This window comes from Vanessa cardui, chromosome 19 (assembly GCF_905220365.1).
Source record: "Vanessa cardui chromosome 19, ilVanCard2.1, whole genome shotgun sequence".
Classification (NCBI taxonomy): Eukaryota; Metazoa; Arthropoda; class Insecta; order Lepidoptera; family Nymphalidae; genus Vanessa; species Vanessa cardui.
In genome coordinates, this window is record NC_061141.1 from 6,393,644 (window position 1) to 6,885,557 (window position 491,914).

Below are 491,914 nucleotides of genomic sequence, written 5' to 3' on the forward strand. Positions count from 1 at the left end.
TGGTTTCAAGAAAAGGAAGTTCCAGCTGCCATAGAATTAGCGGGAGCAATGCCATGATTTCATTGGAATATTGATAAGAGTTGGCAGGTAAATCGCCGATGTAACTTCGCCTTGTATTTGGCAACCTCGGCAAGATTCAAAGTACTAGACGCTTTACTTCCATACAGATTTGGTTATATTTATTTTTGATACGCATACTTTTTTAACCTTTATCATAAATAAATAAAAGCTTTATACATTTATAATTGTTTATTAATTAAAATTCAGTGGGTATGACTGTTTCCGTAAATAATGTACCAGTTATACCAGTACAATACATTTGTTGTATTGTTGTTTACTCAAAATAACCGCCAGCTCAAATTACTAACATATATAAGAGAACTCAAAGTCCGTAGATTAGTGTTTATATAAGAAATCCTGTATATTTCTTGTACATGGGCAAAAGTAACCATTTACTTTGAACTAGCCCATTTGGTCATCTATTATTTCGTAATAGTTCGAAAAAGACAATCAAACAGTATTTATATCTAGCGAAGTAAAAAGATAATATCATAATTCTATTCGATAGCACGTTTTAAACACAAGACCATGTACAAGACTGACAAATAGCGACACGTTGCGTGATATTCGTGTTCATTTTAATAAATGACTTTCTTCGGCGTGACGCATGATTTTTTTGGAATTATTTCGACTAGACGTAGTAATGAATATGACCTCGATACTTTTCGCGGTAACTAGAACTTACGGTTCGCACGTTTGCCTATTGTTACACGGACAAATGTATTAAACATACTTCCCGCTAATTCAGAATCAAGCAAGTATGTTGTAAATACTAGTTGTAGCCCGCGGCATCTCTCGTTTTAGGGGTTAGGTGTCACGTGATTGACAAATAAGTAGCCTATGTCCTTTCTTGGAGTTTAAGTTTGCTTCATAACAATCATTGGTTTGGTAGTGAAAGAGCGTCAGACCAACAGATAGAAAAAGTTACTTTGACATTTATAATATTATAGTATAGATTAAATATTTCATTAATCTTGTTAAAGTCTAAAAACAAAAGATTGTCGGGGAAATATTGTATCGCATGACAAAACCTCATTATTAAATCTTCATTTAAAAATTAAGGAATATAAAAAATATTATTTTAATTTGTTTCTTTCGATAATATAAAACGTTATTTAAATACATAAACAAATACCTTACTTTAAATTTTAATTGAAAAAATAATTGTAAAATGTGTAATTTTTAAAAGGAAATCGATAATACAAGATTGTAGATTCCAAATAAGTGAGTTACATAAATTATGCAATAACTGCAATATCGAATGATTTGACTACTCGTATCGATTTTTGCCGTGTAATCGATTTGATGTAAGAGTATTATGTTACGTCTACACGTGTGACCCGTTAGACGGTGCACTCGATTTGAAATGCAGGTCACACTATTTTTTATTCTCTCGATTGCTGATGGAATTTATCCAAAAAAAAAAAAAACGGTTACGTTGCAGTGGCACTGAATCATATTGAATTTGACTTTACAATAACTATACAGTTCTTTTTTTGCTTTAACAGTCTTGGATCATGGTCCATTTTCAGTTAAACACAAATAGTATGTAGTTTTGACGGTTATTTTAGTGGATTTGTGTGTAAGATTCTAGAAGATTGTTGGAAAAATTTTACTCAATTATAGGTGTCGTATTATTTATGGATGGACTAAATATCTTAGTCGAGACTGTGGGATGTTTCGTCAGCGTCCATTAATTACGCTCATACGTGCCTCAATCTCCCTTACCCTGGTATATACCTCTCCGACTATTAATGATAGTGACTCTGCCAAATTCTTTTATTTGTATTGTAATAAAACGGATAAGATGATCGCCATATATGACGGATAAGATGATGATGAAGATACGTCTCATATACGTATATCTATCAGATATGTTCAGCCAACGACGATAAGAGGAAACGTTTGTCACTCTTGCAATTATTCTTGCAAACATTTCTCTTAATTTTTTTTTTATTGAGATATGTGGCGAACGAGCGCAGGCTCACCTGAAAATAAAAAAAAGCTGTTGGTAAGACGCATTGCCACTTTTACTATATTTTGTCTATATGCGATCGTCTATTGGCAGATTGGTATAGATTAATAGTAATGCAGATAAAGAAGGTATATTAATAGGACTTGGGTTTAATGGCCTCTTGTACAGATATTTAAAAAAAAATTGAATCTCGTTGTGTAGTGGCCATAATTATGGTCATATATGGCTTTTTGGATTAAAAATTAAATATGATTTACAAAGCATCTTTGAGTATATTAAATAAAAAAAATAACTTTGACTTTGCTTGTTACTTATCAATTAATAATATAATTTGTAAGTTACGAAGTTATCAACTCGATAAGAAGAGGTCAAATCTTGGTAAATTTTTAAATTTAATTTTAATAATCGTTTAACACGAACAGCGGTTTTAGTGATTATTTATTTCATTTTTGTTTTTTTTTTAAATTGTGAAAAGCTTTAGAGATGTAGTGCAACATTATTTGCACAGTCTGTATACCTTGGTATCTGTGAGTGTACAAATTGCAAATGTGATTTGTTATTTTTTAACTGCGCAATCAGTAATAGGTATTTCGTATTTCACAATATTTAATTCGGAACCGTCACTGATTATGGGTTGGATTTTTTTTTATTTAAATACAAAATACTAGTTTTCTATTTTGACAAAATATTTAAGGTGCAAGAATTTATTGCAAAATCGCAGGTATAGTAGATACCTCAATGTATAGAAAATATTACAACATGTTTAATAATAAATATATAAAATATAATACAGATAGGCATTTATTTGATATGGAAAATCTTACTTCATTTCATGTTAATATAAAATTTGTATGCCTTTTTGATATTTACTTAAATTAGCATAAATGATAATAATATATAGTTTCAAACTTTACGACTTTAATCGAAAAATACAAACAGTTAATAAACATAAAAATGTAGTTCCGAGAATTAAATTTTATAAGTTTCAATAAATTGAATCTGGTTTTCAAATGTCCAAAATTTTATAAACCATCTAAGTTTCGTAAAAATACAAATACTTAATAACTGCTTGCAATATGAAAAATGCATATAAAATTAAAATTATATGTTCTATATCGAAATTCATTAACAAAACTAACGTTAAGTCAACAAAACATAACGATTGCAAATAAATATATACGTATAGTGAACACGAATTATTAAGATTGAAAGTACTAACAACATTATTAGATATACAACAAAAAATATTGTAGATATTTTATTGTATCTATTGGTACCATCAAGTCATCAATAATTATAATGTATTGTAATTTTTATGTGCCCTGCACCATAAGAAGTTTCTGTTTGAACGTAATGCTTTAACTTAGACCAGTCACTAATTATAATAAAAAACCTTAATTTACATAAATAATTAACCTAAATATTTATATGAATGACACAATAATGTATGAATGAGACAAAAACTCTGAACCGAATTTGATTTAATTTCCTATGTAGTAAGCTAGAACTACTAAGAAGGCCATAGAGTCCTTTTGTCCGCCTGTCATCTGAAATCCAACAGGCGATAACTAGTATTACAATACCTATATATATGTATCTATAAAAGGAAAAACAGGCAAATCTAATTCAAGGACGAAACCGCAACAGCGAACAGCTGTCTGTAATTATATCTTCACGTTTGATGTCATTTCCATTCATTGTTTGCTCTGAGAAAATAATCGTGGGAACCGTATGTATGTATAGGAGTAACCGGATCATGTTGCTATGTACACTATCTGGCGTTACTTGATAACGCACACACGATACAATGGAAAATAACCGATAATACTAAAATAAACGCAATTACAATATTAATTGGTTCATTGTTAAGGCCACTTTATTTTTTTAATTGATGTATTTTATTCTTAATACGCATTATTTATTTTTATCTGCTGCACATATCACACCTTTATTATTAATAGGTAAATAGCTATTTTTTTAGGTTTTTTATGTTTACGCGAGAACTACTAATCTCATTGATAGTATTTAAGGTTTACAGTGTGGTTGACAATGCAATAATTATAGAATAAACACACTGACATATGGTATACAATATATTTTTATAGGGTATATCTTTTTAGGAGATAAATTATTAGGTTTTACTTTCGGTTTCACTCTTATTGTAGGGATTAGTTGTCAGGAGTAAGGCATATATAAATAGCCTATGTCCTTGCTTGAAAGTCAAGCTTGATTCATACTAAATTTCATCGAATTCGGTTCAGTAATTTAGCCATGAATGAGCAATAGTCAAACAAATCTCATGTCGCCTCTCTATTAATAATTTCGAGTAGGTCAAAGATAGACGCCATCAAACAATTATAGATCGTTAAAAAATAATGATTTATAGTCGACATATCCGCATTAATAATAAAATAGAGATATTTCGATATTAAATCTATAAAACTCAATGATATTAATTTCAATGGGCGGCAAGTTTGACGTTTACGGTTGCGTTCAGTAACTGTGATAAGCACTTATTGAACTCACAATAAATGATAAATGAATAATAATCCTTATTTGTATAGGTGTATTTATTTTTCGGCCACTGAAACGATGGCTAAAATATAACTGAAAGGTATGTTACTTGATGACGTCAGATCGGGAAGTATGGAAGAAGAAGACATGCTACGCTGACCCTTGGGGTCAGTAAATGGTAATAAAAATGGGATAAGGCCTGGAGTTTGATGATATATGAACAATAAACCGTATTTGTATAGGTTTATTTTTTTCCCAGATGCAGTCAGGTTTTTATATAGTTTATAATATAAATACAATAGATTATATTAATAGATATAGTCGGAGACTTCGGTAACCTTCCAAGAACACTGTGACAAAACTATGCAGACATAAGAAAACTTTATGTGTAAGATCACCAAGATTTCCACTCGCTTCATTTTGATAAGAAATCAAAATGAAGCGAGTTGAATTAATTTGTCAGGCTTGGGATTTTGTAATAAATCCGTCAGCTTTTGGTAATAATAAAATAGACACAGATATTATATAGGTCTGGTTCATATTTCGTTTGTATCAGAATTGCTGCAAAATTGGTAACGCTTCTGGCATCTTTTTGTAAACGGTGCAGATTTGAATAGCAAATATTTTAAATGTCTATGCATAATTTTTTTCATATTTTTCACTCCATTAAAGGCTGGTTCATTGTTCATGGGATCTGCCCATATCATCTTTTGTTTATAGTTATTTACAATAGTCGAGAAACTTCAAATTTGTAGATGTATGTAAGAAAAACCGTTCTGGCGAAATTGAGCGTGAAATCAAGACATTGTATGCGTATACTATAGGATATAGTAATAATAAGGATCATAGTATCAAAATGGCATGGTGAGAAACGAAGTGAATTCTTACAGAATCTCACGGTTGCAGTGCGATTCTGTAAGAAATCAATGCATATGTCACTTGTGAAATGTGAAATGACAACCGATTTACATAAATTTTATTATTATTCTAATCAAAGTCACATAGTCACGTTCTGAAATTGGACAGTCGTGTTCTGCGGTGAGTTTTGAGTTTCTTGTTACAGAATAGATCTACTGACCCGAGTCTTGTCAAAGTTTCAGTCAATAAAAACACAAGATGTACAATATCACATGGCTATGTTGTTATACAAAATCACGTGCTCCTTATGACACATTCTTAATATACTCATTGTTCTGGCAAATAGCCCATTAATTGGCAATACATATAGGTATGCAAGTTGAAAAATCTTCAAAAAAATAAGGTTCAATTTCGCTTACCATTCAACATTCTAGACATATCAACGCTAAATAGACCTTAACAATGAGAAATACAGTCGACTTTACAGTAAAAGTTTCTTAAAACGAATACATAACAACGGTTGTTTAATTACTCCATATTATTTTTACACAGTCACGAGGAAGTAAAAGTAAACATTGTAAGCTAAATATATCGATTTTTGAAGCTATTATTACGACTTTCAGATGCGTAAAATTTAATTTAAGACGTTCTGTCATGATTACTACAGATTTTCTATCATGAAATAACGTCATTTCAATTTTATTCTCTACTAGCTGTGCCCGCGACCTTGTACGTGTTTGAATTTAACAAAAAAATATATATCCTAAGTTGATCCTTATTCTATCAGTTATCTGCCAGTGAAAGTGTCGTCAAAATCGGTCTAGCCATTCCAGAGATTAGCCGGAACAAACTAACAGACAAAAATTGTAAAAAATGTTATTTTGGTTTACGAGTATGTACCGTGTATAAATTACATATGCATTGAGTAAAAAAGGCTATTTTAATAATACAAACGACACTCCAAATTCATTATATGTATAGATTAACCTTGTAAAGTTGTTTTTGATATATTTTTTACATTGACAGCTTTTTCTGTAATCTACATTTATTATGGACAAAGGAAAAAAATTATCGTCGGATCTGACCAGACAAACGTACTATTTTATACAGCCACATAAGTCTATTTCGAAAATCCCGTTAAAACTTTTTATTTTTGTGTAACGGTCGGACAACAGTTTCCATTCATATGTATGTTAGTGTTATCTTACGTTCACAATGGTAAAAAATCAACCGGTTATTATAGATTGTAAAGTACGAGCTACACTTGCGTATTGATCATTAAAATGATCGGTAAATAAAATAAACACATTTCGTAATGAGGAAGGATTGAATGGACTTGTGTTAAATAGAATGAATATATTTTGCAATTGATTCTTAGTAAATGTGAGGCCATAGCTTAACTAAACTCAGTAGTGTGGTCAATCGCTAATCACGATGGCGCGTTACAAATGTCAGAATCAACATTACTAACTTAGCAAAAAACGAATTAAATCGTTACTATTAAAAGCTGCTTTTGTAACTATTCGATACAAAAACTCTTAGAACCCAATAGAGTATTGGGTACTTTCTTTTTATTTTATTTTTTTAAATAAAAATAAAGGAAATACTTATTTAAGTATTTAAAAATAAATAGTAAATAAAGAAAGAAAACAAGAGAAATGATAGTTCAATCATACCTATTATTTATTTTAAACTTTTATTTACACTTCATTTCCTAAACATTTACTTTTAGGAACATTGCAAGCAAAGTTGATAATTATGTAAGTAATGTTATGTTGTATATAAATTTCTACATAGTTTATAGGCTTGAAACCTGAGCATTAGATTACCTGCGGTTCCTTCAGATTATGACAATTCCGCAGCTTGGCTCGCGTCATTAAGAGCAGTTGTTGTGCAGAAATTTCTCTGGAGTACCTTGTTATTATCACATGGCCTCAACAATTGAAATGAGTTGATTTTTATATTGACAAAAGTACCCGATAATATACATAATAGTAATACTGAAGGTAATACTGCCTGTTTTCTTTGCCTAAAAGACAAAATAAATCGAATTATTAATACAGCTATAATTTATCCACGGAGATTGGGCATTGTTTTGGGAATTATTATTGATATATACTATAAAAACACAGTTTAAGATAAGATACCAGTGTAACACAACCTTTAAATTAAAGCATTCTCATCTTTTAAGCACTAAACAAGTCCATAGTAAATTAAGACTTTTTGTTTATAATAATTGTTCTAGTAGACGCAAAAAGTGGTCAGACGAAAGATGAAATTTCCCATAATCGAGCCTGGGACTCCAGCGAAGGTATTTATTGTTTATGCATAATACATTTAATGATCTTGCCTCGGGAACTCAGAATTGAGTTAAATAAACATGGCAACTTACTTGTTGTTTATGTTCCTCAACTTTGCACATTCGTAGTATTATAATTGTTTGATTAATCAAATCCCATATAATATAATTATAAGCACAACGAACATTACATCTCAAACTTCGTTAGCGTTAGATTTACGGCCTCAGATTTTACACTTCTTACAGTGATTCCTATAATTCCCAATTAAATCTAGTTGGTATTCGAATCTAATTTTCCTAAAACAAATAAATTCGAATTTTCCTGAATTATTTAAATAGCGTAGCACTCAGACCATACCACGAATGTTATCAACGAATTAAGACTCGTGCCGTGATGTATCTTATCTCAGTATAATACTAATAATCTTGGCATAATAATTAAATAACGTGTTCATAATCAAGCAAGCTAACCACGTATAAGTGCTACCAAATGGAATAACTACAGAAGAAGCCTCGCACTTGCACGTGACTTCCATGAATTAAAATTACTTTAATAAAATTGTAGTAATTAGTTTTCATTTAATTTACACACTTTATTATTTTTTAACGAATAAATTTAATGGTAATTACATGAGGAGTACATTATATTTCACGATTATATTCCTTATTACAGAAATAAAAATATGAAATCAATGTCTTTCAAAAATGTATTACGTTCTATTTTGTACATTCATTATCAACGGTTTATTTTTTTTAACCCACTTTAAGGAGGGTCCTCAATGTTTGATTATAACATTTCTGTTTATGAACTGATTCATTATTGTCTATTGAGTTAATTCTTCAAGTTGGTTTAATTTATATTCATTTCAATTTCATTATTATAGCTGAGAATTATAAAGGTTTTATTTGAATCGTATATTTTTTTCTTTCTTAACTTTTGTACTTTTCTCCTACAGAGGTAAGGCAGTCCCATTATATTTCTTGCTTTTGTTTGGACATTATTTATTTACAGCTATTAGATAGAATTCCAGAAACATCCTAGCAGATTCTGATAAAGGATATAGTCTGAACTAATTCAACATCAAACAAACCTGCTTTTAAATTAGATAAGAGTAACTTTTTCTTTCAATAACATACTTACATTATATCATTTTTAGTATGATAAATTGTTTTAAGATGATTCAGAATAGTCGACGCAAAAGGTAAAGCTAATTGAAAAACTAGACTCAAAGGCTTTCCTAAGTTGGAGTGACATATTATTATTCACGAGGACGCTGAGTCACAGTGCCATTGTGCGGAAACCTCCGTTTTTTCCTGTGATTGCTTAACATTTTTTAATTGTTTACGATTACAAACGTGAGGCAATCGAGGGAATTTTTGAGTCCACTTACCTATGTATACAAAACAATGATCACGTGAATTGATTGAGAAATCGAAAATGGAAAACTTCGCTCTTCCTATAAACACCTATCCATGTCAATATACACTTTGTCATTTCCTTGGTGAGACTATTTATTTTATAACGATTTATTTGCGATGTTAATTCTCGGTAATTACAAGTAAATATACAAGATTTCTTGTTTCCTTTGTCTGACCTTCCGGCCCTCCCGTTATAAGTCGAACTAATTTACATTAACTCAATATCATCTTGAATGTAAGTTATGTCTGATATCCGAATTAAAATCCGAAATAGCCAAGTGGGTAGAACGCGTAGATTAAAACGAAAATTACGGTTGCAAATCCCCGGAGGTGGGCGAATATTTTTGAAAGTCTAATTATTCGGTCTAAATTACATCCGGCTCAGATGTTGTTCAACTATTTTTTTTTATTTCATCTAATTAATGCTTTTCCTTAGTTTTTATCAACAAATTAATCAATTAATTTTGTTTTCAATTTTTCATTGTTCCTCGGACTTATTTTGTCCTAGTCATTCTCTTCTTTGCCTCTTAGGTTCAGTTCACTTGACCTAAATATACGTGTTATCTTGTAAATATTTTGTTATTTTGCAGTTATTATGTTCGGTTTGTGAATCATAACTTGTAGTTTTAAATTATCTGAAATGTCACTGAAATACTTGTATCGTAAACTGTTGCTCTACTTTGATAAACACTTCGAGGTAGAGCACAGCCCAGACGGAATTATAGGTTATGTATGTAGCTAATAGGACGATCATGACCTTTTTAACAATCGTCATTCTTGAATTATAATCTAAGTATCGTTCAATCTACCTTTCAGCTACCCATTTGACTTTCCGGAAAATTAAGGTCACTTACTTATACCTAGGTTTTTTTGGAAACTAAAAAGTTGGCTGAAGCGAATTTAATTAAAATGAATCAAGGTAATTTCTTGTTGGTTTCGATGTAACATCGTATTTCCCGAAGATTTGAAACGAGATTTTACAAATAAAAATTTATATTAATGAATGCAAGGTCTCAAACATCATTTATAAAATCTTTTAACGTTGACAAATCTTAAAATATCTGTCAAAAATCAGACCAAAACATTAGTCAACTCTTATTTGATGGCCTTATTCGATGTACATTTACGGTATGTTAGTGTAAAGTATACATCCAAAAATAAGAAGAACATAAATAAATCAGCACGTATCTAGTTTTGTATTTAATATTATCATCACATGAGCATATTTACCATTTACGTTTCGTGACGTTTTGTACAAAAACAAGATATTTTTGGACGTAGACGAAATGCAAATACGAACAAGTGTTTGCGTATGACATGATAATAAGCTACTATTTGTAAACGCGTGAAATGGCATTTAAGGATTGTATTGAATGTTACCAAAATAAAATCACAAAATATTCTTTCACTTCATTACAATTCCTTTCTAGGCCTGTTTTGCTGACATTTGATTCTGATTGTATCTTTACTTAATATAGTGTGTTTGTTTGTTACGCTTAAGGGCTTAACCAATCCGATTATCATGCTATTTTGCATACGTTATGAGGGGTACTAAAAAGGACAAAGGGTATTTCACCCCTGGGACTAACATGACTCCCACCCCCGACCGACGGAAACCAGTCGATATATAGTTTGATTATAGTTATAGTGATACTATAACGGTATTGTAGACCAATTACTAATTAATTATGCGTGAATTTTTGAAGAGTCGAGATGGCCCAGTGTTTAAAACATGTGCATCTTAACCGATGATTGCGGGTTCAAACCCAGGCAAGCACCGCTGTTTCATGTGCTTAATTTGTCTTTATAATTCATCTTGTGCTCAGCGGTGAAGGAAAATATCGTGAGGAAAAATTGCATGTGACAAATTTCATAGAAATTCTGCCACATGTGCATTCCACCAACCCGCATTGGAACAGCGTGGTGGAATATGTTCCAAACCTTCTCCTCAAAGGGAGAGGAGGCCTTTAGCCCAGCAGTGGGAATTTACAGGCTGTTGTTGTTGCTGTTGGATTTTTGAAAATATAGTTTTCAGGAAAAAAAAATAACTAGTCAATGAATTAGGGGCATTTAAAATAATTGTTATTTTTACTGTTTCTTGTGCGGAAAACGTCTTAACTCAAACCTTCGATTGCGTTCTAATAGTGTGGTATTTAAGTTGTCATTATGGAAGTAAATATTTGTGTGTTATGACCTTTGCACGTTTATTTATAACAATCATTTACAGTAATTCTTAAGTACAATAAATTGTTACGCTTTTGTTTCAATAAACCGCTTCCTGTAGATTTGAAATTTATTTCGTAAGAACATATTCTACACATTTTTCATATAACTTAACAGACATTTCTAGATTTTTTTTATCTTTAGTTCATAATAATACGCAACATAATGCCACTTCATTGTCGTATATATGTGACTTTGATAAATCATTAAAGCTTATACCTACTAATTAAATAATAAATAATTTACCTACTTTTAATGGAATTATTTAGAGTTAAATTATACATACATAATAATTTAATAGATTACGTATATTTTTAATTTGAATGCTTCTTCATTCAATTCTATTATCATCATTACTTTGCACTTCTCAGCTGGATACAGGGCTCCCCTAAGATGAGCCTAGGCGCCATGTTTTCCGTTATATACGTTTCCATGAAATATATAGGTGTGTTTATCATATGTATGGATTTCACACAGCTAATGTAATATTGCGTAACATTCATACACATATTTGTAGACAATAATATGATGACTAACGTTGTAAAACGGACATGTTACGTGACCCCTTGGTTACTATTTTTAGCACATCCTATATCATACTATTTTTATCAATTGAATGATGGCTGAGTATTATTGACTGACTTAATACTGTGTATTATTGACGTCACGTGGCTCGGACCCCGCACTCGTATTATAAACATAGTGCATAGTTTACTTAAATAATATGAAAATATTTATATTTAAATATTCTCGTTATATTATTATATATTTATTGAATAAATATCGACATGTACCGGTCAATTCGTTTCATGACGCATGAATCAAGTAACCGGGTACGTTACATCAGGGTAGCTAACTAATGAGCTATCCTGATATAACTTACCCACTTGTGAGCTTGTGGTAGGATTTAGTTATTCTCTATCCGGGATAACGTGTACCAAAATTGCTCTGTAATTATTAAAATAATACGCGTAACAATCAAATTCAGTTCCCATAGTATTACTAACTAAAATACTTCAGCCAATTTACACAATAGTCTGACTCATAAATCACATTGACAAAAGTCGTATAAATTACAGTAGTTTTTCAGACACAGAAACTAAGGACTTTGTTTTATAATATGTAGGAGTAATAAAAATGATAAAATGACAGTACTAATCACGATATCGTGGAATGCAGGCGAGAATGTCAGCAGCGTTTCCCCTTTGAATCGGAATTACATTTCATTAAATTCTTTCTCCCTGCCATGTTTCAATAAAGAGAGTTCCATTTAATTGTAGTACCTTAGTACCATCTTCTTTTTACCAAATATATTACTATTAACTGCGTTTGTGACCTATATTAATATTATAAATGGGAAAGTAACTCTGTCTGTCTGTATGTGTGTCGCTCATTCACGACCAAACCGCTGAACCGAATTTTATGAAATTTGGTATGAAGCAAACTTGAACTCCAAGTAAGAACATACGTTACTATTTTCCTTAACATATGACATAAGGCCGCGGGCGAATAGTACTAAATAAGTAATCTGTTTATAACTTTATATAATGGGTGGGTAGTATATGTACATATTTATAAGTCGTCACTAAAATACTTTTTTATTTATCTGGGTAACATTTATTAGGAGTACATTAAAACCATTTTGGAAACATAAATCGAATTGTAAAATAGTGCTTCCGATACCCGTAGCACTTGTTTGAGTTTATTTATTCAACCGCCGAAAGCAAGATATAGAGTATACACAACCGCTATGACGTCAACAGATTATATAAACTTAAACATATCGTACCTTATCACGTATAGAACTGCTTTAATCGAAGCGAAATAAATTGCTTTGTTCAATTTGTGTATTTTGTATTCATTTCACTTTTCATATACATTTTATTTGCTCTAGGTACTTTTCGGACTTTTTGTAAGTCATGCGATCAGCCACATACATTGTGGACGATCGCGACGAGGCGAATTTATGAAATGCGATAGCAGAGCACAGCAGTGTTAACAAAAACTGCCCAGAGCCAGCCTGAAGCTAGAATGCCAACAATGTCGTTGGAGGGATTGAAAAAAAACTTTTAGCTCAGAGAAGTTAGATATTACCATATTTTGAAGTAACCAAATGCCATATTTGGTTGGTAGCGTATGATTTTGAATCGTTAATTTTTTCTGAATGTGAAGCCTGCAAAATCTGGCCTGGGATTAAATACTGGAGAATGAGAAGTCAAAATATTTAGCCGCACCTACAATACATGTATCGTCATCAGAACAGCGATCGATAAGGTTTTAGTGAGAAGAAGTCCAACATTGCAAATTTCATTTCATAAAATATTTTTCCGTGTAAAAAAGTACTTATTCAATATATATTTTGTTCTGTTAACTATCATACAATAGATAAACGTGCAGTGAATTTATACTTACAAAAGTAGTTTACCCTGACTGACTCCCTATGAACAGCCATAACTATAAAGTCCAGAAACCTGAAATTTGGAACATTTCAAGTTTAAAGAGGAGAAGTGTGGGGGTGGGGTGGTGGAATCTTTATCTGTTTTTATATTATAAATGTAAAAGTAACTCCATCTGTCTGTCGCTCTATCACGACCAAAAAGCTGAACCGCCATCGATGAAATTTGGTATGAAGCAAACTTGAACTCAAAGAAAGCACATGGGATACTTTTTTGCCTCACACAGGACAAGCAACAAACTAAAATGCGAGCGAATCCGCGAGTAACTAATAGTATGAACATAACTCCAACGAGTTCGGGTCGGCGGTCAAACAAACTTCACAATTTAACTTTACTATTTTGTATCTTGAATTCTTGATGTAGTATGTCTGAACTAGCATGGATTTCATACCTGAATTTCGTCACTGTCAAAAATTCTACACAATGTTTATACTTGTTGCAAATTATTTGTTAGTGTATAAAATACAACATAAATAGAAAAAAAGTATATCGCGAACAAAGGTATTCCGGAATTTTTCAAGCGTTAATTTATTTGTTTAGAGACTGAGTTATGCTCTTGCGCATGCATTTAATTTACAAAATCCGGTATCACGAGTTGTACTTGCATACCACTTTTATTATCTGGATATTTAAAATTATTCAAAACAATTCACCATGCTACAAATTCCTAGGTTTTTTAGATGTCGCTGAAATAGCCATGACCTGCCTGAGAGGCTTCAAAATCATACTTAACCTACCCAGTCTTTGATGTGATTAATTTTCCTTACAGTTTTGAAATTTACATTAATTGAACTTACGAAGACCAGATGGCACATGCGAGGTGCCTTATCAATCTTTCCTGAGCATTGATGAAATGTGACTTTTTATGTTCTTAATTTATGTTTATTGGTTATATAATTTAATTTATCCACATATTATACTGCTTGTGTGGGTGGTACCCAGGTGTACTTGCACGAAGCCCTACCACCAAGTATCCTGCATTGAATCAGTGGAGTAAGCTGCTCATCCTATCCTCAGCGAAATCTCAATACCTTAGTTCAGCATTAGGATATTAGATTGTTTCTTTCCTTTACTTTTTGTAAATACTTACAAGCTTATAACAGTAACTTTCGTTCATGAAAGGTGAATCCAGTCGACTCTTAATTGGTATAAGAAAACAAAACTCACAAATAAATCAACAAAATGTTACTCTCAAAGAAATTTTATTTCAGAAATATATTCGGACAAGATTTCGTTACAGTTTCACTATATGTATGTATGTGTTGTTTGGATGACTGGACTGAAGCAACATCGTTTCTTTCAACATTTGTTGTTAAATGACAATTGAATTGCAAATGCGGTCAGATGGTGACAATATTCGCCCAAAACAACGAAAAACATCATCCATATTTCATGTTATGCAGCTGAAAATATATCAAAAAATGTTTTTCGGTTCAGATATTTTATGCATTGCGGTTCGTTTAGCATGAATTGTAAAAAAAGTATTCAAATTTCTGTAAATATACATTTTTATGTCGTTGTCGTTATATAAATGAAGTCATTTACGTAATGTATACAAAATAATCTAGTCCTTCAATCAGTGTTTAGTGTTTATAAAAAAGAGGTAGTTTATAATTAATAAGATAAATCTAAAATAATCTCTAATCGTAAAATATGGCTACGTTTCTTTTATGTGATAGGAGGCAAGCGAGCAGGAGGCTCACATGATGGAAAGTGACTACCACCCATGAACATCTGCAACACCTGTATTTCTATCTTTAGCACCAAATATCATGATAATAGATTACGATCTTTACGATCTTACGTGCGTGTAAGCTTTTGCCAAGTTAATAAGTAAGTAAATAGAGTAATCAATAGCTTATGCTTACGAATGAATTGCTAACTTGTATATCGTTTTTGACACATCCCGCTTTTAATTTTAAAACAGGGCATTGGGAAATAATACCTTAAGGCACTAGACCGAAAAAGTAATTAAAGGAAGAAAAACAGTAGATAGCGTCTATACCTTCATCAGTGATGATGTTGTTTTTCAGATGCTACTACTTTTTTATTACAAATATGCCAAATGACCTAATTTACAAGTTATTATGAAGATCATTCTTGTTTACTTGAAACTAGCTATAATGGGTGATGCTGTGGTTTCTATTTTACTTTCAAATAGGTAATTGTATTTTTATGAACCTTATTAGTAAAGAGTGCTAGACAACGTGACAATAGATTATGTATACTAAAAACAAAAGCATCGCAGACGATATTGTTTCATTATTATTGCCTACTCACAACAGACGCTAAATTATTTAGAAGGCATTTTTTAAATTAAATGCTTTCAGTAGGTTTAAATTCTATTATACTATTGTACATGTATATTATAATGCAGATTTATCAAATATCAAAGCGGCAATGATTAATCAAAAATTAAAAAAAAAAAAACCATCTATAAACTTAAAACTTGGCAGGCGTGTTCCTTATAGGATGTAGGCTTTTTTAAAGAATGGATTATGCGAAAGTCTAAGGAGGTACTAGAGGGGGTACTGGAAGTTTTCACTTTATAAATTTCGCGCATTTATCTATATATGAGCGAAATATGTACATAAATGTGCATGTAACCGCAGGTTCAGCATTAATTTATATTTTCGGCTAAAAATATTTATTTTCTCATATTCATTCTTCTATATAAAAAAAACATGCAACAAGCAATACGATACAAAAAATAAACGCGAAGTAACTAAACTATAAAACGAAGACGAAGAAACTAAAGAAGTAAGTTTTACTGAATAGCTAATTAATTAAACTGTATTTAATTGAATCATTCAGATTCAAGGAATTCTTATTTTTCTTTCCCAATGCGATGAATCAAACCATTAGTGCTGGTGACTCGATTGACGTCTGCACTTCGTGGGATTTCCCAATTTTATTAGCAAATATTGTGAAGTCATATTTTGTGCCAAGATGAACCGGTGATCAAATCGAAAATTTACAGAATTTTCGAGCACTACTAAATTTTGATGTTTCTAATGTTTCAAGTTATCTCGTCCTCAATCAAAGCACATCATCCTAGATAATTAAATAATCCTCTCCTTCCTTAAAGGCCGGCAACGCACCTGCAAGCCCCCTGGTGTTGCAGATGTCCATGGGCGGTGGTAGTCACTTTCTATCAGGAATCCTCCTGCTCGATTGTTACCTATGTATATCATAAAAAAAAGTCTTTACATACTTATTTAAAATATGAAAGTATAACGTCAAATGTGCCTCGGAATAAGACAGTGGTCTTTAAAAACCAACCCCAAAAACATTGACGCTTAGCAATATTAAACATTCACATGTCAAACATTGTCAATGCTTCATAATTTGAGAGTTTGATTACCTAAGCAATAAGAAAACACCCTGGGAACTAAGATTTTATGTCACTTGTGGATCACCTCCGCTATAATTTCCTGGAGTTATGTCAATACATCAATCCAGGTTTAAGTCAATTTGACTTGTTAGAAGAAGTTTTTATTTTCTATAGACTACGTATGGCAAGTGAAGTGGCGACTCCATGGAAACTATAATATATGACATGCTAATAAGCATATTTAAATAATGTATTATTTGACATATGAAAATATTTTATTGAAACAAATTAAAATGTTAAATTAATGAGGTAATAAGTCAAATGCTTGCAGGGTTTTTTATTCACTGAATCAAATTAAATATTCTATAACATACAAGAAAGAACTGCTTTTTTGTTGTTATTTCGGCCTAATTTGCAGGTAAATTTACAGTAATAATGTATGTATAATTATGTGAAAACTAGAAGCAGAAACCAATTAATTACTTATTATTGCGTTATAAAACGATCAATTTAAACTTAGAATCCCAACCGAGCTACTGATTATGATTATTTTGACCTATTTATAAAACCAGTTTTTACTTGTTTGTAACTTTACAAGTAATTCTTTAAAGACAGAGGTTATCAATTTCGGGTATCGACGGCTGTTGGCTCGATGAGCACAGATCAAATTGTATTAAAATAAAAAAATTGACATTTGAACATAGAACAAGATCATTACGAATTGATTTGTTTTAAAATATTACTATAACTTTCAAAACATCTACTTCAAGGCGCTTAATTAACCTTATAAAATTGAATTATTTTTATGTTCCGCATTTAAATTTATGATTTTAGTCAAATGGGTCTTTTGTATTTAAAAGGTTACCAGGAGCTTATCTAATTCATATTTAGTGACAGACATGTCATACGAGTAGGTATATGCGGTATAGAAATTGTTTAAGAGTGTATTACTTTTTATTTTAATTCAATAGTAATAAGCTGTAAATACATGTAGTGGTGTATTATACTGCATTGGTCCGTGTAATTTTGATTGCATTGTTTTTGAGAATAAGCCGATGTGTTTCAAATAAATCTATACATATAATAAGATTGGAGTGTCTGTTTATAATATTAAAATGCCCTTAAATTTAATTTTATAAATAAACTTTATTCAAGTAGGCTTTTACAAGTACTTTTGAATCGTCATTTTACAATTGAAGCTACCATTGGTTCTGAAAGTAGATTCTACCGAGAAGAACCGGCAAGAAACTCAGTAGTTATTCTTTTTCAACATTTAAAAAATTCAAAGTCATGTTAGTTAATGCAATTATTTAAATTAGCATATCCTGCTTGGAAGTCATCAGGTATTAACTCCACGCTTTTTCATCATCTATAAAAATATCATCTATAATAATCTTTTTTATCATATGTATGTCTGTATGTATACACGGTACATATACCAACATAACGTTTTTTCAATTTCTCACTGTTTCTTCCGGCTAATCTCCAAAACGGCTGGACCGATTTTGACGAGATTTCATTGGCAGACATTACTGATATAATAAGGAGTAACTTAGGCTACAATACTTTTTTTTGTTAAGTTCAAACGCGTACAAAGTCACGCACAGCTATTAAATAAATAAAATAAATAAAGCTCAAACTCTGTGTTCGATTTGATATACAAGGGTTCTAGAAGTAGGTATATAAAGCTCATATATCGACGATGAATATTCCCGGTGAGAGGTTTCGTATCAAATATTTCGTAAATATATCTTTTTTAAGTTGAAGTAATCATCTTTAGGACTTAATGATGTTATTTTTTCATCGAATATGTGACTCTTCGGTAACCGGTGTATGCTAATTACGAGTCAAATCAACATTACTAACATTCTTTTGTTACACGCTTACACGAAAACAATTATGTACACTGCAGTTAAATTCTCGGAAAAATTCAAAGGCGCTGACCTGAATTCAGACTTTTACGTTATTTACGGAGAGTACATTGATTTTTTCGGCCAATGGACTCCGATTACTAATTAAGATCAGTACTTAATCAGATACAATTATACGAATGTTACTATGTTAATTATACGCCATTTTGCTTTTATTTCAGCGCTACAACGTCATAGTATATCTAGTAATGAATATGAGCGTGACCTACTGACCGATTTCAGCCAAGGCTTTCAACGGAGACTAGCAAACTACGCAGGATATATTATACTGGAAAGGTATCTGCGCAAACGCATATGCATGATAAGGAAATCCAGTGTACCTAATACATAAAAATAAGATTTTTAAATCCAAATTATAAATCAATAATATCAATTTATTATCAAATTAAACAAGAGAAAATGATGTAAGGCGACAGAATCGAAATTATAGTAAAAAAATATGAAAAAAAAATAGGGCACTTAGATTTTCCGTGTCGTCCTATCAATTTATAATAATTAATAACTAGCTGAGCACGCAGCTTTACCCGCGCAAAATCTATAAAACTTTACCTATAACACAAAACCCCTTAATCTCCTATTTACCTTTTGGAGACGTGAATTGAAAAAGTAACCAATGTCCCGGGAATCAATCACAATTCAAAATTTCACTGATATCAGCGTTTTAAACGCTAAGAGGTAACAGACGGAGTAACATGCATTTATAATACTGGTAAGTAAAAAAAAAAGATGTAAACTACCTGTAAATTACCCACCGTTGGGCTAAGGCCTCCTCTTTCATTAAGGAAAGGTTTTGGAACATATTTCCCCACGCTGTTCCAATGCGGGTTGGTGGAATGCACATGTAACAGAATTTCGATGAAATAGACAGATGCAGGTTTCCTCACGATGTTTTCCTTCACCGCCGAGCACGAGATGAATTATAAACTCAAATTAAGCACAAATATACAGTGGAGCTTGCCTGGGTTTGAACCCGAAATCATCGATTAAGATGTACGCGTTCTAACCACTGGGCCATCTCAGCTCTGCTCAGCATAATACTGGTATTGATTTAAAATTGTATTTTATTTTACTTCGCTTTGATATAATATGCTGCTTCGAAGCGTTCAATAAATTACGGAGCCATCTTGTTTAAATTGGTCACATCTTGACATTGATACATCATCCTCACATTTCCAATTCGACGGCGTTTATGGAGTTTATTGAACGCAAACTTAAAAGGAATATATGGCTAATTGCCGTATCGAAGACATAAAAATATTTCATGCAATAATCACAACTCTATGTTTTTCTTTTATTTGAATATAATTAAAGACAAGATTTTAGACGACTGATGTACAAATTGCCAAAAAAAGTCCATAAATTATTTGGCACTTAATAAATATATCTTTTAATACAAAACACAAATAACTACTAATCGACAACACACAGCAATATTTACCACTTAAAATAAGATAATTTCTTCAGTTTATTTGTAAATAATTTCTAGTTTGTTTGTGCATTTTATATAATAATCTCAAATGTCATTTGTTGATAATTAAATTGGATTGACGACCAATGACACAATGGATGAATTGTGTCAAAGAAGATATGTTTAGAAAGAATGTTACTTGTGAGATGACGTGAGACGGAGATGATGAATGATGATGGAAGGTGAAGACATGCTGGGCTGACCCTAAATAAAATTAGGATAAGGGCAGGAGGATGATTGCCGGTCGATTTTATATCACGAGTTAGTTTACGTTTCGACAATTGTTCTAAGCAAGAACTTCCAAAATATCGGTCATTGACCTCTAACGCTAGCCAGCAATCACAAATAGATCACAATACTTTTTGTCCAAAACTAAACATGCAAATTGAAAAACAAAAACAAATAAAGAATGCAATTTTATTTGAAAACAGACAAAATATCCTTCAACAATGAACGAACACAAAGGAGAATCACCATAACTGTCAACGGAATAACTGTTTGTTTGTGTGTTACGCCGTAAATACATAACAAAGCGGATAAAGTCCAGGCATTATTTCTCAAGTTGAAATAAAATCGAAACGAACCAGGTGTGAAGCAAGGTCAGAGAACTGTATTACATAAATAATATAATTTAAATGAACTCGCCTCGAATCGGAATGAGCTCCGCGTGACACTTGAAGTTTTAACGGCGTCAACGTATTCGGACTGCTAAAATATATAATGGTATCGAAAACGGTGCACCAGAGGATACAGAATAAACATTATTTCAGTTATGAAATGAATATTATTTTATTTAACTAAATATGTAAGATAAAATAAAGTCCATTGTCTGTTCCTGTGTATGCTTAGATCTTTAAAATGATGCAAATGATTTTGATGCGGTTTTTTTTGATGGAAGATTGATTTGAGAGGAAGGTTTTTGTATATACAATTAACATAATTTAGTGACGACACAAGAAAAAATCTTTAGTATACCTATTTATATATCTATCGGGCGGATCGCTAGTAATATTATAAGTGTGAATATTTGTATGTTTCGATGTTTGTTACACATTTACAAAAAAATCACCGGAGTGAATAATTTTGAAAAGAGAGCGTGCATCCTGACGTCACACAGGAGCCCCCCACACGGGGGCAAGCGTAAAAACAAGTGACGAATGTCACTGTTTATGTAACATATAACGAAATATTACCATATACGGTGTTTTTTTTACGATGTCAAGCGTGCTGTTATTCATGACTCAAGTGTTTACAATTACTGTTTTATTTTTGTGGTTCGTCTGCCATTGGTATCCTTACATACAATAGTATTCATAGTATTCAAAGTATCCAAGTAAAGCTTTCTGTGTTTCTAAATCGTTTAGTATAGCGTTAATTGGTTATAATTTTTGTGTCGCTATATACTATATATATACTGACAATCAAAATAAACTTTATTCAAGTGGGCTACAATCACTTTTGAATCGTCATTTAACAATTAAGTGAAGCTACCACCGGTTCGGAAAGTAGATTCTACCGAGAAGAACCGGCAAGAAACTCGGTAGTTACTCTTTTTCAACATTTAAAAAATACAATCATGTTAGTTAAATACAATTATATATGTATGTAATGTATACTGCCTGGAAGTCAATAGGTATTAAATAATAAACACATTAAAATAAATTAATCAAGTTTGACAATCCCGCGTGAATGAAAATAATATAAAAAAATAAATACAAACAATGTTATATAAAATCGGAAAGAAAGAGAGAGTGAGAGAGTAAAAGAGAAAGAGAATGATAGGCCGCGCGGAGAAAGCAGAACGCTTTTCCTTACGTAACGATTATGTTAGTTCAGTCGCGTAAAATGACTTCGTTATAATTATCAGTCATTCATTCAATCACGAGCCTTAGTAATCATTATGACTAGTAAGTCTCCCGTGAAACCTGTGACAGGTTTTATTTTGATTTCATGTCATTCATCATTTGGATCTACATTTGGCGCCAAATTATGAAATTATTTACATGGAATTTTTAATTTTGAATTTACTTTAACTTTGTTCACTTTTTTTCGGTAACAGTAACATGTCAGTAACGTTTTTTCGCTCTCTAAAATTAATTATTTGCTAAATTGTTACAATTTAGAAAATTGACATCAAGAATCCTCATTAATTTTCTTCAAATTTCTCACATAACATACAGCAGGAGAGTAAAAGGAGAGATGTTATTTATCGACAGTATATTTCTATCCAAAAAATATTGTAGTGATTTATTTAATACTCCTTCAACAGAGTAATATTCTGGAAACCGACTCTATTTTATTAAAAATTATAACAGGAACTAATAACTTCATCGTGTACTGAAATTATTACATCAGGTAAATAATTTAATAATCAGACAAACTATATGTTGGTTAAATATATATAATTTTATTAACGTTTAAAAGTTTTTATCCGTGTATAAAAAAAGGGTTTATCAAGTCGAGTGTTTTCTTATTTTTCTGTTACGTGATATCTTGAAACAATGAGAAATTTCTTAAATAAATTCGTGGTAGGGCTTTGTGCACTTAGTGGTAGGGCTTTGTGCAAGCCCGTCTGGGTAGGTACCACCCGCTCATCAGTTATTCTACCGCCAAATAACGGTACTCAGTATTGTTGTGTTCCGGTTTAAAGGGTGAGTGAGACAGTGTAACTACAGGCACAAGTGACATAGCGTTCCCAAGGTTGGTGGCGCATTGACGATGTATGGAATAGTTAATATTTCTTACAACGTCATTGTCTATGGGTGATGGTGACCACTTACCATCAGGTGGCCGATATCCTCGTCCGCCAAGCTATTCCATATAAAAAAATTGTATATGTTTTATTTAAAATAATTTCAAATTCTATGCAAATATACACTACTAAAATATTGGTATATTACGGTACATACATCTTCAAACAACTATATTGTATAAATAATAATCGTTTGACCTTGTATTGTAATTTATAATTGTAATGTACCTATTTCTAAAATGAACTTCGAAAACCAAGACACAGCTGTTTTTTCTTGTTTTACTCCTTAATATCAACATTCCGCAAAAGTGATAGCTTACCTTGGACTGACGTTATTGTAAAAAAAACGTTTATAACGTGTTGTTAAAACTCTACATTATAAAGGTAAATAAATAAACTATAGACGACACTATCAATATGAAGGTATAGTACGACACAACTTACATGTAACATCGGCAAAATTCGTAAAACCGATCACATCCGAATTCAGTACTCTGTCCCAAATTATAAATATTTATTTCTTATGTGAATATGATCTTTACACAAACGTAATAAATTGTAATATCATATAACCTAATATATTCGTCAATTTGACACGTCGATTCGAGAATCTATAGCGACGAATATCGTAGAATGGCGCGATAGGGAGCTATTTATATCGGTTGTATAAATCGGCAGTAATCTGTTTTATTGAATTTGCCGATGCTACATCTAAGTTGTGTCTTACTATATTTGTATATATCTGAAAAATCTATCAATATTTAGTTTAGAAATGTCGTCAAACATCAAAGTAACAATCCGTCATAAAATATACGCTTAAATGTAGAGTCACGGTAAGAAAAGGTACGTCACCTTAAGATCTATTTTCGTGTGCTCAGTCTGAGCGATAAACAAGCATATAAGACAATGAGATAAATATTTTAAAAATTCAGTAGAAGATATCATATGTTATTTAAATTTGTAATGACTAATTACGCCATTAAAAAGATTTCATATTGATATAAAACTAGACGTAGTCCAATGATGTTACACTACTTTGAACCAAGTTATCATACTATGTAAGTTTAATTTCATATGTTGTCAGTTAAGTGCTTCAATTTCAAAAGGTACTAAGAGTTTACGACTTGATAAAGGAATGAATTTGAAAACTGACGAAGGTTTTCTTACTCTGACTGTATGTATTGATAAAATTATAATTAGATCCTTATTTAATTACGCAATCAAGGATATTTACATTTGTATACGAACAAATGTTATCTTCCTAGATCCGAGTATTTCCCTGTCGCTTTTAGTTCCTTAAACAATTGAACTGATTCGACCTTCTCACTTCTTAGAAGACATTCACCAGATATTCAGATATCTGACTATTGATAAATATTTATACACGGTTGTTATGTAAACAACGCATTAAACAGGATAATCGTTGTAATTTATAACGCTTCGAATTTTAGACCGAAAATTTGTAAGGACTTATTTAAATCTATACATATAATAAAATTGGAGTGTCTTTTTGTAATATTAAAATAGCCTTTTTACTCAGTAAATATGTATACAAGATACATATACCAAAATACAAATTTTTACAATTTTTGTCTGTCTGTCTGTTTGTTTGTTCCGTTGAATCTCTGGAACGGCTGGAGTGATTTTGGCGGGACTTTCACTGGTAGATAACTGATAAAACAAGGAGTAACTTAGGCTACAATATTTTTTTGTTAAATTCATACGCGTACAAGGTCGGCACAGCTAGTGCAAAATATCATTTTTAATTTAGATTATTAACATTTAAAAAAAAACCTTGATGCACATTACTCGATACAACATTATACAACACTATTATAAATCTTGGTCTTAGGATTCATTGATTTCTATACAGGATATATCAATAAATGTTATTGTATTTACTGATATACTATGCAATTAAATCGAATCAAATCAAAATATATTTATTGTTGTCATATCAAGTACATATCTCACAGAGGCCCTGTAAGCATGTAGAATCTACTATTCGAACCGACGATTATTCGGTGTGCTTATAATAGGTTGGGGAAAAAGTTTCTTCGTATTTTATATGAAAATTCAAAAAGTTTTTTTTTATAGTTTATTCACATTTGACTAAAGTATGTAGGTGCCATTTTATTCCATAACTTTTTGCCATCTTGGTGGTAGTGACATGATCCCATTGCTGTAAAAATTTTGTGGCTTCTGATCGAAAAACTGCGACAAGTGGTTTTGGCAGTCCTCTCGTGATGTTAACCTGACACTGCCTAAGGAATTCTGCAGAGACCGAAACAGATGAAAATCTGAAGGTGCAAGGTCAGGACTATACGGCGGATGCATTAATACCTCCCAGGCAAACTCTCGTAATTTTTGTTGAGTGGCTAAAGATGTGTGAGGTCTAGCGTTGTCATGGTGAAAAATCACACCCCTTCTGTTGATCAATTCTGGCCGCTTTCTCTCAATTTCTTGCTTCAATCTCATCAATTGTTCGGAATACAGTTCTGAATCGATGGTCCTGCCGGGCGGTAACAGCTCATAATGAATGATGCCCTTCCAATCCCACCATACACACAGTATTACCTTGTTGCGAGTTAATCCGGGTTTTGCCACAGTCTGTGAAGCTTGACCGGCCTTTGACCACGATCTTTTTCGCACGTTCTTGTCGTATGTGATCCACTTTTCATCACCAGTTATCAGCTTCTTCAAAAATGGTTCGGTTTCATTACGTCGTAATAAAGAATCACAAATGAGTACACGGTTCATTAGGTTTCTTTCAGTGAGTTCATGAGGCACCCATATATCGAGCTTTTTGTGTACCCAGCTTTATTCAAATGAGTCAAAACCGTTTTGTGGTCAATTGCCAGTTCTTCAGCTACATCGTAACTACTAATATGCCGATGTTGCTCCACTTTTTCAAAAATGGCATCAATTTTGTCCGCAACAGGGCGACCAGAGCGAGATGCATCTTTGATATCAAAATTTCCGGCTTGAAAACGCTTAAACCAAACTTGCGCTACTCTCACAGATACTGCATTAGGTCCATAAACATCACAAATTTTTTTCGCGGCTTGAGTTGCATTTTTACCTTTTTTATAGTAAAATTTTAAAATGTATTGATATTCTTCTTTAGATTCACTCATTTTAACAACAACAAAAACAAATGAAAATCACACAAATTCCTAATTTGAATTTGGAAGTGCCTTCTTTAAAATTAAAACTTTTTAATGATACCAAAACCAGCCAGATACAAATGGTATAGCCAAAGAGATTTTATTACAAGTTCATACATACTATATGCGAAAAGACTTTTTCCCCAACCTAATATGAGCCTACTTAATTACAGAACATTTTCATTTTATGTTTTCTTATTATTATTAATATAAGTAATAATATTATATAAATGTAATATTCATAAAACTCTTTTATGAAAGCAAACTGTATACAATACAATACTTTTGTTTTTTTTTTTTAAATTATTACATTAATTTAAAGGTGCGTTTATTTATTTTTTTGCATTTGTCGACAGATATACATATTTCCGTGTAATGTTCTCTTATTTGCAAAAATGTATTATAATATAGGTATCAGTTTGGTGTACATAATATTACTCGTGTATTTAAAAAAGTATATGTTAGTATTGTGTGTCAGTAGTCGGCAACATTCTATAGAATAGCAGTATATTATGACACAACTTGATGTAGCATCGGCAAATTCAAGTAAACCGATTACTGTCGATTTATACAATAAATAAAAATTGCTCCATACCATTCGACGCTATTCATATCTATAGATTCTTGCATGAGTTCAACCCGAGGCAGAATATATTCGGTCATATGATATCACAAGTTACTACGTTTGTGTAAAGATCATATACACATAAGAAATAAATATTGATAATTTTGGACAGCGTACTTAATTCGGCTGTAATCGGTTTTACGAGTGTTGCTGATGCTACATCTAAGTTGTGTCCTACTATAAGTGACTAGGCCCAGTAACATCTTCCATCTAGTATTTTTCTTATGGATTAATGTCACTTGTCAAATTTCGTACTTCACAATGTTTACAGTGAATCTTTCGCCCCTCGCCTTTATGTAACCTTTTCGTTTAAGGCTCATTTTATTCTCCAGTCTTCGATATTATTGCGAAAAATCACAGACGCGAAAACTCGTAACTTTTGCGCAATCGAATTTAAAGTTATTTTCAATGAAACACGGCTTAGCTCGGTCGGATTCTCGATATAATACATAACATCTTGAAATTTATTAACAAGACATGTATTTAAAGAATTAAAAATATGATAAATATGCTTTTAAATTTTCTCCCATTGTCTCATAGACTAAATGATTTTACGACGTGCTTCGAACGTGACTTACTCGTGTAACGTACTGTACAAATGAAGTGCTATCTTGTCATGAGAAACCGATAATTATGATGTTTAAAGGATGCGAGCAATGACATCTATCTCAAATTGTCCTTGGATACAAATATCAATATGGAAAGAGCACTTTTTTTACAAAACATGCTTAAAATTATTCCATTTATCGAGTATAACAAGAATTAATAAAGAGCACTTTTTTATTTACAGAGCATGCTTAAAATTATTCCATTTATTACAATAAGAATAAAAAAATCTGTGACTCATAAATTTAACAAAAGTTTGTATTTTATTTTTCAACAATAAAATGGTTTTTGCTGCTGATATCGAAAGGTATTGGGGAATTTTCTGTGGAGATTGTAAAGGCCTACTGACCTTTCGTGCAAATTTTTCGTGACTCTGCTTTAGTTGCTCGCTTGAACGCTTTCGAATCGCGCATTTTTTCATTGACAATTTCATAATCAATATACATAATAGTTTATCAATGATAGCAAATAGAAAGTAATCAAAATATAAATACACACTCGAACTAATAGCTTTTGCGTGAATTCAGATCTAATAATACTATCGGTTATTTTATGATACGATGATGGTTGTTTGAAAATCTGTGATTCTATTTCCAAAGTACGTATGTTTGTAAATGGCTCTTCTAAAAATATAAATATATCTGTTTTAAACTCCTCATAAAATAATTATTTTATATGAGGAATCCCAAGTGAAAACACTAACCAGTGTCACAACGAAACCTCTGTGGTTCAAATAATACAAAAAAACCAACAGATTCCTAACTTTAGCAGACAAGGTCACTTATATGATATACATAGCTGTAAACGTGTCAGAAATCTCCAATCACGAAAGGCAAAGATGCTGAAATTGTAGACTTCTCAGATCGGTAGTAGGAAATGAACGAACTGACCTAGAAACCAATACAACACCATGTAAGCATATAAAGTCGTGTACTGCGATGTTTGAACTTATAAGGGCAATGAGATAAGTTAAAACTGCGTAGTTAATATTACAAGTACATCGTGAAACGTAACTCTTTAGTAAAAGATAATATTCGAAAACATTCTATTAACAGTATTGTATGAAATATCTGTAAATAAATAAGATATTTTTGTATATGATTTTTTTTTTAAATAATTTATTGCATTATATAAAATTTCACACTATTTTTTTTTTTTTTTAATAAATATGGGACAACATCATATACATTACTCTGATCCCAATGTAAGTAGCTGAAGCACTTGTGTTATGAACCAGAACACCCAGACCCAAGACAACATACATCTACATCGACTCGGCCGGGAATCGAACCCGGGACCTCAGAGTGGCGTACCCTTGAAAACCGGTGTACACACCACTCGACCATGGAGGTCGCCAAAAAAGTATGAAGATAGTTATAGTGAAGTTTTATTGATATATTCTCTACTATTTGATCTTAGGAAGTGCTCGGAACGAAAGGCAACGCGCAAATGACATATAAATGAATATAATATATAGAGAAAAACAATTTGTATATCAACGAAACATACTTCCACGAATACCTTTACGGGTTATTCATATATATAATAAATATATAAATATTTACGTGACCTGAAATAATTATATTATTATAACTCAGGAAAATAACGAAATTCCAATAAATTTAAAACATGTTAATTTATGTTATTCGATCTTACAATGTAAATTATACCGGCCTTGCTCGCGATACAGTAACAACCTGTAAATAGCCCACAGCTGGGCTAAGGCTTTCCCTTTGAGAAGATAGCGAGCTTGTATCACCATGCTGTTGAAATACGGATTGGCAGTACCCATGTCGCAGTTGACAATGTTTTCCTACACCGATGATCACGTGATCAATTAAAACAAATTTATCTAATGAAAATTTTATCGATACTCACACAGGGTTGAACCCATAACCTCTAATTAAGATGAAGGATTTCTAGCTACTGAGCCATCTCGCACAGAGGTATTATTTATCACGGAGTTGTTATATAAGCGAAAGTATCAGTTACTCGATATAACGATGATTATTATTATGCAATGCGCTGTGTCTTCAGTCTGAATTAATTTCAATTAAAAGTTTTATAAAAATTGGCTTATCACATGCGTAGCCTGCAGTTATGTATGTGTATGGATAATGTATGGTGCTTCCTTTACGCGTATGGCAACCCCGTTTAAAAAAAAAGTATATTTGTATCCTTTTATGCAACGAATATAAATGTGGACTGATGTTTCTCTACAACGTTTAAAAATAGTGCTCTCCTTTTCTCACTTGAACGAATACTGTTCCAACAGAGCAGGACACACATAATTCAATCGTCTAATTAATTTTAGCATTGCAGCTGCGTATTTTAATTAATTTGAATTAATCAGTTCCGTTGTATTTATTTGTATAACGTTTCAATGTTTCTGTGAAGGATAAAATAGAGAATTATCACAATATACATAATGTCGTGTAAACATTTGCTATGTATAAATAAACATAGCTAATAATAATTTCATATTATACTTTAAGGTAAGAAAGTAAGCTTATATGAAAAGTTTAGCATTTTTTAGAGATTAATATAATATTTTTATCATTCAGTCAAGCCCGTCTGGGTAGGTACCACCCACTTATCAGTTATTCTACCGCTAAATAACAGTACTCAATACTGTTGTGTTCCGGTTTGAAGGGTGAGTGAGCCAGTGTAACTTCAGGCACAAGGGACATAACATCTTAGTTCCCAAGGTCGGTGGCACATTGACGATGTAAGGAATAGTTAATATTTCTTACAGCGTCATTGTCTATGGGTATTGGTGACCACTTACCATCAGGTGGCCCATATGCTCGTCCGCTAACCTATACCTACAATAAAAAAGAAAAAAAAAAAAGATTTAAAGACAATGTCACATTAATAGACGTTATCCTAGTTTTACTTTTGTGAAGTTTTCCTACAAGCAAAAACCTATGCGCTCTAATTATATGTAAAAGAAAGATAAGCAGAACAGTTATATAAGCATATGCAGTTCCCGAGCGAAGAGCAAATACACATGCTTATCAAGGAAAATCTTTGAATTTGTGTAGCATTCTTCAAGCGATTTTCCTTAAATATTTAACACTAGCTATACCCACCCGCTTCGCTGGGTATTAGTCGCAGAAAAAAAAAAAAATTTCATTTTGTAATTAATTACTGATCGTCAACAATTTACAAATAATAAAGAAACAAATACAGAAATATTTGAGATCTAATCAAATTCTTAAAAAAAAAAATTCAATATTCGTCATTTATTTCATCTTCTTCAATGATGTTCTCGATAGGCTGCAGATTGGTCATAACACCCATAAACTTATACGATGTTATATAGGTACGATATTTTTTTTAATTAAATTTCTATAGTCTGTAAAAGTTTGCATCAAACCAACACGTCCTCTTTTATCCGATTCTATCGAATTTACAACCTTGTCAATACTTGCGAACGTACGTCAAAGCATCCTGAGCATATTCGTGCATATGTCTTGGACTTCCACTGTACGAAGATCTTTGTCCAATATCAGCAGCTACTTTATAATTCGATATTATATCTCGTAAATAAATGTACTCTTTGGTTCAGAGTTTTGATTGTTTGTATCGAATGTAGTTTAATCGTTCGTTCTCGACCACAGCGTACATGTCAACAATGAATTGTTAAAACAGTTGACGACACTTCAGAATATGGTTAGATTGATTATCTCTAATCGTCATACGATACGCAAAAAATCCATACAACTAACTCTTCGATGTCACAGAGCCTGTCGTGAGAATATTTTGATACAGTCCGAGATGAAATTATTGAATTGTACAATATTTGTTGCTCCAAATGATGTCATTTCAAAGCAAGAATTGTAATTTCTAATATGCTTAAGGAAATATTCAGACTCCTTAGTAGTTCCCATAACATAGATAAGAATAGGTTCTGGTGGTTCAACCAGTTGTGGTAAATACATTTTGCCAGTGGAGTAGCACTATACCAGCAGTTTATTTTAAACATCATAGCGTGACAATATGGGCAAACTATATTCATTGAACCAATTATCACATCGGGATTTATTGAGATTGGTTCTAGTTTTAGTCTATTTTAATCGATGATCATCCAGTCATTGGACTCGCTCGTCAGGTTTTTTAGTATCTCTTGATGAAGATGCTTATTCGAAGATCTGGAACTTGATCATTACGTCGACTAACTGTTTTGGCAACTCTCAAAATAGAAATTCGGATTCTATTTGTTTCTAAACGTATTTATTGTTGGTATGTTGTTTCCATAGCTCTTTTGGATGACGATGCGCATATATTGTTGATGTTCCGACCTTTTGTTTCTTCAATATCATGGTGGTTTCTATTTATATAAATTATTTGATTCAATGATGATCAATGATTTTAATTTTTTATTTCATATTTTATACTTATCGGTTGATCGGCATAGAAATGCATCGTGATACTCATAAGTGCCATCTGTTGGTTATTTTTAATGATACGGATGAAATAATCACTGTCTCCGTGGAGGAGTTCGTCCGGCACCTCGCACGCAAAATGTTCGCAAGAGCGGACAGCAGTGCGTGCGGGCACCTCCACGGCATAGCACCACTGCATGCGAGACCACCAGAGGGGCGTCCTCAGCCTCGGGAGCTCCTGCTATCGCCATCGCACGACACCTGCATCACAGCAGGCGTCGAAGACAGCGACGAGTAGGACGACGAAACCACCGGATTAGACAACCATCGGACTTGACAACCACCCTAACTTGACTACCAACCAACAAGACTGCCATCGGGTCCAATAATGGACCCTGACCCCTTGGGTCAAAAATCAAGGACACGGTAGCCACAGGCTACCGTAGAGGATCCGCCCGGGTAAGGAGGTTCGCCTCGAGGCCCGTACCCAACCCTGGCCTAGGCCAAGGTGGAAGAACCCGGATTATTATGTCTCCGTGAAAAAATACTTGTACGTACTCATTTTCATGACAATCGGTTGAACGGTGTAGATATATTTATATCCCAGCGGTGCCTGGTGGCGAGTTACATAAATGGGGATAGCATAATTTCTTTATTCATTTAATCTTAATGATCTATCAAATAGTTTCTTAGTTTATCGATGACACACATACAAACACATCCACTTTTGTGTATAGATAGCCTGTCATTTGCGCAAGCACATGTTTTTCCTGTATACCAATTTTTATAAAGATCGGTGCATCTGTTCTCGAGTTGTAGCAGTATGTTCTGCTATAACTCGAGAACAGATGACTGCGAAAAATGTCAAAAATGGTAAAAAATATGTCAGTCAATCATAAAAAGAATACTTATGACGACTTACGACAAAAATAAGTGTACAGACAGACTCTAGAGATTTATATAGGAGTATAGATTTAGTATTCACATGCGATAGCTTTATTATTAGCGTATTTCATGTATAACTTTGGTGTTTCTATACCGATTTCTATGCTTCTTTTTTATGGAATAGTTAATGCTGTTAACTTTTTTAATTTGGGATTATTGAGAGTGTTATAAACGCAGGAATAGACAAATATAATCAGAAAGCTTAACTACTAAGCTATTGGGAGGGACACGTGTTATTGTGAGTCAACCATAAAAGATAGACAAAAGCTGTCATGGGATATTTTCTATATAATTTTAAGGAGAACATTTCCGTAATATACACTTTCTATGAAGCTTTAACCATTAAGGTTGTACACGCAACGGAAGCTTAAAATATGGAGTAACTTCTCCCGTTTTCCGACATTTCCCTTCACTGCTCTGCTCCTATTGACTGTAGCCTGATGAAAAGTATACTATAACCAGCTCAGGAGTATGAAAAATAATTGTACTAAGTTTCATTCAAATCCGTCGAGTAGTTTTTGTTTCTATAACGGTTATACGGACAGACAGACAGACAGACAAAAAATTTACTGATTGCATTTTTGTCATCGATATCGACCCCTTTTCAACCTCTGATAGTTATTTTGGAAAAATATTTCATGTACAGAATTGACATCCCTACAGATTTATTATAAGTATAGAAGAAGATGAGACATGTTCCTTATCCAAAGCACAACGTAACGCTAAAATATTTCTAATCATAAATCGATATCGTATTTATTTATTTAAGAATCTAAACCTAATTTGTTAATGTTAATTTAACTTAAAAATTTTTGTTCGAAGTTAAATAAATAAATTATTATCAAGTGATTAGCGGCTGGGTTTTTAGCTTCCTGCCAGCGATTCGTTAAGCAAATACCAAACAATTGTATTGATTAAATTAATTAACAATAAATACGCTCAAATATAAATCGGTTTGTTGTAAATATTATTCGGTTTTTGATATCAAAACTAATGTTATAAGGTCATATTCGTCTTAAACTCATTTATTCCAGTTTGTTTTCATTTAGAGATAAATAAAATAAATATCGCCGCTCCGACCGAATTTCCACAACGGCGGCTTATTTCAAAGAATATCAAACTGCGCAAAAGGTATATAGAATCATTATCATTATTAAACAAAGTCGCTTATTGCTGTCTGTCCCTATGTATGATCTTGAATATTACGCAATGGATTTCAATGCGTTTTTTTAATAGATAGAATGATTCGAGAGGAAAATTTTTGTGTATAGACAATATAGTAAAGTATATACAGTGATAATTTACAAATTTTATAATATGATGTCGTAAATAAGCTAATTCTGTTGTATATTTAGTATAAGTATTGCACCCGTACATAGCCGGAGCCGATCGCCGGTTAAATATATATACGCTCTTAAAAGCACTTTTGTATAATACATTTTCAAAATAAATAAATTTGAAGTTAGTATAGGTACTCAATTTACTATTGATATTAGGCGCAGTATCAGTAACGGCTTTTCGAAGCGCAGGGGTTTCCCACTGGGAAGTTCATAACTATATATCTATACTTGTTTTAGAACGCGTGTGAGGGAGAAGGTTTGAAGTACCAATGTCCTTTTCTCTAACCCTGTCAATGAGTATTTACATTTTTACGTATTTACAACGCAATAACTAAATATATGGTCTTAATTTGTTTTTAATTTACTTTGTTTTTTTATTATTTTAGTATTGTTATTTTTACAACTAATATTACATTAATTATGTAACTTATTAATTTAAGTGCAATACAGTAATTGTAAGATAAATGTATTCTTACAATTGTTTTGGCTAAATCGATGTTACTGTTTATTGATGTCTTTATTTTATTTTTTATTTGTTGATTTTAGTAACTTTTTTTTAAATCTTGTAATCGGTCAATTCAAAATTCTTTGGTGTTTTATTTTTCTTTTCTTTTTACGTTTTTCTTGATTCAAAGAGCAATGTCGCTTTGTTGGCGGGCGTTAATAACTGCACCGCAGTTTTATACTATCGCAGTTATTATTGTTCATATCTTGTTTTTGTTCAATATGATGCTTAAATAAATAAATTATTATAATTATTATTATTTTAAAAAAATATATTATGTATGCATAATAAATTAAAACAAAATAACTTTTGCAATTCTCAACATGTATCAAACTATTAATGTAGTTTAAAAAAAAATGTTCAATTGATTTTTATAGATAAAATTGGTATGCAATGGAATTATCTATTTTAATGAATTAAAGATTACACAAATTCCCTGTTCATGTGCAGCGATAAATTATGACACAAAAACCGAGTTTCGAGTTATTTCATGTGGCAATAACACTTAAGCTTTTTTTGTGATCTTTTTAATTTTAAATGTCAAGACATGTTTGGTAGTTGAATATCGGGTTTTTACACTCTTTAATAGTGTATAGACTTCGTTATACGGTTCATTTTTTATTTTATTTTATATCAAGACATAACAAGAGGTTTGAAGGGCGAGTTACCCAGTGTAATTACGGGGCCACGTCATGCTATATACAATGGTTTACGAAGGGTCATTAAGGATTGGGTATGCTACGCGATTATGACCTCTATTAACAGAACATTATCTTGGATTAAAAAAAATAATCCATTCTCTCGATTTTTTTTGTTATAAGAAAATCTTTGATCCTTCTGTCAAGTGAAAGTAACAAAGTAGGATGTTTTCTTTCGTATATTTTTTGCAATGTTACTGCAAGGTAAGTCCTTGACCATTCGTTTCGCAAATCGTGGAAAGATTTAACGTATGATAAGATAACATTTTATTTTAGTTGTTTTTCAAATTTTAATATTATTAAACCAATTAAGAAACCTCTTTGGTTGCTAAATACATATCCGTTAATCTTTGGCATTTATGAATTAAAAAATAAAATTGTATTCGAATTCTGATTTTGAATATAATCTGTATGATCGTATCAGTTTACAAAAAAAAGGAGGACAAATTTAATAACATTGAATTCTCTTTAAGAACATGACTCTTTGAAGATACTTTTTAAAATATCAAATCTGAAAGTAATGCGGCTGAATTTATTCAGCCAGAAGTTTAATATCATGTTTAAAAAAAATATGTTTTATTGAGCTATGAAAGGGAGATGTATGTATGAGCTATGAAATGTCCGGGAGGACTATGTTAAATCATACAAATTTTTAGACAAAGAATTTAAGCAAGAATTAATTACAAAGCATATTAATTTTTTTTATCACAGCGATTAGCAACAGTTATTGCGACAACGACTTAGGCACAGATTAAATAAACATTACAGTGTTATAAAATGAGACATTAAGTACTTTAATGACTGTCAACACCTATATTTTAAAAGTACAATACGCAATAGATTAAATTTACTCAAACGAAATTGTCTTTGATAATATTTAATGATAGCTTTATTATTTTGCAGAGTCATTTTGTCAATATCAAAAGGACGTAATAGGTGTAGATTTGTTAATGTGATGTTAAATTAATACCTATACATATTTTTATATATCATCTATGCTAATATTATAAATGTAAATCTAATGTAATAAAGTAAGTCTGTCTGCCTGTCTGTCTGTCTGGCCCTGTCATGATCAAACCACTGAACCGAATTTAATGAAATTTGGTAAGAAACAAACTTGAAATCAAAGGAAGGACTAAGGCCTTTTTTGCCTAACACATGACAAACAACCCCCTGAAAAGCGAGCGAAACCGCAAGCGATAACTAGTATAATATAATAAATAATAATAAATATGAGACAACATCACATACATTACTCTGATCCCAAAAGTATGATATAAAATTTACTTAAATATCCTTTTTTAATTACATGTTTTAATCTTAGATTTGATTAAGTATTGTGATGTAATTTCTTATCGTTGATTATGTAGAGATGAGAAGTCATTGATGATCATGAAATAAAAATCACGATCTTTCACACTACTAAATGGGGATAAATAAAAATCACGATTATTTTCACTACTAAATGGGTCAACTCTATGAAAATAAGCTTATATTTCACTCGAGAAAATCTGATAATCGATTTAGAATATGATATAACGATGAATTTTATTTTCAAATATCAAAATAAATAGTGATTGAATATTATGAATGTGGAATTATTGACATTTTACGATCGTGTTCCATTTTGAGTCTTCATTTTACCCTTATAGAATGACTCTATTGTTTGATGTTAGTATTTAGATTAATAATTGATTATATTCGAAAGAATCATCATAATTGATTATTAATATTATAGATTAAATCATAATCATGAGTTAAATCCAAGTTTTACCCTTGAAAAAACTAACTAAAATATTTATCTAATTTGCAAATATGTACATAACAATACAAGTGAGAACTTGAAAAGGATTAGTATAATTTGGAAGAAAACCAAAAAAAAAAAAGTTTGAATGAAATAAAAAATGTTGATTGGATAAAGTGCTCAAGTTCATTGTACTTTAATTGTTAATAGGTTTATGCACGGACTGCTATAAAAACACATTGTTCTAATGTGAGGTTATTAAATTTTAAAACAATAGTATATTGTTTTAATTGTATCCTGTTTTATATATGTTGTATATATCGTCAGGTATAGTAGGTACATACCATTTGTAGAAGATTTGTAAAATAATAGAATGTATATCTTTATAACACAACTTTATTAATACCTTAAATTTAACTTTACACGTTATGTAAAATATGATATACTGTTAAACATTACAACATTTTCACTTCACAGTTTATATTCGACATGATGTCAAATCCTATCGTAATCGCACAAATAAACCGCAACATCATAATGTTCCGTCACAATTGAATCACATTCTTGCGACCGGTGTGCAGGTTCGATGCTGGGACATCTCCATATTGCTTGGGACGTTTCCAGGCGACGAGATTCATTTCCTGCGATTTGAATAAACAGGACCAGCTGTTCTACAGCGTCTAAGCTCCATTCCAAACTGATTCTCCTTAAGCCTCAAGGCTCCTCGTCTTCAGAGAGCGATGGGAGCGCTAATTGACGGCGCATCCTCTCTCTACGTTGGGGTGAAATTGATTTCTGTCTTCTCAACCCTTCAGTGTGGAGGATATAAGGTCTCTCCTGTTCCACTTCGAAAATCTCCGATTCAGAGTCATCTTCAACGAGCGCTGGTAAAGCGGTCAGCTTGTGGCGCTTCTCAGCTGCACAGTCCATTTGCCTTCCACGACATTTCGGCAACGCCGGGTAGACATCCGCGTACAACGCAGCGTGGGCTAGTTTCACGACCATGGTTAGTATCGTTTGTAGTTTTATGTGTGCTCTCAACGTTAGCCGATAGCAGAGTGAGGGGCGGCGGCAGACGCCGGGCATTTATAGCCTTCGCGGGGCATTGCGTCTGTGTGCGTTATGGCGTCACGGAGCGTATTCACTCGCGTTGTCGTTGTAAGCGATTGTGCACAGTAAACAACGCACCGCGACAATTTTATCGGGTATTTGATGTCACAATTAAGATCGCCTAGATACGTAGGCTTACTGCGAGACGATAATATTAGACACGGATTGAGCGAGTGACGTTATATTATGAATTTCGCATGGCAACTGTTATATGATTTCAATAATGCACTTTCGTCCGACGAGACGCTGATACATTGACGATAATACGCTCGCAGTTATTGCTGATTGAATGTTTAGTCTACACTTGTGATAGGTAGACCGGATATATTGATTACTTATTTACAAATCCTCAATGCATTACGGCCTGTGCCGAATGAATAACTGCTATTCAGTTAATTATACATGTGTAATGTACTATAACAATAGAACATAATTAATATTTATGCATGGAAGATTTCGTATTTTATTGAGTAATAAAATAAAATAACCAAAAATTTCCACTGAACTGAAATACTTCAAACGTATTAGCTAGAATTTAGTAGAAGGCATTTTATATATAATATATTTAGTAAGAAATTATTTCAAGCGACAATTTTACCTTACACGGCAACAGAAAATATATATTTCAATTTGCATTCGATAAAGTTAGCGCAACACGTGTCACTGATAAGCAAATATTTAACTGTACAAAAGTAACACAAACAACGAACATAATCGAAAGTGAAATTAATAGATTTACATACATATTATAATAATAATTACTTTTTACTACACTCATAATTAATATTTATTTCTAAGTCGTTACACTGACGTTTTGTCAAACCGTTTACAGAGTGGAAATTATTTTTATTACTTTTTTTAGAGTGATTCTTTTGTTTTTTTTTTTTCAATAAATGACACTAAGAATATATTAAAATGTTGTTAACGCGCCTTGGAACAATAATTTTAATAATAAAAAATATATATTTGATATCCAGCAACGAGATCTATGATAGCAAGTTAAGATACACGCATATTAAATTTAATTAAACAAGAAACTGTTCAGAGTAGACACTTAAATTTAAGTATATAAATATGATAATTAGATGTATGTAGTACATATATTATGATTGATGAGAAAGGATATCTGTTTAGTTTCTTACCGCTTGCTTAATTCATTTTGATTTGCATGAGTCTGTATATTTATTTGGTAAAATTTTCACTCTTGACTACAAACTGTTATTTCTAGATGTGCCTGAATTTAATATATTTGAATGCACTGATATACAGCCACTATACGGATAATTCTTTTCGTCGATTGTATTACTGCTACAATCAATTTAGCTGAAAACAATTTTTTTTTATTATTTAAATAGGTCATTTATGCATTTCAAATCTGCATAATCTCAGCTGTAGGTAAGTATTGAACACCTCCTAGTCATCTTTATGAATGAGACGTGAGAAAATAGGTCGTATAGTAAGTGCAAAGATATATTTGCTGATGTTCATTCAATAACAGAACAAAACATGTGTGTATTTAGCGGGTATTATTTTATATGTTTATATCTATTTTTCTCATATAAAACTGATGTTAGTTATCGAAGAGCGAGGCGCCCTGCATTTTAAGACGTACCAGGAGGTTCTTACAGGAGGTTCTTATAGGAGGTTCTTGTACATTAAGGAAAATAAACTTAAGAAAACTCACTAATCTTTCTCCTAGTTGGCCGACAGAGTTCTTTAATTTGTATTAAAAACTATTTTAGCAGATTTTTACAGGCTTGATTTTTGGCAGATTGATTTTTTGCCACAGTATTTTAGGTTCTGCGAAATCTCATCATAAGAATTAAATAAAAAAAAAAAAACATTTTTAAAGGAAAATGAATACACTATTATACAAAATGAGAACTTTAAATATATTTTCCTCAACTCGTAAATTTACAAGGAAGTCTCGCAGAACATAAAAAGATTTTTAACAATAACAAAATTACGAGGAAATATGAGCTTTAATAATATTTGATGATTGATTCATTTCAGTTTTATCGTTTATAATGGATCCGATGTTTAGTTCAAATACAGATTATCAAAAGCTCTATGTTAATGTTCCTTGGACTTGTATCATGTGAAAAAAAGTAAAATTCTTTGATAAATATTATTTCGTGAGAAGATTCATTCGTATTTGTTTACATTTTTTTAAATCTATGATTTATAAATAGAATTTAAAATACAGATTACGAAAAAATCAGAGCTTGACAGAGATTTTAATACATTACTCTGTATTTCAATATACTTTTTTTAGGCATAGCCATAAGCAATATCCAGACTCTGTATATTAAAAAGAATATTGGCGAGAGTTATTTACACTTTTCTCAACTCGGCCCCAATCCGATTTGATTGCTTAGCGAAAGATCTGATTGACGTCGGCAAACCATGACCTAATTCGAAAATCTCTGCTTAACTAAAATGTCAAAGGACATTTATATATATAAAAGGAAACGAATCGTTTACCTCGTCTGTCTGCTCGATACTTATTTTACAATGAATCGGATTGAGTAAAATATTCATTCATCAACATTACATTTTGATAGCGTAGTTTAGCTCTGTAAAATGCCTAACCTAACACATGTTTTAAGTTTAAAAAGGGGGGTAAATAGGAATATTAGTAATTACTTAATTCAATTGGGGCATTCTTATTTTTTGATAGCGTAGTTTAGCTCTATAAAAAGTCTAACCTAACACGTGTTATCAGTTCAAAAAGAGGGGTAAATAGGAATATTAGTAATTACTTAATTCAATTGGGGTATTCTTATTTTTTGTTTAAGAAACAAGTCGGTTATATTAGCTTTAAACTATAAAAACCTATACCACCATAATACTTCCTCTGACTTTCAGTGTAACACGTATACTGATGTATTTTGATAGGCTATGAACTCTTTAACGCTAATCTGAAATTGCTCATAATTTTTAAGATTCCCATTCGATTAATTAAATATCCTTAATTATATTTATCATTCTATCTTCCATACAAGAAAAGTAGATAGGATTTCTTTTAAATTATAAATTATTATTTTCAATTAAATTTAATTTAACTAAGAGACTTGTAGTATAACGCAGTTGCAGTGCAAAAAAAAAAACGTACAATTATCAATATTATTAGCAGACGAATCACAGCCTTATACAAGAAATTACTTTAATAACAATCCAAGGATATTTTAATCTACGGTGCATTAATTATTAGAAGACAAATCGATGTTTAACAAAACAAAAAATATACTTATTATTTAATTATCGATCATTCATTAAAATATAATGATTTTAAATTAACCATCCATCCTAGATATCTTCATGCAATACAATCCTGTGAATTAGCCGAATTGAGCGCCATTGTTTAAATCTATAGGCTAACAGACGTTACCCCACACAGCGCTAAAAGCGCTAAGTTTAATTTACTTGTATTTTAACTTAAGATATCGAGAAAGAAAATGCATAATTTAGATTTAATTTTATGTAACATCAGTTCGGTTGCAGCTTCAGCGGGTTAGTCGTTAGATTTAGGTATAAAAATTAGCCTAAGTCCCTTCCTCGAGGTTTACGCTTATGCCACTGAACCAAATTTCAGCAAATTCGTCGTGGTTATTTTGTGAAAGAGAAACAGACAGACGAAGGTACTATCATTTGGAAATTTTTAAACAATAATAAAGTATATAAGGCTTATAGTACTGAATCGTAAGTATTTGAAATTCTATGAAGGCTACATATAAACTGTGTTAATAAAAATGATATATTAATTATGTAATATTTCCATTTGGCATCGATATAATGTTATTACATGATCGCTGACGCACAGAGGCACTATATTAAATTTCTTAATGGAAACTCCCTCAGGCTCTAGCGTAGTTGAGTAATTCATTAACCATTTCGTATAAATTTGCCATTGACTTTCTTAATTACATTTGGACAATTTAGGTTCCAATCAAATTGAGTGCGAAGTCAAGGACAATGACCTCTGAAAATTTTCGGAACTAGAGATTTTCCTTATATAAAAATAATTTGAATTTAGTATTATTTTATAAACAAAATTCGAACGTAAACTCCGAGAAATAGATAGTAAATGCTACCGCCCCAAAAACGAATAAAAATATCTCGAGAAAAATAAGATTAATGTCCGAACATGTACCGTGAAATGGCTACGTCACTCAACCGTAGCCGTTTTACTCGGAAAATCTGATTTTCAAGGAAAACAAAGTTTCGTTGTACACTTGGCTTCGATCCAAAACGTTCGCGAATGAAAACAGTCGATTGCACTTTACTGAAACATAACGAAACGTAGGTACACTTCCTTTATCCTTTGTTATTGTATGAATAAGAGATTTCCAATGCGTGTCGGTGCGTCGGAACACGTACGCAGGTACGCAGTGACGTCTCAGTCAAAAATACGCGTAATCTTTAACCGTTAAAGTAGATCGTCCACTAATTGCAGTTCAGTGCAGCCGTGATCTTATCCATTCTTTAACCAACAAAAACAATAAAATATTATATTTAAACAGCCTTATTAGTAAGCGTTATATAATCGTATGAACAATGTAACTTATTTTATCATTAATAATTTCATATTAAAATAAGGATAAAAAGGTACTGTGGTTTGTATTGTTTCAACTTTCAAGTAATTATATTCGTGTAGGTATATGTTGACATATATAAAGACCTTTGCAATAATAAAACAAATACTCAAACATAAAAATCTTCTCAAACTTTCAAATATTTGAATCTAATAAAGACTTATTGTCTTGTACTATAGTTTATCAATATCGTCAAAAATTAATATAAATACTGTGTATTTATTCCCTTAATATCATTGTATGTGGACTAGGTATTATACTTATGCAATAATTTGTCATTTTCGAATGTCAAATTACTGATGATAGAGAAGTAAGAACTATACCTAGTCACCAGTTACACAAAGCGATACTAGTACTATACTATATTATACTAAGTACAATCACCCATGAAATAGAATCGTAAAATCATGAATTGCTGCACATAACATTAAAATATGTTAAAGAAGATATAATCGATGATTTATTTGTAACAGCAGCATTCGATAGCCGGCGCTACATATACGAACCCATAAATTATTGTTAAATAATACTAAAATATATAACACAAATACTTACTTTTAGTGATTTGTTAGTTAGTTAAATAAACGAGTATTTCATAGCTTCGCTAAACGAATTCACTGGGAGTTTGGTTTTCATTGAATGCACTGTTCTGAAGATAAACAAAAGCAATACGCATATGAGCTCGCGTAGACCGGAGATTCATCTCATAATTACTTACTACCACAGATACAGGATATAGAGCAATTTCCAAAGATATTAGAAACAAATGCTCGTTTAGAATATGCTTTTAACATTATTATGCCCGCCTTTCTGTACCCAGACCGACTGTCTATTGTAATTTTAGCATATTTTAATAGTAAGAAAAAGTATATATATTTATGGTATAAAAATAAATGATAAGAATTATTTAGATTGTCAAATTTACCAAGTTTTGTACTATATTTACAGTAATTTGAATGACGTATAAAAGGTAATAAACAAAAATTAAACGTATAAAAAACATCTGACACACAATACATGAGATAACTCTTAATCGCCAGTTATGTCAATTCTGAAACGTACATAACAATGAACAAAAACAACTATAATAATCAATTAATACGCAATTAAGGAATAAAATTATTTATTACATTATTGGTTATTTAATATTGCTATATTAAGAAGTTGCAAAATTGTTTCAGTCGTTTGAAAGCTGAGACATTACATTTTCTAACCACTGGGTAGCCAATCCACGCCGCTGTAAGCCACGCTACATTAGCAAGTGCTTATTTAAAACAGAAAATTTATTTCCTGGTCGGCAGTAAAAGAAAATATAGTGACGATAACCATTATCAACAACAGCCTATAAATTTCCCACTGCTGGGCTAAGGCTTTCCTTTGAAGAGAAGGTTTTTGGTACACATTCCACCATTATTTTATATTTCCATCTGCCATCGATATGATCGCTGAGGCACAGAGGCACAACATTAAATTGAAATAACATGACTGTATTGCCGGTTCTTCGGGGTAGAATCTACTTTCCGAACCGGTGGTAGCTTCACTTAATTGTCACATGACGATTCAAAAGTGCTTGTAAAAGCCTACTTGAAATAAGTTTATTTTCATTTCATTTTGATTTGCTTTTCCAAGGTTCGTGGAATACACATGTGGCAGATTTTCTATGAAATTTGACACATGTAGTTTTCCTCATGATGTTTTCCTTCACCGCCGAAAACGAAATGAATTATAAAAAAAAAATTAAACATATATACAGTTGTACATGCCTGGGCTTGAACCCGCAATTATCGGTTAAGATGCACGCGTTCTAACCACTGGGCCTCATCAGCTGGATGTAATTCTCCCACCTGAGTCTCCAATAACTTATAGCAGCGTAGCCTAATGAACTTCGTAAGGAGAAGAGATATTATCGCAGCTGCAATCTGCCTACAGTTTCTTAACTTTCACATGGTTGAGTGATAATTAGAATGACATTGTCAATGTTTCTAGAGAGAAATCTCGTTTTGCAATTATTGAAAGTTTTTTTCTTATATTCTATTTCTATTGATTTTTTTCCTTATTCTATGTTTTTATATGAATTTTCATTTGAGTTCAAGTTTTCTTCCATCATTCCACTACCCGGTCTCCATTATGCCAAGAATTAGCTTTCCCGCTGAATTACTGGTACTCACCGACTGAATTCGGTCCCATAACTCCTGAGCAGTTTCGGTGTCAGTAGAAAGGTTTTGCCTCTCAACCTCTGCCATCCGTTTCGGTCCAAAGTCCATCCGTTTCGGTCCATTCAACAACCCCTCAATTCTAGGTTTTCATTTTTCGAATAGTTTCCATATCGGGGTAACCATATCCATGAAAAGAACTTGATGTTAACCCGTCAGGCTTTCACCTGCGATGACGTCGCAGACCTCGCTGATATGACACGATCTGGTGCGCAGATAGTCAACTTGAGTTAGAGTTTTATTAGTAAGTAGTTTTTATTACAACTTCGTTTATGATTTTTTGCAATTATTTTAACTAAATATAAAATGTACCAATTACTATCTATCTGGATATATAATATAAGTGATCCTCATTAATATTTACGATAATTATTAATTGAAGACAACGACCTCTAAAGTTATACCATGGGTGAACCTCCTTGGAATACAAAGTTATTAAGTTGGTAAAAACATTGTGGAGTGCCAGCGCCTTATCACAAACACTCGATAACGTGGCGAAAACAAAATAATTATCTGCTTGTATTAATCCATTGCGATTGTAAACAACGCACATACATGTAATGAATAAATATATTAATAGATCTTTGGTGGAAGGGATTTGTGCAAGCCCGCCTGGGTATCCTACCCACTCATCAGATAATCTATCGCCAAATAGTAATAATCAGTATTGCTGTGTTCCGGTTTGAAGGGTGAATGAGCCAGTGTAAATACAGGCACAAGGTACATAACATGTTTGTTCCCAAGCTTGGTGGCGCGTTGTCGAATGCTCTACACCAGAAACCTTATCTTCGACAAGGAATGGTTAATATTTCTTACAACGCCATTGTCTATGGATAGTGGTGATCACATCAGGTGGCGCATCTGCTCGTCCGCCTAAGAAAATCATAAAACAGTAATTAAACATAAGTTCCCGTTAAATATTCGTTGCTCTGAATCCATAATTATATTTACATAAATATATATAAACATACATGTCGCCTATGTATTCTTAACAAATGTATTTATGTTTGTTTAGAATTGCTATAACACATGATCTCTTTGTTAAAAAAGGCTTATATCAAAGTGAAAATGAAGATGTATACACTTGTAGGTTACTTTTTGTAAATAAAATAAAAATAAAGTAATAATAATAACGTGCTTGGTCATATTGATTTAAAAATTTGTACAATTATTTTGGTACGTACTTGTTTTTTTACATACATATATCAAAATACAATGGAAATAAAAAAAGTGACATTCAAACATTAAAAACAAACTATGACGTGATATGTGTGTACCTTACGTTTGATTATTAAAATCTACATTTTAAACGAGTGGTAACTGAAGATTCTACTTAAAAGTAGAGTCTTCTTGTAAAGAGAGTATAGAGAATATGATTTTGCATGATGATGAATTATTATATAATAGTGTGACAACTTGTGATCATAATATAATATGTTATAAGTACTAAAGGTACTTGTGATAACATTTCACGTCAGCTATATAATGCTGTTACTACGTCTATAAGCTTTTACGGATGACGTAAAAGTAGCTTACGTCAGCCGATTTTTCGGGTAATTCGTGACGCTCGAATTTTTATTATGTCTGAATTTGTCCATGAAAGAATCGTACATTTACATTTTCTAAGCAATAAGGGGAACACAATTATTTAAATTGTATATTGTTAATTATAAAATCCATGCTATTGCTGATGACTTATATAATTATTTGATTAATCCCTTTTTTAATCCTTATTAATGCAGTGCAGTAAAGTTGTGTACAGATATAAGGAATATCTTTAGGCAGTCATTCAAAACCAAGGTATTTATTGTATCATAAATATTTCTTGTTAGAGTAGGTACCCAATCGAATTTTATTGCCCTAAGGTGTTTTCCATGCGAAATTAAAATGTAAAGGTCTATATTAAAAACTGAAAAAAAAAATATTTAAATTTTATTATTTCTTACGAAAAAACAATGAAACATACATATGCCATTTAAAGAGCTTTTATAAAATCAAGAAGTCATATGTTTCTACTCAATACAATTCGCGATGTTTACCTTAAAATAGAAAAAAAAAACTTTAATTTTTTTCTATATGCCGTTGTTTAATTAGTAATAGCCAAGCCATTTTAATAAACATAGTAGTAAGAACAACGTCTTATGACATTCGGTCAATAAATCTTCCTTTCAAAGAATTGCCGAATTTGCTTCAGATTCACCTCAAAATCAAAATATTTATATTGGTTAGCATGTGCTTAATTTGTATTTACGATTTATCTCGTACTCGTAAGGAAAACATCGCCGGATAATCAGCACGTGTTAGATGAAAATCAGCCACAATTTCCACTAATCTGCTCTTAATGTCTTCAAATAGAGACGAAACTTTAACACAGCTGTGGTATAATTAAAGACTTTACAATTATTATTTACTTTATTACATAGTATAAAACAAAGTCGCTTACCGCAGTCTTTCCCTATGTATGCCTAGATCATTAAATTTACACAACGGATTTTGATGCCATTTTTTTAATAGATAGAGTGATTTGAGAGGAAGGTTTTTTTATATATTGCATGGACAATATAGTAAAGATACCTTGATAATTTTTAAAGTTCCTAATCCTAGAAGGTACATCAAAGTAATGTACCTTCTTCTATTGTAATGACTCAAATACATATAGATTTTAGTATCAGTATTGCAACCGCGCAAAGCCGGGGCGGGTCGCTAGTTTGTTTATATAGAAGATTAATATGATTAAATTTCCAAAACTGTGCAAAATTCGTCCACAGTAAATATTAATACTCATAATGACGACAGCAATACGCAAATCATAAAACGTCCGACGTATACATACAAGTTACAAGTAGGTAGGTACATACATACGCGTTTAATTGTCGTATTATTTCCAGTACGTGTTATCGATGTATTTTTACTTCGAAACTAATGGAATATTACTGAACGTATTTATAAAAGTATTTATTTATAATTTACGATTACGATAAAATTCGCGTGACATATTACCTACAGTTTTGCATAAGACTTCTAGAAATTTATTGTGAAATTTATTACAATACGAATTTCTAGAAAACTATACAGCAATCAACTTTTAACAAAACTGTGTGTATGTATGTTACTTTTTAATGCAAATTGAATGGCGAATACCACAATTATTACAATAATATTATTATTGTTTCTCATCAGTGTTTTATCACGACCGCAAGTGAATTGATTTTAAAATGACATCGTATAGAGTAAATAATAATAACGATTTGACTGATTTCCACTTTACTGTATTAATAATCAATAATTTAACTAACAAATGAGAAAAAACTAAAAATTAAACGCGCAAGACCGGACGCCATACTTTCTTACGCGTGTCCCGATTCGACTTCTCCAACGTCCCGTTCACGATAACGGGCCGGTAGTTGTCGCATGCGGCGCGGGCGACTTCCTGGTTTGACCAGGAATCCCTCCGCTGCAATCGATATGATACCTTATTATTAAATACAAAATATTTGTTTATTATTATTTTATATAGCTACATTTGCAAAATGTATGTCGCAGCATCAATTAACTACTTTCATTGTAAACAGTTAGTCTAATAATTGGAATCTGAATGGCCAGTGATGTCAATCTTTTTCTCATGTCAGAAAGACATGTAATGTCAGCTGTCAAGAAGGATATGACAGATGATATGGCGGCTTATGAAATCTTGTATAAATCAATATACGATAATCCAGCTATAGGTTTGTTGTATTATTTCGTGAATATGTGTGACCCCGAACCAAACAATCTTGCTGGATCTACGTCATACATATTTCACACTTATGAAACACTTTAACTTTATAACACGCACTGATATACACATATCAATAATAAAAGTACACAACAATCACAAATTGTATCACGTTAACTTAATTTCAAACTGTTAAATAATAACATAATGTTGGAAAAATAAAACTAAAAATCATTTTATGTTATAACTTAAGAATTGAAAAGTACTTATTTGAAACAACTTGTAAAAAATTTAAACAAGATGACATTTAACGCGTTGTTAATACAATTGTTATAGGAGTATAAACTCACAGTGGTCGATATACATACATATAAAAGTAAAGTAACAGCCTGTAAATTTCCCACTGCTGGGATAAGGCCTCCTCTTCCATTAAGGAGAGGGTTTGTAACATATTCCAACACACTGTTCCAATGCGGGCTGGTGAAATGCACACGTGGCAGAGTTTCGATGAAATTTGTCACATGCAGGTTTCCTCACGATGTTCCTTCACCGCTGAGCACGATATGAATTATAATCATAAATTAAGTTTAATTTAGTGGTGCTTGCCTGGATTTGAACCTGCAATCATCGATTAAGATGCACGCGTTCTAACCACCGGGCTATCTCAGCTCAATACATACATACATACAATTATTATATTATATGTACATATAAGTGCTAAATGTTATGATTCTTATCACTATAACGTCTCATACGTGATTGATTAATTATTCATGTAACGCAATCTCATCTTGGAAGACGTCACGCACTAATATATGAACGTAAAATATATTAAAAAATCACTTAAGCTGACCTGAATCTCCAACTAAGGGTAGGCGGTCCCCGGCACGTGGCTTTATTTATAGATCATTCCAAATAACATCAATTTTAAAACATTATGTTAGACAGTAACCGTAGCCTCCGAATCGGTGTTGCCATTTAGTTTTGTATATGCTATAGATTATATCACATTATTGTTACATACTATGAATACAGCAGGGGCTATTGAATTTACTTTATTATATACAATTTTTATTGTAATTAATTGATCAATTATTTGTAAAACTGTAATTAATATTATATTGTATAGCTTAGCATTTAATAATGGCATGTAACAATTTTTCTTATTTTAAAAATGATTGAGCTGTCATTATAAAACAATTCATTAATTGTAAAAGGTAATTTTATTTTGCCATTCCGAACTACTGAAATTACAATTGGTGAAAACAGGCAGGCATACAGGTTACATACAGGTAACAATATACAACATAACAGGTAGAGATAGCTCTCCATCTATTAAATGTTATTTTCAACCGACTTCAAAAGTATTTCTTTTTAAATAAACTCCTCGAATCAGAAGATCTAATAGCCACAACCTTGACCAATATTCGATGGCCATGCAGCGGTTGAAACTACTGAAATTAAATCAGTAAATCGATAAATCCACTTTTTTATGGTTTGAATTACAAATTCCAGGTAATGTTTACTAATAAAGTATAACTAATAGAATTAAAAAACATATACAAAGTAACAATAAACCTTTCGAAAGATAAAAGAAGGAAAAAATGAAAATGATAGCGATTATAATCACGTCTTGCCTTATCGATTTTAAACTACGCATAAGATATAATAATTAAGGCACAAAAATAAACGCAAGCACGAATTATCTCTTATAATATATCTTGAGTAAACGGATTGCCAGACAATCCCATACAATAATTTTGAGACCGATCCGTTTATATGAAACCTTTTATAATATTTAATCTTTAAATTGTTAAAATAAAACTTTACGATCTAAACTTATAATTGCTTGCATACGTCATCATTAATATCAACATTATTTTTTTTGCATTCGTTGAAATTAGTTTCCTCCATGAGGTTTCCTCACGATATTTCCTTCACCGCCGAGCATGAAATGAATTACAGGCAAAAATTAAGCACATGTAAAATCGGTGGTGCTTGTGTGGCTTTGATCCCGTAATTATCGGTTAAGATGCACGCATTCTAACCACTGGGCCATCTCGGCTCGCTTGCATATGAGGAGACATATATGTATGTATATCGGGGATGGAAACGTTTGAATAACGAAACAATTATACTCAATTAGTCTCTCCTCTCGAGCTATTATGTAAGGACAAAATAGAAACTCACCGCTTAACGCGGAAATGTCAAATAGTTTTAGACTATAATAATAAAAACATCGTATCTATACGTGTGTCGAAATAAAGTGTCATCGTATGTCGGTTTTTCGAAATTTTACGACTGAAATTCGAAGTGCCTCGATAGAGAATAGCACTGCCACTAATTATAAAGCTTTCCTCTACACTACTAATTTTAAAATATACTCTGTTATTTATAGTCCGTGAAGAAACCACTTAGAAAGATATTATAACATTTTACTCTCATCGATCATAAAATCAATAAGGTTAACGATCTTTCATAAGAAACGTGAGGTAAAGATGGTCTAAATTTACTAGTTTTATATTAGCCTGTTGAGTTATTGTAAAACATTAACAGCTACAAATGTTTTAGTTACCAAATATACTTTGAATTATCATAAAACATTTGGAAAATAAATTTCACTTAGTTATAATTTTATTTATGTCTTTTAAAGAGTTGTTTGTTTTTCAGACTACTCAGACTCAAGCCGTGGTAATGACAGCCAAATATATTTAAAAAAAAAATGCATAATTTAGAACGCTTTTGATTTTTCCTCATTATTTACTTAATTCATATTCATTACTATAATTGAATATGGAAAATAAATTTATGACAATATATCAATTTGTTATTATTTGTTTATACATAATTGATTATAGTTTAAATTAATCATGTGTTCATAGCGTCTATTTTTTAATGTGCGTTTTAATGAAGTACTTGAAAAAGTACAGTAATATACAAGAATTACGTTTACTACGAGTATGATAATTGCTTTATTGTGTCGTTTATAGGTAGTACGTTGTTAATCAGTAGTTTTCCAATAGACTCACGAGGAACGCTATTTACAAACATGAGTTTTGCTATCAATCTGTTTACAATACGGAAAATTTAGTTACGACAAAACAATTAAATATTTGTTATTATTCGATTAAATATATAAAATTAAATTTTATTACAAGCTCTTTTATCTTATCCTTATCTTATAGTATATTTTAGTCAAATCTCCAACTAAATTTGAATTATATAACGAACGTTTTACAAATACAAATGTCTACAGTAAATATGTAACTGAGGGAAAATTAATCTTGTTCTCGAAAAGGTTTTAATATTCACTCGTTTGGATCGAATTACATTTATTACGTTCAAGGTTTTATATTAGTATTGTGACCTCTACCTTTTTTACTGTATTTACCACCAATTTGTTACAAATAATTTGATAATTAGTAGCTATTTGGCTTGGTAGTATTTACTTAATATATTGTTATATCTACAATATTTATAAAAATGAGAAAATATGTTTACCTCATAATTATACAAAGTGATATATCTCTCTTAAGTGATAATAAACTCTTAATCGAGAGCATTCATAAAATAATAACAGAAATTATATCCGTATACATATGTATATATTTATAAACAATATTCATTGTATTTAACAAAGTTTCATTACATTCGTTAATTTGGTTTTACGCATTAAATATTCGTATAATGTTTTCTATGACATTTTTCGAGTCATGTTTTATATTGATTGAAATAACAAGATCAACACGTGGTAATATCAATGAAATAACACGTGTTAAAATAGTCTAAAAATAGAGTATCATTATCAGTTAATAATTATTATGCACGATTAATGTGATTCATTCTGAATGTTGACGATCTGACGTTGATTATGATTGATGACTCGTTTGTGATTTTAGGATTTTATTTCCCAGCTTTCTAAAACTTAAATCTGGACCGAAAAATCAATACATTTTATAAGTATTTTTGAATCATCATCTTATACTATTGAATTAAAAAGCTTACAATTCTGCTTGCTAGCATTTAATTAATCACTAACATGATGATGCAAAAGTGCTTTTATTGATTATGATTTTGACCATTTCGGAAATTGAATTCTACTGTGAATAAATTTTTATAAATTAAAAAAAACCGCCTTCAAAAATGAACTAAAAAGAAAAAAATAATCAGATACATCCATATCCAATTTACGATTTTTTAATCACCTCTCAAAGTCGGTGCCAACATTGCTATATATGCATATAGGTACATAATACATACATACAAAAACTAAATCTATTTATTGTATAGATGACACCATTAGACAAACCTATCGAAACAAATTAAATGATTTCAATATAGGAATTTATTTACTTTGTTGGCACCGCCTTCAAAAGGTGATTAAAAAATCGTAAATTGGATATGGATGTATCTGATTATTTTTTTCTTTTTAGTTCATTTTTGAAGGCGGTTTTTTTTAATTTATAAAAATTTATTTACTGCTTTTCAGTGTTGTTTTGTTATTTATAATTACAATTGGTAGTGTTTGTCATTCACTTTAATGCCGTTAATCATTGAGGAGTTCTCCTGGTAGTCCACCATCAGCTAGACTTCATCATAGGCATATTTACTAACATCAATTGCTTGACTACTATCTTAAAGAAATAGAACTAAGCCCGTAAAATAGTTACTTATTAATAGGTTCTGATTACTAGTTGTGGTCTTCATCATCAGTTCCACTTCATCAAATGTCACTTTTCGTGAGCATATGACCAAGGCACTTTGAATAAAACCGAAATCACTATAGGTGTGCCTATAAAATTTGAGGAGTTCCCTCGATTTCTCCAGGATCCCATCATCAGATCCTGATCTCCTGACAATGGGACCACCTGTAAAACATGCCCTTTCAAACAAAAAAAGAATTGTCAAAATCGGCCCAGCCATCTTCGAGTAATTCGGTAACATACATAAAAAAAAAAAAAAAAAAAAAAAAAGGAACAAAGTAACGAATTGAGAACCTCCTCCTTTTTTTGAAGTCGGTTAAAAAAAGCACTAACAATAAAGAACTCCTATTAAGTCAATAGTAAGTATTTTATAGAAGAACAGCTGATCCATTCATGGCCATGACTCTTTCACTACAAATGTGTCTCATGAAAAGTGAAAGCTGCTTTGCAGAGATACGCTGCTTTGGTTTGTGTAAACATTAAATGTTTTCAATTATTACAATACATGGTCCATATTACTTAAAATTTATCAATCTCATCTCTATGTTTAATTTCAGGATTATTCTTTCTAAAGACAAGCAGGCCATGATTAGTATGATTGATGAATGTATTGTATTTAAAAACTTGTTTTATTTGAATTTCGATTACTTTAACAAAATATTAAAAGATTAAATCATCATCATCATCATCATCTCAGCCGTAGGACGTCCACTGCTGAACATAGGCCTCTCCCAATGATTTCCACCACATATCCAAAAGATTAAATATTGAATAAAAAATTATATTTCGCAATCTAAATCTTCATAAGAAATAGTTTCATGATCTATTTACCTCGATGAAAAACAATAATATTTTTAATGTGAAATACTGTAAATTACGGTTTGAAAAACAATAATTTCATAATCATCCTCTATCTATGGGTAAAACCAAATAAGTTAATACTTTGTAAATAAGGAAAATTTCAAACAATAAATTATTAAGTATCCTATTTGGAACCACAAGTTCTATAATGACAGCACGTACCAACAGGTTTGTCATTTGAATAAAAATTGTAAACAAGAGTTAAATTATAAAAAAAAAAAAATAAACAAAATTATATTTATTCCAAAGTATTCCATTAAGTACCTATTGTACGTTATATCGACACTAGAATCAAAAGTTTCTGCAAAATTTCAGCTCAATTGGTTATGTGAAACTAACTTAAATTAATTTCCTTAATTCTACCTAAATATAGTAGTTTAGTTAGTATTAATCTAAAATCATATAATAAGGCCAAAAAGTTTTTCCAAATTAAATCATTAGTAAACTCCGAACAGTCTCAAACCTGAAATCGTCCAGGAGAAAAATGACTTTGGACAGCCCTACTTTGTAACATCTGTGAGTTATAATGGCAACTACGACACATGTGGGTCAAGAGAGGTACGCCAGAGGGCCGCCGGTAAGGCCGAGACGGTAAATGCATAGTCAAGACTGACCTTAAAGGTAACTTATGCAAGTGTTGAGCAACAGTCTATATTCTATCAAATATTTGAATATTATATCTATATCTTAATACACAGCTTCTTCAAATACAAACACATACTTCAATTGCACTTCCACCAATTCATTCTACCATACTTCCCTAACCAAGGTGTGAAATCAAATCCAATAGTTGCCAATTTCGTATTCGAATTTTAAAATACAGCTATTATATTCTACAGACTATCCAGTGGGTTGTAATAATGGGATAAATATTACAGATAATAAAATCATTCTATAACAAATGAAATGACAAAAAAGTGGAGCTATAATGGCTGGATTTTTCCGTTAATTTTTATGTGAAGACTTGTATTTACTTTACGATTCAAATTTAACGTTATAATAAATCGAAGAGTATTTATTTTGGCCAATGTGCAATAGAGTTATAGTGAGACAAAACTTATAGATCGGCAAAATTCGTAAAACCGATCACATCCGAATTGTGTACGCTATCCCAAATTATTAATATTTATTTCTCATGTGAATATGATCTTTACACAAACGTAATAACTTGTAATATCATATGACCTCATATAGTCGTCAATTTGACCCGTCGATTTTCATGCACTTGCTTTCTCTGCGGCGAGAATCTGTAGCGACGAATAGTGCCGAATGGCGCGATAGGGAACTATTTCTATTAATCGTTTAAATCGGCAGTAATCGGTTTTATTTTCATTTCATTGCATTTTCCGATGCTACATCTAATTTGTGTCGTACGATACTTATATATGTATAAATAAAAATGATTTCACAATAAGTCACCTGAAATAATGTGAATAAAATTACTTATCGTATTATTAATAAGATAAAAGTTAACAAGATAAGCAGATGATTAATTAATGTTTGTTAAAAAATAAACAGAAAAAGAGATTAAGTAAAATCAGAACTTTATCATATTTAATAAATTATCAATGTATTATTTATATATTCTTATCATCCTCGTATATCTCGTATGTCTAATAAAAATAATATTATTACGTCAAGATAATAGTCTGAACTTCATTGCATGTATATTAAGTTTTATTAAAAATACAGTTTAAAAAAAATATGAAAATCGGTCCACCTAGTGCAAAGTTATGAGGTAACAAACATAAAAAAAATACAGACGAATTGATAACCTCCTCCTTTTTGAAGTCGGTTGAAAAACTAGTAATTTTAGTTGCTTATTATTTAAAACTTGTTTAATATTTAAAATGACTAAACGAATTTTATTACAGGTAATCTATTTAAGCACGTAATTAATATGAAAATGTATTTATATATGTAAAGAAAAAGGTATTTTTCTTTAATTTGAATTCCGCACATCATTTGTCATCGAACGCATCATAATAATCAAATTTTGTAAGCTATGAAAAATATTAATATAGAAGCAATCTTAGAAAAGTAAAGAATCTGGTAGTTTAGGAAAAGACATTGTTTATAATAATATTAAATGTCGTTTCTCTTACAGGTGCGTAAATATTAATATATTACAGTAAATATTAATAAAAAAGAAAGATCCTAAATCTTATATATATATATATATATATATATATATATATATATATATATATATATATTTATCCCACAAACAATTGGCCGTCCACTGAAGGCGAAAATGCATTTAAACTGACGTCCACCTGCTTTTGGCGTCCGTATACCGGACGCCACTTTTTTAGCCGGTGGCCATGAGGTCCTATTCATCTTAGCTAGCCGTAGTACAAAAATCGACGGAAGCTAAAAATCGCTTAAAATATTTGAAATAAAATATTGAAAAGTTCCGGAAGAAATCACTGCGCAGGTGAGGCGCTGCCGCAGCGCGTATATCGCACACAGTATATCTAGGGGAATTCCTGACTACGGATTCGCTTATTTGGCGTCCAAAATTGCGACGTTGCCGTCTCGCTCATTTCCCTTACGACTTGCGTAATACATATTCGGTGCTTGATTATTGTTTGTTTTACATCAGTGTGTAGAAATAAACTGTCATTGGAATTTATTTCATGTTTAATAAATATATTAATAATGAATATATTATGAATTGCCGAGGACTTCGTGGAAGAATTTTTTTAAATATTTTACAATAATTAATATTTATATTAATTATTCATAAAAATTACATAAAGTATCTCTGTCTGTCTGTTACCTTTTCACGCTTAAACTGCTGAACCGAATTAGATGAAATTTAGTATGGAGACATTGTAGAGAAGAACATAGGATAATTTTGTCTCCAAAATCATACCCTAACGAGATAAAAAAGGAAAGTAGAAGTTTGTATAGGGAATCTATATCCGCTTAACTGATAACTGTATACGGACGCCCAATAGCTGTATACGGACGTCTAATAGCTGTATACGGACGCAAAATAGCTGTATACGGACGCCCAATAGCTGTATATGGACGCCCAACAGCTGTATACGGACGCCCAATAGCTGTATACGGACGCCCAACAGCTGTATACGGACGCCCAATAGCTTTATACGGACGCCCAATAGCTGTACACGGACGCCCAATAGCTGTATACGGACGCCCAATAGCTGTATACGAACGCAAAATAGCTTTATACGGACGCAAAATAGCTGTATACGGACGCCTAATAGCTGTATACGGACGCCCAATCAAAAAACATAATCAAAAATCAAAATAAACTTTATTCAAGTAGGCTTTAACAAAAACTTTTGAATCGTCATTTTACAATTAAGTGAAGCTACCACCGGTTCGGAAAGTAGACTCTACCGAGAAGAAACTCAGTAGTTACTCTTTTTCAACATTTAAAAAATACAAAGTCATGTTAGTGAATACAATTATATAAATTAATATACCCTGCTAGGAAGTCAACAGGTATTACCTCCACGCTTTTTTATCATCTATAAAATCTTGTTTCGAATAATATCGATTTGAATTTACGAAACGGCAAAGTTAAAAATGTCTGCGGAATTTTATTATAGAATCGGATTGCGGAGTCGGAAACTTGGCGTTATCAGCTTATCCTTAGTTCTAGTGCACATAAAACGATGATCACTGATTTTATCAAAGTGATCAATGTTACTGTGAATATACATAATATTGTTGTAAATATACTGTGACGGAACAGTCAGTACTCCTACTTTGTTAAAAAGATCCCGAAGAGAGTCCCTAGCTTCATGATTATAAATAAACCGGATTGCTCTCTTTTTTAAAATAAAGATAGATTCAATATCTGCAGCGTTACCCCAAAGTAATATGCCATATGACATATTACTGTGAAAATAACCAAAATATATTAGACGAGCGGTATCAACATCAGTTAACTTTTCTAATCGCGTATGTTGCGGAGCTGAGTCTTCCTGTTAGGGATGATGAATGAGAAGTCCACTGAAGTTTGGAATCCAATTCTATTCCTGAGAAAAAGTCATCGCTTCAAGATATCTTATAATTATGCTTTCTAACATTGGGTAGAGCAAAACTAAACATTTTGTTTTTTGAGCATTCAAAACTAAATTATTTACTGTAAACCAATTGTGTATCTGTGATAATGCACCGTTCACGTCGTCATAGTCAGTTTTTTTGTCAACCTTTAAAATCTGTGAAGTATCGTCAGCAAACAACACTATATCATAAATACCTTTAACATAGAATGGAAGATCATTTATATATACCAGAAATAGAAAGGGACCCAAAATTGAACCTTGTACAATAGCCGAGCGATAGTGAAACATACAGCGATCTTGAGACATACAGTATTATTTGTGATGGTACTATGTGGCTGCAAGCTACCAACTATAAAATGAAAGCACTGTTCCCAGTAAATTCATTTTATTATAAATACTATCATTTTATTATTGTAAATATGAAATTTGGTAGGTAGATTTTTATGACATATAGGAAAAATAAAACACAGGAGATAACAAATACAACAACAAAATAATATGATAGAGAGGACATAATTATTCCGATGAAGTTTTATGGGCAGAGCCATTTGTGCTAAGAGCGAAAATGAGAGACCCGATCATATTTACGCAAACCAAATATGAATCCAATTTAGAAATTTTCAAATCGACCAAGTTTTTCGCTGATCCTCCGTGAGATGTGTATAACAGTCGTCGGCGTAATCTAGGATAGGAAGCATAAGATTCGTATTTACACATTATAACATATCGGGCATCCGTATATGTATAAGACTTACGAATATTGGAACAAAATAAACGTTGAACTGTTTGTACAGAACAGCGATAGGAAAAGAAAGAGACAACAAACCTAAAGCTGGCAACGTCGCACTTCCAAATACAGTCCATCTTCTGAGGACGCTAAATAATCGATGCCATAGGTAAATTATGATCGATATATCTAGGATGCCTGAAATGTATCATCATGGTGAGGGGTTCAAAAATGTTTGGGCATGACTGAAAGATGAATATCACGAATTTTTTTCATATCGGAAAACAACGTATCCCAAGGACCTGGAAATCAATAAACTAAGCAGTATTCATTAAGACATGTTAATTAAACTAAGGGGAACTTGGGGACGTCGTAATGATGCACCACGTGCATGACGCCAAAAATGTTGTAGGATGTATATATATGTGTATGTAAAAGATTTTTTATTATTTTATCACGATAAGCGCCAAAATACTTGAAGAATTTCAGCTAAATCGTTTAAATGAAATAATTTAAGGTTAAGTTCAGTGAAAGAAGGATTATCAAATCAAAAAATAGCATTTGTTTGAACAAAAACACTGCTATAGCCAGTATACTTATTACACTTCCTAAAGAAAGTGTTTGAATTCAATAATTGATCTAAGTTAAGTTAAGTTAAGTTGTTCTAGATAATTCACAAAATAAATGTTTTATCTGTATCTGTTCATATCTCACGTAAACATTTTATCTGTGGTTTCCGGATTATTGTTTATCTGTGCGCTTTTCAATTTGATAATCAATATACATGTAAATAATTTACTAAATAGTAAATATTCATATTTATCGTAAATATTTATATATATTATAATATATTTGTACAATTAAAACGTTAATCTTTATTACGCATTATTATTTTTGTTTACATGTTATCATAACAAATTATGTAAAGCCGATTTTCAACATATTTTGAAAATTTATTAAATTCCTCAAACCCAGACAAGCACCGCTGATTCATGTGCTTAATTTGTTTTTATAATTCATCTCGTGCTCAGCGGTGAAGGAAAACATCGTGAGGAAACCTGCATGTGACAAATTTCATAGAAATTCTGCCACATGTGTATTCCACCAACCCGCATTGGAACAGCGTGGTGGAATATGCTCCAAACCTTCTCCTCAAATGGAGAGGAGGCCCTTAGCCCACCAGTGGGAATTTACAGCCTGTTGTTGTTGTTGCTGTTGTTGTGGATAAAAAAGTGACTACCACTTGAATATATATTTTTAAAATTTTATATTGTACCATTTGTGAAAGACATTGTTTTACGGTGGTGCAGTTTGGACAACAAAGATAAGCCCTACATACCTACTTAACAAAGGAACTTTGAAAAACACTGGATCATTAACTACTTACTACTAAATATATTGTACTTTAATTCAATTTATCTTTGTACAGTCAGAGTAAGAAAATTTTCGTCAGTTTTCAAATTTATTCCTTTTTCGAGTCTCAAGCTCTTAGAGTTGACTTCCAAGCAGGATATATTAATTTAAATAATTGTATTTAATTAACGTGACTTTGTATTTTTTAAATGTTAAAAAAGAGTAACTACTGAGTTTCTTGCCGGTTCTTCTCGGTAGAATCTACTTTCCGAACAGGTGGTAGCTTCACTTAATTGTAAAATGACGATTCAAAAGTGCTTGTAAAAGCCTACTTGAATAAAGTTTATCTTGATTTTAGTACCTTTTGAATCTAGACATCAAATCATTGCGACGCAATCTCATTCCCAATCGGTAAAGCAGATTATTGCTCGTTATGAGCACACGAAAATATATCTTAAAGTGATGAACCTTTTCTTACCCCGACTGTACTCAACCTCAACATTAATTAAAGTTTTATGCTTTATTTTACCCCAAGTCCGTCGTCACTATACAACCGACATCTATGTTTTGTTTCATTAGATACCAATTGGTCAATCGTGCGTTAATAAATAATCTAACTTAATAACGCACGCTGAACACACAAACTTTCACATTTATATTATTAGTATATTATTAATAGATTATATTATTAAAATGAAAATGAAAGATTAACCTCTACCGGGAACGTGGGTTAGCAATCAACAATATCAAGTGTTATCGCAGTTTGGCCTACTTCACACAAACACTATTTATAGAATTATGATTACATTTATAAGTGATATTTGTATTTACTAATAACACTTGGTTAGACACTAGGTACTTACATACGTGAAATAATGAATAACATAAAATAAAATACTAAAAAATACAATAAATAACTTTTTTCTCAAAAATAAAGATGATAGGAACGGACAAGGGTCAGATATTTCTACGACTACTTTCCATAACAGAATGAAGTCGCGAAATGGTCAAATCGCACAATTTAGTTAATACGATGTATGCTACAAGATGAAGGTATGGACCAAACGCTGAGGCTTTGAACACAATACAATATTTATCAAGAATAAATCACCAAGTAAAGCGGTAAGAGGAACCACGCCAGAAGAAAAATGGTCTGGTTGTAACGTTAATTTATCAAATTTGAGAATATTTCGCTGTGTTGGTTATGCAATGATCCCTGATGAGAGGCGTAAGAAACTAGTTGCAAATTAAACAATACATTTAACGACAATGACGACGATATCTTAACTAAATGCTTAAGTAAAGATAAACATTTTAATTGTGTAATAATTCTTGGATTACAGATTGTTTAGTTTAAGTGTTAAGAACTAGAATAAACTAATCAATATAAATTGCCGTATTTATCTGCGGGGCTCACCAGTTTAAACTAGTGCTTTATTGACATATCTGTTCGGTCGTATTATATTATCATTATTAACTTTATTCTTGTGTCAATCTTCTGTCAGGCTGAATTGGAAAATAAATCGCAGTATACTAGTTTGATCTTGACTTATTTTCGGCTAATCCTAACAGGCAGTCATGGAAACTTGCTACATGTTCTAACAATTTCCCTTATCATTAAGTCGTTGGAGCTGACACTTATTTGGAAATATTTTTAATTAGTTATTCTATAAACCGCAAATACATATTATTGTCAACTCAAGTTGAATCTCATGTGAATGTCCTCTTTCTATTTTATCAGTACCGTCTTTTTATAATCATACAGCAATTTTCAATTTCAAACCTATCTATTCCTCGTTTCAGTAAATAAAGAAAATCTATCCTTTTGTATTTATTTTGTATTCTATTATCTATCGACGGTTAGATCAAATCTGGCTGTCTATTTTCAGAAGGACAGATAGCTTACTAGAGCTCATACAATCTTCTAATTAATAATCTAATACTTCAAACATTATTTTAAAAAATCTGATGTCCACCTGTGCGAAGCCGGCATGGGCCGCCAGTTAAATCATAAAGACCAAATTTTGTAACCTACCTACATTTACGTTCCAAAATACAGCAATACGCCGAGTTAAAAAATTAACATGATTTATGAAACTTTTCTGACCCAAAAGTCGAATATTCGCTTTATGAATGATGGTGAATATCTTTAAAAATATCTATCTTAAAAACACTAAATAATGGTAGTTATAACATTGAGAATACCAAGTACGTAAGTAATATATTAAACTAATATATACATTGTTTTGTGTCGCAATGAATGGACGAAGCGTAAATAAATTAATGCATATAATAATGTTGAAGTAAAGATATGATTCATTATCTGTTTCCAGATTATAATGGGTTTTTACAACAGGTATAATTGTAAAGTGTTTTCAAGTATTTCCAAATGATTAACATAACAAGGGGATGCCCTTACTGATCACCAACGATTACAAACTCTAGACATGAGAAAAAATGATAATAAATCTTAAGAATATATAAATATAGATATATAAATAATAATTAATAAGAATATTCATAAAACTTTTTGCTTTAGTATCAAAATGTTGTTCTAAAACGAACACGTCAATGAAAGTTTTTTTAATGATATGCCCCGCTATCATGTAAGTGCTTATTAGCTATGATATACATATATATAATATCGAAAGATTAATTGTCTATTAGGTTTTAACAACACACATACAACAACAACAAAGTAAATTTCCCACTGCTGGGCTAAGGCCACCTCTACCTTTGATGAGAAGGTTTGCAACATATTCCTCAACGCTGTTCCAATGCGGGTTGGTGGAATACACATGTTGCAGAATTTCTATGAAATTAGACACATGCAGGTTTCCTCACGATTTTTCTTTCCTTCACTGCCGAGCACGAGGTGATTTATAAACAGAAATTCAGTAGTTCTTGTCGGGGTTTAAACCCACAGTCTTCGTTGAAGATGCACGTGTTCTAACCACTGGGCCATCTCAGCTCATGACAAGACACATTAGGTACATGACACAATCCAAAAAAAAACATACTATTTATTTAATATTTATTAAGTCGTTTTTAACATCCATTTAACCTTAAAATACTAAAAAAAGCAAACATTTTAATTAACTCTTTAACCACGTTGACAATAATGACTTTCAAAAATTAATACAACGTAAATTTTTAATTCCTCTGAAAATTACTTTTAATTCGAATAAGGTATTACTAGCGCTGATACGCAACAAATAAAATAGTAACGGCCAATAAGAAAGCATTGTATTACGTACGTCAGCCATTAAGATATTTGCGTACCTATTGTTATGTGCGTTAATAGACGTGATGCAAACGTAGTTACTATATGATTAGCTGTATAAATGTTTAAACAATTGTTTTTTTTTTAATGATTTTTCTTCCTGACGGTACAAGGTTAAGCACAATGTCTCGCAAAGATCGCAATATTTGTACATAACAAAAATAAAATAATAATAATAAAGACAGCTTCGAAAGAAATAATGGGCTTACTCCAAAATTACGACGTGGATACGTGAAACGGCTTCATTTGAGTTACATTAATGTCTTTTTTTTCGTTGCTGGAAAAACATAAAATACACATACATTCACTAGGTAATATAAAGCAATTTATCTTCCTCTCTAAAACAAATACACCTCAATAGTGTTTTGATTGCTACGGAGTATACATTTTTTGTTTTAATTAATTTTGTCATTGATGTCGTATTTATTGAGGTACGTCTTATGTCTTCATCATCATCGTTATTAGCAGCAGCTCATATTCGTCCACTGCTGGACACAGACCTCTCCAAATGCACGCCACTGTGATCTTTCTTCGGCTACTCGCATCCAACGCCTGCCAGCCGTTTTGCGCAAATCGTCACTCCACCGTGCCTGAGGACTACGTTTACCTTACTTACTCAAGTAGAGTTGCAAAATGCTATAGATTAAATTAAAGGAGGATCTATTATTACGACAACTTCAATTAAATATGGCATAGATAAGATTTACTTTGAGACGTAAACTTCATAAAATCGAAAAAAAAAACAGTCAATATAAAGTATCACAGGAGTTTACAACAGCCCATGAATTGCTTATTGTCAATTATTAGTTGACATGCAGTAAAATGCATTATGGGTTGGGAGTTTTGATAGGCTCAAATGAGTGAAGAGTTAATTTCTAATAAAGAATTCCTAAATCTCGAGATATTTTTTAAACTTCAAGTAATTATATTGAAAAACTCTCGAAACGGATACGTCATTATATGATATATTAAATGATATTACTCCAAGTGTGTCAAGAGACTACCGTGTTCGTGGAAGGCTTTTAAATGTACTTACGTATCCAGTTTTATAATCAACGAGAATATCTTGAGTGGAGCATACACAGGCACAACATTGTTGTCAAATTAGATTCACTCTAATATGAAAATTTTTAATATTTTGAATTATACATAATCTATTTCTGACATTTTTAATGGTATAATTAGTCTGCATCTAAATGCCCAATTTGTATTTGCCCTTATAAGCTAGCCACAAGGCCGATTATGCAGTCAGTGGTGACTAGGGGTTAAGGCGATATTAGAGCCATGGGCTAATGAAAGCTTTTCTATTGTAGTTATATGGAAAAGTAATGTATGTAGAAAAGTGATTTGTAGTTAACTATGTAATGAAATCAAAAGAAAACCTGTCATAGGTTTCGAAATTACTAAAAAATATTTTGAATAAACGCGAAGTTTCACGGGAGACCCACTAGTTAACTTAGGGTAATTCCAAGTGAGATGGCCGTACGGGAGAGATGGCCAACCGAAAAAAGTTCAGGAAATAATAGTAAAGATAAGGGAACCCTCGGTACAAACAACGGAAAAAGACTGAGTAAAAAATAAACGATATGCAGTCATGTCCTAGTAAAGATCTTTTACGTTCAAATTTCAGCTCGTGCCACCGACTCCATCGCAGCTTTTCCCTGGGGGCCGCAAAGCTCTCAGGGAAGCATTTGTTAGATTAGGAACTCCTAATATGGCATTAGATTTAATATTAGCTTCAATTTCAAACAATACAATGAAACAATATACAGTCACTTATAAATTGTGGTGGTCATTTTACTTAAACAACTCTGTTAGTATTTATGCAGCACCATTATCAGCAATAAATACCTTTTTAGTTAAAATGTTTAACGAGGATGCATCATATGGTACTATTAATAGTAATCATCGATCTGCCCCATCATTAATTCTGGGAAATAATATCGGATTATACGAACGTATTAAATGTTTATTAAAAGCGATTTATAGACAAAAGCCATCTCGACCTAAACACACTACAACATCCAAAGTTGGTACTTGACACTGTCTCCACTTGGTACCCTAATAATGATCTAGATTTAATCAAATTAACAAAAAAAGTTGACATCAGTAACTAATCGGGACCAGCCTGTTCTATTTTTACCTTATGGACAACCCACGCATATGCCCTGCCAAAACTTTAGAAGCCTACCTGCAAGCAACTTCAGAGTTGCGTTCAGAGAACACAGATAGACTGTTATTGAGCTATAGAAAACCTCACAAAACAGTTTCTTCTCAAACAGTAAGCAGATGGATCAAACAGATTTTAGCTGAGAGTGGCATTGACGTATCTGTGTTCGGTGCTCACAGTACAGGTCATGCTTCCATTTCGGCAGCAGCATTAGGAGGAGTCTGCATTCAAATTTGCAATGATCATGTTTATAGCATTTTGTAACATCTATTAGCAGCATTTTGCCACCTACAGAACATTGTTTATTACTGAAAAACACTGATATTTGTTAATTTAATAACGGGGGTAAAAAGTCAATGAAGAATTGCAATTTAACACATTTTGAAATATTTCATTAAAAAGTATGGAATAATAAATAAAAAATTTTAGTAAATACTTTTCAAGCACGTGAAGAAAATTGATTCGAATAATATGTTAAATTGAATTGAAGTGTGACATGTGAAATTAATATTATTGAAATTAGCTGTCAATATTTTTTAATAATTTTTCAACAATAACAAGTCTTTTCTGTGACCTTCTTACTATCCATTTGTTCCGAAAGTGAGAACGACACTTATTCATTTCACTTTTACAAGCGTGGTGCAAGCGTCCCACCCCTACTCTTACCAGCTTCCCAAATTCCTTCGCATCTCAAGGGCCTCTATATTGAATTATGAAAGAAAAATCTGGCAGTCATCATCAGATGCAAGCAATATGTCGATCGAAGAAGTGTGTTTCATTTGTGATAAATTGTTATCTATCGACGCCGTTGACGTAGTGAAAAAGAAAAGACGAAAAAAAAGATCAATGTCAGTTCACTCTACGTGAGTTGTCAAATATCATCGAAGATAAACCAAGCGATCTATATATCTAAATTAATGGATAAGTATAAAGATAACATCTTTATTCACGCTAAACCTGGATGTGCAACACTCATTTCGATTCGGGATCATGAAGGTTTATTGGATTCATGGTATCTCAATAAGTTTCCTGATAAAGCAAAAGAACGCGATCGAAATGTTGAAACAGCAGCAAAATTTGTCGGTACAAATTTTTGCAGCACATACTTTGCAGCTTTTCTTTAACAAAATTATATTAAAAAACAAAAATAACTGTCATGACAAGTACATAAAACAGTGTACAGCTTTTTCACATTTTGTCGTAGCTGCAACGAGACCCCGGTCATTCACATTACTCTTACAAATTGGCTTGTCTGCCTTTCTTCATTCAAAGTATGGATCAAAATCTCTCATCCAAGTGTTGTCGTCATTAGGCGTCTTTCGTGACGTCTAATTGATGAAAAAAACAAAGCTAAGTTCAAATTTAAATTAAATAACACTGATTCTAACAGAGAAAAGTACAATAAAGCGCGAAATCGCTGCAATACATCGTGTAGAGATGCTCAACGACGCCACATTTTACAATCTGTTGAAAACGGCGACACAGTAAAAACTTGGAAATTTCTCGAATCTCTTGGAGTTGTTAAATCCTCTCATAATACTTCTATAAATATTGACATTGAACTCCTTAATCAACACTTTGAAAAAGTAACACAATTAATATTATCTCTTCTCATCCAACTCCTAACTTTCCTCCGTTTAGCGTCTTTCTCTGACTGTGATGTTAAAAAGAACATAATGTCGATAACCTCGAATGCTGTTGGCACAGACTGTATCAGTCGTAATATGATCATCCCAACTCTTGACATTGATACTGATCCCGTGTTGACTCATATACTCAATTTCTCCCTTACCTGTTAAAAGTTTCCTGATGCATAGAAAGATGCTCAAATCATTCCAATCCCAAAAAAAGGTAATCCCCAATCAACTTCCGACTTTCGTTCTATCTCTATTCTCCCTTTTCTTTCCAAAGTACTTGAAAAACTAATTTTCCGCCTTTTGCTTGGCAAATTTTGTTTTAAAAAAATATATTTGTATCTTTATGTATATTTGGTGTGCAATAAAGAGTTAAATAATAATATCAGTGTTTTTCAGTAATAAACAATGTTCGGTAGGTGGCAAAATGCTGCTAATAGATGTTACAAAATGCTATAAACATGAACATTGCAAATTTGCAGCGTGTTACCAATTTTTTTTACCCTGTCATTTACAAATATCAATGTTTTTCAATAATAAACAATGTTTCGTATGTTGCAAAACGCTGCAAATTTAATAGATGTTACAAAATGCTATAAATATGATAATTGCAAATTTGCAGCGTGTTACTAATTTTTTTTACCCTGTCATTTACAAAATATTAATGTTTTTCAATAATAAACAATGTTCCGTGTGTTGCAAAACGCTGCAAATTTAATAGATGTTACAAAATGCTATAAACATGATAATTGTGCGTGTTACTAATTTTTTTAACTGTGGTTTTAAAAAAATAACGCTTTTTACCTCTTTTCAACCCTTTCCGTTCGTCCCACGACGCTGCAAAATCACACGGTAAATTATTTTACCTTCCTAAACAAACTCACAAAATTTCACCGCGTTACGAATTTGTTAGGGATTTTAGGCTTTATTGACTGGACAAAAAACAAAGTCGCTTTTTTTGTCCCTATGTCCCTTTAACTACGCTTAAATGTTTAAAACTACGCACCAGATTTTGATGCGGATTTTTTAATAGATAGAGTGATTCGAGAGGAAGGTTTTTGTATATAATTCATAGACAATATATGTAGTTAAGTAACACTGATAATTTTAAAAGTTTACACATTAGAATGTGTTGTCGTAATTTCTTTAATTTTTTTGCGCTTACATTGTAAACGCTGGCTGAACCCTACTAGATAGTTCAAAATAATGTACTACAGAATTGTGCACCTCAAAAATGTCTACAGAAAAGTCCGCGATGGTATATTTGTATTTTATTAAAGATAACCCACATTAAACATTTTTTTACCTTTTATTTTTACGAGACATAATGGCTTATTTTCGAAGCGATTTTAAGATTTTAGATGTAGAGAGAGAGCTGAGAGAGAGAGATTTTTTGACCGACCATACAGCGAGCAAAACGGACACAGAGACGGAGAGAGAAGGCGTATTTTTAAGTATTGTAGATAATAATATAAATAATAATAATGTAGGAGATATGAAGGTGGATGTGGGCGCCCTGACGACAAACCTGCTAACAAAAGGGGACGGGGAACTCGGGGGATATTCGCTTCCAGGAAGAAGATGCGCTGGCCGCTAACAACGAGGCGGTCAGTAAAGCTTTGGAAGAACGAGTTGCCCGATCGAGGAACTGGCAATTCGTAAGTGCCGAGGACGTGCCGAAGACGTCCGCCGCTCTCGACGCAGCCGTTCAGGAGGCGATCGGGGTGGTCATGCAGGTTGCTGACAAATCGGGCAACCTCAAGGGCACTTTTGTGCGAGCCCTGAAGTCCGCTGCCGACACCATCAAAGGTGCGGTAGCGGATCTCAGGGCCATGACGATGACAGAGGTAGTTGCGCGCCTCGAAGTGGCTAACGAGCAGTTCCCAGGCCAGCTGGCTTAGCTGAGGCGGTAGGTGGCTCAGATGCGCCAGCAATCACTATCGGATGAGAAGACAAGAAGAGGAAACTACGCCCCCCTCGCAACGCTGATCACCATCACGCTCAAACCCGGTGCCGAGGAGAAGGGCGTGAAATATAAGAAGGTCCTGGCGCACGCAAAGAGTCGCATCAAATTCAAAATAATCAAAAAAATGTACACTATCGAATGGCAGAAACGTGGTTTGCCAAATGTACATTTGCTGGTTTGGTTAGTGAACAAAATTAAACCAAATCAAATTGACAGTATTATTTCAGCTGAATTACCGATTGAAGAAGAAAATCCTGTTATGTTCGAAATCGTAAAGAAACACATATAATTCTCCATGTATGCGAGATTCCATATGCAGCAAAAAATATCCGAAGTCGTTTCAAGCCCAAACATCTACCAACGATGTCGGATATCCCAAATATCGTTGAAGATCGCCAGAACAGGGTGGGCAAAGTGCCACTGACCGAAACCATGATATCGATAACCGATGGATCGTTCCCTATAATCCACTACTTTTGAAAACTTTTGATGCCCACATAAACGTAGAGTTGTGTAGTTCAATAAAATCAATTCAATGTGTTACTAAATACATCAATAAAGGTAATGATCATCAGAGATGTGATTTATTTGAAATACTTCTATTTTAAATGCAAATAGAAAATGCAAAATACCTATTTTGTATTTTGTATTTAAATACCTTTTAGTGAAAAGCATTTTGTATTTTTAAAATTCATTTCAAAATGCTAAATAGTTTGTGATTAAGTTTAACCAACATTACCAGACGAACAAAGCAAAACGCTTATATTGCCGAATTCGACCGATAGAGGCGCACGCTAACCATGTGCGAAATCGTTTTCTTTTTTGGTCAGAGTGTGCGCCTCATGTCAAATAATGTCAGACAAACAAGTGTCAATGTCAATTTCCAACGAAAACGGCGAACATTATTTATTTATTTATTTATTTATTTGCGTATTCATGCTCACACATACAATTAAACTTTAGTTTACATGAAATAAACCCTGCTAGGGCGTAGCAAATGTTAGAGAGACGGACGTTATATCACAATTTTATCTGTCAGATATTCCTCGAGGGTGTAATAGCATTTTTTTTAAGAATTTCTTTTAACTTATTTGGGTAGCTTGGTTCATTTATATTTTGCTTAAATACGTCCGGCAATTTATTGAAAATTTTTATGCACATAGCATGTGTGCCCGATTGGTGAAGTTTCAGTTTTGATGTTGTAATTTCAAAATTATATTTATATCGTGATTCAAAGCGCCTCGGGTTTTCAGATATTTGGTTGAATATTTTTTTATTGTTTTTAACGAATTTGTAAATTTCTAATATGTAAATACAGGGTAAGGTTAATATTTTTAATGTTTTGAAATGCGGTTTGCAGCTTTCTTTTGAGGTAATTTTAGCTAAAATTCTAATACATTTTTTCTGTAATACAAATAAATCCTTTGCATCAGTACTGTTTCCCCACAATATGACCCCATAGCTCAACCACGCGTGGGCGTACGCATAGTAGGCGCTTAAGGATGCCATCTGGTCAGTAGTACGTTTTAATTCCCGTAGGGCATATATAAATTTTGAAAGCTTTGATTTGACTAGGGCTATGTGCGATTTCCAATTTATGTTAGAGTCTATGTTGATTCCGAGTAACGTAAAATTTTCTACGCATTCTATATGATGTCCCTGGTACGAAAAGTTTATTTCTAGTGGCGTTTTTTGATATGGCCTAAACTGCATTATTTTTGTTTTTGAAAAATTTATTTCTAAATTATGGTCTTCTAACCATTTAAGTACATTATTTATAATTGTGTGTAGTTTTATATTTAAATTTTGGTTTGGTGTATAAGAAGTTAAGATTGATATGTCATCAGCAAATAATTCACAGGGTTCACTTAAGGTTGTTGGTAAATCGTTTATATATATGAGAAATAAAATGCATCCGAGGACACTGCCTTGAGGAATTGAATTTTGGATTTGTAAAAGTTCAGATCTCGCTTTGGTTATTTGGCCAGTTTTATGGTCGCAATACTCAATTTCTACTAGTTGTTTTCTGTTCTTTAAATATGACGCAAACCAGTTATGTGTATTTCCACGTGCTCCTATATCATATAATTTGTTTAATAGTATATTGTATTGTACTTTGTCATAGGCCTTTGACATGTCTAGTAGTATTCCAATGGCATATTGTTTATTGTTGAGTGTGTTTAAAATTTCGTGTACATATTTATAGGTCGCTAATATCGTTGATTTATTTTTACGAAACCCATTTTGTCTGTCACTAAAAATATTATATTTTTCGCAAAAACTATAAAACCGATTATGCATTGCCTTCTCGAAAACTTTAGATATTGCAGGAAGTAGTGCTATAGGTCGATAATTGTTTGGATTATGTCTGTCATTTTTTTTAAAGATGGGCTTAACTATAGAAATTTTGAGTAAGTCCGGGAAAACTCCTTGTTCAAAGGATTGATTTATTAATAGTGTTAATGGTACTATTAGTTCGTCGGCGCAAAAAATTAGATTACTTACTGATGTTGATACGGCTCGACTAGTATATTTTAGTTACTTTCATAGTATAATGTCCTACGGTATTATGCTTTGGGGTAACGCAGCCGCTATCCAAACTATATTTGTGCTGCAGAAGAGGGCTATTCGCGCAATCTATAACCTAGGAGCCAAGGAATCATTAAGGCATAGATTTAAAGAAATTAAGATATTGACTGTTGCTTCTCAATACATATTTTGTAATGTTTTGTATGTACGGAAAAATATTAATGTTTTTATGAGAAAATGTGATTCTCATAACATTGGTACAAGGAACAAACACAATCTTGTTACTCCTGTTACTCGACTGCATAGAGTCAGTAACTCTTTTGTGGGGCAATGTATACGCTTCTACAACAGGATCCCAGAAAGCGTTCAAAATGCTTCTGTTGCCAAATTTAAAAAAATTGTTAAGGAACGCTTGTGTGCAAAAGGTTACTATACAATTAGCGAGTTTATGTTTGATAGCACACCTTGGAAATTAAACGATCGCCTCCTGGCTATTTCTAATCATGTACCTTATAAATTTGACAAAAAAAAAAAAAATAACAGAAAAAAAAGACCCGCTGAGTTTCTTTCGCCGGTTCTTCTCAGGTCAGGGTGTTCCTTTTTCCGAACCGGTGGTAGTGTTTATTTGACAATCAATAAGTAAGTGTAATGCTTTTATATTGAATAAAGGAATTTGAGTTTGAGTTTGAGTTTGCATTTCTTTAGAATATTTGTGGGCAAATCGTCGATGCCACAGCTAGTTTTATTCTTTAAATTTTTTATTATGGTTCTAATTTCCTTGAGATCGACTGGGCGTAAATACATTGAGTTGGTCGTAGGGTTTATCACTGGCCGACCCGCGCGTGCATCGTTGTCGCTGGTCGAGCGCCCTACTGATGCAAAAAAACTATTGAATGTATTTGCTACTACGCTTGGATTTGACGTTAGTTTATTATGGATTATTAATTCTATATTATTATTTTCTTTATAATTTGTTTTATTTGAGCGTTCTTTTATAATGCTCCACATACATTTAGTAATATTTTTTGATTTTTTGATTTTTTTACTATTATGTAATTTGATTGCTTTATTCACAAGTTTTTTTAGTGTTTTACTGTAATGTTTATAATGTGTTTTCAATATGCTATTATTTGAATAACTGGCTAAGATTTTGAGCAAACGTTTATTTTTACATGAGATTTTTAATCCTTTGCTTAACCATACATTTGGTTTTTGTGTTTTTAATTTTATAGTTTTTAGAGGCATACAACGATTTATACTATTTTTTAATATTGTAGTAAATAAAGTGTAATTTTTGTTTACAGATTCATCTAATTTAATTATGTTTTCCCATTCTACGTTTTTTAATTCTAATTTAAATTTATTTATATTTTTGTCATTGTATATTCTTTTTTTTTATGTCATTGTATTGTATTTTATGTATTTTTATATCATTATCTATGGCTATGAATTTATTTTACTTGAATTTATGGTTATGAAACGCATAGCCGTTGCACCTAATTTAACTTTACTTTTGCGTTGCACGTTAAGACTTGCTGGATTTGGCTGGTGTCTAATAATTTCTACATAACAAAAAAATTTAAGTACTTACTGAAATACAAATATTATAGTATATACAAATAAAATGCGTACTGAAAAGAAAAGACGTCGAATAACTTAAATCGATTTTAAGTTTTATACTTAGTACACAAAACTGACAATTAAAATACTACAATAACTGAACTTAGTGTTAATATCTACTGTACAAACTAAGCCCAATTTCATTGTTACTTGAAAGGTAAAGTAGGTACCTACATAAAGTATTTTCATTTATGTTTTGTGCAACAAAATAGTGAATGTAAAACCAGTAAAGCTAATGAATGGGGGCTACTGACTATAGTTAGATTAAATAAATAATGCGTTTTTGATTTTATTTCAGGGTTAACCCTAATCTACCATTTATATTAAGGCACTGTTTTAAAGATGTGAAGAAGGAGGCTGATCATGAAAGTAATATAAGTGCTATTTGTAAGATATGTTCAAAAACACTGAAGGGAAGTCTGCATGCAACAACAAACTTTTTAAATCATATTAAAGTAAGTATTTATTATCTATGAAAATTTGCTTTTGTATGATATGATATGTACTAGGTAGCCATAGGATACCTATTAGTTACTATTAATTATTTAACAATAGGTAATTATTTAATTTTCCTTTTTTAATAAATAATAGACCGGGAGATTATAATGACAAAATATTTGGTCATTTGTACCAGTATGGCGGTTCTTCAGGGGTCTAATCACGTAAAGGCAAAAAGGAAGTGATGGTCGTAGCGCTCGCACCGGCGGCCCACTCGCGTGGGCTTTAGTCGAACGCGTCGGAAAAATAACGAGTGTCGAACGATTTTTTCCACAAAAATGCTTGTATTTTCAGATAGTCCAAAAAAAAGGAGGAGGCGGTAGCGTAATGCCATACTTCTCAGGTGTGGCTTACGGCCCGCCATACCGACGCTTAAATCGTTTGGTGATACATACATGGTGTACATACTGGTACAAATGACCAAATATTTTGTCATTATCATCTCCCGGTCTATAATTAACCTGGTCGTTATTATTTTTTAGAGAAAAGGCCATGACGATCTTCTAAAAGAGTATGAACAGTTGAAACCGCAACATACAAAGATAAGAAAATGCAGTGTTGCAGAGTATGACAACATTAGTACCGCAAGTACATAAAAAAAAATGAAACAAAGTAATCTTTTAAATTCTCTACACAAGTCAGTAAACCTGGATAAATTAATAATAAACTATGTTGTCGACACAATGTCCCTTATGTGTATAGTAGAAAATAAATCATTTAGAGCTTTAATTGAAGGAGCTCAACAACTTACACGTCCATCAAAATTGATGTGCCGCCGCACATGCAATAATAAAATTGCTGATGCATACACAGAATATAAAGGTAATCTTAAAAATAAATTGAAGGCTGCTCAATATGTCTGTACCACAGCAGATATTTTGTCATATTCAAGACGCAGTCTTAGGTATGACTGTTCATTGGATAGATTCAGACACATTAGCAAGAAATAGTTCTGCTCTTGCCTGCAGAAGATTCAAGGGTACCCATTCATTCGATAAGATATCAGAACTTATAATTGAAATACATGAAGAATATGACTTAGCATTGTCCAAAATAACTAAAACAGTAACGGATAATGGCTCCAATATGGTAAAAGCTTTTAAAATATTTGGAAAACCTGATTTAGAAACTGAAGCATGTAGTGGACCCCTGATGAATATTGATTCAGAAAATTTAAGAGTAAACTTAAATGAAAACCTTTACAATAACAATCAGCAAGATAATGATGATAACGATGATAAAGATATATTAGCCCTGAATGAGTTTCCTGAACCTCAAGAAAATGATTTATATCAACTACCCAACCATGAGAGATGTGCTACCCATACTTTACATCTAACTCCTGCACGGGACTTTGATAAAGCCAGACAAAAAAATAATTCATACCGGAAACTTCATGATGCAGCTATGGCTAAATGTCAGGCTGTTTGGAATGTATGCTCTAGGTCACCGAAAGCATCTGAAATTTTCTTGGAAGTTACTGGTAAGTCTCCAACAAGCCCCTGCCCAACTCGGTGGAATTCATATTACAATTGTATAACAGATATATTAGAAATTCAAGAAAACATAAATGAAGCTCTAACGAAATTGGGATTATCAGTACTACAAGAAATTGAAATACAGTTCTTGGTAGAATATGTTAAAACTTCCAAACCCATAGCTGAGGCCATCAGGAGCTTGGAAGGTAACAAAGAGATATATTATGGATGTCTACAACCTGAATTGATGAGAATGCAAAAAATATTGGCTTCATTAGAAATGGACAACCCATTTTATTGTAGACCGTTAATTGAAATAATAAAGGAAAGTATTCAAAAGCGTTTCGAATAATTTGATTTAGATAACCCAAGATCCAAGGACAGCATTTTGGCAGCAGTATCGTATCCATTTTTCAAATTAAAGTGGGTTCCTAAAATTAAGAAGGAGCATGTTAGGGAGTTGTTTATCACTGAAGTCAGGAAATTTAAAAATGAAAATTCAAAAAGTTGCCTCCCATCACAGACATCGGAAAAATAAGAGGAAAAAGCGAGTCTTATTACATGTTCTAGGATTCAGACTCCTCTGCAACTAGTGAGGGTGGTAGTGCTAATAATACTACAATAGCAATAGATCTGGAAACCCTGCAATATTTAAAGGATGAGAGCACAAGTCTGGAGATGCTAAATGCTTATCCTACAATAAAAAAAGTATTTTTTAAATACAATACATCCTTACCAAGTTCAGCACCAGTAGAAAGACTTTTTTCATATGGTGGGATGATTATGAGACCTCATAGAAGAAAAATGAATGATGATGTATTCAAACAACTGGTATTGTTAAAAAGTGTAATCAATAAAAAATGATATTTATTTTTAATCACTTTTTAAAAATACCAGTCCAGTTTTCAGTTTTTATTAATTTTAATAAGAAAACTGTAATCATATTCATATGTAATGTGTTAAGACGTTTGTTTTTCGGCTCGGCATTGTATGTCTCTATTGCTCATGTATGTATGATAAATAGATATGATAATAAAAATAAATAAAAATGTCTATAATTTGGTCAGCGATAGGGAGTATTGTATTTTGAAAATACCTATTTTGCATTTAGCATTTGAAATACTAAATCTGAAAAGAATTTTGCATTTTGTATTTAAATGCTTTTTCAAAACCATTTTGTACATCTCTGATGATCATGCCACTTTTAGTGTACAATCTCCAAATGAAGTGGAAAAATCAGAAGTGGAAGAAGCAGTATGGAGGATTTTATCATTCGAACTGCACGACCGGGCTCCCACGATTGTTCACCTTACAGTTCATTTAGAAAATGGACAAAAGGTATATTTCACTGAGAACAATTTATAAGAAATTATAATAATAAATATTGTTAATAACTCGCGAGACACAACATCAACAGGATTCTTCAAGCTATGTGTTCAAAATAATTTCGCAAAAACACTGACGTATGACAAAATTCCAAGTTACTATCCATGGAATCAGAGTTCTAAAACCTTTCAAAGGCGAAAACATGGTGATGCAGTTGACAATTTCCCCGGAGTAAAAAAACGACTGCTCTCGGAAGAGTCTACGTGATTTATCTCAGCAATAGCGAATGCTTTTATCTGAGAATATTACTGCATGTTGTAAAAGGCCCGTCAACATTTGCACACCCGAGACCTGTACGAGGTGTTATTTTCAATACTTATCAAGCAGCATGCAAAGCTATGGGGCTCCTGGAAGACGTTCACACTGGGAAAATACATTATCAGAAGCAGCTATTTGCAGTACAGCTACTGCATTAAGATATTTATTTGCCATCATAGTAATGTTTTGTCAGGTAGCCGCTTCTGTTACTCTATGGAATAATTTTCATGAAAATATAGCCAGTGTTATTCTGATTCGGCGTCAGCGAGAGTTAGCTTCGGATGAGGTACAATACGATCAAAACATATTTAAAGAAGCATTATTTCAATTAAACAAAGTAGTGCAATTACTTTCGGGTAAATCAATCGATGATTTTGGGCTGCCGATGCCAGGTAGTAACCCTATCCCAGATTTAACGAATAGGGCTGAATACACAGAGAAATATCATACGATCAATCGAGACTTTTACTAAATATAGCTCAAGATGAGCCACGATTGAATATCGATTAGAAAAAAATGTTCACTACATTACTATCATCAATTGATAGCAATGAAGGAAAAATATTTTTTCTTGATGCCCCAGGAGGTACAGGAAAAATATTTTTAGTCAATTTTCTTTTAAAAAAGTGAGATCTACCGGAAAAAATGCATTAGCTGTCGCGTCATCCGGAATTGCAGCTACTTTTAAAAAAGGAGGCCAAACCGCCCACTCTACATTCAAGCTCCCGCTGAAAATCGCTACCGATGATAATAGCAGCGTCTGTAGTCTTGCTAAACAGAGCAATACATCCCAATTTATGCGTGACTGCTCATTAATATTCTGGGACGAAGCCACTAGGTCACACAGGACGTCCGTGGAAGCACTGCAACAATGCGCGATTTGCGCAACAAAAATTCACCAATGGGTGGTACTACTTTATTCTCAGGAGATTTTCGTCAAATCCTACCAGTCGTGACTCGGTGCTGATGAAATAAATGCTTCCATAAAAAGATCCAAACTTTGGTCACACATCAATAAATTAGAACTTAAAATAAACACGAGGGTTTCGTTGCCTTTACGTGAGAACAAGCTTTTTTCAGAGATGCTGCTAAAAGTTGGCAATGGAGAGTTAACTTAAGGTGATGGAAGTATGAGGTGTATGTCAGTCGCCTCCTCGTGGCGCACCCTGGGCAACGTGGTCGGCTTGAGCTTGCTCGTGGGCCACGGCTAAGACTGACGCGGAGGGCATGCCGCGGGTCGCTCCCGGTCTTTCTCTGTTTACAGAGTGGACTGTGTGCGCGGCCCCGTGGCAAGGAAGGAGTGGATATATATTTTTGTAATTATATTTTAATTAGTCTTTTAATTTAGGTAGGTAAAATGTTTTATTTTATTATATATTTGTAGGGTGTAATTTTTTGTAAATTTAATTTTTGTTTTGAGGAAGACAACCTCGATAAAAAATAACCCCGAATCCCAAGCGGCTACGCAGCGTGATGGGATGCATGGCCGGAGGGTAGTTCGGTCCCAACTGCATTTCCTTTTCCTTCTTGTTTCTTTCTTTTTTCTTTCATCTTTTTATTCTTTTCTTCTGCCGGCAGCCCCGGCAAAACAAAAACATAAAAAAATGAGCGCATCAAAAAAAAAACATCTCCAAGGGGGTTTCAGTCCCTCTCCGATCCGCGTCACGGATCGGACAGTCCCATCGAATCTGGAGGGGACAAAGATGCCAGGTCGATTTTATCCAATGACCATACCGCGACCATAATGGACAACGATTTGCCAACGATGAAGGTGCCCGTGGTACGACTGGAACAAACGGGTGAGGGTCACGAAAACGCGCGAGAAAGGCCCCGGATTCTGGGTCGGATTCTGCTCGCAGCGATACCCCGGAGAAGACCAGAAAAGGTAGACCGACTACTACCGGCAAATATGCCGATATCGGTCTATCGAGGCGCGAGGCCGCGGCTGCCACAAAAGCCGCAGCAGCCGCCGAAAAACTTGAAGAAGACAGCGGCAGATCGCGGCTCTGACCAAAAGGGTGGTGGAAGGGCTCTCCCTTCTACCACTCTTTTCGACAGATTCTGCTAACATAGGGGTTGAGGCAGACGAGCTACCTGCCTCTGACCTTAACCGGAAAATGAATGACGCGGTTGCGGCTATCAGAAGGGTGGGCAAGGTCTCCAAGGGCCTTAGCGGCTGCAGCCAGAAGGCGCTGAAAGAGGCTACGGCCTCGATACTGGAGTGCACACAGGTGCTGCTCACCCGCACCGATACGGAGGAGACGGCGCTGCTGCGGGCCCAGAACACCAGCACTGGCTCGCAGCACAGGTGGAGGCGCTCAGAAAAGAGAACCTGGAGCTAAAGGCCGACATGGCCAACTTCCGCCGCGAACACCTCAGGCGGGTGTTGGGCCTTCTGAGCGCCGCGCCGCATCCGCAAACGCAGCAGCAGTCGCTCATTGCTCGAGGGGAGGATTTTATGTCCCCCCCTAGCTGCAGACCAGCGAAGCGCACCGGCGCCGATATATGCGGCTAAAGCCGCATAGCCCCGTGCCACCCAACAAAAAAAAATGGGAGAATAAAAGCGGCCAGAAAGGCAGGTGCGGCCCAAGCCGCAGCGCCCCGTGCCGCCCAAACGGCACAACCGGCTGCTGAAGGAGTAAACGTATCGAGAAGCACTCCGGTACCACGGAGTGCCGCGCTACCTGCAACGCGTGGTCGCGGCGTACCTGTCGGGCCGAGCGGTCGTGTACCCGGGTCGAGAGAAATGTGGTCGGAGAGTAACGTCGTGCGGCGTTCTACAGGGCTCTGTCCTGGGACCATTCCTGTGGAACGTGGGTACGACTGGGCCCTGCGCGGGGCGTTCATCCACGGCGTCGGCGACATTTGTTACGCCGACGACACGCAGGTTACAGCACGTGGAAAGACGTACCGGCAGGCGCCCATACGCGCGACGGCTGGTGTTGCGCATGTCGTGGGTCGGATCCGGCGGCTGGGTTTGGAGGTCGCATTGCACAAGTCGGAGGCCCTGTGTTTTCACGAACCGAGGACGAAACCGCCTCCCAGGTCCAGCATCATCGTCCATCGCTGTCGAGTCGACGGAGATATCTCGGACTCGATCTCGGAGTCGGTGGAACTTCGAGCCGCACTTTACACGGCTCGCCCCCCGGTTGTTGGGCGCCGCTTCAGCGCTCTCGCGCTTGCTGCCCAATCTGGGGCCCCAATTCCTCATGCAGGAGGCTCTACATGGGGGTCGTACGGTCGATGGCGCTATACGCCGCGCCAGTATGGGCGGATGCCCATACTGGCGTCGTGTTCCGCGCGCGCGCCTCATAGTGGAGTCCTGCGGCCAGAGTGACAGCCGCAGTGATTGACGGGGCACGCCTGACTCTTTACATCAGGCGAGCTAATACCCGTCGGAGGGGTGCGACGAATCGGCGATACCCGCCCTTCCGAGGCATGAGCATGTGCTCATGCCTCGGAAGGGCGGGTATCGGAGGACACGGATTGGTTCTTAGTCAGTAAGAGTCTGACAGTACCCTTCGCTCTTCCCCGAGGGCGGAGGGAATCCATGACGGATTTTCCAACGAAAAAAAAAAGGTGATGGAGGTATAGATATAGTAGAAGGCTGATTCTCAAAAAAATCGAAATTGTTGTCCTTGCTGATTTCTATAAAATTGGACCGAAAGTTAAAATTAAGAAGATTGTCTCATGAAACTAAATCACTGGGTACACCAAATCATGAATTAATTTTGTTTCCATCGTTATGAATAAAAAACATATTATTAAATATACACCTCAAAAATCATTCCCTCATCGTGTCCCATGTACCGAAATTTAAAACATTTTCTAATATATTCCATGACTTTTCTATTTTTTTTTAATAATATTTTTTTTATTCATTTATAAAAACATTATCTTTTTAAAAATGAATATTTGTTGACAAAGGACATGAAGGGAGAAACACAAATTAACTTTTTTAACGTGTCCTTAAAAAGCAAATCATTCCCTCATAGCTTAAATGACAGTGAAATAAGAGCGAAATTTTAAATAAAACTAAACGCAGCGTTATATTTTTAGTAATGTGGCAGCACTGCTATAAATATAATATGGCGAACTTGAGTGTCAGTGATAAACAGTATTGTTAAATATACTTTAAAGTTCTAATTATTCTAATTTACATTTTCTCCTCTCATTTCCTCACACCGTTTTAAGAAAAGGTAAGAGTTTGTTTTTTTCATTGTAATCTACTTATCGTATGTGTTTTTAGGGGTATTTAATTAGTATGTATTGGCATAAAAAAGTAACGTCATGTTCACAGCTTTTTTATACGTAACGGTTTATTTCGTCATTACCTCGCACTCATTCCCTCATCCGATTTGTAGGTGAGGGAATGACAGGGGTGTGAGGGAATGATAGATATTTTATAAATTTGTTAAATTCAGGTTTGTATGTCTTTAGGGCGATATAAGAAAGATATGGCAAGAAAAAAGAAAGTCACAGAAGCAGAAGCTAAATTAAAGAAGAAGGAATACGACAGAAAAAGAAGGGAAAAAATGAAAAGTGATACACAATCTTTAGTAATGCTTCGAGAAAAGGAGAGAATTAAATATCTTAACAAAAAAGAGAAAGGTCAAGTGAAGCCTGTAAGTACTATGTCTTCTAGAGAAAAACGGCAAAAAAGAAAACAATGGAGAATTAATAGTTCAGTTTACAAAAAAAAGAAAGAAAATTTGCGTAGAAATTTGTAAACGTTAATAAGTAGTATTACTTATTAACGTTGACAAATTTCTACGTACTACACCTGATAGTCCAATAGCATTGGTAGAACTTGCTCCTCAAAACAACGCTATTAATAAAACGCTAGCTTCACGACGGCGTAGATTGTTAAGAAAACGTCGTGCAATATTATACGCTAAAATAAATAAATTAGAAAATGAATTGAAGAAAGAGGTTAAAAGAAGAGAAAAGTATAGAAAAATGTGCATGAGAATAAAAAAACAACATAAAATAACATCAACAGAGGCTAAAGTAGATTCACTTCTAAAAAATACAAAGGTGCCGATTGTTGTTAAAAAGAAACTTATTTATTCTGAAATACTCACTAAAGAATTAACTGAATTTTATAGAAGATTAAAAACCCATAAAGCAAAACAGGACTACTATGAAATTTGAAATTAGATCTTTTAAGGAAGAAAAGATTGTTATACTTATCAAATTCTTTTTACAAAAACCAGAGGTATAAAACAGGAAGAACTTGTAGGAAACTTAGCTCGAAAATGTTAAAAGTAAAGCAAGATGTCGCGGATTTTTTAGATTTTTTAAGTTTATATTCCATGTAGTCTTTCATCATTTGGAACTATTGTTCTCAGAGATCACATATTTTTCATGGAACTATTCGGAACCAGGGCACGGAAAAGGAGCTCCAGATGGTGTAGGTGGAACGTTAAAAAGGTCTGCTGATCAAGCTGTGGCTCAAGGAAAAGACATAACCAATTTGACTGTTTTAAAAGAAATTCTGGTTTCAAAATGTCCCTCAATAATGCTTTTTGATGTAAGTACGGCGGACATTGATAGAACAGATAATTTAATTAAGGAATCTGGTTCAATTTATACATTCCGCGGTACTCAAAAGATTAGACAATTTATTTTCTTGAATAATATGCTCGAGTTCAGAACACTATCTTGTTTTGACTGCTTTAAAAAATGTCAACATTTTCACCTCGGTTATTATAAAGGCTGTAAGTCTTTTAATATCAACGCACTAAGAGTAGCGACACGACATACAAAATCAATGTTAAAGCCATCACATTCAGTACTAACTTTAACAAGCACCTGTGCACAAAATACTAGTATTTATGGATATAAAGTTGGTAATCATGTTCTCGCAAAATGGGATGGTGATGTTTATCCGGGTTTCCATATGCGAAGAAGGCGTTCTCGTAAGATGCACGAAAAAGGGGTCAAAATGCTGGAAGTGGCCAGCGATAAAAGACGAAGAACTTTATGCCTGGCAAGATGTTCTTAAAAAAATTGACCCTCCTAAGTTGATTAAAAAAGGCTGTTACTTTGTGAAAGAAATAGATAGTAACTTTTAAATCAAAAGTCAGGAAAGACTGAAAAGTAATTTATGAAGAGACTGATATGTAAAATAATTATAAAACTGGATTTAACACTGTGATTTTTGTTCAACGATATTGTTACGCTGTTATCTATTGTAGGAATTAAAATTTTGCAATAAAAAAGTTGATTGAGATATTAAAGAACATTTTATTTACCATTTAATCTGTAAACAAAATAATTCCCTCACTGTGCTATCATTCCCTCATTTTTCATTTAAGTTACAAACCCCATAACCCCCTTGAAAATCAAAAATGTTGGGGACCAGTATAATCCTAAGGACAATTACAATATACTCTTTTATAATTTCAGTAGAAATTGTATAATAATAATAAAAATATTAAACGACTGTAACAATATCTTTTTTCGATTTTTTTTGGGAATCAGCCAGAAAACCTTTGTATTTTAATACACAACATCCAAGAGTTGGTCAACAAAGTCTCTCCTGACATTGATAACCTAGGTTGTAAGACAATATCTTGGTTTAAGGAAAGAGCAATTCTGTCACCTACTAACGAGCAAGGGGATAGGGTGACGGGAGAGGCCGCGGACGTACTGCGAAAGATCCCGTAGCCTCTCCGTTTTTCGTGCTGTGGCGGCCATCGCAGGGGGTTTTAGTGAGTACAATCTCACATAACCCGGTCTCCCCCCCAGGAGTTCGGGTATCTATGAAGATTTACCCTGCGTCAACAAAAAAAAAAGAGCAAATATATTACTCCGTAGATACTGTTCTCAATTTGGAAGAAGCTTTTCATTTTCCAACAGAATTTCTTAATTCTTTGAACCCGCCTGGACTCCATCCTCATAAAATGGTGTTGAAAGTAGATTGTTCTGTTATTTTATTAAGAAACTTGAGTCCACCTAAACTTTGTAACGGACCGCGTTTGTTGGTAAAATCTGTAAAAATTTTCACAATAGAGTGCACAATTTTTACCGGATGTGGTACCTGAGAAGATGTACTGATTCCTCGAATACCTCTGATAACGTCGGATTTACCGTTTCAATTCAAACGCCTGCAATTCCCGGTAAGATATCACTTGCAATGACCATAAATAAATCGCAGGGTCAAAATTTCAACGTTGCTGGCTTATATTTGAGCGTTGAATGTTTTTCACATGGCCATTTATACGTCGCCCTCTCAAGAGTAAAATCTAAAGAGAAAATGTTTGTATTGTCTAATAACAAAAAAGCTGTAAACGTTGTTATATAAAGACATTCTATAGTATAATAGTATCAGTATTACACCGGTGCGAAGCCCGGGCGGGTTGCTAGTTAATATATAATCAGCTTCATGAGTCGAGATGCCCCAGTGGTTAGAACGCGTGCATCTTACCCGATGATTACGGGTTCAAACCCGTTGTCATTATAATCCATTTCTCTAAAGGCATCACTTCCGGACTCTCTGGAGGAAATGGCCAATACTAGTATTTTTTTTTAAGTTTAATATTGCGTATTAATTCATTGTTTGAATTAGATTGAGTGAATTGAAATTGTAAATGGAGTGATTAAATTTCAATAATAATAATAAATTAAGTTCAATTTTCTTTATTGCCTATTGTTTTATTCGTCACTATTCCTACACATTAGAGTCTTTAAGTTACTTGGGCCATCTTTCACGGAGTTACCCAATAGGGAACATGTAAATATAATATTTAAATTTTTTTTCTATTAAAATGATAAAAATATATAAAAGAAGGGCCATTGCAAGGTTTATATTTGATATAATGTTGTTTTTCAACAATAAATTAGAAGTAAAGTAACGTGAAATGGAACGTATTTCAAAACACCAATTGGCGTTCCGTGACGTCACTCCTGTTATGAGTATTTATTTGAGGTTATAGTTGTAATAAAAGCGAACATTGAAACGAAAATTAATTGCGGTGTTCGAATAAAATTTGAAAAAGTTCGAAATCAACCAAGAGTTACTGTTGACATGGTAGTAACTAATTTTATCGAAAGTGCAGAGTTTTCAAGTGTAGAAATGAAAGGGAATCAATTACTACGGTATATGTAAATCATAGTCAATTTTGTATTTAATTCAGCGCCTTCTACATATAGTAATTATTTCAGCTCTACAAGAGCTCTTACGGCTATAATGCAATAGGCTACGTCCAAATCAAAATAGATGGAAAATTATGCACGGTCAAATGTACGACTTACTCGGGAACATAAATTACGTAAAGAAGGTTATCGTGTTACAACGATATAACTGAAACACACGGCTCAGTTCTGTCCTGCAAATGTGAAGACTGTATAGCTTCTGAAGGTAAAAAAAAGGTTTATTTTACAATTAAATTATTAGTTTTATGACGTTTAATAGTGCCGACAGGGCTCAAATTGTTTCGCCAATGTCACGTAGGATGGAGAAGATACGAATGAGATTGATCGGTTCGGTTGAGATAGCAAACTCAAATAAATTTTAAAGCCAGATATGGTAGTAGTAATATCCTTGTTAATCCTCCACCTAGAACAACACAAACATAGTTAATAATAGAATAAATTAAAATAGTTGTTATACTATATGTAAAATAAAATATGAGCCTAAATTGGACTATTGACAGGTGGGTGCAAGCATGCCGCTGCACTGTTATTATGGTTGCACAGAAGATCTGAGGAGCCTTCGATTACGTCCGTCACATGTTATTGGAAGAAGTCTAAATTATCTACATGTGCTTCTGGAAAATCCTATATATCCTTTTTTAAAAGCCAAAGAAATAGAGCATATTCACAGAAATAGGGCCTATAATAGTTTCTCTCGAGTGAGCAGTTTTTTCAACTTTTTTGTTTAAAGAAATAATCATATATGTTACAATAATAAGTGCACATTTTTAGATTAATATTTTAAATGAATATCTAGATGCTGTCAAAAGTGTAACAAGATTGTCAAGCAAGTACACTTCGAGACCGAGAAGACCAACAAACTAAGTATTCATAAACTGTGTTCAAGCTTACAACAACAGTCTGTAAATTCCCACTGCGGGGCTAAAGGCCTCCTCTCCCTTTGAGGAGAAGGTTTGGAACATATTCCACCACGCTGTTCCAATGCGAATTGGTGGAATACACATGTGGCAGAATTTCTATGAAATTTGTCACATGCAGGTTTCCTCACGATGTTTTCCTTCACCGCTGAGCACGAGACGAATTATAAAGAGAAATTAAGCACATGAATCAGCGGTGCTTGCCTGGGTTTGAACCCGCAATCATCGGTTAAGATGCACGCGTTCTAACCACTGGGCCACCTCGACTCGTGTTCAAGCTTGTGTTCAAGCTTGCAATGCACAATCATTTCTTGAAATATTATCAAAGGAAATGACCACTGATAATATTAACATGATTTTTTCCACCGCCAAACATCAAAATGATTCACTATTGTGGTTCGAGTTGAGGTAAGGTAACTAATCGTGACAAGCATGTACTATTTGGACAGCATGTGCCCTGCTAAGTTATTGTATTGAGGATAATCCAACTTCAAGCTAAGTCAGAATTGCGGTTTGAACATACAAATATACCGTTACTGAGCTTTAAGAAACCTCATAAAACGGTATCTTCTGAAACAATAAGTAGGTGGTCAAGCAGACTCTATCGGAGAGTGGCATTGATGGTTCTGTGTTTAGTGCACACATCGCTCGTCACGGCAGCAACATAAGCAGGAGACTGCATCGACTCTTTTAGAAAGACAGCCGGCTTGACCAAATCATCTTTGTCGTTTGCTCGGTTTCATAACCTACGTACAATATGGGATGGAATGGAGTTTTAGGAATCAATAATGGTTATTAATGATATAAATGGTGTTACATTTGTATAATGATAACTTATTTCATTCAAATAATATAATATTTATCACAAAATATCATGAATCTATAGAAGCATGTACAGAATTATAGTAAAAAAATTGGACTATCAAACTTACTTTTCTATAAAAATATTACTTGATTGAAATTTTTACTATAAATGTTTTTATTTTTGTAGGTGCCGAAGGATCACTGCCTCAACTCTTCATGAATTCGTTCCCTTCTGAACAGAATTATTGGAGAACATTCAAAATTTACATCAATTGCGATGGTGATGGTTGCGAGGGAAAAAACTAGAAAAAGAAGTTATTAAAGTAGTGAGAAAAAAAGAAAACTGCAACTGCAGTAACTTTATGAATGCTGCCTATCCAAACTAGATTTAAAGAGTTCTCGAATTTATTTCAGATTAAAATTGAAGATAGAATCTGTACTTCTTAACGCTGAGTATCCTATTTTTGGTGCAACACCTGATGGGCTTACTGAAAATTACGCAGTAGAGGTGAAATACACTTTTACAGAAGCTACCGTACCTTCCTATGTGAAAAACAATAAAATAACACCGAAATTGGGGCTCAAGTACAACCTCAAATGTTTAGTACATCCAGATTTTAAAAATCGAAAGAAGTAGATGTCTGTAATGTGCCATTTCATGACAGTATTTAATCTGTTATGAATGCCCTAAAGAAATTATGGATAGATGCTTTATTTCCAAAATTAAAAGATATGTCGCAGAATCAAGAGGCATAATTATTGGAATCTCTATTGATTAACGTTAATTTAGAATAACGCCATCTATGGTCGTTCGTTGGAAACGTCAAGCAGTGTGCTTGGGTGGGGTCGGTACAGGTGTGGTAAGTTTAACAGCTATGAGCGGACATTCAGTTTTCACATGAAACGAATTGAGACTTCACTTGAGAATTAGACACGAAGGCGAGAGGTCGTGCTACCCGCCTGTACCGAACCTATCGCGTTTCCGTAGTTCATTCATTTCGATAATTCAGATTTGAGATTTTGTTAATCTGTTATGTGAGTGAATAGTAAACGATTACAATTATTAGTGTTGAGACAATTATTTCTAATTACCTACAATGTCGAATATAGATTCTGATGACGAGGTACCTCAAATAAGTGAATTACCCTCGTTATCAGAAATGGGATGCAACTCAAATGCCCCACGTGTTTTAAGTGACAGTGTTAACCAAGAAAAATGTGAACAAAGTGCGCATGTGTTTGGTAGTGACACTGAGACGGAAAAATGGCGTTTTCTATTGGAGCAGCAAAACAAAAACTTTATGGCTATTGTGCAAGCATTGAAAACCCCTTCGGCGATTGTGGATATTCGCCTACCTGATTTTGAACCTGAAAAACGGAATGTTGACCCGCGTGCCTGGCTGGCAACATCGGACATGTGTGTGATCGATCCTAATAGTCATGGTGCATCGTTGATGATTGCCTTGAGCCGGGCACTCAAGGGAGAAGCTTCATCATGGCTGTCGTCAATATCTTACCCTGGGATGAAATGGAGTGATTTTAAAGAACTGTTTATAGCTAGATATGATTGTCCAGGGACTACCGCTTCCTTTTTAATCAATATGCGCGAAAATAAGCCTAAGGAAAACGAGTGCTTGGCCGCATATGCAGCTACCCTGATGACAACTATCATGTCAAAATGGAGCGGCCTCACGACGGAGCAGATTGCTGTTGCAACAGTGCTAGCTCATATCGCGAAGAACGATACACGAGTCCAGCGTTGTCCTTCACCACTGACGTCAAAACCCGCAATGATCTACACCGAGAGCTGAAGGCTATTTCGTTTCTGAAGAGAGGCGCAGCACCTTGTGGCGATGAACGTGAAGGTCCCGACGCAAAGAGGTACCACCCGAATTGGCCTAACACTGGGCCTAAATGCTTCATCTGTGGGAAACCAGGACACAGACTGGCGCAATGTCGCCTGAGAAGAGACCTAAGGACACCTGAACAACAATCGAGATCGACGGCATCTGGCAGTGGCGAGAGTAACCAGGCACCAGGGAAAGAAGACTGGATAACTTGCTTCAGTTGTCGTGAACGAGGACACTATGCGTCAAACTGTCCAAAGAGGGACGGCAAGCAGCAATTCAGCAGCACGGCGTTTGATACCGCTAGAGAGAAGCGAGTCGATGTGTGTCTCGTAGACGCGCCTGCTGGATCCTTATGGCATTCTGGTGAGCGATTTGATTTTTATTATGACTCTGGTGCGGAATGTTAACTTGTTAAAGAATTTGTATCCTGTAAATTTAGTGGTAGACGAATTTATGAAAATGTGACATTGACTGGTATTGGACAGACTTCTGTAAGGTCGACTGTACAAATATTGACTACTGTTGAGATCGATGGAACTATTTTTGAAATTCTTTTCCACGTTTTACCTGACAGTTATTTGCGACATGAAATCATGATTGGACGTGAAGTTTTATCAATTGGTCTAGTGGTTCATATGTCATCAGATAAGATAAGATTTGAGAAAATACGGACAGTTCAGACATGCGACGTGTTTGTTAACCGTGAGTTTGACTTTGATACGATAGACACTGACATACCCCCTGAAAGAAAAACCGAACTATTGGCTATTTTGCTATCTTTCAAAAATATTTTTATTTCCGGTGTACCTACATCCCCTGCAGATACTGAACCCATGCAAATACGCCTTATAGATCCTCATAAGACTGTTAATCGACGTCCCTATAGATTGAGCCCTGAGGAACGACAGGTTGTACGAAGTAAAATTAATGAGTTGCTTAAGGCCAATATAATTCGCTGTAGTTTGTCACCGTTTGCGAGTCCTATTCTTCTCGTTAAAAAAAAGGATGGTACAGATAGAATGTGTGTGGACTACCGCGAATTAAATGATAATACAGTACCTGACCGATTTCCGTTACCGCTTATTTCTGACCAAACAGCAAGGTTGCATAGAGGCCATTTCTTTACGATTCTAGATTTAGTGTCAGGATTTCACCAAATCCGCATTTCAACTGAATCTATAGAGCGGACAGCTTTTGTGACGCCCGACGGGCAATTTGAGTATCTGACCATGCCGTTTGGGCTTCAAAACGCCCCCTCAGTTTTCCAACGAGCTCTTATTCATGCACTTGGGGATTTGGTGAATACTTACGTTGTAGTCTATATGGATGACGTGCTCATCGTTGCAGAAAATGCTGACGAGGCGCTTGACCGACTTCGAATAGTGCTTGGAGTTCTTTCAAAAAAAAGGATTTTCTCTTAATCATAAAAAGTGTGCTTTCCTAAAACAGAAAGTAGAGTACCTTGGGTTCGAAGTCAGTCAAGGGCAGATACGGCCTAATCCTCGCAAGGTGAGTTGTTTGACTTTATTGCCGCCACCCCAAACTGTGACGCAATTGCGTCAATTTATTGGCTTAGCATCGTACTTTCGTCAGTTTATAGCAAAATTTTCTCAGATTATGGCCCCGCTGTATGCATTGACCTCCAGTAATGGTCGGATCGAATGGAAACTAGAATATGAGACTATAAGACAACAGGTAATTTCTATTCTAACTAGTCAGCCAGTGTTATTGATTTATGATCCAGCACTAAAGACGGAGTTGCATACTGATGGGAGTGCTATTGGATATGGAGCTGTTCTTATTTAGGTAAATGCCGGTAAGTCACATGCGATTGCTTATTTTAGCAAACGTACAACTGCTGCAGAGTCCAAATATCACTCGTACGAGTTAGAGACTCTCGCCGTTGTCAACGCAGTAAAACATTTTCGCCATTATCTGCATGGACGCAAATTCGACGTGGTGACTGATTGCAGTTCATTGCAGTCTACCCGTAAGAAAACAGACTTAACGCCACGTGTTCACAGATGGTGGGCCTTCTTGCAGTCCTTCGACTTTGACATTGTTCATCGTAGCGGCAAGCGAATGTCTCACGCAGATTTCTTTTCAAGAAATCCATTGCCGGACGACGGAAAGAACCCTATTATCGAGAAGGTAAGCTGTAAACAAATCAATTTAGCTGAATTGAATGACAACTGGTTGATTGCAGAACAGCATAAGGATGGTGAGCTCTCAAAACTCATATCTGGCTTGAAGGGTGGAAAACTTCCCCATGACCTGGCTAAGACCTACGAGTTTCGGTCCAGTGTTCTGCATCGGAAAATCCAGAGACGTGGTAAAACTTTTTGCCTGCCAATAATACCTAGGATGTTCCGGTGGTCCATCGTAAACAATGTACATGAAGGGTTGCTGCATTTGGGATGGGAGAAGACTTTGGAAAAGGTTTACGAGCTTTATTGGTTCGACAAAATGACGAGGTTTGTACGAAAGTTCGTAGACAGCTGTGCTACGTGCAAAATTTATAAGTCACACTCTGGAAAAGTACAGATAGAAATGCATCCCATTCCTAAGGTAGCTATACCCTGGCACACCATACATATTGACGCTACGGGGAAACTAAGTGCCAAAAATGACCGGAAGGAATATGTGTTTGTGCACATAGATGCCTTCACCAAGTACGTATTACTTCACCATACACTTAATATTGACACTGCTAATAGTATCAAGGCTTTTAAATCTAGTGTTTCACTATTTGGTGCGCCCAGCCGTGTAATTGGTAACCAAGGTAGGTGCTTCGCCAGTAAAGACTTCAAGGACTATTGCGAGTCTGTTAATATTAAGCTTTACCTAATAGCGACAGGTAGTTCAAGGGCTAACGGCCAGGTGGAGCGCGTCATGAGTACATTGAAAAACATGCTTACTGCAATAGAAACCAGTAGTCGCTCGTGGCAGGATGCTTTGCCCGACGTCCAGCTGGCTCTCAACTGCACGATTAATCGAGTCACGCAGGCTAGCCCATTAGAACTTCTCATCGGGAAGGTTGCGAGGCCCTAAGATATCTTATCTGTAGCTAACGACGACCCCGAAGTCGACATTGAACAAATAAGATTACAGGCTGTGGAGAATATGGAGAAGGGCTCTGCTTATGATAAGGTACGTTTTGACTCTACTAAGGCTAAAATAAAGCCATTTACGACTGGGGACTTTGTACTACTACAGAACGAAGAACGAAATCAGACAAAGCTTGACCCTAAGTACAAAGGGCCTTTCAAAATTATAGAGGTACTAGAAGGAGACCGGTACGTACTAAAAGCTCTCAATTCCAACCGGACATACAAGTATGCGCACGACCGTCTTCGAAAAATGCCCGACAGCGAAAATTTTGACAATGACTTTGATACCGACTCTGACCATGACTTGAGCACAACTGACGAGACAAGACCGACTGACGATAATGGTGTTAGAACTTAGATGAGGGAATAGAAGATTCAAATTTAGTATGCAAGTGTCTCAGATTGCTTACATTCCAATGCTGTTCGTAACTGCAAGTCTAAATGTTAACTTAAGGTTGGTAGCCAACGTCAGCATGGCAATGTGAGTAATCGCTAAAGGTGCTAAATGCAAGCAATGCGATGTGTTGAGGTCGGGTACCGGATGGAGGTCCCGTTGGGTTGCCGGATAGAGGCAATGTGATTTGTTAAGATCGGGTACCGGATGGAGGTCCCATTAGATTGCCGGATGGAGGCATTGTGATGTGTTAAGATCGGGTACCGGATGGAGGTCCCGTTGGGTTGCCGGACGGAGATAATGTGTTGTGATTAGGCTGGGTACCGAACAGAGCATTGCATACTGAATTTGGTCGGAATATATCATGATTTAGTTTTCTAATTGATGTTTATTAGAAAGCTATGATTTCAATGTAAAGATTTCCTTAAATAAGATTTGACGAGAATATGTGAATCAGAATAAAGTTGTGTTGTTTGAATAGTGTAAAATTTATTTCCTTACATCCTTGTCAGGAAGGCCGAACGAAGGACGTTTCATCATCATCAATCATCAACAGCCTATTTTTGTCCACTGTTGGACATAGGCCTCTCCCAGTGCACGCCACTGTGGTCTTTCTCCGGCTACTCGCATCCAGCTCCTGCCTGCCGCCTTGCGTATATCGTCACTCCACCGTGCCTGAGGACGTCCTACACTACGTTTGCCGAGACGCGGTCTCCACTCTAGAACACGTTTTCCCCAACGGTTGTCGGTTCTACGACAAATATGACCAGCCCACTGCCACTTCAGCTTACTAATCCGGTGGGCTATGTCGATGACTTTGGTTCTTTGACGGATAACCTCATTTCTGATGCGATCCCTCAAAGAAACGCCGAGCATAGCCCTTTCCATAGCACGCTGAGCGACTTTAAGTTGGTGGACCAGCCTTGTCGTGAGTGTCCACGTTTCGGCTCCGTATGTCATGACGGGTAGGACGCACTGATTGAAGACTTTCGTCTTAAGGCACTGTGGGATCGACGATGTTAGGATTCGACGTAACTTCCCAAACGCTGCCCAACCCAGCTGAATTCTTCTATTCACCTCGTCCTCAAGGTTGTTTCTACCTAATCGCAGAGTCTGCCCGAGGTAGACATATTTTTGAACAACTTCGAGAACGGTACCGTGTATCGTAGTCGGTTCCGGTAGAACATGTTCATTGAACATGACCTTGGTTTTATCCAAGTTCATCCGTAGGCCGATACGCATAGAAGAATCAGCCAGCTCGTTCAGCATTTGTTGTAGGTCCTGCAGCGTTTCTGCCACGTTTAACTTTTCAAAATTTATTGTTTTAGATGCTTCACACGCGGACGTGTGAAATGTCAAGATGGCCGTGTCGCAGAATCAAGAGGCATAATTATTGGAATCTCTATTGATTAACGTTAATTTAGAATAACGCCATCTATGGTCGTTCGTTGGAAACGTCAAGCAGTGTGCTTGGGTGGGGTCGGTACAGGTGTGGTAAGTTTAACAGCTATGAGCGGACATTCAGTTTTCACATGAAACGAATTGAGACTTCACTTGAGAATTAGACACGAAGGCGAGAGGTCGTGCTACCCGCCTGTACCGAACCTATCGCGTTTCCGTAGTTCATTCATTTCGATAATTCAGATTTGAGATTTTGTTAATCTGTTATGTGAGTGAATAGTAAACGATTACAATTATTAGTGTTGAGACAATTATTTTTAATTACCTACAATGTCGAATATAGATTCTGATGACGAGGTACCTCAAATAAGTGAATTACCCTCGTTAGATATATATTACTTTAAGCACATTTTTTTCTAAAACCTTTTAGTAAATAAAACTGTTTTGTATGTCCAGTTTTTTTATTGAATTTTAATTAAAGGTGATTGTAAATTAATAAGAGCACAACAAATGATTATGCTATGGTTTAAATTGGGAATTAAAAAATGATCCACACATGCATGTGGCTTCAGAAAAGAAAATTCACGTAATCTCCTGATCTTTCTTTCTTTTTTTGCATTTTTTTTTCAAAACATCATCTCTAGAATTTTTCTTTGTTTTGCAAACGCTAGGTGGTCTTGTCAATTCAAATTGGTTCTTTGCCAACAGTCCTTCAATGTGCATGTATCCTCTATCTGCCATGATACAAACTCCAGGTGGCAAAAAAAGATGTTCGATCACCAAGTAACTGGGAGAGTTACCAGAAGACCAGGATCAGGCAGGAGTCGAGCAACCACAGCATCCTGTGCTGTGGTTGCTCGACCGCTACATATGGTTAACTGCGCGCAGAGAGCGAGTCGTCACCGCCCGCTCCTCACAAAACCGCTTGCGCCAAGCGACGGGCACCCGCGTGAGTGACCAAACGATTAGGAATCGGTTGCATGAAGACCAACAGCTCTCTAGACGACGAGTAGTGCGAATTCCACTGACATCCACGCATCGTGCAAGGCGATTAACGTTCGCGAGGCAGCACCAGGCCTGGAACATCTATGACTGGAGCAAGGTATTGTTCACAGATGAATCCAAAGTGAATTTTTTAGTGATGATCGTCGCATTAGAGTTTGGAGAAGAGAAGAAGAGCGATTTTCCGATGTTTGCATCCACGAAAGTGACAGATTCGGGGTCCTAACGTAATGGTTTGGGACGGAATCTCATTATCAGGTGGAACCGAGCTCGTAATTCTCAACAAAGGCACGGTAACGGCTCAACGGTACATTGAGCAGGTCATAAGACCCCACGTGGTGACATTTACACAAAGAATTGGTGCAGGATACCAATTAATGCATGACAATGCCCGCTCTCATACAGCTAGAGCTACTGTCGAGCAGTAGAAGAAGCTGGTGTACGGGTGCTGCCGTGGCCCGCCAGTAGCCCGGACCTTAACCATATTTCGCACATGTGAGATTTGTTAAAAAGAAGCATTCGTAACACAAATCAACCGGTAACTAACGAACGACAGCTCATCAACGTGCTAAAGACAAGCTGGGACCAAATCCCACAGGAGACAATACGACACCTGGTGGAGAGTATGCCTTCAAGTCTTGAATAATGTGTTCGAAAAAGAGGAGAACACACACGTTACTGAAAAAAATTAACATTTCATCAGATCTTCAGTTTTTTTTTAAATTAGACACTTTTTTCACATTGTGTATTTTAGGTTAATAAGTCGATTTTTCCAAAAAAAAAGAAAGTGATGCTAATTTTAGAGGAAAAAAACAATATCTGCTGCTCTTTACATTAAAAATTGATTAAATAATTTAATCTAATCATTTGCACATCTCTAAACCCCATATTTTTTTTAATCCACTAAAAAAACATGGTGGCCTTATTTTGTTTTGACTAGTATATATATATACTTAGTTTTATTGGTGATGTTGTATAATCTATTACAATGACTTGCTTAGGTGATAATGCTACGGTCCTTTAGGATATCTCTATTTGAGCGTTTATGAGGATGGACACCTGAACACTTTTATCGTTAGATATTTCAATATTTTGAGACTCATGAGAAACTCATGAGTCTCAAAATATTGAATGTAATTAATGAACACTCTAAAGGTAGATCTGAAACATAGAAGAAATAATAATCAATTCCTTTATTAGAAAGAAAGCATATTGTAATAATATTATAGAATTTGAATGTTTGTCTGATTTTTTTCGAATATCGATGGTATACCATCGATATTCGAAAATGTTATGTTCACCTGATGTTGATGGACAGTCCATTTTAAATTTTTACAAAAATGTATCTCAATACTCGCGATAAAACGAAATAAAGTATAAAAGCCAGTGAGGACAAGTACAATCAGTGGACTAGTGACAGACAGGACTACCGGAGTGACGTCATACGAAATATAGATGCGTTACCACGCGAAAATATAATTAGACATTTTGAAACCAAATTTTTTGCAGTAAATTACTGTATTTCAATTTTTTAAATATACTTGTGGTCTATCCTACATGGAGCTCTTTAAAATATAAAAATATTGCATCTTCCCTTGTTATAAATGATAAGTAATTCGTGTCAGTGTCATAATAAAGGATTCAGAATAAAGTTAAGATTGTTAAATATTTATTCAGAGCATTTATATTAAGAGTGAATTTACAATAGAATGAGCGACAAACAGCATTGAAAATTATTTCCGTTCAATAATATGATTTATAATAATGTTGTTATTTAACATTCTCGTGAAGTGTTTACGGCGGAGTAGTAATCGAATAGCTCGCGAACTTTGCCCTCCTTAGGCTTATCGTGAATTCTTGGCTGTATTCTCTATTTAGGTAATTTATAGTACGTTGCACCAAAAATATACCTGATATATGGGTACCGGATAATTTTTATCAGCTTAAACATTTTGTATAATTATACATTTCCTATCAATTATTTAAAGAAGAAATTTGATATCAATGTCAAAAAAAATCGGTTTTAATTTTATTGTAATAAAATTATTTATCGACCCATTTCTTATTATATTGACATCAAATTATTCAGAATAAAAATGTTTCAAATTTCATGATTTATTGATTTCGCTTTTTGTTCTCAGGGGCCGTGGCGAGTGAGGCGATGCCGAGCAAGCCAAGCGTCCCTACGACGAGCTGCATGTAATGCTGTGCTAGTGACACTCCATTGACATAATAGTGACTTTATGTTTTTATAAGTTTACATAGTCAAATGTTATACTCTAATAATGATAGGTCAATCATTAATTCCCAGCCGGACCTCTTAGCATGTCCCCAATGTACGAATGAAAGGCTTTTCAGAAGCCAAAGAGGCTTAAAATTTCATACAAGTTGCTGTTGTAGGCATCCATTAGAAAATTCAAATAAAAAATGTCACAAAAATATACCATTAATAAAAAGAATCCCTAGGGGAGCGAGAATATCTCTAGGTAGATCTTTATTCGTTGTACTTCAAAAATGTCTTTCTTATAGTAATTGGGCATGGCAAAATCTTTTTACGTTTTCTTTTAATTTTTTTCATGTCGATAAAATCATAAATGGCTCCTTATCGACTAAATTAAAACAAAATAGTTTATTGGATAGCCAAATTCCATTTCCAAAATACTTGCAACGACTTCAAAAAATTGATTTAAAAAAAAACATGTTTAGAATAAAGCAGTGTATGGAGATTTTAACAGTCTTTTTTCTAGCACCGTTTAATGATAATATAACGTTAGAATCCTTGCAAGAAAAGCAGCAGTACACTCTACTCGTACCTTTCTATAACGAAACGAGGCCGAGATACTTCTGAAAGAATGCTTTTAACTGGACAACTTAGATAGGGGAACCTTGCTTAACGAAGTCTTCTCTAGTCTGCCTGAAATTTATCCTTACATTTGGCAATGTTATAATTTACCTTCGAAATCATTTCTTGGCGAAGAAACAATTCATTCTAATGTAGGCGTTCAACAAGGAGATCCATTGGGTCCTGCTCTTTTTAGCTTAAGTATTCATAACTGCATTTCAAATTTAAAATCCAAATTAAACGTTTGATATCTAGGTAATAGAACTATAGGAGGTAAAGTGGATGACGTAATTGAAGGTTTAATTAAGATTAAAGAACGATTTGATGAAGTTGTTCTTAAATTGAATTTTTTAAAGAGTGATTTTTTTACGGACAATTTAACTAACAAAAATATTAGTTTGGCAACAGATAGATTTAATAAAATTGCACCTAACATAAAAATTCTTCATAAAGATACACTTTGCCCCCTTGGTGCACCACTATTTGACGAGGGCATAGAGCCTATTCTTAACGATAAAATTAAAATATTTTCGGACAATATTGACAATATTGAGATTGGGCATTTTAAATTCTCATATAGCTTATACCATCTTAAAACATTGCCTTTTTGTTCCAAAATTAATGTACATTCTACGTGCGAGCCTAATCTGGAAATATTTCCAGATTAGGCTCGCACGTAGAATCAATCAAATCAAATCACGTCAATCGATTGATTGGTTAGACTAGGATATCCTAGTCTAACCAATCAATCGATGCCATCCTTAAAAAAGTTTTAGAAAAAAATCTGGACTCAAGCTACACTTCCCATTCCTTTTGGTGACATCGGCATGAGAGGAATTTCAAGTGTTTCCCTCCCAGCCTTTCTTTCTTCTGTAAATAGCATTTCAGGCCTTTGTTCAGAAATTTTAAAATCAAAATCAGTCAAAATCATAAATGTTATTGAGGCAATAGATACCTGGAAGGTAAAATACACTAATGATGATATCCCTAAGGAAGTTACAAAACAAAAACTTTGGGATTCGTCATTGGTCCACGCTATACTACACAGTTTGACACAAAATTTAACAAGTGCTCAAGACCGTGCGAGGCTTCTAGCGTTATTTTATTTTAAATTGATTATGCTTGGAGACTTGGACGACCTAGCAACGTCAAAATAACATTCATTATGTTATTATTTTCATAAAATATTGTCAAATTCAATAAATTAATTAGTAGAGAGTTTTTTGCGTCTCATAGCTCCATATTTATTCATTGGCGCGATCACTGACGAATGGTAGATAAGTAAGAATCACGATCAAAGATACAATAATTATATTGTTTCTTAATAGGAAGATATGAAAACGCGGTATCGTAGTTTCACTATGGAATAGTTCATATAGAACATTTAAATATTGGACGATAGTCGATACCTATCCAAGCGATGCATATGAAGAAACCTACTAATAAAGTTTGAGATTTATTTTTCAACAGACTTCAAAAAAGGGGGGGTGTATATTGTAAGGTTAATTAGCCAATCAATTATATTATGATGTATTTATTTAATACTATGTAATATATAAGCTAATAAGCTTTTAAATTCATGAGTTATAACTGGCCATAGTCACATAATGACTTTAATTATGTAACTATGGCAACGGAAAAATGAAGAGGAAGAGACTTGATATTCTTTGGTTGAATATATTTTTATGTTGAACTGTGAATAATAAAATTTTAATAACAAAAATAATCGAATTTACATGGAGATAATCTCAGATCCTTTTATTATCAATTCGTCTGTATTTTTTTTCTATGCAAAACAATAACAATTGAATAAGATAACAGAAACTAATTCATAATTCCTAAATTATACTTTTGTTCAATTCTACAATAATACATATTTTAAATAAAGAAAATAAGTATTATTGTAGAATATTGAAAAAATCCTGATAATAAAATATAGCAATTGTCAATAAAAGTATTTTTAAATTATATATTTTTTTAATATAGGCTAATCAGACCCCATGTGCAATGGCATAAAAATATTTTTAAATATTGGGTGGTGTGGTCGTATATGGACAATTCCTGTTGTTACCTGTTAATAGCAATATCTGCCCACCAGTTGTTTCTGGTAGTGGGATATTGCTATTATGATTTTCTAGGTATGCCTAAACCGAAGATATCCTATTGTAATTTAAGCATTTTTATTTTATATTATTTACAGAATCCTAACATGGCCCGTACTTAAAAACCGAAACCAGGAGTAAATAATAAAAAGGCATTAGATGAATTAAATTCCAGTCTATTAAAGCCATGACCGAAAAATTCGGTATCTCGAAGTTGTAACTAAGGCGTCATATTAAAAATAAATTAAAACGACCCGGTGATCAAACTGCATTTACCCTAAATATATGCGCCGAATGGGGCTATCCATTGGATACAACTGATTTGAGGTATTTAAAATATATATATTGTTTAGTCCACAGGATATTTAAAAATAACCTGCCTGTCACAAAAATTTGTCAAAATATTAAGAGGCCCAAAGCTTCTGTATCACCTTCAAGTATAAATAATAACCTTTTTTGAACTCGAAAATTCTATTGAGAACATACCAGCATCAAACATTATAAACTATGACGAAACAAATCTCAGGGACGATCCAGGACGAAAAAAAGTAATTGTAAAACGAGGCTGTAAATATCCTGAAAGATTACCTACAAAATTTAACAATAAAACACTGTTTGGCACAAGACTCAATGCGCTCATTCACTCGATCTTTCACACTGAGTGTTTGTACGACTTACGATCGCGCTCGCTTCCTATCGAAAAGGTCTCCCATTGTTTAGCGATAAATTGATAAAATATCTTCCTACACAAATACCAGTGACTTTATTTGTAACTACATATCATCTACAAATACAAAATGAGTACTGAAGAAAAAGATTTGACAAATAAGTAAAAACAACTCTTTAGTTAATTCTGTATCATCAGGTACAGAAATAAAAAGCTGTATCCGGGGAAAAAATTGGTATTATTCATCAGCCATTAAAATAGATGAACCAGGCGCCCTACCTCCTAATATCGATCACGTTCCAATGTAAGATAGAAATAACTCAGTTTTACAAGCTCCTGACTCCCCAGCGAGTAATGCTATTACAGATGACGAAAATTACCAGGAGAACAACAATGTGAGTCTTCAACTGAAGACTTCTGTGGTACTGATTCGGTGACGATTTCAAGCTCTCATCTTGTTCGTCTTAATCAAACAGAAGTTCATCTAGTGATAGTAACTTTGAAAATAAAGCTGTTGACCAAAAATGCTAATCTATATTAATAATAGAAAGTGGTGTTAGTTACAATACTAATAATTCAAGAACGGATTAACCGATTTGACTCTTAATTAGTGGAGAGGTACCTAGCTTAGAACCAGGAGATATATAGATATAGGATATTTATCCCATTCGACCGCTTTTCTGTAAAGTCAGTATAAAACGTGGTAACGCATCTGACACAAGGAATAACAAAATCTTTGAAGGCCGGCAACGAACCTGCAAGCCCCCGGTGTTGCAGATGTCCATGGGTGGTGGTTATCACTTTCCATCAGGTGAGCCTCCTGGTCGTTTGCCCCATATAACATAAAAAAAACACGTAAGCTTAACGTATTTTGCCTATTCTTAAGTATGGTAAAAAGAATTGGCAATTGTGAAGATGGATCTAAATCTTTAGGCAAGATGATAATTGTTTTATTTTTAAAGATAGCGAGTACATTGACTCGTTATTTTCTTAAAGGTAAGCAGGCTGAGTTGAGTTGGTTAGCTACCGAAGTAACTAATTCTTCAATAGAATCTGAACACTAAATCTGTCATTTCTTTCTCTATGGGTTGACCGATTGAACAATATTTCGCAATAGTCACTAGTAATATTTTTGTTTGTTGAGGGTACGTCCCAAGTTCCCAAAAATTTGAAAGTCGAGCACTAATGTCCTGGTCTTGTGTAACTTTACACTGTTTGTTAGAACTACTGTTCTTATAAAACGTACCCGACATGGAACCAGCCACTATCCAACCTAAATATGTGTCCAGTAGTATTGGTCTTTTAGGCCCTAAATGTATTCTAAAAGGTAAAAATTACGTACTAGGTTATGGGCCCAGTCCAAATTAATTAAAAATTTTTTATAATAGTGCAGTTACAATGGCAGGAAATTATTCGTTAACCGTCCCGAAGCGGAAGAGATAATTACGACGATTGGGCATTCGCTGTCGAAAACTTTTTGATTCTCGAAGGTATCGACCTCGCGAACAGTGCTACTCTCAGTGAGCAAGATGATCGGAAGGCTAAAACAAAGATGGTGATGACTATCGACTCTACGTTCACATCAAGAACATTAAAGTCATTATTTGATGATTCCAGATTCACGCGTCGCATCAGCCTACTCAGAATTTCGATTTCCATCCGCCTAGACAGCTCGGAATCAATGACTGCGTACTAAAGTACCTGGGTAAACCCAGGTTGTGGATACGGCTCAAAAGCTAACAGATACAGGTTTCGAGATTAATGACGAGTGGGTTTCACTTTTATTAGCCGGATTACCCGATAAGTTCGCGCCGATGATAATGCCCATTGAGTACTCCGGCATAAAAATAAGTGCAGATGCAATAAAGACCAAACTGTTAGATATGTGTATAGATATCGAAAATAAAACCGAAGGTGCATTTTTTCAAAAGGTTTATCCAAACATCAACGAAATGGCGGGAAACGCACACAACTGTCAACGTCAAATAAAAACATCAGCCATTCAAGTGACATTTAGACATTAGCCATTCGGAGAAAAATATACGGTGCTACAAATGCAAGCAACTCGGACATTTCAAAAATCAATGTCATTCCCCAGAAATGAAGAAGGATAAACAAGTAAATGCATTTAGTGCAATGTTCCTGACGGGTTAATTCAGTGACAAAGATTGGTATCTCGACTCGGGTGCTAGTACTCATATGATTTCGCAGTCGAGCAAAAGTTTGCTGAAGAATGTTTCATATAACCTTGAGACTCGTGATATAGTGGTGGCTAATAAGGAAACAGTTATATGTTCCGGTGACATAGAAATTAAATAATTAATTAAAAATGTCAACAATGTTTTATGCATACATAACCTTACCACAAACCTTCTATCCGTGAGTAAGATAATAAATAGTGGCAACAGAGTGATTTTCAAAGAAAATGTATGCTGCATTTATAATAAACACAACGAATGCATTGGAGAAGCTAACCTAACTAATGGTGTGTATAAGTTGAACATTGTGAAGTCAGAATAACTGTTAGAAGCATCTGCAGTGACTTCTAGTTGGACATGGCATAGACGGCTCAGCCACATAAACAGTAATGATTTTAAGATTATGAGAGATGGAGCAGTTGAAGGCTTATTATTCCAAGATAAGGCAGAAATAAGCAGAGCAAATTGTACAGTGTGCTGCGAGGGAAAGCAAACCAAACTACCCTTCCCCATAAGTACATGCTGACCTCTGCGGGCCTATGGAGAACAAGTCGCTCGGACTGTACGATCCACTAGTCTCTGGGAGAACACTCACTCCCTCTGGCGTCGAAATAAAACAACCAGTGATATGGATCGTGGTACCCGAATGTATATTTCACACAACTCAAGTACAGGACCGACTACGAATACAATTCGAGTACGGTTACCAATCGAGTACTATTACAAACGGCGTACTAGAATTCAAAAAACATAAATCTTTACTTATAAAAGTTGTAAAGCCAAACGATAGCGCGATTTATCTTCCCTAAAGCGCCATCTATTGGCGAAAAGTATAAACTAATAAAAACAAATAAAATTAACATTCGTATTAATTATTTACAATATCAAACAATAGCGTGATTCAGTATACACTCAGCGCCATCTATCGGAGAAAAGTATAAATCAATAATTATAAAATAAATCAAAGTTAATATCTACTAGCCATACGAACCAAACCATAGTGCGATCTAAATGACGCACAGCGCCATCTAGCGACAAACAGTGTAACAATTATACATTCCGCCCACCATGAACCGAACGGTTCATAATAAAATAAACATCGTTATCAAGTAATTACACAACACAATAAATACAGAATTCTTAGTAATAAGCAATAAATTAAACTTAACAAATTATAAATAGATGGCTACTGTGACAAACTTAACATTTAACTAAACATAAACTAACCTTCATCACATTATCTTACTTAATTCCTAACTGGTAATATACAAATTTTAGATACTGGTCTCTTAATGACTGTATCTTTGCATTTTAAGCTGACAACACGCGTAACATTATCCTGACCAGTATGCTTCTCAACAATAACGCCGTAAAGCCATCGTGCGGGAGGAAGATTTTCTTCCTTAACTAAAACTACATCCCCGATTTGAGGTTCAGAAGAATGACGATTCCAACGATAACGGTGTAGGAACTGCGAAAGATACTCATTCGACCACCGTCTCCAAAAGTTCTGCGTCATTCGTTGGACAAGCTGCCATCTTCGGAGACTAGTTATGGATGACTTTTCGTAATTGGCATCCGGAACAAGTAAAAGAGGTTCACCGACAAGAAAATGTCCGGGTGTTAATGGGTATGGATCATGCGCGTCATCACTTAAAGTTGTCAGTGGCCTCGAATTAAGGCAAGCCTCAATTTGGGACAAAACGGTACTCATCTCCTCAAACGTCAGGGTTGAGTTCCCAATCACCCTTTTAAGATGGTGCTTGGTTGATTTGATCCCAGCCTCCCATAATCCACCAAAGTGTGGAGTGTAGGGTGGGATTCGATGCCAAGTAGTACCGTTTGATGATAACCAAGAAGCGATCTCTTGAGCTACACTAGACCTTTCTGCAACTAATAATTTCTTAATCTCCTTTTCAGCACCTACGAAATTAGACCCATTGTCACTCCATAACTCTGCCACGTGACCTCGCCTAGCCACCATACGTTTAAATGCGGCCAAAAATCCTTCAGAGGTCATGTCACTGACAGCTTCAAGATGTATGGCTTTAGTAGCCATACATATAAAGAGGCATATGTACCCTTTAATGGAGCGATAACCTCTACCCTTTGAGGTTCTCATCGCAATAGGTCCTGCATAATCTACTCCAGTTTGTCGGAAAGGTCTGTCAGCGGAAACTCGAGACGCTGGTAACTGACCCATTATGGGTTGATTTGATGGAGATGCATGACGGATACATGTCACACATTTGCGAACATGCAACTTTACTAAGCTCTTAGCATCAATAATCCAGTACTTTGATCTAATATAATTGAGCATTAGTTGGGGGCCACCATGAAGAGTCCTTTCATGTGCATCTGCTACTATAAGCTGTGCCAAATGCGAGTTACGTGGAATCAAAATAGGATGTTTCATCATGTCACTCAATTGAGCGTTCTGCAAACGTCCTCCCACTCGTAACAAACCACGGCTATCAATAAAAGGATTAAGAGACACGAGTTTACTCTTTTTAGCTACTAATCCACTTCTATTAATATTTTCAATGTCACCAGCAAAATATTTCTTTTGAAAATAGCTTATACATATATCCAAAGCAACCTTCAATTCTATATCGGTTAAGTAAGCAGGAAAAACAGATTTACGAGAGGAACGTAGCCATGTAAAGTAGCGTTTTAAATAAGCTACCGTTCTGATCAATTTGCGAAGTGTTGAAAATCTTGTAAATAACTCATGATCTGGTTCAACATTATCAACGGCATGACAAAGTTTTTGAGTTCTTTCTTCTAATTTGGTGTCTTGGCATTCTTCATATAAGTCGTAACTAATATTAACTTCGCTTAGCCAAGATGGCCCATGTCTCCATAAACTTAGTTTGTCATAGTCCGTTACACCCCTAGACGCGCAATCGGCTGGATTATCTTTAGACTTCACGTGAGCCCATTGATTACGGTCTAAAATTGTCAAGATCTCCGATGTGCGATTGGCAATAAAGGTTTTCCACTTACTTGGGTGACTACTAAGCCACGCAAGTACCACAGAAGAATCTGTCCAAGCATGAATTTTTGACTTGGGAATCTCCAACGTCTCCGAATCTTCTAAAATCAGCTTGGCAAGAAGAACGGCTCCGCAAAGTTCCAAACGAGGGATAGAGACTTGTTTGATTGGAGATACCTTTGTCTTGGACGTAACTAGATTCACATGCACTCCATTATTCTTATCTAAGATGCGAACGTATACTACTGCAGCATATGCGTAATTAGACGCATCACTAAATCCGTGCAGCTCTACTTCTTTATCGTCAGCATTTGTGTGAATCCAGCGAGGTATGCGGAAATTCGTAAGACTTTCTAAATTTGACCGGTAAGTAAGCCATTCCTGTAACAAAGAAGGAGGAAGTTCTTGGTCCCAATCTATTCCTGACATCCAAAGTTTTTGAATAAAAACTTTAGATGTTACAATAGTTGGAGATATCCACCCTAAAGGATCGAATAATCGCGAAATATCCGATATTACTCTCCTCTTTGTTACTGGTACTTCCAGTTGTGGTAATTGGACACTATATTCAAACTCATCAGTGCAACTATTCCACGTAAGTCCTAATACTTTCTGTATAGCTTCTGTTTCCTTTCCTTCTCCTATATTTAACTTTGACTCCTTTTCTTCTCTTCCTTTTCCAATTTTCTCCATAAACTCCTTCTTATTGCTTGCCCATTTCTGCAATTCAAATCCTCCCTTCATTAATATATTACTAATATCTTCTTTTATTTTCAGGCACTCTTCGACAGTTTGGCAGCCAGTCATAAGATCGTCCATGTAAAAGTCATTTAAAATTTTATCCACAGCAACAGGGTAATTTTTACCTTCATCGTGAGCTACTTGCTGCAGGACTCTTACAGCAAGGTAAGGAGCAGACGCAGTACCAAAAGTTACACGTAACATTCGATAATGTTGAATAGTTCCAGAATCATCGCGCCACAAAATACGCTGAAACTCATCTGCATCCTCCCGTGTCACCTTTACCTGTCGATACATCTTAACGATGTCTGCCACCAAACAAACAGGATGTTTTCGCCATCTCATAACAATGTGTCTCAAAGTATTCTGAAGAGGTGGACCAACTAAGAGTTCATTGTTCAGACTTACTCCATTAGTTCCAGAGCAGGAGGCGTCAAAAACAACCCTTACTTTAGATGTTAACTTATCCTTACGTACTACGGCATGGTGCGGCAAATATACCACGTCCGATTTATTACGTTGCTCTTCAGGAACTAACCCCATATGATTAAGATGTAAGTACTCTTTAATTACTTCTGTATACTGTTCTTTTAATTCTTTATTTTTTAATAATCTTTTTTCTGACTGGTAAAGTCTCTTAGTAGCTATATCTTTAAAATTTCCTTTCTTACAGTTTGGGTTTGCATTACGAAAGGGAAGTTTTACTATATAACGTCCGTGGTCATCTCTGGTAACGGTGTTTCTAAATATCTCCTCACACTTCTGTTCATCATCAGTAAGCATCTTCTTCTTAACAGAAAGATCGTCTGATTCTAACTCCCAGAACTTTCGCAAAAGATCATTGTCATTACACTGGGTATACATATTGACGATGACACTATTAGCTTGGCACGACACAGAATCAACATGATCTGAGTGAATTTGACCAGATAAGATCCATCCCAAATGAGTGTTCTGGGCTACAGGACACCCGGGAGGACCCTTGATAAGGCCCTCGACTAAAATCTGGCTATATACTTCTGCACCAAGTAACAAATCTATCTTATTTGGTACGTCAAACTTCGGGTCAGCTAACTTTAACTGAGCTAATGCTGGCCACAATTGTACATTTACCTTCTTTGTGGGAAGAAAAGATGTCAGCTTGGTAAGAACATGGGCTTTGACGACCAAAGTGAATTGAGGATTATGAATTGACTTTAGCTTGATTTCAACGACTGATGCAGAAGCTAAAGAATCATACCTACCCCCAATTCCAGAAATGTAGACCTTGTTGGGAATCTTTTTCAGTCCAAGAGCTTGGACAGCAGACTCCGTGATCAACGAAGCCTGTGAGCCTTGATCCAACAAGCATCTATAAGCTAAACTGGTATTACCTGTTCTCGATACTACCTCAACAATAGCTGTAGCCAAGAGAACTTGACTAGAACTATTTGGAAAACAGGTACTTACTGTAGCTTTGTTCTCACAAAGTTGTGCTGTGGTTGCTGAAACTACTACACCTCCATCATTGGACTCAACATTCTTCGTCTCCTGTACTACACTCGGAGGGTGTAGCAGAGAATGATGCTTGCGTTTACAAATTTTACACCTAGTAGATTGGCGGCATAAATACACAGAATGATATGAACCGAAACAATTGAAGCATAAACGATTGGCCTGAATAAAGTTACGGCGTGTGTCGTATTCAGCCTTAGCAAACTGTTTACAATTTATAATTTTGTGATTGTCTTTACAAAATTGACAAGTGAGATTAACAATATTGGGACTAGTGTTATTTGAACTAGCTTTATGAACAACATTAACACTCGTTCTTACATTAGTAGGTTTTAATGTTTGTTTAACGTCTAAAAATTCTAAAGATCTAAATTTGTGTTCAAGAAATTCTCTAAAATCAGATAAGGTAGGCAATCCTTCACTTTCGTTCGACTTTAATTCCCATTGCTTTCGGGACTCGGGATCTAATTTTTGGCTTAATATGTAAATAACAATAATATCCCAATTACTAATATTAACACCTATGTTCTGTAATGCACTTAAACATTCGTTCATATTGTCTAATAATTCCTTAATAGCACCGGATGATTCATGAAGCAAAGATTTCTGGCTCATGAAACGTCTGAGAATATTATTAGACAAATATTTTTTATTGTCATAACGATTGACTAACTGAGTCCAGCAAATATTTTAATTTTTATCTGTAATGGGAATGTGTCTCAAAAGCTGCTCCGCTTCTCCCAACAAATGACTTTTAAGATAATGAAGTTTTTGTACGTTATCTAATTTACTGTTGTTATGTATTAATGATGTAAAAAGATCTCTAAAACTTGTCCACTCTAAATACTTTCCGGAAAATTTGGGTATAGAAATCTCAGGTAACTTAACAAAACAATTAGATTTATCTTCAACATTTGCTAGCTTAGAAGTTCCTACTACAGATTTACCTTTAGATTGTAATTTACTTAAAACATCCTTTAAATCAGTTTTATAATCAAAATATAAATTTTCAGTTTGATCATAAACAGAATTTGTATAATAACTGGAAGTTTCTAAATCAGTCGTACTAACCTCTGTAATTATTTGCCGATGTGTGTCACAAAACGATTGCCACTGATTTTCTAAAGCCTCTAAACGCGTTTCTACATAAGTAACGGACAAACGCTCTTTAGGTGCTTTCTTAAAGTTGAGTTTACCTTTAGAGATAAACTCCTTATTATTCTCCTGAAGTTTGTTAAATACTTCCATGGCGATAATTTAATGACACGCAAATAATATTAAAACAATTTAAACTCAACAACTACTTAAAATTATAAAAGGCAATAAATGTAAACACAAGTTAAATTAAATATTACAAGTCCAATTTAAGGTAAATTTTCAATGTCCAATAATTCACACAATGCAAATTACTTCAAAATTTTACAAGTGTTGAAATTCACAATTTTTTCTAAGTCAATGTAAATAACGAAAATTTTCTAAGTGTTTAAGAATTTGAGACATAGACAAAATTTGGGCATAGGTTCCCCGTCGGTTCACTTTTCTTCGAATATTAGCCTATGTCTCTACACTAACTTTAATTTTTATAAGTTAACTTCTTTCTTGACTTAAGGTCCAACTTTGCTTGACACTACTATTTTAAGATTAAAGTACTCACAGTTGTCCGGCACACTTCACTCACTACACTAACTCCTTACTCCTGGTCCGGTCGTGTCGTCATGGGTCTTCTCGTGACGTCACCGCTTGATCTCGTCCGCTCCACTCCTGACGCTGACGTCACTGCCTGGTCTTCACTGACAGGCTGAAATCCCTGGCTCCAAGCTCCAGGGTTGACACCATCGATGACAAACCGCCACCACGTCGATGCCGACTCACAAACTGTTGTGAACCCTTATATCACTAGGGTCACTGATCCGGCTCGAAGGACCATATGTACGATCCACTAGTCTCTGGGAGAACACTCACTCCCTCTGGCGTCGAAATAAAACAACCAGTGATATGGATCGTGGTACCCGAATGTATATTTCACACAACTCAAGTACAGGACCGACTACGAATACAATTCGAGTACGGTTACCAATCGAGTACTATTACAAACGGCGTACTAGAATTCAAAAAACATAAATCTTTACTTATAAAAGTTGTAAAGCCAAACGATAGCGCGATTTATCTTCCCTAAAGCGCCATCTATTGGCGAAAAGTATAAACTAATAAAAACAAATAAAATTAACATTCGTATTAATTATTTACAATATCAAACAATAGCGTGATTCAGTATACACTCAGCGCCATCTATCGGAGAAAAGTATAAATCAATAATTATAAAATAAATCAAAGTTAATATCTACTAGCCATACGAACCAAACCATAGTGCGATCTAAATGACGCACAGCGCCATCTAGCGACAAACAGTGTAACAATTATACACGGACAGGCTAGATATTTTCTTCTGTTGGTCGATGATTACAGTCGAATGGGATTTATGTATTTTCTAAAATCTAAAGATTAGACTTTCTCTTATTTCAAGCAATTTAAGAACTTGGTGGAGAACCAGAAATCTACTAAAATAAAGATTTTAAGAACAGACAACGGTGGTGAATTCTGTTCAGCACAAATGGAAAATTACTTGAAGCAGACTCTATGATACAGAAGATGAGCAGACAAACAACCATGATGAGAGAAGACTCCAGTTCAGAATCGGAGGACAGTTTCCAGGAGTCAAGTTCATTGATGCCAGAAGACACAGAGATTGCTAATTTTCCTTCTAGTGGTATTGAAAATGCAGAAAAGCGACTAAGGAAAAAGCCTGGATACTACGGTATAGCTAATCGGTGTATTAATGATGAGGTGTCATGAGATGACATTTCCTTGAATGATGCAATCAATGGTCCAGACAGTGTACACTGGCAGCAAGCAATCAAAGAAGAGTTGCAATCATTTAGTGATAGAGAAGCATGGGAACTTGTAGTTAGGCCAGTGAACAAAACAATAGTGAAGTGCAAGTGGGTATTTAAAACTAAATATAACAGTGAAAACAAAGTGAGATATGAACGAGACTTAAGTTAAACGAGAGTTACTAAAATTCTTGAAGTTGACACTGGTATGAAATAGTTTTTACAAAATGACAACACCGCATTGTTGGTAGCTGTCAAGCATTCGTTTCTTAATATCGATTAGCTCCGTGAAAATAAAATATTGTAAAATCCGTAAACGGTTTTATTTTTAAAAATATAGTAATGGAGGAAGAGCGATCTGAGCCCGAACGTACGGAGGATCAGAAGTGGGGTGCAGCTCACGTGAAAAGAAAATACCATCGGACGAAGAAAAATGGTTTTTCCTTATGGAGCAACAGAACCGTAATATCATGTCACTAGAGCAAGCCATGAAAGTACCGCCTACTGAAGGTAAATTACGTTTTCCTGAGTTTAACGCGGATCAAGAACATGTGGCACGCGTGCATGGATTAGTAGTGCTGATATGTGTGTTCCGGACCAACAAATTACCGGCGCTCCGCTGATGTTAGCGTTGAGTACAGCATTGAAAGGACAAGCATCGGCTTGGCTAGCCCAGGTATCTTATCATGGAATGTGCTGGGCTGATTTCAAAGATCTTTTTATCGCGAGGTTTGATTCTCCTAAAACAGCAGCTGCCCATCTTATTAACCTGCGCGGTACCAAAACCTACAGAAAATAAGTGTCTTGCTTCGTATGCTGCCACCTTAATGACTTCACTCATGACAAAGTGGAAAAACCTTTCCGTCGAGCAAATAACAGTAGCGACGGTTATGTCACACATTGCCCAGTTCGAGCCGCGAGTACAAAGAATGTCATTCACGTAACACATTTCCAGTAGAAATCGATTACGGCAGGAATTAAAGTCTATATCGTTCCTGAAACTTATAGCTTCTTCATTTGGTAGCGACAATACTCTAGATGTGAAACGAAGCCTTGAAAACACAGTAAAGTGTTTTACTTGCGGAAAGCTCGGGCATAAAGCGCCACAATATCGCCATAGACAGAATATGACTGCCTTAAAACAGAATAGTAGATCGGCGACTTCATCGAGTGAACCTCAACGTGCTACAAGTCAGATAAGAAGCATTCCTGATAAGTCTCATGTCACCTGTTTCCAATGCCGAGGTACGGGTCACTACGCGTCGGAGTCCCCCAAACGACGAACCCAGGTTGGCTCTGGCAGCCAAGGCCCAGGCCAACGACGAGCTGGTGGAGACTCTGGACCTAGATCCGTGGGGACGCCCTTACCTGATGGTGAGGGGCAAGTTGCGCCAGTCGGCTCCCCCACTGTCCCGGAGTCTCCAGCCGCAGCTGCTGGAGGAGGTGGTGGGTGCTCTGTTTCCATCTAGACCGGAGCACGCACCACCGGCTATGGTTCCGCCTCACAGGGACGCGGAAGAGGACGATGAAGACGTGCCCGCGGTCACCCGGGCAGAGCTCAGAGGGGCGGTGGCTCGCATCAGGAACACCGCCCCTGGACCCGACGGCATTCCAGGCCGTGCGTGGGTCCTCGCCCTGAGAGAACTCGGGCCACGACTCTCAGGGCTGCTGAGCGCATGCTTGGAGCGAGGCCAGTTTCCAAGCCGGTGGAAGACCGGGAAGCTGGTCTTGCTGAAGAAGGAGGGACGACCCGCAGACTCGCCATCTGCGTACCGACCGATCGTGTTGCTGGACGAGGTGTGTAAGATCTTCGAGCGTGTCATCGCCAGTCGCCTCGTTCAGCACATGACCAGGGTGGGGCCGGATTTGGCGGAGAACCAATTCGGCTTCCGCCAGGGGCGTTCGACGGTCGACGCGATCATGCGCGTGAAGGCCCTCGCGGAGGAGGCAGTCGCCCGGGGTGAGGTGGTCTTGGCGGTGTCGCTCGACATCGCCAACGCTTTCAACACCTTGCCTTGGAGTACCATCAGGGAAGCACTCCGATACCACGGAGTGCCGCGCTACCTCCAACGCGTGGTCGCGGCGTACCTGTCGGACCGAGCGGTCGTGTACACGGGTCGCGAGAGGTGGGGTCGTCGAGAGACGTCGTGCGGCGTTCCACAGGGTTCCGTTTTGGGTCCACTCCTGTGGAACGTGGGGTACGACTGGGCCCTGCGCGGTGCGTTCATCCACGGCGTCGGCGTCATTTGTTACGCCGACGACACGCTGGTTACAGCACGTGGAAAGACGTACCGGCAGGCGGCCATACGCGCGACGGCTGGTGTCGCGCATGCCGTGGGAAGGATCCGGCGGCTGGGCTTGGAGGTGGCATTGCACAAGTCGGAAGCCCTGTGTTTTCACGGGCCGAGGACGAAGCCGCCTCCCGGGTCCAGCATCATGGTAGGAGGGGTGTCCATCGCTGTCGAGTCGACGATGAAGTACCTAGGACTCGTCCTCGACAGTAGGTGGAACTTCGAGCCGCACTTTACACGGCTCGCCCCCCGGTTGTTGGGCCCCGCTTCAGCGCTCTCGCGCTTGCTGCCCAATCTGGGGGGACCCAACTCCTCATGCAGGAGGCTCTACATGGGGGTCGTACGGTCGATGGCGTTATACGCCGCGCCAGTGTGGGCGGATGCCCTGACGGCCCGCAACGTCGCCGCGCTGAGAAGGCCACAGCGCGCGATGGCCGTCAGGATGATAAGGGGATACCGTACGATCTCCTTCGAGGCAGCGAGCCTCCTAGCCGGATCGCCGCCCTGGGACCTCGAGGCTAAGCTCCTCGCGTCGCACTATTGGTGGCGCGCGGAGGCGGTCGGGCGGGGTGAGCGCCTGGTGCCTCGACAGATCGAGGCACGCAGGGCAGAGCTCCGCCAGGTCTCAGTGGCGGAGTGGGAGACGCGATTAGCGCGACCCACGGCAGGGCAAGCCGTCGCTATTGCGGCGGTGAGGCCCGTTTTGAAGGAGTGGCTCACTAGGAGCCACGGCGCCCTCAGCTTCCGGCTGACGCAGGTGCTTACTGGACACGGATGCTTCGGTAGGTACCTGTGTCGCATAGGTCGGGAGCCGACGTCCCAGTGCCACCATTGTGGCGATGGTCGCGATGATACGGCGTTGCACACGTTGGCGGAGTGCCCAGCATGGGCTGAGCAGCGCCGTGACCTCGTCGCGGCCGTCGGTGTCGCTGCGGGAAACCTCTCGCTTCCGGCCGTCGTCTCCACGATGGTGCGGAGCGAGGCAGGGTGGAGCGCCGTCGCCACCTTCTGCGAGGAAGTGATGCTCGCAAAGGAGGCGGCGGAAAGGGAGAGAGAGGCTGCCTCCTCTCTCCCCTCCCGCAGCAGACGAACTGGACGTCGCAGGGTGGTCGCCGACTTACGACAGCCGACTTACCGACTGCCGACTTACGAGCAATTTCAATTTTCTTACGACTCTGGAGCTGAGTGCTCACTTATTAAAGAGTCTTTGGCTTCTAAATTTTGTGGCAAACGTTTTTACAATGTGGTTACCATAACTGGCATTGGTCAGACTTCAGTGAAAGTACCGAACAAATTATTTCAACTGTTGAGATTGACAATATTACTGTGGACATTTTATTTCATGTTCTACCTGACTCATATTTACGCTATGATGTTATAGTAGGACGTGAATTGTTGGGACAAGGTTTATTTGTTAACATGACACTGCAATTTAATAAGGTTACCTTAGTTAAGGCGTGTGATGTTGATAATAATTTGACAATTGACTCTGATTGTGTTGACACAGATGCACCCCCTGATAATTTATTTTATTTATTTTATTTATTATAACGGTATTCCAACGACTAGAGCGGATGTTGCCCCTGTTGTGAATATGTAAATTTATAATATTATTTTACTTGAGTGATACATTTCTTATTCTTATAAGAATAAGAAATGTATCACTTAAGTAAAATAAAATTAAAGTTCAATGAAAATGCTCTTTCTTTATTTTGATCCAATCATCTCAACATGGTAGCAGAGCGTGATTAAAAAGAAAAGACTCGAGTGTGTAATATAAGTAATTACAGTTTAATACGATTGAAATATTTTGAGGTTAAGGTGAATTGCAAAGTACAAAATTTTGAAAATACAATAATCTACATTACAGGATTGGCTAAACAAGCAAAGGTAGATGATATTATGATACCTATTTTTGATGGTGCAAACTACACAAATTGGAAATTAAGGTTATTAAGTTTATTAGAATATAAAGAATGCAATGAGGCCGCCATTGTTATAAAGGAAAATGAAGACACAGATTTTAAAAAGAAGGATCTCAAAGCAAGGACTATTATATTAAGTACAATATCCGATAAACAGCTCGAATACATTAGTGAATGTGATGTGAAATGATGCATAAATTTGACATAATGTACTTAACACAATCTACAGCTATGCAAATAATATGCAGAGGAAAAATTGAAGAGATACGATTAAACAATTATAGAACAGTGGAAGACTTTTTTGTTGATTTCGAGACAACAATAAATGAGCTCAAAGTGGCTGGAGGAAAATTAGATGAAGCCGAGAAGTTAAGATATTTACTAAGAGCGCTTCCACCAAGCTATAGCTATATTGGAGACTTTCTTGATGTAATTCCAAAAGAGCAACGAACAGTTGATTATGTAAGATACCTGGGTCGAATATGGCCAGCCGAAAAATATGGCCACATGCCATTATTTCAAATACGAATTAATAAAATAACCTGAACGCGACCATAAATTGTCGCTAGTGTAGCGTGTTTCCGAACGGCGTACCTGTCACTCCTCCCGCGCGCCCGCTAGTCGCCCAGTGTTTATTAAACGGAAACGAGTTTTAAGGTTATAAAAACATCAAGTAAGTATTGTCCTGTATTTTGTTAGTTTGAATTTAAGAATCTTTGTTAATCACATTATGATTTTGTGTGGCGATTGTTATTTGATATTTCTTTGTTAAATTACCAAAGTAATAATGAGTTTTTCATTCCTGATATGAAAACGTAAAAAATGAATGACTGCAAATATGGCCACCGTGTGGCCATATTTCCGATATTAAGTAAGCAGAAACTTTTTTTTTTGTTTTAGACCATGGCACGCTATAAATCTAAAGGGATTAGAGGTAATTGGTCAGAAGCATCAATGAAACAAGCATTAACTGCAATAAAAAGGGGTAAGATGAAAATATATACGGCTTCAAAGCACTATAATGTGCCAAGACGTACTTTGAGGCGTTATTTAATAGAGAAAAAGGAGACAAAATCTACATTGGGTCGGAAACCGCTTCTTAACCCTGAACAAGAGAAGATTTTAGATTCCCGTATTATTCGCCTGTGCAACGTGGGATACCCATTGACACAACGTGTACTACGTACATGCGTAAAGACATTCTGTGGTCGAAATAACATTTCAGTGTCAGATGGAGACTCGATGGTGGGACGAGATTGGCTGAGAGGATTTTTAAAACGTCATAAGAATATCAGCAAGCGAAAGGCACAAAACCTAAACCCCGCAAGGGCGCAAAAGTTGAATAAAACCGTTGTTTCTGATTATTTTGCTAAATTAAAAAAGTCTTGGAAGATAATGACATTATGAATAAACCAGAACGCATATTTAACATTGACGAAAAAGGTTGCCAACTTAAATTGCACAAATCACCAGAAGTTTTGTCTGAACGTTGATCTAAGAGAGTACATTTAGTAGCATCAGAACACGGCGAAAATGTTACAATAGTTTCATGTGGCAATGCCTTAGGCCATGCCATTCCGCCTATGATTCTCTTCAAAGGCAAACGCATGAAGCCAGAATGGATAGATTCCTTACCAACCAGCTCAATAGCCCAAATGACACCCAAAGGGAGCATGAACTCTGAAACGTTTGTAAACTGTATTCATCATTTTTCGAAATTTAAATTGCCCGGACCTTGTCTGCTTATCTTCGATGGAGCCAAATGCCACCTGGACTATTCGATTGTGGAAGCACGCAACAACAACATAACACCACGCATGAATTACAGCTGATGGACAAATCGGTATTTCGATCCTTTGAATATTACTGGGACGAGGAAGTCTTAAAGTACTGGTCAGTACACGAAGACAGGAAAATAACAAAACAACGTTTTGGGATGTTATTTTCCAAGGCGTGGGATAAAGCTGCAACACCTGCTAATATCAAATCTGGATTTGAAGCCACCGGAATTTTCCCATTTAATCCAGAAAGGATACCCGAAGAGGCATACGCTCCTAGCATACCTACCTTTGATTCCACAATACCTGGCCCTTCTCAAAATCAAGAAAATAATGATCCCAATGATAGCGATAGTATTACTAGTGAGAATCTGTTGATTCCTTCTCAAGGAAATGAAAATAATATTGACAGCGATGCTACAAATGCTAGTGAAAATTTGTCAATTCCTCCTCAACAAAATGAAGATATCATTGACAGCGATGCTACTAATGCTAGCGAAAGTATTTTAATTCCTCCTGAAATCCACACTGAAAGCAATGATGCTGTTGCTGGCAAAAATCTGGTCATTCCTGCTCATGTAAATGAAAATCCCACCCACCCAAGCACCCCTTTTAATGTCAGTGGAAATCATTTCTTCTCTGTTGAAAACCCGATGCCTATACTGCATCCAGATCAAAAAGATTCCCAGACACGTGGACATCTATTGCCAAACACTGCAAATCGTTCTAATAATAATTCAAAGCACCCAACTTAAGTAGATAGAGTTTATGATGATTTCGATAGTAGCGAAGAGATTCCTTTATCCAAGTTAAAATAGCACAAGAGTAATAGAGACTCGAAAACTAAATCAAAAGTCTGATCCACTACACTTAATTTCACAAAAAGATGAATATCTTTTTGTGAAATTTTAAAAACCCCGGAGAAGACGTCAAGTCCAAAAACTAAAACTAGAACAAAAGCTATTAATAGTCTGGCACAGGAGCTAACAAAATCAATGTTTACAGAGAAAAAGAATAAGCCAGGACCATCCAATGCAAGTAAACAAAAAATTGAAAATAAGCCAGGTCCATCTAGAGCGTCTTCTCAAAAAAGGAAACAATATTCTACTAAAATGAACAAGACTGAAGCAGTCACTTCTAAGGTTAATCAAAAAGGCAAAGGACATACTAAAAAATCTAAAAACTCTTGGTATTGTTACGTTTGCGATGAGGATAGAATAGCAGATATGAGAATATGCTTTTTATGTCAAACATACGTCCATGAAGACTGGGTTGGTTTAACAAAAGAAGACACTGATAAATTTATTTGCACTCGGTGCAGTCGGGACTAATTCTAAATATTTATTTCATTAGATTTTCCTACTTTTTTCTAGTTTAACATATCAATGTGATTTATCTATCAAGGATCTAAAAGTTTACGTTTTATTTTTGATAATTTGGTTGATTATCTATAAGTATAATTTACTTCGCATTTTAAGTTTGAAATTAAGAAAGACTTGTTGATTCTCATTGTTGACTTTATCTTTTAATTTAAATTTTTGTTAAGGTACTTAGTTCCTTATTTGTAATGAATATCGCCCAAAGAATATCTTTTAAATAAATCTTCTATTAAAATATAATAACTATTTTTATTTCATTTTATTTAGAAGTTTTTTAAACTAACTGATTCATACAGTAAATATGGCCACATGTATGGGCATATTTACCTCCCCCGTCGGAAATATGGCCAATTTCTATATTTTTAAAAATGTTGCAAATACTTTTTTATCATTTGAAGTCTTTACATTTTCTTGCCTTTTTTGTAAAGATAAATAACCACTCTTTAGAAATGAGTGCTAAAACTTTCTTGTTTTAGTTTTATTATTATTAAAAAAGCATACCAAACCTTAAGGTGGCCATATTCGACCCAGGTACCTTATGCTCTAAAATAAAAAAGAAAAATATGGCCACTAGTGACTCGGATAAGAAGAACAACGTGAGTACATTTGCAACCAAATCTATAGCCCAATGCTTTATTTGTGGGAAGACTGGTCACCTCAAGAAGGACTGCTGGCATGGTCAGAGATATAATGAAGGACAAACAAGCATAAGAGGTCAACGAGGACCACAGAGAAGTTTCAACAGAGGTGGAGTTTACATAGGTCATAGCCGTGGCAGAGGGCAAAATAATTTCAGAGGTCATAGCCGTGGTCGAGTACAATCTCATGTTCGAGGTTAAGGGCAGTCAAGTGGTGAATCTTCAAACAACTTTTCATCGGAGTCATGGGCAACTCAATTGTGTAATCCGGAAGTAAATCAGGTATGGGGATGCATTAAAACAGATTAATGTAATAATAGTAATGAAATTAATTGGCTTTTAGATAGTGGGTGTACTGACCATATAATAAGTAATGTTTCATATTTTTATAATTCAATTAAGTTGAATAATCCTGTCAATGTAAAATTGCCCGATGGCAAAACGTTAAAAGCCACCAAAGTAGGTACTGTCAAAATTTATTTTAAGAACTATTATAATGAGAAACATGTAGATTTGAAAAATGTTCATTATGTTGAGGGTATTAACCCTCTGCGGCTGACGCAGTAGTCCAACAGACACCGCGAATTATAAAATTATTTTATTTACTAACACTTTTAAAATTTGAGCGCCGCCATTACGTGTACCTTACCGTAGGGGATTCGCGCGGGGATCAGTGTGCGACGGGCGGTCGCTGTGAGTGTATGCGCGTGTAGCAGTAGGAAGGTGTCCACGAGACTACTAGTGTCTACTATACTACCACCTCAGTCAAATGGTTATATCTTCATAGTGTCTCCTAAACAACCACGTCAGCTAGTAAGTTGAAATATTGTATGATTTTGCGTTATTTTAGATTTAAATAACTTACTTAAAATATATTACCTATATCTATACTTATACTACAACTAGGATATTTGTATTTTAGCTTAAAATCCATTAAATCGAAAAAATGATAGCCGATTGTTTAATTCTTTCCCTAATAGAATTATATACCTACTTACTCGTACATATTAATTCTGATTATCTTGTTTATAGATGGATGTCCCTAGTAATAACCACATATCAAGGACCTCTGTTCGTAAGAGAACATCTACTGGAACTTTTGTAAGTCATGAAGAGCAAATATCGAGGTGGCTGGAAAAGGAAAGTGAGGATGACTTTAGCGGTATTGATGATGAAGTCGAAGATCCAAGTTTCACGAGAAGAAAATTCAGAGGCAAATGTAGATGCGCAGCAAGAACCTGAATGAATATAAGGTAATGAAACGTCGTATCCCGCATCAATGACTTTGAATAATATGACAGCTAACTCCGGTCCAATTTTCCAACGTTTCACACATTGGAAAAATAAAGTTCCACGAAAATGCGGTGTTGAAGCAAATCAAATTATTAGATACTCAGAAAGGTGCAGGTCCTGATTGTCTTGTCCCTTTTTTTTTTGTCAAGCGATGTGGTACAGCTATCGCCTCCCGTTAATGTTGATCTATAATCAATCTCTTAGTAAAGGAATTTTTCCCGAAGAGTGGAAAAAAGCACGAATTGTTCCAGTATATAAGCAAGGTGAGAGCATGGATGTTAAAAACTATCGTCCGATATCAATTCTTTCCTGTTTTTCTAAATTATTTGAAAAATCCATTAATATCTTCCCATCTGGACCGTTTTCTCACTAGCACCCAGCATGGTTTCAGGAAAGTTTTTTTCCGTACAAACAAATTTATCCGATTTTGTGACAGAACTGTCACGTGCAATTGATGTTGGGAAAGAAATCGATGCCATCTATACAGACTTCAGTAGCGCATTTGATAAAGTCGATCATGTCTTACTGACTAACAAGTTAAGTCACTACGGAATAGATGGCTCTTTGTTGAAATGGTTCGAATCCTATCTAAGCATGCGGCCTCAGTGCGTTGCTATTAATGGTTTCGAATCGACCACATATTATGCTAGATCTGGAGTGCCACAAGGGTCTCATTTGGGGCCACTGTTGTTTCTGGTGTTTATAAATGATATTTCGTCTGAGATTAGAAATTGTAGAAATTCGTTATTCGTCGAAACGTCTAAAAAATGATACACTTGCTCCAATATCTGAAGAGTTCGATAAGTTCATATCCAACAGTCAGTCTGAGTATACTCCTGGAGCATACCTCTGCAACGATAAAATGTTACTGTCTTTTAGAGGGCGTTGCAAGTTTATAATTTATATGCCTCAAAAACCGACAAAGTATGGTATAAAAATATTATTATTGGTGGATGCTCGGACATACTATATTTACAATGCTATATCAATATCATGGGAAGAATTCTGATGGTAAAGGTTTAACCGACCAAGAGAAAAAAATGGCAGTACCTACTCAGTCGGTTCTAAGACTTGCAAAAGTGGTCGAAAACTCGAACCGCAACATTACTGCTGACAATTGGTTCAGTTCGATACCGCTAGTCGACATATTGTTGAAAAGAGGACTGACTTACCTAGGTACTCTAAAAAAAAATAAAGGTGAAATACCACCATGTTTCTTGCCGCACAAAAGTAGACCAATAGATAGTTCGTTGTATGGTTTTACGAAAGATTATACACTTTAATCATATGTACCAAAACCTAATAAAGCCGTGTTATTGCTTTCTTTCTGTCATCATAGTCAAGAAATTGATGAAAATACCGGAAAACCAGTTATGATTGCAGACTACAACCATACAAAAGGTGGAGTGAACGAGGTGGACAAAAAGTGCTCGATATATTGTTGCAGTCGTAAAACTATATAAATATCTTTGTATTGTATCAAAGTTGAAATGACAGTGATAGCAAAATGAGGAGAGGAACTTTTTTATTGCACATGGCTAGAGATTTGGTTCTAAATCATATGAAACACCGAGTGTACAATGAAAGATTACCTAGGGAGCTCCGAATGACTATCACTAGAGTTCTAGGCAAGGATATCCCCCCTCCACCACAAGTTGTTCGGTCTGTTCCACGAAGTGGTAAAAAGTTATGTTCAATTTGTCCAACAAAAATAAAAAGGCAAACTAAATACCGTTGCTGTGATGTTTCGAAGCCAATTTGCCTTCAGTGCTCCAAGCCGCTGTGTGATAATTGTCAAACAAAACTGTGATTTTGAAAGTCTCTAGTTTTAAACTTAACCAACCGATGTATCTCATATTTCGTAGACTGATTAATATAATTGTTAACTTTTAAAATGTTTAATGTTAAGTAAAAAAAAAAGCTTGATTTTGTAATTTTTGATGTAATAATGTGTAAGAAGAAATTTATAGCCTGATTTGTGTTAAGTAAATAAATGTTGTTTAATTTTGAAAGTACTAACTGTTTTTTTTAATTCAAGTAAATCCTACTACTATTATAAAGGCGAAAGTTTGTATGTATGGATGTATGGATGTTTGTTACTCTTTCACGTAAAAACTACTGAATGGATTTGAATGAAACTTTACCACAATATAGCTTATACATCAGAATAACACATAGGCTACAATTTTTGAGGTTTCTAATGTGAGGTCGTAAAAAAACACATTTTTTGCGCTTACATTGCAAACGCTGACTGAATCCTACAAGATAGATCAAAACAATGTACTACACTATTGTACAACTTAAAAAGATCTACAAAAAAGTCCGTGATAGTATATGTTTATCTCTTAGGAATAACCCACAATAACCATTTTTTATCCTTTACTTTGTACGACAAATAATGACTTATTTACGAAGCGATTTTAAGCGATTACTAGACTAGACGGGAAGAACCTGAAGTCCACGCGAACGAAGTCGCGGGAAAAAGCTAGTTTTAAATATAAAATAGGCTAATAATCTAATAAATATGAAAAAGTTTACTGCACACTTAATTGCCACATATATATTTGCTCTTGAAATGGTGTCTCGTGAAACCACATCAGTTGAATAGTAAAAATTAAGCCACGTCAGCCGCAGAGGGTTAAGCAATTTTTTTTAAGTTTTTCTAAGATAACTAAAAGTTGCACTATAGTAGCTAAAAATGAGAATGCAAAGATTTATAATAGGGCCAGAGAATTAATTGCTGTTGCTAATAAAATAAACAATTTGTATCGTTTAAAAAGTTATGTATTGAAAAATGAAATATATGCACATTCAGTTAAATTAACTCAAAAAGAGAAATGGCATAGGGATCTTGGTCATGTACATTTTCAGTATTTAAATGCCTGACAAGATTGAAAGCATAGAAATAAAATGTTCAAATTGTATTAAAAGTAAAATGAGTAATGTAACTTTTGAAAATAATAGAACGAAAACTACTGAAATTCTACAATTAATTCATACTGATTTGAACGGTCCACATTACATAACTGGTTATGGTGGAGAAAAATATTTTCTCACGTTTATTGATGATTATAGTAAATGCACAAGGATATTTTGTATTAAAAGTAAAACTGAAGTTGCAAGTTGTTTCATGGAATTTGTAAATTTAGTAGAAAATAAATTCAATAAAACAGTTAAGAAAATTCAGTGCGATAATGGTAAAGAATATTTAAATAAGGATATTTATAATTTTATAAGGCAGAAGGGTATAGAGTTATTGACATGTCCACCCTACGTCCATGAGTTGAGTCCATCAGCTACTCCATAGCTGAAAGGTACAACAGATCTGCTATGGACATAGCTAGGTGTTTAATGAGAGAAGCTAAGATTCATAGAAGGTATTAGCCGGAAGCAATAAAAACAGCGGCATATTTAAAAAATCGAACAATTGCAAATACTGTTGAGAATAAAACTCCTTATGAGATATTTTTCGGAATAAAACCAAATGTTGAGCATTTAAAAATTTATGGAAGTAGAGTTTTTGTTAGAGTTCCTGAAGTATTAAGAAAATCCAAATGGGATGACAAAGCACAAGTAGGAATTCTAGTGGGTTATAATGAAAACAGTTATCGAGTTCTATTAAATAATAGAATAATTAATGCCAGGCATGTACAGGAAGTCGAAGAAAATACTGAACTGATTTGCTCAGAAAAACAAGATGATGAAAAATAAAACGATTTCGAAAATGACCAATGTTTAGATGAAATAGGTAAAACTAATAATGAAAGTGATGAAAATGGTGTAGATTTAGATGAGACTTATTTTGATGATGCTTTAAAAGATCTTGTGACGATAATAAGGATATAGTAGTATCGGGAAAACGAAACCGAATTCCAGTTTCTAGATATGGTAATCCAGTTTCTCATTTTATATATGTTAACTATGTAGACAACTCGGGTGCAATTGCAATTGCCAAATATGGTAATTTTACAAAAAATCAAAGCACATCGAATTGCAGTATCATTATATAAATGAACATTATGAGAAGAAAATAATTGATATTGTAAAAATTGACACAAAATTTAATTTGGCAGATATGTTAACTAAAAGTCTAGATAAAACAAAATTTTTGAAAAACAGATTAGAATTAAGATTAATTTAGTTATGTGAAAGGTTATAAGATTATAAATTTAAGGAGGTGTGTTGTAAATAAGTAAATTTATAATATTATTGCAGTGGTTTGTACAAGTGGCGCCATCTATTTGTTATCACCATTATGCAACGTTCTCTTATGTTTTGTCTGTTTTTACTCTATGGTTGTAAAACAAAAAATCTAGCGCGTCACTCTCGTAAAAAAGTAAGAATAAGAAATGTATCACTCAAGTAAAATAAAATTAAAGTTATTGAACTTTAATTTGCTCTTTCTTTATTTTGATCCAATCATCTCAACAGCCCCAGTGCAAATACAACTAAAGGATCCAAGTAAGACTGTGTATAGACGTCCGTACCGCCTTACTCTTGACGAACGTCCCCTAATGCGAGCCCAATTCTTTTGGTTAAAAAGAAAGATAGAGATGTCCGAATGTATCCGACTACCGCGAAATTAATGACGATACTATACCCGACAGGTATGCTCTCCCACGCATTGAGGATCAGGCTACATGGTGGATGCTACTTTTCGATACTTGACGTGGCTTCCGGGTTCCATCAAATCCCTATGCACCCTGATTCCATTGAAACGACTGCCTTTATAACACACGATGGCCAGAATGAGTTTTTGGCTATGCCCTTTGGTCTCCGAAATACTCCGGCTGTTTTTCAAGTGCAGTCATGGAGGCTTTAGGTGATTTAGCAAACTTATATGTGGTTGTCTACATGAATGACTTGCTAATTGTAGCTCGCAACCCAGAAGAAGCTCTCGAACGTCTTAAGAACGTCCTAGATGTCCTGACTGCGAAAGGCTTCTCTATGAAGTTGAAAAATGTTCCTTCCTTGAAACTAAAGTTGAGTACTTGGGTTACGAGGTTAGTCAAGGTGAAATCCGTCCTAATCCTAAAAAGATCTTAGCTTTAACATCTCTTCCTCCCCCAAAGACCGTGACTAACTTACGACAATTTATTGAGTTGGCATTTTACTTCCGACAGTCCATACCAAAGTTTTCACAAATAATGGCACTTTTATACGCTTTAACTACAGGAAATGATAAAATTCATTGGAAACCAAAACACGAAGAAGTGAGGCCACAAATAATTCAAGCGCTGACTAGTGAACCAGTACTGACCATTTTCAACCCCGAATGTGAAACAGAATTACATGATGACGCGAGTGCAATTGGTTATGGTGCAGTCTTGCTGCAGAGAATTGATGGTAAAAACCACGCTGTGGCTTACTACAGCCGACGTACGACAGCCGCTGAGTCAAAGTATCCTTCATACGAGCTGGAAACTCTTGCGGTCTTCAACGCGGTTAAACACTTCCGTCATATATATATTTTGAAAAATGAAAGACGGCATCGTCTTTCATTTTTATCAATCTTACCTGCGTTTACATTTTCTAAGACTGTACCGCGCTGGCGAAGGTAAGAATAAAATTCTTCCAGCGAGGATGAATCCAAGTCACTTTTAAATTCTTCCCATTTACGCGCTGTTACACTGTCGAGCTTCCCCAAGGCCATATAAATTATTAAAGTGTCCCACTTATCAGTAGGTTCGCCTAAAGAATTTAAAGCGTTTAAGTTTTTAGATAAAGTATCAATTAACTCATGTATACCGTGCTCACTTTCTTTACGTAGCTGTGGAATTGAAAACAATCCTTTAATGTGTTCATTTATTAAGAGACGCTTGTTGTCATACCATTGACATAAAAGATTCCATACTATTGAATATTTTTTCGAAGACACAGTAATAGAAGATATGACAGAACCAGCAGATCCGTCTGAGTACGATTTTACATAATGAAATTTGTTTATATCATCTATCGAATAATTTGTATGAATAAGTGAGATATATGTATCCCTAAAGACAGCCACTGAAAACCACTTCATTAAGCTATTGCGACCCTTATTTGGATTATTGGACGCATTTTCTTCTTTATCTTTGTTTTCAAATACTCCAACATAGACTGAGCCTTGGCAATTAAATTATAAAATCAGTTCTCCCTTGCATTGCGTTCCTCTAGCTGCTTTGACTTATCATCTTCTAATAATTTTATCTGTGTTTGTATATCCTCAAAACAGCTTGTAAGGTCACGCAACTTGTCACATCTTAAAGTCCGTTTAATTGTACCGCATTAAGTTCTTTACATTCCATTAACGGTGTTAAATATTTATCAAAAAGATTTAATCTACCTCTAATAATTGCTCTTTGTTTACCAAGATCCTTTAACTTACTCATTTTAAGGGCGAAAACAACGCACAATTAATTATTGTATGTGACTGTGTACTTTACGTGAATCCCATTACGAACCGGTTTCGCAGCCGGCCCATCTCTGACAATACGCTTGCAATTGTACGTAGGAGCGAGATTCTGCGACACGCGCCATGATTTTACAACCAATTCCGGATTGAAATATGAGTTGGCTTAAAATATTCTCGTCTACCGTTTTCACACAAATCTAATTAAAAAAGGATTTATTTATGAAGAATTGAAGACGTATTTTCCTCGGATTGATGGTTGCAGCTGGATGCTGGCGATGTCCTAGAGGGCGAATAGTCTTGGCTTCGTTTTTCGATAGGTGTTACGGTATGTGGATTGTTCGGTGAAGAATCACGTCGGGGTCACCAAATGATCGCGCCAATGATTCATTTAGAGATAATGAGAAGAATATCTTGCTTTTGAATAATTAATTTAATTATGAGATATAATATTTTTTATATAATAATTTTGAGTATAGTTTTACGTTCGAATCTACAAGCGCAATATTTTTTCTTCTAAAAAATGACGTCTCGCCGTAATGAATGTGATACATGGCATGGCATTAAAACCAAGGAGGTTTTAATGTCATGCCATGTATGGCTCGAACAATAGCAGTTAATCATAGTTATTTTAACAAAAATATTTTTTGTCACCTAAGTTAATAGTAGGGGAGCCCAAGAGGGGATTTTGGGATTTACTCAAGCGCGACAGATTACTATACAGGTACCTTGTACCCCATTAAAATACCTCCACCAAGTATAAGCCCTGTATATGTGGTCGTGCGTCAACGATAAAGGATCAGATTACTAAAAAAATTGATCATCTGAAATTCTCGAGTGCTAATGTGCTAAAAAGTTATATATTCCACTAATCTGACAATTTTCGATTGACGATAAGAAGTAGGTGGGTTACAAACTTGTAAAAAAAAACGTCAATTTGACTTTCTCGAGCGTGGCTAATTTTTTTTTTTTAATTTGAAGGAAATAATTCAACGTTCACGAAAAAAAACATATAATAGCCGTAGACTTTGAGAAAGTTCTTTGTTTCCCCATAACTCCTATGACGTTATCACTGTGCCATATAGATGGCTCGATAAATAAGACTGATAAGTCAGTACTCAGTCTGACTAGAAACACTAGTCGAAGATATGGAGCAACCGCCATACCAAATTGATCTTTCAATTGTAGATGGCTTCTTTTTTTTGAATACTTTCAAAGAAATGCCTCGTACTTTTGGCAGTGTGTCAAAAAGAATATTGCAATGCCTAATTAATAACCCAGCAAGCAGAATTGTCATTGTATTTGATCGCTGCTTCACACCCTCTATCAAAGATTACGAGCATTTTATTAGAGCATTCTATTCTATTAGACGACAAGGAATTCCATATCACCGGTCCTCAACAAATGAGAACAGCAGATTTTACAAAAAAAATTGAAAAATCTAAACTTTAAGCATTTTTAAGTATTTCATCGATCATTGGGCTGATCAGGAGATGGCAGCGATTATCAGTAGTAAGGTTATTTACATTATACACGATTTGTGTTATAAATATTCTGTAACCGATTATAAAGTAACGCGTATCATAAATTATGAGTTGTCTTGCCCTGACCACGAAGAAGCGGACACAAAGATAACATTTCTTGCTTGCCAACAAAAAGAAGATTCTACTATTATTATCAGAACATCGGATACTGATATTTTGGTGATCATGTTGGCAAATATGGAACACCTGCAAGCAGCAATAGAAATCTGGGTGGATCTTGGAATTGGCAATGCCCACCGATACATCGACATATCCGCTCTCTACAATAAACTTGGCCCAAAAATTTCGAAGGCACTTCCAGGCTTGTATGCATTCACTGGTTGTGATTTTAACCTTGCATTGTACCGAAGAGGGAAAAAGAAACATTTACAGTTTCTGATGGCTGCTAAAACTTTTCAAAATGCATTTGTGGATTTGGGATCAAATGGGCACAATGTGCAGAATTCGATATGCAGATATTATTATTCATGAATCAAAATTTTGTTTAATATTCTCATGATTTCTTGATACAGATCCACAATCTGAGAGTGAAATCGAGCCACCGGAGGAAGATGATTCTACCGACGAAGATGTTGATTAAAAAAAAAAATTCTCAAAAAAAATTATGTTCAAGGCAATCACCCACTGAACTTCAAGATATTACAGCCAGAGTCTTTAAACAAATCAATAAAGGAAAAGTTGAAATCCTTAATGAATTTCATCATAAAAATTCCATTTCCCACTTAATTTATATCGGTGTTGCTAGAACAATGCCTCGATTTGGCATTTTCTAAAATTTGAATTAATAAATAAATTACATTTATTTTAAAGGTGCATTAAAACAATTATTAAAATAAGATTTTAATCATCTAATTCGTTTCCTGAATTTGATTGGAAGTCATTTCACATCGTTTCAGATTAATTTATTAGCTGTCTTCCAGTTTAAAGGTTAGTTTTTTGATGAAGGTGTCTTTGCCTCATTTGGCTTTTCTTTATTTTAATAATGATTCCATAATTATTTCCTTGATTTAATTATGGACATAATTCCTTTTTCATGAAGGGTATTTTGGTAGTGATACTGGTCACACTCGCTAACCTTTCGAAGGTTCATGAACTTTCGATTTCGTTCTTTTTGGAACTATCAGCTTGACACCGAATCCAAACTTTTAATTCGATATACTGAAAATATCGAATATATGTTAATAATGAAGTTTTGAAGTTTGACAGAACTTTATATCATTTTTACCGACTCATAAAAAATTTGACCCTTTGAAATGGTTCTCCGGAGTTGAAATCGTCAATTTGAGTAAGCAGGACTTTGAACCTCCAGAAAGAGGTTTTTTTAACCGGATTTACCCACCACGTGGACTTCTTGAACGGAAATATTAAGAGTGAACGGCTGCAGTTTCCTGATTGAGTGTGTCCAGATAGCGGCTGGTGCAACTCCAAGGACGGCAGGCCTGTTCCATTAACCGTTAGCAATGTCCACGTGTGGCTGGTAACTTTGGTGATGTACCCCTTTTAATTATTATATATATTTCGTTTACACCGGTCTGGCGAACGGGGTATTCCATCATACAATATCAAATAATATATTCGTCAGTGGCACCTAATTTTCAACCTTAAATTTTTGATTACAATACATTGAATTTTCAAACCCGCCTTTTATTCCAAGTGACCCACGCTGAGTCTAGCTGGCATATTTTTTTTTCGTGTTATACAGTGTAACCAATAGCAGTAATTGAGTAGTAATAACATTCGGGGTTTAATTTACACTAAATTTTATTCAGGAAATCTCTAGTTATTTGTTGTAAATTAAACTACTTATAACATAATTTCTTTTCTTTCTTTTTTTTACCCACGCAGAAAGGCAGCAATGCTTAAGGACTATTTTCTGCCAACATTAATAGAACATCCCGCCTACAGTTCACACACATGGGTTCAGCAAGATGGCGCCACACCACACACTGTTAGAGAAACCATGGCGCTTCTTCGTGATTTCTTCCCTAGAAAAATGATTAGCCGTTTTGGTGACCTCCCCTGGCCGCCCAGGTCACCGGATCTAACTCTCATGGACTTTTTTCTCTGGGGTTACCTCAAAAGTAAAGTATATAAAACAAAACCGGCGACTATTTCAGCCCTAAAAGAAAATATCGTTCGCGAGATTGATGGCATCCCGACGTCGCTTCTCCGGCGAGTGGCGCGAAATACGGAGATCAGGTTTGAAGAGAGTGTGCGACGTGACGGTCAACATTTAGATGACATAATTTTAAAAAAATAAAATCCGCATTTCTCTTCTTCAAAATATTTTTATAATAAATTTATATCCTATGTAGTTTTTTTTTTAATTAAATTTGAAAACCTAATTCTGCCACCGGACTAAAAATATGATACCGTGTATGATGGATGGTAAATGTTCAAAACGATATCCACGGACATTAAAATCGGAATCAAGAAACAATTACGGATATCCATTGTATAGTCGACGATCGACAGCAGACAATGGTAGTTCAACAATGGTCAAATAGATACCTAATCGTTGGATTGTTCCATATTCACCCATTTTATCATATTGAAGCACACATAAACGTTGAATATTGCTATTCAGTGAAATCTTTTAAATACATTTATTTGCAAATATGTAACCAAATGTGATTGGAATTGGTACAGAGAATTCCAATGATACCCAAAACCATATGGGCCGCTATGTTAGTGGTAATGAAGCAGATTGGCGAATATTTTCTTTTCCTATTCATGAGAGACACCGGTCTGTTGTTCACTTAGCTGTGCAGTTAGAAAATGTGTATTTTATAGCACATAACGCAGTACAAAGAGCTGCTCAGCCACCATCTACCACATGGTTAATGTAGCAGTAATAGTTTTTTTTAGACATACCAAAACGATGATTTTGCACAAACATTGCTATATTCTGAAATGCCTAAATACTATGTACTTGAAATTGGATTCTCAAGGAGATTTATACGACGGAAACAAGGAAAACCAGTTCCAGAATACCCGGATGTGTATTCCACCGATGCGATTCATCGAATTTACTCAGTGCGTCCAAACAATTACGAAAGTTTTTATTTAGGACTGCTATTAGTCAATGTACGTGTCCCAATATTTACGACCTATTGATAGTTACATAATTGTATGGATTTTACAGAAAAGCCTGTGACCTAAGTCAGCGACTCGCCGGGCCATAAACATCGTAAAATAAGCAGACGAAGCCTGCTTAGAGGACTGCTGATTTCAGTGGCCAAAATTTTTGAACATTATAACAAAACAACAAAATATGAACAATATCCATTAATTATTATGAAATAATTGTTAAAAAACATTTAGAAAATGAGAGAATGAAGAATATTTTATTCATAATAAGCAATACAAACGGCTCAGACATAGAAATTGTAAATAATGTAGTAATTATGAACCAACTAAAATAAAACCAAGAATAATATTTATTAGCTAGACACGAAAAGCAGGATATTGAAATATAGAACAATGCAAACAGCAACTCAGATATTGCTTATGTCGCCACTGATTTGGAGAAAGTGATTATCATCATCATATCATCGAATGGATGCATTTGAAACCGTAATGTTTTGTCCTAGAGTAAATATTAAATTGAATATGTAATGTAAAATGAGTATCTAATGAAAGCTTTGTGACATTAGGTGGTAAAAAAACAACTCGTCCTTTCAAACATACTCTGCTTTTTGGCATGAAGTTATTTCTGGACGTAAATGGATGATATAACAAGTCCGAAACCTTCACTGAGAGGGAATTACGTCTCACATCTGATCGCGACGGGCATGTACTGTCCCGTGAGTCGATCGAATGAGCTGATCGGGAACGGCATGTACTACGCAATAATAATATACGCGCGAGTCATATTCAATCTCGAGAATCTGAAACATTTACTCAATATGAAGACCGTTTGACAAATGATGAACATGAGCACGAACAACATGTATGGACGCGAATATTATTCATAATTCATTGAGACAAGAACGTATTAATAAGTTTGTCTAATGAAAGATTTAGAATTGAAAATATTCGCACTCTTGAAACGAATAGCGAGAGGCACGTCTTACTATAGACAGATATCGACATAGTCTTAATTACTTAGATGTAAACATAAAAGATAAATCTACGAATTCGGTGGTATGGCATCAAGGTTACCATTTGATAAGATACCTTTTTTTGTGAAGACCAACTTAATTTTCTTCAAATATATTTTGTACCAGACTACAACGAACAGTCGAATATAAAAAATCAATATTTCCCGAATTTAAATACTGAACTCATTTCTCAACTTTATGCATGCAGTTTTAAATCGGCATTAGAAGCTTTTCCTCAAGATGGTGATAATAATTATAAAATTGTTATACATCCCGATACGCATCCAACTCAGTATCACCGTAGGCATTATAACGCTCCATTCACGAATGAAGTTGCTGTAGTATTGGTCGACCAGGAATGTGATAGGCGTGATATCGTTATCCGTACCAGAGATAATCGTTTGCAATGTATTTACGAAACCTACAGGGCTTACGACAGTTTGCAATATCCTTTAATATAATATTAAATAATCCAATCCTGTCCGGAGGAAGATGATTATTATTTTGCTTTACACCAAACTTATCCGCGTTCAAGCGTCCAATTATAACAAAAATATGTCGTGCCTTCAATTTATTATTTTATTATTGTTTTTATTATTGTTACGACTTGCAAGTGAGAAGGAATAGATTTTATACTTTCAATGTTTTCGTGGCTTATTCAATCAGTTTATTGTTGACATGTACGAAAAAATGAAGCCGAAAGATTAGTTTATATACGATCTAATCAAAGGCAGCAGCGCGCTAAAGAATACGTGCACCTTCGCAACGCCATGCAGCAAGATAATGATACAGTGAATGTGGGAACGCGAGTGAGTGAGAATATATAAGAGTGAGGGAGAGAGATCTATGAAGGTGTAAGCGAGAGGAAAGAAAGAGAAAGAAGTTTCTTTCAACCCCAGATCGCACAAATTGGGGGCTCGTCCGGGGTCTTATAAAAAAAGAGAAGTTTTCGCCCCACTAAGTAAGTGGGGCGAAAAAAAAGAGAACGTCTCGAAGATGAGGAGAAGATATCGGAATTATCCTTAGCTAAGGAGATGAAGCTTCTCAGGATGGAGTTAATATCTGTCACGCGGGAGATGACTTCATTCAGGTTAGAATTAGCAAGAATGTACGAAAATATGGTTGAATTCAAGAGGGTTGATAATGTGGAAGAGCGCATGACCTCTTTAGAAGAAAAATTCTCCAGTTCTAGTGTCAGCAAAGACGACAATTTACTTGATATTATCATACAGTTGAAAGCAGACATCAGTGACAGAGAACAAAATTTACTATTAAATGATGTACAAATATCGGGTGCGGCAGAATGGAGTGGAGAGAATGTTATGCATCTAACGCAGTGGTTCTTAACCGGTGGTCCGCGGACCACAGGTGGTCCCTGGAGGCATTCCAAGTGGTCCGCGAAGCCATCCTAATAATATGTGACGTGACGTCATGAGTCGAGTCGAAACAACGCGAGCCGCGCGCGGCACGAGTCCGAAGGCGAAACGCGGTGCACGAGAGCGGGGGTGGCGGTTTCGTTCCATTCGTTCTTTGTTTTAGCGGCGCGGGTTGCCGATCGTCACTTGTAGCGTCGACGTTGTAATGAGCGGTAGTGATTTATTATAGGTAAGTAAAATAAATATTATTTGTTTGGTTTATGTCACACAACTAGCTATTGCGGATTACTAATTTTACTTTATTTTCGTCACGTTGCTTGGTATAATTGAGCAGATTATGATGTATATGTAAATATAGGTACCTACTTAATAATACCGTCGTATTTGGGCTCATTTGATACGTCTTGAGCAGTAGATACTTTAACCGTCATTCCAACAGCTGGCCATAGACCTCACAAATAAAAGCTTATCAAAACAACACATTTTTATTATCAGATCTTATACCTGTCCATATTATCGCTAAAACTTCGTTTTCAGAAAAATGCCACCAAAAAGAAAATATGACGACGACTATATTAAGCTGGGCTTTACTTCAATAGAAATTAATGGAGAAACTAGACCACAATGCGTTTTATGTGCAACTGTTCTTTCTAACGACGCTTTAAAACCGGCAAAGTTGGAACGTCATTTGAAGACCGTGCATCCGAAGTTTTGTAACCGTTCGCGAGAATTCTTTGAAGGCAAACTAACAAGTCTTAAAAAAATTAAACTTGGACCCAGTGGAACAAGTTATGAAACCTCTGAAAAAACATTATCTGCATCATTTGAAGTTTCAAAATTGATTGCCAAATCGAAAAAAGCACACACAATCGGCGAATCTTTAATAAAGCCCTGTATGCTCAAAGTTGCAGAAGAGCTTTTAGGTGCGGAAGCTCAAAAGAAAATTCGTGAAATACCGCTTTCTAATGACACAATTAAGTCGCGTATTCAAAAAATGTCAACTGATATTGAAGACCAAGTTATTGACAAGATTAAAAACTGCCCTTATTTTGCATTACAATGTGATGAGTCTACCGATGTTTCGCAATGCTGTCAATTACTTGTATTTATTCGATTTTTGGAGGACAACAAAATGTTTAAAGAAGAGTTATTATTTTCTCAAGAACTTAAAACTACGTCGCAAGGTGCAGATGTTATGAATGCAATAAGCCAATATATGGAAGAACATGGACTTATGTGGGAAAGGCTTGCCGGGTTTTGTACTGACGGTGCTCCTGCTATGCTTGGTTCTCGCTCTGGTCTTGCAGCATTGGTAAAAACCAAAAATCCTTCCGCAATTACGACGCACTGCGTTATTCACCGTCAAGCATTGGCTGCCAAAACGCTCCCGGAATGTTTTACTATAGCTCTGAAAACAGCTATAAAAGTAGTTAACTTCATTAAAAAGAGCGCACTCAATACTCGTCTATTCAAACAGTTGTGTTCTGACATGAACTCTGAACACGAAACTCTGCTTTTCCACACAGAAGTTCGTTGGCTTTCAAAAGGAAACATGCTGTCGAGGTTGTACGAACTAAGAGAGGAAGTACAAGTATTCTTAACTAACAAGGAAAACAAAGAGTTGCTAGATCAGTTCTGTGAGCCCGAATATAAAGTACGTTTTGCTTATTTGGTCGACTTTTTTGCGCAAATAAATAAATTGAACCTTCAAATGCAAGGGTCCGGAAATTTGAAGTTGCAAGGCATGAGCAACATATTTGCATATGAAGATAAAATCAGGGCGTTTATTGCTAAAATCGAGCTATGGATCAATAAGATCGAAAGAAAAAACTTTTCTGCATTTGATACGCTCAACCAAATTATTGACGGACAAGGTGCAGATATTAAAGAAGAAATTCAGAAGAACGTGATGCTCCATTTGACTAATTTAAAAAGTGAATTCAATCGCTATTTTCCTGACTGCGAGGACAAAAGTATTCAGAAATTGATCCGGAATCCTTTCATTGTCAACGTTTCTGAAGTTTCTGATGAAATTCAAGAAGAAGTGATTGAAATGCAACACGACACGAACTTAAAAGATACATTCGAATCAGGAATAAATCTTGAAGATTATTGGAGCCAAAAAGCAATTTCGTTTCCAAAGCTTCGAGACATTGCTATACGTTACCTAACATTATTTTCATCGACGTATCTATGCGAGCAGGGGTTTTCGACGCTTCTGATTATTAAAAACAAGCATCGAAATCGGTTGGATGCCACTGCCGATATGCGTTTAGCTTTGAGTAGTACTGAACCGAGAATTCCGAAGTTAGTAAAGAGTATGCAGGCACAAAAATCACATTAAATTAAAATCTGTAACTTTTATATTTTTGCCAAATAATAAATAAATGAGTGCTAATTATAAAATTGTGCTTGTTTTCTTTATCAAACAACCCTTAATTTAGGTCATTTTAGTTAGGTAAACCAACTGGGTGGTCCCCGGCCATAGAAACATTTGGTAAAATGGTCCCTCATGACTAAAAGGTTAAGAACCACTGATCTAACGCAAACGATTGCTAATAAGTTGGGTATGGCTCTCGACTCTCGCGATATAGTAAGCGCCGAGCACGTCGGCCCGCATCGCCTGTTGACATCGAATGAAGAGCGTATTCGCCCGCGGCCGGTGATCGTGCGATTAGCGCGACGGTCTCTTCGCGACGACATTCAACGGAAAAACGAAAAATTCAACGTAAAAAGGAAGGCAAAGGTCAGAGAGATTTAGGTGATATTGTAAGCCTACTAAAAACAACTGAACCCGATTTAATTCCGATTTTTGTAGCCCACCAGTTAGAAAAATTACTACCGGTGACATTTAATCACCTGGACTGTACTAAATTACTAAAAGATCTCGTTCGACTTCAAGATGAAATCAATAACATCAAAGAGAATTACGTTACAACGAAGCAATTATAAGATTTAAAGCAAGAGTTACAATCATCGAAACATATTTCTTCACCGTTGTGTAATATTAATGTTTAAAGGGGAGCATGGTGTGCGGATAGTGGGTCTATTGGTTTATTGCAGTATAACGATAAGGAAAGTCATCAAAATAAAAACGAACAAAATGACTTTTTGAATACGAAACAGAACAATAACGGTTTTCTACTTAGTAGTATTTCTATACTCAATTTTTGTCAGTCAGACTTTCTAGTCTGACTGACAAAAATTGTTCTTTAAATTCCGCCACTAAAGCACATATGACGCAGACACATAACACCGGCATTGACATATTAACTACAAAAGAAATAACGGTAATGAATGAAGAGAAACGAGAGAGAGACAGAAATACCGATGACAGGATCGCATAGGATCCGCTGTGCCGACTTTGTGCGCTTTCAACCGGCGTGTGACGTAACTAATGTAAACAAAACGAATAATGAATGGCAAACTGTGAAACAGAGAAAAAGAAAAATGCTTTATCGATATCAGGGCCAGAGAGGTATATTGCTGATTGTGAAGTTGGCAATAAGTTTAAGGCGGCAGACAGAAAATTCCCTTTCTTTAATACAAACATTTATAAAGAGACATGTGAAAAATATATTACCGACTACATTACCTCGCGGACACAAGAATGTGTTACTTTAGAAAAAATTCAGAAAAAAAAGAAATAAATCATAAGGCATACAAATTTTACGTGTCTGAAAGTAAACTATCTCTATTTTTGAATATAAACATGTGGCCGAAAGGAATTATATTCAGGCGATTTGTACATTATAAATATAAACAAACGAATTGAGTTAAATCCAGTGACGGGCACTTACTTAACTCATGAGCGTATGCACGTATAGATTTGCGAGTTATAATTGTAAAACGTTCTATAGACAGATACTGAAACTGCAGGTACTGAAATTCCTGAACCATCTGGTTGCTTAACAGAAGACTATAATCCTACTCCATCTACATCTAAATATATCCCCCAACATAGAATGTCTACATCCTCTGGTCCATCTTCCTCAACTTCTAGTAGCAGCAGCAGTAGCAGCAGCGCCAGCAGCAGCAGAGCTAGTTCTCCATCAAATTCTTCTGATAAATATTACAAAACGGCTGACGCTGAAGCTTCTGCTTCTTCACCAGGTCAAGAATCTACTTTTTCACCAGGTCACCCAGATAACAACATAGTTGAAAATGATGTACCTCAGCTAGATGCGAGTCCAGTACGTAAACTTTGTAAAAAACGCAAATCTTGTGTTGATGAATGGTTGTCGAATAAGACAAAAACTCTAAGAAATACCGGTAAGGCCTATATTTCTCGTTCTAAACCAAAGAAAAGTATTAATGCAAGATGTTTACAACCTCTGTGTGGGGGAAAATGCAAGTTGCAATGTACAAAAATAAATAGATGAGGCCAGGAGAACTAAAATTTTTGAAAATTATTGGCAATTGGGAGACTTAGCACTGCAATGAAATTTTATTCATAAGCATATCAAACCGATCATACGTGCATTTAGATTTTTTGGTAAAGCTCAGCCTAGAAAATTCAACCACAGTTTTTATTTTGAAGTCGAAGAGCAAACTATACGAGTATGTAAAACTTTCTTCAGAGCTACATTGGCTATTAATGATCGTGTCATTAGAACTGTGATTGAAAAATCTGAAGATGGTTTCTTGCAACAAGATATGAGAACACAGTGACCATAAAAAAGTTGCAGAATCTATCCGCCAGGAAATAAGAGCTCATTTTAACTCAATTCCTCGTATGGAATCTCATTACATATGAAAAAAAATCAACAAGAGAATATATCGATGGAGGAAAATCGCTCAGTGATCTTTACAGAGATTATAAAGCTCTTTGCGAATCTAAGAACGTTCCTTATGCTAATGAGACTCTGTTTTCAAGAATATTCAATAATTAATACAATATTAGTTTTTTCAAGCTAAAGAAAGATAGGTGCGAATTATGTGTACGATACGAGAATGCCGAAGATAATGAGAAGAAAAACTTAGAAGTAGACTATTTAAAACATATTGAAGAGAAAGAACTATCCAGAAAAGAGAAAGATATTGATAAAACGAACTCCAATTCAGATAATATTGTTGCAGTTTATGATTTACAAGCTGTCTTACAAGTACCGCGAGGAAACACGTCTGTTTTTTATTAAAAATCCAAACTCAACACTTTGAACTTTACTGTCTCTCACATTGGTAATAATGATGATAAAACGGAGTGCTTCTTTTGGCATGAAGGAGAGACTAACCGTGGAGCCGATGAAATAGGATCTTGTGTGTTTAAATGTATTGAAAATACTCTGCTGAATTATGATGGACCAGGTCGGGATCTCATGTTCTACTCAGATAATTGCTGCGGTCAAAATAAGAATCGATTCATAATTGCAGTTTATTTGATCGCCCTTGTTAAATTCCCTAAAATTAAATCCATTACTCACAAGTACTTAATCACAGGTCACACGCAGAATGAAGCCGACTCAGTTCATTCTACAATTGAGAAAGAAATCCAAAAAAGGCTGAAGTCTGGACCAATTTACGTCCCTAGTCAGTATGTGGAAGCTATCAAATGCGCTAAGAAAAAGGTAAATCCCTACGCCGTGACAGAAATTTCATCAAGTGAATTTTATTCAGTGAAGCGTCTTTCTGAAGATATCGGATTTACGCCTGCAAAGTCTTTTAAAATTTCTGAGCTGTGTTTAAATTGATGCAAGACGATCCTTCTAAGTTGCTGTACAAAACTTCATTCAAAGGTGATCAGTTTTCTGAGACAATAATAACACGAAAGAAATTTCTTCACCAGATAACACTTAAATCTGCTTATAGAACGAAACCGAAACTCAAAGAAAATAAAATAAAAGATCTCCAAAGTCTATTGCAAAATAACCATATCCCAAATTTTTACGAATATTTTTATAATTCTTTGAATCGAAAGCTACATTTTTTCTAAATAATGCTGCCGTTTTAATATTTTTATTAAATTTAATATTTTAACTAATAATAACGTTCCACTTCTAGTTCCTACTATTTGATAATTATTTTTAGGTAACCTATAATAAAGATGATATTACGTAGGTACCTGTCTTTTTAAGGTAATATTATTTTGTAAGAATTTAATAATTTTCTTTTAGTTTTATAAGTACTTTTTTCTGTCAGAGAATAAAGTTGATGACGACAAGCATGTGTATTATTTTCTAAAATACGTATACATTTACAAGAAAACAGTCACATTATGTGCCTTATTTCAAGGTTCTTAAAATTTTATTAAAAAAAACAACATAAATCTTAAAAACTACGAGTCATTTTAAATGTAATTAAAAGATCTATATGTGATAAAAAAGTAAATTACCTAGCTTTTATAGTTTTCATATAATTCACGAGGCAAGGATTACAAAATCATAAAAATCGTGTTTTCTTAAAACAATCGTTTCTGTGTTGTGACACTTTTTTGCCGTGGAGCACTTTGGACATTTTCTGGCGATCCATATCATTATGGGCGTCGTAAAAATGCCATCTTATCTTGATTACTGGTCTACGAACTACAAATATCCCCAAGTAGCCAACGTGATTTCCCTGAAAAGGTACCAACAAATACGCCGTTACCTTCACTTTTCCGATAATAATTTGGACGACGGTGATAGGTACTATAAGATACGACCAGTATTAGAAAAAGTAAGACAAAACTGTTTGAAATATCAAGGACTGGATAGAAAATTTTCAATAGATGAAATGATAGCATATAAGGGTAGTAAGGCAGGAAAAAGGAAGCAATACATGAAAGACAAGCCAAATAAGTGGGGTTTCAAGAACTATGTGCTTGCAGGAGTTACAGGTATGATTTACGACTTCCTAATGTACGGAGGAGAGGATACTATTCAGTATCATAGTTTTACGGAAGAAGAATCGACACTTGGATTTGGCGCTAAAGTTGTTATTACCCTCTGTCAAAGCATTGAGCAAAAGCCAGTAATCATCTATTGTGGTAATTTTTTTTAAAACGCTAGAACTTTTATATCCTGCGGAAAAACTATGGTATCTTTGCACTTGGAACCATTAGAAATAATCGAATAAGAGGAGCAAATGAGGTCTTATTGACTGAAAAGGCCCTAAAAAAGAAAGAAAGAGGTTCACTCTCCCAAGTAGTGTGTAATGCTAATCGTTTGGCCGTGGTTCGCTGGAACGACAACAAAGTTGTTACCCTTGTTAGCTTATTTCTCGCCAGCGAACCGGTTGAGAAAATAAAACGGTATTGCAAAGATTCGAAAGAAAAAATTGATGTACCATGTCCACAAATAGTAAAAGAATATAATAAATTCATGGGAGGTGTAGACCTTGCGGACATGCTAATTTCCCTATACAAATATTTGCCCAGATTATTGACATATGTATGAATAACGCCTGGCTTCTTTACAAATCATCTACTAAACAGAAAATGAAATTGAAAGCTTTTAGATATGAGGTGTACGAAAGCTTTATAATGGAAAACAAAAGTGCCAAACGGAAAAAGACTGAGGATTCCTCCGTTCGAAACCCACGTGCAGGACTTCCTGCCAGCACTGTAAAATACGACAACGTGGGACATTACCCTTCATCGAAACAAGAAGGGCGTTGTCGGTTTTGTCAAAAAAAGACAACCGTGTTTTGTATAAAATGCAATGTAAGACTTTGTTTCATAACCGGCCAAAATAGTCGTAACTGTTTTCTTAATTTTCATACGAAATAGTTTTGTCCTTTTTTCTGCTTGTTTCTTTGTATTTCTTTTTATTATTAAAAGGAGACAGGCGAATCTGGGCCTATCGTTACCATATCGTTACACAAATAAAATATTTATCAATAATTTTTTCAAGATTTTTAATTTTTAATCATGAAATATTAAGCCATTTTACCATGGGATATTAAATAAAATATATAATCATAATATTATTGACTTTCGTTACTTCCTAGCTTTACTTTCACTTTTTAACAATGTTGCCAAATGAAATAAAATAATGATATAAATAAAAAAAAATGATATAAAATAGAAAATCAAAGCAATGAAAGTAAATCAGTGTTTTTTCTTTAGATTATGTTTTAAAAAAACGTTTTAAATAATGAATCATATAATAGATAACGTTTATAAAAACGTTGTAAAAATAAATTAATCAACAGGTTGATTTTTTTTTCTTGTACTGGCAACAAAGTAGAACTCATGTCACAGCAAACGTCAAACTAAAAAATCATTCGCTTCGTTTGGCTTGAACTTACGATAGTGGATATTTCGTTTTGTTGTGTCTTCGTGTGCTTTTATTATTCAATTAGTATTATTTTGCGACTTTGGCTATGTATTCAGGATTCTGACGGTTATTACTTTAACGGACAACCCACGCTTTTCTTAACGAACTTGGTTTTCTTGCCTACTCGACTTACCTCAGCTATAACTACCGGATTTCGAAGCAGAATACAATGAGTGATCAACGACTTCATTGTATCAATTGCGGCATAGCTAGCTGGCAGCGTAATCCTTCTACAGGATTACATCAAATAGAAGAGGAAAGCATTCTTTCAGTCATACAGCAATGGGTTGCTCCTTAAGTAGTAAGTAATTTATTTCTTACAAGTTCATTTTGATATATATTTAAAGAGATAACTTAAATAATATTCTTATATGTATGTCACTATTTATTTATTTATTTATTTTGGACAATCTACAAGAACTACTGTAAAAAAGCTTAAAAAAAACAAGTAGGTACAAAATATCACGTAAGTAGAATGTCAAATTCAGATTGTCACGGCATGCCAAAGAAATGCATAACAAAGAACTTAAATCAAACTTAGTTATAATTAAATAGATAAAATAATATAAGAAAATACGTATCTAGGGTGGTGGCACCATATATCGGCCGTCTCCTAGTATCGGCCTTTTCGAGCAAATGAAATATAACTATGGAAATAGTGTTGAAAGCTATGTTTGTTTTGTGCTAAAATCGACTCTATGTCAATACGCATAACCTCCCATATTTTCGAGCGGGTGCCTCAACGATCGAACGTTCAATTGGCAACAGTGCACACGCATGTACGGACGTGTTTCGTTTGGTAGCATTGCCGAGTCAAATCCCTGAGTCGACGCATTGCGTTGGTAAGTATTTGAATATAATTAAACATATTTATGGTAGTTTATTTTATTTGTCCTTGAAGAAAAATAGTCAAAGCGTGTTTAAATAGTACATTTTTAAATATAATTGTTTGTTTTTTACCAAATAATTGCCGAGATTAGGGATCTGTTTTATTGATAAATCTCAATATCGTCCGAGTGGCCGATGTTGGGGAAAAGGTTGAAAACGTTAAAATACACTTCAAGCTATTTTATATATAAGGAGTAATATTAATAAGATTTAAACTGAAAGAAAAGCTCAGTTTGACTATTAGATCCTAACTTCGGCCGCCTAAAAACGAAATTTTATTAGCTACGGCCGATATAAAGGGAATTGATGTGTAATAACGGCCACCTTACTTCTGGTACTGCCTTTTCTACTACCCTCAAATTATACAATAAACAGGGACGTGGTATAAAATAAAAACTACTTAGATATATAAATTTTTGCCAACAGGTAGGAATGCTAATATCATGCCGGCCCAATCAAAACTCGCAAAGGATCAAAAAAAAGACAAACGTTTGCAATACGACCGTAGTAAATTAAAAGATGCAGTAAATGCCGTCAGAAATCAAAATATGAGCATTAGAAAAGCATCTCGAGAATATGACATTCCAAGATCCACTTTACAAGACAGACTTCATGGAAGAACAGATACAGAGTGCACGGTTGGCAGAGATACCGTGTTAAACCAAAATGAAGAGGAATTAATTGTTCAATGGTTAATACGGATGGTTATGTGAGGTTTTCCTAGAACACGGAGTAACGTAATAAATACTGTTAAAAATACAATCAAGGAAGATAATAGACCCAATCCGTTTAAAAATGGAAAACCAGGTAAAAAGTGGTATTCCTTGTTTTTAAAAAGACACCCAATTCTTAATGAGAGGATCCCAGAACTGATTACATTGGCCATGGCTGTAGTTACTGAAGAATACATCAGAAAGTGGTTTAATGGCCTCCAAGATCATTTAAAATCAATCGGCCACGAAGATGTTTTACATGATCCAAGGAGAATATATAACGGCGATGAGACGAGCTTCAGTATTTGCCGGAAGACTGGGAAAGTAATAGGACCCAAGGGTTGGAAGAACATTTATGAAATTACAAAGGGCAGTGAAAAGGAAACAATAACTGTTTGGCTTGTTATATCAGCAGCAGGAGAATATTTGCCCCCCATGGTTGTTTTTCATTACATCCGTAGGCCACCAAAAGAAATTGTCAATAGCGCTCCATCCTCCTGGTTCATAGGCTTATCGGATGGTGGGTGGATGAGAAGTGGAATATTTTACGAGTATGTTGCAAATGGCTTTAATCATTGGATGTCCTCTAACAATATACCTAAGCCAGTTCTCTTGCTGGCTGGTGGACATAAGTCACATTTAACCCAACATTTAAGCAAATTTTGTGATGATAACGGCATAATTTTGTATGCGTTGCCTCCCAACACTACACACATAATGCAGCCGGCCAATGTTAGTGTTTTCAGGCCACTCAAAGTTGAATGGCGAAAAGTAGTAAAAAATTGGTTAGACGATGACAATAACTCGCATAAAACGTTGTCAAAAGTAACTTTCTGCCCTTTACTGGAACAAACTTTGAAACAAATTACGGTAGACACCATAAAAAATGGCTTTCGAAAATGTGGTTTATACCCTTTCAGTCCGATGCTGTAGACTATACTAAATGTGTGAAAAATATGCAGGAATCCTTATTGCAACAAAATGAAGAATGCATAAACGAAGAGACAGTATCTGAAAGTGACATACAAACAACATTTAAAGTGTTAAGAGTCTACGAAAAAGAGCTTAAAGAATCGGGGATAGAAATAACTCGTATTGAAGAAACCATCGCAGGAAAGAGTGAAAACCTACACAAAAATAAAATCAACAGTTCCAATCTAAAACGAAAAATGGACAAGAGTTATGATAAAATCGAAAACATGGAATTCAAAATAAAAAAGCCTAAGACGACAAAAAATACAACGCATGAAGAGGAGGATAATCTTATAGAAAAGGACAGTTTGCAAAATACTTGTGCAGGCATGTATATCGTGAGCGATCACGGTTTACTAGAGTATACTGATTCCTGCATGTCACCTGTTCAAACATGTCGTTTAGAAGATTCAAATGAAAGCCAGAATTTATTTTCTAATTTAGAAAATATAGATGTAAAACCATCAAATGAAGACCAAAGTGTAATTATATTACCTCTGAATGATGACATTTCGTTTGATATGGGAACAAACCGAAAAGATGAAGGCTCAAGTACTCTGGATCTTCCAGGCCTAGAGATCACTATTACAAATGAAATACATGGTAAGAATGATGATGCACATACATTAAGTAAAATTTGTGAAACTATCAATTCATGTGTAGCAAAGACTGATCGTAAAAATCTAACTATGGAATTACCATCAATGATTTCAATTGGCTCCATGAATACTATTGATATTGCATCTGACTTTGACTTTTCTCTACCGGCATCCCCATCTTGCAGTCGTCCAAATTCTAAAACATCTACGCCAACTTCTAGGTTTGTTGTATCACCAGCCTTAAGAAAACTTTTATATGCTCCGAAAGAACTGGATTTTCGCAACAAAAGCAAGCCGAAAGAACAAAAAATGCCGTTAGCTATTTCACCTGAAACTTGGAGGCAATACATTACGGAGAAAGACGATAAAAAAGAAAACATTATGAAACGACGCGAAGAAATAAAAAAAGAATTGTAGAGAATAAAGCAGAGAGAGAAAGAAAAAATCTTGAAAAGAGAATTAAAAAACTAAACCAACCAAAGAAAACAAAAGCAGTAAAGAAGAGATTATTAAAGGACAGCAATCGCGAAACTGATCTCGCTGATTTATCTACTTGTGGTTGGTTTACACTACACTAGAAATGAAAGTCACTTACTTGTATAATGTCTATATTACAAGTCCACATAAAAGTCAGAAGGCACACATAGTTTTATAGTACATTAATACGCAAGCACAAGAATTAGGAACACAAGCACAGATAGGAAAGCAGATGAAATTATAAAGATGAGAAGAAAATAAGTATGAAATTATGAGAGCAGTCTTAAGCGTATAGGAATAAAGTCTAAGGTTGCTTAGCAAAGTTATTAGCGAGCGCGAGCGGGTCAAGCGTATGAAAGCCGTCGGCGAACTGACGCGTTGTTTTGCGAGTTGCGTAGACAAAGGATTGTCCGATCGGCGCGTGCGGCTCGCGAGTGGTGCTTAAGACGTTGCTTCTTGGGCCGCTAAGAATGTGGACAAAATAGTTCCACATACTCAAGACATAAATATGGAGAAGGAGAAAATTATTTGTGCTGGCTGTGAAGAAGAATTAGTGATGTCGTGGAAGACGAAGATAAAAATATTGGATGTGACATATGCCCCAAATGGTTCCACTTAAAATGTACAGTTCATCGTGGGCGAAATTATTTTGAAGAAGATTTTACTTGCCATCAATGTTTAGTGCATTTAAATTGAAGATTAGTTTTACCAAAGTTAAGTTTTCTGTTGACTGTATTTGATTGTTATTCTTATAATTATTTGTTATTGAAGTTTCTTTATTTATCTTAAGAATTATTGTGATCTTTAGTTTATTATTTATTTTAATTTCTATGACTGAGATGAAAGAAAAGACTAAGCAATTGTGATAAATAAGTATTTTTTTTACGTTTGTAGTTTCATTTTATTGACTTAACTTCACTTTATAAAAGGTACGCCGATATAAGGGTCACAGGCGGCGGATGATAGGGTGTTAGTACCGATATTAAGGTAAATCGGCATGCTCGGAAAAAAACATCTATATTATCAAAAACAACAGAGGATTTGTAATTTTGCGAATATAATAATAAGGAATCAGTATCCCTTTACCCATTATACATTAAAATTACAAGCAGTTGAAGTTCAAAAAAAGTTGACATGGCCGATAATTGGTGCCACCACCCTATTATAGTCGTGATCGTGAGACGATCTTATTGTATGAAAAATAATCCGTTATACTTTGTTTTCATAATTATAATGTCATTTATTTTGAAGAAAGTAGGTACTAAAGATTGTATTGTAGGTCAACAGATCTCATCACATCTGCCAAGGATGCAGGGATTTAGCTATGCGTCCCTCGGGTGCAGATGAGCAACTTTCAACTCCAACAACTGGACATTGTCAAGTGTGTGTCAACTGTGGTTCAATGTTGCGCGCAAGATCTCATTTATTGCGCACTGACATTGAACGAGAAAGAAGGATTCATACAGTGATTTCTGAATGGATCTTGCCTCGTACTGTAAGTTTCCATTACCGCCTGGCCACAGCCAGTATTGCGGCGCGGCGAGCGGCGCGGCTAGCGGTGAGCGCCGAAAACAAACGCTAGACAACGTACGAAGTATGCCACAGCTAGCCGCGGCGCGAAATGCGGCGCGGCTAGCGGCGCGGGTTGAATGGCGCGGTGCGCAGCGGCGGCGGGCGGCGCGGTGTGCGAGCGAAACAAATGTACTAGAGAGCATCGAGGCGGCCACAGCTCAAAGCGGCGCGCGCGGCGGTATCAAGTGGACGAACTAGCCAACGCGCGACCAAAACAAATAATTTTGTTTGTAACGCGCGTTGACCGCCGCGGTCGCAACTGGTCGAGCTGTGGCATCCCACCGCAATCCGCACCGCCCGCCGCCCCTCACGCCGCATCTCATCCCGCACCGCTGAAAGCTGTGGCCAGGCCCTTAGGCTTATTTGCTTTTAATTCTTTATACTATTGTATGGTAATCTATACTATGGTATTTGTTGTTTGAATGTGCTTACTTTTGAAACTACCAGTGGGAATTAGAGAATCCTTTTTTGTATATGACAGTCACATTCATGAGGTAGGTTAAACAGGAAAGAGAAAAAGCAGGATATGTGCTTACTGGAGTTGTGGGCAAAAGCTAGTGTAATATAAAAATTATATAATGTTAATAAGCACAAATGCCCACAGTGTTGATCAGTCTGTATTTCATAAAGGTACACATATGCTTATGATAAAATTATTGTTCCAGATTTCTAAGAGCTCGAGCTCTTATTTGCCATAGTTGCTGGGTGAGAGCTGATAGAAATCCTCCACCTCCGCGACCTACGTCACAGGCTTCACAAGCTACATCACAGTTCACCCCCAGGGTTAGCGATTCCATAATATTTATATATAATTGCATATTCAAGACATGCTAGAATTAAAGAGTCACTCAAATCCAAATTATGGAAGACCATTTGGTGCACCATTGGTTAGGCTTTACCAAAGAGCAATATCAAAGGATTTTAAATGAAGTTCCACAATTACTGTTAAAGTCATCAGGTCCTATTGGGTTGACAGCGTACTTGATGAAGTTGAGAACCGGTGATACAAATGAATGAATATCTGCGCTATTTAACATTCCAAAAAGGACACTTGATGGATATGTATCTGAAGCTCGACACTTGATGTATGATTATTTTGTACCTAGGCATTTAGGGCTAAACCATATGAATCGCCAGGAAATTGTTGACAGAACCCTGTTAATACCACAAGGTTTATTTGGAAAATGGAATGGGGTAAATAAACCTGTTATAATAATCGATGGTACATATTGTTTTATTGAAAAAAGTTCAAATTATTAGTACCAGAAAAGAAATTACAGTTTACATAAGTATAATAACTTAGTAAAACCCTTTAAGATTGTTTGTGCAGATGGTCATATTGTTGATGTAATGGGCCCCTATCCTGCTACAACATCAGATGCAGAAATTATTAATCATGAGTTTCGTGATCCTAATTCAATATAACGTCAATATTTTCAAGCTGGTGATGCATTCATTTTGGATAGGGGTTTCAGAGATGCCTTGCCTTTATTACATGAATGTGGTTATAGAACTTACGTCCCACCAACATTACAGGAGGGTGAATGGCAGCATTCCACATTAGAGGCCAACAAATCAAGGGCAGTCACCATATGCAGATGGGTTGTTGAAGTAGTCAACGGAAGATTTAAAAGAGATTTTAAATTATTTAGACAAGACTATTTTAATACTGCTTCAAAGCATTTAATGACTGATTTTGAGGTGGCTGCCTCTCTATTAAACGCTTTTCACCCTTCAATTACAAATCGTGTTGATGCTGGGGATATTTTACAAATAATCAATGAGAATATGAACAGAGAAAATGATTTAGGTTGTTACGTCATCGAAAATAATATAAACCGACGTAGAGCTGATTTTACAAGAATACATGTGCAAAATGATAACTTAAATGATTTTCCCCAGCTCACACATAGTGATTTAATAAAAATATCTTTAGGCATTTACCAAATTAAACAGGCTAGGTCATATTATGGAGAACACATACGACAAAATGGAAGATATGAAATAGAAGTGTGTTGAGATATGGACAGCAGCCTACTAAGAGAACTGTCAATATCCTCTCATTCTTGCTGGCTATTACGAGGTTGAATAAAATCTAGACACATCAGTTCAAAAACATATATTAGCTACATTTTAGTTGACAGTTCTCTTAGTGAAAGAGAGGCCATAAAACAATATTATTGTAATTGCTTGGTAGGAAAAAGAACTGTGGGCTGCTGTTGACACATAATGTCCATAATATGGTACCTAGGCTGGGCAAGGCATCAAGAGTATTTAATACCACCTGTAGAGTTTTTAGACGATATTTTAATCGTTTATAATGAAGTAGATGATCAATAATTAGTTACATATGAGAGAAAATGTTTTTCATTCATACTTATACCCATCTACACTAACTTATGTTATAAAGAGGAAAGATTTCTATTTTTGTGTGTCTATTGGTATGTTTGTAATGAATAAACTCAAAAACTACGGCGCCGATTTCAAAAATTCTTTCACCATTAGAAAGCTAGATTCACCCTGAGTAACATACGCTATATTTTATCCAGATACGGGAAGAAGTTGCCCCGGGAAGCGGGTGAAACCGCGGGAAACAGCTAGTCTTTTACAATAAACTTAGAAACCGCAATGTATTAATGTCCTAAAATACAATCTGATAAAATCTAGTCAGTAGTAGTCTTTAAACACAACGTGAGAGCACTGAGAGTTTGTAAGAATAACTTATTATGAAGCAAATAATAACACCTAGCTATATCTTTTTCCTCCCGTGTAGCAGTTGTAAAAAGTTTCTTTTATTAAAAGGTTTTATTTAGCTCACCCCGTTTGTTTTATTTATTCTTGGGTCAAATTTAGTAATTCAAATTTTACCCTCTTCCTGTCAACCGATTCTTTTGAAATTTTGTATACACTTTGGATTTTGGTGACAATACAATAATGTTTATTCATTATCATTATAAGTTCAAGATGGCCGCCGCTACTAAGCGGATAAAGTAGGTTTTATCAATCCCATCAATATGGGTATCATATGAAAGGGCTCAACAAGCAGAATACAATATTCTATAAAAAATTGAAATCCAAGATGGCGGCCGCTACAAAATGGCGGATAACGTAGGTTTTATCAATCCCATCAATATGGGTATCAAATGAAAGGGCTCAACAAGATGAATACAATTGTTAAAATTAATACATCAAATGAAACCAATAACGCCATCTATTAGCCATGTGGTGTATTAGGTGTGTAAGCACTCAATAATATATGTTTAATAATCTGTATAAAATAAATAAGTTAGTTCTTTGATAGTCACCGTTGAAGTAACGTGTTTTATTTCTTCCTAATAGGTTATGGGCCCAGACCCATTTGAATTAACTTTAGTCATTAAAAAGTTGTAAAGTTATAGTCTTAGTATTTAGCAGAAATGGCTTTTAGTACGAATTCGTTCATTGCAAATGTGCCGAAACTGAAAGGTCGAGAGAATTACAGTGAGTGGCCGTTTGCCGCCGAAAACCTGTTAGTACTTGAAGGAAAGCTAAATTTTCTCAAGACTGAAGGAGTTGAAGCCAACGTTACAGAGGACGCCATGACAAAAGCCAAGTTGATTTTAACTATAGATCCGTCGCTATATGTACATGTTAAGAGCGTTAACACTACTAAGGAACTATGGCAGAAATTACAACAAATGTTTGATGACTCCGGTTTTTCGAGAAGAATTATGTTATTGAGGAATTTAAGGGTCGGCATTAGAAATTCGCATCCCGAATTTGATGATAGTAGGGGTTGTTTCTTAAAGGGGTTGCTCTCCTCTTTCGAAATTTACCCCTCCCCCCCCCGCGGAAACCCTTAGTTTTTTTTATGTGCGTTTAAAGTTACTTGTAACGGATCGATATTTTAGATTATAATTAACCTTAAATCATTATTTTTTCATGTTTATTAGCATTTTCTGTATCATATTACAACAAATACTATATTAATTTATAGTAAAAAAAAAAAAATAAGTAAATAAATATTTCACTTAAAATATTCTCAATAATATGAGGGTAAAACTGAATGGAGCGGCCATCATCTACAGTAACGTGCTAATTGCGTCATTCCGTTTCTTTCGTGGTTACGTGAATGTGCTTTTGGTGTTTTCGTTTGCTTTTCGTGGATTACCGTCAATTTTGCTGCTCTTGAACTTTGATAAATATCAAACAGATGTTTTACTCGAATTACTTGGCTTGTTTTTACTGATTTTGATTTTGCACTACATTTGACCTTTGCACGTTCTTTGGATTTCTGCCTGTACCTAGCGATTTGAAATTTTTGAAATGGATCCTAATGTTCCATCTTGCAGTCGGGATTACCCAGCGACTGTCACTCAAGGTAATAGTTATTGTTTTTAAATAACTAATTTTATGGCCTTTGTTTTGTTAACTTGTTATCAAAAGTACAAAAACAAATAAATTATTTTGTAGATGAAACCTAAGGAGACTCGTCAACCCGTGTTGACAGTCAGCCTGAAAAACGAAGACTGTACACGTCGGAGTTTATAAGTATGTGGAATTTGGCGAGACTAATAAAAAAATTGGGCACTCGTGAGCAAGGCGTTGCCTTTGCTGAAGAGCAAGGCTTAGTGGAGCCAGTTAAAAAATGCAGAACACATCGAGTGCCCTTCTACGTCGATTATACTGCTAACACCACTGTTGGCATGTTCTATTGTACCAAAAAAACGTGTAAAAATAAATCTAGAAAATCAAGAACTATAGGGACTTGGTTCGAAAATGTGAAACTGGATTTATTCCATGTTTACTTTCTAATGTATTCTTATGCACACTTATGGTCGCATGATAAAGTTATATTAGAAGACCCATTGAAAGATGAGAAGCAGCAATGCTTAAGTCGGGCTACCATATCTGATTGGTACAGTTACTGCCGAGAGGCAGTGGTCATATACCAATTAGATCATCAAAAAAAATTAGGAAAGATTGGTGGCCCGGGAAAAATTGTGCAGATAGATGAGAGCAAATTTGGGAAGCGAAAATATAATACAGGTAATTAATAAGTAACAAATTGGATTGCAATTTATGCAGTAATTTTTTTTTTTATTGTTTACAGGGCGTAGGGTGGAGGGGCACTGGGTCCTCGGAATTATTGAGGATGGGAGCGAGGACCTACGGTTAGAGGTGTGCCCTGAGAATGTGCGGTCTGCAGATGTAATGGTGCCACTCATACAAAAACACGTCGAGGTTGGCACCACCATTCATACAGACTGCTGGAGGGCCTATGACTGTTTGGACAAGTATGGTTACATCCATAAAAAGGTGAACCATAGTTGTCCAGACAATCCATTTGTGGCCGAAGATGGAACCCACACCCAAAGGATCGAGTCCCAATGGCGGGTAGTGAAGCGATTCTTTTGTAAAGAAAATTACAATCACCCGGAGGACTTTACAGACATAATCATTGAATATATGTGGCGCCGCGATATAATAAAACATAAAAAAGACCCATTTATTGAATTGTTAAATGCAGTTAAGTATGTATATGGTGTATAATAAATTTCTAAAATATACCTATTGTTGTTTCTATTTTTCACCCAAAATTAACAGCCCCCTCACAGGAGGGGCGAAGCTCCCCCGGCAACAAAAATAGTAGATAGTTATAGTAGCTAAGGATAGGTTAGGTTAGGTTAGATTTTATGACCAAACGCCGCGCAAGCCGAGCGAGCAGAGCGCGTGCCGCGGCAGCGGCCGGCGCAGCGCCAGAAATCACGTTTTATATCAATAATTGGAATTTTATATCTCTCCTCTACCAAAATTGAACGAACAGTACGAATTTTGATGATTTCAGTATTGAAATTTAAAATTTGAAAAAAAAAACTAATGATTTCCGCGCGGGGGGAATGGTGGTGTAGGTACTAACACCTATTGGGCACTACAAAAATAAGTGTACACAAGTTCAAGATTCAAAAACAAACAATTATAATGTGTTTACTGCCGTGTTCTTAAGGGAAAACTTCGGAAAGAATGATTGGTATTTGGATTCCGGTGCGAGTGTGCACATAACCTCAAATGTAAACAATATTCGGAACACATCAGAAAATACGAGTATAAAGGAGATTACAGCAGCCAATGGAGCAGCGATGCCTGTGTTATGCTCGGGTGATGTTGATATTGTTACAGTCACGTCAAAAAACAAAAACTCGATCACAGTAAAGGACGTGTTATGTGTGCCAGTGAGTAAATTGATTCAAAATGGAATCAGAGTGGATTTTCAGAAAAACTGTTGTTATATCTATAACAGTAAAAATCAACTGGTTGGAGAGGCCAGATTAGTTGATGGTGTTTACAAACTTAATGTGGAAAATAGACACAACTGTTTGTTTACGGTATCTGATAGTATGAAGAGCGAATTATGGCATCGAAGAATGCGCCACTTGAATAGCAGTGACCTTAATAAAATGAAAAAAGGTGCAGTTGTGGGTATAGACTTCAAGGACAAAGCGGTTTTAGATAAAGGTACATGTGTTGTGTGTTGTCAAGGGAAGCAGTCACGATTACCATTCAATCATGTGGGCACAAGGAGCAGTGAAGTACTCAATATCATTCATGCAGATGTGTGCGGACCCATGGAGGTGACTTCAATTGGTGGCTGCAGGTATTTTCTGATTTTTGTTGATGACTACTCACGCTTGACCTTTGTTTATTTTTTGAAGGCCAAGAACCAAGTGTTTAAATATTTGAAGGAATTCAAAGCTTTAGTTGAAAATCAACAGAATAAGGGTGGTTCTCTGATTTCGTGCAAATCACGTGTCCAAGGCGATAACTTAAAAACTAATAACTAAAGCACGCCTTATGTGAAGCCATGTTGTCTCTTATGGAGAATTCTAAGTGTTGCACTAAAAATACAACGTTAAACTCATAAGAATTTCAATTTATAACGTTTTTATTGGTTCAAAAACCACTACCTGCCGTGTCCCAAACACGTTTATTCAAGAACGTCGTCTGATATTTTGGTAACGCGTAATTCTACCTACTAATAATGCCTAAATGATGAAATAATACATAACTACGAGTAAATACCGGAAGTTTCAGAAATACAATTATGTCAATCTTCATAAAAAAATATGAATTTTAACTTAGTCAAAAAATTTTGATCCTTACCTTCCGCTATAATTGAAAAGACAATATCTCATGCGTGCATAAACCTATCCTGCCCCGCCCCGGCCCCCTCGCTCACTCGCGACGCTCAGTTCAGCCGCAGGCGTGAAATAGGACAACCGCGCGCTCGGTTTAGAAAAAAAATCGTAATTTATTTGTGTGATTCCCGTTTGTCACAAGTTCACTATCTTTACCTTCACCGCCAGTCTAAGGTAAGTAATGAGTTTAGGTTTTTAGTTTCTTCCTTACGAAATAGCTAATTGGGTGCGGTGGTGGGGTTTAAGATGTCACATATTTAATACCTATATCGTTTGAAATGAAGCAGGTATCGGTCAGATTGCGCCAAAATGTCATTACCTTCAGCATCATTACCTTCATTTACCATCAGCATTTAAAAAGATGGTAATGATCACAATCTGAGGGTAATGATAAAAAATGAGAAATTTCTGTTATTCATGGGTTATTATTATTTATTTGTTCTGATGAATTGGTATTATTTGTTTTTAATTTTTTACCTATATATAGTGAATGTGGCAAATTCTGATAAATGACTAGATTTGACTTTCTAAAAGAGAATGGTAAAATTCCTACTTAGAAATCAATATTTTTAATTTTCATTATGGTTAGATACGAAATATGACATAAAAAGACTTAACCTTCTAATTTGTATATGTGTATTTATTTGTTCACTGTATTAAAAATGTTTTCAGGTTTGCAATGGCGAAAGAAATGAAAAAGAAAAGCCGTGAAGAAAAGCTAGCTCAGCAAAGACTTCACAAGAAAGAGAAATATCAGGAAATTAAAAATGATCCAGAAAAATATGCAATTCAGAAAGAAAAGGAAAGATTAAGGTACCTCAAACGCAAAGAGCAGAAAAAACTAAAGAGTATCAAAGATTTAACGCCAAGACAACAAAGACAACAAAGAAAGAAATGGAAGGAGAACCGCCAACGCTACGTAGAAAAGAAAAAACAAGCTAGAGCTGTACAACAAATGCTTGTTGACAATTCTCCCCCAACTAGTGATGAAGAAAATACAAGAAGTGTGAGAAATGAACCCTTAAGATATAGTGAAGTTGATCCTTTGGAAGGACCATCGTCATCTTTTATAGAAGAAAAGATTCCAAAAAATGGAGAGCAGAAAATGATTGACAAATGTGTGAATTGTATTAAGAAAGACAGATACATACGAAAAATTCGATACAATTATGGGAAGCAAATTGGAGTAATGAAAAAAGAAATAGAAAAACATATGAAGGAGAAAGCTGCATTAAAAAAATATTTAGAAAGAACTATTAAAAGGAATGAAAAGTTACGTAAACAAATTCCATCTACGGAGCAAAAAGTTGAAAGTTTGATCTCAAATGTTGACGAGGATAAAAAAAGAAGTGAAAAAGAAGCTGTTATTCTGAGAAGTAATGACAAGACAATTGAAAAAAGGATTTGAATCGTTGAAAAAGAAAGACAAAAGGAAATTTAGTGACATCATTGTTGTAGATAAAGAAAGCTTAAAAAAACACAAACTGCTGTCTGAGACAAACTCGTTTACTGAAGAAACAGAAAAGAAGTTGAAACTGAGGACAAGGTGGAAAATGAAAAATACCAAGAAATAATAGACTTTTATGAAGAAGACAGCAACAGTCGAATTGCAGCAGATAAAAAAGAATGGATCAAACGTAACGGTATTACAAAACAAAAACGTTATCTCAATGACAGTTTGTTAAATCTTCATAAAATATATAATGCTACTCACACAAACCAAGTATCGTATTCGACATTTTGTAAAAATCGACCATTTTGGATAGTGTACCCAAAGGAATCAGACCGAAACACATGTATGTGTATAGTACACGTCAATATGAATTTATTGATTAAGTGTCTGAACCAAAGCAAAATTATAAAAGAGACTAACGGATCTTCGTTACTACGAAGTCTTTGTTGCGATGTACGAAAAGAAAATTGTTTGAACAGACGCTGTAACATTTGTAAAAATAAAGTAATTGAGTATGCAGAATTCAAAAATGACAAACCTCTTAAATACTATCAATGGGGAAAAAAAACTGAAAAATACACAGTACACGGACAAGAAAAATCTACAATAAAGACTACAAAAATGGAATTGAACGACTTACCATTGGTTTTGATAAAAAAGCTTGAAGATTCGCTTCCCAAATATTTCCAACACAGTTTAAATATTGTTCAGCAATACAAAAATATCAATGACCTGAAAAAATCATTAACATCTAATGAAATTTTGATTCACATGGATTTTTCCGAAAACTATATGATAAAATTTCACGAAGAAGTGCAAAGTCGCCACTTGCCAAAGTCCCGAACAAATTAGCCTACATACTTCCGTTGTTTATTATTTGGATCCCGAAACTGGAATACAAAAAACATTCAGCATGTGCACTATGAGTGAATGTACCAGACACGATGCAGAATCTGTAGGGGCACATATTATGCCTATAATAGAACATGCTAAAAGCATTCTATTTGTCGATACGCTGCATTTCCTGACTGACAGCCCTTCAAGCCAGTACCGCAATCGCAAGATTTTCTATCTCATCAGCCAATTGCAGCATTATTATCCGGACTTGAAATCTATAACATGGAACTACATGGAATGCGGCCACGGTAAAGGAGCCCCAGACGGGATCGGTGCTGTCATAAAAAGAACAGCAGATAGCACCGTGCGATTTGGAAGAGACATTGACACATTAGAAGATTTCTGGAGGGTTATGAAAGAAAAGATAAGAAGCGTAGAAATGCGTTTAGTTACAAGAAAAGATATAGAAGATAGAAATACCCCAGATAAAATATCTTCATTCAAAGGCACAATGTCAGTGCATCAAGTATTATGGTCGAGCAACAGTTTAAGGATGACGTTTCGTAAACTGAGCTGTTTCTTTTGTCCAAATGGTATTGAGTGTAATCATGGCTACCATTTGGGATTTATGGACGTACCTGAAGAAAACGTCGCCTGTGAGCAAGAACAGTTGTTGCAAGAATTCATTGACACTAATACGACCCCTGAGCTTCTAGATGAAATCACTAACTCACCAAAGCGAGCAGACAACGCTTTCGAAACTGTTATGAAGGAAACAACAGAACAAGCTGATGTAGGATCTGTCAAAGAGTCCAATCTAGTTGCTAATGAAGTCAATCAGGGAATCTCCCATTCGCGGAAAGTAACAATTCTCTCAGATGTCCGATTAGATTGGTCTAACACTGTTTTTTATGGAAAACAAGCGTCAAACAAGATAAATCCGAGTTTTCAGTCAAATTTCGAAAAATTTATAAAGCTTACAGGAACTGAAACAACTTTACACGAGTTTAGTCAAAATAAGGAAAAGACAAAGAGTACATGTAGAGGAAATAGTATTGAAGAGAAGAAAACTATGGAAGAGAGCAAAGAAAATGTTCAGTCATCGGATGACGACTTAGACATTTTTTGAAAGCAGAGAGAAATGACTAGGGTATTACTTATTTTAATACCAATTAAACAAATAACCTAAGGTTTAAATTGTTGTCGCCTAACTCTATTCAGAAATTTACTTGTTTTAGAAATTATAGGTGCTGTGAAAGTTTAGTTTTAAGGTTTCGAAAGTTGATTTAAATACAAATAAGAATCATGAGGCTGTTAATGGTTATGATCAAGTGGACATTAGAGTTAAATACATTTATAGTTCCTGTTCTTGTGATATTAGTGCACAAATGAAGATTTACATTAGAATAGTTTATCACTCCGAGAAGATGAGACTGCTTTGATTTTTTACAGAAGATTTTATGTTATGTTAATTATTTGAATATAACGTTTTGTTTCAAGTGCTAGTCAACGCACATAATTATAAAGTTTTGTTTTTAATTACATTAGAATAAGTTTTTCAGTCCAAAAATATGAGACTGCGTTTAATTTTTTAGATATTTTCTTTTGATCTCATATTATATGTATGATTATAGGATTTTGTTTTAAGTGCGAAGCAATGCGAATACAAAGTTTTCTTTAAAATTTATGACACTGCCTTTGTTTTTTGAGATTTTTCCCTTTAATATCATGTTATTTGATTATAAAGTTTTGTGTCAAGTGCTAGGTGATACACATACAAAATTTTCTTTTTTGATTAATAATTTTGTGTACGATTTTCTAAATACGAAAAATAAGAAGTTTGGAATAAAAATTATTATTTTGATAAATACATGTGTTTTTCTTTATAAAATTTAGTTTAACAAGAAATTTCAATATCTTTCGTGATTAAAATCATTACCAGTTTTTACTAATCACTGCCTTCCTTGCTTCTATCATTACCCTCAGACAATAAGTCATTACCATCTCCATTTAAAATTTGAAATGGCTATAACTCGTAAATTTATGGGTGCAATTTAATAAGAAATGGATAAATTACATATTTTTTTTCTATATTTTAATCCTAGTAAGGAAAAAACACATTCTCCGAAAAATTCATTATTTTGCCGGATTGGCACCAAATCAAATAATCACCCATAAGAAGATTAAAATACTTCGAACTGATAATGGCCTGGAATTCTGTAATGCATTGTTTGACAGTTACTTGGCTGAAGCCGGTATAGTACATCAAAAGACTAACACATATACCCCAGAACAAAATGCAATTAGTGAACGTATGAACAGAACTTTAGTGGAAAGGGCTCGTTGCATGTTGTTTGATGCCGGACTAGACAAGCATTTTTTGGCTTAGGCCATAAATACAGCTGTTTACCTTAGGAATAGGTCACCAGCATCAGGTTTGCAGAATATATAACCATTTGAGTTATGGACTAATAGAAAACCAGATCTTAGTCACATCCGGATTTTTGGTAGTCAGGTTATGGTGCATAACCCAAAGGAAAAACGACTTAAGTGGGATACTAAGTCTAAACCACATATTCTGGTTGGTTATGCTGAAAACATCAAGGGGTATAGGATTTACGACCCAAATAAGAAGTGTGTGTTTGTGAGCAGGGATGTCATAATCCAAGAAAACTTGAAGAGTAACATAGACAATAAGATATCAGTTTCAGTGGGGGAAATCTCAGAAACGCAACAAGTTAAGAGTAAAATAGATGAGTCTGTTGATATAGTCATAAGTACAGAACCTGAACATGTTACTAACCAGATGGATAATACTGTTCAGGCCAATAACTCTATATTGCAGAATGTAGACGAGATTCCTATCCCAGAAAAACCACAGAGAATTAGGAAGCTACCACAGCGTTATGGTTACTCAAACTTATGCATGCAGTCGAATGCTGAGAATCAAGATGATCCAGTTAGTGTTAAACAAGCTCTACAAGGCCCTGACAAAGACAATTGGATTGCTGCGATGAAAGAGGAATTTCAAGCATTTGAAGAGAATGATGCCTGGGTAGTAGTGAGTGAAGTGCCTCAAGGAAAAACTTTAGTTCAGTGTAAATGGGTTTATAAAAGAAAGTTTGGTAGTGATAATAATATTCGATATCGTGCTCGTCTAGTGGCAAAGGGCTTCACCCAGAAACCAGGAATAGACTATGACGAAACATTCTCACCTGTAGTGCGTCACTGTACCTTAAGATTGTTATTTGCACTCTCTGTACAATTAGATTTAAATGTTACTCACTTAGATGTTAAAACTGCTTTTTTGAATGGTATTTTGAAAGAAAATATTTATATGGCTTATCCACAAATTGATTTAGATAGTAATAATAGCAGGAAAATTGTAAAATTAAATAAAGCTATTTATGGATTGAAACAGTCGTCAAGATCATGGTATGAAAAATTTGATCAGTGTTGATCAGTGTTTGACAGAATTAATCTTCAAAAGAAGTCATATAGAACCATGTATATTCACAAAGTTCCATGATAATGTTAAAGTTATTATAGCCTTGTATGTGGACGATTTCTTTGTGTATACAAATTGTAAAATAGAGACACATAATTTAATTTCAGTTTTGAGTTCTAAATTTCAAATTAAAAATCTTGGACAAGTTAAGCAGTGCTTAGGAATGAGAGTAAATATTGATAGTAAGAATAATGTTTGTACCTTAGATCAGGAACAATACATTGAACAATAATTGATTAAATTTAACATGCTAAATTGCAAAGAGGCTAGTACACCTATGGAGACAAAACCAAATATTGATAAAAATGATAATGTTAATGATACTAATATTCCATATCAACAAATAATAGGCAGTCTCATGTACTTGTCTGTGTTAACAAGACCTGACATAGCCTTCAGTGTTAGTTTTTTGAGTCAATTTAATTCTTGTTACACTAGTACTCATTGGAATTATGCTAAACGCATTCTCAGGTATTTAAAGAGGACTAAACATTATTGCATAAGGTATGTAAAGGACAACTCTGAGTTGTTGGGATTTGCTGATGCTGATTGGGGTGTCATATCATGGGAAAGCAGAAAACAAAGGACTGTGGCTCTTTCGAGTATGGAAGCAGAATACATGTCAATGGCAGAGGCATGTAAAGAGTCCATGTATTTGCGAACATTGTTATCTGAAGTCATTAATCAAGATGTATATCCTATTACCTTATACAATGATAGTCAAAGTGCTCAAAAATTTTTTGTTAATCATGCTTTACATAGAAAAAGTAAACATATAGACATTCGTTATCATTTCCTAAAAGATGCTGTCAATAATAATATTATAAATATTAAATATATGGGCACTATTGATATGCCAGCTGATGTTCTTACAAAGGCACTTGGTGCAACAAAGCATTACCAATGCATTGAAGCTTTGGGACTTGTTCATTTTTAATTTTTATTTTATTTCACGGTTTCATGTGATGTAGTGGGGGTGTTAAAATTAATACATCAAATGAAACCAATAACGCCATCTATTAGTCATGTGGTGTATTAGGTGTGTAAGCACTCAACTATATATGTTTAATAATCTGTATAAAATAAATAAGTTAGTTCTTTGGTAGTCACCATTGAAGTAACGTGTTTTATTTCTTCCTAATAACAATATACTATAAAAAATTGAAATCCAAGGTGGCGGCCGCTACAAAATGGCGGATAACGTAGGTTTTATCAATCCCATTAATATGGGTATCAAATGAAAGGGCTCAACAAGCAGAATACAATATTCTATAAAAAATTGAAATCCAAGATGGCGGTCGCTACAAAATGGCGGATAACGTAGGTTTTATCAATCCCATCAATATGGGTATTAAATGAAAGGGCTCTACAAGCAGAATACAATATACTATAAAAAATTGAATTCCAAGATGGCGGCCGCTACCAAATAGCTGATAACAATTTTTCATCAATCCCACCAATATGGGTATCAAATAAAATGACTTGACAAGAAGAATACAGTGCACTATACAAACTCAATATTTAAGATGGACGCAGCCGAATGGCCTATAATAATTAGATTCAAATTTAGAAATTGAACCTGTAATTTAGGTATCTGATTAATCCAGCCTGAATCCACCACCCAAGTCAAGATTTTGTATCGTGTTGAGGAATGTGTGGCGTTAGGGTCGCTAAAAATGATACGTCGTTAGCGGTACACCACCCAAGTTAACGTGAAAGGTTAAAACGCGCCGAGAACTGTATGGCAATAGGGTGGATAAAAATGATATGTCGTTAGCGTTTTCCCCTCAAGACTCCGGCGCATCTTGTTGTACATAGCCTTGCTCCTTTATTGGACCTCTGGGGGGGTCGACCGTTTAAATGTCCATTACTTGTGGGAAAAAAAAATATAAAAAATACAAACACAAATAAAACAGAAACTGCAACACAACGTAAACGAAAGCAAAGCGAAAGAGAAGTATAAAGCAAAACGAGCTAAAGAAAGTGAAGGTGATAGAAATAGTCGATTACAGAAACGACGGGAACAATTAGCGTCAAAAACACCTGAGCAATATGAGGTCAGGTTAAAAAAGCAACGTCAGCGATATATACAAATGACGGCGTCAGAAACGCGTGAAGAATATAAAGCCAGGTTAACAAAGCAACGTGAGCAATACACACAGATGATAGCGTCAGAAACGCCTGAAGAATATGAAGCCAGGTTAACAAAGCAACGTGAGCAATACACACAGATGATAGCGTCAGAAACGCCTGAAGAATATGAAGCCAGGTTAACAAAGCAACGTGAGCAATACACACAGATGATAGCGTCAGAAACGCCTGAAGAATATGAAGCCAGGTTAGCAAAACAACGGGAGCGATATACACAGATGGTAGCGTCAGAAACGCCTGAAGAATATGAAGCCAGCTTAACAAAGCAACGTGAGCAATACACACAGATGATAGCGTCAGAAACGCCTGAAGAATATGAAGCCAGGTTAACAAAGCAACGTGAGCAATACACACAGATGATAGCGTCAGAAACGCCTGAAGAATATGAAGCCAGGTTAACAAAACAACGGGAGCGAAATACACAGATGGTAGCGTCAGAAACGCCTGAAGAATATGAAGTTAGATTAATACAAAGCCGTGAAAGACAAAGACAGCAGTTGGGTTCAGAAGCGCCTGAACATCGTGTCATGAGGTTAAGTAAACAACGAGAGCGTACCCAGCAATGCAGAGCTAATAATCTGCAGGCATTCGAGAATGCTATTAACACAATTTATAAATATGTTGGTGATATTTGTACCAAACGTTGTTATCCTAATAAAGTTCGTACAGTTCGGTACAACGCTGCTGCATTAACATACTTACCTTTGGAGTTAACTTCGAAAATATCATTGTTATTATGTTCCCGCTGTCAAACGCATGTTACTAGTAATAAAACAACAGCACCACCAAAAGCTTACTGGAATAATCTGGATCCAGGTTCTATACCAGACGTTATTCAAACATTGACACTGGCGGAACAACGTTTGCTGTGCAGAATTATTCCCTTTGTTAAAATCGTGAAATTTAGTGGCCTCTATGGGCAGTACGGTTTTAGCGGACTGGCAGTTTTAGGCAAGCCAGGTAGGCATTATTGTAGTAACCGAACGATTAGAAAATTTGAACATCACCAGGGAATTCACAATATTTCGCGAAAGTCTATAGTGCTTTAAGATGGAATTAATCAGAAATAACCCGCTTTACAAAGATGTACGTATTGACGATAATGCCCAAAGTGACCAGGAGTTAGTACGACTTAGTGTGCCCGAATTGTCTGAAGATAAATCTTCCGAAAGGAATGAAAATGAAATTCGAAATGCATTCATTCCAATTAATAATGTTGCAAGAATTATTCGAGCTTCATGGCATCAAGGTGACTACAACGTCTTTACTTCGCGATATGCTGGTGTACAATGTAGTGCTATGTACAGTCAGCGTCAAATAATTAGAGACACTCATGGTATTCAAATAATTAGACTTAACCAAAAAGTCAATAATATCGGTACGAACAAAGTTTCCTTATTGTTGTCAACAATATACTCGCTCAAAAAGTGGAGACGTTTAAAATGTCATATAGATCGTCTCAGTCAAACCGCCATAAATAGTCATGGTTAGTCATCTCGCCAATGGTATCCAAGCATTCTAAGTGTTCAAAAATACGGAACACATTTGAAAAATAAACTAGCATATTACAGAAATAAACGGCTTCCCAAACATGAAAACCTCTTTACGCAATCTAGTATTGTTTACATGTCATTCTTTTACCTGTCATTGCATGTCAATTATCTATAAGTTATATCTTTTTTTTTTTTTAATATATGGCTTTTATTTGTGCCAAGAGAGCACAGATTATTTCGCCAATGTCACGTGCGATGGAGAAGACACGATGGAGATTGAACGGTGCGGTCGATAAGTTATATTAATATTGTTGGAATAAACATCTAAGTCGAATGACATATGCGTCACGTCACATAAAATCTTTAAAAAAAAGGGAGTATTGTGGCAGATACATTTTTACCGCTATTATCATTTAATACGGTGTAGGGTTATGATTGTTGGTTATTTGTGTTGCAGATTTAATGTTTTCCTTTTGTTCAAGATCAAATGACATTATGCCAAATAATCATTTAGTTTATTATCTGACCAGCAGTACATACTCGGCGTTTTTATTTTCGAGTCTCACAGTACCAATACTACCGGGCATCAGCCCTAACATTGGTCCTTCGAGCCGGATAGTGTTTTTTGTGAGCGGTGAAGCCGCTTCTCCCGTGTCTCCGCAGTGGATTGCTGCAGTAAGGAAACACGCATCAGAGGCCGCAGCAGCGGGGACCCCAGCCGTGCATTGGTGGGCGGACGGAGCAACTGCAGCGGATTAGTTCAAAGTGTCGCCACCTACAGAGGGCGCCACTTACACCAGGTTAACAAATTGTGTTTGTGTGAAGTACAATCTTGTGAGTACATTATTTTCAATATTTATTGATGAATAATCAAAAGTGAAAAAGTTAGCTTTCTTTTGAACTTTGAATTTTTAATAATATTTCAATTTGAAGAAATTTTGAACTTTGAAAATTTACGAAGAATTTTAAACTTAGAAAATTTATTGATTAATTTAGATTTACTTTCTAATTTTAAGCATGTTAGTTAAGGACTTAGAATAATTTATAAAAAAACGAAGGAACGGGGAACCTATGCCCGATTTCGAAGAAAAAAAAAATTCAAAACACTTGTAAAATTTTAGAGATTTAATTTGAAAAAAAAAATCATACTTTTAAATTATCTTAATTCATAATTTGGATATTTTAAAAATGGAAGGTTTAATAAATGTTTTAAAACATTCGCAAAATGTAATAAAGAAAGGTCTAATTAACTTTAAAAAATGTAGTAAAGATAGACTAACAGTAGAATATATTGAAACCAAGCAAGAATTGTTAGAAATGGATTGGTCTACATTTAAAGAGAATAATACTAAATTATATGAAAGATTTAAATTGGAGGACATAGAACAAATGGTAGGTGATATATATGATGATGTTGAGAATACTTATATAGTTTATAAGTCTTATGAAAACAACGCTTAACAAAATCTGTTCGACAAAGGGATCAGTACAAAAAGAAAACACTTCAGGTATGTCGAAGCCAGTTACTCCTTTTGTTAAACTACCAAAGATCGCCATTCCTATATTTTCTGGTAAATACGGGGAATGGACAACATTTCACGATCTTTTTACATCTTTAGTGCACAAAAATGATTCATTAGATAATGTACAAAAAATGCATTATTTGAAAAGTCACCTTTCTGGTGAAGCTGAACAGCTCATTCGGCACACTCCAATAACTTCCGCTAACTATAGTGAGTGTTGGGCTCAATTAGAAAAACGATATAATAACAAGAAATATCTGACTAATTGTATTTTAAAAAGATTGTTTGGTCAAAAACGAATAAATGTCGAGTCAGTTTCATCGTTGAAAGAATAGTTAGATACCACATGTGATTGTTTACATGCACTTAGAAACTTAAATATTAACGTAAATACATGGGATATTATTATCATACACATTGTTACTCTAAAACTAGATAGTGAAACTCGTAAACAATGGGAGTTAAATATTTGCGCCAGCGATTCCAATAACGATTTGCCAACCTTTGAACAATTCAAACTGTTTATTGAAAATCGTTTCCGTGCTTTAGAATTTTTTGAACCAAAGGTATCGATGGCTCAGCAAGTAAATAAAAATTATAACTATAACAATTCTCATGGTGCAAAGGTAATGTTAGCCACTAACTCATCAAGTATGCGCTGTTAATACTGCTCAGAACCGCACAAACTTTGTTTTTGCAAGAAGTTTACTAAACAGCCTGTTGAAAGTAGACGAGAGTTTGTGATAAAGAACCGAATCTGCTTCAACTGTTTAGGTAGTAATCACACCGTATATGATTGCAAAAAGGTTACCACTTGTAGAGTTTGTCGGAAGCGCCATCACTCGCTTCTTCATTTTAATCCTTAATCAGAACAAACCACATCAGCGAAGCCTACGATAGAAAATATTAATTCCTCAACTAGTTCTCCTCCGATAGTTTCGTGCTTGTCGACAGGAAGGGTGTCAAAGCCAAGACAGGTTTTATTAGCCACAGCGCTAATCAAAGTCGAGTCGAAGAATGGCGAATATCATTCCGTCCGTGCCTTACTTGATCAGGGCTCCCAAGCTTGTTTTATAACCAAAGCAGCAGTTCAATTTCTTAGTCTAAAAAAGACACCTATACAAGGAGTTATATCAGGACTTGGTGAAAATAGTTCAACCATTGCTAGGTCTATGGTACAATTAAATATAAGATCAAGAGTGAATTTCGACTTCGTGTTTATGATGAAGGCATACGTGTTAAACAAAATAACATCCTACTTACCTGAACGTAGCGTCAACACTAACGTAAATTGGCTAAGTGTCACAAACCTGTGTCTTGCAGATCCAGAATTCCACACTTCCAATAAAATTGATATTTTATTAGGTGCTGACGTTTACAGCCACATCATTACTGAGGGGATAATAAAAAATCCTGCCTGCAATTTAATCGCCCAAAATACTACCTTAGGATGGGTCATCTCGGGTGTTGTGGATAACGAAGAAAAAGAGAGGTCAAAGGTTGTCAATGTATTACATGCTCAGGTAGATAAAGAAAATGATATTTTAAAAAGATTTTGGGAATTAGAAGAACAAACTAGTACAAAGCAAATACTTACACCGGAAGAGAAAGCATGTTCTATAGTCTAAGACTAACTAGAAGAGATGAAAGTGGGAGATATATTGTTAGGTTACCTTTTCGTGAAGAGAATACACTATGCATGTATGGAAATTCACGAGATGTAGCTGAAAAAAGATTTAAGTCATTAGAAAAAAGATTAGGAAATAATAAAGAACTAAAAGAAAAGTACGTAGAGGTTATACAAGAATATTTATCATTAGGACACATGAGACCAATAGCAAAAGATGATATGAAGAAAGATAAAGCTTTTTACTTACCTCATCACGCGGTTGTACGCGACAGTAAAACTACTACAAAAGTTCGAGTAGTTTTTAATGCATCTCAGAAGAACAGTAACGGAGTTTCTTTAAATGATAATCTTATGGTAGGGCCGAAATTGCAAGCTGACTTAAGGCACACCATATTAAGATGGCGATTGTATCCCATAGCACTGGTAGCAGATATAATTAAAATGTATCGTCAAGTCCAAATTGCTGAAGGAGATGCAATGTTTCAACGCATACTTTGGCGTGATTGTCCGGAAAAAGAAATTGTTGACTATGAACTAACGACAGTCACCTTTGGTACAGCTTCTGCACCTTATCAAGCCGTTCGGACGTTACACCAAGTTGCTTTTGATGAAGGAGACAACTATGCACTTGCAAAAGATAAAGTACTCAATTGTTTCTATATGGATGGTCTTATGACAGGGTGTTACGAAGTGGATCAAGGATTAGAAATATATACACAAATAACAGAATTATTAGGTAAAGGTGGATTTAAATTGCAAAAATGGAATTCTAATAATCAGGAATTAATAAAAGAAATTAAGGAAATGGAGAATGAGAAAGATCAAGGACAATTATATATAAATAGAACAAACAAGGACATAATTTATATGGACAACATAGACAAGGTTAAAGAAATATCAAACGAAGAAGTAAAAGAAGTAGAAATCAAGATAGATAGTACAATAAAAATATTAGGACTTACCTGGAACCGCAGGCAAGACACCTTCCAGTACTTAGTTAATCTCCCGCCGCTGACGACTGCACCTGCAACTAAAAGATCAATTATTTCAAATATAGCACGGCTATTTGATCCTTTGGGTTGGATAGCCCCAAGTATAGTACTAGCAAAGGTATTCATACAAAAGTTATGACTTACCGGCGTTAGTTCGGATGAAGAACTAAACGTGGAGTTAGTGAAGGAGTGGATTGACTATCGAGAGCAACTGTCACTACTTACCGACGTACGCATACCTCTTTGGATAGGCACTACATTGAATCAGAAGCTGGAACTGCATGGATTTAGTGATGCTTCGAAGAATGCTTACTCAGCCGTGATTTATTTGAGGACCATTGACCTTGAAGGTTAAATACACGTGACACCTATTGTTGCAAAAATCAGAGTAGCTCCTGTAAAACAAATTAGTATTCCACGGCTAGAGTTGTGTGGAGCAGTTCTTCTGTTACAACTTTTGATCGAAACAGCTAATATCTTGAGTATTCCCAAAGATCAAATTAAAAGCATGGACCTATTCCACAATTGTACTAGCCTGGATAAACGACCACCCAAGTAGATGGAAAACGTTTGTAGCTAATCGAACATCTGAAATACTAACGAACATGAAAGCATCTCAATGGTTTCATGTTTCGACAAAGGACAACCCCGCAGACTGTGGATCTAGGGGAATACCGCCGAAATCACTTCTCATTTATGGTTTTCAGGACCATCATTCCTGAAAAAGGACAATATATCCTATAACAGACCAAATAATTTAGACAAATTAAACTTGGATTTAGAAGAGTGCGTTAAATCTTATGTAACGGTTGTTCTAAATAATTCAATTTTCGAAAGGTATACTACATTAAAAAGGTTAATGAAAGTTGTTGCATATTGTCGAAGATTCCTGAAAAATAACAAAATATATCGTGGAATGTATTTACAAAAGGTAGAATTAGATGCTGAGCTGGAATGTTGTATAAGACAAACACAAAAGGAAATATTTACAAAGGAATATACACAATTACAGGATGAAGTCACTTTGTCCTTACCTTGATAATAAAGGAATAATAAGAGTTAGAGGCAGATTGGAGAAAGCTCAGTTGAGTGAACAGATCAAACATCCGATTGTACTACCACGCTGTAGTCCAGTGACTCGACTTATAATAGTAGATGCTCATGTCAAAACGCTGCACGGAGGTCTTCAGTTGATGATAAGTTTTTTGAGGACAGCCTACTGGATAATAGGAATTAGAAACTTAGCCAAACACCACATATACAAGTGTGTTAAGTGTGCTAAGCAAAGAGCAAATATAAATAATCAATTTATGGGTTCATTACTGTCCGTTAGATGTACTCCAGCTCGTCCATTTTTACATAGTGGTGTAGATTACGCGGGATCCATAAATCTTAGAACAACGAAGGGTCGTGGGCACCGTTCGTACAAAGGCTATATATGTCTATTTATATGCATGGTTACTCGTGCTTTACATTTAGAAGTAGTCAGTGACATGAACACGCAGGCATTTTTGGCAGCTTTAAGACGTTTCGTGTCTAGACGAGGTCACTGTGCTAAGTTGTGGAGCGATAACGGTACCACTTTTGACGGTGCCGCAAGAGAGTTACAGGAATTAGTATCAATTCAACCATCTATAGCAGAGCATTTAGAATCGAATAGTACGGAGTGACACTTCATTCCCTTCATTCTCCGCACAGTCCCAATTTCGGCGGACTGTGGGAAGCAGGGGTGAAATCAATAAAATTTTACTTAAAAAGAGTCATAGGTGACTCGACCCTTACATTCGAGGAAATGACCACGCTTCTGACCCAAGTGGAAACTTGTTTGAATTCGCGACCCATGAGTGTCATTCATGTCGCTAATCCTGGTGAAGCATTACCTTTAACACCTGGACATTTCCTAATTGGCGAACCGTTACTGAATGTACCCGATAATCAATTTGAAAGTTCAAGGTTGAACCACTTATCGCGTTGGCAATTTGTTCAGAGAATGGTTCAATCGTTTTGGAAACGTTGGTCAAACGAATACCTGTCTAATTTGATGAACCGGTATAAATGGTCTTGTCAAGTTCCTGAACCATCAGTTGGTGACATAGTTCTGATAAAGGAAGATAATTTACCTCCAAGCCGTTGGTTGTTAGGTCGTATATTACAAAAACATCCTGGTAGTGATAATATTACCCGTGTAGTCACAGTACGCACTAAGTCCAATACAATTAAAGACCAACGTCTAAAATTTTCATTTTACCAATTACCGAACAAAAGAATGTTTAATTTTTGTTTGGGTGATTAGATCATATTATATTCATGTGTTTTAGTTCAACTTTTGTATTATTATTGTTATGTTTTTCATTATTGTTAGGACAAATGTAATTGTATTAGATAGGGGAACCAAATAATAGTTACTATTGCTAAATGTTATTACTTTAAATGTACCTAGCTTAAGTATAGTTTTATTTTATGTTTTATTGTTATTTAATTTAAGGTACATAGTATTTTTAAGTTATTATTGTTCAGTTTTAAGTTTAGTTCAAACCAGTATATTATTGTATTCAACAAAATATTTTATCTGGTTTCTTATTATATGTGTACAACTTTTAAGTAAACTCGGAAGGACGTTCCTTCAGTAACGTCCTTGGTAGGCGGTATGTTCAAGATCAAATGACATTATGCCAAATAATCATTTAGTTTATTATTTGGTCAATAGATGGCGTTAGATGTATTTTACATGGCGCTATAGAAATTTTTTTTCTAAAGTACAATACAATTTTTATAATTTCATAAAGTGAGATCAATTACACTATCTGACCAGCAGTACATACTCGGTGGTTTTATGATGAAGTCTCACAGTACCAATACTACCGGGTAACAGCCCTAACACCTTTTATGATAGATTGTTTTTGTAAATTAAAGTTCATTGTTTTTTAGAGGTTAGACTATTTGTTTTCTTTTTTTTCTTTTTATGATTCCTACTTCTGGTTCTAAAAATATCAATATTAAAGCAAGTTAGCAGTATTAATATTTATATTAATAATAATACTATTGATGTTAATAATATTAATAGCATTAATATAATTCATACTTAAATATGTCTACGTATCGCATTAGTGACACCACAAAACACCGAAGTATATTTTTAAAGAAGGAAGGTGTCTCCGTAACAGATATTTCAAATGAACTGGGAATATCCGTAAGTGTCGTATTATGAGTTACATATCGAATTAATAGCATCTCTTAAGATTCTTCTTCTTTCTTTTATTTAGAAAAACACCGTATACCGTGGGCTACAGAGATGGGAAAGTGATGGTGTATTGCAAAACCATGTTTCATTTGGTCGTCCACGTCAAACAAGTGCAAATCAAGACAGAAATATAGTGCAGCGTGCTATTACTAATCGTTTTATAAACTCCAGGAGCATGTCTGAGGAATTTGGCAGGTCACAGAGCACAATAAGACGACGCCTTCGAGAACATGGGTTACGACGATGGCGATCCCGCTAAAAAGCCTATATTAACACCAAGGCTTAAAGCGCAGCGTTTACAATTTGCACAAAATTATTTAAATTTCAATTTTAATAATGTGATCTTTGTAGATGAAAAAGTTTTTTGTTCGTCTGCCCAAGGACGCTTATCTCTATACCGAACGTCGAATACAAGATACGATGAAAGAAATGTCCTCCCTAATAATCGCAGCGGTCGAATCACTTTAGGATTTTGGGGATGGATGAACCAAAACGGACCAGGAGAGCTAGTAGGGGTGGGAGGAAGAATGAATGGCCCCCGATACAAAGACATTCTCAAAAACGTTTTGCTCCCAACAGCCAAGATTTTTTTTCCTCATGAAAGGATTAAGTTTGTCCAAGATAACAGATCCGTGCATAACTCCAGAATTGTTCAAAATTACTTGGAAGGTAATATGGACCTGGAGTTAATTTTGATGCCGCCTCATAGTCCCGACCTAAACCCAATCGAAAATTTGTGGAACAAAATGGTTCAGGTATGGGATAGTACGCGAGCAAGAACGGCCGCAAATTTAAGGATTCACGTCGAACAAGTTTGGGAGTCCATGAGAGGAGACAATTTTTGTTACAATGCAGTCCAATCAATGCGAAGACGTCTTTCTGACGTAATTCTAGCAGACGGTAGCTATACACGATTTTAGTTAAACAAATAAAAATAATTAGAGCCAAAAATATTTGTTTTTTTTTACACCCAACAAAAGTTTTTAGTGTTATGTGCGTTCGAAAGTAATTTGATCGAAAGTTCTCATTTTGTCGTTAGTATGGAATATATTCATTTTCATTAGATACACAAGTAAAATTAAATACTTGTTTTAGTATAAAAAATCATATTTTTTTTGCATGAACATGATATAGAATAACAGATAAGCTCTCTTGCCCTATGAGATATAAATACTAATTCTCATTAATTAATGGGGTTTACATCTGTTTTCAGTAAACAGTTTATTATGATGTATAAAGTGCCCCCTGAAAATTTTACTCATATAAATTTGGCTGTTTTGCGAATAAAGTATCGTAAACGACTGTGCACGATTTTTAAAAACAAGACATATCTATGACCTCGTGCTGAAAATGAAAATGAAATATTTTGAGGTTAAAAAATAAAATGATCAAGTTCGATAACTCCGCGCCGGGGGCGCGGTATTATCAGTCGAGGGCGCGAAATTGTAAACTATGAAAAGTACGTTTTATTTACATTAACTTCTATTTACCTCGAAAAAAGAGTTTGAACTTATTTGAATCTGTTTGTGGTATTTTGTATACGAATATGTATGTATGTATACGAAAATACCGATTTTGATTAAATTTGATTCATTTATTGAGTATAACAGAAACAGTTGTGTGTGGCATCGATTTTTGTGATTATTATGACTTACCGTTTTATGAAAATAACAATAATATAATAAATACATATAATCCCTACTTACAAATTAGGATAATATAGCTTTATGTATTATTTCGGTTTTAGATGGACCAATCTGTGCCAAAGAAAAAGAAGAAGTTATGGAATCCCGAAAATTGGAAGGCTGCCCTTGAGGCTATACGAAACGGGAGCAAAATAAAGGCAGCTGCTAGAAACTTTAGTATCCCCGAATCTACGATTAGGGATCGACTTAAATTGGGAGAAAATTATGATCTCCCCATGGGGAGAAAGGCCACATTTACACAAGAAGAAGAGAAAGAAATGGTCTCATTTATTACTCTAATGGCAAAGAAATTTTATGGGATAACTCAGCAACAGTTGCGTAAATTGGCATATGACTTTGCTGTTGCAAAAAACATTAAAAATATTTTTTCGTCAGAGAAGAAGATGGCGGGAAAATGTTGGGTGTATTCCTTTTTGAAAAGAAATCCCGGAATTTCTTTGAGGCTTCCCGAGCCAACAAATATAAACAGGGTTTTGGGCTTTAACAAATCCGAAATAGCTATTTTTTTCACTAACTTAGAGACACTTATGACAAAGCATAATTTTCCAGCCAATCGAATCTTTAATGTTAATGAGACAGGCATTAGCAACGTTCAAAAACCAGGTAAAATTTATGCTCCAACAGGACTAAAGCAAGTCGGAAAGGCTACAAGTGCAGAACGTGGCCAGAACGTTACAGTTATATGTGCATTTAGCGCCACAGGGATATATGTTTCGCCGATGTTTATTTATCCACGACAAAGAATTAAACCTTCCCTAAAAATTGGGGGTCCACGAGGCGCAATCTATGAATGCTCTAAATGTGGGTGGATAAATGAAGATCTTTTCACGAAATGGTTGCATAATTTTGCTACAAATATTGGTGCTCATAAGCAAAATCCGGCGCTCCTTATTCTAGACAATCATTGCAGTCATCAATCGCTCAACGCATATGAATTTTGTCACGAAAATGGAATCCATCTCTTATCTCTGCCTCCTCATACATCGCATAAGATGCAACCACTCGATGTAACATTTTATGGGCCATTAAAATCAGCATATTCTCGAGAGTGTGACTTATTTATGAAAATGCATCCATTTGAAAAAATTACACATGATCATTTAGCTTCAATATTTAATAAAGCTTATACTCGAGTGCCTACGATGGAGAAGGCTGTCAAGGGATTTGAGGTGACTGGGATATATCCATTGAATCCTCATATTTTCGATGACGAAGATATTTTAACTGCTGATCCTATCATTAAAGAAGTATCCACGGAAGTAAGGCAATCAGTTGTCGAAAATGAGTTTTTAGAACCGGCAATTGGACATGACGAATCCACTCGAAGTCTGTCATCGTCACCATCAATTTTAGACCCGTCCAATGAAATTAGATCTCGTACTCCCCAGGGACAAATCGACCAGAATACTGTTGACGTTTTTGCTAAAGAGACAGCATCGGGCATACCATTTAACAGCAATAGAAATAAAGACACGCCTTCCGCTGCTTTAAATGAAGTAATCAGTAAAGATATCGCTGAGCCGAGCACTTCATGACGTATTTTAGAAGATTTGAGTCCTATACCACAAAAGACAATAAAAATACAGAGACGTGTAAAAAAACAGTATTCTATTATTCTCACATCAACTCCATTAAAGGAGCAGTTAGAGGAAAAAGAACGAAAGCGACAAATGAAGATAGCAAAAGAAAATAACAGTGAACAAAGTTAAAGAAAAGAAACAAACTAAAGGAAAGTCTGTCAAGAGAAGAGTTTTGAACGGTAGTGAAATTAGTGAGGATAAAGATAATAATATGAAAAGCGATAAGAAAAAGGTCAGGCGAGGAAAACCGAAAGGCAAAGGAAAGTCTAACGATAAGAAAATGATTGACAGCAGCAGTGAAGATAGCATGGATGATGTGCCGCTAACTCAGCTATGCGATGATGACGAAGATGACGATATAGAAAATCGGGATATTTGCACCGTATGTCAAGAGTTTGGTCGAAATAGGGAAATCTGGTTCCGTTGTTGTAGATGCGCTAATTGGATACATAAGGAATGTAGCGGAAAAGATTCTGCCAATAATTTTATATGTGATTTTTGCTGTGATTAATTAACTTGCTGTAAAATGTTTAATTGATGTGAGGTATTTTTGAGACTGACTAGACTATAAATAATTCAAAGACTATGTAAGACTTCTAGTTATAAAAAAAGATTTACGTTTTGTTGTCATAAATTATAAGTTTTTGTTAATACTTATTGTGTGATGAGTCTTTATATGCTTACTGATTTAATCCCTAGAAAAAGATTTGAGTCTCCCTATTTTCCACAAGAAAAATACTTGTTTTTTTATTATTACTTTTGTTATCTACCAACTAGTCTGCAATTAATGTGGGCACGATTTTATCAAACCTGGGCACGATATTATCAGACCAGTTTGACAATACCGCGCTTTTAGCTATTTTCGTAAATTGAAGATAATTATTTTTTGTTTGAATTTTGTAAGCTCTTGTTAAACAGTATGCGTACCTAAATAAATGTCCTAAAAATTACAAAATTTTGTTTGTTTTAATATCAAACAGTTTCCTAATTATAGGTGAAATTCCTTAGGGGCTCGGTATTATCCAACTCTCCCCTAATATCGGCATTACATTACATACAGCTTTACAAATACTATTTTGCTGACTCCCATTCTTGTGGCCCAAAAGGAAAACCAACACTAGAAAATGGCAAAGCCTGTGTTATAGAATGCGACAACTTACAAGAACTGTGCCGCATCTGTAAAAGATGCCTCGGATCCCGTAATATCGCGTACATTCTTACACGCGTAGACGTCCATTTGAGGGAAAATATTATCACTCGTCAGGGTGTTCAAGTACAGCAACAGGAAGATGCCATCATGATGAGTGCATCAGGATGTACAAGTACAACAACCGCTTTCGAATCTGAGATCTGAAACTATACCTATACATACATCTGTAATGTTGCCTATTGATAGAGTCCAACCTGATGTTGAAGATGAGCTAAAGGTATCTTAAAATGTAAACGAAATCAGGAGAAAGACGAATAATAGTATTGTGAATGAAGCTTATGAGTTAAAAGCAGAAGAGTTCGCATGGTATCAGCTTTTCCCGTATGGTAAAAATGGTTTGAAAAACAACGACCCGTAAATATAAGGATTTGGATTACTATCAATTTCGTTTATTAGGTGCTGATGTTAGAGTTCAGCGCAACGACTACCTATTCTATGCTCTATCAATGTTTGAGTACTATCGAGTTAAATCAACCATTGCAGCTTGTGCTAGAAAAGTTGAAGGTGAAAACGGCAATCGAATAGAAGACCTGCACTTATATTTAAAAAATCTAAGAGGTTCCGCTGCTTATTGGCGTAGTGCTCTTAGTGATCTTATAGCACAAATCAGATGTTTAGGACCTCCCACTTATTTTGTTACATTGAGCTGCAATGATCTTCACTGGAAGGATATGAAAAGAGGTCTCCTTGTTAGTGATGGTAAACAGCACATTGACCCAGATGACATAGATATTCAGGAAACTCAGAGACTCATCGAGATGTATCCAGTTGTTGTGAGTAGACATTTTATTGTTCGTGTTAATGCGCTAATGCAGTTTCTTAAAACTGATACTGAAATATTTGGCGGTAAAGTTAGAGATCATTGGTGGCGAATCGTGCAGAACAGAGGAAGTCCTCATTTTCATATGGTTGTTTGGATCGAAGATCACCCGTCTGTTGCGACGCCTGGAGGAATAGCTCGCATTGATTCAGTCTGTAGTACTGCCATTCCTTTAGAAACTTCAGGACTATATGAATTAGTTAAAAATTGTCAAATACATCGACACACTAGTACGTGCACGAAAAATAATTCTGTTTGTCGTTTCAACTTTCCACGCTCGGAATGCTTAGAGACACATGTTATTGATATTTCATCTAACGAATTCATCTACAACGGTGGTCGCATTTGTGTTCTGAAAAGAAAAAGTGAAGATGGTTGGGTTATAATTACAGTCCTGCTTTGCTAAAAATGAGGAAAGCCAATATGGATATACAACCGTGTGGTACAAATGAGTCGATTGCGTATTACATCGCTAAATACGTGTCAAAATCAGAACCTACAAACCTAGATGGTGAAGTATCTCGAGCTCTTCAACAAATTAGGAGAGAAGAAACTGACGTCTCGCGTAAGCTGTTTAAAATATGAATGCGCATATTAAGAGAACGTCAAGTTTCAGCCTGCGAATGCGTATTCAGGCTATGCCATTTGAGTATACGTGACAGCTCGAGAAAAACAATTTTTGTCAATACTCGTTTTTTTTTTCGTTTTTTTTTTATAAATAAACAAATAAATATGTGACAACATCACATACATTACTCTGATCCCAATGTAAGTAGCTAAAGCACTTGTGTTATGGAAAATCAGAAGTAACGAAGGTACCACAAACACCCAGACCCAAGACAACATAAAAACTTATGGTAATCTACATCAACTCGGCCGGGAATCGAACCCGGGACCTTGGAGTGGCGTACCCATGAAAACCGGTGTACACACCTCTCGACCACGGAGGTCGTCAACTCGTAAAGCGGAACAAAGGTATAAAGTGTTGAAGTGCAATGAAGCTGGTCAAGCAGCAGGATATTGTGCCAATATTTTCGAACGATATGAAAAGCGACCAGCCAAGCACCCCTACTATGATTTTAACAATATGTGTCTCATAGAAATTGTGATGTTATTTGAGCCAGCAAGAAAATAGTAAGTAATTTACTCACCGTCTGCGGGCCAACTGCCTAACGACGAATTAAACGATTGTTCTATCGCACATTAAGTCGATAATTTGTAGACAATTGACGTGCCCCACGGTTTTATTTTAGTCTAGTCTATGCATATGTTTATAATTCCCACTACTGTATCTATTTTATTATTTTTTGGTTTTTAGTACATTTATGTAACATTGCAATGTATGTTTAACATAAAACCGTTTAACTTAAAAAGTTTTTTTACCTATTTTTTGGTTTTTAGTACATTTATCTTAAACATTGCAATGTATGTTCAACATAAAACCGTTTAACTAAAAAGTTTTTTTTACCTATTTTTATTTTAAAGGGCAGTAATATCAAATTAAATAGTGTAGTAATTGTTGCTGTAACGTCAGGCCCATTTTTATATGGACGTTCGCCCGTCTCCTTTGCAGCGTGTTACTATTTTATTTTACAAAAAACGTTTTTCACCCTTTTTTCAACCCTTTCCCTTCAACTCAGAGGAATGAGAGATTTCAACTGCAAATATAGAAGACTCAGATGAATCAGGCACAGATAGTCAAAATTTTGTCCTTGCTCTCCAAAAACAATCCGAATGCTGTAATTCTACAGAAGATAATCAATCAACCACGTGTGAGATACATGAACTTTTTAATTCCCAGATTTAAATTGTAGCCACTGCTCCTCACAAGAAGTCTCTGAATGACAGAACTCAAGATAATAATTGTTTGGTAGCACAGATTACTGTACCATCGTCAAGAGTAAAAGATGTTCCTGGTACTTCATCTATGATATACATGAACACAAAGACACAAAGCAATCAGCGTCAATTACTGGCTGCACATCTACACAACCTGCAGTGGCTGCAACACAGAAGCGAACCTCAGTAAAGACTGCTTATTTGACTGCAGGTACATATGTCTGCAGGTAAAATGTAATCAATGGATAAGACAAGTAGTTGAAGGGGCAGTTCCAGCATTTATAGATAATTTTAAACAAGCTGTGGTGCAATTAAAGAAACATATTAAATAATACAACAATTATAAACATAGATACTATGAAAAATAACGAAATCTTTCTGATCATCGATTTTAGCGAAAACTATAATTTTAAATATTTTGAAGAATTGCAGTCCCATCATTTTGGATGATCAGGAAAGCAAGTAACCTTACAAACACATACATATATTATGTTATGTCCACAAAACTCGAAGGACATAACAAGCCAACTGTTGTATTCTTTACCATTACTGCAAATAATTCCCATAATCCTACCTAATTTTGGGAAAACGTACATCCAATAATTGTCGATGTACAACATAACAATTCTCACATAACTACAATTCAATTTTTCTCTGTTGTATCGAGTCACCAAATATTCAGCAAATACAACGTAATTTGCATAACATTCCTTGAAGCCGAGCACAGATAAGGCTGCTGATAGTGTTTGTGGTGGTGCTATCTCAAATGCACTGCAAATGAAAAGATAGCAGCGGGTCCAGATATTTCAAATGTACAATTTTTTTTCCCTCTGAAGGTTCTCTTGTACTTAATCACTGACAGTGACATACAAAATATTGAAAAAGCGCTATATAAAGTTGTAGTACCTCTTCAAGTACATTACATTTTTACTGGCACTCTCAGTGAACCTCAAAAACAAAAAATTTGTTTTGCCAAAGGGGCTTTTGTTCTTACTTGAAACATAAAACATATCAGACTGTTCCTCCACCCATCATTTAACAACCTAAAGAAGCCATTCTATTGGATGGATTGGAGATAACATTTCTAATATTGTTGCAGTAGCTTAAAAAACATATTAAGCTCTTAGCAAGATTTAGCCAACTGTCCACCCTACAAAGACCTCTGATAATATTTGTGTTGTATCTAGAAGACAACATTACATAACTTTATGTTTTATATTGAATTAGATAAGATTATTTTCTTTGGTGTTATTCAAAATACTTTATTTTATGTCAAGTTATAAAAACTGAAATTGGTTTGTTTTTATCACTATACTTATATCTTTGTAGAATGTACAAATTAATGTTTATAAGAAACACTACTGTTTTATTAGGCTTACTGCTGCATTACTTATGTGTCCCACTGATTATTATTGTATTTTCAATAACACATAGGATTCTAATTATTAAAAATGTCTCAGATTCAAACTAAAGTGTTACTCATCAAAAGAAGAATATAATGTCCTCGGTTAGAATTACTATTTTTGTTTTAAAATTCAGGATTGGTGATTACTGCAATCTAGATTAATAAGAATATTCTATGAAACTTACTATTTAGCATTACAGTTCAGAACTGACTTATTAGTGAGTCTCAATGGATAATAATAATAAAAAAAAAAAAAAAAAAATTGTGAGGCAATTGTTGAATTTTTTGACACCTTAATATATAATATGGCACAAAAACAGTGAATCCACTAAAGCTAATGCTGCAGAGTGAGGTATACAATAAATCGAACTACAATATATCTATATCTACAAAATAAGAGGAACTACCACTAAGAAACACCGCTAAAATTCCCGCTGTTAGTATCGAGAAATAATGTTATGAGTCTTTTATCTGCAAATATGTTGAGCGCGGAATGTTGGATTCCAGGGCTGATTGCGGCTTCCGCACAGGATATCAGCTTCGTACACCCGCATCATTTTTATTTTTTTAAAGAACGCTTTATTATTCAAGACATTACTGACAAATGTCAAGTGCTATTTACTAAAAGTAAAATGCTAACAATGTGCCAACTATCAAGTGGACAGTTGTAAAATGGCACTGTTGCCTTAACTCAAACTTAAGTCTCCTATACACATTAGCCCAGCTATTCAAGAATATTGTGTATGAGAAAAATCATTACATAACTATTTAAATATTTGAAATGATAACCATTATTTTAGTATAAATAATTTAAAAAATTTACTCTGTTAATTATAAATAAATTCATTCAATTAAACATATATATTATACTAGCGACCCGCCCCGTTTTTGCTCAGGTGCAAAGCTGATATTAAAAGTACTACAGAATTTGTTTATTTACGACATCACATTAGAAACTTCTAAAATTTTCAGTGTTTCTATTCTAGGTTATCCACGTATTATATACAAAAACCTTCCTCTCTAATCACTTTATTTATTAAAAAAATATCGCAAGAAATTCCGTTCCGTAGTTTTAAAGATTTGAGCATAAAAAGGGATATAGGGAAAGAAAAAGCGACTTTGTTTTATACTATGTAATGAATTATCACTACATAGTATAAAACAAAGTTAAACATTAGTCTACAGTGTAGCTCCAGTTTTCTATTTATATGAATAAGTCAGGTAATAGAATAGAAAACATTTGTTGGGGGGGGGGATGTTGAAAAGCTAAGCTAAGCCAGCTAAGATTTAAAAAAGCTTCCAACTACTAAGCTATCGCGAGTTAACCGTGCTATTGTGAGTCAACCATATAAGATAGACATATGCTGTCATGGGATATTGATTAAATAATTTTAAGGAGAACATTTCCGTCATACATGATTTCTGTGTAGCTTTAATCATTAAGGTTGTACACACGACGAAAGATTAAAAAAATATGGAGTAACTTCTCCCGTTTTCCCAACATTTCTCTGCTCCTATGATTGTGGCGTGATGAAAAGTACTATATATAACCAGCTCAGGAGTATGAAAAATAATTGCATCAAGTTTCGTTAAAATCCGTCGATTAGTTTTTGTTTCTATAACGGTTATACAGACAAACAATAATTTTACTGATTGCATTTTTGTCATTAGTATCGATCCTTGATCACCCTGATCTGATAGTTATTTTGGAAATGTATATCATGTACAGAATAGACATCTCTACAGATTTATTATAAGTATAGATATTGTTCACGTATTATACATACAAAATCATCCTCTTTAAATCATTCTATCTATTAAAAAAACTTCATCAAAAACCAAAAGTTTTAGAGATTTAAGCATATACAGGACAAGAAAGTCAGCGCGAAGCAATTTTGTTTTATACTATGTAGTGATAACAAATAGGTACAACATACACAGTTTTAACTCATTAGAAAATACAAACCGCTCTGTCCCTCCGTTTTAAAACTGTAATATCTTCGAAAATATTCATTTAAATTACATGCTGTAAGGCCTGTAGGGCCATATTGATCTATATTGAATGCACAATTTATTTAAGGTACCTAATTGGATAATGATTAATGCTATATTGCTCAAAATCGCTTCGAAAATAAGCCATTATTTCTCGTAAAAAAAACGATAAAAAATGTTTATTATGGGTTATCTTTAAGAGATAGACATATACTAACGCGGACTTTTTTGTAGACATTTTTGAGGTGTACAATTCCGTAGTACATTATTTTGATCTATCTAGTAGGGTTCAGCCAGCGTTTACAATGTAATCGCAAAAAAAATTGTAAATTTACGACATCACATTAGAAACTTTTTAAATTATCAGTTTTACTTAACTATATTGTCTATGTATTATATACAAAAACTTTCCTCTCGAATCACTCCATCTATTAAAAAACCGCATCAAAATCCTTTGCGTAGTTTTAAAGATTTAAGCGTACAAAGGGACGTACGGTCAGAGAAAGCGACTTTGTTTTAAACTATGTAAAGATATAGGTACATATTATAAATGACTAATTACGAAATTTAAATTGTTATTGTTCTACATGACAATATGGTTTTAAAAATATGAAAAACTTATCTTTGAATCAAATTTTTAGAAATGATCGATGTAAAAAAATACAGACGAATTGATAACCTCCTCCTTTTTGAAGTCGATTGAAAACAAAGATTCTCTATTGACAATTTCGAAAAAAGTCTGTAAAAATAATAAGTTACTTACTGTTTTTTCAGACAATCTCTTGAATTTTACGCTAATACGTTATTGTGAAATTTATAGGTTAAGATTTAATTGTATATTATAAATTCAATCAAACAATAAATAAAACAATTTTATTCAACTGTTTTTCAAGTGTTTTTGATTAAAAGAATTACAATACTTTTTACCTCAGCAAGCTAATTTCAACTATTAAACTGTTATTTATGCTTTATATTATCCATATAATTAATAGTTCACAGTAATTTTATGTTTGTTATTCATCATGAGATCATTTGTACAGTCATTTAGATGCGATGCCATTGCGCAGTCGTTTTTAGTCTTAATGCTTGTTTCAATACAGCGATCTAAGTTTTTCTCCAATTTTTTCATTAATTTATCATCTTTCTCATAAAATTTACGCACTAATGTAAGTAAATTATCTGTAATAAATATTCGATTATTGACGTAATATAATAATCAATGATATTCGAATAAACATATGTTATATCCATACTAAACAACAGAAAAAAGTGTGCCGCGCCGAGGACCGTTTATTTTAGTTTATTTTTACATATCGTAAAAAGGATAGCTTGATAAAAACAATAAGTAAAAGGGATAACTAGATGTTTTAATTACGCAAAACTACTACGTAATTATGTATTATAACGTATTACTACGTAAAACTACAAAAGGAAAACGTCCCAATTAGGACGTTTTCTAGTCTTCACTTTTTGCGCGTTAATAACATATCTGTTTACTACAACATCATTGGACGTAATACAAATTTAAAAACTCGAATAAGTATTGTAACATACAAACCTTTATGGATTTTTCCGTTTTCAATAACACCGTTCCTTTTTAAAACACAAGCAATAAGACATTCGCCGTGTACTGGCGACTCTTTCATCGGTGACAAACTCTTTACCGGTCTTCTATCATTCTTCTGAACTTCTTTGAGGCACTCGGACATATTCTTTTTAAATTGCTCAACGTGACTCTTGACTTCTTTAGGAAATGAACTGTATGACCAATCCGGCTCGACACTTCCGTGATTGTGAGCGTTGACTTTTGTAACAAAATAAAGTGTATTTTTCTATACTCAATAATATTATTGATGTAATACCATGTAAATTCTATTTAAAGTGGTCACCACAAGGATTCATAAATATTAACCATATACATTTTAAATTAACATGGTTATTTTACTAAAGTGAACAAGACATTCGTAGATAATGTCGAAATATCGAGCTCCACCGAATAAAAATAAAAAAAACATGGTAAATGTCCCGGAATTAATAACTTTAGTAATATTAACCATTCTTTATACTGTAAAATCGTCAGCTACCAACTATGATGTGATGTCCCTTGTGCCTGTAATGACTGGCTCATTCATCCCTTACCTAAAAAAGAAACATATTTCATACATGCTCACCACTTTTTACACGATTTTTCTTTTGAAAGATCATATTTTTCGTTATGACAGTATCTTTGTCGATTTTAATGTTATGCTTAGTATCTAGGCCTAGCATTTCTGCATTATTCTGACCTTTTTCGCCCGTAACAAATTGAAAAATTGTTAATAAAATGAAAAAATAGGAAAACATGTTTTTTGAAAATTAATCCGAACAAAACTGTTAACAAACCGATTAGCTTTTAGCTTACAAGTAAATGATTAAATTGTTATGCTGCCCTTAATTGGCTAATATACTTTTCATGAAGCCAATTATTTAGCAAAAATATACCAATAAAATTTTATGACTTTAGATTTGATTGGCAAGAGTTGACTGAGAGAAAAATAGTCATTGATCTCAGTTGTGTCATAAATTCTAAATTCAAATTTAATTCAGACGATTTAAGAATGTATCTTGTAATTGTTATTAGATGAAAAAAAAATCTTTTTCTTTTCAATTCTTCAGCAATTTTAGTAAGGAAAAAGACAGCCATGGATCAGATATACTGTATTAATACAGCCCCATGTCGTCAAGGATGCCTAACTATTACCCTTTATAATTTCTTAGTACAAAGCATAATAGAATACAGAATAACTGACATAATATTCAGTCACCAGACCTGAAAAATATATCGATATCAATATAACAATAGATTTATATTATAAACCGAATTGTACTCAAAATAATAGTGGCATTATCCCGTGATATTCTAACTATGAATCTAAACGTAAATGAGTTTATTATTATTTTTTCTTTTTTACTCTTTCAATTAATCAACCGATCATCCTAAATATAGCATGCACGTTAGAAAATCTATAATAAAACAACATAGAATTAATTAGACTACCGAGCAAAACTAGTTTGTAAACAAATCGTCCTAGAAAACAAAATTTATTTATCTTGCAAATTCAGAACAAGTCAGTCCATGTGATATGGATTAATGTAAACCAGAGTGTGTTAATAGATTTATTAGACTATTTTATTACTATATGGAGCAGTCAACGTCATTTTTTTAAGTAAAGGTAAAGATACCTTCATTATGACACAAGAAAAGTACACTACATAACACTACAAGAGGTAATATGCGATCTCCCGCCAACAAAGCGTCAGCTGATAGTTCTGTATGAATAGTGCGAGTTATACAAAACTAATCGTAAACCCAATCATCTCGTTATTGAGTATACTCGTTTCCTATTGTTGTAATTGTCGTCCGTACTCACAAAATACTGAAAACGACCAATCACGAGCGTTAATGTTGTTATTTTTTATGTGATAAGAGGCAAAAGAGTAAGATGGAAACATAACTACTAGTTACTACCGCTCATGGACATCTGCAACATCGAGGCGTTGTCACTTTCGAATGCTTGTTGATGCTCGTTAACGGCGATCCGAAAAACTCATAAATAATTCCGAATTCTGTCACTAGATGGCGCTATTTTTATTTTCATACAAATATTTGAAAACGTCAACTATAGAATAAAATCTTCAAAACCTCGCACTAGAAACGCTCTTACGATACAAATATAACATTGGAACGAAGTCACAAGTTAACTCTTGCTTGTGATACTATATGATGACATAAAATATTAATCAAAGAAATGTTTGTAAAAAAAAAAAAAAAACTAAAATCTATTTTTCTTTAATTTATATTTAATACAGTCGGTCATATTTAATACGGACTTTCATACTATAGTTTTTGTATATTTCCTGTACTAATAAAACTAATCTAGAGTTAATATAATTAAAACTAAATTAAATTCATCTTGTACAATTGAAAAGTAATTAGTAATTATGACATGTATACAGAGAACAAATGACATTTAAAAATAGAAAATGGCGCGTCAAGTGTAAGTTGGCGTGTGGCAAAAACATGTACTAATTATTTTTGTTCATTTACATCTTATTTGTTTTATTTACCCTTATTAAGAAAACTTACCCAAAATCTATTAAAAATGAGACGTAGAGAATTATTTTCTAGGGAGATATTGGTAAAATAAACAAAAAAGTGGAAAGACAAAGGGTGTAGCAGGTGCTACCACAGGAAAGCCAACTTATACTTGACAGTCTGTAACAGCCGAGTGTCACAAGATGGACTGACAATAACGCCCGGTTACTGTTTTAACGAAACATACATACACCCTACTACTATCAGTAAGTAAAGGTACTTTCTAAATAACACTTCGTAATAGTCGTTCTACTATACGAATACAATAACCGGGTGTAATATTCCTTTAATAGCAGACAATATCAGACGTTTAATTTTGATGAAAAATAATCTAAATAAAATTATATTTATTATACTGCCTTTAAGACGAACTGGTGTATTGAAAGTCAGATTTTCTAATACATTGGTTATCTTAACATGTAAAGCGGTAAATAGAAAAAATGAGGTATCTGTCTATCTGGTATTAATAAGCATGTAAATAAGCATGCTCATGTACATGCTAGTGTTATTCATTTATCATAAATCAAAATGACTTTCATTAATTTTTACTGTTCTTTGTTTAAATCTACTATAAACTACTTAAATCTACCTTAAGACTATTTGAAATACACGAAAATACTAAAACTAATGAACAGAGAGAGATAAATGCAACTAGAATGGATACTCTTCAAATAATTTCAAAACTCTTTACATGCCATATTACTGAAACGGCATAATGATTTAAAACCTTAATAAAAAATATTCTGAATACTAAGATTATATTTTGAATAATATGTACAATTTCGAACTGTTTCTACAATATGTGCATATATATTAATTAAACTAAATTACAAAATACTTTAAAGGGGACACCCCACTCATAACCATTGTCATGAAAATCTATAATAATTTATTTATGTGTGCGTGTACATGAAACACCTGTTATCAACATTACATCATTAATGCAAGCTTATATTTCCTTTCGTTTTATATAATTGCAAAATTACAAATAAAGCTTCCTGTCAAGGTACAATTCACCATTACATACTTATATCATAGCGTACAAAACAGAAACAATGAGATAATATTTTTAATTACTCATATCAGGTATTAATCAGAAATAAAAAAACATTTACAACTCTTACCATGTGATAATTATTATTTTATTTTCATAACTTAAGTGGCTTGTGTTACCATACCTGAAATAAAACAATAAGAAAATTATTAAACATATGATTAATTATAAAAAAATGATAAAAGCAACATCACTGCTTTGAAAATTATCATTAGAACTCCTCTTATCAACTTAATAATTGTAGTGAAATATTGAGACCGTATAAAAAAAAAATCATGAAATTGGGTAGGAAGTAAAAAGTTGCAGAAATGAGTGTGCTAGGGTATAAGGCAAACGAAGCCTTAAATGTATCAGCATAAAGATGAAAATAGCTTGAATTGAATTATCACGGACCGGCGGCGGAGGGCGCGGCGGGCGCGTCGGGCGCGTCGGGCGCGCAGGCGGCGCACAGCGGCACGGCGCGCGGCGCACTCAGCGCACGTAAAGGTGCGCGCGCGCACACGCAGCGCGTGCACACGCAGCGCCCACAACCCCAGCAGTGGTGCTGCGGGCGCGGCCATTGCATTCAGTACGAGACAGAATTAGTTTTGACCTCAGAGTTTTTTAATTTTAATTAACACTCTTTATTACACTGAGAAATTTTACATGGTAATTTTACACATGAAATCATTGTTCACAATGTCGGGCTTATTTCTAAAAGAAATTTCTTCCAGCCAACCCACAGCTGTATGAGTGTTATATAGCAGGTATAAATAGTGCAACAACAACAACAACAACAACAGCCTGTAAACTCCCACTGCTGGGCTAAAGGCCTCCTCTCCTTTGAGGAGAAGGTTTGGAACATATTCCACCACGCTGTTCCAATGCGGGTTGGTGGAATGCACATGTGGCAGAATTTCTATGAAATTTATCACATGCAGGTTTCCTCACGATGTTTTCCTTCACCGCTGAGCACGAGATGAATTATAATGATAAATTAATAGTGCAACATTAGACTCTAACTCTTAGTAATATTATGTTTAAGCAGTTTTGTAGCAGACCTTACCTTCCTGCTGAAGTGGTCGAGTGGGGTGGAGCAACTGCACTCCGTTACGTTCTTGATGCTTTTCCAGTCCAAGGCTACGGTGTTCATCTCAGCCTCGAGCTGAAGCATACTGGAGGGTATCGACGCGTCCACTTTCTGTGACGAGCGCACGCACATATTTTCCTTATTCATTACAAAAACAGTAATTTGGACAAAATGTTTTATTCTTTTTTTTATGGTATAGGTTGGTGGACGAGCAGATGGGCCACCTGATGAAGTGGTCACCATCACCCATAGACAATGACGCTGTAAGAAATATTAACTATTCCTTACATCGTCAATGTGCCACCAACCTTGGGAACTAAGTTGTTATGTCCCTTGTGCCTGCAGTTACACTGGCTCACTCACCCTTCAAACCGGAACACAACAATACTGAGTACTGTTATTTGGCGGTAGAATAACTGATGAGTGGGTGGTACCTACCCAGACGGGCTTGCACAAAGCCCTACCACCAAGTAAATTCTAAATTCTAAAATAAATTAATAATTAAATTAAATTAGTAATTCTCAAATTTAAATAAATTTTAAGTTGTTAAAAATACTGTTTCAAAATTATTTTAAGTCTTTTTTTCGTATAAACGAAAAATAACCACCCTAAGATTTATAATACATGCCCTCATATTTATTTATTTAAATATTATAAGTTGTATTTTCATTCTTGAGTCAAAAAAAAATCTTCTCACGAATAATAATGATTTTACGAAATGTTCCAAGCGAGAAATATCTTCAATATAATATGCATAACATTATTGGATAGGGTTACTATGACTACATATGTGTTTAAATATATTTTTTTTATTTTCATTATTGATTATTTTGGGACAACGAACATTTCTGCCCCACACTTTAATAAATGTATCTCTTGTTTCTTACGCCGCCGGTAAAGTCATTGTGAGGAAACAAATACGAATTTAAAGTGTTAATAAAAAGTAGATAAACAGCAATACCTCAGTTATAAGGGGTATCTTTTGCGAGTTGGGCGAGGCGCCTCCCAGCTCTTTGAGGGGGTGGTCGTGAGTGGCGCACTCCAGCTCCGACAACGAACCTCCCGACTCGTACAACAGCCTATATTTTAATTAGAAAATCATTATAGTAATATTGTCTCATATACACATAGAGATGAAAACTTGGATTGGATAGAATTGGTTGATTTTGTGTCATATTTTCAACTGATATTTTATTTAATATATATTATATGTAAAATATATCACACTGTTAATTAGAAAATCATTATATTATAATTGTCTTATCATTTCACATACAAATAGAGATGAAAACTTAGAATTGGTTGGATTGAATTGGAAAAAAAATATCAGTTGAAAATATGACACAAAATCAGTGTCATATTTCCAACTGATATTTTTTTTAATATATATTATGTGTGATATATATCACACCCATTTTAGTATTTATCTAATTATTATGAAATCTATCGCTTTTATACAACCCATAGTTTACAATATTTTCATTAGTATATTTATCAAAATAGGTTATTTGACTGGTTTTTAAAATCCATTTTATATTATTTAGCAGAGTAAAAAGAAATTTTTTTCTTTCTAAATAACGCGCGAAAACGATACTTGGACAATATGCTACAAAGGGGTCGGTGACGTCACTTTGACGTCATTTAATCTGTGGTACATATAGTATAAAAGCAAGGTTTACGAGAAAGTGACTTCATCATAAGCCCGGCCAATCTGGAGCGTTTTGTGTCACGTAACAAACGTTTGAAAAAATGCATTTTTATTTATTGATTATTGAATAAAATAAGTATTATTTTCATCTTTCGTTAGTAAATAACCATTTTTAAACTCATAATATACACTGATTATAATTATTCACAATTTATTTTTCGCATTGTCAAATAGCCTATTATGTTTAGGATTTTAGACGTTTTTTATCTTAGCAACTATGAATATTCTAGAAGTGTTTTTGAGGTTGAACTACATACATAGATACAGGCAAAGTACCGTACGCAATTGAGACTTTTTCGACCCTTTAAGTTATACTAATCAATGTTTAGTTATCTTACTAACTTATTGTCTATCTGTAGACCTTCCACTTTGGTCTCAATCTCGACGGTGTCGTCGGAGCCGTTCTGGTAGTTGACTAGCGCGGTCTCTCTGCTTTTTTCGGCTTTACGTCCAGAGAGAAGGTTCTTGAATGTTGATATTCTCTGTAGTGAAACACAATTATTAATTTATGTCACCTTTTAAATCCGTTTATTTATGTTTGGTAGATGCGGGAATCAATTGCATTGATAATATATTAAAGAGACTTACGGGCGTGTACCTAATTGACATAAACATTACTTAAGACCCACCGCCACGTGCGAAAAGAATAAAAGTAACAGCCTGTAAATTTCCCACAATTGGGCTAAAGACTCCTCTCTTTTATGAAGGTTTTAACTTATTATGATCAACCACGAATTCACTCTCACCACACCTACTAGTAGACCATCTTACACTATCAGAATCAGTAGAATATACGACATTTTTCTATATGCAAAGAAGCTTTTGCAAAGCAGTAGACTAACTTACTTTAAAAAAAGCATACAAGCAATTCACTAAATTAATTAAGAATTTACTAATATTCCTATTTACCCCTCCTTTTAAGCTTATCGCTTGTGTTAGGAGTGGGTACGACAACAACAAGGGGTCAGAATCGATCTTACAACTTTTACATCACTAGGCAGCCAAAAATCTAAACTATGCCATTATCTTTTTATATAGGTATACTTGAATAAATCGCTTGTTATCTACTGGTGGTATGATTAATTGTTAATACGGGTAGTAATAGCTCGTCGCCTGACGCGGGTTAATCACACAGAATCTTAGCGAGTGAGAGCGGGGTAACCTTGGCGAGGTAGTCGATGTGGTGCGTGAGCGCGCCGGAGTGCTCCACGGCGGCCGGCAGGATGTCCGCCAGCGACTCCCGCGGGTGCACGCCGCTCTCGTGCCGGCAGTACATGCCGCGCCAGAACCTGACGACAATATACGACATTACACTAAAATGTAACAATAAAACTACGAGAAGAACATTGAAGAATGTTTCCATCTTATAAGGAATGTATTAGTAGACGGAAATCGACTAAAATAGTTTAGTAATTGTTATAAATAAATATGAGACATCACATACATTACTCTGATCCCAATGTAAGTAGCTGAAGCACTTGTGTTATGGAAAATCAGAAGTAACGACGGTACCACAAACAACCAGACCCAAGACAACATAGAAAACTAATGGTAATCTACATCGACTCGGCCGGGAATCGAACCCGGGATCTCGGAGTGGCGTACCCATGAAAACCGGTGTACACACCACTCGACCATGGAGTGTGTTAATTTGATATAATTAGAAAATTATTAATTGTGCATGGATGTAGATGGATATAAAGGTAGAGGACGACCAAAGAAACGATGGATGGATTGTTTGAAAAAAGATATGGTAGAAAGAATGTTACTTGTAAGATGACGGCCGACAGAGAAGTATGGAAGGAGAAGACATGCTGCGCCGACCCCAAACAAAATTGGGATAAGGGCAGGAGGATGATGATTTCGCATATTATTAATTGCCTAGTGTATAAACCTAATGTGTAAGTGCATTATAAAGAATAATTAAATACCTTATACTTTGTGCACTCAAATCTGGTTTGAGTACATCGGGGTGTGCTTTGGGATTATACAGAGGATTCTTGTACTCGTTCAGATGACTCGCCATGTAACCCCACAGAGAAAACGTACGCTCAGACAATCTGTGACGAAAGAGCACATATTAGGTTTAATACATACAAAACAACTTAATAAATCAACCTTAAGGCGAAGGGATAACGTTCAAATTCGCTTAATTTATTTTTATTTTGTAGTAAATGTAATCTATATACAGAACTCACCGGGAAAATTCCAAATTATTATTAATTTATAGATATTATAATTTTTGAGATTTCGTGATGAATCAGCGAGTTGTATTTTTTTATGGTATAGGTTGGCGGACGAGCATATGGGCCACCTGATGGTAAGTGGTCACCATTGCCCATAGACAATGAAGTTGTAAGAAATATTAACTATTTTTACATCGTCAATGTGCCACCAACCTTGGGAACTAAGATGTTATATCCCTTGTGCCTGTAGTCACACTGGCGCACTCACCCTTCAAACCGGAACACAACAATACTGAGTACTGTTATTTGGCGGTAGAATAACTGATGAGTGGGTGGTACCTACCCAGACGGTCTTGCACAAAACCCTACCAAGATTTACACAATAATAGATATTTTTTACCTTAAATCACGGCGATCTTTCTGACAGTTCCCAATGAACGTGCCGTATTGGCACGCGTGCGCGTGATCGTGTAGTGTTAGGAGGAACCTCTCGTTGAACTGGAACGCCTGAAAAACGGGAAAAATGTAATTCAAATGACATCCTCAGCTTAGAGAGTTACAACCGGAAGGACCCGAGAACATAATGGGCAAGTAAAATTACATTGTCAGGTGCCCAATTGTTGTTTACTTTTTATTCGGCATGGAAGAAAACGTAAACCTCAAATGATCCGTACTAACTTTGATTTGTTTAAATAATTTGGCTTTTTAATATACAAAAAATAAATAAAAGTTCTAATTTATTAATCCTTACTTTTATTTCCAAGAAGTTTAACAATTACTACTTACGACGAATTGATATTCTGCTTACGGTTTTGGTGAAGAATATGACAATTTAAATAAACTAGTTATAACGGATTTGAATCGCGTATATTAATTATTTTTGACATCCCGACGTTTCGGGTAGTCTACCCGTTACCACGAACGCTGTAAAGTGCTCGAAACGTCGGGATGACAAATATAATTAATATACACGATTCAAATCCGTTATAACTAGTTTTATTTAAATGTGTAATAATCGCGAAAATTTAAAACAACATTAGAATATGACAACTCACCTCTGGTGCTTGTCTGTACAGCTGCCAAGTGCAGTCCAGCAGCTGAGTGAAGACGGGAGACCGCTCCCGAGAGTCGCAAGCCACGTGACCGCAGCGAGCTGTGAATTTGTGGCCGAAGGATAGCCAATCTTTTTCTATGAGTGCCTGAAATTTCAAAAACATTTCTTTTTTATGTAATTCATTTAGAAAATCCGATAGTCAATGATTTGTACATAACGGTACAGGTAGCATTTAAATTAAACACTTCTCATGAATATTATTATCGTACGCTTGTCCTTAGGCATAATTGATTGATTCTTTATAAAAGAACGTGTATTATATTCTCAACTTTTCTGCTATTAAATAGCTTCATAGAATCTGTTATAGCACAAGGCGGTTTACATCAGTCAGTTAGGTCAGTATTTAAACGGCGCATTTACAATTTATCTCCCTCACTTTCGCGCGCGCGTTCACCCTACGCGCTCACGCTCAGTGTGTCACTCTCTCTGTCTCTCACTCACACACGCGCGCGCGCACAGTTCGTCCCGCTCGCTCACCTGGTAGCCGTTGATGGTCCTGTAGTGCGGCTCGAGGCAGAGCGCGGCGAGCGAGCACACCTGCGCGGTGCGGTCCCAGCCGTCGCTGCAGTGCACGCACACTGGTCACTCTCTCTGCCTCTCTCTCACACACGCGCGCGCGCACAGTTCGTCCCGCTCGCTCACCTGGTAGCCGTTGATGGTCCTGTAGTGCGGCTCGAGGCAGAGCGCGGCGAGCGAGCACACCTGCGCGGTGCGGTCCCACCCGTCGCTGCAGTGCACGCACACTGGTCACTCTCTCTGTCTCTCTCTCACACACGCGCGCGCGCACAGTTCGTCCCGCTCGCTCACCTGGTAGCCGTTGATGGTCCTGTAGTGCGGCTCGAGGCAGAGCGCGGCGAGCGAGCACACCTGCGCGGTGCGGTCCCACCCGTCGCTGCAGTGCACGCACACTGGTCGTTCTCTCTGTCTCTCTCACACACGCGCGCGCGCACAGTTCGTCCCGCTCGCTCACCTGGTAGCCGTTGATGGTCCTGTAGTGCGGCTCGAGGCAGAGCGCGGCGAGCGAGCACACCTGCGCGGTGCGGTCCCACCCGTCGCTGCAGTGCACGCACACTGGTCACTCTCTCTGTCTCTCTCTCACACACGCGCGCGCGCACAGTTCGTCCCGCTCGCTCACCTGGTAGCCGTTGATGGTCCTGTAGTGCGGCTCGAGGCAGAGCGCGGCGAGCGAGCACACCTGCGCGGTGCGGTCCCAGCCGTCGCTGCAGTGCACGCACACTGGTCACTCTCTCTGTCTCTCTCTCACACACGCGCGCGCGCACAGGTCGTCCCGCTCGCTCACCTGGTAGCCGTTGATGGTCCTGTAGTGCGGCTCGAGGCAGAGCGCGGCGAGCGAGCACACCTGCGCGGTGCGGTCCCACCCGTCGCTGCAGTGCACGCACACTGGTCGTTCTCTCTGTCTCTCTCACACACGCGCGCGCGCACAGTTCGTCCCGCTCGCTCACCTGGTAGCCGTTGATGGTCCTGTAGTGCGGCTCGAGGCAGAGCGCGGCGAGCGAGCACACCTGCGCGGTGCGGTCCCAGCCGTCGCTGCAGTGCACGCACACTGGTCACTCTCTCTGTCTCTCTCTCACACACGCGCGCGCGCACAGTTCGTCCCGCTCGCTCACCTGGTAGCCGTTGATGGTCCTGTAGTGCGGCTCGAGGCAGAGCGCGGCGAGCGAGCACACCTGCGCGGTGCGGTCCCAGCCGTCGCTGCAGTGCACGCACACTGGTCACTCTCTCTGTCTCTCTCTCAGACACGCGCGCGCGCACAGGTCGTCCCGCTCGCTCACCTGGTAGCCGTTGATGGTCCTGTAGTGCGGCTCGAGGCAGAGCGCGGCGAGCGAGCACACCTGCGCGGTGCGGTCCCAGCCGTCGCTGCAGTGCACGCACACTGGTCACTCTCTCTGTCTCTCTCTCACACACGCGCGCGCGCACAGGTCGTCCCGCTCGCTCACCTGGTAGCCGTTGATGGTCCTGTAGTGCGGCTCGAGGCAGAGCGCGGCGAGCGAGCACACCTGCGCGGTGCGGTCCCACCCGTCGCTGCAGTGCACGCACACTGGTCGTTCTCTCTGTCTCTCTCACACACGCGCGCGCGCACAGTTCGTCCCGCTCGCTCACCTGGTAGCCGTTGATGGTCCTGTAGTGCGGCTCGAGGCAGAGCGCGGCGAGCGAGCACACCTGCGCGGTGCGGTCCCACCCGTCGCTGCAGTGCACGCACACTGGTCACTCTCTCTGTCTCTCTCTCACACACGCGCGCGCGCACAGTTCGTCCCGCTCGCTCACCTGGTAGCCGTTGATGGTCCTGTAGTGCGGCTCGAGGCAGAGCGCGGCGAGCGAGCACACCTGCGCGGTGCGGTCCCAGCCGTCGCTGCAGTGCACGCACACTGGTCACTCTCTCTGTCTCTCTCTCACACACGCGCGCGCGCACAGGTCGTCCCGCTCGCTCACCTGGTAGCCGTTGATGGTCCTGTAGTGCGGCTCGAGGCAGAGCGCGGCGAGCGAGCACACCTGCGCGGTGCGGTCCCACCCGTCGCTGCAGTGCACGCACACTGGTCGTTCTCTCTGTCTCTCTCACACACGCGCGCGCGCACAGTTCGTCCCGCTCGCTCACCTGGTAGCCGTTGATGGTCCTGTAGTGCGGCTCGAGGCAGAGCGCGGCGAGCGAGCACACCTGCGCGGTGCGGTCCCACCCGTCGCTGCAGTGCACGCACACTGGTCACTCTCTCTGTCTCTCTCTCACACACGCGCGCGCGCACAGTTCGTCCCGCTCGCTCACCTGGTAGCCGTTGATGGTCCTGTAGTGCGGCTCGAGGCAGAGCGCGGCGAGCGAGCACACCTGCGCGGTGCGGTCCCAGCCGTCGCTGCAGTGCACGCACACTGGTCACTCTCTCTGTCTCTCTCTCACACACGCGCGCGCGCACAGGTCGTCCCGCTCGCTCACCTGGTAGCCGTTGATGGTCCTGTAGTGCGGCTCGAGGCAGAGCGCGGCGAGCGAGCACACCTGCGCGGTGCGGTCCCAGCCGTCGCTGCAGTGCACGTACACTGGTCACTCTCTCTGTCTCTCTCTCACACACGCGCGCGCGCACAGGTCGTCCCGCTCGCTCACCTGGTAGCCGTTGATGGTCCTGTAGTGCGGCTCGAGGCAGAGCGCGGCGAGCGAGCACACCTGCGCGGTGCGGTCCCAGCCGTCGCTGCAGTGCACGTACACTGGTCACTCTCTCTGTCTCTCTCTCACACACGCGCGCGCGCACAGGTCGTCCCGCTCGCTCACCTGGTAGCCGTTGATGGTCCTGTAGTGCGGCTCGAGGCAGAGCGCGGCGAGCGAGCACACCTGCGCGGTGCGGTCCCACCCGTCGCTGCAGTGCACGCACACTGGTCACTCTCTCTGTCTCTCTCTCACACACGCGCGCGCGCACAGGTCGTCCCGCTCGCTCACCTGGTAGCCGTTGATGGTCCTGTAGTGCGGCTCGAGGCAGAGCGCGGCGAGCGAGCACACCTGCGCGGTGCGGTCCCAGCCGTCGCTGCAGTGCACGCACACTGGTCACTCTCTCTGTCTCTCTCTCACACACGCGCGCGCGCACAGGTCGTCCCGCTCGCTCACCTGGTAGCCGTTGATGGTCCTGTAGTGCGGCTCGAGGCAGAGCGCGGCGAGCGAGCACACCTGCGCGGTGCGGTCCCACCCGTCGCTGCAGTGCACGCACACTGGTCACTCTCTCTGTCTCTCTCTCACACACGCGCGCGCGCACAGTTCGTCCCGCTCGCTCACCTGGTAGCCGTTGATGGTCCTGTAGTGCGGCTCGAGGCAGAGCGCGGCGAGCGAGCACACCTGCGCGGTGCGGTCCCACCCGTCGCTGCAGTGCACGCACACGCTCACGCCACTCTCGATGGCGCTCGCGATCCACCACGACGTGTCCAGAATAGACCTATTTAAGGGGGAAAATCACTTGAGAATATTGCATTTTTTATAATACACTTGATTCTTAGGTAGAGGTCATACTTTATATGCTTAAGCCATCCCGAAGATTCCAGTCCATTGAGAAATGATGACATCGTTGGGCTGTTTTGTTCGCAAGCTAAAACATATATGGATTGTTAGCATAATTCAAAAAGTAAACGTTTCAATATAAGCAAGTAATTGTATTGTAAAGGCAATCATATAAATTGCTTACTTTCGACTATTTTTTGTAAACTCTTCCTCATGACATGAATATTCCCGATGCCCATGAACTGAAACTTGATATTTTCGTAGAAAGCTTCATTCTCATATCCTTTACCGGCTGCTCGGTTCACCATTGCGTTTATCTAAAAAAAAAGTATTGCAAAATAATTCATTACAAATATATAATACAGCAATATTTCTGCTTTTAAGGTATTCAAAATCGAAATATTTACTCAACAATAATTGTACAGTAATTTCTTTAATTTTTATTTAAAAGCCTAAATTATTATGTAAATTGTGTTTATATAATATAGAATATCATCTCACCCTGGGCCTTGTGTCCACAACATACATATAACCGCAGTTGGGATTCGCACGCCGAATCAGATCCAGCATTTGTTCGTCTTCCATACATCTGAAAATATTAACATATGTTAAAGGGGGACGAAAGGAGCGCCAAAAATAAATTGACCTCATGCCCATATAGGTAAATGTTCCTGAGTTATTATCATGGGCTAAATAATTTCTATAATGGACAGTCAAAGCAAGAAAAGGTTCGTCACCTTAAGATCTATTTTCGTGTGCTCAGTATGAGCGATAATCTGCTTTACCGATCGGGAATGACATATTGCGGACGCAATGATTCGATCTTTAGATTCAAAAGGTACTAAGAGTTTAAGCCTTGATAAAAGATTTGAAAACTGACGAAGGTTTTCTTACTCTGGCTGTACATATTGAGACGCGTTGTCCGATAGTTAGATTCAGCGCACTTAGTTACGGTCAATTGACTACAACTCATTTAGTTACACTTACGCGAGCTTACAGTTGTTGAAAGCAGCAATTTATTTGTATTCTTAATAATATACGAACTTCGTTATTACCTATTTCCTTGTCAACAAATTACTTCATCAATATTTAAAAACACATGACAGATACCTTGATTTGCCATTTCGATCTTTACCAGATTTACCTAAGAAATAGTTAAGGACCGGTATGTCGACATAGATTAACGAACATATATATCAATCATCAATAGATATATCAATAGCGATATAAACAGAAAATAAATTTATTTATATTTTCTCGAATGAGTAATTAAATTATTTCTTTTAGGTTCAAACCTAAATCTACAGTATACATGTTATAAGTTATCTTATTACATATTATAAGACAATCTACTCATTATAGTGATATTATAATTACAACAATGACGAACATTGAATCAAATAATTTCACTACAATACTATCAGAGCCATACTGAAAAAAATAAAAAGTATTGTGCAATTTGTGCTACATCTGCGTGACCGTTTCGGTATAATCTCTGAAGTAACGTATAAGTCAACGAAATTGTCTTAGGAATAGTACGACATAAATTAGATGTAGCATCGGATAATGCAATGAAATGAAAATAAAATAGATTACTGCCTATCGCGCCATTCGAAGCTATTCGTCGCTATAGATTCTCGCGTCAGTTCAAGCTGAGAAATCAAGTGCATGTAAATCAACGGTTCAAATTGACGAATATATGAGGTCATATGTTATTACAAATTATTACGTTTGTGTAAAGATCATATTCACATGAGAAATAAATGTTGATAATTTGGGATAGCGTACACAATTCGGATGTGATCGGTTTTACGAATTTTGCCGATGCTACATATAAGTTTTGTCGTACTATACAGCATTCATACTCCTGCCGCGCAAATCGACCAATGAGGTGCGAGTCGTTAGTTCTATAGGAATTCGACTCGTATGAACTATACAATGTTAGATTTATTGTGTCCAATAAAAGACTCACCGAGCCGAGAATCCACTCAAAGGCTGGCTGCATCGAGCAATGGCTGCTTTATTGTGATGTAAGTAAGCGAGAACTGGTAAGCGACCTCGCGATCTGAAGCTGGCGCTGCCTAAGAGCACAGCTGTAGAGGCTCGTGCTGGTACGTATATTTCACTTGGATACGTGTCGCAGAGCTGTAATAGTGTTTTAAATTATAATAAGAATAAGAAAATCTTTATTCAAACCCAAAAAAACAAGATATAGGAAATTAAAGATTAACTAACTGTAGTATTGAGCTCACATGACCCAGGAGTTAGAACGCGTGCATCTTAACCGATGATTTTGGGTTCAATCCCCAGACAAGCACTACTAAATATATGTGCTTAATTTGTGTTTATAATTCATCTCGTGCTCGGCGGTGAAGGAAAACATCGTGAGGAAACGTGCATGCGTCGAATTTCACCGAAATTCAGCCACATGTGTATTCTACCAATCCGGATTGGGACAGCGTGGTGGAACCCTCTCCTCAATGGGAGGCCTATAGGCCTAAGCCCAGCAGTGGGATATTAACAGGCAGCATGTTACTGTACTGTAACTGTGTATCAAGTTATGATTTTATAAAATCCACAGCATATACCATATACCCGCAATAAACATAAATTTCAATAAAACGATAGAAATGAAACTGAAATTCCATTTTAAAATTATCTTCTATTCATATATCACGTCTGGGAACAGACTGGAGACTATGATAAATGTTCAAATATAACATTAGCTTACTTCATATTCCTTGTTGGCGTTACAGAGAACCCACTGTTCATTCGGTACATTCATCCTTTGATACTCGGTCTGTATATCAAAGAAGTTCCATCCGGCTGACTTCGGTAAATCATCCGGAGTCGACTTGTAGTGGAAACAGTATAATTCATCCAAATGAACTGTAATTAAGACATTATTTTATAATGACATGAATAAATTAATATCGAAAATTATAAAGGAATTAATATTGACGACCTCCGTAGCCGAGTAGTGTGTACACCGGTTTTCATGGGTACGCCACTAAAAGGTCCCGGCTTCGATTCCCGGGCGAGTCGATGTAGCAAAAGTTCATTAGTTTTCTATGTTGTCTTGGGTCTGGGTGTTTGTGGTTACTTCGTTACATTTGATTTTCCATAACACAAGTGCTTTAGCTGCTAACATTTGGATCAGAGTAATGTATGTGATGTTGTTCAATAATTTTTTTCTTATTTAGAATAATGAATATGTATATATACGTACATTATATAATCATAAATGTAATCGAAATAAGTGATATATCATATCAACCATTTACTAGTAAATGTAAGTGAGCAGACTAGCAAACTAGCAATAACTTATGGTAGGTAGTAACTACAGATATACCTTAAATCACCAAAACCTACGCCACCAAACTTACTTAGATACATATAATAATTATGGGGGTCGTATTAAGATGAGCATTTTCCACAATAATGTAACTTACCTGGCTGACTTAATCTCAAGAGCGTCTGATGCATCTCGTGACAGTCCCTCTCGCGTGGTATCACGAAGAATACCGACTGAAAGGTTTTGGTTCGAACGAGCAATGGCGACCCCGTCGTGGTTATTGGTAGACGTTCGACGGACGATATGTGCATCAAAAGAATCTAGAAAGAGTAACGTAACACTATTAAAGGTAACTTTTAATTAACAATGCCTACATAGAAGAATATTGGGGAACCTAAAAGAAAGCCAGAGGTTATTTAATGATTTTTTAGAAAAGACGATAAAATCAAATCAAAATAAACTTTATTCAAATTGGCTTTTACAAGCCCTTTTGAGTCGTCATTTAACAATTAAGCGAAGCTACCACCGGTTCGGAAAGTAGATTCTACCGAGAAGAACCGGCAAGAAACCCAGTTACCCTTATTCAACATTTAAAAAATACAGTCATATTAGTAAAATACAATTATACAAGTATGTAATGTATCCTGCTTGGAAGTCAACAGGTACTAAATCAACGCAAAAAAATTTTTATCATCTATAAAACTTGTATCGAATGATATGCCTTTTTTACCAATGTATTTTTTATGATTTGAATTTACGGCAAAGTTAAAAAAAACTGGTAGTATAAAATAAAATAAAAATAAGCGTGGTGCAGGACCGATCGATCGACCGTCGTTGATCGATGACATCCCATTGATCAATGACGTAGAATGAAATAGTCGACTTCAAACGACACTTTCCACTTACGATCCTTATATCATTGATCCATTTTTAATACTCATGAACCCTTTGCCATCACCACGTCGTCCGTAAATAAATGTATAACTAATATAATAAATAATATAATATGTGAAAACAAAATTATAAAAATAATGCTGGAAATCGATTTTAGATAATCGATTAAAACACCGAAATAAAATCAATAAGACATTTCTGAAATTATTTTAATCAATCGTAGTAGATCTTTAAAGTTATGTCTAATTACGTGTAAATACAATACTGTACACATCGTATAAATTAATATATGTCGACGTCTCTAAATACCGTGTTTTCTGAAATAAAAAATAATAGGAGCAACTGTATATCCTCATTTTACGAATAAGATATTGTCCCTACTGTCCAATTTGGTTCACATTACGTATCTCACAATTTGTATTCCTATAATTTTCTTTGATATCAATGTTTCAGTTGAACCACCTTGTTATTCAGTGGCTAGCTGATAACTACGGTGTTCTTGGCCCCAAACTATGGGTCAGGAAAATAAAAAGTTATTAGAAAAATTTTGTATGAAGCCCTGTTTAATGTAGAAAGTGGTGTTTATACTTCTATTGCTTCGTAGAAAGTAACTTAATCCGTTGGCCCTGAACTGTCCTTTCTCGAATTATTTTTCGTCGTGACTGATTGCCATCCCATTGGACAATATAGGTGAGGTTAAACAGAGAATACACACAAACACAAACCTGTACACTAAAATGCATTATGCGCAAATGTATAGTCTTCCTGGATAAAGGAACGAAAAACATAGTCTTCATCATACAGTGAAAGAAGTTATGAACTTACCCATGTCTCTTTTCTCATTTCATGATCGACAAATATCAGATGTGTCGTGGCGAAGTACAGCGTGCCCTTTGATGGATTTCGAAGATTATATTTATCCAGCATCTGAACGTTCTCCAACTGCAACAATATGATTATTGACAATTTAATAAAAATCGATAAGACAAAAACTATATCTGTTCCAGTTTCAAAATAAAAAAAAAAAAAATATATCTGAAATCTAGTGATTCGGATGCCAAATTCAATATTAAAGAACTTCAAGTTACTACTGGATGAGGGTCTACAGGTCGGTAGCGTGATTTGATACAGCTTTTACTTGATAATGGGAATATATAGGCGAGGTATTTCCGAAACAAAATGAGACCGGGGTAATAAATAACGAGAAAGCGAAAAACATCACATTGGTGAACATTTTACCACAAATTAAATACTCGTACCGATGCTGTTTTACAACCTGTTTATTTTTATCATTTCATGGGACAAATTAAATTTATTTAATTATAAAATTATGACTTTTGATCTTGTATAACAATGTCTGCCTTAGTTATAATAGCTTTAAGCTCATTGGCCTATGTATATGTATATGGTTAACATTTCTTATATACTATATACCTATGAATATACTCCAAAAATTAGTATATTTTTAGTTAGTTGCCATAGCAAGCTACACAATATACATCATCGATTTTCTGTTATTAAAAGCTTAAATTGGAATTTAATTTCCTCACTAACTACTCAAAGTTTATATAGTATTTATATAGTCTATATATTCAATCTTCATTAATAAGTCACGGGCATAATGAAAGCTTTATATAGCTGACCCTTTGTGAGTTTTTATTTTAATATTTAATATCCGGCAAGAAATAATATATAATTAGTCCTGTTATGGCTTGGACCTTTATAACCGTAGACCTTTGTTTATATAAATTATGGAGAAAGCGTTAAATAATTAATCGTATAATGAGATTATTTTAAATAACGTGGATGTTGAGGTAGCTTTTAAAAATAAATAATATATTACGCTCTCCAACCCTCAGGAATCAACTAATTTACCTGGATTAAAAGTTTTCTATGTGTTGGATAAAGTTTTTATTAATACAAAGTAGTTAGCTCAAGATTCGAGTCGAGAGAAAAAGAGATGAAGATGTTTCATCAAGACTTGCATTACCACCTTCGTCACATTATACTTACAAAAAAAATTGCCTTTTTTAAATTTCGTAAAAATCGAACAAATAATTCTTAAGTTTTTACGATAATATTTTTACCTATTATGGTGCAAAAACTCAATGCTGCAATAAAGTTATTTATTTTGTATAATTGGTTATGCGTTGTACAAATTGAAATTAACTTTAATGTATTTAACCAATAATCTTACTAAAAGCAGTATCAATGTATATTTGCGCATGAATGGTACAATTATACATTGATGTTTGTAAAAGGTGTGTTCGAATAAATAATTCATCTTCATTGCTCTAACAACATTTCTAGAAATCCCGTCTAAACCTCATTACATTGCTGTTTTACGCTCCCTCTGCACAAAATATATTCTTCAGTAATGTTGTTGGTTTGTCTCTGTTTTAACATTAAATATTTAATGCTTCGAAGGGATGATAAATTTTAATATACTTTTTTATGTAAAGATCTAAAGAAATTCTTAATTTTTACAAAATTAAATGGATCGTGTATATCCAAATACTACTCTCCCTTAATTTTCTTTGAAAGCATTAAAATTTTTGTATAAATAAATAAGGATTTACTTTGACGGGATGACGAATTTTTTCATTCGAATGTCAAAACAATGCTGATGACAAGAAAGAAATAAATTTTAACTTAACATAGCTATGCCCGCGACTTCGTTTGAATTTAACAAAAAAGTTGTTGTGTAGTTCGCAGAGTTTACTAAGTTAACAAATAATTTCTGTATTAGGTAGCTTTGAGAGAGAAATTCGATGTGACGGCGGCACTGTGGAGGGCTAAACGCGTTATTGGACAGTATTTGGATATTGCGGCCTGACTTTATTATAATTTTATATCAAAATCTAAAATAAATAAAGTAGCCTAAGTTACTCTTTATTACATCAGCTATCTGCTATTGAAAATCCCGTCAAAATCAGTACTGCCAGACAAAAATTGTAAAAAATATTATTTTGGTATATGTATCGTGTACATTATGCATTTCATAAAAAGCCGTTATTTTAATTTAACAAACAAATACCCCAATTTTATTATATGGACTGATAGTAGATAGATAAAAGCTATAGATAAAAACAGTGCATTCGTACCACACCGTATCACTTTCCAATGATGAAGAATATCGTGTGATCACTATCAATGTTGAATATAAACGGGAAATGCATCCATTATTCTATCGTTCTTAGAAATCGATCACAACGTTCTTAATGTGCCTTTCATTTGCTGGATTAAAATCTTTTAGATTTCATTCATTACACTATTACACTATTTTAAGAGAGTAATTACATTTAGAAAATACAGAGAGTAGTTTTTGAGTTTAGTCTAAAACAAATACCCAAGTATTTGTTTTCGACTAAAATCTATATAGCGTCAAGCCTTTGCGATTTTTTTATATATTTATGGCAACATAATAGTATTATTTGAAATAGATCATAAATAGAAACCGTCACAATAGAGAGATATCTCATGACAAAAGCTTTTAGTGAACATTTATTGTAAAAGTACACTTCAGCTATTCAATAATAAACCGTTATTCGACATAATATTCTTTTCTAAAATTAAACCTCAATTACAGGTTAATTAATTATATTATCTTCCCTTTTGAATAACAATACTTCAAAACTATCAAAGTCTAAATCTCGTTTCACAAGTAACCGCTCGAGGTAAGGAGTAAGAAGTCTCTTTAATTTCGAATAAATTTTGGGTAAGGGAATATTGCTATGGAAACATTGCCCGAGGTGACTTTGTAACAATTTCCAAGTTTGTAAATGAATGCGTATACTAGGCGGCTGCTTTCATTATTAGGAGTGTTGTGTGGTTTTTGTTTGAAGAGGATTATTTACGCATATTTTGTAATATCATCGTAGGGTTAAGTTGAAAACAAACGAATCCTTACGAGCTAGTAGGCTATGGAGATACTATTTAAATTTTATATTTTTGATCGATCACAAAAGTCATAACATTCCTTATTGAATCAAGTTGTTACAAACACTTAAAAATGTCATTTATCTAATTAAATTTAATGTTACCGAGAATATCCTCCAAGACACATAGTAATTACTTTTTCCTTACATTTAATTGCACGGATTCACCATTACCATCGACCATACCAAGTTTGCAGCAGAGTTGATGAATCGTCTGTCAAAATATCGTTACGCCAAATGAATATCTAAATGATTGATCAATTTGAAGGCATATGCATGTCAACAAAGTGTGATTAATTTAGGTTTCAACTAATCCAATAATACTAGTAGTCCACCGCGTTTTAGGGCATTGGTTGTCATGTCTCAGGCAAAAATGTCATGTCCTTTCTATGTCTTTTCTTGAAGTTTAAGATTGCTTTATACCAAACTTTATCAAATTCGATTCGGGAGTTTGGTCGTGAAAGAGCGACAAACAGAGTTACTTTTGCATTAATAATATTAATATAGCTGTATAAACCACAAGGTATTGACTTAAATAAAGGCTTTTTTTAAAACTAATTAAAACATAAGAGGTTATTAACGCTCTAGAAAGGATGAAAGAAGCTAAATTAAAAATTATCTAAGCAAACTGAGATGATTAAAAAATGACTAAAAAACGATGTTTTAAAAATATATATATAAAAAGAAACCCTTTAAAGTTTGTCCCTTTTATCTAAACTGTAAGCCGTCTTCTTTTTCACTGTCAGAGGCAAATCTGTTTTTATTGTTTGACGTATGGCTTAAGCTTGAAGCTGTTTAAATGATATGACATAAACAGTATCCAAAAAATAGTGTGATCCCGTAATAATTACACGTGAATCTTAAACTGTTAACTTAACTGTTTCAGTTTTATGTTTATAATTAACTAGCGACCCGCCCTGTCTTCGCATGGGTGCAATGCTAATACTGAATAGACTACAGAATATGTTTATTTATGAGATCATATTAGAAGCACCTAAAATGATCAGCGCATTTTACTATATCCTTTCTATCGAATCACTCTATCTATTAAAAAAACCGCATCAAAATCCGTTGTACACTTTTAAAGATTTAAGCATGCATAAAGATATAGGGACAGAGGAAGCGCTTTGTATATACTATGCAGTGATATAACATGCTCGGCAATAAAGAAAACCATCGTGGGAAAACCTGTATTTTTCAATATAAAATTCCGCCTTAATTTATTTCATAAATGTGTACTGATCACAGCTCACATAATATTTCCTTCATAGATATTACACTGTATGGTTAATTTGTATTTTAATGAAATTTAAAATATTATTCATCAGGTTAAAATATAATTTAAAATGATCAGAGTGTCATGAATATATTATGAACAATAAATAACCACGCTAACTCTTAACACTTGAGACCGAGGATCAAGGACGCGTCAAAGTGAACGCGATAAGCCTGTCATTTCCATATCACAGCAGTAAAAACCTTCTAAGAGTCGAGTTAAATTAATCACCACATGGCATACAGCGAGCTCTTACTTAAGTTATATAGAGCATCTGCAGTACTTACTGCTGCAGTACATACTGAGCAGTACTATAAGTATTTAATAACATATCTATATCGAAAAAATCTTCTAAGAAACTTTCATGGCTTTTATTTTGTTTGTTTCTTAAATAGATTAACATCTATTTCAGAATAAAATTAAACATCGGTCTATTTAAAAGGGGACAACTAATCGTTCAAGATCATATTATGTAATAAATAAAATAAAAAGTATATACTCCATTTACTTAAATTAATTATTTATTAACACTTACCCACCTACTCTTATATACATATAATCATGTACGAATATTTAATTAAATCAGTTCATACCAGAAAAAAGTCAGTTATATCGATCATATCACAGACTTTGCCCTCGATGTCTTAATTATCTCATCGGAATTCCTTGCACGACGATAATACGACGATCCTCTGAAAAAAGGGAAGCTATTCACGGTGTCTCAATCCGACCGACATTGTTATTTTTTCAGAAGATACCTCTCCTTATTGTGTATCTTTTCATCGATAGTCTCTTGGCCTTCGACATATATAATATGAGACATTCTGTGTTGTCATTAATATAAAAAAATGTAACCCTAGTATATTCTAAAAGGTATTTTTTTTTCAAATAAATTTGCGACATCGTATTTCATTTAGAGGATTATAAATAAAAATTTTAACAAAAAGAAAAACCGACTTAAAACAAAACACTATTTTAAAACAAATGAATATGCACTAAAAAGTAATAAAAATCATTGCGTATTCAACATATTTTTTAGAGTCCTCCTAAATAAAATGAAATGAAAAATATTAGACTACTTAAAAGTCGATTTACGATTACGTCAGAAACTACTTCGAGGACAATTTCAAAGGAAACTTGCGAATAAAGCAAAAATAGACTTTCGAAAATGCGGCTTTAATTCGTCATGCGGCATATACTACAAGGATCCCTCGAAAGCGCTGTAATCGAACTCAGCAAAAAAACTTTGAAAAAGAGCTAATATATGTCGTACATCATATGACCTCACATCACATACACAAAATTTGATTAAAGATATTAATAAATTCTGCCCCATATCGCACCATAACTGTGAGCCGTATATGAGTTCCATCACTACATAGTATAAAACAAAGTCGCTTTCTCTGTCCCTATATCTTTAAATCTACGCAGCGGATTTTGATGCGTTTTATACATCACATTTACCAACTTTCTAAACCTGTACAGGTTGATCAATATTTCATAAAAATACCAGACTATTTTCGAGTATTTCTACAGCTGAAGATCAACCTTCTACAATCTAATCACGTATCAATACCACCTGGTATTAAGTACTTGCACGCATTGAATGCAAATTCTTGATAATAATAAAACTAATATTTGTAATGATTATAATTTTTAAAAAACATCATCAAATGAAACATTTTTTCTGTTAACAATAACAAGTTTTGACTTTTGCGATTATAAGACGCACTACTCCATCCTAGATACTATGTCGGAAGTTTATGCAAGCAAATTAATGATGGTATTATTTGTAACTAAATGTTCTTAATTAGAGTTGTTTATAAAAAAAGGAATTATATTGGGAAAATAACAAAAGTACTCAGAGAAAACTTTAAAAAAAATATATTATTTACTTCGATTAGGAGGCATTTTTTTCTTATCAAAAGTATTTTTAGCAGCATATTTAACGAAATCCTCGACTACACGTTGAAGCGGTGCTATCTGTTGATCTGCTAGTGCTAGCAACTGATTGCGGCGTTGATTTAAAACGTCCATTGTGCGAGAGGAACATGATTCTAAAGCATCTCCTGCTTTTACAAGCGCGGCACATGATTTTATGGCCTCAGCTGCTGCAAATTTGCCTCCTTCGAAGAAAAGCTTTATTCTTGACATAAATTTTACGTTCGACATTCTTGCTTTTTGTAAACTAATCTTTATTATATCTTTATAATCATTTATTGCCGAATCCAAGGATTCTTCAAACAACTGTCTGTGCTTTCCCAATCGATATGCATAGCTGGTCATTTTTAGTCTCTTAAATTCAGGATCAATTGTTTCTTTAACCAATAACATATCCATATTAGTTTTAATTGTTTTTATCCATTTAGTAAAAGGATATAGGTCCGGTGCATCAATCGCCTTAAACTCCGATGCTTCTATAGGTAGCCTATCAATTATATTATACATGGCATCCAAGTGGGAATTAAGGCGTGATTCGTGGAATCGTATCTCTGCCAGGCGTGCTTCACGAGCAGCTTCTATTCGTTCTTTGCGTATGCTATGACTTATGACCTTAAGAGAACATCTCATGTTTACAAGTGAACATTTTTCATCCACCCATTTTCTTGAATGTCCGTTCAAGTATTCAGAGATAAGAAGTAAAATATTATCAAAAGATTCCAGATAGTTATTTATACATACATTTATTTCCTGTTCTTGAAGTTGAGTTTGAAGAATAGTTTGCAAAATCGGTGCACGTAAAGACAAAACTTCCTGAAAGTTTGATGTAGAATCTGCGGAAGTAATCGGAGTGTCTAGGGGTTGCGCTTTATTATAAAGCTTATCTAATAAGCAGGAAAATTCAGAACTTATAATAGCAAACATGGTTAGAGTGAATTTCATGAAATCTTCAATCTTAGCGTATTCAGCTTCCTTTTGTTGACAAAACGTGTCTCCTTTCTTGTTTAAATAGTTATTGATAACCTCAAATTGTTGCTGAAGTTTATCAAAGTCAAGAGCACAACGCATTTGTTCTAAAGCAATATTAAAGTTAACTTCATTTGAAAGTTCAATTGCATCAAATGTCGTCTGCGTATCATCCAAGCTTAGCATCATGAATTTTTGCACTAAGGACAAACGATTATCATGGTCATTGCATATACGACATAACTCTGATAAAATTAAGTATATGTCATGAAGACTTTTAAAAAGAGAAGTCAATATTTTTTGTAGGTTTAAACCATCGGTTTCTATTATTTTGCATATATTATTTAAATCCTCATTATTATATTGTTCATTATATTTTGATAAGAGACCGAAAGTATCACTGACAATATTATTCAAATTTAAAACTTCAAAACTACTCCTGTTATTTAATAAATTGTTACTTCTATTTCCAACACTATTGTACAAAGTATCTAATTCAACAGATATTTTATGAAGAGCTATAGAACATGCAGTGTTATATGCTTCCAAAATTTCAGAAACATTTTTTTTAACTTGGTCCAAATTTAATACATCTTTCGATATTTGATTTTTCTCATATTCAGCGCTGGATTGTTTTCCAAAGTTAGCATGCTTCAACAATGGTGAACTTTCGCTTTTGAGACAAAATTCATTGATCACTGAATGTGCGTGTACAATGCGTTCCTCTAACTGTAGTCGAAACTGTGCTTCCACCTCCATATAAGCCCTGGAGTTGCTAAGTAACTGATGATTTATATCATACATCTGTTCATCAAATTCATGCAGCAAACTCGAAGGTGGCTTGTGTCCAACAGTTATTAGGTGTTGAAACTGACGCTTTAAAATCATTTTTAATTTATCGGCTCGTCGCCTCTCCAGAGCAAGAGATTCTAGTTTGAATTTTGCGAGATTTTCTGTTCTTTGTACAGATATTTTTGTAATCTCTTTAAGGGCATTATTGCGATCTTCGACTGATAAAGGTAAACTATTCGATTTATATTTTGCTATGATTTTTTTTATATCTGCGTCACTATCTTGGATGTCACTCAACAAAATTTCTGCAATATTTCTCACTTTTGTGTTAATGTCATTATTAATAGATTTTGCTTCGTCTAGTAGATTGTTAAGAACACTTTCATGTTTCATTTCGCGGTTTTTAAGAAAATTTATAAGAGTTGGGCCGCATTTTCGAGGTACCAAATTATCAGGCAAAGCTGAAACCGCTGCTAAATCATCTGAGCACCCTGCTAATGCAATTAATGGTTTTTTCGCTGTTTCACTACACACGCACTTTATTTCTTCAGATTGTAAACTTCTCTGGTTCATATTGTTTTAAAATAAATAAATATTTTCAAAATAAAGTTTGCAATCAATAAACCAATACAAATGTCACGTCACATCAAAAGTATGAACAAAACATCATAAATTATTTTATAAAATATAAGTACAAAAAGGTTTTATAGAAAAAATATATTTCATATTTTCCTAGAATGCGATACTGTTTTTGTTATGAATGATTGAAAAATTTATCCTTAGAATTATGAATAAACCAACCAAACCACGCAAAACTCAAAAATGACCTAGAGGGTACACGTAAAATTTAATATAACATATTATGAATATAATTTCCATTTGAATTCTAAACATTCACTTCGTTTACAAAATTATGTCATCACGTGAAGTTGTATGAACAGCATTAATAATATATACAATGTTGTTGACAGATCTGCATAAATTTACAGACTAGCTGCTCTGAATTAGCATAAAAACAATCATTAAATTTAAAATATAAAATATATTTTTATTATTCAATATAAAATTGCACAAACCAAATGTAGTGCCACTTCAGAGTTTTCTGAATTTGTTTTGGGATAAACTAGTTATTATTAATTTACATAAAATGGTCAAAAAAGCAATGTAAAACACATATTTGTATACATTTGTAAGCGTGATATGATTTCATTACCAATCTCGATCAACCCATGAAACAGACTCTCTTATTTTTTATAAACCTACAAAAAAATGTCTTCTTTTCAATTTTTTTACTTTTCTGTCAACACGTCCTCCAGACACATACTTAATGAGAAAATATTAATAATTCAATATTCATCTTAATTTCTCGCTTGAGTTGGCCGATTTACTAAACAGCTTTCCTTGAACATGAATAATAATTAAATTGATGGCGCGCATTAAGATTTACGACTCAAAATACCAAATTAAATACTTAACACTGGAAATGTATTTATATCATATATTTCACTAAAACAAAAGACAAGGAGACAAGCAAAATCTTAAGCCGATTATACAACATACGTTCAACTCCACCAGGAGACATTGTGTTTGTAAAACACGCCATTCCTACCCCTATCAATGTGCTGATGAGATATGAGATGCACTTTTGTGACGGAAATTAGTCCGTCTCTTTGGGGATACTAATTTCCCTTTTAACCAAACACATTAAGGCATAGTATTTATGTTTGACGTTAGAATAACTAATGAGCGGTAGTACTTAACCAAAAAGACTAGCAAATTCCCTCTACATGGCTTACTTGTCTATTTGAGAATATCTAATGAAGTTTATCTGGTGTTGCGATTGCTGGAGCTATATCATTCACGTAGCACGAGTTGCTACTTTCGCAACAATTTTACTATATTTTATAGGCTTTAACCCGACAAATTTTGATTTTTATTGTGCCAGTAACCCAATTTATTTTAAAATAAATTGTTTTCACGCCTGATTTTTGTATTTTACATAATACTGCTACTATTTTTACAGTACTAAAACTCTTCTGAAAGCTGGTTCAGAAGACGTAAGCAATTCTGTTCAACTTTTCAACCGATGATTTATTCACATATAACTTTACAATAGTGCTTGATCCTTTTCTCGAAAAATGCTAAGTTTTGCTTAAAGTTCTGGAACCCACAGTACAAAATACGTTGTAAAACAATTATATAATAATAAAAAAAGTCGCATTTTTATTTATTTAAAGAAGGAAAGGAAAGTATAATATGTTATAAAGGATGATAATAATTAATAGCTTAATCCGATGCGGCGTTTGTAGTAATTAAGCCATTTGAGAAAATCCTAGTAATTAAGTATCGCAAACACCTGCTTCTCACGCACGACCCGTCTTAGTATCTAGGTTAACAAAGACATATTACGAGTACAATTAATGAATTATAAAATAAACGATAATAAATAAAATTTTGCTTTGGTGCTATTTATTCTGTCCAGATAGGTGAGGTAACAGACAATCAGGAAAATTCTATTCAATTTTGAGTTAAGTTTTGCTCGAAAAATAAACATAGTTAAGAAAATAAAATATGAATAATAATTATTTATAACTTTAAAATAAAGCGATTGTAAATAGAGAATCTCAGCTAAATTAAACATGGTTATCATATGAGGTGATCTAAATGGAGAGTAAAATAAAAAATACTAATAAAAATATGTTAAACAATGTTCTAGTTTAGGTTATATATTTTTTCGATAAAAAAAACATTTTTTCTCTTAACTCTGAATATCTCTGAATATCTTTACAAAAACGCTTCTTGGAAAGGTCAAAGCCGTGGTTTTATAAAGATTCTCCCAAAACTTTCTTCCGTCACCTTAAGAACTGAAACTGCTCGGTTGTCACCCATAGTTACATCAGAATTTTATATCAGTCCAAAAATATTTGGAAATCTTTAAGAATGTCCCGTAATTTGCTCCAATTCTTTTTTTTAATTATTTTGATGTAATATATCTATTTATCTATCTATCTACATATATATATCGGTTGACCATTGTGCTTAAATCGACTAGTATGTCCTAACGACAAACGGCCTTATTCACTTTTTTATGCGGTTATTCATGTAAGTTATATGTTGTAATTTCAACTGTCATAATTTTTTTTTATTTTACAGCCCGTGGTACAGTACATATATTTTATTATTCGGTTTAAGTAGTAAAATTGTAATTGTAGCTTTTTTTCAAATAAAACAGCGACATAATCTTTCAGCGCGCCTTCTGATTAAAATTACGCCTCCAAGTTTCATCTACAATAAACAAGACAAAACAAAACAAAAAGTCAGCCAAAACTGCGAAACTGAAACTTTTCAAGATTCGTCGTATAATATTAACAATTTAACGAGTGTCTTATTTTATTCTCTTTTATAACATTTTAGCATTTATATATTACTAGTTCTCTCGCACAGTTTTGCTCGCATTTTAGGGGTTGGTTGTCATATTTTAGGCAAGAAAAGCAGCCAATGTCCTTTGTGTTTAAGTGTGCTTCATACTAATTTTCATCAAATTCGGTTTAGCGGTTTGCTCGTGAAAGAACGACAGACAGACAGAGCAACTTTCACATTTATAATATAAGTATAGATCATAGTATTTATAAAAGTTTATCATTATACCGCGTAATTATTTACTTATTAATTTATATTTCTATCAAAATAATCAATAGCGACAACAAGACAATACTTACAATTGTTACAAATATTTTGGAACACTTTATTTAGGTATCTAGTATTCCTAATATAAGAAAAAGATTTTGGGGTAACAAATCCTTAGATTATGTTTTCATATATTGCTATTATGGCCAAAGCTCTCCGGTCGAGGAAAGCTTTGACAAGGCGAGATGGCCCAGTGGTGGATAAATGCGCGTTCGGGTCCAAACCCAGGCAAGCACCGCTGATAGAAATATTTCATTTCATTCATAGAAATTCTGCCACATGTGCATTCCACCAACCCGCATTGGAACAGCGTGGTGGAATATGTTCCAAAACCTTCTCTTCAAAGGGAGAGGAGGCCCTTAGCCCAGCAGTGGGAATTTACAGGCTGTCGTTGTTCCTTCGGTCATACATAATTAAATATTTTACGACTAGCATTATATACTAAATTTCAAGATTTGATGGAACGATATAAAAAAATACATTTGTCGATAAGCTGTACGATATCTTGTTAAAATTTGTAGTACAGTTAACTTGCTATATTGTATATACCTGAGGGTAATTAAAAAGGTTCATTTAAAAACATCGCTCTGATGTAACCACAAATTGAAAGATATATGGAGCAATAGTAAAGCGTTTTACGAATTTCGAACTTATGTAAACGGAATAAGGTATGTTTTAGAAAAGATAATGACAGAATTTTATATAGGTTACGTTGCTTGCAAATGCATGTTATGTACTATTCAATTGAAGTACTTTTTATGAGAATTGCATGGCTTTGATACGATTTTATTTGACTTTATTTATTACAATGTTAGTACTGGACAAAAGTATGATGTACACAAAAGATCGCAAATGTCAACCACCGTGTTATACAAGAAGGCAAGAAGTACAAATGTATTTGTATATAACAAATCCTGGAAATCAAAAAGTATTCATATGAATCTTACATCATATCATATTTTTATTATTAACTTCTTATTATTTAAAAAAAATAAACCTGACCGACATGACAAGACAAGTGCTTCATCCATTAACAACAGCCTTGCAAATTTTAACAACGCAGGTGAATACTTTGATGAACGTTTAAAAGCTCTTTTTATTGACCTTTACGAGACCATTTAAAAGTTTCACTAAAGTTATTTCGTCATTTAATGAGTAAAACCGAGGAAATAAGTATTAAAATTAAGTAATTCCGTTTAGATTCATATAGTAAAAACAGGGCGCCCAAACTGGGACTTAATGCCAAAAACATTTTATGATATTTAAACCATAAATGTAATAAAAAAAATACTTTGAAAATGACATTTGTATTACGTTGTAGTCAACATTAGCTATAGTAGGGTGTTATTGGATGTCATGGTATCGGATTTGAAGGAGTGCCATACTAAAATACAAATTGTGTTGTCTATACTGCAAACTTTGTTTTAATATGTTTTCAAAGTTTTACGTAAATAGATTTGATTTGCAATTTATATACATTTCATTTGGAAAAACTCTTTTGAAATACTCAAAGTATTTTAAGTAAACATAAGGAAAGATTGTAACGGATAATTCATAGGAAAAACGTAATCCTACTTTCACATATATTTATAAAACTTACATCTTAGATCTTACGTCGAATTACCAATAACCCCGTTATTGGTAATTAGACGCATGGTGCAAAAATTAACCATTTTTGAGTTATCACGACTTTTAGCTTTTTTCAAAATTTGTCATAAATGCAACTTCAAATATTTATTTTAAAAAAAAAAGCATCAAAAAAATCTATTTTTTCTTCTGTTTTATAAAAAAGATTAAACACTGAATTTGAAACTTAAAAAAAATTTGCCAATATTTAAACATTAATTATCGGTCCAAATTTAAAAATGCGAGACGGAAAACGACATTTTTTTAAATATTTATTGATTTTTTTTCCATCGAAATGCCTTAAAAACAATAAAAATCATTATGTTCTGCAGATTAATTTAAAACATAACCGTTTTCTTAGCTTTCCAAAAATGTATAAAACGTAGAGATTTATTCCAAAGCAACCGAAATAAAATGACCAGAAAGGATGCTGGTGGAAATTCGTCTTGAAACCTGAACGAATTCGAACTAAAGGTCCCTCTTAAAAAATCCCACAAAAATTAACTTAAAATAAAATACAATGAAAAAAAAACAGAAACGGTTCAATAGCTAAGTTATAAGTAAGACATTTTGTAATAAAGTCTAAATAAAGTATTTATAAACTAATTCGAGAAACTCTATAACAGAGCACAGCCCACACAGCCTGTTCGAAAGTGCATAGTACAGGATGCTATCCTTATCATTATCCTCACGAAGAAATCCCTGAAAGGAGAGTTATTTTTTAAACTCAAAATATTTCTTTCTTTCTTTCACCTCCTAACGGATATACGTCGAATTACCAATAACCCTGTATATTTGTCCGTTAGACAATATTCGATTCTAACAAGCCTATGGTTATACTCTAATTAATTCCGTTTTATATTGATACGTTCCGATTTTAAGGTCGAATAAGTCAGGCAGTTGGCAGGTTGGGGTGCATGTCAGTCACCTCCTCGTGCACCCTGGGCAACGGGGTCGATTTGAGCTTGCTTATAGGCAACGGCTCAGACTGGCGGGAGGGATGATCGGGTGGCATGCGTTAATCCTTTTTCTCCTCGTCAAAAAAAAGGCAGGCTCAAAGCACAAAATTAATATATATTTTTATTCAAATAGGCTCACCAAAGCACTGTCGTATTGCAGTCTTGAATTAAATGTAAAGCCGAGATGTATTGGCAAGAAACATATTTATCCTATGTCTATATTTATTTACAATAATAAAATATAAATTGCAAATAAAGTGGACGATGATTTTTATTTATAACAATATAGTTTTAATTAATGTAAAGGATATGCGGACGGGCAAATGGGTGGTCCGTGATGGTAAGTGGTTACCACTGCCTCCTCATTCCTTTTATCATACCACTGCGCCACCACCCTTGGAAGCCAAGATGTTATGTCCCTTATACCTGCAGTTACGCTTTAAACCGGAACAAAAATATACAAAGTACTGCTATTTGGTGGTATAATATGTGAAAAGTGGGTGGTACCTACTCAGACGGGTTGGCACAAACCACAAACTGAGCATACAATACTTAAAATATTTCATAAGCTTCTATTCTAAACTTACTATAGATTACGAAGATAATCTCACTTCGAAACTTATTACCTTAATAATATATTAGATACCTACACCAAAGTTTGATAAATATCCTGTGGAATACTTAAGTAACTTGGTATTCACGTGAGACGTGGTTACGGTTTGTTATTGATACATTAAAAAGGTACATAACGGAATAACAATGGCGCCTAATGGAACCTATTCAATAGACTCTACTATTGAAATTGATCGCGACGTGCGACATTTAATATAGATGTTTACACTTTGGTTTTAATCAGAACTAAGAACTGTCGAAGGGATAATCTTTCATTACTTGTTTCTATTTGTAACAAAATACTTTCGCAACTTATATAGGACTACTAATTAACTATTTTAGTATTAACACAAGCTGTGCCCGCGACCTCGTACGCGTTTGAACTGTGAATTTAACAAAAAAAATTATTGTTACCTAAGTTACTCCTTATTATATCAGTTATCTGCCAGTGAAAGTCCCATCAAAATCGGTCTAGCCGTTTCAGAAATACAAAAATACAGATACAGATAATAGACAGACAGACAAAAATTGTAAAAAAAATATTTTGGTATATGTACCGTGTATGCATACATATGCATTGAGTAAAAAAAGGCTATTTTAATATTACAAACAGACACTCCAATTTTATTATATGTATAGACAACTAAAATAAAAACACGATTATTTCCACTCAAATAATTAATAAATAAAGTATTTTAAAATAAACAAACGTACGGCTTTTTTAGACGAAATTGTAAATATTACACTATTTTATAGCAAAATTGTCTTTTAGAAAAAAACCTTACATAAAAAAATACGGTAAAGAATCGGCGGTAATGTAATCACTCCAATTGAACTGTAGCAAATTCGATTCGACATACAGCAGAGATGGAGATAATGATACCGTTCAAATTACATAAAAATTGTCACAACGCAATAAAAAAAAAACTTTACTTACCTCTGCCGAACAAAATTGAAGGTAGAAAGAAAAGGGCGGTACATAAATTATTCAAATGACTTTATCTGACCAATAAATCGTGCGATTTTGACACTAACCACTTTGTATTTTTCAAATAGAATTCGAGGAATATGACATTTTTATGATATCACACATCTCGATAATAAGTCTACTAATGTAATAGAGGAAGTATAAATTAATGAAGATTTATTTTATAATCATCGCCTTTAGAAGTAAGGCCATCACTCTTCTAGAGATAGAAGTACCTACTTCAATAAATGGAACATGATTTTTGAGATCTTATTTATTTTTACGTGGATTTTTTCAAGTATTTAATAGTGTCTAAAGGTATATTAAGGTATTATAAAGGTATTATTAAGGTATAATAATTACCTATCTTGGATATATTTATGTTCTATTCCGACTTACGTTTTTAAGGAATTTATAAACACACAAACTGATAATATCGATTTATAATCGATATTGAAGTTTTCTATCCATTGAAAATAAATATAAATAGCTAATGTTGAATGTAATAGTAAAACAAAATCGATCAGTTTATTCAATATTAGTTAATAGTTACAGTCGCCCGCGGTTTAAGGCTTAAGGGCGCATTAGGTTTTAGACAAAAATAAACCTATATCCTTCCTTGGATTTCATGCCCATTTTAATTAAATTCATTTATTTATAGATAGACACAAGTTACTTTCGCATTTATAATATTAGTCTATATGTTATAAATATTATCTTTCAATTAAAGTGGTTTGACCTTTCTAAACGAATACCTACCCGTAACAAAATAGACACCATTACAATCCCATACATACATATTGTGTTTGGGTGTGATGAAAATGGAAGTAAAAACAATTCCGTCAGCGGTAACTCTTTCGTTTATTCTATTCTTAAGGCGTGGATATGTTATGTAAAGTGGGTTTATCTGAATTGCCTCAAAAGCATCTTCCTAGTAATCGTTACCGAAAAAAAATGTTAATTTACATTAAACACAGTAAACGTAAAACTGAAGCTGTGACAAAATAAAAATAAATTTTAATTGTAAGTATTATAGTTAAAAAAGACTCGAAAATTAGTAAGTAATGTCTTATATTAAACTTAATACGGAAAATATCTATTCCATCTGTTATATAAATAAATGATTTTGTACCAAATTGCAACATATCTTTAACGTATATTCAATACGTTAAAGATACATCGAATACGATCTATTCTTGGTATAAAAACCTTAACGAATTAATAGTATCATTCAATAGACTTTTAACTAGATAGATATACAAGTTTCAATCTAAGGATAAATAGTATTAGAAATCATCCAAGCAACATTGGATCGAGGCAAACAATATGTTTAAATTTTCACAACTAACGACCACAACGCGTCTTGGATTACGAATTGTTGAGTAACTCGATCTACATGCAATGAAAGCCTGGCATTATTGAGATCGAGACCTAAAAATCACAAGAACTCGTGAAATTATTACTGACCTACTTAAATAATCCAATGCGCTTAGATTGAGATGGAATACCCTAGGATTATTTGCGTTGAATACTGAAAAGATCCTCCACATTGGAAATGCAATTATTGTACAGTTGAAGTAATTATTTTCGTACCTAAATCTACACATATAATAAATTGGAGTGTCTGTTTGTAATATAAAAATAGCCCTTTTTTATTCAATTCGTATGTATGTATACACGGTGCATAAACCAAAATAACTATTTTACAATTTTTGTCTGATTGTCTGTTAGTTCCGGCTAATCTCTGGAACGGATGGACCGATTTTGATGGGACTTTCACTAGCAGATAACAGATATAATAGGGAGTAAGTTAGGCTACAATAATATTTTTGCTGTTAAATTCAAACACGTACAAGATCGCGGGCACAGCTAGTCTTTAATTTAACTTAACTCGTCTTTGTATTTAACCTTTTCTATTATAAATCGGTTTTAATTGGGCCAAATTTATTTACAGTATTAAACGTAATGCTATTGTAATGGCCCTCTGCTCAGCTTTAAAATACAACAATGTTGGAGCGGTTTTCATTGTCCAACTAATGATCACTGATTACGTCAGAGAATATGGATTATCATCAAACGTATTATATTTAATTATAAATTTAATAAATATAAATATTAATTTATGAAATTATGAAATATAATGTAACGAGTAGCAATTTTATGGTATGCTTGATTATATTGTATTTGAGAACGATAAATCCTGTGCCTACAATAGCAACACTAAGAACAGCGATTTCAGAAAAACGGAACAATATTCGCAAGAGCAGTTAATAATCCTAATCAGACTTATACGATTTCAATTAAAATCTGTAATAAGGGCAAGTACAGGCAATACACCTTGGGGTGCATGTCAGTCACCTCCTCGTGGTGCACCCTGGGCAACGGGACCGGATTGAGCTTGCTCGTCGGCCACGGCTAAGACTGGCGCGAGGGATGCCGCGTGGCTGCTCCTGGTACGTTCCTGGTTGGCGTCAGGGCGGACCATGTGAGTGGCCTCGTTGGCTAGGAGGGAGTGGAAGGGCTCGCTACTCGAGCCTCCCATGTGTTTTACACCGGCGGTCAGCGGCGGAGCCTACCATCTTTTATCCGCCGCAGGGCGTCATCTTCGTTGACGCCCAGCCTCCAGTGGCGGACTCGTGGGAGTTTGTCACATGAGCACGTGGAGGATGAGGTGGAAGCGCGCACTAGGCGCGCTTTCCACGTTAGCCATTCAGCCACCTCACGGCGGCTGCCGTTGGTGGGGTCACGGTTGCATGCCCTGGGCGATCCCATTGCCTCACCACTCGGCGGCTTGGTGGAAACCCGAGGATGGTTTTAGTGGGTAGGACAGGGCCTTCAGCCCTGGCAGGGGACCCTTATGGCCCCGGTTAAGTCCCACATACCCGTCCCGGTCCCCGGCCGGGCGGGAGGCGTAAATGCCTTTCCTCCTCGTAAAACAAAAAAAAAAAGACAATACACCTTATTAAAAGGAAAAAAACCTGCGCTTTAACTTTATTTAGTGTAAAAACTGTTTTTTTATTTATTATTCAACCAAAACCAAATTTTGTTAGATAGATTAATATTGTTAGATGAGAGTAGAATAGCCATAAAACATGTGATTACTATCCTGAGCACAACATTCGGTACGATTCAATTTATTTTAGCTGATCCAAAGGGCTTTAGAAAAGTGTCGAAAAGATGGATACCACAAATGTTGAACGACAAAGAAAAAAAAGCGACGTTTGTAACTATCTCAAAGTGACGTTCGAAATGTTCCAGTATTATTCGGATCGATTGTGACGTCGGGTTGTCAGTATGAATAAACATGGGTTTATTTCGATCGATTTTCTAAACTGAGCATCCTCTTCGCCCATACATTATTCCAAATGAATTGAATGACGTGAATACGAAAGGATAAATTCATATTATTGTACAAAAGGTCTTTGTTTTAACTTCATAAAATTGAAATCCTACTAATATGATTAATTTGAATGTTTTTTACATAATCACACAAAATTGCAAAATGGAAAACAGCCAGGAGGCTCATCTGACGGATAGTGACAACCGGGGACTTGAAGGAACGTTGCAGGCTTTAAAGAAATCTGTAGGCTCTTTCCTAGAAGCTTCCCAAGTTATATCGGTTAAAAAAAAACGGCAAAAATTGGAAAATGCTTTGGAAATCGTGCTGTTAAAGATTTTCGGACATTGAGGTGGTACGGATGAAATGGATGCCCGAACGGGAAATTCAGTAGCCGGCATTAATCTAAACGATTCCTCAGAACATAAGCAGTGCATGATGGGGTAGAAGATGCAGAGTGATCCATTATCTCCACGCAAAGATAAAATATCAAGCAGATTAGAAAGGGTTTGATCGTCGATAATTTGAGCCGCTTTATAAGGAAGAAACTGGTAGTGGAAATAGCCACCTATAGATAAGAGTGCTCCATGTTAGGCCGAATTTGCGCCTTGTATAGTTTAAACTATACGGCGATGGACCACTTTGTCAACGATTCTGTACATCGTCAATGTGCATCCCTTGGAGCAAAGATAGCTTAATTTTACCTTTAGTTGAACTGGCTCACTTGCCATTAAAGCTGGAACACAACGATACTAAATTCTGCTGATTGGCGGTAGAACATTTTATTAGATTACAATATCAACGGCGTAAAAATATTTAGAATAAAGTATCGATAAGTGGCATAAAGTACATATAGTTGTATAGAATGTACACGTTTTGATACAATATCTCGTTTCTTTTCCAGAAACTTAAATAATAAAGCCCGATTCTGCCTGCTTTCATGTGTGAACAACAAAGAGCCTACAATAATGATAAATAGTGCCGGTAAAGGCGTCGGTACAAAAGTTACAATAAAATGTAATTTATTCGACCCCTGTTTCATCTCGTTTTGAGTGAATGTTGATGTATTTCTTTGTACGTTACACATAAAAACCGATCAGAAAGAATTTCATATCTAACAATATTTTTTACGGATTGTAATATTTGTTTCGACTGCGTACACATGTTATGTCGATTCAAAAATAACAAATTTTTATGGAAAAATTACAAATGTTGTCCAAAAACCAAACAATCAACATGACTGCCAAAATGTTTTTTTCTTATGGTATTGGTTGGCGGATGAGCATATGGAACACCTGATGGTAAGTGGTCACCATCACCCATTAACAACTATTCCTTACACAGTAAATGTGCCACCAACCTTGGGAACTAACATGTCATGTCCCTTGTGCCTGTAGTTACACTGTCCCATCCTTCAAACCGGAACACAACAATACTGAGTACTGTTATTTGGCGGTAGAATAACTGATGAGTAGGTGGTACCTACCCAGGCGGGCTTGCACAAAGCCCTACCACCAAGTAAAATGTTATTATTTATTGTCCATATGCTTAAACGCTTTAAAAAACTTTTAATATTGCCAATAATAAGTAACAGTTGCTCTCTGCGTATTCAGATATACTTATGTGTAGTTTGCTTAAAATTGCCACCTGTCATTAACAGGACGCTAAGAGATATATTGTCATCGTTGCAATCTAGGCTGCAATGAAGCTGAACAAATATGGCCGACCGCTTGTCTATATTTACTTTTTAATTTGCGGTTGTTCCACCCCGCTGACCCTCCGTCATATCACATGTAACGCCCAAAACTTCGTCAGGCCCTCAACTTTCATCAAAAAGTTTTGATATAATGCTGTCCGCAAGTTATCATGACCGCCAGCTTAAGCAGCAGTGAAAACTATTCCCACAAATTGAACAGCATTGCAACAGGTATATTACTGAGTCAATTAATTTTATCCTATGAAAACGTTGTATTATGTAATTTTTAAAACAATACAGACAATATAATTACATATAAATGATTAAATGGCGTGGTCCGAAAGCTTTTAGTTTTATTTTTAGTTATCATTCATTCATTAATAATGCTGAAATAAAATGTTGTATATAAATAGCTTTTGAAATCTATTTTAGTGATAAGTTTGAGAGAGGCAAAGGACACTGTACACTATGGGAACAATAAGCTTTACAATTCGAATTTCAAATTCATAAATCTTTATTCAACACACAAGCTTTACACTTGCTTATTGATAGTCAAAAATTCACTATAGTTCGGAAATAAAAACATCGAAACTAAGAAGAACCGGCCATATGAACTCAACGGGTTTTTTTAAATATAGTAACAGTAACAGCCAGTAAATTTCCCAATGCTGGACTAAGGCCTCCTCTTCCATTAAGGAGAGGATTTGGAACATATTCCACCACGCAGTTCCAATGATAATTATGATGATTATATAAATATAACATTTAATATGAATAACTAAATATTATATTTTATACAATTTAATTTGTTTTGGGCCTCGCTTTTATTTAAGTTCTACTCGGTTTAGTTTAAAAGGAAATGTTGTCCTGTGTGCAATTCGCTAATGTAATTGACTACGATGTCGAAGAACAAAAGCAAACAGTGAATTGAAAGTTAAATAGTAATGTAGGATTTACTTTTAATCTAATTTGATTTTATACTTTGAATAAATATTTAAATTAATAAAGTATATTTCTATGAATTATTTATAGAAGAACTTACATATTTATAGATGTGCCCGCAACCTGGTACGCGTTTGAATTTAACAAAAAACAATGTTATTGTAGCCTAAGTTACAACTTATTATATCAGTTATCAGCCAGTGAAAGTCCCGTCAAAATCGGTCCAGCCCTTATAGACTAGCCAGAACAAACAGACAGACAAAAATTGTAAAAAATGTTATTCTGATATATGTACCGTATATACATACATATGAATTGAGTAAAAATATATTAATATTACAAACAGACATTCCAATTTTAAATCACTGTTTATATTTCGATTACTAATTGCATTTATATGTACATTTGTTTGCTTTTATTTTGCCATATTATATATGACATTACCATTTTGTATTGAAAAGAAGCCAAACACAGGAATTTCTTGACAAGAAAAGTTTATATTTAATTAATAGAAAGACGAAAACGACGACTTAAGAGAGTTTAAGCGCAGAATTAAAGGCTTCGCGCTCTTCCCGAGGCATACGAGGATAAATATTGGGAAGTTATAAATTCCGAGTTGCTAATAAAAATATCCGAATTTCCGAAGAAACTTATTAAGTCTTATATAGCCTAAGGCATATGTTTGTGAAAAATTAAACGTGAGGGTGAATTCAGGAATGAAGAGAGATAATGATAAATTGGTAAATTATTTTAGACATAAATGACAAATGTCATCTCTAGACGAGCTCTAGCTCCATTAAAAATCAAGACGATGGTATGACTTACATAGAAACTTAGGATTCGATGTTTATTTTAAAATAGTATCAGTGCCCCAAATTAAGTAAGTAATCGTTAATATTCCTATTTACCCCTCCTTTTAAACTTATCACTTGTATTAGAACTGGTTACGCTAATAGCCCCCTTGGGCTTGGGTCAAGATCGATCCTGCAACTTTACATCGGTAGGCGGAAAATCGCTATTGACGCTTAAAATTTTTAGTAGCATCTGTATGTCACCACTTTCAAGCATTAAAATTGAAGATAATTTTGAAAATTGGCTATTTGTACCTTGAATTTAACCCAAAGTGTGTATATATTTCGACCTACTTTCCTTAGTTTACTAGTAACTGTAATTTAAAAAATTGATAATACTGCTAATATAACATCAAACTATTAATTTGATCACTGAATATTTGATGCCTGTTATATTTGGTTAAGTTAAATCATTAATTAATTGGCCAAATGTTAAACATACAATACAATGCAAAACCTAAAAAGCACATCACATGAATACATCGTAGGTAAATTTTAGTAAGATATAAAATGTAATATTTAAACTGCAACTACAAAGAAATATTGTATTCAAGTTTCAAAGAAATCTAAGCTTACATGTTCCACGACTTAAATAAGATCGCAAGGAGCTCAGTCCGAAAGAAAAATGTACTACTTATATCTTCTTTATACTGGACGATAAAGACACGATTTAGAATTTTAGTAGTTCACAAACAAGTTTTTCGACAACATACCACAACATTGACAACAATATAACATTATGACCCAGATTCTGTACATATATCTTTGAAGAAAACCATATAAAAATATTATTTTGTTTGTTAAAAATTACCTTATCACACACATAGTTAGTGCTTAGTTTCGAAAGTTTGGATGGAATTACCAAATCCCTTAAAATTAGTACTTTGTACCCTACTTTTACAAATTCTGCCACAAAAATGCTTCATGACATGATGAAATGACAAGTGAGAAAAAGGGAAAAATATTACTAGGAAATATGTATACTATATACACCTTTTTTTGTTTTCTACCAAATCTAAAATCGTAACGGTATCGTATCGTTAAACTGTATGAGGGCTTTTATAGAGAACAATAAATCCTTCTGCATGTAGTATATATATATAATAGAGTAGGAAAGGTCAACATATGAATATTGTAGGAGTATATATCAAATTATAAAATCGATTACATTTTCCATTGTGTTTAGTTTCGAGATCATCTTAATGGAACTTAGCAAACAGTATGCATTATAGAAATTAGTTTATCCGTTAATCGATAATAATATTGTTATAATATTGTCGACGGTGACGGAAGTCTTCATTAATCACTTGGTGGTAGGGCTTTGTGCAAGCCCGTCTGGGTAGGTGCCACCTACTCATCAGTTATTCTACCGCCAAATAACAGTACTCAGTATTGTTTTGTTCCGGTTTGAAGAGTGAGTGAGCCAGTGTAACTACAGGCACAAGGGACATAACATCTTAGTTCCCAAGGTTAGTGGCACATTGACGATGTAAGGAATAGTTAATATTTCTTACAACGTCATTCTCTATTTGTGATGGTGACCACTTAGCATCAGGTGGCCCATATGCTCGTCCGCCAACCTATAGCATTAAAAAAAATAAAAAATAATTACAGGCTTTTATTGTGGGGAGGGGGGGTTTCGTCTCCGTAAACTGAATAAGAATGAATGATTCTTCAACAGGATGCACAGGTTAAATAAGAGAGAAAAATCTTTTTATTACGATAATAAACTATAAATTCACATTATTCATATTTCGTATAAGTATTTCATCTGGATGTATGTACAAGAACGACTTTTAACTTTTATTAAATTTCAAGAAGTTTCTTACTTCTTTGAAACATCTCGAATGAGCGATTGAGGCCATCACGTCAGACATCTTTGAAAAACGTGGCTTGGAATATGGCCGTCCGAAAAGAAAAATGGGGGTACGAATGGCAGTGTAAAATGGGTTCCTAAAATGCTTATGCCCTTTTTGAACGGTGGTAAGTTGAAATTAAGGCAAAGGCACAAAAAGGGCGTAAAACACCACCCACATAAAAATTTAAAGCGTCGTAATAAACAAGAATTATGATTGCTACAAGATTTATGGGGGCTGTGAAGATAAATGATTAGTAATATTATTTATTAAAATTATTTATTAAAAATGAAAATAGTATTTTTATGATATAGGACACAGATTAGTGGTCACCACCGTCAAACGTCATTGGCGCAGCAAAAACAATAACCACTTCTTACATGGCCAAGACGCGCCAACCTTGGAAACTAAGATGTTATGTCAATTGTGTCTGTAGTTATAGTGGCTCCGCTAGCCTTTTAAACCACAACATTACTAACGTTAGTTAAAATGTATTATAAGTACCTATACTAGGTACCCGCGGCTTCACTTGCATTTTAAGGGTTGGTCGTCAGGTCGTTAGGTCGTCAACCATAAAAGGTAAAAAAAGCGACAGACATATAGACAAACAAACAGAATTAGCTCCACATCTATATTAATAAAGGTAATTCTATGTGCTTTTTTTGAGTGATGATCTCTTTAATGTCTTTAATTAATTATTATAAGGACGCTGAAATGTCTAAAGAAGATGAGAGGTTTATTTTTTCATTTGTACGTCTTCAAAAATCTATGTATATATTTTTAATGTTCACTGGAAACGAGAAGTGAGACGCACTTAATGGCTACGAAGATTAATTCTGTTACATAAATAGAATGTTAGAAAATCTCTGAAGATTTTTTTTATTGTCCCTATTCTTATTGAGAAAAGATTTAAGTGAGTGAAGTGTAGTGAAGTGAACAAAGATGACAATAACTAAATCAATATAACCCTCCAGCCTCCACAACACACTTTTATATGATCAAAGTATGAATTTATCGACCAATGATTCTTCATGTTCCTAATTTGAATTTATAATGCATCTTGAACTCCGCGTTGTGAAGAAACATCCTGAGAAAACCTGCAAGTGCCCAATTAATTCTATCACATGTTGTGTATCCCTCAAACCGCACTCGAGCAGCATGTTGAATGAGCTCCAAACCTTATCTTCAATAGGAAAGGAAGCCTTAAGACTAATAGTAAGCCCGGCATTACAAGCTGTTGCGTACTTATGCTAATTAAACGCTAAATTAAATAAAAAAATATAGTATAAAAATATTCGCTTATCGCCGTCTGTACGCTTAGATCAACACAATTTTAATGCTGTTTTCATCAATCAACAGATTAATTCGAGAAAGGCTTACTTATGTATATTAAATCCATGTGATGGAAGAGAAAAGCCGATAATTTCAACTTTAAGAAACAAACTATTATCAAACGCAAATAGCCAATACACAAAATTATATCGTTGGATCAAATCGATTGTTTGCCAACACGCCCAACTAATTCTGGGGTGAATTACATTGGTTCAGTGTAAGAAAACATTTGATCGATCCAACCCAACTTGCTGGAATAGTATGCATTGCAAATCAAATATTTGTATCGAGTCATTTATAATCTATAATATAATGGACAGAGTGATTATTATGTTATACTTAGATAACGAGAATGGGGATTTTACGTAAAAAGTCACCGCCAATAAGTCATTGTAAATAGAAATATGATAATTTTAATTGCAATACAATTGCGTTGTGAGGTGTTGACAATATTGATCAAATGGTTTTAAATGCAGAATCTAGCACAACTGATAATAATATAACAATATGATATATAATAACTTCATTTCACAAAAAAAAAATCAACTATATACTTAAAGCCAAGATTTTACAGAATTCAAGAGTTATTTCGGTAATTAATGATCGACTGCCTCGTTTGTTTAGTCTGGCTAGATTTAGGGCAGATCCAGAGGTCTTGATATCAAACACTAGGTCGAATCCATGAAATATTATTTTATTGAGTTTTTCAGTCGTAAAAATTGCAAGTGTGTATATACACACGACGACACAAATTAGATGTAGCATCGGAAAATGCAATGGAATGAAAATAAAACCGATTACTGCCGATTTACACGACCAATAGAAATAGCTCCCTTTCGCGCCATTCGACACTATTCGTCACTATAGATTCTCGCGTCAGAGAAAGCAAGTGCATGTAAATTGACGTGTCAAATAGACGAATATATTAGTCATATGATATTACAAGTTATTGCGTTTGTGCAAAGATCATTTTCGCATGAGAAATAAATATTGATAGGTAATTTGGGATAGCGTACTCAATTCGAATGTGGTCGGTTTTACAAATTTTGCCGATGCGACATCTAAGTTGTGTCGTACTATACACGGAAGTGCATGTGTATGAGAATGAGAAAATGGACAGTGCATCCGTGTTTGCGTGATCACTTACGTACAATATGTCATGCGTTGGCTGGATCCCACCTGAGATATACTGATATAGCAGAAATGATTGATCCCTCATCTCATTATTGACTTGAGATCCGAGAAAAGCAGATACATAATTATTACAGCAATCAACCTTATGAAAAAGTATAAGTCAAGCGAACCATGATTTTCTTATGACTTTTTTATAATCATATTTTACAATATATCTAAAATATCACTCCAACCTTGGAAGCTAAGAGCTTTGAACTTTGCCGTTTCATAAATTCAATTCATTTGTAAAAAAAATACATTGGTAAAGAAGGCATATTATTCAATACAAGATTATATAGATGATAAAAAAGCGTGGAACTAATACTTGTTGTCTTCCAGGCATGTTTGTATTTAGGATGTATTATAAACATATGTAAATGTATTTGACTAACATTACTTTGTATTTATAAATGTTAAAAAACTGAGTTACGTGCCGGTTCTTCTCGGTACATTCTTCATTCCGAACTTTACTTAATATAGTTTGTTAAATGTTTATCAATCGTGTGTACTGGTACATTCATCCTTCAAATTGAGACATAAGAATAGTAGTAAGTATTGGTGTTCGTAGGTAAAATTTCTATCAAAATCAAAAATCAAAATAAACTTTATTCAAGTGGGCTTTTACAAGAACTTAAATCGTCATTTAACAAATAAGTGAAGCTACCACCGGTTCCGAAAGTAGATTCTACCGAGAAGAACCGGCAAGAAACTCAGTAGTAACTCATTTTCAACATTTAAAAAAATACAGTCATGTTAGTTAATACAATTATTTAAATTAATATATCCTGCCTGGAAGTCAACAGGTATTTGATATGAGAAGATAATACTAGACGGTCTGTAACAAGTCTTACCACCAATCATTATCATATTAGCATATATATTTTTATAACGCCTGGTCGTATTAGTAGTGTAGTCACTTACATTTTGAATAAAGATTTTTGACTTTGACTTTGGTTAGGCAAGATATGGCCATCGTCACACGACCGGCAATATAAAATCAATCGTCAAAAGTATTTTCAATATTTTTATGCACCTAAAAATAGCATTAAATAGAAACATCGAGCTCTTGGAAGTAATTTCATTGATCTCTTTGAAGATGAAGTCTTCGATGTACAAGATCGAGAGATGAAAGCGGAACTCATATAACCTAACGGGAACTATATCGCTTTGTAAATACAGTTTTAATTACGTCGCGTAACTACCTCACGATACATGTGTATTGATTTATTTATCAAGAACAAGATATTAGTTAAAGCTAAATTGATTTTTTTTTCTAACCAGCTTTGAAAGATTTTCTTAACATCATTTTGATATACTTGTTCGTACGTTTAGTACACATTTGGCACGACGATACACTTTTGCAAAGACTTGAAAAGATACATACATACATTTAAACGTACACTTTACATTATAATATTTATAACAAGAACATGAAATGCATACTTGTCACGAAGAGCAGACACTTATATAATAATGTTATATACTAAAACGTTGTCTAAAATGGCTGCATATTCCGGTATAACCTATTTACAAATTATGTAGTTTTAGTTCGGTATTATATAACCACTTCCCCTCATACATAAGTACAGATAAACAGTATATATTAAACAAAATTTAATACGAACAATATATTAAATTACCTATTACTATTTAAATATTAACAATACCTAATTAATTATTTAAATAAGATAGGGACACGAACTTTACAAGTAACTGATTAACTTTATTGATTGTATATATTCATATAACAATAATAGTCTATACTCAATGAAATAGAAGCGTTTGTTTGTTTGAACGTACATACATACCTACTGAAGTAAGTTTTGCGTTAGATAATCCATTTATTGGGAACATCATAGAACGACTTACTGGGTAGAAGCAGTAACGTATGTCGTGAATCAAATCGCGGAGAGAAGTTAGATTTATATAAGTTATTCATAATATTGATTTTTATCAATATTACCAGTGGTTAGAACGCGTGCATCTTAACCGATGATTGCGGGTTCAAACCCAGGCAAGCACCGCTGAATATTCATGTGCTTAATTTGTGTTTATAATTCATGTCGTGCTCGGCGGTGAAATATCGAGAGGAAACCTGCATGTGTTTTATTTATAAAAATTCTGTCACATGTGTGTTCCAACAAACCACATTGGAACAGCGTGGTGGAATGTTCCAAACTTTCTCCTCGAAAGGAGAGTAGGCCTCAGCCCAGGAATGGGAAATTTACAAGCTGTTGTTATTGTTGTTTTTTGTCCATAATTTTTATATTATTAAATAACAACACCCATTTTTTACACACACGATAGAACGTACCAATACGTTTATTTTAATAGAGTAACATATTGTTGCACCGAAAACGTGAGAAACAGAAAAAGTGATCTCCAAGTTTTTATTTTTTTATTACAATCGAAGGCCAAGTGGTGCTGGTCTGATTGTTATTAGAAAATTGCGGGGACGCTTGTCAAAAAATAACCAACGTGCCAAAAATTCACGTGACAATCCGCCCACGATCCACGCCATGCTTGACTCTCCTTCAACACAATTAATTAAACGGCATAGAATTATGGTGTATTGGGACACAATCTCAAGACATTTACCCTAGCCAGTGGAGCGTGAAAATCGATTACCTCCAATATCTGTCGGATCGGCTTCACTAGATTTAACATGATGTTCAAATGTCTATTTAGTTTATTTATAGATCTCATCCCTTGATAGTTAATGTCAACTTGTGGTTCGTTATAAGCCGGATGGATTAAAGATACACGAATCTATAACAATTTCGTAATAATTAAATAGAGTGTCTATTTAACAGCATGTTTTATGATTTTGTCGTTCTAAGTCTTTCTTAAGAGTTAGATTCAGTTGGCGTCATATTTTTTTTTCTTTCATTGCCAGTTTGTGTCTAAACGAAAAAAGCTCTATTGTATTATAAAATAACACAAAACAATGTAAGATTTCAAAGATGCTGAAGCATCTGTGGCATGAAATTTAATTTCAAGCTGTTTTGAATAAGTGAGCATATTATGTGCATCTAAGAATTTAACTCAATTTTCTCTAGACGAGTATCTACCGTTCAGAGTTTACGACGATTTTTCTACAGAAAAAAACATAATGAATAGTTAGATATTGTTGATATAGAATTGCCGATTTCAAACAAAAAATAAAACAAAACCTATTCACGTGTCTCTTACTGATAGCAGTAGGTACAAAATGTAGAATTTAGCATAAATCACTTATTATACAAGCCGCCCACCGTTTTTATCTTGCATTGCATTATTTTATTATCTCCGAAACGAATAATTGAAGTAATAAAATTATTTATTAAATAAACGATATTGTTGCCGAGAATGCTTAAAACTTTTGATTAGCCCTCATACATTGTAAAACTCAAAGGGAGGTACCGAAATTCTTTTTACATTGTTGGATACTTCAAATGTTGCTGTGTTTTACGCTGTAAAATATAGCCTTTTACGGTATTTGTGCGAAATTTTAGAGATCTACAAGTCTCTTAGAGAACATATCAGTCTATAGACTATTTCAATCGCAGGAACATAAAAGACAACTTTGACCCTAAATTGTGTAAAATATGTCAATTTAGGTGTTGGTGAAGTCGTTCCCGGAAATTTTGAAGTAAAAATAAAGTTAATATTAATATTTAAATAGAACATTGTAATACATTATTATGAATATCAATATATTTAACAAGAAATGTTTGTAGTGATGGAATAGAATATGAATATCTGACGTTTGTTTATCGTTCTGCTTCTTCGATTTGAATATCGCTCTTTCTATTTTCAAAACCTCGAATAGTGATCTACTCTTAAAATCTTTTAAATAAGATTGAAAAAATATAAGAAGAAAAAAAGTCATTCGAATCCATTATAAAGTTTCCGAGGTTACAAAGTACGTGCACAGACAAAGAAATGATATTTTCCACGGCTTGATTTTAATTTTTTAATAAATTATAATGAAAAGTACCTAGTACTATATATTTTTCGCAATTATTTAAGCCTTATCTTTACAGCCATACAACCATAGACACGATTCTATTAGAATTTTACATAACAGATGATAGCGATCATATCCCCGACCGAGTTGGAGACCAGCCAACTGCACAGGAGGTATTAAGAACTTAAGTGTGTGCACCAACACAGATATACCTACTGAATAATTATATCAATTAGTATCATAAAATTGGTCCCGGCCGGAGGGAGTTCTTGTGCATGACCAACGGATTTAAGAGATGCCCGAGGAACGTGTTGTTTACACGTTCCTCAATTTTTACAAATACGAACTTATTAATGGACAAACCTTACTAATTGAAATAAAACTAGTTTTAACAGATTTAAATCGCGTATATTAATTGTTTTTATCATCCCGACGTTTCGAACACTTTACAGCGTTCGTGGTCACGGGTAGACTGTGGTGACATTTGTCTATTTGAAGTACAAAAGAATTATTATTTACAACTAGCGCCAACGATTTCTTAATTTCTTTTGTACTTCAAATAGACAAATGTAATATAATAATCGCGATAATCTAAGACAACATTATAAACCTTACTAACTGAACAGACAGACAGACGGTCGGACAATGTTATTTTTTTCTGGTCAGAGACTATAATCTAACCACTAAAATACTCAATCAATATGATGATGATGTTGATGATGAAATACTTATTCAATATTATAATTCATAGCAATTAAATTAAGTAAACGAAAACGGCATTCATTTAAGTTAATCGATAACCCTTATTACTGAGGGTATCGAAATTCAACACCAAAGTATATACAAAGTCATTCCAAAAAATGACGTAAAAGTAATTTATACGCTTCTATTGACATTTCTTTTATTCGTCTCGGCTGTAATCGTATAAGTACACTTCAGTTTACCAGCGTTACACTGTCGCTGTCCATCTTACTGAAAACCAGCTAATATGTTAGCAAAATAAAATGTAATACAACCTTCTTTCTGTCTGTCTAGCTGTTTGTCTGGAATAATCCTTGAAAGTGATAAAAATTACTAACGATAATATTCTGATTAATCTAGAGAGTGTTGTATAAACAAAAGTTATATCAACTTAAAGTTTACGTAAATATTTATTCCAAGTCTGATACGAATATAATGCGAATAAATCGCGGAGCACATCTAGAACTGAAATAATTACATCCATAGTTCATAATTTTGCCCATTACCAACAGTGTTTTGGATTCCGTGAAATCATATTAGCATGAATACTGTAATCATAATAATTCAGTTTCAAACAGTTGTTTAGAGAAAAGACATACAATTTCCATCTCTGATTCCAGGGAATTATTTTATCAAGGTAGCAACCTAAGGAAATTACATTATATTTATAAGATATTATACTAATATAAAATGTTCCCAGAAAGACAAACGTTATCTGTCTAATATTTTTTTGATTGGAATGGTAGCAAACAACTCAAAAGTTGAGATAAAAAGGTACATTAGTTGCTATTATATAGCGAAATTTAATGTCTTATTGTTTTAACAACATCACTTTTCAGGGATTATCAATATTATTTTAAAACAAAAGCCGATAGCAATGCTGGAGGTGATCAAGCTATCTGTATTCAGGGAATTCCTATTTTTCCGATTAATCCGATTAGTCGTAACGATGCTTGAAATGATTGTTGTGAGTGCGTCAATAGTGCAACGTTTCTCACTGCTGGGCTAAGGGCTCTTCTCCCTTTGAGGAGAAGGTTTGGAACATATTCACATCACGCTGTTTCAATTAGGGTTGGTGGAATACTAATGTGGCAGAATTTCTATGAATTTAGACGCATGCAGGTTTCCTCATGATGTTTTCACCGCCGAACACGAGATGTATTATAAACACAAATTAAGCACATGAATATTCAGTGGGGGTTGCCTGGGTTTGAACCCGCAATCATCGGTTACGATGCACGCATTCAAACCACTGGGCCATCTCAGCTCCGTGATGTCAAGCGACAATAGTGCACAAGAAGAGAATTATGACTCTTGTAATCTAATCGTTTTATAATCCATTAAGCTATTTACAAAAATCTTATGAAATGTCGATTCAAAAGTATGTAGTTGTAAGGCGCTGGTTTAACGAGGAAATTTTGACTTTGATTCAATTTGAGTACTCAACAAATAGGCCAGCCCGTGACACAGTATTAGCAGTTAATCTTTTTTATGACTGCTCCACTGAAGCTAACGAACGCGAAGCCAAAACGGATATTCTACTCGCTTCCGCTATACACGACCTTTTATTTCACTCCAGGGATGGAGGAAAAATTTTATGACGTTCGACCCATGTTTTTACGACGCTTTGTAAAATGTAACAAATTATTTATGAAATTCGTATTCAATTTAGGATTCCCAACATTTCCTATTATGTATTACTAGTTGTTGCCCGCTTCTTCACTCACGATTTAGGCATTGGTTGTCTTGTGTTAGGTTAGGAGTTCAAGTTTGCTTCATACCAAATTTCATTAAATTAGGTTCAGTGGTTCGCAGTCGCGATAGACAGACAGACAAGCTTTACTTCTTTAACATTCATATTATTAGAATAAATTTAAACTAGGTTTTCGTTGATATGTTACTATTAATAAAGAAATAAAAACTATTTTCTAAAAAGGTCAATCAAATCACTTATTTAGCACGGGGAACTACTTGATATTGATATATCAAATGTACTTCACGAGGATATATGAGAACTGCACTGATATTGCGTAATTTGGCACTCCGAGAGCAACGGAGCGATTGAACTAGTTCGCAATCTTGGCATTCAACGACAAAATTTAAGAAATGGCTTGTATATAGAACAGTGACATTATTGTGTGTCAACTTACATTACACTGTTAAATATATTTCAAATGTATCTATGCTAAGGATTAATAAAGGTAGAAATATCACAAAAGACAACATTAAATATCTACAGAAAGATCACCTATATATATTTTAAGCAATCAAACATATACAAAATAAAAACAGCTGTTAATCAAAATAGATAGAATTTGTTAATTTAACGGGTAAATCAATAGAGGGATGCACATATACAAACGTTAGCTATACGAATAAACCAAAGGTCATGTCGTTTGTGGTTTTGTGTTAGTGGGTGTAAAATATCTGAAAGAAACGTAAGAATCTCTGCCAAGTGCCAACTGATTAATCGATTCAACAGCTCGATGCGCATACAATTTAATTTAAAAAAGGTAGTTTATTTTACGAACCGTCTACGTTTTAAGACTAATTTATTATTTCCTATTCTTATTCTTTATATACATTACATCACCACAAAATAAATATAGTAAAAATTTTGTGTTATTCTTTTTAGTACGAGCTAAATACATATATAACATTCATTTTTGTGTAATCTATTATGTGACGAGAATTCTTTCTGAATCTTTTTGAATTTTTCAAGTTTATTTAATCTTGAAAAGGAATAGGGGATCTCTTAAAAAGAAAGGAATTTAATTGAAAAGAAATAAGACTTAAAAGGAATGATGAAATATAAGACAGTTTAAATAATACCAGTGATCGCCCTTTGCTCGAAATTTAACCGAAATTAATTGCCAAGAATATAAAAGATTTCGAAAGATATGTAGGAAAAATGAGGCTCAACCGAGTGATACCTCGTCACTAGTACAATAAAAAACATGCAAACGTAAAAATAATATCACTGATTTTCATCTTTGATATAACATGTGTTTTTACTGGCAGTGTAAACGTGAATATATCCTGCCAGCAACATGTATTTAATGGTATCATCTAATAATATTTAGATAATATAACAAGAGAAATGTTGTACATTTATCAATAATATAAATCTTTATCGAGTGTTTATCGACAGAACAGATTTTTTATCTCACTATAATTTATGTATGATGATGCAAAACATTTGCTTTGTGTGACAAAACATAACCAAAAACATTCCTGGATTAGAGTATAGTAGGTGTGTTAAAATAAATCATACTGTTTCTACTTGTTCTAAACTTTTAAACAAACAGCTCAAAACACCATTCGTAATGCGCCAGGCATTGAATGGAGTTGTGAGATGTGTAAAAAAATGCTTCGCGAAGATAACGATTTTTTTATGCCTGAAAACGAAGAATACAAAGAGGAAAAAGATGGTGAGCTGCTAGATAACCATCAAACTATTGACACCAGAAGATTGGCCCAGAATATCTATCAACGGAGAGCTTCAAAAATCTTTAAGGAAGAAAAAGGCAATCTTGAGTCATGTCTCGACTTTTTAAGTGACCAAATTACCAGCATGGAGTAGATATTAAAACTGCAGAATAGTGCAATCAAAAAAACTGGAGCATAGAAACGAAGATCTCCAGGACAAAACCAAAAACATCGAGCTGTGGCTGAATGGCCGATCTCCCTGAAATGCCCTCAAAAGATCTAGACCAACTTTTGAGGACTATCGCCTCAAATTAAGCGTGGCTGAGGAGGTTTCAATCATCTTAGCCGCTACTAGGCTCTTAGGATAAGCCCGGCCCCAACCTAAATACCGGGCCCAACCAAAAGTAGCCCGTAATCTATTAGATGAAAATAGTAAGGATAAAGGCCTCACAGTGGGAATGCTGATGCTTAATGTCCCTAAGGAGAAAGCTGATAACAGAGTGTATATAAGAAAAGCGTTAACCAACTATGTAAGAACACTTTTGTATAATGCCAAAACTCAACTAAGAAGTTCTTTCCAGCTTATATGGTATAGGGACGGTAAAGTTTGAATAAGGAAGTCTAATGACAGTAAGATCCACTACATAAAATCTCACCATGATATACAGCAACTACAAGCTATTTAAGCATATAGCTTTTCATTATAGTCTTATTCTATTTATTTGTTAGTACTTATTTGAATGTTATATTATATATTGTGTAAATAAACGTATATGGTAATCGAATTGTAGTATATGTATTGGTGATATATATTTTATCTACTTATTTTTAGTTAAAAAGGAATAGAAAGTTATTGAATCATGTATTAATGTATAAATAAAATTTAAATTTAAAATATATCTAAAACGCCAAACAAAATAACTCACTCTAACATATTCCTGGCCCTAATTAGTTTTATCGTTTTAGAATTGAATGCACACGAGTATGCAAACAGTTGAGAGACATTCGTAAGAGGAAATCTCACTCGCTGTTTGAACAATGGCAACATTTTCACAGTGTTTCACTTTGTTGTTTTGAAATGAATTATTTTTAAACCACGTATAAAAAATCTTGCAAACAACAACTCACGGTTTATATATATTTATTTTATAGATATAATATGCATAGCGGTAACGGATCTACGTATATTACCCCAAGACCACCACTGAATTTTCATGTGCTTAATTAGTGTTTATAATTCATCTAATATTTGGTGATAACATCTTAAGCACAACAAGAGACATGTCTGCATGTTGGTTTTGCTTTGTGGTTTTAGCAGTGAGATACATGCTCTTATTTATATTATGGCATTGATGGATAAATCAGGCAATCGATGAACTTGTCAATTTCCATTATTGCCCATAAAATTTCTAAGTTTTAAACTTTAGGTTATATATATTTTAATAATATAATATTTAAACCTCCCTATGAAACTGTTAAAATACCCAACTAAATGAAAATGTTATTTGGTACATGTGATGTGATTACGCGTCGCACAAAATGAAATTAGTTTAGATTTCATGAAAAATTTTTTACCTAGCATATACGAAATGAAAGTAACATTCATTTATGAAGGTAGGTAGGTTTCACACACGCAAACATACATTAACACAACACATGCAAACACATCCGTACCGAATCAAATCCTGGAAACCATTGCCTAGTAGCATGATCTATGCGTTTTGGCACACATTCGTCAAAATTTATACTCTACTTTTGACAATGGGGAATCTATTAACTTAGGCTTTCTTTGTGAGTATAAAATTTTGAATTATGTAGACGCAGCCCAAAACCGCATCAGATTTATTTTATTTAAAATCATTTCGATTATGTTGTTTTGTACGAGGTTGGTGGTGTGGGTGTTTCATCCGGAAACCACTACTCGATTTTTAATGAATCACCAATAATCTTTTTATAACAGGAAATTAATTGGAATTCCTAGGCAAAGCGTCGTGGGTTTTAATCCGGTTTAAAGAATTTCATTCTCGTAAAAATATTATTTTTTCATACTTCAATACCTTATGTATATTTTGTTACCATTTTTATGAACTCCATGGCCTTCAAACAATTTGTAAATTTCTACCAGAAAATATATCGAAAATACTGTATGTATACTTGTATATAACTTTTATATAAGTTTACATTCCATCAAATCATTCCGCAGTATAGCTTTCAATCAGTGGAGAAAATATGCAGCCGGAATTGATACATGTTATACTTCATCGTAACATATATAACGTTATGTACCTCGCTTCCTCTTCCTTTCGCCAGCTCGCTAAAGTACTGTTAAATAAAATCTGCATTCAAAAATGTCCGATTTTTATTTATGCAATCTTATTTGTATTTTCATGTATACATTCATTTTAACGTAAGCGTTAGCAGTTACGCTTACATTTATATTTATGGTATTTATTTGTATTTTTATTATACCCAGAATGTAATTTACAAACATTTCGTTATTAATGTCTCAAATTTCATCTAAAAACTTCGGAAACAGCCGAGGTTATAAATGTCTCATTACGGAACCACAAACCGCACATCCCCTTACGAAGAATAATTTGAAGCAACCGGAACACGACCTCGTACGAAACCATGTCATTTTCTACATCAAAATCAAAATATACTTTATTTAAGTCTTTATTAAAGACTCCTCTTTTTTTGAATCATAACTTTTTAAATTGAATGAATAACACAACGATTTCAATAACGTTTAGTTTTCTATTTCCTGCTTACAAAAAAAAAAAAAACAAATTGTATTTAACTTCGCGCTTTTAATCGTTTGAATATCGAAAATATTTTGTCTATTATTGTTAATCTAATCAGACAGAAACAAAACGCAACACGAATTTGTAAAGTATTCCCTTGGTCTTTGTCGAAAATAATTACGTTGTAAACTAATATTAATGAATGTTAATATTAATATAATAATAATAATAACTAATATTAATATTATTGATGTCAATGTCAAAATAAATTTCGGTTTTAATTTTATTATAATAAAATTATTTATCGATCCATTTCTTATTAAATTGACATCAAGTTTATTCTTAACATCAAATTATTCGAAATAAATATTTGGAATTTCATGATTTACTGATTTCGCTTTTTGTTCTCAGGGGTCGTGACGAGTGAGGCGATGCCGAGCAAGTCAAGCGTCCCTACGATGAGCCGCTTGCTGTAATGCTGTGCTGGTGACACTCTAGCGGCATAATAGTGACTTTATGTGTTTATAGTGTTTATAAGTTTATACAGTTAAATGTTATGTTCTAATAATGATAGGACAATCATTAATTCCCAGCCGGACCTCTTAACATGTCCCCAATGTACTAATGGGAGGCTATTCAGAAGCCAAAAAGGCTTAAAAATTCATACAACCCGCTGTCATAGCCTTCCATTAGAAAAATCAAATGATACTTTTTCTATTTTACCTACTAATTCGAACAGTGATACAGATTCAATTAATTTTGAAAATCTATTAACAAAATGTCACAAAAATATACCTTTAGTAAAAAGAATCCCTAGGGGAGCGAGAATATCTCTAGCTAGATCTTTATCCATTGTACTTCAAAATTGTCTTTCTAATAGTAATTCGGCATGGCAAAATCTTTTTACGTTTTCTTTTAAGTTTTTTCATGTCGATAAAACCAAAAATGGTTCCTTATCGACCAAATTAAAACAAAATAGTTTATTAGATAAACAAATTTCAATTCCAAAATACTCATCACGACCTCAAAAATTTGATTTAAAGAAAAATGTTGAGAATAAAGCAATGGATGGAGATTTTAAGAATGCAGCTCGCATTCTTTTTTCTAGCGATACCATCGCACCTTTTAATGATATAACGTTAGAATCCTTGCAAGAAAAGCATCCTTTGCCATACCCAACAACTGTGCTTCCGCCCCCGCCTACACAGAACAATTTTTTACAGGTTAAGGATGAAGATACCTATGCCGCCATTATGTCATTTTCTAGCGGGTCTGCTAGTGGCATTGATGGTATCACTCCACAACATCTTAAAGATCTTGTGAGTGCCTCGGCCGGTGACGCTGGCAGGGCCCTATTAAGTGACATAACTAATCTTTGCAATTTTATGCTATCTGGTAAGGTGATTTCATCCTTTTTACCACATCTTTATGGTGCAAGACTTTGTGCCTTTAATAAAAAAGACGGAAGTATCCGTCCAATAGCAATCGGGACAACTTTTCGCCGTTTGGCATCTAAATTAGCATGTAGGCACATAGTCTCCACCCTAAAAACCAAATTTCAACCAATTCAACTCGGTTTTGGAAGCAGAGGTGGTTGTGAAGCAGCAGTACACTCTACTCGTACCTTTCTAAAAGGAAACGAGGCCGAGGTACTTCTGAAAGTTGATGTAAAGAATGCTTTTAACTCCTTAGATAGAGGAACCTTGCTTAACGAAGTCTTCTCTAATCTGCCTGAAATTTACCCATTCGTTTGGCAATGTTATAGTTCACCTTCCAAATTAATTTTTGGTGAAGATACAATTCATTCTAATGTAGGCGTTCAGCAAGGAGATCCATTGGGTCCTGCTCTTTTTAGCTTAGGTATTCATAGCTGCATTTCGAATTTAAAATCTAAATTAAACGTTTGGTACCTAGATGATGGAACTATAGGAGGTAAAGTAGATGACGTTATTGAAGATTTAATTAAAATTAAAGAACAATTTGATAAAATTGGTCTTAAATTGAATTTTTCAAAATGTGAAATTTTTTTTACGGACAATTTAACTCACAAAAATATTAGTTTGGCAATAGATAAATTTAATAAAATTGCACCTAACATAAAAATTCTTCATAAAGATACACTTTGCCTCCTTGGTGCACCACTATTTGATGAGGGCATAGAGCCTTCTCTTAAAGAAAAAATTAAAATATTTTCGGACAATTTTGACAGACTGGGCATTTTAAATTCTCATATAGCTTATACAATCTTAAAACATTGCCTTTTCGTTCCAAAATTAATGTACATTCTACGTGCGAGCCCAATCTGGAAATATCCTAGTCTTACCAATCAAATCGATGCCACCCTTAAAAAAGCTTTAGAAAAAATTCTAAATTTATCTCTTGATGAATATTCTTGGACTCAAGCTACACTTCCCATTCCTTTTGGTGGCATCGGCGTGAGAAAAATATCAAGTGTTGCCCTCCCGGCCTTTCTCTCTTCTGTACATAGCATTTCAGACCTTTGTTCAGAAATTTTAAAATCAAAATCTGTAAAAATCATGAATGTTACTGAGGCGATAGAGACCTGGAAGGTAAAGTGCCCTAATGATGATATCCCTAAGGAAGTTACAAAACAAAAACTTTGGGATTCTTCATTGGTTCACGCTACACTACACAGTTTGACACAAAATTTAACAAGTGCTCAAGACCGTGCCAGGCTTCTAGCGTTATCATCTAAAGAGTCTAGTCACTGGTTGAATTCATTACCCTCTAAAAATCTTGGGACACTTTTAGATAATGAATGTTTTCGCATATCGATTGGTCTCCGACTGGGAACACCTCTGTGTTCTGAACACAGATGCCCGTGTGGAAAGGAGGTAGACTCTTTCGGTTTACATGGTCTCTCTTGCCCAAGGAGTTCAGGTAGGCTTTTCCGCCACGGTTCTCTTAATGACATAATAAAAAGGGCTCTTGCCACCATCGACGTTCCTGCTCTTACTGAGCCTCGTGGAATTAGTCGTGATGATGGTAAGAGACCTGATGGATTAACATTGGTTCCCTGGGAACGAGGTCGGGCCCTTGTGTGGGACGCTACATGTGTTGACACGTTGGCCCCATCTCATATCCGAGAAACAATGTTAAGAGCCGGTGCCGCTGCGGAAAAAGCTGAAGCCAAAAAGATAACTAAATATTCGTGTATTATGTCTAATTACTTTTTTGTTCCATTTGCTGTCGAAACGCTTGGCCCTTGGAGTAGTGGTGCAAAAAGCTTCATCAAAAGTATAACACCTCGCCTCATTGCCTCCACTGGTGACAGGAGGGCTGGTTCGTTTTTTGCCCAGAGGATCGGAATTGCGATTCAAATGCTGCTAGCATTCTTGCCACCATTCCACGCGGTCAAGATTTATACAGTAACTAGTTTTAGTTCATATTTGTATATATATATTTAAGCATTTAATGTTGTTAATTCTTATGTCTCTGAATAAATAAATTTACACTACATTTATATTAATGATACTTAATATCTTCGAATTTCAAAATTAAACATTATCGACAACCAAGAGAAAAAAAAAATACAAAATAAAAGCCATCACACTGACAATAATACCGGCGGCATAATTCGGTCATTGTGGATGTTATATGGAATATACGTGAATGTGGAAACTCCCTCACGTGCCTACGAAAATGCACAACGTATGTTTCGTGAGTATATGAGTTTAGTCACTACATATAAATGTAAGAATTAGATGAAGTTGCGAAATATAGATTCGCTATCCATCATCGAATAATCTATTAATATCTACGAAACAATTTACTAACTTTTCTCATTTCATAGTTTTGTTTGTGAATCCTGATAAATGAAGAACACTCTTTTCAAATACAAGTGATCGATAATTTGTAAATTTGTAATAAAACAATGGCGAAGAAAAAGAAAAGGCGTATTGGTAAGCTACCATATATTAATCGGGGGTATAAACTCATGATCATAAATAAACAAATTGTAAAGGCTGAATTATGTTAATATAACATAGATCTCTTAGCTGGCTTATCCGGCTGCAGATCTGCAGATCTCCGGGACCTTCAAGGTCCCGGGTTTCAAATATCGAATCGGATCAATAAAAATAATGAAGGTTTTTCTAGCCACCATATCTTTAGCCGAGATGGCCCAGTGGTTAGGACGCGTGCATCTTAACCGATGATGTTCAAACCCAGGCAAGCACCACTATATATATGTGCTTAATTTATATTTATAATTCATCTCGTGCTCGGCGGTGAAAGAAAACATCATGAGGAAACCTGCATGTCAATGAAATTATCATTGAAATTCTGCCACATGTGCATTCCACCAACCCGCATTGGAACAGCGTGGTGGATTATGTTCCAAGCCCTCTTCCTAATGGGAGGGGAGACCATTAGTCCAGCAGTGGGAAATTTACAAGCTGTTACCTTATATCTTTAAGGGGATTAAAGCTCACGATGTTAAATAAACAAGGGCAACAAATTTAACAAAGATTTTTCTAAATAAAAAATTCCCAATAACGTAACGATTTTTAGCATCTTCCAAATATTCATCAAATAAATAGACATATTCAAAATTGTAAGGACATGTTCATAATCCCTGGGAGAAAACTCGCTCATACACACGATGCCGAAGTTATTCGAAAGTTAGAGACCTGATTAACGAGAATACGTTTGAACATGACATGAAAAGGAATTAGGGTAGTGCGAACGCTCGTTGCACGTCCTGTACGCCCTTTCAGAGCTCTCTCGATAACTCAGACTTTGTAAACCGATTGCGTATTACTTTTTAATGTACTCTTTTATTTTCATATACATATTATATTATACAGATATATCAAATTGTATCATGCAATAACATGACATAATTTTAATTTATGGCATTTATTTCATTGCAACACAAATTGAAAGTCATTTAGAAGTATGCTAGCGACCTGCACCGGCTTCGCACGGGTGCAATGCTGATACTGAATCCTACTACTATTATAAAGGCGAAAGTTTGTATGTATGGATGTTTATTACTCTTTCACGTAAAAACTACTGAATGGATTTGATTGAAACTTTACCACAATATAGCTTATACATCAGAATAACACATGTTTATGTATGCTACAATTTTTGAGGTTTCTAATGTGAGGTCGTAAAAAAACACATTTTTTGCGCTTACATTGCAAACGCTGACTGAATCCTACCATATAGATCATAAAACAAATTTTATTTATTTTTTGATTTTAAGTGAAGCTGATGCAGACTAAAATTATTTTCTTAATATGGATAGATTAAGCGTGCCGAAATGACTGACTGACTGAATCCTACCATATAGATCATAAATAAATTTTATTTATTTTTTGATTTTAAGTGAAGCTGATGCAGACTAAAATTATTTTCTTAATATGGATAGATTAAGCGTGCCGTTTATATAAATCAGAAAATACTACGGGGACAGTTTCAAAAGAAACTTTCGAATAAAGCAAAAATAGACTTTCGAAAATGCGACTTTAATACGTCATACGGCATAAACTACAAGGATGCCTCGAAAGAGCTGTAATCGACCTCAGTAAAAAACTTTGCAAAAGAGCTATTATATGTCGTACATCATATGACATCACATCATATACACAAAATTTGATTAAAGACAGTAAGAAATTCTGCCCCAAATCGCACCCTAACTGTAAGCCGTTTAGGAGTTCCGTCAATACATAGTATAAAACAAAGTCGCTTTTTCTGTCCCTATATCTTTAAAACTACGCAACGGATTTTGATGCGGTTTTTTTTTAATAGACAGTGTAATTCAAGGGAAAGGTTTGTGTATATAATACATGAACAATATAGTAAAGAAACACTGACAATTTTAGAAGTTTGCAATGTGATGTCGTAAATTAACTAATTCTTTAGTATATTTAGTATCAGTATTGCACCCGTGAGAAGTCGGGGCGGGTCGCTAGTTGATTATAATATTCGATTATGACAATTATATGAACATAACCAGGATCCGCAAGGTGATTCAAATATCCAAGTTACCCATAAATAAAAGATTCGACCGAGTATTGCTAACGTGCTCTTCAGAATTGTCCCGTTCCCTCACGTTCCCTTAATTTGTCATAGATCCTATGCTCAGAACCTTACCAAACTTTCACCAAACTACCCTTGAAGTATATATTTTATAATAAAAAAAGAATCATCAAAATTGGTTAACGTGATTTTCAGTTATTCACCTATTTGTGGCGCATATACATAATGCAAATTTAAGACTTATGTCGTTTTCATACGGATACCATCATCGGAAAAAAATAAAATTAAAATGGGACCCCACGGGAAGCACTACCTTTCAAACAAAACAAATTATCAAAATCGGTCCACCCAGTAAAAAGTTATGAGGTAACAAACATTAAAAAAAAAAAAAAATACAGACGAATTGATAACCTCCTCCTTTTTGAAGTCGGTTGAAAACAATGTACTACAGTATTGTACAACTTAAAAAGGTCTACAAAAAAGTCCGTGATGGTATATTTTATCCTTTACTTTGTACGAGAAATAATGACTTATTTACGAAGCGATTTTAAGCGATTACTAGACTAGACGGGACGAACCTGAAGTCCACGCGAACGAAGTCGCGGGCAAAAGCTAGTATACTATAGATTTTTTCTTGTTTCTGTATTGCACATGTATATACAATTTCTCTTGAATTAACATTACAATACCACATCACAATTTGTTGCGTAATTTTAAAAATCTAAGCATACATAGGAACAGTCAGATAAGCGACTTTGTTTTATGATATGTAATGATAATGGTAATGATGATAATTATAATTTACCAATATTCTTTTGACACAATTTTCCATCTAAGTATTAATATGAACTTTATATCTTTAATATCAATATTTGGTACTGATACATTTCTTACATGTACAGTACATTTCTTCGTTTGTATTTAATCATAGTATAAATGAATGAATTATTCTTTATTGCATACCACAAACAAAAAACAAAAAAAAGAAAGTAACATAAAATTAATAAAATACAAAAAAATAATTTAAAAAAAAACAAAACAAAAGAAGTACATTAAAAGTGTTGTACAACGTGCGGACTTATGGCTTGTTAGCCATCTCTTTTAGACAACCCAATCAAAGGGAGATTTCAACACCATCGGCGTAGGCGGTGCAGTCATAAACTTACATACAAATAGTATAGTAATAGTAGTACAAGTAGTAGTACAAGCGTTTAACTACAAGTAGACTATACCTACATGTTCCTTCACGCTCGTACCCTGATGGGCAAACCGACAAGACCGGGGAGAGATCGAGAAACAATTACAGGAATGTACATCTTTGATCCATGATTGGTTCCATTAGTAACGTAAATAAATACTTTGTAATTTACTCGTTTGTAAAAGGAATTCTTTTTACAAATGAGAGACGTGATGGCCCAGTAGTTACAACACGTGAATCGTAATCGAATAGTAAGCCAAGCAAATTCCACTGAATCATCTTGTGCTCTATTATTATTTATAACTAAATTAATAGCGGGCGTTGAATGACAACATCTTGAGAAAATGTTGTCATCCTGTTTCCGTTGGATGACAATATTCCACATGTGTATTCAGTTATCCAACAACTTGCATTGAAGTAGATGGATAAGCTCTAAACCTTATTGACAAAAATAGAGGATGCCTTATCCCTTCTACTTACAAGAATACACTCGAAAACCTCGACTTTTTTCGGAAATGAATACTAAAACATATGAAACCTATTTTATATTAGCATATCTTTATACAGATGCTTTTGTCTGTTGATCCTTAAAATAAATATCCTGCTTACTATTTCATTATTAACATTGTAAATAAAAATCATAACATCTATAAAACATAAATAGTCGCCCATGAACACTAACTCACTAGCTATAACGACTATCCATGCAAGTAATCTCATCTCAAATTTCCGTTCCGCAGAGCTATTATGCAAGAGCATATTCGAAACTCACCGCAGAACACGACAGTGATAACTCAGACATATACGACTGTAGTAATAATTTTATTATAACACTTAAAAATGTACAAGCAATTACCGTATTATCTCTCGTTCGCTGGAAAAACATCTTTAAGAGATATTACCTTTAACATTTTAGTCTCATTTGTCATTATTTCTTCTTCTAAGTATAATCTTATGATAAACAAGTGAATACAAAGTACTATTGTAAAGTATCAGTTTTCACAACATAACGAGCGAGATTCGAATTTATGTCTTACAGAATAACACTGTATGGCAATACCTTGCAACATATACAATAATATACCTACTATACGATTGCCAATATAACCAGAGCGGAAATAATATCACAAACTGAACGCAGCAACTAACAAGGAGTTATTACAAAAGAGTTTAATATATTAAATACAACCTTATATCAGAACTTAGGTGTTTTTTTTAAATTAATAGATAGGCATTTAACACTGGCAAAAGTTAATCAGTGTTCAATCAATACAATCACAGTTAACAGAATTTCTATGTGTGACGTGTAGGTATATTAAATTACGTATTAATTAGGGCACAATTATCCTAGATAACGAGCCCTCGCGTTCTAGTCTTCCTATTGTTTCGGTTATATCAAATTAAAATTTATACTGAATATTATAATTATGTAGGTAAGATAGTGTAATTTATAGAGTGATATTAATTATTTTATTGCCTCTTATCAATCTAGCTGTTAACTTACAACTTAAAAGCTGTTGTTCCCGAGGTCTTGGGTTCAAATCCCGTAATCGATCTAATCAGAGAGGTATCTCCGTGTAAATACTACGAATTTCCAAACAAGCATGTCAGAGAGCACTTAAAACCGTTGGTGCACCTGAACTCTCTATTAGTTTCGGTAACCGTCACAAAGGACTATAAATATTTAGAGAATGCTTTATAGTGTACCGGGCTTTTGAACATATACCTATGCACTGTAATGTAATAAATAAATATAAATAAATATTGGACAACATCACATACATTACTCTGATCCCAATGTAAGCAGCTAAAGCACTTGTGTTATGGAAATCAGAAGTAACGATGGTACCACAAACACCCAGACCTAAGATAACATAGAAAACTAATGATAATCTACATCAACTCGGCCGGGAATCGAACCCGGGACCTGGGGAGTGGCGTACCCATGAAAATCGATGTACACACCACTCCACCATGAAGGTCGTCAAGGTCTCTGATCCGAATGTAAGCAGCTAAAGCACTTGTGTTATGGAAAATCAGAAGTAACGATGGTACCACAAACACCCAGATTCAAGACAACATAGAAAAGTAATGAATTTTCTACATCGACTCGGCCGGGAATCGAACCCGGTAAACTGGTCTACACACTCCTCGACCACGAAGATCGTCTATAATAACAACTCGAGAAACCTTTGTGCCCATAATCGACTAGGACGATAACTAAACGAACATAGTCAAGTAGAAAACTACATATACTAAATTGTTGGGCCTTTTTAATAACGTGCATGCGATGCTTATTTGTATTTTACTATGACGACATGAGTTGTCGATTCATTTCTATCACAATATACATTTTCCACCCTGTACGCGATTAATTTTGTCTTCTATATTTTTGTCTTGTTGTTTACATGAGGCTAATAATAAACACTGAATACCTTATTACTGGTAGCCCATCGGTCAAAAGTCGATCATAACCATCATTCTCAATTTGAGGAAAACATATACCTACACCAATTTCCATGTTTCAAAATATTTTATCTACACTACTTTTATAAAAAGGACTTTTAGAATAAATAAATTCAAAAACTACTGAGTGATTACAAAAATTCCTTCATTGAGTAACAACATTTACTTTCAGTAACAGGCTATATTAATTGCTAGAAAAGATTAAGTAACGTAACTCAATGTGTAAAAAAAGTGCACTAAAACATCTTCCGTCGCACGCACTTCAGAAACGATTGCTGATAAAACAACAATATGTTCCAATATTAAAGAACATATCAACATTTTCAAAAAAACTTTGCGATACCATAATATGTCCGTATGGTCCTGTTATCGTTATGTCACAATAACCACGTTTTGAAATTTAAAAAATAATAGTAGGTAAATGCGACGAAAGTTAAACCATGTTATTCATACTTCTGTTTAAATCTTTATCAAAATTAGTCATTTTTTTTTAAGACTGTTTCCATTCATACAGAGTAAATTTAAGATAGATATCACGAATAAAAAAAAAACGATTATTAAATACGGCTTGTAAGTATAAAGCGTTAATATGGTACTGCGTTTAAAAATATATAAAAGTGAAGCCCAAAAAAAATGTTTTTTTTATGGAATAGGTTGGCGGACGAGCGTATGGGCCACCTGGTGGTAAGTGGTCACCATTACCCATAGACAATGACGCTGTAAGGAATATTGACTATACCTTACATCGTCGATGCGCCACCAACCTTGGTAACTAAGATGATATGTCCCTTGTGCCTGTAGTTACACTGGCTCACTCACCCTTCAAACCGGAACACAACAATACTGCGTACTGTTGTTTAGCGGTAAAATATCTGATGAGAGGGTGGTACCTACCCAGGCGGGCTTGCACAAAGCCCTTCCACCAAGAAAGGGAAAAATATATAAACAAAAGGCAAAAAAATAAAACTTATGTTCGCCCATGCGAAGCCGTGACGGGCCGCTAATGTCTTCTAAAGTTAGCCATACAACGCGACCAAACAAAAATAATAGAATCTGTACTCTGTAAACAGTCAGGGAAGAATAAGGCACTGAACTGTTTTGGCTTTCCCTATAAATTTATCACTATACAAATGAGCATATGAAATAGGTAAAAAAATTGTAATTTAAAAACTAAACAAAAAAAAAACAAAATTTCATTTTCAAATCACACCGTGATTACTTCAATGAAAAAATATATTCAACGTCTCAATACAGTGATGATTCCGTTTTTATTAAAACCTCAGCTTCGGTAGATAATTGTAAGAATTTCTCGGGCATTCCAATAAAAAGAAAACACGGATTTCTTTTTAATCGACAATAATACGGACTACATAATTATTTACTATCTGACCTCCATTAACTACCAAGGACAGTTTGAGACACAAAGACGAATCATTTTTTTTTCAATTACCTTAACAGTAAGTTAAATAAATCAATTTTTTTCAAGTGAACTTCACAGTGAAGCGTTTTTGAATCGTCGATACTTAAATACCACCTTTTCGGAAAGCAGCCTCTAGCGAGAAAAAACGACAAGAAAATTACATAGTTGTTATTTAGAAATAAATAGAATAATAATAATGCTGTTCGTTACAATAATTAGTGTCCTGTGATGCTACCCGAGCCTAATTCCAGGCGTTTTTTTCTAAAAAGTTAAATAAAATTTAATACGAGTAAAGAAACTATATCAAAACAGATTACGGAACTTTGCATTTAAATTAATTTAAAAAAAATGACAATTAAGTAAACATTAAAAATGTCGTTTCTATAATTGTTAAGTTGGAATGTAAATATCTCACCTTTTCAGTGACAGCAAGTCCACTAAACTCTTCAGATGAAACACAATCACCCTTAAACCAATTGGCCAACCTACCAAGTTCGCCAAACATTGTTGAAGAAGTTATAGAACTAAACGCCATTTTATTTTATTATTAATAACTTTGTAAAAAATATTTATCTGTGAACTATGTGTGTGCACCCATCTTTATTTAAATCACATTACTTTCTTATTTTTCCATGCAATAATCGAATCAAATAAATAAATTGAACTATTTGAAAACTCGCCTATTCGTGTTAGTAAAATTTAAAAACTTGCAACAGATAATAAATCATAACCAAAGTTATATTTTTAAAACCGACGCGATATAATTACGTCAAATTGAATTTCCCGCGCATTCGAAATTTTCGTCTTCACCCCTTAACGGCAAGAGAGGAACTAGATATAAAATTGACAATTATTGCGCCCTCGGTAGTATCCCGAAATATTCGCGATTCTATTTCAACGAATAAATCCATATTAGACCTTATCTTCATCGCATAACCACTACTTTGGCATGTCAGAGGTCAATATTATGCGCATGCGCGAACTAAGGCTCGGTTGCGTCCGATTACGCCGGGGATGGCGCCATTTTCCGATTTACTTTAATTTAATAGTTTTAAATGTAAACAAAAAGCGTTTTTTATTATTGTATCTTTTTGATAAATTAACATAAAAATTATCCTTTGTCATATGTATTACAAAATAAACTTTAAAATATTCAAATGTTACACTAGAATAATAAATAACAGATATTTATGATTTACTAATAAAATGGATGGTTTGTTTATTAAATAATATTGCACCTCAAAAATCTAGTTTGATTCGTAGAATGATGTAAAGTTAGAACAAGTATAGATTTTAATAAACATAATCTGAAAACTTTATTTTAAGCTCTCAATACTTTATGTCACAACAATTATAAGTTATTACTAATAGCATAAAAAAACCTCAGGAAATAACTTATTACTATAATGCATAGTTTGAAACAAATGAAACAACACAACAATGTTGGTGTATTTTATAAGAAGGTTTCAATGAGTCACCATTAAAAATGAAGTTCATATGCAGGATTAATTTCTCGCAAATTAGATAGTATTTTAGATTAGATTATTACTAGCAATAAAGATATATGCAAAGATTCTTGAATTAAATTTGGTTTCATATTTTTATCATAACATAGTATAATGCAAAGTTAAAAAGCACCTTACACCTTACCTTAGTTCTTACACCTTAAATCACAAGATCTCGAGTAACTAATTGCAGGTATACATTAGGCTCATTTTAACTCATATATCTATTTTGTATAGAAAAATTGGGAATGATTAAGCTTAACATAATACCGATTCATGAATTCTGAAAATTATAAATACTAATTTGCATGGCTTTGGTATTTTTTTTATTTCATGGAAATTTTTCATATATATGCTTATATTGAGTTATTAATAGTTATACATTTTTTTTATCATAAATTGCTATAGTATTATTAATATTTATATTACATACTAAACAATCACTAGGTTTTGTCTATAATAATCAAAGCTAGATACTAAAAATAAAGACATCTGATATGTAACTATTAAAATATGTAAGAGCTTATTCTTAATAAGTATATATACCTTTTATCAATTTATGTTTTATATATTAAATAATCAATAAATTTTTAAAATTTTTTTGCTTTCAATTCATCTACAGATTCTAAAGTTCAATAAATTGATAAAAAAAGTGGAATAGAATGCATCTCATACATTCTCTGCTCAAATATTCTACCAATTATGACATTCCATATAATATTTTTATGAAGTTAAAGGTGGTAACCAAATTTTTTTTAATCAAATAACTAGTACTTTTGAACAAAAGGTTTGTAAAGTTACAGACTATTATTGATAAAATTGTATTTTTTAAGATAAGTATACTGGATTCATAAATTACGTTCAGCATTTCAAAGAATAAACTAAATTATTTGAATAGCGGTGAATACTTTAACAAAGAAATAGACTGTAATCAAAGTATTAATGCTTACCTTTGGCGTTTTAATGATATCCATGGTCACAATTAGTATCAATCGATAAAAAAATCAAGTAAACATATGCTTAATTTAAAGACACACACACTTTTGACACTTTAGATACAAAATATGTTTAACATTAAATAAAAGTCATTTTATAAAACCCAGACGCAATAATATATTTAACAATATTTATAAAAAATAATAGCAAAACAATTTGAAATTGCTCAACTTTGACACGAGATAAGAATATTTTGACGTTTAATATTTTCTAACCAGCACATAAAGAATGGCAACATCAGTTCAAAAGTGCACGCAAGCTTTTTAATGCAAAGTTTAAACTTAGTTATTAAAAACTATGCTTGTGTTATTGATGTAAATTTTTTTTAATTGATAACATAATTATCATTATGTACTAATTATAATGTTATTTTTCATTATTATTATTTTAGCTCACAGGCAACATTATAAGTTATTATTATGTGACAGATGTTGTGATATGACAATTGACATAAAGGTTTCATTCGTATTTCGTTGTCATCCTTAATCTTTTGTAAAAACCAGTCGATTTCGGAAATAAGTTTATTGTACTGAAAAATATTTTTCATAAGTTCTCAAGGCAATTCTCCGAGTCAATAATAATGACTTCTACTGAGCCCAATGATAGAAACGAGGAACGTAGACGAAGGGTAAGTCCATATATCATGAGCAATAATAATAAATAAGTCTACATACTTATATGATTCATAGTACTACGCTTTGCTTTCTTATCTCAAAACAGATGAATATAATTTAACCAGGTATCGTTTTGTCAACCGGTTTCTAACACGTTTTTTAGAGTGGTAAACAAAACAATATTTATTCTCGATCGTTCTGCGTCTTCATTTATAATAATAGATAAATGTTTTTATCGATAACAAAACAAATTAATATACGTGTCTAGTAGAAAATATATTTTCTCTTTGTTTAGTAAAAGTACATACTTTATAGATACAGTGTGATGTTCTTTACTTGAATTATTATAGCAAAGAAAGGCTGTGTGTAGGAACTTATTAGTTTTTCGTCCATTGGTAATCCTATGGTAAACTTTGCAAAAATTAAATGAGGAACATAATATCTTCTATCTTACAATATGCTATCAGTAGTAGTATGTATATTAAAATAATATAACACTTGCTACAAGTATTAACACATTTCATATTGTTTTGGTAAACAATATATATGGTGCAATGTTTATAGTATTATTAATGGTGTTTAAACTACAACAAATAATAATCAAAACATTACTATATTATTAACTTTAATATTTTATATATACAAAGGTTAAATTAATTAAATTTGAAAGTTACAAGAATATTATTCAAAATTTCGTAAGTTTTATTTCCACATCATCATGCAATATATCTGTTACTAATCCCACAGCCTTTCAAATTTAATTATTAATATTCCATTACCAACTTACATTATGTGATTTTTTTGTTATCTTTAGGTCCTTTTGGGGCCGCTGCCCTCCGGGTTCCTAAGAGCTGATGGAACAACAGACACTCTGGATGCGGATTATCAAGCTGCACTTGCTCTGCAACAACAGCTTTGCGGTGCTACGGTACATATTTATTACATAAACCAATATGAATATTTTAGTTATATACAACAATTAGTATGAAATACCATGTGGCATGTTAATTAAGATTTATTTGTTGGATTTAGTACATACATATAAATATGGGTATTTTAGCGGGCTTTGTACAGCCTTATCAAGCCACCCACTCACACATATGTTCTACATATTGCTTTGTTTCGGTTGGAAGGATAAGTGAGCCGGTGTAATTATAAGCGCAAATGACATAACATCCTAAATTCCAATGTTTATATTAATTTTTTTTTAATTATTTGTTTATCCTTGGTATTTGAAATACTTAATTATTGTAATAAAAATAAATCAGATAGAGGTTGTTTATTAAACTAATAAATATTGTAAATGTTATCTAGATGCCACCAGCTGGACCACCGCTAACAGCCAGGCTCAGCGTTACAATTGCACAGGCTAAGCTTGTAAAAAATTATGGTAAGTGCTTATTATAATATTACACATATAATTTAAAATAGACGATCTAAAAGAAATACATTTCTATATCATATACTCTTATTTTTCTGTTTACCAGGTGGTAGGGCTTTCAGTGTTAGTCATGCAACAATTTATATTAACATTTTTTTTGGTATATAAGAGCTCGATATTAATAGATGAATTGATATAACAACTTAGTTCGTAAGAACTTCGCTAATGCCCTTTATTTTTTTGAGAGTATGTAGCTTATTTCAACAAGGGCCTCTAATTTGAGTTGTTGGATTTATTCATGAAATACGTCAGACTTATTTCCATGTCAGCGTCTATAGATAAAAAAAAAAAAAATTTACATCAACAACAACCTGTAAATTCCCACTGCTGGGCTAAAGGCCTCCTCTCCCTTTGAGGAGAAGGTTTGGAACATATTCCACCACGCTGTTCCAATGCGGGTTAGTGGATACACCGAAAATGGTAAATTAAATGCCCTGTAAAAAATAAACATACATTCAATTGCCAGAATATTTTGCGCTCAACTAGCATTAGAACACGCCAGAAAAGGAAATAAAAGAAACAATATTTTATCGCGTCGTGTGTTAACCGTTTAACAGTAACTTTATCTGGGTGCCAATCTTGGAAGAGTCCAGTATTGGCCATTTAAATTCATCGTCGTCGAACATAAACTAACATTTAAATATACTCCATAGGATATACAAGTAATTCTAGTTCGAGCAACAGATTTAACATTAAAAATATTTCATTGCAATCTTTAAAAAGTAATAAAGTTTGTTAAAGTAAATAACAATGTTATTGTCTGTTGTAATGCATTTGTAAGGATTCAATTGATACTCTTAAAATATTATCTCAACTCTCTTACTGTTGTTAATCTATAAGAGACGTTATTTCTGCGCGCTGTTAATTATAAGAAGCCGATAAAATGATTCGCAAGTACATTTATTCGAGAGTATTTATGTCGTTATCAGTAAGTTTAGTCATTCAATTATAATATGGCGCTTTTTCTTCGGATTTGTTTAACATATACCATTATTTTAGGCCAGAATCTTAACATTACTGAAATTAATATGTAGCTTATGTTTTTTTTTTTTTGATAAAATTTATTTCTGACGGTAGAACGATTACACTCAAAAATTTCCTTTTAAAGCTGACCTTATAGGAACCGTCTATTTTTCCAGGACATAACATGTGCTATTCCAGATTATAAACTATGCTTGTGCCAAATTTCATCTACATCTATCCACTCATTTAAGCTTGATTGTGTAACTACCATCCACCCGACCTAACTATCGCATTATTGTATTAGTTAGAGCTTAAGTACTATATGTAATATATATTGCTATATATACTATATGTACTATATATACTTATCTGTTGTCTAAATATTATAGTTTCACAACAACGTTACTACTGCTGGTATATGGTAAACATTCGTTCGAACATCGTTAATAAAGTTATAGGTATATCCTACCGCGAAACAGCAGTACTCAATATTGTGTTCCGGTTTGAAGGGTGAGTCAGCCAGTGTAACACAAAACTATTCAGACAAAAATGACTTAACATCTTAGTTCTCCAGTTTGGTGTCGCGTTGGTGATTTAAGGAATGGTTAATAGTTCTCATAGCGCAATTCTCTGGGCGGTGGAAGATACTTACCATCAGGTGGCCATTTTCTCGTCCTACCTTTATCATAAAAAAATGATTTTAAACACGTATACGATCGAATAATGAAAATAAGAGTATAAAATACGACATTCAAGCACGCAACGTACTTTATTTATCAAACATTTGGTATTCACTATGACGCTAAATATCCCAAGCAACAAAGCTACATTTTTTGCTTACCAAACGAAAATAATTAGCGGATTTACTAAATAAAACTACAAGTTTTATAAGTTATATTGATATCAATGCGACACTATTAACTATAGAAACCATTATCCATTTATATATGTTTGTTACGATGTTGCCACTTCTTTATGATATGACGTTACGTGCTTTTTTTTTATTGAATAAGATTCTGCCAATTCCAACCTATACGACAGTTCGCAATCTTAAACTTATCTTTGCTATTAAATAATTTTCGTATTCTAAGCCATGATCCAACTGCGGTTGCGTTGAAGTAGATTCGAAATATAATCAAGATAGGGGAATTTCTTCAGACATTTTTAACTTTGCCGTTTCATAAACTCAGATTATTTGTAAAAAATACATTGGTAAAGAAGGCATATTATTCAGTACAAGATTATCGAGATGGTAAAAACGCGTGGAATTAATACTTGTTGACTTCCAGGCAGGATATATTACTTAAATATACAATTGTATTTAACTAACATGACTGCATTTTTAAATGTTGAAAAAGACACAATAGAATCCCGATTATCCGGATCAAATGAAACGAAAATCTATGTAGATAACCGATTTCGAAGCAAATCAAACAATATATAAAATTTCATATATTTTTTTATATAGTAGGTTTTACTTGGATTTCGCAAACAAATGAGAGAACACCGTAGGGACATGCCTCGTTGCGCCGTCGAAACTTTTTTAAATTATTTTTTTACTAATTAGAGCCGAAACGAATGAGTCCGGATAATCGGATAATCGGTATTCTACTGTAACTACTGATTTTCTTGCCGATTCTTCTCGGTAGATCGGTGGTAGCTTTGCTCAATATACATATTTGTTAAATGACGTTTCAGAAATTGATTTGATTGATTTTGATTCGTAGATAATAATAAATGAATAGAATTGGTCAATAGTTATTACGCATCAGTAGAATTCCCCAGTTGATATATATTCGTTATCACAATCATCATATGTTATGTCTTAAGGCGACAGTTAAACAGCGAATAACTGGTTTGGCAGGGTATAATAATAAATGCCCTTTAACAGTTATTTATATATAAGTCACTTAAGTTTGTATTTTAATGTAAAAATATATTTTTTTAAGTCTCTTAGTATAACTCATCGATTTTTTTACGCCTATCACTAAAACTTGTAGTTGGCCACAATAAAATACAGTAATAAACAGTTAACTCTGTATTAAAACTATAGACGAACAATATATAAACTAACCGTGCCCGACTACGAGCGAGTTTCAATTTAACAAAAAAGTTACTATTGGTGTCTAACTCTTGTTGTACTACTTATTGCATCAGCTGTCTGCCAGTAAAAGTCCAACCAAAATCGGTCCAGTCGCTCTAGAGATTGGCCGAAACAAAAAGACAGACAAAAACTGTAAATATTATTATTTTGGTATGTGTACTGTGTAAACATATGCATTTAAAAAAACGTAATATAATTTAATATTACAAACGGACACTCCAATTTTACTTTAAGTATAGATTGAATAATGCCTAATTTTGTCTATTGCGAAAATAGAAGCTTGTGCCAAAAGGGTTTAAAATTATAGTCTTAACTAAAAACAAACTTACGGCTTTGTATTTATTTAAGACTATAAATATGTATTTATATTCATTATAATTATGTGTTTTTAAACAAAATATGAAGTACGAAATAATTGTTAAACATAATTGCGATAATAATATGATAAAATTAAATTTCAACTTGACAACAACTGTCTTATAATCTAAAGATTATCTTATAAATTAAAGATATCTAAAAGAAATTCCTTATTTTTATATTTCTACCAGCTCAGTCTCCGGATTTACCACAAAACTCTCACCCTCAATTTTAAACCTCGAGGGTGAATTAAAAAGTAACCTATGTCCTAGTCTACTTTTTTAACTCCCTAGTACATATAATCTCCGTAACAAATTTCCATCAAAATCTCTTCATTGAGGAGAGATAACAGACAGCATTTGCAATACTAGTGAAGGTTTTAAAAGTTCAGATATATCAACAAACTTTAATAGCGTAATGCTTTACGAGCCCTCTTGCAATGTTACCTACATTGCAAAAGACGCAAATTCGATCCAAACTCCGTGTGTTATTATAGTCTCATAACAGTCATAACACAAGCTTTTAACTTAATTGTAGGGCTTAATTAGATATATAAGTGATTCTTAAAACAAAAATAACAGACTAGTTTCTTTTATATAGTGTATTAACCAATGAAAAAAATATATCACGCTATATTTATCATAGGCGTAATCAAATCAGCAGTCGTTATCAAGTCTTTATTAAACTGATTAATTAAAATTTTAAAGATAAAGTACACGAGTTACGAACTACTATGATAGAATTATATTGTATTCGTCTATTCGTTTATGAGCGATTTTTTCGATTTCCTATATTAAGTTACAAGGTCATATTCATTGATATTAGATAGCTGGTTAGCGGTGAGGCCGATATTTGAACGATGTATTTGTATAACTTGTTTTGGTGCAAAACTGTATTATTATTGTAATCAAGTATCGTTAGCCCAGTGGTAAGAACGCGTGCTTCTTAGCCGATGATTGCAAGTTCAAAAACAGGCAACTAAACATTCATGTGCTTAATTTATGTTGATCATCTCGTGCTCAGCGGTAAAAGAAGTCATCTTGAGGAAACCCGCGTATGTCTAACTGTCACATGTACCACTAAACTATTAAAGCAGTATATTAGCTCCAAAACCTTCTCAAAGGGAAAAGAGGCCTTAGCCCAGTAGTGGAACTTTTTGCGGCTGTTATTTAACTCTTATATGGCGTTGGAGGCTACTACACTACTTCTATAGTTGAAATATTTACGAAGACGATACGGTATTAATTAATAAATAATTTCCTTGTTTAGGTCTCACCCGCATGGATCCATATGTGCGCCTGCGTGTCGGCCACTGTATCTATGAAACTCAGACAGATCCCAGCGGCGGCAAAACGCCTCGATGGAATAAAGTTATACATTGGTAAGTATATATAAGCTTTATTATACTGAAGGCTTTATTTTATATTACACTTGTTAAAGTGTGATCTATGCCTTAAAATTATAAATCGCTTATGTATTAGACAGCAATATTTAATGTGAATTAGATTTCAGAAATAAGTAATTATTACTTCTTTCTGTGGGACATCTCATCTCTCTCAGAAAATCTCTTTAAAGATATTCCTAAAGTTGCATAGAAAATTTTAAATATATTAACTGACTGTTGATTTCCAAGCAGGTTATATTATTTAAATAATTGTATTTAACTAACTTGACTTTGCGTTTCTTGCCGGTTCTTCTCGGTAGAATCTACTTTCCGAACCGGTGGTAGCTTCACTTAATTGTAAAATGACGATTCAAAAGTGCTTGTAAAAGCCTACTTGAATAAAGTTTATTTTGATTTTGTTTTTACATTTTAGACTGTAATTGAAAAACCACTTCTTCCATAACAGTTCTTCTGTGGAATGTGGATATACGTGGTTTCTAAAATGTTGTCTGATACAATCAGATTTACATTGTATTTTATTCACGGCTGATTATATAAACGCAAATTAACTTAATATAATGTTAATTTTAGGGCTCGGTCATCTATGTATAAGAATATCCCTCCTAATTCTGTATCTATCGATGTCTCAAACCTAACCTAATGTAATAATAATAATAGTATTACCTACTAGTAAGTTGTGACTTACTTGACGTAATCTGTTCGAATCGAAGAAAGAAAGAAGATAAAAGTTAATGGCTCTATTGTGATATAGATTAATATATCTTTATTTATAATTCGACGCTGTCCAACTTTACTACTTATATCTACTATATTTTTAGTTATATAGTTCCGATAACAGCTTCGTCGACGTCCAATGCGCCGATTTTTCGCAAATCCATAATGTCATAGATTATTCAAGCTCTCGGCGAACGATATCGCGTCAAATCGATTCCAAATGATTATTTGGCTTTTGTACTTTTGTGGATGGAAAAGGTTGTACTGTTATTGGGCTCGATTGCTCGCTTGCGTCTTGCCTTGGATTTAAGTTTCTTTCCATCGGATGCACTTTGCAGTGCAGAACTACACGCTGTTCCTGATAGTTAATTATATAAATACTTATTGTAAGTATTCGTATCTGGGTTGAATGGAAAACTCAGTAAACAAGATTTCGTTAAATATATCTCACTATAATGAATCGAATATTTCCGAGAAATATTCAGCCAGAAATTTATAAGACTTAAACTGGATCAGATAAAACGTGTAATAAAACAAAGAATAAATGTTTAAAAATAAATTATTACTAAAAAAATACTTAACGCAATGAATTCTCATTGCATAAATAAAAAATAAAACATTGCCTTATTCATTTTAACTAAAGACTAAGTATAAGATTACGGTTTGCATTGATCAAAACCTGGTTACTAAACTATAGAAATGAAATTTTCATAGATTAACATTTAGTTTTATAGCAAAATTTTCATAATGATCACATATGAATCAAAAACACAACGCGCTACAGCAGTTTGTACACGATAGTTTAAAATTTAAATTTGCATAACACCATAAATATTTTGTATGCGAATTTAAGTAGAAATATGTAAATATAAATTCTTGACAAAGCAACGGAGAGAAAAAAAATCGTTTTAGGTCAAGAATGTCATAAAACAGGCCTTGAGTGGACGAAAGTATCGTTGTATATTTATAATATTATGTACTTCAAAAACAGCTACTTATTTAACTAGTATGAAAAATGTTATTAAGAGTTTCGTGGAATTATTACTTATATAAGGCATAAAAAAAATAAAATCTATAGAAAATAAGTCTTGTTTTGATTCGTAATCTACGAGTTCACGTGTCACTTATCGTACATCAGATTAAGTTGAAATTTTATAAGGTCATTGTACGCTCATGCACATGTTTCTAACTCATTACCATCAAAGTACTACAGTAGGTGTCTTGTATCAATAATGAGATATATATGTTACCGTAAGATTACAATATATTTCGTCAGATTGTAAACTGTCGAAATATTGTGAACCTACAAATATGATTGCAATTTAACGCATTATTTTTCGCTATAGTGTCATCTATCGATGTTAAACTGTTACCTTTCAATCTGTTCCGCGTCAAATTGTCAGCTGTCGAAAACTCTTCCTGATTGGCCGGTCTTATTGTAAGAGCGACCAATCATGTGCCACCGTTATTATTCGGTAGTTAACAATCTATCGTAGTAAATTACAGTTAAATTATAAAAACTCTAACCTAACCAGATAGTATGAACTATCGAAATTGCTTTGTAAACTTACAGTGACATATACAATACTTATATCAACTTTTAATGGGTATAAAATGAAAAGGGGATTTGGGAAAATATTAGGAAATAATCCTTACCCATGTACTATTTTAGATTATTTCGTCGTAAATCTTTCTTGGATAATTGTTCCTTATCATTGAATCGACCAGGAAAAATAATGTACTTTTTATACTTTTAACCGAAGACAATATTGAACGATGTGTTTTAAGATATGTACATAAATAATATTCGCAATAGCTTGCTACCGCCCGGAGTCAACTCGATTTACTTGGAGATCTTCGACGAGTGCTCCTTTACGATGGACGAGCTCATCGCTTGGACCCACATCACCATCCCTCAAGCTGTCTTGAATGTAAGTAAGCGTTTTATGTAAAAATTTACAGTTGCTCTATTGACACATTTTATTATTAACAGATATAGACTAGGTATGGATTCAACATTCAAAATTCATCCCCTTTACTTATTTAGAAAAATAAAGTATATTGGTAAGTGGTCACCACCGCCCATAGACATATATGTATTTTTTTTTAGTCATGCTGTATTGCACCAATACTTAATAACTAAGGATTTACAAAAGTTGCATGAATGTAACAGGCAGACTTATCACTAAAAGTTATCTGTTCCACGGAACCTTTGGCCAGAAGACTGATTGTGAATAACAGATTTCAGTAGGGGTACAATAGACCTATATAAAGTGTTAATCATCCTCAAATCACTAATGTTGCACCAACCGTTCTCAATTTTAGAAGATTTTATGGCCCGAGTGCTCTAATTACATTTATTCACTTGACTTTCAACAGTTTGAAGGTAGGGCATTGTGCTCCAGTGAACACGAGAACTTATCGAGCGTTTCACGATAAACAGCATTTTATAAACACTGAATTTAATAAGTTAGTTATAAGTCGTTCCTCATTTCTTCGAAAAAAGCAGTAACTTGTTTTTTAAACGCTTGCCTAATATTGAATACCCAAGCTGATTTTTTTAACTACACTTTTAAGTTTCTTATATTATCACACAATCAAAGCAAGTTTCAATCCTCCTTAGCAGGGCAGGTTCTGAATCCAAAAGTGGGAGATTTAGATGGTATTTAAGTTAGTTAATTAGTATTGAATATATCTGATTACTCCAATGATTTGTATACATTAGTGATATCGTGTAAAATGACACTATTGCGGTCTGGGTTGTAATCGTCGAATACATTTTATATGAGAGTGTTCATATATTTGTATTCTTGTGAAAACATTTCTAGCCTCAAATTTGAATGTTAATATATTCCAGGGCGAGACTCACGAGGACTGGTACCCCCTGAATGGTAAACAGGGCGATGGTATGGAGGGCATGATCAATCTCGTTCTTAGTTATTCCGTAAGTATACATTACTGCACCCTGTCAATAAATACGTCATTCGTCTAGGAACTACAACCAAAGCAAAAGCAAAGCCGGGTTGGATTAGATGCCATTTTTATTTAAATGTGTCGACACTGTAACTATCTTTATCTTGATTAATAACTATATAGTTTCTTTGTTGATTCTTTTTTACTATAATTTGCCTCTATGAACTTTTCACAACAGCCTGTAAAATTCTGACTGCTGGACTAAGGCGTCCTCTCCCTTTGAGCTTCTCCTCAAATATGAAACATATTCCACTGCGCTGTTCCAATGCACCTGTGCCAGAATATCTTTGGAATTAGACACATGCAGGTTTCCTCACGATGTTTTCATTCACCGCCGATCCCGAGATGAATTGTCAACACAAATTAAGCACATACTTACATTAAATATTCAGTGGTATGATGCCGCAATCATCGGCTAAGCACTCCTGGGCCATCTCGCATCTTTTCGGAACTTTTCACACAATTAGTTCTAAATGAGTTCATCGGCTAAGATGCACGCGTTCTAACCATTGGGGCATCTCGGATCTTTTCGGAACTTTTCACACAATTAGTTCTAAATGAGTTCATCGGCTAAGATGCACGCGTTCTAACCATTGGGGCATCACGAATCTTTTCGGAACTTTTCACACAATTAGTTCTAAATGAGTTCATCGGCTAAGATGCACGCGTTCTAACCATTGGGGCATCTCGGATCTTTTCGGAACTTTTCACACAATTAGTTCTAAATGAGTTCATCGGCTAAGATGCACGCGTTCTAACCACTGGGGCATCTCGGATCTTTTCGGAACTTTTCACACAATTAGTTCTAAATGAGTTCATCGGCTAAGATGCACGCGTTCTAACCATTGGGGCATCTCGGATCTTTTCGGAACTTTTCACACAATTAGTTCTAAATGAGTTCATCGGCTAAGATGCACGCGTTCTAACCATTGGGGCATCTCGGATCTTTTCGGAACTTTTCACACAATTAGTTCTAAATGAGTTCATCGGCTAAGATGCACGCGTTCTAACCATTGGGGCATCTCGGATCTTTTCGGAACTTTTCACACAATTAGTTCTAAATGAGTTCATCGGCTAAGATGCACGCGTTCCAATTACTGGGCCATCTCGGCTCTTCTCGGCTCTTTTCGGAACTTTTCACACGATTAGTTCTAAATGAGTTCATCGGCTAAGATGCACGCGTTCTAACCATTGGGGCATCTCGGATCTTTTCGGAACTTTTCACACAATTAGTTCTAAATGAGTTCATCGGCTAAGATGCACGCGTTCCAACTACTGGGCCATCTCGGATCTTTTCGGAACTTTTCACACGATTACACATTTAGTTCTAAATGACTTTTGCGTGCGGTAGGTGGGCCCGGCCGCCGTGGCGACGTTCCCGCCGGTGTTGGTGGTGCCGAGCACGGGCATGGGCTATGCCGCCATGCCGGTGTACCCGGCGCCGCTGCAGCAGCACATGGCGCCGCACGCGCAGCAGCACGCGCCGCAGCCGCTGCCGCAGCAGCCCGTCACCGAGGAGCAGCTGCAGCAGGTGACCTATTATATACACTTTGATTCGTATTGTAATCGCGTTCATTTTAACCTTAATACATTATTTTAGGAAACCTTACTATTATTTACTGTATTGTATTGTAATAATTGAAGTCTGAAGTATAGCTAATTTAAATAATTAAAATTAACAAGATAACTACAAGACTTCAAATATACAATTTAAGACTTCAAATGAGTTGCTATTTAAATAATCATAAAGGACATATACATGTTTGTTCAATCTTGGATTTTTTCAGAGTATTCTAGCAGATCCTTCATCAGAATCTGCTAGGATGCTCCTGGAGTTCTACTTAATAGCAATTAATATTAAATAATGTAAAACCAGAGGAAAACGGTACAATAGGACTGACGTACCAGTGTTGGACAAAAGTCCCAAAATAAAAGAAGGTTAAAAAAAAAAGTACATATACATACATATCTAGAACTACTTTAAATGTGAGTTAAGTAGATCGCTGACAAACCTCTCCCTCCCCCATTAACCCCGTCACAGACACACATAAACGACGTGTTACCTGAAGCAAAGATGAGCAGACACATGAGCAACCAAAATGCAATGTAAATGTAACTCATACACAAAAACATATCCGTTTTCCAGATCGAGGAAATGTTCCCGAGCATCGACAAGGAAGTTATAAAGTCGGTTCTCGAAGCGAACCGCGGCAACAAGGACGCCACAATCAACTCTCTACTTCAAATGTCTGAATAGAATAATATTCCAATACATTATAATGCCACGTAAGAATAATTCCATTCATCGAAAATTATGGCGGAAATGACTGAAGCGAATATGTCCAAGAGTACCGTAAAATACTTGGTGTATTATTTCGCTAATATTCTTAAACTTTCATTTATATATGTATAAATGTTGAATATAAATATATAATGAGACGGAAGTGTCTAAATAAAGTTTACTGAATGTAATAAGTGTGGTAATATCGATCAGTATATATTTGTTGTAAAGGTTTCATCCCTGAAATTGATCTTGAATTTGGAGGTATAAATTATACGGTACGTTGAAATATCTATGAAGGCGTTAAAGTATTTCTTAAGTTATTTTTTTCTGTGATTGAATAACTCCTGTTTAAAGGAACATTACAAACTTGTTTTAATGAATTGTTTTCAACCGACTTTAAAAAGTAGGAGGTTATCAATTCGTCTGTATTTTTTTTTAATTTGTGCTGCTTTGATTTCTCGATGGGTTTTTTTTTTTTTAATATCTAATATATAAAGTAGTTTTTAAAAAAATTTTTTTTTAATTGTTTTTAAGCATTATTATTTTTAAAATGCTGTAAGTGGGTAACATATATAAAGTATATTAATGTTTATTAATATATAACATGTATAGATTGATGAATCAGATTTCTCCAATGTATATCAGAAAAGGTGCGTAATGAAATGGGTATTTCTAAAAATTCCCTTTGTCCAAAAGTATGAAAAATATTGAACAACAATGATAAAACCATGTTTATTATAGTTCACAGGCTGTAAGCTTCTTACTAGTACTTTAACGCCTTCCATTAACCCAACGCCTGGAACACAGTCCGTCGCCTATAATATTGTTTGGTGATACTTGAGATGATAAGTTATTATAAAAATATTTTAATTATTTTTAATTCAAATAACGCATTATTTTTTTATTTTTAATATCGAAAATCGATCTAAAATATATATAGTATTTATATTTGTTCAATTTAAAATGTAACATAAACTTAAAATTAAAAAAAAAATTTAGTCATAAAAATGAAATTAAATGATGTATATTAAGCTTCGCTAGACTTTGCTATATTACACATTTATAAACATCTGTCTATTAAAGGAAATTTTATTATGAATTTACACATGAAATAAAATGTAATAAATGCAAGTCGAAATTTTAAATGTATTATTTTGTAATATAATTTAAAAAAAAAAACCCTTTTTTAATAACTTGCAACACTGGGTTGTTTTATCATTTCTAAGTGTTTAAAAGTTTTATTTTTGTTTTGACATATCTTGATTTCAGTTTCGTAATGTTTAAATTGTTATGGAATTCATTTCATTTTATGTCTTTGACATAATTGCATTGGATCATATTTGATTAAATTAAACTGGTTGCAATCGAAGTCCCATACAAAAATTATAAAATCAAAAAAATACTATCATGAGATATCAACTCATTAGCAATTATAGTGCTTATATAAAGTATGCTTCATTCCTTTGCTTACTCTCCTATATAATATATAATTGAGATCAAAGCAGTGCTTACAAAAAGGAACTATTTAGCATACCCCAGTAAGGAATACTATATTTTATTTACCAACATCATAATCGAGGTGCTTATTAAGATGGGCGGATGAGCCAAAATTAAAAGTTTCGCTGTCGGTTGTTACGACATTAAGGAACTAAACACTCTATTCCATTGCAGCACAGATAAATATTAAGGTGACTGTATTCATTCACTGAAAATCTTTGTGATAAATTATGATAAAGATACTAATTATTAAAGCCTAATAATATTACAAAGGTATATTTACTACTCAAAATATATCCCGATGGTAAAAAATTAAAAAGTTAAAATCATTTCATGTTATTTTTTTTATTTTATTAAATAAATTAATAAAATTATTTTAGTGACATGCATATTGAAGCAATCGCAAATATAATCACTAGGCACATTACAAACCCTTTACATAAGTTATAACAAATAGAATGGTAACATAAGATTAAATTTATTATTAGGTACACTGAAAACTCTTGAAATAACATTGATTTTATGCATGATTAAAAATATTTTTCAACATTTGCGGCTATTTTAGCTTTATGATAATTTTGATATAATTATCTGTGATTATGATTATTTAATTTTTACTTTATCTCCTAAGATATTTTTATTTAATTTATAATTATTTTTTAATTGGGTATCGGTTTTACTTTTACTTCAAATGTCAAAAATAATAATTTAAATGTTTATCTGTATCATATTTATTAAAATGTCCGAGAAAAAAAGACATAGGATCTATGACATTAATTAAGAATGAATATTACTTTTCTTGTAAAATATTCAAACAAAACACAAATAGAAATCTTCACTTTAAACTAAACACTTATAAATCTTACACCTTAAACCGCTATCAATGTAATTAATTAGATTTTCCGGGTCATTAGTGCCTTCTCTTTTTCACATAGGCGTTAAAATAGAGATATACCATCAGAGCCTTATTGTCATGTAACCGAGTATATAATACGAAAGCTTTGCGGCTGATTTGTGCCAAATCAATTGCCATCAACGATTTGCTTGTCTATAACTATTGTTGTATTCATTTTTAATTATACATTGTATAATAAAATTATTGTTTATCCAATAGCATGTTGTTTTACTAAACCCTGAAAATAAATAATTCTTTGTGGGGAATTTCTTCCTAATATTGATAAACTTTGTAACATTAGTAAATTTTTTGACGTTGATAACTACAGTATCAACAGTGGTAGCCTAGTTACTGCCATGCGGTTCATTTTAAACTCGCAAACGACGATAGATTGTTTCTTAGTCATATTTGCAGGTCAAAATAATTGTTAAAATAGGGGATTATAATATTGGGAGGCCAATAATAAAAGAATGGACGCGCCCGAGGAACAAAAAAAAATACCGCTATAAAATTAAATATAATTTTAATAAACCTCCTTTATTTAGTTATTTTTTTCTTTTTTGTATTTGACTTTTTCTCCTCTGTGCTGTTCTGTTTCAATTTCATATTTTCCGCTTTACGCTTAATTTTGCTCACTTTACCTATAACGTCTTTGAATCTTTCGTCTTTCTTCATGAGACTTCTATTCACTTTTTTCAAACCATTTTTGATTGTCGCGTCTATATCCTCAGGCTCGCTCGGTTGAAGGCGATTACTGTCTTGATCTCCTGTTTCCGTAGCCTTAATTTGAGCTTGGATATCTTTTATTTTAGCCAACTTTGCTTTTTTCGCTGCTTTTATACGTTTTCTACGCATTTCTTCGAATCTGACAAAATAAAAATAATTAATTGTTTTATAATTCATATCCACAAGACTGTGCCGGTGGACAATAATTCCAAAATCAATAGAAAGTATAGTACGACACAACTTAGACGTAGCAAAATTCGTAAACCGATAACATCCGAATTAAGTACGCTCTCCCAAATTATCAATAATTATTTCTTATGTGAATATGATCTTTACACAAACGTAATACTTGTAATAACAGATTACCAAATATATCCGTTAATTCGACACGTCGATTTACAAGCTCTCGTTTTCTCGGGTTGAACTGACGCGAGAATCTATAGCGACAAATAGCGTCGAATAGCGCGATGGTGAGCTATTTTATTGGTTCTATAAATCGGCAATAATTGGTTTTATTGAATTTGCCGACGCTACATCTGAGTATATACTATCGTACTATAAACAAATATATATTTTCCAAGTATAGTACGACACGAATTAGATGTAGCATCGGAAAATGCAATGGAATGAAAATAAAGCCGATTACTGCCGATTTACACAACCAATAGAAATAGCTCCCTATCGCGCCATTCGACGCTATTCGTCGCTATAGATTCACGCGTCAGAGAAAGCAAGTGTATGTAAATCGACGCGTCAAATTGACGACTATATTAGGTCATATGATATTACAAGTTATTACGTTTGTGCAAAGATCATATTCGCATGAGAAATAAATATTGATAATTTGGGATAGCGTACTCAATTCGGATGTGATCGGTTTTACGAATTTAGCCGATGCGACATCTAAGTTGTGTCGTACTATACACATCTCCTCACCCAGCCTCCATAGCGTCGGGGTCGACGCCCGCCATGATCCAGCGCTTGATCTTGTAGTTCCGCTTCCGTTGTTCAAACTCCTCGTTGTCGAGTTGCGCCTCTTGCTCCCGGCGGGTCACGCTGACCGTCGTAAACACTTTAACTGCTTCGTCATCTTTAAAATTAAAATAATTAACAATTAAATACATTAAACTGGTAATCAATAGTCATATTCTTATTCTTCGAATACATTATTTACATGGTTAATCCATGTACCGTTAGCAAAACATAATCTGCTGTTCTACTTTTATGTAATAAATACTATTAAAAATCTTTTTCTGTAATGAGCAGAGCAGGTACGCTGTCATCAATCACTTATTCAGAATACTCTTATAAAAATATATGGCGAACTTTAAAAAAAAATAAGAAATCAGTAACATTCCCGGGATAAGAGATCGACACTTAGGTTTGTAAAATATTGTCGTACCATCGATTTTGTATTCGCTGAGCTTAGTTTTGATCTGATCCTCAATCTCGCCCAGGCGGAGTATGTCGTATGGAGTTATTAGCGACACCGCCATTCCGCTGCGTCCCGCTCGAGCTGTTCTCCCGACCCTTATAAATAAAAGAATATATTTTTTTTATTTTATTAAAGTAAGCTCTTAAATCGTGTCGATTCAAAAGTTGACTTTTACTTGGATTGGAAGTATTATACTGCGGGTTCCGCATGTATAGTAGTAATTAATATTCATGTACAGTAGTCATTATTACAGTAATTTCTATTTTCTACTAATTTTATTATATTTAAGATATCATTAGGAGTTTGTTCAAAGTCTTATAGAAAACCAACCGTATTTTGGAGATACTAATAGAAACACCCACACAATTAGACTAGCATAGTTGTAACTTTCTGATATCTTAATGATATCATTATATACCTGTGAATATACTCCTTAGGCTCCAATGGTAACTTATGGTTAACAACCAAGTCAACTGAAGGTATGTCGAGCCCCCTGGCCGCTACATTGGTAGCTATCAGTGTACACTTGAGATTACTCCGGAACTGTGTGAGCGCAGACAGGCGCTCCTTCTGTCGCATGAACCCATGCAGGCAAACATTGTCCATGCCTATGGCATTCAACATCATTGACAGTACTTGACATTCTCTGTGAAAAATGAGATTTTTATTTTAATTATTGTTACAATAAAACTAATCATCTACAAATTGTAAAAAGTAAAGGAAAGTAACAGCCTGTAAATTTCCCACTGCTGGGATAAGGCCTCCTCTTCCATTAAGGAGAGGGTTTGGAACATATTCCACCACGCTGTTCCAATGCGGGTTGGTGGAATGCACATGTGTCTAATTTCATCGAAATTCTGCCACATGTGGTTTCTTCACGATGTTTTCCTTCACCGCCGAGCACGAGATGAATTATAAACACAAATTAAGCACATGTATATAGTGGTGCTTGCCTGGTTTTGAACCCGCAATCATCGGTTAAGATGCAACGCGTTCTTAGCACCGGGCCATCTCGACTCGAAAAACATGGTAAATATCCCGAAATCAATAACTTTAATCCTAAAAATAACCATGTTAATTTAAGATTGTGATATTACTTTGATGATTGCAGTTATGAGTACAGACAGTGCCCAATACTCAGCAAATTGCATGAAATAGACCCAGATAATTGTGTCAATTTGATACACATAGGAATGTTCACCAATGTAACATATGTCATATATGTTCAAAGTAAAAATACTCTTCAGGCTTATTTTTTTTGGTTTACTTATAATTACATACAACTTACTTCTTAGTATCTGTAAAGACAATAATGTGTGAACTGGGCTTTGTCTCTCTGTATTTCCTAAGAGTCTGCACTAAGTAGACGTCCCGAGCATAAGCTGGACATACAACATATCGTTGGTCTAATGTGGACACTGTTAGCTGCGGATCAGTCTCTGACCATGTTATGAGTTTCTGAAAATTTAAACAGGTTGGACTTTTATTTTCATCATTACATAGAATAAAACAAAGTTGCTCACCGCTGTATGTCCCCAGATCTATGCTTAAATCTTTAAAATTACGCAACAGATTTTGATGTAATTTTTTTAAAAGATAGAGTAATTCAAGAGTAAAAATTTTTGTAATTTAATACATGGACAATATTGTAAAGACACACTGATACTTTTAGAAGTTCCTAATGTGATGTTATATATAAATAAATTCTGTTGTATATTTATTATTTAGTATCAGTATTGCAGCCATGCGAAGATGGGGAGGATCGGTAGCAACACATAACCTTGGTAATAGATTACCTTATTGTAATGACTGTGTATTTATTTATTTTTTGTTTTACTTACATCTTTATTTAATGGAAGAAGTTTCGATTCCTTGACATCATCTGTTATTGTAGCAGAGAATAGTAGATTCTGTCTGTTCGATGGCAAAGCAGCAAATATCGTCTCAAGGTCACCTTCAAATGATTCACTGAAAAGCCTGTTGAAAATGATTTAAGTCAAATTTAATTATGCAATTTTTTATTGTTATCAACATCTTTGTATACAATACATTCTTTTTCAGTTTACAGATCTGCAGAAAGTCGAGGTTATGGGTATCAAAAGTATCAACTTACAATTAAATGCAATTTAATTTACATAAAATCTGTTAATGATTCCAAAATAACTGCCTGTTTATAGTTACTATTTGTAAGTCATCAAAAACAAAACTGGCAGTATTTATTTTTATTTTACACTTCTGCTGAAATTAATTATAAACTGTATTTCACAATATATAGTTAACCTGCTGGTTTTAATATTCACATAATTATGTGTAATATAATTAAATTAAATTAAGATTTAGTATTATAAAAAAATATTATTTAATCTAACCTATCAGCTTCATCCAGTACTAAATATTTGATTTTCTTTAAACTAAAAGTGTCACAGCCACTGACGTGATCAGCTAACCGACCAGGCATGGCCACCACTATGTGAGGTCGTTTTGACAGCTTCAATGACTCCTCTAATTGGTCCGATCCACCGGTCACTACACATACTCTTAGTTTTAATGGCTGCCCTAAGATTTGAAACTGATCAGCTATCTGAAATAAAAAAGTTATAATAGAGTGTAATTTTTTTTGTTATTATTTTGATCATTGATTAATTACATATTATTCTTAATAAAATAAAGACTATTGTGGCTTCAACACGTTTATTTGATGGGAATTTTGTTCAACTTAATAGTCTAAAAGTTCATAAATTTAATTTATGCTAATTTAAGGTACCATAATGCAGATAATATCCAGAATAAGTGAATTTACAGTGATATGTTTTTGTGTGTTTCTCTAGAATAACACTGACTGACTACTGCATCCCAGTAATATATTTGAATGATTATTAAGAAATAAAGGATAAAAAAATAAACATATTTAAAAATAAATTTAAATTAAGATTATTTCTTTAATTTGACACATTAGAATGAAAATTTTGTTACTAATATGTACATACATTTGCAAATTATACCATATACAATGTTTAATATGTTTTGTGACAGTGTGATATTGTTAGATAATATTTTTAAATTCCATTAACTTTGTCAACTTATACCGCAGTTTACTTTTATTTGCTTTTAATAAATCCAGTTGAATTATGAACCCTTAAAATATTAAATATTCGAAAAATAAGTAGTATATGCGTAAAAAAATGTAACATGAGAAATAACTAAAGCATATACAAGATCTTAATAGATAATATCACCGAATATACACTTCTAAGATTCACCCAATTCAAAATTAGACTATATATGTTATAAGCATGAATGGGCATAAATTGTTTAATTAAATATATTAAGTGTTACCTGATAGGCAAGTTCATGTGTTGGTGTGAGTACCAAAGCAAATATTCCATAAGGATCCTCAGCTAAGTTTTGAAGAATTGGAAGAGCAAATGCAAATGTTTTGCCAGAACCTGTTTTCGCTGCTCCTATACAATCATGCCCTTCAAGAATTTTTGATATGCAACCTTTTTGAATAGGAGTAGGGCTCCGGATACCTTAAAAATTTAAATCAATACTTCATAATAAAATCTTTAGGTACCAAGTTTAAGCTATAATTAATAGGTTATGTTTACTGTATAGACCCGTACTTAAAATACATTAAAGTATAAGGTGCTCCAGTAAATTCTACGTAGTAACCTCTATTTACTTTTATATTGCTCTTTACTTACCAAGACTAAAGAGCTGCTTAATAAGCCACTGTTTTACACCTAACTCTGCAAACGGTTTCTCATCATTTTCATTCATTATTAATTATATTGTCGCAAAATAAAAATATTATTTTTAATTCAAAATAAAAATTAACACACGTTGTTTTGTTTTCCAATTTGACAATCCATTTGACATCCCATGACAACCACAGATAAATTATAGATTTCTATACCTAATCGTGCTATTTGATAATACTATATTATTAAGATTTGTTAAGTTCTTTAAGTATCTGGGTTACTAGTTCAGTCCAATAACAACAAATAAAAGCCAAGAACTGTGTATATGTTTTACAATTGATTCTTTATAAATAACTTGTAGTTCAGTCGTGAAAGAGCGACAGTCAGACAAACAGACAGAGTTACTTTCACATTTATAATACTAACATAGATTATTCAGGTAAAAATGAGATAATTTTAAAAACTTGTTACATTTAAATAATAAGCTTTTACTTTAATTCACCTTTGGGTTTTATTATTCGCGATTTATATAGGTAAATTATAATGTTGGTACTGTTCTCTCTGATCTGTATAAGGTTATGTAGGCACGACACAGGAGTTTAAATAAAAATTCACCCACCTCAGTATGAAATACATTTTGTTCAAACAAGCACATAACTACTTTCTTACATTATAAAACTGTAACTCACATTACAAAATATCCAAGATGAAAGAGAAGGAAAAATTGACGTTTTATGCAACTATGTACAGAGGACAAATAATAAAAGACCAATAAGTGACCAATTATAAAGAATATAGGCAATTACATGTATGATTATCGTTGGGCCTAAATAAAATCACGAAGAACAATTCTATCTACGTGAACTTTAGATAGGATATATACGCTCGTTGGTCGAGAGAATAGCCACGACAAACATATCACATAATAAGTCGGAATCGAAAAATGTTTTTCCGGATATTTGTTTCATTTTATTAAATAGTTTGCTATTTTAAGTTTTAGTAAACCACTAAATTTGACATTGCTTGCAAATAGATACTAAATGTTAATCAATGAATGACACGATAATAATTAAAATATTGAACAGGCTCGTGTATACAGTACCTTATTGTCCATATATATTTTTCTAAGGTTTGCAGAACTGTTTCAGTCGCGGTTGAATAATGAATTGAGTCGAAATTTGTAGATTTCTTAGTTTTTTTTTGTCATCCGCCGTCCGCGTGCACAGTGCCGCCGGTTTTGCGGCATTAATACGAATAGTGATTATACTTTCCAAAAATTTAAAATTCGTGTAATTACGTTAAAAATAAAATTGTGTTATAATTAGGCGGTTTTTGAATGATTGTGATTTTAAATAACGATAAATTTAATGTTTGATTTAGTCATAAAGTTAAACAAAACTAGAATAAATAATTGCAAAATACCAAACTAAATAAAATACACCGTTTTAATCAAACTATTAATTAAGGAGTCAACGCGACTAGAAATATTATTACTGAATTGAATATTTTACAAGAACTTTATCATTACAAGCGGGTAAGTTGATACTCAAATAAAGCTTAAAGTATTTCAGTATTTTTATGCGATTGAATATTTTCATATATGTAATTGTTTCGTAATAAATTAAGATAGGTCAGTTAATATATTTTAGAGACAAGGCCAATTGCATTTTCTATGGTTATTTGTAGTTTGGCATCAATGAGAAAATTACTGTTGCTTAGCACCGATGTGTGGCTACAATAGCCACGATGCATAGTGCAACAGCCAACATTAACAATAAAAGCATACATTGTATGAATAAAACATTTTGTTATATTATAAACATTTATGTGTTAAGTTTACGATAATAGAGAAAATAGATACATATCTTTTAAGTTTCTTTAAAAATGTATGTTTAAATTTTCATTACTATTTTCTTGCTAGTAAATTACAAATAAATTTGTTGTAAAACAGCATAAATTATATATAATCAGTATGCACAAATTATGATTTATAGTAACATAATTTAACTTTGATAAAATAATGTAATCATAGTCTGCATTTACATTACTGTAACATATTATACTTAACATGTTATTTAAATAATCAACAATACATAACAATATTTGTGTTTCAATTTAAGTATAGAAAAAAAACATTGTTTTATTATTTAGTGCATTTCACTAATACATCTTATACTTTGTTACATTGGTGGAATTCAGAGCTACCAATACTGTTTGGTGCTTTTCAAAATATATATATATATTACATATTGTAGTGGTCCAGTACCACTAATGTATGCTTTAATATAAACTCATAGGGGTAATAATTGTGTGAGTCAAATGGTTGACAATATATCTAAGATAAGTAATAAAGCTTTGCAGTATACTGGCAATATGATTAGTAATTAAAGTGAAAATAAAATATATTAAAATATTTGTTACAGATTTAAAAAAGAGATTCAAGATGAGTCTTTTCAAGACGATGGCATCTGTCACAATATCTTGCGGAAAGATGGGCGTTAGAAATGGAAATGTAAGTTTTTTAACAATATTTTTACAAGTCTACTAGATGTGAATGCCCATCGAAAGCATTATGTAGGGTCACAATGAAGTCCCAATATAATTGAATTTTGTATTAACCAAACCCTATCATATTTCTTAGATCAAAACTGAGATAGTTGTATACTCACTTTCATGACCCATATGAACATTTTTAACTAAAAAAAATAAACTGAATCCTATGTTTCATTTCTGAGCAAATATTTCATCCCTTTCTACCCATGCACCTATTTAGGCTGCCTTGTATGACAGACATTTTACTATTCTTTAATAAGTATACAAACAATTGTGTAACAAGGCAAACATCATGGATTTCATATCCAGGTCTAACAAGGAATCCATTATTGTTGACAACTTAATTTAGGTATGCTCATATTTCAATACTCATTGCTCTAATCAATGATATACTGTTTTACTTCATACTCACAAACAAATAATTATTCTACCCCACTACTCAACTGTAGGGTGACTAAATAAAATAAGATAAAAAATAAATTAAAAAAATCCTATCAATCTAGTTGTTGTGTGCAGTTCTTGTATGGTCTTACATGAACAGTATATTTTTCATTGCAATTTATTGACGCAATTTAAATAAAGGATCTTACATTTTGCAAAACAATTTTAGTTACTAATTATTAATTTTTTCTATTCCTTAAAAGCATGTATGGGATACATCCCACTGTTTGACAATGACTTTTCGTATTCACGAGAGGGTTTCAAGCTTACTCCACCTCACATAAGTGGTTTATGGAATTTCCTGCTAACTAAAAAAAAAACTAAAATATTTAAAAATGCCTTTTTATATAAAACATGTTTTGTGCGTCAGAAGAAAGTTAATTATAAATTTTACTGAACTCGCCATTCACTTTTCGGAATTGCATCAAATGGGGCAAATATTTATGTCGATGTGACTTGGTTTGTTCAAAGCATAAGCAGTGTTGTATCACTTCTGCATTTATTTTACTATTACGTTATTTACGGACATCGATAACATATGTAATACTTCCGAATAGATCAAATGTTCCATCAAATAAAACAATATCCTTATGCCAACACGCTATTTACAACTGAACTCATAGTTTGGCTCGTAGCTCACTTGCAACAATTATATACATTGTCTGCTTTTGTTGGCAATGGTGTGAATCAGTAACGTCAGTCGCATTTCCAATATCATCAGTAGTAAACATTGCTTTAGTAGTTCGTAACTAGATTTTGCTTTCGCTATTCACAATGAAAACAATAAGCTATATATAAATACATGTATAGTATAGGTTTTAATAAAGCGTTACAGAGATTTTAGTTGTCGATAATTTGATATAAGTCTATCACATAAAATAATATTTTCAGTACAGTATTCATCTTAAGACCTTTTGAGTTTTAGTGAGTGAGAGACAAACTCGCGAATAACAGAAAAAAACGGTTAAGTGTGATGATTATGATTTATGATTATTAAAACCACAAGTTAGCGAGGTGAAACAAGCTTCGAAAAATTTTCCATAACACGTCTTATAAAGGTCTTTGTCCAGCATGGATATTTATAATATGTTATAATGTTAGATTTATTATTGAAAGCGATAATTTGATTGAAAAAAAAAAACGATTCTTAAATTGCACTACGTGAATCTATTCTTTAGTTAATGGTGTCTGCAACTGATCACCGTTTACATTCAATGTACACGACATTGAGTAGGTAGTATGTATACACTGGCTTCGCTTTAACAAAATATTGTGAGGAATACACATTGTGGTAGCAAAAGCAGCAGTAAGTGGACTAAAGGTAAACATTGAACAATAAATACTACAACGAATGAACAGTTAGTTACGGATAATATGAGTAAGTGAACAGACATGTTGATGTCTAGGCCAAATTCATACTGTTTCGACAATATTCCTTATTGTCATATTACCTATTGGGACAATAAATTGATCAAAACTGATCTGAATATCTTTAAGCTTGAATCACGCTCGTCTATGTTTTAGAACCGGATCAGATTTTATATTAATTAACGGAAAAACATGATCGTACCGCTTATAAAAAAAGTGGTATAATTTTAATAGTAGATAAAAAATACGCGTTACTGAGGTGTTGTTAGGTTTCACAATTATTAAAGTAGGTTAAATCGACGAGTTGCAGTGATAACTGTAAACTTATATGGTAACATTGCAATGCATTTTATGATCTATATACATATAAATAAAATCGTAATTCGCTACGTGTGTGTGCGCATCGTGAAAACTATTTAGTAATTGAACGCATCGTGTTATATTTTAGTGAATGATTTTCCTAGTCTCCAGTGGACAATGGTTTTAAGCAATATTTATTTAATTATAATGTAATTAGAGGCTATAGTGATGTTTATAATCTGATTTATTTACAAATCGTAAGTGAATTTACAATATACGACTCAAAAAAAAACTTTCGGTCATAAGTTCATGAAATTAATATGAAACTACCCTTTAAGTATCTCCTTTCCAACACAAATAATCTCAGAAATCGAGGCTTATTTGTCCATATGTATTGCAAATGCCTTCAAGCTGCAGATTGGCAAAATCGCCTTTAAGAGTTTTGAAATCTTTTCACAGATTCCAATTCCAAACATGATAAAAAACGATTCAACGAATTTTTAACTTCCTGTCTTTAATTCGAATGAATATTTTACCAAACTATATCTTATACATATATGTATAATTAATAGGATAGCATTATTTATTCATTATCCATTTCTTCTACGGACGATTATCTAAATTATGATTACCGATAGTTTTGTTATATTTTTTCCTGTCACGAAAAGTGAGATTTACTATATTTTTTAATGAATATAATCGATAAAAAGATTATATTAAATATTTATTATATGAGATAAGATTATAATAATTAAATAAGACAAGATTTGAATAAATAATTCTCGATTCTAATGATTTAATTATATCCGTCTAATTATATTGTTTCTTCGAAATTATATTCACTGTAATCAGTTCCCCTTGTATAAAAACAAGGTTATGAATGCGTAGTGCGTAGATTAGTTGCATTGTTACGATGTTATGTTAATACGAGTTCCGATACTAATGAAAATTAATTTGACAGGATTGCTAAAAGTATAAATGAGATTGAGAAAGAGATAGCAATATAATTTTTATATTGCTATCTCTTCTAATAAATTATGAAACGGCAGAAAAATGAGAAGATGTTCAAGAAAGAGATGATGTATCTATCTGTTCTAGTTTTCGTTTCGATTACTCGTTACGTTAATAGGAAGATAAGTCCAAATGCATTACAGAATCGTACGTTCATTCCAAGATCCACGTGACATTTCCTACATTAACTGGAATACATCCTTTACGTCTGTAATTACACAATAACCTCTGCATGCAAGATGACAATTGTTGGTTACTATTTGCCGGCAGATCATAGAGATTCATATACGAAGGCGCGCCACACCACGTTGAGTTACAGTTAGACGCTAGCGTCATCATTCACAATAATACTAAATACTAAACACTAGTGTTTACAGAATGCCTTAGTGTGTGTGAGAGGACTAGGAACAAAGGCTTAGATTATATTTATTTATTAAATTTATTTCATGAAAACGCCGATAATATAACGTAAATGCATTCGTTAGGAAATAGATCTATACATACAAACATTTATCTATACAAATAAATGTGCAGTACATAATCAGAAGAAATTTCATCATATATATGTCAGGATTAAATGTTTAAAAAAGATTCGTTTCATTATAAGGGTATATAATATTATCTGTATTAAATAATATGATTTATATTGGTATCAAGAAATCAATTCAAGTTACACATTTTAATTTGCCGTATAAACTGGATTAGTATGTCGTATAGAAGTTCGATAGTACGATGTTTTTAATCGGTATTCATAAAAAATGTACTAGGAACTTTTTAATTAGCTATCGAAATGAGTTAGTAACAGCTAGAAATACATGTATCGTTGTATTCATATTATTTGGGAACAACAGGCGCAGAATTAAGGATTACATGGCCTTACTATGTATCAACCCGACCCGGAAGTCGAATCTTAGACTTTGAGAGCTGCTAGATCAATGAGACAGTTCTAAAAGCCTAAAAGAAAAAAAATATGTAAACGAAGTAAAAGTTGCAATCTTAACATAAATACTTAGCAATGCCTATTAAACTTAATTTTAATAATACAAACTGCGTAGTACCGGTATTGCATAATGTGTGTGTATGTTGTTTTATTATACAATTGGCAACAGTATGTCGCGATGCACGTGACCGGCGCATGCGCACGTGTTGTGCACTTGAACTTGAAACAGTACCGGTAATTATAAATGTTTCATAGCTGTTTATCGCGTATATAGCATGTTGTACTGACTATGTTCTTTGTACTACTGTAGAAAGATGAATCGATTTGTAGGTAATGTCCAAAGTGATTCATGCGAAGTAGAATTCAACAATTTCATTGTTCTAAATATTATTACGATTAAATTAATTTCAGGCGTGAACTTTCTTTAATTATAATTTACGAAATTTTAATTAAAAATACAGGCATATCATTGTTATTAATATCATTGTGTTGTTTTATTATAAATACTAGCTACTTGTTCTTTGATATACTTTAATATCAAAGAACAGTCATACAGTGAAAACGTGTTTTTGTTCGAAAGTTTTCAAGTTTTTTTACGAATATACACCTTTCTCTTGAATCAACTTGCTTATTGATGTAAACCACATTAAAATCCGTTGTGCAGTTAAAAGATCCAAACGTGCAGACGGTGGAGAATGGCTTTGTTTTATACTATGAGATACACATTTTATGTTATAGGTTGGCGGACGAGCATATGGGCCACCTGATGGTAAGTGGTCACCATCACCCATAGACAATGACTCTGTAAGAAATATTAACTATTCCTTACTTCGTCAATGTGCCACCAACCTTGTGAACTAAGATGTTACGTCCCTTGTGCCTGTAGTTACACTGGCTCACTCACCCTTCAAACCGGAACACAACAATACTGAGTACCGTTATTTGGCGGTAGAATAACTGATGAATGGGCCTACCACCAAGTAAACATAACTACCAAGTGATTTATAGAAAACCGATTGGTAGCTTCACTTAATTTTTAAATGAGGATTCAAAAGTGCTTGTAAAATCCTACTTGAATAAAGTTGATTTTGATTTTGATTTGAAATTAGCCCAGAGGTCTACGTTCCGTTTGACGTCACGGTAGGTATATAATCCAGTCGGTAGTCGATATTACTCCCTAAGGGGCGTCAAATCGAAGTCCTCTTGAAAACTATATATTATATAATATTTTACAGGCCATAACATACTAGTCATAACAAACATATAAATCAAAACATGAAGATAAATGCCAAGCTATCGTTTTACATTGTATTGAACGTCGTACTATTGTATCGATGATAAGGGAAGAGTTATATCGTATATAATACTTAAAAAATGTCTGGATACTTTAACTAACGAAAATTATGAAGAATAGTTTTTAAGGATCATATATGAAATTATTTCTATTTAAATTAAAAATCGCCTATCAAACAAAAGTTTTAATAAATAAAATATTTATTAAATCTGTAAACAGCTGCTGTTGTAGCATAAATTAGCGTAGAGTACAATAGAGTAGAGTAGAGTAAATTTTGCGGATAAGGTTTGCAGCGGTTTTGCTTATTCCAATTTATCTTGGTGGACACATGTTTGGCAGATTCGAATTCGATGCATGCAGGTCTCTTCAACATGTTTTTTCTTTCCCAAACAAATAATGAATAAAAAAGTGACCTGTCTGTGAACCTGCAATAATTAAAATATAAAGTGTGATTTTTCTCTTAGCATTTTCAAGGGTAACAACAGTAATTAATAGTTTAATTCACATGTAATATTTCCTTTAAATCATTTTACACAATGTAAAAACCTCTAGCATACTTAATACATAAATAAATAAAGATTTACACACTGGAACATTTTGGCTCTTCCTGCCCGAATAGATAAACTTTTTTTTGGAATACTGTCCGATAATAATACAACAAAAAATATATGTACGGCCAATGATATTCTAATAAACAGATATGTTATACCCATACTAAACAGAAAAAAGTGTGCCGCGCCGGTGGCCGTTTATTTTACACTTCGTTACAGGTAAAAAGGATAGCTTGATAAAAACAATAAGTAAAAGGGATAAATAGATGTTTTAATTACGCAAAACGTATTACTGCGTAATTATGATGTATTATAATGTATTATAACGTACTACTATATAAAACGACTAAAGGCTAACGTCTCAATTGGGACGTTTTCTAGTCTTCACATTTTGCGCGTTAATAACATATCTGTTTACTAGAATATCATTGTCTACGGCCCTTAACGTAATACGTGGCTTGAATTTTGGTATGAATGACCTTTTTACTCATTATTCATAGACAATATTTCCGTAATATAGCTACGAAGGTGTTTGAACTTCATTCGAGGCCACTTGGTGCTTTTTGTTAAATTTTTTGTGGTGGACTGTTGCCCGATCTGATACTTCTTTCTTTGCCAAAGACGTTTTACAAACCTAATATAACCTGTATCAGGAGAATATTTTAAATGTGACAGAGTATGATTCAATTGATATTATATGTGTTCTATTGAAAATCAATGTTGATTAAAATGAATCATTCGTAACAATATCATAAATGCTTACTGTATAGTACTTGTATGAAGTGTATAGCACACATGAAAGTATGTATTGTTAAGATATATTGTTTGAATATTTCTCTTACTGAAATGACTAAATATTTAATTTGTCTTTTTTTATAACAGCTGCCCATACGACCTATACTAACGTGCGCCCCCGTGGCACTGACGTGGGACCGTGGTGCGCACACGCAGGACATCACGAAGAATATACAATACATAACCAATGAGAAGGTCAAGCTCACGGCAGATCCAAAAACTTTGAAGTGAGTAAAACTTTAAACGATAATTAAACACATAGTAAGAATAATTGTTAAATCTTAGATTGAGTTGAGGTATGTAATTTTATATGTAAGTATAAATATGCATTGTATTATTGTATACCGTTAGATGAAATTACCAGTATTACTGAGGCCGAGTGGTAATGTGCAAAATTGTACGCCAAAACCGCAAGAGACATTGCCCTGTTGATAAACATCAGTATTTTATGTCATTTAATAGTCATATAATCTTATTTCGAACTGTTTTTTTAATAAACGGAAATTTGTGTTGCGTTTTGATATTCTCGGTACTTTTGATTTTCGGGGCGGGCGTAAGGGTCAAAGGTGAGCATGTATGGCGCGTGACTCACAAATGAATCGATTAAAAATTAACAATGACCTTTTGAGTAGGTGCTTGAAATTGCGAACAATTATAAAACGAGATCATTAGTAGTTTAACTCTTTTACTGCAATTGCGATTTCATTCAAAATTACTCAGAGTCTGTATAAGCGGTGCAAAGGTGGGTAGGCTTAATCATTCGTCAGAATTACTTCTAAATAAGTACAGCCTTATCCAGAAAAGCCAAATCGACATTGCCTAATCAAATGCAATGCATTTTTTTATATGTGTAGCCGAACTTAAATAATGCCATTTATCATTGAAAGGATCATCACTACGCATATACATTGGCACTGTAAGATATGTTACCACCGTTAACAACCTTGGAAGCCTTGGAAGATGTTATGTCCCTTGCGCTTGTAGTTGCACTGGCCCACTCACTCTTCAAACGGGAACCTTGAGCAAAGCCATACACTAGTTAATAAATATGCAATAAATTTACAAACATTACTGCTATATTAAACACTACGAAAGATTATTGAAATTTCTATATTATTTAACATTATCTCACTAAACTACTAACATAGATTTCACTTCTAAAGTTCCAATAACGACTTCGATGTTCCAATCCACAACAGCATATGTATATTATTTTAGATTTGGACAAATCATTGTCAATTTAAGATCAAAAGTACATTATATATAAAAGAATATTCTCATGCCTGATTCGGCATATTTATAATGTATGTGGATTTTTCGATATTTTTAAATATTAGCTGTGAAAGTTTGTTCAATAAGTTTTTAATTAGTACGTCGTTAAGTGTATTGTTAGTAAGGTGACCTGTTTCAAAACGTGCCCGCTGAGTCGGCTGAACATAATGCCTGGTCATATTAATATGTAAAGGGATTCGTTCCAATTACAACACAACTATTGTTGTTCTCATTTTAAATATTGCCGGTTTTGTGTATTTGTTTGAATATACTTTCACAGTACGAATAAAAAAAATTGACCGTGTTATACGATGTTTGTCCTACCTGTATGAAACATTATCTATGTCTCACTGAACACGACTCCACTGGATGTAGAGAGGTTATTAGGCTTCAGATCCCAAGGTTTTGAGTCCAGGTCGGACCAATAAAAAAAAAACGCTGCGGCATTTGAACCCATTCCGGTCGCGTTGGAACTGCCGAATTGTGGTATTAAAAATTGCATTATAATATCCCTGCCCACTTGTCTCGTCTCTCTCTAAATCATAGCCCGAATGACCGAAATCAGTGGGGCTTAAATTGTCACTATTCCAACTAACCTCAACCTGCAACTACCTCTGTGTCTGCGATTCTTGTGATTCTCTTTTTCTAATTCCATAAGGCCATTCGACCAGCCACGCATATAAAGGCATTCCATATCCAGAGTTGTCACATATATTGGTGTGCGTTGAAATTATATAACATTTAAGAATTTTCGTTTAATTGTGTAGAATCCTCAGTACCATATAATTATATAGACAATGAATATTTTCGTTACTTTTTTGTTTTAAAACGTATTTATCTAGCTTAAAATATAAATAATTTGAATGGTAATCAAGAGTTTTTTCTTCTCACGCCCAAAAAATATATGTTTTTGCAAGAGTATTTGTGTTTTCGTGAATTTTAAGTTTTTTCTCGGTTTAAACAAAGCGATTTTTATGTCATGATGGAAACATCTATTAAGAACTTCTATTTCCGTCGTAATCTGCATCTACTTAATAATCTTAGTTGAAATATTTCGTTAATATTTACTGTTTTGCGGAAATGTCTTAGTCATAAACAGGAGTAATATTTTCAAGGTCATGTTTATTCTTAGGCCTTGTATGTGTGCACTTGTGATAGTGTATGTGTGCGTGCCGCCGCTTGCATTATGCCCGAGCCAATGAGTTGATTAAACATTTATTAAACTTTGCCCGTTCAATTGAGACTGTTACTATACCACTGTAAACTTTACCAAATATATTAATAACTCATTTGTAAAGTTAAACAAATACGAATCAGATATTATTATTCAAATATATTCAACTTTATTGACATACATTTTCAGACTTTTTAGTTGTTACTTATAGAATATGTAAACTGGTCATTTGTATTGAAAATGAAGTCATACATGTAAAATAATTTAAGTCAAGAGATCTCGACCAGGTCACAATAAGTAATCTTAATTTTAATGTTGGTAATGATTGTGTGAATATTCAGATTTAATTTTTATAAAAATTAAATAATCTAGAAAAATTACGAAGTTAGCGAATTTTTTTATTTATAATATTCATGAATGAGACAATTTGTATACTTATTTTAATATCATACATATTTATTAAGGCTAATAAATATATATGAAAGTTTGAAAGTTTAGTGATATCTACATAAGATGTTTTTTTTTATTTCGATGCACTATCAAAATGACAACTTAAATTAATCGATTTGATGTAATTGATGATTGATGATGTAATGTCCTACTTGTAGTCAAAAACCGCAAAATCGTTTTAACAGTTTCTTTGCATAACGAAATAATTTTAAATATCAATACCCTCAGTACCCTTGATTCCAAATCTCAAAGTTTTACATAAAACTTCATCATTATTTACACATAGGCTTATCAAAATCGTAAAAGAATTATTGTTTATATTGGTTTAATGTACAATCAAAATAAGAAATTGCTACTATACAAATCATAACCCTAAAATCCTGGCACAATTTTTCTGTTCAACCACAATTTGGATTATTCGTACAAAAAAGAGCAAGTCCTCCTGTTATCAATAGAGGTAATAAGACGACAGTCTATACAATACAATTTCTATGTTTAATTACATTATGACTAAAAATTCTAAATGTTTCAAATGCAATGTATACAAAGATATATTTTCGAATTAAGTGTTGATAAATGGCGCCGTTTTTTCGCTATCGTATTATAATGTTGATCAACCCTAATCCATTAATACCTTATTAGACAGGAAGTAATCTTCTTTATTTAAAAGCATTAACATTTTAAGTGTATTTTTAATTTGGTACAACAATATTACATCACGTGATATAAATGATTAACCGTCTGTAACTAGGATGTAAATAAAATAAAATAAAATGTGTTTAGCAATTGGCACTGGTCGATCGATCGTAATTCGAACATAATATTTACCTTCTGTCCGCAGATTGGACAAACAACTGAACCGTCCAACATGCGTAATGATCAACTGGCTACTGGCACGCCAGAAACACGTGATGAAATACGCAAATCTGTACCTCGAACAGGGCTTCGACGTCATCTCCGTGTCCTGCACACCTTGGCAGCTGATTTGGCCACTCAAGGGTTCTCAGGTTAGTCGCTTAAAATAGACCATATCTCGATCGAATATGCTAGCTATTACCTGCGGCCTTGTTCGCATGGAAATTGTTTATATTATCTGTCATTTCAAACCCAATTTACCCTTAGGGGTAAAATTTCCAAAATTCATTGCTTAGATCCACTAAGCAAGCTTCTACTCAATAAAACCATTATAGACAGACATTTTATAGTTCTAAGTTTAATAGATATAGATAGATAGATACGATTGGCGATGATGAATCAGTCAATAAGGACATGTTATTTTGTATATATATTTAAAAAGTTGATTCATAATTGAAAGACTGACCAGAACCTTAGCCACCTTTATGACGATTGGTCAAAATGTTCGCCCATTGTATATAGTATTTCAATTAGCCAGCCAGGTATGTTAATTTATATGTCTCTGTTTTCAGCAATGATTAATCGCGCTCGTTTTTTGTTTTAAAAACAATGTCAGTTCATAGGTTAGGACACGTAATACTAAGTAAGTTTGCGTCATTCAAATCGAAATAACTTCCAAAGGCCTTTGTTTATATTTTGGCACGTTCTGATTCTAGAATGGTATCTTCCTTTAAGTCTATTTAAAACAAGCCAGATATGTTATATTGTCTATGTAAGACGTATCATTAGATAAAATAAATTAATAAAGCTATTAGATAAATTTGCTAGGTGGTAGGGCATTGTGCAAGTCCGTCTGGGTAGCTACCACACACTCATCAGACATTCTACCGCCTAACAACAGTACTCAGTTTAGTTGTGTTCCGGTTTGAAGGGTGAGAAAGCCGGTGATGCTCAAGGGATATAACATCTTTGTTCAAATCTTTGTTGGATATAAGTAATGGTTAATATTTCTAACTACGCCACTGTCTGGTCGATGGTGAGCACTTACCACTAGTTGAAATATTTGCATGTCCACCAACTTATATCACAAAAATAATATATTTACAAAACTTTTGTATAATCTGTTAAGAGCTCCTTTATAGCAAATTCTATTCCAAATCAAGTCATCCTTATCATAATGAGGTATTGTCAGCGCAACTAATATCTAAATCGTCCTCAGCTGGTAGCAGCTGACCTTATAAAGTTCATGGCGGCGAATGAAAACGACCAACCGACCGTCCTCCACGGGTTCTCGGTGGGCGGGTACATATGGGGCGAGGTGTGCGCGCATATCATGAATAATAAGGAACAGTGAGTATTATTATATTAATATTTTTGAGAAATTATAGTCTTTCATTATCATATCATTTTAATGGCAGGCACAGTAAAAATAAGCAAATTGTTAAATTTATATATTCCTACTAATTTCCAAGCGATGCAAAACCAAGTTGTCCAGTGGTTAGATCGCGTGCATCTTAACCGATGACTCGGGTTCAAACCCAGGCAAGCACCATATATATGTGCTTAATTTGTGTTTATAATTCATCTCGTGCTCGGCAGTGAAGGAAAACATCGTGAGGAAATCTGCATGTGTCTAATTTCATCGAAATTCTGCCATATGTGCATTATGTTGCAAATCCTCTCCTTAATGGAAGAGGAGGCCTTATCCCAGCAGTGGGTAATTTACAGGCTGTTACTATGACAACCAACCCGCATTGGAGCAGCGTGGTTGAATAAGCTTCAATCCTTCACTTTAAGAGTAGAGGTCTAAGCTCATCGGTGGCAAATTTACAGGCTGTAATTATAATTACATACATTCATAATTATTACTGTTATGCGATGTGATAATAGCTCCGGTAAATTATGCACTACAAACACTTATTGATATATTTTTGTATATAATACAACTCTGTTCGATTAATTGCTTTTATCAAATTTAATTTCCTCCAAAGTTCCGATAACAACTTCTCCGACATTCGAAATGCAATTAATTCATAAAACCATAATAGATACCACGGATTAAATTAGATCTTGACTCATGATGCCATGTCAATTCAAGGTCAAATTTATTTATTTATCTTTATTCTGTCATTGGAATATGTTGAGCAAAAGTTACTAAGTGTGTAGTTTATGTTTGTTAGTTCGATAAGCCGGTAGCTATGTCTGAATTGACATCTCCTTGAAGGGTTATCGCAGATTGACTATTGTTCGAACATAGCGCTTGGGATAGGTAGAATATCTAGTCCTTAGTAATCCTTCAAGTATTATTGTATTATAAATATAGCACGTATTTATAAATGTTTAAACTAGGTAAAGAAATGTCAAAGTAAAAAATCAAACAATCAATTCAAACTTTTCGAACTGGTGTTAACGCGTAGGTACACAAGAAATAGCAAAATTTGATTTATATTCGAATCCGTTACAACAAGCTTAAGGAGAAAATCTATATGTGTATACTATACTCTATGTATTATTAGTTTTTACGTAATATAAATAACAAATACCCTCTATTTTCGTTACTTGTCATTTTTTTTCCCAAGTTATCTTTTAAAGGGCCTTTTTATTTACGTAAAAATTAAGTATTAAGTAAGTCATTACTAAGGGAACTCTCGGTCTATATTTACAGTCATTTTTTTTAATGATTTTTTTAACAAATTTAATTGCGATGCAACCCTTCCACTTAAAAAATCATCCTAGGACGAATCGTTGTGTCAACACTGACATTGAGTTTTTGACACTTTTCTCAGCCTATTGGCTGAGAGGAGAACAGAGTTTATTTATATATACAAGTTACCTACGTAATTTGAAGATACAATAAATTGAAATAGACATAACAGTTACATTATATAAAAAAAACATGGCGTCCCATAGACTATAATTATCCGTTATTAAGTGCAATTATGGACGTTATATTAAATTATTGCGTAATTATGGAGTATATTTTTCAAGGCTATGAGTCCTATAAACGAATAAGTAAATACATTGTAATTAAAAGAAAGCATAAATTAACTCGGTAGAAATTACAGTCCTATCCGTGATAGCTTCGCTTAAAATAGTTTTTTAAATGAGGAGTCAAAATTCCTTATAAAATCTTACTTCAATAAATTATATTTTGACTGATTGATGATACCAATAATGCTATTTAACAATTAAATTTATTTATATTATTTTTAATTAGTGTTATTTCTCTGAAATTTGAAGTTATGCAGTATGGGACTTTGAACAAAGAAATCAATTGTTATTCATATTTCGTTTTGTTTCAATTTTATATAAAAAATCATTTGAATAAGATAAATGAACCTAATTATCGATTACTTGGAAAGCAGAGGTTAGGGAAGGTCAACTTTAAATCAGGTGTTACGGTTATATATATGCGCAAGTATCCTGTGGTGCCTTCAAAGAAACGGAGAGGATACCCCTACGGTATTCAAATTTTATTTAAGTAGTAGTTTGTGCAAGCCTATGTAGATTGTTTGGGTAGGTTAGAGAGTTTAGGTCACCGCATCATACATTCAATCACTAAGGAATGCTTAACTTAACTTTGATATGTTCCGATTGCAGTTAGTAAGCCAGTCTCACTACCAACACAAGAGCATTGCGTTACTCTAAAGTTGGTAGCTCTTTGGTTATTGTCAATTGTTTGGACACGGGTTCATTTCCTAACTTGTTAAAATGTAGTAAAGTTTTACCACTTTTTAAAACTGGAAACAGAAGCGATCCCGGTAATTACAGGCCTATTTCAATACTCCCATCCTTAAGTAAAATTTTCGAAAAAAATATTTTAAATCAACTTCTCGTCCATTTCGGTACAAATGCTATTTTTCATGGTGAGCAATTCGGTTTTAGAAGAGGTCGCTCGACAACTGATGCGGGAATTGCGCTTCTCAAACATATTTACGATGCTTGGGAGAAATCACAGAACGCTATTGGAGTATTCTGTGATTTATCTAAAGCATTCGATTGTGTAGAACACGAAACGCTTCTTTATAAGCTCAAATATTACGGTGTTAAAGGTAAAGCTCTTGATCTCATCGCTTCATATTTAAGTCAAAGAATCCAGCAAGTTTTCATTAATGGAATAAAGTCTTCTGGATCTACGTTAAAAATGGGAGTTCCACAAGGTTCAATTTTGGGTCCCTTTCTATTCCTAGTATATATAAATGATCTTCCTTTCTATGTTAAGGGTATTTGTGATATAGTGTTGTTTGCTGACGATACTTCGCTGATTTTTAAGGTTGACAGGAAAAAAAATGACTATGACGATGTGAACGGTGCATTATCACAGATACACAATTGGTTTACAGTAAATAATTTAGTTTTGAATGCTCAAAAAACAAAATGTGTAGTTTTTACCCTACCTAATGTTAGCAAGCAAAATTATAATATATCTTTAAATGGTGACCGTCTAGAAGTAGCTGATACTTCGGTGTTTTTAGGAATAGAATTGGATTCCAGACTTCAGTGGACCTCTCATTTATCATCCCTAACAGGAAGACTCAGCTCCGCAACAAACGCGGTTAGAAAAGTTAGACAACTAACTGATATTGATACCGCTCGTTTAGTTTATTTTGGTTATTTTCACAGTATTATGTCATATGGCATATTACTTTGGGGTAACGCTGCAGATATTGAATCTGTCTTTATTTTACAAAAGAGAGCAATTCGGTTTATTTATAATCTTGGAGCTAGAGACTCTCTTCGGGATGTTTTTAACAGAGTAGGAATACTTACTGTTGCGTCGCAATATATTTACAACAATATCATGTATATTCACAGTAACATTGATCACTTTGATAAAATCAGTGATAATCATTGTATATGCACTAGAAGTAAGTATAAACTTATAACGCCAAGTTTCCGACTCCGCAAAGTCAATAGATCCTTCTTGGGGCAAGGTATCCGTTTCTATAATAAAATTCCGCAGAAATTTTTAACTTTGCCGTTTAGTAAATTCAAATCGTTTGTTAAAAATACATTGGTAGAAAAAGCATACTATTCGATACAAGATTTTGTAGATGATAAAAAAGCGTGGAGTTAATACCTGTTGACTTCCAAGCAGGATACATTAATTGAAATAATTGTATTTAATTAACATGACGTTGTATTTTTTAAATGTTAAAAAAGAGTAACTACTGAGTTTCTTGCCGGTTCTTCTCGGTAGAATCTACTTTCCGAACCGGTGGTAGCTTCACTTAATTGTAAAATGACGATTCAAAAGTGCTTATAAAAGCCTACTTGAATAAAGTTTATTTTGATTTTGATTTTTTGATTTTGTAAGGAGTGGTTAAAAACGGCGCCAGTGTCAATGGGCGGTAGTAACCACTTACCGTTTTTTTTTCGTTACCTTTAAACTCTAAATTAAACTCGTATCCTAATGCATAAAAATCGTAAAATCATACGATAAATTTTAACACCAAAATAATCAACTAATGCTAATGTTTGTGTTCATAAAAAATTATGGTCCACCAAGGTCATTTTAAAATATTCAATTGTTTAAATCAAAAACTCATCTATATTATAAAAATATTAAAATACACTGTATGTAAATATATATACCTATATAACGTGTGATGAGTTTATTTAATATTCTTATAATTTAAAGCTCCTGTCAAAAACATTGATATGCATATTATTCGATACGTTTCGATATTATATTGAAGATAAAAGAGCTTGGACTTTGTACTTAATGATTTGATTGATAAATGCAATTGTACTTTACCTTTATACTTTGTAATTAAAATATTAGTCAAGAATATTGAGATTATTGCCGGTTCTTCTCGGTACGTTCTAGCCGGACCGATAGCTTTATATTCAATTCAACATTGAAACTTGACGATTTAAAAGCCCCCTTTGAGTGCTATTTAAATAAAGAATATTAGTTTTTTATCGTAAAGATCACAAAGTAATAAGTAAATGTTAAAAAGTAAATTTGCAAGAATCGACGTCATACAGTTAAAGTTTTTATTTTGGAGTCTTGGTTATTTTTAGTCACTTAATATAACAGAAATTTCATAATCATACGAAACGCTGGTATGTTTTCTTTACATTTCTGCCGGATCGTTGACCTTTTCCAAGTTATGTCAGATATAAATATTGCATCTCACCGGGTTTTTCTTTTATTTATAATGGGCATAACTGGTAAATGCTCCATCTGATGGTAAGAGGGCATCGCTGTCCCCCGATATTGCCAATGTGAACAATATAAACCGTTTCTATTATATCAGAGGAGGCCTTAGTAGTGGAAAATTAACTAACTAATAAATTTCTGTATTGAAAGTATTATATAATTTTATCTGAAGTATTTCCATATGGATCTACCTTTTTGAAAAGTCTCCATTGCATCTGATACAGATTATAATCTCATCAGCATTCAAAACATAATGGATTTCTTGGAAGGTAAATGACAACTGGAGGTGGCGCGAAACATTCCGTGTAAATTTTTTTTCTTTGTTAGGTTTACTTACAATCGCTTTTATTTACGAAATTTTTGTTTGAGAGTATAGATAACTTAAAAGTTAACACAATTTGCGAATAAAAATAGCCTTTGCCCCAACAAACATATTATAAAAAAGATGAAAGGTGATGAAAGCTCTTAACAATTTATCGTTCAAGCTCATTGCAATATACTTCTAATGTAATTTGACTCCGTGAGTTAATACAGTCTTGGGAAATTATCACCTGGAATAGTTCCATGCAATGTTGGACTAAGAGGTGTTATATAGCGGGAATTCTTTAGTGGTCATTTTCAATGAAGCATTTGCCGTCGTTAACTGATGAGACTGAATATTGTCATCAATATTCCAAAAATATGCCTGGTGTTTAAAAACATGCGATCATCATAAAAACTTGAACACTAAACATAAAAGTACTGACACACAGACAGACGTGTACTTGGAATAATAACGTAATGTCATAGTAAATTCCTGTTTATAAATACGTATAGTATTTCATAACATTTCCTTCGTAGATTCAACGCTAGGAGTAGACATTTACAGCAATATAATGGATAGGTATACCATTATATCAATTACACCGTCTGTTCATTGAGATAAGCAAAAAACGAGGCAAAAAAGGCCGGTTAACATAAGTGTTTCTGTTCTATGTTTATAATTCAGAAGGTTTCATTTAACAAAATAAAATTAACCATAACTAAGCTATAAGTATAAGGGTATATATAAATGTATGTGTATATGACGATACATTGTATGGGTTTACGCAACGCACCCCAGTTATATAATTAATTAGAGAAAAAAGGCCCATTGAGTTTCTTTCGCGGGTTCTTCTCTGTTCAAGGTAGTTTGTTTTTCCGAACCGTTGGTAGTGTTTAATTTGAATATCATTAAGTAAGTGTAATGCTTCTACATTGAATAAAGGAATTTGTTGTTGAGCTGATGCGATTTTTCCGGTATTTTCGTATTTCAACCAATTAAAATAAAACTTATTGTTCAACTTAATTCTATTTCTAATAAATCACTTTGTTCATTACTTAAAGTTATATGTGAGGCCGTTAGGAAAATTTTGAGTTTATCACGTTTAGATAGACAGACAGTGCATAAAATTAGTCCCAAATATAAAGCCATCATAACAAACATATATACAAACGTGTCGCCTTATGAGAGTCTTCATATTCATATTTCGAAAACATTGGAGACAAAAAGTACCTCATCAATTTTTTTTTAATAAATATATGCAACTTTCAGATACCAGCCAGTAATAGATCGCATAGCGGCTCAGGTGTGGGACTCGGCGGCTGATATCACCGAGATCACCATCGGCGTGCCGGCCGCGGTCTTCCCGAAGAACAAAATCATGCAGAAAACACTGAAGGCGTACATGGAGTGAGTTATCTTATATATTAATGGAATAAAGCGTTTTTGATCCAGTGATTGTGAGACGATATTTGCATATAACAATCGGTTATGGTCTCATTTTGAAGAGCTCCAGTCGTAGATTTGCGGAAAATTAAAGAGGATTCTTGATTCTCATTTACTAAATAGTTACAATTTAACAATTAATTAATTTAAGACTGATAGAAAAGGTACTGGATGGTTAGAGAGCGGTATTACGACTGTATCGAAAAAAAAAACGTAAACAAAATTAAATTATATTGATATCGACAACGATCAACATCACATCGACAGCGACAAGTATAGTACATACTATTTCTTCTTTCTAGTCGTTTCCTCATTACTGAGGGTCGTGAGCACCATGCGTGTGGCTCTCCTGAGCACTTCGTACCACCTTCCTCCAGGCATTCCTATTCTGTGCCATTCGTAGGCAAGCCTGGGCACAAGATCATGTGGCTGTCTTTACCGTGTCAGTACACCGGGACGGCGCTCTTCCCCTACCTCTCTTCCCCTCCACGTGGCCAACCATTATAAGTTTTTCCAGACTTTCCACCTACCTAGCCACATGGCTTGAGTAGTAATGGTGGAGAGACGTGTCCTTATCTTTAGCTGGTTCAGAATCGTTTGTGCGGCGATCTGTCCACTTGATACCCAGCATTTTCCGCCAGAACCACATTTCGAATGTTTTCACACTATTTAAAATTCACAAAAAGAAAAATTCAAAAAGCTATCATTATTTTGGTGCGAAATGTCGAGGAGCGACTTCTTGTTTACAGTGAAGTGAATCGGCGGTAGATTCACTTAATTGTTAAATGACGATTCAAAAGTGCTTGTAAAAGCCTATTTGGATAAAGTTTATTTTGATTTTGATTTTTTTGATTAATTTTACTAAAAAACTAAAATAACTATCGGCAGAATAAACTTCATAAATGCTATATAAATAGATTTTTTAATAATGGTAGTCCTGGTTATACTAGTCGAAAAAGTTATAATTATCGTCTCTGAGTGAATTTTTATTTAGAGTCGTTGAGAATAATGAGTGTCGCAACAAGCCAGACGGCTAAAGATATGGGACTATACGACGATAAGATGATAAATATTTGACTCAAACGGAAATAGAACACGCTATCCCTGATGTCTGAAGCGTGTTATGTCGCGTGACACGTTACGATATGAATCTGATGCAATTACATCATGTGCAAAGTTAATTAAAGTAAATTTCCATTCGAATTTGAATTTTCCATTGATAAAAATTATCTATAAATTAATCTACTGACAAATCTTTTAAATATTTTATGTTTGATGTAATAATGCAACGATATGCATTTTATTATTAACTAGCGGCCCGACCCAACTTCGCACGGGTGCAATGCTGTTACTAATTAAAGTAGAGAATGTCTAAATTATCATTGTTTCTTTACTATATTTTCCACGTATTATAAATAAAAATTTTGCTCTCGAATCATTCTATCTATTAAAAAAAAAGATCAAAATATGTTTCGTAATTTTAAAGATCCAAGCATACATAGGGACTGACTGCGGTAAGCGAGTTTGTTTTATACTATGTAACGATAATGATTACAATAATCATAAAGTTATAAGTAACTTGCACATTTAGACTTATGCTTCAAATATACGAAGGAGTGCCTTAATAATTGGCAATTTACTGTTAAACACAATTAAAACACTTTGGCTCATTTTCTTTGCGAGGATAGAACTCAAAACTGCTTTAACAACAAAAAAATCTTTGTCGTACTTGGCCTGTAGATTATTTTAAAAACATGTCCGTTTTCTAGGCTTTCCAAAAATGTATAAAAAGTAGGAATTTATTTCAAAGCAACCGAAATAAAAATGACCAGTAAGGACGTTGGTGGAAATTCGTATTCGAACATGAACGAATTCGTAGTAAAGATGGCTCTGTAAAATTTCCACAAAATTAACTAAAAATAATATCCAACGAAAAAAACCTTACATACTTACTTAACTGACTTAAATAATACTAATTTAAAATAAAATTTAGAAACAGAAACAGTTCAATAGCTAAGTTATAACTAAGGTATTTTGTAATATAGCCTAAATAAAGTATTAATAAGCGAATCCGAGAAACTCTACAACGGAGCACAGCACACACAGCATGTTCTACAGTGAATAATCCAGGATTCTATCCTTATCATTACCCTCACGAAGAGGTCCCTAAAAGGCGATTTATTTTTTGTAAATTTGTGCTTAATTCGGATTCAGGAGTCTCGTCTTGTTTGGAAAAAATCTCTGGACCATTTGAAGCCAAATTCGATCAAGATGGGATCACTAACTACCATAATGACATTAGACTACCATATAAACTTTCAACCCTTATTTTACCCCTTTGGGGATAGAATATCCAAACTGGTGAAATGAGTATCGACTTATTTTTAATCAGTATCGCAAAAATAAAATTTTATGTTTCTAACTTTAAATATGACGAACTTTCATACAAAATTGATTGTCCCTTGTATCTATAGTTACACTCGCCTTTCAAATTGGAAAACAGCAATACTGAGTACTGCTGTTTGAAGGTAGAATACAACACATACATACTTACTAAATAAGTAGTCAAAAAACTATCGTGATATCTTGATGTACTAAAGCGATCAAATTGTTCAATATTGTTTTTAAGTGTTTTCGAATAGATTTGTAAGCGAAATCTATTAAAAATATTAATTTGATTAGCGAATACCATTGATATTATTCAAGATAAAAATGATATTACGTCAATTCAAACAACTTTTGTCTATTTTCTTTACTCTACTTGTGATTGGAATATGTTGTCTTAGTATTCGCTCGTTCGTTTTAGGGTGTCGGTTTTCATGTACAACAACAACAAATGCCTGTAAATTCCCACTGCTGGGCTAAAGGTCTCTGTCCTTTGAGGAGAAGGTTTGGAACATATTCCACCACGCTGTTCCAATGCGGGTTGGTGGTTTCTATGAAATTTGTCACATGCAGGTTTCTTCACGATGTTTTCCTTCACCGCTGAGGACGAGATGAGTTATAAAGACAAATTAAGCACATGAATCAGCGGTGTTTACCTGGGTTTGAACCCGCAATCATCGGTTAAGATGCTCGCGTTCTAACGACTGGGCCATCTCGACTCAAACAACAATTCAAACAACTTTCGTCTATTTTCTTTACTCTGCTTGTGATTGGAATATGTTGCCCTAGTATTCGCTCGTTCGTTTTAGGATGTCGGTTGTCATGTGTCAGGCAAAAAATTAGCCTATGTCCTTTCTTGGAGTTCAAGCTTGCTTCATAACTTATTTAATCAAATTCGGTTCAGCGGTTTGGACGTTAAAGAGCGACATACAGACAGACACAGTTACTTTCACATTTATATGTATATATTAGCAATATTGATACGTGTAAAATGTAGCAGATATTATAGATGATTCCTTATCTGATAAGGGGTTACGAGCGACCGTGACATTAATTTCCATGTTTAAAAATACAATCGTAAAACTAACTCAATCGTTATCTGCATGATTTATTTATTAAATACAGTTTATAGTCGCTATTGACGTTAGCGTAGTTTTCTGATACTGTATCAACAACGCTACAACGACGTAAAAAAGCACCACTTAGTCTTTTCTGTTTTACAATGCCACAGTTATTATTATGTGAATGAAATTTGTACCAACAAACATGCTTGTACATTGACTCCGAGTTACCTGATTTGTGTTAAAACTAGCTGCGCCCGCGACTTTGTGCGTGTTTGAATTTAACAAAAATGTTATTGTTTAGTTCGCAAATTCTACTGTAACTTATTCCTTCTTTATTAGACAGCTTTTGTGTTATTATGTAGTTAGTGTGATGTTCCCAGCGACGGCAGAGTGGTGGCATGCGCGAGGACTGCGCGCTGTACTGGACAGTATTTGGACTGACTTTATTTTATCAATAATTTTAAAACAAAATTATCCTAAGTTACTCCTTTTTACATCAGCTTTTGGCCAGTGAAAGTCCTGTCAAAATCGATGCGGTCGTTCCAAAAATAAGTTTGAACAAACACACAAGCAGATGGACAATTAGAAAATATTATATGTATAGATAGTGACCAACAATGATATTGATAACTTCCTAACCCATTTCAAACACGTAGGCCATACTCAATGGAGACTAGTAATTGGCTGGACATATTCTAGTCGCCATGAGTGTGTGGAAAACAAGAAGTATTCTCTCTATTCTCTTACTCTCATAATCTGAAGAGACGGCTGATCCTACGAAGAATAATTCGTATCCTATTTCCTAGAAGTATTTTAGCGGCAAAACCATAGGATTTACAGCTTGTAAATGTTAACCGTAGTACTAAGAATTTTCAATAAAAATACTATTTCGATCTCTCCCGATCCGGAGACCATTTCAGAAGTAATATGACATCGCGGGCACACTCAATATATACAGACTACTTAATACGTTTTTGGGTTAAATATTGAAAAGCTTAGCATTCGTACCCCTCGGAAATCGATCAACGCAACCTTCAATGAGGCACTTGAATGTCAAATTTTTAATTATGTAATATAGATATATTATAAATTATCATTATCACTAATTTAAATTGTGGGATCAGTTTTGACGTGATCGATATTACAGGTGTTGTGTTGTTATCTAGATACCAATTATGTTTTGTTTTTTTTTTCATATATCTATTTGTAAACATATATTAAAACTGGATATTCTGTTTGTCTGATTTCTGAGAGTCGAGATGGCCCAGTGGTTAGAACGCGTGCTTCTTAACCGATGATTGCGGGTTCAAACCAAGGCAAGCACCGCTGATTCATGTGCTTAATTTGTCTTTATAATTTATCTCGTGCTCAGCGGTGAAGGAAAACATCGTGAGGAAACCTGCATGTGACAAATTTCATAGAAATTCTGCCACATGTGTATTCCACCAACCCGCATTAGAACAGCGTGGTGGAATATGTTCCAAACCTTCTTCTTAAAGGGAGAGGAGGCCTTTAGCCCAGCAGTGGGAATTTACAGGCTGTTGTTGATGATTCGGTTTGTAATATTAATATAACCACTTTTTACTTAATGCATGTAACATTTTTTACAAATTTTGTCAGTCTGTTTTTCCGGGTAATCTCTGGAACGGCTGGACCAATTTTTCATGGAAATTTCACAGAGAACTGATGGAATAAGGAGTAGCTTAGGTTACTTTTATTTCTATAATTATGTAAAAAGTCACGATGAGATGCCCAAATACTGTCCAGTATTGCACACAGGCACGAAATGAAAATAAGGCGTATGAGCTTAATTTAAATTGTAATTACATACCTGATATTATATTTTTAAATATAGAAAGTAGATAATTTTTCGCTCTCATAATACATCGCTTTCTCCAAAAGCTTAAAAATAGGTTTGTTTATCGTAGATAATACCGTTATCGAATGCAAATGTCCTCCACCAGATACCACATGAAGACGTTCCACGACGCCGCCACCGTGCACTACATCCGCTCGTCGCAGCTGTTCCACACGAACCTGTGCCGCGCGCCCGCGCTGTTCCTGCTGTCCGCCAGCGACCCCGTGGGCGCCGAGCGCAGCAACCGCAGCGTCTACGACAGCTGGTGCAAGATGGGCATCAAGGTGCGCCACCAAACTACCAGTTCATATTCTACACTTGTAATAATGTCCTCCTGACCAACGTTTGGTCATGTAGGATCTCTGTTTAGGATACGATATAGTTGTTCCTCAGATTGGACGGAATCGGAAGCAACTATCAGCTCTTATTGTCAAATAATCTGAAATAATAACATAATTTGACGACCTCCATGGTCGAGTAGTGTGTACACCGGTTTTTATGGGTACGCCACTCTGAAGTCTCGGGTGTGATTCCCGGCCGATTCGATGTAGAAATTTCATTAGTTTTCTATGTTATTTTGGGTATGTGTGTTTGTGGTACCGTCGTTAATTTTGATGTTCCATAACAAAAGTGCTTTAAATAAAACTAGTTATAACGGATTTTAATCGCGTATATTAATTATTTTGGACATCCTGACGTTTCGAGCACTTTACATCGTTCGTGGTCACGGGACAGTGTCCGTGTCTTAAATGTGTAATAATCGCGAAAATTTAAGACAACAAAAGTGCTTTAAAGCTACTTACATTGGGGTCAGAGTAATGTATGTGATGTTGACCAATATTTATTTATTTAATAATGTATTTGTTATCGTTAGTGCACGTGGCAATGCTGGGACCGCTCTCCGCACGTGCAACACTTCACGAAGCACCGCGACGAGTACGTGTCGCTGCTGCGCGCGCACCTGCAGCAGCACGTCGGCGCGCAGCGTGCGCACGCGCACGCGCAGCTGTCGCGCGCGCACGCGCACTGACACGCGTCGGGTGTTATTCGTGTTTGTGCGTAGTTACTACTGAGAGAGAGGTAAAGGATAAACGAAATGTTTGTTCTACACTATTTATACATTTTAAGGATTTCGCATGTGTTATTTCGTATATTAGATTACTATAAACCCTAAAATGATTGTTTTTTTCTTTTTAACAAGTGAATATTTATTTGAACCGGTAGTGTTCCAGTAAATATTACTGCTTAATAAAATATTGCAAATATTATTTTTACAAAATATTGTATTTTCTTATAATAGTTTTATGTACATAAAAGAAATCTAAAAGGACCAACATAATTTGTCACAAATATAAAACAATTAAAACCGATTTCCTAATATTTTTTACCATTATAGCTTAAAAGATTTTATTTATTTTAATTCCCTGATGTGTATAATGTTAGGGAATTTCTTTAAATTATTTTATAGAAGATTGAAAGTTGGTACAAAGTTTTTTGGACATGACATGCATATTCCCCAAAACAAGCAATAATGTAAACGTCACCACCACGTACTAAATATATAACGATAAATCCTCTCAATTTACACGTGGATTTCTATGTTTATATAGCAAAATGTCTCGATTTGTTTGACCTTGAAAATAAGATTAGATTAATATTAATACAGATTGTTAACTAACGCAGGTGTTTCCCTTCAATTTACAACAGCAAAATATAGTGTGAACAAGTTGTCATCTTAAGAAAAACAATTGGCTATATTTTTTTATTTGTACTCTTATATGCACTGAAGCTAATAATAAATTCATTTAATAGTAACAATGCCTGTTAAATTGAGAGGGGGGGGTACAAGGGCCAAAGTGTGCAATAAAGGCATGCCAAAGTCGAGCAGTATATATATTTTTTTTACATGTCATAATCAAAGGCAAATTGTTTGACCTACCCTCTTAATTGTAACCTAAATGGCCATAATATGTCAAAAGTAGCTGATACTAATAGCGAAGAGTATGAACATATTGCGTTAGTTAATATTATATTGTATAATCGTAGTTTATTAACAGTTGAATATAGTTGCAATATATTTTGTGTGATGTCACGTCTCAGGGGTATTTAGTATTATATAAAGTGAACTATATTAACAAATGTTCGTGTCTTGAGTAGATTTATACGACTATTTAAAAGATGGCTTTTGTTAAGACTAAGTCTGTGATTGGAGTGTTGAAAATTTTTCGAACATTATCACGTATCGATTGAACTGAATTTTTAGTGTAAGTTTTTATGTAAAATCCTTGTGAGAACTGTTTTCATAACGTCTTTTATATAATAAAAATATTTAAGTAATTATGTGTTTCATTATACGTATTGTATATATTTATTGTTTTCATTTATTTTGAATAAACTGAATATGAAGTTTATAGTGTTACTGCTTATTATTAAGGCCTCTTTTAAAACAAATTGTAAAAATGGATTGACTATTTAGTTAAAACATTTCTATATGTAAATAAAATTAATGTAAAACTGTCGAAGGTCAATAATTAATTTTTTTTTAGTTCTTGAAAAGTAAAATATTAATAGCAGAAGTAAACGGAAATTTCGTTTTTTATGCTATCGGTAAGCGGACTGGAAAATACGAAACCTTATGTGCTCACCAATGCGTCACCAACCTTTGGAAACTAAGGTATTACGTCACTTGTGCTTGTCTCACTCACCCTTCAAACTGGAATATAACAATACTCACTATTTTTTATAGAATCTATGTTGAATGGCATATGCCTAGACGGGCTTACATTTGGCGCTGACGATACCTATCTTTAAAAAATAAACATTTTGACTTCTTCATAATATTGGACGGTATACGTGGCCATGCTAGCCAAATTACTGGTCCTATCGCAACGAGTACGGCGTGTTAGTGGCGGACATACGCACAACAGCATCTCAGCACTACAGACTAGTGCTTTAGCAACAGTGTCAAATAAGCGGGCGAACGAATATGTACTAAGTTGTGATTTAATTAAATGTTTGTAGTGCTTAAGAAGAAGGTATGCTTAACAAGCAGATATAAAAGCTAAATAAAAGCTTTTGTGTTTCAAATATGATATATCTCACTTAATTTGAAATAAAACCCTATATGATGGTATTAAATATATTTCCTAACAAAAATAAACATTTATTTTATATTAATGAAACTACGGTCAGAGTTTCTCTTCTTATTTCTTTTTCCTGTTTTATTTTTGTTAACTTTCTGTTTAGGTTGTTTTATCCGTTCGCGGGCCATCTTCTTGAGCCGCATCGCTCGCTGGCTCTTCTTCTTCTCCACTTTGACGTTCTGTCTGTGTAAGTCCGCTTGCGTTCTGAGTTTATGGTTACTCCTCATTTTGTGCTGACTACCTTCTTTGGCTGTCAATCCTGAATAATCTTCCGTATTATCTTGTCCTTGTCTCTGCACAAATCTTCCGACTTCTTGTCTCTGACCATTATTTGGCTCGAACTTTCTCTTCTTCATGTAGCTCTCGTCTGGGACGTTTTGTTTTCGTTTCTTCCCTCTACGTCTGTCTTTGCTTTGGTCGTTATCTTGGTTGTCTTTCTTTGCTACAGGATTATTCGCTATGGATTTTTCTAATCTCTTTTTTCTTGCGTTTAAAGCTGTACGGTCCTCTATTGAGAATGATACTATTGGCCTCTGAAATAAGAAGAACGCACTTATTAACACAATGGCCGGTAGTAAAATATAAGAATTTAATAAATATAGGTCTAATCTAAAAAAAACTCTATTTTATCTTGTATTTATTATAATTCCAAGTTATAATCTACTAAGTAATCTTCAGGGACTAAAGTTACACGGAAATATCAATTGAACTTCAAAGTTTACTATTTGTTTGTTACACAAAAGGGACTTTATGTACCAAATAAAACCGCATTTTTTTCGGATGATTATCAAAAAGTAGAATTCAAACATACAATATAAAGATAACACAGGATCACTTACCTACATTTCATTAACAAACAAAGTATCCCAAACAAACACTTACATTATTTTTGTCGAAGATATCAGGATTGTTGTTGAGTTTCCGCAGACACGCCAATGCGTCTTCGTGTCGCATGAACATCACGAAGCCATATCCCTTAGATCTGTAAATATATATTTTTAATTAACTGTGAGTTTGTCTATAAAGCTGTGATAAATCAATTCATATATCTTCATCGTCCTCTCGTCACTCTTGTATTATGCTTTAGAAATTAAGATATATTTATTAAAACGCGCCTTGGTGATGGCGCGCGCCACCTTCACCGAGGCGCGTTTTAACAAATATATCTTAGCGCGGCGCGGCGCGGGCGCACGTGCGCGTGTGTGCGTGTGTGTGTGTGCGCGCGTACTCACGGGTGGAGGCCGTCGCGCTGCAGCGGCGCGCGCAGGTCGCGCATGACGCGCGCCTCGGTGATGGTGGCGCGGGCGCACGTGCGCGTGTGTGCGTGTGTGTGTGTGCGCGCGTACTCACGGGTGGAGGCCGTCGCGCTGCAGCGGCGCGCGCAGGTCGCGCATGACGCGCGCCTCGGTGATGGTGGCGCGGGGGCACGTGCGCGTGTGTGCGTGTGTGTGTGTGCGCGCGTACTCACGGGTGGAGGCCGTCGCGCTGCAGCGGCGCGCGCATGACGCGCGCCTCGGTGATGGTGGCGCGCGGCGCGGCGCGGGCGCACGTGCGCGTGTGTGCGTGTGTGTGTGTGCGCGCGTACTCACGGGTGGAGGCCGTCGCGCTGCAGCGGCGCGCGCAGGTCGCGCATGACGCGCGCCTCGGTGATGGTGGCGCGGGGGCACGTGCGCGTGTGTGCGTGTGTGTGTGTGCGCGCGTACTCACGGGTGGAGGCCGTCGCGCTGCAGCGGCGCGCGCAGGTCGCGCATGACGCGCGCCTCGGTGATGGTGGCGCGCGGCGCGGCGCGGGCGCACGTGCGCGTGTGTGCGTGTGTGTGTGTGCGCGCGTACTCACGGGTGGAGGCCGTCGCGCTGCAGCGGCGCGCGCAGGTCGCGCATGACGCGCGCCTCGGTGATGGTGGCGCGGGCGCACGTGCGCGTGTGTGCGTGTGTGTGTGTGCGCGCGTACTCACGGGTGGAGGCCGTCGCGCTGCAGCGGCGCGCGCAGGTCGCGCATGACGCGCGCCTCGGTGATGGTGGCGCGGGCGCACGTGCGCGTGTGTGCGTGTGTGTGTGTGCGCGCGTACTCACGGGTGGAGGCCGTCGCGCTGCAGCGGCGCGCGCAGGTCGCGCATGACGCGCGCCTCGGTGATGGTGGCGCGCGGCGCGGCGCGGGCGCACGTGCGGCGCAGGCGCGCGTCGTCGCACGAGCTCGGCAGGTTCGACACCACCAGCCGGTAGCGCGACACGAACCTGACCCGAACATGTTTTCAGTGTAAAAGACATATGAAGACCTGAGCCATTACTTCTTAAATAATAAAATATAGTGTTACAAATCACCTGTTCAAATTCTTTAACATCTGCGTCTTACTGCGCTCGAGGGCGAGCCGCTTCGCCATGTCCGACGCGGACACGCCCACAGCTGCCTTCGTGCCCGCCACGACCACTGCCGATACGAAAATATAAGCTCGAGTTATACGTCACACGTAATATTAATTAACGTCGCACATTTATAATTAAATGAAAATATAATAACATATAAGTTTACTTCATGATCAAGTACAAGTCACTTTTCAAAATAATTTAGGCTTTCTATTTTCCTATTACTAAAAAGGTTCAATATCTCGACCAACCTCCTTCCTTAACCAAGTACAGGTTACGGTTGTCTTTGGGTTGCTTCTTGTTTCCCGTGCTGAGGTTGTCTCGTTTCAGCGCAGGCCTTACTTGCATCACCTGTCCTTCCAGCCGTAACTCGGAAGCATCTAGAGATAGGAAGCGTTCTGCGTCCTCTTTGTTCTGGAAATAGTTTGATATTGCTAAGTTTTCAACTACAACCTGATACAGGAGACCTTGATTTTTTTTCGTCCAGATTTAGGTACATAATTATTTTCATTGTCTGTGGTCCTGCACATATGTTTCCACCACACACTCTCAAATTATTGAAAAGGTTTTTAAATGTCTTGCAAAAGCAATTTTAATTTCTTCCAATTGAAATTTCATATGATAGATAACTGTGTATTACTTAGGAATACTCTTATGGAATGACTTTCTAAAGAACTTAATCAAAATAATCAGTAAAAATCTCAAGTCAACCGTGCATTATTTAATATATAATTTAATTTAATTTAATATCGTTAAAACCCACCAATAAAACTTACCATAAATTTAACAAATCCAGAACCTTTAGAATGTTCAGTCATCTTATCGACACAGATAAGAGCATACTTCACGGGTCCAGTCTTCTCAGCAAAGGCTCGAAGCTCATCATTGTCCACACTAAAGGGTATATTCGTGAGAAACACGGTACATCCGTCCTCTGCATCGTTTAGTTTTACCCTGTAAAATAGGTTACATTACAAATAAACGGACAAAATAATTATAACCTATTAACTCCTACCAGTTACACGACGTTACGAATTTATATTTCATTTATAAATTGATTGTGATCACTTGAGTGGTGGAATGGAGTAACAATTAAATAAAAACTCTTTTTCGTATTAATGTTATTTAAATGAAATGATATCCGTGAAAAATCGAAAAAAAAATAATTTACACAACAGTAAGTAAACATAATAATATAATAAACCAAATCGCTTAGTTATACCTTACTTAAAAATCTAGAATATTCGTAATGGTGGTAGGTCGTCAATTCATATTCAAAATAGCCATATAAAAAGTATTCAGATTCGTTTCCAAAATTATTAAATATTGTTTACCTTTGAAATTCAGGCTGAGTACTTGCAACACTTTTATTATCATCTTCGCCTTCATCACCGTCGACCTCTTTATCGTCTTCGTCGTCCTCTGACTCATCATCTTCACCTTCGTTTTCATCATCTTCATCATCTTCTTCATCTTCAGACTTTACTTCATTTTCTGAATCTGATTCATCATCATCCGATTCATCTGTAACAAATAACCTTGTAAGAGATTTCTTTGCAACCTTGTTTTTTTTGTAAATACTGGGGTGTATAAGTACATACAAACTCTTTCGTTTTTTTCTTCCTTAATTCTTTTGTTTTCCTTTTTAGTAACAATATTTATTTATACAATTATTATTATAACAAGAGATAGGGTCTAAAAGGCTGCAGATTGGACGGTGTTGGAAGATCTTATAATTAATGTTTACAGTCGTAATTGAAATCTAACTAAAAATCAAACGATTTATCCCTGGCGCATCAAATCCATCTGTAATTTGATTCTTCTAAGCACTAAATCTATGGGTCTGATGTGTAGCTTTTCCAAGAAATAAAATGTTGGAGAAGGCTATAGTGTTTACAAGTTAAAGGTAAACACCAAAAAATTGCCTTATTCTGCTAACTGTATTAAAGTACTTATGTTACCTTTGATTTCCTGTTTAACATCTTCAGTGGAAATATTCATTTTATTGTCATCATCATCACTATCTGACTCCTCTTTCTTCACATTGTCTTGCATTTCCACCTGCTTGTTTACAACATGCTGCATGTATTTATCTTTTGCTATCGCCCAATCCACTGATATTGGTCTACCTAAAAACATATCATTACTATCAAACTATATGTTTATTAAAGATAAAATCCCTAGAAAATATTCTATAAGGGATTTGTTTTGAGGTCTTTATTATGGAAAATGATGAAATTTTTGAAGAATTATGAGTTACATGTGTGTTATAAATAAACATAATTTTTTAATTATAATACATACAGAATGTTCTATTTCAGTTATCAGTAAGATTTTTAATATATAAACTTGTAAATATATCAATTTGGTCAATATAGTAGTGAGAAACTGATGGAAAAAGAAACACTGCAAGTTTGTATTATTCAAACAAACTACCCTACAAGACATCAAATGCTATGATAAATAAATTATTATTAGAGTAAAATAAACAAGTATATATTTTGCTTAAATTATTTACCCAGGAATGGTTTCATATTTGTTTTTGCAATAGCCTCTGTGGCCATTGGAACATTTTTAAAATGTACAAATGCACACCCAACAAGTTTTCCATCAGGTTTCTTCAATAATTTTACTTCTTGAACCACACCATATGGATCAAAATGCTCTTTCAGCGACTCCTCTGTCGCTTTAAAAGATATATTACGAACTATAAGACGAGCTTTACGATTAAATCTTGTCTTGTCCTTTTCTTCTTTTGACATTGGTTTATCATCTGTGTTCTCATCTAAAATAAGGAAAAAATATTATATGTAATTAGAATTCATTGGATGAGAAAATCTGACCATGCACAAAATCTAATATACACTCATCAATAACTTATAGTCTTATAACATCATTCCTGTTGCACAAAAACCTTATTTAAAGCAGAATAATTAACTTCTAACCATATTCTCAACAAAAGACGATGGAATATGTTATTGACATAATTCATGTTAAAATTGCTTACTTATAATATGTTTGATTTAAAATAAGAAGGTATGAAATATTTATTAATCATATACCTTTAATATCTGGTTTAGAGTCATCTGTTGCTTTGTTAAATTTCTTTGGACCATTACTCTGTATATCTTCATTATATTTACGCTGTGGCACTGCCCAAGAAACATATATTGGTCGGCCTGAAAATGAAATTTAGTTCAGTTATTATTTTAAATAGCTTCACTGGTACGCTTCATAAAGATAACCAAACATTCAACATATTTTTATATTCAAAATAAATAAAAGAGGTTCTGTATACTTAATTAAATAAATATATTAAAATGGTTACCAAGAAAAGCTTTCTTGTTTGTTGCAGCTAAAGCTTTATTGGCCATAGGAACGTGAGTGTAGTGTACGAAAGCACACCCAACAAGCCTTCCATCCGGCTTTTTTAATAATTTAACCTCTTCCACGGTGCCGAATTGTGAAAAATATTCTCTGACATTCTCGTCAGTAGCTTTAAACGATATATTTCTCACTATTAAACGAGCGTTTTGGTTGACCCCATCTTTATATTTTGTGTTACTCTCCGGGTCCACATTATTATCACCTTCAGTCATGTTTGTAAAGTTACTTTAACACACACGTATATTACTGTTTTAATGCGTTCGTAAAACTTACGCTCACTAAAAAAATAGATTACATGTATTTTATAAATAATTATGTTATTACTACTATTTCATAGAATAACTTTGTTTTGGTTGAAATTTAATTTGCGCACGCGATACGCACATTGTTTTCAATATTTGACATTGGCATTTGACTTTAAAACAATATTGACATAGACAGTCAATGTTAATGTTGCATATAACAGAAAAAAACGCTATAAAAAATTACATAAAAGAGATATATATACATAATTTAAGATTTTAAATTACCATGGTTATTTTTATTATTACAAGTATTTAAAATGGGATATTTTCCATGATTTTATTATTATTTGGTGGAGCCCGACATTTCGAAATTATCTACGAATGCCTTGTTCATCGTGATACAAGCTTTAACCAGGGGATCCCTGCATCCTTAATGAGGTGCCTTATAAATAACATAAGGCAGCAATAATATTTAATCGTGACAGTAAGGTAGATATTATTCAAGTCATAAAACAACGACTAACTTATTCAAAGCTTGGGTTTGACCAGCAGCACCACGTCACCTTTCACAGAGACAGCGGTCCTGTATATGCCTGTGACTGTGTGACATGCTTTTAACATCACCATGATTCGACCCTCTGTTGACTGCTTTGTACATTAGACAATCGGCTACATATTTATAAACGTTGATATTCATCGAAAGTATTTCAACAACTAAGTAATTTTTTTTCTTTTTATATTGACAAAATGCGAATGTATTCATCATTGGATAAGTTTATCTACGCTTTCAAGTTCTGACATTTTTTTTTGAAAAGGTCTTTCGAACTTGGATTAAGTTTTGCTCTGGTCCTCATTGCTATAACTAGAAATCTTGATTAATCGCCAAGTGATCGTCTACCGTATAAATAGGACCTTATTTCTTTTTTAAGACAAATGCTGTTTTGTTTACAAAATTTATTGGGACTCTAATAAACTTACCTCGTCAAAATAAATATTTGAAGCTACTAAGCCCAGGAACTTTATTACGTCTTGTAATGCTTAAAATTTAGTCATTGCATAGTTGAACTCCACGATGATGGATACTTACAATTTACCATCATTTTTTTTAAGGGTAATTGTTAAATTGTCAGGAGTCGAGATGGCCCAGTGGTTAGAACGCGTCCATCTTAACCGATGATTGCGGTTTCAAACCCAGGCAAGCACCGCTGTTTCATGTGCTTAATTTGTCTTTATAATTCATCTCGTGCTCAGCGGTGAAGGAAAACATCGTGAGGAAACCTGCATGTGACAAATTTCATAGAAATTCTGCCACATGTGTATTCCACCAACCCGCATTAGAACAGCGTGTTGGAATATGTTCCAAACCTTCTCCTCAAAGGGAGAGAAGGCCTTTAGCCCAGCAGTGGGAATTTACAGGCTGTTGTTGTTGTGTTGTTGTAAATTGTAAGGAGTTCTCTTTTGTCTTAGCAGCATCATGTGGGTCATGTTAATCGCTATCCGACTTCTAATGCAAGAAACAGTTTTATCATACATATGCTCTCGATTTCGTTGTATTCAAAAGAAAACCTTAATTCTCCCGCCAATGTTTGCATTTTTTATAATGTGGCTAACACAGTTTTATTAAGTCGACAACACTATGTTCAATTTAAGACAAATCTAACCAGCTGATTGTCAAAGTTGACAAAATAAAATATTATTTAGTAAATGAGGTTATAATTTCTACTAAATAAGAAATACTCAGCGCATGAATAAAATGAATACACGTTATATTTTTCGCTCACTGAGCCGGCCTGTGATTTTAAATATGTGTAAAAGGCATAAAGGATACAAGATTATAAAGCGTCCGGACCCCAGTACCTTAAAAATGCCTAATCTTAGTGATGCACCGAGTATAATGGATATAATTAAAGAAAAAGTGCGGTTAAATGGACCGTTAACTGTTGCCGAATATATGAACATTGTCATCACAAATCCTACAGAAGGTTATTATATGAAAAAGGATGTGATTGGTGAGACGGGAGACTTTATAACTTCGCCAGAAATCAGTCAACTATTTGGTGAGATTTTAGCGATCTGGTTCTATGCAGAAACAAAGAAAATGTGTCTTGGCAAGCCCCTCCAAATTGTAGAACTAGGACCAGGAAAAGCAACATTGTTGATAGATATGCTAAGGGTAATTGTATTCATATCATTCCACACATCTTAGTTTCTTTTAAATTAAAGGACTAATACTACTATTTGCATTTATCTTTCTTGAAGTTGCTGTACCAGTATAACAGTAGCTAAGACCATATTAAGCTATTAGTTTTTTTGTAACTGAAGTATTCTTTAATATAGACTTCAATATATTTAAATATGCAAATCTAAATAACTCCATTTGTAACATCTTAAATCTGGTACTATTCCACCAGTGCAATTAGCTCAAAGTAGGCGTAAGAAATAAATATAGTCTAAAGCCAAAATTTTATGACCAATTTTTAAAATTACCCTAATATATTTACATTTTTAGGTATTAAATCGTTATGGATACAAAGCAAATGATCTTAGTCTTCACCTTGTAGAAATATCATCAACAATGCAGCTGTTTCAAGCAAACAGGTTGTGTGTTTCTCACAAAGAAGCTGATATATCCCTACCATACAATTATGAGGTAAAGTCTATTAGTGTACTTCTCTAACTATATGGTCAATGAATTCACATCAATACATCATATTGCATAAGGTAGTTTTAACACAAATAAGAAAAATACAATAAAAGACAACTTTACAAAGTTAATTTTTATTTAAATAATATTTTGTAAGTTTAAATTTTAACTTTGTATGTGTCATATCTATGAATGTATAGGTGAGTATGATTATAATAGTCTGTGGACGAAAGTAATAAATGTTTCAACGCTGTCTAGAAGAAACAACATTAAATGGGAATGTTGCAATAACAACTATTGATGTTAAAATGATTATAAATAAATAATATAAGTTTTATAAATTCAAATGAGTAGTATTTGAAAAATAATGAGGACTTCATTCTTGTTGTTTCTAAGTATGTCATATTAATATAAAGTATTAATAATTATATTTACATTTTAGGGGGAAACAGTGAGCGGTATTAAAGTCTACTGGTACAATGATTTAAAAAAAGTACCTAACAATTTTTCATGGTACATTGCCCATGAATTTTTTGATGTCTTACCCATACATAAGTTTGAAGTGAGTAAAATGTTATATAATATTATATAAACTTCTTGACGATCTACGAAACAAGGCAAAATAGCCGGCTAACCAGGTTTGCTCGAAAAAGGAAATTTACAGGTCCCATAATCTTTCCCATCCTTCACCTCATACTGATTACACTACGACTTACTAGAGCAATGTTAATCCTACGAATATTATAAAAGTGAATGTACTTTCATCCAATAACTACTGAATAGATTGGCGTGAAATTTGTGGTATAAAGATACCACAAATTTCACACAAGAAAAAAGAACTCAGTTAAAAAACTCTTATCATTATTTTTTTCAAAATAATAACACCCAAAACAGCCCTGTTTAATTTAATAGCAAAGTTGTTTATCAATTATCTTTCCAGTAAGCAAATGACGTAAGTGAAATCAATTTATTATAAAAACGTACATTATATAGTAAAATTTTTTTTAGAAAACAGAAAACGGATGGCGGGAAATCCTCATAGAACTTGATGAGAATGAAAAATTGCAATACAGAATAGCAGCCAATGAGACACAGTCTGTTAGAACGTTGGTCAGGCCGCCACTAGATGCCGGAGACAGGATGGAACTCGAAATCAGTCCTAGAGCTTTAGGTATCGCGAGGCAACTCGCTACTAGAGTAGACCAGTACGGAGGACTTGCATTAATAGCTGACTATGGACACAACGGCGAGAAAGGAGACACTTTTAGGGTATTTTTTAATTTATATGCCTGCTTTATATGGTTTTCATCATTTATATATAAAGACAAATATTTAATTTTTTCTTTTATCTTACTAATTAAAAGAAAAAAACTTACAAATATTAACGCACGCACTTTTTATAAAATATGTAGGCGGATAGCCAAACGGACTAGAGGCTACGATTGCCCATTGATATTGGCAACACCAATGCGCCTCCAACTTTGGGAACTAAAATGTTAGGTCCCTAATCCCTTATGCTGTAGTTACATTGGCTCACACAATCACTTACACGTCCAATATGAGATGAGTGAGATGTACCTAACCAAACTGGCTTGCACAAAGTACAGCTTGGCGTAGAATAAAAAAAATTACATTAGCATAAGCTATTGTGAGATAAATAGTCATTAAGATTGTTTATTATTTAATTATCATAAAACTTTTTTAAATGGTTAACAATGAGGTTCTTTAACTGAATATATTATCTCTACTTTTTAATAGAATCACAATCCCATATGCGTTAAGCAACCTTAGTTTAAAATATTATAATATTTATTCATATGTTCAATTTTTTTAAGGCATTTCACAAACACAAAATTGTAGACCCGCTAGAGAATCCTGGTAATTCAGATCTAACAGCTGATGTGGATTTTAGTCAATTGAGGATATCTGCGTCAATGACGCCAGGAGCGGAAAATTATGCTGTAGTTCTTGGACCTGTTAAACAGATGGAGTTCTTAGAGCGAATGCAAGCTAGAGTTCGGTTACAGGTAAGATAATAATGAAAAAGGTATCTGTACAACTTCGATGCATGCAAAATTTTCGTTAATTCAGTCTGAAATCCAGGTTTTTTTAGATACATTTTATATGTACTCTAACAAATATTGTTGGGCTTTGTAAATGTCCGCTGTATCAACCAAGCAAATAATACTTACTTAGTATCTTTGTATTCCGGTTTGAAGGGTGAGTAAGGCACAGAGGACATAACAAATTAAGTTTCGAAGATTGCTAGCGTACCTCCTTCATATCCTATTGACGTCACGAGTAAGAAAATGGTTCTGGTATGTTGGTCCAAAGTTAAAAAATGCCAATTGTTTTGTTTTAGGTATTAATAGACAACGCTAAAACCGACGAAGATAAAGAGAAAGTCAAGGCATCATATGAAATGCTGGTCGATCCAACAAAAATGGGGGAACGATTTAAATTCATGGCATTTTATCCTTCTGCGATGGCCAGTATATTAGAAAAGTTACCCCCTTTGGGATTCTCAACTCCTAAGTAAAATATTCGATCTAAGTTGTTAAGTTTGTATGTATTAGGAAAAACAATTATAATGCTTAATATTTATTTCGTCTTTTTTTTTAAATTAGTTTTAATCGGTCCGTACGCTCCGTACAAATACAAATATCTTATACAGTCAGAATGAAATGCCATTTAGTCTTGTTTTCATGTCGCAGAATTAAAAACTCAAACTCAAATTCCTTTATTTAATATAGAAGCATCACACTTACTAATTGATTGTCAAATAAACACTACAACCGGTGCGGAAAAAGGAACACCCTGACCTGAGAATAACCGGCGAAAGAAACTCAGCGGGTCTCTTTTTTATTTATTTTTTTGTCAAATTAATAAGATACGTAGTAGTATATGATTAGAAATAGCCAGAAGGCGATCGTTTCAATCCCAAGGTGTGCTATCAAACATAAACTCGGTAATTGTATAGTAACCTTTTGCACACAAGCGTTCCTTAACATTTTTTTTAAATTGGGCAACATAAGCAAGTAATCCAATTTTAGAATTAGAAAAAAAGTTATATTGCTGGAAAATACAAGTAGGTAAATAAAAAATCCAAAGAGTATTGTAACAGTTCATTTCATTCAAACATACTACTGTTCCAAGGCTCTGTAGACAAAAGTAAAAGTTTAGTTTATAAGCTTTTTCCTAATATTAAGATTTTAATTTGTATTTTTACTTCCATTTATTACTTTCTCACTTTTATTTTATTTATGTTTAAAATTATTTTTTGCTATGCTTGCTGTGGTCTCCAATAATTGAAGGAGCAATTAGTGTGTATCCTTTTTGAATGTGTAATTAGTGTGTATCCTTTGTTGGGGACTCATAAATAAATAAATAAATAAAAGTACGTAATTACTCCGTTAGCAACACATGACGTCATCATAGATCGAAGTCATCATCTTCGAAGAGCACCATCTTCAATTCTTCACAATAATCTTACAACATGACTAGCTGATGAGACATGAAGTGAGTAATAGTACATCATGCCTCAGCACCAACGTTTGAAAGTTTTTTCATAAATTACTATATTTGTAAGTTGGACTCCCAGTAATGATCTGGCTAACACATTTAAATAATCTTCAATAATTTCTGATGAAGCAGTTACTCAGGTCTTGTTACATTTTAACAGAGTCCTATTTATATTTGTAACATGCTTAAGCTGTCTCGGTATCCATTTCTGATAAACCTTAAACCAATGGTTTCTAAGAGATAGTCCCATTCAAAACATATATTTAATTAAAAAATCTTCCTCTTGTGGTTAAAACCAGAAGAAATTAGGTATTAATGAACATAAAAAAAAATCATAACTTCATTCCTTATATCTGTGAGACTTTATGCAATGGACATCATTAAATAAATTAATACACTTTTAATAGTCAAAGATTGTCATAGTCCTTATTTAATAGGGATTTATCCCTATTTACCTTACAGTGAATTTATAAAACCTTAGAAAAATCCATTAACTATTATTTTGCCTCGAATTAATGCTCTTAATTGGTATCCACTGAGCACAAATTTAAAGAAGCATTACAAATTAAAAAAAACGCTGTCAGCTGTTTTTGCTTTTTGGGGATTTTCTTTTTAAATATTTAAAGGTATAAATTATGGTTTCTAAGCAATTTTGTCAGCTCATATAGTCCTATTTTCCCTCCGAAAACTACAGCTATATATTATATGTATTCATTACAGCAAACCGTGATTATTTACAGAATAACATATAACAGTCACATTGGATGATAAATATTTAGAATATAAACAAATAAAATACTTTTAATTATTAAAAGTGGATGCCTATAAGGGTGTTATTAATTTTTGCAAAACAATACGGTTTGGTGAATAATTTTATATTTACCAAATTATTAAATTCCTAATAATTTTTTTTAATACCTAAAACAATGAATAAATATAGTTTCTCCCTTCCAACTATGTTTGCTACACTGATAAATCATAAAATCAAAAATACCGTGCATTGTGACAGATTACAAATTATTTTATATTATGACAGTCACAGTCCACAGAGTATAAGAAGTATAATCGCAAATAGAACCTGCTGAAAAATTATGTCGTACATAGTAAATGTACATTATTTAACTCATTTTCAGTTATTTTTGTTTAGAGTACGGGTTCAATAAAAACGTATTTAAGAAAATAAAATATTTAAGAAAAATAAATAAACTTTATGAACAGATAACTTCCGCACGATATATTTAGTAATTTCACGCTGTGATGAAATGTCACAATTTCAGTGGATTTGTGCCAATGATAGAGAAATCTAGCAATGTGAAAAATTGTGATGTTCATGCAATCCGTAATTTGTGATAATAAAAACGTTTTGTGTTTAAACGGATATATTTGTAAAACTGTCTGTGGCAGAAAAGATTGGGCGGAACAAAGAAATCGAGTTGGATGATTTAACAATTTTGATCTGAGGTAAGGGAAAGATTTTCTTTTGTTGCGTTTTGTTTTATTCCGTCGCAGTTTTGCTGATGCGATATAACGCCAGTTTTACTGCTTCTCGGTGCGTAAGGATATATTAATTTATATCAATATAATGAAAAGTCCACCTCAGAATAATACTGTTATATAGATAATGATCTGATTGTAATTGTAACCACCAATTGGAAACTAACTTTCAGATAAATGCGAGAATAGGTCTCGAATTTCAAATATTGATGATATAATATTCGTATATATATAAAATAACATATGTGAACTGTCGTTAATCGCTATAAATATTCTAAATTTGTACTTGTTCTAAAAAAAATATTGTAAAATCGATCGAAACGATAACTGTAGCAATTTATTTTTATTTTGAACAATAATAGATTCCTTAAAATATTTGAATATCAAGGTTATAAATGATAACACCATATAATATAATACAATATCATTAAATGGATTTACTACTGTTCATTTTAAATTATTTACAAAGTCAGGTGTACTAACAGCTTTTCAAATAAAAGATTTTAAAATAATAATTGAAAAGATGCAATATATTCACCACACTATAGCATAGCATGTCTAAATATGCTGTTCAGGTATTCATTAAAATATTCTGATCATTTGAAGTCTAGTACTTTATATATATTTTTTATGTATATGTAAGGAAATCAGTCAAATCGGTTGTGTGATGAAAAGTGTTCAATGCCATCCATTGACTCATTATTGAAATCCTCGAGAAATATACTGGCTGACTTAAATTTTGTAAGGAATACATAAATACTAATTAAAAATATAATATAATTATAAATGTCTAGTGGTAGAATTGCCAATTTAAGTGGTAGTATCAACCCAGGTGGATGCACTAAGATATTAATCTAATGAAGTTGCAAAACAGTAAATTTCAACTCACAGCTTCAATTGAAAACCTAAAAATTGAGTTTTATGTGATTTAAATTTTATATTCACATTGATATATGTTAAATTTTAATTTAGTAAATACTAGGGTTCTAGTAGAAAATAGTATGAGACTAATATTTTGTAATACTAACACTTGTTGTTACTGAGTGTAGTTACCTATTTATATATAAGTAGACACCAAAATACTTAACTGCCTTTTTCAACTCTGTCTGAAATATAATCCACTTGATTTGTAAACAATGTATCTATATTACAATATGATTACAAGTTTCATTTTTATATACAATGAATTACGGTTGAACATCAAATAATGACCACAAATTTTTCATTATTCAACAAAATTAGGAAGTGTGTTATGTAATCTTTAAATGCTCAACTAGATTTCTAATTATTTTTTATAGTCTTATTAAGTTTTTTCCTGTGTCATAAGGTTTGTTTAAAAATGGTGATATAACTTAATTATTCATGCTCTACAATGTGATGCTCTTAAATGCAATTACTTAAGACAAGAAACTGTAAAATGAAAGACATTTAACATTGAAATTAATGTGATGGGAGTCATATGGTCTTAAATACTTTGATAAAAAAGTAACAAGGACTAGTTAAACATATTACTAATTGATAATTAGACAAAAAGATATCCGCCTGATAAAAAAACAGTTATCTGCATCATTTGTGTATCAGTAGCCAAAATTGTATGAGCATTTGAAAAGATAATCATGTATGAAAAAAGTTACTTTAAAATGGAGAATGATCAATGACCATATGCAACAGTGATTTTTAATTGACACAATTAATCACTTTGAATCTTGTTGAGCACCTTACACTGATTTAAGAGTGGTGTGATCAGGTATAAGAAATGGGTTCATCGCTTTCAGTCTGATAAGAAGACCATACAGTAGCACAAGAAGGACCAAGACCATCGCAAAAAAAGAATAAGATGTAAAATTAATTAATGGCAGTGAACTTAAGGACTGAAAAAATTCTAGTCATTGACTTTAACGAAAATGTTCGTGTGTTTACACATAAGTAAGCCCGTGAGAAGTCAAGAAGAGAATGAGACCAGAATAATTATGCAAGGTTGTGAAGCTCGTGCAAGCAGACAATGCTGCAGTTCACATGAGAAAAGCTGTGATGTTTGCTTTTCATGTAAATGATTTTGTACTGGTTTGTTTTAAATTTAGAAAAGGTAATACCTAAACTTTTGCGGTCCCTTGCTTTATTAGCTATTGTAAACGAAAAATCAATGGATCTTTATGATTGTTTTTAATACGTATTCATGTTTATCATGGCGACTTCAGTTGTGTAAAGTGAAGTCGCTATACTAATAATATAAGTCTACTTTGTATAAGAACACCTTTATTTTCTTTCCATGACCACTAAGATAAAAATTAAAATCAAAAGGATACAAAACTTGAAATCAATGAGGCCGATTTGGAATGTAAAGAAAATAATCAAGATTATAAAATTCTCAATAAATAAATAGTGCATTGACCTTGTTAATAAAAAAAAAATTAAGTTACACTCTACTAATTATCTATTATATAAACTTGCATAAAAACTTGTTCTAAATTTTATAAGACATTGCATAAATTCTTACAACAGGCGTAATTAATTAAATCACCCTAATGAATATGCAACAAATATTAACTTTTTTTTTATTCATCTACAAAACTGTCACCATCTTTGACGATGTATTAGGAGGTAGGTTAAATTTCCTGGCTTGCTGAAGAACAGTATATTTTTTTTGGCACAAAGTAAAGCCATACAAAAAAAATATACAGTTTATATTTTTAAATTGTATTTTATTTGCTTATCGACTTGGAGGTACTTGGCTACTTATAAAATAATGACATCATGAAGTTAAACGTATTTATTATTTTTCTAAGTAGTTACCTTTCATGTATTTATTAAGTTTTGTTTTAATACATTAGGAAATAATAAGTATGACGATACATTGTAGATATTATCATAACTCGATTACATTGGTATTCGAGTTAAATTACATATTTGTCTATTACGACTGGATAGGATTTCGGGTAAGCAATTAAGATTAATCAACTGCGCAGTTCACGAGTAATGCATAGATCACGAGTGTGGTGGATACACGGGTGCACTTTCTATTTCACGCTCATTATCTGATAGGACGGCAATCTGTCACTATCGCAGAGACGTCACGTGCTCTACGTCGTTACTAAAACACGGCAAACATTTTGTCAACTTCCTATTTGTATTCTGCCACAAAGACTCAAAAAACCAGGACCCTTGGATTTGTCTGGGATTTATGCGCAAGTTACACCGTAAGAGATGGAGAGGGTACCGTGGTTTTATCGTGGGTATTCCGACGTCCAACTCCCCTAATGGGATAACGCGTAAATGTGCATTTCCAGCGAATAAAGCATTACTGGATTAGTAGCCTTATAAATTATTATAAACAATGTGCAAGTTAAACACTACGAAGATGATGCTACGATGTTGCAAATGCTGAGCGGTGGATGAGTATATTGAACAAAATGCGGATTTCATGTTGCAAACTTACACGAGACAATGTTTGATGCGTGTAATAAAGAGAAAATGTTGCTTCACGATAAGAAGTTTACATATAAAATAAATGTTACATTAAAATAATCTATTTTTATACTTGTACGTATTTTTCTTAAGATAGACAAAAAAAGGACAATTACCTTGACTATACGATGTAGATAAAGAAAAACATATATATTTTTTTAGATCCTAATTACGTCGCTACTTATTGCTCTATTCAACCAACTTAAAGTTAACAAGGTTTAGGCGATCATATTTTGCTCCAATATTGATTTCACCCATATATCCAGATTCTATTAGGGTGTTATATGTTTCTGATGAGTGAAATGCAGTTCTACGAAGTCTATGGAGGACGAGTAATGCCATTAAAAATATACACATTACAAAAGTTACTTTATGTTTTGAACAAAAGTTACAAACTATATAGGATTTTAAATTAACATGGTTATTTTTATTATTAAAGTTATTAATTTCGGGATATTTACCATGTTTTTTGTTCGGTGGAGCTCGATATTTCGACATTGTCTACGAATGTCTTGTTCACGAGAGTCTCGTGACAATGTAGACAAGTAGAGAAAAATAAAAAACATGGTAAATATCCCGAAATTAATAACTTTAATAATAAAAGTTACAAACGTATTAAATTAGTATTTTTTCTACTAAATGTTCTGTTTAAATTATATCTGAAACCGTCTATCGAAGTCGAGCCTTGCTCTCAGTTGAAATTATTTATTAATAAATAGTATAAACATTATATTATTATAAAAAAAATATTTATTCCAATTCTTTCACATATATTTTTTACCTTTTCACTAGAATTCCTTAACTTTGAATTTTTTTATTTTGTACGATAACGAGACAACGTCACTTGACCTACTCCCGAGTTCACTAATTAAAAACGTAATAATTCTGTACATGTACTATTACTATGGAAATTGTTAATTTTCGTGCATTTCATATAGTTATATATATAAAGAAATAAATGTCTCATTGATCGGACCATTATAGAGCGGCCTATTCTGAGCTTCTGGGTTCGAAACTGCGGGTCAATTAATTAAAAAATTATAGGGGTATGGTGTCGAAAAATTCTCAGAAGCCTAGAGTCTGGAAATAGGCAGTGTTTACACTCCCGTGCTTCTGAAAGCACGTAAAGCCGTTGGCTACGCGCCTGAACTCCTTCCGGTCGTGTCGAAGTGACGGTTGCTGTCCATCTATTTATAAGAGTGAGTCAATAGAGAGTGAGAGATACTTATGTTGACGCGCACACCTTTGCTGTATAAAATATATCCCGTGCAGTTAACAAGACTCGTTTGAGACAGACCGGTAAAGCCGAAATCGGTCAGAATTACATATTAATTATATGTATACATGATATATTAGTGCAATAAGATGTTCGTTTAGTTTAGGTATTTATACTATTCGATTTCATCGTAACTTTATACAAAACACAAAAAAGAGTTCCGGGCCGTCCTTAACCATCTATGCGCCCGGGATGTATATGATGTGTGTGATGTATTGGTCTGTTCGGCGTCCTTTCATGTTCGACTAGGGCTGCAACCTATCCGACCCTGGTAGATATAGTACGACTTTTTTGTTCGTAGCGAGCGTAGTCGGAGCATGGGACGTGTCGAAAGGCGTAAACCATAGTGTTGAGGGTATGCAGTATGGGAGGCAGCATATTAAAGTGTTTAGCGCCCCCCCCCAAATTAGTGCTCTGGGTAATCGATCCATTGCACCCAAAACTTTTGAAATTTTCGAAAAAATTTTTCGAAATCAACGATTCGTAGCTATGTAATTTCCGCGTTGCTTTGAATAAGATTTCGGCCTGTATAAGTGAAATAAATCGATATAATGTACCTATTCATCCGAGTGATGTGCTCATAAAAATACAATAATGACCTCACTACATCTCAGTCGACATCAGTGGATGTTTTAAGCGATGAGCATAACTTGTAATAACCATTACACAAATAATGTATAAAAAATAATACATTTTTAGACAAACCTTAATAATGTTAGTTAACAATATTGTACGTAGTTTGGTTATTCGTATTTTTTTATTTCAATTATTATTAATAAGTTTTTAAGTCTCTTTTCTATTTGATAAGGTTATGTTGCTCATTCTACCAAACGGTACCGGTGACCTATGTACATACATGTACATATATACACAAGCGGCAAATTATCGTCCAAAACAACCAGACTCCTTGCGATGTTTTTCTGTTCTGCTTAAAATTCAAAACACATTAAAATTCAGTGACCTGTATACGAACCCCGAATTTTCTGTCTACGTCTTTAATGCACCATTTCCGTTTAGGTTTATTTTTTTATTAAAAATATTGTGTCTATAAAAATTTAATCATCGAGTATAGTCACAAAGAAAACGTATAATGTAAAAAAATATATTAAAATATGCAAAGCGTCTACAACATTTTAGCCACGCGCGCATCATCAGCAGGTGTTATAAGCCACGGGGTCAACGGCCTTTGATAAGGAAGCGAAACGAGAGTTCGGTATGATCACGAGTTCGATATATATAATCCGTCATACGGTCGTAACACAACCCTGGCCTAGGACAGTCTTGATATGTTAAACTAAGGTCTGGAATTCTAGCAGATCAACACTTGGATCCAATTTGGCCTATTCATCGTCAAGTTGATTATTTACTTCATTGCACAAGTGCGAACAGATTATAGATAATGCGAGCTTGTGAAACGAGCGAAGCGTTTTCGATTTTTGATTGTAACGTTTTTTAGCGTTGAAGAGCCGGACCCAGCATGCTGATCGCCGCGTGCCTACTGCTTGGCTGTGTGACCTTTCACATTAATGCAGCTGTTGAGAAGTTTACTTTGTTTACAAGTGCCGTGTATCAGAATATGGGAATACATTTATGTACTACTGGTACTAACGGCTTTGCTCGCGTTTTAGTTTGTTGTTTGTCATGTGTTATGCAAAAAAGTAGCCTATCTCCTTTCTTGGAGCACAAGTTTGCTTCATTACAAATTTCAACAAATTCGATTCAGTGGTTTGGTCGTGAAGGAGGGGCAGATAGACAGACAGACGGCTTTCAAATTTATAATATTAATAAAGATTATATTATATTTCCGTCGTAGTTTATTTTTCCTTGATATATTTTTCCTTGGTCGCATTTTTTCTCGATGGATTTTCCAATGAAGATACCCCTTTCATTCATTGGAATTTGAGAGGATTAATTACTTGGGAAAAATAATTACATATGTACATTTTGACTTAGGAAATTATTTAATTAACTAACTTTAAAATTATTCTAGTAAATAACAATAAGTTTCAAATAAAATATAAAATAGTAATACGAATATAATTTTGTCTAGTTCAGACAAATTTGTTATTTACTCATTATACTGAGTTTTTATCGTCTTACGAAAATAATTTGTGTAACGATAGTACAGTTGCACAAAGCTTTTGTCTTCACAAAACATTTATCAGTAAACACTTAACTCTTTGTAAATATAAATAGTGTTGTGAAATGGATGCTTAATAGTTATTAATAAACTACCGGCACCTGCTGAAGGCAGTAATGCTAAAGACTGGCACGCTTATGAGAATGTTTCTATGTATAAAATGGACGTCTCCCACACAAAAACATAATATTAGCATCTCTCATTCAACGTTCTGTTCAAAACATCGTTTTACCTATTTTTGATAGGACTAAGCAAATTATAATCAAGCCATCTTACGATCGCTGTGGAATATTAGTATTAAATATAATAATAATAAATAATAATACACCATTATCATTAATAGTAATCCTAATCATATAATTTTTTTAACTTTATGAATTATGAAATCCGCGATGATTAATCTGTATTTTAATAATACTATAAATGTGAAAGTAACTCTGTTTTTCTGTCTGTCGCTCATTCACTACCAAACAGCTGAATCGATTTTGATGAAATTTTGTACGAAGTAAATTTGAACTCCAAAGAATATATTTAGGTTATAGACTACCTTTTTTTGGCTTAACATATGACAGCCTAAAGTAAGCGAAGCCGTGGACGACAGCTAGTACGTAAAACACCATTATCATGAATTAGTAATCCTAATCATGTATTTATTCGGTCTTTAAAACCCCGATGATAATTTTATTATAAATATGTTATATTATTACGCCTTCTCTATATCTATTGTACATATATAGATGTACAAATAAACTTGTTCATTATTATACTTGAGACACTATATTGAGTGTGTATGAAGGCTGAATGATGAATTTCCTCATTTTCCGACATTAACAGCTATCGGAACGAATAAGATTACGTCTTGAATGCATTTCCTGAAATAACTACTTTATCTTGAAATTATAGTACACGTACGTTATGATATGAATGAATTTAACCTAAATGTATGCGTATAATTACAATTTATTTTACTTAAAATAATAAATCACCACCAATACCATTATTTTTATGGGCTCAGTGTTGACTGGATTCTAAGAAGTTTCAATTTTACGGTCGGCCGTCAGCCGGATATTAGCCTTCCTTGAGAATCTAACTTGATTATCGATAAAGAGTTACTACTGAGTTTCTCACTATTCCTTGGTAGAAATTATTTTCTGGACCGGTGGGCAAAAAGACCAAAGAAAAGTACACCCAAGAGACTACTTGAATAAAGTATGTTTTTATTGTATAATACCCGTTCTATCTGATATATTCAGAGTGATAAAATATACAATATGTCAAGAACATTTAGTTAGACTTTATTATGATGGTTTTCTGGCGTATACACTAACCAACATTGACGATATAGTTTGTTCCCTGTTGGCACGACTATAAGCCGTTAAACAGAGCATTAAGAATTGATTAGACTGGACACCTGTATAAAATATGCCAGGAGCACATAATTGTTTTGCTTAATTTATTGTCTGTTATTTATAAATCTACTTAATTATCTAAAAGAAAGGTACAACGCTACTTACTTCATATTTTATATATTGAAGCCAGTAGTTTCTTGAATGTTTTTAAAATGCCATTGCATTGGCAAGTTCATTGACTCCCTTTATGTCTCGTGTTTTTAATGCATAAAGGACGACGACAGGGGTGATTCAACTTAGTGTTATTGACGTTTTTGTTTTTCGAAATATATTGATATATATAGTGAAATATTATATGTGTCATACTTTTACAATTTTTAGACACAAACAAAAAGTAAAAAAAAAACTTTTTTTTTTCACTCTTTTTTCACTCTTAACACATTATTATTGTAAACTCATATTACTCATTCTCGACAGCCCGAGTATCTCTTATACAGATAAGTTTTCCTTTATTGCACAATATTTTATTCAACTATTCCTAATTAGAAAAATATAAATGAATGAAAATAGCATGTGCCTCGATCAATCACGTTATCAAGTATTAAGGATTGTAATGAATGAATTAATAGTAATACACATATGTATATTATATCTAAGTCCGTTGTAATACAATTAAATATCACTTTTGTAAGTTGAGCCGAGATGGCCCAGTGGTTAGCACGCGTGCATCTTAACCGATGATTGCGGGTTCAAATCTAGGCAAGCACCGGTGAGAATTCATGTGTTTAATTTGTTTTCAACTCATCTCGTGTTCAGTGGTGAAGGAAAACATCGAGAGGAAACCTGCATGTGTCTAATTTCATAAAAATTCTGCCACATGTGTATCTTCCAAACCACATTAGAACGGCGTGGTGGAATATTTTCCAAACCTCCTCAAGGGGTGAAGAGGCCTTAGCCCAACAGTGGAAAATTTACAGGCTGTTGTTGTTGTTGTCTGATGTGTCCTTTCCTGGGAGTCAAACTATCTCCATGCTAATGTATGTCGGTTAAATATTAGTGATGATGATTTATTTCCTTGTGTTGTTGCAGTCGGTGATAATTGGAGATGAGCACACCACCGCCGATGCAGTTGGAGGTGGAAGTCGGCGACGAGTCTATGGAAGAAGACGCTGCAGATATGATACCAGCTGATCGGTAATGAATCTATACATATAATAAAATTGGAGTATCTCTTTGTAATATTAAAATAGCTCTTTTTTACTCAATGCATATGTCTGTATACACGGTACACACACCAAAATAACATTTTTTTACAATGTCTGTCTTTCTGACTATTTGTTCCGGCTAATCTCTGGAACGGCTGGACCGATTTCAACGGGACTTTCACTGGCTGATGATTTCATAACTGATTTAATAAGGAGTAACAATAATATTTTTTGTTAAATTCAAACGCGTACAAGATACACGCTCACAGCTAGTTAATATATATCTGAGGTTTTGTTACCCTTTACGTTACGTCGGCGGGTAGAATTGGTGCTAAAAATGAGGGCGACAATCTAACTTTCAGTGTTTTAATATGATCGGATTTGTACGATTAGACGTTGAATATATAGATATGGATTTTATGACATAAGATAATCAAATTGACCTAAGACAAGTCATGAACTACATACTTTTTGTTATTCAAACATCACTGATGTTTATTCCGTGCAATAAATCGAGTTTGATAATTAATTAAGGTTTCAGGATTACTGTTTTATTAATATTGTTTCAATAATTTCATTATTATTTGAAATGGTATAGAGATTATGAGCTAAATAGCCACACTGATAAAATTACTTTCGTATTTATAGTATAAGGCTGAAAATAGGTAAATGTATTTTAATATGTTATATGGGTGAATATACGCTATTTGCATTTCAAAGGTCTATAGACAATTTTTATGTTAAACTTATTAAATTATTGTTTTTCTTTGCTTAAACGATAAATAGCATGGTCTTTAATCTGGCCCACATAGTCTATTCACGATAATTGTTTAATTTAAAGCATTGTTAGATTAAAAACAGTAAAAATGTATACTCCTCTGGCCTGCCCATTAATGAGTTATAATTATTTAATGGCAATATATTTTAAATACGTATGCAAATAAGATTTATTTTCAAATAGTCACAAACTTTTATAAACATCGAAACATATTTAATTAAAATACACTGTAAAAACATTTATTATTATAAAAAACAAATACTTATTTTCATGTCATGTTACAAATACGTCACTTCATCTGGCAAAGATTTAAAGAAGAAAACTTTTATTTAAAGTCGCCGATTTATGTTTTGTCCTTTAATTACTCGCGTACAACAGTGTGAAGTTAGAAGCATGCTAACGGTCTTTTGCAAAACTTAAATAATATTACGTCAATTTGCGATTCACTCTCGAAAAGCGTGCTTGTGCCAGTCGTTGGAGTATTTCCTATGGTAAGCATATTTTTTTGTATTTTATTGTTACAAGTATGTTTATTTTCTCAATACAAGGTTTAATGTGTGTAGATGTTATGTGTTACGACAAACAGTGGTGCGAAAGTGGGGTGATATTGTTTTTGAACATTATTTACGATTTTGTCACTTCTCTGGCGTCACTTCTGTGGCATATTTCGTGCCAGAGGAAATACATGAACGCCAGAGAAATGACGAAATTATGTTTTGTTATATATCTAATGTGTTAAGGCTTTATTTTATTTGCTCAAGGTACTGTAGCATAATCAGACATCATGGTGAATGTTAAAAGAAAGCAAACAAGAGAAAAGAGGTTAGAAAAAAAGCGACAAGCTGAAAGATTACACTATCAAAGAATTAAAAACGATCCAATTAAAAGAGCAGAATTAAAGAAGAAAAGGAAAGGCAGCAATATCAGAAGAAAAAAAGAAAAGGGACAAATTAAGACCATACATGATATGACTGAAAGGGAACAAAGTGCAATCAGAAAAATATGGAGAGAGAAGACTAGAAAGCATAGAGATCGCGTGAAGCTACAATCAACTAGAAACTACTACTACTACTTTCCAGTAACACCACCAAAGTCTGATAATGAAGTCCAACTTCCACTTCCACGAAACAATATCTCTTTGGCTGCTAAAAAGCGATCAGAAACTCAGTGGAAACTACGAAATAAACTAATAAAAAACAAAAAATGAAAGCAAAGATTTACGTCAAAAGATGAGTTACTATAAAAAGAAACTACTGCGCATCAAAAAACAGGAAATCCAAACTCAAAAGTGTGCGATCTTTTACAAAGCAATAGTAAAGACAATGGAATGGAATGGAATTACCATGAAGCTGGCCATGGCAAAGGAGCTCCAGATGGTATCGGAGCAACGTGTAAACGAATCGCTGACAAAATTGTTGCTTTAGGATCTGACATTGCCACCATCAACGACCTTGCTACCGAATTAGATAGAAATTGTCCCGGCATTCAAATATTTGTGATAAACGAAGAAGAAATTGATTTTCAAAAGAAGATCATGGAAGACAATAAGTACACTAAGAGTGCATCAAGTACGAGGAAACCATTTGAGCAATATGCTTTACATGAAGAGCCTCAGTTGCTTTTGTAGCATTTTTTGTCCCCATTTCCATTCAGGCGACATTAAATACCCCTTCGAAAAAAGCAAATTGGATGTTGCTGCAGTATATACTGATTCTGAGGAAGATGTACCAAATGAAATGGTTGCGCAAACGTCTAGTCATCTGATTAATTCATCTGAAAAAGACAATACAGACACTCCTTTGTCTGTCAAGAACGGAGATTTTGTTCTTGTGGAATACCAAATTAATAATAAAAAATATAAATATGCTGGTGTATGTTCGTCAGATTTTGATGAAGAGGAAGGAGACATCAGGGTTACATTTTTAAAGGTCTCCAATTAAAATGGTACTCTTTTTAAATTAAACGACAATGACATGTTTGATGTTAAATAGGAACAGATCTTGACCATATTTCTAGTGCCAAATGTATTTATGAAAGGCTCACAGAATACTCTACAAGTTTGAAAAGCCAGTTGATGTGTTTGAAAAGTAAATTGTTCAGTATTAAAAAAATTTCATTTAATTTCGCGAAAATTGTTAATTCTGTTTTTTACAAATAATGAAACAGTTCATGTATACTGTGGACTAATAATTTTTAAGTTGATTAAATAGTCTCGAGACTGATAGGTGTATGATTAAATAGTACTATTGTTTTGTTTTAGAAAAGGAGTTTATATTTTTGTTTTATTTAGTAAGTTGATTAAGATTACAGTGCCTTAAATGTTACAAACATTTAGTTTTTTTATTGTTTTATAATTTAATAAAGTATAAATTATTAGTAATAGTATTATTTTACTGTAATTTTCATCTCAGGTGAGACTGATAAACAGAAGATACTTCATTCTGTTATTTTAAACTGGTTTTGAAAACTTAAGCATTGAAAAACTATACATATAGTATTAAGGTTGCATTAAGAAATCATCAAGACTGAATGTATCTTTATAATAAAATGAATATTCAATATCATTTTATATTACTTTCATTTAATATAAGCTACTGTGTGTCACTCTCCTGGTTCAATTGTCACTACTCTGCCAGTAGTGTCACTCCTCTGGTAACGCATTTTCCTCTGGTACTTATAAAACACAAAAAAATGAGAAATTCTTCTGGCCCCCATCATTACAAATATAAAAATAGTGTCAAATAGAGAAATAATAAATATGAAATAGATTATATTACTTTTTCTTGTGGGACACAAAAAAATCAAATAGCGTATATTCACCCATATGGTTGACAGTCGAGATGGCCCAATGGTTAGAACGCGTGCATCTTAACCGATGAATGCGGGTTCAAACTCAGGCAAGAACCACTGTTTGATGTGCTTAATTTGTCTTTATAATTCATCTCATGCTCAACGGTGAAGGAAAACATCGCGAGGAAACCTGCATGTGACAAATTTAATAGAAATTCTGTCACACGTGCATTCCACTAACCCGCATTGGAACAGCGTGTTGGAATATGTTCCAAAACCTTCTCCTCAAAGGGAGAGGAGGCCTTTAGCCCAGTAGTGGGAATTTACAGGCTGTTGTTGTTGTTGTTTATATTTGACGTCCGCGACTATACCTACTTAGAGTTCAAGTTTGTATTATACAGAATTTTATCAACAGCCACGCAGACAGAGACAGAAATATTAGTAAAGTTTATGATATTGATTATAATTATTTTTAAGATACATTTTTTTTTTGTGTTTTTACTCTTGTTTCATTATCGTAGGGATTATGTATGAAAGACACCCCGAGTCTAGTATTAATATATACGTTGTATGGACTTGTCTTTTCTCCCCTGATCTCATATAATCTTATCAGTGTCATTTCAACATTGCGATCGATAATAACATTTATTTTGAAGTATTAGTGTTGCAAATTGCTTTCGAAGATTGAGTGCTTTTTATTGATTGTTGTTTAAATAAATAAAGTGTGTTGTGATACGTTGTAGGCAATTGTTATTAAAAATATGATCATTTATAGTTGTACACGCGCATCGCGGTGGTCTAGTAATCTTTTTAATATATATTTTTTTGTCTATCAAAATTGAATTCGTGTTTCTATAAATGAATCTCATAGTGGTATGATGTTATTAAAAATATTGCAGAATTTGTGTTGCAAAAGTGATGTCGAGTTGCTAAATGACGTATGTGAATGTGAATCGAATGAAACAAAGTATAGGTATGTGACATTTTAAATATTTATCATACACATTTCAAGTAAAGGGATATTTGGTTAAACTCTACTTCTATACTAATATTATAAATGTGAAAGTAAATCTGTCTGTCTGTCTGTCTGTCGCTCTTTAACAGTCAAACCACTGAAGCAAATTTGAACTTCAATCAAGGACATAGACTAATTTTTTTGCCTAACACATGACATCCAACCCCTAGAACGCGAGCGAACCCTTAGTCGACAGCTAATAATAATAATAATAAATCTTTCTTAATTCCACACACTTCTACATTATAAATTAATAATGATAAATATAAGGAGTGTTTAACAAATATATAATTGCGTGGTAAACCACTAATTATAGTCGACAACTAGTTAATTATAAACATCTCAGTTTAGTTTAAAGAAATATATTTTGTGTATGCTCAAGCTTTAAGAATGCTTCCTGTCCGTTTCACGAACCACATTATTGATTTGTGTTTTATTTCGAGTGTCAAGGGCGATCATGCAATATATGGTTCAGTCATTTGTTTTTCGTTATCGTTAATAATGATTTAATTAGTAAACGTTACAGCTTTAATTGCTAAAGTAATAAATTATTTATTTATTTTACTGGGAACGAAAAATATATTTCACTAGGTTTGTTTGTTTTTTTTTTATTTCTCTTTAAAAAGGCAGCAAAGATGGCCTTGTCCCAAGATGGTATGTAGTTGAACCATGAGTAATCTCTTACGGTCCTTAACAATAGTGTAAGAAATTTCAAAAAACGAATGAAGTATTGTATATAATTATGTTCTTGACCCTGATATAGGGAATATAACAAAGATACATTATTATATCTCTTCAATATTTAATAACAAATACCTGTAATTAATAATTTTAAAACTATTTTAAATGAATAGTGTTCTATAAGTTGGATACCTAGAAAATATTCCATATATATGTGTAAGATAAAATACGTTTTATAGTGTGTATGTGTGTGTTTAATGTTAATATATATGTGTGTCTTGTAAGGTTCTTCCGAATCTTCTCTTCCGCAGTGTACATATAATGTACAGTATAATAACTCTCGTTCACATATGATTCTTTTTTTATCGATAATTATACTGTTTATGGAGAGAAGACAGTATTCATAACTTGTATGAATTATTTTAATATAAAAAAGTTTTTATTTCAAGTAAACTTCCTTCTACCCGTTTTAGTGTTGAAAAAGGTTTTATTATAAGTCAACATTCAACACAGTAATGGTATTTAAATTGTATGAAAATATATTACTCATAGCAGACAAATATAATCGTACTATTTTACTTATGTGCCTAGCCCAGCTTACCAAATAAACGTAATAATATATGTCGTATATAATACGATTATGACTCATGTATGTATATGTTTCAAACAAGAACGTATCTAAGAGTATTAGCTGATTTGTTTTTATCAATTGCGTATGTAGAAAATAGTGTTGAACGTAGTTACTTTACTACGGCAATAAAATGTCACGCTCGACCGATAAATAATATTTCTGTCAACATTTTTATTGTTTTAAATAAAACTAGCAGAGGATTAGCACGCTTAACTCAAGGCGTGATTAAATTTTTTCCAGTAAACCTTATGTAAAACGTAGTCGATTATTTGATTACCTGTTCGACGTATTCGATTTGTGAATATAATTGGCACATCAAATCCGACCTCCGTGGTCGAGTGGTGTGTACACCGGTTTTCATGGGTACGTTACTCCGAGGTCCCAGGTTCGATCGGTCGAGTCGATGTAGAAAGACTTCATTAGTTTTCTACATTGTCTTGGGTTTGGGTGTTTGTGGTACGTTACTTCTGATTTTCCATGACACAAGTGCTTTAGCTACTTACATTGGGATCAAAGTAATGTATTGTGATGTTGACCTATATTTATTTATTTATTTAATATTAAATGTTAAAAGTTTTATAATAAATCTTTTCTAATAAATTGTAGGTAAAGATTATGCAATCGATTAACTGGATTGAATGTAATGTTTGATAGGGTTACAGTAATTATCATTAATCTTGTAAGAAGGTCGCAGCTATTGAACTTATCAGTCCAACATCATACAGCGACAGTAACTGCGTCTCGCTGTCTCGTACTAAAAGCGATCGTTATTAGATATAATATGACATATACAATAATATTAATATGTATCATGTTCGTAGTAGCATAGAAAAACGTGTATAAATTTTCTACGGAAGATTGACGAAAGCTTATTCCAGTTGAAGTAGGACCTAAGAGCTATACATTCCATTTTGCCAATAACTATACTATATTGCGATGTGTATGTACTTTGTCGTTGAATAGACCATCGATAGGAAGAGCCAGGTAACAGTCAACAGGTGTTATTACTTTATTTAATACATTTCTTGTGTAGTGGCTGTTTTGCGTTTCTAATTTTTTTTATATGGTGTAGGTTGGCGGACGAGCATATGGGCCACACAGTGGTCACCATCACCCATAGACAATGACGCTGTAAGAAATATTAACTATTCCTTACATCGTCAATGTGCCACCAAGCTTGGGAACTAAGATGTTATGATCCTTGTGCCTGTAGTTACACCGGCTCACTCACCCAATTATTTGTCCAACCGTATGTCGAGTATTTTGTGTTATAGAATCATGAATCGAAATGCTTCTGTTAAGATATATTTTCAGTTTTTACTTGATTTCGAGTAATGTTCTTCCCTACTTAGTTGCCTTAAAGGTTCTCCATCAGGTTTTCTACTATTTACACGCGATTATCAATTTCGACTATTCCCCCAACAAAAATCAGCTCAATCGTAACTGAGGTCTTATTGATATCAGCTTTGATACGATCCCGATTATATTCCATCCAATTTCGACCGTTGGTTTAATATAATAGAAAAACAACTGGACAACGATTTAGATTTCGATTCGATTGCGATAAAGTGATAATCTGTTATTAGAACTGGTGCCCAAATAAAGTATTATGTTTTATTTCCTACATATCTTGTTAAAGCAATAGATAAATATAGGATATATTTCATCTCGGAAAACGAGAATAATCGTGTGAATAATGTTTATAAGAACATGTCTGTACATGTTGTATATGACTGGCGCGAGCCAAACGCGACCTTGATATTTATTGATTTATTCAGTTACAAAGAAATAATATCATCCGTTAAGTGTTATTAAATTATAATTAATTCATGTAATTTGCAACTTTAAATAAAAAAAAAAAACAACTATAAAATTTAGCTTTGTGCATTTGTATGTCATTACAAACGAATATGTGTGTTACAGGGTAACCAAATTTCCGGTATTTGCTCGGAAAATTTGGTAAAGAAAAATTAAAAAAATAAAACACCACGAATCATCGGATAATTTCTAAGCCTTAACAAACCAACATCTATTTACACATATTTTTCACACAACTATTTAGACATAATTGTTGAAGTTGATTTTGAACACCCGTTGTCCTGTATCCTAGCACGTCACGTCTGGTGACCCTGTTACAATATAAGCGATCTATCGTTACTACATAACATCGTGAATGATTTAAACGTGACCAGTACTGTTGCTCGTCTATATACTATGTTATGTACAAACAAATGCCAGTCGGTAACTTCGCGTTAGGTAGGTGCTTTATTCTTAGCTATCCGGTCGCAATTGCGTTGTTTGTTCCAACGTACAATGGTAATTTTCTAGGGGAGAGCATAGGTTTTTCGAGCCATGATGTTGAGGAAAAATATATGTCAATTCCAATTTCAAAATTCGAATGTTATCTATTCGATTAATACTAGGACTTTTTTTACAAGAAAAAAGATATAACTAAACCTAGTAATTGTTGACTATAGTACCTATATTTATAAAATTTAAAAATATATTATAGAATGCACGTGACTTTCAAAGTCTCTCATTCATTAAAATATTCCGAACTTAACTATTTTTGTTCTAAAATAAATTTTCAATTTGATATATCTGTTACGAACAATTTATTTAGTAGAAAAATATAATCGCAAGCTGTATTTTTACGCTTTCTGGAGAAAAATATTCATTACATACGCGGTTTTCTTAAAATTTTAACTTTTTAGTATAGAAAATATGTAAAGATGTTATTACATTTTTTACTATGAGTTCAAAAATAGAGAGTTATACTCGTCCTATAGCAGATATTAATACTTTGTATCGCTGTATCTAAACACAAAACGAAAGTAAGAGTATGATCAATGAGCCAGCATCTTAGATCCCTTGGTTAATGTAGCATTGACGGTGTTAGGAACAGTTTATATTGGTGACCATTGACCGTCAGATAAGTAAGGGCCGTTTAGCAGTTCTGTTCCACAATTCATGTTACGAGTTTTGCGTTATATTTTTTAGGAGTTCTAGTTTCGAAGTTATTAAAATACATTTTACAGTACTTAAGAGAAAGCGTGGGCGAGCAATACGATGACTGTATTAGTGGGCTAAAGGCTGGCTGGTTACGAGCGGATAAATTGGCGCGTTACTGATCGTGTTATATTTGTTTATATCTTTCATGAGGTACAGAATCCTATGTTATACTCGAGGTGTTCTTAGAGTATGCCTTTGGGAATATTGATATTCGGGATTATTTACAAGACATAAAGAAATAGTTTTTAGAGCTTGGTTTACCCTTAAGGCCAAAGGGAATTCTTAGGCATATCTCATATTTTTAATTATCTGTAACGAGTCTGGTTCGAAAACTACGAACGCACATTTTATTTTATGAAACAGCGAGAAAGACCTTAATAAAAATGCAGGCACAAACACTTCTATACGATACAATAATAACAATAAAGACTGTTTTAGTACTACAAAGCCAGGGGAAATTATAGATTATACCCCGAAACGCAAAGGCATATTTTTATACATTTATATGACCTATATTATATCAAAAATACATAACGATAACGTGATTTAATCTACAACTAATAATGCCTTCTAGTTTAAAATATAACAATTAACATATTTTTAATAAACTAAGTTATTTGACAAAGACGTTATTCTTAAAACAAAAGACCGTCGCTTCGCAAAAGTATTTCTCTCCGAGTTTACTTTTTCTCTTTGTTAACAAGGCCGCATTAATGGTTCAGTGTCATCTACAAGGTCTTAGGGAAGCAGGTACGCTGCACACTGGGACAGTGCCAGCTTCCTACAATACATACAAACAAAAATACATTTTATTAATTTGCGATAAGGCACATACCATAATTACAGTAACTCAAATGAAAAATGCACATTTGAAGGAAAATTTGCTTTATTGTCTCGTATTAAGGTTGAATTTGTAGTAAATGTATAAAAGTGAGTTTTCTTTTCTGTCGATCGAATTTGAAAGGTCATTGATTGCTAGTAATTGTTTCATTTGTCTTTTGCGATTATTGACATTACAAAATTTACGAATTTGTTTCAATTTTGAGCAAAAGCTTGGCGTTGCTTAAATATAATATTCGAATTGAGGTCGTAAGGTTCGTAAAAGTCGCAATATATCGGCAATTTAAATTTAAAGCTGCTTTTCTGTGATTGGCCAAATTGTTTTAAAAAGCTAACGGCCTATAATTACTTGTTGAAATAACATCACAGGTAATGAAAAAAAAACAAAAATGTGCCGCTGATTCGTTCAGTTTCAGACGAATAATGCATCTTATTTATAAACAAAGGTAGATACAGGAGTGACGTTATGCTTTGTGATGGCATTTGCCAATAAACTCTGGTCGTTTTTTATATTGCCAACACAAGTCAAATTCCATTTCCTAGTAGTATTTCATTCATTATATTTTATCTAGTCTTTTCTTTGGCCGATAAACGTTTACAATAAGAAATGTAAACATCGTTTTATAAACCTAATCTTAAAGATAATTTATACATACATATGTATAAGGTTTTTAAAAAATGATGCCAAGTTTTTGCCAGCGGTTCTTCTAAAGTATAATATGGTATTTCCTTCCAAACTGGTGGAAGATAATTGACAGTATATACTATCACTCTATAAGAACTAGCGCGCACTGGTAACTTTTGGACGCGACAAGAGTGACGAAACAATCACCGTGACAAAAGTTACCAGTGCGCGCTAGTTCTTAGACTTGAATACAGATTCTAAATTACTATAGAGCAACTGATAAATTTTTTAGCGGTTCGAAATTCAATTTGCCCTATCTTTCATTTAAAACACAAACAAAATAAAACACATACATTTTAAACCTTATCTCCTTGATATAAGATTTAGTTTTTTTGTTATCTGGCTCGTCTTCACCCATGTCACTGACCGTACGATGAAAATAGAAATAATTTCATCGTTTCAATTTTTGTATTTCAAACTTTATAACAGTGTTGATAAGGTTTATAATTGTTTTTGTGTGAACTTTATATATGAGGCTCTATTCCTGAATTTAGGCTGTTGAAATATTATTGAACAAATGGCCTATTCCAAAAAAAATTAAATATTTTTATCGTGTTCCATGTCTACGCAATAAAGGGGTAATGTCTTTGAACTTTCAAAATTACATTTTTTTATAACAAGAGATAAATATACTTTTTATTCAATGACTCTTATATATTTTTAACCGACTTCAAAAAGGAGGAGGTTATCAATTCGTCTGTATTTTTTTTTATCTTTGATACCTCATAACTTTTCACTGGGTAGACCGATTTTGAATTTTTTTTTTGTTTGAAGCACTACCTGTGCTTCCCTTGCGGTCCCATTTTAATTTTATCCTTTTCCGATGATGGTATCCCTATGAAAACGATATAAGTCTTAAATTTGCTTTATGTGTATGCGCGACAAATAGGTTAATAACTCAAAATGGTGCCAACCAATTTTGATGATTCTTTTTTTATTATAAACGATATACTTCAAGGGTAGTTTTGTGAAAGTTTGGTAAGGTTCTCAGCATAGAAGCCATGACAAAGTAACGGAACGGAAGGGAACGGAACAATTCTGAAGAGCACGTTAGCGATCCTCGGCCGAATCTTTTATTTATATGTTATTTGAATATCTGAGTCACTTTCCGTAACGTGGTTATGTTCATGTAATTGTCATAGTCGAATATTATAATCAACTAGCGACCCGCCCCGGCATCGCACGGGTGCACGGGGACACCGGCTCCAAATATAACAATAACTATAACTACGTTATATTATCGTAAATCGACTTTTAAGTAGTCTAATATTTTTCATTTCATTTTACTTAGGAGGACTCTAAAAATATTTTGAATACGCAATTATTTTTATTACTTTTTATTGCATATTTATTTGTTATGGATCAGAAAAAAATATAATTTAAATGGGACCCCACGGGAAGCACTACCTTTCAAATAAAAAAAAATTATCAAAATCGGTCCACTCAGTGAAAAGTTATGAAAAAAAAAATACAGACGAATTGATAACCTCCTCCTTTTTGAAGTCGGTTTTTCTTTTTGTTAAAATTTTTATTTATTCTTGTGAAGCTTAATATTATATAGAATGATTTTCATACAGGATTATAATCAGAAATCACTAAACTACAAAAAGTTTGATTGTATATAAACATTGTAGAAGTCGGTATAAATCGAATTCTGATATTAGTATTTCATAAAAAAGTTATTTGGCGGTAGGGCTTTGTGCAAGCCCGCCTATGTACCACCCACTCATCAAATATTCTACCGCTAAACAACAGTACGTAGTATTGTTGTGTTCCAGTTTGAAGGGTGAGTGAGCCAGTGTAACTACAGGCACAAGGAACATAGCATCTTAGTTCCCAAGGTTGGTGGCGCATTGACGATGTAAGGAATAGTTAATATTTCTTACAGCGTCATTGTGGCCCATATGCTTGTCCGCCAACCTCTTCCATAAAAAAAGTTAATATGAATTTGAAAACATCAGCTCCACAATCTTTCGAACCTCTAGAAAGTAATTTGAGTGCAGGATTTGTGTGTGTGTGAGTGTTACATATTAGTTTACGTTTTCGCAGGTCTTGGAATGGTTATTTCTAGCTGAAGACAACGCTTGTAAAACACAATTAAAATCTAGATGTACATATAATAAAATTGATGTGTCTTTTTATAATATTAAAATAGCCGCTTTTTACCAAATGTATGTATGTATACACGGTATGTGTTCTGGTTAATCCCAGGATTGGCTGGACCGATTTTGAAGGACTTTCACTGTCAGAAAGCTGATGTAATAAGGAGTAACTTAGGCTACAATTAACATTTTTTGTTTAATTTAGCCGCGCACGAAGTGGCGGGTACAGCTAGTATTATATTAAAAAAATCATCTGTAATAGGATGTTTATTTTTTGGTACGAAGTTTATTTATACGGCTTGTAGTAAAAACTTCAGAACTTTTCCCTTCTTTCTTATTTTATATGACTTTTTGTTATTGTTTTCATCACTGGAAATTTTACTAAAAAAACATTGTCATTTATTTATTCTCGAAGTTTGTTAATGAATTTTACTGTCTGCGTTTAATTACATAACATAAAGCTGAAGTAACTCCGTCTCGGATGTTGACACTTTTGAAATGTAGATTTCGTTAATTCTGCCTGCTTTATTAAAGCCTTTTTTTATAATTAAATAAAGCAAAGGCTAGCAGCTAATTGATTAATATAAAATCATTATAATATCGACACCTGTCTCTCATCACTATATAAATTACGACCACGTTGAACTTAAATAACGACCATATGTATGTCAGACAAATGCCCAACAAGAAACGTCATCAATAATACACGAATATATTATGAACTCGTGTATAATGTACATTATTTTTTTTTATATAATTAGATTATAGATCTCTTAGAGTGGCCTCATGCCAAGTTGGGGAACAGTTTATTGTTTACCGCGCTCCGGTATTATCGTCTTTGCTTATTTTACACGAGATTTTATACTCCCGACGTTTCGTTCGTGTTTAAGTTCGTTTATTGTGTCAATGATCTCGAAAAATAACTAATGTACACCCGTAACATAAAATATATGTACAGACGAACGTTTTTCTTTTATTACTTTCGATTACGATAAAACTGAACTTTTAAATAATTGACGTTTGATATTTGTGAGAATCAAATTTACAAAAAATTGCCGAATATTTTAATTCAAGTCTCTGTTAAATGGTTATATGGTCAGCTGTCAATCAAACATTAGCCTTTAAAAATTCGAATATGTACGAATAATTCAAATGTTACTCAAACTTAAAGTCCAGTTGGAACTATACCAATGAGTGATATCGACAGATTTACGTTACCGGCGCGCGCTGACGCTGTCGTGGAGTTATGGAGGACGAAGATGGCGGAGGGTGTCCTCTCCCCGGCACACTTCCAGGACCACTGGCGCGTGACTGTGCCCAGGATCTATTCGCCACAGCCCAACAGGACATGCTTGGGTAAGTTTACAATATATTCAGCTAAAAGTAAGAGTAATTAAAGCATTTGTTTCTTATTGTAATTGCCGAATAAAAGGAATTCGAAGATAATAAAGTCAGGTTTAATTTAATATATTAATTATACATTAACTAATAAAATAATTAGCTTAAAAAGACCCGTAAAGAAGTCCGCGACGATCTTCATGGATAATTCACAAATTCATGATAATTAGATGACTAATAGATACATTTCAAATTAATTTTGTATTATACCGGGAGGTCACGTTTGCCGGTCTGTTGTGATCAATAATAAAATTGCCAGTGTCTAAATTTTATATTTTTTGTGACAAATTCTTGGTTAACCATCTGTTGATATTTTTTAAAAGTTTTTTTTTGTTTCTTAAACTAAAACTAGGCTATGTCTAAATATATAGACAGTCAGTTATTTATTTACGTTTCTGTAGAAATAGCGCGTTGATAAAAAAACTGTTACACCAGCGGATGTATTCATAGCAAAGATATTTATGCCTAAATATATTATTTACACTGCTACTAATACATTGTTTGTCGGTACAGATGTATGTATGTGTGACGCATTTTCAGCAGTTACAACTAACCCGCAAATAAATTTCTTTAAATAAAAATGTTTATTAGAAATATCATCATCAAATTAGCGAGTTAAGTTTTATTTCAAAGAAATCAAGTCCGATTCCAAGTGTATAGATAAGTAATTTGCAAAGATCAGATACCGAGATTTTACTTGGTGGTAGGGCTTTGTGCAAGCCCGTCTGGGTAGGTACCACCCACTCATCAGTTATTCTACCGACAAATAACAGTACTCAGTAGTGTTGTGTTCCGGTCTGAAGTGTGAGTGAGCCAGTGTAACTACAGGCACAAGGGACATAGCATCTTAGTGCTCAAGGTTGGTGGCACATTGACGATTTAAGGAATAGTTAATACTTCTTACATCGTCAATGTCTATGGGCGATGGTGACCACTTACCATCAGGTGGCCCATATGCTCGTCCGCCAAACTATACCATAAAAAAAACCTATATTATAACGGGATTTATGTTTATGTTCCAGATTGGTCCTTCGACGAAGAGTTAGCGGCCAAGCTATTGATACAGCCCCTGGAACAGTTTGTGTGGGGTTCCGCAGAGAGCTCCGAACCACCGCCGCCCCGACGGTCCACGTTATGCGGCCGGGTATTCAAACAGGGAGAACCGGCATACAGTTGCAGGGAGTGCGGTAAGTATTATTTTTTTTATAAATTTATTTTATGGTGTTGTGAAATGGGTCGCAGGTAGAAAGAAGAACACGTCTGCACTGTTCGACAATTTAATTTAATGTGACACAAGGTAACCGAGTATCTTAACAATAATTGAGTGAGTGAAAGATTGAATGAATGTAAACATATAATCAAATAACTAATTAATTATTTAGTATTTGTGGAGACTAAGATTTTTGTAATATTCCAACATATGGAATAGGTTGGCGGACGAGCATATGACCAGTGGTCATCATCACCCATAGACAATGACGCTGTAAGAAATATTAACTATTCCTTACATCGTCAATGCGCCACCGACCTTGGTAACTAAGATGCTATGTCCCATGTGCCTGTAGTTACACTGGCTCACTCACCCTTCAAACCGAAACACAACAATATTGCGTATTGTTGTTTAGCGGGAGAATAGCTGATGAGTGGGTGGTACCTACCCAGGCGGGCTTACACAAAGCCCTACCACCAAGTAACAAAAGTCCAGTGCACAAATATAAAAAAAATCTTTCTTGTTGTAACCCATTCCAATGCCATTAACAAAATTTTTAATATTATTCAAACACATACAAATATATACAGATTAATAATGATTATTGTCGATTAATTGTTTGTATTTGGACAAATGGTCTTTATTTTGCTGATTAATTGTTTGACAAATGGTGTTCATTATATGAAAAAAGAACGAATATATTTAAATTATTTATCATGTAATATAAATTAAATAACAATTTCACAAAATTGACGTTTATTGTTATATATTGTTGTGAAAATTTAGCATATAAGAGTCCAATGCTATCTAAAACTCAATATATTAAGTAATTTATTGTATGTTATAACAAAAAAAATATATATATATAATATATGATAGAAGTCAAAAGGCTGCTCAACAAGGCTATTGCTTGATATATGCAATTAAACAAGAAGAAAAATTGAACTAACTCGGTAGAATATTGGATTTCTTATTGTCTGACCTTTTGATACTTATTATAAATTTATTAAAAAACTCTTAACCAGAATCGAATAAAGATTATTTATATAGCAACATGTATATAAAACTATTAAAATGAATATATAGTCTGTAATACTGCTGGGCTAAAGGCCTCCTCTATCTTTGAGGAGAAGGTTTGGAACATATTCCACCACGCTGTTCCAATGCGGGTTGGTGGAATACACATGTGGCAGAATTTCGATGAAATTTGTCACATGCAGGTTTCCTTACGATGTTTTCCTTCACCGCTGAGCACGAGATGAATTATAAAGACAAATTAAGCACATGAATCAACGGTGCTTGCCTGGGTTTGAACCCGCAATCATCGGTTAAGATGCATTTTAACCACTGGGCCATCTCGACTCATTTATATTATTTTCATTTTACTGTTATTCTTTTCAGGCATGGACAACACTTGCGTTCTCTGCGTGGAGTGTTTCAAGGTGTCTGCGCACAGGCATCACAAGTACAAGATGGGCCAGTCCGGGGGCGGCGGGTGCTGCGACTGCGGCGATACCGAAGCCTGGAAGAGGGATCCCTTCTGTGATCTACACGCGGTGAGGCGGCTCTCTCTGTAGTGTATTGTGTCAAACATTGGTTGTCTCATGCGCCTACGTCATACGTCAGATGTCATTCTGAATTGGCGGTTCGGTTTCACGAGGTGTTGTTGAGCCGTAAAATATTCCAATAAGCGTGGTGTATTAAGTGTGTTGACTCCCATAAACAGGACATTACACTCTCGATATACATTTGCAGTTTTTATTTTCTTCTACTTAAGTAAGGTTTAAAGGTAAATAAATGCAGGTTTAAGGACAGGAAGTTGATAACAAGCAAAGTAATTAACACGTTTTGCATTGTATTTGAATGTTATCGATTAAATATATTTTAGTAACATTCCATTTATATTACACCGATACAAATGCACGTTCAAATGATCATTTAATTTTAAACTAAATTATAAAAAAAATGAGATGGCTCAGATGATTGCGGGTTCAAACCCAGGCAAGCACCGCTGATTCATGTGCTTAATTTGTCTTTATAATTCATCTCGTGCTCAGCGGTGAAGGAAAACATCGTGAGGAAACCTGCATGTGAAAAATTTAATAGAATTTGTGCCACATGTGTATTCCACCAACCCGCATTAGAACAGCGTGGTGGAATATGTTCCAAACCTTTTCCTCAAAGGGAGAGGAGGCCTTTAGCCCAGCAGTGGGAATGTACAGGCTGTTGTTGTCGTTGTTGTTGTATAAAAAAAGTACTATCCAACAGTGTCCTACAGCATGTATTTTTACAATGGTACTAGGCCATATATAATTTATTTATTTATTTATTTATTCCCCAGGCTCCTGATAGCGAAGAGCAGGCCCAAGCCAACATTGGCCCGGAAGTGCTCGAACGAATGAAGATCGTTGCGTCGGTGTGTCTGTCGTACTGCTTCAGACTGCTCACGCTTGACCACGCGCCCGGGCTGCCCAATGATTTGATGTAGGTATATGTTTTCATGTAATTTAATTTAAGTATTTGTAACGGCGGTATTCCACCAACCCGCATTGGAACAGCGTGGTCGAATACGTTCCAAACCCTCTCCTTAATGGAAGAGAGGCCTTATCTCAGCAGTGGGAAATTTACAGGCTGTTACTTTACTTTTTACTTTTATTTGTAACGGAATGCCTACCGAAACAGCCGTATTGGCTAGCTTGTAAGGCCTGAGTTCCTCTGTTCAAATTCTTGTTAATGTCACGCTCTGAGGCCGGAAAGCTTTAGAAGATGACTGGACCTGAAAATTAGACTTAAATTTATTATATTTTATATAAAATTTTATCTGCAAATAACTTTTAATAGTAAACATGTAGAAAGTCATCTGTCAAATGACAATGTCAGACTGAGATTATTTTTTGTCTTCAGATTAAAGGATGCTGAAAAGGATCTACTGCAAATATTGGATCAACCTGATTGCTACTGTACTGTGCTATACAATGATGAAACTCATACTTTCGAACAGGTAACATTTTATACGTGTAAATCGTCAACTGTTAGAATCATGCTTTGATGTTAACGATGTCCTATTAATTGTAAGCTCGGCAGTGATGTTCTAGTAAACAGATATGTCATTAACGCGCAAAAAGTGAAGACTAGAAAACGTCCTAATTGGGACGTTTGCCTTTAGTCGTTTTCATCATAATTATGCCAGTAATACGTTACAATACATCATAATTATGTAGTAATACGTTTTGCGTAATTAAAACATCTAGTTATACCTTTTACTTATTGTTTTTATCAAGCTGTCCTTTTTACTTGTAACGAAATATAACATAAATAGTCCCCGGCGCGGCACACTTTTTTCTGTTGTTTAGTATGGGTATAACATATCTGTTTATTAGAATATCATTGAAGTTAGGTGAGCAACCTTACATATATATTTGTCTCATTATACTGCGCTCACTTAGTTAATACTAAATGTTTTACTAGATTTTAATAGCCAACTACCCTCTAGAATTGTTTTTTTTTTTATGGTATAGGTTGGCGGACGAGCATATGGGCCACCTGATGGTAAGTGGTCACCATCACCCATAGACAATGACGCTGTGAGAAATATTAACTATTCCTTGCATCGTCACTGCGCCACTAACCTTGGGAACTAAGATGTTATGTCCCTTGTGCCTGTAGTTACACTGGCTCACTCACCCTTCAAACCGGAACACAACAATACTGACTACTGTTATTTGGCGGTAGAATAACTGATGGTACCTACCCAGACGGGCTCGCACAAAGCCCTCGCACAAAGCCACCACCAAGTATAGGTTTTAGTAATGAATTGAAAACAATGATAATAATCATAATTCACTCGGTGCTAGTTCTCTATTCCACTATGCTGGAGCGTGGCAAGTTAAAGTGAGTGGTCGTCTCGTCCGCAGGTGATCACGACGCTGAACCGCGTGATGAAGTGCAGCCACCGCGACTCCGTGGAGCTCGTGAGCCTCATCGACCGCGAGGGCCGCGCGCTCGTCAAGTGCAACTCCTTCCAGCTCTGCGACAAGCTCAAGACCGACATCGAGATGTGAGCCTCCGTCGTATACTTAGCCACCCGCCGAGTGGTGGTGAGTGGTCACCTCTGCTGCCGACCGGGGCCCTGGATTGTTAGGTCTCTTGTGCCTTCGATGACTCACTCATCATTCAGGATGAGTGATTTCTACAAAAGACCTCAACGCTAGTAGGACAGTGATCAATCTTAATTCCCAGTTTTTTAGCTTAGTAGTTTTTTCAATGAACTTGGAATTATTTATTTATATGTTACTTATTTTAAAAATATCTGAAATATGCATATGCAATTATGAACAGTTATTTTCTTATTTGGTATATAAACGCATATATAATCTGTACCTCTAAGTGCTCTATCTTAAATGTAATATCTCTTACGAAATGACTGAACAAGAGCATCTGCGCTGCAGATGTCAACGTGATAATGACACAGTGTCATAGATTATGCGTTGGCAATACAACATTAAAACTCGTTAAGATAAGTAGCACCCGTGTATGCGTGGTGTGTGAGTCCGTTTGCACTCAGCCGGCGTGCGATGTTCGAAAGGTTCACGTCGCGGCACGGGCCGGCTCTCAAGGTGCTCGTCATGCACGCGCACGTCGTCGCGCACCAGATCTTCGCCATGAAGCTGCTCACCTGGTGAGTCATACGATTTTATACACAATACACAACAACAACAACAGCCTGTAAATTCCCACTGTTGGGCTAAAGAGGAGGAGGTTTTGGAACATATTCCACCACGCTGTTCCAATGCCGGTTGGTGGAATACACATGTGGCAGAATTTCTATGAAATTTGTCACATGCAGGTTTCCTCACGATGTTTTCCTTCACCGCTGAGCATGAGATGAATTATAAAGACAAATTAAGCACATTAATCAGCGGTGCTTGCCTGGGTTGGAATTCGAAATCATCGGTTAAGATGCACGCGTTCTAACCACTGGGCTACCTCGACTCTTACATCTCAACACAATACACAAAGTCTACGATTCTGTGGTTGAATCCGATGGAATCAACTTAATCGATATACATATTTTGAAACAAAGTTGAGTATAAACTTGGTGGTAGGGCTTTGTGCAAGCCCGTCTGGGTAGGTACCACCCACTCATCAGTTATTCTACCGCCAAACAACAGTACTCAGTATTGTTGTGTTCCGGTCTGAAGGGTGAGTGAGCCAGTGTAACTACAGGCACAAGGGACATAACATCTTAGTTCCCAAGGTTGGTGGCACATTGACGATGTAAGGAATAGTTAATAATTCTTACAGCGTCAATTTCTATGGGTGATGGTGGCCACTTACCATCAGATGGCCCATATGCTCGTCCGCCAACCTATACCATAAAAAAAAAAAACGATGTATACACTTGTAGTAGGTTACATTCGAGTAGTATATATATTGAGGGGGGGGGGGTCGTCGGCAGGCTGCAGAGCTTCGTGAGCCAGGAGCAGAGCCTGCGGCTGGCGGTGAGCCAGGTGGCGCTTGCGGACGAGTGGGCGGCGGGCGGCGGGGCGGGCGGCGGCGCGGGCGTGGCGGCGGGCGTCATGCAGAACGACTGCCGCATGTGGAAGGCGGCGCGCACGGCCTGGCACCGCCTGCTCATCGCCACCACGCTCATGGACTACTCCACCAAGCGCGCCATGGCCATCCTCTTCACCAAGAACTACGGTCGGTGCTCGCTGCCTCAGATGTCTGGACTCAAATTATAAATGCGAAACTTACTCTATATGGAGTGAGGTTTACACCAATGTTATATATTGGTTATATTTTTGTCTCGATAGGCATGACGACCGACCCTTTAAAACGCAAAGCCCCCTATGATGGCAATCTTATAATTCCAAAGTGGTACAAGCAGAGTCGGGTGGAACTTCCTCCTTTTTCCCTTTTTTATTTTGATGCGAAAATCTTCGAAAGATCCCAGATGGGGGCCGGATTACTATTAACTAAAACCCCGACGATGAGCGTCCTTGAAGAAATCGTATCCAAAAATGTATCAGCTCTTACCCGTTTCGTACTTCTATCGAGGCATAGCCGAGTATGCTTCCAGAAAAAGGGAGAGTAGAATAGCGCCACTTTATCACAATAGTATTAGTAAGAGCTTACTGAGATTTTTTTTTATGTATATCCCGTCCATAAACCTGTTCGCCAATTTTATTGGTTTGTGGAGATAACCCACCAGAAAAGCAAAGCATCCCAAAAAGCGTTAAAACCATTGACACGACTGCCCAAAACTGATATAGCGCTGTATGAACAATATACCAAATATTACAATCTTACATTTTCTACGAAAAAACGTATTTGATGTTATATATTATAGGATTAGTTATGTTCATCTGATCGAATTAACCAAATTGGAATGTCAGTCGAGCATTTCAACGGGATTAACCGACCGTCTGTGCACAGGGTCGATCCTGAAGGACTTCATCCGCGACGACCACGACCACTCGTTCTCGATCTCGTCGCTGTCGGTGCAGCTGTACACCACGCCCACGCTGGCGCACCACCTCATCGCCAAGCACGACGCGCTCTTCGTCGTCATGAACACCTTCGTCAGCGAGTGCACGCGCCGCTGCAACGCCGAGGTGAGCGACCTCCTCATCTGAGATCAGCATCACAAGCACCTAACTCTGTCTACACTTAAGACACCTCATCTGAGATCAGCATCACAAGCTTACATTTATCCCTGTGGATGTGATGTTTATCATATGTTGGAATAATACAAAGACTCTCCTCACAATCAATACTTTATCTCTCCTGAAGTGGTTCAATATCATAACTGATACAAGATTGATTATTTTGCTCGATCCTTCCAATTCGACGATTAAAGTAAGAATGACCATTTCTAGGCTTACTCCTAGTATTTAATGTTTACACGCCCCTCCTCCGACTGTAGCAACATAGGTTTTGATTTATTTAAAAAACAATTTAGTTTAGTCAAAACCGGATGTTGACAATCAACGTAAATTGTAACAACTATTTAAATCGAATTATTTATGCTGATAATACTTTAATACATTGAAACAATAAAATATGATCATATTAAAATAAATATGCTAACACGTATAAGTAATACAAATATCTGTTAAACTTACACCTGTACCCTTTATGATTGCAAGGAAATTTCTTTGATGTTATGGTTACCTGTACCACATACCCAAAATAGCAAAGCTGCATCATTGAAATATATTTCGATTGTATTAACTTTTCAGGGTCGTTTGGAATTCGACAGGAACCACATATCTACCGGATTCAAGCGCGCTCAGTTCATACTCTACGACGTGAAGTACCTGCTGGGTTCCGTTCCGACCGTGTTCGATGAAGATTTAAGGAAAGGTTTCCTGCATGGTCTGTCGCTGATGCTTAACTTGCTCGTGATGATGCAAGGAATGGACTCCGTAGTCAGACAAGTGAGTGGGATACGACTTGAGAAATACACTCAGCGATAGATTGCACAGTGAGGTCTTCGTCGGCAGGTCGGCCAGCATATGGAGTACGAGCCGGAGTGGGAGTCCGCGTTCAACCTGCACGTAAAGCTGGCGCACAGCATCACGCTGGCGCTGGAGTGGTGCAGCGCCGAGCGCACGCTGGCCGCCACCGCCTACCGCATGGCGCTACGTCGCCACGCCGACACGTGCGCTGCGCACGCGCACGAGCTGCGCGGTCAGTACGCACCTACCCCGCGCATGCGCTACACTCTATGACACAAACTATATGTTATACTAGCGACAAGATACGATGGCCGTTTTGACACATTAAAAAAGTGACGCTAAATGTAAATTTATTATCGATATAATATATTCAAATCTTTGTTTTTTTTGCAAGTAATTTAATTCAAGTTTTTGTTGCAAGTAGTAAGTCTATTTAAAATAAGTTTAAGTAATATATTCGAACGAAATCAATTTAAATCAAAAATTGGAATTAGAATAAATAACTTTATAAACACATTACATTAAAGAAATAAATTGATACAAAAAAGAAACAAAAAACACTAGTGGCTATATTTATTGGAGTGGTCCATACTGCTGCTTTCAGTCTTACTGCCATCGTCACTCACATTAATTATATGTTCATTTTCTAAAATATTATCTATTTTCACATTTATTTCATAATCGTCCTTTATTAATTTGATAGTTCTATTAAGTTTAGAAATCACATTCGATAAATTGTATGACTAACGCACGTCACTATCGACGATAAAGAACAACAATTTGCTCGTTTGATGTAATTATTTATTAAATACGAAACTTCATGAGCGGGCAAACGTCAAAACGGCCATCATAGCGTGCCGCTACTATAACGTGTACGTGTTACAGAGCTGAGCAACCAGAGCGCGTTCGTGATCCCGTACGACGTGTCGAAGGAACCGGTGTCGGTGCACCGGCCGCTGTCCCGGTTCCTGGCCGGTTTGCACCTGCAGCTGCACCGGCACGGGCTCGCCTACCACAGTCGCGAGTTCGACCGCCCGGACTCGCCCAAGCCGACGCCGGAGGAGCTCATTGGTTAGATTGCTTCGCTTTGTTTACTTACTTTAATTTAACGACTATTTTGAATCTATTATATGTGCGATGTAAAATTCTTTATATAGATATTATATTAACATAAGAATTATTCATATTAATTATACAAATATGAACTAAAACTGAGTCGAGATGGCCCAGCGGTTAGAACGCGTGCATCTTAATCGATGATTGCGGGTTCAAACTCAGGCAAGAACCGCTGATTCATGTGCTTAATTTGTCTTTGTAATTTATCTCGTGCTCGGTGGTGAAGGAAAACATCGTGAGGAAACCTGCATGTGACAAATTTCATAAAAATTCTGCCACATGTGTATTCCACCAACCCGCATTGGAACAGCGTGGTGGAATATGTTCCAAACTTTCTCCTCAAAGGGAGAGGAGGCCTTTAACCCAGCAGTGGGAATTTACAGGCTGTTGTTGAACTAAAACTAGTTACTATATAAATCTTGACCACGTGGAATGGTGGCAAGAATGCTAGCAGCATTTCCCCGTTGAATCGCAATTCCGATTCTTTGGGCAAAAAACGAACCAGCCCTCCTGTCACCAGTAGAGGCAATGAGTTATACTTTTGATGAAGCTTTTGGCACCACTACTCCCAGGGCCAAGCGTTTGGACGGCAAATGGGACTAAATAATAATTTGACATAAGACATGAATATTTAGATCTTTTACTGCTTCAACTTTTCCTCTGTCTTTTGATATATCTAAAATTTGTTATTATTTCATCAGAGCCAGTCCTGCGCACGATGTCGATGATCGCGCAGGTTCACGCCGGCATGTGGCGACGCAACGGTTTCGCCTTGCTGAACCAGCTCTACTTCTACCACAACGTCAAGTGCAGAGCGGAGATGTTCGATCGGGATGTCGTTATGTTACAGGTGAGGGCGTCGTTTGTGGACAGTACACATTTTGGGTGACGAATGACATGATGATGATTTTAGAATGAGTCGAGATGGCCCAGTGGTTAGAACGCGCGCATCTTAACCGATGATTGCGGGTTCAAACCCAGGCAAGCACCGCTGATTCGTGTGCTTAATTTGTCTTTATAATTCATCTCGTGCTCGGCGGTGAAGGAAAACATCGTGAGGAAACCTGCATGTGACAAATTTCATAGAAATTCTGCCACATGTGTATTCCATGCAACAGCGTGGTGGAATATGTTCCAAAACATTCTCCTCAAAGGGAGAGGAGGCCTTTAGCCCAGCAGTGGGAATGTACAGGCTGTTGTTGTTGATTTTAGAATAATCGTTTAAAAAAAGAAAATGCCTTTATTTGAATGGCAAAGCATTTTCTTTTCTTTTTGAATGTCTAAGATTACACAAAGTTAAATTGTTTCATCTTTTGTGCACAATCCTTAGGGGATGTACTCAATAGAGTATGCTCTTAGATATCTTTATTTTTTTTTTTCAGATTGGTGCTTCCTTAATTGAAAGCAATGAGTTTATAATTCACGTTTTAAACAAATTCAACCTGCTGGACTGGGCCGCACCTGATTTCGAACAAAAGTCCATAGAGGATGACACCCTAAGACATACCATCAGCATGGTTGAGGAGTTCCTGAGACTGCTTATTACAGGTAAGATATTAAGGGTAAATATCTCATCCCTCATCACATATCAAGCTCGTCTATAAATCCATCAACTGAATCATTCCCAAGAAGTGTTGGTGTCAATTTGATTTGCTTTTAAATGTATCAAATCGTTTTTTTATTGTAATGTTATAAACATAGCATTGATTTGAATTGAAAATTTTATAATTAAAATCTAATAATATACATAGTAAGATACTCGATTCGATGAAATATTTGATATTATAACAAAGTGTTAAAAAACATCTTTTATTTTCATCAGCTAAGTAACATTAAGCTATAATTCGCAGTTTATGACAAAACATTTATGGGATTATGTTTTTTTACAGTGGTCGGTTCCCGCTACATGCCAGGAGTAGGAGAGGTGACCAATGAAGATCGCACCAAGAAGGAAATCATACAGATGCTCTGCGTCAAACCGATGCCACACTCAGAACTCAATCGGTATTTGATTATTTCACTGTTTTGCGAAGTCCGCTTGCAAAGATGTTTTGCACGGTCTGTTGTAATAATAACATATTTTGCCAAAACTCTACAGTCTACTTAATTACAACACAATAGGCTCTTATATATATTTTGAGTCTAAAAATGGTTATTTACTAACTAAACTTGAAAATAATACTTAATTTATTCAAAAATCAATAAAAAAATTGCATTTTTTCAAAAGTTTGTCACGTGACACAAAACGCTCCTGATTGGCCGGGCTTATGATGAAGTCACTTTCTTGTTAACCTTGCTTTTCTACTATATGTACCACAGATTAAATTACAGAAAAGTGACGACACCGACCCGATTGCAGCGCCATATGGTCTATATAATATGTACTAGAAATAAAAAAACGACTTTTACTGGGTTCCCCAACTTCTACTAAATAAACTAGACAAAATAATTAGGTCAAATCTGACCTAATTATTTTGTCTTTTTAATTCATGCTACTGAGCAAATGATCCATTTAGCGAGTACCTTCTCTTATAGACTGAAATTTTAACCATTTTTATACCTGCTTTCTATTCAAATTGAAACTTCGAGATATGGTTATACAACTTATTTTTTCTTGGTGATATATAAGAAAAGGTCGTACTTCATACAAGTTTATGTTTTATCTAGATCACTCCCCGAAGATCAATTACACGAGACGGGTCTTGAAGCTGTGATACACGAGGTGGCAGACTTTGTGAAGCCGACCGGCGGCAACAACCGCGGCGTTTACAAATTAAAGCCCCATCTCTACGACGAGTATGACACGTTCTTCTATCATTACACTCGCGAAGAACTTTCTCGAAGCGAAGAAGAACAGAGGAATAGACGGAAAGCCGCAGGTAATAATGATGTGATGATATCTATCGAGGTTAGCCTTTAGTTGAGTCACAGATAAAAGTAAACATATATACAGAATATTTAGGATTAGTGATGACACACACATGTGTATAATAAGCACTATAGTCTGTTCGCGTTAAGAATGCAGTGAGTTGTCATTCTTTACCGGCCTGACTCCGCCCCCTTTGACCAATCAAATCTTTTCAAATTACAAAGTCAAGTTCACATTTAATTAATTGTTAACTGATATTTTTATTTTTATAATTTAAATTTTGTTTATTTATTTATTTATATTTAATTTATTCAAGCTGTACACGTAATAATGTAACCTATAGCTACTAGATGACGTTATGTCAAAATATGTAAATTTCTACATCGCGATTGCAAGATTCGCAAACGATTGTATATAGTGTTAAGAATTTTGTTGATTAATACCCCGATTCGATTTTTTATTTTAATGTGTATTTTTTAAATTCATTATACTAAGTCTTTAAAACAAATATAATTTGTTGGAATTTTAACACAAATATGCATACACCTTCACAACGCTGTTAAAAAAGATTTGATAGGTCAGGGGGCGGAGCAAAACCGGTAAACAATGACAACTCACTGCATTCTTAACGCGAACAAACTATAGTTAATTTAAAAAACGTACCATGGAAGTTCTTAAATACCTTAAAAAAATAATCATGCCAATATTTTTGTAGATGTTAAAATACGATTATTTGTGAAATTCAGGTCTCCCGGAATGCTGCCCGCCTCCGTCGCTGCCCAAGCTGTCGGCGCCCTTCCGCCTGCTCGCCAACCTGCTGCAGAGCGACGCCGCGCTGCACGTGCTGCGCTGCGTGCTGGAGAGGGCCCTCGACCTGCGGGCCAGGTCCTTCTCCGAGCCCCAAGTGCACAAGGTGACCATCCAGGCGTTTCGACGTAGGCTACGTACCAGACGAACACAGCGAAAGAATTTCCTCGCGGTCCTCTCCAAAGATACCCCTCATGCATCGCCCTATAAAATCGAAAGTAATTTTCACAGTATTGTCACAGTATTTCACAGAATGTTTTTATGGGGTAATGCAGCAGAGATTGAAGTTGTTTTTATTCTACAGAAAAGAGCTGTCCCGATATATTTACAATATTAGCTCCAGGACATCATTACGCGAAAAATTTAAAGAAATAGGTGTATTAACGGCTGTTTCACAATATATTTATGATAATATAATCTTTATACAAAAGAATATTAAAAATTATTCTATCAATGCTGATGTACATACTATTAATACAAGAAATAAGAATAAACTTGTAACCCCCAGTTTCCGTTTGCATACGGTAAATAGAACGTTTTTGGGCAATGGTATACGCATATATAATAAGATACCGGAAAATATAATCAATTTACCATTTTCAAAATTAAAAAATATTATTAAGACTAAATTAATAAATAAATGATACTATTCATTAAAAGAGTACTTTTTAGAGAGAAACGCCTGGAGTTAGGCTCGGGTTCCATCATAGGACGCTAAGCACTGTCAATAACAGCATTGTAAATGTGTTTATTTCAAAAGAGCAACTATGCGAGTTTCTTGCCGTTTCTTCTCGCTAGAAGCTGCTTTCCGAAACGGTGGTAGTATTTGATTATTGACGATTCAAAAACGCTTCATTTATTTATTTATTTATTTATTTGAAACGCCATCGGCATATTCACAATAACACATATATAATAAAAGTACACGGACCAGTGCAGTGTGCTACACCACTACAGGCATTTACAGCACTGTTAAATTAAATACAAAGTATTACACTCTTAAGTAATATTAAAACTTAAATACTATTAAAAACTTATATAATATTAAAAATTTATATAATATTAAAAACTTAAACTAGAACCAACATAGACTAATAAGATTTTTTCAAAAAAATAAAAATAAAAGTATAATAAAAACATACTAACATACTACTCACTTGCAGCGTATAATAAGGATTTTTTAAAACTAAATAAATTTTGGTGGTGGATATCGATGTCATATCTGTTTATAGAATTGTAAGTTCTGATGCATCGAGTAATAGGAGAAAATTTTCCTGTATTCGTACGGTGTCTTGGTATAGCGAACGTATTTTTGATGGGGTGTCGGGGTATATTACGTGGGACATACAGATTAATATTAGATATAAGCTCTGGCGATTGTATTTCACCGTTTATTAGTTTATGCAGAAATAATAAGTCGTTAATGGAGCGGCGCTTCTGCAATGAATCCATTTTAAAATGCTTCAGACGTCTTATGTAATCTGCAAGATATGGACAACTGTTATCCTTATACGCTAAAAATTTGGTGAAGTTTTTCTGCAGCCTTTCCACACGGTTAATATGAGTTTTATAACTTGGGTTCCACACTGGTGATACATACTCGATAATGCTACGAACCAATGCGCAATATAAAACCACGATAGCACGAATATTTTTAAAATGGCGACAAGTTCTTTTAATGAAACCAATTATCTGCCATGCTTTTTTAATAGTCTTGTCTATGTGTTTTGTAAGTAGTAATTTCTTATCGATAGTAATGCCCAAATCCCGTATTTCCTCGACTTCAGCAAGCCTATGATTAGCTATATAATAAGCAGATGGCACTGTGTTTCTGTTTTTAGTTATTTTAAGGAATTGACACTTTGCAGCATTAAGTAGCATTCCATTAGTATTGCACCACTGTTTCACAGAATCAAGATCGTGCTGCAAAAGAGTTACATCATTCATAGTTTCTATACGTCTATATAGTTTAATATCATCAGCGTAGATAGAGTATTCACTGTGTTTAATGTAATCACTAATGTCATTAATAAATAATATAAATAATATCGGCCCTAAATGTGAACCTTGAGGAACACCGGAACAAGCCAAGTAAGGACGCGACTTAAATCCCTTAATCACAACTTGTTGCTGCCTATTACTAACATATGACTCTAACCAACGTAATAGTTTGCCATGAATCCCATATCTTTTTAGTTTCAACAACAATAAGAGATGATTGACTTTGTCGAACGCATTGCTGAAGTCAGTATAGATCGAGTCCACTTGAATTCCGCTATCTACATAATTTGATACATCGTTAAGGTAACACACAAGATTACTTAAAGTAGATCTACCCCTACAGAATCCGTGTTGTTTTGTTGTGATAATTTTACTGCTATATTTCGATAAGACATCACATATAATACGTTCAAATGCTTTTGCAAAGTGATTCAAAATAGACACTGGTCTATAATTATCAACGAGATCTTTATCTCCTTTTTTAAATATCGGTATAACATTAGCAATTTTCCAAGCCGATGGAAATTTACCGGTTTCGAAGGATGTTTCAAAGATTATTTTTAATGGCAACGTTAAATTCTTATATGTTCTTTTAATGAAAAGAGAAGGGATCCCATCAGGCCCAGCCCCTTTATGAGGGTCGATATTCTTTAGAATATTGTAAATGGTACGTTCGTTAAATTTTATAGAGCTTAAAGAGAACTGGTGATAAGAGTCCTGCTGTTTAAATGTTTGAATTTGATTTGTTTTAAGTATATTTTCAGAATAAACATATGAAAATTTTTGTTTGAAGAGATTACAAATATCCCCGCCAGTTTCAGCTATAACAGGACTGCCCGACATTTTCATTTTACTGGGAATATTTGAAGATGTTCCACGCGTAGTCTTTACAAAGGACCAGAATTTACGCGGGTTACTGCAAACACCTGATATTTTGATTCATTGTGAAGTTTACTTGAATAAAATTGATTTGATTTGATTTGATTTGAAAGCAACTAATGAGGATCGTCCGCACCGCAGGCGCTGCACCTGATCGGCTACGCGCTGCGCGACGAGGAGAGCGGCCACTACGAGTTCCTGGCCTTCGCGGAGAGCGCGGCGCGCAGCGGCCTGCTGGCGCTGCTGCAGCGCCTCGCCGCCAGCCCGCGCGTCGACGCGCACCGCGCCCTCGCGCGCTGGCTGCTACACCGCATGCGGTGCGCCCCCCCCCCCCCCCCCACGCCTCGCTCGGCGCCACCCTGCTCCGACCGAGCTCCCGCTGACTCGTGATATCGTTCCAGGTCTCTGCTGGGGCAGGGCGACGAGAACCTGAGAGACATCGAAAGCATGGAAACCGACCAGGAGGAGAAGCCTCCGTCCGACGAAACCGCGGGTATGGCTCGAGACTGATCGACTCGTCGATGCGATAAATTTATTTATTGTTATATATTATTTAATTTAGATGCCGAGAAGGCGCGTCGTGCGAAGCTAGCCGCCGAGCGCCGCGTCAAGCTGATGGCGCAGATGAAGGCTCAGATGAATAAGTTCATATCCAACAACGCCACACTCTTCCAGGAAACCACGACTGAGGTGATTCGATTGTTATTAACGTGCTTATTACAAATTGTTAAAATTTTGGAGTTATAAAAGAAAGAGAGGCTTATGTATTCTAGTTTTAAGAGGGAATTTTAAATAACTGCAAATAACAAACTATTTCATAGTCTTATAATTTGTCTCTGAAAATTCATGAGAACAACTATTTAAATTTTTATTGTATTTGATATGATAGCAGATTATAAAGAAGATGTTCGATTTTGTCAGACAAATAATACTTAAAAAAATTAATTCGTAATTTAAGTATACAGGAAACTTTATACTGTGGGTATGCCTAAATATTCCAACTGCTTATACAATTTAAGGTCACAGAGGAAGAGGAAAAGCAGGACCTGCTACCGCTGTACCGCGGGGCGGCGCTCGGCGTGTGGGGCGGCGGCGTCAGCGAGCCGCCGCGCGTGTGCATCATGTGCCAGGAGCAAGTAAGCATGGGCGCGCTCGTTAGCTTGATTCAGGGCCGTATTTAGGGGAGGGCAACCGTGGCAAATGCCCTGGGGCCTCTACATTAGTGGGGCTACAGTTTTCAGCAAGTTAACAAATACCGAGATATTAGATAGTCAAATTATAATAATGTTATTATTTAATATTTTAAAAGTTACCGATACAAGTAAATAAATCATAGCTTACTGATTGAAATAAAAAGTAATTAATTCATAATAATATAATTATAAGGTTGTTCACGCTTCTGTTTGTCTAGGGCTTTGTGGTCCGGGGGCCTCCAGACCTTTAAATCGGACTCTGGCTTGATTTTAAAATAAACTTATATTGTTATATCAAATGTACTTATAGACTTGCAACCTCGAAATAGTATTTTATTAAAAATATATATTAATCAATTTTTATTCGATATATTACCATATATCCGACATATTAAAAAATTATAACCATAGAATACTTAAAACTAAGATTTGTTTATCTTTACTCCCTCTTTGATTGGTAAAGGGCAAGTATACCTTTTCGATTTCAACCAAGGCCTCTATACCTCCAAACAATATTCATACACATAACTAAGGAAGCAGGTTTATCGTATCGGTTTCTCGCCTGTATACTATATCGAACGAGCGTTGTGCAGGCGCGCGTGGAGGCCATGTCGGAGCCGCTGGTGCTGGTGGCGTTCGCGCAGCACTCGAGCGTGCTCAACCGCAGGGGCGCGGGCGCGGGCGGCGCGGACGCGGCGTGGCGCAGCGCGTGGCCGCCCGCCGGCCTGGGCGCGCAGCCGCACGTGTCGTGCTGCGGCCACGCGCTGCACGCGCGCTGCTGGCGCAAGTACGTCGACGGCGTGCTCGACAAGGAGAAGCTGCGGTGAGTGCGCCCGCGCGCCCGCCTTGACGTGCTATTCAAATCAAATCAAATCAATTTTATTCAAGTAAAATTCACAATGAAGCGTTTTTGAATCGTCAATAATCAAATACTACCACCGTTTCGGAAAGCAGCTTCTAGCGAGAAGAAACGGCAAGAAACTCGCATAGTTGCTCTTTTCAAATAAACACATTTACAATGCTGTTATTGACAGTGATTAGCGTCCTATGATGGAACCCGAGCCTAACTCCAGGCGTTTCACTCTAAAAAGTACTCTTTTAATGAATAGTATGATTTATTTATTGATTTAGTCTTAATAATATTTTTAAATTTTGAAAATGGTAAATTGATTATATTTTCCGGTATCTTATTATATATGCGTATACCATTGCCCAAAAACGTTCTATTTACCGTATGCAAACGGAAACTGGGGGTTATTCGATTAAACGATACCTGATGTTCCGTATGCATTAGTTGTTACCTATTTTAAAGTACTTTTCGCCGCAGGCCGTATCGCATCCGCCAGCCGGCCGCGTTCGACGTGGAGAAGAAGGAGTACCTGTGCCCCCTGTGCGAGAGGCTGTGCAACACGGCGCTTCCGCTGCTGCCGGCGCCGGCGCTGCCCGCTCGGCCGCCGCCGCCGCTGTGCGAGCACGTGTTCAGCGACGCCTCCGAGCTCATCCTCAAACTTAAGCACCAGGTAGGAGTACCACCAAAGAATAGCAGAAATCGTCATGATAATATAATTATTAATTAGGTTGTTCACGCTTCTGTTTGTCTAGGGCCCCCACTGCTTTGTGGCCCGGGGGCCTCCAGACCTTTAAATCCGACTCTGCGCAGGTGTGCTCGGAGTCTGTGCACCTGTGCACGGAGTACTGCGAGGATATGCACTGCACGGCGCGCGCGCGCAGCGTGGGCGCCGTGTCGTCCGACATGGAGGACGAGTCTGCCGACGAGACCGAGGTTTACGTGTCCACGCACGCCGAGAACCTCCTGCCCGCCGAGTTCCTCACGCACTTCGACGGCGACCTGCCCGACTACAACGAAACCACCAAGATGCTCGTCGAGGACTTCGCCAAGGTCATACTCGCTCGCAACTCCACAAATACATAAAAGACAGAAGTAAAATATACGATTCGATATTTGTATTTACAGATGCTGCCGGGGATATGTGGTCTAACTGAATCTGGTGGCATGGTGTCCGTTGCAGCTCTGTACCGAGCCACATCTTATACCATCATGAGCACCGATGCGGTCCTCCAAGCTGAGAGCCGACCCCTTCTCGGCGACCTGCCTTCGAGACATCGGGATGCTCTGCAGGCACTCATACGTCTAGCTGCGGTTGTCCCGACGATTTGGTCCTCACCCAAACACATCTCCCACCACGCCTTGAGCACTTTGAGCACTCTGGAAAAAACTTCCCCCCTTACACATCAAGTTTTCGGAACTCTAGTCGCCTTAGTTCTCACCGCTCCCTCGTTATTCTGCAAAACATCCGGCCCCGCACGCCCTACGCACTTGGCGAGACAAATAACGCTAGAGGCGTTCAGAGCGACACTGACCAGAGCCTTGATAGCCACCGACGTCAGTTCCTGCACCAGCGAAACCATGGATGGCACGGAACCGACCAGGAAACCAGACTTAGAAAACTTACTATCATTCATGAAGGAACTGCGGAGAGGAAACCTCGAAATTGAAAAATTAAGTCCAAACGAAGTCTGGGAATGCATAAAGAAGCAGTGTCACAACTTCCTGAGATGTTGCTGTCTTTTCTACCACTTTTTGAGCGACATCCAACCTCCCACGGAATTGACCGTGGTGGGCGGAGATACCTGGGAGACGATGTGCGGATACCTCGACCTGCCGAGCACGTTCAGGGATCTAATCGACAATCTCCTAGCCAGAAAGAAGGCCCTCGCCTGGGCGGAGCTATCGACCGACTGGTTCACCGGCGATCTATCTCCGAAAGTAGTGCTCGAGCCCAGCGAGCCCCCGCGACTGATCACGCTGCCCGACGACTTCTCGGAGCTAATGAACGTGGTCTCCGAGTTCTCGTGCCCCAATTCGGAGCGGGAGGACAGCAAGAACCCGACGATGTGCCTCGTCTGCGGCCAGATCCTGTGCTCGCAGAGCTACTGCTGCCAGGTCGAGATACGCAAGGTAACCCGCGGCGCTCGCGCTTTGCCCGCACGCACGCACAGCGCGAGCGCCGCTCACGACCCCTGCGTCCACAGAGCGGGCGCGGCAACGGCACGGAGCTGGTGGGCGCCGTGGTGGCGCACGCGCTGTGGTGCGGCGCGGGCGCGGGCGCCTTCCTGCGCGTGCGCGAGTGCGAGCTGCTGCTACTGGCGGCGCCGGCGCGCGGCGCCATGCTGCCGGCGCCCTACCTCGACACCTACGGCGAGACCGACCAGGTGCTGCGCCGTAAACCCGCTGGCGTGGCGGAGATTGGCGTCCCCCTAACGATTTATTTGGTATTGCAGGGCCTCCGGCGCGGGAATCCGCTCCATCTCTGCCCTGAACGCTACGAGCATCTCCGCATGCTGTGGCTGAGCCACGGCATACACGAGAGGATCGCGCGAGGACTCGACACGAACATGCTGGTCACCACCACCTGGCAAAACATGTGAAAATGTGACGCCCCCTCGGCATCGTGTGCAGGCGCGACGTGAAGCGATTGCGGTGCGAGCTCGTAGCGTCGAAGGCGTAACTTTAAGATTGTGAAGAGAATTGATTTCGACAGATATATCCGTTTGATATCTGGGAAAGGCGCTTTGCTTCGAAAGGCGCATCGAATCGGTTTTTCTTCTCTTAATTTTGGACGTAGTTACGGAAATAATAACTAACTAATTTTGGTCAAAATGTCGTAAATGTTGCATGCGTGTTACAGATTACTCTTAAAAGTGGCGGTCGCTTTAGCTTTTGTAGGCATATTAATTTTGCCCTACAAATGGCTCATTTTATTTTAAGTTAGTATTAAAAAAACGTTTTACTGTTTGGTTTCCGAAACTGCGTCCAGTTTTATCAGAAGTCTTTCTTTATTTTAACGTTTTTTACAGAAAATTTTCACGATGTGGTTTCGTATGGAAATATTACCTTCCAATATGAAACCGCATGTATTGTCCCCAGTTGAAAAATAAACAAGATAATATGTATCGTAAAAGATCTCTCATTATTACCAAATAGTTAAATATAAATTTCACGATTACGATTACGACTACGATTGAACTGTGATAAGCCGAGATTGGCTTTTAACATATGCACGGACGTGCGTACTCATATTGATAATTTTTCAGAGGGTTAGTTTGTAGATCTTTATAGTAATAATTTATTATTAAGTCCGGATCTAAATTGTGTTATTAGAAATACGTAATACGACTTCTGGTCTCGTTTCATACTAGCTAAATGTAGAAACAGTGTTTCAAGGACACAGTATAGAATTAGATCGGATGATGCTTGAAATTAATTAAAAACATTTCATTTTAAAATTATATATTTTGGTGTAAAACGTGAGATTTTAAAATTCATTCGTTGCCTACTTGTTTAAGATATAGTTGTTGCACAGAGAATAAATAAAATAATTAGCTATAAAATATTTAATATAGTTTCAAAAAAGTAATTGGATATTACAACTTGTCTCGATATGCGATAAGAAATAAATCTAAATGTGTACAAGTTTTGTTGATCGCTGAGGTCATTAGACATACAGACAAAAATAAGCTCTCGAAATTTATGACAAATAAAAATTTTGATTTAACGTATTTATTAAATGTTTGTTAATTGTATAATAATTATTGATTAATAATACAAAAATTTTCGTCTAACCCTTTTAAAATAAATTGTTTTCTTTTAATGCAAATTTTGTTTGTAATAATTCCTAATGATATACTATAAGTCATATAAAATTGTTATATGTAGAGCCCTAGTCCTACCCACGGGCCCCATTCAAATTGTGTATACGCACAAATTACTTTGTTGATATAAAAGTCTTGTTTAAAAATGTAACAATGAATTTGTATGTTCGTGTTTGCAAATAAATTGATTGCTTCATTTATTTTTGAATTTGTTTTAAATATATCATATTTTTTCACATCTTGACATTTAATGTATATAAGTTATTTATAATTTCCAAATTTGCTTAACCAAACTAAAAATAATGATTATTTATTTGCATCTTTTTATCAATATAAAAAAATATAACAAAATAGATATCCTGTGAAATTTATATTCCAAAAGTCTTTAAATATTTTATTAAAATACAGTGATTGTAAAAACAGTTTATAGTTCGAGAAAATATATGTATAAAAATAATATATATTCAATATGCATATTTTTATAATTATCCGAAAATTTGGTCGTTAAATGAAATCTTTTGTTATAATAATTGTATATACATATAATTTTTATTGTGTTCGTGCAATAAAGAACCTAACTTTATTTTTGTGTGATTTCTAATGTAGCTAGTAAAATAGAATAGTCCTTTAAATATAACGTTCATCATCGCTGAATGGTTGTACAAAGATAACACCAATTAAATCTTATTGTCTATTACATAAGTGTAATTTTCTTTAACTTGCCGTTATTGCCTTGTAGTGAATTATTTGCACTTAAAATAAACTTTGTATAAAGATTCAAAACTGTTATCACTTGAATTATTAGATAAATGGCTTTTATTTGTGCCAACGATTTCTCTTAACATTTGAATGTTAAAGTGTTCAAACAGGACTGGCGGCTTTGGCAGACTAATAAAATATCTTGTTAAAATAAATGAAACGAGAAAAAATTATCCTTTATTATGTAATTAATTCATTTTGAAGATGTTGATTAGTCTTCAAATTAAAGTTATTAAATACGGTATAAATAATTTATTTCTATTATCTTATAAAAAATAGGGTACCTAATAAGGTTGATCGTAAGAAAAGTCATAAGAATGTTACTTATGAAGAGTTTGTATGAAAAAAGCCCAAAATGTTTAAATGTGAACTTATAAAATAAAAATTCGTAAAATCGTACACCGTGTTTATATTATGCGATTTCCTTTATACCTTATGGTAATAATGTTTTTTTATCTAAATTCAAAGCAAACTATTGGTTTCATATAAAATAATAAAAATATATCGTTTGACCCCGACGTGATTTGAACACGCAACCTTCTGATCTGGAGTCAGACGCGCTACCGTTGCGCCACGGAGTCGATATTTGGAGTGTCGAATTTAGTAAATTCATACATTTGAATTTGTGTTGATTGTACAGAATATATTTTCTAAAAATGTGATGCCCACAATAAATAAATGTTGTTAACGAGACTATAACGAAGTTAGTTGGCTTTTTCCGCATTCAGTCAAATGATAATGTAATTTTTCGACAATCTTAAATCTGACAAGGACTTGTCATTTTAGAAAGGCCTGTCTATCCTGAGGATTGACTTCTTTTACAAAATGTAGGCCGACGAGCAAATGGGCCGAATGGTAAGTGGTATTTTAAGCCTCATATACATTGGCGCAAAATATTACCTACTCCTAAGATCACACCAATGCGCCAATCTTATGAGCTAAGATGTTGTACCTACTATTACTCTAGTTCAAATCCCCTTCTAATCGGAGCAGAACAATACAAAATTCTGTTTTATATATACGTATTTGCGGCTTGCAATGATGATGTATGATCAATGGGTTTTGGCTTAATTTTGTACATACATATATAAGAACTTATCAAAACCTTTTTACTAGTGAGTATTATTAATTTCCTGAATGCATGCATTTCTTGGTGTTATTATTCCCTGGAAAAATTGTAAAAAAAATTTTATCTCTTTAAATAATCCAATGTGTGTCTTATGTTGTCTGTGTGTGACATCACGGGCTCAAAACGAATAAAGCGATTCCTGAAAGGTTTTTATCTGTTCAGTTAAATCATTCAGTTCAAGATAAAGGAATAAAGGGTTCAATTTCTATCTTAATATTCTCAATTAATAATATAAATCCTTCTTATGATTTATAATTTATTTAAAAATAAAAATAAATTGTATGGTCGATTTTTTTCATATTAATTAAATATGTTAAGTTAATATTAATGTTGTCTAAAAAGGTTATATTAACAAAAAAGCGAAAATAAAACAAGGACTTGTAACAATTTATTATTTAAAAATGTAATCTCATAACTTAATTATACTTAAAATAGGTATTTCTTACATCGCAAGTTTAAAACGAGAACGTTCTTCGATTTTACATGTTATTTTCTTAAATTATTATAAATACAATGTATCTAGCTGCCTGACTTGAAACAATTGTTTTGTTTTAATGTAACAATAATTACACATGAAATAAATCGAGATCAATACAGTAATAGGCATCTTTTGAACATCAAACTCTGAGATCGATGATGCTTTTTTTCATAATTTGTTTAACACAAAAGCTTTTCAATTAACTACACACCTATAAAGATCAGCTTACGTTAAATATAAAATATAATTATAATATTAGTAAGTATAAAACCTTACCCTATATTCTTAAATGGAATGGATGCTATTTTAAAGCAAATTAATTTAATACATAGAATAAATATACTAATCATATATATAGTAAATATCGCAGTTACATTTTCCTCCCGGACACTATTTTCTAGAAAACAAACTTTGAATTATTATTCATTGATTGCAGTGAAGAATCGTCATTATTTTAAGGCATATCAGACTCAAATTAAATGCCATCTAACTCGGTTGCTTTACAATATGCATTAAAAGTTTTACAAGTAGTTATCATTATAGTTAGTTATCAACGAGTAGCGAGTACACAATTCAAGAAACAAATCGTTTCTTACAGGTGGCAGATCTATCGACGAGGCATAATAGATTCTACTAACATATAATACCTATGACAAACGATCCCGAATAAATCCGGGTCAACTTCGACTATTCCTTACGAAAATATACATCAGCTAAATCTCGACTGAGGATCAAATCTAATATATCGGCTATCAAACGATCCTGATTACATTCCGATCAGACTTCGACCAAATCGCACCTGGATCGTTGTGTTATTAGAATAGAAATGGAATGAACCGCAATGATAAAATTAGGATCGCGATAAAGTGACAATATGTTAGTAAAATTGACGCCCTGTATCATAAAAAAAACGCTTCCTAAGTGTGCCAGTCGCATGTATATAGTTTTATTTTTTGGAAATTAACCGCTCGTTACCCTTTCGAGATCAATCAGTAATAGAATGACTATTCGTTAAATGGACACAAATTGCCCGGGCAGAAATCAACTGGGAGACCATGCGAAGATATATCTTAGAAAATGAAGTGCTAACTTAGGCTAGAATTGTGAAAATAAACATTTATCAGAGTATTGTATCTTGCATGTTTTTTTTTAAACATCGTTACAATATTCAAATTGATTTTTAAAACTTCACTTTTAATGACTATTAACAATTTCGTTAATACAAATTGTCGCATAATTATATATTTAAATACTATTATTTTAATCAAATTGGTACATAAAACGTATAAAATTGGCACATTATCTAGCGGTACATTTATATTTTATACGAATATAATACACTATAAGTACAATTTAAACAAGTATCGAAGACAGCAGTGTCAATATTAAGCACTTGCTACCCGCAGGGTACATACACAGTTGGTGCCTGAGATACAGATAATCAACATTTTTTCTCGAACACCGCAATATCTGCCAAAACCATGCGTATAGTACGACACACCTTAAATGTAGCATCGGCAAATTCAATGAAACCGATTACTGCCGATTTATACAACCAAAAGAAATAGCTCTCTATCGCACCATTCGACGCCTTTCGTTGCTATAGATTCTCGCGTTAGTTCCACTCAAGAAAGCAAGTGCATGACATAAATCGACATATGATATTACAAGTTATTACTTTTGTGTAGATATCATATTCACATAAGAAATAAATATTGATAATTTCTTTTATTTTTTAAGTTTTACGAATTTTGCCGATGCTACATCTAAGTTGTGTCGTACTGAACTGAACGATTATTTTTAGGGAAATATACATGTGTATCGATGATACGAACGCACTAATGTCACTTTCCGTAAGTGCAATTTGCGATGAAACACTTTCTTAGTCCACGGGCAGCGATTATTAATAATTAGAATATTGCATAGATGCATTCAATAATTGTTACAGGTATCGAAAACAATTTTAGATGAGAGAGCGAATTCAAACAAAACTTCAGTTAAATACACATACACAATAGACGTCTTCCAAACATAATTTCCAAAATAAATTAGATATTTAATAAAAAAAGTAGCGATTTTAAATTATTTATGTAAATAATTGAATGAAATACCAAGTTCTTATTTTATTTGACACTTACGACGACCTAGATTTATCTTAACAGTTAATAATTCGTAAGACATTTGTATTTAATTTCCTTGTCATGGATTTACAAAAATTATCCGAAGGTGAAGCAGCAGATACAAGATCAACGTTTATTAATAATAAACAAGTATTGTACACTTCCATACAATATATTCAGATTATAAGCTACGTTTTGTTTTATTATTATTAACTCCGACGATTAAAGATTTGCTTCCATCGCGGGCTCTCTTAGAGTTCCGTGCTACTAATGTTTAAGAAACTCGACTGTCTCGAGAGGTTTAATTTAAACTGCAACTCAGGATTTTTATAAAAAAGGAATCCCGTAGCAGCCCATACATTGTCTGTTGGTAAGACCGTGTTCATACACAACGTATACAGACTATATAAATTTGATAATAATATAACTTCAAATATTGTAATTACTAATAACCATCAGCTATATTATTAATAATGAAAACTTGTATCCATCAAATTAAATTGCACGAACTATCATTTATATAAAAGATTAATATAAGGTGTTCAAGCCTAACGCAAAAATAATAAAAGAGCAAGGTTCATACTTTGCTTACTTCCCAGTCACAATCGTGCTGAAAAAACATATCTTCTAACATAGCATATAATAATATAATAATTAATCGTTATAAGCAAAGCACATACACTTATAATAACTGCTATTGATATTCCATTTTGAGTTTTAATTAGGAAAACGTGATCGGTTTACAAATTCGGAAATGATATTATTTGGACGTTTTAACATTTTTTTAATATGAAACTTACTTTTAACTTACGAAATTGCATAGATATATGTTATATAACATACATTCAGACATTTGAAACACTTATTTCTATTATAAATAAAGTATGATAAAATTAACAAATAAATACTCCATCTAAATAAGTATGCTTAAGAACATGCTTCAAATAATTATACTAGTCCGCCAATATTAAAACAAATAGGAAAATTTTAGAACTATTTTGATATAGCCTATTGCCACCATAGAAGGATAAAAGCTAAGCAAACTATTTTTAATATTGATTCGACATAATGCCATTGGTAGAGAGCCTGTATGATATTAGTTATGAATTTTCTTAAAAAAATTGAACTATAATCGGAATTTTGAAAGTAAAATTGACGTGAACACAAGTAATTTAGTGATTACTAATCAAGATTTGCTTGCAGTGCACAATAAAGTTGAACTATTTGCAAAAAACAAGGAATACATACATCTAAGGTTTATTTATCTTGCCTTATATAAGTTTTTAAATTGGAACTTAATAGAAGTGATTAAATTGTTCATGTAAATAAATACTTTAAGACATAATCAAAATATACTAATCTAAAATCTCAATGTATTCTACTTTAAAAAAGTATTTCATACAAAATTTAATTTTATATTACTATTGGAACGTAACATACGACAAAATAGAGTAATCAATTCTGTTGCATGTTTATAAAAGGGCCAAAGTACAGTTATCATTATAATTTAAACTAAATTTTACTATTTACCAAATCATTTAAAAATAATAAATTTATCTACGTAAGTTTACAGAAGTATTAAATGTAATCTCATGTGTTTAAATGAAGATGAGAATGTGAATTGTTTACGAGTAAATGACGTCAGCATTTGAAACAATATGGCTAACATATGTTTTTTTTAAGAAGATTAAATTAATGATTGTTGTAATACGTACTAATATTTATTGTGTATTTTTTGGTTTCTTACAATAAAGATTATATTAAAAATGGTTATTGATCGTTACTTTATTTAATATTTACATACAAATACATATATATATATTTTAGCTGTTTAATTGTAACTAACCGTTTCTTAGGGATTAAACCGATTTCCATTTAATAATTACCAAACTAATTTTTCTCTAGCAACCTACAGAATGTCATATTGACGCACTATCAAAAATTTTTATGCTATATAGAAGATTTTTGTCTTCAAATCCACAGCCTTTTGTCCAGAATACTTACAAATAAGTTGGAATATTAATAATCTCAAAAATTCACCGAGTGAATTTATATGTGATTTTATATTTATATCTGACAGTGGTTAGTTACAGTGGGTATTATTCAATTTAGGGTACATTGATGACCGTCGAAAATGTGTACAACTAATGATAATTATTATTAGATTTTACTAACAAGTTTATATAACAAATTAATGTACAAATACAAAAATCACACTAAATAAAAGAAGCTTGCATTTCTACGACTTTGAAATTTTAAATTCTTCTGATTAAAGGTAATTTCACTATCAATAGAACATTTCGGTTCTATTGAGTGATGCATTTGCATTCAATTAAACTAGCAGATATCAACATGAGAAAAAACAATGTGAATATAAACAAGTAATACGAATGTCAACCTCAAAGTTGATAAGAGAGAAAGAGATAGCATTCTTCTCTTGAAAATAATCGTGGCATCTGTTGCATCAGTTACCCAAAATCCATAAATTAAATTTTGATCTCGACCAATTTTTAATTTATTTATTAATTTAGCACTTGCGCCATTGGCCCACACTGTTCGTCCCTCTAGCTGCAGAGGCAGCTATCATTACTCGAGTTGTTCCGCTTCTGTCGCGATAACGTCACAAGTCTGGGACCACGTTCACCCTGGAATATAAGAAAATCATATATAAATTAAATTACATCTGATACTAGATGTCACCCGCGACTTCGGTCGCGTTTTAGGTTCTTTATATTTTATAGGAAGGGCAAAGCTTCTTACCAAACTGGCCTTGACAGCCTAATATGTCAACAATCATTTTAGTTTATAATATACACAAACAAATATCGCTTATAGACTGTTCGACCAGATTGGGACAGTTGTAGTGGATTTCCTCATTGATGTCTCATCTAAAATAAAATAGTATGATTTGTTAATTTTGAAATAATCACCTCAACACTGAGGACGCGCAGCGGCTGCTTGGAATACAGCTTGTGAGCCAACGTCATGAATATGGATTCCACGTTATCACACTCGGAGTCCAAGAAAGCTGATGTTTCGAATAACTGGAAAATATAATAAATATTATAACTCTTGTCATTTTCATAAAGTAATGGACATTAGCCTTTGTGCTATTCTATAAGATACTGCCTGTTGCTACGCGATACCGAATTGCAAACTGGGTGTATAAAATTACATCGTTCACCTCTCCTTAATATATTAAATATCGACCGTCACAACCCAACGGGCAAAACAAGTTATTATTCAAGGAGGCGGCATAGACGCGCACGTTACGTACGTACGCACGCACGCGCACGTTACATACGTGAGTGCGCGTGCGTGCGTACTCTCACTATGATAGCCGAAAGGTTGGATTTGTTTTGTTGCAGCCTGTGCTTGCAAAGGATTGACACATATTCCCATATACAAAATAAACACTTATTTTCAATTTATTGTTAAACTTGCTTTAATATCGAATTGGGACAACATCCATGATATACGGTTTTGCATTATAAATAAATAAAAAATCTTAGTTCAAAGATATGTATCGCCAATAACATCTTACATTGGAGTGGTATCTATCTATATATGTAATACTATGATATACGTCTGAGTCAACAAATAAATCGCCAATATTAAAAAAATAAATGAAGATTTGTAGTCACCGGCATGCCATGCTTGTCGGCGAGGCGCTGGGCGTAGGTGGTGGCCAGCCGCGACTCGGGCGTGCCGCAGTCGCACTTGTTGCCGACGAGCACGCGCGGCGCGCCCGTCAGCCCGTGCGACTCCACTTCCTGCATCCAGTTTGCTATGGACTGCAACATATTATACTTTTATATATGTCTTTATCAATTATCAAATTTAATATACAACAACAGCCTGTAAATTCCCACTGCTGGGCTAAAGACCTCCTCTCCCTTTGTGGAGAAAGTTTGAAACATATTCCACCATGCTATTCCAATGCAGATTGGTGGAATACACATGTGGCAGAATTTCTATGAAATTTGTCATAAGCAGGTTTCCTCACGATGTTTTCCTTCACCACTGAACATGAGATGAATTATAAAGACAAATTAAGCACATGAATCAGCGGTGCTTGCCTGGGTTTGAACCAGCAATCATCAGTTGAGATGCACACGTTCTAACCACTGGGCCATCTTGACATATTAAAATTTAATATGTTAAATTCTTATTCTATTAGTAAGTCAGTATGTAGTTAACATCAATCATATACCAACAGGAAGGCCCTACCTCTAGATAAACACAATCATTTACATAATAATAATAACAAATAAGTTTATTAACAAAAATAATAGCAAGAATAATATAGGCTGATAATTTTTTTTTCCAACATTAACATATAATTTAATTATGTTAATACCGAGAAGCTAATTGTAGCAATGACTACAGAGACATAAGTGTTTGGCTTATCAATATCTACTCTCTCTGAGCAAGTACCAGCCACTCATTGTATTCCAATGCCAAATAGCAATACTACAGACAAACAGTATTGTTGAGTAAGTCAGTGTAATTACAAGCACAAAAATCATAACATCTTAGTATCTAAATAAACATAATGATGATAATGTATTTAGCAATGGTTAATACTTTTTATAGTTCCAATTTCATAAAAATATGTAAGATGAGCACAGATTGTAAAAATACCAAATGTTGCATGATAAAAGTATATAAGTTTCTCAAATTTGCAATAATGATATGAAGTTGCACAGTGTTTATTTATACAGGCTTGAGAGGGTAAATTCTGGACTACACCTCTAAATAATTATTTTAATTTTAAAAATAGAACATAGATTTCCATTACCAATTTTTAAATAATATACATGCATGCTATACGTTATAATGTTTAATGTAAATATTAACTTACATGAAATGTTTCTGGTTTTGTGACATCATAAACTATAACAACAGCATGCACATTCCTGTAATAGTGCTGCACCATGGACTTCCGGAACCTTTCTTGACCTGCGGTATCCCATAGCTGCAACTACAAAATTAAATAACTCTTTTAATTATAACGTAATAATAAATAATTTAATAAATGTCAAAACTAACCAGTACTATTTGTAATTTATATTATTATTACTTCATTCTATTATTTCTTATGGACAGTTTATAAAATATAAAATGATACTAAGGTTTATAGTTTAATACACTTTGATATTACCTTTATATCTTCATTGCGTATGCGTACGGTTCTTTCTCTGAAATCCACCCCGATAGTAGCCTCAGATTTATCCAGAAACTGACCTTCACAAAAGCGATAAGTGAGGCATGTTTTACCCACTCCAGAATCTCCAAGAACAATAATCTTAAACACCTTCTTCTGTTTTAATCCAGGTATTGTTTCATTTGCTTCGGACATTGCATATAAATCTTTGTACAAAAATATTTAAAAATACATATCAAGATTAGAATAAGAGGATAATATCAATATTTTGTTCCCTGATATTGAATTGATAATAATTGACACTGACATATAAAAACTGTCAAAGAGATACTGCGATATAATTACAAAAATAATTTGATACCGTAGATTTTTATTACTTATTTTTATTTTATATTATCCCAGAATTTAATATTCGAAAATCACATAATGTTTACACCTAAATAAAAAATAAATTTGAATTTCTAATGTTGGATTAAATACTCTTGTATTTACTAAGTTATTTGTTGGTTCTTCTCGGAAATGTCCACATAGTTAAATATTGAAGCGGTGGTAGCTTTATGTTTTATACAATTAATAATACAATTCTGAAAAATATGACAATTCAAAAGTGATTATTAAAAATCCTATTTGAATAAAGTATATTGTATTTCTAATAAATTTCAAAAATAGTATAAATTCTTAATTTTATTATACTTTGCTTGATGATATCTCATAATTCAAAAAAACGGTTAAAAATTAGAACAGACTCGACAGCCACATAATCCATGAATTGATTTTTTGTTGTATTCATGATTCAACTTAATATTATAATAATATGTATTAAGTGTAGCTTAAATTGAACGTACCTAGTAGTTTTATTTTTACTGTATATGGCAACATTAAGGTTATATTAATATTATATTTTTCTATATGGTAGTAGTTTTTCAGAAATGTCGGATGACGAGAGAGGGTTTCTGACTAATTTGTTGCGTTAATTATTCTAAAATTTTGCAAACCTTTCAAACGTTGTTTCGTATCCTAATTATTCAGAAATTTTGGGCTTATAGCTATGTAGGTAGACGTATATAGATTAAATAATCCTAAATTTAGCTGCTGAATAACCTCTCGATCTGGGCTATCGTAATTGCTCCTTGTAATTGTAGATAGAATAGTTGAGATCGAGATAAATGAAAGTGTTGTTTATATATTTTGAAGTTCATGGTGCGTTACGCGTCGCGAACTGTCTTGAATGGGGCAGTGGTGCTTGATAATGTGAAATCATCAAAAAATGTGTTTGGTTCTGTGTAATTTAATTACAAAGTGTTTTTGTGCTGTTGATCGGATGTTGCCCTAGGATTGCCATGTCCAGGCTAGTGGACTATTTTGTCATAGTGGGCTTCGACCACGAGAAAGAAAGTAAGTTACTATGTTATTGCTACAATACTTTTAACAAAATTTTTGTTGCGGTTTGATATTTGAAATAAATATGTCATAGCCCACATTCTAATCTATCTTATTAAGAATAAATAAATATAAAAATAAGTCAATCAATTTTTTTCATTGGTCTTAAGTTAAAGAACAAACATTTCATCACTTTAATTTTTTACAAAGTATTTAAAAATTAATAATACAGAGTATATAAAAATGTTTAATTTTTGGCTCAATTCATAAACTCGTAGCTATTATTTAAATCCATTGTTTGATGTACATAAAACTGTTTTGATAACATTTACTATGTTCACATGTTTGTTATCTGTGATATAATCTAAATTACATTTGAATTTTAAACAACCAAACAAACAAAACATATGTCTGTTAATAAGAAACCAATAGGTAACAAATTGTATTGAATAAAATACTTGTACCTATATTGTTTTTTTTTTAAATTATATTTATAGGCTATGAAATAATACTAAAAAATATCAGCTTAAAAAATATGACATTTATACTTTTTCTACAATATTTAAACATATGTATTTTTGTTTATTACCCATGCATTCATAATTTAAGTGACTACATATTAGTTATTCTTAGAAACAATCTGAGTTTCTAAATTGAAGCTTAATTCATTTAGCCTTGAAGTGTAATGCATGTTAATAGCTCACCAGTTATGAATATTCTAGTGTAAATAAATCAAATACATATTAACATTATGTATGATTATAATGTTTTTTTTTTATAAATAAGACAGTTTCCTGCAACCTTAAATATCATTTCCTATGTAACATCAAATAAAATAATTTTGGAGCATTTGTTTAACATAGGTTCAATATGACATATATAAGATCAATAATAAATCATAACAGTTGACCAATCACAGTTAGTCAACTATGGTTAATTATTTATTAATTAAAAGTATAGAGAAGCAAGTAAAATAATTACATTAAAATAATCCTTTTAAATAGGCCTTTACTGGAGTCCAACTTCAACTTCAACAGAAGCCTAATTAGTAATTTGAAAGTATTATTAATTTCTAATACTAAATGTCTAAACAGTTATGTCTAATCGACATTAATTTTATTTAAAGTTGTCTAAACAAATTATTACATAGTTAACTTTTAGAATTTCTGTCAAACAGTTATTAATTATATTTGTAACTTGACACACTTTATAAAATAATTGTAAATTCTAATTAGAATCATATTATAATTGAAATGAATAAATGATTCACGTCTCTACTATATTTATTTCAAATGGTTTTGTTTAAAAATCAGTATAATTTTTTTTGACAACCATTATGACCAGTTGAAAGATATGATTCATCATTCAGAATATCATATTCAGTCAGTTGTCTACTGCTGACATAAGCGTCTTGTTAGATGATTAATTCCTCCCGAAGCTTTGATTTCTGTATCCAGTGGTATCCCATCACATCTCATTTCCGATTGTGGAGTAATCATTGTGAATATTCATGTTTCGGAATTGTATATCATAGCTTGGAAACGTAGGTCTCCAAACATGGCGAAAAATTTGATTTCGGTCTTGCCCCTACCTAAGATGACAAGTTGGCCACACTGGAAAGACACATTTCTACAAAATATTTCATCATGTGTCAGCAACTCCACAAAGATCAATGATCTTAAGTGATTTGAATATATAAGTCGCCATTTACATTATGTTGTACGTCTAAACCTTGGACGCGTAGTTCAGCTCTGTGCCATTTTTCTTACATCTCTGGATTTAATTATTTCTTGTAGCGAAGCCAATAGGTTACACATAGTCCACAAAAGCTATACAAAGCAATCGATTGGTTTTTTCGGTCGTCCCTATCTATCGAACAGGATGCATATAGCCTGAATGAATGAAACTGCCTTGCTGGTTGCTATCTATTATAAATTTTATATACATACACATACGAATCCGTAGTGCGTAATGCTTTGTTCCATAAATAATACTAAAAGTATGTAGTTCGTGTATCATTTACCTCGTATTTATCGGAAATATTTTAAAATAAATGATGTCAATGTTTACGTCATATTTTCGTATTGGCGGGAAATTATCGTTACTGAGAAGTATTCTTTTTTTAAATTTATTAGTGTCGTGGTTGGTTATTCAAAATAATTGACCTAAAGTGATGGAATTAAAATAAATTTAATTAAAATACGTTCTTATGAACTCTTAAACGCCAACATAAATATAACGTCAAGTGTCAACACTGGTTTCAAATATACGTATGTTTTAGTTGTATCTGATTGAGACGAAGGCATTAATTACTAACCATTTGAGTCGAGATGGCCCAGTGGTTAGAACGCGTGCATCTTAACCAATGATTGCGGGTTCAAACCCAGGCAGGCACCGCTGATTCATGTGCTTAATTTGTCTTTATAATTCATCTCTTGCTCAGCGGTGAAGGAAAACATCGTGAGGAAACCTGCATGTGACAAATTTCATTAAAATTCTGCCACATGTGTATTCCACCAACCCGCATTGGAACAACGTGGTGGAATATGTTCCAATCCTTATCCTCAAAGGGAGAGGAGGCCTTTAGCCCAACAGTGGGAATTTACAGGATGTTGTTGTTGTTGTTGACACATGAATGTATATTTATTAGCTGTACCACGCATTTTACACATTAACGTTGTCAAGCTACATCTTCGCGAAAGGAGAATTGGCAACTTATGTGTCGTCAACACGCATCGATGAGAGTATGCAAACCTTTAGTCATTACCAGATTCAAACAATATCAGGCATTTGATATTGATAATTGCTGACTTTCTTAAGATTTGTACATTATTTCAGTTGAAAGATACTAAAAAAAATATTTTGTTGATTATAATTACAAATGTTACATTAAACGCAATTGTATATTCTATACTACAATTGTATTTGTATAATTACATTAAATACGGTACGTTCAATGAGACATTATATTTTTTGTCTGTTTACTTATAATATAATGATTTTAATATTTCGAAAAACGAATTTATAAAAATTCAAAATTCGAATATTATTGAAAAGTGGGTGAGCGGACGCTGAGTGATCGTCTTACTAGATATGTTCGTGATTACAATTCCGGACATGATATGAGATGTGTTACGTCACTCAGGATGATTGTTGGTTTTGCGGTAGGCGGTGGTTTCCTTGCTCTATTTATCAAATTACATACATTTGAAAATCGTAACAAAAATGATTTAGAATCGACTTGTTCGCAACTGGTTTTGAACTAATAAAAAACAATAAACAAGGAAGCTTTAAGCTGAATGGTTTTACCCCTTACTTATCTGTTTAAATATTCAATTTTTATTGGGTATGCTGGACAAAGTTGTTTTTTAAAGATAAACAGCCATTTACAACCTGCTCAGTTCTCAATTAAAAGATGTGTTTCTGGTACGTAAATTTATAATTACTTAAATGTCTAAATCGCGCGCATGTTTCTATTAAATTGCAAACAATCACTCTTAAAATCATACGCGCTATTGGATAGTCATATGCGACAATTGTAATTCTATTGTATTGTATTTTAAGTCAATCGCACAATCGAAGCAAATGTTGATACGCATTCCACGTAATAAAAAAGTTAGTATTAAATAATAATGTCGAAATACAAATTACCCAACTAATAGTTGTATCAATTAAAAAACGTAAATAACTCATTTATTTACGTAAACAAACGGGAAATACAATGCATCAATTTTCAATACTCAAAGGAATATTAACACGGCAAAATAACAATTGAGAGCTGAGATGGCCCAGTGGTTATAACGCTTGCATCTTAACCGATGATTGCGGGTTCAAATCCAGGCAAGCACCACTATATATATATGTACTTAATTGGTGTTTATAATTCATCTCGTGCTCGGCGGTGAAGGAAAACATCGTGAGGAAACATGCATGTGTCTAATTCTTCGAAATCAAGCCACATGTGCAATTCCATCAACCCGCATTGGAACAGCGTGGTGGAATATTTTCCAAACCCTCTCCTTAATGGAAGAGGAGGCCTTATCCCAGCAGTGGGAAATTTAAGGGTACTTTACTTTTAAAATAACAATTCATTTTTAATTGATAAAAACCAGTGTAGCCCTGTGTTTAAAGAGCACTGTCGCGTGTTTATTAGAAAGGCAAATAATCCTACGATAACAACAATAACAATAATATTTGTAATAAGAAAACATTATAGCAGCGCTATGAATGAATTTTAACAAACACAGCTGTGACTTGGTATTTACATCGAGCAACCTGTCGATTTGGCCTCTGAATTCTAACTAAATCTAGTCAGTTCACTTGTCGACCTTCAAATTAAAGCTTTTGTAAACCAAGACACTGTTTCGTGAGAATGCTGTATTGTATTCTAAATTTATATACTTAATCATAATAGTATATGTAAACAATAATAAATTTATCTCTGATTACTACGTTTGGTTTATTTGTAATATTATTAAATTCGTTTCTCACTCGTGAAATTATGAAAACCGACTTACGGAGATACGCTACTTCGACGCGTGTATCCTATAAGTGTTGTAACTTGTAAGTAATGATTATATTCCGAGTCGCATATCAATTTCCGATATTACACGATCGTTTTCTACGATATGTTTCGAGTTTTTTTGTTACACAATGGCTATAGAGTTTAATTGATTTTAAAATGTTTATGTATTGATAAAAAAAAATAATGAAGTCTTTAGAAGACTGGAACGTTGATGAATGATGAATTGTAAATAATAGTAATAATCATATTGCAATTTGAGGCATTCTAGTTAAATACAACGAAAGTTGAAAATACACATTTTTAATCTATAATTTCTTATAATCTTGATTTTCTACAATCGCTTAGTTTTTTATCAAAACGCAAGAGAATCTAATCTGTTTATGTTTGCACGGTAAACGCTTGTTAATTATTAGCTTAACGATAATAGCTCTAAGAAATAGACATATAACACTGTCCCAATAATGTTGTATAAACTGTTTTGTAAACAATGTTTTTTGTCAAGTTGTCAATTTCGTACAGACTTACTTTTGATATCTATTTTAGGTTGTTCATTTTTTTTTGTATTCGTAATAACAAATCATCATACTTTAGATTATTTGCTCTGTGGTTCCTTTGTGGATATGTGTGATGATATGGATGTGGATATAATACCGGCAATGAAATTCCAAAAATTAAATTCTTCCCTGCAATTAAAGATTTATTAATGTTGTACAGGAATTTTGATCAGTCTGTTCAAAATGATATTATATGGATATGAATTGCTATTTTAAAATGGCAGTCCTTGGTGACACCATGTTCCTCATTTTACCAGTTCGTTCTTCCCTCGTTTGTGTAAGACCATAGACAAACAATTGTTCCAGTTAAGTTTTCTGTTTTTATGTTCTACTGTGGGTTTAAAAGCCTATTTTATTCTGTTGACTTGGGTTGAGTTTCGTTCAAGACGTAATATATCGTATTTGTGTTTACGATGGGATTATTAAATCAACCCGAAAGGCGAAAGCGTAGCATTTCTTAGTAACTTTTTTTTTGGCAAAGTCGAATGTTTTTTTTATCAATTTACGTGACTAGCAGTAACAAAATTGTTTCAACGTATTCGTCGCCTGATCTGAATATTTGATTTTCGTCAAGGAACTTGTACGTCTTTACAACGTTCCACGTTAAGTTAATTTTTTTATTTCGACATTGCGATAGATCTTATATCGTGTAAAGCGTCTTTGTAAATTATTAAAAATTTAAAAACGTTAGGAATTTTAAACGATGTAGTAGCATTAAATAATTGCAGAGTTAGACACTGAAAATTGTTAATTATCAAATCACGACGTGTAGATTTACACAATGCCAGATATTATGCACTCACAGCCAGTAAATGCCATTGTCCGTGCCAAAGCTTCTCTTAAGGAAAAGGTTTGCGGCTCATTTTACGTCGCTACTGTACTGCGGTTTGGATTCTTTGCCAAGCACGAAATGAATTACATATAAACATAAATTAGAGGATGTTGTGCAAAGAGATAACCAATACTATGTAATAAAAATAATGTTGGAATTGTCTCAGATACCCATAAAATCATAGTATATTATATACATATATCATTTAACAGTGTTACTGCCTCTAAAAATATTATTCTCTTTTAATAACAACTTTTAGTGGGCTCATTTTTGCATAACACGGTCCAATTGAGTGAATAAAAAATTTTGGTATTCCCACGGATTTGGACAAGTGATATTTGGTTACAACCCACGTGATCTTGGTTCGAAATAATAAAGAATATTTTGATTAAAAATTCGCCTAAATATAATGCAGAATATCTTGTGCATAGTCGCCTCTTGCCTTAATATAATACTGTTGATGTTTTCAATGATTTTATTAATTGGAAGTTTTATGAATTGCAAGATAAGGAACGTAAGGTCACGAATGTTTTTTATATATTATAGCAGTTTTAATATTTAAATGATGTGAACGTTGTTTTTATATATATATGCGTTTTAAGGTTGTTTTAAGATTGAATGGATAAATACCTATATTTGAAGGTTTTTTTTTTAGGAAAATTATTTAATCATTTTTACAAATTTGACATGCTTTAATAAATACTATTTATGGCTTTAACTAACTAACGCGACTCAGATAAAAAAGTAGAAAAACTAACCCACCCATTTTTTTAACAATTTTTTTAAACCTAATAAAATCCGATGAATAGCTTCGAAACAAGCGATCTATTCGTCCGAAAGTATTTATATCATCAAAATTTAAATATTTTGCTTTTATTCTTATATTCAAATTGAAGGGTTCTAATTTATTTATTACCACACTTACGAGATGTATGGTATGACGAGTTCACGACTTAAATACTGCGTGCTTACTGCTTAATAAGAATCACCCTTAAGATTGAAACTCTAGTGGTATATTATTTATTTTAGGGTCAGACTTCAACATATTTTAATTCAAAGTCTTAGACGTCACTGATGAGTGATAAGGGGACAAGAGTTCCATAAATATATAAAGGCCACATGTGTATTCAATAGCATTTATTATGTTTTCCGTCACAGCCAACATAAAGTGAATTTCCATCTAATGTGATTGTTTTAAATGGTAGGTCTGCAAATATTAGTTTTGTTTGTTTGTTGTTGAGTCGTCGGTATTATCGTGTTAACAGACTGTTTTGTACTCTGGGTCAAGGTCGACCGTGGCTATGCTAGGCCGTTAGGTCGTTAACTTTGTCACGAGCAAATGCCGACTGACGAATGGCATCTGCATAATAAGAGGGGAAACTTGGACACAAATATATTTCATTACACGTTTCTTTTGTTTCCTTTGTAAGACTACGTTTCAGTTTTAATTATCACATTAAGTTAAGATATATGTAAAATAATTTTCGTGCAAAATCAATACAAAGTTCTTTAAACGTAAATTAGATTGTGAGAGATCCTTTTCATGTTAGTTGATGATTCGCGGATGAATTAAAAAATAAAATATTAATAATGATACATTACTTTGTTTGTTAATTAAGAATAAAAAGTATTTTCCGTAGACTTATTCAGTCTAAAATGACGACATTTTGTTTGATCGAATCGACAATTCTTATTCATTATGTCTAACTTTCATTGTTACAGGAGGCGGCCTCAGTAACGGCATCATCCTTCAGCGATTTCCTGAGATCAACTGGGAGGACACACCATTCCACGACGGCATAGAATGGGTACATATCACTTCTCCCTTAATTATTTTTCATTTCAATGTCTTCTTGGACGTCTAGAAACATCCAATCCGAGCTGTTGGAAGCTGTTTGCCTTGGAAGATGGAAGGTACCGTATTTACCTTACCTGTCGTTATCTCTGTACAGTTCTGCCAGCCGCAAGGATGGGCGCTCTCCACGGAGCGTTCGGAGCCCCGCTTCTACGTGTCGGTGCTGACAGATGTGGATGCGAACAGGCACTACTGCGCCTGTCTCTGCTTCAACGAAACTGTTGCCATCACACCCACCAAACCGGCAGACGAGGTTAGATCTTCACTCACCACTTTTGATAATATTGTTTGTTTAATTTGATCATAGTTACTCTTCATTTACAAATCTAGTGAGGAGTGATGATGATAAGATAGCCCTATATACATATATGTGCAAATTATGTGTCTAAGAATCTTATCCTAGACTATGTATATCGCTAATAAAATCCTATAACTTTTACCTTTACAGAAGTTGAAATTATTTTGGTACCGTTCATAAAAAAACAAAATTTCTAAATAAAATATTATTTACTCTGGTATTATTAAGTGATATTAATTAAAATAAAAAAATATATCTAAAGTTTTCGGTGTTTGGAATAATAACAATTAATAATAGAAATATTTATAATAGTTTGTTATTGAATAGAGAACGTCAATAACACTTAAAAGTGAAAGGATTACACGAACTTTATATACATTGAATTCAATAAACGTTAACAATACGGAGATATCAAAACGTAGTATGAACAACACCATGCCTAACTAATCTTAGTCAATAATGTAGCAATTACATAACGTTTCTGGACACGGCTGAATGCTGTCCACGACGGCCTTTAATATAATCGTTCCACTCTGATAGCTCTTTAACAGTTATGACCGATTCTTTATAAATTCAAGGTCGTGTTGGAAGATTGGTAAACATTGGCGCCAACCTTTGATAAGAGTATTTGTATATATGTAGGACTTGATATTGATAAATGGGATTCTAGGACTACATTTAAATGACCATTGATGTGAAGTTACTGTAATGTAACAGAGCGCTGTTGTGTTATGAGCAATGCGCTGAGACTTTATACTCTAGTTATTTACGTGGGTAATAAATTATTGATTATTGACAATTCGAATGACAACATTTTAAACATTTGTACCGAAGGGACGTATATTTTTGGTATTAGTAATTATTTTTTTCTCTGCACAACGAAACACTTCTCTTTTCTCGAGGAAGTTGTCGAACTTGTTACAATCACCATTGTACTTTGCCGGATATGCACATGAATTACCTTAAATTATTTAAAACATTTTGCAATAAACTATTAATTAATAATATAAGCTTTATCCAATTATAAAAGTGAACGATACGCGGAGATATTTCATCACCTTACTCGCTTACAATAAATCTTTTTGTTGTTGTATTCCATCAGACACAAGTTCAATTGCAATTATGTGAAGTAGTCTGGTTGAAAACAATAGTTATGGTAGCTGCACTCTCTCACAATACCGTATATTATTGCCAATGTCAAGAGCGTGATACGATATTTAGTAATTTTTTTTGTAATTGCAAAACATACTAACAAAGGCCTGATTAAACGTCAAAGCTGAGTACTCGTAGGAAAGAAGCCCACACTTCGAGATGGATATATTTCTTGTAATTTATTTTGAATAATTGTAACGGTATAATCTAAACAAAAAAGTAAAGCATGTATCTCCCACTGCTGCGCTAACGCTTCGCTTCTATGGGAATGTGTGCCCTATTTATGAAAAGAAATATCCACACTCTCTTACATGATTCCTTTTATGTTAAATACTATAAATATTTAGTTTTAAAATTATAAGGAAAATCTGTAGTTGTATGTTCTACTATAAAATAAGCAATTTTGCACGTTGGGAGCGAAAATACTAATAAAACGATTATAGTCTTTTCTATAAATTTGCAGTACACATTAATGTGTCTTCGGAACTTGCAAAACGTTATTATAAGAAACCTTTTGTTTAACGCCTCGTACATATAATTCTGTCACCCGTAAACTACTTTGTCGAACACAGTATTTAAAAAATGTTTTATCGATAAAATATAATGTTTGGTGTATATTTAAAATTACATGAACATAATTGATGGTCATCTAAACAAATGTAAATGCAGAAGTTTGTTTATTTCTTTGTCTGATTCTCTCACGCCTAAATCACTGAGCAAATTTTATAGACTATTTTTACGCGTTTAATGGTAGTCCACGACTCAGACTCCTATTGAATTTTGTCTTTGCAACTTTGAAGAGCAGACAAGAGTCGGTGTTTTCGAAAAGTCTGAGTGTTGCAAAAGTCGGAGCTATTTACGAATTTTATTTTCTAAGGAAAAATGTTTAAAAAACTCTTCATCCTAAAAACTAAACGCCGGAGGCAAAGAAAAGTCCGTACAGGTATTTTGTCGATAGTCTTTTTTACTGAGACTTGTAAGTCTGTACGACAAAAGTCTCTGCCAAGTTTGTGTCAAATTTTATGAACATATCATTGGTGATCATGTTTTATAATTATAAAAGAAAGCGACAATATTTTTATCGTCGTTTTAGTGGAATCAGAACAAACAGTGTCAGTGAATCGTCCCAGTGGCAAATGACACTGAAACGATGTCCGCCACTTCCGACGCGTCACAGGATGTAGCTATCTTTGTCAAGGTTGCTTCGTCCACTAGCTTGACTCCAGATACCATATTTGAGCAACAAATACTATATTCTTTCATATAAAGCTTTTCTACTTGGGACTGGTATACACTCAGTTCATTCTTATATTGCTGGATTGATGAGTTGATTCTATAAGCAAGAAAAAGGTAATACAATACAATAATACAAGGCCATGATAAAAATTATTCCAATTTTTGAAGACAAACTACATTTTGTACAAAGCCCGTTGCTGTCGTTTAAAAATAAGAAGGAAGAAAGTATTTTGAATCCATCGATCTGACGCGAACTAAATAGCACAATGGATATATGATGATTTATTTCGTTCAAATTTGATCCAAAAAATTTAAGTTATAGCTATCTGTATATGTTACGACTAGTTTCATACAATTTTCCAGATTGCTTGACGTTAATCGTCATTACTCAGCTACTTTGAATTCTGTTGTATAGTCTGTTCCTCAATGAACGGCTATCTAACGCTAAAGTTTATTAAAGCGTTGAACCATAAATATTCTGGATGTGTATAATACAGTCGCCGCCCTATACTCGCAAGTTTACGTTTATGTTAAATCTGTTTTTGTGTTTATGCACGCACATGTGTATATATCCCGAGTTGGTTAATCGCTGAGAATGACCACTGTAACCTTTTTTTGAGTAGGAGGAAAACGTCGCCAGTTTAAAATTTTGTGCTCGATATAAATAAATATATTGATGTCAACGCATTCAACCACGTGAACATTACCTTTTTTATATAAACTTATATAGATTATACTTGAGCATTTACTACATGCAAAAGGTACATATTGTTGAAGATGTAAGGATTTTTTCTTTTGCGGCGCAGTGGTGACCATTTACCATCATGTGGTCCATTTGACCGTCAACTTTTGAGGACGTTACACTAGTAGATGTGGATAATACCGTTCTGTTCTAATAATGTACATCACGACGTCAAACATTTACTTACTATTAATGGTAACCTTCACTAAGAACACATTTATTCTACCGCCAAGCGACAATGAGGAATATATTACGTTGTTTTGTTCTGGTCTGGAGATTTAGTAAGTCAAGCGTAAGGGACAGCTTAGGTACCATGCTTGGTAGCACATTAGTATTAAGGGCTCGTAGCTTCGGTTTAGTGAGTAGCTTACAAACCCAGTAGCGGTTGTCCTATTAATGATTTCGCCGTAACAATCCGGAGCAAAGGAGCTGCTAGTGGTCCATATTGGTTCTTCACTGACATCTGTTGCTCCTACATTTGAATTCTTGCGGAACTCTGTCATGTCATAGGATTATTGTATTGCAAATGGTAGTCAGTGTGTTTAGTCACCATTATCGGGATTGTACATCTTTAATGTAAACCTGTAAACACTAAACGCTAAAACAGCGATCGTTCTCAGGTTTTAATGGGATCAAATTATTTACCAAACCATTTTCTGTATAGCTTTTATATGATAAATTATATAGCTTATATATTAATTGTGTCCATTTTCTGAATAGCTTCTATATCGATAAATAAGTCGTATATGTATATTGCAAACGGTTACTGTAGGTAGGTCACGCGACATTATTAGTAAATAGCATCGCATAGGATGTGCATCTCAAATAATCGTGAGCACTAAATCACGACCGAGGTCTATGCCCTGCGATGATCGGGCTAGATAAATGTGTATACAACGAAACCTTATCTTTCACTTTAGTATATTATATTTTGTTATCTATCGGTAATTTATATTTATGTTTATTTTAACAAATGCGCCAGTATAGTAGTCATGAACATTGACGCCATAAGCGATTTTAACCACGTCACCAACCTTGGGAACAAAGATGTTATTCCTTCTATATTGGCTCACTCGCCTTCCAAACCGGAACATAAAAACACAAAGGCTGCAGAATATACGGTGAGGGGGTGGTACGAACCCAGACAGGTTTGCCTAAAATTTTCCACCTATTAAGCTATAAAGCAATTTAATTGATACCTACATACATACTGTATGTTCTTATTTGATTGAGCATTATACTTGTTATCATATTCCACCAACAACTCAAATGCTAACATTTTATAAAGTACTTTAGTTGGATTCATCTTGATAAGGATTTAATAGAAAATTGCGTTCTGAGATCAGAATGAGCGGAGAAGTGATACGATGCGACTTAAATCGTTATGAGTTATATCCTTACTAATATTATAAATGCTAAACTAATTCTGTCTGCATTTTTCGCTCCCACGGCCAAACATTAAAGCGAATTTGATGAACAAGTTATGAAGCAAGCTTGAACTCTTAAGAAATAATATATAAAATAAAATAAGGTGTATTTCAATATGTCTTTTACGCTTGTTTAAATTGTGTGTTTGAAGTTCATTTGGCATTGGTTGGTGATGGCAAACATCGCGAGGAAACCTGAGGAAAATGTATAGGATGAAAATCTGCCGCTAATCCAAAAATCCTACTTTCTTTTTTTTTCCCTAAAGAGGAGAAACATATTCTAGATATTACGTTCATTGTAAAATTCGCATGCTTATTTAGTTTCAACCCCAATTGAATGCGCAACCAACCTTGGGAGTTAGGAAGTGATATTGGCTCATTCACGTTTCAAACCGGAATACAACAATACTAAATATTTCTCTTTGGCGGTTAAATATATGAAAAGTGGGTGCTACCCAGGCGGGCTTGCGAGTTAGGTCCACCCTACCAATACCAATTTGAGTAAGTTTTACTTGAAGTGCCAATGTAACTAGTATAGATATTCAGTTTACATGTTTTATACCATTTTCCTCGTTCCGTGTTCTGGGCTCGTGGTATAATGGCTTCTCGTTACTATCGAACAAGACGATTCGAGTGCATGAACCCCGGCTTCAATGTGTGCTATGTTTATTTTAATGGCGTTCTTCCGGCGTCTGTGCGTATCGTAATTTATTATTAATTTAATCTTATCTATGTGGTTCTGTATGCTAGTAAGGAAGATTGTGTTATAGTTTTTTGTACTAATTGTTCCTTTTATAATTATGATTTCAAATTATAAAAAGCAATGTTTTTAACATGAAGCTATTTATTGTTGATTATTTAATCACGGATTGTAGTTTTGGAATAAGCCTATAAAGTCTGATAAAAAGTGAAGTTTTTGATTTAAACCCAAATATATATATTCGGAGACTTTAAGTTTTGTCATACCAATCGTTCTTGTATCAGGAATTGTATGCAAATTACCATATAATCTACATCGCGAGGGGTAGATGTACTCAGCAGTAATGACTCCCGTTTCCTATTCATGAGTCAGAGTCACGGTATGCGCTTATCATTCCCGCTCCATATCTACAAATTGCACGAATACTCTCTAAACAATGCAAATAGTATTTATTGTTTATGTCACGAATCACTGTGGGAACGTTTGGGAGTATCAACTAAGCTTACTTCGTTGGTAATTGTGTATTTCAAACTCAAACTCAAATAACTTTATTCAATATAGAAGCATTACACTTTCTTATTGATGGTTAATTGAAACACTACCACCGGTTCGGAAAAGAAAATACCCTGACCTGAGAAGAATCGGCGAAAGAAACTCAGCGGGTTTTTTTTTGTTTGTCTCATATATTATATAAACAATTTAATATGAGATGAAATAGCCAGGAGGCGATCGTTTCATTCACAAGGTGTGCTATCGATCATAAACTCATTAATTGTATAGTAACCTTTTGCAAACAAGCGTTCCATAATATTTTTTTTAAATTTGGCAATTTCAACTACCAAATGTATTATATCCTGTCATTCGTTGTCTCACTGCTGAATCCCATTTTTCTTCTAAAGTAGGTTTATGCCATGACACTGCAGTGGCGTTCTGTGTATACACGTGTGGCGGAATATCCACCCGACACATGGTGGGTTTCCTCACGATGCTTTCCTTTACAACCGGACACGAATTATAAACACAAGTTAATAAATTTATAACAATATATCAATTTTGCTATCGTAATAAAATGTCTGAACTATTTATGTTTAAAAAGAAGAATTTTATTGTTTTTATTTTCAGTAAATATATTGCCAGTTCGAAGATAACTCATGTTTTTTTTTTTTAAATCTTAATTGATGATGATGATGATTTCATTTATTATTTCTCAAGAGCCTTAGATGTCGCAAGTCACATTATGTTAACTAGCTTCCCGAAGGTACTTGTATAGATAAATTAAATACATATTTATCACTTGAAGTTTCACACCCTGAGGATGTGATCTCCAAAATAGCTCATAAAAATTAGATTTAACCTATAAATAATACGTAGTTTATATTTACTCTAAAAATGTATTCAATACGGAGGCACGTACATTTAAACGCGACAACTACGATGCACTTTGTACCTACGAAATAAAAGAAATGGATTTCACAAAAACCCAGGCCTAATTTTTTTTTCACTCATAAGCCCCTTACTCCCTTCGCAGTTCTAGTCACCGCACCTGTTGATTTGATTGGGTCCTTCCGCCCCGAAGTATCTCAACCGTGAACTAACAACAATTCTTAAGTTGGCTCTAAGCAAAAAATTATAAGAATTACTTTGCCTTTAAAATAATCTAAGTTACAAATAATTATGTAACACGTGTTTAGTGAGGCCCCTGACTGGCCTCACTAGTCGTGCTTTGAAATTGCGAATAAAAAAAAAATTCATTTAAATATAATAAAATTTGATCCGTTATTGCGAAACATTTTTTTTCCTCTATATAATACTGTTAAATAGGAATTTTTCTTACATTTATATTTTGTTTACAAATATATGATATATTTTGTCTTTATTTTTTTATAGGATTTTTGCTTTATTTATATACTCCTAGATCTATATATAAAATGTATTTTGGGTTAATATATTCTCGAAAATGCATGTTTCTATTTAAGTAACTACATCACCATTCGTGTATCATTAAAACCAGTTTTACCAAAGCGATTGAGTTGTGTCAAACATTTTTGGCGGTGATAACAAATATTTCTGATCCTATAATATGATAGAAATTCTACAATACTCACTCATTTGAAGGGTTCTGTATCCATGGAAACGATTTTTCAATATTAGATAATAGATACCCATTTGTCTCATATACAATTTTTAAACGCATTTTAATTTTATACATTAAAAAATATATTTTAGAAATATGAGAAGGAGTTGCTATTAATTATAGATGTGAATATTTTACGTCTGCGACCGTTGTGTGTATAAATTTGTATGCACGTTGCAGACGTCTTTCCGGTGCGAATGTATTGTATCCTCGTCGTTCCCGTGCCATTGGAAATAGTCGTATGTTCCGTTGCTTTTGTTAATAAAACATGTTATTATCTTTTGTCGCGGTCGTGTAAGGCTAAACTTTGACAATAACTGGCCGCAGGACGTTTGAAGTTGATCAAATAGAACATATTTAAATTTAGAATGAATAGTGATCTAGAAAATATATCATGATGCGATGGAAATAGGTCAGCAATGCAGATAATCAGTCCTTTATTCCCCCTTAACAACGCAGTTATTTACATTATTAATATCATAATTGCTACTAAATGAACTGAGTTTATAATATAACTAACGACCCGGCTTCGCATGGGTAAATTATTGATATGTATACTACAAAACGACATGTTTATTTACGACATCAAATTAGAAACTTTTAAAATTATTAGTGTCTCTACTATATTGTTCATGTATTATACATATAAACCTTCTTCGTGAATCAATCAACCTATTAAAAAAAACCGTATCACAATCCATTGTGTAGTATTAAAGATCTAAGCATACTAGCATATTTAGGGACAGAAAACGGTAAGCGACTTTGTTTGATACTATGTAATGATATTGATATTTCGGTTTCACTTATTACGTACGATATTTATCGAAAACTCATTATGCTTTACAAGATCCGCATAGGTGTTCCCGTCAATGCCCGTCACCATGGAGCGACATCACGTCGCCGGCTGATTATTATTTATGGCATTCATATGAGATCTTCGTTTTTCCTTACGGATACCGGTTACCCATACAACAAAGTAACGAGACAAATTGTACATAATTTAGTTTTTTATTATTTATTTCAAAATAATATCCTTATTCCAGATAGATATTTAAAACAACTGATTAATAACATGAGTATGAGACATCTGTAGTTTTTTGATTCGGAACGTGGGCGATGTTTAAATATTTCTACGACGATATATAAAATTTTACCCCAATGAACAACTCGATACGTGCATAAAACAGGGGAAACGACCGGATATTTAAGAATAATCGACATAGATTAAAAATGATTACAGACAATGCTGTAGACATATCTTTATGTGCAAAAAGTAATGTTCCCACAGATGTGACGTGGTTCGAGATGAAAAAACGTAAACACTAATTAACATAGACGACGCGCTCGAAATAGATATATGATGTCACATTGTGTTGAGATCAGATGCAATATAGCTTTTTTTTATTTTAATTTTATATTGTATTCGTAAGCAGACTGCTGATGCAATGAATTAAAAAAAAGACATGACAAGCACGCCGCAAAGCCGGTTCGCAAGAAAACATTAATAATGCGTTTAAAATTGGTATCATGAGTAAAAAGGATACAAATTACTAACTAATCAAAATCAAATCAATCATTATCCAGTCGTAGTGTGCTGCTGGTCGCAGGCTCCTTACATGGAATATGAAAGGACCGCTCTTCGCGACCGTATTTAGTTGGGCTTTGCCACATCCTTAAGGTCATCGATTCACCTGTCCGAAGGGTGTTACGTTTTTCGAACAATATTCGCTCTAGCACTGTGTGAAAGAAGATATGGTTTGTCAGGTGACGTCTGACGGAGAAGTATTGAAGAATATGACGCGCTGCGCCGACCCCGCATAAAATTGGGATAAGGGCAGGAGGATGAAAATCCACTCTAACACTCGTCTGCTCCAACGGGCAGTCATAACGTGACCGGTCTACTGTCACTCGAGTGCTAATCTTCTAAGCTATACCCGTGTCATAAAAAAGTTTTCACTTATGATCAAACGACAGATATCATTTCTCTATTCATAACTTATACAACCCATTCCTGTATTTTATAATTTACCTTTTAATACTAAATAATAAATTGTCCTTTTGATTTACGCGCGGAAATAGGCGTTTTATGTCGTCTTTTATTTTAGATCTAAATATGGCCGAATGGGACATAAAAAGCCCCGGAGTTTATCGTCTGTGCTATAGATTAAATGAATGTTCTTGTTCCATGAAAAATACGAGCATTTCTAAGAGATATGTTTTAACATTAAAGCCAATCGAGGAGTCTATACTTTACGAAAGTAAGCGTTTCCTGATTTATGTATGTTATTTAAATTTTTGAAATGTATTTGTTGTATGTGAACATTTTGTTTGATGCTGAGATCAAACGATCTCATACTTATTAATTTTTTTTTTTTAATACGGAGGCAGACTGGGAAATAAACGACACTGTAATAAATATTACATAGGCATTGTAAGAAATTAAGTATCCCTTATACAGCCAATGTGTCACCAACTTTGGGAACTAAGTCATAGTGCGTGTTGGGAACATTGGCTAAGGCATCTTTTACACCAAAACAACAATACTAAATATTACTGCTTGGTGATAGTATATTGTGTAATAAGTTCTCCTTACCATAGTAAAATATCTACTACATTTGTTTAAATTATATTTACATTTGCACAAATGCATCAAAATTTTACGCCAAGTATTAAACAAAATAACCTTTGATACGAATGGTTTCTAGTCTTCTTAGAGCTCTGTGTATTTAGTAATAATAGTCCTTATCTCGATTTACCGCAGAATGCTCGTAATCTGAAACTTCGGATAGAGTTGCGGTTTCTTTTAAATTGATCGATGTATAGCACTTCGATAAATAATAGAAGTTAGGTGTTTAATTATATATTAAAAAGTGAGAAAGAGATTAAATAACGATTTTTTTTCTATATATAATGAATATACATTACATATATACTAGTTTCAACTATATTATTCAACTAAGTACTACTTGGTTAAGTTTATCTGGGTAGGTTTGCCAAACCATTCATCAGGTATTCTTCGCCAAACAGAAATACTTATTATTGTTATGTTCCTGTTTAGAGGGTGAGAGAGGTAGTATAACTACACGCACAAGGGACATAAAATCTTAGTTCCTAAGGTTTTTGGCGCATTGGAGTTTTGAAAATAAATCATTTTGTCATTTTTTTCTTTGACGATGTTTGTATTATATATTTTCAAAAAGGACATCCAAAGTTTTGAAATGTATTTTTTTTTCATAACTGCCACTCCCGTCTGGCATTTAACGGTATAAATGAAAATAAAAACTTTAGCGAGGACTACTTTTTTTTTAAATAAAAGATTGTGCCTTGATGTACGGATGGATGATAGCAGAAACTCCTCTACAACAAACGATTTATTTGAAAGTTTTCTAGCAAAGTTTTTCTGCAGAAGTTGCGCGTAGAACAATACCTACTTACAGTACGGCATTGTCCTACGAACTTCGTAAGAAGTTTCGAAACCCTTCAAAAGTTGTCCGTTGCAGTTTGGTCACTTCTAGCCGTCATTAGCTCAAAAGCCGATTGAAGTATAAGTAAGAGAAGAAAGTCGCAGATTATATCCACTGGTATAGTACGACACAAGTTAGATGTAGCATCGGTAAAATTCGTAAAACCGATCACATCCGAATTAACTACGTTGTCCCAAATAATCAATATTTATTGATCTTTACACAAACGTAATAACTTGTAATATCATATGACCTAATATATTCGTCAGTTTGACACGTCGATTTGCTTTCTCGGATTGAACTGACGGCGACAAAAAGCTTCGAATGTCGCGATGGGGAGCTATTTCTATTGGTTGTGTAAATCGTCAGTAATCGGTTTTAAGAATTTTGCCGATGCTACATCTAAATTGTGTCTTACTATACCTACTAACGCCTAGCATTACGAGCGATTCTAATGATGCTGATCTTTCGTTTAAGTATGTAGATTTACTGATAACATTGCAGTATTGACATAGGCTCCATCAAAGTCAATAAGATGTTTTATCATTTCATATTAAATTGCTATTTCATCTCATATTCAATTGTTTATATAATATATGATACAAACAAAAAAAAACCCGCTGAGTTCCTTTCGCCGGTGCTTCTCAGGACAGGGTATTTTCTTTTCCGAACCGGTGGTAGTGTTTCAATTGACCATCAATAAGAAAGTGTAATGCTTCCATATTGAATAAGTTATTTGAGTTTGAGTTTGATCAAATTACTAGTTGTCACCCGCGGCTTCGCTCGCGTTTTACGGGGTCGATTGTCATGTGTCAGGCAAAAGAGTAGCCTATGTCCTATCTTGAAGTTTTCTTCACACCAAGTTTCATTAAATTTGGTCGTGAAAGAACGACAGATAGACAAACAGAGTTACTTTTACAATTATATAGATAAGTGCCTAAGTTTAAAGCAGTCTCTGATTGAAGGATTGGTGAAATATTTTATGAACTCGCAACCAAGTGGTCGTTGGATATAACGATGAGCGTAAAACATTTATAGGTAGATCTCTGATGCACACATTGCTATGATTGATCGACCGTACTCGTTGAATATGTGGATCAATTGTTCCTAAATAAAAACGATTTGTAGATTTAGAATATCTTCAAAATAATATATTATTATATACTTGCTGAACCTGCTTTGTCCATGCAAAATCTTTAAACTTTAGGAAAAGTAAACGAACCGTTTCCCTCCCATTTTATTCCCTCGAATTTTAAATTAAAAAAAAGTAGTCTTATTCCTCGGGACTGAAACTATCTCCATATCAATTCCATCCAAATTTGGTTAGCAGTTTCAGCGTTAACAGGTATAGATTATTTTAAAGCATTTGTAGTACGTGAACTACGGAGTTCCTACTTGACCCCTTAAGAACCGTCCGTAGGAGAGGTCAAGACAAAAACGATGGTAGGCTATTGTCTTGACCCCTCTCGGGTGCTACGAAGTCCAATTTAGTCCTATTCAGCCTAGGATTTTTAGGGTCAAGTTTTGACTTAAAGATATACTATGTGCAGTCTGAGTAAGAAAACCTTTGTCAGTTCTCAAATTAATTTCTTTCTCAAGTCGTAAACTCTTAGTATCTTTTGAAACTAAAGCACTAAACTGACAACTGAATATAAAATTAAGCTTACACAGTATGATAACTTGGTTGAAAATAGTGTAACATCTTTGGATTATGCATTTTTAGTGGCGTTATTAGTCATTACAAATTTAAATTAGATGTGATATCTTCTACTGATTGGTAAAGCAGATTATCGCTCATAGTGAGCACAGGAAAATAGATCTTTAGGTTACGAACCTTTTCTTACCCCGACTGTGCTTACATAGATTTATACATTCAATACAGAATTACATTGTCTACACTCTGACTTATTTTTGTTTGCGTAAGTTTTAGCTTTATAACAGAACTATTACTTATAAATTTATGTATATGATGTAAGAGGATTACCTCGTTATTATTAATCTACAACTTACTATAAAAACGTCGAACACTTGTTACTTCTGGCTCGGGACAATATTAAATATGAACAGGTCATTGGCCTTGCTCTTAAGCGGTATTGTTGTGAAATGCGACTACAAAGATTCATAATGCATTGGATGCGGTAATAATCTATTATTGTGAGTGTATTTGTTAATGTACAATGTACTTGTGCGAAAATGTATTACGTAATATATGTATAATGTTATAAGTTTATAACCTTGGAGAGTATGTTTGGGCGCTTATCTTAGGAACAACCAGTTTGATTCTGAAATATTTCTGTTAACAGTTTTATCAATGATATAATGACAGTTGTGATATTAACTACACTGTTAATTTAATTGGGGTTTTCATATGATTGATTGACATTTTAATTAATGTTCTAAACGAATGTTTCTTTAAATTCTGTTTCTGTCGTATACTTATCTAATTCGTACTTATGTATATTATTTCATAGTACAATAAGTCGTCTAATGTATAAGATACCGGCTTACAAAAAAAGCACGTGGGAATAAATTTTATAAACATTCTGTATCTGTAATGAATATTACAATTGCCTTCTCCATTATGTTGTACATTTGTGAGCATTCTTATATCAGAAGACACACATTTAATTGAAGTGATCTCAACGAGGCCTACTTTATTTGGCGGGGATGTCGACATGCATGAATAATGGCGTTTAATAATAAATCTAAAGTAGATGAACAGAAAGGTTATATTCAGATATTATAATTATATATCCTGCGGTTTTCGCTGAATAACAAAGAATCGTCCCATTGGAAATACGATTTAAGCACCCAAATTTAAAAACACACGGCATAATCGTTTTGTACACAAAAAAATAAAATTGCGTAAAATTTTGTGTTTTCGTGTTTTGTCAGATATTTACCTAAAAACCTATTTTTTGCGCACTATTTCTGTTTTTGTACAATCCTACAATTGCATTTTTTTCATTATCAATCTTAAAAATATAAATATGTGGTAGTTTAAAACCATACGATGGCGTTTTTACAAAAAATGTAGGTGGGTCGTTTTTTTTGGAGGCCAGTGTAGTAACTAATACTTATTGAATTAAAGCTGTTTTTAAATCTTGTTTAACATTTTAAAAGCAACTCTGTCCCTATAGTAGCGGGTACCTACAACCTTTTATACTGGAGATGAGCTGGCATCATGCAGGCGGTCGCTCGTAAAAGTCTTCCAAATTAATTCCACGCGGTTTACACACTAGGTCGACCTCAAAAGGAGGTAGGGGTGTGCGGGGGGGAGGTGAGGACGGCAAGCAAATGATGCTAGTAGAAATGAATACATAGTAGTAAATTTGTTATGTATAACGAAGTGTAGATTCAATACATATAATAAAAGATAAACGATCTCCAATATTATTATGTAGTATGTAAAAATATAATATACATATTAAATATAGCCCGCGTTAAGATATTCCAGTACATACAGCAAGTGAGTCTTAACCGATGATTGCAGGTTCTAATATTCCAAAAATGCATGAGGTGACCTAAATATGTACTATGAGAAATAATATATCCATCAATTTGCTGCTGGTAGATTAAGCTCTATGCTTATTCCTCAAGAGAAGAAGCGCCATTTCGTACTGATTTTAATTTTGTTTATTATGTAGAGAGCAGAGAATAGACGAAGATTTTAATTGAGATTGCGTATGCAATTTAGGTATATTACCTTTGAGTTGAGATTGTTGTCCAGTACTCATTAATTGGACTTCTCTGGTCATTTAAACGAATTTAAATATTTTGATATAAATATATTGTATCTATGTTTTTAGTCGAGATGGCCCAGTGGTAAGAACGCGTGCATCTTAACCGATGATTGCGGGTTCAAACCCAGGGAGGCACCGCTGATTCATGTGCTTAATTTGTCTTTATAATTCATCTCGTGCTCAGCGGTGAAGGAAAACATCGTGAGGAAACCTGCATGTGACAAATTTCATAGAAATTCTGCCACATGTGTATTCCACCAACCCGCATTGGAACAGCGTGGTGGAATATGTTCCAAACCTTCTCCTCAAACGGAGAGGAGGCCTATAGCCCAGCAGTGGGTATTTACAGGCTGTTGTTGTTGTTGTATGTTTTTATTATTATTTCATTGACGACGATATTAGTTTTGCTATGTTATTAATATCTTCATTAGACTTTGAAAATGATGTATATATTTTTTTCATATATGTATTATCTGAACACAAGAGACTTGACTAAATCTATTCGGCAAATTTGTCATACTCCCCTGAAGTGTTACAAAGAATGACGAAACGGTTCCATTCTCTATTGTCTCCGAATATAACGTATGTAGTTCATTTCAATATATTGTACATTTTAAAATGTAAAGCAAAAGAAGAAACTTCAAAATATGACAATATTTTCCGTACAATTTGTATTAAACAATATACTTCGAATAATATATTTTTATTATGAATCACGTAAAACGACTATATGTGTTAGCATAAGATTACCAATCCATATGAAATCATCCAATCCCGTTGAATTTTACGCCTTTTTCGCCATTTTTTAATAGTAATATACATATATTTCTAGAGATTATTTGCTTTAATTATTTATTGGAAATAAAACTAGCAGCATTTTCAATGTCCTTTTGAGGGGCAAAGGCCTCTTGCCTTGAGGGAATTTTGTACCTCGATCACACTGCACTGCTACACAGTGAGGTGGAGTATCACAACATATCTCAAATGTGGGTCGGATATACGCGAGGCAGAATTTAAGCCGCGATTAAAAAAGTTCAGGTTTCTTATGTTTTTTTTATTTTCATTCGCGGATATAATTTAGAATACAAATTAAACAATTGTATATTCTCTCGTTTTTGCTTAGGTATGACGTCACAATTTTCAGATAATTGAAGCCAATCTTGATGCTTTCTCCCTAGTATTGTAACCAACTTATATAATTTAAGGTCATTGTCCGATATCGTAACATCTTATTTCATTACAGTCTGCACATAAGCACGTCTCTTTTACCTTCTATATTACAACAACAGCCTGGAAATTCCCACTGCTGGGCTAAAGGCCTCCTCTCTCTTTAAGGAGAAGGTTTGGAACATATTCCACCACGCTGTTCCAATGCGGGTTGGTGGAATACACATGTGGCAGAATTTCTATGAAATTTGTCACATGTAGGTTTCCTCACGATGTTTTCCTTCACCACTGAGCACGAGATGAATTATAAAGACAAATTAAGCACATGAATCAGCGGTGCTTGTCTGTGTTTGAACCCGCAATCATCGGTTAAGATGCACGCGTTCTAACCACTGGGCCATCTCTGCTCTACCTTCTATATTATGTTTTAAAAATTTTAATTTATTATATCATCGTTCAAATAGCTAACATTCGATCAGCCTGCATCGAATCAGTTCTGTTTATTTAACTACGCCATTCAAGTAAATAAAGGATTCTAAAATTAAATTATACCGGTTTGTTTTGAACGATTTCCCCTTCCCATTATTCGTTTGTGAATCGATTTATTTGAAACCGTTTTATCAATGAAATATTATTCGAGGGAGTTTTTTCAGACAGCAATAGGAACAATATTAACATATTTATTTTTATTTCAGATAATTTAGTGTTATACTTTGTTAAACGTAACTTTTCAATTCTGTCATTTACACGAAATTGAAAGCGAATTAAATTTTGTTTTTGCCTGAGCCGAGATGGCTCAGTGGCTAGGACGCGTGCAGAATCCATGATTGCGGGTTCAAAACCAGACAGGCACCCCTGATTATTCATGTGCTTAATTTGTGTTTATATTTCATCGTGCTCCGAGATGAAACAAAACATCGTCAAAACTGCATCTATCTAATTTCAATTACATTCTGTCTCATGTGTGTCCACCAACCTGCATTAGAGCAACGTGGTGGAATACGCTCCAAACCTTAAGCTGAAAGCAAGCATTTACAGACTGCAACATTACTTTTATTTTGTTTTTTATAATATCTTACATAATGTCCCGTTATAAAATTATAATTGATTAATATGAAGCTCGGAATGAATAATTTATTATGCATTTATAAAGTTTTTAAATGAAGTATAATTTAAAGAAACGCTCCGTAAAACATGAACAACCTTAAGTACCCTCAGAGAGTACAGTCACTTTGAAAATGTTATAACTGAGATTATTACCAGCATTGTTATACCGCACTAGTATCGCACGATGAAAAGTCATTTAAAATGTTGCACATTTATATTGTGGTTTAATATCATAGACTTTTACGTCTGGAATTTCGTACTTATATTAGCGATGAGTCGACTTTAGGTGCATTTTGTAACTTTTTAATATACTTTTTGTACACCACAAACATAAAATACAGAAATCTTAGAAGTGAACACAAATAATAAAATAGAACAAAAATTTGAAAACACAAACCATTTCATAACGGCTACTTCTAAGCCATCTCTTCCAAACTAATACTGATAACTTTTCAATAGACAAACCCAAATCTAAAAACAAAATTCTTTGAACCCAAGACCTCAAGGTAGCTGCTAATCATTAGAGCAATGAAGCAGTTAATAGTTAACAGTACAGTTGTACCTACATATGAAATCAGCTATGAAATGAGGATGGATTTTTCAAACGATGTCTCTGTGTCCACGAAACGTAGTTTAATACTTACGGACTTCTTAAATGTCCATTTACGTGAAAGAATCTCGTTCCGTCTCGTTCCGTCCGATGCTGACTTATCGAGATTCGATATCGAGAAAGCTCGTAAAGTGTATTAGGTAATGGCGCAAAGAAAAACGAATGAAGGGCGCCAACTCGATAAACTTGTAAGGCGTCGAACGATTACGTGTAGTTTCATTTCATTTAAAAGCAATATCAACTGGTTCAGAGTATAAAATATTGATAAGCTAGGTACCGGTCCCGACTTCGTACGAGATTATCGACGGTATATAGATGTAATGCTATTGGTTTACGGGGGGCACACTAGTAGCCCCAAATTGCCATGACATTTTCCGACATTTCCAATTTTATGATAACCGTTTGCAGATCTGTTAATGCGTTCAGATAGGCATACAGTCACAGCGACACGAATTTTGTTTTATGCAGTGACTACATTTTAAAATATGAATACAAAAATTCCGAATTTTGTACTTACTGCAATTAAGTAAAATTTAAGTTCTTTGTAAATAGTCGGTTTACTGTTACCTTTTAATTAAAATTCCTGATACCAACGATCTCTAGCTATTTTTAATTATACGCTTCTTGTGAACTGCCGGTTTAGAATTATAACAGAGGTTTAATAAAGAGTTTATTAAACAATTTTAAGCAATTTTGTGTACAAGTGATAGTGATCTTGCAATAAAATTAAGATGATTAAAAGTGATGTATGTACTGTAAAACTTTTTAATTCTACGATAGAGACGTTTTCTAAAGCACTAACGGTACATGATACTGGTATTATTTTTTGGCCAAATTGTCTGGGTAGGTTTAACCTATTTTCTCAGATATTCTGTCGTAAGCACTGTGTCTTGATGTGTCCGGTTTGAAGGGTACGTGCTTAAAGAATCGGTTTAAGTACAGGACAGTATTGTATAATATGTAAGATCTCATGATTGGCATCGCAATCTAAGAATTGGTTGCTTTTTTAAGATACTAATGTTATGAGCATTGGGTGATTTTTTTACATAGATTAATAAATCAATAGCGGTAATAAGTTCGATTATAGGCTGTACATTTGAGCTATTGGTGTTTTTCTAGCACAAGTTAACATTTATTTAATCGTCTTATAATGTAGAGATATTAGAGATGTAACATATTACACCCAATTTTTTACAGTGTTTACATTAATGGTACTGTTTGGCTTAGGGTTAAAATAATACTTAAAATAATCTGTCTGCATATTCGTGTGTCTCAGACGTATAAGTTGAAAGAGAGCAGTGCAGAGAGATTGTAACAGGTTTCATATAATGCCCATACCTGTTGGCAACCTGGCACCGTTGGAGGTGTTCCCATAAACAAGTTTAAAATTTATCTTAACCGCACCTGATATAATACGTCTGTCATGCATCGAGTACCTATAGCGTAACAGGTAACAATTAGTCAAGTAAGATTATTGACTGGTGAATAATTATAGTTATTTTATTAATTACATTACAACATCGACATTACCTGCTTGTAAATTTCCCACTGTTGGGCTAAGGCCTCCTCTCCCTTTGAGGAGAAAGTTAAGGAGATGATATTACATTACATTACTAAGTATTTCTGTCTATAATTAATCATTTTAAGTGTCTGTAGTCTACTACTCCGATTATCGTATGCTATATATATTATTATATATTTTTTCTGTAAGTTAATTTGTATTTTATATTCTTCTGGTAAATCTTCTGTGATCTAGGAAGTGCACGTATTCAATTTGAAATGCCATTAGCAGTTCATTAACACTGTAACGGAGATCTCTGGGATCATCTAAATAGGTATTGTATGCTTACAGTTAGGCAGGGTAATATTATCGAGCCAAAAGGGCTCATTGGCTAAAAAACATGAATTTTAAGCAGGTTCAGTGCAGGTTCAACCCCCAGACAAGTACCACTTTTAAGTTTTCACTTGCATGTTTTATGTTTTAAAATTAATTGCGTCCTCGACAGTAACGGACTATATTTTAAGGACACGTTCGATGCGATTCTGCTACATATGCATTATTGGAATATGCTCCAACAGCTCGAATAACATTCTCCTCAAGAGATAAGGAAGCTTTCTTTACCTTTTTTCACATAGCATCTCATCACTCTAGTTTCCTCTGACACAAGGGAATTTCATTTAGCCCTTCAATGTATGAAATATCAAAGCAAGCTGCAAATACTCTATTTACAAATACCAATGCCGATTTTTATTGTATATATCTGTACACGCGTTTATAATCCTTAGAACAAGGTGTATAAAGATTACATTCCATTGCATGTGTTCTAAGATAAATGTCGTTCTATTTTGAAACGTATGTGTATACGTATAGATTCGAAATTTCCGTATACGTTTGGAAAGCATGTTTAGGTAGTAGGAAATACGATACGAAATGGATTTCGAGATGAAATCCTAAAATTCAATTTACGTGTTGATTACCTTTCGCGTCGTGTGAGTTTTCGGTTTCGATGTGTTTCTTTCTTTCAACTTTTCTATGTATTTTTGGGTAATTACAGTTCCTTTAACCGACTATTAATAGGAGGCGTCTTTGCTTGTAAAAAAAAATGTTAGTCCGTTTTCAGAATGACAAGATCACATGATATTCATGCCATAAAAGTGAAATTATTGCATTTGGGAATGCCCCAATTGGTGAACTTAATATGTAAGTAGATGTACATAATGCTCATCGACAATAACGACTGAAATGCAGCCTTTATAGAATTATACTTACTTAATAATAATAATAATACAATATGAGACAACATCACATACATTACTCTGATCCCAATGTAAGTTGCTGAAGCACTTGTGTTATGGAAATCAGAAGTAACGACGGTACCACTTAATAGATACATAAATGTTAAAGTTTTTTTGTGTATTTAATTCTTAGTGTAAATACTCATTCTGGGGAATCGAAGGAAAATTATGCCTTATTTTATAAAAAAAACAAATAGATATTGTTTTCATTTTATATGTATGTGTTGTACACGGAGTTAGGCTTTATTATATCGGACAAGGCAAAGTTATTATTAAGCAGATACAGTGGAGGACACTATCGAATATAATCCACTTTAAATAATGCTTAGGATTAGGACGGATTTTTAATAAGTTGCACGATCTAGACAAAGAAAGATGTTAATGTATGTTTGTGCCTTTATATATGTAATGAACTGAAAAAATGATATATAGTAACAGGTACTACGAATAAGATTTAATAATTTTCTTAAAAGACGATTGCGTAAGAACTGTGTTTATAACCTAACGTGACTGCTTTACTTTGATTTGTGAAATGAACGTTGTGTAATCATCAGGTGCACACCATACTTGGCAATACACGAGTTACTGATAACGTACGTTTAATATGCCAGTTGAATTTAAATATATTGAATGTAATAGCTGTGACTATCGACTTTTAATATAATGAACTTGTGCTGGAAGATTGCGAAAAAATCGCGTTTTAAACGTCAACAAAGCTTTTGTCGAAAGATTGGAAGATAGTAGGTACTATACGTCTTCTTCCTAGACGATTACTCATTACTGAGAGTCGTGACCACCATGCGTGTGGCTCTCTTGAACACTTCGCGCCACCTTCCTCCAGTTATTCCTATTCTGTGCCATTCGTAGGCAAGCCTGGTCACTGGATCCTGTAGACGTTTTAGTGTGTATATCCACCAGGACAGCACTCTTCCTCTACCTCTCTATACTATACGTAGCTAAGTGGAAAAGTTTTTAGTAATAGGAACTGCAAGTAATGCACACTATAGCTATGCTATTAGAAAATTGGATGGAATACGTAAATCTGCGATATGATTGTTTTCATTCCTTTTACGATTGGAATTAACTATACTAGTATAGGCCATTTGACTGGTTTTAGAAATCCATTTTATATTATTTAGTAGAAGTTAAGGAACCCAGTAAAAGTTGTGTTTTTTATTTCTAATACATATTTGCCGAAAAATATCATATTAAAATTCCATATTTAAACAGCGCGCAAAAACGCTACTTGGACAATATGGCGCTGCAATGGGGTCGGTGACGTCACTTTCCTGTATTTTAATCTGTGATACATAAAGTAGAAAAGCAAAGTTTACAAGAAAGTGATTTTATCATAAGTCCGGCCAACCAGGAGCGCTTTTTAGCGTAAATAACCATTTAAAAAAAACTAACTTAAACTCATAATATACACTGATTACAATAATTCACAATTTATTTTTCGCATTGTCAAATAGCCTATTGTTGAAATATTCAATTAATGTTTTCAACATACGGAATACTATATACTAAATTAATAGAATAATATTTCCAATGCGATATTGATTTCCTTATGAATGTTAGTGATGGTTCACCCTATATCATAACAATCGTATCAATACTAAAGTAAACATTTCTGCAATGTTTATAATTGAAATGTATCTCACAAATGCACGTATTGCGTGTAATTGCGGAACGAGCTACACGATCGCAACTTAGTGTATGTAGCTCTTACAGGATGTTTACACGAGTGTTAATGAACCGTTAAAAGATTACTACTAACTTATTGAAACACATTTCGAACTTCGTTAGTATAAATATTTAAAGCCGCTAAACCACAGAAGGGTTACGCCCGATTACTCGGATTTGTATTGAGTACTGTACACGTGTGAGTGGTAAGTACATACAGTACGACACAACTTAGCATGTAGCATCGGCAAAATTCGTAAAACCGATCACACCCGAATTAAGTACGCTATCCCAAATTATCAATATTTATTTTTTATGTCAATATGATCTTTACGCAAACGTAATAACTTGTATATATATCATATGTCAATTTGACACGACGATTTACATGCTCTTGCTTTTTCTCTTCTCTCTCGATAGCGACGAATAGTATCGAATAGTTACGAAGGAGCTATTTCTATTGGTTGTATAAATCGACAGTAATCGATTTTGTTTAATTTGCCGATGCCACATCCAAGTTGTGTCGTACTATACATGTGTATGTGACTATGTGCTAATGTGAGTTACTAAGCAATAAATATCTAGCCCATTGTTCCAACTTCGCCTTGGATTTAAACGTTTAGCTACTATTCGACCTTTCGTATTGTATACAATATTTGTCCGGATAATAGACACCATTTGGCAAATTACAGAACACCTACTATTTCCTTGGAATATTGTATATTCTGAAGTTAAATTAAATACTAAATGTTATAACTTTTAGTGGCGTTTATATATTATACCTGTTAAAGCTAATCTAGCCAAATATGATAATGATGTGGTTTTAATATGGGCGTATACCAATGACAAGTTAGATTTCTGATATCACGAATGCCGTGTCTTTCAAATGTGACTGTCATTAGGCATTTCGGGCAATACATAATGGTTGCAACTTTAATTAAAACAAATGAATCTCGTCCTTCTACTATTCTTCGTGACTGTGCAAAATCATCCATGTGATAATGTAGTTTTAATATTATAAAAGTAAAACATTTTAAAAATATTACTTTACGTTGTAACGAAAAGTAACACGCTAGTGTGTTTACGAGATGATTAGAATGCGCTTTGTATAATACTAGCAACCCGCCCCGGCTTCGCACGGGTATAATATTGGTACTAAATATACTACAGAATTTGTTTATTTACGACATTAATTTAGAAACTTTTAAAATTATGAGTTATTCTGTATTATATTGTCTATGTATTATATACAAAAACTTTCCCCTCGAATCCCTCTATCTATTAAAAAAAAAAACATCCAAATCCGTTGTGTAATTTTAAATCTAAGCATACATAGGCTTTCGTTAAGCGACTATGTTTTATATTATGTAAAGATACAAAGAATCATAAATACATATAAATAAATTAAAGGCACTATGCTCTTTGGTCTCGGCGTAGTCGGTTGATAAAATGCGTGAATTTGATACAAAACGTTGAGAGTCCTTGGCGTTTCAAGCACTATTTTAAAACTCAGATGTATATTTCATATTAATAAATTCAAATGGAAGGCTCGTTTTAATTAACTTAAAACTCAGCTAGACATTCGCTTCATTGAATAAACAGTCTAGACGGATTTAGGCTCGGTTCAGACGAGATGAAATTGTTGTCGCATTTTATGTGTATTGTATTTTTTTATGGAATCTGTGTACTTTTTCCCTCATTTAACGACAATATGTAATCTATATTTACTTTTTATTGTCTATTACTTATACCAGCTGATATATTTCAAGATATTTTGGAATAAAATTTATACCACACTTCGTTTGCTGATAGTTTTTTGTGTGCATATATATATATATATATATATATATATATATATATATATATATATATATATATATATATATAAAACTATAGAGTTTGGTTGGTATTTTTATGTTTAAGAGTTAATTTATTGTGCAAGTCTATATATGTTTATATTATCAATTATACAGAGGTATCGTTAAGTAACAATAAACGGTTGTGAGAATATTACGTTCTATATTATAATAACGTCTAGTTACCTAAAAATGCTCAGAACCAAATATGGTAGATAGTTGAGCATAATATGAGTAGGAGTTAATATCTCATTCATCGTAAATAAATGCTTATATATTATAAATGGGAAAATATATGTTTGCATGTTTGTTTGTTACGTTTTCACGACTAAACTATTCGATTTATTATTATGTCAAAAGTACAGAATAGAGTGTCAGATACCTGACCACCGTCCATACGAAGCCTAAGCCGCAGGCAGCATCTAGTGTTATATAATTATTTCCAATCAACTCAATTTATTTATCAAAGAAAGTAACAAGTTATTACGACTAAACTAGTTCTTGTTACATTAAAATGAAGTAAAGTACTAATTTGAGTCTTATACCCCTTGTGTTAAAGATTACTACGTCAGCTGTTATTATAATAAAATTTAATAGATTAAAGAGTGCAAGATGCGGGCGAGCTTTAATTTTTTTTTTTTGTTCCCTGTACGGTCCAAAGTCTTAAATGATATGATCATAAGAGTAATCTTGGTGTTTTGTTATAAATAATAATGTGAATGTTTTCGTATGTTATCATATCTGAATGAGATGATAAATAAACGAAATTGTGATAAATTATCATTTTTCAATAGATATCGCTTTATATAAAAATATGTTGTTTATTTTATAGGTACATATAATATAGTAGATTGGTTCAAATATTGCCTTTGTGAAAATTTACTGTTCCTTACATGTTAGCCGAATCTGTCATCCAAATCCAGTACAGTAACAGCCCGTAAATTTCCCACTGCTGGGCTAAAGCATACTAAGGATGATCACCAGCACACTTGATTGCTTGTATATCAATCCCTGTTGTGCGAACTCTAACGGAATGGCGTAGTAGTGATTGTTAACATTTCTTTTGATTTGATTCTGTTTTTGTTCTCTTTAGTATTATTTATTGTACTAACAATAGATTAAGAGAATTGTTACTAACAAAAATGGACATATAATCTGAAATAAATGATTTATTATAAAGCCTCCTCTCCAATTGAGGAGAAGGCTTAATACATTTTCCACCACGCTGTTCCAATGCGGGTTGTTGGAAGACACATGCAGGTTTCCTCACGATGTTTCTCTTCACCGCCGACCACGAGATGAATTATAAACACAAATTAAGCAAATTAATATTCAGTGGTCTTTGCCTGGGTTTGAACTCGCAATAATTAGTTAAGAAGCACGCTTTCTAACCAATGCTCCATCTCAGCTCATACTAATATTATGAAGACGAAATTTTGAATTGTGAATGCATTTGCACGTAACCCAATTACGTAGTAATAAAATCATAAACACAATTTACTATATCAGGGAAATGCATCCTTGCTCGAATTTGAACTGTAGTTTGTGGTTTTCATCCATCATAAAAAAAAAACATTTCTATGAACTTACTCTATAAATAAATTAAGTTGCTTTTTTATTAGCTAATACCATCAACTCAATATTGTAAGAACCGGTCTTGAACCAGAAGTTAGCACATAATGAATGAACAAATAAGTTAATTTAATTTATAAAATTACTTTTTTATAAGAAGTTATTATGTTCTTCTTTTATAAAGCTTGTGAAAAGATTTCATACGAGTATTCATCGCGTCGTTCGCATCGCGCTGAATAAACATGAAACAGCTAACAACTCTTGGCTCTCGGATCTTTGAGAAGTAGGTCCCCTGGGAGACTTGTTCCGAGCTCGCTCCTTGAACCTTTCAACGCGATATCTGTCAATTTTGTGAATCAAAGTCCGCACGTACAGAACCCAATCGATGAATATATATCGAATGTATTAGTGAGCGTGAATAATTTAAAGTAAAGTAAAGTAAACAGCCTGTTAATTACCCACTGCTGGACTAAGGCCTCCTATTCAATTAAGGAGAAGGTTTGGAACATATTTCACCACGCTGTTCCAAAGCGGGTTGGTAGAATGCACATGTGGCAGAATTTCGATGAAATTAGACACATGCAGGTTTCCTCACGATGTATTTCTTCACCGCCGAGCATGAGATGAATTATAAATACTAGTGGTGCTTGCCTGGGTTTGAACCCGAAATCATCGGTTAAGATGCACGCGTTTTAACCACTGGGCCATTTCAGCTCTATTACGTGAATAATTTACAGTTCCTAATATCAGTAAACAGTTTTTTTTTATTATAAGAATATGCACAAAAAAGTACTTTACTCGAATAGACTTTTGGAAAAACTTATGAATGATCCTTTTACCAGATTGTATAGTTATTGTATAAACATTAAATTACAATATGATAAGAGTTCTAGCGAGAAAAACGAAAAATAACTCGGCATTTTTTTCGCCATTCGATTAAAAAGTCAATTTTTTTTTTTTTCACTTTCAACACGAGTTCCAAGCTTCTTATTAACAATATAACGTTGTATTGAGTACGTATTGTGTTGTTTATGTTTCGTTAATGTTTTTAACAAAGTATTTTATGATTAGCGGTAGCAGCAATAACATTTGGCGATTTATGAAATATAAAATATTAGCTGCACAGTCAAGCACGGGATGCTAAGTTGGAATGTCCTCTGATGCTCATCAACCTCACTCACCATTCAAACCGGTTACCTTAAGCACAGTTACACAAAATATTGCTGTTTGCCAATATAATAACTAGTTAGTGGACAGACTTGTGCAAATCCCGGCCACCAGTGAAAATAATAAAGCGTCGGTCAGACATGATATATGTCTTATGATAATGTTGTATCGTATATTTAATTACAAGTATTAAATTTAAAACTTATTTTAAAATCGAGACCATCAAGGTAATCGACTGTGTTCGAAACTTGAAATTCTTCTTGATATCGTTTCCTATATTATATGACATACTTTTGAAAATATATGAATATATTTAAAAGCATATGAGATATCTGATGGCACATAGTCACTTATAAACATAGAAATTGGTACTTTGAGATATATTAATCATTCCTCATATCTCCAATACGCCATCGAAACTGGGAACTTAGGTGATCTTTGTACCTGTAGTTTCACTTCAAACTGGAACAATACCTAATACTAAGTGTTGCTTTTTGGTGATAGAATATGTGATGAGCATGTTCCTACCCAGACAGGCATGCACAAGGTACCAACTAAAATTGATTTATTAGTAGGTAGAACTTGAGCAATACGCAAGGGACGTATCACAAGGGACAGGTTGGCATTGAGCGAACAATGGTACCATTGGGTATACGTACACATAACATACGTAACACTAAACCTAGGTTCGTGTAATATTTATATAAATAAAAATATAAGTATGTTTCCTTTGTTGTGTTGTTCTGTGTACGCACAGGATGGGACTGGCCATCTGCTCCGGGATTCCTACATCCCGACCCGGTCCCCTGTAAATACATTTCCTCCTACGAAAAAAATGGATAGTCTCGGCCAAAAGTATCTTGATTTTTTCCTTGTATGTTTGTCCTTGCATATTACGTTTTATGTAGACCGTTATTATTCATTCGCGAAGCCGGGTAGCTAATAGTAAATATAAAACATACGTTTGAATCTATACTTTTTTTAAGATTTTGATAAAATTTGGTATGCAGCAAACTTGAACTCAACTTTGACGAAATCCGTGGTCGAGTTGTGTGTACACCGGTTTTCATGGGTACGCTACTCCGAGGTCCCGGGTTCGATTCCCGGCCGATTCAATGTAGATTATCGTTAGTTCTTTATGTTGTCTTGGGTCTGGGTGTTTGTGGTACCGTCGTTACTGATTTTTCATAACACAAGTGCTTTAGCTAATTACATTGGGATCAGAGTAATGTATGAGAACTCAAAGAAAGGACATATGCTACTTTTATACCGGACACATAATAAGCAACACTACTAGTATGTATATACTTATAGAACTGTCGAACAGTTGTAAGTGTGTTGTATGCATTTTCATATTTACATTTAATTTTGTGAGAGATCGCGAAGAAAACACAAATAATTTCAGATCAGCAAATTGAATCGTCTATCGTATTTGCATAGCCCTAGGCTAGGCTAGCCCGTTACTCTGCAAAAACAATGAGTAGCCGACCGCAAGACGTGTGACGTCACCGTTCTAATATATGTGCGTAATTTACATATGCCAGTTCGTGAATACGCGAACAGATGTGTACCATATTGTAAACTATGAAATCGTTACTAAGTAATGTAACATACAAGCATTTAATGCCTACGTATTATATTGAGTGAGTATAAGATACGTTTACTCATAAGCATCGGTTATAAAATTATTTTCTTGTCGTATTTTACGAATAAAATCGATTTAAAGAATATCTGCCTTTATTTTTTTACACGAAGTACTCATTCATTTTGGTTGGGCTCGTAAATAAGTCGAAATACTTTGGTACATCAGCTTTCATTCGTGTATCCAATACATTACATTCAATACTTAATACGTATAAAATAAATTCGTATATATGTCTTTTTTATGATGTAGTTTGGCGGACGAGTACATGGGCCACCTGATGGTAAGTGGTCACAATCACCCATAGACAATGACGCTGTAAGAAATATTAACTAATCCTTACATCGTCAATGTGCCACCAACCTTGGGAACTAAGATGTTATGTCCCTTGTGCCTGTAGTTACACTGGCTCACTCACCCTTCAAACCGGAACACAACAATACTGAGTACTGTTATTTGGCGGTAGAATAACTGGTGAGTGGGTGGTTCCTACCCAGACGGGCTTGCACAAAGCCCTACCACCAAGTAAACATCACATCGTCTTTCAATCTATAGGCAAGTATTGCAATATACCACAAATGCGAGGCTTAAAAGTCTTTAATCACAAAGAACTATAATAATGTAGTTCATACATTTGAATAACACATACAATGGCTATAATGTATATAAATACATATTTTGTGAATAATACCTAGAAACCAACCCCTATAATGCAAGCAAAATGAGCGAATATTGGTTTAAATAAAATATAGCTTTATAAAGATAAGGTGTTAAGGTGTCAAGTTTTTTAATATTATATTCTCAAAATGATGTTATCCTTTAAATATAAATATATACATATATATTTACATAAAGCTGGATTTAAACGTCCAGTCTCTTGATCCTGGGATCATAGATCGAAAATAAATATTCAACATAAGCTACAACCATAGCTTCTGTCGCCTGCCGTCGACGGACGAAGCCGCTGCAACTTCCGTTGCTTTTTTACTTTTTACGAGATTCATAATTATTTCCTTTTTTCTTACTGTAGCTAATATCGATCGTACGGTTTTATGGTAACCATATATTATTTTTTTATAGAAATTTTTATCATTCTCACGCATCCTTTAACGATTACAGAATATATAATACTTTTTCTCTTAATATTTTATGTAATAAATCAATCAGAAGAGTGTCGCAAGTATCTATTCATTTATCATCATCATTTTAGTTACAGATGTATAGAATTCTCGGGAATAATATTGGGATCTCAAGATCCGCTCAGTCTGTGTAAACATTATATTCCTTATTGTTTAATATTAATATTTTAGTTATGGAAGTACTTCCATCAAAAAGTTGATTACATTTTATGAAATTGTAACGTAAATATATTTTATAATTAATCCAGTGGAGATGGCCCAGTGGTTAGAACGCGTGCATTATAACGGATGATTGCGGGTTCAAAGACAGGCAAGCACCGCTGATTCATGTGCTTAATTTGTCTTTATAATTCATCTCGTACTCAGCGGTGAAGGAAAACACCGAGAAGAAACCTGCATGTGACAAATTTCATAGAAATTCTGTCACATGTGTATTCCACCAACCCGCATTGGAACAGCGTGGTGGAATATGTTCCAAACCTTCTCCTCAAAGGGAGAGGAGGCCTTTAGCCCAGCAATGGGAATTTACAGGCTGTTGTTGTTGTTGTTGTTTAATTAATAAGTTTACAGTATAAGATGTTGTTATAAAGATTTTTATTATTTTTGCAGGACGAAGAATCTCTAGACTCGAGCCGGCCAGTGTCGAATATCACCCACCACAGCATCATGTACGCACCCAAGTGCCTGGTCATAGTGTCACGGCAAGACTACATCGATACATTCCGGGTAATTACCAGAATATCCTAAAGTTTCACATTGAAAACATATTAAACTGCATTGAATTGCTTAAATTGCCTGATTTTCTTTACATGTGGTGATCACTTACCATCAGTTTGGTGGCCCTTTTGGCAGTTTCTTTATCTATCTTAAAATAAATAAGAAGAAGTAATTGATATGTGTGATTCAATGTGAATATTTCTTGTTGAATAATATTATTAGAATTGAGTCAGTCAATAAAGCGACACAGTATCTTGTAGATCTAATTCAAGTTAATATGTAACTTCTTTATTTAATCGTTTATAAAGAATGACTTCATACAGACGTTTAATGATTCGTTTTAATTGTCCATGTAATTTTAAATATATTACAGAACTGCCTCGGCATAATCTACACGGTGTGGGTTGAGAACTTGGGCGTACCCTTAGAGACGTTGGTCGGTAACCTGCTGGGTTGCGTGCTGGTGCCACCGGCAGGCGGACCCCAGGTTCGCTTCAGTATAGGCGCGGGAGATCGTCAGGCTCTGCAACCACCGGCTGCCCCGCCTATGCCCGTCACACACAACGCTGTGTATATGTTATTGAGATTATTAGGTAGGCAACAATTGCAACTACATTTATTATATTCTATTTTAGATGTGAACATATAAAATATCTTAGTCGCGAAAGGATTCATTTTTTACAGTACATTTTATTCATTATATTTATATAAATAGCTTGTAAATTTCCCATTGCTGGGCTTAGCCCTTTGAGGAGAAGGTTTGGAACATATTCCACCGCGCTGTTCCAATGCGAGTTTCCTCACGATGTTTTTGTTCACCTCCAACAACGAAATGAATTATAAACCCAAATGGAGCACATGAATATACAGTGGTGCTTGCCTGAGTTTGAACTCGTAATCATCGGTTAAGACACAAGATTGCCTGATTTATTAAACCCTTTTGATTTTTTTTTCTATATGGCTTAGAAAACTTGAGCTTTGATATAATTGGCCACCCGTATTACAGCAGATTCATTGATTACGTGTCTTAAAAAAAAAGACTATGTCTCAGTTTGTTTTGAAAAATAAAAATAAATCGCTCGTTGTAAAAATATGAGACAATATGAGACAACATCACATACATTACTCTGATCCCAATGTAAGTAGCTGAAGCACTTGTGTTATGGAAATCAGAAGTAACGACGGTACCACAAACACCCAGACCCAAGACAACATAGAAAACTAATGGAAATCTACATCGACTCGGCCGGGAATCGAACCCGGGACCTCAGAGTGGCGTAGCCATGAAAACCGGTGTACACACCACTCGACCACGGAGGTCGTCGAAAATGATTTAAAGAAGAAACAATATTTGGTAGACATTTGGTACGTTCGCGTTGCAGGTATCCACAACTCGGTGACGCTGTGGTGCGCGGTGATGAGCGAGCACAAGGTGCTGCTGGTGTCGCTGGCGGGCGCGCGGCTGTCGGCGGCGTGCCGCGCGCTGGCCGCGCTCATGTTCCCCTTCCGCTACGCCCACGTGTACATCCCGCTGCTGCCGGCCGGCCTGGCGGAGGTGCTCGCCACGCCCACGCCCTTCCTCATCGGCGTGCACTCCAGTTTGAAGGAGGAGGTCTCCGAATTGGTAAGTGCTTAACCCTTTGAGCCGAGATGGCCCTGTTGTTAGAACTCGTGCATCATAACTGATGATTGTGGGTTCAAACCTAGGCAAGCACCACTTAATTTTCATGAGCTTAATTTTTATTATGTTTATAATCTCTCATCTCGTGCTCGGCGGTGAAGGAAAACTCCCCGAGGAAACCTGCAAGTGGTTGACTTCAACGAAATTCTGCCAATTGTATATTTCACCAACCTGTATTGGAACAGCGTGGTGGAGTATGTCCCAAAACCTTCTCTTCAAAGAAGGAGGGGTTCTTACCCCAGGAGTGGGAAATTTACAGGCTGTTGTTGTTGTAAAATCCTATGGTCACAGGTATATTATATTGAGTGCGGGTGACCAATTTGGAACATTAGTACTTTTAATAAAAAGAAAATGATACGTAAACTTATTTACATATGTGTAACTTGATGATGTCATGATGTACTCGGTCAGATCATACTGCGGTATCCTATTGTTTTATTTCTAATTAAGGCATAAGTTACTGTTTATATGAATAGCTATAATATAATAATAATATATATGAGACAATATCACATACATTACTCCCAATGTAAGTAGCTAAAGCACTTGTGTTATGGAAAATCAGACGTAACGACCGTACCAAAAACACCCACACCCAAGACAACATAGAAAACTAATGATAATCTACATCGACTCGGCCGGGATTCGAATCTGGGACCTCAGAGTGGCGTACCCATGAAAACCGGTGTACACACCATTCGACTATGGAGGTCGTCAGCTATAGTTTTAAGTTAAAATCCTAACCGTAAGTATTGTTCGATTACAGTTGGACGTTATAGTAGCGGATCTCGACGTAGGATCACTGCACATCCCGGCCGGAGTCAACATACCACGACCAGAGGGGAAGCTCCTGTCCTCTCTCCAGGATGCCCTAGCGCTGGTCTTGCAGCCGGAGTTGAAATCTGCTGATTCAGCGTTCGCTCCACCACCTCCGTCCTCGTCTCCACCACATATGTTGGATAAGGAGATCAGAGCGGTGTTTATGAGGACGTTGGCTAAACTGTTGCAGGGTTACAGGTAACAGTTACATCAACTAAATTAAGATTTTTTTGATTAGAACAATGCACTACAAGCAATCTTAGTAGGGCTTGTGCAAGCTCGTCTGGGTAGATACCACCCACTCACCAGTTATTCTACCGCCAAATAACAGTACTCAGTATTGTTGTGTTCCGGTTTGAAGGGTGAGTGAGCCAGTGTAACTACAGGCACAAGGCACATAACATCTTAGTTCCCAAGGTTGGTGGCACATTGACTATGTAAGGAATAGATAACATTTCTTACAGCGTCATTGTCTGATGGTGACCACTTACCACCAGGTGGCCCATATGCTCGACCGCCAACCTATACCATAAAAAAAAATCTATGTTATTAATATTATAAATTTGAAAGTAACTTTATCTGTTGCTCTTTCACGACAACACCGCTGAACATAATTTAATTATGATTAGTACATAGGAAGATATGTAGATAGAATACATTATATGAAAAAGTAATATTTATATGTAAAACTATATGTAATTATATGTAATTTATAGAAGAAGTAATTTCATATGTAAGTAATATTATAGGACATATTACTTTAGGTATATTTATCATTTTGTTTATACATTAAAATATAATTAAAAGTTGTACGCTAATATTTGCTAAAAGTATTTTTTATTATTTCCTCTCATTAACCGTGGTTAATTATATTTTTATGGGTTGTAATGTAATGTAATTTGTTTATGATATCCTTTCAGACACTGTCTTACAATCATAAGGATCCATCCGTCACCAGTATTAACATTCCACAAGGCCGGCTTCCTCGGAGCCAGGGGTCTGTCACAGTGTCCGTTCGCAGTCAGATTGTTGGACTCGATGTTCTTCAACGGGCTCGTTGCCGAGCGAGGACCTCCGTGGAGGCCGACGGATATATGGGACGAATTAGTGCAGTATGTATTTGTTTCTTTTGTGAATTCGAGATGGCCCAGTGGATAGAAGGCGTGCGCCTTAACCGATGATTGCAAGTTCGAACTCAGGCAAGCACCACTGAATATTCCTGTGTTTAATTTGTGTTTATAATTCATCTCGTGCTCGGCGGTGAAGGAAAATATCGTAAGGAAACCTGCATGTGTCTAATTTCATAGAAATTCAGCCATATCTGTATTCCACCAACCCGCATTGGAACAGCGTGGTAGAATATGTTCTCTCAATCTTTCCCTCAAATGGCGAGGGGCCTTAGTCCAGCAGCAGGAAATTTATAGGCTGTTGTTGCATTATTTTAAGATAATTTGTTCATGCATTAATTTCAACGATAATTGTTTTTCAGAAATCTACCCGAACAACTTAGATTAGAATCATTGAATCCAGAGCTAGAGTTACAGCATATACAGGATTTAGCGATGCAGTTACATCTGAATGAAAATCCCAACCCGCAGGTGACTTGCATAATAATCTTAAACACTTATTGCAGTGGGATTTTTAAATGTTAATAACTAAGTTAGTTATAGAAAGGGCAGTTGATTTGCTTAACCAAAATTTGTAAAATAAATTGAATGTAATAAAAATTGTTACTATAAAAGTCTTCATTATATTTTTAGGGTGTATCAACGCAGACGTACTCGCAGCGCGTACTGCGACCACCCGAAGGCGCTTCGGCCCGGATACACCAACCCCCTCTGCCGCCGTTAGACGCGGAAAGGGTACATGCCGTTATAGAGGAAGTCACCGCCAGAAACGCTAACAATCCCAAGTAAATAGGAAGTTTTATATTTTATAAACTAATTGAGTAACTTTGAACATCAATAAAGATAACTATTTAAATTGGTATAATGTAGTGCATATTATACTTTTTGGTCAAAATGTTTGTATCTGTTTAAGACTATCAGCGATCCGGCTGCCGGCCCCGAGGATAATTCCGCCGGGCGCGTCCCCCACCGGCGCCGTCGAACACACGCAGCTACTGCTCACCAACTCGGCCCGGCGACTCGAGGTGAGAACGATCGCTCGTAAATAAAATAGTAAAATATTACTGTTGTAAACCCCAGTAGGGGCCCACTGCCGCAAGAGAAGCTCTCTCTTGATGTTATACATGAAAGATAGTTTCATCCGAAATATACCCTGCTGAGATGGCCCAGTGGTTAGAACGCGTGCATCTTAACCGATGATTGCGGGTTCAAACCCAGGCAAGCACCACTATATATATGTGCTTAATTGTGTTTATAATTCATCTCATGCTCGGCGGTGAAGGAAAACATCGTGAGGAAACCTGCATGTGTCTAATTTCATCGAAATTCTGCCACATGTGCATTCCACCAACCCGCATTGGAACAGCGTGGTGGAATACATTTCAAATCCTCTCCTTAATGGAAGAGGAGGCCTTATCTCAGCAGTAGGAAATTTACAGGCTGTTACTTTACTTTTTTTACTTTTATACCCGTTTCCTCACGATATTTTACTTCACCGTCGAGCACAAGATGAATTTATAATTCGCCTATCGTTCGAATTAGAATATGTACATAGAGCTTGAGTGGTGTGCGCGTGCGCAGGTGCTGCGCGCGTGCGTGGCGGCGACGTTCGAGTGCCGCTACGCGGACGCGCGCAAGTCGTTCCCGGGCGTGGTGCGCGCGCTGCGGGCGCCGGGCGCGCGCGCGGCGCTGGTGCGCGACCTGGCGGCGCGCCTGCCCACCAACAAGCACCTGCTGCAGCACCACCAGTTCGAGCTCGTCGTGCGGTCGGTACAATCAAACGCGCCCGTCCTGCCTCACGTTTATTGCTATCGCTACGCGTACACATCGCGTCGACGTCACTCGTCGCAGTAGTTCTCGTCCTCGAACTTGTTGAACTCGAGGACGCATTTGATGCACGCGACCTTCTCGTTGTCGAGTATCAGGTAGGACAGGGCCTCGAACTCGCCGTAGATGGCCTCGCGGGGCAGCTTGCAGTAGTCCATCACGTAGTCGTCCACGTGATATTCTCCCTGAAAATTGCAACTGCTTTAGACTCCTACTACACTATGATAGTACGACGTAAAACGTACAAATTTTTTTTTTTTTTTTAATATCTCAACTATCAGACTGACAGTTACTTTCGCATTTATAATATTAGTATAGTCAATAAACTTGAAAGTAATTTTATTTACCTTGTCAACCGGAAATTCCGGCGGATCAATTTTGGCTAGTGTGAGCGCATTGAACACATTTTCCTCGGCGTATTTATTTAGCATGTTCACGACACTGTTGTCGGAAAGTATCTGGTACGGCTTGCATCCTCCATCCACGTACTTACAAACTTCTACTAAAGCCTGAAAAACAAAATAGTGTTGCCAACTTTAAAAACATTTTAATTGGTAGTGCATTTTAATCATATATAATGATATTCTGTATGACGATTTGATTATTATGAATTCTGTTAAAATTGCAAATTTAAATAAGTACTGAAGCATTATTTAATTTTTATCGAAAATTTATTTTCATTTTTGAGTTATACAACAAAAAAAACTATTTCTTGTTACCGCGTATTTATCATCAATGGTATCGCTTGCGACGACGTCGGCGGAGATGCCGTCGTGCGTGCGGTTCAGCTTGTGTTTGTCCATGTCCACCGTCAGTACTTCGTCTTTTATTTCCATGGGACACTTGCTTATGCTTATCAGCGACCATATACCTGGACCCTGGTAATGATAAATATTATTATTCAGACAATATCGTCTAAAAGCATTCTTGCCTTTTATTATTAGCTCATAGAAAAACTCAACGTATTGATAATATACTATTAACAAAACAAAATTACTTTTATAACAAATTTATTGCAGGGAGATAAAATAATAATCATTAACAACAAAATACTTCAATCAATTTCTGGTTTTCTAATAATATTACAAAAACAGTAAAACAATGATACGCCTGACCGTATTTCGCGCCGCCTCCCGCCAAAAAGAAAGAGAGAGAATTTTAAAAGCCATCTGTCAGCTTGACGCGTGGCGTTCGGAAAGTCACACTAATTCTCCTTATAATACTATATTTAAATATATAAGTAATGGTGGGGGACTTGTATACAATATACGAAAAAAAGACAGTTTAACAGTGTTTTGTATTTTTATAAACTATATTTTGATATAAAGTAAAAAGTTTAAAATTAACAATTACTTTTTATAATTAAAATGGAGTTTAATTTTTTGTTTTAACACATCTTACCAACATATCGTTCGCGCTGATCTGAGCCACGTAACACGTTAAAGTGGTTAATGATAATAAATTCAACATATCGACGTAAAGTTAGGACACAAATGACCGGAGCCCCGCATGCGTTCCATATAAATACTCAGTAATTATGTTACGTGCCTAAAGGTAGTTAATTCCACATTGATTCTATCACCTCCTCATGTCATGATTGACAGATATGGCCTCGTTAAGTGATGATATTCAATTGACATTTAATTTTGATGTTTTTTTTTTTTAAATATGGAACAGGTTCGGTTTTATTTTGATATTTTTTTGTTCTATTTTCTTGGACAAACTAAATTTAAAAAAAGAATTATCCATTGGGTCCTAACAAAGGTATTTAAGTCCAAATGACTGTTTTGTTTATGGAAGTTTTTGATAGAACAGATTAAAAATTAGTTAAATATATTCTGGAAATATACACATTATATAAAAATAAATAAACATATATTATATATATTTGTTAGATGTATAAATATTGTTTTGTTGTGGTCATAGTCGGTAAATCATTCGCGTGTCTGCATCTACATCGGTATTGTTTGTGATTAATTCGACCTTGTATTTCTCGACCCTGTTTCCGGTCATCATATATAAAAAATATAAATAAGTTTTTATATATTTACCATGTATGGAATAATTTGGAATCTGAAGTATCCTTGTAAACGAATTTTAAAATATATTTTTTATTATGATAAGATTTCATCGAAGAATCTTAATTTTTATTAATTTTAGTACTATTGAAGTTGTCATTCATAATACATTTGCTAGCAACCGGCTATAAGAGCCGCTTAAAAAGACTAATATTCCGATTGCCTACTAAGATAAGCTCAGCATAATACTTATGTTTAAAGTGAAGACAATATTGTTTTAAAATTTATTTATTATATATTGAACCGTATAAATAGCGATATAAGAAAGTCACAACCTTCCTAAAGTCGCTATTTAATCAAATCAATTTTATTTAAGTAAACTTCACTATGAAGCGTTTATTGAATCGTCAACAATTAAATACTACCGCCGTTTCGGAAAGCAGCTTCTAGCGAGAAGAAACGGCAAGAAACTCGCATAGTTGCTCTTTTTAAATACACAGATTTACAATGCTGTTGTGAATGTGCAATTTACAGTAATTGGTGTCCCATGATGGAACCCGAGCCTAACTCCAGGCGTTTCTTTCTTAAAAATATACCTTTAATGAATAATAAGATTTATTTATTAATTTAGTCTTAATAATCTTTATAAATTTTGAGAATGTATGAATTTATACGGAGGTATCGACAGTTAGCTCACGACTGCATGTCTGGTATCCGTTAGGCTCATGAACTGCGCGCTGCAGTCGGCCAGCGCGCTGGACGAGCACTCCATCGCCGCCGCCGTGCTGCCGCTCGCCACCGCCTACTGCCGCAAGCTGTGCACCGGCGTCATCCAGTACGCCTACATGTGCATACAGGTCCGTACCGAGATTTGTTCCTTGTATACACGAGTTATTGCATTTACATTAAAATAAAGTAACAGCCTGTAAATTTCCCACTGCTGAGATAAGGCCTCCTCTTCCATTAAGGAGAGGGTTTGGAACATATTCCACCACGCTGTTCCAATGCGGGTTGGTGGAATGCACATGTGGCAGAATTTTCGATGAAATTAGACACATGCAGGTTTCCTCACGATGTTTTCCTTCACCGCCGAGCATGAGATGAATTATAAACACAATTAAGCACATATATATAGTGGTGCTTGCCTGGGTTTGAACCCGCAGTCATCGGTTAAGATGCACGCGTTCTAACCACGGGGCCATCTCAGCTCTTGATATGACATTAATACTATCTTATAAATTTTCCAATAGTTACTCAAATGAAAACGTCTTCTGATTTTATTACCAGGAGCACCAGGTGTGGACGAGTCAGCAGTTCTGGGAGGCGGCCTTCTATCAAGAAGTGCAGCGCGACATCAAGGCGCTGTATCTGCCAAGTCCCACGCACCACCACCGCATGCCTAGTCCCAGGTCTCATTAAGCTTATAGTATAGATTACAACTACCCCATTTTTGGAGATGATTAAATAGACTTTTTGTTATTTATGAATAGTTTAATGTAAATAATTTAATATGATTGTGTGCTTTATTTCAGGGAAGACGACGAGTACATATCGCTACTGAAAGCTCAAGAACCCAGTGCGTTGGAAATCGCGGCAGAACAGATGCGGCTTTGGCCCAGCTTACCACCAGGTAACTAAAACCTCGTTCGTGGAAACATTCACAACCCAGAATATATTTAATTATAAAGCTTATAGGAATAAAAATTGTATACTATTTTTGCAAGTTTTCGTAAAATAGAGATAGATAATGAACCCAAATTTAGCGCAAAAATTATGTTATGAAAAGTATAAGCAAAGATAAGGATAAAGTCTAAGTCTAAGTCACGTAGCAATAGATCACACTCGGTAAACAATACTAAAGGCGTGTCTCTGGGCGACAGAGAAGCAGCGCGAGCTGATCGCGAGCGAGGAGTCGACGCTGTACAGCCAGGCGATCCACTACGCCAACCGCATGGTGTACCTGCTGCTGCCGCTCGAGGGCGCCGGCCGCCGCGCCGACGTGCGCGCCGACGACGCCGACCGCGCCAGCAACAGCATCACCAACAGGTAGCGCGCTTAGCTCTGATCAATAAGTATATTTTATTTTTTCAGTCCTATGCCCAAAGGTTGTCTGGAAGAAATTGCTACCGTAGCGATAAGACCGCTTTTGTACATCTACTCAACATGTTACCCATTTGCCTTGTTTTTTATTATTGGTGTACAATAAAGAGTATTTATTATTATTATTATATGCGGCGGTGATCGGCCTTTTACAGGACCGTCTGGGTTTCACCTGGGCTAGTTTACCGCCAAACTTTGTATTGTAATTGAAATATTCAATTAAAATATTGAGTAATACCCTTATATTTCATAAAATATGAATGAGACCTTGTGACGAGAAGAGGTATGTCCTTGTCTATTTTGTTTCTTTATTCTCTGACTAAATTTAGTTCTCTATCAATATTTCAGTGTCGCGGAGTCAGATAGCGCGGATGCAGAATCCGGCTTCGAGGAAGCAGACCCGGGAGAAGCCGGCAACAATGTGATAAAAATGGTCTCCAGATTTGTCGACAAGGTACTCCAATTTTTAAAACAAATATGCATCGAATTTTTATTATGTTTTTTACCTTTGTACAAAATTTCAAAGTGCCTTTAGACTTTAATTAAAAACCCTAATTAAAAATTATTAAATAGATATAATATTGTAATATTTCCTGCTTTGAATATGCTCTATCTTCAAGTGGGTATTAGATAAATGTTGCACATGATCACTAATCGTTGCCCCGCAGGTGTGCACGGAGGGCGGCGTGACGGCGGAGCACGTGCGCTGCCTGCACCAAATGGTGCCGGGCGTCGTGCACATGCACCTGGAGGCGCTCGACGCCGTCGCACGGGAGAGCCGACGACTGCCGCCCGTGCAGAAGGTGAGGGGAATCGATTATTCTTATATTCAATATATCAAATCAAATTTATTCAAGTAAACTTCAGAATGAAGCGTTTTTGAATCGTCAATAATCAAATACTACCACCGTTTCGGAAAGCAGCTTCTAGCGAGAAGAAACGGCAAGAAACTCGCATAGTTGCTCTTTTGAAATAAACACATTTACAATGCTGTTATTGACAGTAATCAGCGTCCTATGATGGAACCCGAGCCTAACTCCGGGCGTTTCTCTCTAAAAAGTACTTTTTTAATTAATAGTATGATTTATTTATTAATTTAGTCTTAATAATATTTTTAAATTTTGAAAATGGTAAATTGATTAGATTTTCCGGTATCTTATTATATATGCGTATACCATTGCCCAAAAACGTTCTATTTACCGTATGCAAACGGAAATTGGGGGTTACAAGTTTATTCTTATTTCTTGTATACTAAGCTTATTATTAGAGTGGAGACCGCGTCTCGGCAAACGTAGTGTAGGACGTCCTCAGGCACGGCGGAGTGACGATATACGCAAGGCGGCTGGCAGGAGCTGGATGCGAGTAGCCGGAGAAAGACCACAGTGGCGTGCACTGGGAGAGGCCTATGTCCAGCAGTGGACAAAAATAGGCTGTTGATGATGATGATGATGATGAAGCTTATTTGTCTGTTTCCTATATTCAATGTGTATCTGTGTCCGCAGCCGCGCATCGCGTGGCCCACGCTGGTGGCGGGCGAGGCGGGCGCGGGCGCGGCGCTGCGCGCGCTGCTGCTGGCGGACGGGCGCGGCTGCGCGCTGCCGCAGCTGCTGCCCGCCGAGGGCGCGCTGTTCCTCACCAACTACCGCCTGCTTTTCAAGGGCGTGCCGCTCGACCCCTACGGTCAGTGCCGCGCTGCCGCCGTTGTTCCCTCTATAGTTTGTTCGCGTTAAGAATGCAGTGAGTTGTCATTGTTTACCGGCTTTACTCCGCCCCCTGACCAATCAAATCTTTTTTAACAGCGGGGTGAAGGTGTATGCATATTTGTGTTAAAATTTCAACAAATTATATTTGTTTTAAAGACTAAGTATAATGAATTTAAAAAATACACGTTAAAATAAAAAATCGAATCGGGGTATTAATCAACAAAATTCTTAACACTATATACAATCGTTTGCGAATCTTGCCATCGCGATGTAGAAATTTACATATTTTGACATAACGTCATCTTGTAGCTATAGGTTACATTAATTATTACGTTTACAGCTTGAATAAATTAAACATAAATTTATAAATAAACAAAATTTAAATTATAAAAATAAAAATATCAGTTAATAATTAATTAAATGTGAACTTGACTTTGTAATTTGAAAAGATTTGATTGGTCAAAGGGGGCGGAGTCAGGCCGATAAAGAATGACAACTCACTGCATTCTTAACGCGAACAGACTATAGCTAGTTGTTGCTTACGATTTCTTACCTTTGAAATTGAATGATAATTCCCTCAGCATGTGAAGCGACGGTGGTGCGCTCCTTCCCGCTGAGTGCGTTGACGCGGGAGAAAGGTGTCCGGGCTGCGCATGCGCAGCTGGAACACGCGCTGCACGACGGCCTTCAGCTGCGTGCCGCCACATTCCAGCTTATCAAGGTGTGTTCTTGGTACTACATGTGTAAAAGCCAGTCATGTCATGAATTTGCCCATCATTGATAATATCTGGAATTAATTTAATTAAAAGTAAAGCAAAGTAACAGCCTGTAAATTTCCCACTGCTGAGATAAGGTCTCCTCTTCCATTAAGGAGAGGGTTTGGAACATATTCCACCACGCTGTTCCAATGCGGGTTGGTGGAATGCACATGTGGCAGAATTTCGATGAAATTAGACACATGCAGGTTTCCTCACGATGTTTTCCTTCACCGCCGAGCACGAGATGAATTATAAACACAATTAAGCACTTATATATAGTGGTGCTTGCCTGGGTTTGAACCCGCAATCATCGGTTAAGATGCACGCGTTCTAACCACGGGACCATCTCAGCTCTAATCTTAATTTAATTGCTTAAAATATATTATTTATTATAATATCAGGTAGCGCTAGACGAGGAGGTGAGTAGCGAGCAAGCGGAGGCGTTCCGCAAGGCGGTGGCTCGCCTGCGTCACCCGTCACACCCGCTGATGCACTTCGCGCTGGCGCCGCGCGCGCCCCCACCGGCGGACCTCGCGCAACCCAAACACCACACGCTCAAGTGAGTACCATTAAACCTATCAACCTGACGACCTCCATGGTCGAGTGGTGTGTACACCGGTTTTCATGGGTACGCCGCTCTGAGGTCCCGGGTTCGATTCCCGGCCGAGTCGATGTAGATTACCATTAGTTCTCTATGTTGTCTTGGGTCTGGGTGTTTGTGGTACCGTCGTTATTTCTAATTTCCATAACACAAGTGCTTCAGCTACTTTCATTGGTATCAGAGTAATGTATGTGATGTTGTCTCATATTTATTATTATTATTTATTATCAACATTCTCATGGACCTATCAACGTTATGGTTCGGTAACATTTTAATCGAGTTAAAATAATTACTAAAAATAGTCGTTTACATTTTTGTGTCATAGAGGCTTTGCCAAAAAGACCCTGCTGAAGACAGCTCGACGTGCAGGCTTAAAGCCGAAACCCTCGAAGAGACAGAAGTATGTCCTTCCGTCTTCAGATGCGCGGTCACTCACCTCGCCTCCTCTGATGTCCTCGCTGTCGGCTGATACGTTGTCACGTAAGTCCTACTTAGTCGATATTCAAATTTAGTATAACCTATTCCAACTACTCAATTATTACAAATTATATACTAAACAAAAAAAAAAAGATTTTTAATATTGAACCAGATCATATTCAATATCATCTTGAATAACCTATGATATTGTTGCGTCTAGCGAAGCTCTTATCGGTACCTACGAATTTAAATTAAAGTGGATAAAGTAGTGAAGTGGAATATTTTTGTATTGTATGTATATAAATGTATATTGTACAAGAGCCTAAAGAGTATGTTATGCGTAATATAGTAGAATATGTCTAAGGTTCGATTATCTTGAGAGTGTACGAGTGTTTGTGTATAGTGGAGGAGTTGGAGCTGGGCGGCGGCGCGGCGGAGGGCGCGGAGTGTGCGCACGCGCGTTCGCTGGAGCGCGTGCGCGAGCGCGTGTACGCGCGCGACTGGGCGCGCCTCGGCCTCGCCGCCTCGCCCTTCCGCCTGTCGCACGCCAACGCGCTCTACACGCTGTGCAGGAGGTCGGTCGCGCAACAACACTCAGGGCACGCCTTCCTCGAGTCTGACACGTTTCATTGTAACGTGCCTCATCTGTCTTTATCGTCTTGTATAAAAAATATATTGAGCTGAATTCCTCAAATTTTGTCGATTGAACTATGCAATTTAATTATAGTCTGTTCGCGTTAAGAATGCAGTGAGTTGTCATTGTTAACCGCCCCCTTTGACCAATCAAATCTTTTCAAATTAGAAAGTCAAGTTCATATTGAACTTGTTCGAACGTGACGGTTGTGGATTTAATTAATTATTAACTGATATTTTTAAAATTTAAATTAAATTTTTATTATTATTAATTGATATTTAAAAAAAATGCATACCACACCAATTTGTAAAAATTAAAGTGCCAGAAATGCTGCGACCACATCCCACAAGAAGAAATTGCCATGTGGGATTTAGATAATGTTATAGAACTCGCTGCAGAAAATTATTTTATTATAAACACTGACGACGACACTAGTAGTTGCGATTAAAATATGAATGACATGTTTTCCGATTTTTTACGTTAATTTGTATATTTTAAATTCATTACACTTAGCCTTTAAAACAAATATAATTTGTTGGAATTTTATATACAAACACCTTTACCCTTCTGTTAAAAATATTTGATTGGTCAGGGGGCGGAGTCAGGCCGATAAACAATGACAACTCACTGCATTCTTAACGCGAACAGACTATAGTGAATTATTTTTTTTTTTTATTTTCATCAATTTGAAACAGTTTTTAGTTTTCTTTCATTTGAATCTATCATTGTCCGTGTTACGTGTTACTTGAACGCGTGGGTAACGCCGGCAGCTACCCGGCGGTGGTGGCGGTGCCGGAGAGCGTGTCGGACGAGTCGCTGCGGCGCGCGGCGCGCTGCTACCGGCAGGGCCGCGTGCCCGTGCTCACGTGGCGACACCCGCGCACCAAGGCGCTGCTGGCGAGGTACGCGCCCACATTCTATACTTATCGAATTTCATTTTGCATGGTACTGAGTCGAGATGGCCCAGTGGTAAGAACGCGCGAATCTTAACCGATAATTGCGGGTTCAAACCCAGGCAAGCACCGCTGATTCGTGTGCTTCATTTGTCTTTATAATTCATCTCGTGCTCAGCGGTGAAGGAAAACATCGTGAGGAAACCTGCATGTGACCAATTTCATAGAAATTCTGCCACATGTGTATTCCACCAACTCGCATTGGAACAGCGTGGTGGAATATGTTCCAAACCTTCTCCTCAAAGGGAGAGGAGGCCTTTAGCCCAGCAGTGGGAATTTACAGGCTGTTGTTGTTGTTGTTTGTTGTTGGTACTGCGTAGCGATTTTTGCAAGATTTTGTGCAAGGTTATTTCGGACGAATTAAATCCCAAAAAGGACATGTTTATTCAATTTATGCAATAAAAACACTTATTCGCACTTCTAAACCGATGGACGTATGTGTGTGATCTAGATCAGCTGCATCTCATCATAAAGGCGTGATGGGTATGCTGAAGTCTTCCAGTCATCAAAACCCTGCAACGACACAGAGTGGAACTGAAACTACCTCTAGTATAGAACAAGTAAGAATGTAGTCGAGATTTTCTTTATTATACCATTTTCCGCTGTATTCATTTGGAAGGGGTTCAACCCTAATCAAAAGCAAAATTAAACAATTAATTTTCCATATTATGTAAGATTTGTTGGTTACCTGAAAGCTGTTATCAAAATTGCTATATATGTATTACAAATGTGTAAAGTACCAATGTAATGTTAATTTCAGGAAAGATACCTAGCGACGCTAGTGTCCTTGACACCGGCATCTCGCGGTGAGCTCGACGACTCCAGTCTGAGCCTGGACTCGCTGCTGCTGTGCTGCGAGGAGCAACAACACAACCACACGCCGCTGCTCAGCAAGGCCGCAGGAACTCTTGGGTCAGTTAAAGTGTTTTTTTTTTGCAAGGAGTTATAACGTTTTTTCTTTTTCCCGTAGGAAAAATGTAATTATTTTCAACTAAGCTACTTGCTTAGTAGTTTGTTGGTGTAATTAAAGCTGTAGCGTTTATTTATTTTATTTTATTTGTGTGCGTTTAAACTGACTTATTGTTATCGGACGTCGGTAGGGTGCTGGGACGAGGCAGCGGCGGCAAGAGTGCGGGCGGGGCGGGAGCGGGGCGACACTTCGGGCGCTGGGGCTCGCTCAAGGACCGGCGACAGCCCTCGCATCTCGAGCTCTACACGCCCCGAGCGAGACTCTCCGCAGTGGACCTCGATGCCGGTATAGTAGGACACAACTTAGATGTCGCATCGGCACAATTCGTAAAACCGATCACATCCGAATTAAGTACGCTATCCCAAATTATCAATATTTATTTCTCATGCGAATATGATCTTTGCACAAACGTAATAAATTGTAATATCATATGACCTAATATATTCGTCAATTTGACGCGTCGATTTACATGCACTTGCTTTCTCTGACGCGTGAATCTATAGCGACAAATAGCGTCGAATGGCGCGATAGGGAGCTATTTCTATTGGTCGTGTAAATCGACAGTAATCGGTTTTACTTTCATTCCATTTCATTTTCCGATGCTACATCTAATTTGTGTCGTACTATACCTCACTCTTCCACCCTGCACATGTGTAACTCACTTGTGGATGGATAGTTGCACAGCACTAACCCGGTGTGTCTGCCGCAGTGTCGGGCGAGGGCATGGCGCGGCGCGCGGCGCTGTACGTGCTGGCGGAGAAGGGCGCGGGCGGCGCGCAGGCGGGCGTGGAGCCCGTGCCGCTGGACTACCCCGACGCGCGCGCCACCAAGCACGCCTTCAAGAAGCTGCTGCGCGCCGCCGCGCCCTCCGCGCCCGCGCCCCCCGCCGCGCCCGCCGCCGACGAGCCCGGCTTCCTCAGGTACCACTTGTTTAAAGCTCAAAACGCGCTTACGGCGAGTACTGTGTGTTCACCCACTTGTACCCTCATATTTCCTTTCAGATTAGTGGAGGAGTCGGGCTGGTTGTGGCAGTTGCGGCAATTGTTTCAACTCTCCGGTGCTGTTGTGGATCTTTTGGATGTCCAGGGGTCGTCGGTGCTGCTGTCGCTGGAAGACGGCTGGGATGTAACTGCGCAGGTAATACGATGCGTTTATATCTCTTTTATTTAAATAAGTACGTGATTGTTGCAGTCACTGAATACGTTATTTTGTTTTAGATATCATCATTGGCGCAAATTTGCCTCGACCCATACTATAGAACGCTCGAAGGTTTTCGTATTCTCGTGGAAAAGGAGTGGCTCGCCCTGGGCCACAAGTTCCAGCAGCGTTCCAACCTGGCCGCTACGCCGCAGCAGGGTTTCACGCCAACATTCCTCATGTTCCTCGATGCCGTACACCAGGTACCTGTCGTGCCTAGATACGAGTGCATATACCATAAATATTTCATTTCATAATTACCATCCTTGAACCGACTTCTAAACAAAATTAAGATTTCAGTCAGTGATATGTTAATCGAAGTATGCGTTTTTGGGACTTTCGAGTTACATTTTTGTACGTCAATAGTTCGGTCGCTAAGTTTATTTCATAATTTAATGTACGCCTTATACGTTTCAGCTCCAGAAGCAGTTCCCGCTGGCGTTCGAGTTCAACGACTACTACCTGCGGTTCGTGGCGTACCACTGCGTGTCGTGCCGCTTCCGCACGTTCCTGCTGGACAGCGAGGCGCAGCGCGCGGAGTTGGGCCTGACGCCCGACGAGCGCCGCGTGGACGCGTCGCGCCTGGTACGGCCCGCCCCGCGAGCGTGTGCGTGCGTGCGTGTGCGTGCGTGCGTGCGTGTGCGTGCGTGCGTGCGTGCGTGCGCGTGCGTGCGTGCGGCGCGGGTACACTGAGTGTGTCGGCAGGGCGTGGAGACGGGCGGCGCGGGCGCGGCGAGCGCGGACGGCGAGGACGGCCGCGCCGCGCTGGGCCTGTTCGAGTACATGGAGCGCCTGCACCAGCGGTCGCCGCTCTTCTACAACCTGCTCTACACGCCCGACCTCGACAACCCGGTATGCGCCCGCACTCCCGTTGCCTCATCTCGGTCATCATAACTTTATCTGTGGCACGCCCTAAATATGATTTAATCATTTTGCATCGTTGACTAAACTTTTTTTATTCGTTTTTATAATTTAAATACGTGTCGGGCCAGTTATATTATTTTTCGTATGGTTTTACGTTTTAAAAGTTATGTTACTAAATGTTTAAGAAGAAGTTGTAATGTCACGGAGTTTGGACGATCTCGTCACTGTCTCTGCGGAGTCTCAAAGCGGATGTTGTTGGTTATTAATTTTGTTTGTATTATTGCTGCGTTTGCACCAGCGGTCGACGCTCTACTATGACCCAGTGCGTATAACTTGGTAATTATTGCATCACTCATGTAAAGAGGTTTTGATACCGATATGCCATGTGATGAACATGTTTTGATCGTAATCGCTATTAATTAAAACCGCCTTACGCCTTAGACTACACCCACGAGGGTTCCACGAATATATATATTTATTTTTTATTTTTATTTATTTTAGTTAGTAAAATTTGTGGAGAAGCCCTAAACTCCACGATTGCTTTTTAATTTGAAATTCAAAATTAATAAAATATGTTATATAAAATGAATACTTTTTAAAAACTTTGGCTCACAATTGGATTACTTATAATGTACTTATTCTGAATTTAGTACCCGAACTCTCCGATAGATCCCGTATGCTAAATATTTGTACATTGACAGAGCAATAAATAAGTGCTGCATGTATATAGTTGGAAAGTAATCTCATATGTGAGTTGGACTCAGGTATGCCAAAACGTGCAAATAAATTTTGTCTGAGATTCAGGTCTTCAATTACGTTAGTGTACTTATGAGATATCTAAATATTCGAGATATTATATTTATAAGGCGAATATGTGCCGTGGCTTGTTAACTTTTGGCATAACTCTCCAATTCGAGATTGCTTAAAAAGCAGTGATTGATTCTATCGTGGCGGGTTAATCGATCACCAGAGCAACCATTCTACACGCTCAGTGACAATTTTTTTCGGTATGAAGTAACGGTGAGTTTATTGTAGGCAGCGTTTCTTAGATATCTTGCTACTCGTATCGTTGATACCACTGAGTGACCACTTTGCTCATTATTTTAATTTAAAAAAAATATGAATGTAATTTATACTTATCATGCTTTTAAAACAAGGCAGTGACCGTGCACGTTACGTAGAGTAATAACGAATTTAAAAAACGCATGGGCAGAGACTTTATTGATGGTTGGTTGCTTGTCTTTCTAATACTACGGTTTCGCAGGTGCTGAGACCCGTCAGCGCAGTGAGCAGCCTGGAGGTGTGGGAGTACTACGTGAGCGAGGAGCTGTCGCACGGAGCGCCCTACGAGCCCGACCTGTGGTCCGACGACCGGCCCGCGCCCGCTCAGCGGCGACTCGTCGTGGCCGGGTACTGTACAGCTTCCTTATATTTCAAAAGATTTAACCGATTGTGCTAAATACTAATGTATCTCTTATAAACGCTGGAAGAGTAATGGTATAAGGAAAACAATCTACAACGAAATAATTTAATCGATACGCAGATACGACAGCATATCGCGGTGCATGCCGGACGCTTTCACCGGTCTGCTGGAGCGACTCAGGCAACTCGAGCTGGAGCTGGGACACCTGCCGCAGAAGTGGCGCGTGCGCTGGGACCAGCTGGAGCTGCCCAACACCCTGGAGCTACAGGTGCCCGGCCGCCGCCCGCCCCGGCCCAGGTGGCCTCGCCAGTCGCGCGCTAACCCGTGTCCGCCCGCAGCGCAACGCGTCGATGTGCAGCGGGCTGGTGCGCGTGGCGACGCGCGCGGCGCACCGGCGCGGCACGCTGGAGGTGCTGGCGCGCGCGCGCCTGGCCGCCGCGCCGCCGCCCGCCGCGCACCGCTGGGCGCCCGCGCCCGCCGCCGCGCCGGCGCGCTGCGAGCACTGCGCCGACCTGCTGTGGGGCCCGCTGGGCTGCGGCGCGCGCTGCGCCGACTGCGGCGCGCTGTGCCACGAGCGCTGCGCCGACGCGCTGGCGGCGCCGTGCCCGCCGCGCCTGGGCCCGCCGCCGCCGCCCGACCGCCACGCCGAGCGCCCGCCCGCCGCCGTGTCGCAGCAGTACTACGAGCAGTTCTCGTCCAACGTGGCCGAGAACCGCACGCACGAGGGCCACCTCTACAAGCGCGGCGCGCTGCTCAAGGGCTGGAAGCAGAGGTGACCGCCGGCTGAATACTGATGATAAAAATTTCAATCCAACTTTTTACATGTGCATTATTTCAAAATGTGTTTTAGGTGGTTCGTCCTCGACTCCATAAAGCATCAACTGCGATATTATGACGCGATGGAAGACTCGCATTGTAAAGGATTTATTGGTGAGTATAAAATACATTGAAATAAATAAAATAAAATTTCAACAGATCATTTAAGCTAAGAGCTATATATAGCTACTTAACATTTACCCCCCACCGCCCACAGACCTGGCGGAAGTGCTGACAGTGATGCAGGCCCCGCCCGCTCCTGGACCGCCCAAGAAGTGCGACGACAGATCCTTCTTTGACGTATGTATACATATGATCATTCCATATTGTAAAAAAAATTGTATGTTTTTGTATAAATTTGTTCAATTTAGACATATGTTGAACTTGAATTTACTAAATTAAGTTTTATTGTTTATTATTCAATAATGTGTTACTAAAAAGTGTTTTGTTATACAATTGTACAAAAAAAGACATTTTATTAATATGAATTCTTACGATTAAACAGTTACGGACGAGTAGAAGAACGTACAATTTCTGTGCGAGCGACGCGAACGCTGCGCAAGAGTGGATCGAGAAGCTGCAAGCGTGTCTGCAGTAATCACTTACAGGTTACCGCTTACGATGCGCGTGCGCAGCGAGCACGACACGATACCGCTGGACTGTAAAATATATTTAGTGAAATTAAAGAAATTTTAATGATATAAACTAAAGATATTGACTACTTACTGGTGTACTGGTAATTCCATATTGTTCGGTCACAAATAATCATAAATTTTCGTTTAATATCTATGTGTTTATAAAGTTATCACACGAGGGAAAGAATTGATTTCATTTTACTATCTTTTTAACAATTAAAATTTTGTAAAAAAATGTTTTATCGTGACATATCAAATTCGGTATTATTTTGTAGTTGTATTTTAAAATTTAATAAACTAGAATGTTGGTTGGGATGTAATTACTAAACTAGAGCTCTCTGTAATGTTTACAAGTGAATTCCGTTCGTCCGTCCCTGTGTGTCGTAGATCATAAACAAGGCATGGTTTACTAATTTTAATATTTGAATTTTGGTTTCATTAGAGATTTAAAACTACATTAAGTCAACAAAAACTACACAATAACACGAACTAAACAATAACAAGAACTTCTGTCTATTTAACATATGGCTTACTAGTTCTAATAGGTATGAGATAATACTTCATCGGTTACTTGGGTTGCTATTGAAGTCAGTTTGTAAAAGAAATTCAGCAACAGTTATAGTAAAGAAATAATGACTGTTAACTAATATTATTTTTAAATATTAAATATTGATATATTTTAGTAATTCCTGCTCATTTTGAATATTTATAATTTTGAATTGTTTAAAAAAACCTTAAGTTACTCTCTGCTGTAAATTTATTCTAAAATAATATACACAATATGACCCTAACTCAGGTAAACGATTCAGTTTTATTATTGCACTTTAATAATGTAAATATTATTAACCAAAATATTTTATATCTATGAGACTTAAACGTTCCCAATTATAATTCAATAACTCTAAAGACAAGGAAATTTCTGATATGACAACTGAGACTTAGTGTTACTCGAAATATGACTGAGAGTATTAAACCATCAAATTGTTTTAATATATTCAACATTATTGATGGTAAAAGCAACAGGCTGTTATCGTAACACCAGCAATCACTATAATATTCATTTTGAAAGCGACTACTCATCTTAGTAAGAGATAGGCAATTGGCAGTATTATTCCTAAACCTCGGAATGCACGTGAGGTGACTTGGCCATATTCCAGACCTCTCCCTATAAGATTATATAAGTGAGTAGGTGTCTGCGTATATCTCGCCTTTGAGAGCACCTGAAACTAAGAACGATTCTAATGTTTATATAAATCGCCTTCGATTTGAACAAGATTGTAATGGCGGTCCCCGCGACTGAACGAGCGTTGACCGACGGCGACAGTCAATGCAAGTATTTATACCGTAGTTTAATTTAGCTATCAATATATAAAATAAATATATCGTTACGTTGGTTATTTGTAAATATTTTATATTAATTATTGTTGTGTAAAGACTTCTGTTCCATTATTATGAATATTTCCGTTTAAATGTTCATTATTATTTTTATACAATTATTACGTTATATGTGTGTGTTGTAAATTGTCTATATCATCACAAGGTACGTTCGTAGAGGTGTGTAGTTCGCTGTTGTAGCCCGATGTTTGTTCGTAGGGAATATTGTTTAATGGGAATCTCAAATGAGCCCAACTTATTGTTACTCATTGATCGTTTTGTACGTTATTTTGTAAATATACCTGTATTTTGTGTTGACATATCAGTGTTGCCCGCCGTGACGCCTCACTACAGAAGTGGTTTCCAAGCATTGAGTCACTTGTTTCATTTCGCGACTTGATATATTTTATTTTTAAATATGTAAATTATATTTTCGGCATTGCATTTAATTTCGTCACGACGGCGCGCGTGGGTTATGTATGAAATTATGAATGATGCGCGCGCGCAGGATTGTTTGCATTTATTGGTAATTGCAATTATTCCTATCAGATGTCATATAATAGGCTTTTATATCCATAATTTAATAATAAAATAAATATTAAACAAAGATATTATTTAATCTATGTAGTTGTAGCTCACGATAAATAATCTGGTGACGTCTGATAAGAGTAATTAGTACGTGTATCTTAAAAAAACTGTGCTACTTATACCTATAAAAATTTTTGTTTGTGTTATATGCCTTCATCTGTTTGATTTATTTTTCTGCGCTCAGAGATAGTAACAGTCGGTGCCAAATTCATAAAGTGCACACCTGGTGTGTGTCGTTGCTCAGGATATTCGTACAAAGTGATGCAGTTCGAACTGACATTTATAAGTCTTGTTTTACTCGATGCGCTTCATCTCATATAACGTATATTTTAATAAGTCAAAGAGGTATTCATCGATAAGATTTTTTTTAGTATTATCTAATATTACCTTTGTATAAAGAGGTTTATCTTTTAAAGACCATATCAATGTTACGAAAGTATTTAGAATAATGAATTCTCGTGAAACAAGGCTTATACTTCGGGTAATATGAGCTCCTGCTTTGGCAAAATTATAATATTTGTAGTGTAGCTTCGCTTAGACAATCTGACCTCCGTACAAAGCCCGACGACGTGCCATTCTCTCGGATAATTTGCGATTTCTATGTACAGCTTCATTTCTGTAAATGCATTACGTCGGGCTAGATACCTGTAACTGTGCACTGCGTACAATCGAAATAAAGAGATTTTTAAAAGTATATGTCTTTTCATATTAACTTACCTTTGACAAATCAATAAATAACACCTAATTTTAAGCTATCTGGTGTTTATGCTATCAATAAACTTCTAAATAGTAGTGTAATGACTTCTTTGTTTCGAAAAATTGCAATTATTTTTCCTTTATTATATTTTGAAATTAAAGAGGATATTCTCATACATTTAAAGAACAATTACTGTTAACAAATAGAACATTTTTTTAAAACAATAGTAGTCTGTTTGATTAAATCTTTTTACTAAATAAATTAATAAAACGACATTCATTGATAATTTATTTCAAAGCTAATATATCAGTCGATGCAAAGAGTTAGGAATCTTCTTCGATAGTGTCGTATCGCCGTTACATCAGATTACAAGCACTCAGTGAACCCATCAGTGGTTCTTGGGTCTGTTATGTTTAGTCTTTGTGAAAATCATTTTACCGTGAAATTTAGAGTACTTTTTAATACAATGCACTCCGAAATAATGAGGTAAAAACTTACATTTTTATAGAATCAGTTTATCCAATCTAATATTATAGAAAAGAAATAATAAAACACAAAAATCATATGTAACAATTTTATTTTACCAATATTAATAATATATTAACATATGTGGTCCGTAACCACCCTCTCTCTGATAATAATATAATACAAAGAATTTCACAGAGGTCTCTGAAACCATAACAAAGAAAACAAATAGCGCTACGACTAAGTGAACTACGAGCGGTCACGAGTCAAGTGATAAAACATCAGCCTCCTACAGCCTACTGACTCCGATGCGTTGCAGTACAACAATATCTAAAACGAGGTAAAAAAGGAAAAGAAAAGGTAAACATCTTCGTAATATATTAATCGTAATCGTTACTAGTCTAAGCGACGGGCGGCGGCCGGGGCGAGCACCCGCGACTCAACTTAGGCCGGTCCGGACGGACCCGTCGCGCTCACAAATACAGCAACATTATATAATTACACGTTATATACAATGGGAAATAAATATTCTATATGCACGACGAATATATAACTGTGTATGTACAGAAAACGCCTGCAGTGCAGTACAACCACCTATATTATATTTTTATATATCACAAATATATAAATTTGTTGCCAGGTAGCGGTCGCTTGCTTACATTATAAATTGGCGTTCAATTTTTTGGCTTAGCTAGGTTTAAAAAGGTAGAAGTACCGACCGTTACTCCCCCCCTCCCCCCTCCCCGAGACAGAGCCGGCCGCTCGGTCGTGACTCGCCTCGCGCAAATTATACCTAATTCCGTAAACGTCAAAGACAATTTTTTGGTTTCCACATTGTACAAATATTCTCCAAAAATACTCATCACTTAATTCCGAATCGCATCTCGCTTTATAATCGTTCTAAAATCTTTCAAAAATTGGGCCGCGTCACTCTCAAGGTTGAAGTTAAAAGCGTCGAAAAAGAATAATATTCCCGAGCCGCGATGATCGGAATTCGTCCTCCAGGAGTCGAACTTTCATAAGAGTGTTTAAAGCTTACGACCGACACGCAGCTTCAGTACAACTTCGTCAACTTTCGTATCGTATAAAACTCATAATCACGAAGAAAGTCTGAAGCGTAAAAATTCTAAAGTTTATACAAATTATCTTCACACAAGTAAAGATAGCATAACCCGTGCTAATAAGGAAAATATGTATAATCGGCGACTGACCATCTCACTCACGTACCATTTTATCTCTTTTGCACTCTACAATAAAAAAAAAGAAAGTTTGTGAACACATATCAGTAAAAATTTATTCGAAATAAACATTACAACTATAAAATAAAATATAATAATTTAAAAAGAAAACTAAACTTTGCATAATGAATGATGATGTAGGTAATGACATTTATTAATAAATAAAATTTAGAAGTTTCTGCTAACTCTACTGACGCCAGTACTGTCGGCCGTTATAAATGTTTTCGCTATTGGCACGCGTTATGTTCGGATCGCAATACTTAGGTTCGCTATTACATATTTTAATTTTACAATTGGAGATGGCGTATCGATGGCGGATCGATGGCTGAATCTACTCTTAACAGTTGTGCCAAGCGATGTCAAAATCTGTCGAACATCAATCGAGTGTAAACGTTAATAATTTCAATGTACTTAAATTATGACTGAGTGACTTTATAATTATAATCATAATATACATTCCGTCACAAATAAAGAATACAATTTTTCGTTTAAAATACAGCATTAGGCGTTATTGTTCCTTTGGAATAAACATACGACGATCATAGTCCAGTGAAACTGATATTCGTAAACTAGTCGGTGAGGCGAAAATACTCGTCTAAGAACAGACGTTAACTTTACGTACTGAATTTATAATTTTAGTCGATGGAGGCAAATGAAAAAAGCGATTTCAATTAACATTAATTAAATTTTACCGTGAATTTTAAGTAACAAATCAGTGACATTGGACTAATTAATATCTAAAACCGCATAATGACGCTCCGCACACGTCGCGTGTAATGTTAGCCTAGCCCCGAGGCGCGGCCCGGGGCGCCGCAGGGCTCCCGGCGCGGAGGGTCGCGGAGTGCTGCGGGGGTTAGTGTCCGACGGGCTCCACGTAGTTCGCGGGGTAGAGCCCCACGCGGCCGTCCTTTCGACCCTTGCACCAACCCTGCTCATCCTCGTCTTCTAGTTTTTCGAACAGGTCACCTGAAAGCCAAGAGCATCGGTTAGCGGGCGGGCTGTGGGGGCGGGCGCGGGGGGTGGGGGGGCGCGGGGCGGCGGGTACCCTGGCGGAAGCTGAGCTCGTCGCTCTCGGCGCCGGTGTAGTCGTAGAGCGCGCGCACGGGCACGCCGGGCTCGCCGGTGTCGGTGAGCGCGCCGGCGGACTCCTCGTCCCAGTCCTCCTCCTCGAACGGGTTGTCCTTGCCCACGCTGTCCTTGGCCGGGGACGTCTTGGCCGACTTCGGCCCGGAGGCCGTGCCGTTCCTGAAGTCGTGAGGGGCACTTCCGTTAGAACCGCGTCTGCGATTACGAATGGAAAGTTTCTATAGTAGCTAGTGAAAACATAATAGGTAATGATCAAATTATAATATACAACTACTCGCAGCTCTCGCTGACAATCCAATACGTAAATGTAATGCTAATTAAGATGACTCTATAGATTAGGTGATTACTACGTAGTTGTTCTATCGAATGCGAATACTGTTCGTATAACCAATCTAATGCAACCAATTCGCGACGTTCGACGGAACTAACTGCGTGAACGCGAGTTCGAGACAATTCTCGTCGCAGAACGTGTATCGCGAGCTGGCGCGCTCCTGCAGCGCGTGCGCGCACGCAGCGGACGCGCACGTGTATATTTCAATGCGCTCTATGCTGATACAAGGAAATATTTGAATTCAGATAATAGTTTTGTGTATTATAATATATATCACCAATTCGTAAAATCGTTGTAAGATACTGCTATAAACATTTGAAAAACCTTACTTGATTAAAAATACTTTATTTTCGGACTCATAAAATTTTATTACACAATTACATACAGTAACTACAGTTTCTTGACGGTTCTTCTGGATGGTGGCTCCACTTAATATAGTTGTTAAATGACGATTCAAAAGTGCTTGTATGAAACAGTATATTTTGGTTTAAAGTACATTTCCGTGTCATTTTAACAATTAATATGACAAATGAAATTCTAGAACTTACGTGACAGCGATGGGTGCACTGATGGTCTTCTTGTCGATGGTGTTGTTGGCGCTCGTGTTGTTCTGCATCACCGCGTTGTTGGTCGCGGGTTCCGTGTGGTTGCTCGTTTTGCCCGTCTTGTTGTTGGCCGTGATCGGAGGAAGCTCCTGAATTACACATCATTAATATACTATAATGTTTGGTCCTTCGAGCCGGATAACTGATGCAAAAGTAAAACAAACTTTAGTTTTTATAAGTACATCTCATAGAAATATATTTATATAAATAATTTTATATTTACGTACTTAGATAATGATATTTATATATTTTATAAAACTTTATAAATATTACTTATAAGGTTAATATTATTAATATTAAAAACGTGCCAATATGCATATCGGAAAAGCGACATCCATCATGCAACATCGATATTTAAAAAATAATAAAAAAACATATTGAGGTAAAAATAAAGCACATTTAATATAAAGATCGAAATGAGAATGACCCATACACCGGTTACTCAAATCTAAAGAGTTCTCATGCAAACATTCTCTAACATATGCAAGCAAAATACTAAATCGAACACTATATGCTCTTCATTCTCATTTAAATCCCAAAACTGGGCCTAACCACACTTCTAAACGATTCTATAATTACATATTATAATTCAGGAAAATTGTTAACCTGCCGCTTAAATTTCTTACCGACATCACATAAAAATGTGTTTAGCCCCGATTTGACTTAGAACATAACATTGACGCGAACAGGAAATCACATATAAGATGCTATTAAAACATAATCTCATGGAAAAACTTTTAAGTATATAATTTGCTGTTCACGAAAACTTATAGATTATATTAAAAACAACTTTGTGGTCTCGCTTGAAAACCGATTGAAAAATATCAGAAATCAGTTGACATATATTGGATTGAAAGGTGAACTTTTCGAGCGAGACCCAAAAGAGTCTCTCGGGACGTACGTCTTCGCTGACTGGTCGCTGGTTGAGGAGCGTGATGGGTCCGGTGGGGAGGCTCTCCTTGGATTTTCCTTTCGCGATGTCCCGGAACTCCTCAGTGTATTCCTGGGTCGAGACACGCGGTCACAAGCGTCCGTGAACGAGCGACACGTCGGGACATGCATTCGGCCACGTTAGTAGCCGACATTTCGTTCGACGGGTTGGAACGGTTTGACTGTTTTTGTGACTTATAAAGTGTAACTTAGGTTCAGTATTGATTACATCTGATAAATGTTACAACAGTGTTGAATCAAGTCAATGTTCCTATCGAGGTGACCTCGCAATGTCCCAACGTGTCAGCGCGTTCGTGATGGCAAATCAAAATAACAAAATAAATGATTAAATAAAAAAAAACACTTTTCAAACAAAGCCGGTGTTCATTAGAGGGCGACATCAAGCATTACACTCAGGTGTTTGTGACAAGTGACGGATTGCAATCGACCAGGCTTGGAGAATGCTATGAGAAGATGGTATATATTGCTAAGTCTGATTAGAGCTTTACTACAGTAGAAAATATATCCATTGTGCTGAGAGTATAAAATCATTATTTAGGTTTATTAATTTTATGATTTTTATGTTGTTTTTTTCTTTAATTTATTTGATATATGGTATTAATAAAATATTGTAGTTGTTACTTTTTTTTATTATGAATTAACTATATGTATTATTGTTTTATTTTTTATTATGTCTGTGTAGCTAGAATTGACAGTTGTATGCTTCTGCAGATGATATGATTAATTTAAATTTATACTATTTCATGTACAGAAAACAATTTTATGAATGTCTTGTATTTTTTATTATTTGTTTAGTTTATGAAGCGTTTTAAACTAATTTAATCCTTAAATAATAATTGTTTTTTTGTTTAAATCTGTTGCGTTTGATACGGCTTTGCGCGTGAACGTCGAGGACATATCACAATACAAGTGCTGGCAAAGTGTTCGCTAGATCTTATATTGTTTTCGTATGATTTGCACGATGTAATCGTTCATGAGTGTCCCTTCCAAACGGAAGTGTATGGGTGCCGACGATCCTTTGCAAATGAACTCCACAAACTATTACGCATCATGGTATCAAAACTTGCCCAAGCCAGTGTTCTGTGCAGGGATTTCCTTGGCCAATGTTTGTGGAACTAATGACCAACAAACGGTGATATCTGGTACATGTTCGATTTTTGTGCATTGAATAATCAAATATATTAGGCGATTGTCAGAGCAGATAATTCGATGTATGGGTGTTTTATATGAATATAAATTTTGTCTTTCGAGTGAACTCTTAACCAATGTTGTTGGAATATGTTTCGATCGTCTATAATGATTAACTAGGAAGTTTAGAATTGGTTGCTTCTAGTGATATCGTGTGGGTGCCCTTAAGTACCAATTGAGTCTTTATTTTTCTCGCAACCATCAGCTCTGCTAACCGTCCCAACACCGTGGCGTACCATGAACGCGACATTATAACAACGGCCGTCGTTGTACACGCTAGTCGTGTCCGACGGCGCCACTCTGCTTTCCCTCTCATCTCCGAAGCAGATGGTCGGAAGGGCACGGCGGAATCTCCTCTGAGCTCGTGACCACAGGGCTCTGATGGGTATGGATCGTGGTCGGGTGGTCACGCGCGCTAACACCGCTGTAGCGGCGGCGGGTAGGTATTTGTAACGTGGTTCGGTGGTCTCCGGCGGTTCGTCCTTTTAATGTTAACATGGTGGCTAACTTTATGCATATGATTTATTACAAAGTAATTTACAAACAGATTAGAAAAAATATATTTTTTTAAATTATCAATTTATTGGGCAATTTTATGCGAGGTTTTGGTGAAAAAAAACTTACATGAGGGTATTAAATTAGACCTTTATGAAATTAATTATTTTGTTTCTAGATTAAATACTTTGCTCCACAACGCCGCTGTATCTAGAAAACTTAATAAAGGGAGGACAATATAATGTCTCGGGGACCAGATTAAGAATTTATTACCAATTTACAGCGACCGCTGTCAATCCTGGCTACACTTTGATATCCACAATTCTTTACGAACAAGCGAAAAATAACTAGCTAGCAAAATACTATTTACACACTTTAAATAATAAATTAAAATTTTGAGACAAAATATTGACGCCAATTAAGCACGATTGCAAGATTGCAAATATAAATTTTATATATAACAAATAAATATAATAATTGTTTGTTCCTTTGTAATCGTGACTGAAATCTGCATATAAATATTCCAAGTTAAGTCCATTGTTGAGTTTGGCACTTAACGTTCCGCAATCGCCGGCGCCACATCAAACATGGCACTGTCAATATTGAAATTAGCGTCGACTCAAGAAAATTCGAAGGTCGCTGAAGCGTCTACTGGATCCAATGTTAGAATTTCGTTCGATTTATAAGCAGGCAGTTCCGACCGCGATCTAAACACTTAAACCAATTAGAAGAGACAGAGATAAAATAATCTTAATTTGCATGCTCTAAGGATCTAGACACGTCTAACCTATCTAAAGTAGATCGAAAGCATTCAGTTAATCATTGCATACATAACGGTATAATCGCATATATAGTTATGCATTGCTGTGTCAGTAGGGGGCCGGGATGGCGGGAGGCAGGCTGGTGGTGTATGGAATTTACCTCGAACTGCGGCCACGCCATAGCCATGTTAACTCCGTGATTATTGGCCCACCATTTCAGGTCCTTCTGGTGGTCCGCGTTGTTTATTGTGTGGTGGAATTCTTCGTATATTTGTGGTAATCTGTAACATCATTATTGATAACTCTTAAATTAATACGATTTTGACACAATGTAACACCCAACACGTACCAAATATAGCTTCTTAACACTGTAGGATTATATTTGGAGTTTCATGATGGAAACTTAAGACACATTCTCGAGTAGTACGAGTAACTTCATAAGTCGACCTCTTGGTCGTCATGACATCTTTGTCATAATTAAATTTTAGTAAATGCGTTTAAAAACCAAAATCGATACGACAAATAAATACAATCAATAGCTATTTCCGCGAAAACAGAAACATGAGTAGGTAATACGACTTTAGTTAAGTTAACGAATCAATTAGTCACCAACTCTTGTATGATAGACAAAGCGAAGAAACTTGATTGATTGAATTAACACATAGAAGTAAAACTCGAAAGGAGTAATAACAGAAAAGGCGCGAAGAGAAATTATCAAAGAGATGTTTTATCATGCATACGTCAGACACCTAAGCCCTTAATATTTCAAGTTTCGCTGTACATTCTTTACGTTTGTAAATATAATACTACTTTATTTGCACAGTCTGCGCCACGTTACAGCGCAAATAGCGTTTGTTAGCCCGACTCTCATGGGCTTACTGACGATTATTTACGGATTACTTGAATGATGTTTGCGTTTTAATAAAACGGTTCCATTGTTCCTAGATATAAATCTAGTAGCATAATTAAGCGGCAAATTTTAAATTCTGTATTGTTACGAAATTAGGAAACAAGTTTACCCAGTGGTAAGATAACGTGAATCGGAGATTCAAGGTTCAAGCACCTGTTGATTTATATTTTATGAGCAGTATGGATTGCCATACTAGTACCCGTATAACCCGTCAAAGAATAAATGTTTTCAAGAGTGGAGGAGATCTTAGTCTAGCAGACTGTCACTTACTTTACCGGTTTACCCTTTAAAATAAAAAATATCAATCTTAAAGAGAAGTGTACGAGTTCTTAGTATGGATAAGTCAGTATCACATTTGTGTATCAGATATGAGTAAATCGACTCACGTCGGTTCCTTGCTAATGTCCAAGCACTTGTGGAAGCTGAAGAGCACGTCCTTGAAGAAGGTGAGCCGCTGCGCCTCCATCTGCTGGCAGCGGTCGAAGACTGTCGTCATGTCCTCTATGTAGCGCGGGTTGTACGCCGTGATCTCCGCCAGTGCCGCTTGGTATTTATCGCGATTCTTCGAAACATCATCTCGACATTTGGCCACTCGTTCTGCCATTTTCTTTACCTGAATCAAAAGGTTTTAAATCACGATTACGATGGTATGTTAAAATTATTTACATTTTATATTAAAATCAATTTATTTATTTTTGTAACAGATTTATTTCCGATTTAATCTCGATAATGTACATATTCATTTATATTATATGTTATTTCCTATAAATGCTTTATTTTTAAATATTTTTCGTAGGTAATGCAAAGTGATTTATAAAATGATACGTTGAAAGCTCCCTAAGAGTATTTAGCTTGTACGAAACGAAATGAATTTTTAAACTCCTGGGAAATCTAGCACTACGTTTTATATCATACAAAATTTAACCAAACGACTATAAAAACTAAGTGAAGTTGAAAGCTGAAACGACGATACTGCGGAAAAAAGTAACTTACTTTACTTAAACCTAGTTCTGGCACATGGGCACTATTATACTTATACATACATTCAAAGTTATTATACCGGCTTTTATTTTAACCAATAGTAATATTATACGTGTAAAAGTAACTTTATATGTCTGTCGTTTCTTTACTACCAAATCAATGATGCAATTTGGTATGAAGCACACTTGAAATCCAAAGGACATAGGCTACTTCTTTGCCTAACAAATGAAACCAACCGTCTAAAATTTGAGCGAAGCCGCGAGCGACAACTACTATTCCATATTTGGTATAAATTTACATACCAATATTATGGACTACTTGGAATCAATGAACTCAATGAGCTGACAAGCAAAATACGTCCGAATATTTGATTTGATGCGGTTCTTCGCATATATAGAATACAAAGGTCGCTTATTATATCACATGAAGCCCAGATCTATTGTTTGCAAATTCCGATTCGAGTCACAAGTACATCAATATCTGAATTTTAGATTGAACATTACGCTACCAACTTTAAAATCAGTGCAAAGGTAGTCAGTATAAAGTAACTATTATACTTAAACGGATTATAGTATATACTCTTATTATAAATGAAAATCAATCAATACATAACTACTGAAAAACTCATAAAATCTCAACATTAACAAACGACTAGCACTACTTTATTATGTAGCTATACAATTAGCGACAGGCACACGTGCTAACAAATTACCTCTAGAGACGTATATTGTATGACACTTGTATGCACATTGTATATTTTTCATCAGAAAACATTTTAATTGGCAGTAATCATATGTATTGAAAATTTGCATGATTTATGTAGAGCGGAGTTCATACTCCGATTGTTAACGGTTGCCTCTTTTACTCTTATATTTTTTAAATACATAATTGATTGATTAGTATTAGTAAAAGGACGTTTTTTTCGAAATAATACTTATATGTGCAAGGTTATATATACCTTATATACTTTACCATATTTTTATATTGTATATGTGTGTCTGTATCGTCATATCAAACTAGCAGCTCAGAAAGTGCAATGTATAGCTCTACAGATGTAAACAAACGACCTTACCAGTATATATCGCTGTTGCGAGTGAAAACAGAAAATTAAAACTATTACTCGATGAAGGTTTTTTTTTTTTAAATAAAATAGACTGCGACATACGGGCAGACAACATAAGAACGATCTCATAAGAGTTTCGTAACTCTATAAACATATTTTGGAATAATCACAAAAAGTTTATTAAACTAGCTAATATATTTTTTAAAATCTGTAAAAACCCTTTAAATAAAATGTTTATTTTGTTACTATATCTGTGTAAATTGTCTATGGCACTAGTCCGAATATCTAAAGTAGATCGTCAAGCTGTAGATTCTTGCTACAGAAAATGTATATCAGTTGTTATAACAATCCAAAGATTTGCTATGTCCACAGGTGTACTCTCTATTTTTTATAGTTATGTCGTCTGGGATACTAGCCACTTACGACCGGAGGGAGATTAGACGATTCTCTTCCTCTGATCGTCTAGAACTGACTGACAATTTCCTAACTGCGAACTAACACGAAGAATTCTTTGACAGAGAAAAATCAACAAGCTAAAACAAGTTCATAAACCAACCCATTGAAATCGGTTGCAAGAACTTCGTCATCGAAACCCGAAGCGAGCGTTTTTTATAAAGTTTATGAAGATACGTATGTTAAAATATTTATATAAGTGTAGTTTGTCTTGAACGCGTATGAGTAAAACAGCTAAGAGATAGAAAACAAAAAGCTCAGGAGACGTTAGACGGAGTGACGTCAACACTCAAGTCGAGATTGTTGTCAAGCGTCATTCATGCGCCGCCGAGTCAGCCGAGACGCGCTCCAGGGCCCCGAGGGCCACCGCTCCGTAAACAGGCAGGCTTAGTCTGCATTTCTTGGGATCGTTTCTTACTATGAACCAAAGGTTTTTACGCCTTGTAGTCATATCGCATTAAACGCATCGCTATATTATTTAGAGATGTAGACAGCTTCATATTAGCGATCTATTTTATATAATAAATTTAAATTAAGAAGAGAAATACAATATGATATTTAATCCACGTTGAACTTGGAAAACTAAGCTCATATATCAAAGAAGCCTTTGCTCGGCGGATCATTTACGATCTGCAGCAGACTAGACTCGTTATCTCTCCAATATAGAGGATTTTTATAGTTATTTTTTTATTATTTTAATCTAATATTATAAATGTGAAAGTAACTCTGTCTGGCTATATGCCTACTAAAACGCTAAACTAAATTTAATGAAATTTGGTATGAAGCAAAATTGATGAGAATCGAATTTGCTACAAGTACCTAGGGGTGACTTAGGCTCAGCTCTAATAAGATATTAAGAATATTTTCTTTAGAAATGTACCCTTTTTCAAAATCATACCTATATAGATAAATTTAAAAAGTAAAACTTGAACAAAAATAGTAAACTCTAAATTTTAGAGCCAGAAGATTTGCTGATAATATAATACATGATTTGATAAATGCAACGCAATATTGTCTGCACAATGTTTTACCTGTTTACACGAAACCGAAAATCAATAAAGTGAAGTTGTGAGCTCGTAAGCGGAGGGGAACCCAGATCACGTAAGATTTTGATTCAATCACCTAACTGCATGACTTAATAGCGAACAATCTGATGAACACTGCCACATATTTTAAGATAAGTAGTGTTCCAGTAGACAATACTGTGATACGTTTAGTTTCTTAAATATTTTTTCGTCAATAACAAACAAAAACGTTTTTTTTAAGTCGAGAATCGCAAATTATACAGCCAAGTATTAAATTTTATTTCTGATTATCATAATTGTATAATATGTAAAGTATATATATTATAATATTGGTTATGAATGCAGTATCTATATATATTAGTATATGAATGTAGCCGTTTATATCATAAAAACAAGGATTTTTAGTATGGTCGTCAAATATAGATAGCCCGCCGCTGAGTTATAATTGTTCAAAAGTTCATGTCAAGGTATAGTCAAGGGCACGGCAGAGGCTTCGTCGGGGCTGTGGGCTGATATTGGGAGACGCGATCTGACAGGGGCTCTCTGACATGCAACTACGTAATACCTTAAATGCTACATTCTTATGTTATATGTACTTTAGTTTTACTGTGCCTATGTAGATTTCATGTACCTTAGTATAATCACGTGACTTGACATATATATATATCATCGGCTGACATTCAAGAAGATTCCAAAAAAAACTATACAACCCTCAGAGCTTAGAGGTTCTTGGTCCGCAAACAAAACAACTAAACACTATATATGCCACAACGAATACTTCCACTGCATATTTTAAAATATCTGAAGATAAAGGGATGATTGATTTTCACTTAGTTTTTATCTTCTCACTCTAACGCCGATATAATCAAGTTAACAACACTCCTTTTATCAAACAAACTGATACAATGTTTCTGAGCTATAACAGACACAGAAACATGTAAACGTTCCAACGCAACCGTTACATTTCATTCGCAATTGTTAATTGTATGCGGTTACCGGCGACGAAGCCGCGACGCCTCTGTCTACGGTTGACGTTTCATTTCCCGTCCTGACGTTTGTAGGTCAAATGCACCACACAAATCTGCATCCATAACACTGCACGTGAATTATTTACCTATATTCATACACTCGTTGTATAAATTATATAAAGCGATTAGTTTTATTAATCTGGCTACAGTTCATGTGGCAAGGGCACTTGTAAACAGGTTTATAATAGAAATAAATACTGTGGTTTTTACGTTGATTAAAACTATACGATTACGTAAATTAAGTAATATACAAAAAAAAAACTATTATGGATTAATATTTTCTCGTTTATTCAATAACGTATCGTTAAGAAAACATATTTATTTCATTACATATAATATTTTTGACGAAAACTGATAATTTGCGTATTAAATACTAATAAAATACCTACTAACATGATGAATCAATTTATATAAACAATATTCTGAAAATTCGAATTTTGTAAGAACGTAACGCTTCCGACATCTGTTAATTGTTTAATATAATCGTTTCATTATTATACACAAATAGCTGTGCTAACAATTTACTATTAGTCATTATTCGTACAATGCAGTAATGGATTTGTTCCGCGTGTTTTTTCATACTAGTCGTTTTTAAACCGAATAATTACAAAAGGGAAATTGACAACAGTTTCAATGGAAAAGTACCTTTAAATTGCATATAATTTTAACATTTTACTTGGTGATAAGGCTTTGTGCAAGGCCATCTGGGTTGGTACCACCCACTCATCAGTTATTCTTCCGCCAAATAACAGTACGCAGTATTGTTGTGTTCCGGTTTGAAGGGTGAGTGAGCCAGTGTAACTACAGGCACAAGGTACATAACATCTTAGTTCCCAAGGTTGGTGGCACATTGACGATTTATGGAATAGTTAATATTTCTTACAGCTTCATTGTCTATGGGCGATGGTGACCACTAACGACCACACTAACCATCAGGCGGCCCATATGCTCGTCCTCCAACCTATACCATAAAAAAACAAAACTCACGACTGTCACACAAGAATGCATAATATAACACATTCTTATTAATAACAAAAACAAAAAAACATCCTTCGTCTTTATTTCTAAATACTCATAATCCTTAAATAAGGACGATAAAAATATATGTATTAAAACAAACAATATATTAAAACAAATCTGTCAATTTAAGCATTCCTTATATTCTAAATATTCAGGTAATCTTTAGCTCATAAAGTTTAAAAAAATCATTTTCTTATGAGAGGGTAAGAAAATTGTATTGTCAACAATGCCAATTTTATAATTCTTCTATAGGTTATAGGTTGGGTAGAACTGGTACAAATCTATTTCGCAAGATCCGATTCACACTTCCATACTAATTGGTGAAGTAAAATTCCTATAACAGATTTTTTGTCACTATGGTCATATAAAAGACAATTACACTAGCTTCAATGTAATATTTTATCACTTTTCCTTATGTGTTAAGACTTAATAATTAATTCGAAGACATTCTGACGTATTAATAAAACTCAATACTTTTACCATTACGATATGTGTGATTTAACATATGCATATAAACAAATTATTGTTATTATAAAATATATTTTTTTTAGTTATGTCTATTTCGTCATTGTTAGACGAGCAGGTGCGAACACAGAACTATTTATACTAGTAGTTAAACACTACGAATTGTCAAGTTTTGCAAAGCACTATAGGAAGAAGTAACTAGGATCGAATGTTACAATAAAGGCTAGCGAAGCACCTGTACTATAATTTTCCCTTTTGTTAAGAAATATCTAAACATTTTCACAATCTTGAGTCGAGCGAAGCCCTTGCTCATTGGAGCTAGATAAGGCACGTCTTCGCAGGCAACGGCACGACCTCGCAAAACTTAATGAGTGCGTCGGTGATGCGAAATGTTACTACGTTAGCTCCGAGAAGCAAACTATTCTTCATGGAATCTTTGCGAGACTTTACTATATTACTGTAAAGATTTTAAGAAGTATGAAATGAACTAAAAGACAAATATTTTTGAGTATGTCTTTGTTTTTTCGTTGTGTTTAGTTTTCTTCGATTAAAATGAAATTAATAACAATTAAATAAAGAAAAACATTGTTTTTTTATTAGACGTATATTTTTTATATAATTTGTTTGAACCGTTTACTAAGCTAAATATATATAATAGCCGAATTAATTAATCCACTGTAAGGGGGGACCTGACAGTGCAGTTACGACCATGACACGAGAATCATAACTGAAAACCTGTTTTCACTTATTATAATTCCAATTTAATCTCTCTGATATCCTTAAACAAAAATCCAGTCAAATAACTTTCCTAAAACATTTTCGATCAGCATAAATTACCAAATATTGTATCAGGATAATTTTACTTCGGATACATGTTGCCCGTCAACGGCTCGCCGTATACCTGCCTCGCCCCGGTTAGTTACGTAAACGTAACACGAGAAACGTTCCGCATGTCTGTGGTCGCGTGCGAAGCGGTCAACTATATGAAAATTGATCTAAAAGTTTTGAACTTATATACTGAATATTTGAACCTGTTATAAGAATATTTTGTTTTATACCAAAACGTGATAAATGCACCGTATCGCTTTATAGTGAAGTACTATTTGGTTTTGTATGACGATTTATGAAATTATCTGTAACGTCGTTTTAGTGGCATAAAGTTGGCAGCAGATTTCAAGTCGGGCTAATAAGTTGTGCGATTGATTTCAATTTCTCAATAGCAGATTGATCTTGGCAAATTATTATACTTCTGTAACTCGGGAAATAGGATGAAACGATTTATGCTGGTCCGGTGGTCAGTACAGTTGTTTGTGCACTAATATCTTTGAAATTGTTCGCATTGCCACTTACGAAAATTCGGTAAGGAGAACATGTACCGATTACATAAGTAGATACATATTTCTGTAACGACGTTTCTCAACGTTTAATTAATGGGTGTTTATACATTTACATGGTTCGTACATTCTTATTTACAAATCATTGTAACATGTACATGTAGTTAACAAATAATTAATCCCTGCGCATAGATGAAGCGATGTCTGCGGTAAATTGAAAACGAAGAGCTTATTACAAGGTGTAATTTTGTTAGACAATGTAACACACACTTACAAATAATGGTTATAATTAATAATGGTTTACATTTTCGTAAAAAAATTAATCTTATTCATAGATTTATAAATGGTCATATACGTCATAATATGTTCGATAGGTTTAATTTCACGTAAAAGCCTTTAATACCGATAGACCACATATTCCTGGACAAGTGATTAACAACGATCGCAGAGAGTAGTTTTCACTATAAATTTTTAACGTTTTTATTTATTTTTTAATATAATACAGAAAGCATATACACGAGAACAGATATCAACTTATTTATTTTACTATAGCAAAATGGAATTAGCTATTGAAACTAATGATTATTTTAAAAGGAATTTATTACTTTATGTCGATAAAAAAAATTGTCTATGATTATAATTTCGGATTCAGGACTTTGATCGGGACAGTGAATTAAATTCCCGAGCCTTGTAAGGATGGAGACCACGTAAAACCAGGCGAAGCTTGACCTCTCACCTTTATGTGGAATTGCTTTCGAGTTAGATTATGAAAATTCACCCGTCGTGACCATACGTGACCTGTGCATACTTCTGCAAATTTCCTGCAATACTAGCTGGGTATAAAGATTGAACGCCACTGACCAAATTCGGCGAACTTTGATTCATTGACGTTTCAATGATACATTATATATTTACTATTTTCTCTGTTGTGTTGCTTCGGCACACGTTACGTTCAAATATAAGAAAGTAGCTTGAGTTAAAATAAAATATAAAATAATATCACAGTTCCAAACGTTGTAACGGACAGCGTATTATAAGTAAGAAAGAGTTGAATATAAAAAAATAAAAGTATGAATGGAACGTAATAGGGTATCTTTTATGAAAGAAGCTGTAGAAAACTTTACGACTTTTGAGAGCGCTCGAGTACAAAGGAAAAATCTTGTTACAACAAAACTGTTAGTTTCATTTTATAAATAAACATGCTCTAATTGAATAAACCTATTGGCGAATAGTCAGAGTTTTTATACAAGATAATAAATTAGGAGTACATTAAATATTTTTGTAAGTAAATACTAATATAAAGTAAGAGCCTGCATACATATGTCCCATTATGGGCTAAGCGCCCTCTCTCCCTTTGAAAGAAATTTAGATTAGTGTGCAAAAAAACCGTTGCAAAACCTTATGCTATTAGTACGTTTTTGTAACATATAATTTAATTAGTGTTCGCTCCATAATAATGACAATACAAATCATTCCTTATATCGCCAATACTCCGCCAACTTGGAGAGTTAAGATGTTATGTGCCTTATGCTTGTAGATACATTGGCTTACTCAACCATCAAACCGGAACACGACCATTCTAAGTATTCCTACCCAAGCAGGCTTGTACAAAGCCCTTAGCTCGAAGTAAATCTTGCATATTCCGTTCATACCACTAGAGCTATCTACTATGTTAGGATTAGGGCAGTTTTCAGGTTTATAGTGAACTGTCTATTTATGATTTTATATCCACAATAGAGTAACGAACAATCGACGGTAATCAGCGACGCCGGAGTAACCGAACGTGTTTGGAGACAACGAACAAGTTATTCCAGCGTCGACTGTCAATAATAAATACTTTACAAAAGTTGATAATAGCGTCACCGGCACGTTTCTTATCCAAACTAATGATTTAGGTGTTGGAAGAAAATATTAATTTAGAAAAAAAGAAAATATTATTATTAAATAGCAGAACACGATAGATTTATAAACGGATATCAGTTCAATCAACTCTTATCGTGGTATACACTAGCATTTACACACGAGGCGTTTTATGAACGCGTTTTTAGACGTTGCGTTTTACAGATACAACAACAACAACAACAATACAATAGGTTTGGAACATATTCCACCACGCGGTTCCAATGCGGGTTGGTGGAATACACATGTGGCAGAATTTCTATGAAATTTGTCACATGCAGGTTTCCTCACGATGTTTTCCTTCATCGTTGAGCACGAGATGAATTATAAAGACAAATTAAGCACATAAATCAGCAGTGCTTGCCTGGGTTTGAACCCGCAATCATCGGTTAAGATGCACGCGTTCTAACCACTGGGCCATCACGACTCTTTCACAGATACGTTTGTTTGTTTTTTACAAAAACAAAAAAAACGTGTTTTTTTTTTGCCTACAACTATACTTATTAAGTAACTGACATATCACCCAACTTATTATTTTTCTATGATAATTATTAACATGGTATAATTACGTATTTATCTGAGTATACATAAAACCAACGTCTCCACGTTACAGTTAAGAAACAAATTCAATATCTAAATATGTCTATGTATGTTTATATATAAGGAAAAACATCCCCGTAAAGATGTGCATCATAAAAAAAAAACTTTCAAATATAATAATGTAGATACAAAAAACACACAAAATTAATATGTTTTCCGTGTATCGATTATAATAAAATATATGTATATACTGAATGCATATAAAAGAAAACAAATGACATTGATATTGTAACACGGTTTACATAACATAAACAACTTCGATGAAACATCTGTGATATTACGCGTTATCAGCTCGTATTATATATTAATTGCTTTTCGATTAAATTGTCGTTACATTACACATTACTTATTTGTATTTAACAAGTTTTTGATTGGTTGTTATCGATGTAAGCGAAAGGTTAATTACTAATAACATATAATTTTATGTAATTGAATATTTATGGAAACGAAATACGTTCATAATTTTAAGATTTATTTTTATCACGTTTACAATTGAAATTATTTATATAAAATAAACGTGTACCGAAAAGTACGATATAAGAAATCAGTCTTGTGTTTAATTCTTATCTATCAACTATTACACTATCTATCTATATATAATAAAATAAGAGTGTCTGTTTGTAACATCATAATTTTTTGTTCATATACCAAAATAACATATTTTACAAATTTGTCTGTGTTCGTTCCGACAAACCCCTGGAACGGCTGGACAAATTATGACGGGAGTTTAACTGGCAGAAAGCTGATGTAACAAGGAGTAACATTATAATTATACATATTATAACAAAGTATATTTATGGTAGTTATAATTATTACACTATACAAACAGTTACACTGCGTATATCTATACTAATATTATAAATGCGACATTAGATCACTGTCTAGTACAAGAACTCATTCATAGCCAAACCACTTAACAAAATTTTATGAAAATTGGACTAATAGTCAATAATGTCAAAACATAAACTAGTAATGAACATATTTATATTAAATTGTATAAGCTAAGTAAAATATTGAAACAGAACTAGCATAGTTATAAAATCACATACGTTTATACGTAAAAACATCTGACGGTACTTTAACACAAACAAACAGACGATCAGACGAACTGTCACGCTGTCACGGATAACTGATGTCGCTACGATTGTGTCAGTCTTGATGCTCTTATCGCAGTTGCGTGTGTAAATAATCGTATTTGATAAATTCAAGACATGACGTTTCGAACAATTCACATCATTCCTCTAGCACTTGGCAGAATAGATTATTATTTAAAAAAAAAAAAAAGAAACTTGTAACCTTTTTTGCACTCTAATTATTTCATTATATTCTACTGATAGCATCCGAATTTGATTATTTATCATTCCATAGTATAAAAAAAATCGCTCACCGCTGTCTGTCCCTATGTATGCTTAGTAATGTCCGACCGAACTTTCGGTTTCGGTTTCGGTTTCGGCCGAGTTTCGGCCAAAAATCAAGTTTCGGCTGCAGTTTCGGTTTCGGCCAAAATCGGCCGAAACTTTTGCCGAAACCGAAACTTATCTCGCAAGGTCACGCACGTTCGCATAACTTCGTTTTTCGCGGCAAAGCTGTGTCGTAAGCCGTCGGCTCTGTTCGGGAATCGTCGTGTGCCGTTCGGATAGCTCCGTAGTAATGCAATAAAACTTAGTCAGTGCGTGTGCGTCCGACGGAAACATTATTTGGAGGTTATGTTTTGATGGAACTGATAACATGTAAGTTTTTGTTTTGTTTCTGTACTTGAATGATTTATATAGTTAATTAAATAATATTTAATTAAATATTGAATAAATATTGAGTCAATAACTGTTTTGTTGTTATTAACAAATGAAGCCACATGTAAAAAAGAAATTGTAAGTAAGTAAATAAAAAATGTGAAGTGTTTAATTTCATAAATTACATTTTATAGGTAATCTTATTCGAGATTTGTTTTTCATTCCGATGACCTATTGTCCGATTGTTATTGTTACGGTTTTATTTTTAATTGTTTCAGAGTAAAATGTCACAACGAGAAAAAATAAAAAATCCGATTTGGCAGTACTTTGATAAAAGTATCAGTGATACATCAAAAGCTGTTTGCAAGATATGTAACAAGTGCTATTCATTAGGAAGCCACGAAGCAAAAAAACAAACATCACATGGACTGAAGTTGCATTTATCAAAATTTCATGACCATGAATACAGGCAAGTACAAAAACGTGTCTCAGAATTGAATGATTACAAAAGTGAAGCAAAATTGAAACGAACAGACTCGAGTGCATCGTTGAAAAAATCGAGCGCAGATCAGTCAACTCTTGTACAGTCAACTATCTTAAGTTTGACTTCTAAACCTAAAGTTGCACTATGGCCTGATGATCATGAAATTACAAAAAGGATTGACAAAACTATAATGGATCTGATTATCGTGGACATGTTGCCTTATAGTTTGGTGGGAGGTGAAGCATTCCGCCGTCTTAATTTATGGGACCCTCAAGGAACTCGCAAATATCGCTTAAAATCTGAAAAATATTTTAGGACTTCTCTAATGCCCCAAACATATGACAGAATCAAATCAAAAGTACAGGAGTTAATGGCACAGAGTAAGTGGGCAAGTGCTACTACAGACATTTGGACCAACGCGAGTAAAACATGTTCACTTCTTAGCTTCACAGCTCATTTCATCGTTAATGATAAACGTCTTAAAGTGATTTTAGGTGCATGTGTTCTAGAACAAGACCACACCAGTCAATATATCGAAGAAAAATTTACAAGTATGGTAAACGAATGGGGTTTGCAAGGCAAGATTTTTCTAGTCCTACGTGATAATGCCGCTAATATGGTTCGCGCGATGCGTGATCAATATGAATCTGTAGGATGTGTCGCACATACTCTACAGCTCGTAATAAAACAAGCGCTATTTTCAGAAAACGAAATAAAAGACCTCCTAAAGAAATGTAGGAAAATCGTCGGCCATTTCCATCACAGTGAGCCAGCAACCAGGAAATTGAAAGACTGTCAAAAGCAATGTGGATTGCCAGAGCATGCTTTGGTGCAAGACATTGATGTGAGGTGGAACAGCACCTATTTGATGCTGCAACGACTTTTGGAACAAAAAAATGCGGTAAACTTATACTCTGTTGAACATGGTAAGATTGATTCTCTTCAATCAAATGAATGGGTCATTGCAAAGAACCTCACATCCGTATTGTCATTTTTTTATGAAGCCACCCTTGAGTTATCATTTGATAATGCATGCATTTCGATTGTCATACCTTTGATATCGTTATTAAACCGGAAATTGCAAGTTCGCTATGAAAGTGACAACGAAATGATGACCAAGATGAAAAATTCACTATACGAGTCCATGAACAATAGATTTTCATCAGTGAAAAAACTCCCTTCGTTGATGGTAGCTACACTATTGGATCCAAGGTTTAAGTCTAAGTACCTCAATTCCAATGAAGTAGACATTGCTGTTACAGAGCTAATATCTTTCTTGACCGAGTCTGAAGGCAACAAAAAATCATCCCGCACCACTGATAATGATAACGCCAATGATTCTGTGGCTTCAACTTCAACATGCGTCCCGCAAGCTCACAGCATACAGCAAGAAAAAGAAAGTCTTTGGGATGTGCACGATAATACGTCTAGTCAAACAGAGACCACAGAATCTGAAGAAGGCACAAAACACTTTCTAAAAGAAAAGATTCAGTCTTACCTATCGGAGCCATTATTACAACGTAATGCTGACATATATAGTTATTGGAACTGCAGTCCATATCCTATATTGAGAAGTGCTGTTTTAAAATATCTTTCAGCTCCACCTACCAGCGTCCCGAGCGAGCAGTTATTCAGTGCAGCTGGCCAAATATACTCGGATCGTCGCAATAATTTACATGGCGAAAATGTAGAAAAACTGCTTTTCATGGCGTACAATATAAGACTTTTCAATTATGAGTATTAATAATACGAAAATCCAAAAAACAACCCTATATTAAGAAGTTTTTATATTTGATTTTTTAATTGTTTTCAATTTAACTGTTTACTATAGTTTAATAGTGAGTTACTTAATTTTAAATATACCTAAGTATAACTGTCCTGTTAATTGTGATCTAGTTAAGTATCTTTGTTATCTTATCTTAAAATATGTGATTTTTGATTATTTTTTTGTTGAGACTGAAACTGAGTGTAAAACTAATTTTAGTTATTATTATTTTTAGGCCTATAAGAGGTACCTAAAAAGACTGATGATTATTCTAAGTACAATCCAAAGTATTAAATAGAAAGATCTCAAAACTTAGTATTTAGTGAAACAGTAACAATTACTTATTTGATTATATTTATATTGTCAACTGACATACAATTTTGCTATGAGAACTTACTTTGAAAAAGTATTAAAAATGTTATTAAGATTTTTTAATATTATATTAAATAAATGATTACAATACAAAAAACTGAATTAATATACTGTGTTTCCACTTCATGCCCTAATTAATGCAAAATAATGGTAAAAAACACCAAATTTCAGTATTTTAAGAAATTTTATACTTGACCATGTGAGTTTCGGTTTCGGTTTCGGTTTCGGCCGAAACTGAAGCCACGGCCGAACATTCGGTTTCGGTTTCGGTTTCGGCCGGAAAACCAGTTTCGGTCGGACACTAATGCTTAGATCTTTCAAATTACGCAACGGTTTGTGATGGAGTTATTTTAAATAGATAGAGTGATTTTAGAGGAACGTTTCTGTATATAATAGATGGACAATATAGTAAAGAAACACTTATACTATTAGATGATTCTAATGTGATATCGTAAATAAACAAATTTTGTATAAATTTAGTATTAGTATAACACTCGTTCGAAGCCGGGGAGGGCCGCTATTGTGTATATAGAATACGTTTAAAAAATGCTGAAACAAATTTGTTTTAAAGCGAAAACAATAGCAATGAATGCTTCATACAATCCATAAAATCTTTTCATCATAAGAAATTTTAAATTTTAAGTAATTTTATCAAACATAAATTATTAACAAATATCGTAAGCCAATGCTGACCGAGTATAGCAAATATTAATTTACGAAAGCATTCGTTGAATCTCGGCGCTTAATGAACGAAATATCATACGCAATATTTCGAATGCGATTGATGTTCAACACGCGACGTTGCAATCGTTACGCATTGCATCCCGATCTGGTTGATACGATGCTCCAACCGAATTCCTGAATAACCGTTCACTGCGTGGATCTTGCGAATAATCTTTATTACGTATGTACAGTACAGTACAGTCGGGGTAAGAAAAGGCTCGTCACCTTAAGAACTATTTTCGTGTGCTCAGTATGAGCGATGATCTGCTTTACCGATCGAGAATGACATATTGCGTCGCAATGATTTGATGTTCAGATTCAAAAGGTACTAAGATTTTAAGACTTGATAAAGGAATTAATTTGAAAACTGCCGAAGGTTTTCTTACTCTCACTGTACATACTCAATGAAGCCGCTAGTTTTAACATTATTTACACATACAACTGCCCGTCGGTTAATTGCGTGGGTTATACCCAAATTATTTTTGTTAAAAAAATATACATTGTATTGATCCGCCCATGCCGTGCAGCTTGTGCTAATGTATAATATCGCACACTCCACACCTTTGCATAAACACTTAAGGGTGGATTTATATTTAAATAAATAATTACATTATATAAAACAAAGTCGCTGACCGCTATCTGCCCTTATGTATGCTTGGATATTTGAAATTACACAACGGATTTTGATGCGTTTTTTTTAAATAAAGTGATTCGGGAGGATTGTTTTCGTATGTAATAAATGGGCAATATAGTAAAGAAATTGTGATAATTTTCGAAGTTTCTTATGTGATAGCGTAAATAAAGAAATTCTGTAGTATATTTAGTATCAGTATTAAGCCCGTGTGAATCCGGGGCGGGTCGCTAGAAATTTATAAAAGGAACACAAAGTTATATATGATTTTATAACAATTATTATATACAGTACAATTACGATGCCTTAGGACATTAATTGTGAACAAACAATAAAGGTTTAATTCAACAATTAATTCGTTAAAATCATCAAAAATCTAAATATATTTAATTTCCATTGAAGGTCATTCTAATTTACTGTCCGTTTGCTCATTAGATTTGCCGATTGGAATAATTTAAATAATCATTTCAGGATTATCTTAAAGGTTCTCTTAAAAAATTATAATAATATTTATTCAAGTAAAGCTACCACACTTTCGGCATGTATATATATACTTCTAAAATTTATATGACATATCCTGCCTAAAAGTCAAATGGTACTAGGTACAGACTTTTTCTCACCTATTTGGTCCTTTATTGAATTATATGACACATTGATGTTGTTTTAAGAAACGATTTAAATTCATGAAATGGCAAATTTTACGGAGATTTATTATTTTACTTTGCTCTTTATTGGCGTTTTAAAATCAATTAATTTGTCATTGACAAACAACGCAAATGTCCACAGAATATTGTTTACATAAACTTAATGATGTTATTGAGACGGTATTTTTATGAACTTCGTTGAATCAAGTAAGCGATTTATCTCTAATATTTAACTTGTTTGGTAGCGTTGTGCTCACTGCGTGGCCGTACGTGATCACTTTTGTAGTGGAACCATAACATCGAAGACAACGGGACATCTCTACATGTCAATCAAATTAAATTGAATTTCCCATATTTCACAAATTTACGTATTTAATTCTATAACTGAACTTCCTCCGAGTTCAGTCCGAGAATGATTTGTGTCAAATATAATACTTATACAGTGGTAATGATCTTAACATTTAATTTATAATCGTATATATATATATATATATATATTAAATGTTAAGATTCTATAATAGACTGCTCTTTAATATTTTATTCAACGATAGCATTTGTAAGCATTTTATTTACTATATGTTCTACAAGAATAGATGTCTGAAGAATTTGATGATTTTTCTTTTAATTGTGCTGATTCTTTTCTAATCATATGAAGTTAACAATTGTAATTTAACGAATTGATAACTTTGTCATTTGTTATAACACGGTCAATTGAATTGTTAAGAAATTTTTGGCGGTTTTCCAAAACTACTGTAATTATCATAGTAAATAGGGTGTGAAACGAATTTAATACAATCTAAGTGTTACTTTTAATTCTTGAAAAGACAACGAAACAATTCGTAGGATTTTGCAAAAATATAATTTATAAAATTAGTAACTATTGTTAAATATTAATAACAATATTAAGATCTGCAAAGGAAAACATACAATGGAATATCTGAAACAAAACAAAATATTTACTAAACGAACGACTGCACTTAATTAGTAATGTACGAAGTAGCAATGGCACGGCGCCACTTGAGAGACTCATAACAATTGTTCGGATGATAACAGATTATCTACACCTCGGTTCCAGTTACATATGATGACTCAGGACAGAACTGATTAAAATATAATGAATTATATATTGCGTGCGTTTATTTTTGGATTATTTCCAAGCGGATTCCTTTACATTAGTTGAAACAAGAGGCAAGTACTAGTAAAGTAACGTAAAATTTCAATGAAATGTAGTTTTGATAAAGAATGTATATGCGCCTGTGTGTATTAATATAACATAATATAATTTATTTCATTTTCGCACATCCAAGAACAAAGGAAGAAAGGTATGAAATTAACCAAGAATGACTAAATAAGAATAAGAAAAGATCACCAAATCGAACAGCCTTATTTATCCTTATTATATCAAATATAAATGTATATTTATATATTATGTATATAATATAAATATACATTTATATTTGATATAATAAGGACATAACAACATATTTTTTCTTCTTAATTTTTTTTTCCTTTTTTTAATTGTTACCGTGGTCACACTACAGACTAACTACACATGTGTGCGCGCATATGATTGGCTAATTACGATTGTAAAGAGACAAACAATAGATAGGGGTGAGGTCACACAATCGTGAGAGGGTCTGCGTTTGTTACCGCGATTAGATAACTGATAAACCACGGAAGCCATCTTATGTAATTATTAGGCTTTAGAGAGATTTATCGTTTTGTTGTATTGTTTGTTTTTTTTCTACTTATTTTTTTATTTTATACATTGTTTTATTGCATACGGTGTACTCGTTTTCATTTTCGAAAATAGAACGTATGATATGTTCAAACGATAGTACTATTCTAGAGCTCTTGTCCGTATTTATTAACACACGTAGCATATAAACAAACTACATACGGTAGTACTGCGATTATCTGAACGCTGGCTGAGTTTAACCGAACGCTCGATTGTACGAACACCGGCGCGAAAAATACATTTCTGTTCGCCAGCGCCGTGTGCAAGTATGCGCCTTTGTGAGAACCGTGGGCACGCACGCATATCGAGCGTGTTGAAATGCGTTTTATATCAACGAACGCTGTTAATCCACTCACGGAGATTTCTCGATAAACTTTAATATTTTACTCCCATTTTTCAACTATAAACAAAGTTTTTTTTTATGTTATAGGTTGGCCGACGAGCATATGGGCCACCTGATGGTAAGTGGTCACCATCGCACAAGACAATGACGCTGTAAGAAATATTAACTATTCCTTACATCGTCAATGTGCCACCAACCCTGGGAACTAAGATGTTATGTCCATTGTGCCTGTAGTTACACTGGCTCACTCACCCTTCAAACCGGAACACAACAATACTGAGTAGGTATAAATTCATTCCTTTATCAAATCGTAAACTCTTAGTACCTTTTTAAACTAAAGCTAACAACTGTATATAAAATTAAACTTACATAGTATGATAACTTACTTCAAAACAGTGTAACATCTTTGGACTACGTTTAGTTTTACATCAACATGAAATCTTTTTAACGTCGTAATTAGTCATTACAAATTTAAATTAGATATGACATCTTCTACTGAATTGTCAAAATATGTCTGTCAGTGTCATATATTCTCGATCGATAAAGAAGATTATCGCAAAAGCCATTAAACTAAGAATTGAATTGAATTGAAGATTATCGCTAATACTGAACACACGAAAATAGATCTTAAGGCAACGAAACTTTTCTTACCCGGATAGTACACAGCTACAATTTAAGAAGCCCTAAATTCGTCTCAAGATTTTGACTATTATTCGTCTGCTTTGATTATGATTCGGATTGCATAATAAATCTTTTTTTATATAACCATAAGCTCCGGCCAAGCAGACAGTCGGTCTAAGCAGCTGCCGACAGATGTTCTATCGGTGTATCCATGTGTACTCATCCATAAAATCTTTTGAGGGTTGAAACTGGTACCATTCAAAAGTTGACGTATGTTTTTTACTGTATGTAACACGAGCCTTGAGCTATTTACGTGAATTTATTCGCTTGGACATTCGATAAGAATGTACAGTTATCCATTAAACAGTACATTATTATCTCGAGAATACATTACAGCAAAAAATGTTGATATAGAATATAAGTAAACAAAATTAGAAGTAGTTCAAGACGGAAAGGAATGTATGCTGAAATCTACTATTTAACAATGATACGTTTAACTAGTCACAAGAGGATGTCATTACCCTTAAGTGAGACGATAGATGTTTTTGAGGAGTTCATTGGCCTCCAATCAGTTACTAAGCATCATTACATAAGCAAGTACTTAATAATTACTAGCACGTAGTCATTTTTGTGTTATAATACAGATCTGAGCATGTCTTACTGAATTGACAGTCAATTTTTAAATTCATCCCATTACCAAAACTTTAACACTTAGTACCTTTTGAATCTAAACATCAAATCATTGCGATGCAACATGTCATTCTCGATCGGTAAAGCAGATTATCGCTCATATTAAGCACACGAAAATACATAGATCTTAAGGTGACGAACCTTTTCTCACCCCGACTGTTCTTCAAATATTATACACCGAAATAAGCCTTGAACCTAAACGAAAATACATATCAAATGGAATTCAAAACAACAAAAACTCATGTATGGCAACTGGCAACGCTATAAAACTTTGCATCGGCCAACGTGGAGAGCAATTAACTTGTTTCGACGTTCGCTCACTTCAAAGCTCGAACTTATTCCATTAGATTTCATTTCAAGATCTAAGTTTTGTACAAATCCCTAGCTTATCGATGTGTGTGTACGCAAATAATATGCATTGCATTTATGTAGTTGTGCCGATACACAATCCAGCCGAACTAATTTGCTAATGTTTTTAGTGCAGTCACAATATCTTAAGAGACGAAAAAATCATCGTCATCATTGTCTGATGACAGATAAAAAATATTTTGTATATCATTATAAAAACGCATACGAGTATGTTATTATAGGTCGTAAAATGTAATTTGTCCGAATTCAGTCAGTGCTGTTAATTTAAAAAACGAGTCATCGCGGAAACTGCATTATCTTAAGCATGACCCTAATACAACACAATAAGGGCGTTTACTCGAAAAGAAATCGTCTTTGTAACACTGTTTTGTAACCCTGTATTTCCTTTATTCTCTTGTTTATATGTACAACGAGTATATTCGCATCAACAACAGCCTATAAATTCCCACTGCTGGGCTAAAGGCCTCCTCTCCCTTTAAGGAGAAGGTTTGGAACATATTCCACCACACTGTTCCAATGCGGGTTGGTGGAATACACATGTGGCAGAATTTCTATGAAATTTGTCACATGCAGGTTTCCTCACGATGTTTTCCTTCACCGCTGAGCACGAGATGAATTATAAAGACAAATTAAGCACATGAATCAGCGGTGCTTACCTGGGTTTGAACCCGCAATCATCGGTTAAGATGCACGCGTTCTAACCACTGGGCCATCTCGACTCAATATTCGCATCGCTTTATATTATATGTTAGAAGAACATATCAATACGAATAAATATTTTTCATTTGCTGATTAAATTTTCTAGACAGTATTTATAAACTGTTACTGTGTCAGGGATGGTAGTATCACGCGATCTTAGATCTTAAATATAGATAATGCATTGATAACGCGAATCGTTTAAAACGACCTCTGCTTTGAATTAATTATGCAAATTTATTTCGTAATTACATTAAATTACATTTGATTGGGGTCGCGGTTATTGTTACTATATTTAAACGTAACTATTGTTGAACAAATGTTTATAATTACATTTAGCTTGATACAATAATATTCTAATAAACAGATATGTTATATCCATACTAAACAACAGAAAAAAATGTGCCGCGCCGGGGACCGTTTCTTTTAGTTTATTCTTACATTTCGTTAAAAGTAAAAAGAATAGCTTGATAAAACAATATGTAAAAGGGATAACTAGATGTTTTAATTACGCAAAACGTAATACTACGTAATTATGATGTACTATAACGTATTACTACGTAAAACAACTAAAGGCAAACGTCCCATTTAGGACGTTTTCTAGTCTTCACTTTCTGCGCGTTAATAACATATCTGTTTACAACAACATCATTGGCTTGATATGTTTAGATTTATTTTGAATTTTCAAAATTATATGGATTTATTTGTTATAGCTTTGATATACCTATTCTACACGCACAGATGAAGGCCTTCCTGACATAGAGGAGAGCTTAACCGGTGGTTTGGTTTTGTTGAGGTCTCTCTGGATGCCAGAGAGACCCCCAATACACAAAATGTGTTTTTACTACGCCTAGTAAATAGAAAGACTCAATTGTATGCATCAGATTTGTATCTGCAAAGATTGTTTAAGACCTACGTGCCATCTTTTATCAATGTTAAAGCTAAGCAAACATTTATTATAATTATCATCATTTAAATACCAAAACGTAGCTGCGGGTAATCTCTAGTTTGAGCATAATCATGAAAATATGTGGGTAGCGAAACACATGTTTCAGATTTGTAGTACTTACTCTTCAAAACGCGAATTGTATGACGTAAGAACTTGAAGATCTATCAAATCTAAATGTGTTTATTTTTGGAACATCAAACTAGATTGATAATATATTGCATAAAGTATGAAACAATTGTTATGAAATGTCACGTTAACATTGAGCGTAAAACATTCTCTATATAAACACCTTTTCCTAGTGTTACCATCTGTTAATAAAGGTTTCCATCGATCCATTGAGAGTTTTTTTTTTTCAGAGAAATTAAATTTTAATTTTCCTTTTTGTAAAAAAATCAACTGAAATGTTCCGATGACATACAAAGGGGCGACACAACCGACGTATACTTGCAAAGGAAACTGCCAGCGGCATTCGCTCGGGTGCTTTAAAAATAGAGATATCTATTTAAAAAAAAATTGCATCAGCAGTACTAAATGTATCAAAATTGGAAGTCTGTATGTATGAGGGCAATAACAGTAAAACCTTTTTATTACTTATTTATTAACTCATTATAAATAATATTATTTGATTATATAGGAACAAAAAAGTAACAAGGAAATAAGGCGTGCACGAATCAAAATCAATTATTTGTAAGTATATAAATATATTTTGATTGTTTCAAATAACACAAAATGAAATATTATGTACTTTTTATTTTTAATAGTTATGTACTTTATATCAATTCTTAATAAACGGGTTACGTTCGAATAAAAATATAAAACAAGGATTCTAAGCGTAACAAAGATAAAATTGATTTTCATCAAAGTAACAGTTTACACGCGATATAAATAATTAAAAAAAATCTTAGTAGGTATATAAGAGTATAAAAAAAAATTAAAAAGCGTATAATTAACATTTTCCCTGATGCACAAATGCTTAATGCTCTTTAATGCTTCATGTTTTATTATCCTGCATATCTTATTACGCAGAAATACCATTGAAGGTCACAATTATATCATATGATAAACGATTAAAACAAAACACAGCTGCCATTAAACCTCAATCGAACGCCGGTGTGGTGAACGTTATATAATTCACAATGTCTGAATGTAAATTTGTATGTTAGTAGTCTTAACACCTCAAGCGATTTCCTAACAAATAATGCTTTATTACTTGAAATCATTTCTTAGACAGCAGTTACTAAATTAAAATAGAAGGTATGCAGTTGTAGTTATAATTCATTAATCAATAATAAAAAGTATTTTTATCTATATATATTATTATTATAAATGTGAAAATAACTCTGCCTGTCTGTCTGCTGTCCTTTGTATATTTTATGAATTTAATGAAATTTGGTATGAAGCAAACTTGAACTCCAAGGCATAGGCTATTTTTTTGGCCTAACACATGACCACCAACACCCTAAATCACGAGCAAAATTTATGCTCGTGATTTATTTGCTGCATAACATCGGGCAATTAATCATAGGTAAGATGGTAATGTACCGTCTGTTTACATAAGTTATGTGACTTTATAAATTAAAAAAAGAACAAATGAAAGTTATCAATCGTATCTTAATTCATTGAATGTTTACGCTACGTGATTCATTTACACCGCATAGGTGTGGCATGTAGATATCTGCATTATGCATAGGAATGAAACTGTTTTCTATTCCTTTCGGAACTGATAGTTTTGTGTAATTCAGTATTATCAAACAACCTGCATTGGAAAAGCGTCCCTTCTGGGTGAGGAGGCCCTAGAGGACAGACAGACTATCTATTTTAATTTACTTTTAAAATCTTTTAGATTTTTTTTCTTGTACTGCTTGTTAAAAACAACAAAAAATCATTATGATTTTCTTAAAGCATTATCATTTCCTTTTGACACAATTTCAAGAACTAATCTAGTATAGAACAAGCGTGTGTAAAACAGGTGCACTATTAGAATATGATTGGGCGGCATCAGACGAGGCCGGTGATAGATCACGCGCTGGACCAACAGCTTGACACAATTACAAGGCACATATTAGCAACACAAGCTAACTTCCTACGTGTCTAATCCTCCCTGGATTACAGATTGGCTAATGAGAATTTTCAGACGGAAAAACTCAGCAAGTTTTTATTGGCTAGGAAATCGGAATCGGCAGCCTTATAAGATCAACGAGGTAATTAAGTTGAAATCCCGAAATCGATTAACTTTGATTGAAAATCGAGTCAACAATAAGAATAACTCCTTAAAAAACATCATATGTTTCAAGTTGAAATGAGTGTTACAATTAATTGTTAATAGTTATAGTTCAGGATCAATTCCACCTAATTCAGTAACAAAACTGTTGACTGATATTTAAGTATGTCTTCACGGCATAATTGTGACAGTAGATGCTTGTGTACAGTAACCGTATCACGAGACATTGATCGACTCCCGTTAAATGGGACGAGTGGGCAAAGAACTCTAAAATCAATATTATTGTCGGGCACTTCAAGACTTATGCCCTGTTTACTACGAGTGCACTAAGCCGAGTACTGGACCGCGTGTTAGCTCGGTCTAGTGACTTCGGGTTTAAACTCGAGAGGTAGGCTTCAAACTATGGATGATTAAGTTCCGACGTTACGTACTTATGTATAATTGTATGTAGTACAAGCAGACAATTATTTATCTCAATCAAACAAGACACACAATTATAATACTTCATTTTATAAATATCTTTAAAAGTATTTTTAGATCATAATACGCTACCGAAAAACGAACTATTTTAGTTTATTAAAAATACTTGTACAAGAAATAGTTCGTACAATTTTGGTATGATTTTCTTTTTATAATTATATAGGCATTTGTAAGATGTTTGTTGTTATAGGTTTATTAGATTTAAACATTTTATTCAAACGGCGTTATTGCCTTTCGCAAGCTAGATGATTGAAATAATTGACCTCCAACGAGTCGCATAGCATAATTCCTTTGTGATGACAACCCAAATGTTTTGGCTTAAAAAAACCGCTCTGTATACTGAGGCACAATAGGAAATTCACAAAAATCATATGAAAGTGAATTATATGGTGTTGACCACTGACCACGCTATCAACACATACTGTGATACATTTTTAAATTGATATCGATTGTAACGAATAAATAAAAGAGGGCGTTGATTCATAAATAAGCAAACAGTTTGTAACATACGCAGAATCGAACGCCCCAGATAACTTCGAGGTGTACGTCAGACAACAATTTCTCACAAAAAATGCAATAGAAAGGCTATTTCTTTTGAATGTTTTTGTTACTTTGAAACCTTGCTTCTCTTACATAATAAAAGAATATTTTAAATATCCGTTGCAGTGTCCTTGATAGATGGATACACCTGCGTGGGCCAGCACCATTGAACGACCACAAACAGTAATCATTTGTGCTTTAGATCATCACACAAACACACACTAATGTGACACAGCCTTTGTAGTATTGAGAGCTAATCTTGTAAACCGCCATATTAATTGTCGTTTAGACCCTACATTTTTTAAATATAAATAACCTAGTTACTTTAAACTCGAACATCACTAACCTGGTCTGGACTGAGGGAACTGTCGCCGCTGGCATTCCTCTCCTGGTTTTGCGCGGTCCTCTCTTGTTTGCAAGCTGTGTGATACTCCAGTCGCGTTCTCTCAACCTTCTGTAGAAGTTTCGCCCACGGCTTCTGCGCCTTTTTGAAAGCCTCGTCCATTTCTTTGCGTTCTTTTAGTTGGATCATTGACTGTTAACAAAAAACTTTTATTTAGTCTATTTTAATATACATATATAAAAATATAGTGAATAATATTTTTCTGTCATCAAACATCATGTCAAAGGCTACATATACTAGATACATATACTACTAGGTTTAATTTGGTATGACTTATTGAATATTTTAAAATCGAACTATAGAACATTTGAAGATAGAATTATATTGAATTCAATAATTTGTAAGCAAAAGATCTTAAAAGGATATTTTTAAAGTATTGAAAACAATGTTATTTAGGTAAAGCTAAATTCAAGATGCCAACCTCTCGAAATGGTTGCCAGAATTCCAAACGAAATTTGAATATTATTTTTGCTGGTACAAAATCATATTCATGCACTTTAAACGGACAATCATATTATATTTTCTTGGCACCGACGTCCTCCATTACATCGTAAGGTCAGCTATGCCGCAAAATTTCCACCTGAGGTGCTCGAGATCGTCTTACATAATAACATTTCTTGGAGAAACTATGATTTTAAATGAACCGGTATTCCGCCTTGGCACTATATTAACAATACTTTACGTAAAGTTTTTTATGAAGTTGTTATCATATTTTTATTGACCTATTCTATGTATTGTACACTTATGTATTTAATAGTTGTACTATTTGTTTTCAATGGTGACCATTTTCCAACAAAATTACTGAGAATAATTCCAATACAATTGCAAATATTTGCAACTTCACCTAGTCATATTGGTTGAATTTTCGAGTAGATTCGAGTTGTAAAATTAGACTTTATCCCTAAACGGTATTTGCTTTTTCTTTACTACATTTCTATTGAATCCACAGTTAGATTACAATTTAACTGACTTTGGTCCGTGTCATAGTTTGAGATTGAATCCCCTGCATTTGTGGCAATGGCATAAATAAAGTTACTTTGTGTTGGCTTTCCCGTTTGGGAATATACCTTCCCTTGTGTCATATAACATACGTTGATATCTGACAACTACTAACTTGAGTAGGACATTTAAATATAATAAGATAAATTTTCTATTATTAAAACCTAAATAAAGTCGACAAATTAAAACGATTTCATTACAATCAATTAATAATATGAGACTATGACTTTTATATTATGGCAGTTTAACGACTTTGTAAGATCGTGAAATTATGAGTTGTTTTAACTGTAAAAATTTTATTCGAATTTTCGTCCTGATTTTACGATCGCGATCGATACTCGATTACTGGGTCACCTCACCACAGATAACTAAACTCAAACACGTTAACGAGCAATTAAATATTCAATCATTAATTCCAATACTAATTGAATATCGATTGGAATATTGAATAACATATTTAGAGAGTGTTATGTAGCATTTGTTAACATATAAATATATCAAGAGCGAATACATGAGTGTAGTCACTACTTTACATTTAGATGAAATGATTGTATTTAGATTTATTATAATGTATGCGACATCACGCCCGTCGGGAATAAACTACATTGCAAGTTTTAATTAGCGAATATGAACCTTACGCAATACGAAATAGGTGTTATGTATATGATGAATGTTTAAAGATTAACTCAAACAAGCTAATGTCACTTCCATACGTTTAAGTCCATTTTCACATTTACTACTACGAAATGTTTTGTATGGGCTTATAATTTGTAGGTGTGTATTAATGGGACATTAACCTATGAATTAGTTATTAGGTGTTTTGAATGTAAGTCATTTCTAATATCAGATAGTTTAAATAAGTTATTATGCAGAGTTATGATAGCAGTGATACTTTACGTATTGATTTCTTATCAATATAATTTATATAGAAAATCGATATAGATTTTATTAATCGATACAATCTTAAGCATGAAATCCTTTGGAATGTATGTGTTATAAATAAATCTTAAATACATGCATCAATACTGGATATCAATACATCGAAATTTGTCGAAAAGAAAAAGATATTCCGACTTCAAACACAAATTACGATAAAATGAGAAAATAACTCAATTTGATTGTGTATTGATTAATCTGTTTTAATTTTGAAAATAGAAATACGTATTCTCACATATGTACATATACGGCCTTTTTTGTCTAAATTATAAACCTAAACCTTACTTATGAATCCCTCTATCTGTTAGTGAAAATCTCATGAAAATCCGTTCAATAATTTTGGAGTCTATCGCGAACAGGCGGCCGAGGGACTTTGTTTTATAATATGTAGTGATAAAGTATAGAAACAAGTGTTGTAAAAATGACAATGCGTTTGTATTACTGAAGCGTTATGTTACTTTCCGTTCAATGAAACACCATACTGACATCCTCTGCACGAGCGTACCCACTGGCTATTAATCTTCTGCATCCGTCCTCTCATAACAAATTGCAGTTTAATTAATTTAACACAGTACTATAAGGCTTTTTTAATTTTTTCAGGATTTTTGTATTGCACAAAGCAAGCAGGCATTATATTCTGTTATATTTTAAGAAACATATACTTTCTCGATTCGAAATCGTGACAAAATCGTCCGTATCAGTTTCGTAATCAGTATAATGATAATAATATTTATATCTGTGCGCAGAAATATTCGCTGATATGGGGATTGGCATATCCTACTACTGACATATAGATAAGATATTGTGTAAAACATACATATTATGTAAAATGTCGTTAATATATTATTTTATTCGTATATTTTTGATGTGCACAATTTATTTTATACTATTTAAAAAATTAAATATTTGGTATAGCTGCAATGAGTTTTACTGGCATTATATACAGTATATAATATGCGTAAACAGTTGTTCTAACGGTATTCCAATTTTTATTAAGATCTGTTCAACGTTCTTGAGTTATAACTCATACAGACAGACAAACCAAAATTCCAAAAATGGTTAAACTGATATCTGTGGGTCATAAACCGAATATTTATAAACAAATTCGAATTAGATTTATATATGTAGTTGATAGACATAGATAGTATAGATGATATATCTTCAGTATCTATGTAACCTTAATTATTAATTATTTATTTGAATATGTTCGGTTGAATAAAGGAAAGCTGGTGATAATTGTGTTTAGGGGTCATCCATAACATATTTACGCATTACAAGCAACCGTGATGTAAGCGTGCGTGCTTGCGACAGGCACTCACGGACTTTAATTAAATAAAGCAAATTATTCTTAATTTAATTCAATCAAAATTTGATAACAGCTTCTTGATGGAGAAATTCAGACATCTAAAATTTGGTTAATTTATTTTATAACCGCCATGGTTTTGCACGTCGAATAAGTGTCTAGTCTGGCTCGTTGGTCTAGTAGCTAGATAAAAGGTGAGGATTCCGAGGTTCTGGGTTTAAAACCCAGGTCGAGTTTTATTATAGATATTGAAGTTGGAACTGTGTACTGTACTGGGAAACGTACCTCGGCATAAAAACATCGATCCTGAGTCTGAACTCTTTTCGGTCGTATTGGATTTGAAGTCACTTCAGATTATGAGAGTGCAAATTGTGTTTATACACACACTTCTCTTTAAGATTGTCTGTCGTGACCGCAATAGCACCGCAATACCACTTGGTGTTAGAGCTTTGTGCAAGCCCGTCTGGGTAGGTACCATCCACCCATCAGTTATTCTTCCGCCAAATAACAGTACCCAGTATTGTTGTATTCCGGTTTGAAGGGTGAGTGAGCCAGTGTAACTACAGGCACAAGGGACATAACATCTTAGTTCCCAAGGTTGGTGGCACATTGACGATGTAAAGAATAGTTAATTTTTCTTACAGTGTCATTTTCTATGGGTAATGGTGACCACTTACCATCAGGTGGCCCATATGCTTGTCCACCAACCTATACCATAAAAAAAATAGAACGGGTATACTGAAGGACTAATAAGATAACATATTGTACGTAAGTTTCATTAGAATCGATGAATGATGACGATTGACAAACGCTATAGGTCAAACGTGCAATCTTTATTTTTATATAGATATACATTACATAGAGGTAGCAATTTATTACGCGGACGCTCAGGTGGCAAGTGGAGGGTCGGGGAACATAAGAGGGAAGGGGAGAAGTACCACTTAATAAGCTAGGTGAGGGTCAGACAAATTATGTTTATTTATAAATATATATTTTTGAAAATTACTCGCGTTATATGTAATAAACAATTTACTTGTATAGAAATAACCATTTTAAGAGACGAACCCAACTTTTCATCAAGATTGTTCCTCAGATTTATTTTTAAATAAATAATAATTGTATAACATTTTTTGTTGTTTTCCTTTATTATCAATAAGTGTATGTATTGTTATAGCCGGTAAGTCGCAATTTTCCAGTTTATCTTAACGCAGAACATGTTGTATAATAAATGTTGAAAACAAACCAACTAGTTTGATATAGTAAGAACAATTAATCGTAAAACAGTGAAATAAACTGGAGCCATTTGAAGTACTAATTGGTATCTTGTAACACTAATTGTACAGTACAAAGAGAAAGCAAGAGCGCAGGACAGGAGTCAGCTAATTGTTAACTGGATAACTTTATTGTACAAAACGAATTTCATAAAAGGTTATCTTGCATTCGTTATTCGACGACAGACAGATGAAGCGAAGGTAGCTGGTTCAATACCAATGATACTGTTAATAATTATTTTCAATCTAGTGCTCGACGTTAGGGATTATGGAGGAAACCTACACAAGATTGGATGTAATTCGGTCTCGTCTATACAGTTGTATAATAAGGATTAAGTACACATACACACAAACGCACCATGCCCTGTTTTAATTCAGATAAATAATTAGTGTTTTCTAGGATTGTCGTTTGTGTCGTATTCTTTACTAAATTAACTTCGATTTGACATAAGCTATTATTCATTTGTTTAATTTTCCTCATTTCGATATTCTGTATATCAGAATTTTATATATAAATTAAAAAAATTCAAAAGTAACAACTAAATTACAAATACATATATAAGATTAGCAATTTCGACTTTATTTAATATACACACACATGAAATTGAAAATATATAACTGGAAAAAATAGTAAATATGAAAATAGTTCCAAAAATTTCCATTTGAAACAAACAACACTTACTAATGCATCAACTTAAATTAATAAATTTAAGTTGATGACTTTAAAATGTGCGACTAATATAAAATTAATGATCTTGAATGTTAACGATAACGTATCCTAAATCTCTGTAAAGCGTTATCATTTCTAAATATTGGGCTAGACGACGTCAAGTGTTAGCGCTTCATTAGCTGTGTTTACAGAGACCATGATCTTCGCACACGGTTTCCGCATATTTCTACTGCTTTATCATCGTATTACGCATGCGTTGATATCAGTGATTTTGAATATCTATTAGTCTAAGGTAAACGAAACAACGTGAAGATTTACCGCGGTTCTCGCTATGGGCGTAAACATTGAGATTCTGGAAATAATTTAACGTAATGAAAGTAAAAATAGTTTTGAACTCAACTGTTTATATTCAAGAGAAGAGTTTCTTATAGCTGAGATCGATAGTTTAAAAAAATCTTTCTTTATAGTCCATATGATCTGAGCCGAGATGGCCCAGCGGTTAGAACGAGTGTATTTCATCAAGCACCAGCTTAATGTTTATAAATTCATCTCGTGCTTGGTGAAAGAAGACATCGTAAGCAAACCTGCATGTGTCTAATTTCATAGAAATTCTGCCACATGTGTATTAACCAACCCCCATTGGAACAGCGTGGTGGATTATGTTTCAAACCTTCTCCTCAAAGGGAGAGGTGGCCTTAGCCCAGCAGTGGTAATTCACAGGCTGTTGTTGTTGTATTATGATCATATATTAATCGATTTATAGCGATTGCAAAGTTATTTAACAAAAATATTGAATATAAACGCGTACCGCTGCACGTGACTCCATTCGATTCAAATTAATTTATCCCGTAATGTATATGCCTATGTCCTTATCTAGGTCCAAGTCAACTTCTATATTAAATTTCACTGCGATCGGTTCAGTGGTTTTGTCGTGATGAGGCAAGAGACAGGGTTACTTTCGAATTTATAACATTAGTTTGATATAAATCGAGTCCGCAGGCTCACTCGTACAGATGATACGTTAATATTTACTGATAAATTGCTTTAGGAACAAGGTGTCCCTGAATGAGGTAATCCCTCATCAGTCAATGACAAACGCCGATATCCTTACGTAACGCCGGCACACTGCAGATAAACTTGTTATCGTCGAAACAAACGTTGCCAGAGTTGGGGGCCCGTTAACACAAAGGTCAGCCACGAGGTCGAGGTGTTTCCACACTCAGTCGAAATTGGCACACGACCAGCACGTGGCAGGTATTCGCTTAATAATATTACACTCCACTTGAAACTACTACATTTTTATAAGCAAGATTATATTATAATATACGGATCGTGAACCCAGGGATTCGAGACATGTGTAACCTTAACAGACCAACGAAACATTTCATCTGTAAAATATTATTTACTTGCTCATCGTACAATATTACTTCAACTTTTATCTTCGAGTTAATCAAAAAGTTTTTATTGTATTATTTTATTTTAATACATTTATATAACGTCCTATGTGACAACGTTATAGTAAATATATGTTGAAGCATCGAAAAGTTTAATTAGGATTTATTTATTTTTTTATACGATAAAAATATAAATAATGACGTTGCCATCGTCGTAATGCCATCCGACGTATATCGAAATATATCAACGTACAATGCTATTTCAATGATTTAAAAAAGTAAACTTATTGTAAGGTATAAGTACATAAAGTATCAAAACGAAATAAATGCAACTTCCGAGAGATACCAAAAACATTGAAATAAAACTGATGAAGCCATAAAAGAGTATCGTAAAACTCGCGGTTTGTATGACGATGACCGACTTTAAGAGAACATTTTTACAGCATGTTTTCAAAGTACTATATTTTTATCTGACATAAATGAAAACAACGGTACAATTGACATATAAAAAATATATTTTTAAAAGGTAAAGATTTTCTCATTAAATTAAATAAGTTTACCGTCTCCCTCTAAATTTTCACAATTCTATTCACCACATTGATTAATTTAAATAAGGTAATCGTGGACAAAAAAAGAATAGAATAAAATGAGTACTTTTGAAATTCCATTATACCTGTCAAAGTGTCAGTTGCAGTTTACCAATGAAAAAAAACAATAAGGCCATTCTGTTGCCGAAGTATATAGCAAAGACAATATATAAAACACTTATATTTATAGAATTGCCATTCCATTATTCCATGAGATTGTATCGGTGCACACAACTCTGCATTACAGCGGCGTAAATCGTTATCTTTCAGGAGGACGTACTTATTGTGGAATCGTTAATAACAATACGCTTATAATAGTAACACTATATGTGTTATTGGTAAAGCTAATAAATTGCAAAGCTAAGAAAACGGTTATGTTTTTAAAATAATCTGCAGGACAAGTTTCAAGATGTTTTTTTTTTAGTTTTTAAGGCAGTTTTGAGGAAAAAATGTCAAAAAAATATTGAAATAATTTCGTTTGCCGTCTCGCATTTTTAAATTTGGACCGATAATTATTGTTTAAGTATTGTAAAATATCCAATGTTTAATTATTTTTAAAAAACAAAAGAAAAAAATAGATATTAATTGATATTTTTTTTTAAATACATTTTTTAAGTTGCATTTTTGACAAATTTTTAAAAAAGCTAAAAAACGTGGTAACTCAAAAAGGGTTCACTTTTGGATTATGCATATGGGGGTTAAAATTATTGCAAATAGTCACCCCTATCACCTCCTAACGGATATACGTCGAATTACCAATAACCCTGTATATTAATTTGTGTATAACACACATACGAAACATTGCATATGCACACCTGACGTTAAAGAGTCGCCATCTGTCAACAAGTTCAACAAACGCAGAAGCAAAACAATATAAATCACACCATAAACGACTTTTAATGGAAGCGTTTGACACATTCGTCAGTGAAGATATGTGAATGAAAGAAAAAAATGGTATAATTTTTCAGAACTGTTATTGTCACTGGCAACATTCCAGAGGCAGATAAGAGTTTTTATTCTATGTCATTATCGCAGCACGGTTTATTTTCGTATACTGACACAATTATACGTGCTAATATAGTTACATCATTCATGCGCTATCTGGTAATAATCGACGATGGTATCGTGAATAATAGCGGATTAGGGAAACAGATAAAGATCCCATTTGATATTGACTTTCTGAATAAAGTAGGTTCATATTTATTTCACTTTTATAACAGTGAAAGCGTAATCATACAGAGAAATACAACAATATTATTTAAAAATGGAATATTAAGTTAAAAATAAATTTAGGACGTGATTATAAGAATGAAAACGCAAAATCACGATATGCAAACATGAAAAACGTTTCAATGTCGGCGTAAAAACCTTTTTGCAACAGTTAACAAAGAAAAGCTATAAAAACGTATATATATATAAGAATTAAAAGGAATCGTATAGAAAAACATAAACAGCGATATTGCAATCATATTTCATACCAAAGATTGTAAAGCTACCACTAAAAGTAAGTGAACATTTTCAGATCACCCATTCGTTCGTTTCTAGATCTCCAAAATTCATTTCCGAGATTTGACTCAAAGATATTTACAGGAGATAAATAAATTCACTCCTTAAATTCGTTCTGAGGATTGATTGAGTTAGACGTCTCGACTCGACTCGTCTGCTTCGTTGACATCACTGTAAGCTTCGTTAGCGTTAAAAAGATCAAAATCGAAACTCACCGCGGAACACGATTTGGGAAGGACGAAATTGACACAAACGATATACGAATTATAAAATGTATCAAATGAGACATAAACTCCAAAAGTTGGTATTATTCGCCTGGCAATGATGTTCTAGTAAACAGATATGTCATTAACGCGCAAAAAGTGAAGACTATAAAACGTCCTAATTGGGACGTTTGCCTTTAGTCGTTTTCATCATAATAATTATGCCAGTAATACGTTATAATACGTCATAATTATGTAGTAGTCGTTTTGCGTAATTAAAACATCTAGTTATCCCGTTTACTTATTGTTTTTTATCAAGCTATCCTTTTTACTTGTAACGAAATGTAAAATAAACAGTCCCCGGCGCGGCACACTTTTTTCAGTTGTTTAGTATGGGTATAACATATCTGTTTATTAGAATATCATTGACTCAAACGATATCCGAATTATAAAATGTATCGAATGAGAAATACCAAAAGATTTGCTGGTGGTATTTTTTGACAATTTAAAATATTCCCAAAGTGACATTATTATTATTTTCCACACAATAACATCATTGCGTCGGTCGGTCCAGACAAAGAGGACTCGCTCCTAAATATAAAACTGGACCAAATTTGTATTCGCTATGCGAGGTATATAAAATACATACGTACGCCGTCTACGTGCTCAAAGCGAGCTATTGTTTCGGACAAATTTGTCTACGATGCAGGATAACTTTTATTGTTTGTTTTTATATGAAACGGTGTATTGTTTATTAAAATGGTAGCAATTTTAACAAATTAGCTGGTCAATTGTGTGGTTTCAGAAATTTATAACTGACTAGTTTAATAAAATGTTGTTTTCAATAATAAAATTAAGTATATATATGCGTATATAAGCGTCAAAAAGTCTAATAAGGTTTTATTTATTATTTATCGTATATACTGGCGACGCGAGTAGGACGCAGAACATACGATAGCGAAAAAAGGGATATTTGAAAGAATATCGAAAGAAAGATATTACGAACGTGAACGACTAGACTTATATTTTGAATATCATCATGTCTGATACCGATCTGATGCCTGACTCCTCGTTATATGTATATTTCGGTTATACTCTTCGGACTCTTCTAAGCTTGGTTTCTAGCGCCGGTTTCTACCTCAGAGCGAAACAAATTGATGGGTCAGATGCGGGCGTCAACAGGAAGGAAAACCTTCTTTCCCAGAGCAATTGAGTGAGACCCTGAATATAAACCGCAGTTTACGTTTCATCATGGTGTGAGATTACTCTCTTCTCAAACAAACTCGTGCAAACTGTAATAGCTAGCAAAACATGGGGAGGGGGTGTACATATAGGCTGGGTACCGATAGAGTTTAATATGGGAGTTAGTCAGAGGAACAGCTCAAATTTGAAAAAGTGAAGGGATACTCTATACTGTCTTCAATATTATTCTACCATTTATATCAGGGGACTTACTTGGTTATATATTACTTGCTTATCGTTTTCCAAGTAACATATTTCCTAAAAACACATTTGAAAGGTTGTAAATATAAAAAATAAGTCACAAAATTGTTAATTAAAATAACTCTAATGTACTTAAATATGTAATATGTCGTTAAAATACTAAAAATGTAATAAAAATTTCACAACAGATAGAGTAGAGGCACATACATTTTTTATCACATCTTCAACGAGGCCGCTTCGATAACGAAAGAATTTTCCGTTTTATCTCGAAGGATTGCAATTGACATCAAAATACGAAGAAAAAGATAAACGAATCCATTCTATTTATGAGAAGCAAATAAAATGATTGTATAAATATTTCATTTAATAAATGATACTGTTATTAGTATAGAGTTAAGTAACAGGCTGTAAATTTTCCGCTGATCTTATTCTTATCATTCCAATAGGATTGTCATTCACTCATGCAGGGAAGGACAAGGCAGGTGAACTGTAAAAACAAGTGTTGCTTGCCTGCAAGATTCGGTTAAGATTTACGTTATGAGGGCTTTCTATTTTTGTATGCGAGTCAAAACTAACATAGGATAACATTTACATTTTGTTTATATAGATAGCAAAAATACTTCATAAACATTGATATTTCATCACCAACTAATTCCAGTTACTCATAAAATTATATATAGTATAAAGATAAACTCCTCTTTATCTCATGTTATGTAAATTTACCCGAGAGATAATAACATTTTTAACGATCGAAAATAATAAAAGTTTCAACACAGCCATGTACCTTAGAGAAGCGATCACGAATTGCCTAAAAGCTACATCCGAGCGATACGCTCATTTTCATCCTGCAAAATGAGAAATTTTGTATGCAAGTTATGCCTCGGGTCAAGCGGAGACATGTGACTCATGGATGATTGCCAGAACACCTAAGAAAACTATCGGTACTCTCTACGTGAAACGCTACGGTTTTTGCATGCTTCCGTGACGCATCAATAGGCTGACCTGTCTCTGACTAGCGATGCCTTGGAATCAAATCAAAATCAAAATCAAAATAAACTTTATTCAAGTAGGCTTTTATAAGCACTTTTGAATCGTCATTTTACAATTAAGTGAAGCTACCACCGGTTCGGAAAGTAGATTCTACCGAGAAGAACCGGCAAGAAACTCAGTAGTTACTCTTTTTTAACATTTAAAAAATACAGCGTCATGTTAATTAAATACAATTATTTCAATTAATGTATCCTGCTTGGAAGTCAACAGGTATTAACTCCACGCTTTTTTATCATCTACAAAATCTTGTATCGAATAGTATGCTTTTTCTACCAATGTATTTTTAACAAACGATTTGAATTTACTAAACGGCAAAGTTAAAAATTTCTGCGGAATTTTATTATAGAAACGGATACCTTGCCCCAAGAAGGATCCATTGACTTTGCGGAGTCGGAATGTCTTAAGACTACCGAAATCAGCCCTTTTTTGTTTCGCTGACAAAATGCATTACGCGCTTCCTCTACTTGAGGGTGGTACCGGGAGCCCTGGAAGTATTTCGGCAGGCGCCACGGGATCGCTTGTGCAAGCTACAGTAACTACTGAAATCAGCCCTGGGCTAGCTTCTCTTTGGCATACACTTTTACCAGACTGATTTTGATACTAGCTCTAAAAACTATCCATCGCAATCACTTGCGCTTCGCTTGCCCGAACAAGTGTATACGTTCGTTAAACGCGTTAACGTTTAGATCTCTCATAAATCATAAGCGGTTCTAGTCGAGATTATTGATAAAAAATTACATTCGATCTGACCTAAAAATTCTCTATTCAAATTTAATTATATTTTATGTTCACTGAATATAATAGGTCGTATTTTAGTTACTAATATGTTTTGTTTGTCTATTTTAAAACTACACAAGGATGATTAACATTAGGTACTTACATTAAATAACATTTAAGATTTAAGATATTTGCTTCTTGAATAGAATACCATTCATTTAATGACAAATACAGATTAATCATTAAACTATGTAAATTATGAAATAGTTTATGTTATTCAATGTTTCTCTAGTAAAGTAATAAATGCGCAATTACGTATATAATGTAAAATTAGTTTAAAATCATTATAACTCAAATACAAACTAAATATTAAAACTGATAAAATATTAACTCACATATTATTCTTAATATGTATTATAAACTATACATACAACAAAATTTTAGTCTGTTGTCTGTAATATTAAAATAACCGCTTTTTACTAAATGCATATGTATGTAGAGTTGAGATGGCCCAGTGGTTAGAACGCGTGCATCTTAGCCGAAAACATCGTGAGGAAACCTGCATATGTCTAATTTCATCGAAATTCTGCCACATGTGCATTCCACCAACCCGAATTGGAAAAGCATGGTGGATTATGTACCAAGCCCTCTCCTTAATAGAAGAGGAGGCCTTATCCCAGCAGTGGGAAATTTACAGGCTGTTACTTTACTTTTATATGTATGTAGACGCGGTATATATACTACAATGACGTTTTTGTCTATCTGTCCGTTTCGGCTATCTCTGAAACAGCTGGACCGATTTTGACGGGAGTGGAAAAGCTGAATCAATCGCAAACGATAAAGAAATATAGACAATTATCTGTCAATCAAATGTTAACCATTCGAACGTTTTCAAAAGACATTCGAACAATACGAGCATTAAGTAAGACCACTGAAATCAATGAGTATATTTACAATAACAGATGTAATGTAATACAACATTCTATAACTCTACAATCGAAATTACAAGTCAATTGCAAAGGTCATTCAATTATTGAGTCGCGTTCACAACCGAACAGAATGGCATGCGACTTCATAGAATGTTTGTTTGTTAATTAATAAGTAATACAATCGTATAAGAATAATCGCCTGAACCGAATTTGATGAAATTTATTATGAAGGAAGAACACCAATGAGTTTTTTATCGACCAACAGCTGACGGCCAACCTTTATATTTTTTACATTAATAGTGTAGGTAGATACTGATAATGTTTTAATTATGCGTTAATATGACATTACACATCTAAGATATTTTAAATGAAAAGATAAGATATTTCATAGAAATATTACGTACCATTATAAAAAGCTATTGCAGATAGACAATAAAAATAAATATAAATGGTTACAATAGTATACGAGTTGTATTTCCATAAATAATTGTGATGACTTTGACATTGACATTAATAGATAACTTCTTTAATATATAATATGGCAAAAGTCTTAACGTATAAAGCCTAGTAATGTTTAAAAATCGATTTATAATTCCTCAATTCGATTTTCCTTGCATATTGCTTATTCAATAAGTTTTACGTTTGCATAACACTAATAAAATAGCGATGATTTCATTGTTGACCATCAAGTCGACACTTATTCGTCGAGGTATGCACCTACATACCAAACAATGCTAATACGTACGATTTTAATATTAATCATTGCATCCTCGAGTCCTTAATATTAATTACGTGCAGTTAACAATAAGTGTTACATTTAACTATTAAATAAACATGTAGATTGTCACGAGTGGTTCCGTCACGAGAGAATTAGCAACGGCTTTTAGTGAAGTATATGCTAAGAGAGGATAATTTATAAAGTAGGTCTCGCTGACAGGATGGAATTAGCTACTTACTGTGCCCAGGCACAGTGAAATGTCAGTTTGTTTCTACCTCAATGCATCACTTTACCAAGTTTCTCATCGGTGTTAAAACAATATTGAATTTCGTCTAAAATATGCAAATGCGTCTGTTGCAGCTCCACATTATATTTTACCTTACCAGACCATGACTCATGAGACAAGTATTGTGAATACAGATACACATACAATATTGTATAGCATTAACGGCCTTGATTACGACACCTTCGTTTAAAATTCGCAATTTATACAATTCTTCAAATGGTTCCTTATTTGAATCAACTACGTATCAACGATCGAGACCGACCAAATTCTAAATGTAAATCTGTAAATTCGCTATTGTAATTTCAGTTAATTAGATTTGACAACCTCTGTGGTCGAGAAATTTGTACATCTGTTTTCATAGGTACGTCACTCCGAAGTCCCGGGTTCGATTCACGGCCGAGTCGATATAGAAACAGTTTATTAGTTTTTTATGTTGTATTTAGTCTCGATATTTGTGTTCGTTACTTAACATAACACAAGTGCTAACTACTAACACTGGTATCGGAGTAATTTATAAGATGTTGTTAAATATTTTATATTTATCACATCATATGGTAATTCAGTAAATACAAATACTTACATTCAAAATGTAAGGTATTTCAATTGTATTGTTAATGTAAGACAGTGACAAAGTATGCGGTGCAGCCGCGCGGATGCTGCAAGTCGCGTGCTAACGGAACGTTAGAGCCGGCTGTCGGCATCAGCGATCGTGATGATTGTAACTGATTATTTCTCTCTTAATGTTTATTTCCTTCATCTCGTTTTCACTGTAAAGCTATACTTACTAAAGTTTAGAGTTTCCTTGCTTTATTTTTTTCTAAAAACAAACCATTTTCTGAATATGGGATATCGTAGCGTATCGTAGCACTGTGTGTCCAATGTCTTAAGTCTATTAATACCGGTTTTAAAGCAACATTCCCTGTCTAAAAACGTCAAGTCTGAACAATATTACCGGTTTAGAGATTCCTGCATCGCGTTCATATTTATCGAGGAAATGTCCGTCAGTACGTACGCGTATGTTACTCGCTTGTACCTGCTGACAACGATGTTCCAACTGGCTAAGGTCACAGTGATAACTGACGTAATGTTTTGATTGACATATTATAAATTATCAAGTGAAATTCTCTATTATGTATACAAAGAAAAACATTTCAATTTTGTATATAAGAATTCCTTAGAATTAGATTTCTTTTGGACCGTTCCGTTTTAACGACAAAGGGAATAATTAAATTCTTGTCGTTGTAGGTACTTACGTAATATATCTCCAATAGCGAAATTAGTTTTCTAATAAATATTTCGAGAAATAGATCAATCGTATTTATTTAAATTCTCTCACTGAGTGTTAAAAAAATATTAAATATTGGCACGTAGAAGAAATATAATATAACTAACACGACGAAGACAGATGAGGACTAAAGGCTTAACGTGTTTAACAAAACCCGTGATTGTAAAACCCTCCAACAAGTTCATGTGAAGTTCAACAGACAATTACATCACAAAAAAAAACCACACCACATTTTGCAGGCACCTGTTTTTAAACATAGTTAGGCGGATGACCTACGGCATATTGACCACCTGATGGGAGGTCATCAACACCACATTGGCGCTGTAAGTAATATTATCCATTTATTAAATTGAGAGGTTGGGAAATCCCTAGTAACTCTATATCAACAGGATAGCTATTATTATTCATATTTGACAATCCAAAATAATTTTTGACGAAGAGTTTTCGTAGGCCGTATCTATTTATATGCAGCCCAGAAAATCGAAAACGAGCAATTACATAGAAAACCGTATAACACGTTTCAAACAAGTTATACTAAAAAGAAACGTCAGTTTAACATACGGAGTTTTCTATTTCGTTTAATATTCAAAGTGCATTTTAATTGTTTACTAGAGAGCTTTAAATCAATGTTTACTTTTACTTTCTCATAACATGTGTATCGCAAACATACTGTTACGCAACCGAATTCGTGGAATGAACGTTAATGGCTTTCGGAACACGTTATACTAGTTAAATATGTAATTTATATTGAAATAATCGAATGGAATGACCAAGAGATTGATGTTGAATGTTTCGAATCGAAGATGGAGGGAAAATAACGATGATTTATTGCCTGTATGCGGTTTGATAACAGTAACGAGTGAGTGTCAAATTCTTGTTACGGCGCAAGCGTACTTGATTTTGACCTGTAGGACATTCCGAACACACTAATTGCGTAAAAATTTATGTATAACGCGTTATAAAATCTCGATGTGAATCACCAAGTTTAAGATTATTTGCAGTTTTATTTGGAAAAGGTAGAAAGTAGAAATTTTGCAACAATAAGACCATGACGAAATTATAAAAATAAAAATGTTACTACAATTCTCTGAATGAGATATAAATAAAAAAAATAAACTAATTAAATATACTAAGTGTTAATTTCTATCAAGCAGGACTTAATAGTATGATAAAATAAGGTTAACTAATCGAATTATAATTTAAAAAAATAAATAATGCAAAGTATTTTTAGTAGATGTGAAAAAACTTTCGTCTTAAATATTTTACCTGGTATTTGTTTTTAATGCTAATGACTATGTTAGATTTAATTAAATTCACTTTAATGATATGATATGCAGCATACATAATTAATGTTAAAAAAAAACAACTTTTGATTTATAATCCTTTGAATTATATTGTTCACTTTCAGTATTAAATGATGACTGTTATCAGAATGAGTAAAAACAAATAGTCAGCATGTTGAAATTATATCATTTGTAAATTTTAGTATGAAATCAAAATCGTATAATATAGCTTTTCGTAATATAATCTATATTCATTTCATAAGGAAATTTAAACGGTGACGAACAGTGTAAATTTTTTTTATCAATGAATCAGCTTTACGGCTAACCGTTGAATTGTATTGACGAAATAATACTATTGACGGAAAAATACAATGACATAACTAATTGTAAGCATTCAAAATGATAGCGGTTATGCTAATAAAGATTTGTGGCGGAGCGAGCATGTCACTCGTGTGTGTAAGTAGCCATACACGCTACACGCTGAATTAACTGTATAAAGCCATGTTTGCAGAGACCAGGGATAATTACGTGTTCAAACTGTTTCTTTACGGATTTAAAAAAAATTAAGTCTTTTAGAGGCCTTTGACTCATTTAAATGCGACAGTACAAAGTAAGTAAGTTCCATGTGTGTGGGAAAATTTTAGTAAATAAATAAACATTGGATAACATCTCATAAATTACGCTGATCCCAATGTAAGTAAGTAAGCTAAGGCACGTGTGTTGTGGAAAATCAGGTGTAACGACGGTACCACAAACACCTACACCCAAGATAACATAGAAAAATTAATGAATTTTTTTTTGCACCGACTCGGCCGGGAAACGAACCCGGGACCTCGACTACGGAGGTCGTAATGGCATCACGCCACTCGTCTCGTCTAATTCTCTGTACGTACATAACAAACTGAAAAACTATTGAACGGATTCATACAATATTTAATGTTCGGAGCGATGAGTAAATGCATGAATAGCAATGTGTATAATTTATTGAGGTTTGTGTAGATTGGCTAAAATATCACAGTTATGTTGGTGATGACGAAAAAGTAACACATATTATGAACCCTACTAGCGCAAGCCGTGTAAATCACTAAAAATATATGCGTTACAACATAAAAACTTTTGATTTAGACCCTTATTTTACCTGTGTTGGGCGTTCAGCTACTTACATATTCATGAATGCGAATAAGAGAATTGTGTTCAAACAAAGGGAGTACCAAAAGGAGCACTGGTGGGTCTTATTTCGTATATTGGCTATACAAGTGACGAAAATGCTTATTTGACACTGACCTTATGATAAGTATCCTTTTGCCAATTCTTGATCTGAGCTATAACGTCGTTGACGAGGCGATCGCGCACGCTTAAATGTAGATCGGATAGTCGTTCAGCTTCAACCATACCGCCTTTCCATGCTGCTTCCATTGTTCCGTATTCTGGGCCTATGAAAAAAAAATAATAACTTTATCATCGTTACGTTATAACATTTTATGTGTTAGGAAATTAGAAAGCGTGTGGATAAAATATTTTATATGAAACGTATTTTATTTACCATGACTGTTCATTTTCCTTGATTTAAACGTGCCCTTGACCTTAGCATACAACCCTCAGATAGATAAACCAATAATACTCTAAAAGCTGCTAGAGCTAGGTTGTGGCCTACTATCCTAAATGGATTAAGAATTATCATTAGGTTTTATGCATACCATACAGTTACAGTTTTTAGATAGATTTACCTTTTTTAATATAATCATACACATTAGAAATTACGTAATAACATCACAAAACGATCGCATATAATTGATTAATCACTAAAGATTCTAAAAAGTTAATTTAATGGAGATTATAATCAATGGGAAAGTGTTTAATTCTATAATTTTATTTTTCAAAATGTTGGTTAGATCTATACTAGTGTTATAAATACGAAAGTGAATCTGCTGGTCTACGCTTTCAGGGCTACACCACTAAACAGTATTTGATGACATTTGGTATCAAGCTTAAACCAAACTAAAATAAACACAAGGGCGAAAACTATAACTCAATAAAGCTAAACACAGGGCACTAAGATAAGAAGATACTATTAAGGTCAAAGGTCTCGAACAGACCCTTGTAGATTCAGCTCGTTTATTACGGAAACTAGCAAGCACATACATACATAATCACATGGGTTATTTTCTAGTTGAAAATGTTTAATTTAGTAGGCGTGCCTATGCCAACTAAATCTCTTTGGCATTAAATCCAACGCTAATCGTTCTAACTTAATTACTCCAACATTTCATCGATAAAACAGTTTCCAAAGTGTTTTGAAAGTTAAATTTAAGCGATTAAGGTTTAAATTTCTGTGTCACTCGCTAATTTCTATGAATAAATTACGATTCACTGTAAGACGTTGATCCCAAGTTGAAAATTTATGTAGGTATGGCAAAATGTTAATAGTGGCTTTCTTTTACTATATAAATTGCAAATTCTTAATTTATTTTCACTAAGTTCGTTAAGAAAGAAATACCACACTAATTAATTAATTACACTTTATTTTATAAATCTCGCGGGCGATACCGAAACTTTTGATCACGCGTTTACGCACATTTGAATAATTAGGCAAGAGAATGTGAATTGAGAAAGTGAGATATTATGACACGATTAATAAATTCGAAATAACGGAACATTTAAATTTCACACTTAAATACCAAAAAATATTCAATCCAATTTTATTATAAGAGCAAATATAAATAACAATATAATAGTTGTGTAAACAACTTATTCTATATACTAAAAAGAAAAAAAGAACCAATTTATTGACAATTCGAACGAGTTTAATATGACCCACTAAATAACTTCCCAGTTACATAACAATTATTCGTCTCGACAATCAGTCGTAAAAACTGGTCTCTGACCAGTTGGTGCTGCAGGTTTCATAACTTTCCCTTCATAATATGCTGACGTAAGGTGCTGTAATATGTCGTATGTCATTGCTGAGAAGAAGCGAATCATTACTTTTGGTTTTCAATTACAATAATTAATATGTATAGGTTTGCAAGTCCCGAGAATTTGTGAAAATGGGTTTGTAAGTCAATAATTTTTAAGTGTATGAGGTTTGAATCAATTAATATCATCCATCATATCAAAACGAGGGTTAGGGAATAGTGTTACCTACACGTGTGTTTGCGTACAAACTTGAGCACTGTACTCGTGTCTACAAGTTAACTAAGATATTAGTTTAATTTAAGTCCAATCTAGGTCCAATCGGTCAAGTGTACTTAATGTATAAATAATCTTGCTTAGCTTGTGAGTAGTTGTTAAACTAAGCATTTATTGTATAAGTCTGATCTTATTACAAAGAAATTAGATAAAAACGATTCATTATTGTTTCCAAAAAGATGGTAAAGAAGAACGAGATCTAAAAGAGATATCGCGTAAATACAGATTCAATTATTTCGTACGATGATTTCGGTACGATGTGATTACTATACAAGGTAATATTGTAATAGCATGGCTATTATCTAAGCTTATTGTAAAATTCAGTGTTATCTCAGGGGAATATCTATTGGACTATTATATTATTCCAATGCGCTTTGATGGATACCCATGTGGTAGAATTTTGCACTAGTTACTTCCTTCGTCGCCGAGCACGAGATGAATTACGGCCACAAATTAAGCACTAGATAATTCAGTGGTGCTTGCTTGGGTTCGAACACGCAATCACCAGTTAAGCACGCGAATAACCTGAAACATCTCGGCTCAAATAAAACCGTTCTTTTCAGTAGATATTTGTCAAATATATACATAAAACATAATTATATTTGTAATCATTTAACGAATTTTCTTACTGCTTATTTGTATACATTAAAGAATATGTAAAATTGGATTAAAATGAAACACGTAATATTATACCTTTGATTCTTAGAGCATTTGACTCGGTTGTTATTTCGATAATTTTATTCTATTTTTAAAAATGTTTTATTTTATTTATTTATGTTAAAATAAATTGTTAAACTTTCTTCACAGCACGCTGAAATATTGCAAAGCGAGGATGTAATTTACTTTCAATTCACTATAATGCATGTAATACAACACGCTTTCGGCACGTCCCCGACCCGATCTGAATCGTATTGAAATCGACGCGTGCGCAGAATAACTACTGACCGAACTCCCAAATAACTTTCCATTTCAGTTTTAATGTTTAATTCGTTTCACAATCGTTTATGCAATGGTGAAAATTTGCGAAGGAAAATACATGTCGCCGCGGAATTTAAATACTCTCGTATAATTAAAACTGTTACATAATTCATTAAAAAAAGTTTTTTTATACATTTTTAAGGAAATAAAATAATATCAGGTTACACCGTCACCAAAAACACCAAATAAAACGTGACAGATTTTTGAAAATCTTTCAATTTTAGTTCAAAATATTTATATTAAGAATTAGATGTTCCCGCCACCTTGTACGCGTTTGAATTTAACAAAAATATATAATATTGTAACCTAAGTTACTCCTTATTATATCAGTTGTATGCCAGTGAAAGTTCCGTCAAAATCGATACAACCGCTCCAGAGATTAACCGGAACAAACAGACAGACAGACAAAAATTGTAAAGAATGTTATTTCGGTATATGTACCGTGTATACATGCATATGCATTGAGCATAAAAGGGCTATTTTAAAATTACAAATAGACACTCCAATTTTATTATTTGTATAGTTAAATATCAGCGTCCAATATTTTGAAATACTTGTAAAATGGAGCTCGGAGCAACATTAACGCATTCGCGTGATCTCACTAATCGCTGATGGTCTAACTGCTGATAATCGCATTATCGCGTCCACTAACCGCTATATAATAAGCGTGCTGGAGAAGGAACTGCCCGCTAACGATAAGATTGGATGAGATTTGATGGGAGAGGTTATCTTATAATAGGCGGTTGAGTAGATCTTGCGTACCTTAAGACCGATGTAGACTACACAAACGATAGAAAGGTATGGAGTTTGCACTCGTTGATTTTCAAGCAGGATAAATAATTAAGTTAGTATATAATTAACAGATCCATGTAAAATGGTGGAAAAGATTAACTAACGAGTAGATTGTCAGTTCTTTCTGATAAGATCTACTTCACAAACTGATGGTAGCTTTGCATATAATTTTGTAACATTACATGACGATTTAAATATTAATTATTATTGATTTTGATTAAAAATAACTTAGCCGCATATTATACTTACTAACAAATGATTATTCTGGTAAAAATCAGGCAGAATCAAGAGATCAAACAAAATTAAATAATTCGTTAGTAATATCCTAAATAGTATGTCAAATTTTAGAAGAATATGTGATTTAACAGAATGTTTTATGACAAATACATAAAAAGGCAATCAGAAAACTACCTCACCGATAGCTGTCAATCTTTTGTCTTGTATAATATGTAATATTATTCGTGTTGGTCATTCTACGTGTATTATGCTTTTATATCGGTAAAACAATTCGTACCAGCATTGGAACGCAATAACGACCAGCCTTACATTACTGAGACCACTTCCTTGAAACATAAACACATATTGAAATTCTTTAACTGATGATTCAAACAAAATTATTTAAACAATATCAGTAAAAGAAATATATCCCATGCATAGTTAAAAGTTATATACATTAAGGAGGTAAACGAATGTTGATTACATTTTACAAATGTAATAATTTAACTTTGCAAATTGTTTGGTAAAGTGTGGCGTAGTTGAGATAAAACTGTCGGAGTACATTACAACTAAAGTTATCTCAATACAAGAGCTGGCGAGATAACACGAGCTTATCAAATTCGAGATTAGTCTGGTCTATAAGAACGTATGGACCTAACCAATAAACGATCACGGGCTTACGGTTTATATAATTAACACAATTAAAGATTTCGGAGGATGAAAGCTTTTTTAAATTATAAAAGGCTATTTAAGGCTATTATTACGTTGAATTTGATCATATTTCCAGAAAAGTTACTTTATACTAAATGTTGTTTATATTTAAACAACTAGAGCGACGAAATGCAAATTCTTAAGATTAAATTATTCGTATAGAAAGTAAAGTTGATATTTTTTACAAATTTGTTTTAACAAATTACGTTGAAAATCAGATTATTATTTTATCTGTGGTTCGACGAGCGTTAAGCAAAAAAAAAAATTGCAATAGTTGGTAATTGAAATCCAATCCAACCAGCACCCAGCTCATGATGTGAATGCGGGCACACTGTATTCCGATGTTCTTGCATACCTACTCAAGTTCTCAATTCTTTCGTAATGAAACGTGACAGCTGAAAGGCAAGCGAGCCATCAATAAACATGATTATGAATGGATTTCCGTCACTAAAAGAGACATCAGCTAT

The 491,914-nt window shown here is 34.6% G+C and overlaps 15 protein-coding genes, 1 long non-coding RNA gene and 1 other non-coding gene across 19 annotated transcripts; 7 read left to right on the top strand and 10 right to left on the bottom strand.

Moving 5' to 3' along the window:
* Positions 1 to 37,685: 37,685 nt before the first annotated feature.
* Positions 37,686 to 38,385, bottom strand: LOC124538021. The gene has a single exon (XM_047115020.1). The coding sequence runs from the start codon at positions 38,310 to 38,312 to the stop codon at positions 38,022 to 38,024; it is 291 nt and encodes a 96-aa protein (XP_046970976.1). The 5' UTR covers positions 38,313 to 38,385; the 3' UTR covers positions 37,686 to 38,021.
* A 65,760-nt stretch (positions 38,386 to 104,145) lies between these two features.
* LOC124537731 lies at positions 104,146 to 110,798 on the bottom strand. The gene is made up of 3 exons (XM_047114623.1): positions 110,753 to 110,798; positions 109,824 to 110,004; positions 104,146 to 108,223 (listed from the first exon to the last, which is right to left on the bottom strand). Exons 1-3 carry the CDS (start codon positions 110,796 to 110,798, stop codon positions 104,146 to 104,148), a joined length of 4,305 nt encoding a protein of 1,434 aa, XP_046970579.1.
* Positions 110,799 to 182,625: 71,827 nt separating this feature from the next.
* Positions 182,626 to 184,181, bottom strand: LOC124538017. Its single transcript, XM_047115017.1, has 3 exons — positions 183,941 to 184,181; positions 183,328 to 183,573; positions 182,626 to 182,948 (listed from the first exon to the last, which is right to left on the bottom strand). The coding sequence occupies exons 1-3, from the start codon at positions 184,110 to 184,112 to the stop codon at positions 182,755 to 182,757; spliced, it is 612 nt and encodes a 203-aa protein (XP_046970973.1). The 5' UTR covers positions 184,113 to 184,181; the 3' UTR covers positions 182,626 to 182,754.
* A 3,162-nt stretch (positions 184,182 to 187,343) lies between these two features.
* Positions 187,344 to 251,667, bottom strand: LOC124537733 (myotubularin-related protein 6). Its single transcript, XM_047114624.1, has 17 exons — positions 251,535 to 251,667; positions 202,038 to 202,154; positions 200,476 to 200,638; positions 199,755 to 199,912; positions 198,996 to 199,168; positions 197,525 to 197,612; positions 197,208 to 197,340; positions 197,036 to 197,111; positions 196,805 to 196,961; positions 192,977 to 193,120; positions 192,322 to 192,428; positions 191,667 to 191,795; positions 190,898 to 191,024; positions 190,078 to 190,217; positions 188,989 to 189,106; positions 188,004 to 188,138; positions 187,344 to 187,502 (listed from the first exon to the last, which is right to left on the bottom strand). Exons 1-17 carry the CDS (start codon positions 251,652 to 251,654, stop codon positions 187,344 to 187,346), a joined length of 2,244 nt encoding a protein of 747 aa, XP_046970580.1. The 5' UTR covers positions 251,655 to 251,667.
* Positions 251,668 to 254,058: 2,391 nt separating this feature from the next.
* On the top strand, positions 254,059 to 266,515 carry LOC124537989 (toll-interacting protein-like). The gene is made up of 8 exons (XM_047114989.1): positions 254,059 to 254,248; positions 255,049 to 255,162; positions 255,549 to 255,624; positions 260,369 to 260,480; positions 263,035 to 263,149; positions 264,076 to 264,162; positions 265,543 to 265,722; positions 266,338 to 266,515. Exons 1-8 carry the CDS (start codon positions 254,201 to 254,203, stop codon positions 266,446 to 266,448), a joined length of 843 nt encoding a protein of 280 aa, XP_046970945.1. The 5' UTR covers positions 254,059 to 254,200; the 3' UTR covers positions 266,449 to 266,515.
* A 2,870-nt stretch (positions 266,516 to 269,385) lies between these two features.
* On the bottom strand, positions 269,386 to 274,904 carry LOC124537860 (probable ATP-dependent RNA helicase Dbp45A). Its single transcript, XM_047114807.1, has 9 exons — positions 274,733 to 274,904; positions 274,365 to 274,558; positions 273,398 to 273,609; positions 272,870 to 273,005; positions 272,317 to 272,486; positions 271,447 to 271,674; positions 270,996 to 271,123; positions 270,530 to 270,683; positions 269,386 to 269,732 (listed from the first exon to the last, which is right to left on the bottom strand). Exons 1-9 carry the CDS (start codon positions 274,806 to 274,808, stop codon positions 269,405 to 269,407), a joined length of 1,626 nt encoding a protein of 541 aa, XP_046970763.1. The 5' UTR covers positions 274,809 to 274,904; the 3' UTR covers positions 269,386 to 269,404.
* Positions 274,905 to 275,875: 971 nt separating this feature from the next.
* Positions 275,876 to 303,290, top strand: LOC124537906. The gene is made up of 8 exons (XM_047114865.1): positions 275,876 to 276,263; positions 277,153 to 277,241; positions 284,070 to 284,209; positions 287,720 to 287,885; positions 288,953 to 289,083; positions 295,473 to 295,610; positions 301,060 to 301,237; positions 301,828 to 303,290. The coding sequence occupies exons 2-8, from the start codon at positions 277,173 to 277,175 to the stop codon at positions 301,981 to 301,983; spliced, it is 978 nt and encodes a 325-aa protein (XP_046970821.1). The 5' UTR covers positions 275,876 to 276,263; positions 277,153 to 277,172; the 3' UTR covers positions 301,984 to 303,290.
* Positions 303,291 to 304,078: 788 nt separating this feature from the next.
* On the bottom strand, positions 304,079 to 310,263 carry LOC124537919 (RNA-binding protein 28). Its single transcript, XM_047114878.1, has 11 exons — positions 309,789 to 310,263; positions 309,523 to 309,639; positions 308,979 to 309,245; positions 308,422 to 308,589; positions 307,795 to 307,984; positions 307,237 to 307,414; positions 306,712 to 306,874; positions 306,419 to 306,524; positions 306,170 to 306,331; positions 304,979 to 305,078; positions 304,079 to 304,629 (listed from the first exon to the last, which is right to left on the bottom strand). The coding sequence occupies exons 1-11, from the start codon at positions 310,057 to 310,059 to the stop codon at positions 304,117 to 304,119; spliced, it is 2,235 nt and encodes a 744-aa protein (XP_046970834.1). The 5' UTR covers positions 310,060 to 310,263; the 3' UTR covers positions 304,079 to 304,116.
* Positions 310,264 to 311,737: 1,474 nt separating this feature from the next.
* On the top strand, positions 311,738 to 315,340 carry LOC124538005 (protein arginine methyltransferase NDUFAF7 homolog, mitochondrial). Its single transcript, XM_047115009.1, has 6 exons — positions 311,738 to 312,265; positions 312,602 to 312,742; positions 313,179 to 313,298; positions 313,745 to 314,005; positions 314,572 to 314,763; positions 315,099 to 315,340. The coding sequence occupies exons 1-6, from the start codon at positions 311,837 to 311,839 to the stop codon at positions 315,273 to 315,275; spliced, it is 1,320 nt and encodes a 439-aa protein (XP_046970965.1). The 5' UTR covers positions 311,738 to 311,836; the 3' UTR covers positions 315,276 to 315,340.
* A 1,999-nt stretch (positions 315,341 to 317,339) lies between these two features.
* LOC124537973 (E3 ubiquitin-protein ligase UBR1) lies at positions 317,340 to 364,489 on the top strand. The gene is made up of 29 exons (XM_047114974.1): positions 317,340 to 317,719; positions 327,072 to 327,176; positions 340,929 to 341,077; positions 342,142 to 342,306; positions 343,731 to 343,885; positions 344,671 to 344,813; positions 345,234 to 345,330; positions 346,244 to 346,386; positions 346,915 to 347,007; positions 347,788 to 348,032; positions 348,768 to 348,946; positions 349,574 to 349,771; positions 349,838 to 350,024; positions 350,678 to 350,863; positions 351,610 to 351,758; positions 352,291 to 352,456; positions 352,798 to 352,912; positions 353,576 to 353,787; positions 354,524 to 354,690; positions 357,606 to 357,781; positions 357,866 to 357,957; positions 358,027 to 358,154; positions 358,484 to 358,600; positions 359,251 to 359,480; positions 359,985 to 360,177; positions 360,318 to 360,557; positions 360,633 to 361,637; positions 361,712 to 361,891; positions 361,961 to 364,489. Exons 2-29 carry the CDS (start codon positions 327,088 to 327,090, stop codon positions 362,105 to 362,107), a joined length of 5,346 nt encoding a protein of 1,781 aa, XP_046970930.1. The 5' UTR covers positions 317,340 to 317,719; positions 327,072 to 327,087; the 3' UTR covers positions 362,108 to 364,489.
* LOC124537974 lies at positions 327,879 to 330,322 on the top strand. Its single transcript, XR_006966946.1, has 2 exons — positions 327,879 to 328,456; positions 328,727 to 330,322. It is a non-coding gene; the product is annotated as an uncharacterized LOC124537974 (long non-coding RNA).
* Positions 364,490 to 364,599: 110 nt separating the features above from the next.
* On the bottom strand, positions 364,600 to 364,671 carry Trnaw-cca. Its single transcript has one exon. It is a non-coding gene; the product is annotated as a tRNA-Trp (tRNA).
* Positions 364,672 to 368,433: 3,762 nt separating this feature from the next.
* Positions 368,434 to 373,297, bottom strand: LOC124538018 (putative Ras-related protein Rab-33). Its single transcript, XM_047115018.1, has 5 exons — positions 372,982 to 373,297; positions 372,682 to 372,801; positions 371,462 to 371,611; positions 370,748 to 370,861; positions 368,434 to 370,462 (listed from the first exon to the last, which is right to left on the bottom strand). The coding sequence occupies exons 1-5, from the start codon at positions 373,177 to 373,179 to the stop codon at positions 370,382 to 370,384; spliced, it is 663 nt and encodes a 220-aa protein (XP_046970974.1). The 5' UTR covers positions 373,180 to 373,297; the 3' UTR covers positions 368,434 to 370,381.
* A 595-nt stretch (positions 373,298 to 373,892) lies between these two features.
* LOC124537824 (myotubularin-related protein 13) lies at positions 373,893 to 433,168 on the top strand. Its single transcript, XM_047114747.1, has 39 exons — positions 373,893 to 374,034; positions 374,179 to 374,379; positions 381,998 to 382,083; positions 382,228 to 382,383; positions 412,375 to 412,491; positions 412,856 to 413,075; positions 413,865 to 414,106; positions 414,930 to 415,180; positions 415,903 to 416,094; positions 416,472 to 416,580; positions 416,743 to 416,894; positions 417,023 to 417,134; positions 417,691 to 417,875; positions 420,676 to 420,811; positions 421,242 to 421,363; positions 421,487 to 421,584; positions 421,835 to 422,000; positions 422,403 to 422,508; positions 422,723 to 422,857; positions 423,557 to 423,734; positions 424,339 to 424,478; positions 424,917 to 425,074; positions 425,442 to 425,596; positions 425,937 to 426,108; positions 426,938 to 427,069; positions 427,572 to 427,680; positions 427,881 to 428,032; positions 428,221 to 428,375; positions 428,800 to 429,010; positions 429,092 to 429,227; positions 429,308 to 429,490; positions 429,705 to 429,872; positions 429,993 to 430,139; positions 431,416 to 431,561; positions 431,695 to 431,842; positions 431,913 to 432,346; positions 432,425 to 432,504; positions 432,608 to 432,690; positions 432,896 to 433,168. The coding sequence occupies exons 2-39, from the start codon at positions 374,325 to 374,327 to the stop codon at positions 432,986 to 432,988; spliced, it is 5,820 nt and encodes a 1,939-aa protein (XP_046970703.1). The 5' UTR covers positions 373,893 to 374,034; positions 374,179 to 374,324; the 3' UTR covers positions 432,989 to 433,168.
* LOC124537825 lies at positions 417,899 to 419,462 on the bottom strand. The gene is made up of 4 exons (XM_047114748.1): positions 419,338 to 419,462; positions 418,656 to 418,814; positions 418,284 to 418,445; positions 417,899 to 418,121 (listed from the first exon to the last, which is right to left on the bottom strand). Exons 1-4 carry the CDS (start codon positions 419,404 to 419,406, stop codon positions 417,948 to 417,950), a joined length of 564 nt encoding a protein of 187 aa, XP_046970704.1. The 5' UTR covers positions 419,407 to 419,462; the 3' UTR covers positions 417,899 to 417,947.
* A 3,076-nt stretch (positions 433,169 to 436,244) lies between the features above and the next one.
* On the bottom strand, positions 436,245 to 486,996 carry LOC124537900 (protein kinase C and casein kinase II substrate protein 3). Of its 3 annotated transcripts, none has more exons than XM_047114860.1 (8): positions 486,846 to 486,996; positions 468,925 to 469,113; positions 444,101 to 444,327; positions 442,965 to 443,085; positions 440,311 to 440,412; positions 439,353 to 439,498; positions 438,433 to 438,668; positions 436,245 to 438,353 (listed from the first exon to the last, which is right to left on the bottom strand). In XM_047114860.1, the coding sequence occupies exons 1-8, from the start codon at positions 486,975 to 486,977 to the stop codon at positions 438,241 to 438,243; spliced, it is 1,266 nt and encodes a 421-aa protein (XP_046970816.1). In that variant the 5' UTR covers positions 486,978 to 486,996; the 3' UTR covers positions 436,245 to 438,240. The 3 variants fall into 3 exon arrangements, with proteins under 3 accessions (XP_046970816.1, XP_046970817.1, XP_046970815.1); XM_047114861.1 differs by having other exon boundaries at positions 438,433 to 438,632; positions 444,101 to 444,333; XM_047114859.1 differs by having other exon boundaries at positions 444,101 to 444,333.
* On the top strand, positions 455,183 to 458,164 carry LOC124537899 (zinc finger BED domain-containing protein 4-like). Its single transcript, XM_047114858.1, has 2 exons — positions 455,183 to 455,312; positions 455,591 to 458,164. The coding sequence occupies exon 2, from the start codon at positions 455,597 to 455,599 to the stop codon at positions 457,538 to 457,540; it is 1,944 nt and encodes a 647-aa protein (XP_046970814.1). The 5' UTR covers positions 455,183 to 455,312; positions 455,591 to 455,596; the 3' UTR covers positions 457,541 to 458,164.
* Positions 486,997 to 491,914: the final 4,918 nt, after the last annotated feature.

Bases quoted from the DNA above. Each gene is read 5' to 3' on its own strand.
- LOC124538021 (XM_047115020.1), bottom strand. From the start codon at position 38,312: ATGGTCGTGAAACTAGCCCACGCTGCGTTGTACGCGGATGTCTACCCG.
- LOC124537731 (XM_047114623.1), bottom strand. From the start codon at position 110,798: ATGGTTGTTTGTCTGCTCATCTTCTGTATCATAGAGTCTGCTTCAA. The intron at 110,005-110,752 runs GTAATTTTCCAT...GGTTCACAACAG, and splicing joins TATCATAGAGTCTGCTTCAA to TTTGTGAGTCGGCATCGACG. The intron at 108,224-109,823 runs GTAAGGAGTTAG...CCAATCTACTAG, and splicing joins ACGACACGACCGGACCAGGA to GTGTAAAATTTGTAAACGCA.
- LOC124538017 (XM_047115017.1), bottom strand. From the start codon at position 184,112: ATGTTTTCCTATTTTTTCATTTTATTAACAATTTTTCAATTTGTTACG. The intron at 183,574-183,940 runs GTGAGCATGTAT...TTGTTACAAAAG, and splicing joins GAAAAATCGTGTAAAAAGTG to TCAACGCTCACAATCACGGA. The intron at 182,949-183,327 runs GTTTGTATGTTA...TATTTATTACAG, and splicing joins AAACGGAAAAATCCATAAAG to ATAATTTACTTACATTAGTG.
- LOC124537733 (XM_047114624.1), bottom strand. From the start codon at position 251,654: ATGGCGTTTAGTTCTATAACTTCTTCAACAATGTTTGGCGAACTTGGT. The intron at 200,639-202,037 runs GTAAGTTCATAA...TACTCTTTCTAG, and splicing joins AAATGAGAAAAGAGACATGG to ATTCTTTTGATGCACATATC. The intron at 196,962-197,035 runs GTATGACCTCTA...CCCCTTAAATAG, and splicing joins GGATGGCTTAAGCATATAAA to GTCTATTCTGGACACGTCGT.
- LOC124537989 (XM_047114989.1), top strand. From the start codon at position 254,201: ATGACTTCTACTGAGCCCAATGATAGAAACGAGGAACGTAGACGAAGG. The intron at 260,481-263,034 runs GTAAGTATATAT...TATTCGCAATAG, and splicing joins TGGAATAAAGTTATACATTG to CTTGCTACCGCCCGGAGTCA. The intron at 263,150-264,075 runs GTAAGTAAGCGT...AATATATTCCAG, and splicing joins TCCCTCAAGCTGTCTTGAAT to GGCGAGACTCACGAGGACTG.
- LOC124537860 (XM_047114807.1), bottom strand. From the start codon at position 274,808: ATGAATGAAAATGATGAGAAACCGTTTGCAGAGTTAGGTGTAAAACAG. The intron at 271,124-271,446 runs GTATATAATGAT...TTTATTTATAAG, and splicing joins CCTAAGGAGTATATTCACAG to GGTCGGGAGAACAGCTCGAG. The intron at 269,733-270,529 runs GTGAGGAGATGT...TTATTTTGTCAG, and splicing joins CCCGACGCTATGGAGGCTGG to ATTCGAAGAAATGCGTAGAA.
- LOC124537906 (XM_047114865.1), top strand. From the start codon at position 277,173: ATGAGTCTTTTCAAGACGATGGCATCTGTCACAATATCTTGCGGAAAG. The intron at 277,242-284,069 runs GTAAGTTTTTTA...TTTTTATAACAG, and splicing joins TGGGCGTTAGAAATGGAAAT to CTGCCCATACGACCTATACT. The intron at 284,210-287,719 runs GTGAGTAAAACT...TTCTGTCCGCAG, and splicing joins GCAGATCCAAAAACTTTGAA to ATTGGACAAACAACTGAACC.
- LOC124537919 (XM_047114878.1), bottom strand. From the start codon at position 310,059: ATGACTGAAGGTGATAATAATGTGGACCCGGAGAGTAACACAAAATAT. The intron at 309,246-309,522 runs GTATATGATTAA...TCCTTATTTTAG, and splicing joins CTCTAAACCAGATATTAAAG to ATGAGAACACAGATGATAAA. The intron at 306,332-306,418 runs GTGATTTGTAAC...TGTTCGGGTCAG, and splicing joins ATGTTAAAGAATTTGAACAG to GTTCGTGTCGCGCTACCGGC.
- LOC124538005 (XM_047115009.1), top strand. From the start codon at position 311,837: ATGAATAAAATGAATACACGTTATATTTTTCGCTCACTGAGCCGGCCT. The intron at 312,266-312,601 runs GTAATTGTATTC...TTACATTTTTAG, and splicing joins TGTTGATAGATATGCTAAGG to GTATTAAATCGTTATGGATA. The intron at 312,743-313,178 runs GTAAAGTCTATT...TTTACATTTTAG, and splicing joins CCCTACCATACAATTATGAG to GGGGAAACAGTGAGCGGTAT.
- LOC124537973 (XM_047114974.1), top strand. From the start codon at position 327,088: ATGAGCACACCACCGCCGATGCAGTTGGAGGTGGAAGTCGGCGACGAG. The intron at 344,814-345,233 runs GTAGGTATATGT...TTTTGTCTTCAG, and splicing joins GGGCTGCCCAATGATTTGAT to ATTAAAGGATGCTGAAAAGG. The intron at 349,772-349,837 runs GTGAGTGGGATA...CTTCGTCGGCAG, and splicing joins TGGACTCCGTAGTCAGACAA to GTCGGCCAGCATATGGAGTA.
- LOC124538018 (XM_047115018.1), bottom strand. From the start codon at position 373,179: ATGTCCGAAGCAAATGAAACAATACCTGGATTAAAACAGAAGAAGGTG. The intron at 370,862-371,461 runs GTGACTACAAAT...TATATTTTCCAG, and splicing joins CCGACAAGCATGGCATGCCG to TTATTCGAAACATCAGCTTT. The intron at 370,463-370,747 runs GTGATTATTTCA...CTTATATTCCAG, and splicing joins TGCGCGTCCTCAGTGTTGAG to GGTGAACGTGGTCCCAGACT.
- LOC124537824 (XM_047114747.1), top strand. From the start codon at position 374,325: ATGTCCAGGCTAGTGGACTATTTTGTCATAGTGGGCTTCGACCACGAG. The intron at 414,107-414,929 runs GTAAGTGCTTAA...GTTCGATTACAG, and splicing joins AGGAGGAGGTCTCCGAATTG to TTGGACGTTATAGTAGCGGA. The intron at 424,479-424,916 runs GTGTGTTCTTGG...TTATAATATCAG, and splicing joins CCACATTCCAGCTTATCAAG to GTAGCGCTAGACGAGGAGGT.
- LOC124537825 (XM_047114748.1), bottom strand. From the start codon at position 419,406: ATGTTGAATTTATTATCATTAACCACTTTAACGTGTTACGTGGCTCAG. The intron at 418,815-419,337 runs GTAAGATGTGTT...TATCATTACCAG, and splicing joins TCAGCGCGAACGATATGTTG to GGTCCAGGTATATGGTCGCT. The intron at 418,122-418,283 runs GTAAATAAAATT...TGCAATTTTCAG, and splicing joins CGGAATTTCCGGTTGACAAG to GGAGAATATCACGTGGACGA.
- LOC124537899 (XM_047114858.1), top strand. From the start codon at position 455,597: ATGTCACAACGAGAAAAAATAAAAAATCCGATTTGGCAGTACTTTGAT.
- LOC124537900 (XM_047114859.1), bottom strand. From the start codon at position 486,977: ATGGAAGCAGCATGGAAAGGCGGTATGGTTGAAGCTGAACGACTATCC. The intron at 444,334-468,924 runs GTTAGTGATGTT...TAAAACCTTTTG, and splicing joins GTTCCCTCAGTCCAGACCAG to ATTCAGGTAAAGAAAATGGC. The intron at 438,669-439,352 runs GTAAGTTCTAGA...TCGTAATCGCAG, and splicing joins AGTGCACCCATCGCTGTCAC to ACGCGGTTCTAACGGAAGTG.